General features: G+C 48.0%; 4 protein-coding genes and 2 long non-coding RNA genes across 8 annotated transcripts; 4 read left to right on the top strand and 2 right to left on the bottom strand.

Annotated features, from left to right (window-relative positions):
- The first annotated feature begins 10,116 nt into the window (after positions 1-10,116).
- NCOR2 (nuclear receptor corepressor 2) lies at positions 10,117-268,219 on the top strand. Its single transcript, XM_054172985.1, has 47 exons — positions 10,117-10,418; positions 88,344-88,555; positions 103,143-103,270; positions 113,845-114,025; positions 136,669-136,848; positions 143,057-143,170; positions 155,371-155,427; positions 160,277-160,329; positions 173,529-173,595; positions 179,183-179,355; positions 180,622-180,715; positions 183,138-183,316; positions 186,872-186,926; positions 189,193-189,291; positions 203,636-203,757; positions 204,667-204,839; positions 208,705-208,767; positions 218,681-218,823; positions 223,478-223,625; positions 226,024-226,579; positions 232,318-232,438; positions 233,445-233,598; positions 238,214-238,369; positions 238,915-239,054; positions 239,134-239,239; positions 239,961-240,065; positions 240,952-241,055; positions 243,433-243,583; positions 247,876-248,028; positions 248,418-248,504; positions 248,936-249,213; positions 250,003-250,366; positions 252,454-252,681; positions 252,783-253,025; positions 253,742-253,891; positions 254,378-254,518; positions 254,618-254,780; positions 254,918-255,351; positions 257,631-257,774; positions 257,891-258,033; positions 258,442-258,635; positions 260,636-260,785; positions 261,265-261,410; positions 262,654-262,707; positions 265,177-265,404; positions 267,079-267,258; positions 267,368-268,219. The coding sequence occupies exons 2-47, from the start codon at positions 88,451-88,453 to the stop codon at positions 267,541-267,543; spliced, it is 7,383 nt and encodes a 2,460-aa protein (XP_054028960.1). The 5' UTR covers positions 10,117-10,418; positions 88,344-88,450; the 3' UTR covers positions 267,544-268,219.
- Positions 268,220-286,561: 18,342 nt separating this feature from the next.
- On the bottom strand, positions 286,562-300,639 carry RFLNA (refilin A). Its single transcript, XM_009909551.2, has 3 exons — positions 299,955-300,639; positions 289,642-289,751; positions 286,562-287,726 (listed from the first exon to the last, which is right to left on the bottom strand). The coding sequence occupies exons 1-3, from the start codon at positions 300,330-300,332 to the stop codon at positions 287,393-287,395; spliced, it is 822 nt and encodes a 273-aa protein (XP_009907853.2). The 5' UTR covers positions 300,333-300,639; the 3' UTR covers positions 286,562-287,392.
- A 13,252-nt stretch (positions 300,640-313,891) lies between these two features.
- LOC128898548 (uncharacterized) lies at positions 313,892-323,000 on the top strand. The gene is made up of 3 exons (XR_008462880.1): positions 313,892-314,048; positions 320,522-320,700; positions 322,816-323,000. It is a non-coding gene; the product is annotated as an uncharacterized LOC128898548 (long non-coding RNA).
- Positions 323,001-375,060: 52,060 nt separating this feature from the next.
- LOC128898535 (uncharacterized) lies at positions 375,061-407,908 on the top strand. Its single transcript, XR_008462879.1, has 3 exons — positions 375,061-375,104; positions 404,709-404,890; positions 407,785-407,908. It is a non-coding gene; the product is annotated as an uncharacterized LOC128898535 (long non-coding RNA).
- Positions 407,909-414,814: 6,906 nt separating this feature from the next.
- On the top strand, positions 414,815-430,576 carry CCDC92 (coiled-coil domain containing 92). Of its 3 annotated transcripts, none has more exons than XM_054173256.1 (4): positions 414,815-414,922; positions 427,864-428,010; positions 428,342-428,383; positions 429,090-430,576. In XM_054173256.1, the coding sequence occupies exons 2-4, from the start codon at positions 427,881-427,883 to the stop codon at positions 429,863-429,865; spliced, it is 948 nt and encodes a 315-aa protein (XP_054029231.1). In that variant the 5' UTR covers positions 414,815-414,922; positions 427,864-427,880; the 3' UTR covers positions 429,866-430,576. The 3 variants fall into 3 exon arrangements, with proteins under 3 accessions (XP_054029231.1, XP_054029230.1, XP_054029232.1); XM_054173255.1 differs by lacking the exon at positions 414,815-414,922 and adding an exon at positions 414,929-415,088; XM_054173257.1 differs by lacking the exon at positions 414,815-414,922 and adding an exon at positions 414,933-415,017.
- DNAH10 (dynein axonemal heavy chain 10) lies at positions 430,575-484,338 on the bottom strand. Its single transcript, XM_054173254.1, has 73 exons — positions 484,236-484,338; positions 483,679-483,836; positions 482,730-482,960; positions 481,927-482,117; positions 481,267-481,465; positions 480,318-480,512; positions 478,550-478,726; positions 478,063-478,188; positions 477,276-477,445; positions 476,442-476,593; positions 475,903-476,067; positions 475,037-475,244; positions 474,148-474,304; positions 472,494-472,970; positions 472,187-472,345; positions 471,759-471,875; positions 471,579-471,681; positions 471,194-471,372; positions 470,332-470,543; positions 469,872-470,028; positions 469,215-469,448; positions 468,984-469,106; positions 467,799-468,032; positions 467,096-467,319; positions 466,366-466,635; positions 466,090-466,273; positions 465,666-465,800; positions 465,114-465,266; positions 464,390-464,578; positions 464,145-464,291; positions 463,104-463,295; positions 462,831-462,949; positions 462,508-462,666; positions 462,080-462,215; positions 461,818-461,940; positions 461,166-461,300; positions 460,665-460,878; positions 460,080-460,199; positions 459,019-459,164; positions 458,681-458,833; positions 457,905-458,165; positions 457,093-457,265; positions 456,612-456,705; positions 455,888-456,055; positions 455,391-455,579; positions 454,595-454,766; positions 453,466-453,669; positions 452,617-452,697; positions 452,055-452,252; positions 451,300-451,461; positions 450,566-450,740; positions 449,536-449,717; positions 448,662-448,798; positions 446,703-446,920; positions 445,885-446,106; positions 445,140-445,287; positions 444,314-444,593; positions 443,732-443,961; positions 442,758-443,031; positions 441,798-441,902; positions 441,071-441,225; positions 440,164-440,318; positions 439,776-439,959; positions 438,784-438,984; positions 437,391-437,600; positions 436,927-437,022; positions 435,363-435,534; positions 434,730-434,861; positions 434,109-434,320; positions 433,857-434,024; positions 433,445-433,625; positions 432,705-432,850; positions 430,575-432,348 (listed from the first exon to the last, which is right to left on the bottom strand). The coding sequence occupies exons 1-73, from the start codon at positions 484,288-484,290 to the stop codon at positions 432,202-432,204; spliced, it is 12,810 nt and encodes a 4,269-aa protein (XP_054029229.1). The 5' UTR covers positions 484,291-484,338; the 3' UTR covers positions 430,575-432,201.
- Between the last annotated feature and the right edge of the window lie 6,219 nt (positions 484,339-490,557).

Genomic DNA, 490,557 nt, shown 5'->3' with positions numbered 1-490,557 from the left:
TTCACAGGCTCTCCATCCTTCCTGCTACCCCGGAGAAGCCCCTTGCTGTGCTGCAGTCTCTGCCCTCTGTCGCCAAAGCTTGTTTTGTTTCGCCCTCCTCCTCTGCTGGTTGCCATTCATACCACCAGCCTTCCCTTGCCGTAGGTGTGAACTGTTTTTCTTTCTAAATTGCATTTATTCTAACAAATGTCTCATGCAAACACAATTGCAGGTTTACTAGAGGGAGATGCTATTTGCAGGCAGCCTTGCACAAAGGCAGATTTATTCTCCTTCCATTCATTTGAAGCTAAAGTAATAGCTCTAACTACATCTGACTTATAATAAGAGTGTTACTGGGAACAAACCTGTACTCTGCATGTATTTCCCTCTTTGTCAGCTCCATCCAGGCACTTTTTCTCCCTCTCTCCTTTTTTAATTTTTTTTTTTTCCCTACAATAACAAAATCAGAACCTTGTCAGTTGAAAGTTTATGTGCCCTATTTATAGCTCTCCGCTGTCTCCCAGCTTTTATGTTCCAGCATAAGTAGCTCTTTACCCTCGGCTTGCAAGGAGCCTAGCGTGAGCCTGAGCAGAGCCTGCACCTCCACAGCAGCTCTTTTATCCTTCTCTGCAGAGGGAAGCGTGTCCTGCATGCCATGGATTCACCTGCTTTGGCTCCAGCAGGCCAGAGGACTCTGCCCTGGGTGTTTCAGTATCTCTTTTAAGGGTCATAGAAGAATCACAGAATTGTTTTGGTTGGAAAAGACTTTAAGATCATTAGGTCCAACCCACATCTAAATCACGTCCCTCAGTGTCTTTTAAACACCTCCAGGGACGGGGATTCAAGCACCTCCCTGAGGAGCCTGTTCCAATGTTTGAGAACACTTCTAGGGAAGAAGTTTCTTCTAATACCCAACCTAAACCTCCCATGGTGCAACCTGAGGCCATTTCCTCTTGTCCTATCACTTGTTACCAGGCCAATCGCTCAGTTCCCACCTTGCTCCAACCTCCTTTCAGGTAGTTGCAGAGAGCAAAAAGGTCTCTTCTCAGCCTCCTTTTCTCCAGACTAAACAATCCCAGTTCCTTCAGCTGCTCCTCATAAGACCTGTTCTCTGTTTTGGTCAGCAAGTCCTTGAACTTGGAGGGCTGCTTTAGGGAATGGGGGCTGTTCACTGACACATCCATTTCCTTGCCATCTGCTTGATGACTTTCATTAATAAGAAGAATGAGAGTGTTCTTCCAGGGAGCTTCAGTGGTTACTTCAGTAATTTTTGTAGATAAGCTGGTATCTCAGTGCAGTTTGTGTGTTCAGGAGGTCTTCATAGCCAGGCAGGCTCAGGTTCAGCAGCACCTGTGGCCCCTCTGTGGGCTGTGACTGGTTCCTGAACTTCTCTATTCTTTGTCTCCAGATGTTATTTGGGATGAGGCCTCAGGCCAGGGTCTGGCAGAGATGCTGAGGGAGGGCTCCCGCCCTGCAGGCAGCAGCTCCCAGCACAGCAGTGGCTGAGATGGGAAGGTGGGAGGGTGGTTTGAGAACAATTCAGAGTCACTGTAACTGACAGCAGCCCTGGAACACCCCCAGCCCAGAATGCCAGTTCTCCTGGGTGCTTCCCAGTCCTCTGGGTCCCTCGTGTTAATCCTGATGGGTGGGCTGAGAGAGTGGAGCTGGTGGGAACTGGGTGCTGGAGCTCCTGTTCCGTTCAGTGCTCCTGTGCCAGCATACAGATGCTCCTTCCCCCTCTCTCAGCAGAAGGTGCAGTGTCTTCTCTGTTACCACACCCTTCATGGTATGCCATGGGGGCTCAGGTAGGGCTCTCCCCTCTGTTCCAGGTGGAAAGACGAGGATAAAAGGGGCTACTGTACTCTTCTCCCTCCAGCTAACTTCAAACTCAGTGAAGGGAAAACTCAAAATGCTGAAAAGACCTGAATGAATGGGTCCTGCTGAGATGGGTTTGCAGGATAAACAACAGTTACAAACTAAAATGGCAAAACAATTTTAAAAAGGGCAAGATAATCAGTGCTCCAGGCAGTACCACAACTGGCTCTTGCCTGGTCTGGAAAGGCAGGGCTGGAGGAGCACAGCTCTGTCACAGCCCAGCTCCTCCGCATGAGGAATTGGCCCGTCTGTTAAATTTAGCTGATGAGCTGTTCTTGAATTGCACCTAATTATGTCTCCTCTCCAGCGCACAGGCACTTCCCAGCTCTTTTGGGCTACAAGGAGCTGGATGATTGCAGCTTGAACTCCTCAGGTGGAGCGAGACGCTCATTTGTTATCCCCTGTTTGGCTGTCTGGGACTTGGGAGGAGGGAGATGAAAAGTTGAGTTCTCTGAAAAGGGAGGAGGGGGGGGAAAAAAGAAAAAATAACCCAAGCAAAGCAAAAAAAAAGTCCTGGTGAGATTCCTTTTGAAGTCTGTGCTCATTAAGATGTCAAAAGGTTGGGTGCCCTGGCAACTGCTTCTCCTCTCTAAGCAGGGCTTGAAATTGCTGCAGCCATCACTCAGGGAATTCACAGGCACTTGCCCAGCAAAGTGTTCATGGGAAGGTGCCCATAGCTGGGTGCCTGGCAGCTGTGGCATCCCTCCTGAGACACTTCTCTAATTCAAGCAAGTGCAGCTCTCCCAGCTGGGAGCAGCCATCCCTTGGGGACCTGGGTGCCAAATGTCTGTCCTGTGCCACCCACCCACTCCCTGTGCCTCTTTGGCACCTCTCCAGCCACATGAAAAAAATCAGTCCAGGACCCTGTGGATGATTCTCGTGGGCCTCATCTGGGAAAAGTCATTACCTCAAAGACTTTTTTTTTTTTTTTTGAAGAGACTGACTCCCAAGCATGGCTTTGGTTTTGTTGAGTTTGTTTTTCAAGGTTTTGCCAAATTTCATCTGGCCACTTGCCAGCTGCTCCCTCCATCTCCCAGCTGCAGGGCTTGCAAAATTTCTGCCCCATTTTTACCTGGGTCCTCCTTGGGCTGCTCATTTTTTTTAAATTTTTTTTTTTTTTAACTTTTTCTTCATGTTAAGAGATGATTCTCCACCCCAAAGCAGGTCTCTGGCTGGAGTTTACAGAATAGGGAAATACGATTTTCCCAGTCTGAAAAAATACCAAATGAAAAACCTCCACAAGCAGAATATCCCAGCTCACACACAGAGCAGCACATCCAAACTAGGGAAGCCCTTGTTTTGCAAGGACAGCATTGGAGGGGTGAGAAGGGGCTTAGGGTCTGCTCAGATTTTGGCTCAGCTTTTCAGAGAAGAAACCCAAACCCTACTATCCCGGTGTGGTTGGAGGCTGGAAGCACAGGGAGGCTTGCTTTGGTACCCTGCGCCAGTAGATGATCCTCTCCAGTGGGAGTTACCACCCCAGGGCCATGTCAGGTCCTCAAGGGCTGCCATGGGGGAGGAGAAAAAAAGTGCAGACTGATGCCATGGGCTGAAATGCTGGTGAAGGGGTACCTGAGTCCCCAGCAATGGATGCATGATGGAGCATCACCACCAAATTGTGGGGCAAGGCTGGGTCCCCTCCTCACTGCTGTCAGAGAAGGCTCCTGTGCTGCTGGCTGAGCGTGTTACAAATCCAGACAGAGCTGTTGTTACAAACACACTTCAGACCTCTTCCACGGAGGAGGAAACGTGCCAACACAACCAGAAATATGCAGAAGATCAACTCTCTGGTTAGAAGTGGCCTGGCTACCAGTTTCAGTCTCAGGCATTTGGCTTTGCTGTGGGAAGCCCTCATCATTTTCTACTGTTTTATTCATACCAAAAACATGATGAAACCAGAGCTGAATGTGTTTTTTTTTCCCTGTCTTATTACAGTAAGCATCATAAATTATTCACCTGTGAGACTCAACCACATTTCTTACTCAAAAGGAGCTTCCTTTTGCCTTCAGAGGCTCAGACCTCAGAACTTCCTTGGGCTGGCAGCGGTGCTGAAGAGACGTGGAGGTGTCCAGCATGTCTAGCTGCCCAAGGGCCCCTCCATGGGAAGCCTGGGGCATTCTCAACCACCACAACCCAACACACATGAGGGTATCACCACCAGCTTTTACCCAGTGTCCCCACAGTGTCCTGGACCCAGCTCTTCCTGTGGCAAAAGAAACCTCATTAGATGGTGTAGGTGCAGGGGCAGAAGTGAGTTCTGGGGTAGTTACCAGCAGGCAGTGGGGATCCCCATCACAACACCCGTGCCCTGGCACCAGATCCTTCTAGCAATGAGTGTCCTAGGACAATGTCAGTCTAATCAGCATCCTCTTCGTTAGCAGGGACCTATAATTAGAAGCAGCAGCCAGCCATCTGCTTTTATCTCATCACATCACACAGTGTCTCTCTGCTGTCCTTTATTACCGGCCATCGTTTCAGATCAGCGTGTCCCTCCACCCCCAGCTGGCTCTGATCTCACTTTCATTATTGCTAATGACTGGCACTGCTGAGGAGCAAGAGCAGGCAGTACTGGGAGCACTGCAGAAAGCAAGCCAATGTTTGCTGCCTGCCTGCTCCTTATTCCCTCCCATCTAAACTTTTGGGGCTTCACAGCCTTGCCAGTGGATCTTCCCAGAGCTCCTTCTGCTTTGCAGTAGGCACTGGGGCTGAGAATGAGAAATTATTGGGGAAACCAGACCTGCTCTCAAATATTTTTCAGCTTGTAAAATGTTTTCCCATGTTTCCTATTGTGTCCTGCTCCCAGCAAAGATGGCATCTGCCAGGACATTGAGAGGACACCCTCGACCACATCAAGCTGCCATGGGCTGCCAGGTGGCAAGACCTTGGAGGAAAGGAAGGAGAACCCCCCTTTTTATGTATCCTTAAATTGGGTGCCTAGACAAAAGAGTAAGACATATAAATGGATTAACAGCCATGGTTTATTAGTGCTCCTTAATTCACTTCACAGGGCTGAGGGAAAAGTTATTAGCAGATGTATGGCCAGTAATAAGCTAATTATAACCCTGTCAGATCAGAGATTTGAAGAGGTGGGTAGTATTGTATGTGAGATAACTATAATTGTCTGCTAAAGATTATGAATTAATATTGATTTAATAAAGCTATGGCCATTTATTTCCCCCATAAAGACTAGATAGTTATTCTGTGAGCTGCCCTGACACCATGAGAGGCAGCAACCTGTCTGCTAGGTGGTCAAAGTGCCTGTGGAATCGGTGGCTGAGTTTATGTTCTGCTCACCGGTGTCCCCATTGCTGGCTTTGATGGGGACAGCTGTGGCACCCAGCTCCAAATTTGCTCCCCATGCCCTGCTGCACCACGGTGGTTTAGCCCTGGGCTTGCAATGCATCTTGTGGGTGGGAGAGCATCCCCCAGCACCCCTCTACATGAGCATCCTCTTTCATCCCTCTGGATGAGGGTCCCATCCCTATGCAACCCTCCGGCCCCCAGGGACAGCACCTGAGGGGGTGAGCTGTGCCATGTGGTGCCCTGCTGTGATGTGCCGTGTGAGCTGTGGGGCTTCAGTCCGTCTGTTGTGGGTAGGAAGCAGAGAGCACAGTGTGCTTCTGCGAAACACCTTAATCACTGCTCCGATCTTCCACTCATTTTAACCCTTTCTCTGATTGTACAGAAGTAAAAGGCATCTTAATTTGGCACCAAAGGAGAGCACACCATTGCCTGGTGAGGGGTGTTTGCTTTTTCTGCCTTGTTGGAGGAGAAAGTTTGATGTCACTGCTATTATACACATGCCCACTGTAGGATGCCGTGCTGGACCAGGGTACATGGCTATGGCCAGCTGCTCTGTGTAGTGCAGGATGTGCCCCTACACCCCATGCCCTCATTGCTGGGACACTGCACAAGCTCTGCAGCTTCAAGGCTCTTCCCCAGTGAGATCCATTGGGTGATTTTGAGTATTTTGTAATTTCTTAAAGTGATTTCTTCTCCAGACTGACTTGGAGATGAGTGCATTCACTCCATCCACTCTGCTATAATTTCTGTGCTATTTACTGAAATAACATGGTAAGTGTCTCTCGCTGCCACCTCTGCATCTGATAGTAGCTGGAAGTGCCAAGAACTCACAGATCCTTCAGGAAGAACAAGAGACATGACCCTTGTGGGGTTCAATCTGCCCCCCCTGATGCATTAAAATCTGAAAGGCAGTCTCAGCATAGCTTGCAAGGAACCAATGTGACCATGCAGCTCTGATGGTGAAAAGTGTTTTGGGGTGGCCAGATGGAGCATTACCCACTGCTGGGCCCTGGCATGGCACTTGCAAACCCAACCCAAACTCTCTGTGGCAGGGAACGGGGCAGCTGCTCAGGACCACTTGGCCCAGCCATTTAAAAGAGGGAGCCAAGGAAAAGGTCAGAGAGGCCAAACCCTGTGGCTATGGTCAGGTCTGCCTGGGAAAGAACAGCCTCTCTGCCAATGGCCAAGGACAGGTTGGATGAAGCTTTGAGCGACTGGTCTAGCAGAAGGTGTCGCTGCCCATGGCAGGGTGTGTAGCATATAAGTGATCTTTCAGGTCCCTTCCAACCAAACCATCCTGTGACTCTATGAACTGCAGGATGCAGCATTGCTGATGGAGGTCCCAGCCCCATGGTGAGGCTGATGCACAGGCATGGGGTTGTCTTCACAGCTCAGGGACGAAGGTGACCCTGGTGCTGCATAGATAATTTCCCAGTTTACAGCCACCATCCAGGATCACTTTGGTATTTGCCCTTTCAGCAAGTAGCTGAGTGTCACCTTCTTTAAGATAGTCATCTTGTATCATTTGTTTCCATAAACCATAGCCAGCTTGAAAGCAAGCATGGAAAATACAGGAGCAGTCATCTGCAGACAGAGCGTGGCCTTGAGGAGCTGTTGCAAGCCCCCTGCACCACCAGGCAGCTCCCCAGGCTTTTCCTTTCCTCCTCCAGGGCCACAAGCAGAGATCTTTATTATTTTTTTTTTCTCCTGAAACAGATCCATTTCCTGAGGGTGAACTCCAGACCTTCATACTGCCCAAGTCCCACCAAATTCCTCTCATGCCCGGAGCAAGTAAAGGCAGGTCACCGGGATGGTGGGAAGGAGGGAGCCCCATTGCATCATGCAGAGAAGGGTTGCAAACCCCTTGCCACCCCTATCCCCTCCCCCAGCCCCCTCCCTCCCCCCATGGTCCCTCTGTGGTGCTGGGGGGTCCGAGTCCCTTTACCCTTGTGCCAGCACCATGGGTCACATGTGGTTGTGGAGGGTAAAACCCCCACCATGTTTTTTCTGGTGGGCTGATGCTCTGATAAAGTCAATTACAGTCTGACATAGACTAGAGGCTGCAGCTTGCTTTAAATGTAATTACTTTCCCCTGAAGCTTTCCATGGGAGGGTGGTTTCAAAGTGAGGGTGGCTCCTTCTTTGAGTCTCACTTCTACTTCTTTTCCTGGAGGAGTTTAGGTGAACCCAAGTGAGAAAATAGCCCAGTTTCTTGCCTTTGTGCTAGGTGTGGGGCAAGCTTAATGTAAACCAGCTGAGGATGAGAATGGGAGGCAGGACTCCAGTTTTCCGCTGAGCTCTGAAGTCCCCGTCTTTGATGCCGCCACGTTGCAGAGGCGCGTCACATTACCTCCTTATCTGATGGAATTGCTATCGACAGCAGCTTCGAAGTGAAACACCACGGAAAATCTGTGTAAGCTACCTGCAGCCTGGCAGCACAGGCATGTTGTGATTGCAGCCACAGCCCCTTCAGTGCTGGGTACGTGTCCTGCTGCGGCGCAGAGGCCTGTGCCAGCTCTCGCTCTGCTCCACGCTGCTCAAGGCAGGCCCACCGTAGTCTTTGTGAAGCTGCAGCTCCCAGAGCCTTGGGATGCTGCCACAACCTCATCTGGTATTTCACCAGAAAAAAAAAGAAGCTTCCAACTTCCATGATCACGGGAAAAGTATTGGAAAATGTGAAGCTTCAAGGCTCTGAAAGCCAGGATCCATTGGAAGAGCACACCGTGGCTGCCTGGGCTTTGCAAGGCCATTATTTTAAAGCTCATTGTTCTTGCTTTGAGACAGGGAATGGGTTTGCTTTCCCAGGATCAGCAATGTCATACAAATATGTCCAGCCTCTTCCATTAAGTACAGTCACACACTCATCTTCAGGAGGTTGTTAAGATGAGGATGATGAAGACAGAATCTTAGCCAGAGGGTTTTACTGCTTGGCCTTGCCCTACAACTGAAGTCACTTAGTCCCACAACATTTGGGCAACCATTAGTTTTGGGTATTACTGGGTAATTCGAGTATTATTTTGGGTACTTTGGGATTACTGCATGCAGTGGTTTTGCATAATGGTTTTATAAACGCCACTGGGTTCTGGTAGCTTCTGGTTACATGCTGTCAGGCTTCCAGAAGATGTAGAAATCCAAAAGGAAATAATCCCTACTATTCTAAGAGCAATACCACAGTAAAAAGCTTGTATTCACACTGTGATATCAGCCCATTTGGGACCACAGCCTTCTGGACAGTAGGAACATGGACAAAAAATCCATCTGTGCTCTGGCAGGATAGTCAGCATTGCTGGAAAGTGTGTTCAACCCTGAGGGGTTTTTAAAGTACATTTGATTATAATGTTGTTCTAAGGTCACTGGAATATAAAAGCCTGGCTCCTGTAACATGAACTGATACAGGCTGGGAGAGGATGAGACTGAGGGCAACCCTGGAGGAAAGGACTTGGGGGTGCTGGTGGATGAGAAGCTGGACATGGGCCAGCAATATACTCTTGCAGCCCAGAAGGCCAATTGTATCCTGGGCTGTATCAAGAGAAGTGTGGCCAGAAGGCCAAGAGAGGTGATTCTGCCACTCTGCTCTGGTGAAACCTCACCTGGAGTACTGTAGTGATAGGACAAAAGGCAATGGTTTGTAACTAGAGCAAGGTAGATTTTCAGGTTGGACATTAGGAAGAAATTCTTTACAGTGAAGGTAGTGAAATACTGGAACAGGTTGCCCAGAGATGTAGAGGAGGCCTCATCCCTAAAGACATGAGGTCAAACTTGGCAAGGGCCTGAACAACCTGATCTAGTTAAGGATGCCCCTGTTTACAGCAGTGGAGTCAGACAAAATAACCTTTGAGGGTCTCTTCCAACCTGATGCATTCTATGATTCTATGAATGTCTGGAGTCTTTTTGCTGTGCTATGGGACTTGCCTTCCCTCCTAGTGAGGGAAACGTCACAGCTAAGAAAAAAAATCTCTTAACATGCAAATGGCTGGAGCAGAGACACCCCACAATGCAACACAGATAAATTCGGTCCTTTGTCTTCCAAGATAATAGCACCTTTGAGAGGAAGATTTGATCTGCTGCTTTGCAAGACACTTAGCCTGCAAGACAAACACTTCCAAACAGGGCCTTGGAAAACCCATTTGGAAGGTACTGCCACGGGCACAGAGAGCAACTTTTCCTGCTTTTCCTGGTGCACCAGGATCCTTCGAGGTGATTTGACTCGTGTTCCCGATTTTTATGCTCACGTTTACACTTGCACCCAGGCGTGCGCCTCCGCTTACATATCAAGTCGGGTGACTTAAGGAGACTAAATCCAGGCCTGGGAAAGTCCCTCTGCCCCGAGGCAGTGCAGCCGTATTGGGGCAAGGAATGCCGAGAGCCACCCACCTCATTATCCTGCTTCCCAGGAAAATGCTACTCGTGGAGAGGTGGGGAAAGAGAAATAAACTGCGGGTAGGTAGAGTGGTGGGGTACCTGTGTGAACCCACCTCTGCTCCTGTGTTGACTGCAGGAGTAGGGGAGCAGCACGTGGAGGTACAGCCATCAGCACTGATGCTGCTGGTGACACGGGTACAGCAAGTGACACCACATATAGCTGGCAGCACCTGTGTAACGAGAGGCACTGGTATCACCGGCAGCACCAGTGCAGCCAGTGCCACCAATGTAGCTGGTGACACCAGCGCAGCCAGTGGCACTGATACAGCTGGCAGCACCAGTACAACCAGCGGCACCAATATGACCAATGGCACAAGCAGAGCTGGTGACACGGATATAGTTTGTAGCCCCGACACCTTGCAAGGGACAGCAGGAACCCGCTGCGCTCCGCCCGCCCCTCGCTGCTCTCCCGCCGGGTGCTCGGCGGTGCCGTTGCGGGTGGTTCGCGGCTCCTTTAAGAGGCGCGGGCGGCCCCGTCCTGCCCCGCTCCGCCCCGCCTCGCCCGGCCGCCGTGGCTGCCGTGGGGCGGCCCGAGGGACCGCCGCCGCCTCCCGCCGTGCTCGGCAGGGCAGGGCGCTGCTGGGCCAGCGCTGCGGCGGAGGGGCGGCACGGCCCGGCCCCACGGGCGGGCGGACGAACAGACAGACAGACGCGCACACACACCCCGACAAACGGAGCAACCGCCGGACAGCCCCATGGCTCTGGATTTATAAACACGGCGCAGATGGCGGGGCCGGGGCCCCGCGCCCAGCGCTGCCCCGCCGGCCGCTGAAGCAGGAGGCGAGGAGGGAACGGCGGTCGGCGGCGGCGATGGGGGGCGGCAGCTGCCGGCGGGATTAGGTAAGGCGAGGAGAGGAGGGAAGCGGGGCTTCGAAGGGGTCTGCCCCGGGCGTGGCGCTGCCCGGAGCGGGCCCGGGGCCGGCGGGGACTCCCCCGCTGTTAGGCTGCGGTCGCTCCGCTCGGGTGGGGGTCGGGCTGGACCGGGGGCCGCTCCCTGGCAGGTAGGGGTGCGGGCGGCCGCCGTTACGTAAAGATGAAAATGTGCTGCTGGAGCTGCTGGCTGGGTGAGAAACTTTCTGCTTTCTGTTGTTTTTCTTATTTTGTTGGTTGTTTTTTGGTTTTGCCCCCTTTTTTTTTTTCCCCTTCAAGGGGAAGCGCTCCCCGGGGAGCCGCGGGGTCCGGGGATAGTGGGGGGTAACGCCACACATTTTGCAAAGTAGCTGGGACGTCCCTGTCTGCAAGGTGGGGGTCACTCCAAGGGCCTCTTCATGCTCCCTTCCATGTTATGATTTCTTCTTCCACTTCTGCATCATTTTTTTGGCTCCTGCCCTACGGACCCGTGTGGAAGCGGTACTGTTAGGGGGTAATTGGTGGTCATCCAGGGAGTTGTTCATCGCTGGGTGGGAAACCCAGCCTTGCTGCCCCAGGAGGATGCCATCTGTGTGCTGGCGACTGGGCTATGGGTCCTGGGCATGGCCAGCGGCGGGCTGAGCGCGTAGCTCACTTGTGTGGCGTTTAGTGGCGTGTAAATATTTACGGTGGGGAAACGGGGCTGGTGTCTGCAGGCAACAAGTGTATGTTTCTCTAAAGCCCAGCTGCAGTCTCTGGAGTGATTATTTTTTTCCCCCTGTCGATTCTGATAATTTCCTGTTCCCTCTTCTCCCTCGGCTGTGCCTTCTGCTCCCTTGCCCTGACAATGCACAAAGAGCAGGCTGCAGTGGGTGCAGGCAGCTGCCTGCCATGTGGGCTGCTGCCAAAGCCACTGAAGCAGCAAAACCTACACGGCTGTGGCCCTCCTGGGGCTTTCACTACCTGGGGCGAGGGACTCTGTTGACCCAAGGAACACATCCCTTCTTCCACCACTTTGAACCTCGTCCGTGAAGACTGCGGGTGCTTCTGCCTGTGCTGGAGGCTGGCTACTCCCTGAACTTTGTGTTTTGGGTCAGCTGAAGAATTTGCCTGAGAGGAGGGTGCTGCTGGAGGTGACCTGGGCAATGGGTGTTTCCTAATGCTGCCCTTTCGGTTCACAGGCGTTTATCGCTTGAACTCTTTCTGCGACCTCTCCTTCAGTATCCACACGAAGCAGAGACTGCTGCTCTGAATCCTTGAAAACATCAGGGTTTTGCTGAATCTGGTATTTTTAATGTGGCTTTGGTGGATGCAATGGTCTGCTGGTGCTCCGTGGCTGTGCAGGGTGAGAGGTTTCCCATTTAGGGTTTTATCAACGAGGTTGTTTTTAGTTTGCCACGTGTTTTACAAATGAAGGTTTGGTACTACTGGTAGTTCATAAAGGGGAGGAGTATGAGTTGAGACAGCTGGGTGAGTACTTCCAGTGAGTGGTGACAAAACTACTGGAGAGCTTTAGTGAAGCTGTGCTTTCCGGGGTGGCTTTAGGGAAGTTGTACTTAAGTAAATTTCACTGTGGACTTGTGGAGTGACTTTGGGACCTGGCTCAGCTTCCCCTGTGCCTGGGTCTGCCTCAGGTAGGGAATACACTGAGCAAGGCTCACAAAGTGTTTGGGGATGAGTCCCAGGATGCCATGAGAGGAAAGTTCTGTGAGTGGCAATATTTTATAACATTAGTTGAGTAAGTTTCAGTATGAGAGAGACTCTTGCAAAATGCGTTTAGTTTATTGAAAGCAAATGCACTCAAACCTTGGTTTGTTGTTGCCAAAAGGGAAAAAGTAGAAGCTATTTTTGGTGCGAGAGAGGGGATGGGGCACGCACATGTCTGGGGCAGGAAAACACTGGTACTTTGTTCTTCTGGCTTCATGTGGGTGGTGGTTTCAGTTATTTAGTTGTGTGTTTCTGCCAAGTTGCAAAACATACCTGGTTCTGAAAACCCTGTGGAGGTCAGGGCCAGCTCTGCAGAGCTGGTACCATGCTCGTATGGGAACGCCTCCTACGCTGGCATCTCCAGCTCTGGAGAGGTGGGTGGATGCTTCTGCCTTCACACCTTTGAGCAGCAGGGAGGTGACTGGCATTTTTTCACAATGGGATCTGGACTGAAACCATAAACTTGTTTCATGCAAGCCACTGAACAGCTGCTGCTTGGCAATACCTTTCACTTGCTAATGGCTGTGGTTGGATTGGAACCAACTTGCCTCCAGTGGAGGTTGTGCCACTCCCTGGAGCCATCCTGCGCTAAATCCAAAGAGGGTTTGGTTCAGGTTGTTTTCACGTCTTGCAATTAGGAGATCCAGTCTGGTTCAGGCAGTTTAGTTATGATTGGCACTGCAGGCATGCATGCAGCTCTGCTGATAGCTACCCATGTTAAGTGAGCTGCCCGCCTCATCTCCACGGCAGCTCTGGACTGTGCTGGCTGGAATTGGGTCGTAGATGTCTTCATCTTTTATGACATGGCTTTAAATTATTTGTCCTCTTGATGGCTCTTGGTGTTCCCCTTGCTGCTGGTTCTAGTTGTTAATGGCCTCTGAAATACAGTCCTGTTTACGGTCAGGTCATTCTGGGGAAAAAACTGCTTCAAGTCAACCATAATTTACATGTGTGACATAGTGTCCTTTTCACAGCCCTTTGGAGAAGAGTAAAGTTATGTTCTCCCCAGTGTCTAGATGAGTAAATAGGAAAGGAGGATTAAATTGGTCAACTTCCAGAAGTGGGTTTTGCGCAGCTGATTTGGGAAGCAGTCATGAAGGCACGTAGGTTTGAGAACACCCATTTGGTGTGCAGTACTTCCCCGTCCCTAACCTGAAGTCTCATTCTGACCAGATCACTTGACATGTCTGAAAATTGAGGCCAGGAGGGTTATATGCAGTTCAATGTGTCAGAGTGAGTCTGCAGGAGAGCTGGTGAAGAGGAGACTCTTTCCCCGCGAGTGCTCTGCCTGCTCAGTGTGAGGGCTCGTTACTCCTGGTGGTAAAGCCCTGCTTCCCTCTTGGGTTTTGTGCCAGCAAGCAGTGAACCCCTTCAGTACAGACTGAGGCTAGATGCTGGGAAATGGAAGATGGAAATCCAGGGCAATGTGTTCTTAAAAGGACTCTTATCTTTGTGCAGTTGCAAATCGTGACTTGCTTTAGTCTTTGCACAGAGATTCAGTGGAGAGCAGGGTCAGCTCTAATGGAGCTAGAAATGAGATACAGCAGCACCCAGTCGCCTCTGTGATTAGTGACTGAGGCTTTTGCAGCTGCTTAAGGAGCTGGGCTTTGTGAGGTCATGGATATTCATCTGGGATGCTGTGGCACAGGCTCTTGCATGGATTTGAAGGACCCTTGCTGTCTATTGACATTGGGAAGTGGTGGAGAGCTTACTCTGACACCTGTGTGCCAGCACCTTTGAGTTGCCCTGTAGTGTTGAAGGGACAGATTTTTATGTCGCAGCAGAAAATGGAAATGCCTCTCACTTAATGAGCACAGCTAGAGCAGAGATGCTTGCTTAAAAAAAGATTGAAGAGGGGAATTGGAGCTCCAGAATAAAAGATGTCAGAAATGCCTACAAGAGCTTGGTCAGAGTAAGGGAGGGATCTGGTAGGAAGGGGAGGAGGGACAGAGGAGCAGAAGGAAATGAGTGATTTGGCAGTTTTAGGAAGTGAACCCTGACTTGCACAGGAGGCAGCAGTGGGACTGCACTGGGAATTGTGAAATCTGGATTGCATCCTCTGTCCTTCTGCCCACTCCACTTGTCACTTCCCTTCTCAAGGCCACTGGCTCTCCCTCTCTGAAAACCTGCCTCTGGAAATTGGACTTTTGGGCATGTGGATTGTCCCTTACTTAACAGTGAGGAGAGGACCTGAGGAGAGGTGGTTTCTGTTCAGCAGGTGCTCCATTCATGGTGTTGCTACCCCTGCCACTTTCATGGTGGGAAGTTCAGAGATGGGACATGGTTGTGGCTGTAGCTGTGGACCACACTGCTAACAGTGTGTGCTTGGACACTGATCCAAATTTGTCTTGGAGATGTCCAGGTAGGATCTCTGAAAGCTTGAGAGAGCTGGGCGTTGCTGAAGAAAAGGGATGAAGATGGAGCTAGATGGCTGTGGCCATGATGGCTACCACAGTTGGAAGAGGGCTGGGGCATGGCAGGGGACGATGACACAGGGAGAGCAAAGCAACTGGCACGGATATGTGCCTGCTGGGTGGCATGGAGAAGGCTGATAATGGTTAGTGCTCTCAAGCGCTTTATAGCTGTGGAGCACTGAACAAACATTAACGAATGTGAAGGATAGCAGCTTTGTCTAGTTAGAGAAGGAAGTTAGCCCCAAATTAACTTTATGATCCGTGAAACTGAAGGTTATTTAAAAAAATAATAACATAAATGGAAATGCTGAAGTTTTCCAGAGTCGCTGAGTACGCTGCTTGTTGTTTAATGCCTTCCATTTTTTTTCCACTCTCAGCCTGTTTTTGGCTCAGGAACAAATTACAAGCAATATCAGCTTACGCTTGGATTTGAACCCACATTACTCTTAGTCAGCTGAAATATTTCCCCTTATCGCCGCTCCCATAATGTTTATTTTAGACTGGATAGCATCATGGCTTTTCTGCTAGCTGTAGGGAAGAAGCCAGCCTTTGAAACACCCCAGCACTGTGGAAAGAAATGATCTCAACGCTGGTTTGGTTTCCAAATGAGGTACAGCTTCATTTTCCACCAAGAGCTTTATGCAAGGCTGTATCCCAGAATGGTGCATGGCGTTAAAAACCCAGGAGGCAGCAGATGGATGGATTGCTGACAGATTGAAAATGCTGTGACAAACATAAAGCATTCAGATGTGAGGACAAGGGGGGAGGAAGGTTGCAGGGGGAGGTGGATGCAGAAAGGTCGAGTAAGTTGTTCTGGTCAGATGTGCGGGCAAAGGTAGCCTTCAGGAGGTTCAGCCTATAAGAGGAAGAAAAGGTCTTCAAGAGGAGGATGTGGTGAGGAGTGTGTTCCCATCAAAGGGCAAGCAGCCCTCTGTGTCCTGGACTGTTGGGAGGAGGAGGAGGAGGTGGCAGCTGATGAGGAAGGGGCCCAAGTCCAGCCTCAACGGCAGCAATGAAGACAAGAGGAGAGGGGCTGCCCTGGGAAGAGACAACATGGTGGGGCCCAAATTATTTTCTCCTGTGGAAAGTAGTCTGAGGGAGAGTGTCAGCGCCCGGGGAGGTTGGGGACGGTGTGGTTATTGTCTCTGGAAGCTGCCGTCCTGGCCGAGGCTCTCCCGGTGCTGCGTGTGTTGAGGGAGGGAGAGCCGGCAGGATTTCCTCTCTGCAGCGCTGGCTCCCGGGTTAATAACTAACCAAGCAGTTGAGGTTTATCCTTTCATTGTGGAAGAGAATTATTTACATAATACCACTCGGCGTAATCTTTATTTAGCATTGTTTCCCTGGTGGAACACTGGACCGAGCAGCCGTGCCCAGAAATGCCATTTTGGCCCTAATGTGGGAAGTTAACCCTTGCTGTCCAGGTGTGCTTCTCTCTGCCCCTGCAGGGAACTAGCTGGAAACCAAAGAAATACTCCAATGTCATGGCCACTATAGGACACTAATGCCTTCTAAACCCTGTTTTCTGCAGGCTCTGGGCTGGTGCTCCTTGCTGCTACCAGAGTATTTCTCACCAGCTTCCCAAGCAACACGGCTAAGGTTTGTCCTGTGCATGTTAGGGCAAGAGGGTGGTTTGTATTGTCCTCCTCTGTGCCTCTACACTGAAGAAGGCAGAAGGTTCCAACCTCTAATATACTGTGATACTGTGAAAGAAATGTGTCAGTCTGTGGGTGGAGGATGACAGGACCTGGGAAATTTCCTGGTGCGAATCATCCCCTTGTCTGCGATCAGTCCCTTGAGGACTCTGTCTCCCAGGTAGGCAGGTTTTGTCATCCTCAGGGAGGGTGTAATTGCAAGGCCTGGGGGCTCAGGTGGTTGTGTAAAGAACTGGGACCTGATAATTGCAGCAGGCTATGGGTGAGGGACTGAACCTTGGGCTTGGATTTCAGCGAGGTGCAGTGGGAGAATGGCGAAGTCAAGCTTTCTGAGAACGTGCCTGTACCTCCAGCTGTGCAGTGCTGGCTGGAAAGGGTGGAGGGTGTCTTTCCTCTGTGCTGTGGGATGTGTGGGCTTCTAGCAAGCTGTGGCAAACAACGGAAACTTGGTTTTCTTCTGAAAATATTTAAAAATCTTATGAAATGGCTCCAAGGACTACGACTTCATAGCACCAGGTCTCAGCTGCGTGCTACTTGATCACTTTGTAAATAGCCAAGTCTTTGGCCTCTGCAAGCTTCTCAAAGGTGCAGCTCCCAGGGCTGCAGAATCCCCGGCTAGCACCTGGTTTATCGGTGGCAGCACCTGGCTCGTATAGCAGAAGCACTTTGCAGCTCTGCATAAGTGTTTACTGCTGAGCCTGCGTGATCTCCTTGGCTTGATGTTGCAAGGAGATGGTTTTGTGAGGGCTGTGAGTCCCTGATGATTTACACCAGATTACCCAGGAGTACAGGCACAGGCCAGGCTGGATGTTGGCATGTGATGGCATCTCCTGTCAGCCTTGCCAGAGGGTGTTGCAGATCCTATGCCAGTTTTATGGTGGTGGTGTGGACATTACCTGATCAAGCCTGAAACTTGCTGGAACAAAGGTAACTTGTTAACACCCTCCTTGAACCAGTTACACCTGGCAGGGTGAGTTTGCTTTGGACCAGTGCTGAGACCTTTGACTGTAACATTCCCAATCCACTGCTAAAGCTTTGTCTACTGACTCGTCCAGCCTTTGCTGTTACCGTCATGGTATCATCTGGTATGTAAATCTTGGGTGTGTAATACAGCAGTGGTGGTTGGTGTCAGAGCTGGGAAGTTCCTCCAGTCGTTTGCCTGGGGGTGTTTTTCCTGCATTGAGACCTTAAATAACTGTCTCCCATTCTTCTCTGCCACAAGAGTTTCTTCTCTTTGGTGAAGGGGATGACTTTTTCCTGTTGGAAAGACCTTGCTCAGGCTCTTGTTTTTCTGTGGGTACCATGTCATATAATTCCATTAACAAACTTTCCATCTTGAAAGCAGTTGCAGCTTCTTTTTTTTTTCCCTCTGCAAGGTTTCAAGTGCACACCAAAGGCTCAGCTTCATTTCTAGGTCACTGGTCTGCCCTTTCATTTCCCCCCTTGTGCTGAAGTTGGTCTGCTTGTTTTGATTTGGTAATACATGAGGTGGTGTTCACAGACAAAACCAGGCAGGCCAGTGAAATTCATGTTCCCCTGCAGCCTTGTTCCTGTTGTGTGAGGGTGTGTGAATAATAATTTCCAAATGCTAGACCAGAGGTGATTAAAAACTGTCAAAGAAATACAATGCAGCGGAGTCTGCATTGCAGGAATCTTGTGTATCCAGTGTTTTGAGAAAGCTCCCTGAACTGGCAGTGGAAAAAGACATCAGTATTCTTATTCAAGGCTTTGTAGTCTTAAATAAATGTTACTTCTTTGAGAGGTGCTGATGAAGCAGCCTGAGTGTATCCAGGCTGTGCAGGAGGCTGGTTGCTGCTGGCTGTGTGTGGGGGCCTGAGGCTCTAGCGCTGCCTTTCTGCGCTTGCTTGGCTGAAGTTGTTTGGGATCCTGTGCTGCTGTTGAGATGGTTTTGCACGATGTGGCACAGGCACCTAGGCAGCTAGCACATCTGTGGGCTTGTGGCTGGAGCTGCTGAGCATGACTGGCAAAGGGTAGAGGGGTGAAAGGCCTCTCTGCAGCCCAAGTGGATGCTTGAGTGGATGTGAAGAGTGGAAAATCCTCCGGGGGTGGGGGCAGCACATGGTGTCTTGCTTGCTCTGAGCAAGTACAAGTGCTTGTGTTTTACTGAGCTGTAAGGCAGAGGATGTTCAGAGGTTTTTGTGGAACTCCAGTGTTGGGCCCGTGAAGCAGTTGTCGTGTCACTGGATGCATTGAGCATCTTTACTTTTGGAACAAACGATCCTGCTGACAGCATGTATAGGAGGTGTCAGCCAGCCCTTTTTTCTTCTTCCTCTCTAGTGTTACTTTTTTCTTCATTTGTAGGTTTTAGTCTTGGCTTTGCTTTGCTCCCTTGACAGGGTAGCTGCTAAATTTTTGTGGTGTTTTTTTTTTTTTTCCATTTTTGATGTCTGTGTGGTTTGAGATGCCATGACTAGAGATGCACGTAAAGAGCTGCTGTGGTTTTGGTCCAGAACCCAGCCAGCTGTCAGCAGCGTTCCTGAGGATTGTGTGTGGTGATGAACTGAGAAACACTGCAAGATGTTGGGTTTTCTCCAGCATTATGAAACATAAGTAGAGAGAGAAGTCAGTGTTCACCTTAAGGGTTGTGTTGTTCTCTGTGACTGGAAATCTAAGATTCGTGTCGTCTTGACCGAGACTGGTGCTCATGAAATCTAAAGCACTTCTGTGGATGTCCTTAAAATCTGCCAGCAGCAGGTGAAAGCTGAGAAATGGGGAGTTTGGTGTGCTCAGAGGTGGAGGAATCATGCTGCAGAGGCAGACGTGAGCACCCTGGTTGCTCCTGCTTCTCCTGCCAAAGGCAGTGTGAGTTTTGCCATCTCAGTGAGACAAGAACTTTCAGCTCCATCTGTGGCTTGGTTGTGTGTGGGTTTTTGTGGTGTGTTCCCCCCCCTGCCTTTTTTCCTTGTGTATTTTGTTCAGTTGTGCTTTTTAAACGTCTGTGAATTTCTTCTCGGCAGGAGGCTTTCTTCCCCACACAATGTATTATTGTGTTTGTCTTGCTTCAGTTCCTTGTTTTATGCGGAAACACCTTGAACCTTGGGCTGAGCTGGAAGATGGGTGCAGAGTCAGAGGGCTGGCTGCAGGCGTGGGGCTGTTCTAGGAAGAGCATGTCTGTGCACGACTCTTCAGCCTTGAGTTACCCGGTTGCTGCTTGAGGCATTAGACGTGTTTGGCTAACACAGGCACTCCCCTGTGTTTTAATCAGGCAGTCTACACATACTTATTTGTGTTTTATGGAGGCTAATCCCTAGGGTAAAGAAGCCTGTAGCCAGAAACGAGTGACTGTTCACACTTGCCTTTTTGAACTTCTTGAATATTTTTCTTTAGGTAACTGTGTTACTGAGTACAGCAGGAAGACTTCCCAAGGCCAATGAGGTGTTAGGAGGCAGCATAGGACGCAGAGGGGATCGCTCCACCTGAGTGTACCGCAGCCAGTAAAATTGAGACCATACCTGCTTGCATCACTGTTCTAAGGCAGGATTAGCATATTCATAGTAGTTTATGGAATTCATTCCATATGTAAATCTCCTGCACACGTGCTCATTATGCGTGTGGGGGTCTCCTAGTGGTGATTTGGGATGTCCATCCTCTTCCTCCCTATGGCCTTTAGCCAAACTTCTTTGTGCATGGTCTCTAGGCTGGCTGATATGGTTGATGGGACAGACTGACCACAGAGTCTGTCTCAATCACTTTGCTTGTCTTAACTTCTTTCTTAAGCCCTCAGTTAAATTTCTTATTGTTTACACAGCTAATGATTCTTAGTGTACACAATAGATAGGCTCTATGAGGATTACATATCCCTAAATGTTCCTAAGCCAGTCTGGTATCAGCTGGGGCTGAAACACCTACTGTAAAAGGCATGGCTATCAGTGCTGCTGACCTGGGACCTTATGTTCACTCATTCCCATTTTGCATTCATTTGATAAAGGTGCCTGTGCTGTCCTGGCCATTTGCAGTTTGCTTCACAGAGCCTCCCAGCCAGCAGAAGAAATGTCTAAATAAATGCAGCAGCTTTGCCTGGCAGTCTTGCCAAGTCAATTTGGTGTGTGTGTTGAGGAGGCAGAACAATTAGTTACAGAGACAAATGGGTCTTCTCTGTGTTCTGCACTCCCACCACATGGCCACCTCCCAGTGTTGAGATAAGCATAACTGTGAGATCTGTATTAAGCAACCAATTAAGGCATCTGCAGAAGAAGGGTGGGGGGCAAGTAGCAACTTAACATTAACCTGCTAAGAAAGGTGGAACTGAGTTGTGTCTCTTAATGGGTTTGGGGCTGTCAAACAAGGGTGATTCCTTCTGCCTTTTTCACAGCACCTTGCTGACTTCCGGGCTATATTCCTGAGATACGAGGGGGCTGGTGGTTGTACTGGCTAAAGGAGTTTTCCACCTCACTGCCCTTCACCATGTTTCTGTCTCAGTGCTTCTCACTCCTGTTATTTTTGACTCAAGCAGTTGAAGGGATGTATGAACCAAATGGCTGCTCCTGAGCGAGTCGGCACTACCTTGGGAATAGTGTAGGTGCTGCAATGAGGGATGCAGAGCCAAGGGACAGACAGCTGGAGACCAGGGGATAGTGGCTGGTATTTACACAGCTTGGTTGCATTTCAGGCCTATGTCTTCTCTAAATAGCAGATTTTTTTTCTTCTGTGTAGACCTGTGCTTATTTCTGATGTGTCTCCTGTTATCAGGGGATATAACAGTTCTGATTCAGGTGATCCAGACCATCATGAGGTCTGTGGTGACAGGTTGGACTTGATGATCTTTGAGTTCTCTTCCAACCTTGGTGATTCTGTGATTCCTGCTGTGGTATTAGCCAGTAGTTCTGCTCAGGCAGTTTTGGTAGAGGTTAAGTGCTTTCCTGCCAAGGTCTGGACAGCTGGGGAAGGTCTGTGGGGTTTGCTGCTTCTCTGTGGGTTGGACATCACCTGCCTTGGTTCAGAACATGGCTGGGAGTGCTCCTCCATAGCAGGGGCTGGGCTTTTCACATCGCCTCTGTGTGCCCATTACTGCTTTGTGTTGGCTGCTGGCTGCATTGCCTTTATTCCTTGAACCTTGCTTGTGCTCCCTGGGAGACTTGAGTAGTCTGTGTTTTTGTGCCTGCAGATCCAGGAGAGAGCTGATGAAGAGGAAAGTTGGTCGGCTGCCATCCTCTGTGCTCTGTGTCAGCTTCTGCTAGCGTTGGTCGTGGCTCGGGCACTTGATGAACAGAAATCGAGAGAGGGGAGGGTCCTGTTCCCGAGGGAGTTTAAACCCACTCTTCTACCAGAGCTCTGCTGGACTCCAAATTGCTATTTGTCTCCCACTTCTATTCTAAATCTGCTGCTGTTCTAGAGGTGGCAGTTTTCACTCCTGTGCAATGTGTGTTGCAGCACAGAGTTTGTAACTGATGTGATGTTGATCATAATGAAGCTAATGACACTTAAAACATTTGCTTGTTTGGGGAAGTGCTGCAACACACAGCAGTCAATGCCCAGGCAGTGGGCAGATAAAGAAGGTTCAGCTGTATTTGACATGGTGTTTGGAGAGATGGACAGCTTTCTGTCACTTCTTTGACAGATGGGTTTTGCATTTTTAAGAGAAAACTGCATCTTTTTGTTTGTTCCCCCACTCAAAAGCGAGCAGGAGCCAGGTGGAGGGCCGATCTCACACGCGTTCTGTTTATTTCCATGTGCAAATGCATCTTCTTGATGTGTCATTAACCTGGTTGCTCTCTGGTGCTATTTTTAGCAGCCCTATGATCTATGGACAAGGAGCTCTTCCAGTAAGCGTTTGTAAGCAGCCCAGCCCGGGGTGAAAGGGGTGTTTGTGCAGAGCCCAGGGCACCCTGGGGCAGTGAGGTCCTTGTTCCTGTCCTGCTAGGGGCCCAGAGGAACTGGACACAGCTCCCCCATCCTCAGTCCCACATAGGGAAATCTGTGTAAAGCATTACTCTCCAGTCCCTGTGACCATGGTAACCGACTTGGATACATCAAACTTGACTAATTAACCTAATGGAGAGTCGTTTCCAGGCTGAGTCTTTCCCCTCAGGTTTCAGAGCAGAACCTCTGTGTTGTCAGATCCACCAGCAGCCTCTGCAGCCAGCTCTGACCTCAGGGTGGTTTCCTTAGCAGGTTTAATTCCTAGGTCCATCTGAGCTGGGCAGGGTGGCTCTGAACTGATGCACTTAGTTTGCTTTGTGTTCCCTCTCATTTTATAATCTCTGATTCCCATGGGAGGAAAATTCCAAACTTGGACAGGGAAAACTTCTCTTATTTCCTTTTTGGGCTGGGTGAGCTGAAAGTGGGTACTTCTCTGCATCTCTCCTGTTTCTGTACTGCACTGCAGGATCTTTGCCCCCCCAGCTTTTGTTTAAAATCTGGTCAGATCCTCAGGCTTGAAACAAGACAGCACATCCTGGAGATGTCTGTGCATGCCTTTGGTTTTCCTCATCTTAATACACTAGTTAAAGGCATTGCTACTTTGCACTCTTTCTCCTGGGTTTAATTATTATTTCAGTGATTGGAGCTGCAGAGTGCAGCAGGGACTTAAGAGTTCAACCTCAATTAAAAACCGTCCTGTGCCAGGCAGATAGCAGCAGGCAGTGCAGCTATTCTCAAGTGTCTCCAGCAGTCCTTCGAAACACCATGTGATCAGTTCAGTTGAGAAATCTGAGTAGGCAGAAAGCAGTTTCTGGGATAAACCTTGTGAGTGCTTCTCAAAATAGCCTGAAAGCAAGGTTTTGCTTTCCACAGCCACTCTTGGTTCTTGAGGCTGGTCAGAATTTTAGGTGGATTACTAAATCATGCTAACCTCTGATCTTCAAAAATCATGAGATCCTTGGGTTGTGGGGGGCTTTATTTTTGGTTGTTTTGTTTCTTGATGCTGCTTCTGCTGTGCTTAAACTGAAAGGATTTGCATTTTCATTACTTACTTTAGCCTTTAATTGTAAGTACTGGGACCTTTCTTGCTTGCAGTTTCAGCTTTTTGTATTTCTTAGTGAAGCTGAAATCACTGTGCAGTTGATGACCTCATGTTTGACCCTTTGAAACCTTTTGGGCAGCTTGGCAAACAAATGTGCTGTGAGAGGAGCACATGAGAGGAGCCTGAGCCATTGCACTGGTCAGTCATTGACTAGGACTCTTGTTTTTCTTCCTTTGAAGATCTGCTTAATCATTGGCATTGCAACCCCCACTGTGCTGGGCACCTGGAGGGGTTCACCACCTGCTCCCTGTGACGTCTTGGGTGACGTTGGAGATGGCGGGGGGGCTTTAGAGAGTCCAGTGCTGTAATCGGGTTTTACTGGGGAGGAGATTGTCATTGATATCCCTGGGATTTGGCATCTATATAAATACACCAGCCAAGCTCTATTTAAGTGTGTAGGTTCATGTCAGTTCATTTGTCTAGTAATAGTGTAGGGAGCATCCCACGACTGTGGTCCTTCCATGTAATTTTTATTCCCAATATAAAACGTAGGTGCTGATGAGGGTAAAATCCCTGTTAATGCTGGTGCAGCTCCATGGAAGTGTCTGCTTCAGACATGGCTCATTTCAAGCCTGGTAGAGAGGTGGGGATAAAAACTGCAATGGCTAAAACTGGTACTGTCACACTGATGGAGACTAGTGCCTATAAGCCTGGGTGTGCCACGTGGGTGACTGCAAGTTTGTGAAGCAGCTCTGAGTTCTCACGGTTTTGAATTGGTTTTCCACCCTTAGTACCTCTGGGTGACACTGAATGTTCAGAAGATGCTGAGCTCACACATGAGAAATAGGAAAGGCTTCTTTTTGTTGGGGGAGGGAGGAATAAATTTGTGTTTATCAAATGCTCAGGATCCTTCTAGCTTGTGGCTTGGAAAATGGGAGAAAATTGATGGTGTGGGCTGAATGGCACGTGGAGAGTGGTAAGGTCCTGGGTTTCTGCGGGCCTCATTTAATGAACTTTCTTGCCCTCCATGTGTTGCTGATGTGTCAGTGGAACTGAATTTTATTGGCAAAAATGTGATTTGAATGGATATCTGAGATTTGGTCTCAATTGCTTGCCTAAGGGTGATTTTAAGCTAGGTTTCCAGGAGCATCCTTGCTCTCTCTATGGCTTTGGCTCTCCCCTTCCAGGTTGGCCCTCTGCACTAGGGGCATCTCTGCAGACAGCAGCCTGTGTTTCATGCTCACTGGGAACTGAGCAGAAGCCATGAAAAATGTGGTTCAGGTGACAGTGGTTTGGAGTAGCTCTAGAAAATAGTCTTCTGCTGGTGGATAGTTCCAAACTTTTTCCCTCCCCCCTCCTTCCCCAAAACAAAAGAAGAGATGAAAGGATTCATTAGGAATTATTCACTCAGCTCTGCCGCCTGTCTGAGATCTGGCTGTCTACGTTCATCCCCCAGCTCAGGGAAGGTCAGAGGGCATCTCCCTGGGGAGGATTTGCTGTTGACTGAATTGCACTCTGTCATTATCCTCCTGGATAACGAATGCAGTGGCCTCATTGGCACTGGCTTCAGAAAAAGCACGGTCATCTGCATCTGGCCTTGAGGCGAGAGGCGAAAAACCCAAGGAGAGCTGTGCGGAAAACCTCTTGTGGGAAAGATACAGCATGGACCCGGGTGGCTTGGCACAGGGGTTCACTTGCTGCGTGATGTTGAACAGGTCTGTAGCCACTCCAGACCTCTGTGTTACCTTACTCTTCCTTGGGAGGTGGAGGGACAGAGCAAGAGGGGTTTAAAGGACTGAACCCCTCCTTCTGATGGGGTGAAATTAGTTAGACTTGCTCCTGTTTTGCTCAGGCTTGCTTTTGACACAGTTTGAAAGCTTTTAATGAGATTTAAACTGTTTTTATCTGTTTGTATTGTTTTGTGCTCAGATAGGTTTCCTGAAAGAAAAACATACAAATCCTCCTGAGCTAATTGGTGCGTGATTAGAATTCAGCTGCTACCTTGGAAGAGGTTTTCCAGCAGCTGATCTGAGTACAGCCTTTCCCACAATGGTATGGGTTGTCAGTCGATGCTAGAGGATCTTGAAGTTACTGGTGGGGAAGAGAAATGTGTTTTGTTTGATATGCTGCATCTTCTAGTTTAAGTGTCATAAAATGCTCAGATGTGTGAAAGACCCTAATTGAGAGGGGCTGTCAGTGGGATGAAAGTCTTGGTAGCTTGAAATGAGTAAGAAAGTTGTGAGTGCTGGAGCCTGTTGGGCTGCCTGAGGAAGCAGACATGAAGAAAGTTTACTTTTTAAACCCCAGTTTCAGATGATAGCCACTGCCTCCCTTGATCTTCTGACAGCCGCAGGCTTGGGAGAGCTTGGGGCTGTGCCCTTGCAACGTGTGGTTGCTCTTAGCTGAGCTGCATGGGGGTGGCCAGATGCAGCCCTGTAAAGTATTAAGCTTCAAATGTTGGCCTTCATTGCCTTTAGGCTAAGTTGGTTCCTTGGAAGATGCTGTGATAAAATTGCTGGCCCAGATAATTTGCATCCTGATGCCGAGCCGTAGAGAGGAGGGCAAGAGTTTGTGTGTCTGCTTATTGCTGTCATCCGTCTTGCAACCAGAAATGTATGAAATGGTCTTTTGTGTTACAGCACAGAGTGTGAGAGTGCATGTTTAAGTGGTTAGCAAATGTATCCAGTTGCTAGATGGGATCACATCACTGTCTTAGCAAATACAGAGAGAGATGGTTCACATCCGGATGTCCTGATGGTACAAGTACAGGAGGAGGTGGTCTTTGAGTTTGAAATCTTGCACCCAAAGCAGGGTCATAATTGTTTGAAATCACTGTAATTCTGCCACCAGCAGTAAAGGATGCAAAATTATCTTGTGCTGTAATAAAACAAACAAACAAAAAAATATACAGCTGCCTGAAAAATTGTTGTTGCTGTAATTCAGCCTGAAGTGTGTGGAGCTGGTTGTGAATCAGTTTAATTGCTTCTGGGGGTCTGATCCTCCAGATCCTTATTGCTGCAAGAAATTCTCCTCAGCAGGGTGGTTGTCTTGGGGCTGGTGTTCAGCTCTGTGATGCATGACCAAGTAGTAGCTTGTGGCATTTATGAACTAGGACAGAAGTAGATCCCTTTATTCAGACAGAGCTGTATAAGCCTTCAGTACTCTATAAGGCCCCAAATTTGCCTGTGCTATAAATAAGTATGTGGCTGTGTGCTGGTGTGGGTTTCTTTTTTTAAGCTGAAGGCAACCCCTTAAGCTCTTTTCTGCAGGTCTGTTCAAGCTGGGGCATGGGGAATTCCTGAGAGGATTATCATGGTTTACTTGATACAGAACTTGAACTTGAGCAATGGCTTATCTAATCAGTGATAAAAGACATGGTAATGAAGTTTACGTAACCAAAGAGGCCATGAACATGGCTTCTTTTCTTTTTCTATCTTCCCCCCTCTCTCCCCCCCCCCCCCCCCTTCTTTTTCCCAGCTGGAACAACTCTCCCTGAGATGTCTCCCAAGTTCTTCCCTGCTCATAATTGCAGTGTTTGCTATTTGGTGTGTATTGCCCAGGTACAAAATTTAGTTACTGCCTGGGTAGATCATTGCCCATAGCAATTATTTATTCCCATTGCTGCCTTTGGAGTGGTTCTCCAAGAAAAGAAAAAGAAAGGTGGAGCAGGAGGGCTGCAGAGGCTTAGCAAGAAAAGCATTTGCTGGAAAGCTTGGTGTCTGGGCTGGAGAGACTGTTGGAAGCTTCAGTGTCACCAGGAGCTTGGTTGGTCATTTGAGCAGCAGGGAGCAAACCTCAGTGGAATCATGGGGCTGGAAAGTCTCTAAGAGCTGTGAGTAAACTTGACTCTGAGAACCAAAATAGGCCCAGGAGTAGGTAAAGGTGCTCATTCTGTTCCCAGTGAATCAGAAAAAGTGAAGGAGTGGGGAGGAGTGGGATAAGCTGGCACCAAAACGTGCCAGCTAGTAAATAAATGTAGTCAAACGTCTGCTGCCATGCTCTGCTGGCCAATTGCTCTGACACAGGATGGAGGACAGTGTTCAAGCCTCTGCGGTCTTGCCTGTTGCCTGGTCTGCTGGTGCCAGGTACGGCTGTGTGGCAGTGGCTGAGCAGCTGTGTGTGCAGGGTCTGCTGAGTTGCACAGGCTGCAGCTGGTCTGCAAGGGCATGGCTCTCATCACCCATGCCCTGGACTTTGGAAGGGGGAGATACATGAAGCTCAGCAAGCAGCTATGCAGCTGGGTGTTGGGAAGAAGAGAGGAGCCCTTCCACCTTGCCAGCCTTTGGGGGGAGTGTGTGCTTGCCCTGTGTCCTAGACTTGCCTTGTCTGTGCTGTGTGGGAGGACTTTTTTAAGCTCTCAGTGTCACAGACTATGACAATGCCACAGAGGTCCAGGCAATGCTGTGCTTCCCGCAGAAGGTCTCAGCAGACAGTCGAAGGCTGGCAGGCTGACAGCACTTATTAGAGGTAACCTTCAGGAAATGCCACACACAGCCCTCGCTGAGCTTTCTGGCTCCAGGCGCATACAGTATTTACACCACACTTCTTGAGTTTCCCTGAAGGCTTTCAGCCTGCAGCTGCCTTTCTCTGCTCTGCCACCTGCCCTGTGTCCTCATGCTCCAGTACCTGGGGTTGGGACTGACTGCTGGGCTCCTCTGGCAGCAGCCCACGCACTGGAGGGAGCTGCTGGCACCAGCTCTTCCTCTGTGTATGGCACAAAGGTCATCTCCTTTTGGCCTCCCAAAACAGGTGCTTGTGGTAATGTGCTTTTGGATCTTTAGATAAAGCCAGCACCAAGCTTCCACACTTGTGTATACAGGGAATGAGCTATTAAGGAGTGCAGCACCTGCATGGCAGCTTCAGCTTGAAGTGCAAGGGAATTACGTGGGTTGAACTCTTATGTCTAAGCAGGTGACTTGCTTGTGTGGTTGTGTGTAGAGTCAGAAGCCAAAACCTAAGATGTGGGACTTGAAACCATTTTCTTCAGGTTGTCTAGATGTTGTTTCCCTGTCCCACATGGGGTGGGAGGAAGGCAATGTGATCATATCTTATTCTGGTAAATGATAGTGCTAAGCAGCAGCACCTGAGATGCCTTGTGGTGATAGAGCCTGGACTGTGTAGGTGTGCCCTCCACTGGGACCTTTACCCCAAAGGCAGTTCAACTGTTTCCTTTACTTCCTGGGGGAGAGGTTGGAGAACAAGTAACTGAAGGGTAAGATTATGGGATGTGCTCTGGTCTGGCCTTGCTCTGCTGTTCCCAGAGTTGGTGGCTTGTGTCCTCTACAAACTGAGGAGTGACTTTGGCAGCAGAAGCTGACTGGTATTTGAGCTCGAGTTCAGTTGCCTGAGTTGGTTCTGCTGCTGGATCCACCCACTCTCATCCTGCTGCTTGTAGTGTGCAGAAGTTGCAGGTTGGCTTGTTGCTGTGCAGGAAAGTTTTTATCCTGCTGGATGTGACCCTGCTTTGGAAAGGTGGGAGCTTGCTAGCGGTTGCCCCTGGTGGATTTATGCTTCAGGATCCTCCAAAGCCTGTTCTGGCACATGGATTTGCAGAGTGCCTTCCCTCTTTTCTACCTTGTGAGCTCTTACTGGCAGAGGGAACCCCAGCAGGGGCATTAAAATCCCACTTTATTATTATTAATTTCCAGCAACACTTATTCCATGGGAGGCTCTCAGTGACTTGGTGCTTGGACTCACTCACTGAGGAGGAGCAGGGCAGACTGTCTCAAGCTGAAGTCCCTTGGCTCTGTCAGCTCTGAATCCCCTGCTTCTCTGGTGTGGATTTAATTTCCACGGTGCTTCAAATGCTTCCCCAGTGCCCAGCTATCAATTGAAAAGCAGTGAGGAGGTCTGCAGAGGGGGGGTGGCGATGGTGGCAATGACTTGTGGTCTCCATAGCAACCTACAGACGATAAATGGATCAATGTGCTGTTCTGCACCATCTGAAACTCAAGCAGCGCTGGCTAAATCTGGGGGCTGCCTTTGCCTGCCAGCTCCTGCTGTGGGGCCATTAGTGTGAGACGGCTGTCACGAAGAGCCTTCCCCCAGTGTGCCTCCAATAACAGGCACTTGCTGCCTTCCCTGCCTGCCCGTGGGGCTTGTGCTGGAAACCCACGCTTGGCTCGCCAGACCTGCAAGAGTTTGGGTGTCTTGAGTGCTGCAACACTGCCTGGGGGTTAAGTGCAGTTATGGGCAACTTGCTGAGCATCCGAGTCTGTGGGATTTGAGAAGGGTAAAGAGAAATGGCTTGTTTCCACTCCGCCACTTCTGAAAACCTCCAGCTCTTTCTGCACAAGCACAGGGAGATTTATGCTTCCTTTCCTGGAAGTTAAAGGCTTGGGATCCTAGATGAGGTTTGTGTCGGGGTGGTGGGTAAGGGCAGCTGCCTTTGTTCTTGCTTCTGGTGGTGTGCATAAACATAAAATCTGTCTTCTAAACTGCTGCTCCAGTGTTTTCACAGTGGCCAGATTTACTTAACAAAAGAAAATATTGATCTTCCTCTACTAGATTACGTAAAAACTTACCTTGGTATGAAGTTTCCAATCTGCTGCTTTATAAGTGAGAGTCTTTCCAGTGCTGAGGTCTTGTACATGCTCAGGAATCACACCTGGTTTAGGGGTTCAACCAGGGGCTCTCTGGGTCTTGGCTGGGACCAGCAGCTGGTGTTACTGGAGCTGGTGGAAGGTAGTGTCTGGCTCAACTCAGCTCAGCCAGCCGTGCTCAGCAGCACTTCTTTGCTCTGGGGTTTTCTGGCCCTGTGGTGGGATAATCCTAGGTGTCCCTGGCACTTTGAGCTCTGCAGGTCTAAGGGGCTGCTCTCTTTCAGCGCTGGAGGTCGGCTGTGGTGTGTGGATCCCTGCAGGCGAACTGGTCATCTGAGGCTGCCTGGGCTCTGCTGCCCTTGCATCTGGACACATCAGTGTTCTTCCTTCACAAGGGCAGGGAAACTGTTGCTTTCCACTTTACAAAGGGCCTGGTGAGATGAGTTGCCAGAGGCTGCACCTGAGGCCTATGGTGAAACTGGGAGTGCTCTGCAGAGCTCTGAAGTTCAAGTTTTGTGCCCAGGCTTACATCCGAGATGAAAACTGGTATCTGTGGGGCTCTTCTCACCTTGACTTCCAAATGCCTTTTGGGATAATTGGAGGGTCTTGGATTCCCCAGCCAAGTCTGTTTGGGCAGGGATGGGAGTGCAATTCATTTCTAATTTGTGGTGTTATGCTTGTAATTTTGTCAATGCAGACAGGGAGACCTGCTGTCTGTAGTGGGGTGGAAAATCCCCAAAGTATGCTATGAAACCATGTGTCTGTTGTGGCTCTGTCTGTCCTGCTCTGCCTGTAACCTCTGGCATGCCCTGCAGAACTGCTCTGGGTGGTGGCCTGTGACATGTTCAGGCATCAGTTTCAGAGATCACTGTGCTGTTTATAAAGGCTCGATTGTGGGACAGTCTGGCCAAGTGATCTGAGCTCGTAATTATGTGTAGTGTGGCGCTGAAATGTCCAAGAAATCTGCCATCTCTGTTGCCTTGTGAATAATTTATGGGTCCCTTGACTCCAAGCTCATAAAAATCGATAACTCTTCTTGGTTCTTTTAAGAATTTTTTATTTCCCCCCACCCCCCAGCAGCAGCTTGGTTAAACTCTCCTATTCTTTGGAGCTGCTGGTGTTGAAAAGCCCTGGCTTGTTCGCTTACCTGAGCCATGTTTTCTTTTTGCAGCAGAATTGATTCAGGCTTTGGCACAGAGCTGTCTGTCACTGTTTCTCACCAGGATGTCGGGCTCAGATTACTGCAGAGGAGAACTGTCTTCCTCCCTTATGCCTTTTCTGTGAGCTGTTGTAAGTCTTTGCTGCTAAAACTGCTTGGGCACAGCTGTAGAGCTTGGAGAGGTTGAAGCGGTTTGATTTTTCCGCTGGAGCACTGTGGTAGCAGCTAACAAGAGGTTAAAGCAGCTGCTGGGAGCAACTGGCAGTGGCACCAGGCCAGTTCCTGCCAACAGAGCTGCAGCCCCCTTAGCCCAATAATTTGGATATGGATATGATAATTTATTCCTGCAATTTCTAGGCCTGTCGGTGAACACTGAAGCGTTCTGATGATCTTTGCTCCCTGTCAGGCTTGGAAAGGAAGGCTGAAGTGTAGCAGTAACAGCTGTGCCCTCTGTGTTGGGTTATTATCCTTTCAGAATTTAATAACGTGACACCCCTTTTTACTGGATAGCTTGTCCTTCCCTCTAGGAACAGATCGATAACAGACCTTGTCTCTGCTATTTGGATGTAATTGCTGGTGTCAGCTGATGTCTGCTGCTGTTTCTCCAAACAGCCCTGAGAAGCTGTGGTGGGCTGTGGGGATGAGGGTTTCTTTTGCAGGCTGGTGCCATGCCACATCTGTGAGCCCAAAATGAAGAGACGGTTTTGGAGAGAAGTTTCACTGCTCCTTTCTCTTCCTCCTTGCGTTTTGTGATACGTGGGCTGTGTGTTGGGGAGAGGGAGAGAAGAAATGAAACCTCCGAAGGCAGTGGGAGATAACTGCCTGTGAGCCACGGTGCTGCCTTTGGAGGACTCCAAGGAAATTAAAGCTGACTGCTTAGTGATGGCCATGGTCTGCAGAGCATACAGATTTTGGTAGGATGGAGGCAGGGTTGGGCTTCGCATGGGGAGCAGGCAAGAGGGCTCTCCATTGCAAACAATTTATTCTTCCTGAGTCTTTAGGGTAATTGAAGAGGGTAATTGCTGTACTTTAATGCATCTAATCCACGGGTTGCCTGGGGAGAAAGGAGGAAATGATTCAAGTGCAGTGCAGGGGGTGTAGGAAAAAGGAGAGGTCTACTCCAGAGCCGCTTGTCCCCTGCCCGATCCTCCTCCTCCTCTGCTCTGATTTCCTTCTTCCTGGTTGTGAGGAGCCTCTGCTGGGGTAACTGGTGGGATACATAGCTGTTGGGAAAGAGAGGCTGAGTTCTGGGTAATCCCAAGACTGTTTTTCAAGGGAGCAGTGCTTTGTTTAATGAATGGGTTTGAGGTGAGGATTATGTGTGTTGGAAATATAGTACTTGGGAAATACAGGAATATAGTAACTATAAAAAATCTTCAGTGTCCAGAATGAAAATAATACTTTATAAATACTTCCTAGCAGTGGAGTTGGCCTGTGTAATCCTGCAGGGAAAGAGGAGCAGAGTGATTGATGGTTGGATCCATCCTGCTTTAATCCCTAGATACAGAGTGCTGTATTAAATATGCTTGTCTCTTGGTATCACATCCTTAACAGGAGGCGTAATATTAGGTTACAGTCTGTGCAGCTGGCTTGGGGCAGGTCCATGGGATGGCATTCCTGCTTATTTCAGTCTGTTGCAGAACTCTTGTAGATGGAGTGAAGTTTGAAGCTCTTGCTCTGTGTACTTGTTTAATTGCCCTCTCTCCAGAGAACACAGAACTACCAGGAAATGCAAAGCCATTTCATTAAGAATACTTGATGCCCATTTTCCTAGGTGAAAGCTACCTGTTACTGTGGGTATATTTGTGTGTGTTTGTAACATCTCCACTTACAGAGCTGTACACATCAGCTGGAGTATGGGATGAGTACCTAAAGCCCAGGGGTGGTGGTGGTGGTGGGGAAGTATTTGGAAATACAAAACCTGCCCTGTGCAGCTGCATGTGCTTCCACTGGTCAGAGCTGTGACCTGCAGCTGGCCTGTGCTGTGTACTGCACTTCCCCCTCTCTCTTTTTTTCCTTCCCCCCCATATTTTTATATCTATTATTATCTCTATTTTTGTACCAAATTAAACTGGGAGGTGGAGGGATGGGAGAATGGAACAAGACGGACGGCTATAATGGGGCTAAATCCTGCCCAGCTGTTTTCTCAGCAGCCATCTTCCTTACAATCCCAAGGAAATAAATGCTGCTCTTGAGGGTCCTGATGGTTAATGACGATTTGAAGAGCGCACACAAACATCTCTGCAGATGCAGCCCGCCTGTGAGATTCCGGTCATGCAGCGAGCCCTGGGACCTCGCTCCTCTTGCATTCACTGTGATGATAAATCATTCATAGCCTTGGCAAATGCAATTCTCTTCCTCACTCTGCACATAAACTGGTCAGGACCCTGAAGAAAGCCTGCATTTGTAGTCCTCGGAGGATGAGGCAAGCGCTGTGACAGCTGGGAGGATCTGAAATTAAAGTTACAGGAAGGGCTCTGAGTGCATGGGTGTAAAAACAATTCTGTATGGGTGGGTGTGTTGTTTTGTAGCTCTCCCAGGGTGATGAAGGGGGTGGAATAGGGATGAACTCCTCGACTGTCCTGACAAATCAAAGATACGGTTCTGCTTTGTCCTTGTTTTGTAGCGACCTGGGGTGCAAATGTTGATTGTGATACCTTCTGTGTGGCTCTTGTGTTCATGTAGGAGGGGAGAGGTAAAGAGGTGCTGAGGTGGATAAATGAAGGGACCTGGAGTATGGGCTGCAGTTGTGCAGAATGCAGGTTCACAAAGGTCTCCTGGTTGTGGGTTTTTTTGGTGGTTTGTGTGGTTTTGGTGGGTTTGTTTGTTTGTATGCTTTTTTTGGTTTGTTCAGGCTAGCTGGGTGGAGAGTGAGCCTGGAGCCAGCCTCAGCTTGGATAAGCAACCTTGCCCAGTATTGTTCCCAAAGCAGGGGCTGAGTGGCAGCCATGGCCAGATGAGCTCTCTTTGCTGAAGCTGGTGTGGAGACGGAGAGTGTGAAGGAGGAACGGGATCCTGTGTCGACACGATGTCAGTGCATATTGCTTCAGCTGGGGTTTGAATACCCCTGCTCTCTTGGACAGCTCAAGAGCAGTGTAGTGCTGGCCCTGTTCACATCCACACTGGCTCCCCGCTGTGCAGGCTGTGTTGGCTGGTCGGTATTCCTGCCCTAATCCCCTGGAAACCCCAAGCAGGAGGAATGCCCTTGGCCATTAACAGCTGCCAGATCTGGCCAGTGTGTTGAGAGAAGGGTCACAGGCTGGAATAACTCCATCTTTTGCTGTTTTAAACAGACACCCAGCCCTTAGACTTCACTCCTGTCTGTGAACTAATTTGGGTTTCTGGTTATGAGTGTTGCTCAGTGAGCTACTACAGGGGAAGGGAGAAAAACACATGCACCTACACACGCTCCAGAAATATGTCAGAGTCGAGCTTGCTGGGAAACTCAAGCCCAAGCATGACCTACTTTGAGACTGTTATAATCTGCAGGGGAATGCCCTCTGGATTAGATCAGTGTGATCCTATCAATTTGTGCTTCGGACTGGAGGAAGCACTGACTGAGTTGGTTATTTTCCCCTTTTGTGCCTGAACTAAGGGAAGGGATTTTTTCCTTCTCTCCCCTCCCCCCACCCTCTTTTCTTCTCCTCCTAGCATTCAGAATTGAGACCAGAGATGTTTGGTAAGTTCAGCAGCCTGGGCTCTGCTTTTCCAATATTGGGCTGTGCTGAGCACCTTGCTGGGAGGCATCCATACTGTGGAACAGCAAAGTCCATGCTTGTTTGTGTCTGCTTGATGAATTTGCCTGGCAGGGGGTCTGGTCCTGGGCATGCAAAGATGCTTCAGCCAGTCTCCTCAGTACCTTTTTGATATTAAGCTGTTTCAGTCACTTTGGGTTGGTTCTTTTTGTCTTGGACACACTTTAATAAAGTGTGAGAAATTCTCCAACCTGGTCCTTCCCCCTTTTGTCACCAGCCACTGTTTCTGCAGGAGCTAGAAATCTTTATTTTTCCTAACCTACGAATTGCTTCCAGAGCTCAGCAAGGATGTTGCGTATCCACAGCACGAAGGAAATAAATAGGGAGGCTGCATTTAATTTCACCATCTGCCAGAAAGGGGGAACCCAGCACTTGCCAAGGAAAGATTTTTTTGGGAATAAAGGTGCACCACACTTAATTCTCCAGGAGACGTTCTGAAAATAAAGAAGTTGGAATGGAAATAAAGCTTGCTGTGAGGAAGAGAAATCGCTCCCCGTTGGCTGGGAGTTCAGCCTTTGATTGCAGAGGTAGTTTTGCCTTGGGTGATTCTGGGGGGCTTTCAAAGAGCCTTTTCTCCTATCTGCAGTACCTGGCACAGCAAGAGGCATGAGGAGCATGGGGTGTTTGGTCCACTGGTGTGAATTGTTGTGCCAGACTTCAAAGAGATGTGGAAATACCTAGTCTGTCGCTTTCAAAGGGAGGAATAAAATATTCTGAAAGATTCTAAATGGAGTCGCATTGGTGGTGCCTCTTCCACCGATGCCTTTGAGCTGCTCACTGATCTTTCTGATTGGGGTAATGCAGTGAGGAAGATACAGTATTCCCTCGAGGGGAGCAGCTTGTGAACATTACTGCTCAGTCAGCCTGAAAAGCTCTATTACAGACAGATTTAGACCCGGCTTTGTGCGCTGAGAGGCACAGCCTGGCTTCCGGGAGTAGGCTTTGTCTGGAGGACAGGTGCATGTTGGGCTGAATCATATTCACCCTTTTTATCTTTGGTGTGCACCACTTTCACCTGCTGTGTCGAGAAGGGGGTTGGTGAAAGGCTTAGAGCAGGCTGTGGCTGTGCTGGTTATCCGGTGTGTGGGTCCCGGCAGCCCAGACTGCAGAATCACTCGCTCAGGCCCATTCATTTCTGGCAGCTCTCCAGGCACCTAATGAGCTGTCCTCGGTGAAACTGGGAAGGTGAGGGGGGGAAATAGATTTGCAAACAATCTGACTAGTATTGATTTTTTTCATTCCTTGCACAGCCTGCTGGGTTTCTGCATGCTAGCCCAGCAGCTGTGGGTTGTGCTTGCTGCTGGTGTAACTGGAGCAAGCTCCCAGTGGCTCTGTGGTGTGAGCTGGGGGGCTCTGTCCTGCTGCAGCCCTAGGGTTTCCCCATGTGGGTTGTTGTTGGCTTGTTGCTGCACAGTTCCTTCAAGTGCAGTTGTTTGGTATAGAAATCAGAGTCATGGAATGGTCTGGGTTGGAAGGGACCTTAAAGATCATCTAGTTCCAAGCCCTCCACCACAGGCAGGGACACCTTCCACTAGACCAGGGTGCTCAAGGCCCTGTCCAACCTGGCTGTGAACACCTCCAGGGAGGGAATATTGAGCACCCTCACTGTAAAGAATTTCTTCCTAATATCCAGTCTTAATCTACCCTCTTCCAGCTTAAAGCCAGGGTGGGGCCTGATGTTGGCTGCTGCTTTTTCTGTTTTGTGTGTTTCCATGCCCTAATACTTGAGTTTGTCCTGAGAGCTCGGTCTTACAGTGACACTGGGTATTGCTCATGGAAGAAGTCCCTGGAGGTCTCTCTGTATTATTTGGAGCTAGAAAAGACAAGCTGGGGAGATAAAAATTCAGGTGGATAAACCATCAACCTTGTTCAATGTGCTGTGAGAGTGCCTTCAAGGTTCTGTCTGCATTTCCTGAGTTCTGTAATAGCTTGCACTTATCTAGAGGGGATGTCATGTAGGAGTTTTTGGAACAGTATGAATATGGAAAAGAGAGGATTTCCTGAAAGCACAGTACAGATTGTTCTCACTGTCTCAGCTGCACTGGTGTGTCTGAGAATATATCTTTATCTCCATCGTATTCTTCATGTTTGTCCCTCAAGGAATTTCAGCAGGGCATTTGGGCTTATTCAGTCTTCACATAGATCCAGTGCATCTGTGCTTCCCTGTAGTGGTCATGTCTTGGGTGCTCTTGGAGTATCATACCTCCCATGTGTCTTGGAAAGACCACAGGTTCCCCTGTCTTGCTCTGCAGAAGCACAACAGCTGGAAACAGCGGTACCCACCAGAGTACACCAGCAGCTCACAGACACCGTGGGATCGGACTGCATCAAGCAGTTCTAAGAGAATCAGGTTGTAAACCTCTTGTGACCATGGCATGAGGGGGAGCCATTCCTTGGGGATAACCATGGATATTCATTGCAGGGTGGTTTTGGTGCTCTAGCCACTGTAAGGGGAGCATGAATGATGAGTTCTGTGCCTTGAAGCTATGTATCTCGGCAGGAGGTGGTGTTTCTGAGGTCCCAGCCTCCCCTGGGGTTGGTTGAGCTGCTGTAGATGGACGGCAAGGATAGTATTTCATAGAATCATAGCATACTAGATGGGAAGAGACCTCAAGGATCATTTGGTCTGACCTCACCTGTCAAAAGCATGATCTATACAAGCTGACCCAGCACTCTGTCCAGCCAAATTTTTAAGTGTTGGATGTTGGGGAATCCACCGCTTCCCTGGGGAGATGATTCCAGTGGCCGATTGTTTCCATGGTCAGAAATTTTCCTCTTGTGTCCAATTGGAATCTCCCCAGGAGTAACTTGTAGACAATACCCCTTGTCTTTTCCATGTGACTCCTTGTAAAAGGAAGTCTCCATCTTCTTTGTAGCTACCCTTGAAATATTGGAACATGACAAGGTCTCTCTTAAGCCCTCTTTTCTCCAGGCTGAACAACACAATTCTCTCAGCCTTTCCTTTTATGGCCATACTTCTGGATCTGGTCCATTGGAGTGGGAGGGTGTCTTCAAGGCAGCTTCCCATCTGCAACAGAAAAGCCTTGGTCACACCAGCAAAAACAGCTCTTGGAGGGGTCCTGGCTCTGGCAAGTCCCAAAGCACAGCCCAGTCAGCCCTGCAGAGCAGGCTGCCAGATCCGGCTTAGCGTGGTCGCAGCTGTCGGCTTGGCTGCCAGAGGAGACAGTGCAGGAGCGGAGGGAGGAAGGAAAAGTTCCCTTTGAAAAATAGCAGTGCCAGCAGGAGAGCAGCCAGGGTGAGGCCTATTGATTACATGCTTATCTCAGTTTCTTTTGTGCCTCTTTTTGGAGGCAGTGTGGACAAAGAAACCCTGTGCAGGTCTGAGGAGAACAGTGGTGCAGCAGAGTCTAGGGTAGCCTCTGGGAGGTGAAGCTGCCGAGTCTGGTCTCTTTGGGTTTAACCAAACTTTACCAGAAATCCTGGCTTCTTGGAGACAGAAGAACATCCCCAGTGAGACAAGCTTCCTAGGAGAAAGTTCAGACCTCACACTAAGGGCATACTCTATCTGGTGAAGGCAGCTAGCATGTGGGCAGCTCGGAAATTTGGAGGACGTCTTTGTGCATCGCTGTAGGAATCCATAAAAGTTCTGTTCATGCAGCTGGCATGAAAAAAATTTAAAGGACCATTTATGTGGGGAACTAGTCTTGCCCCTAGAAAGACATAGCTGGCTCAGCAGCTGCACGCAGCTCAGTTGTGTCGCCACATGGTCTGGGATTTATCCTGCTTGTAAAATGCTGCATTTAAAGAATCTCTCAAGCTCTGAAATGCTGCCCTCAAAGCCACTTGTGCCACATTCTTATTATCTGACTGCATTCTCTTATCTTTCAGCTGTGTGTTTGCCAAGTACAACACAGATTAGCTACGGAGAACTTCCAATCTTGTCGCAGGTGGGCAGTGGTGATGTGAGCAATCTTCTGAATTGGGAGGCTGAGAAGAAGCAGCATCAAGCTGGTTTACCGGCTTGGAAGCTTGTGGTGGTTTCCTCTTGAGGCTGACTTGCTTGGTTGTCTTTGTCAGTGTGTTTAGGTGCCTGTCCTTACATCAAAGGTTGTTTGCCACAGGCTCTTCAGTGAAAGGGTGGTTTTGCTCCTCTGTATGTCTGGCTGGGAGTACTGTATTCTCTTGTAACTGAGCTAGAAGGTGAGCTCTGCAGGGCTTGGCATTTGCAGGGCATTTCTGTTGTCTTAGAGCTGTGCAGAAGATGGATCTCTTGCAGCAGTCCCTCCTCGTGTTACTCTGTGGCTGTCTGTGTGAATAAGAGAGCTGGGGGCAGCCTGGCCCTGGCAAATGCCCCCTTTTACTTATTGGGAAGAAACAAAAAGCCAGCATGAACAAGCTGGTGTTGCAGAGAGGGTTGTCAGCCATTCTTACATAGGCTCTTGGACTGGAAAAGCCTTTGTGTCCCTGGGCATGGGCCATGCTGGAGAAGGATGGTTCTGAGTGGGTGTAATCAGTGTGACCAGCTGATGGGAGCAGATTGTCTTTCACTCTATGCATCTTGTGCTAAAAATACCAGGGTGTCTTGGGAAGGGTATGATGTAGGTTGGAAAATGTGTGGGCAAAGGTATGGTAGCAGCCTGTTCCTTGGGGGAAACCCAGCACCGTTGGAGTAATGACCCAGCATGCCACATATCAGGGGTTGCATGGTCTCCTTTGGGAGGACTGGTGTTCCTTGTGGTGTTTAGGACTGAAATGTGGGTGATGCAACAGCTTTCCCAGGTTTTTTACAAAGCTGGGCTGTGTCCTCTGTGTGTCACTGACCAAGTAACACGTTTGTTTTGTTGATTTGGAGTGGAGAAAACAGTGCTGGAGTGGGAGTGCACATGGCAGATGCCTGTTTTCTTTCAGAAAGCCTGGGGGTAGTAAAGACCTAATTAGCATTCTTGTGAAGGCAAGTCATAGGGAGACTCCAGGATTTAAGTTTGCAGGGAGGGAATTGGCATCAGTGAAAACAACAGATTGCTGGAAATGTGCAAGCAAAGTACTTGATGCTCCGTTGGAGGAGAGAAGGCGGCATGGCAGGGGTGGTGGGAATGGTCAGGTGTGTGGTTCCCTTCAGCATTGACTGAACGGGGGCTAGCCAGTGTCCTGTGTTAGTGCCTTGTACTTCCCATTGTGAGCCCCACTCTGGTGGTGGTGAGGTGGGAAGACCTGTGCTTGAGGAGAGGTAAGCTCTGCAGTGCCTGAGGGTCACCAGCTTGCTCAAATAGCAGACTGCTGATCTTCAGCACAGGAGTTAAGCAGCAGGCTGCTTCATCTCTGCAGTCCCCTTTGATTTGCTGGTTTGGAAGACTTTCTTTGGAGGTGATCCAGAGATAAAATCCTTGTGTGAGGTCAGTGATTTCCAAAAAGTTCATGATTGTTTTTCCTTGTACCCTTTTGTCTCTGAAGGAGGCTATCTGTGTGCTTATGTTGGCTGGGAGAGTGCTCTTGGAGAAAACAAATGAGCTTTGGAGACGCTGAACCTCCGGTGTACAGCTAATCACCGCATTTCTGCGTTTGCAGCGTGTTCAGTGGGTTTCATTTATCATGATGAAGTTAGTTGAGCACAGCTCTCTTGCTGGTCTTCCAGTCCTCTGCCTGAGGCACATATGCTTTCATTAATTTTCTGCTATTATCCACTCAGGTGTCCTGTGTGATCCAACATGCTTAATTTCATTCTACTGAGCACCAGCTCTTCCGATTTGAAGTTAGCGGTGTGATTTGCAAGCATCATAAGGAAATGAATCTTTCTTTTCTGGAGATAACTGCTTCCTGAATTTCTGTTCCATTTGTAATGCACTTAATAACCTCCAGCCACCAAATCCTGCTCAACTGTTTGTGTCCCTTGGGTTTCTCTTGAACTGGAGCATTCCTTGTATTATCGTTGCATCCAGAGCCTGCTGAGCACCAGTTGTACTTGGTGCTTCTCCAAGTCAAAGCTGGTCAGTGTGTTAGATGTGCTACAGGCTCTGAGGATTGGTGTGTTGCAGAGCTGCATCAGAGGCTTGGAAAACATGGGTGTCAGAGGCCTTGGAAAAGGGAAAAGGACTGTTTCCACAGACTGAGCACGTAAATCCAGGGAATGTGGTGATGGGTGTGGTGTAAAGCTCTCACATAGAATAAAGAAGATTATATAAAAGCTGACTTGAAAGGGGCTGAGTTTCAGAGCTGGCCTGCCTACAAAGCATGACCAGGGGCAGAGTCTGTGGTGGTGGGTAGGCAGCCAGGAGAGCTTTGAGAAGGCTGTGCCTTGGCTTTGCAGCCGTTTGATACTTTGAAAACGTGGCTTCAAAGATGTGGGGCTTTTGTTCCTGGGTGAAGGGGCTGAGCTCCCCCTTGGCTCCAACACCCCAGAGTCCTCTGCAGCATCCTCTGATCTTCAGATAGTGGGGTGCAGAAGTGTCTGTGCTTCCAGTGCCTGGCGATATATCACTGGGCTGGCACTGTTTTTTGTAGCCCAGATCTCCGAGCTGGAAATGCCTGACTATCAGACCCTAGAGCTGGACAAAATATGCAGGAAACTTGTGGACTGAGCAAATACCTCTCATAGCAGACTGTTTGCACAGAGAAGTGAAGTTTAGAAGCAAAAGCAAACATACACTGGCTAAGGGAGAGGGCGAGGCAGGGGAAAAGGGCTCAGGCACGTTTGTCTGTCTGCAGGTCCAGTTCTTACTTGGCTGCTCCCAGGAGTTAATGCTGCTGATCCAGAACTTGACAAGGCAGCTTTTTGGTATATACTTGCTAGACATCTCAGCCAGCACAAGGTATTTCAAACCCACTTATGATACCTTCTGCTTCCCTTGGGGGTCAGACAGTGGCTGAGCTCTTGCCCTTTGGGCTCAGACAATTGTGCTGTGCAGGTTTGTGTATCAAAGGAATCTGATGAAGCACTAACACAATTGAGTTTCCTTTTGAACGTTCCCCTACTTTAGGACAGCTCTGTTACCCAGAGCTGAGTGTGGGTGGGCATGGCTGGCCTGAGAGGAAGGAAGAGTAGTAGAGTTTTCTTTTCTTTCGTTTGTAGTCTCCATATCTGGCCTTTGAAATGCTTGTGTGGAGTCATAAACATGGGGATCTGGAAGGAAGGAGGAGGTTTGTGTCATGGTGAGCCCCAGTACTTCACGAACTAACGATGGTCTGTAGCTAAGAGCATTTTGGAACTTCTAGGCAACAGAAGGAAAATTGTCTTTGCCTCCTCTCAAGCCTGCTGCTAAGTGCATGAATGTGTTGGCGTTTGTTCTGGAAAGACGTGTTTCTATCGGGTTTTCAGGAAGGTCTGTTTCCTTTTAAATGAAATAAAGATAAGGCAAGACACTTGAGTCCTTTGTGGGTAGAGCCTGTAATCCTCCACATGAGGGAAGTTCTGTTTGAGGCTTTGTCTAGCCTTTCAGTGGTACAGTGTGTTGCTGACTATTCTTAGCCTGCTTTGCATAGGTAATTAATTTGTCCCCTACAGTAATCTCTCTGTAGTGATCATGCAGTAGATGCCAAACATACATGGTTATGTGTAAGTAAATATAAAAGAACTAGGCATGGTATAAGTGAGTGAGATGATGAAATGGGTGTGTAGAAAACACTGTGCACTGAGTGCTCACAGCAGGCTGTACTGTTTGCAAAGCAGAAGGCAAACAGATCAAGCTCTGAACAATTCGTTGTCTGAGCCTTGAGAACAGTGAGTACAGAGTGTGCAGGTCACACTTGGAAAGCCTTTTCTACAGGTATTCTCCATTTAGCTCCTGCAGTGGCAAAGTTTTGTTCACTGTGTTTTTTCCTTTTTGCAGATGAAGAAGTTGAGGTTTTTTTGGAGACCTTAGGTGACCTGTTCCAGGCAGATGTTACCAGAGCCAGGATAAGCTGTAGGGCATTTGGTGGTGTGGTCATTTCAGGCTGTACCTTTAAAATTTTCCACAGATCTGGAACAGAAAGTGGTAGAATGTGAATAAATCACCACTGGGTGTAAAAAGGAAAATGGTGATAAGTTCTAAACAATCCACTGGACATACATCTACCATAACAATTAGTTTGGCAAACAATCTCTCTTTTTTGCTTCCTTGCTCTGGGAGATACTTTGTGCTGTGCTGGCTTCTGCTGACCTTGGCTGCATTGTTTTGGCTAAGTTCTACCAACTTTCTGCTCTTTCACTTGTCCCTTTGTGTCCAGGGGAGTAAGGAGGGGGTCAGGGTGTGGGAAGCTATTAGCAGTGCTCCTGTGTTTTTGGCCGGGGGGGTTCTTGTGCTGTTTATAAGTTGTAAATACTGTGTATTTTGTACATATTCATTGCATTTCATTGGAGATTGTAGTTTTGTTTGTAAATACAGCTTCATTTGCTTCCAGCTGGGCTGGGCTGGCAATTTAATGTTGGGGGGGAGTTTTCAGCCCATCATAGGTAGTTTTCCATCTTGCGCTGGTGTTGCTGAACAGCCTTGCAGAGAGTGTCGGTTAGTCACCCTGAGACCTGCCAGCTCTGTGCTCCTTCAGGCTGGATGGCAGAGTGCACAAACACCAGCCATGCCTTTTGCCTTCAAGGGGCAGGAGGGGCTGGCTGCCAGCACAGAGAGCAGAGCTGAAGATGAGAGCTTGCTTGCAGTGAAGAGGAGGCCCCTTATGGAAAGGGCACCGTATGTAATTGGGCTGAGCTGGGTGTCAGCTGTTTCCTGCTGTATGGCATTTGATCTGCAGCAGAGCTCAAGTCCTGATGATGTCATCCATTGAAGCTTTTGCTGTTGTTGTTGCAAGGGAAGCCTGCATTACTTATTCATGTGGTTTTTCTGAAGTTGTCCCACCAGAATATGTTTGAGGGTCATCCTGGTTTTGGTTTTGCTTCCCCAAAAGCTTTTGATCTATTAAACATCCTCTTTGTCTGTCATTTTGTCAGAAGCAGAAATTTCTGACATTCTTGGTAGTTTACAGGAGGAAAAGTTGAAAATCACCAAAAGGGCTGCTGTTGTGCATTGTACTTCTCGCTTTGTGTGTAGGGTCTTTCACTGCTCAATTCTAAACGGTGGAATTATTAAACTTGAAAAGCATCTGCTCTTTAGAAAGCATCCACATGTTCTGTAAATATGATGGATAACAAGGCAGAGTCTAATTTAGTTGACACAGCTCTGTTAATGGTTGGAATATGGGTTTGTGTCAGCTCACAGTTTAAACTTGGGGGCTTTGTGATTTATTGCCCGGGTGGCTGGTGACTGTCTTTGGTCAGCTTCCTTCTGGAGGACTCGGCATGCTGCATAGAGCTGGCTTTTCCCTGACCACCTGGAAGTGAAAGGCTGGTCCAGGCTCATCCTTGCACCCTAGCCCAGAGATATTTGCACAGATGCCTTTTGGGATGTCTTGCTTTTTGTGAAGAGCTGCAGCACCCATGACCTTCAGGGAGGCTTCAGCTCACTAGGGCTAAAAGTGAAGCAGTGCTAACCCACACCTGCCCACTCGCCACCTTTCAGAGGCTTTCCTTGGGCAAGACAGCTAGCAGTTAAAATTGTGGTTTGTACCTAGCTGTCTGTCTTCAAAGCTATGCTGTGTGGCACCTGGGCCACAGGGGAGGTGTGTGATGCCTGTGGCAGTTTGCTGTGGACCAGGGGCTTGGCAATTATCCTCTCTGCTGTGGGGATGGCTCTGCCTATGGCAGTCATGTCCCTGCCCTGCAGCAGCCCTCCTCTAACCTGGCCTCTGGTATGCTTCTGCCTAGGGATGAGCTTGGAGGCTGAGATGCTGCTGTGTTCCTGGTGTGTGCTGGAGGGGAGGGAGGTTTACAGTTGCTGATCTGCTTGAGGTGCTTCTGGAATTAATATTTTGGTGCATGGGATTTGGTCATGTTGTCCTCATCTCTCCTGATTTTTGGAACCTGTTCTGGTAGGGAGGTGGAGAGGGACTGACTTGCACCAAGGCAGGGCTGGCTTTCCTGTATTCTTCCTCCTCAGTGCCTTTGAGCCTTGTATTTTTCAGCTCACAGATGTGCAAAAAAAGCAGTTCTGTCAGCAGCTGTCTGGGCAGAACAGGAGACCTATGCAGTCCTACCTATATTGTATGAACTTCTGTTCTGAGCCACAGTTCCTCCTATCCTTCCACCTCACCCCCCTGTGAATAACTAACCAGTGCAGAACCAGTGATGGTTGGGAGGCCAGGCTGGGGTTGAAAACTTTCCCACATGAAACACTCTGGCAGTGCCAGCAGAGATGAGGGTGAGAGGAGACAGCTCTGCTGTGCCAAAGCACTCTTTCATCTCTTTTCAGCTCTCCCTGTGAGGGGTCCTGGCTCACAGCACATAGATGCCTTGTGCAGATGTCTTGGCAGGGAAAGAAGTGGCCCCTTTTCCCTTCCAAACAGAGCAGAGAGATGTAAGAAAGCTATTGACTTGCTTGTAGCCAGAGTGAGCTGAGCCAGACTCCACAGTGCTTTATTGAGCCTGGATTAAGGCTTTGTTAGTCACTGAAATTAAAAATGAAGTAAAGAAAAAAAGCTGAAAGAATTTTTTTCCATGTTGGTAAGCAAATTTCTGGCTGGGTGTTATGTACCTGCTGGTTATTTCCCAAGCAAATGAGAGGCAGGGACAGACACTGAGTGAAGGCCATGCTTTCTCATCCTGCTTGTGGGGGAAGCAATGAGGTCCTGGGAGCTGCCAGGCTGGGGTCTGGGCTGCTGAGCCCTAGGTGGGCTGCCAGCAGGCAGCCAGAGCTTGTCCCCTCATGTGGGGTGGCACATGTTCAGCAAGTCAGTAACAGGAGCCTGGTTGTTATTGGGCAGGTGCTTCTCCTGCTGGTGGGAATCACAATGGGATGGTCAGCAGTGGTGAGAATGCCAAAGAGTGGCTGTGTGGGAAGCCAAACTTCATTGCAGCCCTTTGTGTCAGTTGCTTGCCCTTTGGTGGAGCACAGAAGATTGCCCTGGCCAGTCTTCACTGCCATCTTTCACTTCTGCAGGAGAAGAAACAGAGCCAGTGGTCTTTTTACTGAGCACTGAATTCACAGCCTCACAGAACGGCAGGGGTTGGAAGTGACCTCTGGAAAATTCAACCTTGAAGGATTTTCCCTCTGGCAAGCATGTATGTTTGGTGGAAAAGGAATATCAGGAGCAGCATCATTTCCTTGGTGCTCTCCTAGAAAAGGAGTTGATTTGGCTTTGCATTCCCTTTGCTGCCACTGCAAAATGGTGCTTTGGTGCCATCCTCCTGGCACGGCCTGCATCAGTGTGGGCAGGTTGGTTAACGTGCATGGAGCGATGGCTGTGACAGGTGCCAGCATGGATGAGGAGGGCTCTGGATCGTGTTCAGCCTGGGGAGGTTGGCCAGAGGATTGCAGCAGCCAGCTCTGCAAATAGGATGAACTGGAACTGAGACCTTGCTGTCTGAACCTGCGAAATTTTAACTTGAATTGCATGCTGGAGTGTAAGCATCGTGTTCAAGATTGCTTCTGCTGATCTTGAATACTGGGTTTATTTTTGGAACCCTCAGAAGAATAAGGCCATTGAGGTACTGGCGTGTATCAAGAGGAGGACAAGGAAGCTGGGGAAGGGTCTGAAGAACAACACTTTTTTTGAGGAGTGGCTGAAGGAACTGGGGTCATTCAGTCTGTAGAATGATCAGGGGAGACCTCCTTGCTCTCTGAAAGGAAGCTGGAGCAAGGTGGGGGTTGGTCGCCTCCCCCTAGTATCAAGTAATAGAATAAGAGGAAATGGCCTCTTGTTGTGCCAGGGGAGGTTTAGATTGGTGATTAGAAAAAAAGAGTGGTCAGGCATTGGAACAGGCTGCCCAGGGCAGGTGGTGGAGTCACCACTCCCAAATGTGCTGAAAACCAGTATAGACATGGCACTTTGGGACACAGTCATATGGTGCTAGGTCAACCATGGACTCGCTGTTCTTGTTTAATATCCATGGTGTTGTGAGTTCAATGGCTAGACTCAATGGTCTTAGGCTTTTTTCAACAGAAACAATTCTATGGTCTTAAAGACTGGGAGCTCTGCTTGGCCCTCATGGTGCACTCATGCTTTATGTGGTAAACCCCTCGGCCCCATCAGAATTAACACTCACTGCTTGTCTGAGTTTGTGTTGTCCTGCTTCATTTTAAGGAAATAAGGTTGTTTGGTGGTGCTGCATGAACTTCAGTGGAAATGTTCTCTGCTTGGTGCCTGTGCCATAGCTGGTGTCACTTTATCCTCACATTGCTCATGTGTATGATGGAGGAAATACTCCTTGGACTCGGGAGGGGAAAGGAGCTCTTCTGGGTGTTTTCAGTTGCTAGAGAGCTGTAAGCAGTCTTTAATCTGAAGGTGCAAATTGTCATTGCAGCGTTTTCCTGGGGAAAAGCAGCCTTGAGAGGAAATGGAGCTATAAATGAGCCTGTCTGGGCTGCTGGCTCAGTGTTGTGAGTGAGTTTGTGCTCTCCCTTTTGGCTCCAGGCCAGACTTTCCAAAGCGGCTTGGCAGAGCTGTGCTGCTCACCCAGGTACCCCTGGCCGTGCCGGGGCCGTGGGCGCTCAGCCCTGCTTGCCAGCAGCCTGCTGTCAGGGCTGGAGGTATCTGCTGGCATTGTGCTGTTCACCCATGGACTTTGAGGATCTAATCTTGTAATTACAGCAGCTGGCTGGGAGCTGCTTCTGAGCACATAGGCTGGTTAAAATAAATAAATAACTGAGAGCACAGCCCCGTTTCCTGTGCGTGTCAATATTGGAATCATTTTAAATGGTGTGTTTTCCCCTGGTCACTGACCTATAGTTTATTCCATTATCGATTGCTGGGTTACTGGCTCTTTGTATTCTGTGGTTAAGTGAACTGCAAGGCTGAAATCATTTGGCGGGGATGGTGTTGCTGGGCAGGAACTCCTCTCTGGCTGACTCAGATTGGGGTGAAGGTGGATCCTCTGGCAACTCAAATACACTTTTTTTTCCCCCCTCTCCTCTTTCTACTTCCTGCCTTAATAAACAGGCTAAGCAGCACAGTGGAGTATCGATCCTGCTCTCATCTGGCAGCCCTAGGCTGAAGCAGTTACCTTTGTGCCACATTCCTTGTGCTTTCCCAACAATGCTCTGCATTTTCTCCAGAACTTCCTCCCTTTGGTGACCTCTTCTGGGTTTGGCTGTGCTGGGTTCTGCTGCTGGACACCATCACTGCTGTGAGGAGCATATAGCACCAGTGTGGGGCAGAGCTTGGCTGTGCCTGTAGGTAAACGCTTGCTGGGTTGTTTTGGTGCTGTGGATATCATAAAGTCAAGTTTTGTGTATTGGTAGCATGCTGCTGTTCCTCAGGTTCTGTTCTAGGAGCTATTGACCTTAAGTGTGCAAATCAAATGGTCCTAAAATAACCATGCTCTGTTCTTCCAGCCCTCAGTCTCCCTTTAGTGGTTCTGATTATCATGCAAACCAACTTTTGCCTTTACTGGTGTTTGAATTAGTGTTGCAGTTACTGGTAGATGTTCAGTCAGTGCCTCCTCTTCTTGTTCTTGGAATGCTGTGTTCAGTTCTGATCCCTGATACACAGAAATGATGTGGACAGGCTGGAGAAGGGCCACAAAGATGATCAAAGGACTGGAGGCCTGCCATAAGAGGACAGGCTGACATAATTGGTTTTGTTAAGCCTTGAGAAAAGGTGGCTTAGAGACCTTATCCCTGTGTTCCAGTATTTCAAGGGTGGCTACAAAGGAGATGGAGACTTCTTTTTACAAGGAGTACAAGACAAGGGGTATTGGCTACAGGTTAGTTCTGGGAAGATTCTATTTGGATTGGAGGAAAAATTTTGACCATGAGAACCATCAGCCATTGGAATCATCTCCCCAGAGAAATGGTGGGTTCCCTGACAGTGGGCACCTTCAAGATTCAGATGGGCAGGATCCTAGGCCATCTTGTCTAGACCATGCTTTTGACAAGAAAGGCTGGACCAGGTGATCCTTGAGGTCCCTTCCAACCTGGGATTCTATGATTTCTGGTCTTGTGGCAGTGGTGGACCTCAACTGATACCATGAGATATTTAAAACTGATGAAGACCCCTAGAGTGGCCAGGATTACTGCTTTTAAGAAAGTATTTTCCTGAGAAGTGTCTTGACCTTCAGGTTATCACTAGCATCCAAGTTGCTGGTGGGTGATTTGAGTACAGATTGATCCAAGAGCACAGACTGTCCTTGCTGTGGTGCCTGCCTTGCATCAAGGCTCTGCAAACACAGACAAACTATACACCTTGAGGCCGGTCTATTAAGCTGTGCTCACACCCAGTAAACCATCATCCTACCAACAGCCTGGGGCATGCTGTGCAGTGCTGAGGGTCTTCAGCCTCTGCAGAGGCTTTGTGCTGAGCAGCATCTCTTATTTATGGGGTTCACTATTTTATTTTTTTTTAAAGCATGAGCACTTCTATTGAGCCTGCACATCATGCCTGGGACTGCCTTAGGCTCTTTGGGTTCTTTTGCTGCTGTGTAGCTTTACTACAGACTACTCAGAAAGGCTGTTCTGTATGATCTGTCCATATTTCAGGTCTAACGAGGACTTGATCTTTGTTAGTGACTCATTTTTTGTCTTGGTTGTAGGCTATGAGGGTGTTAAAAATCCTTTTTGTGTGCTGCTGCTGCTCAGCTTCCCAAACGGATGCATCCATCACCTTCAGTAGAAGCAGGGGAAGAGGATGGCTCATAGTTCTGTTGTTGCTGGGGGTTTTTTTGAGCCACTGGCATTTGGCATCTAAATAAACAGGTGTTCTGGCATGGGGCTAGGGAGTCCATGTCTCAGAGCTCCTGTCTCTTTTGGCACAGGAGGATCTTCAGGGAGTTTCTATCAAAGAGCTGGGTTTAGTAATGACACAATTTAGGTATTTTTCTGTTAGAGCATTGGTGAATAACTGGGTTCCTGGTGTCTGTGGCAGGGGTAGGCTGGTGCAAGAGGTAAATGTGTCCGGAGTACAGCCCAAAACTTGCCTTGGATAGAATGAAACTCTGAAAGTAAAGAAGGGAGCTGCTCTGCAAACCTCTGGCCTTAAGAGGCAAATATGTGGGACTCTGTTTGGCCCATTGTTGTGCCATGCTCAAACGAGGTCACATCTGCTGTCACCAGTGGATAGATACTGGGGCTGTTCAGTCTGGAGAAGAGAAGGCTCTGAGGTGACCTAATTGTGGCCTTCCAGTATCTGAAGGGGGCCTACAAGAAGGCTGGGGAGGGACTTCTCAGGATCTCAGGTAGTGGTAGGACTACGGGGAATGGAATGAAGCTGGAGGTGGGGAGGAAGTTCTTCACCATAAGAGTGGTGAAGCCCTGGAATGGGTTGTCCAGGGAGGTGGTTGAGACGCCGTCGCTGGAGGTGTTTTAAGACCAGGCTGGATGAGGCTCTGGCCAGCCTGATCTAGTGTGGGGTGTTCTGGCCATGGCAGGGGGGGTTGGAACTAGAAGATCCTTGTGGTCCCTTCCAACCCTGACTGATACAGTGATAACCCTTCAACCTCTCAGAAGGCTGAGGCTAAAAAGCTTTGGAGACCAGGAATTTTGACACTTTGGCACATGAGATGAAATTCATGTCTGGGTCAACATTTCTCCCCACTGTTTGAAGCTTTATCTCCAAGGTTTGATCTTTAGGTCTGGCCACCTTAGTTGCTTGGTGTGAGAAATTCCAATATGGATGGTATGGAAAAACCTTTCTTGTATCAGCTAGGAGTGTATGTGGAAGAATGGCTGGTCCTCAGGAAGACCAAGACAGCGAACCTCTGGTCAGTCTTGACTTTCGTTTTTTGGCTTCTAGGCTGTGCTGATTCCAAGAACAAGGCAAACACTGCAGTGGCTTTATCCAGGGACCTCGCTGACGTCAGTGGGTGCCTGTCCATTAACCTTTTTGGACTTTGGGTCAGGTTTCTTTGAAGGGTAGGCATTGAAAGCAAAGAGCTGAAAGGCTAGCTGAGGTCACTCTGGTCTTTGCTGGGGTAACTCGAGCAAAGACAAGGGGCAAGCTGTGTGAGCTGCGCCTGTCAGGAAGGTCAGTCCAGATGTGATTGAAGGCAGAGCTGTCTCCAGCTTCTTATGCCAAGGAACTCTTTCAGAGAGCTGCTGCTGGGCCTCTTAACATGCATCTCCCTTTAAATGTTTGTTTATCTGCCTGTCCCCAGGGTGCTGTGAAAATCTCTGGGGATGTCTAAAAGGACTGAGGCACCTAAGTGCCTGTGCACAAGGTCAGTGCAGCCTGCTTGGTTTTATTTTGTCCTTAAACAAAAGCAGCTCCTGGGTGAGATGGAAACATTAGCATGAGAGCTGTGTGCCTTTGTGTTTTGATGCTGTCTCCCTGAGCAGCTAGAGAGACACGTTCTGAAGTTCTTGCTTTAAAAGGACCTTGATGAAAGCCTAGCTAGGGCAGCACTGGAGAGGCTGGTATGCCACTTTTTGGTGCTTTGTGTTGTGGAGTGCTGCATGCTTCAGGGGCTGCCTGTGATGTTCCTTGCAGCTCCTGTGACCTCAAAATCCAGAAGCAAGCCTGGATTTGTAAATTGAGGGAATAACATTAGCTGACCAGGAAATGTGGCTGCTTGGCTTTGGAGCTCGACAGAGCAAACTAAAGCAAAAACAAGCAGTGGGTATACCTGGAGGTAACACAAATTCACTTTTTATTGTCAGCCACAGGAGAAGAGCAACTTTCACCTCGTGTGACCTTCTTACAAACCACAGCATCTCCCTCATTTGCTGCCTACAGTGCACACTGATGGATGTCTGCTCCTCAACTTGTCTGCTGTGTCCATTATATTGATATCTGCAGTGTCTTGATACCTTAATGACTGTTCTCCTGCTCTTTTCCTCCCCCACGCACATGCTGCTTCCTTAAGGCATTTTGGCACCAAGGAGAAGGCAGAAAGTAGCATTTAAAGACTAAAGGATTCCAGATGTGAGCATGCCTCAGACACTGCTGCTGGAGGAGAAAGCCATAATCCATGCAGGTGTTTACATTATGGTGTGGCCCCATGGTATGTGTGGATAAATACATCCCAGATAAAGCTGGCTGTTTTCATAGGTTGGTTTCCTCTCTTCTTTTTTCAACTGGAACATGAAATCCACACTCTGGGGAGCGTGGAACAGTATACCTGTCAGCTGTGTTCCCTGTTGCAGTGTCAGCTTGGTGGCTGGAGCTTCACGTTCTTAAATGTCAGTGATTAGGTGTTGGAAGTTCCCTCCTTCCTGCTGGAGAAGGTTGGAAGAGGCCCCTGAGAACTGTTTGCCGCAGGAAATGAGAATTGCCAAAATCCTCTGTTTCTATGGAGTCTCCTTGATCCCTTCACTTCATGAAGGATGGAATAATCCTGGCACTGCCACTTCAACCCCATCCTGGCCAGACAGCAAAGCCTGGTCCTTCTGATGGAAGGATTAGCCTCTGCTGCTGTTCTCTGTGAAGATAGGCCAGCAGCGTAGCTTTGCTGTGAGAGTCAAGTCTCCTTCCCTATTGATAGGATCGCTAGCACTTAGGTTTCCCCTAATGCTGTGCAAATCATTTTGCAGCTTATATTCAGGCAAATGATTTATGCTGCACTTGAGGGAGGTTGCATGCTAATGAGACCAAAAATGAGATTTTTCTCTTTGTTTGTGGCTTGAGGTTTAATTTTGAGCATTTTGAACACAAGATCCACGTGAGGTTGAGAGCTGGACAAAGTTTTGAGCTGAAGAACTCACCACCTCTGCTGATGCTGGTTCTTCTTGAGGATTCTGTAGTGACTGCTGTTGACTGTTGGCTTTGTGATGGAATTGCTTATCTTTGGGGGCAATGATTTTCAGTCCTTTTATTAACCAGGTAACTTCAAATTAGCACCCTACCACTGGATCTCTGGAATTTGCTGTGCTAATGGAAAAAGCAAAGTGCTAAGTGGGGAATAGTCTGTTTATAAGGATGCTCCTCAAAACTCCTGATGCTTCAGGCAAGCTTGATTGAAGCAAGTTACATCTAGCTCCTGAGCATTTAATTTATGTTGGGGTCAGGAATTAATTTGGAGTGTGAAAAATGGATGTCACAGCACTGTCTCCAGGACACTGCACGATGTGCTGATGTTCATTGCAGGCTGTGCGAGCAGCTTGCCTGCGCGGTGTGAGCAGCGCCTCTGCACTGTCAGGGCTGTTGCCGAGGGATGGAAAGGCACCTTGGGGTGTTCCTGGGTTTGTGCTGCTGTCCAGTTTTTTAATGTATGTATTTTAAAATGAATACTGAGAACACTCAGCAGTTTGATTTAAAGAAATGTTGTGGGAATGAGGAAAAAACAAAACCTGAAAACCCAACCAAGCAAACCCAAACACAGCAGAGAATTACCTAATTCCAGGCTAGAGTCTGTCCCATGGCACACTCTCTTACTCCTGTCAGTCAGGGCTCTTTTTATTTATATGTATGGATTTTCTAGACAGACCTTGCTGTCTGAGGCTGAGATCTTCCTACCTACTGCAGGCTATTTTGGGGATGTGCTTGAGGTGCTGTTTCCTCTTTTCCATTTTTCAGCTGTAGTGCTGCATCCCTTCTGATCAGGCAGGGAACTGAACCTTTCTGACTCAATCCTCCAAGGAGTCTACTGAAGCTGACTGGGTAAATGTTACTGTGTGTGAGCTGCTGGAGAGGACAGGCAAAGCTGGCAGACTGGGAGGGATGAGGCTGTCTGAGACAGTAGGAAGGAGGATGCACACATTGCACAGCAAGGCTTTCGGGAGCTGGATCCTCCTTTTCTGGTTTTGATTTGGTGTGAAAGGTTCAGCTTCAGGCTGTTGACCTCCCTGGCCCTGAAAGTGTTGCAGGAGCAGATGCTTGCGTGAGACCTTTTATGATTTCTGTCCTGACCTGGAGTGTCGTGCTCTGGAGATGATGGTTTTGTAAGGATGCTCTTAGGTGCTAAGCAAAATGCTCTGATGTATGTCCCCTAGGCCCACAGGGTATTATTTTTGGGCGTTTCCTATGTGAAAAACAAATCCCAGGCAACTGTGTAGGGGGCTGCTGCTTTGACTGCTCTGCAGGAGCATTAACAGCGATAAATCTGGATTTTGGTTTGGGGTTTTTTTGGCTCTTTTCGAGCTTCTCTGCATGCAGGCAGAAAAATGGAGGCATAAAACCTAAGACATGGTAAATGCTTCCATCCCAGGAGAGGTGCTGAGTGTCAGGGGAGCGTGGGTTTGGGGCTGCAGAATTCCCCAACGTGTCCTCTAGTGCTCTTCCCATCGAGGTGGGCCCAGAGCAGTTGTCTGCAGCAGTAGGAGTGGAAAATGAGTGAGCGGCCCGGTTAAATAAGTAATGAAGTTAGCAGGGTGCCTAATTAAATTAAATTCAAAATTATGTATGGATGATGCCTTTCTAATAATTGCTGTAGGTTTGTCATTGAGGTACTCTGCAGTGCCCTCTCAGAGGAGGGTTCCCCTTTCTCAGAGGCGTTTGTTGGTAGCTTGGGGGGTGCATTTTGCACTTCAGTTTGCGTCGGCTCCTTCCTGCTGCTCTTGTGACCCTTGCCGTGTTCTTCTTTTCTGAGGTGTATGGACAGAGTTGGGCTGATTTCAGTCTCTGCTGTTTACAAGGATATCTTCCCTTCCTACAGAGGGTTTCTGCTTTGCACCTGCTCTCCTAGATCGGCCCATGTGCTTCTTCCTCAGTCTCTGTGCCACACTGATCTTGTAGGGACTGTCCCTTGTCCTTCCCATCCCCTGGGGAGTCGTTCCTGCCTTTCTAAAGCATTGGGCCCTGATGAGACCTCTGGATGCAATGACTTAACCTATCACTTTATTTGAAAATCATCTAATAATTTCCATCTTTCTGGGCTTCTTTCAAACAGCAGCACTTTGTAGGTGCTTGTCAGGTCAGGGATAAGTGGTACATGCTAAGCTGAGGCAGAAGAACAATTTTGAAGCGAGGGAAAGCTGCTGAAATTAGAGGCACTTGAAGACAGAGCCATCACGGCCACCAAAGGCAATTCTCCTCTCTCCAGACAGCACGTTGAGGACTGTCTCTGCTGTTCTGGCATGGTCAGGCTCTTTGTGCATTTTGAAGATGGGTTGTCAAGGCAGAGCTGGCTCTGGCTGGCAATTACTGACCTTTGAGGTAATGTGTCCTTAATAGAAGGATGTGAGTATATCAGAGAAGAATTATCATTGTCATAACCATCTTCTCACCTCTTCTGAGGAGGACAGGCCAGTTAAAGGACCCATGTTCCAGTGAAAGTGGTCCTGCTGCTCCAGTAGGTGAATGCTGGCTTTTCTGAAGGCGAAAGCAGAGATGAGGAGGAGGGGGAGCCAGATGACCACAGCCCTGTTGCTGGTTTGATTATCACTATTCCCCCTCTCTTCTGTTCTTGTGTTAAGTCCCAGACAGTGTCTTTGATGCAGTATTCCAGCCTGTCTGATAGAGGGTCAGGGCTCTTGGGGACCCAGAACTGGCAGTACCTTTGGGGCAAGCAGACTGCTCTGCATGAATCAAGGTGTGTATTGCAGAGAGATGCTTGGGACAGCTGCTACGGCGGTGGATTACAGATCTTTGTCGCATTTGGGCCAGAGCCTGCTTCTTCCTTGTTGATGGTCTCCCTGGGAAGCCTTGTGGGATGAACAGGAGGCTCTTGCACCCAGATTGTTTTCTCTAGGGCTGGCAAATGCTTTGCAATAGTATTACCTATGCTGCTTTATCAGAGACTCTGAAGGTCCTTTGCAAACCATTAATTATTCTTTGCCTGGCCTTGGCACCTTCATGCCCTTGTGACTGGCCAGCAAGACTGGTGAACCTCACTACTTGCTGTCTGTCCTGTATCTGCCGTCTCTGAGTGGAAATGTGGAGTGAGAAGGATATTGCCCAGAGCCTTTACAAAGCCAGAGGAGTTTAGAAAACCACAGGTTTGTAGTGACTGATAGAAGCAAGTCACTTGCCTGGGTGCAGTGACCTGAGCAGGGCTCTGCACATTTCATGCACAGTTGATTTGAAGGGATGCTGATCATTTTCAGCATGACCTGCTAATTATTAGAGCAGATGAAAGCCTTTTTTTTTTTTTTTTTTTTTTCTCTTTTCCCCTCCCTTTCTTTTTAAATCCTCTTCCCACTGCATGTTCTCTTATTCTCCCTGCTTCTTCCCCAGGTCCTTATCTAAGCTGATCAACATGACACAAACAGCCAAAGAAAGCAGTATTCTTACAGCAGCTATTAACCAGAAACGAGACAGCAGGCATCTGGAGCCCCTCAGGAGGGACTTGCCTGGTGTAACCCATTGCTTTTAACAACCAAAGCAAGAGCTGCAGAGTCACAAGAGAAAAGGTTTAATCTCCTCTCTTTTAAGGTCCTGATATGCAGTGATCTGTTCTTTATGGTGTAGATTTTTTTAAGAAGACCCAAGCAGTGGTGAGGGGCTTCCCAGATGTCTGCTACACCCCAGAGTAAAGAGAAATTAATATCTACCTGCATAATAAGAAAAGACATCTGCATGTCTTCTGCTAGTAAGTTTTTAAAAGTTGAAGATGCATGACTAGATCATTCAAGGAAGAGTCTTTCCAGCTCTAATGGCCATTTAATGTTGCCACAGTGTTCCTCAGCAGCACAAAAAAAAAGTAGGGGAGGAAAGTGTTAATTTAGTTGCAGAAGTAGTTTCTGTTCTTGCATCAAGCTGGACACATGGGTTTGTTTTTTTTCATGTTAAGATTTTTCTAACCTAGAGCCATGGGAGGGGTTTTCCAGCATCCTCTGCTCTGGTTTAGATGAATACTTCAAAGTTGTGCTCATGGTGATAACAGAGTAGGCTGAGACAGAGGACAAAGTTGCCTTAGGAATTTCAGCTGTGGTGGTGTGTTGGAAGGAAGCTGAGCAAATGGACACGATGTTTAAATCGTGTGTCCTGAATTGCTTTCATTTGGTTCTCATTTTGTAAGCCATTGGCTGGGTTTTTCTGTCCTTTCAGAAATCAGCAGCTTCTTATGAAATATGGAGCTGTTTAAAAACAGACAGCAGCTGCTCCATCCTTGCGTCAGCAAGGACTCGGCAGAAGGCAGGGGAATGGTAGACGGTTGTTTAGCTGCGATACTCTTCCCTTCATTGCTGTTGTCATATTGTGTTAACAGAAGGTCTGATCAAATATACACCAGGAAAGTAAGACTTAATGTTTCTTTGTTCTCCTGGAATGGTGCTGGGAGGAGAGGTGGTGGGAGGGGGGGCATGTTTGAGACTCTCATTTATGCTGTGCAGAGAGCTTGGCGGTGCCTGTGTCAGTAGATAGCTTGTTCTGCTCTTATTTCTTTGGCTGGTTGCTGTAGTTTTAGCTAAGAAAAGTCTCAGTTGTTTGTACAAAACCTTTGCTACGTGATACAGAAACCTTGCTCTGTGTGTGTGTGTGTAAATATTTAGTGGGGAGGGTATGCTGTGGTCACAATGACTTCCTAACTTCTTCTAAACTCCCTTTTTAAAAAAAAAAATCAATCCCCAAATCTCAGCGAGATGCTGTAGAGAATAAAATGAGAAGTGAGGAACACTGTTGCACAAGAACTGGAAGGAACCCAGAGAGCTTGCTTACTGTTAAAATTGCGACATGACTGGAAACATTTGGTAAAGAAAAATTAATTGCCTGGTGTATTTGTGGTTTCCTGTTGAATCTCAATTTCTAGAGGAGGTCGAAAAACCCATGGATGTTTCCTCAGATTACTCGATAGCATTCTACCTTGTGTGCATGATGAAAGAGCTTCAGCAACGCGTGCCAGATAGCCATGGCTTACTATAAAAAGTCTTTCCCACCTGGAACATGACTGTTTTCTCCTTTTTAGTAGAATGGTTTCTGCAGAGATAAACATGCAGTGAAATTTAGCATGGTCCACTGAAAGAAGTCTTGAGTGTAGGTACTGTCTAGAAACATCCTACCTGTCCTTAAGGCAGTGAAGGGGACAAGGTTTCTGAGCAGTTTCTTCTGGCTTCATCCTTTTAGTAATGATCTGCCAGCATGGACTTACTTCCATTTTGAGAGTTGGCTGAAGAAGAATGCTCCTGTGGTTGTTAGCCCCTAGGCAGACCTTTTAATGAGCTTTGAAGCTATGGGCAGGGCTGGCTTGTAAGGGAGGAGGAAAGGGTCAAGGACCTGAATGTGGTTAAAGATCTGTTCTGGCTCATCTTGCATCACTCTTGAATAATGATCCTGTGCCTGCTGAATTGCAAAGCCAGAGCTTGAGAGAATTAGGTAGGAGAAACACTAAGGCTGCTTGGAGGCCCTGTTAGGTGTCCAGGAATATGAGGAGCCTGACCTAGTATTATCCTGGGAACTGAAGGAGCCGTGGTTGAAGAGTGGAGAATTTGTCAAGGTACCTGCAGAGACCCCAGTGCAGCCACTTTCTGTTTCATAGGAGGAACCTGACTGGTAGATGCTGCTCTTTGGGAGGAGCCACCATGTCCAGGTGTAAAGCCACTTGTATACAAAGTTGGAGCACCTGGTCATGTCCAGGGTCACACTTAGGAGGGGCTGGGTAGGATGATAAATGGTGTGGCAGATTGCTGAGGAACGTGATGGCTCTCATGCCTGGAGGCCTGGGGAGTGTCTGAGAGCTGCTGGGTGAAGCCTGGGCTGGAGACATCTGGTCAGAGGTCAGACGGAGAGGATTGTAGCTCTCCTTTAACCCACAGCCCCAGCGTCTGAGTCCTTGTTTGATCACGCAGAATGTTTGCGTATGCAGAAGTATAACTCGTGATGACACAGGGCTTAAGGTTGTGAAATCTTTGAGGCTCCTCTGGGTATTCCTGTGGGAAGGGAAGAGTTATCCCTCAGATGACTTCCATGGGGAAATAGTTAATCCCATTAAACACTAGAGGCTGTTTTGTAAAGCGAAGGCAAGGGCTGAGGGGGAGCGTGGTTAACCGTGTAGACTGGAGACTGGCTAAAACTCATAAAGGAAAAATGTCTGTAGGAGTTTATAGCTGTGTATGAGAGGATGAAAGCTTTAATTGGAGATTGCTGGCTGAGATCAAAATGAGCTGCTGTGAAGCTGCGCTGCTTTCAGGGAGCTGAAAGCAACTTTTGGAGATGGATGTTGGCCCCACAACTGCAGGCGGTTGATGGCTGAGAACACACAAATGCTTCAAATCTGCATCTGGTTGCCCTGGAAAACAGGAAAACGTTGGGGTTTTTGGGTGCAATTTGGAATAATGAAAAACTTATTTAGAAACTAATGCTCATCCAGTCCTTTGGCTTTCTTCAGAAAGTCCCCCATCCAGTACTGAGTATGTCTGCTCTCAGGCTGGTGGGAGTTAAATTTTCTTCTTGGCTCTGGAAACAATCTTCATTTATCATGTCCTGGTATAGCTCCTGTATTAAAATTGTAACAAGGCTGGGGTTTATTTTTGTCTTGTGTACATTTATCTCCTGTGTATCCTTGTGTCTATTATTAGAGCTCTGCTCCACTGCTAAACGAATTGGCCGAGCTCATGGGGACACAGTATTGAAGCGCATGAATAGTCTGCCACAACCCTCAGCCACTCTGCTTTTGCAGGATTCACAGTGACTGGGTTTGCCCAGCTCTTGCTTATTTTAAACTCTGAGGATGAGGTGGGCAGAGCCAGCAGAGAGGAGATCTTAAATGGCATATCAGTCTGTGAGTGGAAGGAGGGAGGAGGTGTGTGTGGAGTGGAAGCTTCAGCTGAAAATAAACAGAAAGCAGCGCTGTGTGTTTGGGAAGCATCTGAATTGCATGACCAGGGCACAGCTCTCTGCTTGTTCTGCTTGTTTTTTGTTACTTTCTGTCTTGGCGGGGTATTTCTGTTTCAGCCTGCAAAGAGGAGAATGTAGAACCCTCTGAAAGAAGACCAGAGTGGTGGTTGATTTGCTGTGGTTTTACCCTTTCCTGAGTTAAGAACAAATTGGAAGTTTGAGCCTTGTCTCAAAAATCCCCATGACTGCCACTTCTGCTGATTGGTAGCTGGGCACTTGTGCTCAGATCTATCTCTTGGTTTTGAGCTTGCACAAGTGTGTTCTGTGCTTCTGCTGATCTCCCTTGCCTCCTGTTTCCACATCCATTTTTGGTCTTTCTGGGATTTGCTCTGTTTTGTAACTTAGTTACTGAATCTCTTCACCATGTTCTTGCTTTTCAGGTTCTGTTTGTCCGTGTGGCCTCTTAAATTTTCTGCAGTTCTCTCCCAAGTCTTAGGACAATACTTAGTGTCCTGCACACTCTAGTGCTGTGCCTTTCTGAGGGCTATTTTTTGGTGTGTTTAATTATATATTTTTAATAACCATGGCCATGCCTTTGGCAAGGACGAGGCCCAGAACTCACTGAGACAGTTAGAGAAGACTCTTACCAGCATGGCATGGCTTGGGATCACAGTCTTGAATTTCTTTTCATTTCTTTCCCATTTGTTTCTCTGAAAGACATGATGGAATGCTTTCCCCCCACTCCCCTTTAGTTTTGTTGTTGGTTGTTTTCCCCCTGCTCCCCTTTTAAGCCATCTTCTTACTAGTGCAGATTTTCTCCTTTCACTGCTACTTGCCAGTCTGGGGTGTGTGTAACCTTGGTTCTGCTGTGCTGACGTGGGCTGGTTAAATCCAGGGGCCAGGCTCTGCTGCTGGATCCAGTTGGGGAGGTGATGCCAGCTTCTGCGCAGTTGCTGCAGTGAGTCGTCTTTTTCCTCATCCTCCCTGCTTTGTGCTCCTCATCCAGCATCCTTTGGCTCCTAGGTCTGTGCCACGTGCTTCCTTGTTTTGCCTGGTAGCAGCATTTTTCTGACATTGGAGCCTGTTCCTACAGATGCGGCTTGGCCCATGCAAGGCCTTTTAAACTCTGCTGCAGGCTCCTCCAGTAGAGGCAGGTATGCCCAGTGTGGAATTTTTCCTGAGGCTGGGTGTGGTTTTGGAGGCTCTGCCTCATGGAGCAAGAGGGTGGTTTGGCCTTGGCCACACAGTTGTGGCTGTAGGAGGCTGGGAGCTGCGTGGTTAGGATCAGCACATGGGTCAGAGTTGCCTGAAAAATTTGCTGCTGTGGCCACAGAACTACTTGGCAGGTGGGGGAGAGCTGATCAAACAAACCTTCTTCCACTAATTGTCAGGCTTTTGTGCTTGGTTTTGTGATTTATTATTTTTTATTTTAATTTATCAAGTTTTTAGAAGTTTTATGAACTTTAAAGCATGCATGACTGAACAGTTTAATTAGCTGTGGGAACTGCTGGAGATAACTTACTGGGATTTTCTGCAAATCTCGCTGCCCTTCTTGTGTGTTCAGCACAGCAGAGCTGCTGGAGCGAGCAGGAGTGCCCATCAACATAGCCCAGATAAGATGTTATCACCTGAACAGAGATGAAAGTGCTTATGTAGTTGATTGGTGTGTAGGTTGGCTGCTTGCTGGTGGGAACTGGTCCCTGATCTGGTATCCCTCCCCAGGCAGGTTCCTTGTAGGGACAAGGTACATCTCGGGCAGAGCAGAATCCAGCCACAGCTTTAAGCTTGTGCTTGTTGGAGATGTCTGAGCACTTTCTGGACCTACCTCTTTCATCTAGGTCACCTTCACATGCCTCTTGTGCACCCATTGCTTCATGAACTGCCCTCTGATTTGGTAGTTTTTGTGTCTTCTCCCCTTCCACCTGCCTCAATATTTCTGTGGTGTGAAACTACTTAGAGGAGGAATGGCAGCAGTGTTCTAAACTGACCTTTATGGAAACACGCAGGCTTGTCATGGTCAGCCAGCACGTGTTCAGCGACTGCTAATGGGTGGTATTCCCAGAGACTGGGCTTGAAATCCTGATCTCTGTGTAATGAATGGAGGCTCCCCTAGACTTCATAAGGGCTGGTGTTCAGCCCAAGTTCTTCTGTCCTGTCATCCTGTCAGGAAATTCATAGAATCATAGTCACAGAATGCACTGGGTTGGAAGGGACCTCTAGAGGTCTAGTCCAACCCTCCTGCAGGAAGCATCATGTCTGGATCCCTTGCTCTGGCTAGTGTGCTTTCCAGACCCTGGGCACTACCCAAGTGCTGGTAGAGGAGATGTATTTGGCTGCAAGTGGCTCTCCAGAGAGCAGGAGAGGTGAAGACCCCCACCTTGGAATAATAGAGGTTATAACAACAACTTTCTGGTTTGTGGTTCCAACTTTATCAACCATGATGAAAACTGGCTTTTTGATGTATTTTTCCTGTGCTCATGGTGACTTTTCGTGGACAGATCAGTCTTCTTTCTTGTTTTGTCCCTGTACCTGAATGAATTTGGAGCTGGCTTCTGTGCTACTGAGTCTGCTTCGATCTGACATCCGGCATTGAATACGTCCTGGTTTTGCAGCCTGTCCAGAGGCTGTACCTGATGGAGTGTGCAGTTAATCAGCTGTGAATTGCTAAAAGTCAAGGATGTTATTGCAGAAGGGTCATTGAAAAAAAAAAAGGCATCCTGCAAGAGGTGCTGTTGGTGATTTCCTTTAAATCCTTAGATTTGGGGTTTGAAAGAAAAAAAATATCAAATGATGTTTTCAAGCTGAATAAAGAAGTCAGTATTGAATGTTTTAATGTCTTGCAGATGCTGTGGGGTTGCAGGGTTTTATTTTAATTTTAACAATGGGAGTTGGAGTGGCTCCAGCACTGTAAAGAATAGTCCCTTTAATTAAGGGTTTAAGCTGGGAGAGCGTGTGTAGTGTGATGCCATTTTAAAGTTTCAGCGGGGCTTTGTAGTTTAACTTGTTGTTCCCAATCTTGGATCACACATCTGCCTGTCTGGGGTTGTAGTGAGGATGTTCCTTGCCTGGAGAATGGAAGTTGGTCTGTAGAAGTTCAGCAAAGTTTCTGAAGAGTTTTGAGCTCTGACACTTTTCTCTTTCCTGTGGCTCCTGATGCCTGCTTCGAAGGTGCTGCGTCTCTGTGGGCACTTGCACGTGGGGCATGGCACTCAGGAGAGAACATCAGCTTTGGTTTTCCTAAGTAACTTCTTTTTCTTTTCAGGTCAGGGGAAGGTGTTTTGTTGACATGTTCTTAGATGTCATTTTGGCAACAGCCAGTTGTGAAAGGGGGTTGTGGGGCATGGGACAGGAGACTGTAATCAAATGTGGTCTGCTCAGGAAGATATCTCTGAGACCTACTGAAGTTTCACTGGGCTGTGAAATGTGCCTGAGACATTCAGCAGAGCAGGGCTAGATCCCATCCCAACACAGATTCCTAGGTTTCAATTCCCTGTGGCTTATTTGCCTGTTAATGGTGTGGAACCCAGAAAATTTATCATTAAAGATAAATTGTTATTCTCTTCATGAAACTGCAGGTGTTCCAGGAATGTGTCCCTGAGTTCTCACCTGAAAAAACACAGTATTACAAGATTTAAGGTGATGTCTCTTAACTTCAGCCCTTTCTCAGTGCATGGGACTTGGGTAGATCCTCCTGGGCTAGTTCTGGCTTTCTGCCCTGACATGGGTCCTCCTGGCTTTGCTGTAGCACAAAGTGCATTTAATTAGCAGCAGCTGCTGCATGAGGCCATCTCAGATGCTTTGCTACAAGAACCATCATTTGCCAGGGTTTGCTGTGCAAAGCCAGTTTCTTGACTCTTTGGATAGTTTTGTGGCTTCAGGAAATGTAGCCTTGAAGCAAAGTCTGAGCAGCTGTGAGCCTGGCAGGTACCAAGGAACCTTTATGGTTTGCATTAATGTTTTCCAGTATGTTTATCCCCATAAAATAATTAATTGAACTGGAGATCCAAAAGATGTTATCACCTTTGCACATTAAAGAAATCATAATCTTGCTCCCTGACTTCATGAGATTTAGAAACATTCTTTTTTGGTTAGCCTTCTGGTTTGAGTGTTAAAGACTCCCATGGGTCATGCCTTCAGGCCTTTTCATGTGATTGGGGGCAGTGGAAGGCTGGTGGTGGAGTCATCAGCCACCAATGCAGAGCAGGAGTTTAGGTTTCCCAGAGCTGTTGCCAGACTTAGAGTTAGACTGAATGCTGGCAGTACTGTTGTGAGCATTGAGAAGGGAGCTAACTGTATTTTTGTGGCAGCCTTGGCTCTGCTATTTTTAAATTTTCTCTTTAATTTCTATTGTTTTATTTGTTAACTTGCAAAATTCAGCAAATTGAAGAGGATCTCCCAGCCCTTGGGGTGAGTTTTTCTGAGAGTTGCAGTGAGCCAGCACAGGGCAGTGGCCCTTGCCAAGCTCCTGCTCAGAGGTGTGAATGAGGGTTGTGTGATGGACCTGCTGGCCTTCAGGTGGTCAGGGTCTGTGCCAAGGTGTGGAGGTAGTGAGGTCATCCTGGGGAGCTTGGTACGTCTGTTAAGGGTAAATATTAACCTCACACCCTGGGGAGCTGCTGTGTGTTTGTGCTTAGCTGCTTGTTTTCACAGAATTATTGGGTTGGAAGGGGCCTTCAAAGGTCATCTTGTCCAATGTCCCTGCAGTGAACAGGGACATCTCCAACTAGATCAGGTTGCTCAGGGCCCCATTTGGTAGGATTTGGTCAAAACTCAAATCACAGAGCTCCTTAACTTCAACAGTCTATACCACTGACTTGAATGATGTCTTGATTGTTTTCTTCTCCTCTGAAGTTTGCTGCTGGTCCTCAGTCTCTCTGGGGTGCTTTTAACTCATTCTACTGCAGGATAGACGTGGATGAAGTATGGGCAGGTTGCCTTACATTCCCACAGAAGTAGAGGGCATCTTGAGTGCAATTGGCTCTCCAGGAGATCCCTGCGGTGCTGCCCTGGGAGGATGGATGAGTTCAGCCAGGGTTTGCTGAGACAGGACTTGTACAGCACCTTGCTCCCCTGCAGCTCTGCAGGTCATGCACCCCACGAGCCTCATCCCTGCTGGCATAGGAAGGCAGTGACTGACTTGCACACTCAGGGGGTGTTCTGCTGTGCATTTTCTCTGGAGCTTGGCTGGCTGAGAGGAGAACATTGGGCACAGCTTGCTGGAGAAAACGTACCTGCTGAGTAAGACTGAAATAATCCCAGAAAAACCCAAACACTCTGCTGAGTCGGTGGCACTCACTGCAGATGCTGCGCTGGTGAGAAGTCAACAGATCCATTAGATGGGAACCAGTCCCTGTGTGCTGTCCCTAGAAGAGGAGCATTCCCTGCACCACCACTCGGGGACTCTGAACCATCCATCCCGGCGATGATGGGCAGCAGCTCAGGAAGGAAACGGTTAAAGGAGGAGAGGTTGTCGAGTTGGGTTAGCCATCAGATAGCTAATATTTTAGAGGTTTTCAGAGCTCAGCTATAAAAAGGCCCTAGCAGTATTTCAACTCGCCCATTGTCTGCTGGAAGCCAGCCAGCGTTGCCATGCCGACAAGGAATTATTACTTGCTGCCAGAGCTGGAGGAAAAGCTCATACTTTTGGCTTCAAAACAGGAGGGGTGGACTTATGTAATCCACTGTGTTTATAGGCTGAGACTGGCAGGAGCATTGAGAAATAATTACAGGCTTTCCATTTCATTTCCAGCTTGGTTTTAAGGCTGTGTGGCCCCTCTTTATTTATTTATTTCAAAGTTGAGAGGGTGGCTGCTAAAGATGCAGGAGGTCGTGGAGGTGATACAGGGGATGCTGCGAGGTAAGTACCCCCCCTCCTTTCCTCCCCAGGCTGGCTGGGCTGCTTTTGTTTTGGTGGTGTTTTGTCTGGAGAGCTAAACTAGGCCACAGCAGAAAGAAGTTGCTTTGAAAAACTGGGACTTGGCCTGGCAACACAGAAAGAGTGTTCGGTGCTGGGGGCTGAGGAGACACTTCTGCGGTTGTCCGGAGGTGGCCAGCCCTTTGCTGACGCAGGTGAAGCGTGAGGTTTTGTGAGCCCCTGCTGCTTTCCAAGGTGATTATAATCCCTCTAGCCCAGCCTGGCTTGGAGCATGTATTTGTTTTTTTAGGGGAAGGTAATAACAAGCAAACTGGAGAGGAAAAGTTTTTTTGGTGGTTGGTTTTTTTCTTTTCTTGTTTTCTTCTCCCCCCCACCCTCAACGTCTTGGTCTCGTGAGTTACTCTGGAGCGGGGTTTGTCAGTGTGATCAAAGCAGTTCTGCTGCTGATTCGTGCTTTTGGGAGGTGCATTGCAAAGTTTAGCCTGTAGTTCCTGTGGGTTGGTTCATCCTGGGAATGGTCAGCAGATGAAGCTGGGATTTGGGTTTGCCTGAAAAGCAGCGCATGGGTGTTTGGATTTGGGTCAGGCCAGTGGGAGTGTGCAGCTGCCTGCTCCGTGCTGGCTGTCGTGTGAAGGGAGTTACTGCTGGTAAACTCTGCTCACAGGAACTTGGATGCTGGGTGGTTTTTCTGGTTCTAAGGGTCAGCAGATGCTACTGGTGTGGTGGTAATCCCTTGCCAGGGAGAGACAGCAGGATTGGGCTTTTGCTGGAAAGCTGCAGCTGAAGAGGGAGATGTTGTGGTGGGGGCTCGGAAGCAGGGCAGTGTCGATGCTGCCTGTGCTGGGTGCTTTGCTTTATCACACTCAGCTCTTCAGGAAATGATAACTGTATAACTACGACTTAAATCTCTGTCAGAGTGTAAAGCTGCTCTTAAGAGTGGATGAAACTCATTATTGGAGGGGGCATGAAGAAGAATGCTTTGGTATGTTGTAAACTTTATGTGGAGGTTAAAACAGCACAGAGAAGCTGTGCTGAGCTGTGATTATTTTTTGGTTGTTTGTTTGTCTTGTTTTATTCTTTCAGTGCACCATGTCCTACTAGGGAGTTACATTTGCAGTCCGTGCTAATCTGACTTTTTGCCACTGTTACATGGTGTGTACAGATTAAATATCCCTACTGCTGTGCCAGTCTGCTGTAGAGTTGGCTGACATGCTTCACTTCAGAGATGCTGCACTTTCGAGGGACAATTACAGGTCCATGTGAACATGTTTGGGACCTAACTTGACATGTAGGTGTTGCCTCCTTGCGACTGCTGGCCGTGAGGGATTGTTGTTCCAGTGCACATGCAGAAATAAACTGTTTTTTCTACAGTTATGGATAAAATCTTAGGAAATGAGTGCCATGTAAGCCAGGCCATGTCCCTTGAAATGCTGACTGGCATTATCAGAGGCATGGGCATGTTACACAGAATAATTCCATAATTTAATGATCCATAATAGTGCTCCAACTCCCACCATAGATGCTGTAGGACTCAGTACGAGTTAGATTTGTTACTGCAAGGCTTTTTGTGTCTCTTTTTTTTTTTTTTTCTCCCCTTCCTCTGGGATTCATGCCAAGATGAACTGTATGTTCTGTTCTTAAGAGCTCTGAGTAACGTATGTGTGAATCTATAACATAAGTAATACGAGTCTATAAAATGTGTGAGTGTGCAGGGTTCGTGTATCCTGCGTCTAGAGAGCAAGGCGCACACGCTCCGTGTGCCTTCAGAAGCAGGGTGTGATACATGTCTGGGCAAAATTAATGACATGCTTTGCAGTTCCTGCTTGCCGCAGAGCCCTCTCTGATGGCCTGGTCCCAGCCAGCTGAACTGAAATCCCTGGTCGCCACCAATGGTTTGCCTATTTAATTGCCCTTTTTTGGAGGAGTTACAAATTGGAAAGAGTTGGAAGCCCCTCCCTGCCCTCACAGGGGAAGTCAGCCTTAACGAAGGCAAGAGGAGCTGCTGGCACTGTAGCCTAATGTTTCCTGAGCAGGGGGTGCTGGGGAGCTATGCCTTGGAGCAGGAGGTGCTGGGGATGCTCTGGGTCCTGCTCTACACTGTCCCAGAGATGTGCTGCTCCAGGAGCTGCTGTACAAATGATGCACTCCAAGGCAGGGCTGCTGCTTCTCATGGGATTTTTCCCTCCCCACTTTTTTTTGTATGAATAAAATGGGCTTTTCTCATAAATTATTATTTTTTTTAAAGTGAAAAATGAGAAGGTGGCAAGTAGCCAATTCCCTTGCCTCCCTATTCCCAGCTCCAATGAGGTCATTGCCTCTTAAAGTTTATACCACGCACTGTGAGATGTGGCTGGAGGAGCAAGAAAGCAACAAATGTCTCTCCAGGGGTGGTTGGAAGTGATGACCTCCAGTCCCTAAAATATTAGTGAGCTGTAAGTGATGCCTGAGCAGCACTTAAGGGGGGGAGCGAGGGGTATGGGGAGAGGTTGGTACAGCTGTCTGGGAAAACCTTGCAGGATGCAGATCCAGTGGGAAGGGAGCACTTGGGTCCCTGCCTGGTCCCTGTGATGCTCCAGGTGCAAGACAGGACCTGGGGTGCTTTGGATGTGGGTAGCTGTCCAGGAGATGGTTGTGCTGCTCAGTGGATGGACACACTTGTGAAGGGCTGGGTATGTGCTTAAGGGAAATGTGGTGGGCAGCTGTTCTGGCACTCCTTGGCTGAGCTTGCTCTTGCATCTATTTACTTCTTGGGAATTTCCTCAGTGCTGTTTTTGCAACAGGGTTTTGAAAGTTCATGACCTGATGAAGGCTCTCTCCAAGACTTTTGTGTCCTTGGCTGAGTGGCTGCCTGGAGGACTTGCGGTTTTTCTTCTTGAACACCACGCTGATCTGCTTGTATATTCCTCAGCTATTGTGGTGTTCTCAGTTCCCCCTGCCTCCCCAGTTTTGCTTTCCTCTCTGGTGGAAGTGACATGGAAATGGGAACACCTGAATTGTGAGGAGGTCCTTGGGGCTGTCCAAGGAGCTGCAGTCCAGGAGTATGAATTTTGAGGGCTGTGTTTGCAAGAAGAGTAAAAGATCTGGGAGGAAGGTCTGGGAAATGCTTCCCTTTGATGTGGAGAGCTGACATCATTTTTATACATATACACATACATGAGTACCTGAGGGCTGGGGGCAGCAGTGTCAGCAGCCTAAAGCTTCCTGCGTTGCCTTTGGTCTTGTGCAGGTAGATACAGCCCTGATCTTCCCTGACACCAAGGGTGGAAATGAAGAAGTGCAACTGAAAGTTAGTAAGAGAGGGAACTCGGGCAGGGGTCCAACATGCTGATGTGCTTTTAAGGCACAACCTTAAAAAAAACATCCCCAATTTTAAACTTGTCCATTGTGTGGAAATCATGTAAGCACACCATTAACTGCAGCTGCTCTTGAGCTGCTGCACCCCAACGAGATCTTGTTTATTTCTTTGTCTTTTATTCTTCTGCTTACCAGCCACGTTGGTTTTTTTTTTTCTTCCCTGTCAACATGATACAATCACTCCTTGTTAGCCTATCTTGCTCTTTCCTCTTTCAAGGAAGGGAAAGAGCAGGGGAACCAGATCTGATAATTCCAGTGAGTAGAACTGTTCCCCTGAGCCCTTTATAAAGAAATAAAAAGGCTCTCCTCCTCTCTGCTTCTCTTTTGAGTACAAGCACTTTACCCTCTTGGATTCCCTGCAGGCTCCTCACACTGCTAAAATTGAAACATCAAGATGTCTGAGGCAGCAGGAATTACCATCAGTGTTTTGACACCTGGAGGTACGATTTCTATTAGCTTTTATATAAAAACAACACCAGTTTTGCCAACAGAGTTCTCGTTAAATAATGCATGAAGACCCTGCTCCTGACAGTAGGTATTTTTCTTTCACTTTCCTGGACTCTTGCATAATGGCTTAATTTTTGTGACCACTGGGGAAAAAGATCCACTCACTCATGGAAATGGATCTGTGCACACATGTGCTTAACTGCCGGGCGGGGAGGCAATTACCCTGTTTGCTAATTAACATGGAGAGATGGGAGAAAGCAATTTGAGGTTGGTCTGTTGAGGAGGTTTGGATTGTTGTTTTATCTTTTGGAGGCAGCAGAACTTGGTCTCCCTAAGACCTTTGGTGGTAATTAAGACTGCTTGTGTGTGATGTAAGAGAGCTGAGGAGGGTCTTCCTGCCCTTGGACGGAGACAAGCACAGGGTCATCAGAGACAAGAAACGGGTAGCTTGTGTTTTTGCCTAGATGATGCTTGGCATCAAGCATATGCTCTGTGCTGGCTTTTGGGGGGAAATGAAGTGAAACAGAAGGGCACAGCATGTGGATGTGACTGCTAATAGTGAGAATCAAAGCACAGTTTTGACATTTCTAACCTAATAAGTGGTGCGGCGCGTGAGAGCCTGCTTATTTTCCTTTTCACCATGAGATGCTTTGACAGAGGAGTAAAGTCCCATTTTGACATTTCTGTCATTTTAACTAAAGAGAGAGATTACAGTAAATTGGATTAAGTGAAAATCTTCTTCAGATGTTTGTGGTTTGGGCTGATTTATGGATAGATGTCATTTGAACGTCATTCTGCATTTTTTTAAGCATCTGCTTGATGGTTGCTCTAATGCTGTTGCTGCAAATAATCCACGCAGGGGAGGGAAGGCTGAGCAAGCAGCAGCTACCCGTGACAGATCTAACGCTGGTGTGTGCTGTGGAGACAGCGGCACGCTGTCCTCCTCACGTTCTCAGATCTATAGTGCCAGATTCTGTCCTGGCTGCTTGGCTCTCATTTGAGTTCTGGTCACTAAACTTCATTGTCTTCTGTTGAAAGTCATTTAAATAGGCATTTCTAAGTGGTTTTTCCCCATCTTGGAGAGAGAGGGTTCAGCACACGCAACCCTTACCACGCCCTTGGCAGCTCTTGGGTTGCCCACTGCCCTGCGACCAGTGATGATGTTCTTGGTTGCGCCATGCACGGCCTCAATCTTGGCTGCCTCGTTGCAGAGTCCTTCACTGGCTGTGAGTGTGTGTGAGTGGCTCTTCCAGGAACCCAAATATTCTCCTGAGCATGTGCTGGCTCACTCATGAGAGCAACAGCCTGTGAAAATGCTTTGTCCATGCACTGATATTTCCAAAAGATAGTGTTGAAAGTTCTTCCGTTAAATTAACAGCGTGAGACTTCTTAAATATGTGTGTCCTTGGTGGCTTCCTCTACCTAAGTGATTTAGAAGCTGCTGGTGCCATTTGGAGAGCTGCATAATCTCCTGTGGGTGATGATGTAATCAGCACTGTAATCAAATCTGCCAATGATGTCATTGATGGAGTACTCCACTGTTGCCTGCTGCAGTGATTTGTGGGATGAGATTGAAGTCTTTATGCAAATGGTGATGGGGAAACTGGGAAGCTCACATCCCTAAATTGTGTTATTTGTATAAATGGGTTTTAATTGCCAGCCTAATTTTGGAAAAGTATTTCTGATTAATGTTCAGAATCTCTGGATTTGGGTCTTGGAGGAGGGGCTGTCTCTGAAAGTTTATATGCACACTTAATGCTGAAGTTCAGTACCCATGCTGGGAGGTGTAGGGTAGCTGTCTGCCATCTCAGCTCCTGGAACTGCCTCTGCTCTGCCCAAGGGATCAGGTGGCTGAGGCTGGAAGTGAGAATATAGAATTTACTCCCAATTTCCTGAAGGGGTTGGGTGTTGTAGACTCTGTCTGTATTGAGTTTTGCAGTCCTGGGGCAGGAAGGCTCTGCCCCAAGTTTAAGTCACAGGCACAGAGAAGCACCCTTGTAAGCAGAGCATGTCAAATCCTGGCTTCTTGGGGGAGGAAGCTGGGTGTGCTTCACATCTCCCTCTGACCCAACCTCCACTGGTTTGATTTGCAGCATCCAGCACTGCCTGGGTTTCCCCATGCTGTTGGTGACGGCAGGGCTGTGGTGTTTTGTCTTCTGCACCTGTGCTCTGCTTTGATGAAGTTAAGAGATTTTAACTTTTGCTGTGAGCATTTTACACCTTGCTAGCAACTCTTGAAGTATTTTCTATGTTTTCTGTGATACAATTATTAGTGGGAGATCACAGTACCAAGGGAAGATAAATTTGTAATCCTGCTTAGTGGCTGATCTTACCCTAGCTGAGTAGCTCTCGTTGCATAAGGGACAGTGACCTGAAATTGTGTTTTTAAACCAGTGGACAGAGTACCTTCCCCTTCTCCCCCTTGTGCACACGACTTAAATGGTTCTAAGTTTAGCAGCGTGGCTGCGAAGTGTGAATAGCTCCTAACAACTTAACCTTTAGGTTAGTATGCCAAGGAGGACAGTGGTGCTGCAGGAGGTGGGGTACTTTAATGCATCAGTCTAAGCATTAAACAGACTTCCCTGCGCCTCTCTCTTGCAGCTCAGCTTGGTTTTCTGGAGACCTAAGAAGTGGTTACAAAGGTTACCGACACAAATGGCAAAGAGGAGTAAGAGGAAAGCTTGATTACAAACCCATCCTGAGGAGACTTATTGAGGGGTGGGAGCTTTGAGAGATGACCTAGGCACTAGTGGAAGGGTTCTGCTCCATCCTTTGTTGTCATACTCCCACCAATGAGTGCCAGGAGGGAGGGTGAGTGGGTGGGGGAGCTGGAGGGGAAGAGCTGCTGCTTGTGAACAGTGAAGAATTAAAAACATCTGCTCCAGATGTGCCTCCATGCTTATTGTTTTTAACTCCTTTCAGTAAAGCAATTGAGGAACTGGCAGTGCAGTTCTTGGCAGGGACCTTGTTAGAGTTGAAGAGATATTTCCCTTTCTGCTCATTTGGCGCTTTCTTCTCCGTTCCCTCCCCCAGGCTGAGCTCAGGTGAGACATCTGGGCTCTCCTTTCTGGGAAGGATGGTGGGAGTGCACTTAACAGCTCATTCCCCCCCCCCCCCCCCCCATCCCTTGAGAAATGCTACATGAAATACCTTAGTGTTACGAGCTCTGTCTAAAGATGTGAGGCTCACTGTCACTTCGCCTGTCTGCTTTCAGAGCTGCCTCTTTGGAGCAGAGAGCACAGGCTGCTTGTGTGTGCAACCAAAGAGCAAGGGTGGGAACTGCTGCTCCTGAGTGTCGGCTTCCCACCGCGGGTCAGAGCTGGGGTGTGCAATTCCTGAAGTCACTACTGCTCTGAGCTGGGGGTGACTGGCACTGGGCACCACCTCAGATTGCTCAGGAGCTTCCTCCAAGCTGAACAGACATCCAAGCAGACAGATGCCCGCTTCCCTTTTGGAATGCTTACCTGTGGTGGGATGTTCACAGCCCCTGAAAGTTGCTGTTGCTCAGCTTTGGAGCTTGTGGAGTGAGGGAGGTTGGTTCACCCTCCGTGCTTGTGGCAGCTGGGGAGTGTTGTCTGTAGGCAGCACTCTGGAAGAGAGGCTTCTTTCTTTCACTGAAGGTGGTATCTGGGTGGCTGGCAGTGGGGAATGAAGAGGAGGGGTTTTTTTTTCCTCTCTGGCGTGGGTGAATCAGTGCTGTCTGTGATGGATTCTCACTGTGACAGGCTCTAAATGGGAACTCCCAGGGGAAATTAGCCTGCAGCTTTTGACTTCATTAAATATTCTCCAGTGCCATCCCCAAGGACTACTTTTAAGTGCTCCGCAATGTTTCATCTGTATTTTTAACATCACTTGCAGGAATTGTGACCACTTATGGCCTGTATTTACATCAAAGTCTAAGTACAAATAGTTAAGAGGATAGGTGGCATGTTCTTTTCTTCAGGTCTGTAACATGATGATGTCTTACAGGTAGGCAGGAGAACCTCAGCTGGAGATACTGCAGATTATTATAAAGTCCAATAGCTCACTTAACAAATGGCTAAATCAATCATTATAAGCCATAGCTCTAAAACACCTATTTAATGATTGATTAAGCTTTTATAAACTGTTTGTAACTTTTAAAATGTGACCTGATGTATTGTAGCTCCATTAGCATCCAGCTAATAAAACACATGGTGGACCTGTAGTGCCTGCTGGGTTGATGGAAGTGATAGTTTAGGCCTTATGTGTGTTGGAAGTTTTAAGTACCCTGTTACAGGTTATTCTAGGTGCATTTTAAGGCAGAGAAGTACCATCTGCTCCTTTGAAGTGAGCTGCAGGGTTCATCTGGCAGTGGTATGTCCACCTTGTGGGTCTCCTGTCTGCTGTACTGGTCGTAATGGTCTGTGTAATCCGATGCTGGCGTGGAGCACCTCAAAAAAATCACCTCTCCTTGTTTCCCGTGAGGAAGGAGTCCAGAGTCTATCTTGGGCTTGTCTGAGAAGAGAGCCTGGGAGTGGGAACCAGCAGTGATGACTTCTTTTCCATGCTATGCCTGCCAATGTTATCCTTGGGAGTAGCTTTAACAGAGCTCCTTGCAGATCCAGAGTGGAGCCCTGGTAATGCTGCGGACTGTTAACACAGAGCCCAGCTGATTTGGCTTCCTGTAAAGCAGCATGTTTGGTGTGTGCTGAGGGAGCTAAAAAGCATAAAAGAAAGAAGGGTTGTTTGCTTGGAGGCCCATGATGACAAATCTGAACGTGGTTGAAGCTGGGGTGGATGGAGGCAGAAGGGGCAAAGCTGCTTTTTTTGTCTGAAAGTGTGTTGTTGTCTTGTGTTTTCACTGAATCATAAAATAGTTTGGAAAGGACCTTAAAGATCATGTAGCTCCAACCCCTATGCTCTTCATACCTTCCACTCAAATCCCCATTCAACCTGGTTTCACCTTTATTTAAACAAGAGCCAAACTGTAAAGGTAAAAATCTGCACACAAGGTTATAAGGGACTTCCTCCCCCCACTAATCTGCCTTCTTTGTCTGTGTCTAGAAGCATTTTTTCCACGAAGTGCTCAACTTTCCATTTGCTTGAGCTGTGCAGAGCTGGCTGCTGGGATGAGCTGTGTAATGGGATATCTGAATTGCAGCAGGAAACCTGCTCCAGGTCAAGCAGACTTGATTTAAGAGCAAATTTGGTCGGACCAGTATGAACTCCTGCATAGAGAAATTAAAACTGCTTCATGTCTGACTCGTGTCACTTCTGCTTCAAGTCAGTACCTGCTGCTGAGGGATACTGAAGTGGCCAACAATTAAAACCTCTTGAGTGCAGGCTGAGTGATGTATGTCCCTGATGCTCTGTCTTCTCATTGGGCTGTGGGAAGGAGGTGAAAGTGTGGGAAGGAAGGGCTTTTGGTTTGACTTCTTTGTGCTGACTTCTCATCTGTCCTCACTCCTGCATAGCAAGGGACTTTCTTATGCATGTGAAGTTCTCTGCCTTGAGGAGTGGCACACTTCAGAGGTGATGGTTTATTTTTTCTTAGGAGTCTGAGCTTGCAAGACAATAGTGATGGTGTGGCAACATAAATGAGCATATGGGGATTCACTGCATGTGGGAATGGTCTTGTTCTGCTGGTAGTTGTTGAAACAAAACTCAGAAGCCTTTTTCTGGCTGGAGGAGCAGGGAGGTGATTTTGGGAGGGGCTGCAGTTTATATTTCTCTTTCTATGTTGTAAATTAACTCAGCATTTTTTTGCTTACCTCTAGCATCTGTCTGCAGTATTTGTTTGTTTCTGGAGGTTTCTCTGCTTCTGTGATTTCCTCCTAATGGGTGACCAGCCATGCCTAGGAGACGTGGGGAAAAGGGGCTGGCTCTGGTGGCCTCTGCCCTGTTGTATAGTTCCTAGCCAGCTGTTTTGACTGTGTGACCACAGGGATTTAAACTGGGGGTGTGTGTTCCCAGAGTTCACCCCTGTGCTATGGGCAGGAGGTGACAGGAGGCAAAGGTGTTGTCCACTCAGGAGATATGTATGGGTGATATGTTCCAGTGCCAGCTGCTGCCTTGGGACACTGCAATAGGGTGAAGAAAATGAAGGTTTATTTACCATTTCTGACTGCTTTATTTTTTTCTTTTCTTTGTCAAGTGAGTAGTTTTAACCCAGAGCTCAGACATAAACCATGGGGGATGCTGCTGAACTGCAAGTGGGGAAGCAGTGAACTCTCCTTTGGGTGAGAGTTTACCATTCAAGCCTTGACCTTGTTAAAACATGTTAACTCAATAAAAGTCTGAGTATTTAAAGACAAGTGACTTCTTCCTGCCTTGAGGGGCATAATTAAACCATTCCACACCCCTTGAACCAGAGCTGTGGGAGGAGGACTAAGGAGCTCCCTAATCTGCCTGCCTAAATCAGTCAGCAGCCCTGTACTGGGATCATCTCCCTCCCATGGTAGCATCCATGGACTGTGTGGAGCTGCTGCCAGAAAGTGCTGGGAGAGTCTGGCAGTGATTGCACGGGAAAGCTGCGATGTCCCAACTGCTGGGAGGATGACATTGCTCCTTCTCAAGAGCAGGCAGTTCTTGCATCAGTTGAAATTGTGGTCAAGTGTTTTGTATTAGAGCAGACTGCATTTCCTGGGTAAAACATGCTGCAGGGCTTCACAGGGAAAGAAGGGAAGGTTGGGGAGGTCATGTTGATAAAAATTCCTGTACAATTTAAAAATAGGAGAGTTATCCCTTTCCTCATTCAAATATTCCTTATAAGTTTGTAAAGGACATCACACTGTTGTATCTGTGTCCACAGAATGGACATAATACAAATGGACACATTAATGTGTCCAAAAGCACCTCCAGCCTTTTCAAGGCAAATACTGAAAGTTGCTGTGTTCCCAGTTGGAAGTGATGCCACTGAGCTGTAAACAGAACCCACTGGTGTGAATCCACATGGAATTGCAGCTCAAAAGATGAACAAATAAGGAATCCCACATCCCTGTCAAACCTCAGGGACACACACATGCTATGGAATAATTGTATATATATTTATGTCTATATAATGAATTGTAATTCTCCAGGAATAATCCCTGCTGTGACTGCTCTACACCTGGAGAGCTGTTACTGCCTTGTGGCTATTTCACAAGCACTGGGGTTCATTTTCTGTTTGTTTTCCTGAACTCTTCACTTCTATGCTATCTTCTCCATGGGAGAAGTATGCTTTTCAGTACCTCTCCTGCAGGAACTTTCTCTGTGAGGACAGAGTCTGTGCTTGGCAGGAGGCTTTTGCAAGAGAAGGGTCTGCGAAGTGACAGCTTCCAAGTGGAGTTGTGCTTGTATGACTCTTTAGGAGACCTTACCTGCTGCACAGGACCACTAATGACACCCTGTGCCCAATGGTAGAGGTTGGATGGGGTCTGAAGAGCAGGGGAAGGTGACTTGGTTGGGTTTGTGTTCCCTGAGGGGACTTCGGGCAGGCTGTTAGGCTCCCATGGGGCAGCTTAAGGGACTGTGTCTGTACCTCTGTAGAGTCCCGATGGGCACGCAGCTGTTTGCTGCTCCCGCTGAAACACAAGGGCTGTTAACTGCAGCTGTTTTATGAGCAGCTCAGCTGCCCAAGCAGAGGTGACAGATTTGGGGATGGTAATCCTCTTAGCTATCCCTGTGTAAGCTGCCCTGCATCCACTTGGTACCAAGGGAAACTCATTGCTCTAGCAGAGACAATTTCAGATGCCTTGTCTTCTCTTGCTGTCAGTAACCAGGGTTCATCTGTATTTAAATCTGAGGCCTTCATGAAGGTCCCAGGCTCAATGCATTGAGGCCCTGGGAATCTTCTTAAGTACCCCCAAGATGGGAAGAGTATTATGCTGCAGTTTGTTTTTGTATCTCCTCAAAAGTGGTGTTTGACTTTGGGACTGACTTCTGTGCCTTCTGCTGCCATCGTTAGTGCTTTTGTCTAGGCCAGATTTGTCCAAATGACTTGGTGTTAGAGCTTCTGTTTGCCCCAAGAGATGCTTCCCAGTTATGAGGGCTGCTTTGCATCAGATGTTTCCCTTGTGGTTTGTATTTGCTTCTGCTGTCTGGCTAAAGAGTTGGAGGGTGAGGAACAGTCTGAAACCTCAGCCCCAGGGCAGGTAGGTGCAGGGTGACAGGAGATACTTGCTGGTACCCACACCCACAGTGGCAGCAATGAAATGGGGCCAGTGACTCACCTTAGAAATAACTTCATGTTGGCAGCTGAGGTTTTTTGAAGTAGCAGTAATTATTCTTAATAGCTTTGAGTTCAGCAGTTGTGAAACAGGGTGGACTCATAGCCCAGGGGCTGGGCATTTTGTTGGGAAACAAGGAGAAACATTTCCCTCCCTCTGGTATTGACAGGGTAGAGAGAACAGGCGTCTGATCCCCCTGCTTGCCCATGGAAAGGTGGACCCTTCAAAATGTCTCATTGGTGTAGTAGGAATTTCAGTCATCTTGTACAGATCCCTTCAGAGTAAGTCCACAGGCTCCCAGAAGCTTGTAAATGACAGGCTGAAACCATTGCTCCAAGCCCAGGAAAGGCAAATTACCAAGGGTATGACCAGGTTGCACTTTGAGAAGTGGTCTCGATCAGGAAGCCAAGACTCCTGATCTGCTGAGGACTGAATGACAGCTTTGAACAGCTTGTTGTCAGCAGGACTGAGCTTGGCAGGGAAGCACTGAAATCCCATTTGCCCACTTGTGGAGGTTCAGTTATTAAACACATCAGGAATCCCCATCTGCTTTGGAAGCCTGTCTGGAGAAAGATAACCCAGAGCTCAGCTTCTGCAAGTGCTGTTTGTCTTGGAGTGGTGTTGGAGGGAGCTGAAGCTGTGCAAGATTCCCCTGTGGATGCGTGTTGGGGGGTGGGGTGGGTGAAACCCTTGGCTTTGTGCTTACTGTGAGCTAGGGCTCTTGCTGAAATGGGCTGGTCATTTGTGTATGGTATCTGAAAGAGGATGGAGGTGATGTTCTGCTCTCCCCCTTCCCTTGCTGCGAGTTGTCCAGCATACTGCAAAGTGCTGCATGTTGTATGCAAAAGCTGAATTTTTTTTCAGTGCTTCTAGAGAGGCTTTGACTTTCTGTCTAGAAGCTATTAATTACCTAGACAGGGAAAGCAGAACATGCCCAATTAATGGCTCCTACTGCTTAGACCTGTCTCTCCAGCTGATCTGCTGGGAGCTAATGAGCAGCTCCTTTCACTGGGCCACCAGTGAGCTTGAACTTCTCGTTGGTTTTCCTGGGGTGAAATGAAAGCAGCAGCAATGTGCAGGAACAAATGGCTGGAATGTGGTTATTAACCTGGGCTGGAAATTGACTATCTGCTAGTAATTACCCAGGGAATGTTAGGAGAAAGGCCTGTGGTGGGTTGAGAGCTGGTGTTTGACAGATGATCACAAGCGCTTGAGTTAGCATTGCTTAACTTCCCATCCCATGCCTGAGGTGCAGCAGTGTGCTGGAGAAGTACAGCCACCTCCATGCCAACCTGGAGTGAAATGGGTTACTATAAGCCGGCTCCACTCCCAGCTGACTCCCTTCTTCAGTGATATTTTATGGCACAGCATCTCATATATTTTTGAGTACCTTAGTTTACAGGTCATTTAATTTATTTGCAGGCTTTGTTTCGGTTCCCTGGGGTAATTGTGTTCCTTTGCACATGTCTTCCCATGGAGGCATTGAATTGTGCAGTTTGTCACAATAGTGCAGCTTTTATGCTGGCAGTCGGTGCTCTTCAAAGATCCTTCTGTGAAGTTTAGACTCCTCAATCATTAGAGGATCATGAAAGAAAAGGAATAATTTAGCAGGCAAAGATGTTTTGTCGTCTTTGAAATTGGGAATGTGCGAAAGGAGAAAATGTTTGGCGGTACAATCTGCCTCAAAGAACTTATCTCAGGAGCTGCAGAAAATGAATTTCCCTTCTTTATTCAGGATGTAAATAATCGAAAATGTCACTCCTGAGCTGAGTAATTTGTTCAACAAAAGGAACTCGAGGAGATGACACCCCCAGCTTTCATGAACGTGCCCGAGACATCAGAGGACCTGTCTCTTTAGCAGTATGAACTGATGGGTTTGAAAATCAAATGAGCAGCGTGTTCTGTGTAAAATACATAAATAAACCTCGCAGGTGCTTTGTAATTTTCCTTGGGTTTTAAAAGCCTTGTTTATCTGGAGAGGCTGGGGGTGCAGGTTAACTCCTGGGAGCTGCCAGTGGGTGTAGTGCTGATGTGTTGGTACAGTGATGGTTGTTAATGTGCCGTTTAACGCACTTGGGAGCGTGGCTCAAATAGTCCCACGGTTCCTGTATCCTTTTTGCGTGTTGGTGAGGAATCGCTTTTTCCCCCCTTGATTTAAAGTTGCTTGAGTGTGTTTATGAGACTGAGATTGGTGCTGCCTAACAGCTACAGTATTTAAAGCCCATGTTTAGTGTAAGCAGGGGCAGCTGAGGTGGAAAAGATGACGTATAGGAAAGGGATAGAGGAGTGATGAGGCTTTGGGAGTGGGGATGGGAAGTGCTTTGCCCTGGAGCTGGCTGCCTGTGCTTGCCCACAGTTAGCATTATCTCAGGTGGAAGTGGCAGCATGGGGCAAGTGTTGCAGCATTTCAAGCTGCCAGACCGGGCCTGGGTAGAACAGGAGGAAGGTTTGGTTTATGCTCTTGCACAATCCATCTTGCCCTGGCAGATTGGAGGTTGGACTATCAGTGACCTTTGGAGGTCCCTTCCAACCCAGTGCTTTCTATGATTCTACGTGCTTTTTAGTTTCAGCTGTTGCATTTCAGTATCTGAAGCTCTGGGATGGGCTTCCATTGGGAAATGGGACTTTTTCAGCATTTTTTCCATCCCTGGGGTTTTAGTAGTCAATCCTGCTGGCTTGTTTTTGCTCTCCTATACTTATTTTTCTCATCTGCCTCCTTTTAGGCTGCCTAATCTGTGCTCTGGCATTTGCCTATCACTCCTTTCCTCCTCCCATCCCCTGCCCTGTTTCCCTTTGCAGTCCCAGTGCCCGGGTGGTTTCATGTTTGGTGTTTTTTTAATTTCCTCTCCAGGCATTTCCATTTGTCTTTGCAGATCATCTTCAACAAAGGCCTCGCATGGTCTAATTTGTTTTCTATTTCCAGCCCAGCCTTAAAATAACTCCTTTGTTCCATGAATGGCCTGTGCGTGGATCCAAATCCCATCCCCCCCCCCCCCCCCCCCCCCTTTTGTTTTTGAGTGTAGATTTCTTTGTGGCTGTTCCTTGTCAGTATCTTTAACTACTCCAAGTGTCCCCTTTGGGCTTTCAGCCTGCAGCTGCCAGGCAGTAGCTGTGGGTTGCGTGTGGCTTCATGTGTCCCAACTCTCTCCAGGGGAGCAGCATGGGAATGGGTGCCCTGGCATAGGAGCGGTGATGCCACTGTATAACTGGGGCGGCTCTGCCATCACATCTTTGGTGACAGACTCACTGTGCAAATGATCCACAGGTCATCTGCATGCTTCTGTATTCAGCACTGGTGAGGCCATACCTCAAACACTCTGTCCAGTTTTGGGCACCTTGATACAGGAAAGATGTGGAGGTGCTGGAGCAAGTGCAGAGGAGGGCAAGGAAGTTGTGAGGGGCCTGGAGAATAAATCTTGTGAAGAGTGACTGAAGGAAGTGGGGATGTTTAGTTGGGAAAAGGGGAGGCTGAGGGGAGACCTCATTGCTCTCTACAACTACCTGAAAGGATGTTGTAGAGAGGCTGGTGCTGGTCTCTTCTCACAGGTAATTAGTGACAGAACAAGAGGGCCTCAAGCTACAACTGAGTAGGTTTAGACCAGACATTAGGAAAAAATTTTCACAGCAAGAGTGATCAGGCATTGGAATAGGCTGCCCAGGGAGGTGGTTGAGTCACCAACCCTGAATGTGTTTAAAGGTCATTTAGATGTGGTGCTTGGGGATATGGTTTAGGGGTGAACTTTGTAGAATAGGAGAGGAAAATCTAACAATGGTAGTAGGGAAACTGAAGGCAGAGAGACATGGCAGGATTTGAAAAAGCAAGGGCTCAGGCCAGCCACACTGATGCTGACCTGAGGCTGGAGCCATGGCCAGGCTTGCACTTGGTGTGCTGCTGGTGCATTTCAAGAAGGCAACATCCCTGCAGCTAGTGAGTGACAGCCGAGTGCTGCAACTGGGAGAAATGGGTCAGCCTTGTTCGTGTAAGCACATACGTGCCCCTCTGGGACCTGTCACAGGGTCACTTGCAGCCTCTTTGCCAAGGGCTGGGAGGCACTTAAACTGTGTGAGATTCATTGCAAGTGCTCATCTGTCATGGTATGTCTGGTGGGGAGGTGGTGCAGGTCTCTCATCTGCTCCCAACAACTGGATTAGGCTACTGGGAGTTGTGGCCTGAAGGAGGGCTGTTAGTGGCAGGACTTGCATCACACAGCACATACTTTCTTCTGCCAGAACCATCAGGGGGGTGTCATGACACCGCTTTAGAGCGGGCTGTCTGGCAAAACCTGACTTTTGAAACACAACTGGGAGTGGGGCTGGCAAAATTCAGTCCTCTGACCTTGTTCCACACAGCTGCGGTGCCAAGATCTGTACACACATGCTGGCAAAGGTTATCTCGGGGCAGAGCTAAACATGGGTCCTGTGCCCAAAATAGCTTGGAAAGATTGAAAAGGAGAAATACAAGTCGCAAATCCTGCTTTGCTGCTTTGGGCAGTGATAGGAGCAGGGCAGAGAAGTCACCTTTCACCGGATCAGGACTGGATCTGCATGGAGCCATGCCGTGGTGGGAGAGCTGATGGAGCCCGGAAGTTACCAACAAGTAGGCAACTAATCGGGACAAGAGACTTCAGCTCCTGAACTTCTGCCATCCTCTTCATGGCCCTGGAGTCTGTTTGTATCTTCTTTCAAGGGTAACATCCTGCCCTGGCAGCTTTGTTTTGGTGCTGCATCTGAAGTGTCAGGCAGGCGAGGCAATGAATCTAGTTCAAAAGTCATCTATCCAAAACAGAAGAGGGAGGAGGGCTGCTGGCAGCAGGTGAGGTAGGAAACTGGGCAGGAGCTGCTTCAGGTACTGCTGTGTGAGGGGCACCTGAGGAACCACAGGATCTCTCTATGATGTGCAGGGTGCTGCTAGCCTGGCTGCTCTTTTGTTTTCTTTCAAAGCAAGAAAAATGCTTTAAGATCACACACAGGTACAAGCCTTGATCCCTGGGGTTGAAATAACTTCTCCTGCATGCCATGGAGCTCAGGATGTGCCTGATCTTTCCTGTTGACCCTGGGCTGCTATTTTAATGTAAAACCTCTGTACCCTGCTGTGATTGAACGCCAGCGTGGATTCCCAGGCTGCAGACACTGACATGGTTGGCTTTGTTATTCTGAATAGAGCCCTAAATTTATGGCAGCTGGCCTGCTTTCCCTACTAAAAGGGTTTAATAGATACAGTACATAAAAATATTTGTGTAGAATGTCAACTGTCTTCCAAGAAAATTTCACGCACATATTGATTAGACAAATCCATTACTGACAAGTTGTTGTGGTGCATTTCTTGGGAACATCTCTCTACCCAATTTCATCCCATCTTACTTGATTTTACTTCCACTAGTGCTTTAGAGCAAGTGTGGGTAAATCTCTTCACTGCTATTCAGGTCTGGTTTTGATCTGGATCTGTATGGCATGTTGATGCTGTTACCAGTGGTGGGACAGCTGCTGACAGCAATATACTTCTCTGCTGCTCATGAGTAGGTGCTGGGGTTGTTGAAGCGTCTTGAGTTGGTGAGTTGGTCTTGTGGAGGTGAATGTTGTAGCTCAGGATTAATTAAGCATTATAAATAAAGGTGTCTCTAACTTTTATTTAAAAAAGCACAAGTTGACTGCAGCATAGATACATCAGGTTGGACTCGATGATCCTCGAGGTCTCTTCCAACCTTAGTGATACTGTGATACCTTTTCTGTCTTGTTTGAGGAGGAAAGTAAACTATTTAGCATTTGAGTAAAGATGACTCGGTTGTTTCTTCCAAAACCTTGCATCATGTTGTGTAATTAGGCATCAGCTTTGTCAGTACTCTTCAACTGACTATTCTCTGGTGAGTGCTAGCAAGGTTTTGCTTATTTGCCTTGGATGCAAAGCATGGTGGTGCTAGTTGTTGCCTTTCAATAAGGTTTTTTGCAGTCATTTTTGTGGGCTACCTCCTAACACCTTCTGTAGGCCATCCATGGGCTGTAGGCCACAGGTTGAGTAATGCTACTCTGGACTTAAGAAACAAGCTATGCTGTTAATGTTATTTCAGTATGACCTTGCTTAAATAAATTATAAAAACAAACAAACAAACAAAACACAACAACCCAGGCCGATTTTGACCTTGAGCAGAGTGTTTTCACTGGGATCTTTAAAGCTTTCATGGGGATTGAGGAACCAGTATGTTCTGTAAGCTGGGAGTGTCTTGTTGTTCTCACCTGGCAGATGAGCCAAGGTATGGGGTAATTATGGCAACTCACCCACATTTATATTGTGTCAGCAGCAAGCCAGGCACCTCACCTGGGAATCCTGCTCCCCCTGAGGAGTACAGAGCTGATTGGGAGGGTTGTCTGCACCTTGGAAAAGCAGCAAGTATGTTGAATGAGGTGAATTTTTGTTTGCAACTTCATTTAATTGAAAAGCCTTTTATTTGTTTACTTATTTATTTAGACCTGTAAGGTCTTCATGTGGCAGAATGACCTCCCTGCTCCTGTGTGGCTAGCAGGAGCAGGGAAGTCATTCTGCCCCTGTACTCAGCACTGGTTAGGCCACACCTTGAGTCCTGTGTCCAGTTCTGGGCCCCTCAGTTTAGGAAAGATGTTGAGTTGCTGGGATGTGTCCAGAGAAGGGCAACAAAGCTGGGGAGGAGTTTGGAGCTAAAGCCCTATGAGGGTAGGCTGAGGGAGCTGGGGTTGCTTACCCTGGAGAAGAGGAGGCTCAGATGAAACCTTACTGCTGTCTACAGCTACCTGAAGGGAGGTTGTAGCCAGGTGGGGGTTGGTCTCTTCTCCCAGGCTACCAGCACCAGAACTAGAGGACATAGTCTCAAGCTGCATCAGGGGAGGTTTAGGCTGGATGTTAGGAAGTAGTTCTTCCCAGGAAGAGTGATTGCCCATTGGAATGGGCTGCCCAGGGAGGTGGTGGAGTCACCATCACTGGAGGTGTTTAGGAAGAGACTGGATGGGGTGCTTGGTGCCATGGGTTAATTAGATAGTGTTGAATGATAGGTTGGACTCGATCTCAAAGGTCTTTTCCAAACTGGTTAATTCTATTCTGTTCTCTGACTGTATCAATGAATGCTGCTGCTGTGCTCAAGAGCTGGGCTGAGGGACCAGCACAGAAATGCCCAGCCCTGTGTCTAATCGGTGTGGATGTGGACTGTGAGTTTTCAGATGACTGTGGGGCATCATGAACTTGTCTGTACCTGTCTCTTGGGCTGGACATCAATCTGTCCAGTGCTGTGCACCCCATTAGCATGGGCTGTGCCTGAGCTGGCAAATGCTGCTGGGAGCTGGCAGGTGCCTGGGCAGCCAGGCGAGCCTGCAACGACTTGCTGTGGCTTGTAGGTTGTTTTTGTGGTGTAAACTGGGCAAAACAGGTGATGGGGAAATTGTTTTAGACAGCAAATGGTACATAGAGGTGAAAAACAGAGAAGTAGGAAGGTGGTGGTTTGTTGCATGGAGTTGGCAGTGAGGAGGAGGAGGGTGGAGGTTTGGAAGGCTTCAGCAATGGGGCAAGATCCTGGGAGTCTCCCGAAGAGCTGGAAATAAGTGGGTGCAGGAGGCTTTGTGAGCTTTTGCCTCTTCCACAAGTTGGTGTTGTAGCTCTGGTGCTGGGTTCATTGGTGCTCGAGCTTTCTCCTGTTCCTAATCATAGACTGTAAATCTCCTTGTACCTAGTAATGGCTAACACAGGTCTGCGGATAAAACCGTCTCTGATGGAGACTCTGACTGGGGAGGGAAATACTTTTCCTGTGAGACAATGTCTGTTCCTCATCAACTCAGCTGAGAAAAGTAGGAGTGAAATGGTTCAATCTTAAGGATTTCAAGAGCCTGGCTGCACGATTTCTCTTTTATTTCCATTAATCTGCTCCTATTGCTTGTGCTCCTCTCTTAAAAATAATGGCTAAAGGGTTGTGGATGAGGAGGCACCCCAGTGTCCTTTGGGGATGTGTGGCCTAGCAGTGTCCCAGCTGCACCCAGCTCTGAGGCAGCACCAGCACGTCCCTGGCAAGTTGTTATGCTCTCACTTTGCTGCCTAGTGGGAGCACCCACAGCCCTGCTGCTGCCTGACCAGGGACCATTTTCCTTGTCTTCCCCTTCTTTGCATTGCTGGGCTGGACACACTGCAGCAGCTGCCTTCTTCACACATGAAGTGTCAAAATGTGATCTGCAGCGAGGGCATTGGTGGAGCTGCCCCACTGCTTTAGTGACCTCATTTGGCTCCAGCTCACAGTTCAGCTGTGCTTTGCCTGTTGGAGAGCGCATGATTTTCACTCTTCGCTTCTCAGGTCTTCTTGTAGAGGCAGAGGTCATTTGGTGCTCTTGAGAAAGAAAACACCTTTTGTGGTCCTGCTAGCACACAGTGCCACCACTAGTGCAGCTTGCAGGCAGTGTGCCTTGCTGTAGGACAGCTTTGTTGGCCCCTTAATTTCACCCTATGTGTCTGTGTCCTCCTAATAGAAAGTCAACTTCTTTTTTCTGGTTGCACAGACAGAAGGCAAAAAGCTTTTAAACTGTTAGAGAGCTTGACACTGTGTGGCTTTGCACATGGTGCTGGGTTTTAAAGATGAGTTTCTGTTCTGAAGAGATTAAAAAAAAGGCAAACTAATCCCATTTCTTGTACTGTATGGCTGCCATGGCGTGGTCTGGTTCACCTGCTGAGCTTCCAGGGAAGCAGCTGGGTTGCTGAAAGCTGCCAAGGGCTCTGCCTCCTGTCTCCAGCTTGGAGCGTATATATACACGTGTGTATATATTTACATATGCTAATTAACTCTTAGGTGGCTGCAAGCCAAGATGTCCGAGTCTGTTAATTAGGAAAGTACCTTAAACTCCTGCAGATCTCGGCGAGCTCTTGGGAGCCTTGTGCGCGTGTCCCTGGCTGCTGCAGGGAGGGTTTGTCTCTGGGGTAGCCCTCGTGGACTGCAGGAGGGCTGTGAGGATGGTGAGGTGTCCCCAGAGAGTGTGCCCCCCAGCTTTGAGTGGGAATCGATGCTTAAAATCCCATCCAGTCGGAAGTGTTGAGGGGAAGTGGGGTAGTCATACTGGCAGTATAAATGCATGCTGGTTGCCTTCTGGGTGCCTCTGAATTTCCCCTTGTGCTCAGGGGCTTTCCTGCCCCGGTGTGGACTGAGTCAAGCACATCAGACTCCTGTCTCCATCCAGAATGAGGCTTGGGCTGATCTTTGGCCCCCATGCTTTCCAGGACTGGGGTGACGGGCAAGATACCTCAGGGCTTGGGGGAACCCCAGATCCTGTGTGTGGGGTGAGCTGAAAGCAGGAGGGGACCTGGTTGTTTTCCTCTCCCTTCCCTGAGAGCCAAACCCTGCTGTGTCTTTTCCCATGCAGAACTTGGCAAAATACCTTTGGCTCAGGAAGCTCAGCTGTCCCTTGGCAGGAGAATGGAGATGTCTCTGCATGTCTGTCATCTTCAGGTCTCAATGGGAATTCACTGAAAAACAGTATTTTGGTAAAATTTGACTTCCTTGCATGGAGGCCTCCTTAGCCCACTTTCCCCTGCATGTCGTGCCCAGCCTGCAGGGGACCGTTGCCTTGGTTTGATTTTATTTCTGGCTGGTGAGCAGCGTGTGGGTGCCAGCAAACCAGTGAGGAGGTTCTGTGCCTGCCTGCAGCAGATAGTGAGTGGCTTATCAGCGCGGGCTGGTCTGTGGTCTGATGGGAGTGAGAGAAAAAAAGAAAGTAGAGGAAGACTTCCTCTTTCTCTCTCTTTCTCTCTCTCTCTCTCTCTCTCTTTCTCTCTCTCTCTCTCTCTCTGTCTCTCTCTCTCTCTCTCTTTCTCTCTCTCTCTCTCTCTCTCTGTCTCTCTCTCTTTCTCTCTCTCTTTCTCTCTCTCTCTCTCTCTCTTTCTCTCTCTCTCTCTCTCTTTTTCTCTCTCTCTCTCTCTCTCTCTCTCTCTCTCTCTCTTTTTTTTACCCCTCTTTCCCACCTATCTTAGGTTTTTGTACACACCAGCTGCTGTTTCAGTTGAAATTGTGTTGGCTGGGGCTGGGTGTCCCTTCCCGCTCCCTGTGCAGCAGACACCATGAGAGTGTGGGGAGGTGGTGCCAGGGGACTGGGTGCTTTCTCTGGTGCTCCCAGTATGCTGAGGGAAGATTTTGTTACAGCAACAACCCTTATAAATTTATATAAGTGACACGTACCTCTGCTGGGGGTGAGGTGTGTGAGTGTGCTCAGCACTGGGTGGGATGGAGAATTGGTTTAGGGGAGGGGGATCTGAGGCTCTCCCTGCTTGGGATCAGTCCTGACAGCATTCTCAAAGCCCAGGTAGCAGTGGGGATTTATGCTTCGTATAGCTAACCATTAATAAGAGAATTACAGTTAGTGTATCTGAAGGTGTCAGTGATGAAGGGCAGCATTTAGACATTTGTAAATTTTTTTTTTTTTTTTTTGGTTGAAATCCAGACAAAACCTGGGAGGCTTAAAATCCTCTCCAAACACAACCTGAAGTGTGTCTAAAAAGCAGTGACTCATAAATCTCCCCCTGGGGCCAGGGGGAGTTCTCCCACTCTCTTGGTTTACCTGATTCTGTTCCTGCTGTAAAGGGAATTGCAACACATGGTAAAGCAGCAAACGTGTGGGTGACAGGGGTGTGTCTGTGCAAATAACCTCAGGGCCATGGTGTCTTCTCTGGCTCTTGGTCCTAATCATAAAGGTTGATCTCTTTGGCATTGGAGATGTATCGTGTGCCTCAGTCCTGAGTTTTCATGTAGCTCTGTGGATGGATGTGGCTGCTGAGCATGACAGTGTCCCTCCTGGCAAAGATCAGGGCTTACCTCAAGTAGCTGCAATAACAGCTACAGCTCAGAAAGAAGGGGAGTGAAGGGGAGTATGTGTGGTCATGGGAGAGTGTTGATGGGGAAGTGGATGAGCTGAGGAGGCACCTTGTGCTTTTGGACCTCATGTTGAAGTGCCAAACTGCAGCCTGTGTTCTTTGGAAACTAAGTCACTTCCCCCCAGAAAGGCCTGTTTCCAAGAGACCTGTAGGTGTAGAGTGACAGGGCCCAAAGAAATTGCCAGCATTGTGCAGGCCTGGTCCTGCTGGATCTGGGGGAGAGTTTTCCAGGGCAATTGGGCGGGATGCATTTGGGTAAATCTTACATTTGGACTTCCCTGGGGTAGAAGTTATCCACTGGAAAAAAAAGGGGGGGGGGGAGGGGGGAAGACAATAAATAAATGACAGTGGTGTTGGGTAAGCAGAAAAGGTGAGGCCACTGGAGAATTGAGAGCAGCCAGGTTTTGGAGATCATCCAAGGCTTGATATTAGCTTGTCTCAGGGGACTGTGGTAGGCTGGGTTTTAACCTCCTCCTTTCCCACTTGTTTGCAGTTGTTGGGTGACGTGGGAAGCTCGCACACGATGAAGAGGAGCTGCTGTCTCTCCTAACCCTTTGTCTGTGATTTGGAGGCAGCGAGCACCACACCTGCTGGTTCGAGATGTCTGGATCCACGCAGCCTGTGACGCAGAGCTGGCGCGCGGCCGAGCCACGCTACCCGCCCCACGCCATGTCCTACCCTGTTCAGATTGCTCGACCACATGCGGTAAGGCGACAGACTTCCCTTCTCTGCCTGCTCGTGGGCTAGGAGCTGCGTGGCTTGTCCCTGCCCCTGGGGCGGTGGTTCAGCCACTCTGGGCTCGGATGCGGCTGTTAGAGAGAAATCAGACCGTTTCCATGCCTGTGGTACAGGATTTCATTGTTCCTCTCTTGTGGGATCCTCTTCTGCTTCTCCATATGGTGCTTGCAGCTTTTTTGTCTCCCTTTCCAGCTTCTTCCCAGTGTTTACCATGGTGGTGCTTATGGGCTCTGGCTCATCACTTCCAAGCATGCAAGTCCGTTCACCTTCCTGGCAAGGGCACCCTTTGTTGGATGCAGTAACCAGCCTGAGGGGGAGAAAGGTTGACCATCCACATGGAGCAAGAGCATGTGGCCTCCTGCCCTCTTCAGCTTGGCCTTGCCTTGGTGCTGAATCGGGAGGGGATGAGCATCCTCTCTTGTATGTGGGCTTACCATTCTCCAGTGAGCTCCTCACACCCACAAGAGAGTTCTTCTGATCTCCAGGCAGGCTGCTGGGGGTGAGCCTGCTGTCAGGAAACTTGCCTCTCTCTACATGATGTTCCTGGCTAGTGGTGACACTTCTGGGAAGAAAGAAGAAAACTGAGCTGCTGATTTTTTTTATTTTTTCCATTTTATTCTTTCCCACTTTTTCCCCTCTCTTACCTTTGACTTGTAATCTTGTCTCTTCCTGGATCAAGCCATAAGCTGGTGGTGATTTTCTTTTGTTGGCCATGTTCTGTTGTACACGCTAAAGCCTGCACAGGTTAATTCATCCAGACCCAGCCTTTCCTTTCTGAGCCATGTCACTCAGGTCTGTGCTTGCTCATCCTGCATGGTTGAATGTTTTAGGTTCAAGACCTTAACAGAAAAAACTCTCCTTAGTGGAACAGCTTTAGTCAGCTCAAGATGCTTAAAAGAATCTTATTAGGTGCTGGAGTGTGGCACATGCTTGCAAGGCTGCTCTTTGGAGCTGCTTCTGGGTAGGTTACAGCGAGGCGGCCACAGCCAGGGTGGTGCTTCTAATGCATATTAGTGAGGAGACCTTGTCTTGGGGTTATGGTTTTGACAATGGCAGCTACTGAATGGTAAAATTCCTGCTATGGTGATTTTAGGGTTTGTCTTGAAAGCTTGAGTACCTATGAAGGGTCAGCAAAGGGGTGAAATTACCTCATCTGCCCCCTTTGCTGGGCTTCAGCAGAGCAGCACAGGAAGCTGGAGCTTGGAAAGGCTTTGAAATAGAAACATTAAGGAGGGCACAGGATGAGCTTTTGGCTGTGTTATCTGGCTCATGGAGATCGCTCGGGGCCTGCGTGCTCCTGCACAAAGAAGCTTTTCATGCAGGGTATGAGACACGCTGACCTGCTTCAATTGATGGCAGTTTTGCTTCCATTGGTGCAAGCGTGTTTAGGCCTTTGCGTGGAACGAGAGCTTTTTGTCTCAAAAAGAAAATCCCACTTCTCTTTTTAGCAGAAACCCAAGCCAGGAACAGGATGTGACCAGGTGAGCAAGATCTGCAGTTGCTGTGAAACCATGATTTAGAAACAAACCTGAGAAGGCTCAGTACCCAGTGGGGAGACAGGTTTTAGAAGAGTGTGAAAGGTTACAAGCCCAGGGGTGTTGAGTCTCCAGCAAGCCCAGGTTGCTTCCCCGTAGTGTCACAACAGCAGAAGCAGCCAAGCAGGGTGTAGTTGTTTGCGTGTTGGATGGAGTTTGGGCTTTCTGCAGCCTGCTCTGCTCCCTGGCTGGAGTGAATGGTGCTTTTATTCTATCATATTAATGTTGGAAGAAGTTGCTGACGTTTGCTTCTGGAAGCTATTTTCACAGCCGCCTGTAATCTTCTGAAGTTCTGTGGTGCCTTTTAGGTGTCTGGATGCGGGAGAAGTCAGGCTTCAGACCAGAAGTGTGCCAGCACCCACCAGCACCCTGTGCAAAGCACCCTGCCTGTCCTCGGGAGGGCAGGCAGAGCGTTTCTTGAAGGCTGTCCCTGTGTGATCCCTCCCCGCCTGTCTCAGCTGTTCGCAAAGTGTGTCCTGCTTGGCGGTGCCGTGAGCTGGACCCTGGCCACGGCTCTGGGGCTGGAGCCCATCTCTGGTGGGACTGCTGGGAGAGGAGAGCCCAGTTGCTTTGAAGTTGCAGCCCTGTTTAATATTAAAGTCAGCGGTATTTGCTTGCATGTCTTGGCCAGGTCAGCTTTGTCATGGGGTGTGTTTGTACAGTGAGAGCTTGTTTGGAAGACAGCGAAAGGAGCCAAAACCAACCCAACACTAGCGTGTCTTGCATCTGATTAGATTTTGATTCTGGTTTGCCGCGTTCCATGACGTCCTTTCCTGAGAACTGGGAATCTGTCAGCCCAGAGATCCTTATCCTGGTGGTGGAAATGCCCTGGGTCACCTCCTGGGTGTGTGCAGCATGGCTGCAAATGCCGTTGTAATATAAATAAATAATGACAGGCCAGCTGTGACAGTGGCACCCAGGGAAATGTGGCCCAGCAGGAACACTGAGCTCAGAAATGAGCTGTGACATTATTTGAGGTTTGTAGATGCTTTATGAAGAGTGATATAAAGGATTGCAGCTGTTTGATTTCACAGATGAGGCAAGTGAGAAGATGTGTTGTCATGGGGCAGAAGGCAGTGGGAGAGTGCTTAGGCATTTACTTCTCCCATTCTATAAGTTCTAAGGGAATATCCAACAAAACAGGGGGGAAAAAGATGTCTTTCAAACAGAAATATGCTTTGTACCTATGGGTAACACATTCCAAGAGTTACTGCTGAGTTTGGGGGTGCCAGAAAAGAGCCAGTATTGGTCAAGTGAGGGTCTTTGGGTGGTTTTACTCTTAGGTGCCAGCTTTGGGCAAGGCTGTGTGAACCCGTGGGTCTGATCCAGGCTGAACTCTGATTGATGGGTGATGCCACAAACAGGCTCTTCCTCAGGGTACACTGGTCTCCAACTGTATTGGTCTGTCCTCATCCTTTTCACTGAGACATCTGGTCTCAACAGCTGTCAGGGAGGTGAGATGTGAAAATGGTGCAGTATTTCATAATGGCCAGACATTTCATTCCATCTTAGTGGGGAAAAAAAAAGACCTGTAAAAGAATCTCTGACAAGTGTGTGTGCTTCTAAAGGCAAGGAGGAAGCTTGGTGAAAGCTCTGGTTGCTTTGCCTGTCTTCAGGAAAAACTAAAATCACCAGCAATCCATAGCTGTTTCTTAAGAGTACTGAGTGGTTCCTGGCCAAAGTGCAGGGGAAACATTTCTGTTTTCCATGTTCATTAGCTGTGATATTGGGATGCTTAGTTAACTTCTGCCATGCTCAGCTTGGGAACAGAGGAGTTGTTTGAATGCTCCATGACCTTTAGCTAAAGGTGACAAAACACATTACTTATGTTGTTAACCTTCTAAGGTGTCCACAGCTCATACTTTCACAGAGGAAAATTTCCCGTGAAGGATATTCATTTTCAGGCAACCTGCAGATACTTTCTGTAAACAGATCGATTTCCCTGCATAGCACATGTCCCTCTTTCTTTTTAAAGCCACTTGGTGATCAATATTCCCAGGGCACAGAAGGGTTCCCCTCTCTTCCTCCTGTGTGGATCCAGTTTCTTGCTGTGCCCCCCCCCTTACCAGTCATCCCTCTGGTAGTGCCCTGACATGATCTAGCTGCAGATGCTGGGATCTACAGGAGATGCTGGGGCTTGGGGCACACAGGGTACCCTTGTGCAGCAGTATCTGTGCCAAAAGAGCTTCTGCTTTTGGACTGCTTTAAGTGTTTAACAACTAGAGATACAGATTTGGGCAATAGTTGGAAAGATGGAGGTATGTGCATACAAAATTAGTGTTCCATCACTTGAATCCCCATCAGTGAGCACTGTCCCCTCCCTGCAGAATAAGGTGCTGGACATGCTTCCTGCATGCTGTTTGCCCATATTCCCTGCAGGGCTTTAGCTGAGATGGAGAGATGAGCTTAACCCCTCCTCAACCCCTCTGCTTCATCTGAGACCTTCGTGCCGTCTGCCGTGCCAGCTCTCCTGTCTGGGAGTAGCTCTGTAGTTCCTTTATTAAATTCCCTGTTTGCAAAATGCTTGTGCAGGAGCGTCCCAGCCTGATCCCTCATTATTTTTGGCCCATGATAAATAACTGCCTTGTCTGTCTCAACCAGAGACAAGAGCTTGGTGCAAACTTGTGTGCTGATTTGGTGTCCCAGCCAAATGGTGGCCTGGGGGGAATGGAGTGCCTTCCCTGCCCAGACTCCTCCTCCTAGCAGTCTGAGCAGGGTGAGTTTAACGCAGCGCCCTGCTGTGGAAGGTGCTGTCAGGAGATGGCAGCTCTGGAGGTGGCAGGAGCTCTCTTCTCTCTGCAGTGACATGATCGGCAGGGCAGGGCGACACCAGGTAAGCCTGCAGGGAGGCCGCCTGTTGAGCGTTACGGGCGCGACGTGCCTTTGCTGCTGTGTTGGTTTTCCTTGGAGTAGTTATTCACACTTTCATCTGCTGGAAGCAAAATGCCAGCCTGTGTCGGTGCTCCAGGAGCTTGCAGAATGGAAGAGTTTATGGTGCCAAATGCTAAAATCCCCCAGGCTGCGAAGAGCCTTCTCCAACCACCTCCGAGCTCAAAGCAAAGCTTCCTGCTACCAGCTGTGCAGCTGAGTGGAGGGGAGCTCATGCCAGAGTTGCATCCTGAATTCTGCCTGCCAGGCTCCAGAGAGCGTTGTAAGGAATAACTTGAAAAATCAAAAGCCTACCTTGGAAATGCTGACCTGATCGGCTCTGTCAGAGTTGAAATTGGAGCAATCTCTCCTGAGGACCTTCCCAGTGGAGGATTGCTTGAGCTCTGAGCAGTTCCGTGGTGGATTGGGGAAACTTGGCCTAGTACTGTGGGACTTGGAGAGTGTGGAAGTGAAGGAACAGGACATGTAATTCTCTGCCCTGGGGTGTCTCTCCCATTGCCAGGGAGTGGGAGTTGGCTTACAGCAGTTTGCATTTAAAGCTCATTTTCTCTAGGATTCAGCCTTTATCCAAAGCAGTTCTTTCTTCAAGCTACTGTAAACTTCTCTGGCTCCTCCTTAATCTGCTTTTTGGGCGTGATCTGATGCAGAGGGTGGTGCTTTGCTTTTGACTGAATTCAAGATCCACAGAGTTAGAAAGGACTTCTGCTACATATGTGGTTTGGCAGGAGTAGAGACTCCCTACAGCTGTGTTTGGAGACATAAAGCTTTTGTCTGCACTCTTAGACTGAGTCTGCCTGTATCATCCCACTATCTTCTGCAAACACCTTCTGCAAGACCAGGTGCTTTCGCTGGTTGTCAGTGTCACCATACTTACATATAGTACCCACCAAATCCTGAAGGTCTGACTGTGGAGGGGTAATGAAGTGTAGGAGAGATGTCAAAAGTCAAAGGGGCCCTGCATGTGTTTGCAGATAGGTTATGGGAGTTTTGTGGGAGCATGGGTGGTGGGAGATGCTGGGGGACAATGCTACAGAAGAGATACAATGATGAGCAAAATGACCTGGTGCTTTTGAAGTAGAACTGTTGGATTTGCTGTGTGAAGAGACCTGCTCACCCCACATGGGTATTTGTGACCACGGGTGGCTTCACGAAGCAGAGGAGCAGGCATGGGGACTGGAGGAAAGGCAGACAGGTCATTCCTGGCTCAAAGGCGCCTGGATGCGACTGGGACAAAGTCTTGCGATGGAGAGAGACTGAAAAGCAGCACTGTAATGGATGTGTTGCAGCTCTGTGGGCACCTCTGTCTGCTGGGGAGAGGGCTGGCGGCTGGCTCTAGCACCCAGTGCTGGTCAGATGATTGGGAAGCCACAACAGCTGAGAGCTGCCCCCACGGAGACGTGACTTCTCCTCCATGAATGGCATATTCAGATGGGACAGCTAAACCCTGCTGACAGCCCCGGGCTGGAGGAGGGGGCGTTAGGAAGGATGCATTACTGCGCAGCTGGTACTGCCACCGATGGTGCTGGCAGCAGACGTGGCCTCGGCGCAGGGACGGCAGGAGAAATCAATGCCTTCCAAGAAGGGGCCACGCGCAGTGTGGTCACCTCCTAAAACAAAAGGCCAAGTCAGCAGCTTGTGAGAGATGGATGGCAGTGAGGCTGTGTCAGAACAATAAGGGCATTTGTCTTTTCAGCACATGTTGCATCTTCGTAGGCAAGATAAAAATGCGTGCATTCAGCCAGGTTTTATTACTGACCTTATCTTCAACAGTGGAGCTGATTGTGGGGGAGTTGCTTTTTGGTTTTATGCCGGGTTGTTTTGTGGGATTTTTTTCCCCTCTTAAATTTGCAGTGAGCTCCTCCCAGGGTCTGGGGGAGGAAGTGAGACAGACAGCAGTGTACTTGTGGACAACCTGTTCTGATCAATAACCACCTCCTTTGTGCTTCAGGGGAGGTTTTCAGTAGCAGAGGATTTCTCTTTGCTGGGGAGGCTTTGGGTGATGGGCTCTATGCCATACTGGACCCCTCACAGCTGTGTCAGCAGTGGCTTGGCTACTGCCCTTGTTCCTCCCAAACCTTCCCCCTTCCTCTTACCTGGATCTCCACTGGGAAAAATTCTCTCCAGGCAAAGACTAAGAAGTGAATTTCTTGGTTTGATGAGCAGCAGTGGTGCTGCTGGTGCTGAAGGCTATCCAGGCACCAGAGAGCTTTGCCTTTTATTGGTAAAATAGGTCATGCTCACTGCTGGCAGGAGGAGAATTAAAGCAACTTCTTTCAAAGTTCAGGGTGTGCATAGCAGAGGTGAGGGGTATCCCCTGCCTCTGGCAAAGCTACTGGAGTGGTGGCCATGCTGCTTGGGCCACCCCACCTTGGAGTGGAGAGCTGTTCCATCTGGTTTGCGGGCATCAGCCCTCCCTCCTGCTCCAGCCAAGGGGCTCAAGCAGCAGTTCATTGCACAAATTAATTGCTGGAGAATCCAAGGCCCTAATGGATTTCAATTTGGGGTAGCTGCTCCATGCTCCTGGGGTGTGGGAGGCTCAACCTGCCGTGTGCTTCCCAAGGAAATGGGGTGACTTCCCAGTCCAAGGCTGAGCAGTAAAGTCTTGGCCACCATGTTGGGCCTCTCTGACTTGTGTGTCCCTTCCAGACATCCTCATTGTATGGGAAATAGTTCTGGCTGTCTGAGGCATAGGGCACACTCTGATTTGGGGAAACACCAGCAAAGAAGCAGCAGGAGGAAGGTGATTGAGCATGTGGGCACTGCTCTGGGCAATGCTGGCTGCAGCTGCTCTTAGCTCTTCTCTCAGAAAATACCAATAGAAATTAGGACACCTAAGATAAAGGGGAGATACATGGTGGAGCTAGGTCCCCAGAGCCAGTGGGATGTAATTGGGGGACAAGTGGAGTGTGGGGAGTGCCAGGACAGCTCTAAAGTGCCCAGCTCTGGCTCTCTTTGCCACCAGTACTGCAGTTTTTGGGATTACCAGCTCCACTGCCGTACCCATCAGTTCCACAGAAGTTGAAAGGAGCTCCCAGAAGGGTGTATGTGTTGCTCACGAGCAGAAGGAACAATCCAGGCATCTTCTCTTGAAATTAGAGAAGGGGCAATTTGTATCTAGAGAAATAAACAGGGACGTTCTGCCATGGTTTTTTGCTCGCCCTTCAGACCACGCCATTATTAATCAGCTTCACTTAAGCTAAATGCTTGGGAGAGCTTCAGCAGAAGCAGATCATTGAGAAATACAAGTTATTCCCAACACAGCACTGGGCGAGCTCGTAACAAGCAGCCCACGACCTAATCCTTGGTGGAGGTGGCGAGGAGCTGGGATTTACTCCTCAGTCAACATGTGCAGTGCCCTGGCCTGTTTGCTGGCCTGCCAGAGGTTATGAGGACAGTGTGGGGCAGCGGCTTGTAGCTGGGCGAGGGCTGCTGTGCCTGGGGAGCTGGGCAGCCTGCGCCTGATGCTGTGATTAGCGGTGGCAGTTGGCGTGGGTGCCACCCCTGCCGGGGAGCCGGCTCAGCTGGCGGATGTGGTGAGTGACCCCGGGACCGCTCCTCCGCGACGTCACTGCAAAACAGGAGCTGGTGGTTTTGTAGGTGAAGCTGCCTCTGCACTGAAACTCAGCAGGGAGCTCCTGGGTGCTCTCTTGGCTGGAGACGTGGTAAGCCATGGGGGAACGGAGGTAATGCTGTGCCTACAGGTGCTGGTTTGGCCATGCTCTGGGTCGCTGTGGGTTTGCTCTGGAACTGTTTTCCAAGGAAGCCAGAAGCAGTGGGAATTTGCACTTGTTTCTCTGCTGGCTGGTGGGAGGAAGAGAGGAGGAGCAGTTCGCCTCTCTGTTGCAAGACCAGCTCCAGGCTTCCTTTCTGTAGGCCTTGTACTCCTGGGGTCTTCTCCTCAGGGGCTAATTCTTGTAGCCATGGGAATGCCATCTGGATGGAACAGTTGGTAGATGCCTTGCTGGTATGGATGTGCTCTGTGCTGGAGATGAGAGAGCAGAGTTGCTGCTGGTCGTGGCAGAGTGTTGTCTGCCTCTATGGGCTGTGGGTCAGTGCCTGGGGTGCTTCCAGCATCGATTTCAAACCTCTCTTGCTTCCTCCTCTTCACGGGTCAGGCAGCCCAGCCCCAAAGAGCTGCAGCAGGCAGGGGAAAGAGAACTGAAGCACAGCAGCAATGTGTGTGTGTTCAAAACAGAAAGTGAGAGAGGCAGGAGGGCTGCCTGCAGCCAGCAGTTCAGTGTGTGGGTTATCCCCACGTCAGAGGACAGCTCGGAAGGTTTTGGTGGAGATATGATGGTAGGGAAGGCAGCAGGCTTGGAAGGTTGAAAAAAACCCCCAAAGGTATGAAGGGGGAGGGGAGGGGGTGGGGAATCAACATCTCCTCCCCACCCCTTTCTTCAGGGCTGTCTCTGCTTCTATGCTGCCAAGGGCTTTGCTGTAACATTGCATTCAGTCTCCTGGCTTTAGACAGTTTGATTAGTGTGTCTTAATGAGCCTGATAGACTCAGGTTATTTAGGGTTAGAGGAATTACCAGGGAAGGGAGGGAGACAGCACTCTCAGTGCTCCCAAAGCAAGTAATAACACAAAGACTTGGAGACTGGGAGTGATTTTACCAGCTCCCTCTCCCAGCACCTCCAGGCCAGGGCAGTGAGGACATGTCCAGTCTCCTTGCTGGCAGCACAGGATGATTTTGGCCTCCTGGGCAGGACCCAAGTACCTCTTCAGTCTGCTGCATGAGGAAGCATATTTTAATGAGGCTGCATTTGGCTTGTCAGCATTTCATTTATCTAAACGTTGAACTTGTGCTGAGTTGCTCTGCCACGTGATTTGTGGCACTGTAGACACTTTCTGTGTCTGCCCCTCTTTGGCCATGGCTCAATCCAGCCAGCAGTGTTTTTTTGTGGTGAGGGGCCAGGAGCTGCTCAGGAGGACTCTCTGGAGCCACCTCTCACCAGAGTAGGTTTCTAGCTGTATCTAGGCAGAAAGTGTCTGTATTTGAGCTGTTTTCCCCTCAAGACCTTTCCTCACTAGTTGTTGCAGCAGGCAGCATTTGTGAGATGATGTCTTCAGCATCACCCATGTCAGGCTTTGACTGACACAAATTTGATGAATGAGAATCAGAGCCCTGTGTAAAGGCCAGGGCTTTGCAGCATTTGTGTGGGATGCTGAGTTTTGCCCCTATATACTTGTCCATCTAACTGCTGATTTGCAGCATATGCTGTGGGCCTCTGAAATCTTCTGGTGATGATACCAGCAGCTCTTCATCTGTATTCCCCATCACTTGATTTCTAAGCAGCAGCCTCACAGCCCCACCTTACTGCTATGTGTCCCTTCTGCTTATGGCAGCATGCATCCCCTTCTTGGCAGGTTGCTCATAGCTGGAGCAGTGCAGCATGAGGCTGAGCTGCCTCAGCCCTGAGAAGCTTGCTCCTGGATTGGATTTCATGCAGGTGATGTGCTCAGGGGCTGGCATGGCTGCACAGCTTGAAATGAAATGCTGGAGGACAGACATGTCCTCCTGGATCATCCTGACAGTGCTCAGTGGTAGAGGTGTTTTTGGGGGAGCTCCTGTGCTGGCTGTCTGGGGCTATATCTTCCTTGCTCAGACAAGCTCTAACTGCTTGCAGGGCTGTTTCTTTGTCATCGTGCGGAGTTGCTTCCACCAGAGGATGGATGCCCCAGGGACTAGCCTGACTAAAGAAGTGCTGTGAGGTGTGGGTGGGACAGAGGGTGTGACCGTGGCGGCTCAGCCTTGGCATTGCTGGGCTGGGTCTTAAATCATCTACAGCTCCAGACAGTGTCGTCTGGAGGGAGGGAACTGGTCTGTTTGTCTATACTCTGCCTGTGTGGTTAGAGGAGACACAGTTGCTTTCACCCAGGGTTATATTTTGGGAAGCTGCTTTTTTATCAGGAGAATGATAAAGTCTTGATGTTGAGACTTACAAAGTGATTCTGATTGCTTAGCTTTTGTTTTAGAAACATTTTCCCTCATATGCCTGAGTAAAGAGCCTTAACAGAAGTGAAGAAGGTGCTCATCTTCTCTTTGCATCCCTTCATGCCCTCTGCAAACCCTCCTTTCATCCCTCCCCAGATCTGTTGAGGTGCTAAAGCCCTTGGCTACCTGTGTTTTCTCTCCTTCCTTAATCTCTGTTTTGTGGTATTTGCTGAATTCATGAAGCTTAGTAGAATTTCTAAGTCGTGTGGTTCCCTGAACCACAGGGAAACAGCAGAAAAGTTGGTGTAAAAGGAACAAGGTCTTGACTGGGGGCAGTGGGAGGACTGAGGGCCCTGGAGAAGATGCTTCAATACATCAGCAGGTTTGGGGAGAGTGGAAGGAGGGTTTACAGAGGGCAGGAAGAGGAGGTGTAAAGAGAGGGAGATGGTTAGCAGAAAACAGTAAAGCCATGGGGAGGAAAAAGGAGCGGTGTGTAGCTTGGGGCTACAGGGTTGGGGTTTTTTTCAGTTGTTTTATTTCAGATGTCTTTTGAGCTGCCCTTGAGCAGGTGCCAAGGCTATGCTAGTAATTTTGAGTCAGGATGGGGGCTATGTCCTGTTTGTGCTGTGTGCTTTGGTGGTGGGGAACTCACGTGGCATAAGCTGGATGCTGCTCCCTTCTTGCCTGTGTGTGGAAAGTGCCACAGTGCTGGCAGCAAGGTGCTCTCCAGCATATGTCTTTAGAACACTGCTGAATGAAATCTAAGCCTCTTCTGAAGGCAGCTCATAAACCTTCCTGGCATTTGCATCTGAAAAACACAGCCACAGCTCACCATGCAATTTACTGGAGTAACTTTCTGAGCAATTAATCCACCTACATCCTGCCAGGTCTCCCACGGTTCCTTTGACAGTTTGTCACAGGGCACAGAACCCTTCCTCCTCGCTAATTTTTAGGCTGTGTTTTCTTCTCGTGCAGCTGATGTGAGCAAAGCAGGGCAGGTCAGAGGCAGTTGGGCAATGTCTAGAAAAGTAGGAGCTGGTGCTCACCAGCCTTGTCCTTGGTGGGGAAGCTGGAGAGGAACATCTGCCAGGAGCCCAGCCCTGAGCTAATGGCCCAGCATTGTAGAATCAGGGAATCATAGAGTGGTTTGGGTTGGAAGGGACCTGCAAAGGTTATCTAGTCCAATCCTCCTGCAGTGAGCAGGGAAATCCTCCCATTAGATCAGGCTGCTCGGAACCTTGTTGAGTCTGACCTTGGATATCTCCAGGGATGGGACTTCAACCACCTGTTCTAGTGTTCCATCACCCTTGTTCCTGGCATCCAACTTAAATCTGCTCTTCTCTAATTTCAAACTATTGCCCCTTGTCTTATCACTCCAGGCCTTTGTAAAAAGTCCATGAGCTTCCCTATTGTTTCAGGCCATGCCAGCAGGCTCTGAGCACCACCAGCAATTTTCTGACAGGGGTTGGGGGGTGGGGGGGAAGGCAAAGCTCAGCTGGGTGTGGGCAGGGGGAAAAGGGAAAACAGATGGTTCTTGAGACATGCAAGAGCCTTCCCCCCACCATGGCCTTTTTTTTTTCCTCAAGGGCACAGACTTCAAGCCTCCCAGACGGGTAATTCTTGTTTATACACTCACAGAAGGTGACAGGCCTGCTTGTGGGCCTCTTGGTGTGTCTTCCCCAGACTGTTTTGTTTGTTGGGTTTTTTTTTAAGTTTAAAACCAGGACAAATGTGAAGGTGGAGAAGCAGCAGTTCTGCTCTGGATGGGGGTGAGAGCTAACAGGCTCCTTCACTCCAGATGTCTGAGTTCATCCCACTAGTGACTGGACCAATGACATACCCCTGTCCTGCAGCCCACATATGGTACTCTGTGAGCATTCTCGAGCTGAAGAATCACAGAATCACCAAGGTTGGAAGAGACCTCAAAGATCATCAAGTCCAACCTGTCACCACAGACTTCATGACTAAACCGTGGCACCAAGTGCCACATCCACTTCCCTCTTGAACACCTCCAGGGATGGTGACTCCACTACCTCCCTGGGCAGCACATTCCAATGCCTAATGACTCTCACAGTGAAGAACTTCCTCCTCACCTTGAGCCTAAACTTCCCCTGGCACAGCTTGAGAGTGTGTCCTCTTGTTCTAGTTGCCTGGGAGAAGAGACCAATCCCCTCCTGGCTAAGAAACAGTATCATGGGATGGTGTCCTCTCTGTACACCTGTATTTACAGCAGAAGTGAAACATCATGGAACGAGTTGATGCTGTCCTAGCAATGCACTCCTTGTGTTGCAAGAACCTGTTTGAAGACACCACTTGCCTCAGGGGCTAACATCTGAAGCGGCCAGACTGGAGATGGAGACCAGGAGTTTGGGGTGGGCAGAGGCTCCTGGTTGCTGGTGTTTGCCAAGATCAGCCTGAACAGAAAGGAGCAGCAGCAGCACACTGTTGCCCGATGCTGGGGAGAGTGAACCTGGTTCACACTGGTGCACTCTTCTAGACACAAAGAAGTGGTGTCCCTCAGACTCCACCATTCCCCTTCTGCCTTCATTTCATATCTGGCTCTTTCAGCTCTTCTGTGAGAGCTCCTGAAGGTGGGGTAGGCCATCTGCTTAGCTTGGCTTCCCTAGACCAAGAGCTTCCAAGTCCATTTTTCTTGTCTTTCCAGAAAGCTGCTGTGCAGACATCTTGGTTTATCCTCTGGCAGCCAAAGATGTTGTGTTTTGATATCCCTTTCTACCCTGCAGCTGGCTGGAGGAGAGCATGGCATCCATCATTGGGCTGCTCTCTTCACTTACAGAAGGAAGAGAAGGGGTTCTGCAGAGGCACCTTGGAGAGAAGGGGGCTTCAGGAGCAGGTTGTTGCTATTTAAGCTTCCAAATCTTTTCTTTGCCCACTACGCCCACTTGCTGGGACACTTCTCCAGCTTCCCTAGTGCTGGAGCTTGTCAATCTTCACCGCAACTGATCAAATAACTTCTATGGCAGCTGTTAGGGGCAGGAGTCCCCTGCCCACATGCACTTGGTATTTTATTTATTGATTTTAGTGTTTAGACTCTGAAATGTCTTTTTGCCTTTTTTGGGGGTGGTGGTGTGTGTTTGTGTGTGTTGTTTTGGTTTTTTGTCCCAGTTACAGCTGTTCAAAATAAACTCCCAGGTGGGATTGATTCTTCTAAGGTGAGTGTGTGTCAGTGTTACCAGGGATATTCTGTGACAGGGCTTTCTGTGCCATTGCTGAAGGTCTTTGTTAATTAGATGATTAGTCTTCTGGTCAAGTATCTATCTGCAAATGAAAAAAAGAGGAGTTGAATGTAGCTGCTAAAATACTGTTGCTGGAATCAGTCTGTGGCAGAGAGCAGGAGGGCTTCTTATTTAATTAAATTTGGGAACATACTGTACTGTGCTCTCAAGGGTCAGGGAACAAAAGGGACGTACACATAATAAGTAGCAAACTGTCCTTTCAAACCCCTTGAGCTCAACCCAGGGGAGCTGTGCTTAAAGGGACACTCTCCAAATAACATTTCAGATTTATCTTTTTCTTTCTCCCTCCCCCAAGTTCTTCACACTGCTGCATGGGTAGTTGAAGCTGAAAGTATCTTGTGCCTTCAATTTTCCTTTTACCTGTTCTTCCTCTCAGATTAAGCTGTCACCAGGACTGCTTGGATGAAAAAAATCCCTGTGTGCATGCTTGGCAGCTGGGTTGAGCTTGCTGGGGTCCTCATCCCATGGGCCAGCTTATGAGCAGCCCCAGTAAAAGGATGAAAGCAGGTTGGACTGAGCTGCCAGCCCAGTGTGATGCAGGACTGGAGATTAGTGGGAACCCTTTTGCTGGGGCAGGAGCCCTGAGATTTGTGGTCCAGCACCCTGTGCTTCAAAGGAGGACTTATCTAGATATTTATTTTTTTTCCTGAGTTGTCAGAGAATGGTTTGGGTTGGAAGGGACCTTAAAGATCATCTAGTTCAATACTTCTGCATGACACCTGCCACTAGACCAGGTTGCTCAAAGCCCCATCCAGCCTGACCTTCAACACTTCCAGGGATGGGGCACCCACAGCCTCTCAGTGACCTGTTCCAGGGTCTGACCACCCTCACAGGGAAGAACTTCTTCCTTACATCTAAACTTAATCTACCCTCATGTTCAATGCTTGCTTAAAGGTTGCCACCAGCCTAACCAGCTCTTCTGTGTTTGCTTCTGCAGGACGTTGCACTGTTGGAGTACCAGCATCATTCCAGGGATTTTGCTTCCCACCTCCCTCCGGGGTCAATCATGCAGCCGCAGCGGCGGAGACCATCCCTGCTCTCTGAGTTCCAGCCAGGCAATGAAAGGTACCAGTTCCCTGCCTTTCCTTGGGACATGGGCATCCCAACCACATCTGGGAGTGTTCTGTGCAGGGCTGGGGGTGGAGGAGGGCTGGGGGAGACCTGGGCAAAGTTATGTTTTTGTCTGTGCCCAGAGTCTGTGCTGCTTTAGCTTTGTTGTGCTACTGCAAGTGGCACCTTTGCCTTGTGGTTTCTTCCCTTGAACTATCATGCATCTAGAAAACGTCTTCAAACCACTAAACAACACTCCCCCACCCCCCCAACCCCCTCTTCTGTGAAGATACATGTTGCTGTAACTGGTTGCACTGGCTTGCTTCAGTGTAGGAAGTAAAGGTGTGTGGTTGGATTTGTTCTGTGGCTCCTGAGGCTGAAGGGAGGAGTGAGAAGAGCTCATTTCCACTGTGCATCTCCTCTTCCTCTTTGCTCTTCCTCCCTGCTTTCAACGTTTTGTTTCTCTTTCAGCATTTCCTTCACAGCTTTCTCCAAAGTGAGGGCTTGTGTTTTTTCTGTCTGATGCCCTCACAGCTCTCTCTCTTGTCCCTGTTTTCTTCCCTAGCTTCCCCTGGGAGCCTGGCAGTGGTTTTGGGTGCTCCTCAGGGAAAGTGCTATGTGGCTGGGAAAGCTGTAGGCACTTTAACCACAGGAGCTGGTCTGTTCTGAAGGTCATCACTCTCGCTCCCTGTTTCATCTCAAAATGCTGCTTTTTCATAGTTTCTCTTCTGCATTTGATGCTTAGTGGTTTTGGAAGAAAGCTGGCCTGGAAGTGAAATAAGAGCTTTGCTGCAGCAGATTCCTGCAGAACAATTTTTTTGAGTGCATATTCCATAGGCTGAGAATAAAACCAGAGTCACAGAGATGAATCTGTTTCTCTAAAATCATAATTGTTAGGGGAGAGGAGGAAGAACTCAGGGAGTGGGATAGGTAAGGGTATAGGTGCAGACAGGATGCTCTTTTCTGATAGGCTGAGTTCAGCTTGGTGCTCAGCAGAAACAGGAGAATTTGGAAGCACATCCAAATTCTCACCCCAAAATCCAAATCCAGTTCTCATCCTGATGAGAATTTAGGCGCACAAAGGCAGCCACCAAAGTTAGTTTTATATCTGTCCTCCTGGATGTGCTCTTCTGGATGGCACCTGCAAGCACAGAGGGCATTGTCATTTTGGATGGCTTCATGCAGCAGGTTACATTGCCTTAGCATGCTTTGCTTTCTCAGTGCTTTAATTTCTGCACTCAGATTAACATGGTTGAGTTGGAAGTGGGTCAGATTCAGCTAAATTTGGGGGAGGTGAGTAAAGAGGACCCAGCAACATGCTGATGCCTGGTTTTGTTTTTCACACTACTTAGGGTTTGCAAAATGGAGAACCAGTTCTGCTCTCCAGTAAAGTGAAGGTTTCAAGTTCTGAGTATGCTGTTTAAAAAAAAAACCCAACAAAACATGTCTTGGTTCTTCCATGTAACTAAAAAAGACTCCAACAGCAAGCCTTGGGGTCTGCTGTACCACACTTCTGATCTGGTGGGGTCATCCAGACACCTCACTGTGGCTCACAGATACTGCGAACCTGTGTTGAGAGTCAGGTGAATGTGGGTAAATGTTAACTGAGGTGGTCAGGCCTAGATACACATCCAAATGCTTATCGTGGTTCCTTCACTTTCAACCTGAATGGTGAGGTTTTGGCATGCTGTAAGTTTTTTGTAGCAGACCCAAGTTACATTTCATCCTTTTTTCCCTGGAACATCTGAAAAACTGAGTTTTTGCAGACATGATACTGGGTGACAAAGCTAAAAATACCTCTGACATTCAGCTCAGTTGTGCTGGAGTGCTGGGATGTAGACCAAACAAACCACATTGGGGAACCTGGGGGTATGCAAGGTGGGGAGTCTGCAGAAATTTTCAGTCCAGTGTAATTAATTATTGAAGTAATACAAACTGGGTGGCACTGGGGAGCTGTTAATCCATTTTTTTGCCAAGCCAGCTGCTGTTTCTCTGCACTACACTCAAAAAATCTGTCAGGGTTGGGGGGGACTTTGCTATTTCATCTTTGTGGTGTCAGGATCTTCTCTAAAATAGAATCATAGAATGCATTGAGTTGGAAGGGACCCTCAAAAGTCATCTTGTCCAGCCCTCTGCACTAAGCAGGGACATCTCCAACTAGATCAGGCTGCTCAGGACCCCGTCAAGTTTGACCTTGAATGTCTCCAAGAATGGAGCCTCCACTGCATGGATGGGCAACCTGTTCCAGAATTTCACTGCCCTGCTAGCACCTGATGTGTTACAAATGAGCCCTTTGGGTGCTTGATTGTTCTTCTGATGGTTCTTGAGGTGCTTAAGAGCCAAGACCCTGGAGTTTTTGGAGCAGGTTGTGTTGGTCATTGGTGCATATCCTGAAAAACAGTTCTGGCTCTGCTTGGTGTGGAGCAAAGCCTGGACAAGGGTGGTGAAAGCAGCCAGCTCTGCAGCTGAGTCCCCTTGGCAGGTTCAGGCCAGGCGCATCTGTAAGCACTTTGGCTTTGTTCCTGGGCTGGGATTGAGGGTTTTGAGCAGAGGCAGCTGGCTCTCAGCATGAGGGGCTAGGGAGGAGGCAGCAACTGAAGGCAAATAAGTAAGGTCTGCAGCGCAGCCACGGCAAGTAAGTAGAGGGAACTGTGCTGTGTCTGAAATTAAGACCCTCACCTTGGTTCCCTGCCTGATAGCCTGCTTGGCATGCTGTGGTGGTGGGAGTGAGACAATCCTCTCCTTGAAGCAAGTGTCTGTGGAAGGGAACTCTTCCAATCCCCCATTGCTTTGGCTTCAGAGGAAGCAGCCTGTCTGCTGTTGGTTGTGGTGGCTGATGCTCTTCCAGGATCACTCCCCTCCTTCAAAAAATCAATTTGGGAGTCAGGGCAAGTGGGACGTGGCAGATGGACAGTACTGGAGATTGAGTCCTGTCCTAGGTGGACATCCCTGCTATTGTTGTGCCTCACACTGATCCAGAGCAGTGTCTGCAGCCAGAGAGTGGTGATTCAGCATTTTGACTGCTTGGTCCTGGTTCTTCTAATCCCAGTGAGCAGCTGCTGTTTGTCCTCTCTTTTGGAAACTGGAGGAATTCGTCTTACCCTTTACTGGTTTCAGGGGGTTGTCTCCCACTTTGGCATTACCTTCATCTTAGGCAGATCTCACATGGTATTTGAGGCTTGACCCCATGGATTCTTTAAATCCTGCAGAAATCTTTTGGGCTTGCTTAGGTGGTCTTCCTACAGCTTTGCAGTTTTCTGTCTCTCCTGGCTGCAGTTTTGGTGTAGGCACTGAGGTGGTGAACTGTGGTCCAGCGAAAAGGGAAGAAGCAGTTAGTGAAATCCTTATCGTCACAGTGTTTCAAGTGAATCAGGTTTTGGTGGCAAAAAGCTGTTGAGTGGTAACTTGCTGGAAGGAATGGGGTGCTGAGATGATCCCACATTTTGGTGTTGCCTGAACAAGGAGCTTGTCAAGCGTCAGGATCAGGCAGCTGGATGTCACCACAGTTGAGCCTGGTGGGTCAGGCAGGATGGGGAGAGCCAGTTCCTGACGTGTCAGACCATTGTGGAGATGCCTCCCTCTTCTTCTGCCTTCCACCCTGGGCAGCCCAGTTCTGCAGGAGATGCTGGGGAGTTGCAGAATGCCATTCTCCAAGTGTATCAGCCTTGAGAGTTGTCATCACCTCTTGGTGGATGTGGGGACTTGAACTCTCTGGGCAGCAATTCTGGCTTGGAAGAAGGAAGGAAAACTTGAACCACTCTGTTGCTATAGGGAAAGTTGTCTGTCTTTGCAGAGATGTGCTGCTTTCCTTGATGTTTTTTTTGGTAGCAGGCTTTTTCTTGGAAGGATCCACAGACTTCCCCTTGGCTTGCTCAGTTGGCTGTGCCAACTGGACTGCAGGGAGAGAAGAGAAGTATTTCAGGATCTGCTGTTGGTACAAGTCGTACCATGAATACTTGCAGAGGAATGTCCTGGCAAGGTGACAAGGATTAGGGTTGGATTTTTTTTTTCCTCCCCTCTTCTATATATATTTTGGACCACAAAAGAAGTGAGGAAAACTGGGTTGAGTGTCAAATGGCAGGTGCCAGTGGGGTGAGGGGTCTGAAAAATGAAGGAACCACGGTGGTTTTTTTCCTTCTGACTTTTCCTACGTGTTGGGATTTTAAATGAGGCTCCTTAACCAGCCCAGGAATGCTGGGGTGGATAATTGCTTCTCTGGCAGAAGACGTGGCTGTAAATAAGCGGTGTGCATGTTCACACAGTAGATCCCACCTTCACCCTGAGTCAGGTGAGTCACTGTTTTCATCAGATCATTTTCCCAGTTCACCAGGAGACCCAGGCTCCTTTTTGGGAGCCGTTCTGCTGAGCACGGTTGTGAGGAGCTCGAAGAGCTTGCCCGGTGCTGATCTGAAGGATGGCATTTTGGATACGTTAAGCAGCTGCTGTGTTTCTGGAGCCATCTGAGATAGCCATGTGCAATCCAGCATGAGAGCAAAGCCTAATTACTGTGCTTATTGAATGTGATTAATCCTGCTGGCTGAGGAGCCTGGGGAGCAGTGGGAAGCCGGGGCGGCGTGCGTGGCCGCTGGAAATCACGTGTGGCCCTCGCTCTTCATCTGCGCTGGGCCAAATGGCACCAACTGCTCCCCGGTTAGCAGTGCCACCGAGCCCCTGTTATTTATGGGCTTTAATTAAGTTTCCATTTTTAAAGGTGACCCTTCTCTCAGGAGTGAGCAGTGGTGCGTCTGGAAGCCCTGCAGCCATACATCTTTGTGTCTGTTCACACTTGAAATGATGTTCTGGAGGCCACTCTTTAAATGTATTTATTTATTTATTTAGTTTCCCCCTCTCCACAAATGAATGTGGGAAAATCACAGCTGGAAAGGGCAGGTGCTGGCATGTAGATACTTGGCAAGTTTTGTCTTGCAAGTACCCTCTGCTCCAGTGTGCACTGTGGGCATGTCCACAAGTGGGCACAGAGGGCGATCAAGGCTCCACGGAGACGTGCCAGTGTGCCCTGGCAAGGAGGTGTGAGGAGAAACCTGGGCTTTGCCTTGGCTGGAATGGAGGGCAAAAATTCGTGAAGCATCTTTACCCTACATAAACTTGAAGCAAATTTATCTTGTGGGAGGAAGGGAAACCTTGCAATGTTTGCAGCAGGCCTACTGGAACGTGGGATGTTCCTAAAGCCATTAGTTCAGGGAGTGCTCCAGCTATCCAGCACTGCCAAGAGGGCTTTCCTGTGGGGCTCCTTGTTTTGCATGCCTGGAGAAGACATGTGGGGAAGCTTGTGGAGAGCCACAACTATTCCTTCTCCTCATCCTGAGTGAGGCAATGTCATTGTGTGGCACAGTATTAAAGCTGCTGCTGGTCCCATCCATGAATAATTCAGGCAGTGTGTGTGGAAATGTTCAATATGCAAGTTTTAAATAAAGCATCTCCTCTCATCTAAATGGCAGTTGGCTTGGAAGAAGCTGGCTGACAGGGTTGTGTGGGGTGGCTGAGGCACAGCTACCTGCCATCATGTGGGAATGCACAGCCAGAGCATCATCAGGATGCACATGGGGTCTCCTAGTCACAAGCGCTCAGTCAGACATCACAAGGACCTGGAGTCCTTGAGCTGGACCACATGATGCATGCTGTTTAAGGCTGTCCCATACCTTTGGCTTGGGAAGCCTCAATGCTGCTGCTGTTATATGTAGCTGAGGGCATGGGAGCTCCACCTTCCCCCCCCCAGACTGGCTGGTCTTCCTATGGCCCCTGTTGTTAAGTCAAGAGGGCTTTTCTTCTCCATTTATATGACAGAAGGAATCTGTCAGCTGGCCCTGTATATGTTTTTTTAGCTGTCTGGTGGCAGGTTTGCTCCTACAAACCCTCCAGCTTCTCTGTAACAGGTCTCAACTTGCCTGGTCTCCCACTCTGGCTGTCATCTAGCTGTAAAGGGGCTGCTGAAACCTTGGATGAATGTTAGTGTTGATTATAAATAATTCACTCTGACACTGGTGGTTTTCTATATTCATGGCTTTCAAAGGTATTTTGTTGTGTGTCTGTACCTGTGAGGCCTGGAGTCTTCTGTAAAAGCTGTTTTTTTGAGACAATTTCTCACCAAACTATCTCAGCCAGAAGAAATAAACAGCTACAGAAAGGAGAACATTTGTCTTGGTTCTGGTTCCAAGAGAAGGCAAGAGCCAGTTTTCCAGCCCAGTTATGTTGTTTGGCCCCATGATATAAGGAACAATATTTGTGGATGGATGCAGAACTTCAACTGTGCCCTTGCTGGGAAGCTGGTGGGAGCTGGCTCAGAGTCACTGCTGGTGTTTGGAGCCCTTGGTGCAGGAGGCACAACTTCGTGAAGTCAAGCTAGGTTCACTGGGTGTTACAGAATAGCAGTCGTTCCTCCTGCTGCTCAGCTGATGGAGAAATGAGAGCCTGAAGAGCAGAGGAGGGTTGTGTGGCTCTGAAAAGCCAGCCAGTATGCTCCTGAGGTGGGTTAGTGGGGTGGGAGAGCCTGCCTTGACCTCCTCCAAAAATTTGTACTTGCTCAGTTTGTCCTGATTCAGCTACAGCAAAGAAGATAAAGGTAAAAGCCATTTAGATTCCATCAGGGCTGCTCTTACAAGCCTCAAGGGCAGCTCAGGATGTCTCCTTTGATCCTTTCTCCCAGGAGAGAGATGCTCTCAGCTTCCTGTATACCTAGCTAGCAGATAGCCCTTTTTATCAGCCCATCTTGTGCTCAGCTGGTTCTAATGTGAGTATAATGCAGCAGATGGTTTGCTAGGTCCCAGTGACCTGCATGTGCTGGAGCAAGGTGCAGGTGCCCCATGCTTGCTGTAGGATTTTCTCTGCTTGTCTCTTCTGAACACCCTATGTGAGCCTGCTGAGGGAATGGCCCCAGTGAATGAGTAACGTGGCTCTGCAGCTGGTAGGGTGTGATTAGTCTGTCAGATCAGTAATAAATCAAAGGTCTAATCTTGGATTATTGTGGTCTGCTGGACTCAGACCTGCCCAAAGTGGAGCTGGACGTTATGGGGCAGACTCTGGCTCCCAGCCTTGGTGTCAGCCAGGTCTCATGATGTTCCACTCCTTTTAAGTTGTTTAGTGTTTGTGGTGGAGGACTCCAGGTGAAGACTAACTGGCATCACTTCATAATTAGCTCTGGCATTTGGTTTAATTCATTTAATCATGAGTAAAGTCACATGCAATTAAAACCACTCTTTCCCTTCAGCAAAGTAGGGATCTCTAGAATACACCAGCCAGGTGGGAGCTATTTGGAAATACAGCAAACCCTCAAATTGGGTGTAACAGGAGAGGTTTTCAGGGCTGTTTTTCCACAGACAGCAACATCAGCCCTGTGTAAAAGTCTGTTGTGAAGGGCTCGCTGTGGATGGGGATGTCAAGAGAGAAAGGTATGAAGGGTCCAAGCAAGAGGTGAGGCTGCATCTCGAATACAGCCTTCAGTTTTGGGCCCCTCACTGCAAGAAAGGCATTGAGGTGCTGGAGCATGTCCAGAGAAGGGCAACAAAGTTGATGCAGGGTCTAGAGGTCTTATGAGGAGTGGCTGAGGGTGTTGGGGTGGCTCAGCCAGGAGAAGAGGAGGCTGAGGGGAGGCATCATTTCTCTCTACAACTGCCTGAAAGGAGGTTGCTGTGAGGAGGGCATTGGTCTCTTATGTTTAGTGTCAGGTAGCAGAACAAGAGGAGATTGCCTGAAATTGCGCTGGGAGGTTAGATTGGATATTAGGAAAAATTTCTTCACAGAAAGAGTGATCAGGCATTGGAACAGGCCTCTGTCCCCCAGGGTACAGTCACCATCCCTGGAGATATTCAAGAAATGTGTGGACATGGCACTTTGGGACATGGTTTAGTGACGACAGTGATCTTAGGTTGACGGTTGGACTCAGCGATCTTGGAGGTCTTTTCCAACCAAAACAATTCTGTCGTTCTGTGACTCTAAGAGCACTCAGAGTGTGCAGCCAGGACAGGCTGAGCGGGTTGTGTCAGGCAAGGCGACCTCGGGAGTGGCTGGAAATTCCAGTGGATAAAGTTAATAGCAATGGATGTGGAAATGGAAATGAAATAGCACCCTGTAACACTGCAGCTGCTTTCCCTGGCGTGGCCCCTGCCTCGCTGGAACTGCCTTTGAAAAGCTCCGAGTGTTGCACTTATCTTAGAAACACAGAGTATGACAGTTGTGTTGGGTTCCTGACAACTGCAGAGGTCTGGGAGCCATCCTGAGTCAATTAGCAGCTTCTTGGTAATATGGCCTTGGAAAAAAAAAAAAAAAAAGGAAAGGGGAAGAAGTGAAAATAAATACATCTGACTTTTAATTGCCTCTGCACAGCAGAGCCCCGGGTGTTGGAATATTTTAGCACCTGCCCAGCTCAACAGTTGCTTATTGTCCCTGGGTTTTACAGCAGAGCCCAAGATTTTGGCATGCAGCTGCGGGCAGGCAGGGTTTGGGACAAGCCAGCAGGAAACTTGAGAGATGCCAGGAGATATTTCTGGGCTCTCTGAGGAAAGTTGAGGATCATTCAGTGTGAAAGTGTTTGCAGGTGAAGCGAGCTCTGCTTCCATGCCAGATTTCAGAGCTGTTTCTGCTCTGAAAAGTTTGCTGTGTGAGCTGTGCTCTCGTACGTTGGGGGTTGGAGTGGCAAAAGCAGTGCAGGAACCTCCCTGCTCCGCCATCCCCTTTTTGCTGGGAAGGAGGAAGAGGACGAGCCAGATTCTGTTTCTGTGTGTCAGCAGCCAAGCTGCTGCCCAAATCCTAGCATCAGCTGCCTGTGCCAAAGCCACAGCAGCAGTTTGGCGTGCACATGCTTTGTGCCTGCTGTTGATGTTTGAATCAAATTGTAAAAATGAGCAATAGCACCTTTAGCTTGTTTCCCCAAGCAGGGATGAGTTTGGCACAGTGCTGCAGGGGAGGGCAGAGGGATTTGCTTGATGTGGTGCCCCTGAGAAGGTAGTTTTCACCAGGGTTCCTCCTCTCTCTGGACGCAGTCCAGAGCTGTTACAGCTGCTGGAAAGACTCCCGCTGGCTTCAGAGGGCTCTGGGTCCTTCCCTTTTTGTCATCCTCTCCCAGATAAATAATTTAATTAGCTAGGTAAAAATGACCATCAGTGGTTGCAGTTTGTGGGTGGGGGCCATATGATGTTGTCTGTTGTGCTTGCTTATAACAAAACACATCCCCTCCCTTCCTCCCCTTCCAGTAGCTCCAAAGGCTGTCACTTGTTGGTGTTTGGTAACTGGGGAGGACACTTCACCACGCAGCTCAAGAGAACTTCAACAATTTTGTTTAAGGGGAAAAGGGGGGTGGGAAGCCCATGATTTTTTTTTTTTCCTGTGCTTCATCTGAGTGTTTTGTTGTTTGTGGGCTTTTTGCCCCCTCCTTTTTTTTTTTAAAGAGGAACTTCTGCCTAAGAGTTAAAAACACACCCTTGGAGCTGCTGCAGCAAAGCTGATCCTTGGGCTTAGTAAAAAATTTAATGTATTTTTGCAGGATCCCTTTACAATTCTCACAAGAGAATCCTCTTAGGAAAAATAGAGCTAAAAAAAAAAGGGCTTGGGGGGGGGGAGCAAAAAGAGAAGCTTGACATTTGTTTTAAGAAAGCAAACCCAAGCCCAATTTCCAGCTATCGCCAGCTGCATCGTATTTAGTAAGTGAGAGGTATTTGAGCCTGCTGTGGCACGTCAGCATGGTTGCCATCACTGGCTAATGTGCCCTCACAGCTTGCCAGGTCTGCGTTGGAGACGTGCAACTAACTCCATGTGGCTGGCTGCTTTCCTCCCTCATCCTGGAAAAAGAAATCTCTCCTGTCTAGCCACGGAGGAGTGTACGTTTTCCCCCAGCACATCATCTTTGGCATTCCTATAGAAGCTGCTAAATAGAAACAATGATACAGGTACCTTTGACTAAATAAGCCAAATGTGGCAGAAGGGAGCTGGGTTTAAGGGCCACAGGGGGATTTATGGGTCAGGTTTGAGCATTTGCCAAGCTTTGGCTTTTTCTGGCCAGCCTGACACATGTGGTATGACAGGGAAGGCTCAAAACTGCAGCCTTGTTTCTTTGCCCTGGTGTAGAGACAGCAACCCACCATGTGTGGTGGAACAGGACACTGCAGTGGGGCTTTCCAGGTGACCTGGAGGTGGTGCTGAGGAAGGGGACAGCAGGGCTGCCTGTTGGGCTTGGAGGATGGCAGTGTAGATGTGGTGCTGTGGTTTAGTGGTGGACTTGGCAGTGCTGGGTTGGGCTTGATGACCTTAACAGTCTCTTCCAACCAAAATGAATCAATGATTCTGTGATGTTGCACTCCATGTCCTACTCCCCTGCCTGATTGTTTGGTTCTGCCTACCTGCAGTGAGCGCTCCAGGAGAAGCACCATGCCCAGCAGTCAAGCTTTGGAGCGGTACATCCTGGGTCTGGAAAGACCTGAGGTGTTTGAGTCCAGGGCCACCTGACCTACCTTTGTGCATCCTTCTGGGAAAAGGGCAGAAGTTGAGCTGTCTGACTTCATCAAGTGGCTTGTGGTTGTAGAGCCTGGATAGAGTAGAGGTGGCTTATTTACTAAAGGCTCACTTCTCTTTGTCTCCAGATCTCAGGAGCTGCACCTGAGAACTGAGGCTCATTCCTATCTCTCTGACCTGACCAAGCCATCGGACTTGGAGTTCATTGAAACCAAGAGGCCACGCCTAGATCTACTGCAGGACCCGCTGATGCGGCACTCGCCTCTCCTGAACCAGAGCCAGCAGGGAGGGACAGAGGATCTCTCCAAGGTAAGGGGACAACGGGCTGGGGTGCTGGCTGGAGTTGGGGTCTTTGTTTTGGGATCCCTTTGGCTTGTGTAGAGAGCTTCCTCTGAGGCTCTAAGCCGCTACAGATCAGTGTAGGTGGTGGTTCCTGCTGCATCAAGCAGTGCTTGGTGTCAGGTGATATTCACTGAGATGGGTTCACTGCTTTGGGGAAACAAAAGTTTATCAGCTTTACCCACAACTGTTGCAGTCACAAACTTGCATCTGCTGGGCTATTAGAGGCACCAGACCAACCTAGAAGCTCCTTTAGGCTGAATTAGAATTGACCATGTCTGGTTTTTCTGGATACTGTGCCCTGATTTGATTTTCACTTGACCTTTCTCATTTATCACCTCTCTTTATTTAATATTGCTGTTGGAAAGGTTTGAATCACCTGCTTGTGGTTCTTTAATATAACCTTCCCCTGGAAAACCTCCTTGCCTTGGTCTCATATAACAAAGCAAATTGTTTACTTGCAATTGTCCCTTCTGCACATGTAATAAGTGGTGCAAGGATAAATCCTGTGCTCGTGTGCCTGTTGGGATTTACTTTCATGCTCTGTTGGGGTAAACTGTGTTTGATTTTTTTTCCCCTCAAGCTTGGACATGCTCCTGGTTGGCAGGAATGTCTAATTGGGTAAACATGCTGGAGGCAGCTGGGCTTCAGAGATACCTGAGCCCTCAGTGAAATGAGAAGGATGTCACATCCTTAGCCAGGGTGCGGGGGACGGTTTGTTGTGTTGCTGTGGGCACTCATTGAAATAACACCCCAGCAAAAAAGGTCTTGCTTGGCAGTGCCAGGATATTTGGGCATCTCTTAGTCATACAGTACTGGTGGGCCTAACATGAGATCCCTCTGACCTTGGGTGAGAAGAACATTTAACTTTGGGGTAGCTCAGATGCCAAGGGAGCCCTGGGTGGATCTCCTGGAGGAGAGGGCTCCAGGGGCTGCCAATTAGGAATGGTGAGCTGATGATGGAAGGGATGTAGCAGCTCTTTAAGAGCCCAGTTTGAACTCAGACCACAAGAAATGCACCAGACATATCAGGTTGCTGTCCTTTAGCTCTTGAAAATGTGTAGCCTTGGAAAAGATGTCTCCAAGGAGCTGTGACACTTCTGTGTCCCATCTTTGATGCTCCCTCTGAGATGTACCTTAACAGGGAGCCTGCTTTCCATGCCACTGGGATGTGTTCTGGTGGCTCTGAACTGAGAATACTCAGGGTGTGCTGCATTGGGTGGCTGATGAGGAAAATAAACTGAAAAACATTTCCCTTCCAAAGATGTGAGGAAACCAGGGCAGCTTTTCTGACTGCACATTATTCCCATCAGCAGCTCTGTTCTGCCTCTCACTGGAAACCCATGTGTTGTCTCAGCTATTTGTTTCTAATAGGCAAAGCTGCTCTTGAGGCATTAGTTCGTGAGTTCGGGGGCTTCATTTTGCTTCTTGGTCTGTGACACATTTCCAAGAATTACATGCATTTTATGGGGCTTAAAACATCTGTTAATGAAAGAGAGAGAGAGCTGTGAGGTACAATTCAGCAAGACAAGATTATGCTTTTAGCAGAGCCATTTGTAATTTCAGGGCCTGTAAGGAAGAAAATAAATGTGGTGTCCCTGACTAGTGAGAGCCTAAGTGGAGCTGAGATTAGTTGCTCAAAACTAGCAGGGGCTGATTTCAGAATGGATTTGATGGAACTCACTGCCAGACTGGGATGATCTCAGGGCTGTTCAAGTGTCTGGGAGCAGAAGGCAGGTCTGGGGTGTAGAACTGTCACTCTGAAGGCATTTCTGCCTTCACGGCTTGGGAAAGTGGATTAATAGCAGTCTTTTAGCTTTATTCTTGAAGCATCATCCTCAGAGTAGTCTATAAACTGCTTGTGGACATTAAGGTTGTGATAAAGCTCCTGCAGATGATCTGTGCATCACCCTGAGCCTCAGTGTGTTAGATATTGTGGGTATGCTGGTCCAAAGGAAATACCATAAACCAAGGCTGGTGGTTGTCCATGAGCTCTGGACACTTGCATATCTGGGCTGCTTGCATGTGTCAAGCTACTTGTGCCTGTGCTATGCCAGCAATGGTCTGATTCAGTGCTGAGCTCTGATGGTGTAAATCACCAGCTAAAACAGCTAATGAAGAGAAGCTGTGCTGAGCTCCATGGCTGCCATTAGCTCCTCTGCCTGACTGATGACACCTCCTAAAGCAGCACATCCCAGTGTAGCTCATCCTAGTGGCTGACCCCCTACTCTCCTTCGTCTCTGTGGATGTTGGCTTACACTTCATTTCTAGCAGCACTGTGCTTGTCCTGCTGACTCAGCATGTCCTCTGTTCTCAGAGGTTATTCTGCAGCCTTCCTCCCATCCTGCAAGCACCTTACAAAGTGGGTGCAGAACCAGAAGTTTCTGTACATTTGCAAGCCGGGGTACATGCCTGGCGTCAGGATGCGTGTCTGGCACACAGTGGCGCACACTCAGCAGCAGGACATGTCCCAGTGACCAGAGCTGGAGACAGAAATTTGCTGTTCCATCTGTGCTGCTGACTCAGAGCCTGATGAAGTCATTCGATACTTTATCTAGGGCAGCTTTGCTAGGGTGAACTCTGTGGGTGAGATGTGCCACGTGAGCCCAGTTATTACTAAACACTGGTGGTTGTTTGGACAGAGTAACCCAGGAGTTGTTGCCTTACCCCTTAACCCCATTCCACCCTGTTGCAGTCACTGCATGGGGAGAAGAGAAATTTACTCATCAGAGTAACATCTTTTCATGGTCATTGTGCAAATCAAACTAATTCTTGCACAGGAAAGAGCTTCACAAGGCCCTCAGTAAAAAGGGCAGGGGGGCTGGTTGTGTGTTCTGGGTGCCAGCTGGGTTCTCCTAAGGGACATCACTGTAATGTAGCAGCAATGGGTGTTGTGCTCAGACAGTGAGCACCAATTGGTCTCCACTGGTTTCAGAGCAGTGCTGGAGCCGAGATGTGGAGTTCAGGTCTGTGGTGGGGTGTGAGATTAGTATATGCCTGATAATTGCTGATTACACTGGATTTACCAACCTCAGACCAGAGAAGTTAACACCATTCCTGTGCATCACCAAGGTCTTTGGTTAGGGCCTTAAGCTGTGCTCTGAACACAGATGAGTGATTGAGGTGACAATTGCTGGTAACATCTTCCAGAGGTTTTCCCCCAAAGCGAAGTGGATTTCCTGTGTCTTTTATAATGTGGGGTCCACTGGACCCCTTTCAGGATCACAGTGGCCTCATTCTAAGTGAGGCTTGGGTTGTGTGGCACAGATAATGTCTTCTACTACATCAACACCTTTATAGCTGGCCTTCAAGCCATGCTTTGGGCAGTGTGCCTTTCAAAATCAGCAACTTTACAGCTAAACCTCAGCTAGTCTAATGCAAGAGTTTGCCTTTCCTTATGAACCTTGCATTGCTCATATCCTCAAGCATTGGTGTTTCTTTCCAAGCTGGGAAGTAGTAGGTTGTTTTATTGTCTGCTTCACCCACTTCAGCATCTTTTTCCCTGCAAGAGGGATTGCTGCCATGTTTCTAGTGCTGGGCTCCTGCTGCAGGACATGGCCAGGAGGACTCCAGTCTGCTGGTGGAGAAATGAAATATTTCCATGCCCCTTGTGCCAGGTGGGGCTGATGGTGCATCTGAGGTGCTCCCTTGAGCTGGCTGAGAATAGCCAGGCACAGCTGAAGCAGGACTGTGTTTTCCATGGCTGCAAGCCTGGCTGTGAGTGTTGCTGGAGGAGCTGCCACGATGCAGATTTGCCGGGTGTGCTCTTGGTGGAAAGGCAGGAGCTGGTTCCCAGGATCATAGGTGGCTTCTGTTTTCTTTCCAACAGAGAAAGTCACAGACTTCCATCATGTAAGAGCAGACCAGGAGTAAAGCAGGCAGCTCCAGAGCAGACCAGTAACACAGCTGCACAATCCTCTGTCTCTGCCTACTTGCTCAGTGGGTGCTGGGTGCTGTCCTGTCCGTGGGGATGCTGAGTGTGGCACGTCTGGTCCAGCAGTGCCTGCTCTCCCCTTTCCAGAGCTACAGAGCTTGCTCCTGCTTCTCCCCTACCATTGTTTCTTATTCCCATTATGCTTCTACTTGTTCTTCTTCCCATTTCTGAGACTGCTTTTCCACCACGTACAAGATTTGCTGCTCCTTCCTATAGGATGTGAGTCAGTCGTGATCTGCATTTAGTCCCTTTGCAAGGGCGGGCTGGCTGCACTTACACGTAGCCTATTGCTCCAGCAGGAATTCGCTTACTGGGAGCCATGTAGTGTCATGGGTACAGGGCTGGGTGGAGGCTTAGGGAAGCCGAACCTCGTTGCCATCTGCCCTGGCAGGCTGCTGGTCACTGGGTAAGTCTCTTCCCCTTTCTGTATCTCAGATTTCCCTGGCCTTCCAAGGGACAATGCCACTTCCCTCTTTTGTAAAACAATTAACAACTATTGCTGGGAAAGGACTGTTAAGGAGCCATGTGTTGTTAGGACTTGGACTCTGCTTTATATTGTTGAAGGGTTTTAATTTCTTCCCTTTCTGTGTAATTTTTTGTTTTCCTTTTCTTTGATGCTATAGACTAAAAAAGGGTATAAGAAAAGGGAAGGGGGAAGTCTTAGAAAAAGACAGCACCAAGGCCAGGAAATACGCACAGCAAAGCAGAAATTAGGGCAAAGGATATGTTGCTTTGATGCACGTTAATGTGGCTTTAAAAGCAATTAATTGCAAAAGGAGGAATTAACACATTTAAAATGCCTTTTTAATGATGCATTGAAGCCAGCAGTGTACATGCCAAATTTCACACTGGCTGCCCGTTCCAGAACCCAATTTACAATAAACTCCTGGAAAAGAGGCTGTGGGATGGAAAGGTTCTTGGCTAACCCTCTAAGTCCTGCTCCGGCTGCGGGCTGGCAGAGCACCGAGGACAACCGAAAGGCCTTTCGGGAGCCCTGCTTCCTCCTCGCCGCGCTGGCTGCTCCCTTGGCACTGCTGTCCCCTGGTAGCTGCTCCATCCCTTGCCGAATGTGCGAGGGTGAGGAGTTGGGAGGCTGAGGATTCCAGCAGCAGGGTTTGCCCCATCACAGGGAAGGATGCTCAGAGAAAGCAGCTCCCAGCACCAGATATCTGGGCTGGTAAATCACCAGTGGTGTTTCTGCTCTGTGGAATTTGTTATGAGAACATTGATCTGTTGCTGGGATTAACCTCTCAGAGTTTCCAGTGGGTTGGTCTCACAGTTATTAATGAAACTGGCTGGAACTCGTGTTGACCTTGGCAGAGGCCCCAGTTGGCTTGGAGGTAACTGGCAAAAGCATAATCTCTAATTGAGTAATCCAGTGCTGGGGGAAGGGAGCAGAAGGGGTGGAAACTCGGCAGTGCTTTGAACGGGGAGAGCCGCCGCGCTCCGACGGGATGCGTAGGCGTTGAGTGTTTGGAAGGCTGCTGGGCACAGCGGCTGCTGAGAGAGGTAGCAAAAGTGAGGTGGCATCTGGGTTCCTGAACCCTGGGCTCCTTCATGTAGAAACTAGGCCAGAATTCCAGTGCCTCCCTGTGATTTATTGCTGTGGAACAATGGCACAGAGGGGCTGCAGAATGAAATGAAGCTGTGAGCATCGGCCATCCCTGGGCAAGTGACCTCCTGTAGGCTCTGAGTGTGCTGTGTGGATCATATGGGCTCCCTTCCCTGATGAGGGTGGTTTTCCACTTGGAAAGAAGAGCTCAGGGCTCATTACTGGGGCTTTTGGTGAGAGTCTGAAAGCAGAGAGCCAGTGACAGCAGAGGGCTGTCCTCCTTGGCCTTATGTCTCTGCCATAGGAGAGGGAGCTGGTTCCTTGACCAGCTGTGGTTGTGGCCACATCTGGTGGCAAAGGGATGGCTGGCAGCCACAGCAGCACTGATGGAAACACAGCAGTGCTGCCAGTGCTTTGCTGCTCACTCCACACTATCCAAAACCCACGTGAGATGCTGAGTTCTGTGCCAGCGCATGGCTAGATCAGCCCTGTGAAAGGTGAAATGCCTGTAAAAACTTGCCACAAGAAGACTACCTCTCCCCCTCAGGACTGCTGGGTGCTCAGTTCAAAGCCTGCACATGCTGCCTGGCTTCCCAACTGCTACTTGGAGGAGTGGACTTCTGTGGAAGTGGCTCTAACCTCAGGTCTGAGCAATTAAATGGAACCATTTTAGTGGGTACAAACACACCTACGTATTTTCCTGCTTTTGTCCTCCTTCCTCTGTGGAGAGCAGCATTTCTTACTAACTCTTCCTTGCAGCCAGCTTGGTGAGGAGGCAGGCAGGCTGTCCCCATAGTCCCCAGGCTGGTGGGGCAGTAGGATGTCCATCAGGACCAAGTGGTGTGGGGTTGCAGAGTTCAGTAGCTGTAGGAGGATCCTCCTGTGACGTTTTCAACATGCACCCATCTGCCGTGTGGTTGCTCACGCTGTTGACTTGCACCTGATAAAAATCTGATGGCAGAAACAATTTGGTAGGGTGGGGGAGTAGTGGGGGGACACAACTTGGGTTAGGGCAGTAATGATTCAAAGCTATTTCTGGGAAGATGAGGGAGATGTTGGCATACTCTGTCATTCCAAGCATATTTGAAAACTGAAATATTTGTGTTGTTCACATTGTCATAGTGCAAACACTTCTGGCTGGATTTCTCCATTCCCTTGCTTTCCTCACTGCTCTGAAGGTTGTTTCCAAAGTGCAGGAGGGTGAGTGTCAAACCCTGCTCAGCTGCATGTGAACACACCTTTGAGGGTGTGTGCCTGCCTTGTGTAAGATGTCTGGCTTTCCTGGCATGCAGCAGACTTCGTTGCACTGTCCGCTGTGCAGCGATTGTGCCAGGATGGCCGCAAGGGCTTGTCAGCAGCTCGTGCTGTGCACCAACTCGGGATGGGAAGCCAAGGAACAAACAGCCAGAGGAGTGTTGTATCTGGAATAGGATGCTCCATCTCATGAGCATGGATTCGTGCTGGTTTCATTGGAAACCAGACACGTTAGGCATTGTTTAGTCTTTGAGAGACGTTCAGTGGCTCCAGCCGGCCCTGGGGCAGGAGGCAAAAGGAAGGAGCACTGTGAGTGACAAGACAACTGATTTTATTGCATTCTTCAGCTGGTGTTCTTATGTCTGAAGAGACTTGGGCTTGGCAGGAAAAGCCCTTGTGGGCTGCAGAAAAACTCTGGAGGCAGCATCTGAAAACTGATCTTGACCTTCCATGAGCCTCCTGCAACCCAGCTCTCCCTTGCTCTGGTTGCTCCAGCCCATGGCAGTCCCCAAGCCACAGAGAGCAGAGCTGAGGCTCAGCATGTCTGGAAAACCGATGGTTGCCTCAAGCACAGGTTGTTGTTTTGCACTTCCTCGGCTCATTTGCGGTGATCGACATCCCAAACAACCTTTTAAATTGCCTTTCAAGCCGCAGCGGTGGAAAAGGGCGTCGTGATAAGGCTGGCTGCTTCTCGGGAGCCTGCTTCATCATTTGCATAATTGGACTTTTCTGTTCCATTCAGTCAATATTACAAGGCTCGTGCAGTGCCACATCTCACCTGATCTGCTTGAGGGAAGGAAAGTCTCTTGACTTTGTCTGCCTCACCTCTGTAATTAGAAGTGATATTGCCAGCTTTTTTTCTGTGAGCTGGCTGTGCTGCGTGGATTCGTGGAGATTTTTCTTCTCCCTTTTGGAAGCGTTTGTACATGGTTTGTGTATCTAGCTTTTCTTCAATAGCAAAGAGCCTTACCTGCCTTGTTACACTCTAAAAATAGGAGTCAGCAAAGCTAGTGTGCTCTTAAATTTTATCAGTCCTCAAGTGGGATTTAGGAACTGGGGGTTGTGTGACAGGAACTGGCACCAATCTCTTCTGCATTGCTCTGAAGCGTGGGGGCAGTGGTGCAGGGTGAAGAGGAGTGTGCTGGCCACCTGCAGTCAATCTGCTTTTGCACATTTGTGGTAAGAAAGAAACCTTCACCTGGAAGAAATTTCCATGGAAGAATTCAGTCCTGGTACCAAGAATTATGTCTTAGCCATTTTCTTCTCTCACTGCAGTTTCAGCCTGATGTGGGTTTCTTCTCTTCCCCTCCCATCTTCTGGGAGGGAGTGTGGGTGCTGCTGGGCACAGAGCAGTGCTTCAGCTCCTGCTGGACCCAGGCATGCTCTGGGATGGGAGTGTATGGTTGTTCCCCCTTCCATGTGGTCTGGCCAGTTAGTGCTGACAACAAAGCAAGGGGCTGTTACTCATTTGCAAGCGTGCACATCATCTTGCAGATGAACTTGGTCTCCCTTCTTGCTCAGCATCCCTTCACACCTCTCCTTGCTAAGGGCCTTCCTGGGGAGGGCAAGGGGTTTGGTGGGAGCAGCTTAGGTGTCTTCTCCATCAGTGTACAGCATTCTGGTGCGTGCTTATGAAATGCAGCCCATCCACAGCTCTGAGTAGCGCATCGAAAGCCTGTGAGTAGTGACATCTATCAAATTAATTTTACGTGCTGTGTTCTGAGGAGAAGGGCATCTCGCACTGGAGCCTTCCTTCCCAGAGCTGGGTGGAGGAGATGCAACAGCAATTGAAGGTGTTTGCCTGCTGCTGCTGGAGGGGATGGAGTTGGGGGAGTGATTTCAGAGATGGATCTGGCAGAGATGCTTGCTGCTCCTTGTGCCTGTGGTGATGGAGCTGTAATAACATATTGAACATGGCAACAGCCCTTGCTAAAGCTCCGTGACTTCACATCCCTGCTTCGTGGAGTCCCTTAACGACACCCTTAGCATCCATAACAAGAGAGGAGCTGCCGAGTGCCAAAGGGCCTACTTATAATCACTTGCTAAAACCTTTCTGTTTGGACCCAAATCTGCTTTTTAAACGTAAGAACTCTTTGGCTGTCTTTTAGGCAGAGGACATACAGAGGGTTTTCTGGCTTGCTCCACCACCAAGTGCTCTGCAGCTTCATGGGGAGGGGGAGGGGTGATGGACACTGGTGTGCATCAGGAATGCTGGCTGTGCACTGGCTGAGCACAGGGGTTGTTTCAGGACAGGCTGACAGGCCCTTGGCTTGTTCCGATGCTCTTGAAAAATGCAATTCTAATTCTTGGCACCTTTTTGCAGGAGGTGAGGGAGTGGAAGCATGGTGGAGCCTGCCCTTGAAACTGGGCTTTTGCCCAGCAATGAGGCTGGCTTGTGGCAGGAGCAATGTGCTCTTTCCTACCCTCTCTTTGGGGAAATCAACGGCAGAAATTAGTAGGGGAGAAGCAGCATGGGAGGGAATGACCTGAACCATGTCCTCACATCCTGCCCTAAGCCTAGTTACTCTTTGCTCATCTCAGCACTTTGACCCATCATCTTCTGCATTTGCCAGTGCTCAGCCCAGCTGCTGCTCACCTTCATCCCAGCCAAGCACTGGCAATCCTTTTAATCCTGTACCCAATACCTTTTCCTGTGGGATGCAGGGAAAGAGCAGAGTGCTGGCAGTACCAAGCAGCAGAGGAGCTGGAGAGCAGATGTGGGGCTGCCCAGTGCATGGTGTCCCCTCTGTGAGGGATTCCCTTGGGCTGCAGAGCGCCCAGCACCCTGCTGCAGCACATCCCAGCAGCAGGTTTTTCTGCTGCCTTGGCACCTCCTCTGCCTGCACAGGAACACTTCCTAGGCTTGCCTTTGAACACCCTGCTCTGATCGCTGCCCTGACAAGGGACGTGGCTGAGTTCTCTCCTCCCCATGCTGTTCCCTGAGGAGCAGCAGTGATCGTTTCTGCCTTCTGATCTCCTCTTTGGATGCTGTCATTCCTGTGGCTGCTTAAGAAAGAACCATTGCCTGGTGCACATCAAGCTGTCCCATGTGGTTATGCAACAAACGAAGCACAGGCTTTTATTCCAGGCTGGTTTTCAGGTCTGTGTTATTTTATCTGGTGCCAGCCATCACAGGTACGCCGCAGAGCGGGCTGCCCTCAGCTGCTGATGTGTTTGTGTCTCAGCAGCAGGCAGTGGCAGATGTAAACACCAGGAACCTTCTGCTCTTTCAAACACTGAAAGCTGCTAAAGAACAGGCAGGTATGTGTGTGTGTGTCTATATAATGTGCATTGTATTCATGGCTTTCAATATATTTGGAGAGGGATTTGTAAATTCATGCATCCAGGGGTGTTTCATGTGTATAGACTTCTTCACAGGATTTAAAGTAATTGAAAAGCCTAGGGGTTTTTTTAATACACAAGCACACACACACACACACATATATATGCTGCCTCATAGACTTGTAAGCTGTTTTTTCAAAGGCTTCTTTTAGCTGTGCAGTTCAGTGATCCAGCCTTCAGCAGCCGTGCAGAGAGGCTCAGAGTCTGGAGCAAAGCTAAATATTGATTTGAGTCAATCTGGGTGCACTTGGAGACATCAGCAGTGTTCATGAATACAGCATAATCGCTGATCGGAGCAGGGAAATTTCATCAGAAAGGCCCCAAAAGGGAGGCTTATTATTGCTTTCTTCCAAATGCCTGAATTTTATTAGCTTCAGTCATTCTTGGCAGGGCAGAGGAATAGGATTTTATAGTTAGCAAAGGAAAAGTAAACACAGTAATCATTTCACAGCCCTGTGCCTGCCAAACCAAGATGGAAATTGCAGCCTTGGTGGGAAGCTGCTGCTTTGCTAACAGATAACAAGAAATTCACAGTGGGTTTATTCTTGCTATGGGAGCTGAGATGTTTGGTTTGTTTCCGTGTAACATCCCGGCCCGGAGAGGCAGAGGGGTGCTTTGTGCTGTTCTGCAGGAACAGCCGGGGCAAAGGGTTGGCAGCTGAGTGACTCCCACAGCCATTTGCAATTAGAAATGGTGCTTCTGCCCTGAGCCTGTGGGAGCTGCTTTATCCTGCACTCTCGTGGGCATTCGGTCTTTCCTTAGTCGGTCTGGCCCTAGTCACAGAGCTGAGTGATGCTCCAGATGTCTCGCTTGAGACATTGTGGTGGTTCCTATACCCTAATGGCTATCTTTACCTACTGAATGGGGGGAAAAGAAATATTATGGCAAAAAAATATCGCCAGACAAATCCAGAGCTCTCCTGAAAGGTTTGTTTTGTGTGTTTCATGGGCGTGTTGAGGCCAGGAGCTGGGCCGACGGCTCATGTCTGGACCAGCACCCGCCTGTGTTTCCTGTTACTGTGGGATGTTATTTCCTCCTCTTGCCCTGCCAGCCGTGGGAGATGGTGGTGGAGATGGGTGAGGATGCCTGGAACTGCTGTCACTCCACCTGCCACTCCCAGGGCTCAGGATGCAGCCTCCTGATGGAAAATCAGGCGGAGCAGGGAAGGAAATGGCTACTCAACCAAGCAGGGAATGTTGAGGCTTCCCCTTCCATGTCTGCACAATTATTAGAACAATAAATCATGGAGCGCAGCTGGTGGCTGGCTCTGATGGATGGCACAGCTGAGGGTTGCTCTGTACCACCCATGCTCCCCTGTCAGCACATTCCCTGTGTAGTCTTGTGGCTTGCTTAGTGTTTTACATGTCTCTTGCAATGCTTGTGGCCATGTCCCACATCCCCTTGTCCTTGGGTGCTGTTATAGCACCCCTGGGGGTGTATGGGGCTATGGCTGGTGCATGTGGGTTGTGTCACTGGGGGCTGCCAGGCTGCTGTGGATGCCCCAGGCAGTGGAGGGGCAGATGGAGGTGGTGTCCCACCATGTCCTATGCATGTGTTGAGGCCAGCACCTGCTCAAAGGAGAGAGCCTAAAATTAAGGGAGAGTTAAACAGAGTTCAGTGGTGTGTTGGGGACAGATGAGGCCGCTAAAGGCTTCATTAAAAGCCAGGAGAAACTGTTTCCAGGGAAGATCTTTCTTCCTCCCCCAGGCTGTTCTTGTGCACTTGCAGCCTGGAAAGCCAATCACATCCTGGGCTGCATTAAGAGAAGCATAGCCAGCAGGTTGAGGGAAGTGATTCTCCCCTTCTACTCTGCTCTGGTGAGACCCCCACCTGGAGTATTGCATCCAGTTCTGGAGCCCCTATTACAAGAAGGATATGGATGTGCTGGAATGTGTCCAGAGAAGGGCCACGAGGCTGATCAGGGGACTGGAGCACCTCTCTTATGGGGGCAGACTGAGAGTTGGGGCTAGTCAGTTTAGAGAAGAGAAGGCTCTGAGGTCACCTTATTATGGCCTTCCAGTATCTGAAGGGGGCCTATGAGAAAGCTGGGGAGGGACTATTTAGGGTGTCAGGACTAGGGAATATGGAACAAAAATAGAAATGGGTAGATTCAGATTGGATGTCAAGAAGTTTTTCACCATGAGGGTGGTGAGACACTGGAACAAGTTGCCCACAGGGAGGTGGGGGAAGCCTCATCCCTGGAGGTTTTTAAGGCCAGGCTGGATGTAGCTCTGAGCAGCTTGATCTACTGTGAGGTGTCTCTGCCCATGGCAGGGGGGTTGGAACTGAATGATGCTTGAGGTCCCTTCCCACCCTAACAATTCTGTGATTCTTGGTGAATGTTTTTCAAGAGCATCCAAGCAGCTGTGAGCCTTGTTTCACAGTTACAAGTTTTCCAGACCAGCCACTGTGAAATGGAAGTCAGAACAACTTGGATTCCTGATAAAAAGCTGCTTGGGTTTTGTGTCTCTGTCAGTGAAGTTCACAGTGACCTTTCTTTGCTTCCAGGCCACTTTGTTCAGGCCTTGTGTGTCTCGCGAGGCTCAAACATGCACGTGTGTGTGTGCACTGAGATGTTCTGATAGAGTTCAGAGACTTGACTAATAAAAGCTGACCCTGTGGGACCTTACTGGATCTGGAGGACAGAGGAGACCTTTGGAACCTTGCCATTGTGTCTAGTTTTCTTGCAATCCAATTTATATTTTTTTTTCAGAAGGGAGGTCTTTGATGTCCTGCTTTATGCACTTGACACCACAGCAAGAATGAACCTATACGTTAAGTGACCCTGAAGACACTAGAGCAGTGAAGTGGTGGCATGCAGCTGACAAGGGGAGCATGGTGGATTGCTGCAGGAGCAGTAATTTCTGGGGGTTGAGCTGCCACAGTTGGAAGAGGAGGTGCTGGGAGTGAGCAGGATTTGAATGCTGGGACCAGTCAACATGTGTCTGCTGTGCTGGGAGTTGTTGGTAATCCTGTCTTGGTGCAACGGCCCTTGCGTGGAAGAGATGGGGGTTGGTCCCGTCACATGCCTCAGCCACCAATCAAACCCTCTTAGGTGTTGCTTGCATTTCCTTTCTCCATCAATCAAGCTGATTCTCAGTTGGCAGCTCAGCCTCCAGGATTTGGGGGAAAAATAATTTGGGCGATGGCTGTGCAGGGAGAGGAGCGGGAGGGAGCAGGAGCGAGCCTTGGGTAGATCTCACTTGTGGCAGTGGTTAAATAGAGCTGTCTTTATTCCCTTCCCTCCCCTCCAAATCTGATGCCCCATCAAGCCAATATTAATACCATGTGCTGGTCCTGATTAACTCCTGACAAATCCCTTCTCGACAGGGCCCTGCCCTGAATGGACCCCAGTGGGATTTGCATGGCTGAGGAGTCCCTGCTGCTCCTCTGCCTCCTTCCTCCTCCCTGGCAAGCGGAGGAAATTTAAATGTTTCTGAAGAGCGACATTTCCATTTCAAAAGCTGTTCGCTCAAGTGCGTCTGGAGTGGGATTTCTTTCTCCCCTCCACCCCCCTCCTCTCTGAATGGGAGCTTTAGAAGTCTCATTTCCTCTGCTTGATAACAGCACACTGAGAAGGGCTTTTGTCTTTTCATTTCCCCTCAATTTTTTATTTTTCAATAAGTGAGGTTTGTAGAAGCTGCTGTGGTGGATTTTCCATGTGCTGGAAGATGCACCTGGTATCACCCAGTGAATGAGCTGGAGCTTCCTGGGGTGCAGGGCAGGACCTGCTACCTAGCCAAGCAGGCACCAACCTGGGAGCACCATTCAATCGTCTCTCTAAGGGTCCTGCCAGCAGAAGAGGAGGTGTGCTGGGCACATCTAAGCTGTGGAGCACGGCACTGCTTTTTCCCAACCAGCCTGATGTATCCCAGTGCCTGTGGACAGCCCTGGGTGTGGGTGGTGCTGAGTTTGGCTCAGGATCTGGTCCCACATTCACAACACAGGAGACTGCTGCTGACTTGTTGCCCACCTGCATTTTGGCTGCTGTAGCTGTGCCAGTCAGAGTGAAATTGTGAGGGTTTCAACACAGTGCTCAGCGGAGGGCAGGCACAAGCAGATGGAGTGGCCTGGCTCCCACTTCTGCAGGACTCATGCATGCTGATAACGTCATCCTAGCATGGTGGCGTTGTCCCCTGTGCTCAGCACTGGCAAGGCTGCGCCTCGAATGCTGGGTTCAGTTGTGGGGCCCTCACTACAAGGATTCTGAGATGCTAAAGCACGCCCAGAGGGCAGCAAAGCTGGTGAAGGGTTTAGAGTGTGTGTGTGGTGAGGAGCAGCTGAGGCAACTGGAGTGGTTCAGCCTGGGGAAAAGGAGGCTGAGGGGAGACCTTCTGGCTCTCTACAACTCCCTGGAAGTCACATGAGTCCACATCACCACATCCTACATTTCGGTGGAAGTCCACGGTGATAGTTCAGAGGTTCCTGTGGGAACTGCCTGAGGTCAGCTGACTGCAGGGAAGGTGAGGGTGGTTTGAGCCCTTGCTGGGAGGAGCAGTGGTCAGCTGTGTGATGAACTCCCCCATTACCTTGAAAATCTGGTTCTGCGAAGCAGGGAGGTGCTAATCCCACCAGCCTGGCCCGGTGCCAAATTGGGCAATTAGAAACGTGCCTCCCGCCGGGCGCTCGGTGTCACTGGAGGCGTTTGTCACAGTTTGTTCCTTTCTCAGAGACATCAAACAAGCGCTCTCCTCCTGCCCGTGTTGTTCGCGGTCTCCTCGCTGTTTTGGTGAGCTCGCTCAGCCCCCTCCTTTTGGCTCCACAGAGCCCCGGCATGCCTTAGTCGCTCGGGTTATGGTTTTGAGTGTTCTGGTGCAGGATTCTGAGGTGCTTGGTGCCTTCTCCACGTGAACCTGTACCTCTCCAGTGCTCTCAGTCTGTGGTTGTTTTGCATTGCTGTAGGCCAGTGCTGGTCCTTACAGAAGTGATTTTGCTCCTCAAACCAAGGCATGGATGTGGCTCTGGCCATAGGGTGAGTTGGGTTCCTGCCATGGTGGAGGAAGAGGCTGTGGGCAAGGTATGCACTTTTCACTGTCCTCCTGTGAAGGCTGTCAGAGGAGGGGCTGTGAGAGGCTCCTCCGCCTACTTGTCTTCCTAGTTCGTGGAATCACGACATGGTTTGGGTTGGAAGGGGCCTTTCAACCTCATCTAGTCCAACCCCTGCTGTGATGAGCAGGGAGTTCTTCAACTAGGTCGGATTGCTCCGTGCCCCATCCAGCAGAGCAGCCTTGCCAGATGTGTCTGAAGTGCACCCAAGATGCCCAGAGACAAGGTTCACAGAATCTTCTGAAATGTTGCAGGGTGGCATCTTTTCCTGTAAACTTGTTCTTGGAAGCAGCAAGGTTGTTTTGGCTGAAATTTAGTATTTAGGGAGGGGAAAAAAAAAAAATATGATAAAAGAAAAAGCCTGAAGCAAAGCCTAAAAAAGTCTGAAGCAAATATTCAGCATGGAAAATCTCAGTCCAGGCAGTCAATGTCCCAACAAACTGAGGGTCACCTTAAAATCCAGCAATGAAGAGGAGGCAAAGTCAGGCAGTTCCTGATGGGAGGTGGAGCAATTAGCTCCTCTTTGTAAGGAGTAGATGGGTAGGTGAGAGTTCACCAGTCCTGTCTTGTCAGCCTGGAATGTTCTGGTTCCATGCAATTATTATCCACTAATGGGGAAAGGCAAGAAGGTAATGAAAGGCCCAGCATCCACTTCGGGCTGTGATGCCTTGGGCTTTGGAGCAAGGTTTTCCAAGTTTGACTGCCCATTACTCTGGGCTACCTGAGTCCATAAGCTGTGCTTTTGCTGTGCTTCTGAGATACCCTGCCATCATGAGATCCAGAGGCAGCATCTGCTGGAGAGATCCAGAGGTGGTCCCCTGCCATCATGAGATCCAGAGGTGATTTGCTGGAGAGTAGCTCTGCAGAGAGAAGGATTTGGGAGTCCTGGTGGACAAGTTCTCCATGGGACAGCAATGTGCCCTTGTGGCCAAGAAGGCCAGTGGTATCCTGGGGTGCACTAAGAAGAGTGTGTCCAGCAGATTGAGGGAGGTTCTACTCTGCCCTAGGGATACCTCACCTGGAATATTGCACCCAGTTTTGGGCTCCCCAGTTCAGCAGGGACAGGGATCTACTCGAGAGAGTCCAACAGAGGGTTACTGGGATGGTTAAAGGACTGGAACACATGCTTTATGAGGAAAGGCTTGGAGCCCTGGGGCTGTTTAGTCTGGAGAGGAGGAGACTGAGAGGGCATTTAATCAATGTTTATAAATATCCAAGAGCTGGGTGTCAAGAAGGAAGGGACAGCCTCTGCTCACTTGCTCCCTGTGATAGGACAAGAGGCAATGCATGTAAACTACAGCACAGGAAGTTCCATCTCAACATGAGGAAGAACTTTACTGTAAGGGTCACAGAGCTGGAACAGGCTGCCCAGAGAGATTGCAGAGTCTCCTTCTCTGGAGACTTTCAGGACCCATCTGGATGTGTTCCTGTGTGACCGACACTAGATTCTGTGGCCCTGCTCTGGAAGTGGGGTTGGAGTGGAGTACCTCCATAGGTCTTTTCCAACTCCTAACATCCTGTTCAGGATGACACTGTGGAACAGCTTTTTTCAGCACAAGCAAGTTGTGCAACAGCAGACTGTAGGCTTGGGTTGGCACGTTCAACTGTAGCGCTCGCTGCTGAGGTTTTACCACCCTCTTAAAGCTGCTGGTGGGAGTGGGGAGGGGAGGGTCAGCATTTGGTACTGGTTTTGCAGTTAAATTGCTTCAAGCTGTTGAAACATTGGGGAAGTTTTTTGACCTACTTTTCGTGCAAGCTTAGAAATTGTTGGGATGCTTTCTGCGTGGAATTCAGCTGGATTACAGGGGAAAGGAATTTCGTAGGCCTGCTCACAAAGTCACAGATTCAGTGAAGAGAAAAGAAATAAAATAAATCAGCTTTGTCTTCAGGGCAGCTCCATAGTCTCCAGCTTCATTCCCATGAGAACACGTTCTGGGCTGCATCTAGTGAAAGCAATCCCTGTTTTGCTCATCCCCCCGGCCTGCACGTGCCATGGAGCATAGGGACAGAGGAAGGAGGTGGGCAATGCCTTGATCCTACACATGGCATTCCTTGTGGATGCTGCTTGGCCTTGCATAGGAACACCCCTGTGCTGGTGGTTGGTGAACAGCACTGAGTGCTCCCTGCAGTGGTGCTGAACACACCAACAAGCACATCTACCCCTGCTTCAGCAGCCCCTTGAGTGGCTGTGGGTACACAGCCCAGCCCAGAGCCAGCAGTATCTGAGAGTTAACTTGAAAGAAGCATTAGTGCAGCAGATAGTAATGAACAGAAGAATTGCAGTAACTTGATGTACTTCTCACTGCTCAGGCTCTCTACTTGGGGATCTCTCCAGGGAAACTAGATACTGGTTTTCAGCCCCTTTGGCATCTTGGGGCTGCTGATGCACCAGAATGTGTTGGACACTTTTCCAATTAAGAAAAAAAAAAGTGCCTTTTATCTGCATTTTTGCCCACTTAAGTGTTTTGTCTTCTAACCTGATGACTAGAGGTGTGGGGTGTTGGCTCTCCTGCTGTGTTTTGGTCCCAGAGTGTGTGGGAAAGCCCTGGGGCTCTGCATCTGCTGGGGTGTGCAGTGCTGCTCAGCCATGGGTTCCTCACAGGGAGGATGAGCTGCTCTCCCTGAGAGCTGCTCACAGGGAGGATGAGCTGCTCTCCCTGAGAGCTGCTCTCCCTGCTGTGTTGCACAGCCTCAGATGGATGAGATCTGGTAGCGGTGCTTGTTGGTGAGTTCAGAAATGGTCACCAGCTCTGTGCTGCTGTGAGAGGCTCAGGTGATGGGGGCTGGGCTGGTCACAAACCCACCCTTTGTTCTTCGTTGGCTGTTGGATTTTGTTGAAGGAAGAATTAATTTGAGCAGCCCCAGCCCCTCCTGCCTGCTTTGGCAATCTTCTCTAGCCTGTGAGGACGTGTGATGTGCAAGTGGGCAGGAGCTGGAGGAAACACCTCTTAATCCCTCGTGGTGCTCCAGCAGAAAATGCTGCTGCCAGCTGATAATTAGAAAGTGAACAGACTATGGAAGTGATGTTGACATCTCCAAATCTCTGTCCTGGGCTTGGGGAAATATTACTGACAATCTGGTTTAGAAAAGCAGAGAGAGAGCAGGACTTTAGAGTGGATGATTTGTAGGGCAAACACCATGGTGCTGTGCTGGAGATCCTGAGGGTCATCCCAGGCAAGTGGCTCTGCTCATCAGGTATTCACCGGTGCTACAAGTTCCGGCTGGGGGTGTGGAGGCTTTGAGCCCCCACCAGTGTAGTTTTGAAGAGGCAGCTGATGTCATCAAGGGATGTGAAAGGTCAGAACGTGCTTTTCAGCAGGAGTTAGATGCTGCTGTTGTGCTGTCTCCTGAAGGTGGGAAGCAACTGAGAAGAATCACTCTTCACAGAGGCTGGGCTGCATCCAGCTGTAGGTGCTGACTTGACTCACCTTTCTTCTTGTTACCAACTCCCACAAACTCCCTGGGAGTATTGCAGGGTGGGCTAGAAATGCAAACTAAGCAGGAGGTGATGGTCTGGGGCAGCTTCCAACATGTCAGGGAGGTTGAAGTTGACCACTAGGAAAAATGTATTCCCTAAAAGGGTAATCCTAGATTATCAGGCTGCCCAGGGAAGCAGTGGAGTACCCATGCCTGGAGGGATTGAAAACCCTTGTAGATGTGGTGCTGAGGGACATGGTTTAGTGCTGGCCTGGCAGTGCTGGGTTAATGGTTGGACTTAATGATCTTAAAGATCTTTTCCAACAAAAACAATTCTATGATTCTCTGTCCTGGGACCAGGGTTGGGTTCCCACTGTCTCTTCTTTTGTGGACCCACTTGCTGATGTCTGAAGGCAGTGACACTGAATTACCCAGAGGTTTATTTACTCTTCAGAGCATCAATGGACATCTGACTTAATGCTTTTCCTTCCCCTGTTTCTCACATGATTTGAAAGCCCCTGCCCGGCAGCGTGTAGCAGCCTTGCTCTATTGACACCGACTACCTTAGGAATAAAAACGTGTGGTAGAAACCCAGCCCTGACACCTGGCCATGCTCTTTGATAAATAATCCTGGGTGATGATTGTTTTCTTTGCTGCAGAATCACCTCTTGCAGCAGGAAAGTTTCTGCAGCCCCCTCCCTCCCCAAGCTCGCCCACCCTTGTTATCATACAAATCACATAATAACAAGGCCAGGGATAAACAGGAACTACAGTAGCTGTTAGCCGTGTATAAAAACAAATCACATGGAAACAGTGTAATTACTGAGAAAATATCAACTTGAGTAATGCAGTAATTGTTTTCTTCCCTCCAGCAGATTTATTCCAGCTCTCCCAGCTCATGCTGGTTTGGAAGTCTGTGCCTTCACGTTAATAAGAAGAATTTCACGTTTCACGCCGCACTTGCTCAGGGCCTGGGCATGGTCCTGTCTGAAGCGCAGGAATATATTTGGAGTGGCTTCTTGAGAGTGCTAGGAAACAGAGCACTAGCTGATGGATCTCTTTTCACTGGAGTCCACCTCAGGCTCTGGGTGGACTCCAGGCTTTGCAGGCATCTTTTCAACCCACTTTTGTGACTTAGAAGAGCCCCTTTGTGCCTTTTGCAAATCTGGGAGCTCTGCCTTTTGGACTTGGAATCACAGAACGGCTTGAGTTGAAAGGGACCTTAAAGGTCATCTACTTTCAACTCCCCTGTGTGGGGCAGGGACACCTTCCACAAGACCATTGCATGGACAAGGTTTTATTTGAAGTTTTTTTTGTTGTTTGGGTGGGTTTTTTTTTCCTCATTCCCTTTCTTTAGAGAGGAGCTAGTGAAATAGCAGTGACCAGTGATTTGAGGTCCAGGGACATTGCCTCTTTCTATTGCTATAATCATTGCCTAATACCAGATAATGATGGGGTTTGTGCTGTGACTTGCAGCTGTTCCCCTTACTCAGCTTTGCTGTTGTTTTACTTCAGATTCTGCAAGGTAAACAGATAAAAACGTATCAGAACCCAGGTTTCCACAGGGTTTGTGCCAAGCAGGAGTTTAGAGATGCCCTGTCTTGCATATTGGAAGGCATGAGATAATATCTTTTGTTCCATGTGCACAGAGAAGTCTCTTTCTTGTGTTTTTGGCAGGTAGCTTGATTTCCTTTAGAAAACCTTTTGCACCTACAAGACACTTCCCCTTCCTTTGCTTTAATCTGAACAAGATTTGATGAACACCTCATTTCTCCTTTGCTTCTTGTGATTGTCTTGCTCCTCTTGGCTTAAAAAAAAAAAGCCCCAAACCACCAAAGAAAGAACCCAGTAGTGGAGAACACAAAGCCTTCCCCTGCAGCAGACTGACCATTTTTGGTGTCTAATGCTGGGGAAGTAAAACAAGACAGGATCTGTTCTTGGGGATTCTCCAGAAATCTTTCATGTTCAAGTTTCTCTTCTTGTGGGATGGATGCTGGAAGCCAGCAGCTTAATTTGTTAGTTCCTTAATGCTCTTAGGGCTGGATGAGCCCCACATAAGACAATGAAGAAGGGGTTTCAGGTTGCTTCTTTGCTTTCTGTCCCTTGACTGCAGCAGCGGGAATGTTGTTGATACCCTCCAGACTGCACCCAGTGGTGATTCCTGCCTGCCTGACTTGATGTGTCCTTCAGCTAGAATAAGGCTGAGTAGGGGAGAGGAAGAAGGCACCAGTGAAGCATGCTGGTGTCCTGTGACACAACCACTTTGTTGGGAAATAGCCTCTTTTACCTTCCCTTGTTCCAGCTTTGCTGTGGATGATGTTGCTCATCCCTTGTGGAAGGCAGTAGGGTGGAGCTCATCTCAGCACAGCCCCACTGGGCAGGAATTACTTTTGAAGCCAGATCCCTGAAGCTCTGCTGGACTGTGGGTGCAGCCCCTCCAGGAGGGAGCTCACTGTGCTTCCTCCCCACCAGCAGCAGGATGGAGGCCACTTTGCATGTCTTCTGCTTTTTGGTAAGCAGATGTTACTGAGATGCTGAACAGTGCCAAGGTGGCATCTGCATGCCTGCCACATCTGGCATGAGCTGCCACACAGCCAGTGAAAAACCTGGGGCCAGACAAAGCAGCACAGAGGGTCCATGCTAACCCAGTGCCACCAAGTTCCATCATGTCACCCTTGACCCTGGAGAGAGGGTTGGTGGATAGCCCTGGCCGTCAGCGCAGAGAGGAGGACACTCTGTGCTGTTTGGTGCAGAACAACATTTGGTTTTGTCTGTGGGCACAGGGCTGCTGTACTGAAGGTAGCAGATTCGTGTCAGCTTCTTCACTTGTTTGCTTCCCCACTTCCCTCACCTCCTGAGCAGCTGCACCAAACCTGGCAGTGGTTTATGGTTACAAACCAGCAGCAGCTCCTCTTCCTCACCCCTCCAGCAAAAGAAATCCATCTGCTCACTAAGCAAATGAATAGATACACTTTTAATTAAGGTGTTGGGTAGCTGCCAGAGGGGAGCATCCTGGGTCAGGGTAGGCTGTTGGTGTGCTGAGATCCCCAGCTGCATGACCAGTGGCTACTAAACAGCTGTTTTATTCCATGTGCATTCCTCAGGGGTGGGCAAACTCATCCAGGCATGCTACTTGTGTTTGCAGGAGGTAGGCTCCTTCGTTTGGAGCTGGAGAGGTGAAGGGTGGTGTGGCTCCAGGATACTCCTGGCATACAAGCTGTTTGGGCTCAACAAGGTTGTTGCTCTGCTGGAGGCAAAGCTGAATGTTTTGCTGTGTTTTCCCTCTGTCAGCTCTCTCAGCTCCTGGTCATCAGAGCTGCTCCCTGTGATGGCCACAGAGTTTATGCTGATCTGTCCAGTCTCTGACTGGAAGGGTCTTGTGAGCTGAGAGTGTCTTTGCCTGGAATTTTCAGAAAGCTGCTTTTCAACAGTTCAGGCTATTCTAATCTCAGCTGAGCTCACCTGTCCCCTTTCTCTCTGTTTCTGGATGGATGCATTTGACCACCATCACTCTGAGCTGGAGGAGCAGTGGAGGAGGACCTTCATGAAGGAGATGGGAGTAATCTTTTCTCCTAGGGGCTGCCCTTGTAGCCCCTTCTCACTCAGTGTGGTTAATGCTGCTCCTCGGTGTGGCTAACGCTGAGAAGTATGTGTCTGTGGCTGCCTTATTTTTGCAGAGACGATGTAGCCTTGAGCTGGCTGCTGAGATGTGAAAGGACAGTGCTGCTGGGAGCTCCTGAATATGGATGGGTTTATTGATCCTGCAGGAATGTGGGAAGCATTGAAGGTGGTAAGAGCCTCTGAGGAGGTTTTGGCAGGAAGATGAGCTGCTGTCATGTCCCTGGGAGACTGACCTGGTGCTCTCTGGAGATGCTGGAGGTTGTGGAGCACTGCAGTGATGTGATCTGGCAGCTGGTACTGCTTAGTCTAGCAGGATTTTTGAGGGGTGTGTCTGCCTCAGAGGGACTGGGAACGGGCCAGGGAGCTGTGACAGCTGGAGAGGGAGGACAGGAGAAGGATCCAAAGTCTCCTGCTGAAGAGCTGACCTGGTGATTTTCTCCTTCCTAGGATCGTGGCCTGCCTGGCAAACTGGAGCCTGTGTCGCCCGTGAGCCCTGCTCACGCTGACGCGGAGCTGGACCTGCTGCCGGCGCGGCTGTCGAAGGAGGAGCTCATCCAGAACATGGACCGCGTCGACCGCGAGATCACCATGGTGGAGCAGCAGATCTCCAAGCTGAAGAAGAAGCAGGTAAAAGGCTGTAGCCCAAAGGGGAGCATGTATTCTCACTCCTGTGTGTTGCCTTACATTCCTCATCTTTGCTCACACAAGTCCACAGAGGGGCAGTGGCAGTTGTGGTGCCACCTGGATGACCTCTGTGCCCATGCTCCCTCTCGTGACAGGTGGTTGCTGCAGTGCCAGTCTGCAGCTGGTAACTGCAAGAGGAGAGAGCTTTGGAAACCTGGCTTGTGGGCTCTTTTGCACGTCAGAGTACCTTAAAGGGAGAACAGCCTGTCCTCTGTGGCTTACCTTGTGGTCATGCAAGCAGTCAGTGGCAGCTGAGAAGGCAGCCTAGGTTGCCTGAGTTGTCTGCACCAGCCAACATTAGCACAAGGTCTTTTCTTTTTCCTTTCCAGCAATTGTCTCCCCCCAGTGCTATAGCTGCTGTTATTGTAGTACTGGGCTGTTTAAAACATGGCTGTGATGACCTAATAGCCCTTCCTGTGCACTCAGTCCCCTTCTCCAAGGTTTACAGCCCTGCAACCATGAGCAGCATCTGATTCAACTCCAATCAGAGCTGTGCCTCAGCCAGGGATTTGAATCTTATCTTCTCACTTGGTGCTTTCCCCCTGCAAAAGAGCACTCCCCAGTAGTAGGATCGCCTGCTCAAGGTTGCCATGTGTACAATTACCATAAACCCATTAAGGGATTAATATGACAAAACCTTGGGGGATGGCTATGAAAAAGCCCACAGACTTAAAGGCTTTCACTTCCTAAAGCAAGTCACTTCTCTCTGCCTCTCTTACTGGTTGTTTTATTTCCTTTGCTTGGGGCCAGTTTCTAAACTCCCTGACAGCTGCTAATCCCAGAGTGCCTGAGAGGAATGACCTCTCCCAAGGGATGTGCCAGCAGGAACTCAGCAATGGAGCAGAGTCTTTACTTGGGCTGTTGGCTGAGGCAAGTGCTCCTCAAGGATGAGCATGCAATTGACCTTCCTTCCCATAAGATTGGTTTTCCCATTTAGGTACTATCCCTTTCTTTCCTGCAAGACGAAGCAGGATGTTGTGGTTTTGTTTTCAAACAGTCTTGTTTAATTATTGTGAAGGACTGTTTTGTTGCTGTTGTTGCTTTTTATCTGCAGAGGTATCGCAGTGCTTAGGGAGAGGGAGCCCAGAGTAGGTAGGAGTAGCTGTGCAAAGAAGCAACCATGTGTGCTGGCTTACAGGGGCCAAAGGAACATCTAGAGCAATGAAACCACAGTGGTTCCTCATGTTTGGTTTGGTGGAAGCTGGGTGAAATCAGGCCTTCCCCTTTCCCTCTTAGGAAGCTTAGACAGAATGTTGGTGTCCACCCCCATCTAGCAGTCTGGCCACTGGTCTATCTTTTTAACTCGTATTTGAGGAAGGAGGTGCAAACCATGGTCATTTTCCACTCTGGAGAAGGGGCTTCCCGAGTAGGATGCACACCCATCACAGTGGTGAAGATCCCTCTGATGGCAGCCAGGAGGACTGACAACTCTGCCTGACTCTTTTTTTCCCAGAGATGCTGAGGAGCTGCTGTTGAAGCTGACGGGAGCAGCATATGCTCCTTGTCGTTAAAACCAAGCTGTCCTTCCGTAAGGAAATGGGATTTTTATTGTTGGCTGCTTGGTTGCTTTATTTCTTCCCTCTGAACAAGTTTTATGATTCTTCCTCCCCACAAAAATGCTCTGCTGAGCAGGGAAGAAGGTGGCAGTGGCTGTTGGCAGTAAAGGCAGCTCCTCCCCTCTTTTTTCAATTTTTAATTTATCTTATTTTTTGGCACATGATGGTGAAGTAATTTGCTAGCAAATCCCACCCCCCAGCATAGGATCCTTCCCCAGCCCTCCAGCACAGCTGGCACATCTGGGAGGAAGCATTTCCTGAGGGGGGGGTGGGGGTTGGTGTTGCTATCTGAGATGCTCTGGGAACATTTTGTCCATCTGTGCATCTGAGCTGTCAGCGCAGGAGAACGACGAGCGAGGGAAGGCAATCAGCCTGAGACAGACGCTGCTGCTGCAGGAGGGCTGGCGGAGCAGGGCAGGGACTGTGCGCAGCCGGAATACCCTAATGCTTTTCCCCTCTGTCTTTGGGAGGCCTTCTCAGGGTGATGAAATACATCTGGATGGAAAGGCTGTGCAAAACCCCCATCCCAACTAAACCAAATCCACCATCTTGCTCTTCATGCTTGTTCCAGAAAAGGCAAGGGAGGCTCTGCCTGGACTTTGCAAGAAGCAAACATCTTCAGCAGGCTGAGAAACCTTCCCCAAACCCTGCACACCCCTGGCAGGAGGCCACCTCCATCAGCCGTCCCCCGCTCATTCATGCACCATATGCGCTCGCTGTGTCCTCTCCCCCTCTTCCTGACAGAGGAGGATAATCCTCATGCATTTATTCTTGGCAGTGCTACAGGAGAATAAACTCTGGGCTGTTCTCTGCAGTGGTGCCTGAGCTGGGCAAAGGGCTCTCCGGGAGTACAACACTCCCACCTGGTGATGGAGGTGGAGCTGGCTGGGTGGAAGAGCTTCAGGGTTTTCCCTTCCATCTCTCTCCTGGCTGAGTTTCCTCTGTTCTCTCCTCAGCTCTTTGAAAGAGCTTTTTCAGAGATGCCCTGTGTCTGGAAGCCCTCTAGCAGGTGAAGTATCTCAGTACTCAGGTGATGGCTGCCTGACAGAAGGCAGTGTGGCAGCTGGTTGTGTGTTTAATGACCTTGGCTTCATCAGGCAGGTCCCTTCAGCACAGGACTGGACGTGTGTGGGGATAAGGTCTTCATGAAATGTCACCAACCTTCCTGCCTGTGCTGCGGGCTCTGATGGCCCTTCCACAGCATGAGGTCTGGTCAAAGGGACTCTTACCTAGAGAAGACACCTTCTCCACTTGGAAATGAGTTGGCCTGTGGGTGGTGTAGGATCCAGGACTACCACTAATGATGGCATCTTGCATCCCTTCACCACCCCTGCACTGTCTTTCATTTGAGGACAGGAAGGGGCTTTTGGGCAGCTGCTGCTGGGAGTGGGGAAGGAAAGAGTGTGGAGCCATCAAGACTCATCTCCTGCTTCTCTCCCTTTAAAGGTCACAGTCCCAGCCTAGCTTTTGTGGCAGACCTTTAAGAAATCCATTTTGTCCGTGTCTGGGAACCTTGACCTATTTTGCTTTGCCATTTCCCACAGCTCCCAGGGGTAGCTGTCATGGGCTGAGCCTGCTGCAGTCAGGTGTGCTGCCTGTAGAACCTGCCTGCAGACTCTGCCCACATCCTTACCTCCAGCATCTGGTCCTGTGTTACACCACAGAGAGGAGAGTTTAATTCTTTACTGTATTTCTGCTATAATTAGATTTTTTGGTTTGGGTTTTGGTTTTTTTTCTTCTAACAAGCTGCTTTTAATGAGCCTCCACTTACTGGCAAGCTTTCATTTCCTGATCCACCATCGAACCCTCTTGTCTGAAATCACTTACAGCACACCCAACTGCTTCGCAGAATGCTTGTGGCTTTCCAGAACAATGTAGCTAAGTTTCTGCCAAAATTGTTTGTTTGTTTGTTTTTACTGAAGTATTCTCCCCAAGAGAAGTAGAGAATCTGACTTGGGGGTGCCTCTGTCTTTGGAGATTTTGGAGTTTGTCCCGTGGGAGTGAAGGCCTGTGATGGGATGCCCTAGGAGCCAAGCAAGAGGGGGCAGGTGGAAGTGCCACAGCTGATGCTGACACCTGCTTGGCTTCAGCCTGTGGTTTTAGCCATGGCTTCCCCAAGAGCTCGTCCCCCTTGCACGGTGCTGTGATTTGGGCCACCTGAGCAACAGCTGTGGTTGAGAAGAGAAGGAAGCTTTGGGGCTGTTTCATGCATGGTTGGAATCTTCAGTGTGCCGTGGCTCCGTGTGGGCAGGAGGGGATGGACCTGTGCTGTGCTGGGGAAGGTTCAGCTCCTTCCAGGGTGCAGGTGGTCTCAGCTGGCTGTCTCCTGGCTGTGCTTATGTGTGGCTGGAGTCACTCCTAGGTTAAGACCCCCCAAGGTGGGCATGCTGCTGTCAACGTGTGGATCTCGGGCTGCCCTGCCTCTGCCAGAGCCTCATCCCCAGCTAGGGCATTGCTCAACCATTTGGCTGCTGCTGGTGGCTTTTTTTCAGTTGTGTCTTGGTGTTTCTTATGCTGCTGTTTTTCCCTTTATGGGGAGAGATGTGCACCTGTGGGGAGGTAGGCCATGAGTGGAGTCCACAGAATGGTGTTGCTTTATCCATTGAAGCACATCTAATGGGAGGCTTCTGAGCTGTTTCAGCCAAGCCAGCAGACCTGTCTAGGTGTGTGTTTTCTTGGACTGCTTCCTACAGCCCTAGTTTTGCTGAAGAGGTCATCAACAGGAGCAGAGATGATCTGAAGGATGAACAGGTGCCCACATTCTTCTTGGACCATGAAGAACGTGCTGTGCTCACCTCTGGTGCTAGCCAATTGCTTAGTCCCAGATGCATTTTTTCGCTAGTATGAGACTGGCTCAATCATCTGCTTGCTTCAGCAGGAGATGCCTCAGCTGCAGGACAAAATACAGAGACTTGGAGATGCAGAGCTGAGCAGTGGAAAAAAACATAGACCTCTTTTGACAACCTCTCCTGTGCCTGTGCTGCCCTGCAGCTGTAGTGCACAGCCTGTGCTCTCCCTCCTCACAGGGAGCCAATGGCTCCAGGAGGAATCTGGAGGAATCTTTTGTTTCCTTTTTTGGCTGAGTGGTGCCTTGGACTTACTGGAAGGGCTCAGATGTCTCCTCCTGCCTCGTACCCGTTGGGAGAGCTGGAGGTGCAGGTCGTATGTCAGATAATACTTGCTGACTGTGGTGGTATTAAAAAGCACGCTTCTAAATCTAGCAGTTCATAATTATTGTCCACCATGGCCTGAGCAGCTTGTAGGTGGGTGGGAACATGCTACAAGACCAGTGATCTTTAAAGGTGCAAGCATGGGACCTGCTCCCTCCTGCTTCCCCTTTCACAAGGGAGTAGTTAGCATTCAAGCCAACTTTGGGGCTGGGTGTATTTTACTCCACGTGTGGTGGATGTGCTTGTGGCGCAGCTCTTGGGCTCCTAAATGTTTCTGCTGTGAGCGGTAAGGAAGCTTGGGATGAGACACCCACACCTTGGATGGTGCTGTCCTAGCATAGGCTGGTGTAGGGAGCTGGGGGACAATGCACAGTGTATTTCTGGCCCAGGTGCCATGAAATGTGGAGCTGTGGCAATGCAGCAGAAAAGCTGAGGAGCTAACCAAGAAGACACTGCTGTCTCTTGAGGGCAGGACACCTTGCTGATTGTCATTCATCTTTACAGGGCTTTCTCTAGTTGGAGCCTGACTTACTTGATGGTTTTTGCTCAGGACAGCTTGGCCTGGGTGAAAGGAGAGGACAAATGGGTCTTAAAGCTGCCTTCCAAGGAGCTCATGATGCTGGAAGGCGGCTTATTCTAGACTGGTGCCCTCAGCAGCTCTTCCTGTGCCTGCCATGATGGTTAGAGACACATGATGTGTTCATGCTGCATGGTTTTGCAACCTGAGTGCTTGGGCTCACTGTACAAGTTCACCAAGTGGTATCTTGGTGGCCCATGTTTGAGCACCCTGCTGTCCTCTGCAGGCAGTCCTGAGTACTTTGCACTGCTCACCTCAGCCAGGAGGGCTGGCACAAATCTCATTGGCCTGATTCTGACCAGAGTCAGACCACCTTTCATGGTGATGTTGCCTCCTCTGCTGTACTTCCTGGCTCATCTGGCTGCATGCCACAGGGGCAACGGTTGCACAAGTCATTTCATTGAGAACAGTCATCTTGGGGCATCTCCTCCAACCACAGCATTGTAAGAAGAACCTGAAGGTGGAGGGCAGCCTTGCCTCTCATTCCTCCACTGCTACCTGCAGCATGGCAGCAGTTTCTAAGGCAGGTAGCAGCAGGGAGCTGCAGCTCCTCTTAGGAGTTTTCAATAAAATCATTATTTCTAGCTTTGAGTCCTCTACAGGAGACTTGTTCAAGGCATGTCCTCAACCCCCCCATGCCTAAAAAGCATTGACCCACCAGCATGGGCCAGGTGCAGGGGTTTTTACGCAGCTCTCTTCCTGGTCCCTCCCTGTCCTGAGCCTGCCCGTGTCTTGCAGAAAGCCTTCTGCCATGGTGGCTTCTGTTTCGGTCGAGAGTCTCGTGTGGATGGGGACGGCTGCGTTTCTCACTGTGACTCATCCTTCTCCTCCCCCCTCTCCTTCCACAGCAACAGTTGGAGGAAGAAGCAGCCAAACCACCAGAGCCTGAAAAACCCATCTCCCCGCCTCCTATCGAGTCCAAACATCGCAGCTTGGTGCAGATCATCTACGACGAGAACAGGGTGAGTCTGGAAACGATGGCAGTACAGCCCTGCGAGCGCGCCGGCTCGCCCTGGCCAGGGACGGGCAGCTGGATGAGGGCTACGTGTGGGGTTCCCCTGGGTGAGACCTCTAGGGTAGAGGCTGTGGGAGGTGGATATGTGTGAGGAACTCGCTCTGCTGTGTGGCTTGAGCACAGATGTCTTCTGAAGAACCTGCTGGGGAGGGGGAGATGGGGGGGCTAGTTTCCTGTGATCAACTTAAGATTTGAAGCACTGAGGAGGTGCTTCAGAGCCATGTCTGTTAAATAGCTTCTTCCATCCTTGTCTCTGGGGGTGAGCCTGGTTGAAAACTGCCTCAAAGGATGGCCTTTGGTGGGGTAGGGTGGGTTGCACGGACGGAGGGGCCATCTGCTATGCCCCAGTAGTGCAGGCCAGCTGTGAGCAGTCCTGGCTGCTTCTGAGTCCCCCCAGGCTGGAGCAGAAGGAAGGGACATGGACGGATTTGCGAGTAGCGTTAGCAAAGGTCAGGCTGGTGTCCCTGCTTCTGGAGTCTTGCCTTGACTGCCTGTTTGTTGTGGTCAGCTGCTGCCTGTAATAGCAGCTTGAGGAGACACACATTTCACTGTGTGCTTTGGAGCGATGCTGGGAAACGGGGCCCTCTGGTAGATAATCAAGCACATTCATTTCCATTTAGGTGTTGATGAAAGGGATGATTCTGCATAAAAGGGAAACTACCAGCCGCTAATTATTTCGAATTGCGAGGCCCGCGATTTTCACTGGGAGCTGCAGAAATCCAGGTGCCCCACTCCTAAAAAGGGGGAGGGGAGGGGAAGGAATTGCATACCCTGTGCTCCCAGGCAGCACAATTTTCCTGGTTTTCCTTTTCCCATCTGCTTCTCTCCCTGAGCCACGGGAAGCCCAGTGCTGGCACTGTCTGTTGTGCGAGTGGGTGATGACTGAGGTCAATGTGTTGGAAGCGTTAACAAGTGCCGGCTGGTGAGAGCTTCACAGGCATTGGGCTTTGGGGGTAGGTGCTAAGTGTTCTTCAAAGCCATTCAGCCCTCTCCTGGGGGCTTGGCTATATAGCTTGTGCCTCCTCTGCAGGGGGTTAGGGTAAAAAAAACACAGCAAAGCAACACAAGAGGTCTCAAACATAAGGAACAACTTCCTACTGTGAGGGTAACAGCACTGGAACAGGCTGCCTACAGAGGTGGTGGAGTCTTCTCTGGAGAGATTCAAACCCCTCCTGAACACAGTCCTGTGTCACCTGTTCTGGGTGAACTCACTCTAGCACCAGGGTTGTTCTAGATGATCTCCAGAGGTCCCTTCCAATCCCCACAATTCAGTGATTCTAAGATTTTTATTCCTATTCCCTTAAGCCACACCTTCCATGGACATGAGGGGAGGAAACAGGTGATGGTCCTGAATCAGGAAGGAAAAGTGATCTTCAGCCATTGCATCCCCAGTGGCCTCTGTCATAGCAGTCCCTGTTAGCTGGATGTGGTGAAGGGCTGATTGTCCTGCCAGAGCCTTGCCCTGCTTTGTCACCTCTTGTCTCTGCCTCACCAGCAGCTGGGTCACCCCTTTCCCTTCCATCTCCCTGAGTCTCCTGTTACCTTCTTCACAACAGATCTGATCTGCTCCCAAAGCCTGTGCTGTGACTCTGAGCAGTCCTTCAGGCTTGGTGGCAGAGCGTGCGATGAGCAAGCCTGGAATTCTACGTTTGTCCTTGAAAGTGTGTGGCTGAAACACCTGCCACACTGTCACAGGCAGTGCCCAGAGCTGGTGGCAGTCACTTGTCAGTGTGTCCAGCTTCATTCTGAGTTATGCTGATCCTCAAAGCCAGGCTGCTTGCCAGGAGTGTTTTGCTGTTAACCGTCGTGGTAGGGTGGTCTGGTTCCAGGTGGGTGCTCAGCAAGAGAAGATTGTGTCTGACACCAGACTTCATTATGATTTCAAACCTGACTCTGTCATCATGTCTGCAGGAACTGTGGGATGGGCAAGTGATGATCCTTCCCCTGTAAAGTTCCCTTGTCAGTGGCATGTAAAGCAAGCTCATCTGTGGGTAGGAGACTCAAACCAAACAAACTTTCCCTTTTTGTTGATAGAAACCATGGCAGGCTGGAAGGAGGTTCCTCCTTTGAAGAAGACCTGGTCTATTCATGGACAATAGACAGTTGACAGGGCCATGGTGGCTGACTGTAATGGCTGAGGCCCTTTTCATTATCATAGCTGGGAGATGCTGAGGTGCAGGCTGCAAAGGCAAGGGTGTGTGGTGAGGCTCCAGTAACCACAGGTGGGATTCAGTGTGCAATTGTCCTTTTCAAGGACATCCCTGGGATCAGCTTTCAGCCTCTCACCTCTGTTGGATACATTTTGGGATGTCTTTCAGTGATGACTGCTCTTCCCTTGGGGCCAGGAGGAGGAAAACTGGATGAAGAAAGGACATAAAAGCAGCATCGGTTAGGATTGTGGGTGGAAAAGACTGGGTGGTGGTTGGCTATCTGGTTGCTTTGGTATGGGTTTAGTGGCAGCAGAGCCCCTGGGTGTTCCCAGCTGTAGTGGGGAGAGCCCCAGGCACCCTTGTGCTGACCTGTGGCTTTGCTGCAGCTTAGCACTTAATTGCAAAGTCAGTTGGTTAGGAGGGAAGGGTTGTGAGCCAGATAGAGACATATTGATCTAGAGGGAGGAAGGTCCCTGAGCTAAATTTCAAGCCTTTCCACTACTTCCGTGCTGTGGAAAAGCAGTGAAGTTGGATGCCTTGGGGTCTGCTCCCAGGAGAAGCAGCTGAACCAGGGCTCCAGCCTGCACACAAAGGGAAGAAAAGCCTGATTGACTGGCATGGCTCAGCTTGTGGCTCGCTTGAGGGAGGCAGCACGCGGTAAGAAATGCAAATAAAAAGAGGATATTCAGGCCTCGGGAAGAGGCGAGAGACCAAAGCGCCCCAGAAGAGCTGGCAAAGCCCGGCACGATCTTTAAAGAGCAATGTTGTGGAAGGGGCAGCCAGCCAGCGCTGGTGCTGCTCCCAGAGCAGGTGGGAGGCAGCACGCTTGGTGGAGGGGCTGCCGCCTGGCTCTGCGGTGGTTTTCCATGAACCGTGGGTCTGTGCTTCCCCGGGGCCGCGGGTGCCGCCGTGCCCGTTCCCACTGCTCCTGCCAGTCTGCCGCGGAGCCGCACACTGCGGGCACTTATACCCCGGACAAAGGAGACGCCAAAAACGGTCCCTGGGAGCGAGGAGGTTACGTGAGGACAGAGCAGCGAGAGAGGCCGGAAAATCGAGTTAGCCAGGCGTTCTCTGACCTATTTTCCTTTTGGCGATGGCTGTGGCTTTGCAGGGGTGAATGGTTTCTAATTTTAGCTTATGGTTCATCGGGGAAGTCTATATGGGGTTTTTTATTCACCGCTGCACTGGCTGTGGATGAGGGGCTGGGGACGCAGGCTGGCACTGGCCTCTATCTGATTTTTCTCAAAATCCAGGCTTGCTGATGCTAAAAGCCCAGCACGCTGCTTTTCCCTCTTGTGACCTACTTAACACATATGATTTGAAAAGTTCCTCGGCGTTGGAAAGGATAATTGTGGAAAACATGACCTGTAATCCCCTCGTGCTACACTCTGCTGGACAAGTAATTGATTTCCAGACAAAAAAAATGTTGACTGTAGACATTCTGCTGAGGGAGAGTGGAGAGAAACTGCTCTTGACTGCGGCAAAATCTGGCACCGTGAGGCTGTGGCTATGTTTGGGGAGGCTTTAGGAGATTTGGATGTAGGTGCCTCCTCTCCTGGGTATGTGCTTACCAGAGGCACTATACCTTCGTGGATGAGCAGTGAAGTTGCACCCAGAAAAGTACCTTTTGGGAAATGTTTGTACTCTAACAGAAAAACAGGCATGGATCCAAGCCAAAATCCAACTGTGAGTGCAACCTCTACTGTTTCTGAAAGGATGGCTGAGAATGGAAGCTAACATTTTTGGGGACTATCTGTAGACTAAACTGAAAATAGTGGGAAGCATTTTCAGAAGCATCCAAATCTTGTTTGCAAAACTGCTTGCAGTCCTTGAAGAGGCAGAACAATGTTTGAACACAGGGGTGGGTGCTACAATTGCCACATTCATTCGGAAGGTGCAGTGAGGAGCTCAGAGGACCCATCCTGCTACAGGGTGCACGAGTGTAGATAGGGTGCATTTTCCAGTCCCCATCACCCCCTCTCTGGGAGCCAGGTGCTGGGAGGGTGGGTATGGGAATTTTGGTTACTGCTAGAGGCTGACAGTGATGCAGGCATTGGGGACATCCTCAATTAAACCATGTGAGCCACCTTTACTGTTTTCCCTTCAAAGGAAAGCTGGTCCCTCTTGAGCTAAACAGGTTGCCCAGAGAGGTGATGGAAGTCTGGAGACATTCAAGGTCATGTTGGACTGGGCTCTGAGCAGCCAGATCTAGTTGAAGATGTCCCTGCTCACTGCAGTGGGGGGTGGACTAGATGAGCTTTAAAGGCCCCTTCCAACCCAAAACATTCTATAATCCCTGCTGGGTGTGGCACCTCTGTGTGGCACAGCACCTTGTGGGCTTTAATTTATTCCTCTGGGTTGAGTTATTGTAGGGAGAGAATTTAGTTTCCTTCCACCTTGATTCCCCATTACTCAGGTAGACCATCTGTGGGTATTTGCAGCTCTGACTTTATTCTGCTGGGTCATTCCTGGGATTCCTTGCATCTATCTTCCCTTGAAATTGATGGAACATACCTGGGCTTGAAGATGTGTTTGTGCTTTAGAAGGAAATTTCCAGGTCCCTTGCTGATCACAGGGAAGGAGGGAGGGCAGCGTTGCCATTGCTCCATACCCTTTCCTGGGATGCCAGGCTGTCTGTGAGCTTTCCATGCCAGTGTGTCCTGGAGGAAGCTAACAGGCCAGACTAGACGGGGCTTTGACCAACCAGGTCAAGTGGGAGATGTCCCTGCCCATGGCAGAGAGGTTGGAACTAGATGATCCTTAAGGTCCCCTCCAACCCAAACCATTCTATGATCCCATGAAGCTGCACTGCAGCAGCCCTGGCTGTGCCAGCCTCCCAGCTTGGCTTGATTGGGTGAATTTTCCTCCAGGTCCTCTGCATGCCCAAAGTCCCCACTGGCTACCATGAATGCAGACTCATGCTGCTGCCTTCTCTTCTGACCACTGTGACAATGCACAGCCTGCAGGTGCCCATCGCCAGCTCTCTGTGAGCCAGATCTGGGAGGCTGAAGGCTCAACCGACCTGTCATGCATCAGAGCCAGGCAGGTTTCCTGCTTGGAGACCAACAGATGACGAAGCAGCCTCCGTCCTTGTGTCAGAGCTGTCCCTGCAACCAAGCACGTGTCAGCTTTCCTCTGAAACACTGAGCTCATTTATGGGAGAGGCCGCGTCAGGACACGGAGTGACTTCGCCCTGCACCTCCGTGCTGGGAAGGGGATGCCGCATGCTGTGACCCACCGCAGCATGGCGAGGGCTGGGACACGGTCCCCCCACATCGCCCCTGCGTGCAGTGGGTGCTGACAGCTCGTGGCCGCTCCAGTCCATCCCTGCCCCACTGTCAGCCCTCTGAAAAGCTGTTTGATGCAGTGCAGGCAGTGGGGGCAGGCAGCCGCGGCTGTCTCGCTCTTGGGATTGAGTTGGTGGAAATCAATAAGATTAAATTTTAATTCGTTTTCTGTCTCAGTGCTTGTTCCTTCAAAAGGGCACAGCTATCTATCTCTAAATTCAGCATTATGCTGGAAAATTGGAATTCAAAGGATTGTTTTGAACTTCTTCCACCCCCCGCTGCTGTTGTGTCTGTGCAGAGTGTGTTCCTAGCTATCCATTTACCCTCCTCAAATACCTTCATAAAGCATTAATGCCCCATCCATAAATAAGAGAATGAATAAATGAACACTTTTAGCATTGCAAAGGATAATCTCACCGTTCCCCACTCAAAGGCACTAAGTGTGACTCAGATCCCACAGGGATTTTATGTCTGTATAACTCTGATTTTCTATGAACTCCTGATTTACATTAGAAAGGGAAGAATCAGGCCGGAGCTGGTGCAGTAAATAAAACCTTATCAGCGAAACTGCTTTCGAGCATTAAATCTGCAGGGCTTGTTTTTCAAATTCTAGGTTTTGTGCTAGTTGGGGTTGGGGGTGTTTTGTGTTTGGCTGCTGAAAGGGTCAGGTTTGTAATTTCTTTTCTGGGGTTGCTTCATCTTGGCTTGGAGATGCAAAAGTGGCTTTTGACTAGTCCAGAGGAAGAGTGGAAAGATCAGAGGTTAGAAGCTGTTAACAATTCTGTGTGACAGCAAGAGTTTCAAAATGATGAAATGAAAACATTTAGTGTGGAGTCATTGAGAATTCTTTCATTTTGTTCTTGCATTTGAAGGAAATAGTTGGACTCTATTGGGTTTTTTGTTGCTGCTGTTTTAATTGTCCCGATGTCTGTTTTTAATGTCTGCTTTAGGATGTGGAGTTCCCCAGTACATGCACTGACTCAGAAGCTTTGTGCATTGTCTAATCCAGACCAGATAATGCCACGTTCTGGGTTTTCAGGTCCAGGACGTAAGGGCAAAAAGCACAGGTCACCATTAAAGAGTGTCCCTCTTTTAAATCTCTCCAGCAATGGTGACTCCACCACTTCCCTGGGCAGCCTGTTCCAGGGCTTGACAACCCTTTTGGGGAAGAAAGTTTTCCTAATAGCCAGTCTAAACCTCCCCTGGCAAGGGGATGGAGTACAAGTGAGCTGACCACAGACTGGCTGGCAAGGGCTAGTCAAAGCCGGAGACGGGCGAGCAACCAGAGTGAGTCTGCTTGTCACGCTCTACACAGGATCGGTGGGGGGCTGGGATTAACTCATGGCTCCACCATGACCCATTTCCTCAGCTTTCTTACTACTTGGATTAGTCATTTGTAACCACCACTGCATGTATCTGCTGCCTGAGCCTCTGGTGCAGTGGAGAGATTGCCCAGGTGGGCAAGTGGAGAGCATGTAGGGCACCCACATCCCCTGGGCACCGCTGCAGAGCATCAGTCCTTGTGCTGGCTCAGAGGAGCCTGTCCTGTACCCCTGAGGCTGACTAGTGCCCCTTGAAACTCAGGGACATTTGGGTTCAAGGAGGGCACAGATCCTCAGGCAGATGTGGTTGGGTTGGGAGCACTGGTGGTGACTATAGTTGTCAGCTGTGGGAGCCAGGGAGGGAAGAGCGATGTTTTCCCTTCCCATGGCACCAGGGCTCATGACCTGCTTTGTGGGAAGGGCAGCAAATGGCTGGGGTGGTTTGGCTCTCAGAGAGAGGATGCCGAGGAACAATTAGTACCTGCTGTTGCAGGAATGAAAACCTTTCCCCTTGAAACTGGCATTGCCAGGTCACAGTTTGGTCCTGGCAGGTCTTGACACAGAAGTAACACCTTTAGATCCCCCCCAGACTGTTTGCTTTTTGCTTCATGTAGCAAGGTGTCTAGCCTCAGGGTTTCCATGATTTCTGCTGACTTCAGCCACACTTCTCCTGAATTTTGTTTTAAACAAAGTCCAGCTCCAGCCTCCCTCTTTGCTGTGCCACTCCTGCAGCTCTGTCTGCCCCCGGGACCTCCTGCTGCTCGGGACAGGAATGTTTCCCAGCACCGCCCTGTGCGCAGCTCTCCCGCTCCTCTCCAAGAGTTTTGCTTATCTCCATGTGGGACACGCCTGGGCCCGAATAGAAACCCTTCCACTCCCCATGGCTGCTGCCTACGGCCTGCTATAAATAACCCCTGGAGCACGGTTCAGCTGCAGCAGCTTTGTGCTGCATGGAGCCGTGGCTGGAGCCGGTCCAAGAAAATGCCGCCTCCGAATTTCGGATCCGCTTGCTCAAAATAACTTCTGTGTTTCCTCCTCTGCCGTTTTTAAACTTCTCTTTAAGAAGAGCCCACGCAAAATCCCAGACTCTGCCTCCTCGGGTTTTGGATGCTCTGCTGCCTTGTGGGGTCGGTTCATCATCCCCATGGGAGCTCACATGGCCGGGAAGTGCTTCTCCTGCCCTTCCCCCCCCCCCCCCAGCCTATTTTAAGTCTCTTCAAAGGAAAACCAAGGGGCTGGAGCTTGCTTTTGAAGCCAAACACTTTTGAAGTGAGAATGGATATTTTCATAGTCTGCAGGGAGGTTTTTGTTGTTGATGAAGTTATCTTTAGCTCCAGGCTTGGAGAAGCATGAGATGGGGCAAGAACGTGACCTCCCCAGCTGCGGTCTGCCTGCCCATGCTCTGCCATGGGGAGATGAAGAGGGAGGTCTGTTGTGGGCAGCTGCTGCTCCCTACCACGCTTCTAGGTCCCTTCTTGCATCCATGGACCCTACAGTGATACAGATCAGTGTTTGTGGTTCAACCATGCTTCTTGAGACACCTGGATCCCTCTGAAAGTGGAAGACTAGTATATGAAAGGTTTTACCTCTCCATCTGAGTCATGCTTAAACACAGTCCAGAGGAGCTGTGTCCGGGTTCAGGAGTGCCCCTTCTTCACTCTTGCTCATGCTGATCCCATACCCAGAGCTGCTCGAAGCAACTGATGGTAAATGGGAGTAAAATGTAGCCTTGGAGCTTCAGTCCCTCTTTGGGCACCGCTGCTCCGAGTGCTGTAGCATTATTTCAGTGGGGAAAAGGAGTCATGAGCTGCTTGCTGTGAAGCTGCAGAGTGATATAAAACTGATGGGGATTATCATATATCTCACCAGAATTAGAGGCAGAGTTTTGCTTTCCAGTACATTTCTTTCTGTTAAATAATGGATTGCAGCCATGGGGGTGGGTGTTATTCCACAGACGTAGGATGGACCCTCTGGTTTCTTTCTGTAGTGTCAATCACTAAACATGCTCATAACAAAGTCAGTATTGGAACTGAGTCCTAGGTGGCTGTGCCTTCAGAAAGGAAGGAATTTACCAGGGCTGGTGGGCTTCAGTGAAGCTACTGTGGCTGTGGAGGGACCTGGGGGCTGCCCTTGCACTGAATAGTTTGAAGTCTGCTGAAGTTCTCCCGCCAGGCTTTTGGCTAGCTGAGTCCTCAGGCAGGAGCCTGTTTCCCTGTGCCTGGCTGTCCTCCAAGATGAGCCCTAGCGTGGTGAGAACCTTCTGCTGGGTGTAATATGTCCCTCCCAACTGTGCTGCCAGCTCTCACCTCGGTCTGCGTGGCCTTTCAGACAGCTCATTACAGTTATGCTATCATCTGATAAATGCAGCAAGGAGCATCAGCAATTACAGTGGGTGTCAAGTGTTAATTGGGCAGCTTTCAAGATAGAGGCATCTCTTTGTGTACGTACAAAGATATGACGTGCTCAGAATAGCTTCCCCTCCTGATCTTTCGTTCTGGAGACGTGTATATTACAGTTGGTTAATGCAAGACAAATTATGTCATTCTTCTTGATTCACCACATGTTCTGCCGATGGTGATTTGCCTCTGGGTTGTCTCATTAAGTTGTCTAAACATGGCAAATGCAGCAGCTGAATGCACTCAGCTTCTTCTCCAAGTTAATCTCGTTGTACACACGAGCCTGCAGCATCATCAGTTGCTCATGGTGCTGTCACTGCTGCCAGGGCATCTCCCACTGGTGCTGGTGCCCAAGAGAATGGCTGTGGCTGGCTGCCTCCAACTGGGGCTGCAGTTTTCTACCCATAGTTACTCTGCCTGCACTTAACTGGTTTGCTGATTTTAGTCCCAGGTATGCATCACCAGAACTCCAGGTAAGGTGATGCTTCCCATTCACCAGCCAGCAGTGCTGGGTGGGAGGATGCTTGGCCAAATCACCCTCCTGGCAGCGGATAGAGGGTATCTTGTAGCAGTTGTAATAACCACCACCACTCCACCCCCAAAAAATATTACCCCCTGGTTTTAATTGTGTAAGACTTGTTAATTCTTCTTTGAGTCTTAATTTATTGTTAAGACTCATTAAGCTTGATGGGTCTTTGGGCAACCTGGTCTAGTAAAAGGTGTCTGTGTCCACGACAGGATTGGAACTCAGTGATCTGAAAGATCCAGTCCAGCCCAAACCATTCTGTGGTTCCAAATGCTGCAGTGCTGATGTTCTCCAAGGTCAGCAGATTTTAGAGCTCATGGACACCAAAATATTAACCTCTGTCCCAGTGAATCAGGAGCAAGCTGCTGGTTGCTGCCCTATCTGTGCATGCCTGAAGGCTGCAGGCTGGGCTGGGCACTGGGGTCACCACTCCACCCGTGGTCCTCAGATGGAGCAGAGATGTGAGAGAAGCTAGAAGAGCAGAGCTGCTCATTCAGACAGGCTCCAGGTGTGTTTTGGGCTCTGCCACATCATCAATAGCTGCTTTGCTTCTCTGTCTGTGTGTGTCCTTGCCCCTGAGGTACACACAGTGATGGTGACATCTGTGAGTCCCGAGGTGTGCCTGCACAGGAGTGCCACAGGTGAATGGGCAGGGACGCGTCCCTGCAGGGCTCCTGTGAGCACCCTGCATACCTGTTAGGAGCAGAGCAGGCACACTTTGTGGTTACATCTCCCATAGCATCCTTGAAGTAATTTCTAAATTGCCAAAAACCAGCTTTGTGTCCTCCCAAGTGTGCAGTAGTAGAGGAGTTGGGAAGGTGCCCTGGTTGCCCTGTTGTGGTGAGGCACCTGCAGGGGTTCTGCAGCCAGGCTGGGGCCTGGTGCTAGGCTGCAGGCAGGGTGACTCATGCAGCTGCTCTGGGGCCGGCTCTGCAGAAGTGCAGGTTGGCAGGTCAGTTGCTGGGTGAGCATGCAAAGCCCTGTCCAGGATCTTGTACGAGTACTGCCTGCATTGGTTCTTCCAAGGATTGGCCTGGCATTGGGGAAGGAGTGAAGCTCTTGCTGGGTGGACATAGGGCAAGCTGTCAGGGCAGTGTGCCAGCTTTTGGTGAGCCATGCCCTGTGCTAAGACCCTGGGAAACTCATCCTGCTGTGAGCTGGCGTGAAACTGGGAGGTGCCAGATGCTGGGGAGCAGTGTAAGCCAGACTCCTGGAGCTGAAATCCCTTCCCTGCCCTGGGGACACTTCACCAGGGTTTGCCAAAGCCCTACTGGCTGTGATAGGAAGTCCAGAGCTCAGCTCCCCCCAGTATCCCAAGCTTGGGGCTCAGCTCCTGTCCTGCAGCTCCAGCCTGACTCTATTGCTTTAAAGAAGGGATCTCCCCTTCTCTCTACCTCCCGTCCCCCTACTCCCTACCCACCCCCCATCCACCCATGTTTAAATTCTGGGGAAGCTTAACTCTGCCCATGGCTTCTTCACCTCTATTGTAGGCAGCTGTGATTTTCTCCCCTAACTACCCCAGAACAGCTAGAACTATCTATTTTATTGAACAAACATCTCTGAAAATCCATCTCCTGCTACTGCTTGCTGCCAGGTATTTGACTTTATCAGCTCAGCCCCATGGCCTTTGGGCAGCGTGAAGCAATCTGGATTTATTGGACTGTCTGTAACCACCCCCCCAAAAGCCTGCTTTTGGGAGGAAGGGCTGTTTACTTAAAATGTCATCTTTTATTTAGAGTCCTGCTGCAGCAAACCCAGGGCTTGTTTTCAGGCCTATTTAATTAGCAGCCACCACACAGCCCCTGACACGTGTTCCTGGGTGTTGGGTTTTTTTTTCCTCTAATAAGCACTAGGTAGCTTGGCCAGGGGTGGGAGGGCACAGAGAAGGGCTCTTCTGTGGCAGGGAGGGGAGGGAAGTGAGAGCAAGATGAGGAGCCAAGAGCAGCTCAGCTCTGATGATCACATGCTCATGCAGCGATGAATCCTAGGAAGGGCATCTGTGCGTGCGTGCTGCCCGCCCCGCGCCGCAGAGGGTACGCTGTGATTCCCCCTGCCTGGCACCCTGAGGGGATGGGGCTTCAGGTCGTGTCCTGGGCATTGCTGGGAAGCTGTAAGTCGTGATAACTCAAGTGCTGGAGCCTTTCAGCCGTGTGAAGGTAACGGGTACGATCCCTGTGCCTGGCGTCTGGAGGGGCTGGAGATCCAGGTCGCTTCCCCAGGCAGAGCTTGGATGCGGTGAGGTCCTGACAGCTCCGTTAGGGAGCCCTTTTCCCACCGAGTTTCCCTGCAGGTCCAGAGGCTGAACTGAACCTTTTTACCCTCTTTCAGGCAGGGATGGGGTTTGTGGCAGCTCTGCAGAGGTTTGTGAAGGGGTTTTAGCATAGGAGGAGGGCTGGAGTAGGGGACTGCAGCTGTAAGTGATGGCAGAAATAACTTTTCTTCTCCCCCTCCCCTTCTTTCCTGCAGAAGAAGGCAGAGGCTGCCCACCGGATCCTGGAAGGACTGGGGCCTCAGGTGGAGCTGGTGAGTGTTACTGCTGGCTGTGGGGAGCAGGAGCTGGGATGGGTTTGGAGAGGTCCTGGCTGGTGAGCACAGCACCCAGCACACGGTGTGTGTGTTTAAGCTGTCAGGAGGAAGTGTGCTGCTGGCCTGGACCTCTCGGTGGTAGGGCACCTCAGCAGGAAGCGAGGTGGCTGACATGAGGACTGAAACCCAGGCAGACATACTCAGCTCTTTTTGGAGAGCCTTATACTTAGGCTCCTTCCTGTAGCAGAGCTGGGGGGTAGAAGGGGTTCCACACATACTGCCTCTGCTCAGGATGCTGGTGGCTTTGTCTGCTGTTGTCAGCCACCACACTAGCTTCGTGGTGCTGTGTGGGAAGGAGGGATGAGTTCTGGGATGGGTGCTGGGATGGCAGCTGCAAATGGAAGAGGGTGCTGGAGGGTGCTCTGTAAACACAGCCCAGTCACAGCTGCCATGACCTGCAGGTATCAGGACTCACATCCTGTCTCTGTCTCCTTCATGTGCAAGGATGCTGAGAAAAAACAGCTTGTAATAAATTGCCAATCTGGTGCTGCCCCTCATCCAGCTGTTAGTCAAGAGACTGATTGCTGGAGGGGTGGCTGAAAGCAGCCCCTGAAGGTTTGAGCCCTGAATCAGGGTGCTGGGAAAGGGTATGTGTGCAGCAATGCTGCTGGAAGGATCAGAGTGAACAGATGTGGTTTGGTGGAGCACCTCTGACTTTGTACCAGCCATGGGGTGCAGTGGAGGGAACCATTCCTGTAAGGTGGGAGTGGGAAAGTCACAGCCCTGTAATATGGTTTGCCTTGTGGAGGTGGTACCAGCCATTGTCTTCCCCAGGTGCACAAGGGAGAGAGGTCACAGGGGAGCTGGTGCTCAGTGCTCCGTGTCAAACCCACTTCCTTGTTTGGGGAGGCAGCACTCATTATTTTTCCTTTGAGTCACCAAGGTCAAACCCTTTGCTCCCTTTTTGCTCTGGGGACTGGCAGTGCCTGGGCTTGGTGCTTCCTCATCCAAGATGTTGCATTTCCTCTCCTTCCTCCCCTTGTTTATTTTTTCTCCTTTTCCCCCTTTTATTTTTTATTTATTTTGTGGATGCTTTGGCCCTGGGTGCTGATATTGCACAGGGAAGCTGTAGCAGAGCCCAGTGCAAACTGAAGGTTTAGTTTGGATATTAGGAGAATTAGGATCTTCCCCAAAAGGGTTGTCAAGGCCTGGAACAGACTGCCCAGGGAAGTGATGGAAATACCAGCCCAGGGAGATTTAAAAGCTGTGTAGATGTGGTGCTGACATGGTGTAGTGGTGACCTGGCAGTGCTGGGTTAATGACTGGACCTCATCACCTTAAAGGTCTGTTCTAACCAAAAGAAACCTGTGATTCTGTGGCCCTGCCTTATTCCTTGGAGGGCAGGGGGAAACCCCTTGCTGAGTAAACCCTGCTCAGTTAATTTCATCCCTGCAGCATAGTGGGACCATTTAAAAAATGCCCCCATCTTCTCTTCAGGGAAAAGTGCCATTGAGATGTGTAGTCTGAACAGCTTGCAGTGGCCAGACAGCAACTGAGACCTTTCATTCTGTTGTGTTTTTGCAGAGCTTTCAGTAAATCCAAGGGTTTTCCAGGAATAGCTTTGCCCTGGTATTAAGTTTTTCTTAAATGTCACTCCCCAGAGAAATGCCTTGCATGTCCCTTACCCTGGAGAAATGCTGTGAGTGTTTGGCACCTGTCACCTTACCCATCTGACCTGTCAGCTTTACTCCAACTTACTCATTGAGCAAGTTCTGTGCAGGTTGTGGATGGCTCTGAGGGAAGATGCTGTTTCTCCTCTATGGGGAGAAGAGAAGGCTGGAGAAGAGGAGGTTTCAGGCAGACTTTGTAGTGGCCTTCCAGTACCTGAAAGGAGCCTACAAGAAAGCTGGGGAGGGACTTTTTGCAAGGGCTTGCAGTGACAGAATGAGGGGAAATGGCTTTTAGGCGTTTAGGAAGAAATTCTTTGCAGTGAGGGTGGTGAGGCACTAGAACAGGTTGCCCAGCAAGGTTGTGGATGCCCCCTCCCTGGAAGTGTTCAAGGCCTTGATCAAATTGTCTAGTGAAAGGTGTCCCTGCCCATGGCACGGGGTTTGGAAGTAGGTGATCTTTAAGGTCCCTTCCAACCCAGACCATTCTATGATTCTCCAACGCTGCCCTGTTGAATATTAATTCTGTAGTCTGTGAGATGTTCTCTCTGGGGTAGGAAGAACATCTCTCCTGGGTTTGATCCACTGCATGGGCTAAGTTACAGTGCTGAGGCTGTTGTGCAGACAGAAATATCTTTGAGGCGTTGGTGTCATGTGGATCTTGGATTTGGGTCCCAGAATCTCTTATTTCTGCCTGTTGGAGCATTTCTTTTAAGGTGATGTGTTCCAGTGCTTGTTAGAGTGTTCCCAGACGAAGAATTTAAATGGCTATTTATAGCACAGATAAGCAGTAGTGGAAAAGAATCAGCAGCTTCTGGTGAGCTGAGTGGCATCAGGGCATCTGTGACATCTACCTGCACACGAGCATCTTCCAGCCCAGGCACAAACCAAAGCATTTGCTCCACCACCTTCTCCTGAGAGGAAGGTGTCTGTGACTTGCCCCAGGCCAGCTTCTTTGCTTTGATTTTTTTTTATGAGCTCTCAGGGAAAAGAGGCACTTTTATGTATTGGTACTTCCAGTTCCTGCAGTCCTCTTCCAAGAGGCAGTTGCTGGTCAAGGCCACCCAGCAGTTCCTCCAGTCGAGCAGTCCCAGGGTGTGGACGTGATGCTCCAGAGGCACAGCTTGGTTTCTTCTCTCTGCGGTGCAGACCTGCCTCTTCCGAGCTACGTGATGAGACGGATGTCTGTGTTCTTCTGAGCTTCCCAAGCGTGAAGTGCACAGCCAGCTCTGAGCCTGGAGTCAGACCAGCACATCTGAGAGGATTCACAATAGAAGTACCCCTGGGGAAGGGACACCACAGAGAATGTCTCTTCTGGGAAACCTGCTTGTCCCTCTCATCTCTACTGTTTTTGCCAGCACAGGGTGGCCAGGTGTCTCCTGGCAGATTTTGTCCTGCCATCCCCTCACAGGGCAACAGATGCCCAAATGGTGCTGGCAGCCTTGCAGCCCTGGTGGTTCACCTGCCTGGGCTCCTCTGCATGCCTTTTCCATGTGGGGATTTTGTGTGCCATCCCAGCAAAGAGGGACGTGTCCAGGGGCAGCCAGGGAAAGAATCTGATTGCCTGCTGGTGTCAAGCTGTAGCAGTGACAGACTGCAGAGAGTAGAGAGAGCTGCACCCTGTCTCCTTTCTGTGCAGATTGCTGTGGCTGTCCCAGTGCTGCAGGGTAAGGGTGAGGCAGGATCTGGTTTTTGCAGGGCAGTAGAAACAGGCTGGCTGTGTGGAAAAACAAGTTTCTGTGCCAAACACCTGTGATGGTGATGGGGAAATACCATGGGGGAGGTGAGAGTAACACCTTCTTCAAACCGAAGGAGGAAGAAACCCACCTGTCTTTGCAAGTTCTCTCATCTCCAATGCTGCTTGTGAGGTTGATCAGGTGTCCAGGAGATGTTTTACTCTTTTCCTGTGTTTTAATCTGAGATGAAATCGAGTGGGCCCAGAGTGTAACCTCAGCTGTTAGACCACAGTAGGAAGGTAAACTGGTTTGTAGGTAGACGTGGCCAGGATGCTGCCTTCATGCAGCACCTGGCCATGGCCAAAGATTTTAGATCACTCACACCTAATTTGGTGAAAGCTTGTGGATGAACTGCTTGAAAACTTGGGTGGTTTTTCCATGGTTGGACAAGAGATGTGTTCATTAGGCATGGAGATACTGACGATGGTTGGGCCATGGCAAGCTTTTGGTTAGCCCAATCTTGGACTTGTTCACACCAGCTTAACCACTGATGGGAAGAGTGTAGAAGGGCTTAATGCTGAGCACCCTGTCAGTTTGTGTAGGCAGACACAACTGGTGGCAGATCCTGGAGCACAGCCTGAGCTGTTACCTCAGTGGGTGGGATCAAGTGTGGTCTCTGTGGCACTTCTCCCCCCCTGAGGTGGGACATTGTATTGTGTCAGATTCTCCTAGGGTACATCACCCTGTGGATGGGAAAGAAGTAGCAAGGGGAGTAACCAGCTGAAAGTGGTCAGGGATAGACCTAGCTCTCCTGATGCCTGGCTGAGGGTCCTGGCAGGTCCTTGCTGAGGGTGTGGGTGGCAGAGCAACTCCATGATGAATGCTCACATCTGGTGCTGGAAACAGCTGCAATCACTGGGCTCTCCAGAGGGCAGCCCTGGGTAAAACACTTGTCCTACTGGAACCCAGCACCCCTCCTGAGGGATGGACAAGGGCATTCCTCTGTGCATGGATGTAGGGGGGTTCCCAGGGGTGAAGACTTGTCCTGCCTGCAGCTGCTTGTGCTTGGTTCCCTGGCAGAGCTCAGGCAGGCATTTGCCATGCAGACATAACAATTTGCAGCACAGAGACTCCCCTTGCCTCCCCCCTGCCCTGTGCTCCGGAGCGGTGGCTGAATGACAGCCGCGCTCCCTGCGGGCCCTCTGCATGTGCAGCACGTTGCAAGTGGCTCTCTGGGAGCCAGCTCACCCGAGCACTGCCTGCCCTCCCATGGGCTGAGCTGGGATGCACCAGCACTCCAGCAGTGCTGCTGGGAGCCAGCACCCTCCGGTGTAGCCAGGGGGTAGGTCTGGGGGCAGCTGGGGGACATGGGGATGGGTGCCTGAGCTGGCACAGCTTGGGGAGGTGGGAACCTGCACCGAGGCAGCAGTGCCTTCTGAGTGGTTTAAGCTTCTAAATGTCAGACCTTACCATTTATGCCTTCATTTTTCTTATTTATTTCAGCCATTATACAACCAGCCTTCAGACACCAGGCAATACCATGAAAACATTAAAATGTAAGTATGAGGCAATAAAGGCTGCTTTAAATGTCAGGTTGGGCATTAGGCTGGGGTGGGAGGGATGTGAGCTCGCTTCCAGACCCCCCCTTAAAGCTGCTGAGCTGCATCGTCTTGGAGCTGGTGTTCTACTGCTCCAGGTGCCTGAAGCACAAACCAGCTCTAGGAGCAGCTCCAGGGGCACAGCAGTTGGGAGCTGTAGCTGAAAGACAGATGCTGATGATGCTGCTTGATCTTCCTGGGGGGGGGTGTGGATGTAGATCCTGGCTGGTCTCTTGGCATTTTCTCAAAGAGCCTTGGGTGCTTTCTTCTGTGCTTCACCCATACTCGAGTACAAAAATCAGCTGCCTCTCTGTGTTTGCATGCGAGACAGATGAGGTAAAATGAAAAGTTGCAATTACAATTAGATTTTCCTGAAGCACCTCTTGAATGTCTGATAACAACTGGTTACTTCAAAGATACTTACAGAGACTTAGCAATCATCTAATTTGACTTATCACCTCAATACATGACTTAATCATCAGCCTGCACTGAATAACCACAGTGACTTCCTGAACATAGAAATGTAGCAGATAACAAGAACAGTGATAATTGTGATTATTGTTGGAAATTTCAATAGTCAAACCAGATCTGAAACTTTTATCTGCTTTGAATGAACTGATGATTGCTCTGAGCTGCCTGCAGCGTGCCTATTTTGGTCCTGGCTTGGTCAGATGGTGATAATCATCTTTAATAATCTATTAACAGAAGTTAATAACCTTGTGCTTTTCAGTGGTGTGTTAATTGAGGCCAAGGGTATTATAGGGAAAGAGTTAATCTACCTCTGCTGCAGGAGAGCATGGTGGGTGCTGGTGATGTTTAGGTGCTCTTCTGTCCCCAAGGACTGTGGGGAGTAGGATGGTTTGGTGATGTGACTTTGCTGCTTGCAGCCTCAGTTCCTGCTCCACCCTAGGCTTCCTGTGTCATCTGGGTGATGCACTCGCTGTAAAACCTTCAGACCCCAGAGTCACCCTGAGCCATTCAATTCCCTCAGGGATCCATGGGTCCCTGAGCAGCCTTGCTGCCAGCACTAGATGCTGGTGCCCTAAATGTGAGGTGATGTTTTGGTGCTTGTTGGACTGTGTGCTGTGGATAGACTCAAGATGCTGCTGTACCACACACCTCTGGGGCAGGGGAGCATCCTCTCCTGTGGGTGGATGGGGAGGGCAAGCAGATGGAGAAGTCAGTGGGAAATGATGGCTTTTCCTGCAGCTGAGACATCCCCAGAGCTTTTATGCTTCCAGCTGCTTCCTTTGTGCCTTGTGTTGGTGATACTTTTACTCCTGGTTGCTTGAGCCTGGGAGACGTTGCTGCAAGTCTTGGGAAAGGAGAGCCCAGGATTTTGACCTGTGTGCTGTGGCCTGCGTCTCCTGGCATTTCAGCCCTCTGGCCATTGTCCTCGTTGGACACACTGTCTGCCAAGGTGTCTCTGAGGAGCAGGCAGACGTGTGCCCTCTATGCTGGCTGCTTCCCCAAGCCCACAACTTGCTGCAAAGATAAAAAGAAGCAAACAAAACCAGAAGCGTCTCCTCCAGTTCACTGATTCAACACAGGACTGATGAATTAGGTGACAATTACACTCTTGGGTGAGGTGACAGAGGGTGGCTGGCAGAGGGTCTGAGCTCCCTCTCAGCTTGCAGCCCCCTCACTTTTGGAAATACCTGTTTTGCTGTCAGTTTTTGATGGCTGATAAACCACCTTGTACAGCATCAGGTGCTGGCCCAAAGACATGCTGTGTTGCTAGTTGTGACTCATCCCTGGTACTGATGGTGTGTGGCAGTCACCATTTATCAGGGTCCCTCGACCCCCACTCTTCTCTTTGAAGGGATCCGTGGCCATCACAAGCTGGGCACTGAAGGTGGCACTCTCAGGCTGATCCCTGATCCCCTATGTCCTTGAAAGACAGAGTTAAAAGTAGATCCAGATACTTCACCCACTCTGCTTTCCCTTGACATATTTGTGGGTTTGTGATCTTATTTTCCTGTGATTTAAACAATTTCCTGTCCTTGGTTGCTGCCTGAAGGATAGGTGCAAGTGAGAGGGAACTGGCAGCACAGCTCAGGAGTGAAACCAGTAATGAGATGTGAACCCCCATCAAACCAGCTTCCCATGCCAGCAGAGCTGGCACTCTGTCCTTGCCCTTCTAGGCATCTGTAGGGTTGTCCCAGCCCTCTTATGTGGCTGTGTTGGTGGTGGTGACAGACCAAGGAGAGGTTGAAGTAGGCAGGCTTGGGGTTAATGTTCACTGTGATTAATGAGGCAAAAATATGGGAAGGAAACCACGCATTCTAATGAAAAGCCTCCGTCTCCTCCTTCCAGAAGCCTCACAATTAGCTGCCTTCAGATGGTTATTGATGCCAGCCAATTACATTTATGGATCTAGGGCAGCAAAAGGCCCTTGAGCAATCTGGGCTCCAGATGTTGGCTGCTTTTGCCCATGGGCCCATCTCTGAGGTCCTGAGGTCTGAACTGCACTTGCCACTTGTTGATTGATGCACAGAGAAACTGATGTGCCCTCTTCTCCCATCTCTCGTGTCCCTGCTGCACGTTGAAGGACGTTTGGATGCCAGGAAGGCAGATACAAAACCAAGATTTCAGTGATTCATCCACACAAATAATTGAGGGTCCTTTGGCCAAGAGGAAAAGGTATTCAGCTGTTCCATTTTGACTAAGTGAAGCTTGGATGTCCAAATCCTACTTACAACTTCCTCACAGGCTGGATGTGAAGATATCTTTTGTTCTTTCCTTGTTCTTGGTACATCTGTGCCTTTCTGCTCTAGGGGAGAAGCTTCTACTCCATACCCTCGAGCTGGCTGTTTTGGTAGGTGCTGGAAGACATCAGCCAGCTGCATTAGGGCACCAGAGGGGCAACTGCCAGGACACCACAGGTTATATTTTCTTGAGGCGCAGTTGGATGCAGATTCTTCTGAACAGCTTCACCCTATGCAGATGTGGCCATGATGAAAAACCCTTTTGGCAGGTTGCTGAAGAATCATCCAGTTGTTATTCCATCCATAGAAACTGGCTATGTACTGGCTCCATTGGGTTAAATAGAAACTGCTCCCCCATGAAGCTGGTTGGGAGCCTCAAACCTGAGCACAGAGGGAAGGCACAGAGGGTTGCTGTTCACAAATGCCTCATTTATGTATTTCTTATTCTTATTTTTCCATTTTGTTTTTATTTTTTCAAACACTTCCTAGGCTGGATGTTTTCCTTCTCACCTGAGTGTTTGCATGTGTCAGTGGGGAAGCATTTGAATATCACAGAGCCGGGATTCCTCGATTTCTCTACAGCGATACTCTCCTCGTTGTGACACGAGTTGGATTCTTCCTGCTTGTTTGCTTTGCTTTTTGGTGGGGATGAGTCACTCATGCTGATAGAGCTGGCTGGGGAGTGAGAGGAAGAATTTCTCCTCTTACTAAAATGTTACCGCTCTCATTTTCGTGGAGGTTTATGGCCTGTCTCCTATTCAGTACAGTTAAAATTAATTTCATGCCCCAGTTCATTTCAGTGTTTGCAGCTTCAAAAGCTTTTAAGTCCTATTTAGCTGCCTGGCTGTGCTCTGTTACCCGTCTGCTTGGGTCCCTTTGGTTCACCTGCAAGCGCAGGCTCCGAGCAGACACAGTTAATTTTGTATGCTACATCTGCCGCGGGAGCTGGGGTACCCTTGAGTGCTTTGTGCCAGAGGCTTGACCTACCTTTGATGGAGCCGTGTCCTTTCTGTTTGAAATACCTGCTCTGTTGGAAGGAAGGGTTCTGACACTCTCATCAGAAAGAAGAGAGCAAGGCGGCGTTTAGTGCCCTTTGTTTGTTGTCGCCCCCGTAGTCGGCTCGGCTCTTGGTGGGTTTCAAGGTGTGAACTTTTTGGCTTTGCAACAGGCTTGACACATCCCTTGAAGAGGGGTTACAGTGCCAAGTGCAGCTGGAGGTTGCTTGAATGATTCTGCATCAACAGAGGAGGTTCCATGGGCTCCTTCACTTAGATTTTGCTGATATGCAGAAACAAACACAGGACACTTGTGCGGCAGTTAAGCACCCGTGCATCTGGTTTGGGTCTCCTATTCCAGTGCTTTGCCAGCTGGATGTCCAAGGATGAGAGCTGCTCTTCCTTCCCTGCCATGGAAGTGATTTTGGGTCTTCTCCAGACTCCTGGCACCAAAGATAGTAACCTTCCTTCCTAGCAGTGTTTGAAGAATGACAAGATGATGTTCACATGAGCAGGATCAATTACTTGCTGTCTACCTGGAGAGAGATTCTCCGAGGGGGCCTTCATCTCTACGGCAGGAGATTCCTGCTCGGCGAGCCATGAAAAACAGCCCCGGTAGGACTCTCCTCCCCTCTTTCCTGAAACAGTCGTCTTGAAATCATAGTCGGTGGGATTTGTGTCTGAAAGCAAAATGTCAGCTTCTGAGCCTTGAAAAAAGCACATGAAAGGGAAACTGAAAAGCCCAGGGTGAGTACGTGTGAGGTGCTGTTCACAGGCTTTGCTTTAAACCTGCCCTTCGAGAGCTGCTCCTTGCTTTTACCCTTAAATTCAGAAATGCTGGGGTGAAAGCAAGCTGCATCCCCTTGACATGCTTGGAGAGGTGTTGGTGAACTAGGGTCTGAGTGTCCAGTTAAAGCAGAGCAAGAGCGTGATTCTGGTGTTCTTGCGTGTGCAGATCCAGTGTGTGCTCTTAGTATCTGCACATCTGGATTGCTGTGTGCAGCTGATAGCTCTTTTTTTTGGGGGGGGTGGGAGGGAGTTTGCCTCTGCAGAATCAAAATCTGAAGTCAGGATTTTTCAGAGAGGTTTAGGGGCTTCTGAATATCTTTTTCTTTTCCAAATGCCCCCCTTCCCTCCCGTCTCCCAAAAGAGCTGAAGAGCTTTCTTCTGCAAAACCTAACAATTGCAGCTTTCCAAATCACTTGTCACTTTGGAAAATTTAAGTCATCTTTTCATTATTGGGTGTTTAGGGGCTTTAGTAGCACTAGATTGCCTCTAAATTCGTAGCTGAAGCCTGACATGTAACACAAATGCTCTTCCAAACCCTGTCATTACTAATGCATTCTCTTTCAGCTCTTTTTATTAGTGCCTGTAGACATTTTCCTCATTAGAAATTCACCTAGCAGCTCCCTGCTCATCCCATTCAAGGTTTCTCATCTCTTTTATTCTCTGTTGGCATGCACTAGGGCAGAGGTATTACCTTGTGATGAATTACTGAATTATGGAGACACTCACTGCAACCTTCTACTGCTTCCTCTTGCCAGTGAGAAGCCAAGTACTGATTTTGGGTGGACTGTCTTTTGCAATATTTGGGCTTGCAATGTCAGCTTGGCTTCAAAGGAAAGCAAAGGCATAGGGCAGGTGCCTAACTGATCACCAGAAGTGCTTCTGCACTTGCACTTCATAGATTTGTAGACTACCAGGCTGGAAGTGACCTCAAGGATGATCTGGTCTGACCTTTCTTGGCAAAAGCACAAGCTAGACAAGATAACCCAGCACCTCCTGTCCATTGTAGCCATTACCCATTGTCTCTTCTGTGTGACTCCTTGTCAAAAGAGAGTCTCCATCTTCTTTGTAGCCACTCTTTAAATACTGGAACATGGTGATAAGGTCTCTCTTAAGACTTCTTTTCTCAAGGCTTAACAAACCAATTTCTCTCAACCTTTCCTCACATGGCAGCTTCTCAGTCCATGAATCATATTTGTGGTCCTTCTCTGGACCCTTTCCAGTCTCTTCATCTCTACTTTTTTCTTGTAGAGCAAGAACTAAAACTGAACACCGTATTCCAGGTGTGGCCTGACAAGTGCTAGGTGAGATAATGACTTCTTGATCTCTGCTGGTGATGCCCTTGTTGACTCATTTTGGTTCTAAGCTTGTAGCTGCTAAAGGGAAGGGGCAAGAATTCCCCATCTGGTGTGAAGAACCCTGGGTGTGGATGTAACTCCTCCTCCTAGCCAGGACAAGCTCTGATAACAAGGCACCCGTGTTTGCCAAGGCATCTTCTCCTTGGGTCACAATCGTCTTACTGGCCTCAGTGTGTAAATTAACAGTGCAAACTTTTTCATAGAATTTAGTGATGACTTTGGATCTCTAAAGCTCAATGCATTTTGAACCTGCAGAGGATGAGATCTGAGAAGCAGGGAGATCTTCAGGGGTCTTCTTTCTCCCAAGCATTGTTTCTGAGCACAGACACAGCCTGACCGCACATGCAGAGTTAACAAACCTCTGGCACTCCATTCTCAGGGGTATTGATGGTGCTGGAGGTTGAGTACATTGCAGTGCTGAAGGGCTCTGGGGTCAGTTAACTGAAGATCTGCTTCACTTTTCTTCCTCAGAAAATCTATCTGGATATTGCAAGGGAAGTGCTCCCAACAGCTGGCTTTCCAGGAATGTGCCCTGCATTGGGGTCAACAGGTTACTGTGTATTCCCAGCTGGAGCTCTGTGCTGTGGCCATTTCAGAGCAAGGACATGGATGAATGTGATGACCCATGAGCAGGATGACCTGCTCCCTGCCTTCTCTGCAGCGCAATAGGGAGTTGGTGACTGTCCAGAGTTGTGGCTTGGGATCCTGGCACGAGGAGTGGGAATACCTGTGGGGAAACTACAAGAAGGATGTCCAAAGAGCATGTCCAAAGGGAGGCAATGAAGCTGGTGAAGGACCTGGAGGAGTGGTTAAGGGAACAGGGCTTGATTAGCCTGGAGAAAAGGAGGCTGAGGGGAAGACCTCATTGCTCTCTACAACTCCCTGGAAGGAGGCTGGAGTGAGGTGGGGGTCGTTTTTTCCAACCAAGGAGCAGGTGATAGGACAAGAGGAAATGGCCTCAGATTGCACCAAGGGCAGTTTAGGCTGGATACTAGGAAGAATTGCTTTACTAGAGGGATTATTGGGCATTGGAACAGCTTGCCCAGGGCAGTGGTGGAGTCCCTGTCCCTGGAAGTATTTAAGAGTCATGTAGGTATAAGTGCCTAGGGATGTGGTTTAGTCAAGGACTTGTCAGTGTTAGGTTAATGATTGGACTTGATGATCTTAAAGGTCTGTTCCAATCTAGACATTCTGTGATTCTGTACCATCTCAGTTGCTGGTTTCACCTTGGAGTGTTCTTGCTGTGCTCCTCAGCTCTCACTGGCAGCACCTTGTTTGGCTGGAGCTGGTAGGAGGCTCTAGCCCTTACCTGCGTGTTTGGTCTCACTGTACAATGGCTTTGCCATCTGCTCACTGCCTCCTTCCCATGGCTCTTTGCAGACCTGAGCCCTGCTTTGTTTGCTGTGGCTGCTTGATGAAAGACGTTCCTGTGTAATTAAATACCCCTGATTAGTTTTGATCAAATAGCAAACTTCCTTTCATCTCATCTTGCACCGGCGGAAGGTCTCTGTGGGCAGGCTGGACCAGGTGTGCTGCAGTGCATTGGCTCTTTGTGTCCCTGGGATCTTATCCCGGGGCTTTGGCAGGGGCCACACGTGTGTACACAGCAGCGCCGACACGCAGGCGCACACCGCAGCCTCCGGAGCCACCCTTGCCAAGTCACTCACGTGGAGCTGAGCCAAGTAACTCAAAAGTCACAGTTACAGGTTCCCTCCTTGACTGGCTCCATTGTGAAAGCCACAGAACAACAACCACCTTGTGCCAAGCCAGTTAAGGTGGAAGCGGCTGCTCCCACAGGGCTCTCCTTGCTTTGCTCAGGGTGGCAGACGTGTTTCACTTGGGGGTTTGGAGCCTGGCTCTGCAAATTGTGCTCAGGCGTGGGGCTCACCAGATAGGTTAATGGGACTGTGGGATGAGGATGACTTCTGCAAGGAAGAAAAGCTCTTGCAGAGTCACACCCAAAATTATGGGTAGTATTTGAATCCTGCTCGTGGCAAGTGACAGTCGAACATCGAGCTTGGAGTTTGGTTTATCTTGTTTGGTCTCCATTTCCTCCTCCTTCCTGCCTGTGCTTGTAGGGAGCTGTTGGGCAGTGGTGGGGCTTCCCCAGGTTCCCCACCTGGGTCATGCTTCATTTCAGTCTGGTAATCAAGGTACTGGGGCTCTCAGTGCACTCATGTAGTCAATATCCTGGCCCTAAAGCAGAGGACCTGCTGCTTCTGAGAACCTCTGCCACCCTGGACTGTGGACGAATAGAACTCTGGTATAGGAAAAACTTGAATCACCCACAGCCTCAGCAGTAGGCTGAGCTTGCCTTTGCCCTCATGGATGATGGAAGGACATCATTACTAAAGTAGTTCACCAGCAACAAGGACAGAAATCCTTGAGACGTTTGCAGAACAGTTGAAGGAGTAAAAGCTCTGGGGTCCCAGCACAAGGCTGCAGTTCTCTAAGCATGGCCGAGAGCCCCTCTTCTGGGGGCTGTGTGGAGGTGACTCCATGCCTGGGGTTTGCAAGAGCTCACAAGGTCATTGTCTTTCTGGAGAAGGCTATGGTGGTTGTGTGACCCATACTGACTTGTCTCCCCACTCCCTCCAGCAGAACAGAGAAGGTGCAGGTAAAGATCCTCAGATGACCATAGGGCTGGAATAGGGCATGGGCAAGGTAAGTGGATGTGGTGTCCTTACCTTGGAGAAGAGCTGCCTTCAGAGGGAAGTATTAGTCTGAGGACACACTGCAGTAGGCAAGTGGGAAATGCATACTGACCATGTGCTGGGGAATGCTATGGGGAGCTGAAAGCTCCTTTGGGTCTTTCCCCAATACCTGAAAGAGCTGTGGAGCACACAGCCACCAGGAGGGCAGGAATGCAAATGGTCTCCAGCAGTGATTAGATGAATTGTTGACCACAAGGATGGGGACATGCCATCTGGCAGCCCCCAAAAGCCAGCTCAACAGAAGCTGGGCAGGCTCAGTCAGTCCATCCCAGCCTGTCTCTGCCCACAACCAAGGTCAAGGAGAGGCCAGGGAACTCTCTTGTCCTCACCACCCAGCGTGGTGTTATGATGAGCCAGCCCAGCAATACTTAAAACTGTCCACAAGAGTCACTGTTGCTTTATCTAAGGAGCCTCCGTTCCTTCTGCCGTGAGCCGCCTGGTTTCTTTTACGTTTGGACTTGATGATCTTAGAGATCTTTTACAACCTTAATGATTCTGTGAGTCTTTGCCACGTGGGGCAAAGCTGTGGGGCTCGGGTCTCCGTTCCTGGCAGTGCTCTTGTGCCCCAGCACACCACAGGCAGGGACCTGCAAAGATTCAGGAGGATGGTGAAGGAGACTTGGCACGTTGCAAGAGCCACCTTCCTGGTGTGCTGCTCTAGGCTGGTGCTTTCTGTGCAGGACTCCCAGCAGACAGCCCTCACCTTCCTTCCCAGCCTCTGCTGCAGTGGCTGTGCCTGGCTCCGTGATGTGCCCAGGGAGCACAGTGTGTTCTTCAGAGACGCGTGGCCCGAATTAACCTCGCTGCAAATGGTTTCTAAGTAACAGCAGAACATGTAGCAAGATAAACTGTGAAGCCTATTTATATTTACTAAGATTGTATTAACCTTTGAAAGGTTGACCTTATGCAAAAAAAAAAACAACAACAAACCAACACAACCAAAAAACCCACAACAAACCCAAAGCTAAAGTGACAAAAACATTTAAATGGGCATGAAGAGGTTTATTGTTGTTTTTAATCCTTCCACTCTGATTGCTTCAGCCTTGGCAGTGGTAAACATAGAGCAGCTTTCAAGGCATTCCTGATTTTTGCAGCTGCTGAGCCATTAAGTCTTTGCCTGTATTAGCACTTTCAAGGTCAGCCATGATGCAAAACTCAAGGCGACCCATCAGCTGTGTAAGTGCTGCTAATTCTCATCATTTACTCTCCTGATGATTTGTGCAGCAGATCCAGCAGCAGTGTGCCAAAGCCCCACTTTGTGCCTGAATGTCACCCAGGCTGCTATGGGGAGGGAAGGGGTTCATTTAGCTATGCTGGCCCCGTGGGACAATTTCTGACTCCTTGTTGGGGGCTACCCCACAAATAATCATCATTAGCATCACCCCAGCGACTCCCCGGTGGTACTTCCCATCAGAAATGGATTTAGGCTTGAGGAGGGGAGATTTAGACTGGGTATTAGAAATTCTTTGCAGTGAGGGTGATGAGGCACTTGAACAGGCTGCCCAGGGAGGTTGTGGGATATCCCCTCCCTAGATCTGTTCAAGGCCAGGTTGGAAGAAGCCTTGAGCCACTTGGACTGGACGAAGATGTCCTCACTCATGGCAGGGGCACTGGAACTAGATGGTCTTTAAGGTCCCTTCCAACCCACACCATTCTATGAATCTATGAAACAAACAAACAAGAGGAGTGTGTCTGCTCTAGTGTTGAGCCATAAGCTGCCCAGGGCAAAGGGACAGCAAAGATATTTCACCCCTTCCCAAGGAGTAAATTGGAAGTTTAAATGGAAATTCTATTTACAAATATATACAAAAGGCATTCAGGTGAAAGGAATATATTCACAAATATAAAAGCTTCCAGATCCTTCCCAATACCTCCACCCCACTCAGCATCAGCAGGCCCAAGAGCAGCCAGACTGCCCCCTCCCCGCCCAGTCCCACTAGAGCCAGGCCCAATGCAGGCTTCGACAGGCCTAGTGGCGCAGCTGGAAATTCACTGTCAGCCAAGGCCAGGAGCAAACCTCTCCCCCACAAACCATAAAGATAAGGCATGTCTGTGTCCCAGGATGGAGAGAAGAGAAAGGGATTTGGCTGTACACTCCCTTAAGTAGAGAAATACAGGAAAACAGAACAGAGTAACAGATTACAATGTCCTGGGGTGAACTGCCTGTCCTCCTCGGACTCTCTCGGCTCTGGAGGACTTTTCTTTGTGGTTATACCACTTAATTCTTGCTTTCCCTTAACCTACAACAGTGTCTTTTGGGCACAGTCTGCCATCAGAATGTGTCCATGCAATGAGGTTTATAGCTCAGCCTGTTGCCTGTGACCCTCTTTGAGGCTCCTCAGTGGATGTACCCCACAGAAACAAAAGCCAGTGGTGGAGTGTGATCCGGCTGGGAGAGGCCTTGGCAGGAATGTTTGCTACTACACCTAATGAGGCTGCCTCTGGTCTCTGCAATGCAGCCCACAACTGCAGCAGGTCCTTTGTAAACATCTCATTGGAAAAAAGCAAAGGCAGAAAGTGCCCCACACATGGAATTGTTAGATGTTTTCCTCCCCAGTGATCAATCCCAGTTTGATTTCTGAAGCAGAATCAAAGGATGTGGCTTGACATTGAAGCCCTCACTCAGAAAACTTTTGTGGATCCAAGTGTCTGCTCTGCAGGAGCCCTGCAGCTCCATCACATGGATGTGCCTTCTGCCAAGGCTGGGACTGCCTAGAATTGGGAGTGCATGGCAATTTGGGGCTGTGTGGTTCAAGCTGGGAATGCTGGAGTCTGTTCCCAGCCAGTAGCTGGTGTTTTCTGCTTGTAGGAGGAGTTATGGTGCTGCTTGCTAGTTGCTGCCTTGGAAATCACAGACTATTTTTGCACCAAAGTGTTCAGGGCAAAGTCACAGGGAGTGATGTCGTGCAGCTCAGGCAGTGTTTGGGGACTCCACTTGTATCCCATACCTCTCATAACTAATTAAGATGGGAAAACAGAAGGTTACAAAATCCAAATGGTGTACTCAGGACTGAGAATCAAGCTTGATGTGCTTTCTTCTTGGTAAATTGAAGAGGCACAAAGCTGAGTGTGGCAGTGGGGTGCTGGAGAAGTGATCCCTGTCCCAAATCCTGCTGCCTTTTGTGTAGCCACTATTCCTGATCTTGGAGGTACTGGTGGTTGAAGACCAAGGAATTGGTAACTATTGGATGTCACTATTTCAATGTTGCCCCCAGGCACTACTTTGGGTCCCCACATGCAGGGAGAGGCTGACATCCCCTGGCACACTGCTGGAGCAGAGATGCAGCCTCGGCCAAGGGCTGGAAGGATCCGAGCTCCCCAGGGTAGCACTGGTTGTTGGCTCACTGTCGCTCTCCAGATGTGCCCATCCATGGTTTTAGTCATATAGGGAGAGGGGGGTTTGGGAAGTGAGAAATTTGGATACTTGCTGGGATGCTCTCCATCCCCAAATTAAGCAAAGACTGCCCCTAATTCTTCCTCCAAGTGACCATACCAAACTTCTTTTGCTTTTTGACGTTTATGGGGAGCAGAGGATGGTTCTTCCCTCTCCACTGGTCAGGGACAAGGCAGGGAGGGGGATGAGGAAGTGGTGGTGGTGTGTTTTCATTCTGCTGAATCCTCCTGACTGCTGAACTCCTCAGTAATTACACACTGCAGCTCTGCCTTTAATCAGGATAAAAGACTTAAGGAAACTCCTTTGCCCCTGGTCTCTACCTTTTACCTAGAGATTTTATTGCTGGGAATATTGGTAACAGAAACAATGGCAGGAGCTCAGCTCCTGGGCCTGTGCAGGCTCTGGGAGCTTGTGCAACCTTTCCAGCTCTGTACTGCTGCTCTTGCAGCAGTTATTTCATACTGGCTTTAGAAAGAAGAAAGCCAGGAGGTGTTTGGGCAGATGCTGGGTTGGTTGTGGTGGCAGCTGACAATTTCTCCCTTGAAATCTCAATTCTGTGAGTGGTTAAACTTTCCTGGCTGGTTTCTTTGCAGCTTTGTTAGGCATGATTCCAAGCAAGCAAGAGGTTAAGAGATAAGTGCTGCAAGCCCTGCTGCAATCCTGCCTCCTTATCAGCACCTTGGAGCATGGGTGTGAATAACCCCTTAGGAGTATGTTGTGTGTGCTCACAGCTCCTTTGCTGCCAGCCCTGGGGACCAAGGTGGTCAGGATGGCCTCTGGTCATGGGGCTTGGCATGAGCCTCCCAATTCTTGGGACTTCATTAGGTTTTTTTGTAGATCAAAGTGTAAAAATAAACAAGAAACACTCTGGTCTGATGGTAAATGTGGAGCTGAGCATCTGCCTGTGGTCAGTGCTGAGCACACAGGAGAGGTTTGCAGAACTGGGTGTTGCTGAGTTTAGTTCTCAACCTCAGTCTTGGTTTTGCCAACAGGTGAGGGTGAAGGTTTGTGTCCGAGGGTTCGTTGGTCTCTCAAAGCTGTCCCCAGATAACTGCGTTTGCTGCTTTGAAGTTGGTGCAATTACGAGTTAAGGTGGAAATGGCACTGAGAGCTCCTCTGGGAGTGGGGAGAGCCAAGCTTTGGATTTTAGCCACCTTGTTAATCAGATATCATCATGCTTTGTGTTTTTTTTCCTTTTACAGAAACCAGGCAATGCGGAAGAAGTTAATTTTGTACTTTAAGAGGAGAAATCATGCTCGCAAACAGTGGGTAAGTGATTCCCTTGTACCTTACTTCAGATGTATAAAGCAGTGTGATTTGTTACGTGAGAAAGACAAGGACATTTGCCAGCAGAGAGGTGCTGGTGCTCAGTACTTTGCCTGTTGCATTGCTGTGGCATCTCTTATGCTTAAAATAACTTGGATGTAAAGGGGAGGTCCCTGAATCCTGCTGCAGGCAGCACCTCCCTCTGCAAGCATCCCCTGTGGAGCAAACAGAAGGGGCTGGCTTAATCACAGCAGAGCCCTTCATTGATCTCAGGGAGCCTATTCACAGCGTAAATGTCTGTTTTGTGAGTAATTGGACCCTAAGAGAGGTGTGAAACAAGCTGACTCTGCCTCCTGGAAATGGTCTGAAAACTCTTGTGACTCTTTCCAGCTGACCACAGAGCAATGTTCTAGGAATTTGTGGTTTAAAACACAAGTTGAGCTCTGCACCAGTTCATTTCTAGGCAGCACTGCCTGGGAGATAGTTCCAAGTGTCCTTGAAGGAGATGGTTAGGTACAGGGGAAAGGTGGGCTTTGTTATGAGACTTCAAAGGTGTTTACCTCCTGTCCCTAATAAAGACAGAAGAAAGTGCAAGTGGGATCTACAGAATTTAGATGTTTTGGACACTGACAGTTGCCTGCCATACCTGCTGTAGTTATCAGTGGGAGCTGGGAGGCAAAACCAGCCCAAAAGGGGAAATATTAGAAGCAAGCAATGGCCCCACTGGGAAAGTGGATTTTGTGGCATCTTTCTCTGAAGGGAAATTGAGCTCTTGGGACAAAGCATTGTGTCTGATGTTGAAGGTCTAATTCCAGTTCCTGACTCGGTGTCTCTGTTGTGGGGCAGGCTCAGGTGCTGGTGTCAGTTACATAAGTTAAACAGTGCAAGTTTTCTGAGCGTCTTTGGTGCTGGTTGTGGACAGAAGTGCTTCACCTGGGAGTAACTGTTGGAAAAATCCCAAACAGTCAGCCCTGGGAAGTTGTTTGAAGGCTCTGCCTTTAACAGCAACTTCAAATACAGACATTTCTGGGCCAGCAGTCAAATTATTTTCTTATTTATGATGAATAAAGGCATGGCCCTTTGCTTCCCCCTGCTTCGTTTTCCTCATTATTTTGTAACTGTCTTCCAAAAGCCACAGGTCCACAGGGATGCTTGTGTCCCAGCACCTGTTTGTGCTTAGTCTTTTCTGTGATAAAACTTATTCCGGGTTTCTAGCAAGAGGCTTGCAGGGCTTCCACCTTCATCCTGACGTGCCGTGGCAGTTGGGTGCTGCTCGGGGCACCTTGCTCACCGCATCTGAGGACTTCTGCTCTTGTTCCCTTCCTCAAAAGAGGGATTGCAAAGCTTAGTGTGGTTTTATTGGAACCAGCAGGGAACTTCCCCAGGAGCTGCTTTCTGGTGGAAAGAGGCGGTTACTGCGCTAAATCTAGAGCGAAGCGGCTCCGTTGCGGATCTTGAGGAGCTGGGGGAAAAGGTTTAATGGGCTGCAAGAGCACAGTTGCTAAAACACGGCTTGCGGTGGAGTCGCCTGTCATGCAAAGTAGGTGAATTTTTGCCAGCCGGTTTATTCAGTGTCCTTGAAAGGGGATTTTTCAGTTGAGGGAAGCATTTTGCCTATTCTACAAAACAGGCACCATACGGTTGCTGAATTTGCAAAGTGAATGCATTTGCTGATTCTGTTTGCAAAATGGGTTCGCTTAGCTGTTTTTCTGCCTATTTTGTAGCAGGCCCTATTTTTAGCAAAGCCCATCTACGTGCCAGTGTTTCTTTCTGACTCTTTTACTTTCTGGGGTATTGTCACTGCCCAGGGCTGGCTGGAGCAGGGTCAGAGCTTGGTCCCTGCAGAGTCCAGCCCTGGGAGCCCCAAAACGGAGGGTTTGCAGTGCTGCTTCCTGTCAGCATGGCAGAAGGTGTTTGATTGCCATCAAAGGGAGAAGGGGAAAGGGAACCTTGCTGGCTGTGAGACCTTTATCTCCATCAGCCGGGAAAAGAAAATGGTGGGGCTTGCGTAGGAATTGGACTAGTTCCTCCTGTCACCTTCACTCTTCCCCTCCCCTCCAAAGAGCTGCTCTGTTCCCCGGAGCTGCGAGAGCGTGGGCTGTAGGAGGGCTGGGGCTTGGCACAGCCTCCAAAGTGCCTTCAGCTGCTACGGCGGCGTTACTATTCATCCATTTTTAGATACGCATGTCAGGTCCGATTTGGCTCGCCGGCGCTCCTCTGCCTCAGAGGCTGATGGGCTGCTGAGCCCAGCCGGGAAGGGGAGCAGAGGAAGCACCGATGCTAAAAGCCAGCACAGATGGTTGCTCAGGAATGGACATGCTCGCTTAAGGCTGCTCAAAGGATGCTCGAAGAAGGAAAAGACACTTCTGCTCCTGAAGTGCCTGACCGAGAGCTTCTCCTGGTGATGGAGCTGTGAAGATCTGGGGAACGCACAGTGCTCTCAGGTGCCTGTAATCTTGGCTTTTGAAGGATGGCAGAAGATTGCAGGGAGCATGTATCCCAGCTGGGCCATAAAGTGATTGACAGGGGTGCTGCTCCTGTTGTAGAGGGGTTTGAATCTGATGAGGCAGGAAGGATCTCTCTGCTCCACAGTGGGAAGGGGCTTTAAGAAAGCAGATGCCAGTCAGAAGAGCTCAGCTGTGCTCTGGAGGGCTGAGTTGTGTGAATGGGAGCTTTGGTACTGCCCGCCCTGCTGCCAGGCTGTGAGCTACTGAGGAGATCAGCGCTGTGACATTGATGTTGCTTTTTCCATGTGCAAATGCCACTTCCTTAAAAGAGGAATTCTGGATCAAGCTTTCATGGAGTTGTCTCAAAGAGTGGAGGAAAAGGAGGAGAAAGATGCACAGCCAGCTGGGAAGCAGCCCATTGGCAGTGCCAGTGTCTGTGTGGGGTGGTGGTAATACAGGACCCAGTGCTGGCTCATTCCCACAGGGAATGACAAACCTTCCAAAGCCTTGAAGCTTCTCACCAGACTGAGCCCTCGTGCTGGGCCATTCCCTGGCCGTGCCGCAGGCTGGCACACAGCACGGGGCACCGGCTGCCTCCTGGCACTGAGGCTCGATAAACTCTGCAGGGTATTTTTAGCCTCTTCCCGAGTGCGATGCTCTGGAAGCAGGAGGATGTAGCAGGTTTGCTGGCAGCTCCCCTCCAGGAGTCTGATGGTGCCGCCTCAGGAGGGGTAAAGTTGCAGTGGCTGCAATGACTCTGAGCTCCCGCGGTCTGTCGGCATTACCTGCAGCTCCTTGCCTGCAGCGTGAGATTTCCCTTGGTGGCTTTTAGAGCATTTTTATTTTTATTCTCATTCCTCACTTTCCTCTTCCAGCATTTCCTTTGACTCCTGCTGAAACTCCAGCATCTCCCATGCGTCTGTGCAGGGCAGGAATGCCTCCGGCTCTGGGCGTGCAAATGGGAATTGATCTATTTGATGGGGGGAGCGTTAGTCTGCATCAGCTGCAGGGTTTGAGGTGCTTTGTCTGCCCCGTGGTATTGTCGAGGTGCCTCCAAAAGGCCAGAGGGATCATAGGATGTGGTGGTGTCCTCGGCTTCTTGTCATGTCTGAGATGGCTGGACCAAACCCACGTGCCAGGATTGGGTTGCTGCAGGTGCCTGGCACCAGTGACAGACTGTGGGGCTGCTGGTGCTTGGGGTCCAGAGCACAACTGACCCTCTTGGCTCAGGGTGACTCAGATGCCTCCTGACCAGGAAGTGGGCAGGATTTTTCTCTCTCGTCACTTTTATTTGGTGGCTGAGAGCAAGCCAGATGAGAGCAGAGTGTGTCTGGGAAATCTGCAGCCTTGGACTTCCCTCCAGTCGTGGGACAGAGATGAATTTATTTCTGTGAAGTCTGGATTCCCCCCACCATGGTGCCGAGCATGGTGCTGAGCTGCTGGTTCTGGCTTGAGGGGGTGGGAGGTGACCTGGGGTTTGCCATTGAGTTTTGCAGAGCAACATCTACTTTCACTTCCTGCTTTGGGGCCTAGAAGGCACTTGTTCCACTCACAGTGAAACCTTGAAACCTGCTCTGGTGGCCCAGCTGCTTTCTCATGAGGCTGGGTGCCATCACTGCTGTCACTGCTGCAGCCGCTGGATATTGTGGCTGAGCATCTCCTTGATGTGGACCTCACCTATCCATGGGCATCCTCCCCCAGCAAGAGGGAGGCTGGAGTAGGGAGGAACAATGGGAGGGTGGGCCATCTGTGGTTCAAATGATGTTTCAATGTTATGGTTGCTGTGCTGGCCTCATCAATACCAAGGAAAAAGGTGTTGCTGGACATATGTGAGTGGCTGGGTGGGTGTGCCATGAAGATGGCTTCCAGGAGACACGGCATGGAAACCTCTGCAAGCATCCCTTTTTGACACAGTCTGGGCTTGCTGTCAGTGGAGACGTGATCATCTCGCTCCTGGGACAAAAAGGGAGGAGAAGGAGCCTACGAAGTGCTTTTGCTTCCCAGGATGGTGGAAGAGCTGATGGTATCATGGCATGGGTGGGCCACCACACCACACAGCCTCAGACAGTGGCTAGGTGCCCAGCTCTTGCATTTGGGGAGCCAAGTCCATGTGTGGAGCTGCCAGTCTCATCAGCATTCCCACCCCAGTATGGGTGGGAAGAGGTGCCTGGCTGGGGTGCTTCGGCAAGGCTCTCCCCAGTACAGCAAGCTGGCAGCTCCCAAGTATAGCTCTGTTCACGTGACAGGAGCCCTTCCCAAGGCCACATTGCCGCCTCTTCTTGTTTGGTGGCTATAGGCAGGTGACTTGCTCTCCCCTGTTAGTGGCGAGCTATGTTGGAGCAGGGGCTGCATTCCCAGCGCTGGGGCTTCGGTGGCTGAATTAAGTATCCAAGGTGCTGAATGACACTCAGGCAGAGGGCATGGTGGATGTGCAAAGCCATGCTGGGTCAGAGTTCTGGTTTCACCCAAGCTCATAGAAGCATAGACTTATTTTGATTGGAAGAGACCTTTAAGATCATCATGTCCAGCCATTAACCCAGAACTGCTGGGTTAACCATGTCCCTCAGCACCACATCTATATGACTTTTAAATGCCTCCAGGGATGAGGACTCTACCACTTCCCTGTGCAGGCTATTTCAAGGTGTGACAACCTTTTCAGGGAAGAAATTTTTCCTGATGTCCAACCCAAACATCCACTGGTGCAACTTGAATCTGTTTCTTCTTGTCTTACTGCTTGTTACTTGGGAGAAGAGACCAACTCCCACCTTGCTACAATCTCCTTTCAGGTGCCTGTAAAGTGTGAGAAGGTCTCACCTGAGCCTTCTTTTCTCCAAGCTGAACAACCTTCAGCTGCTCCTCATAAGACTTGTGCTCTAGACCCTTCACCAGCTTCCTTACCCTTCTTCAGACACAATGATGTTGGGTCTGGAAGGGAAAAGCCTGAGGGTACTTGGTGGCATGTTTTGAGAACTTACCCTTGGGTTTCTCCCAGCCCCTGGAGCATGTTTGTGTCCTAATGAACTGTATTGCTTTAAGCAACGTGACTCACGGCTCAGCCTGAGCAGCCATCAAGGGACAGGCCTGGAGGAGCTGCCCTTCCCCAGCACGTCTCCTGAGCTCCCTCTCTCCCTCATCCCTTTCAGGAACAGAAGTTTTGCCAGCGCTATGACCAGCTGATGGAGGCCTGGGAAAAAAAGGTGGAGCGCATCGAAAATAACCCCCGACGGCGTGCCAAGGAGAGCAAAGTGCGGGAGTACTATGAGAAGCAATTCCCGGAGATCCGGAAGCAGCGGGAACTGCAAGAGCGCATGCAGAGGTTAGAGGAGAAGCGGTAGGAAGGGGCTGAGCTGGTATCAGACAGCCTTTCTCTTTTCTCCGGGCATGGGTGTGGGATTGGGTTGTGGGAGGAGCAGGCTGGAATGGCTTAGTCCTTTTTCTCCCCTTCTAGTCAAAGGTAGGAGCCAGCAGACAACAGCTGTGCTGATTTTGCTCCAGGATGGCTCAGCACAGAGCCAAGGGAAAGATGTCAGGAGCAAGACTGTCCATCTCCCTTCTGTTGCTGATCTCCCAGAGCAGAGCTAGGAGCAGCTCCCTTGTGCTGGCTTCCTGACTGGGTCATCACTAATGGCTGCCTTACTGGTGGGCCTACTCCAGGTGTACAGGAGGCACAGGCAGATTAGATCGTGTGGTTTCATACCTGCACATGCTTTGATCAGAGCATGGGTAGGAAGAAGAAAGGTCTGCAGTGGTTTTAGGAATTACCACAGATGATATGGAAGAAGCAAAGTGACTCACAGAACGGGATGTCTGTGATCTGTCCCATGCCTTGTCCATTTTTCAGTCCTCATTGGAAGTCAGTTGAGGTCATGTTGTTTCCTGCCAGGAGGAGACACCATTTCATGGTCTCCACCCTTCTTGCTGAAAACTCCCCGTCCTTCCCATCATAGCCCTGGGATCTTCCTAGGGGACACTTGATGTGTGCAGAACCCAAACCCTTGTGCACTGTTAACTGCTCAGTGGGTCCAACCTTCCTCATCAGGGCTTTACTTTATCTTCGATAGAAGGGGAGAAACGGAACTGAGCAATGTTTGACGTAAAAAAAGTTTTCCTTCCCTGGGACACATGGCTGTTGTGTTGGGTTATAATGCAAGGGAGGGAAGATGGCAGTGGTTGGCTTTGATTTAGAAGTTCCTGCAATGTGTGCAGGCCAGATGCATAGTGCTGGTGCTGATGCCTTTATGGTATTGCAGCAGTGTGATGAACAGGAGTAAGTAACGTGGGAGGATAGTATGGTTTGGTATGGAATGTCCTCTTGTAGCAGTCCAGGAGGTGGCTGCTGGCACAGGTAGGGAAGGTCATTTGAGGGTCTCAACCTGTGACGCCCCTAAACCAAGAGGACATGGAGGTGGAGGAGGATGTTGTCTGGATAGAAGGAAGCACTGTCAGAGCTTCAGTGGGGTGGGGTGGCCTGGTTGGGGTGTTTTGGATATGACCCTTATGGAGGTCAGCAGAGGCAGGGAATTGTCATGACCATGGTTTGCAAAATGGAGTGTCTGATTGTTCCACTGCCCTTTCCCAGCAGGGTAGGACAGAGGGGCAGTGGTGGGCTCTCCATGTCGGCCGCACGCAGCGAGCACGAGGTGTCGGAAATCATTGATGGGCTCTCAGAGCAAGAGGTGAGATTGAGTTGTCCTTCCTGCTCCTCTTCACTTCTCATTCTGCTACTCTTTAAGGAAGCCTGGAGATCCCACCACCAGATCCCATGGTGAAATCTGATACCAAATCCCAGTAACTTCAGGCCACGCTGAGGCTGGGGAGGTTGCCATGATGCCTCATACACGTTCTGGGCAGGATCCCAAGTGAAGTCTTTGTCTAACACTCAGCAGCTTTCCAGCTGCCCAAGAGGTGTAATGGAGCTGTGCAGTGGTTCTCAGGATCAAAACATGGAGCAAGTCATCCCAGGAGCTGGTGGCCAGTGGATAGGGTTTAGTAGCATTCAACTGCCTCTTAGAGAGCTGCAACCCCAGCGTGCTGCTCATCCTGAGTAGCATCCCACAAACACCTCCTAGCTGTTGGTTTAAGCTGGGAGGGGAGGTGGGGAGGGAAGGGAGCCAGCGCCCTGGCTGCGGATGGAGGTTTTTTTCTCTTTCGTTTTGTTTTGAATGGGTTGTGTGGCTTGACACAGGGGAATCCTATGGAATGAATGGCTTGTACGTGAGCCAGTTGGCCCACATCTTCTGGGAGTGCTCCCATTCATCTTGAAACATCCCTGTGACCTTGGCTTCGTTTGGATCTGGTTTCACAAGGGTTCCACTCTCTTGGCACGGAGGCAAGCGGCAGTGAATGGATCGCGTTTGGGAGGGGAGAGCAGCCATTGCCCAGCAATAGCTGAGATGTTTGCTGCCTCTGCACTGCAGCTCACTCCCTGCCCAGGGTCCCAGGCAGTTTGCTGTCAGCCAGCTGAGGTGATGACACAGAGGACACAGATCTCTGAAGCAGAGGGATATTTCACAGCTCTGTAGAGGTCATGGCCAAGGGGAGCATTGGATGATTGCCTCTGACCTCTTGCACACTGTGCTGCTAAACTCCACCCCAACAGCCTTCTACTGAACCCCAAGACACTGCTTTGCTTGTCGTAGAGGAGACCATGAGAGCTTCCAGTCCTTCCATGGGCTTGAAAGGAGTAGGGAGATAGGAGCATGGCAGCAGAGCCATCTGTCCCCCAGAGTATGTTGCTGGAGAGGAGGGAGGGCTGGCTGCCTGACAGTGGGGCACATCCACAGCACTCAGCACCCTGAGACCCTGCCAGGCAAAGGGAGAGGTTCTGTGCTCTTGGCTGCAGGATGAGCCCCTGCCGGCTGCCTCCCAGCCTGCCAGGGCTCTGCACAGGGGCTCTCTCCTTTGGACTGGGGTGGTCTGTGGTTGTCCAGATCGATGCTCTGGCTTTGAGCTGTCCCTGACCTCCCACCATGAGAGGACACCCCCAGGGCATCTGAAGCATAAACAGGAGGCATCCTAGTGTGGATGAGAGATGTGATGAAATGAGTTGCAATGTCTGTGTCTGTGCAGAGGGCTGTGCTTTAGGAAGAGGATGGGGATCTGCTCAGTTGCAGCGGGGAAGCAGTGGTGCTGGGGAGGCCTGAGCTGACAGCTTGCTGGAGGAATTGGACTTTACTGTTCTCCAAGGAACCAGCATCTAGCAGGAAACCAAAATAACAGCACTTGAGATGTCGCCTTCTTAGGTCCAGTTTGGGATTTATGTCTGACCAGTGCCATCCAAGGTGACAGGGAGGACTTGGAGTGACAGTGCTGATGGGAAACAAAACAGGGGGTCTGGAGCATCCCTTTGTCCCAACAGGGGGGGTGTGAACTGGGGACCACCATCAAGCTCAGTTGAATGGGCAGCCCTGGCTTTTTGGCAGAGGACAGTACAAATGAGGCATTGCATTGGCCACTCTGTTGCAAATACTTAGGAAACCAGCGTGCCCAGTTGGTCCTGTCCTGGTATGCAGCTGAGGCTCTGGATGTACGCTGTGCTTGGATAGGATGGAGTAAAGACATCAGACGATGTCCCAGGGTGTTGCTGTAAGAGGGAAGGAAGGAAGGAAGGACAGCCCCGTTAGGGTGATGTTTGAAACCTGGAGCAATGTTAGGGTTGCTGTGGAAGGGAACCACGATGTGTCCCTCTGCCCACCCTTTCAGAAAGCTTTGCAGAGCTCACTCTATTCCCGTGCAGTGGGGGTTGGAAGACTGAACCTCCATGGGGCTGTAGGTTTAATGGCTGGGAAGAGGTTTGCACTCCCTGTGCCACCGCTGCTTTGACTTGCTTCTTGCTGTGATCAGGAGCTGTTTTGCTTCAAGTCAGACATTTCCACACAGTATCCTAGAGCCTTTTATTTCAAAATGAAAGATTGCTTCCTGGCTGACAGCGATAGCCTCTTTCAGCGTTTGATTTACAGTTGCTGTAGCAATAAAGCTGCCTCGTGCTTGCTTTTGAATCCTCCTGTTCCTCTGCCTGTCCTTTCCTCTCGAACATCTGTCCCCTGCGGTCCCCGTGGGGCCCTGGTGCTGACCAACTGTTCTCTGCTTTCCCCAAAGAACCTGGAGAAGCAGATGCGCCAGCTCGCCGTCATCCCCCCCATGCTCTATGATGCCGACCAGCAGCGCATTAAATTCATCAACATGAACGGTCTCATGGATGACCCCATGAAGGTCTACAAGGACCGGCAGGTGATGAACATGTGGAGCGAACAGGAGAAGGAGACCTTCCGGGAGAAGTGAGTGCAGCCCACACACCTCTTTCTGCATAGCCTTTGGGAAGCGTGAGACAGGATCTGGGAGCTTTGGCTGGGGCGCTGGGACACTGAGACACGAATTCCCCAAGGGCTTGTCTTGTCCCTGCCAGGGACACAGCCCAGGTTGCTATGTCACCTTCAGCCTGGCACAGGGTGATGCACCTGCACAGAAGCCTCAGGCCTTTCTGTATGGTTGGTATGTTCGTGCCCATGTGCTTGTTCTCTGCCCACTCTCATGTGGACATGCAGGAAGCTGCTGCTCACCACAGGGCACGAACTAGGAAGTTCTGCTTCTCCGTCCCTGCTGTATCATCCAGTTTAAAGTCAGAGAAGCTCAATGCTCCACAGGCTGTTAGGTTTTTGGATTTACGTGGATGTTCTTTGGGCACTGCGTGTCCAGAGGGATTCTTGGAGCTGTCAGCATCCAACCCCCCTCCATACAGAACCCCTCAGGCTGCAGCATCCAGCCGGTGCCCATCCCTCAGCACTCCCTTCAGCTCTTGGCAGGATTTGCTGTTTCCATGGATGCGTTCCTGCATCAGACACGTGCAGGCTCTGGCTCTGGTGCTTCCTCCTGTTTGCAAGCAGTTCTTGAGAACAGCTTCACTTTATCAACCGAGAGCACTTGGGGGGTGGCTGATCCCTTCCCTGAGTACCACCATGCTGTAAGTCCCAGCTCAGTCTCTCATCCAGACTCTTTCTTACCTCATAGCCCAGTGGGGCTGTGTTTGCATGGAGGGCCAGAGCATCTGTGGTGTCCACAGTGTGCTGTCTATGCCTATAAAAACAGAGCTGGGGATCAGCTTCCAGCCAGATGAGTTCTACTGGAGCTCACTGCTGTTGAGGGACATGGAGGTATGTGGGTGTGCCAGGGCCACCTCATCCCTTGCAGCAGCACCACCTTAGCCTGGCCTCTGGACAGTCATGGGCTGGCTCCATGGATTACCAGCCATGCTGGAAGCCTGTCTGTGTCTGGTATCCCTCCTCCTGTCCTGCTTGTGTTGACTTCTGTTTGCAGCTGAAATAACTAATTGCCAAGACAGACCAAAAAAAGAACAAAACAAGCAAACCAGCTCCAAGCCTTTGGTAGGGGAGAATCCTTCTTGCTAATTAGCCTTCAAGCGTGACACTCCAAACAGCCAGGCTTGCCCGCAAATGACGCACAGGCTAATTACTTGGTCGTTAATTGTGGGGCCGTGCCTGGCTAATGGGGCTGGAAGAACCCACACCCAGTCCTTGCATCCTGCTGTGCATGGTGGTTTCTGTGTCATTGCCATGGGTGATGCAGAGCTCAAGGCATAAATACAGCAGGATTGCAGGGCTCTCACAAAGATCATTTCAAGACATTGGTACTTGGGAGCTGAAAGGAGGGCCAAGGCAATCCTGCCCTGGCTCTTGCCCTCGTCCTGGTGTGCAGGTAGATGAGCTGCCTGGTGTACTGCAGCTTCTGTCCCAGGTATTGAAAGTGAACCAGAGTTGTGTCATCTGTGATTGTGATCCAGAACCAGCCTCTTCCTGTGACCATGAAAACCTGGTGCTACCTCTTGTTCAGCCCTGGTGGCAGAGGCTCTTGGAGAAAGCAGCCAGGCACTGCCAGGCTGACAAGGTCCAGGTCTGAAGTAATTTTAGTTGTTAAAATCTAACCACGAGGAGGAGTCTGATTTGATTTGCTTCTGGGCAAGATTTCAGGTCTGGTTGTTGAGAGCCCATCACTAGTCTGCTCCCAGGAGGGCTGTGGTTTACTGGTAAAGGAGCAGAGATGACTGCAGTACACCCTGACCCTATTTAGGCATTGAAGCCCTGTTGTGCTGGACACCATGAAAACACAACATTTTTTCCTCATCATGGGACACAGCCTGACCTGTGAAAGACTGGATTGTCACCTACATTGCCCTGACACTGCATTAGCATCATTGATAATATGTCCTTGAAAACCCTGTCCAGGGGTCAGCCCTAGAGCTGGGGCCAGTCTGTCTGGGCAGCTTTTTTTTTTTTTTTTAACTTACTTTTTAGTCCTGTCTTAGGGGATCTGTCTTGGGAGTCTGTGTCATATCTGAGTGGGGCAAATTTTGCCCTTCAAAATTTGATGGGAGAAAGGCTGGTAGAGACTTGGGTCCCCATTAAGTGCCCAAGCATCATGCTCCATTGGTGTCCATTCTCCCACATCCTCTCATGCCATGCTGTCACCCACAAAAGGCTTGTGCTAGAAGCAGAGAAGATGACATCCCCCTGTGCTGGTGATGTGTTAGGATAATGGGGCTCTTGGCTGCAATATCATTCAAACTAGATGGGAATCACAGAATAACAGAATGGTAGGGGTTGAAAGGGACCTTTGAAGATCATCTAGACATGATCTTCTGAGGAAGGGTCTTGGCATGTGGGTGACAGCAGCCATGTCCTGCTGCAATGGCTGGAGGTGGTCAGGCCCTCACTGACCTCAGCTCAGCGCCCTGACACGGAGTTTGGCAGCAGAGGTGGGAGGGGAGGATTTGGCCAGCAGCCCCCAGGGAACACCATCACAGCTGGAGGCACTGACCTGCTCACCATGTCCTGCCTCTGTTGCACAGCTCCCCCACCTCTTGCCTCCAAACAGTTTGCCCAGGGCATAAGAGCCATCATCTCCTGGGAGCAGGCAGAGACACACATGCCAAGCTAGGATGGCCCTGGTTTCTAAGCTCCCCAGGGCAGAGCATGTGCTGGTGGCCTCCCCCCTGGGGCTAGCACTGTGCTCCAGCCTCAGCACAGGACCCAGGCTCCACCAACTTTGGTGATGCACCAATTAACTGTTCTCCTGCCAGTGGGATCACCTCCTGCCAAGGGCCTGTCCTTCAGCACTTCCCTACCAGCTAGGCAAAGGGATGTGTTGGAGGAGGCATCTTTGCACCCAGGGGCAGCTTTGTCCTCAGCAGGCAATGCACCATCTTGGGTTGCTGCAGTGGTGAGTGAGCCTGTGGGCAGCATCTCTGTGTGCTGGGCAGGAGCTGGCATTCCTTGGAGCTGCTGTGCCACTGGGGATCTCTTGAGCAACTCAGCAACGTGGCAGCTCTGCTTCCTCCTGGGGTTTGGGTTTCCCTTCCTGTCCTTTGAAGCTACTCCCGACATCTCAGCCAGGCTCAGGGTCCCATGTGGCAATGGGGACAGTCCTGGCCTTGCTGTGAGGTGTTTGTGCTTGGCCATTGATGGCAATTCCTCACTCTTGCCAAACCTCAAATCCTCAGCTGGGTGTACAGCTACCCTCTGTGCCTGTCCTGCCATCAGTGCAGGCTGGGGGGCCATAGGATGGAGCTGGGTGATGGGCAGCTGTTGAGTGCTGCCAGTTGTCCTGCTCTTTCCCACCACATGATGAACATCTGCACATTTAAGCTTCCAACCACAGGGCTAAATGTAAAGTCCTCTCTTTCTGGGAAGCTGAACAGAAGACAGACATTTTCTCAGCCCCTGAAGTCCCTTGAGCAGGCACGCAGGACATGACAGCCTGAGCTGCAAGGAGGGTTGGAGCTGACACCCACACTAACCTCCTCTCTCTTACTCCCACAGGTTCATGCAGCACCCGAAGAACTTTGGCCTGATTGCATCCTTTCTGGACAGGAAGGTAAGCACCCTGCCTGCCTTCAGCCTGCTCACACTGCCTCTTCTCCATCATGTCTCCCTTTGGTGTTGGGGCAAGTGCTGGGTGCCTGTGGGTGGTGGTGGCTCAGAGCCCCAGGCATGGTCCAGACACCTCCCGGCTCCTTGCAGAGACCAGGAGCTGACTCAGCTGTGGAAAGCCAGGGAGCTCAGCACTGCGAGATGTGTGAACGCTTCCAGCCTGGTGTGTAGGCGTTGCAGCCCACCCCATGATCTGCCTGAGAGCTGCTTTCCAGCAACTCCTGGAGGCATTTTGCACCAGCCAGGCTGTCACACAGGGTGGGTGGGCCTGGCACAAAGCAGAGAGGTCCTTTCTTTGCTCAGGGATGGAGTCTTGAGGGTGGGCTGGTCCCAGTTGATTCAGCTGTTTGGGATGGGGTCATGTACAATAAGGCTTCACCTTACCTGTCCTGTAGCTCTTGGGCTTTTCCTTTTTACTGTAAGTTGGGCTGACAGATACTAGAAGAAAGTTCTTCACCAAAAGAGTTCTCAAAAGCTGGAACAGGCTCCCCAGGAAGGTGGTGGAATCCTCATCCCTAGAGGTGCTTCAAAGACACAGAGATGCGGTGCTGAGGGACATGGTTTAGCACCAAACTCACAATAATGATTGAACTCAATGATCTTAGAGGTCTTTTCCAACCAAATTGATTCTGTGATTCTATAATACCAAGAGAGGTTTGAAAAAGAGATCTGAAGGAGGAGCAAGTTTTCCAGTCCTGTTCTGAGCAAGCCAGGTACCACCTATGGGACAGGCCATACAGGCAGATCCCTGAAAGGACAGGGACAGACCAGGTGCTGTCCTCAGCAAGAAAGACTGCTGCTTCTCTGGTCTTCATAATTAGTTGCATGCTCTGCCTGTCTCATGCAGTGTTTCATCCATGAGGTGTCCACTCACACTCAGGGACCCCCTCTGTTTTCATGGGGAGTGGCCTGAAGAGGTCCCTTCTAGCCAAGATTTTTGTCTGATTCTACATGACTGAGGCTGGGGCAGTAACCTCTAAGACCTTGACTTCTCTGTCCAAAGCAGCAAGCAAAGACCAGCAGCAGCCTCATGCTGCTGTTGTCGCCGTACAATACCAGGCTCTTTCCAGCCTTTCCCACTTGTTAAAGCCGAAAGTGGTGGGACTTGGATGATGCTCACAATCCAGTCTCTGTTCCAAGCTGTAAAATGTCTTCTAATTTTATTTGTACTCGTTTGTAAATCAGGCTGTAATTACGATACAGAACACATCCATTATCCTGTTGGAGAGAAATGTGAAGTATGGCTCAACGTAATGAATTAATAGATTTTTAAATTGCATTATAAAAAAAATAGTGATCTTAGCCCTTGGAACAGATGACTGTAAGGTTTTGTGTTTGCCTGTGTGTGTAATCAGGGCGAGATTAGAAAGGGATCCAATTAACACTTTAAAAGTTGCAATCTGTCTTTGCAAATGCTTCTACTACTCGCACAGGGATGGGCAGAACACAGCCCCCAGGCATCCCCAGGAGCATGCAGCAGCGCCCAGCTCCTGAGGTGAAGGCTCTAGGGGATTATTTCTGTTCGTGCCACACTAATTCTGTACAGGGCCCAAGAGAAGCATTCATGCACCCAGCTCAGCAAAGGACATTTCCCAGTGCCACAAGCCCTGTGCTGTTCAGGAGTAGAATATGGCCCATTTTCCTAACTTGTTTGATCCAGAGCAGTGCTCCTGCAGCTGCCCACTGGAGCTGGAGTTGGCATGGTGGTTCTTGAGCACCAGGATGTCAGTCTGTCCAAGAGCAAGTCGTGTGCTGGAGCCAGTGAGCTTGGTGGCTGGAAGTAATGCCGGCTGACAGTCATGTGGCAGCCTGCGCCTTGCCTAACTGCAACAGAGTGACAGGTGACCTGCCTTCCTCTGGCTGGAGTTACCACAGTCATCTAGGGTCAGCCCTTGCTCCTGCTGTGCCTTAAGCAGGGATGTTCCCTGCTCTGCACCCCACCTTAATTTCAGCAGGCCCACAGGATGGCCCTGCTCTGTCCTTGGCAGTAGCGGCATTGTCTTGCTGGGACACCATGCCCTGTCCCCCCTTCCAGCTCCACCAAAGGCCTTTGAGAGGGCGGCACAGGGAAGCCTGTCTGGGCTGCAGATCTTCAGAAGTAGCAGGAGACCTAGTGATGGCTGGACCTGACCACTGCTCCTGGATATCTGCACCTCAACAGTGCCAGGGGCTGGGACCTTCTGTTCCCTGACTTTCCTGTGTCGTTGCAGACGGTGGCAGACTGTGTCCTCTATTACTACCTGACCAAGAAGAATGAGAACTACAAAAACCTTGTCAGGAGGAATTACCGACGGCGTGGGAAGAGCCAGGTAAGAGCTGGAGGAGCGTGTGGAGACCTTGTCCCTCAAGCTGAGCTTTGCATGAGTCCTCCTCAGCATCACTTTGTCTGAGCACCCCAAGTGCTTCTTTTCTCCCTTCCCCAGATGGAGGTCTTGCTTGCAGACTGCCATGGGTCTGTGGTTTTGCTCTGTGTAGCTTTTCAGAACATGCTATATAATAATGACAGTTGATGTTTGTCTGTTTCCCATACCATGGTTATGGTAGCTTTAAGAAAAAGCAAACAACAAACCCAAGATGCTTGAAAAAGTTGATGGAGTGAATGCAGGAACCCTGGCCAGGTGTCAGGAGTACCATGGGGTTGCCCATATAGCCTGCAGCTTTGTGTAAGGACCATGTGAGGCCTGTTTCTTTCATCCCTCCAATGGTAGCAGTTGGCTTGGGAACAAGGATGAGGCTTCTGGGAACTGGGTGAGGGTGCTCTTGCCTCACAGAACCTGCTCAAGGCTTTTCCTGTGGGCAAAGAGATAGGAGGAAGGTGACTTGGGTGGGAGTGACTTCTGGTGATCACCTTAGCAGAGACATTTAAATCTGTTTGAAGTGCCAAAGGGTGTCTGAGATCACTATGAGGGCTGGCAGATTTAGCACTGAACCTAGAGGAGACCCCTAACCGTTCAGTTAAGAGCTGGGTGGGTACCTAGGACACCACAAGGTGCCTGAGGGTAGGTGACTGAAACAACCCTTGCCATTGCTATGGCCAAGATACAAATCTGGCTTTCAGCCAGAGGAAGGTCCCACTAGTAGATCTCCAGGTCCATTAAGCTGAACAATTATCCACGTCATGAAGAGAGTGAGGTGACTACAAAGGGAGTAGCTCTCCAGATAATACGGGGATAGGGATGGAAAAACTGGCCTGGCCTGTGCCACCACTGACATCAGCAGTTCCTCACGCTGCATGGCCATAAAAAGCAGCACTTGGGTCCAGATCCTGATTGGGAGGCAGATAGGTAGCCTCGCTCCAATTTGATTGCTGCAGCATTAAGACATCAGAATAGCTAGCACATGACGAATGTCATGGACCCAGCCCAATTTTCCCTTCTTTTTTTCAGAGACATTAGAGATGGATAAAGCCCTATTAGATTATCCAGTCCCTCTCCCAGCAAACACAGGGTGGTTCTCTCCAGTACATTTTTATAGTGTTTACCATGGTCTGTTTTGTTAGATCACAGCAACTAGAACATGAGGCCACATTTGTTTCTTGTTAGCGGTGGAGACATTTAGCACAGCTCATTCTGGTTTCAATGCTAAGCTGAGCAAGTAACAAGTGTGGAGGGAGAGAGACATTCTAATGCTCCTCTGCATCTGCCTACCTACTCCTGTGGCCACAGACCTGCCCATCCTGCACCCAGCAGGTACCATTTTGGGTTTTACAAGCTTTGCTAGCTGCAGGTCTTCCCACACTGCTTGTCCTTGCTGATGAGTCTGGTTCAGCCTGGGCACTTGTGATCCTGTGCTGCTGTTGGGAGTCTCCTTCAGTGCTAGCCTTTAGAAGCAGGGACTTGCTGCATCGACTGTAGTAAAAGGCAGGGCTGATTGAGCAAGTGGAGGACAGCAATATTTGGAAATCATTCAGAGGCAGAGACTGCTGGGCTCCAAGGGCAGTAAACTGCACCTTTGCTGGAGCTCAGCCAGAACATTATTGATTCTAGAAGCAGGGTCAGGTCCATGATTCTGGAGGGGGAAGACGAAGCAGTGAAAACTTCCTGTGGCTCAAGTGGAAGGTGGGATGTTCAGACAAGCTTCAAAAACTGGCTGCACAAATAGCATTAGGGGGGCTCTTGAGGTGCACTCCTGGTGCTGTGATACCCCCAGTATTTCCATTCCTCACTTGCATCCCTTCCCTGGGAGGTTGTGTGCAGAGAAGCCCTGGAAGAGCTGTCCTGCAGGCTTGGGAAGGGCACAGGACTGAGGGGAGACAATGGGGGCTGGTGGGGCAGCCCAGCTGAGTTCATGCCACAAAAGGAGGCTGTGCTAGAGAGAGTTCTTTTAGGGTGGGATTTCCAGGTACTGAAGGGAAGAGTGTTCTGAAGTTCTGCCAGGAGTTGGTGGGAGCAGTGAAGCATCTCCTTTCTAGAACCCCATTTGGGGAATCAAAGCCTCCTCTGAGGGTGGTGCTGATGGCACTTGCTTTCCCAGGTCAGGCTGGGTCAGCATGTGGCTATGCAAACCAGCATGGGAGAGGTTAGGTTCTGGCAAATACCTCAGCACAGTAAAGACATGGACCTGGAGGAGACCACAACAATGATCAGAGGGCTGGAGCACCTGTGAAGAAGTGGTGACAGGGCTGGGTATGGTCAGCCTGGAGAACACTTCAGGGAAACATCACTGTGGCTTTTCAGTACTTAAAAGAGGCCTATAAGAAAGCAGGGTCTGTTGTGACAGGACAAGGGGTAATGGGTTTAAATTAAAGGAGCAAGATTTAGACCAGATAGAAGGAAGAAATTCTGTACAATGAGAGTGATGAGACGCTGGCCAGAGAGGTGGTAGATGCTCCATCCCTAGAAACGTTCTAGGTCTGGCTGGATGGGGCTTTGAGCAACCTGATCTAGCTGAAGATGTTCCTGCTGACTGCAGGGAGCTTGGACTAGATGACCTTTAAAGATCCCTTCCAATGCAAACCAGTCTGTGATTCTATGATGATTAAATCTGGAGGAATACTGCTGGTGGGATTTTTGCTTAGTGAGTCTCTTCAGAAGCAGGTCAGATTCTGCCTACACCTGCAGAAGAAATGCTCATTTGGGAGTAGCTTGTCCCAGGGAGTCCTGGATTATTTTTAGCCCAGTGCAGGTTCCTCAGACTGTGGCCTTGCAAAGAGTCGGGGCTGGGGTTGGGGAGCAGCAGCATTGGGCTGCTCCAGTACAAGGCCTCTGCCCAGCCTCGGTCACGAGAAGTGGTGATGGCATGAAGGATGAGACATGGTGGAACAGCACAGGGAAAGACATGGTGAGACCACTCTGGGATGGGCAGTGTGCGGTGAGGAGACTGGAATATGAACACTCTTCCTACAGCACTGGGAGATGTGGCACCACATTCCTGGTGCTGCCTGTGCTCCAGGAACAGGTTTTCTTGCTGTTAAGGGTTCAAGCAGTTTAAACACCAAAAGTAAGATTTAATTGATTTCAGGAAGAGGTTGACTCTTACATGGGATGAGAGGAGCTGATGAGGTCTGCCACAAATAGCATTTCAAGTGGCCCTGTGCTCTTCCTTGCTCCTTTTCTCTCAGAGAGGTTGGTGGTCTTATTTGCTCTTGGAGGCTGCAGGGAGCTTGAGAGTAAAGTGGAGATAATTACACGTAGAAATCAAGCTCTTCTGATGTCAAGATTATCATTGTGGCCTACTTATTAAAAGTCCATTAAAAAATAAGAATCCCACTGCTCCCTGGCGGATGGTCCCCTGGCAAAGGATATTCCTCATAAAGCTGCTACTTATTGTTAAAAATCTCCTGCCAAGAGCAGGGACTTCACATGATTCTGCTTGCAGTTTGCTCAGCAAACCGAGCAGCTGCCTGCTCCGAGTCAGGGCGCATGCTCCCGGCACGCCGCCTTCGCCAGCACCAGAGCACAGGCATCTGAGCATCATGTGCAGGCTCCTGAGACTCAAGATCCTTTCTACAATAGCCCTCCCTCTCTGCTGGGGTAGGGAAAATGCCATTTAACCCTGAAAGAGGGGGATCAATGGGAAGAGAAATAACTTCCAAGCATGTAATTTCTTATTGAAAAGGGAAAGAAAAGGGGGGGAGGGGGGGTAAGTAAGTTTGAATCGTGGTAAAAGGAACTGATCCAATATTCACCATACACTAATATGCATAAATTTGCATGAGCTTGTAAGGAAAGGCCCTTGTATGGATGTGTTGCCTGGAGGGGCTGTCACAGTCGCTTGTCAGGGTGTTTCAAAGGGCATCTCTCTGTGAATGCCCCTCATTCTGCAGTGGAGGGCACCAAAACGAAGGCTAGGCAATTAGTGCCGTGTGCTTGGCTCTTCGGGCAAGCTGTTCAGCTGGGTTGTGGTGCTGTGCTGGGAGAAAAGAGACTTGAATTCAACATCATAATTCCATGTGGAGCACGGGGCTTTGATTCCAGAAAAAATTCACTTCGATTTTGGAGCAGCATTGTCCACATGGCAATGGAGCAGACATGAATTCCTCGGGGGAGCAGCCATGGGGCTCCTGCCTGGTGCCAGGATGGGGAGGTGGGTGCCCATCCTGCCAGGCAAAGCTGATGGTGCTCTCGGGTTGGTCAGCAGTGGTGATGGGCTGCTGGGGGAGCCGCCTGCCCGCCCTGGGGATGACTCAGAGGTGGATGGAGTCATGCGTCGTGGTGGATGGACGTTCAGTCGGGCCGGGCCCCCTCGGCGCTGCTGTCAGACAGCACTCACATGTTCCCTGGCGAGAGGGGCCCCTGTTAGCGCTGATGCTTTCGAGGACTTGCTCCGTGGCACCCATGGGGACTGGAGCTTTCCAGAACCCCCATTCCTCTGCCAGGGAGCCAAGCCGGAGCTGTGCCAGTGGGGCGGGGGCCGCAGTGTGACCTGGCCGGGCAGCCAGCACGGTCCCCTGCCAGGACTGACAGCCTTTCCCAGGCCCACCCTCTTCCCTGCCCCCTGCCAAAACCCAAATCGAATTATCCGTCCCGCCGGCTGTCCCGCCCTCCCCAAACGCAAACCATTCCCCTCGCCGCCGCGCACAAACAGCCCCAGCCCAGAGTTCTGTAAACAGCCAGTTACTTTTTTCCGTCTCCTGGCTGGCAAGGTTGGCAAAGGCTGGCAGGGCTCAGGCTGCCAGTTGAGCGCTGCCTGCTCACAGCTCCAGCTCTCCATGCAGCCCTTTCTGGGCAGTGGAGTGGAGCAGGTCCAAGCTTGCCATGTTATCATCTCTCCTCCCTCTGCAAGGATCAGGTCCAGAGCTCAGCAAACTGCCTCTTACCCCACTAACGGTGCGTGTGCCCCCGCTCCATTACCTGCTGCGACTAACGAGGTGGGTGACAGCTATTTCTGGGAAGCCTTCGATTTTCATCAGTCCAGGGAGTGGCTCCTCATTAGTGACAAAGGGTTTGACAGCTTCTCTTTCACACGTGGGGAGATGCTTGTCGTAAAATCCTGCTTTAATAATGCAGCACCTCGTACAGAAACAGCCTGGATGGGTTTTGCTGCCACAAATCCCAATAAATTATCCTGAGAGATTTAAGCCTGTGCCTTGAGTGCTGTATTTTAAAAGGGTACTGAAATTATCTGTGGAGTGAGCAAGGACAGTCAGTGGTGGAGCAATTTATGTGGTTGGAAATGACATTGGTAGGATGCCAGTGCTGGAGCACAGGTTCATCTCCATGCCTTGAAAAAGGAAAATTCACTTGCCTTCTCTGGGGTACTGAGTGGTGTGCAGCTGGGACTGGTAAAGGGCTGTCATGGGTGGGGCTGAGCATCGAGGTGCCTTCACAGAGGAGGTGTGATAGCTGTGAAATATGGAGATGTTTGAACCTTTAACTCTGTGCTAGCATCTGCTCTTTCGGTCTGGGCTCATCATTCCCAAGCCCTGCCCCCAAGGTGTGCCCCATGAGGTGCCTCATGACCATTGCCCCATTACCAGGGCATTGCAGCTTTCCCAAGCCCTGCCACCCTTCCAGACAGCAGAATTGTGCAAACACAATGGAAACTCACATTCCTGAAATCCCAGCTGCAGTTTTGGGGGTGATTGAACAATGATGTGGCCATATTTGGGAAAAGACTCAAAGGATGCCTTGCTACAGGAGAGTGGCTGCTTGGTTCCCAGGTCCCATCACGGCCTCATAGGCTGCTAGCAGTGCAGGGACAGCAGTGAGACCTGCAGGCGCAGAGCAGGGCCAGGCAGTGGCAGCACCTGGGGTAGCACCAACAGGAGTTGCTGATGGAGCCTTTGGCCACCACAGCTGGGGTCTTTCATGCAGCTTGGTCATGTCTGCAATTAGCAGTAATAAAATAGTCATGTAAGTGACATGAGTTCCCCTCACTCCAGTTGGCCCCTGAATTCAGACACATCTTTCTCCAGCAGCAGGTCGATGCATCCTCCTGGCTCCACCATGCTTGCACCTGCGTGAGTACTCCTCAGGATGGAGTTTGAGATTCGGGTTGGGCATTTGCCTGGGGAGTGGTAGAGTCATCATCCTGTGGCACTGAGGGATGTGATTTAGTGGTAGTAGCTTAGCACTAGTGGTGCGATTGTTCTCTTCTAATCTCAACAGTTCTGTATTCTATGACTCTTACTGATTCCATCGGGGGACCTGCAGCATCTTCCCAGTGGGACAGAGTGGTAGAAAGGGGTTGGATTTCAGGATAAGTTTTCTGTTGTGATCCAGGTTTGACTGGCAACAGTGGTGTCATAGCTAAGTTGCTTTCTGAAGCAGGCACAGCTGAAAATCACAGAATCACAGAATGTTAGGGGCTGGAAGGGACCTCAAAAGATCACGTAGTCCAGCCCCCCTTCCCACGCAGGATCACCTATACCAGGTCACACAGGAATGCATCCAGGTGGATTTTTAATATCTCCAGAGGGAGACTCCACAAATCCCAGAGAAAACTGCTTCTGCAAGGACGTGGGGCTTGCTTTGCCCCCAGTGCATCTGTTGTGTGCATGGATGCTGCTCTGCATCCCATGAGCTGCTGACCCAGCACCTTCCTCTGCTGGCAAGGCTCAGAGCAGGGTCAGCAGGAGGCCAGGGAGCTGTGAGCAGCAGGGAGCGAGTTAAAGCAAACCACAGGGAAGAGAAAAACACGTGTTCCCTGCCTGGGACAGAGCAGGGGCTCCTCTCCACTGCTTCCAAACAGTACACTGTCTTCCCCTCAGGTCATTTTCCCTTCATGAGCAATCAAATCACTGTTTTAAAAACTCAGCAGCGACCCAGAAAAGAAACATTTCCTCTTATGGGAAAGCCCTCCTTGATTTAAGGAGGGATCTTATTGGGAAGGGTCCTGTAAAAATCACTTCTTGTGTGCTTCACAGAAGTCAAGGAGTGAGTGGTGGGAGGGCATCAGTGCCCACTAGGCTAGGCTGTGCCGCAGTAGGGCCCCTGCCCGCAACAGGCCTTTGGTCCCACCAGAGATAAGCCTGTGCTTGAGCATGTGCACCAGGCATGGTCCTGCCATAGTGCAGCAAGTGAAGCTGCAGGGTTCAACATCTCTGCAGTCCTACAGCCAGAGCCTCTCCTCATCCTTGGCACGCTGCTTGGCCCCAGGACCAGCAGCCTGGGAACTTCTGGGGCTTTTCCATGGCATGAGCAGGCAGCCCAACTATGGCTGGCACTGGACATGTTTTCTGGCCTATGGTGCCAGAGAACTGTGCTGTTGAATGTGCACAGCAGGTCTCATTCAGTGCTTTCTGGGATGCTGGGCACAGCTCTGGCGTTCTCCATCTCCACCTCTCAGTCACTGCTGTCCTGCAGAGTTTGTTGTTTCCCACAAGAGGGGCAGCTCAGCTCCAGGCTATCACAGTTGCAGCTGACCCAAGTGAGCTGCATGCTCACTATCATTCTCCTTATCAAATTCAAGCCTGACTGTTCGAGTTTTTTGAGTTGCTTCTGCAGCCAACAGCATCAAACCCAGCCCTGAGACATGAGCGATCAAAGCCAAGCTGCCGGCAGACATCCCCCCTCCTGCCTTTGTTGCTCTGGCAGAGGCTTGTTTTGCTTTGTGGTTTCTCCCATGAGCAGAGGGTGCTGCATGCCGTCACGAGAAGCCAGGCTGTGTGGCGGTGGGTGGCAATAAGGACTGAGGTGTTCCAGACCATCATGTCAGAGGCTCCAGGCTCTGAGAGTCAGCTCCATCATACCTACAAGCATTCCTAAGCCATTATCCTTGTACTTCTTATCCAGCCTCCTGCCCAGGAATGGGCAGAGATGTGGGGGACACTGTTTGCAGTGGGCACCTTGACTTCTGCTATGATGTTGCCAAATGGGGAAGGATGCTCCAGGGAGACCGTGGGTACCTGGACAGTGTGGTGGCTAAAAAAGGAGGCTGGTGCTGAGGCTGCCCAGTGGGAGAGTCCCTGCCTGGGCTCTCATTGGTGTGACCTGGAGGGAGAGTTTGAAAGCAGGTGGAAGTATGGACATAGGTGGTGGAGGACAGAGGATGCTCCTGAGCCACACTTCATGGTGTCAGCCTTGCTCCTGGCCGAGATGCTCTGTACAGCATTCTGCAGTGCCAGGGACAGAGGTGGGAGCAGAGTGATGAGTCCTGCCAGCTGTGCCACAGTGCATCCTGCTCCATGATGTCAGCACCAAGCCCCACAAGATGTTCAGGGTGATGCCTGTTCATTGGAATGGGCTGTCCAGGGAGGTGGTGGAGTCACCATCCCTGGAGGTGTTCAAGAGGAGATTGGACGTGGCACTTGGTGCCATGGTCTAGTTGTGAGGTCTGTCGAGACAGGTTGGACTTGATGATCCTTGGGGTCTCTTCCAACCTTAGTTATACTGTGATACTGTAATGCCAGCAGGCACCCAGGCTTGCACATGGCCACTGTAGGCATGCTGGAGGCTGCTGGAGAAGCAGCAAAGCAAACCCCAGGTGTTCCTGGCCAGTCTGCCATAGGCCTTTTGTCTTCAGCTTATCTCGGGCTGGTTTTAATTTGCAACTCCCTGATTGCGTGCAATGACCTCGGCCTGAGCCTGCTCCACAGCCAAGTGCCCCTGGAGAACATCATAAATGCCATTGATCTGATGTCACCCATGGGAGAAGTGAGAAGCCAGTACGCAGAAGAGGCAGCATGAAAGGGATGGGGCTTGTGCTGGTGTGGTTCAGCTCCCTCCAGAGTCCCTGATGAGACAGACTTTGGTGTGACATGGTAGGGAGAGGGTTGATCTATGTCACTCTACTGCTGCAGCAAGCCACAAAACCACCTTTGAGCGAAAACCCCAGACGTGCTGCCTGTGGTGCCGGGGGATGGGCTCAAGTGGCACCAAACCCAGTTGTCTGTTCAGCCTGGCACATGCATTTCCCTCTGCAGGAGGGTGTAGAGGATGGTGGTTTGTTCCCTCCTAATTTAAGGAGCAAGCAGAGGTCAGTGGTTTCTGTGTTATGTTCATCTTTTGTAAGAGCCCAGGGCACTATAATGACAGTACTGGAGATGTTGCATCTCCTGGTGTCCCGACAGCATCCCCTGTGCAGCCAATCTGCCTTCAAAATGCACCAGCAGACAAGAGACCCCTAGACAGCACTTAGGATGGTCTCTCACAGAGTGAAATCACACTGTGACCTGAGCTGGTTTTCTAGCAGTGGTGTGGCCAGTGACAGCAGGCAGTGGTAGTCCTGGTAGCTGGTACACTCTCAGGGTTGAGCCAAGCATCAGAGAGATTTGCAGTGAAATGGTGGTTGTGCCTGTCCCCAGGAGAGTTAAGGGTGTGGACCTGAGCTATGCTGGTGGTGTGGTACCTATACTGAGGGTGATTGCTGAGCAAGGAGCCAGGGGGATTTGGGAGAGGCTATGGACGGCCCAGTTGCAAGGTGCACAATCCAGAGGTTAATGCTGGGATACCCTGCGGCAGCGAGGAAGCTCTGGTCTCTTGCCATAGCCCAGTACCGCTCACCACTGAGGGATGGGGGGGAAGGCAGGAGCTGTCATTTTCTGGAGGCTTGCAAGTTTGGAAAATAAATAGCCCTGTGCCGTAGGTTAAGCTTGGCATCCTGGCGGATTAATCACGCTGGCTGCAGCCAGCACTGAGAGCCCCGGTGACGAGAGCTGTGGTTTATAGATGATGATTCATCGACTCGACTTAGAGCGACCACGTTATTCCAGCAGATTGCAAAATCATAAGAGGAATGTTGTGGTTAGTTTACGGCTTAACTATGCAAATCGTCAGGAAGCCTTCAGAGCCGGAGAATGTAAGGCACAGCGCGCCCGGATGGCTGGGCGCTGAGCAGGGGCCTGGAGCCGGCGATGGGGCTGTCGGGGACCGGCCGCTCGCGGGAGCCGGGGAGCGGGGAGGTGAGTGACTGGCGGGGGGGCGAGGGGCCGGAGCTTGGTCTGAGCGTGCGAGCAGCCTGCTTTGGAACTGGGGCCACGCTGCTGTCCGGGAAGGGAATTCTGGCTGGTTTCACCGTCTCTGTGCCAAGGCAGCAGGCGTCTTAGTGGGGCTGGGGAAGATGAAGGTGGGGAGCTGCTTCCCCCACCTCCTGCTCTCCCGTTCTGCTTTCTGAAGCAGGCAGTGCCTCGGCAGAGGAAGTAAACAGAGTGGGAGGAGCTGCACCTCTTCCTCGCCGGGGCTTTCTTCTAGGCAGACCCACTGCCGGGCTGTGCAGCGAGTTGCTCGGTCCTCAGCAGCGCTAATGCTTCAAGGTCCAGAACCTACCTGGAAGCCAGTGTCCCCCGAAAATATGCCTGTAGCCAGAGGTTTAGAGTAGCTGAAATCTCTTGTGACGGGCCAGGCTGGCCGGGCAGGGCGAGCCGTGTCGTTCCGGAGGATCGAGCATGCGTGCCCGCCTGTGGGCCCCGGTGAGGGGATGGCCGGCGGCACACGCGGTGTTCCCGGGAGGGCTGGCAGCGCTCTGCTCCTCTCCAGCTGCTCCGGGGCCGGTGGGAAACTGGGGTAGAGGTGAGCAGATGTTTGTCATTACGGAGGAGCTCACGCTGCAGCACAGGGAAGGAGGCCGCCTGTCCCCGTGGACTCGGAGCAGGATCGGCCTCTCGCTCACGCGTCCTGTGTGCGAGTTTGTCCTGGGGCCTTTTTAAATAAACAGGATGTGTCGGCAACGAAAACAAGCAGCAGCGATGCTGAGGAGGAAGGGCGGTGTGGTGGTTAGTGTGTCCAGCCCGGGAGGGAGGGACAGCCCTGCCCTCTGCCACAGGCAGCTTCCCTGGCCTCGGGCACATCCCTTCACCTTCTTGTGCAGGTACCTGCTTCGTCTCCGGGCAGTGGGGTTCCTTGTCCCTGCGTGGGCAGGGATGTAGCTGGAGAAATGTTGGTGCTTTCTGCGAGCTGAGTATTTTGGTTACTGGTCTTTGGTGTGTCCACTACGAGCTGACCCACCTACCTGTCCACCTCTAACCAGGGCAAAGTGAATCAGAGGGAAACATCAGCTGGTAATTGGGGAAGCATTTCCTGGCCAGTCATGCTTTGGGATGGCGTCCCGTCCCTTGAATCATCCAGAGCTGGTCCATGTCCAGCACTAAGAATATCCTTCCCATGCACTGCGAGGGCAGCCGTGTGCTGGAGGGGGACCGACTGGTCCCTGGGTTCCCAGCTGTGGCTTCCTAGCACTGTGCCATGCCATGATTCAGCTCCAGTGCTAAGTGGTCTGAGGTTTGGGGTAGAGCATGTAGAAGGATGGGCCAAAGCAGCTGCTGTGGTTGGTCCCCGGTAGGGTGTTCCACCTCCTTTCTCCCTCTGCCATTCATAGCTGAGCTCTTACATGGCTTTATTTGGGACCCCAGGCTGCTCACTCTCCACCAACGTTCTGGGTACTTCACTCAGCCTCATAGCCTCCAACCCAGCACATACCCTCATGTGGAATGTAAGGTGGTATTTGTAACCCTGGCTGTCCATGGAGGTGCTTCCTAAGGAAGGCTGTTTGTGGGGTGCCCTGTTGTGTAGCCAAGCCCTTACACAGGAGGTAACCTGTCACCATGTGCTTGCCAGGGTTCAAAGCAGCATTTGCTTAAGACAGTTCTTCAGATGAAGGCATAAACATGGCTATGGGTCCATGTGGGGACAATTTTCTTCTGGGTGGCCTCATAGTGATGATGCTGCCTGAATGATGTATTTCAGCCTGGTGTGACAAGGCAGGTAGCTGAGACCCATCCCGGTGTGTACAGGGTGTTGTTCCTACTTGGCTCTGGCTCCTGTCATGGGGCATCCTGCCATGGCCAGAGCAGGGCAATCACTAGAGGGCATCCTTGGATTGAGATGCTTCTCTGCAGTGGGAGATACCCTAGTATTATATCCTACTAGGCTGGGCCTGAAACCTCTGGTTAGAGTGGGAAGCAGTGGCCATCAGGGTTTCTCCATCCTTGTCACGATGGAGCTCAGCAGACTCCTCTCTGGGCTCTTCTCTGAGCCTCCAAGGCCACTTGCACTTTTCCACCCCTGCTTTTGCAGGCTGGTGCAGGGAGCACATTAGCATCGCTGCCATCCCAGCCTGTTTCTCTGGGGGAGAGCTGCAATAGCTACATGGGATGACAGCCCTCTATTGGAGTGAGTGTGGTGATAAGATGAGATGATGTTTGAAGCTACCTTTGGGCAAGCCTGATGCTGGGGCAGGGACTAATGCAGATGTGTCTGGATTTACAGCTGGAGGAGAGCTGGGTTTGAACTCTGGGGAGCTGGAATCTCCAGGATGCAGGATTTTCCTCCTCCTTCAAAAGCAAATATTCATGACGAGGTAGTAGAAATGCTGCAGAACTCATTTGTGTTCTTCTCCCTTGTCAAAGGGCTTGGTGAAGGGAATGTGAGTGGATGGTGGGGGCCAGGGTTAGGATAGAGCCTGCCCTGCTCTCTCTCTCTCTCCAGCCCTCATAGGTCACAGTCTTCACCTCATGGGCGTTTGGGCTGAACCCATGCTTGGGACTTTCCATAACGTGACTCAGGGGGTTAGAGAGTTCAGTGCAGCACTGTGAAAATGTGTGTTACAGATGCCCCTTGCTGCTCTGCTGCCAGCCCAGGTTTGCTTACCTCCCAGACCCAGCAGATCTGCTGGCTTCCCCTCTCTTTCTTCCCACGTTTGGTGGTTGGCAGGGGCAGTGCCTGGTATGTCACAGGGTATGATACTATTCCTTGGCCAGTCACTGCAGGAGAAAGCCCAAAGCTCCAAACCTTCATTTTATGGACACTGGGAAATCTTAAGCAACCAAGTGCTGATCCCAGCCTTCTCCAGATCCCTCCCACCTTGTATCCTACTGAGCTGTTCCCAGTAGCATGGCGGGGGTTTGAGCGGATGCATTGCGGGTGCATTTGGCACGTGTGCCAGCATGGACTTGCTGCAGGGGCTGGCTGAGCCTGCCACGCATGCACTGCTGAGCAGGGGGATGGGGGGTCCCAGTGACACAGCTGCCAGCCCCCCATGCAAGGAGGAACTGAAAGTCCCCAGGGATTTGGTGATGGCACCTTCTGTGTTTGAAGGACTTGGGTTGAACCCAGGCCTGAAAGAATCAGCAGCTTTCCTGTTAAACTGCTCCAAAGTCTGTTTTGGCAGCTCTACACTTCTCGTTTTAGCAGCAGCCTGTGGGGGCAGAGGGTTTAACTTGCACCCAGTGCCACCAGTGCAGGGACACCCGTATTTGAGGTAGCCTCCCAGTTCCTGTGAATCAGGAACAGACCAGTCCCGCTGGCTCAAGGGATACAAGGATACCTCATCCACACTTGCTGAACAGCTGCGTGCCGGCCAGCCCAGGCCAGCTGGGATCATACTTTCTGCTGATAAATACACTTTAAGGCAATTTCCCCTGCTGTTACATCACCAAACCCTTCCACCCCTTCCCAAGGGGTGGTGGAAGCCCTGCAGCTCGGGCAGGGGCTGGGTGAGCCTGGGTGGGTTTCCTGGAGCAAGCAGCCTTGCATTAACCAGGAGCAGGACGGCTTAATAAATCATTTCCGTCTCTAATTTTTACTTCTTTGTGAAATGCCTCTGGTTTGCTGGTGGCCGAAGGGAAGGGAGGTCAGGGGAACCAGGCCTCCCCAGCATCCTCCTTCCTGCAGCTGTTGAAACAAAATCCAGAACTATTATAATCACTGTGACCCTCCCTTGGGTATTGCAGTGCCTTTGGTCCAAGCGAAGTCAGCACTGTTGGGGTGGGTGAACAGTTCCCAGCGAGGGTGCCAGGTGGTATGGAACAAGCAGGGAGCAAGACATCTTCCCTTCTTGGTGATATGGGGCCATAAACTATCCCCACGGGCCATGTCAGATGCTTGGGAAAAAGATTCTAGCGTTGGTATCACTGAGCCTTGGGACATCTCTGGTGGTTCCATCTCCTTTGTGCTCCAGCAAAATGCATCCCACCAGCTGCAAATGGTGACTGATGTTGCTTAAGCCATCATCTGCAGGGAACAGGGAACTGTCCCTCTGTCAAGTCCCTGCTCACTGCCTTCTGACCCCAGGGAGCCACAGTGGCTGCCCTGCTGCCTGGAACAGGAGACAGAGCACGGCTGCTGTGCCTGAGCCCAAACTACCTCTAATCTCCCTGGAAAGCTTTTGACCCCTGTGGCCTCTGTGAGTGCCCTGCCTGCACCCTCTGCCTGTAATGCTCTTTCCTCTTGGCTGCTCACCCCCTAGCATTGTTTCACCACGTTTGTTTAGGTTGGCCCAGGTGCTGCAATGTATCCGCCTCAGTGCTTGATGTGTTTTATGTCCCTTGTTTTGCAGCAGCAGCAAATGCCCCGGAGCAGCCAAGACGAGAAAGATGAAAAAGAGAAAGAAAAGGAGAAGGAGGGAGAGAAGGAAGAAGACAAGCAGGAAGCAGAAAACGACAAAGAAGAACTGACAAAGTAAGGACAGCACTCGCTTCCTAGCTCGCTTCCATCTCCAGCAAGGGCTGGTCATTGGGTGGTGGGATGTGGTGGTGGGAAGTGGCAGTGGGATGCAGCAGTGGGAGATGGTGTGTTCCAGGGCTGCCTGACCCCATGCAGGCACCATGTGTGCCCATCTCATCTGTGGTGAAGGAAGGACAGAGCCTACTCTTCTCTTAGTTTCTTTTCCCTGCTGCACCCAGACTGGGAAAACAGCTCTTTAATATAAACCCAATCAGCCCACAAAGCCTCTCTGATCCTCCAGCTTGTTGTTTTGTTGCGGGAGCCTCTGGGAGACAGAGGAGCAATTCGGGCGCAGCCGAGCGCAGCACTTCACCGTTAGCATTATTGATGTTCAACATGAGCACTCCTGGATGAAGGGCTGCAGCCAGCCCTGCCTCCCTCACACCGAACGGGGAGCATCGGAGCCGTGTCGGGGAGAGGTTGGCACACAGACCGCTAGCTATCTGTAATGGGCTTAATACTGGGTTTAAAAGAACATCTGGCTTCATTATATCTAGGCTGCAAAGACATTTACCAGCAGGTCCCTTTCAGGAAGATAAATGAGGAGGAGGCAGGAATGAATTTGAATGGTCTGGTATTAAACCTGTCTCCATCAGGTCTCTCTGTGCACTTGGTGGTAGAGCTGCAGCCAGCTGCAGAAAGAAAAACTCTGCTACAAATCACCTCACCACCAATCCAGCTCGCTCCCAAGCCAGGAAAAGAGCCTGCATGTGCAAAATAAATGCAGACCTGCCCCCACCGAAGAGCCACAAAAACCACCCTCAACCCATCCTCAAACATGTGCAGGGAAATAATTGTTTGACCTAAAAAAATCAGATCGACCCAACAACATGTTTTTTTCCTTTTCCCTTGCTGTTTCTGCAGGGACAAGAACGACGACACATCTGGGGAAGACAACGATGAGAAAGAAACTGTCACCTCCAAGGGTCGCAAAACAGCCAACAGCCAGGGCCGGCGCAAGGGCCGCATCACCCGCTCCATGGCCAACGAAGCCAACAACGAGGAGGCAGCCACCCCGCAGCAGAGCGCCGAGCTGGGTGGGTAGAAGTGCCCACATGAACAGGGGGATCTTGGCAGGGCTTTTGGGGTGTCCGAATACGCTCACAGAGGAGGGTTTTCTTTCACAAAATCTTCCTTTCTGAGGGACAGCAGCGAGGTTTCTCTATCTCATGATCACCTGGAGGCTTCTTGTGTTGTTGGTTTGCTTTTTGGGAATTTTCTGTGTGTGGGTTTCGTGTGTGTGTGTGGTTGGGTTTTTCTGTGGGCTTGTTTTTTTGATGGTTTGTTTTGGGGTTTTTTTGGTTTGGTGCCCCCCCATTTTTTTTAAACCATAATCTGTTTATTTTAAGGAGTGAAGATGTCTCAGCTCAGCTTCCCTGAGAGAGTTGGGGCTATTCAGTCTGGAGAAGAGAAAGCTCTGAGGAGACCTTATTGTGGCCTTCCAGTATCTTAAGGGGGCCTACAAGAAAGCTGGGGAAGGACTTTTTAGGGTGTCAGGTAGTGATAGGACTAGGGAGAATGGGGAAAAAAAATAGAAATGGGTAGATTCAGATTGGATGTTGGGAAGAAATTCTTCCCCATGGGGGTGGTGAGAGACTGGAACAGGTTGCCCAGGGAAGTGATAGAGGCCCCATCCCTGGAGGTTTTTAAGGCCAGGCTGGATGTGGCTCTGAGCAACCTGATCTAGTGTGTGGTGTCTCTGCCTGTGGCAGGGGGGTTGGAACTGGATGATCCTTGAGGTCCTTTCCAACCCTGAAAATTCTATGATTCTATGATCATGTCTTAGAATAAAGCAGAGCACCTTTGAGTGTTAACATGTGGCTACTTCTGTAGCACAAATAGTTGATTTGTAAGTTTTTTCTAGGAATTGCCAGTCAAAAATCCCAAGCCTCGTTGGTTGCAAAACTTGCTATAAAAGTTTGGTTTCCAGATGGCAGCTTGGGATCTGGTTTCTAGGGGCATGGAAGCTGTAGGAGGCTAGGTTACTTTCCATGCCTGTTCTCTTCTCCAAGGTGAGAAAGAACAGGATTTCCCATTGTATGTGTCACCCAGGTCAAGTGGAAGTATTTGCAAGCCTGGGCTGTGCTGGCCGAGCGTTAGTGGGTTTTATGGCCTCAGAAGGAAAGTGTTGCAAAAGACAAAAAGGGAAGCTGTCATTGGCCAAGTTCATGCAGGGCTCATGCACCTCCTGCCCCCCGGAGATGTGCTTTCCACTGTGGCAGCTCAGGCTTCGAGTATTACTCAAGCTCTGCATAAGGAGCCTTATCTGCCCTCCTTGGGGCTCTGCCAGTTACAGAACCATAGTATTGTTTCACTTGGAAAAGACCTGTAAGATCATCAAGTCCAACCGTTGACCTAACACCACCATGGCTATTAAACTATTTTCTGAAGTTCTCCTGCCCTTTCTGTTTTCCAATTCACCTGGAGCCCAAGCAGCTGCAGCCTGTGGGGTCTGTGACCCACCCTTGGGCTTGGAATTGTGCCTGTCCCATCCTCATCTCTGCAGCTGGAGGACAGTGGTGAGCAGGCAGTGGGTTACCCCTGCTCAGGATCCTCCACTGGCTGCAGCTGTGCTCTGCACCCAAGCTGCTCTTGTTTTGCTCAAGAATTGACATTTCCCATGCTGGTCCCCAGTGCCCCAGCTCACCTCCCACATCAGTAGCTAGCCAGACACTGTGGTCAGTGTTTTTCTGATGAGAGAGCAGAGGAGCTTTAGAGCACAGTGGATGAAACCAGTGTGCTACCTGTAATGTGGCACCCAAGGACTGTGCCAGTGAGTAGCATTTGCCTGGAGCCATGCTACCATGCTTGTCTCAGGCTAGGTGGGGATTCACAGCAGCATCCCCTGCCCCACGTTGAGTGCATTTGCTTCTGACACCTGCAGTACCAGTGGTGGTCACTCTGAGAAACTGCTCATGCATTGCCTTTAAGAAGCCAATGCATCAAGGAATGTGGCTGATTTTCCTGTATCTTCTACTCTATCAAGTACAAAATGATTACTGTGCTACCCAAGGCAGGTAAAAATAAAAGCAGGGTGACTCCTCTTGATTTCCATGCTCTGCAGTTTCTTGCCTGTTCTGTTCCATGTGCTATAAATCACCCGGAGGTGTTTTGCCTCCCTGTTCCTCTGCTGACAACTGGCTGAAGCCTTGATTGCAAGCGGTCTGTTGTCATACAGGCGATATAAATAGTTCCCAGCACAAGGCACTCCTGCTCTCCCTCTTGAACTTGTTAAGCAGTGCTGCAGAGCAGCAGCAGATAATGCCAGTAACTTGGAGGGGGTTTTTATGTTTATCATCCCAGCATCTCAGAGTCCTTGATAAACTTCACTGTGAACATGGAGAAAAGACTTTAGACCATGTTAAATTGGGAATAGGGAACAGGTTGATCCCAGAGATATATCTGAGTAATTGGTTTCACTTTATGTCTCTCCAATAGTGCTTTAATTTCGGTTGGCTAAGAAAGTTATTGCATTTTAAATACCAACTGAACATTAAAAAAAACACACCAAACCCTATTGTGGTTTAACTGCAGCGTGCCGGAGCTCCCCGTAGGCATCTGTTTCATAACTGCACAGCCTCAGTAAATACCATTAATCAACCCAAACGGGCCGTGCCTTTGACATTTCTGTGCCACACAATGACAGTCCCCTTCCAGCCGAGCAGAGGGCCTTGCTCAGCGTGCTGGGGACGCTCGCTTTGACGTAAACGAGCGTGGTGCCCCAGAGCCTGGTGGCTCTAAGAGCGTGGTGGCCCCACCTCTGCTTGCAGCCAGGGGGAGCGGCGAGGTATTGATTTTCCTCCCTTTGGCCTGATGGGGGTACCCAGCGTTTCAGGGGGAGGCAATGACCTGCGCTGACTTCCAGAAGGTGACACCTGCCTTTGTGCTTAGCCAGCTCTGGAGACTGCTCTGCCCAACGCTGTGGGCATCAGAACTTGCATTGTCCTCCCACAGGGTCTCAGCTTCTTGTAGAGCTTCTTGGAAGATGCTTCCTTCTCTGCTTGCCCATATCCTTTCTCTTGAACCTATCAGCCTGTTTTCCATTTTAAAAGGACACTGTCAAAACATCTCTCATCACTGTTGAAATAATGCTTTGCCTGTTGTTTAGAGTAATAACCCCTTGGCAGCCTGAGCCGGAAATCTGTTTCCTTGCCGAGTTGTTTTTTGCCTCTGACTCACACCCTGGTTTGTTATTGTAGGGTTTGCTCTAGTGCCAGGCTGCCAGCAGGACTGTTGCATAGAGAAGGCTTTCTGCAGGACCTCGGTGTCCCTGGCACTGTGCCTGGAGTGGGAGAGAGGGGGAGCATGAGGTGCTGACACCCCCTCTTCTCATCTCTTGGCTAGCATTTCCCCCTGCCATGGGCACTGCTGGGGCTCTGAGATGTCCCAGAGCCCAGTGATGGTACTGAGGGAGTCTGCAGCCAAGCATGGCCAAATCCCTTGACAGTGCAGGCAGCCAAAGTCACCACTGAGGTGATGCTGTTTCTTCGTCTCTGCTGACTGTGACAGTCCCACCCTGTGTCTGCCACCTCCAAAGCACACAGCCGAAGTCAGCTCCGTCTTGGGTACCTGTTGTTGGCGGGCCAGAGTGTATGGCACCAAGTCAGCAAGAAATCTGCTGCCACCCTCAAACCATCTGGCTTTGCTTCCAGTCCCAAAGTGTAGAGGTTTTGCATCACCGAGACACGTCCCCAGGTGGGGGGGATGCTGTGCATGGGTTACCATGGCGTGGAAAAGCCTTGAGAGCCCACACCACAACAGCCTGCCCTGCAGAAGCACTTTTGCAGTGCATGGCAGGCTGTTGTGCTACTGGGGAAGAGGCTACAGCATGGGGTTTGGGTGGTTGGGCATCTCCTCTGAACTTGCTGGGTCCCACTCATAGCTGACTGCTCTTCTTTCCAGCTTCTCTGGAGATGAATGAAAGCTCTCGCTGGACTGAGGAGGAGATGGAGACAGCTAAAAAAGGTGAGTTGCTCCTTTTCTTTCTCCTGTGGGCACTGCTGGAGCTAACCCAGCAATTGGAGATGGACGACATCTGACAACTGGAGTTGGTGCAGGGCGGTGGGCCCTGCGCCGTGGGGGCTGATTCTGCACATCCCACTGCTGGTTTGCTCCCAGGGAGCCTCAACAGGTTTAGGGGAGGCAGGCAGTGGCAATGGCAAGTGTGCTTGTCCCCTCCAGCCCTGGGAGCTGTGCCAGCACCAGAGACGTCTGGAGCCCATGCATGTCCCCAAGGCAGGAGCTGGCTGTAGGAAGTGGGGAAGGTGCTTTGCCTGTTGCATTTTGCAGCTTCTGGGGCCTGTAGCAGGAGGCTTAGCTTCACCCTGCTCTCGAGAGGATCGCGCTAGCAGCGCAGTCTGTTCCAGGCATGCCGAGAGCATCTGCCTGCGTTCGCAGCTCTGACATTCGGGGAGAGGGCGGACGGTGAACCCCAGCATTCCGCAGCCACGTGTCGGGGAGCTGGCGAGAGCCGGGGCTGCGGGCAGCTCGGGGTGACTTTACATCCTGCAGCTAATTCAGAGCCTTTGCTGAGACTGTTTTTTAAAAGTGCTGAGTGTAGCACAAGCCCTCCTTACCACTTCCCCTCCTCATGCCACTCCTGCTACAGCTCTTACAGAATCATTTTGGTTGGAAAAGACCTCTAAAATCATCAAATCCAACCACTGACCTAACACCACGGCCGCTAAACCATGTCCCAAAGTACCAGATCTACACAGTTTTTTAACACATCCAGGGATGGTGACTCCACCACCTCCCCAGGCAGCCTGTTCCAATGGCTGACCACTCTTTTCAGTAAAGACATTTTTCCTAATATCCAACCTAAACCTCCCTTGGCACAACTTGAGGCCATTGACTCTTGTTGTATCACGTGATACAAAGGAGAAAAGACCAAACCCACCTCACTCCAACCTCCTATTAGGGAGCTGTAGAGAGCAAGCAAGTCTCCCCTCAGTCTCCTTTTTTCCAGACTAAACAACCCCAGTTCCTTCAGCCACTCCTCGTAAGACTTGCATTGCAGACTTGTTCTCTGTGCCTCTGGACACAAGAAGGGCAACTCTTGCACTGCTTTAATTCTTTTGCCAAAGTAACATCCTGTCAATGGGCTGTTGAGCTCACGTCCCCAGCCCGTGTGTCCCCCCCTTGCATTGCTGCCGACTCTCCTGGTCTGGTGAGGATTGTAAATGGGAAATTAAAATGGAAATGAGCGCCGTTTGGGGATGGCAAATGCAGACAGGCGTGTTAGTGGGTTTGACTCTGCTTGGAAAATGCACCTGCTGCCGGGATGGTGATTACATGTTCTGGAGCACTGGCTGCCCAGGTGCCGGTGGGAGCTGTGGGCTTGGATTACTTTGCCTGTGAATATCCCGAAGTGTTTGGCTCACTTGCCTTTAAGCTGTTCCAACCCTCTTTGCAGCCCAGTGCCAATCCTGTGTGTTGTGGAGCGGGGCTCTCTATAGAGGCAAAACTTAATAGATAGACTTTAATCAAGCAAACTGGCCTGGGGCCAGGTAATGGGGTGAGCAGGTGCTGAGCAGGGGAGAGTCGTTGGAGGGATCTTTTCCGAGCGCTGCTTTGTTTTGGAGATTGCAGCTGGTTGTTAAAAAGTGCCTCTTGCTGGTTTATGCTGGATGCTGGAGGTGTGCTTGAGGAGTCTTAAAACCAGCTGCCAAAGCCTGCATGGAGGAAGGATGAAGTGTGGGAGCACGAAGCATTGTTCCAGCCTGGGGGCCAGGATGAGGCAGGGAGATTTGCTGGTGTAAAGCCCGATTGCTGATGTTTTCCCCTCCATTACAACCTGGGAAACTGAGATTGCAACACCAGACTTCTACAAAGAAGCCAAATTCCCCTTTGCCAGGAAGCAGCCACTTTAATGCTTTGAACTAGCTCTGTTTGGCATTTCCAGAGACTAGCATGGTGGGGGTTTCCAGCTCACAGAGACTGTAAAACTCCTGAGGTGACCTCAGAGGCTGGCAGAGGCAGCAGCAGAGCCCACTGCCAGCACAACTGGGCAAGGGTGGAAGAGGTGGTGGGCACATGGCTCAGGGTGAGTTTGGAGACATGGTCACCGTCCTCCTCACTGTAAGGACTCAGCTGACCCAGCCATGTTCTTCCCTGGTACTGGTACCAGTCTGACCCCACAGCTGACTTGTCTGGGGATTTAAACAAACAAGATGTGAGTCCTACAAAAAGTCATATCCCAGGGTGCTTGGACAGATGAGCACGGTGACTTCCCAGCACCTGCTAGCTGGGAGATCAGCCTGGCCTTGCCATCCACTCCTGGCTTTTTTGTGTGTGTCTGCTCAGGGAGGTGAGAGAAAATAGCCCCAGGACAATGACATGCCAAAGTCATCTGCTCTGCTCTGGAGTCCCAGAGAGTTTCCAAGTGGAAGAAGGCAGGACTGTGCCTGCTGGGAAAGACAATAAAGGGGAGTAGCATGTTATTAAAGTTAACTAGGGGAACGAAAACCTAGCAAGAGGAAAGTTCTTGCTTAATGACACTTTTATTGTGCAATAAACCTTGATTCACTGGTCTGTCAAAGTGTGCAAGGATTGGTATAATGACGGGGGAAGGTGTTCTTCTGATACTGCCTCCTTGCACCATGGCTCTGATCCTGGAAACAAGAGGTTTTGGTTAACAGGAGTTACTTGAGGATTTCCTCCCTTCCTTTCCCTTCCTGAGTGGGCAGCACCCGCTGCTGTGCCTGGCTTTGCCGCCAGGCAAGGCAAGGAGACTGTCAGCAGCGGGATGGGGCTGCTCCTTAAAAGGCAATGTTTAGGCAGCTCCTGCCTTTGGGGGACCTGCTGGCAGAGCTCGTGCAGGCAAGAGTTAAAGGTAGGCTGGAAGGGGGTTTGCGAGCAGCAGGCGAGCACCGACCTGGAGCAGCTAGTTGGGTTTGTTGTCCCACCAGCCCTGCTGTCGAGTTTCACCACCAGCACCCAGCATCACAGAGCAGCCATGACAGTGCTGGAACTGAACTCAGTGAACCAGGATGTTTTGGCACCACCTTTGTTAAGCTGTAAAGGCTGGTATCTGTTCTCAGCCCAGCTCTGACACCCTCGGGTGTCTAACAAATGGTTTTGTTCTTTGAAAAGAGGTGGTGTGGAAATGGCAGGTTTTTGCTCACCTGAGGTCCTCCTGTGCCTCACCAAGGCTCTTTGACCCTCTTGCTCAGGGCAAAGCCGTCCTTGGGCTCTTTACACCTTTACCCAGGCTGAGGAACAGGAGAGGACAAGGATGGAATTGGCATGGTGAGGCAGAGGATGGTTGGGCATGAATGTAAAAAGCTGGTGACAGAGGGTTAAATAATCCATAAAGACTCCTGAATAGCTCATTTTGGATGGATGTAAAATACTTCCTTGGATACAGAAGGTAGTCTTTAGAGGGCTGATTTTCAGTTCTGCCAACAACCAACTCAGAAAGAGAGATGAGTTTGGGTCTGATCTGAACCATCTTTTTCCCAGTCCTATTCTGTTGACAAAACTAAAATGAAATGGAAATTTTGAAAAAAGTACTGATTTCTTCAAACTAACACAGCCAGAGCCACTGACATGAAAGCCCATAGCAGGAGCCTGCCGTCTCCCATTCCCTTTTGAACACAGCTGCATTCCAGTGTGATGTCTTGCTGTGCAGGATCTCTCTGGATCTGGAATGGGTGTGTAAACACATGAGTGTGTTCCTCTCCAACCTTTATTGTGTTTGTGATGTTATTTCTAAGGAGCCACTGACTGAAAGGTGGGGAGAGGTGTGTCTGTGTGGGTCATTCTTTTTCTTCATTGCTTCTTGCTGACAGGACAGCAAGAACTCCTAAAATGAGCTGGCTGCAGCATGGATGATGCTGGGACACCATCAGCTCCCTACCTTCCTCTCATTGTCTCCTGTGTGCTCTTGCTGGAGCCCTCCCATCTCCACTTGGAGATACTTAACTGCTGTAAACCCTACTGGTGGTAGGAAATGTGCTGGAGAAGCTGGCTTGCAACCAGTGCCAGGTGCTGTGTGTTGTCCCTTTTGCTTATCCTGGTAGTGGAATCTGGCTTGGGATCCTCCGCCCAGGTGCCATCCATCCAGTCTGGTTGCAAGGAGAGCTCATAGGCAGGGCAGCCCAGCCTGCTTGTCCCTGGTGTCTGCCACTGCAGCCAGAGCGCTGCCACTTGCGTGCTCCATGCAAGCCCATGTGCTTGCCAGGAGGTACAAAATGGCGTGGTGGAAATTACTGGGATGGGGTAGACTGGGTGCCATGAGGACAAAACTGTGTACAAGGCATGAATCAGACACACTTGCACTGGAAAAGATGGTGGTTAGATGTGATCCCATCCTTGCCATCCTAGGCTGGGGTTTTGCTGCTCTTCAGCCAAGTTGTTACCCCCAGCATTGTGCCCATAGCGCCGCTGCCCACCGTGTCCCCCAGAGCTATGCTTTCTGCCACCACTGGCTGAACGTTTCTTGAGCATGTAGGAGCAAACTGTGAGGATTTGCCTAGTGAGTGTCAGTGAATGAAACACAAAAGGCCTGTCAGGGGGAACTGCTGGGTAATTACTATAATTTACAGCCTACATTTTAATTTTGAGCGTTATTTTTTCAACAATAAGGGAGCGGGAATAATACCCAAACCAGGTGAAGGCAGAGAGCTGGGCCCACTGGGAGCAGCTGCTGCATGTGCACTCGCCTTGCCCTGGAGACTTGAGTGTCACTGGCTGGACCAAGGAGGGAGCAGCTGTCCTGGGGGAACACTCCCTTAGTCCCCTTCAGGGATCAAAGGATGGAGACACAGCACAAAAGGAGAGTTGTGCTAGGAGGGGAAGAGCCAGGCAGTTCCATGGTCAGGGCATGGGGCCCAGTGTTTTTGCAGCAGGTTGATGCAGAGATCCAGCAACTGGCTCCTCTGAAGAGGACACCTGGTTGCTGAGGGTCCCCAGCCAGGGCTGGTGAAGCAGGGAGATGGCACTACAGCTGAGATGGCTGGGGTTAGCAGCTCTGTTACCCACATGCCATTGGGTGGTACTGCATCCCTTCAAAGAAGATGGCATAATGGATGCAAAAGCTGCTGGGGAGATACGCTGCAAGCTCCCTCACAGAGAAAGGCCATGTCACAGACACGCTTGTGTCCAGCCACTAAAAGCAGAGGTCCATCAGGAGTGTGGCAGGGCTGGACCCAGTATTGCCTTCTTAAGGAAAGGGGGTGAGCATCACCCACTGCCACAGCAAGAGCTCACCAAGCAGGCTGCCTGCACTGTGGTCCCTTTGGCAACATTCCTGGTGCCTGTGGGGCTGTGGGCTTGTCCCCTACGCACTGCTTTCCTTGGTGCAGCTGCAGGAGCCCAGCACTCACACGGCTCTGCCACCCACTGGCTCCACAGCCCTGGAGAAGTTTCTCACCTTCCCTGTGCCTCAGTTCTCCCATGTGCTGCAAACTGCCCCAGGGTCGGTGGGGAAAGCAACACTGCTGCATGCTACTTCGGCTCAGGGATACCCACCGTGCTGACAGGGTGCCTTGGGTAGTGTTACTGACTCTGTAGTGCTGCTCCTTCTCCAGAATGGGGTTATGGCGCCTTTTGGCTGTGCCATAGCCAGAGCTGCCTCCATCCCTGCTCTCAAGAGCATATGGGTGAAAGAGGGGCTGGAAGATCACACCAGGTACCGTTAGGTGTAGAGGAATGAGATCCCTTAGGTTTTCCCCTGTAACCTTGATCTCTTAATCCACGTGAGCTCCCGTTAAGGGACTGGTGGAACGGTTCTGGTAGAATCCCACAGTTGCCAAGAGCTCAGGGGGTGTGAGCTGATGGCACTCACCCACCGTGATGTCCCTCTGGATTTCTCCTCTGCGCTCCTGTGTTCTCCGGGCTCCTCTTCCATCCAGCCGCTTACCGGTACCCGAGCAGAGCCCCCGGTCCACCCATAGTGAGACCCATGTGAAACCTCTTACCCCCCCTCCTCCACCGGGGCAGCCGCCTCAGGGCCAAGAGTGTCGGGGTGCCACAGCGTCCTGCTGGTGCGACACTGGGCTCGTCGGAACGCACCTCCCCAAAGAAAAGCGCCTTTGATTCACTTGAGAGCAGAGGAAACTATTAGCCAAGCTTTGTTTTCCTGGATCCCTCCCCCTGCCGCTGACATTCAGACGAGAGCGAGGGAGACAGAAAGTGAGAGAGGGAGGGCGGGAGCGGGTGCCAAGCGGCCGCACCCCTTGTCAGCTTGGGTCAGCGCCACGTTCGTTATTAATGCTCTGTCTAGAGGTCACATTCAGATGCAACGAGCCCCGGGTCAGCCAGAGGAACAGATTAGAGCTCGCTCGCTGCTCCGCCACATACCGACAGCACCGGCTCCTCGTCCCCGGGCTGGCAGGAGTGAGCTGCGTCGCTCGGTCGGCTGCTCCTTCCCCGAGCCTTTCTCCCGGCTTTTTTTTTTTTTTTTAATTATTACTATTTCTTGGCAACGTCGGGCATCTCCTGAAACTGCACAGCCTGCCCTGAGCCGCTGAGCGAGGAGGTGAGGTAGGGGAGAAAAATAAGTGGAGGAGCTTCCATCCACCTTAACAACTGCGGCTGAAGCCAGCTGGAAAGCTTCGGGAACCGAGCCGGAGGAACGCAGAGGACGCCGTTCGCTCGCCAGCCCCGGAGGGAGAAGCGCTGTGGCCGGAGCATGTGTTCCCACCAACTTCTGGCATCGGTGTCAGGAGTCGCCTGCCTGTGACCTGGTTTTCAGCCTTGGTGCCCGCTTCCTCGCCGCTCTCGGCCGCCCATGGCTCTGAAATCCTCTCGCCCCCAGGATTTAAGGAACCGGCTTTGCTTTCTTCTCTGTCTCCGACTGCTGCGAGGGAGCGAAAGCAAAATGCGTGGGGAGGGTGTGAGTGGAGCACTCGCAGCGCTTCGCAGCGGGCTGCCGTGCCCGGGGGGGCTTTGAAGAAGTGCCCCAACGCCCGCGCCCTTCCCAGCTTGCCCGCTGCACGCTCCGGGCACACTCCCTGCCTGCCAGAGCTGGACCTGGAGCACGTAAGTGCAGTGCAGGGGTCCAAAGGATGGGGTTAAGCCATTGGGTCGCGTGTAGCCGTCTGCTTGTGGGCAGACCCTGCTCTCGGAGCCCCCGCCCCGACCCAGGGCACAGGCTTTGCTCGGAGCTGAGAACTCGGGGGTCACAGTTCTAGTTGCCCTGCGGAACCAAGGGCCGTGTGGTGCCAGGGTGTGCTGGGGGAGCCACAAGGACTGGGAGCTGCCGTGCTAGCAGAGCTCATTGAGCCAGGGTGCCCGGCGAGCCGAGGGCTTACCCCGAGGTCCCAGAGTGCTGATCCCTCCCCGAGCGTGGAGAAGCAAGTGTTGCTGTTTGCTCTCGTTTCGATGTAAAGAGCAGAGTGGCTGGGCTCCCTGAGGGGTCCCGGGGGCTGCGAGCAGTTTCCTCCTCACGAGCCCAGCATGGACAGAGCCACTTGCCCGGCCAGCTGCAGGCTTCTCTGGTAGCGTCCCCGCCCCCCAGTTCTGCGGTGGGCCGGGGCACAGCAAGCCTGGGCAGGGGAAAGGGCAGCCAGAAGCTGGCATCGCCTGCAGCTGGCATAGCCTGCAGCTGGACGAGGTCAGGCCATGGCGTGCACCAATCATGCTAGCATTCATAATGCCCCCGGCCCCCGGATCCACCATACCAGGTCCTGCTGGATGGCACAGTATCTCTCCCACCAGAGCACTGGAGCTTATGACACCCCACTGTTTGAATTTTGGGGCTTTGCCCTGGGGCACAGCAAATGGCTCTAGCCTCAGCGGTCACTCTTGGTGCAGCGTAACCAGTGCGGTGATGAGCAAAGGGGGCTGAGCTGCTTGTTTGCTTCGGGTGGCAGCAATGTATTGTGACACAGGGGACTGTCCTGTGTTCCCTTGCAGCTTTCAGTGCTGGGGGAGGACTCCTGCCTGACTCATTGTCTCTTGCAGTTGGTGGATGAACAGCTTTTTTTTCCTTTCTTTTCATTTATTGTTATTTTTAAGAAGTCTCAGCCTGCCAAATGGGTGACAGAGGACGTGGGTTTGGCTGAAGCAGGGCTGGGAGTTGCAGAGTTAAAGCTCAAACTTGTTTCTTGGCTTGCCACAGCCTTTTGTGGTACTCAGCCCGTGTGATTCGTGCCTCTTACATGAGATTTGATAAGCCCTGGTGCTGGGATGGGGCAGGATACAGGCACCAGCTGGATATTAACTCCTGCTGTGCTGGCTACTGCTGGTTTTCTCCAGGATCTGTGAAGCCAGGAGCGAAGTTTCGTCTCTGCTGGGGTACATGCTGCTGTGTATTCTTTGCAGACATACACAGAGCCCTTGTGCCATGGTCTCCCCTTGCATGGGCTGACAGGTCCTGGCTGGAGATGTCTCCTTTGGTCCTTATTACTTGTGGCTGTGCTGGGGTCAGGCCATCACAGTGGTCTTTGTGGCTAGGCTGAAGCAGAGGCTGGAGTGGCGCTTGGGTCTCGGCTGGGGATCAGCAGTGACACATGAGAGCAGCCTGGATGAAGGCTAGCAGTGGGGCAGGGGCACAGCTGCTGCAGCTCCCAGACTCAAGCAGAGCCATTAGAGCAGCCAGGGAGGAGTTTGGGAGTAGACAAGGGAGATGCCCAGGCAGTGCTTGTTCTCAGGCTCTATTGCTGGTCGCTTCTGGGTAGAAATACCCCTAACAAAAGAGGAAGATGCTGCTCTTAGCAGGTTCGTTTGCTGCTGGTTTTCATCTTGAAGTCATTTTTGTGGCAGTACCGTGCCCCTGGATTCACAGTTTCTTTGTCCTGCACTCTAAACAAGGTGCAGGGGAGGACCGGGGTGGCGAGGGGGTGCTGTTGTCCTGCTGGTGGCCTAACACGGGCAGTCAGGCACTGGCTAGACTGGCATGACCCAGTTATACTGGCAGTGTCTTGCAAGTTGGTGGCAGTTCCAGCCCCGCTGTGCTCCACAGGAAGGACCAGCCATGCACCAGGGTCGCACAGAGGATTGCAGACAGTGAGGCTTTATCTCCCAGAAAACCTGGTTGGTCCTTGCCCAGGTCACTCCCAGGAGCCTGGGTTGGAGGGACCAGGGTGCTCCTGCATGCATCCCTGGGCTGCAGTAGTGACTTCCACCTCCAGCTGTGGGGCCAGAAGTGCCCAGATAATCCAGCAGAGACCACAAGAATATGGAGTGCTGACTTGCTCCTTCTTCCTGCTCTTCCTCTTCCACCCTGCTGGGTTGGCCCAGCACTGGCAGGAGCTAGGCCCTGTGGCAGGGCCAGGGCCCTGTGCTCAGGTGGCACCGTCTGGCTGAGATTGACAGGCCTTGGCACTATGCCAAACCTGGGAAGTGGCTTTTGCTCATGAGCCTGCGATCAGCACTAATCCCCTGAATATGTCTTCTCAGCCTGGGACATCACCTGGGCTTACCTGCTGCTGTGCTACCACTTCCCTGCCCAGGCTCTTCCTCCTTATCTGACAGGACTATGCTCCAACACCCTGAACTGCTTTGTCACTTCACTCAAAGTCATCACTACAGCACAGGGAGGGTGGGCAGAGCCTTTGCTTTATGGCAGGTTACTGAGAGTTGCTGTCCCAAGCTCTTCTGGACATGCCAAGACCTCCAGTAGCCATCCCAAAGGGAAGAGGGAAACAACAGCCCTTCTGACCACCCAGTGGCTGTCCAAGACATGGCTGTGGGGCATGTTTTGTTCCAGAGGCGATCAGCATGGTGCCTTTTTTCCCCTTGAAAAGAAAAACAGGCTCCGGTAGGTCATCCCTTGGCCTAGGAAGCCATTCAGACGGGTGCTAGTGACCATATTGTTCCTGTGGAGCTTGGCTCACGCGGAGGATGGTTCCCATCCTGTGCGGATAATGCTGCCCTTGTGCAAGTGTATCTGGTGTTAAACCTACCTTCTTTCTCCCTTCTCCAACCACAGGTCTCCTTGAGCATGGGCGGAACTGGTCAGCCATTGCCAGGATGGTGGGCTCCAAGACCGTGTCGCAGTGCAAAAACTTCTACTTCAACTACAAGAAGAGGCAGAACCTGGATGAGATCCTACAGCAGCACAAACTGAAAATGGTGAGAGCCCTGTCTCAGCCCGCACCAGGCACTGTAGATATTTCCTAGCAAGTGCTTGCATGCTTCCCCCAGCCAAGTGGGGGGGGGGGATTCTTTAGCTTCTCAGAAGGGAAGATCTGGAGAGTGGGAAGAAGTGCAGGAAAGGGTGGACAACACCCATCTGCCCTGGGAGGTCTGGGGGAGGGAAGAGCTGCTGCGTAGGAGATGCCTGGGTGCCTGGAGCGTGGCTGGTACACAGGGAGATAAAGAGCAGAAGGAGGAACGAGACTGCGGTGCGTTGGCCAGGACATGAGCTCAGTCCTGGCTGTGCAGGTACTTTGGTGAGGTTGTGCTGTTCCACCCCAGCAAGTGGAGAGCCTGGCTGTGCCATGCAGTTCTGCAGGTATCACAGTTACATGGTAGACTGTTAGTTTACACCAAAGAGATTCAGGGGCTTAGGAAAACATAAGGAAAGGCTGGTCTCAAGGTGGACGTCAGTTGTCTTTGAGGCTGTGAGCAGATATGCACCCCTCTCTGTGCCTCAGTTTCCCCATCAGAAGGGGTTAACGCTGCTTGTTCTCTGGCATGTGGTGTAGGCTGTGAATGAAATGGGGTTTGTTGGTGTTCTGGAGATAAGACAGACTGCTAAGAGCAACTGAGGATTGTAATTATTTCATTTGTAGAGTATCCTGGGGTTCCCAGTTTCGGGCTAATAGAATTCACATGGCTAAACCCCCAAGGGGTGCTTTGAAAATGCAAAGGACAATGTTCAATGCAGGAATCTCTCCAAGCAGGCTATTACAGCAAGAGTAAAAAAGAAAGACAGGAAAACATTCAATGACTCACCCAGGAATTTAATATCCTAGTCAGTCTATAGGAATGAGAGAGAGAGAAGATTTTGGCGATTCTTTGTTATTCATTCTCTACGTGCAGAGACACTCCTGGGTTCCCATGTTTCACCCAGTTGTTCTTAGAAACAAAGCAAACAAACTATATAAAAGACCCCCAAAACTGATGTAAAGGGCTGGAGAATGAAACGTGCATCGAGCCCCCCGAATATAAAGCGTTATTAGAAAGCTATCGTTGCTCATTGCTGGGGAGGATCTGCAGCAGGATCACACAGCTCGGCTGGCAGCGGTGCCGGGTCCCTGTTCATTTACTCTGCTTCCTAACGTTGCAGAAATTATATCACGGAAGTGTTTTTTCTGCAGAAACACATTTTCCCTGCATCCGTCCCTCCAAGGCAGCCGCTAGACTTCTCCACTCTAATTGCTCACTCTCACTTGCAGTTTGCATCAGCATCATCATTTTATTTTTTTGAGGATTGGAGGCTCTGGGATTCGGCCGTGGAGGGGAACAATGAATGTTCAGCTGTTATTTATTGTGCTCTATTGTTTTGTGGCAACAGCAGATGCCAGAAAGCTGAAAAAAATAAAAGAACAACTGAGATTAAATTGCCATAGACCTTCCTTCCTGAGTCCTAAATATATTCCCGAGCAAACCAAGCCTCCAAATCTCATCCTATACCCAGCAGTCAGCTGTGACCTCTGTGAAGGAAGCACATGGCACGGCAGCGTGGCATTGCCCAATTTTGCCATGACATTCCCAGATCATTCCCTGACCTCACCACCAACAGCTTTTGCTGATTATCTGGGGAAAACACAGCAGCTCTGCTTTTCTTCCTCTTGCTTAATGAGAGTAAACTTAATTAGCAGACCTCATTCATTTCCCAAACAGGGCTCATTAATACCGTAGCCTCCTCTTCCAGGTAGGTGTGACACCAGGTTGGAGCAGCATAGAGGCAGCTTGGAGGAGCTGCAGGGATGGGCAAGCAGCAGTGTCTGGTGTGGGACAGGAAGCAGAGTCCAGCAAGGCTGTCCCCAAAACATGGCACAGCTCAGTGCAGAGTAGGATGTCCTCATTCCCCATGCCAGGGCAGTGTTGGGTAGGATAGGGTTGGGTGTTTTGGCAGCCCCTTGTCCCCTTGCTTGAGCTCTGGGGACTGGGGGACCCTTCTGAGCATCCAGGGGACATCTAGCATCTGGAAGGAAGATTTGAGTTGCAAAGGTGCCTGGTGTGGTGTTCCTTTTCCACCAGAGCCCATATGGTCCATACACTCGCACATGCTGTGTTTGGGGTTTTAATCTGAAGACCCTTCAAATTTGAATTTGAAGTTCCTTTAATTTGGACCTCCTGCTGGAAGGTTCTTCCCAGGTGAAGAAGCACAAGGTGCTGGGGAGCTGCCCTGGGCTGTGTCAGCACACAGAGCCCCATTTCTTCTCTCTCCCAACCTGCTCAGTGCTTATGAGACCCTTCTCCAGCCTGTTTGAAGAGAGGAATCCCACTGTAGTCCTGGCTCAGAGGGCCTGGATGCCACAGATCCTCACCCTCCTTCCTTTCCAAGCACCCCACAGATCGGGGTGTCCCTGGTGCGCATTGGGACAGGCAGCCTCTTTCTGCCTGGGCTGGGTCAGGCCACCTTGAGGCTTCGTTTTATCTGCCCTGCTGTGTGTCTTGGCTGGGTTCCCCTGCTGAGTGGCTCAGATGTGTCCCAGGCATCCGCGTCACTGAGCCCTGACCTCCTGCATGCCGCGCTCCCTAATCTCGGCGCTGAAGGGAAGCAGGGCACTGGGATACACAGCGTCCTCAGAGCTCCTCTTGTGAGTAGTTGGAGATTAGGCACTGTTTTTACCAGGACCTCTCTGTAGCGTGGTTGTCGCTTTGATCTAGTGACTGCTGAGGCTTGTGTTGGCTTGTGAAGTGAAGATAGGCGAGTTATCTCCTGGGCTGGTGCTGCTTGGAGGGCAATCTTTTGTCAGCTTCCAAACAAGATTTTTGCAATTTCTTGCTTTCTGGGTGATGGCACAGCAAAACTGCTTCAGGAGGACAAGCCTGGTGGCCTCTTATTCTGGAGGGTGAGCAAGTCTGCCTTGCCTTGTGGCAGAGTCTTGGTCACAGTGGGCAGAGAGGCCCTACCTGAGGAATCATCTCTCTTGTCCTTTCCCATAGATACTAGCTGCTTCTGCAGCAGAGCACAGGAGTCGCTCTGCAGCTAAACCCAGTCCTGATCCAGTCTCAAATACACATCATTATGTCACACCAGTCTGGGAATGCCTGGTCCTGCTTTTAGAAGAGGCCAAGGCTGATAATAATGGGAGATGCCCATGCTGGTAGTATATCTATAGCTGTAGCCAGGATCTGCTGCCTGGATTAAACATCATTTTCCCTAAATACCAGCAGTCAGGTCTGCTGGGAGAGGGACTCATGGTGCCCTTGGGCTGTGCTCTGCTGGCAGCTGCCAAACCCCAGGCTCTGGCCAAGTAGGATGCTGAGGCAGAGGCTGGTTCCTGGCTAATTCCCCAGTGAGGAGCCCGCTCCTGCCCGCAGCTGAGTCACGGACCCGTGAGTAAGAGGCAGGGAAGGCTTTGCCATAGTAACATCGGCGCTTTGTCACCACAGCAGCGTGATGGGGAACTGCTGCTTCAGACAGAAACGTGCAGTTGCTGAATCGCTGCTGTGGCAGAGGTGTGAACCCTGGCAGTGCCCGGGCAGTGCAGCTAGGACGGGGCAAGGGCACTGTGGAGCCCTGCCTTCCTCCCACCGCCTCTCAGTGCCTTCAGAGAGCCCTTTCTCAAGCCCCTTTTTTCCCCTCTCCCCTGCCTGGTTTGATAAAAATAGATTTTGAGCAAGCAGCGTTTCCAAGCAAAAAGCAGTTGCATTTGTTTGTTTTATCTGGAAGTTTTTGAAAGGATTGAAAAGTTGGGGAGGAGGGGGGTGTGGAAGCAGTGGAGCAGCTCTTCCCAGCACGGAGATCCAGCAACAAAGTTAACATTTCCACCATGGCTTTATCTTTTCATCCATGTAAATAAACGTCCTACACACGTCATTCGTGTGGGGTTTGCAGGGAGAGCCGGAGATGATGGGCCTGTTCCTACTGGTAATATTTACTCAAGCAACAAGAGCAGGAAACAATAGCAAAGCTGAGACTTTTCCTTTAGGTCGGCGGGAGGGAGCAGCTGTCCGCACCCTCGTGGCTGCGGCACGTGTCCCAGCGAATGGGGACAGGGCTGTCTCAGGGCAGGACAGGGCACCAGGCAGTTCACCTTTGGATGCCATGCTGGTGACAGCCTCCTCAGTGTGGGAGTCAAAGTCCCTTGGCCACACCTGCCATAGGGGAGGTGAAAGCTGGCACACAAAAATGTTGGTTGAGCTGTAACTGGGGCATCAGCTCCGTTATCTGCAGATGGGTGTCAAGTGGTGGCCACACATCTTTGTGGAGCTGGAGGTAGTGCCTGGCAGTGCACAGGACCAGCACGTCATACACATGTAACAAGCAGACGCAGGACCGTCAGGCTCTCGACATCCCTGCACTGGTGACTGCTGCACGTGTGTGCCTTGTCCCCTCTTCCGTGCCATTCTTCTCTCAGATGCTTGCTGTTGTCCGGGGCTGGAGCTCCACATGCAACCAGGTTGGCCACTGCACAGTGGTCAATGTTTTTTTGGCTGCTGGGTTTTCAGCAGATGACTGTGGTACTGAGGACTGATACTCAGAGGGTTTACCTGGGGAGGACTGTGGCAGTGTTAGCATCCTTCTTGGTTCTTCAAGCAGAACTGGTGCTTTCTGCTCCCACACAACTGCTTTGGGCTCTCCTTACCGTTCTCTGCTCTTCCCCAGGAGAAAGAAAGGAACGCCAAGAGGAAGAAGAAAAAAGGCGCTGCCGTTCAAAACGAAGAAGCCACCTTCCCTCCTGCCGCCGAGGACGAGGAGATGGAGGTGTCAGGGACGAGCGGCAATGAGGAGGAGATGGCTGAGGAGGCAGAAGGTGAGCAGGATGGGGCTTTGCTCAGCATTCCTGACTTCACTGCACCACACACAGCATCTCCAAGGCTGCAAACATCAGTGCTCACAGCAGGGTCACCTGTCACACCAAAGCCACACCAAGGTGAGGGTGTCCCACGGCACAAGGCGCTCCTGGCATTTTGGATGCCTCTGGACTTCATGGTTGCAAGGAGTGTCCTGGGTCACTGCCCTTTTCCTGTGTCTGTCTGGAGAGATGGTTATTTTGGGGAGCCCTTCAGTTTCTGGTTTCAACCAGCAAACTCTCCAACAGCACCTGGCTTACCAGAGCCTGGCATGCTTGTGCACTCATGTAAATCACATTTCGTGCTGTTTTCCTCCAAAGGAGGGTCCTTGCACACTCAGCAGGGTTAGGCAGCCACTCCTGGGGTGCTTGAGGAGCTTAGCATGGGTTCAAGGAGGAATGACCTGCAAGGTTTGCATTTGCCCATCTCCATCCCATCAGGACACTGCTGCCACCACTGTCCCAGGCAGTGGAGCCTGTGTTGTCAGCAAAGGCAGGGGAAGCCATGGTCTCCTGCCAGCAAGGCTGGTCTGCCTTGGTGGGTCTTTTCCTCCTCCTTTCCCTTTTAAGGCAGCATTTTTGTCCCCTCCAGCCCTACCAAAGAAAGGAAGCAACTTGAAAGTGACGATTTTCAGCTATTTATCGCTTAGAAAGCGCAGCAGTGAGTTTGGAGAAAATGTGCATAATTTTCCAACAATAGCCCCATTTGACTTCTGTCAGAGTAATTTAATAACTTAACCAGCACTGCTGGCACCACGCTGGTTCCTGGCCTTAGCACCCAGGCTAATGGGACTGGAAATGGGAAATCTTTTCAAATCATCCTTGCAAGTGACTCATTACAAGGCAGATTCCAGGTAAATCTTTGTGCGAGGTGATACGTGACTCAGAGGCACAAAGCAAAAGGCAGTTGCTGCTCTTTGTGAGAGTGCCTGAGAGGAAACATTGTGGTTTGGAGATTAGAGACAGATCTCTTGACATGCTCCTGAGCTTACACTCCAAACCTCCTTTCATGTTCTGCTGCTGGGCTGGGCTACAGAGCTGGAGAAAAGCCTAAGCAGGGAGGATAAACTGTCACAGGCACAGAAGTGCCAGACTGGTGTTATGCAGGAGGTGACCACTGGCACTAGGGTGAGGTTTGAAGAGGCTTGAGCAATAGCTTGGAGTTGAGAGACCATGTGGCTGGCCGGGATGCAGCCTTGACACAGTGTAGACCACAGACTCAGCATCTGGAGGGAGTGTGCTGGAGCCTAGATCCTGGTTGAGCCTGGCATAAGCCACCACTGGATGTCTCAGTGTGGCATTCAGAGTAGCATTGTGTGGCAGTCATGGAGAGTTTGACCAAATGTGCTGTAAACCTCATCCCTGGGTGGGTGACAAGACACCTCATGGCTTGGTTGCAAGTAAAGGCTGAAGAAGACCGAGATTCCTGATGAGCATGGCACATTTTCCTGCCAAGGAAGGATGGATGTGCTCCAATGCACAGCTCTTGGGACACAATCCCTCTGTGCCACTGAGCTCACTGGTGCTTGAAAGCTGTCTGCACTGCTGTGGAAAGGGACAAGCACACAAGGAAGCCTTTAGGCACAAACCTGAGAGCCCTGCCCAAGGAGAACGTGCTGGGATGGGACCATAGAAGTCTCTTGGTGCTTCTTGTACAGCTCCTGGCTGTTTGTCTGGTGAAGGCTTGGGTAGAGTGATGATCTCCACAGCACCTTCATCTGCAGTGGTGCATGGACGCTTGTGCTTCCAGCTCGCTTCAAGCCCTTGGTGGCAGATCTGAGAATGATCCTTTCCATGTAATAATTAACCTGTCCTGCAGCACTGCCAGAGCTTTGCTTTCACTGACCATGACCTCCTTTCTTCTGCCACTGGCAGCTTAAATAACAACAAACACACAGTGTTTTGGGATGGCTCCCAGCTGCCCCCAGGGTGGCAGAGCCAGGGACACAGGTAACGTAAGTCAGCAAGCAGGGTGCCAGCGAGGGGCCTGGTCCCTGGGGAGCAGAGCTGATCCAGAGCCATGGGTGAGAAGGGAGCAGGTCCTGCCCTACAGATCCAGCTAGCAACCAGCGTTTTCTCTTAAACTCCAACTTCCCAGTTGCTTGGTGCCCAGGCTTTGGGGCGTGTAGCTTTGCTTTTGGGTGGGGGTTAACATTTGTTGTGATGGGCAAGCAGAGAGTCACCCACAGCATGCCTGAGCTGTGGATCCCGGGATCCCAGCACAGCTTTCCCAGCCCCGGGATCATCTCCCCCTTGGAGGAACGAGGGCGTTCTCCTCCCAAGGGAGGGGGTGGAGGCAGCGATATGGGAAACGAGAATCTCGGGCTGATCCTTATTTTTATTTCTTCCCTTTTCTCAGCTGCAGTAAATAACAGCTCCGACACCGAGAGCATTCCCTCGCCGAGGCCCGAAGCCAAAGAAGGAGGCGAAAACGGGGCCAAGGCACCACCCGGGCCGGGAGGTGACTCCGGCACAGAACCGGCAGTCAAGTTGGAAGAGGCTCCAACACCCGCTGACGCTCCTGCTGCTTCCCCTGCCAACCCAGCTCCTGCTGCCAGCCCTCTGCCGGAGGCAGCTGCTGAGCCGCCCAGCAGTGAGGAGAAGGTGCAGGAGGACTTGGTGGTGGACGTGGTAAAGACGGAGGAGCCAGAGGAGAAGGTGAGCGAAGAGCCCTGCAAGAGTGAGGTGAAGAAGGAGGAGAGTGAAGACAGCCAGGAGAAGGACAAGGGGAATGACAAGAAGGCAGAAAGTGGCGTCAGTGGTGGAGGGACAGCGGGGACGGAGGGGACGCCCAAGGCTGAGAAGAAGGAGAGCCATAAAGGCAGTAAAGGCCCCGGGGTGAACCCCGACAGCGACTCCAGCGCAACCTGCAGCGCAGACGAGATGGACGAGCAAGATGCTGTGGACAAGAGCAGGTAGGAGTGGGGAGAGAGGTGGGCAAAGTGCATGGCCTGAGGACCAGAGAGCATTTCCATTGTGTGCCACAGTGCTCATGTGTACTTCCAAGAGCTCTTGGGAATATCAGTGCTCAGATGCTCCCCCAGGTGCAGGGACATGCCTGACTATGTCCTCATGTGGCCGTGATCCTTTGGGCCATCACTTGCAAAGTGGCTGTGATGCAACAAACAATGTGATGTCTCAGCATGTGGGGCTACTGGGCAATGGCCATGGGCAGGTGCTGGGTGCAGAGCTGCTGCATCTGCTGATGACAGCCCATCAGAGTGACGCAGAGGAGCAGGATGTGCCCTCGGGGGCAGTGAAACTCTGCCAAGGAGCATGCTGGTTTGCCAGCGTCCAGAGTTGGGAACAGTTTCACTCTGAGTTGGCACTGGCAAGAGAAGTCATTCAGAGACATTCCCAGTGCAGAGAGTGCTTGCCCTGAGTTGCTCCTTTGGCAGAGGTGCTGCTTGCATCTGTTGGGGTGAATTATCAACCTGTAAATGTGGTCTGGGTGACCTTTCCTGGGATCATTCCACCAGGTCTTCATTGGAACCACTGTGGTCCCAAGCCCTCCACCCACCCATGGGGCCAGCAGTCAAAGGGCACCTCTGATCCTTCATGGATGATTCTTGGGACAAAGAGGGAAAACGCTGTCCTCTTCCTTGGTGAAATGTTCTGCTTCCCTCCTGGATTTACCCACAGAGCCTTCCCCACCCAAGAGGGGTTCCTGGTTTTTAAAGAATGTGTATGGTTATGTGCAGCCTTGTAGTGCTGATTTCTCTACTGGATCCTGCTTCCATCCTGAGTCCATCCTGCTATTGCACACAGCAACAGCAGTCCCTTAGCATATCAAAACAGGGATGGGACTGGAGGTTGGCATCCCACATCTTGCGTTCCACATCTCTCCTGTGGGCTTGTAGGGGACAGTTTGGCAGCAAGGTGGGTGCTGCCAGGCTGGGCAGGCTCCACACAGCACCATGGACAGGAGCTAGTTACAAAACCAACTGAGAAAAGTAGCAGGACCGGGCATTGGAATAGGTTGTCCAGGGAGGTGGTGGAGTCACCATCCCTGGAGGTGTTCAAGAAACATGTGGACATGGCACTTTGGGACGTGGTTTAATGGCCATGATGGTGTTAGGTTGATGGTTGGACTCATGATCTTAGAGGGCTTCTCCAGCCAAAACAATTCCACAATTCTATGATAGGGAGCCCTTGTGTGTCTCCACCACCCCTACACCCGCCACGCTTTGTTCCTTGTGAGGGGTGCTGGAGCCAGTGGTTGAGCGCTGCTCATGCAGGGCCATCCTCCACGCAACTCAGCTGCCCCAGGGGAGCAGCTGGAAGCAGCACTGATGATGCCAAGGGGTGGTGTGAATGCTGCTGGCCTTGGCCCTGTGACAAGATTGAGGCCTTTTGGCTGTAGTGCCAGTGGTGGACAGAGTCCAGCACCACCCCTCCCCCACCCTCTTCTCTTTCCTAGATGAGAGCAAACCTCCCAGCAAGGGAGAGTGAGGCCAAATGGGCTGTAGTCCTCAAACTGAACTGTGGCCCAAAGGAAAACAGGACAGCAGCAGCTTGCACCAACTTCCCAGCAGTGAAGGAGCGAGTCGTCTTGGGACTGACTTTTTCATCCCCAACTCCTCACTGAGTCAGCCTCTATTTCACTTGTCAAACAGTTACCAGCTTCCAGGAATATTAAACATTAAACAGGCGTCCTGCAGCTCCCAGGCCACTCCTCTTACCCGGTGTGCCAGTGAAACATGGGTGATAGCAGAGCGTGCCGGCACGGGGAAGCTGCAGCCAACACCAGTGCCTGGCGCTGCCCAGCCTGGCAGCCCCAGTGACATCCGTGGGGTCGGTCTGCAGCCAGCACAGAGCTTTTGGCACCGTGGTGCTGCAGGTGTGGGCTCTGCACTCTTCCCCAGCCTAGCTTTGCTCCACGGCACTGGCAGGCGATTACCGCAGCCCCGCTGCCGCAGTGTGACTCGCAGCGAGCAGGCCGAGGCTGCCGAGATGCCGCGTGAGCCGCCCCGTCACCACATCACCCGATGCTCGCCCGCCCACCCAGCCCCGGCAGGGCGTGGGTGCTCTTCCCTGTGCCTGTGAAAGCGTCAAGCTGTCCGTGGCATCTCCCAAAAGGGGACAGAGGGTGGTTGGGGTGTCCCCAGAGTGAGAGGGAAGTGATGTGAGGTTGGCGTGAGTCTTTTTTGGGTCCTCCTGCCGTTCACGTTAGCAAAGAGGGCAAGTTCTGACTAGATACAAGGAAGATTTCTTTTCCAATGAGGTGATGAAGCCTTGGCATAGGTTGCCCAGAGAGGTGGTAGATGTTTCATCCCAGAGCAGGTTGGAGAAGGCTCTGAGCAACTAGATCTAGTTGAAGATGTCCCTGCTCCCTGCAGGAGGGTTGGATTAGATGAACTTTAGAGGTCCATTCCCACCCAAACCATACAATGATTCTATGAATGAGAAATGTAAGATAAGGAGGTGCAGCCTTAACTCATCAGAGCTTCAAGCTGCTAGTGCTGCCAGTACCTTGGTTCAGCAGGAGGTCACACCAGATGGGGACACAGGAGGGAGGCCATGAATGGTCACTCACATCAGACCTGCAGTGCAGAGAAGAGACGCCTGCCCAAAAGCCCTGCCCTGAACCACTCTGTGCCACGTGTCCTAGTTGCTAACTGAGCTGTAGGTGCAAGGATGGTACTGGGCCAGCACTGTGTTGGTGCTGTGGCCCCAGTTTGGGGAAGCCCATCAGGAAAATCTGGTAGCCATCACCTTTGCACAACCACTGCCTGTGCAGGGCACTGCATTTGGCTGGGTGATATGTCAGTGTGTTGGCTTGTCTGGCAAAGAAACTGGTCCCCCATGTCTGTGGTGGAAGGTGAAGAGTTTGGGGGAAGACCCATCCTGATGACCCCCAAAGCTTTGTGCCTGGGAGGGAACATATCCCCGCTGCCAAGGCTCAGCCGTGCTCATGCCAACCCCTTACTACCCAAAACCTTTTTTCATCCCTCCCAACACCATCACTCATGCTCAAGGTCTGGTTGTTGGGCTTGAGAGGCCCTAGTTTGGTAGTGGGATGATGAGGGTTGTTCATCCAATGACTTCCAGAGCAAAGCACCCAGCAGTCAGCCCTGTGCCCAGCACAAGGTCAGCTGGGAGGGACATGGTAAACTATGCAATTTGCATGTTAATGAAGACTGACTCTGGCTTCCTAAGCATCAGAATCCCAGAGGGCATTAGGAAACCTGGGCTTCTTAAGGTTGCTTAAATGGATCTTAAGGGTGTTTGGATACATCTCCACAAGCACCACAGGTGCCCAGGGTGGATGCTGGGGTGGTTGCTCTTCTAGGGGCTGCTGGAGCTGGCAGGGCCTAGGGAGTTTTGAGTTGGACATTAGGAAAAAATTTCTTCTCCAAAAGGATTGTCAAGCCCTGGCCCAGGCTGTGCAGGGAATTGGTGGAGTCCCCATCCCTGGATGGAGTTAAAAGTTGTGTAGATGTTGATACTGGGGAATGTGGTTTAGTGATAACTTGGTAGTGCTGGGATAGTGGTTGGACTCGATGATCTTAAAGCTCTCTTCCAACCAAAACGATTCTGTGACCTTGCTTGCTGCTCACAATGCCAGTCTCTGGAAAAACAGGCTTTTGGCCACACATCCCACAAGAGTCACTGCTGAGAAGGGCAGCAGTGCTGAGCACAGCCAAGGCTGCTGCTGGGATCTGTGCTGCACCACTAATGGTGACAGTGACATGGAGCTAGGCCAGCATTGCCAGGTCAGTCACCGCCTGGTGAGCACCAAGACATGTCTCAGCCTGAGGGTGACAGGTTACTAACCTGGCAGCACTGGTGTCAGGGCTCAAGTGGCAGGAGAGGAGCTCTTTGTTGACACTGGAGCTGAGATGGCTGGCAGCCCGCACTGGCTGCTCTGCTGCCCGAGGCCTGGAAAAAAACCTGCCTTGATTTAAAATAATTTTTAAAAGGTTGGCTTCTTTGGAGCAAAATCAGAGCAGAGCAGGGCCAGGGCTTCAGAGCATGCTGTGAACATGGAGTCTCCCCAGCTTGGCAGCCCAAGAATAGCAGTGCTGCAGGAAAGTATAGCATTAAAGGTCTCAGGAGTGAGTGCCAGGTGGCCTTGTCCCCAGCCACGTGTCTCAGCAGACTTTGGGACATTGCATCTTTTGGGGGAGCCCTGTTTCATCCCTAACATGGCTTCACAACACCCACGTGGCTCCATGAACAGCCATCCTTACTGTTCCTCAGTTATTTGGGGAGCAGATCAAATTTGCTGTCTCTTGCCTGGCCTCCCTGGGTGCCTCACCAGAAAACACTGGTCCCAGTCTGGTGGTGGATCTCCTTCCCCTCCAGTGCTGGGCACTGCAGAGAGCAGGGTCTGGGGCAGTCCCAGCACCATGATGAGTTGATTCCCCATGCATGGCCCCACCACACTTGTTTATCCATGCAAGGGTGAACATGGGATGACCTTGAGATTTATAGGCTGAAGAGAGCAGTGAAATAACAGCTAAAATAAACAAATCAAGCTGTAAAGCTTGAAAACTATGAACTGGCTTCAACAAATTGTAGTTGGAAAGGAGAGAAAGCAGAGACGGGCCCAAGATACATGGTCCCTCAGGGTCTCAGCATGGGCTTAAGATCTGGATGCACTGAGGGTTTTGACCCATGAGCTTTGCACGCCTTTGTCTCCCCCGCTTCTGGTAGCACCATGGAGATGTCCGCCTTGCACTCTATGCTCAGGGGCTCAGCATGACCAGCTGAGTATCTACTAGGCAACTTGAACAGCCAGGGGAAGAGGAAAGGGAGAGGGCACAGGGCTGCACAGCTGCTGGGCTGAACACCAAATCCCATCCAAATCCAGTCTCTCATCTTTCAAGTGATCCAAGCATCCTATCTATGTGCACGTGGTGACTCGCTCAGGCTTTAGCACTTTGATAGTCCTTGAAGAGGAGCTTGAGGTCTGTCCTGCACTCCAGGCAAGCACCACATGTGGGCTCTGGAGGGTAGCGTGATGCCCAAATGAAATCTGAACTGGGCACCCTGCTCTGTAACTCTCTGCTCCAGTTCTCCCTCAGGTTTATTCTGGACAAGAGTGGATTTGCTAGAAGAACTTAGCACAGAGGAATGAGGGCTCAAGAGCCTGTTCAGCCAGACATAATGGTCTCATTTGAGCTTGGAGCCCTTTGGTGGTTATCTTTTTTGGAAAGCTGGATTTGAATCTCATCCCACTCTCTGCCTACCCTCAGCCTCATCATCCCGTAACAAAGTTGTCCCAGTTGCTAGTTGGGCATTACTGGGCTGAGTTGCATTCCTCTCTGTGCCTGCTCTGACAGATCAAAACAACCCAGGGACTCCTAAAGCCCACCAAGGTGGAGGCTGAGCCACCTCCCCAGCAGCTGCAAGCCCCTCATGCTTTGGGCAGCGTGGCAGATTTTCCTACTGAGCAACCTCCTGTTGGACAAGTGTCCTGATGGTGGATGCTGAGATCTTTGGAGTGTGGTAGTTGGCACCTAAACAGGTCTGGGACCAATGTGTTCAAGAGCCTGGATTCCCAGCAGCAAGCGTGGTCTAGCATGCTCCTTTCAGGTGAGGAGAATGTCCTCTAGGCTCAGGAGCATGAAACAGAGGGGTGCAGGGGAGTGATGGGACATGAAGCTTGTCCATGACATTGCCCAACTAATGTGTGTTTTGTGTGCAGGTTGCTGTCCCCCCGGCCCAGCCTGCTCAACACCACCAGCGATGCCCGGCTGAACTCCTCGCCGCAGAAGCCGCTGGACCTGAAACAGCTGAAGCAGCGTGCTGCTGCCATCCCTCCTATTGTGAGTACCCCACCAGAGAGGGAACGGGAGCACGATGCCTCCTGCATGCCCTTCCGCTGGGCAAGGGTGTGATCTTCCCAGCTTGTGGTCTGCTCCTGGTGATGCAAACTCCACAGCAGGCAAGGTGCTCTCCATGCAGAGTGTGTTCCCAGCTGCTGGAGCAGCTCTGGCAGTAATGTTTGGATGTCCCTTGAGCTCTTTTATCAGAAAGTTGTGGGAGGTCTGGGCAGAAAAAGCTTCTCATCACCACATGACTGCTGCCTCCCGTTGCTTTAAAAAGCAAGTGTGCACCTTCCTGGCCTTGCACTTCTCTTCATCCTATGTGCTTGCAGGATACCACATGAGAAGCATTTATGCTCTTCCTCAACCAGAAGCTCTGCCTCATGCCCCTTTTTGGTCACTCAGTAGCTGTGTACTGAATGAACATGTCTTCTCCACGGCTGATGGTTCCTCCTAGTGCAGTGGCTTGGGCTATGAAAAAAGCATCAGGGTATCTCCAGGGACAACAGCAGAGGAGCAGCAGCACAGGTTGGACAGGGAGGAAATCTCTGCATTGGGTTTTGAGTACCAAGGAAGGACCCATTGCTGGTGCTCTTCCAGTTTCCCATGTTACAGCTTTAAGATATGGCTGCTGTGATGTAATTTCTGGCAAATGTTACAAGCACTTACCTATAGATTAGATGTTTTAAACAAGAGAAGTCTGGGGCTCTCCTGTAGTGGCACCAGCACAGGGCTGATACTCTTTATTGTGGTCTTTTTTTAATCTCCAGTGGCTGGTGAGCTTGGAGCCCTGTTTGGGCTGGTGAGACTTGCACTAACAGTATGGGGCAGGTGCATCTCGTAACACCTTCATGTCTCCAAGACTCTTATGGATGTCAACAGCACATGACAAGTGCCACCAATTCTTATTGCTTTTCAGATTTCTGAAGGTTTCTCAGAGGGGATCTTGCAGAGTGGAAGCACAAAGCCTCAGGTGCCTCCCCACGCCTTGGCCCTCTACCAGCAGCAGATCACAAAAGCCCATGAGTCTGCCCGTGAGGACACAGCCCCAAGCAAGCTCTCACAGTCCCAGCAGCAGCAGGCTGAGAAGGAGCAGCAGCAGCAGCCAAGCAGCAGTCCCAGAGGGAAGAGCAGGAGCCCTGCTGTTGGTGACAAGGAAGGTAGGGATGTGCGCGTGTCAGCGCACGTTGAGCCGCGGGGAAATGCCCGGTGTGTGTCTGTGCAGCTGTACACAGCCAGCAGCCTCCCTGCTCTTTGGTGAAAGCTTTCTTCGGCCCTTGAAAGCTCTTTAATAGCATCTTAAAGCAGGAGGAGAGAGGCATGGCTAATCTCCCATGTTCATTAGACAGTACATCATGTCTCGTTGAGCCCACAGCAAACGCAGGGCCAGCCTGGAGCGCTGGGGAGGTGAAGATTGCCTTTATTAGCGTCTCTGCCATTCACTGCAGAGCAGAGGGGCCTGGAGGCATGCCAGGGCTCTGGGTACAATGGCTCTTTTCTACCTTGCTGGCTTTCTATAAAGAATGCTTTTAATGCTCAGCGGGGACCATTATTTCATTTTAAATCAATGCTAATACTGTGACTCGCAGTCCAAAGGTTCCTGTAAAGATTCCCAGTGCTTTCTCCCCGGAATAGCTCTGATGTGGTTTGGCTGCCTAATGAGCAATTCAGAGTTTCCCACCATAGAGAATCTGAAGCATTATTAGCTTGAGCACCTGGGGATCAAGGTTAAGGAGAGACGGGAAGTCCTGATGAGACCATCCTCTAAATGTGTTTTTAATCTGACTGTCAGAGTCTGTTCCAGTTCAGAATCTGTGTCCCTGCCCCTCACAGCCAGCCTGCGGTTCAGTTGCATGTGAACATGAGACACTGTCACCAGTGGCACAATCAGAGGAGGAGGGAAGTTGGGCTGGGTGGATGTGATGTCCCCCAGTGCTGAATCTTGCACAGGGATGGGCATGGCTGCACAATTGACCTGCTTATGTTTGGAGATGGAGGGTGGATAAGACTACACTGATGAGTCAGATCTGCCCTGGACCTGGGTTCTGATCTTTGCTGGAAATTCTCTGCACTAGTTCACCCTCAGGCAGCCAGGATCTTAACAGCCTGCTCTGCGGTGTTCAGGCCCAGGTATTTATTCTTCAAGCTGTCATGTTCCTCTGCACAGAATGATGTGCTTGCAAGAAGCATTGGTTGCTGGTACTCAGCCAGGTTTTCTTTCAACAATAAACAGCGCTGTGTGTGCATCACACCTTCAGGATGGTTTGCATGTAAGCAAGGAAGGTGACTGTTCACCTTGAAAGAAAAGGAGTTCCCCCTGAGGGGTGGCATTGCCACCCATGAAGTCCCATCTCCAGCTGATCTCATCCTGCTGTGCTCATGTTTGCTGCCCAGGCGGAACACTTGCCCTCCAGCTCTTCCCCCTGCAGAGGCAGGTAATCAAATTTGATCTCCTCCTGTGCCATAATCCTGTGCAGATCTGGTCTGGCACAGCTCAGCTTCCTGGTGAGATGGATGGCATGGCCAGCACTCAAACCCAGAGCCCTGCATCACCAGCATCCCCGTGCTGCAGCTCTATCTTCCTCCTGGCCACAAGAGGATAAGGAGATGAGGCAGATTTGTGTGTGCTAGGTACAAGGCAAGGTTTAAGGGTTGGAGATGAACCATGCTATTCCATGAGCTCTCGGCACCACTAAATGCAAGGGTCTGGTATGCTCAGGTGCATTCTTTATAGCTTTGTTCTTTACAAAGCACTTTATTCTCTCACTTCTCTGTAGTGCTCTGAGTCTTCCATAGTAATGAATCTCATTACATCTCCTTGTATCCCTGCAAATGTCTGAAGTTTTGGACCACAGGCCTATGATCTCCAGATACTGTGTGCTGAGTTGGATGTGGACTCTAGAGAATCATCTCTGTTTGTGATAGGAATGTACCTTCCATTTGAAAACTAGCAGGTTTGTGATAAGTCATCTCAAGGGGAGAAATCAAGTTTCCCAAAGCCCCATATGGATCAGGCAGCAGGTCAATGCTGTCTCTGCCTCTTGAAGCAGATCCCAGCTGTGGATCATGAGTTAGAATGGAGATAGCCAGATAGTCCTGGCAAGTCTGTGTTACGTCCCATCCCTCCTGTGCTGAGCTGTCTCAGTGTAGTGGCACTCATCCAGACTGCAGACATTGCACTGCCACACAGCTTCTGTGTGGCCCTTGCATTAAACAGGAGTGTCCAGCACAGCCTGCAAACCCTTCAGGAGGGCAGCCCCATGCCTTCTAACAATGGGCCAGCCCCAGCAGAGCAGGTACTCCTGTTCCTCCTCTGCTTGATAAGAGCGCTTGAACTCTTGCAACAGCTCCAGAGATCAACATCCTTCGCAGCACTCTGGATCCGCATCAAAGCCAAGTCTTGCACACATCCTGCCCGCAGCGTTGGCTGCCTTGCAGCCACAGGCTGGGGCCATATCAACTTGGAGGGCAGCCAGGCAAACGCTGCACCTTCCTGAGCACTGTGCCCTCCCCTGCCTTCCAAGAGGAGCAGTTAATGGCAGGGCCGGGCAGAGGCAGGCAGCTGTGCCTGGATCTCCCCGGCAGGCAGCCGGACCCCTGTTCCCACTGCCGGGTCGCCATCGGGCGTAGCTTTGGTTATCACTCGGCAGTTCACAAGCCAGCGGCGTGGTTTGTGTTGATTTAGTTGTGTTTCATTTGGCCTTTGTAGGCAGTGGGGAGCCAAGAGCATTAATTTGGATGACGGATCATATAAACTCTGACTCCTTCACTCCCATTCCAGGGGCTTGATAAACAGTAATAGGAACTCTCTCTTCCCCGCGTAAGTGCTATTTTATCAAGAGCTGGCTGAGTTATAGCCACCCGCTAATGCGGGGGCAATTAGGAGCTGGCTGCATTTCACAGGCTGGGGAGGCATGCAGGGGAGGGGCTGGCTCCCACGGGGAGGGGAGGAGGAATGGGGCTCTCCAAGAGCCATCCAGGATGCACATAGCCTTGGCTGACAGTGCCTTGGCATTGGTGAGTGTCTTCAGCCGGGACATCCCAGTGCTGGTCTCCCCTGCAGGAGTTGAGCTGAAGGGGAGAAATTTAGGGAGTGTGGATGTGCCAGGGGCTCTCCGACATCTGGAGGATGTGCCTAGATTCCCCCATACTGGCAGGATAAAGGGATCCTGTCTGGGATCCAGGATGAGGAGAAGAAAAGGTTGCAGCCAAGGTCCAGCCCCACTGGGCTGCAGAGGTGTGAGTGCTTGGACACCTCTGTGTGCCAATAATGGATTTCTTCTCTCACTGAAGGGGACAAGAATAATCTCCCAGCTTCTGAGTACACTGAGCATTAATAACAATAATGCAGTAAAGCCTCATTAAATTGGGCCTCTGATAATCTACTTGCCTTATTATTAGGCTTAGCAGGATTCAGGTGTCTATTTTTATCAAAACCTGATGGTTAAGGGCTGGGTTCATTTGTGATTGCTGTAGTTCGCTGCCCGGTTTCTAATTTCTGGTCAATGCAGACATTACACAGAAGGGTCTGGGGAAGAAGGGCAGTGCAAAATTAAGTGTTTATTGATTACAAACAAATCCTCCCAAACCTGCCTGTAATCCATCCAGAAAAGGCAGCTCATGCCTGTGCTCAGCAAAGCCTTGGCCTGGAGCTGATGCAGATGAAGCCCCTTTTTTCCTTGGCATCCTGCAGAACATGGCAGGTTTTGGGCATCCCCAGTGTGATGACTCCACCATTAAGTACTTCTTGGACTCCAATCAGCCTTTTCATAGCCAGAATGAAGCCAGCTTGGCATCCAGTATGTCCCAAGCCACATCATTTCAGGAAGCTTTTCTGCCCCAGCCACACTGTGTTGCAGAGGACCAGCAAGCTGCCCCAATCCCTGCAGAGTCATCCAATCGTCCTGCAGAACCCCACTTGATCTTCATTTGCCTTTGTGGGTCTCATACAACATCGTTGTCCCAGGTGCTTGGAGAACATCTGCACATTATTCCCTTGCTGTCCAAGAAGCTGATGCCATTATTCCTGGCTGCTTCCCACAGCCTACAAATAGTTTATAGGCAGCAGCTGTCCTTCAGGAGCGGCTGAGCTCTCATGTCTCAATGCAATACGGGAATGAGCTTGTTCCCAGTGTGCTGATGCCTGGTCTCTGGCAGTGGTTTGGGGCTCTCCAGGCATCCCCTGCCTAGCTGTACACTGCAGGCCATGTCACCAGCAAGCTTGTGCCTCTGCTGGGTATCTCCACAAGCTAGAGGGGACTTTGGTGCCTCTTGGCTTTAACCTCAGTGAAGGGTTTGGCAGGATGATGGTTAATCCCCCCAGCTCTGCAATGGTGGCTGGTGTAGAGCTAGCTGTGGATGCAGGCAGGAGCTGCCTAGGTGCAGAGAAGCTGAGCCATGCACTCATCCCAGTAACTGTGTGCTGGGGTTGGCCACTACTCTGCCTGCACCCTGAATGCCATCTATCCTGGGTGTCCATGGAGGTCCTGGCTGTCAGTGACACCAGCAGAGTCACCAGCATGGGCATCTGTCCTCCCTGCTGCATTTCTAAGAGTTAAGCATCTGAGAGAAACAAAAGCTGTCACATCCAAGCAGTGACACCGAGGGTTTTTCCTTCTAGTTTGGTTGGGTAATTCAGCCCACATCTTGGGGCTGGGCAGGACTTATACTGAAGCCACTTCCCATAGGAGCTGACTCTGGCTTCCCTGTCTGTGAGTAGAGGGACGTCTGACCCATGGGGACCACTGAGTAAGCTATTTGCTGTTTCTCTTGCAGAAAAGTCTGTGCACTTCTCATCCATCGCAGAGGCTCAGAAGCCGAGCGCAGAGCCGACGGCCACCTCATGCTGGCCTCCTGTCCTGTCCTACCCCCGGGATGTGATCAAAACCTCTCCCCAGGCAGAGCCCCACTTGTTTCAATACAACCCATCAGGCAAGTAAAAGCCACCTGTGCCTTCCATCCTGCCCCGGGGCCAAGCACAGAGGCTGTGCTGCAGCCACATCACAGCTCATGCTCTTCAATCAGTGCAACTTTTCAGGGAGGGGGTAAGAGAGAGGGTTTAACAGAATCCTGCTAACACCTTGCTTTGCCCCAGCACTGAGCTCCCTTGCTGCTAAAGCAGGGGTCTGAGGGTGGCCTCACAAATCTCCCAGCTCTGGCCAGGACAGGTCTGGGGACATGGTTTGTCACAGAACAGTGAGAGTGCTTCCTACACTGCCTTCAATGCCAAGTCAGACAGGTTTTATGCCTCTGTGCGCCGTCTGTCTCTGGCTGGCGGAGGGCAGGCAAGTTGGGCACGGAGTATCTTCAGTCTGCAGAGGGGACAGGGCGGTCATTTAAATTGTTCCAGGCCTTTCCAAAACAAGCATGTGACTTGGATGCTAGTGCAGGCTCCTGGCCGGCCAGTTCACTGCCTCCAGTTCCCACTCCCTCTCAGCCTTCCCTTGGTGCTGCTAACACTCATGTTTCCCACACAGGACACCCCATCCCTCTAAACCTGCATGAGAGTTCTCGCTCAGGGCTGCAGAGACTGGCGAGCATCTCCAACCCTCCTCCCCTCATCTCCTCCACCAAGCACCCCTCTGTGCTGGAGAGACCGGTTGGATCCATCTCCCAGGTAGGGTATGGGGTGTGGACGGTAGGGATGCCTGGTGGGGGCAGGCAGGCACTCCCTGACCTCTTCTGTCACCCCACAGGGTATGCCCATCCAGCTCCACACACCCTACAGCTCCGAGCATGCCAAGGTCCCTGTTGGCTCCATCACCATGGGCTTGCCACTGACCATGGATCCCAAGAAACTGGGTAAGAAATTGGGAGGCAAGGGATTTTTTATGTGCTCCAAGAGCAGCAGGAGGGGGGTGAGCTTGCTGGCATCATAGGGGAAAGGAGTGCAGGCCACAGCAAGGGAGTGCAGAGGGACCTGCTAAGAGGATGAAAGGATTAGTCTGTCAAGAGAGCAGAGACACAGGGAGCTAAATTTGTGCAGTGTAGGAAAGAAGCAGCTCGGTCAGGGACACAGCCCAGCCTATAAATACCCTCCAGCTAATACTGTGATCGAAGGAAGGAAATATATTGCCACTCCCCAGGCCGGTGGGATAAAGTGTAAATGGCCTGAAGTGAACAAAGAAAGTGTTTAGTCTGCAGATTTGGAAGCATTTCTTAACAGCAGGAGGGGTTGGAGCAGGACTGAGTCTGGGAAGGGGGGAGCTGGGCCCTGTTTGCCAGTGTGCATGGGTCCCAATATAAAATAGTACTGGATTTTCAATGCCAACCCCACTCCTGGTGCAGGCAGCACCTAGCAATGCCTTTGCCAGGGTGAGAACAAAGATCTGACTTTGCTCACTAGTGGTCGTGCCCTCTGCTGCCTGCCACAGCCTTGGAGAAGGTTGTCCCAAAGTAGTGGGGATGATGAAGGTGCCAAGGAAATGCCAGCCCAGGGCTGGCAGAGATGAAAGCCTCAAGCAGCCAAGCACTGTGGCCCCATGTTCTGCACCTACACTGATATGTGGTTAATGTTTTCTAGTGCCTTTTCCTGGAGTAAAGCAGGAACAACTTTCTCCTAGAAGCCAGGCCAGCCAGCCGGAAAGTCTGGTTCTGCAGCCGTCCCAGGAGGGCTCCATCCTGCGGGGTGAGGAGCCAGGGGTGGGAGGGATGCTGGCACTGCCAACACTGACAAATGCTGCACTGGCTGTGGCTGCCCGGTGATTTTGGGTTTGGTTGCTGGGGTTGTGCCCAACCCAAGTGATCTCTTCACCCCTTTTCTCCAGTGTTGACAGATAGGTCTCTCCAGTGTGTCAGTGTTCCTAGCCATCTCCCCGAATAAAGGCCTTGTGCATTCATTCTGGGAGAGGTTCTGTGTTCAAGGGATGCCCCAAAATCTGTTGGTTAAGACCAAGTGAGACCTATTTAAATGATGTTAACTGGTTTTCAGATTCTTCTCTGCTGCTGCTGCACAACCACGTATCATTTAAATCTATCCCTCCCTTGTTTCTTTCCCCATTAGCCAGGCAGAAGAAAATAAATGCAGAGGTGTTGCTTTTAAGTGCAAATCATGATTTCTGAAACCCCCCCAACCAAGGCAGTGGGATGCATGAGTGCAGTGGGCTGGCTCCAACCCAGCACAGATAACCAGCAAATGAACTTAAACCACCCCAAGCTGCATCTTGCCAGTGATCTGCTCTGATCACATCAGGAGAGGCTGAGACAAGCTGTGTTTTCTCCCAGGGCCATAAATCTGCCCAGCCCTTCTATGAAGCAGGGAGCTGAAAGCCTTAAAATAACCCATTTTTAACACCTCCCAGCCACAGGCTTACAGGGCTGGGTCACTTGGGACAGGGTGGGAAGGCCTCTGCAAGGCATGGGGTTTAACACTGTCATCTCTTGGAGGGCTTCCCCTCCAGTGCCTCAGCTTGGTGGAGATGAGGTCGAATCCTGCACTTAGGAGTCTCAGGCCCCACAGGTTTTTTGCTGAACAGCAAGTCCAGCCCCTCACTCACTGGTTTTGTGTCCTACAGGTACTTCCCTCAGCTCTGCCTCAGGAGGGAGCATCACCAAGGGAACACCTACATCCAGGCCCCCTCTGGAGTCATCCATCACCTACCGAGGGTCCATCACACATGTAAGTCCCTCATCTCCAGCGGGTTTTGCTTCCTGAGTGCTGGCAGCTGCAGCTTGTAGTGATGGATGCAGGGACCCAGAAGTCTGTGGGCTGCACTGAGTGTGCAGCATGGGGCTGAGAAGTGGGGGGTCTGTGTGATGTTTCCATTCCGTGGAACTTCTTGGAGATGTCTGCAGCCAGAGCCTTTGCAAACAGCCTTCTCTTGAGGTGGCACAACCCCTGTCCCATGAGCTGAGCCTGCAGAAGAGCAGAGCTCAACAGGCAGAGATGCAGATCTTTACAGCACATTTAATTCCCTTGGCTTTTTGTAGCTGTCAGAAACGGAGGCAGAAGCAGCTTTAAATGGCTCTGGGAAAATAATCTTGCCAGTGCAAGCAAGTGGAGCAGAGAGGAGATGGGTGATGGGCCTAGACCAGGTGGAGGAGACAGGGAGGCTGTGAGGTTTATGTAAGGTAGCGAGGTCTCCTGCTGTGCTGCACTGGGGGTCCTGGCCAAAGGCTCTCTGGAGCAGGAAGGTACTTTGGCCTTAATCTCCACCATCCATCTTCAGAAGAGCAGCTGGCAAGCGAGCGATAGGTTTTTGCAGTGTGAGTTATTGCTCATCTGGTAGCAGAGCACAGGGCATGAAAAAAAGCCAGCACTGCTTCCCGTGGGGATTTTATATGGCCATCATTCAGATATTTAAAGACACTCACAGTCAGATTTTTGCCTGTCTCCTTCAAGGAGGGTGACTATGTTCCCTTTGGCCATGGAGACCTGAACCTGAATCCAGGCCCAGAGCAAAGGCTTAATTTGCCTGGTGCCCTGCATCCAGCAGCTGCCAGGAGCAGATGCTTAGGGTTGTAAATAACCCATCAGAGCAACTGCAGGCTCCATCCCCTCGCATGCCCCTGCAGCAGTTACAGGCAGCAGTGGGTGGGCATGAACAGTCTGGAGCACCACATGCCAGAGATCAGATGCACAGGGTTTTCTGAGACACTATTCTACATCCATCAGGATTGCTTTGGCTTGCAAATAAGGTTCCAAGCCCAGACCCAGAGCATTAGCTGCCTCTCATGCTTGCCCAGGAGCCTACATCCCTCTGCTCCTGCTGGGGGGAAGGAGCCTCCTGTTCCAGCAGCAGCTCTGGGTACCAGAGCTGACATTTGATCTCAGATTAGTCATCCAGTTCAGAGAAGGCAGATCTTGAATATATGCTCTCTGCTCTGAAGCCATCTGTCATCACTTGCTTTCAAATCCCCTGTGAGCACGTCCGCAGAAGGCAGATGACTTACCTGGGGCTGGCAGAGCCATTCCCGGGTGTACTGCAAGGGTGAGCCATCAGATCATGGAACCTGCATTCTGGCATGTTCTGGCAGCTACAGCGGGGTTTTGGAGACCACTGCTGCTCAGAGGGCTTGGGACAGAGTAAGGGCATCTCCAAGCTGGGATGGGGAAATAGTCTGCACTGGCACAATCTGGAAGCACCAGCAGAGCTGGCTGGAGCATTGCTTCCCCAGGGCATCCCATGAGCCCTCCATCATAGGGGTTGGTGAGGTTAAGTGAGCAGAGTTAGGAGCATGTCAGTCTGGACCTCACCATGGCTGTTGCCGCTCACCACTGACAAGTTGTGATGGCAGAAGTGTGTTAATCACCAGCGACATCTTCAAGGACATCCAGCTCTGGGTATTTTGAAGGGGATTCAGAGAGGGACAGGTGGCTGTGAGTTGTGTCCATGTGTGCCTCCAGGGAAAGAGAAGTTTTGGTCACAGCAGTTTGTGTGAGGAGCCTGCTGCTGTTCCTGTTGGCGAGCTAACCGGCAGCTTTCACTCCCCCAACCTGCTCCAGGACCGGTCTCACTGATGCTTGCCATCTCACCCAGGCATGCTGCCAGCCACCAGCTCTCACATACAGGCAGCACTCTGAAGGTCACACTTGCTGCCAGCAGATGTGCCCTGGCTAAGCAGGACATCTCCATAACTCCTGTTCCAGGCTGGGCAGACAAGCTGTAGGGATAAAGCCAATGCTCAAGCAGTCCTTGCTTTCACCACGGTGTGCCCAGGGAGGCACTACCCTGTTGCCCCTAAACCAGTGGGGAGGGCATGAGCCAGGTATCTCCCTCCAAACCAAGCAGGGTGAGAGGGAGCTGTTGTTTTGGAGGTGTACACTTTCCCACCCCCTGCCTCTTCCCAGCAGCCCGGCACAGACCACGTCCCTTTTTACCGCTCCTCGTTATCATCCTCATCAATAATTAAGCTGTGAGCGGCTGGCTGTGGGCTGCGCCGGGAAGCCGAGGCCGGGCGCGCTCAGCCTGCCGCGGGGAACAGCCTGTCCCCGCGCGCGCGCTCGCTTCATCGCTTGTGACACTGTTAAATATGGATCTTGGTGGCTTTCCAAGGGCACCCCGGCAGAAGTGCTGTACAAAGGAACCATTACCAGGATAATCGGAGAAGACAGCCCCAGCAGAGCAGACAAGGCAAGAGAGGATGCCATGCCCAAAGGCCATGTCATCTACGAAGGGAAGAAAGGCCACGTGCTGTCCTACGAGGGTAAGTTGCAATCCTCTGCCTTTTGGGGGCTTTGTGGTTGGGATTTGGGAGCTGTTTGAGGGAAGGCTGATGAGGTACAGCGGGCCAGCCTCGCATCTTTGCTTCCATTGGCGTTTCTCTCCCTTCCCACTCTGCCTGCCAACAGCCTGGCTTCCCTCTGTTCTGTGGTTATTTGGCCTTGGAGGTGGTTTTGCCAGCAGGCAGGGACATGATGGAGCTATGGCTGTGGCCAGGATCTCTGGTTTTGGGGTGCAGGGGCAAGTAGAGGGCCACATGGGAAGGTATTCCCTTCATCCCTAGCACCCCTGCACAGGAGGGTGTGAAAACGTGAGAGCATCCCCAAGCTCTTGGGCCAAGGTGGCTCTCAAGAATCTGCAAGATGAAGGCAAATCAGGTAGTTTGGCATAAAGGTTTATTTGGCCACCCTACCAGCAATGTCTTGGGCACCATACAGCTTTCCAAGCATGGGGCTACATTGCAGGAATCCACCTGGGCCAGGCAGCACCGTTTCTCAGTATCTTGTGAGCTTTGCTACAGCATCAGCAGCTATCAGAGGGGCGAAGCCATTCCCACATCCCACAAGGAGTCTGTCTGGTGGGTGAATTGACCTCTTGTCAGCTGCTATCATCTGAAGGCACTGTGGACCCCAAAAGACCTCCCCAGAGCCCTATCTGGGGTAAGAAGCTGCCCCTGGCACAGACGGTGTCACTTGTTGGCTGGGATGACCCTGCCTGACTGGGGAACAGTGCCAAAAGGGTAAGGCAAAGCAAAGCTGGACAAGCAGCTGGGCTGCTCCTAAGGGGCCCCTGAGAGACCCAAAAGTCCTGCTGGAGCTCACCCCTGCTGCACAGCAACACGCTTCCTTGATAAATGCCAATGGTGCCTTGCTGCATTGGCAATGTCAGGAAGCTGTCACCAGCTGCTTCTGCCTCCTCCATGCTGCTCACAGATCACAGCACTGGCCATCAAAACTGCTCAGCAAGTCCCAAGTGGCTGCTGTTAAAGAAGATGTTCTGCTCCAGTGAAGCTGGAAACCACTTCTCCATGCACACCTTTTGCCTTGTGCTGGACTGGGCATCTCTTAGCATGCAGCAGGGCTCCTCATCATCCACAGCTAGGGTCAGGAAGAGTTGAGTTACAGACACTGCAGCCCTGTGTCTTCATGTGTCACCTCCCTTCTCAGTTGAGTTTGGAGATGACTAAGGAGTGAATCCTAACCTCAGCTACACTGGCCTGCCTCAGCAGGTATCTCCAATTGGCTTCCTTGCCTTCCCAGGGGCAGAGCATCCCTTTTATCCTGCCCAGAAGCCTGGAATCAGTCCTGCAGGCAGAAGGTGTCCAGCAAAATCCCTTTTCTCTTGGCTACAAGTGCAGGCAGCTGGTTTTACTGCAGGCTGGTTGTTCCAGGCTGAAGGCAGAGGGTTCAGGTGAGGCCACAGAGGACAATTTGCATGCTTCAGCTGATGCCACCTTGGTGTGTGCCCTGGGACCACAAGGACCTTTCAGGACAAGGCTCTGCACCGTGCTTCTCGCCTGCCCTGTGGAAACCAGTCTGTCCCATGCCTGCCTGCCTGTCTTTGCTGTCAACTCTAGCCCAGATAAAAAGTGTCACCATGGGAGATTTGTGTCTGGGTGCCCTTTGGGACAGTTGGCAGGACTCAGACCAGGGAGGACGCAGGAAGCATTTCAGGACTTGTTTGTGCAAGAAGCTATTTTAATCTCTTTTTCCTTGGCTTGGAGTTGAATAAGGTTGATCTCAAAAATGGTGCCATCAGGGGAGAGATGGGGAAGGCTCCTGGCAGCAAAGGTTGCCCATGGCCAGAACTGGCATCCCGGCCAGCAAAGGAGACCTGCAGACCAGACTCTTTGTTGTTGCACGCACTCATTGGTGTCACCCCATCTGCCTGCCTGCAGCCTGAGCCCGTTTGCTCTCATCCTACCCCTGTGGACATGGATGAGAAATTAATTCCTTCCTCTCCACAGCAGCTTTTTCCATGCTTGATGGCATTTATCTCATCCTGAGTCATCTCTCTTGCTTCTGCAGCCCAGCCAGCCCTGATGCTTCTCTCCTTCCCCATCCCATGCAGCCTGATGAAGCTTCACAGTCCAGAGCAAAAAGAGTTAAAAAAAAGAAAGAAAGAAAGAAAGAAAAACAAGAAAGAAATTAAATAAGAAAACTGCAATTGTTGGTGATTGTGAGTTTTGGCAAGCTGAAAAAAATTTGCAAATTCTTTAGTGTCATGAGGGTGCTTAAAATAAAAGAGCTGTAATGAGGCGAGATCCTGGAGCATGTGCGAGCTGAATTGTGCTAGATTGGTTATTCTCATCCCACACATGATTGCTGGTGGCTTCTGCAAGGCAAGGGACGTGGCTCTGGAGAGGCTTTCTATCTGTTTAGTCTCTTGTCTCCCTTGTGCCCTCCCCCTGCTTCCCGGGTGCCTGCAGCCGCATCCCCTCCTGCAGGAGGGCTGGTGGCAGCAGATGTGCCTTGGTGACAGGGTGCAGGCGCATCGCCCCGCGGCCACCGCCAGGGGCTTGGCTGCTGCTGAACGTCACCCCTGGATTTCTCTCATCGGATGAGTCTGAAGTGAAGGCTGGGGGACACATCCTCCTCTTGTTTCCCTGCACGCAGCCCCAAACACTTTCTGCATTGAGTGGGTGCTGATTGCAGAAACCAGTAGTGGGTGTGAAGTTGTAATAATCCCATTTTATTAATTACTGGTTTTGCCAGAGAGAACTTTTGTTCCCAGCTGTCTGTGATGGAATGAATGTTTTTAACTTCTCCTCCATTTTTTCTCGTCGTATAACCACCTTCTCTGCCCACAAAGAGGAGGATCAGGGCACTGACAAGCCTCAGCAGTGTTGGGCAGACCGGGCACAAGGGTGGAGACATTTACCTCTCCAACCCAACATAGAATCAGCGAATGCATTGTGTTGGAAGAGACCCTCAAAGGTCCTCCCAGCCTCCCCACTCAGAGCTCACTACATAAACACCAGGCAGCTGGATCAGAAGTTGCCTGCTGAATTCACAGCCCACCACACTTGATGGGTGTCCATCGTCCAGGATGGATGGGATGCTGCCCAGCTCGCAGAGGGGTTGGGGCTGTAGCTTAGGACAGTTGTCCACTGTTCATTTGCAGAAGAATCTGGGTTCACGTGAGGAGGTAGTCAGTGGTCTCCCATCACACTAGTGGTTTGAGGTGGGGAGTTTTGGGCTTCCCAGTTCAAGAGACATAGGGAAGTACCAGGTAGAGTCCAATGGAGGCTATAAAGATGATGAGGGAACTGGAGCATCTCTCTGATTTGGAGAAGCTGAGAAACCTGGGGCTGTTCAGCCTGCAGAAGAGAGACAGGGGATCTTCTCAATGCACATCAATATCTAAAGGGTAGTTGTCAAGAGGATGGGGCCAGACTCTTTTCAGTGATGCCCAGTGACAGGACAAGGAGCAATGGGCAGAAACTGGAGCACATGGATTTCCACCTAAACATAAATTTTTGTCCTATGAGTCTGACAAAGCACTGGATCAGGCTGCCCACAGAGGCTGTGGAGTCTCCTCTGGAAAGATTCCAAACCTGCCTGGGCTTGATCCTGGGCAACCTGATCTGGATGAAACCTGCTTTAGCAGGAGAATTGGACTAGATGACCCCAGAGGCCTCTTCCAACCCCCCACCGTGCTGGGATTCTGTGGTTCTGTAGTGCTTGCTCCATCAGTCCTGCGTGGGACTTTTCACCATCTCTCCCAGTTCATGTGTGCACTCATCACAGTTTCAAAGGAATCATTCCAGTGTTGTCTCTCCCCCCGCTTTCCCTGATCTTCTCACCCAGGGAGTGTCTCAGCAAATGTTGAGGCTGGCCAAGATCCCAAACAGTAGGTGTCTAGCAAATACCAAAACAAACCAGGGGGGGAGGAAAAAAAAGAATCCCCAGACCCACAGGGCCAAGTTCAGTGGAACCGCAGCTGCTCCCACCGGCACCATGCTGCCTCCAGGCTGTCCCCCTGCCCACATGATGGTCCCCAACAGGGACGGAGTGGAACATGACAGGGTGGGTCCTCCTACCCAAGCAGGAGGCACAGATCTAGAGTCTGAGGCAGGCAGGGAGGGGAGAAAACACCAGCTGAATTTCTTGGAAGCCAACCTTGTGCAATGTTTCTGGTGTTGCTGAGTAGTGGCTGATGCTGGGGTGGGATTTGACCTTTCAGCAACACACACAAACAGCAGTAAACACCCTCCCTTGGCCACTGCTGACTTTCTGGGCTCATGATGGTGCTTCTTGGTGTTCCCTTCCCCAGGTGGAGTTGCTGCTTCTCAGTGTCCAAAAGAAGACAGCAGGAGTTCAGGCACTTCACATGAGACCACAGGAACCAAGAGGACCTACGATATGATGGAGGGGAGGATCAACCGAGGCTTATCAGCCCGTGATACCTTATCTGCCAGCATTGAAGGTGGGTCTGGGTGAAACCTCTCACCCGTGTCATGTCAGTAGTGACCTGCAGAGGCCCCGTCTTGTCCCTTTTCTACACGATACACCTTCCCACGCCAATGTTCTGGCAGTGGTTAGCTGGTATCCTGCAGCACATCTCAACAGCATGGTACCTGACCAGCGTGGTAAAAGAAGGGACACAGTGGCACATTTGTCTTCCACTTCTGTCCTGCGAAACCAGTTTCAGCAGTACAAAAAAAGGAGCCACGTTTAAAAAAGAGATATCAAGTAATTTAGAAATTGCTGATGTTTTCCCTTGTTGTCTCAGGAGTCCCCGGTATCAGTGTCATACATGTGTTGTAGACAAACTTCTATCTCAAAACCCAACTTTTTCCCTTGGATCTGTTCTAGGTCTCATGGGTCGAGCGATCCCTCCCGACCGACACAGTCCCCATAGCCTAAAGGAGCAGCATCACATGAGGGGCTCAATTACACAAGGTAAAGCCTGTCTGCAGAAGATGGCCATGGCCAGAGAAGAAGTGGGGAAGCATTTCACAGGCATGAGATAGGGTAGGAGGAAGCAAGCACAGCAAGGAAGCAAATCTTTGCAGCCTTGCTTACATGGTCAGAGAGATTTTCGGTCTTGATGGCTTTCTACCAACCTAAGCTCTTAGCAAAGTTGGGGTAAAATTTTTAGTGTCTGTCATGAAAGCAGATTGAAACTAGTGCGAAATGGGTCCAGAAAGTGGTGATAGATGTGAGGTGGCCCAGCTGTGTTAGTGGTAGAGCTGCTCTTGTGCTAGGCCAGGTACCAGTCCTGGAGTAACACGAATTAACTAGAGACACCCTTGAACTGAGCATCTGCACAGGGACTGGGAATCTAGTGTCCAGCCTAGGAATCACCCTCTGCATCTGCTTGGGGGTTGTAGGAATACCTCGGTCCTATGTGGAGGCCCATGAGGACTACCTCAGAAGAGAAGCCAAACAGCTCAAGAGGGAAAACACTCCACCAAGGGACTTATCTGATGCCTACAAGGTCAGGTCTCACGAAGGCCTTACTCCTCTGAAAATGAAGACAGCCCATGAAGGCCTGGTGGCCACAGTGAAAGAAGCAGGAAGATCAATCCATGAGATTCCCCGAGAGGAGCTGAGGCGAACACCAGACATCTCTCTGGCAAGACCTCTGAAGGAAGGCTCTATCACACAGGTGAGTATTGGGTGAACAGTGGATGAGATTAGTCCTACTCAGGCTGCTGTCCTTGTGCAGACCATGGTCACTGGTCCCAAGGTGAAAGGAGAGCAAAGAGAGCTTCATCTTGCAAGCCCATCACTGATCAGAATTGAGGTTCTGCTTGGGTACGGATTGCCTTTTCCCATCCTTCAGTGGGGTTGCTTGCAACCCGAACCATTCTGTGATCCTTCCCAGTGGGTAAATAGAAAACTCCAGGGAAGGGAGCTCAGCATCTCCTGGCATGTGAAGGAAGTGATGCTCCATCCATATGTGTACACAAAAGGGGCCGGTGTCAGCTTGATGCCCTCAGCAGTTGTGACTCGGGGTGTGCATGATGATTTTGGTCTTCTCACTTTATAGGCAACTGTCAAGCAAGCAAGGTCAGTAGTTAGGGTGAAGCGTGGCATGCTGTCTCCTGTTGGGCTCCAAATATTTGGAGGGTTCCCATGGCATCTCATAGTCCTACCTCATTTGACGGCATGAACAGGAGAGAGGCGTGATGGGCACAGCCAAGCCTTCGGCAGTGACTCATCACCATCATGTTGGAGCATAACAAGACGTGCAGGATGGGCACTCCACCCTGTCCTGCCCTGTGTGCAGCTATTATCTCTGCTTTGCCAGTGGCTGTTGCCATTTCACCAAGTAAACTGTTGTGATGACCAGAACGAGGATGCATGAGTCCCACTGAAACTTGATGGGATGCAGTCACCTCATCCCTTTCACGATCTGCACTCCTTCGATGTCCCCTCTGCCTTCTGTCCCCAGGGTACTCCACTGAAGTACGACAGCAGCTCTTCCTCCTCGAGTTCCAAAAAGCACGACGTGAGGTCCATCATCGGCAGCCCCGGCAGGACTTTTCACTCTGTGCACTCGCTGGATGTCATCCAGGACCCGAGGAATCTGGAGAGAGCTTACGAAGAGAGCCTGAAAAACAGACCAAGCCCAGTGACAAACTCGGGTGGTTCCATTGCCAGAGGGGCTCCTGTGATTGTGCCAGAGCCAGGGAAACCCCACCAAGGCACCCTGGCCTATGAGGACCACCAAGCAGGGCACAGCACAGCCTTCAGCAGCCACCTACACAGAGGGTCTCCAGTCTCCACACGAGAGTCCACACCACGGCAGCATGAAGGTACTGGGCCAACCTTTTATTTGATGTTGATTCCTAGCAAGCTAGGTGGCCTGGCACATGGGAGGTGGCTGCTGACCCCACGTGCTCAAGCCATTCCCAGCAGGTGCCTGTTGAACCCGTTCTCCTTAGCACCCCACACCCACTCTTGCCTGAAGCTGTGGCTGACTCATGACAGTGGGGCAGCTGCTAGGGACAGCTGAAGCTCAGCTCCCTTCCTGGGGGTGCTCACATGGTTGCAGAAAGGGCACCCCACCTCTGTGCCAGGGTAACTGAAGAGAGACATGGAGTGTGGCTGGTGGAGGTAGTGGTGTTTCAAAATTGTCTTCCCTGCCCCAGCATCGGCCCAGGGCACCCTTGTTTAATGCCCTGGGTGAGGGGATCCTCATGCTTTTCCTCAGTCTGGTGTGTTTGCTAAATTTCATGTGTCTGTGCCTCATCCATCACCTGAGCACCCAAATGCCTCACCTCCAGGAACACCTAATCCCTTCTGAGCCAGTGGATCTGAGCAGAGTGGCTGGTCTTTGGGATCTGACCAGCCCATCTGCCTGCACCAGGCAGGGTCTACCCATGCCCCCTGCATCTCCTACCCCCAAGAGCCACACCTGGGACTCCCAGGAGGCAGGCACGTGTCTGAGCTGGGCTCAGTGATTTGATGAGACACACTCAGATCCAGAGCACAAAATCCCCTTTTATGGGCAGGATCAGTGCTGAAGCTAATCCTTAAGACACCTGGTTCCACCAAGCCTGCTAGCTATGGCAACTGCTTCAGGGCCTTTTGCATCTCCCATCTGCAAATTCTTGTCGTGACCCAAGTGTCCTGTGATATGGGGGTGTGCAACACAAGCCATCACAGTCTGCAGAAAACCAAGGCAAGGATGTGCCTCCCAAGTAAGGACTGGGAGATGGATGGGGCTGTGCAGTGCAGAGCTCTTCCAAAAAGCCTCCCCCATCACTCCCTCCAGCTCTCCGTGGTCAGTGTGTCCCATTGCCTCAGCCTTTGCTGTCTTCCTGGTTAAGTCAGTCACTTGTGGAGAAGCATTCAGATGTTAGCAGCTCTTTGAGATTGGTGCATGTGGTGAGCACAGCACAGGAAAGGCAGTGAGAAAGGGATCCCAAGGTTAAAATCAGTGTTCCTGTAAAATGCCAGTGAGAAAGAGGGTTTCTGCACATCCAGAGCTCACTGGGCTTTGAGCTGCAGAGGATCATCAGGAGGAGTCCAAATCGGTCAGAGTTGGAAGGCACCTTTCCCTGAATCGCCTGAGCTTTCCTTCTGCCCCAGCAGCAGGTTTGATTTATTAGCAGCTGAGATGCCAAGAGTGGTGGAGGGAGCAGGACCTCCACTGTACATGGACTGGCTTGGAGCCCTGTTTGTTTCAAAGTTGGCAATGGGGCCGGATCCATCTGCAAGCATGTGAGGGGGCTGCTGCTTCTTCCCTGAGCCAGGACCTAGTAGTGTTTGGTGTGGAGGCTGATAGAAGGGCTTTGGTCACACTGCTTGGGGTGGCTCTATGTCAGCTACTGTCCCCAAGCCTGCTGTTACAAACACAGGAACCGGTAACACTCATCCCAGGTTGGGTGAGAAGTGCCACTAATGTCCAGCTCAGGGTGGAAGAGCCTGGAGAAGTCACTGACATGACCCGACTTCCCCTCTGCTGGGAAAGAGCTTACAGCTCTAGAGGGTGGTCAAACCTCTGAACTGTGTTTCATCACCATTGCTGGGAGTTTTGGGATCCCCAGGTCTGCCCAGCAGCAGTGACTTCCTCGTGCCAAGGAATGTGACAGCAAGGCTCCACGGCTGGCTGCTTGTGCAGGCCAGGATGAACTCAGACTGCCCAGCATGGATGTGCTGGGGTGGAAGGATTAGATGATTTGGGACAGGCCTGTCCTCCTGGGTGCAACCAGGGCTTGGCTTGCCTCACCCTTGATGGCGTAACGGGGCATGGTGGTGCAGGGAGGAGGAAAAGGTCCCTCAAGTTCAGGGCAGCTGTGAGAGTCCCTGGGTGACATGCTTGGCCTCAGGCATCCCTCAGGGATGTAGCTTGGCCTTGGCTCTCAGTCTGTGACTCATTTCCTTCTGCTCACTGCAGGGAGTATCACTGCTGGGAAGCCAGTGTCCCAGGACAGAAAGATCACCCCCACATCGAGGGAGCTCACCAACTCCAAGTCTCCACACGCCCCCGTGGCCGACCACCACCACCCCATCTCCCCGTACGAGCACCTGCTCCGCGGTGTGAGCGGGGTCGACCTGTACCGAGGACACATCCCGCTGGCTTTTGACCCTGCTGCTATCCCAAGGGGAATCCAACTGGAAGCAGGTACCTTCAGCAGGGACGTGGTCTAGATGGGTTTTTTCTTGTTATGCTCCAAAAGCCTGAGGTCTTTGAGGAAGACCACATCTGCATCCTTTTTCCTCCAGCTGCTGCTTACTACCTGCCAAGACATCTGGCTCCGAGCCCAGCCTACCCCCACCTCTACCCCCCGTACCTCATCCGGGGCTACCCGGACACGGCTGCCATGGAGAACCGACAGACCATCATCAACGACTACATCACATCCCAGCAGATGCACCACAACGCCGCAGCCACGGCCATGGCGCAGCGGGCAGACATGCTGCGCGGCTTGTCGCCACGGGAACCCTCCCTCGCCCTCAACTACGCAGGTCCTCCACATGGCACCTTCCAGGGGTTTGGGGACATTTTGGGAGAAGGAGGCTGGGTCAGCTCCAGCACTGGGGCCAAGGGCAGAGCCAGCAGCACAGTGTCGCCCAGCAGTGTAGGAACTTGGCTGGTCAGTGTTGGGGACAGCTGGGTGGAATTTGATGCTTTTGTTTGCCAACTTTAGTTAGTTGAGGCTCATTATGTGCAGCTCTGATTCTGGGTCATGGGGACACTTGCATCGTGGCCCTGCTGGAGATGAAAACACACTCCCAGAAGGATATCTTGCCTTCTGCAAAAGCAGGGTGCAGTGGTCCTGTCCCTCTGGAGGGAATGTGACATTGGTCTCTGGCTGATGCTGCCTGCAGCCCCCTCACTCAGTAGGGACAGAGCTCAGCTTTTTCTTTCCTGTTACCTCCAGCAGCAATACACGCTGTACTTGCTCACAGAAATATTCATTGCCCAGGGGCCATGTATGTACTGGCACCTCTGTTCTTGCCCATGGTGGTGTCCAGTGCCCAGGTGCCATGTGTGAGCTGGCATCTTTGTACTTGCCCACAGAGGTGACCAGTGCCCAGGTGCCATGTATGAGCTGGCATCTCTCACACTGCACCAGTGCAGCAGGACAGGTTAATCCTCCCCAGCATTGTTCCCTGCTCCAGCACAACCAAGCTGCAGCAGCTCAGTGTCATCCTGATAATCCTCTTCCTTCTCTCTCTAGGCATCATTGACCTGTCCCAAGTGCCACATCTACCTGTCCTTGTGCCCCCCACCCCTGGCACCTCTGCCACCACCATGGACCGCATCACCTACATCCCTGGCCCGCCCCAGACCTTTGGCAGCCGGCACAGCAGCTCCCCACTCTCACCAGGTAATGCTGCAGGTCGCTTCTCCCATTGGAAAGCAGAACTCCCTTAATGAACTAATTAATGAGCATCATAGGGGCACCTCTGAGTTGGAGTGAGGGTTTTTTTGGCCTTCAGTCTCAGCATGTCAGGGCAGATGAGGGGAGCCCAAATTCATTCTCATTCAGGGCCCAGCTCACTGGCTCCTTCAAACCAGCTCCTGTGATCCTGCTTATTGGGGGATTCCTTGCTTTTCCCATTTCTTCTCCAAAGTGGCAGCTGGCCAACAGCTTTGTGGAAGGTCATCCCCTGGAGACAGCACCAGGACAGCTGCTGTGTTGATTCGCTCGGGTTTTATCTTACTGGTTGCCCCCATCTGTCCTGCTCCAGGTGACCTTGGATGGAGCCATTCCTTATCTGCTCTGCAGACACAGCAATGTGCAGAGTAGACAGTGCTCCTCAGGGGAAATCTCTGTCTGCAAACCTTTCACTGCCTTTTGCTTGGGTTTCAGGAGGTCCCACGCACATGACCAAACAGTCAGGATCGTCAGTGTCCGAGCGGGAACGGGAGCGAGAGCGGGAACGGGAGAGGGAGCGGGAAAAATCCATCCTAGCATCCACCACAGTGGAGCATGCACCCATCTGGAGGCCAGGTAGGCTGGGGAGAGCCTGGTGCCACGTGTTGGGGCTCATAGAGGTAGGGGTGGGCCTATAAAACAAAGAGCTAAAGAAGCTCTGTTGTGTTTTCACAGGTACAGAGCAGTCCAGCAGCCGTTCATCCTCACACTCTCACAGCCACCAGCACTCTCCTGTCTCACCCCGCACCCATGAGACCATCCAGCAGCGTCCCAGCGTGCTCCACAACACAAGCATGAAGATCATCTCCTCGGAGACCCCCACCCCTTCCGTCCTGCGGTACGGCCCTCTGCCACAGTTCCTGCTGCTTGTCCAGACTCCTGCCAGGCAGGGCTGAACACTGCAGCTCTGGGAACAGCATTCCCCTTTCTCCATGTGCTTCTCTCATCTTTGCCTCATCTTTGTTCACCTTCTAGATCCTCCTCCACCACTACCACATCACCAATCCGCTCCACTGCCTTTCCCTCAGCCTCCACCCTGCGCTCCTCCATCAGCTCAGCAGATGGCTACACAGCCCCAATTGACCCGGCCATCCTGCAGAAGGAGGCCTCAAGAGCACGAGAAGCCAAGGCAGAACGATCCCAGACTGACAACAATGTCTTCACCTCAAAGCTACCCAGTGGGGCCAACCTTGAACAATCACCTTCACCCATTAAAGCCATGGAGTCAAGACCTTTACCTGCCTCCGGACCTGGTTCTTCTCATCACTATAGCAGAGGACAGGGGAAAAGCCAGCAGCACCATCACCCTCTGGACCAGCCGCACACAGCCTCAGGCCCTGAGCAGCACAGTAGAGAAAAGAGTCAAAGTAAACCCTTTTCCATGCAGGAGCAGGAGCTGCGAGCACTCGGTAAGACCACCATGACAGCGGCCAACTTCATAGATGTGATTATCATGCGCCAAATGTCTTGCGATAAGGGGCAGCGAGAAAGAGGCTCGCTGAGTAACAACTCTGCTAGTGATGGTAAGAAACCAGAGGGGAGAGGTGAGAGAGCTGTGGCCTGAAACCCATTTGATTTCCATGGTTTCTCATTTTGAGTTGCACGTTTTGGCTCTTGGCTTCGTCGGCTCCCCGAGTGTGCTCATCCCTCTGCTTCCCGGTTGTTGTGCTATTCCAGACTTTTTTATTTCCGTGTGTTTTAAAGATTTCCCTTCCCCCACCCTCTTTCGGTTTTTCCTGTTGCCAAGTCTTATTTTGCAAATGTTGTTCAGTTCCTGGTATTGCTCCTTCCAGACAATGGCAATTTGCTAATTCTGATTTCCCCATCGTCAGGAATTCCCAGGCAGCTGCTGAGGAGCAGTTGTGAGTAGTAAATCAAACAGGCAAAGTGCTGCTGTACTCAGCACTTGGTGAGACCACACCTCGAATCCTGGGTTCCATTTTGGGCCCCTCATAAGGACATTGAGGTGCTGGAGCATGTCCAGAGAAGGGCAATGAAGCTAGGGAAAGGTCTAGAGCACAAGTCTTGTGAGGAGCAGCTGAGGAAACTGGGGTTGTTTAGTCTGGAAAAGGAGGTTGAGGGAAAACCTTCTTTCTCTCTACACCTCCCTTGAAAGGAGGCTACAGTGAGGTGGGTTTTGGTCTCTTTTCTCTAGTGACAGGAGACAAAATGAGAGGAAGCGACCTCAAGTTGTGCCAGGTGAGGTTTGGATTGCACATTTGGAGAATTTCTTTCCTGCAAGAGTGCTCAGGCATTGGAACAGCCTGCCCAGGGAGGGGGTGGAGTCAACAGCCTTGGAGGTGTTCAAAAACCAGGTAGACATGGCACTTTGGAACATGGTTTAGTGGGCATGGTGGTGTTGACAGTTGCACTTGATGACCTTAGAAGTCTTTTCCAACCTTAATCATTCTGTGATTCCATGAGAACTAGAAAGGTGAGCAAGATGGGGCCGTCCTGCACGCTGCTTCCTGCTCATGGTTGTACTACTGAGCGTGTAGGATCTTAGAGGACTTTGTGGCTGCTGCAGGATGCAGTCACTTGAGGTCCCTTCACTTGAGGTGATTTCACTGTCCCAGTGCTGGATGCTGCTCAAGAAGACAACATAGACATGGCTGTCTAGGGTTCACTCACCCCAGCCATGCTCTGCAGCCACTTCAGAGCACAGGAAGCACCTGACAGCAATCATGTATAGACACCGGGATAAGTTTCTCCAGAAGACAGTGCAGGGAAGGGGCTGGATTTAAGGTCTAGTTTGTTTTTGAAGGGACCAACCTTCACCCAGAGCATTTGTCCAAGCTTCTACTAGCACGCAGAAGCAACAATTAACCCATGGGATATTGCCTTGGCCATCAGAACTGGGGTTTGCTACCCAGCTGTGGATCGCCTGCCAGATTTGCAGGCCGCGGGTGGTTTGCAGGAATTGAGTGTTAGGAGGGTAAAGGTCCATGGAGGCAAAAGTTGGGAGTGTTGCTGAACGTGCTTAGCTGGTGAGAAGCAGTGAGTGCCTCCTCCAAGACTCCTTCATCTTCCATCCCTGGTCTGTGGAAGCATAACCTATTTGCACCTCAGGTTCCTGTCTCCATTGAAGGATCATGGTGGTCCTTCATTCCAACTCTGCCTGCTTTGATGCAGCTTGAGTCCATGCAAAGGCCTTAAAAGTCAGAGAAAGCTCAAGAAGCCTTTTTGGTCCAGTGGTGTGTGAGCCCACTGCCTTTGGAGCAGGATCTGGAGGCTGCAGGGCATCGTGCCCATTTTTCAAGTCTTTATTGCTGGCCACACTGGGCTTGAGGCTTTTCACTGGAAAGCACTTGGAGGCCTCTTGTGCAGCCACCTCCACTGCTGTAGGGCATTCCTTTCTCTTCTGGCATAGTCAAAGGTTTATTCTGGTGGAAAGTTGGGGGAACAAGTTGTGAACCTTCAGGGGTTGAATTTGGTTCCTCACTCTGGTGCTGAGTATCCAGCTCTGCAGGAATGAGGCATCACTCCTTTACTGAAGCCATCGCCACCACTGGACATGAGAAGTGGCTCCTGGGGGGTCCCTGCAACATGACCTGCCAGGTCTTTCCTCTTCTCTTCTTCCCCACCCCTTTGCTGAACATGTGACTCTACCCACCATCAATGGTTGCCACAGCATCAGGGAAAAGCCAGGGGAGCTCCAAGGTTTAACTCTGTTTTCCCATTTCCCCAGGCTTTCATGGAGGCTACAGCCCTGAGCGGATGGAAGCAGTGAGCCCCGTGAGCTCACCCAGTCTGTCCCATGAGAAAGGGGCCAAGCTGCTGCAGGATGCAGAGAAGGGACATGGGGAGCACGACCTGAGGCAGAAACAGCAAGGTGAGGGCAGTGCCAGCAGGCACACAAGAGCCAGACCCCACTCGCATGCTGAGACAGCATTCAAGGAAGGGAACACAGATGTCATCTCACATCTGCTTTGTTCTTGCCCCACACAGGCTCACTGAAGGCCTCAGCTCCTGAAGCAGCACACCTGCAGCACCTCCGGCAGCCCGATGGCCCCCAGTGCCAGCCCCTGCAGTCCAGCCAGAGCATCAAGGGGATGAACCAGCGGGTAGTCACGCTGGCCCAGCACATCAGTGTAAGTAACCTTGATCTCACCTTTCTCCTGGGGCTCCAGGGAGGAGGGAAAAGCCAATGTGAAACATAGATGTCATGCTGGACACGGTTTAGCGGTGGATTTGGCAGTCCTAGGTCAACAGCGGGACTTGATGATCTGAAAGGTCTCTTCCAACCAGTGTGATTCTATGATTCTTTGTCTGGTGGGGAAGGGCTGGTAGCAGTGCTAGAGATGTCAGCACCTATGATTGGGGGATGGAGAGAGCAGGGTGCATCAGGCATGTTCAGCCCAAATGTTTGCATCCCCAATGAGCCCATCACAAGAACTGCTGCAGGCTGAAGGCAGCAAGTTTCATTCCCTAGTGTTTACCCTGTCTTAGCTGAGCCCAGCAAGGTCAGAGGTAGAAACCAACGCTGTTTCTCCCTGCAGGAGGTGATCACACAGGACTACACACGCCATCACCCGCAGCAGCTCAACTCCCACATCCAGAGCCCAGTGTACTCCTTCCCTGGGGCCGCGTGCCCCGTGCTGGACCTGCGCCGCACCCCCAGCGAGGCCTATCTGCAGCAACAGGAGCATGCAGTGGCCTCCAGGATCTCCCCACAGAACGAAGGTGGCAAAAGGTGAGCTCAGAGAGTCCAACCAAAGCTGGTTCAGATGAGTTTCTGTCCACCCGCTGTGCCAAGTCTGAGTTCAGATGGACCCAGGCTACTTGAGGGTGAGGAGCTGGGCGAGCGTGCCTTTAGCTACTTGGCACCCCAGTGAGGGGGTGCATAGGGCAGGCTGGCATTTGGCATTGCTGAATTTATGCTCCTCAGCTTGGTGCTTGGTGTGGACTGCTTGTTTACACAGCCCAGAGTGCCAAGCTGCTTTCTAATTTGGGCATTATTCCCCTGTCATGGTGTCTTTTGCTATCCTTATCCTAGAGATATTCTCTAGACCCCCTTAGAGTCCATGCATGGTCCCCTTCCTGATCTGGCTGGTGTCACAGGCTAGTTTAGGTGGGAAGAGACCCTCTTAAGCAGGGTCAGCTGGAGCAGGTTGTCATGGGTCAAAGCCAGTCAGGTTTTGAGTATCAATACTGAGGGAGACTTCAATGAGTGTCTGGCCAGCCCCATAGCAGCACTTGAGCACCCTCGCAGTAAAAAAAGAGTTTTCTCGTGTTGGGGTGGAATTTCATGTGTTCTGATTTGTGCCCATTGCATCTTGTCTTGCCACTGTCCTCAGTCCCTGGTAGGTCCTGGTGCAGTGACCTTTCAGATCACAGATAGCTCCAAAAAAACCCAAAGCAACATGTTCTCTGTTGGTTCAAAGTTAATTTTATCTTTCTCAGTGAATCACAAGCTTGTTCAACATGTGCCCTGTCAAATGCAGCTATTCATTTCAGGCACTGCCTGGATTTCTTTTAAAGCCACTTTGAAATCCTTGTGCTGATACCAGTGCCAGGCAGGTCTGAGTGCTGTTGTATGGAACTAAAGAATGGGAAGGGTACCCTTCGGTACCTGGAGGGGGCTACAAGAACGCTGGGGAGGGCTTGTAGTCATAGGATAGGGAACAATGGCTTTGAGCTGGAGAAGGGAGATTTAGAATGGAGATTAAGAAGAAATTCTTTATAGTGAGGGTGGTGAGACACTGAAAGAGGTTGCCCAGGGAAGCTGTGGATGTCTCCGTTCTGGAGGTGTTCATGGTCAGGTTGGACAGAGCCTTGAGCAACCTGGTCTAGTGAAAGGTGTCCCTGCCCAAAGCAAGGGGGTTGGAACGAGAGCCTGAGGACAGGGTCTCTCCACTAACACCAGCAGAGACCCAGATGTTTCCAGGAAAGGGTGGTGTCTCCAAACTGGTGGTTCCTTGTCTGTAAATGTGGTTATTCTTCCCAGTTGTGCCTGGTCCTAGGGTTGGCTTTATAACATAAAGGGAGAGAGCCCAGCCCTGGCCACCCAGCAATGAAAAGAAAAAGAAGAAAGAAAAAAACCACAGACAGAACAAAGACACAAATTCCCAGAACTTGCCACGAGAAATTCCTCATGGACTTGAGCCTGGCCATCTCCCAGGCACAGGGAGAGGCCATGGGCAGGCATCAGAGGGCTGTGTTGGTCCTCTCCCGTCTTCCCCAGTGTTGGACCCATCACCCCCAGCAGGTGACCCCCTGCACAGCCCCAGACAGGGTAGGTGGGGGGCAGCAGTGGTGGGTGCTGCTTTCCACTGTGCTCACAAGTGCGACAGAGAAGCAAAAGCCCTGTCCCCAAAGGGTTAATGCCGCAGCCCTCCACAGGGGTTGTGTCCCTGCCAGCCACGAACACTTGGGCTGAGCCAGCAAGTCCCAGGACTGGTCGGGTTGTCCCTCCTGAGCAGCTGTATTTGGGGCGGCTGCCGGCTGGCCTGCTGCCGGGAGGTCTGGGCCACAGCTCGGTCCTGCTCTGCAGGCATGCAGAGCAGAAGAATGCCCGAGCTGTGCTCTTCCTCCGGCTCGCGTTAGAAGGCGGCGTAAGCCCACGCGGGTGGGGAAGGTTTGGCTTCTTTCCCTGCGGTAGGAAAGCTATTTTAGTCCTTCTCCCGCTCCCGACCCCAGGCTGCTGCGCAGGGACAGAGGATGTCGCAATAAAGCGATTTCATCTCCCCGCAGGTCCCCGGAGCAGAGCAAAGCCTCGGCCGGGAGCGGGTCGGACAACTGCATCGAGCCGGTCTCGCCACCAGACGGCGTGGCGGAGTCGGAGCACGCCAAGAGCACCGTGTACCCGATCCTGTACCGCGAGGGCGAGCAGATAGACCAGAGGTAACACCGAGAGGGAACGGTGAAGACAGTGTGGGGATGTTCCCCCCTGGCCCCACACTCGCCCTGGCCCCAGGCTGCTGTTTTTGCAGCCCAAAGCTGATGTCCTTTTGCAGGGGCTTTTCAGTGCTCTGTGGTGCATTTATTGGTAGGGCTAGGGAGAAAGGCTGGAGATGCCAAATATCTCAGGAGCTCCCAGGCTAATTCTGAGAACTTGCACTAAGGGAAGAGTCACTCTAGGGTGGGACTGTGGGGGTCTTGAGACACTGGAACAGGGTGTTGGAAGAGGTGGGGGATGCCCCATCCCTAGAAGTGTTCAAGGCCAGGCTGGATGGGGCTTTGAGCCACCTGGTCTAGTCAAAGGTGTTGGGGGGTTGGAACTAGGTGATCTTTAAGGTCTCTTGCTACCCAAACCATTCCATGATTCTGTGGCTTTATGAACTGGACTATGCAGAGGTTTCCAATGGTCTTCTGCTTTTCAGGATGGGGTCCAAGTCCCCAGGAAACAACACTCAGCCTCCAGCTTTCTTCAGCAAGCTGACTGAGAGCAACTCTGCCATGGTGAAGTCCAAGAAACAGGAGATCATCAAGAAGCTCAGCACGACCAACAAAAATGAGACTGAGTACAGTAAGGACATGTGGGGAAGCAAACATGGGACACTGGAAGGGAAAAAAATCTTGAGGATACACAAAGTAAAGCAGGTTGGGGAATGGGTGCTGCTATGTTAAGGGCTGGGAGGTCCCAGCCAGCTCTCTCTCTGCATCATGCCATGGTTTCTTGGGAAGTGTGAGGTCCAAATGCTTGCTGGGATGAGCTGTGCTGGTGCCAGCAGCGGCTGTGTGCAGCTGTGGGGGTGATGGGAGGCTGCCCAGCTCCTTGCTCTGGGGCTGTCAATCCCACTGCACCAGATAACGCTGATAGGAAGGAAGTAATGAGCTGAGCATGGAGGAGACTTAAGAGCAATTGATACTTTAATGAATGCCCAGCCAAGCTGAATCCTTCCTCCTTGAGATGTATCTCCCCTCCAACTTTGCTTTAAGCCCTACATCAATACTGGTGCAGCTCTGTAAAACTAACCAGGCTGGCTTAGAGGAACGGTTCAGCCCGCTCATTCATTAAGCGCTAATCGAGCAGATAGGATCATAATTTAATTTAGCCTAGCATTATACAGTCAATACTAATTCAATTTGGATCCATCTTACAACAGCTGCATCGGATAAGAGGGAAGCAAGCTGTCTCATCCCCTGGATGATGTTACCATGAGCCAACAGTATTGTTATGCCCCTTTGGGGACATATGGCTGAACCCCGTGACCTTCCACACTTTCCCTTATCAAGGGAAAATAGCTGGAAATAGGAAACGCCTCTTATTTGATGAGAATTTCTGTTTTTCTTAGGAAAGCGATATCCAAGTCAAACAGCTCAGCTAAGAGGGAAAATATTGATTTAACATTTCTCCTCCTCCTCCTCCTTGCCCTCCCCACTGCTCAGACCCACTGCCTGCATGTGGGGATTTGAGCCTTTGGAAGTCCCTTAGGGTTTGTCTTCAGAGAGCTTGTGATCCAAAGGGCTGCAAGGAGGCAGGTCACCGCTCAGTGTGAAGACCTTGCTCTGGCTCTCTGGGCTCTGCTTTTCTGCCTTGTCCCATCTGGTCAGCTGTGCCCACTGTGGGTCTCCCTAAGGAGACTATTCCTGGTCCCTGCCAGCACCCACAGACCCGCCCTGGTTCCTGGGGGAGGTGGGCTGCTGCCAGTCTGGGTGCCATGACAGAGACACTGAGATGTTCTCACAGCTGGCGCAGGAGGTCACTTCCTACCACCAGCCTGCATGTGCTGCTCTCCATACTGAAGAGCTGCTTTGTTTTCCTCCAGATGTCGGGCAGCCTGGGACAGAGATTTTCAACATGCCGGCGATTACTGGAGCAGGTAACTCTCCTGTACTGTACCCCATTCCCTACAGGACTCACAGCCACAGAGAGCTGGAGACTGAGTAGATTTAAGCATCTCCTATTCTCTTGACCATAAGACCAAGTGTAACAGCTGCTGGGAGGCCATAGCCTCAGAACCCACCATAACTCCTTGCTCTTGAGTTGGATTCAGTGCAGTGCAATTCCTCGGGAAGCCTGGCAGAACTTGAGAAGAGTCAAGAACTTGAGGAAGTCAAGCAAGGCTTGGCCATCTGATGCCAACAAAGGGTTAAACTATAGCAAGGTGGACCTCATGCTTGGCAGAGTGCACCCTGCTCTTGGTGGTACCTTGTGGTTGCCCATGGATGGGTAGGAGGGCAGCAGTGAAATGGAACATGAGCTGGAGGGGTGCTCAGTCTTCCGGATGCTTACGGCATGGGTTGACTCCAGTTTCTCAGGAGCTGGGAGGAAACGTTCAACTGGTGGCCCAGTCTGGCCATGGCTGTCTAGCCAGTGGCACACAAAAGGGCTGTTTGGGCAGAACCGCTTGGGACCTCCGCAGGAGCAAAAGCTTAGGTGAAGGGTTTCAGGCCCACAGTCTGTTTCTGGAGGAGCACTTGTGGTGGTGGTTGTCTGAGCCCTGCTGCAGGCAGCCATGATGGGCTTTAGCCAGTCCCTGGCCCTAACCAGCACGAGCTGGCTAATGCTTGGGACAGTCCCCTAAACCCCCAAAGAGCTTTCCTGCTCTCAGGAAGAAAGGGTGCTGGATCCCCTGGACACCCACGGACATGTATTTGCTGTGCTGAGCCTGAGGACCACCACTCGGGAGCTGAAATTGTGGTTAAGGACACTGCACCCTCCCCAGTTCTGCTGGGCCTGTGGCTTTCAGCCTGGCTGGAAAGGGAGGAGAGGGAGCAGCTTAAGAACAGGATTTTGGCAAACAGCCCCATGAAGCTGGATGTCTGGCATGGGGTTCCCCAGTGCAGGACAGAGACCAGTCTGAGGGAGAAAGCATGAAGGCTGTTGGATCTGTTCCTTCCCACTGCAGCCATGTTCTGGTGGGCTCTCCAATGAATGAAACAAACCCCCCTGCGGAGGATGAACTGATACTTCATTAAGTATCAGTGCTCTCCTACAGCAGGAATGCCTTCAGGTTGGTGGTTGTAAGTAGGAGGAATGGCAGCTTTCCCACAACCAGGGGAAGGAGATGCCACTTGCGGTGTGGTAGGAGGACCACTCACAAGTATAAATGTGTTTGGAAGGATCCAGCTCACATCAGCAGCTCGGATGAGAAGGTGCAGCCAGCAAGGACCTGAAGGTCCACCATAGACAACATCTGGGGAGAGTGAGGCCCAGCTGCCCTGGTTCAGGATGTTCCTGTTGTGCTGGAGGGAGGTGTCAAGGCAGAGCAGAAGGAGCTGAAAGCCATGGTCTGGCTGGAAGGGGACCAGGAGAGACCCTGTCCCTTTACAGGAAGACAAAGAACCCAGGGTCCACCCGTTTTGGAGCCCAGGGGCAGCAATCCCAGCATGAACTCCCCCAGGATGGGGTGAGCTGGACTGGGGGGGTGCTGCCAGTGGGGCTTCCCTCGCTGGGCTGCTGTTTGTGTCTGTATTTTGCCCTTGCTTGTTCCCTGTATCTGCCACCCTGGGAATGACGGTGGTGTGGCTGAGCCCTCTGGTCCCTGTGCGGTGCTGCACCATAACTGCATGGCTTGAGACTCACAACCACGCCGGCACCACTTTGCCTCTGCATCCTGTCCCGTAGCTGTGGCTCGGCCTGGAGGGGCCCACAGTGGGCACCCAGCCTGGCGGGAGAAAGGGGGTGGGCTGGAGCAGTGGGCAGGGGGCTTGCAATAACCTTGAGGAGGGACAAAAGGACTCCCCCCTCTCCCCAGTGTAGCCCAACCCTGCACAGGCAGCACCACAGGCTGCGTGCTCTCTCATACCAAGACCAAATCCAGGCTCTCCTTTCCAATTTTTGTGGGGTTTTCCCTCTTCCTTCCCTGCCTTTTCCTCCATGGGAAACTGCCCCAGCTTCCAAATTCATGACACACTGGCTTGATCTCTGTGTGCATCCATATGGACCCCACTCCCAGGTGACTCTTCTGCCCCCATGCCAAGCCTGGTGGGGTTGGGAGCACAGCTCCCCCATCTTCCAGCTCAGCAACAAGCCCTTACCCCAGAGAATCCTGCCTGCCTGCAGCACCCCAGAAACCCAAATCCTGCAGTAAATTCCATCCCATCCCACTGCCAGCCCCTGCCAAGCCCTGGGGCGGGATGGAGCGGGGAGGAGGAGGAGGACGGGTGCATCGCAGCGCTTTAAAGAACAAGATGACAAAGTTTGTTGCTTTGCGAGAATGTGCTGACTGTTTGTTTCTTCCCTTCTCCCTTGTCTCCTTTCTCCCTTTCCCCATCCCCCCTCCCATCTTTCTTCTCATTTGGCTCCCCCCCCATCCCCTCTCTCCTCCCCTTCCCGTATCTCCCAGGGCTAATCAGTTGTAGGAGCCAGTCGGTCCAAGAGAATTCCAATACCAACATGGGGTTGGAGGCAATAATTAGGAAAGCCCTAATGGGTAAATATGACGAGCAGTGGGAAGAGCGCTCACCTCTCAGTGCCAATGCTTTTAACTCTCTGAATGCCAGTGCAAGCCTGCCCGCTGCTATGCCCATAACTCCTGCTGATGGACGAAACGAGGACGTGCGCTCCTTGCCAGGTCTGCAGCCCTCTCCACCTTCGCTCTCTCTGTGTTATTAATTCTCAGCCTTTATATATCCCCTTTTGTGGGTGGATTTATTTCCCCTCCCTCCCTCCCTCCCTCCCTTTTTTGTTCATTTTGGTTTTCTTTTCTCCCGTCCCTCCCCCAGCTTTGAGCTTTGTGAATCCGCTGATTAATCCTGGTCTTGTTCCATGTTAATTCAGTAGTCTCAGAAGGTGCTGTTGCTTTCTCTAAACCACTGACCGTGCTCCTTTCCCCATTTGATGGGGTTTAATAGCTCCTTCTTTTTTTCTGTTTTTCTGTTTTTTTTACACAATGGAAAGGTTTATGGGAGGGGGGGAAACCCATACCCAAAGCCATAAACGTAACTAGCCCCACCCCCAAACTGTAAACCCCAGGCAGGAACACTGAACACTGCTCCCAAAACAGGAGAAGGAGCTGAGAAGGGCTGGCTTGGCGGGGCATGGGGGAGCGTGGCCTTTCCCTTCCCACTCTGGGCTTAAGGGCTATCAGGGCAGGCTCCAGCCTGGGACAAAAGTTGGATGGGATCTGAGGGGGCCTGAAACAGGAGGGAGAGCTTAAGGGAGCTACAAGTGGTAAACTAGGATTGCCTTCAGAGAGCAGGGCTGGAGTGAGCTGCCCTGTTGGCCCTGGTGGGGCTTTGCAAAGTTGGCTGGGCACTACAATGGAGGCTGCCCAGCTTCAGGGGAGGTTTGAGCAGAGCAAGGAGGGTTGTTCTGCACACCCCCAGTTAAGGAGGAGGGACCAGGGATGGATGGGGGAGAGGGTTTGTCCCCCATGCACCTGAAAGGGCAGATTGTCTCTTGCAAACACCATATGCAGAGCACAGTACTCACCCTTGGCAGTCTGGGCACAGAGGCCCCCAGGCTGAGGAGAGGGTCCTAGATGCACAAACATGCCTTCCCCTGGGTCAGCTTGGACCAGGCGCTCTTCAGCTTGTGGCAGAAAATCTTTTCTGGCTCCTGCATGAAACCAGCAGCTTCTTCCAGCCACACTTTCACAGGCTGGATGGGATACAGAGCCTCTCCATCCTTCCCCCTTTTGGAGCTCTCTCATGGTTTAGCCAAGTTGACTTACCCAGAAGTGTCGTTTTTGGCTTTAAACCTTTTAAAAACTGGCCAAACATCACCAGGAATTTGCCTGTAAGAATGAATTAATACCATCCTGGCTGTGTAGACTGTGGGAATGGGGAATGTTCTCCAGGCTCCAGCACCCATATAGTTCCCAGAGGTCCCTGCCAGCCAGCTGCAGAGTGGCACATGGAGCTCCAGCACCACAGCCTGTTTGTGGTCTGAGCCATGAGCTAGCTAAGGACTGGCTCTTGCAGAGAAATAGCCAGGCCAAAGCTACCTAGCTGCTCCTGCCACAGACCCACTCCACAGAACAGTTGATAGCATCAGCCCACAAAGCACAGAGTAGGTCAGGGGGGGACAGAGACCCTCATGAGCCACCACAGCTGCCCTCCCACTCCATTGCAGAGAGTTTACCCCATCACCCTTCCCTCCCATGGTGCCAGCAGCCCTGGGGTGAGCTTTACTCCTGCCACAAGCTATTTTTGCAAGCTCCTCAAAGAGAAGCACTGGGTACCTGCACCCCTCCCCAAGCCCCTTGACAGCGAGCTGGGTGACAAGCGGGCACCTCTCTTTGCAGGAGGAGGGGGGAAGCCAAAGATCGCTGCCAGACCCAACAGCCGCAAGGCTAAGTCCCCTGCACCAGGTCTGTCTTCGGGTGAGCGGCCACCCTCCGTCTCCTCGGTGCACTCGGAAGGGGACTGCAACCGGAGGACACCCCTCACCAATCGCGTCTGGGAGGACAGGCCATCGTCTGCAGGTAGGGCTGGGGGGCGGTGTCTCCCGGTTGACTATGCCCCACTCACAGAGAGGCTGCAGGCGGTCAGCCACTCCCTTGGTGTTAACTCTGCTTCCTCCCCCCCGCACAGGTTCAACGCCGTTCCCCTACAACCCGCTCACCATGCGGCTGCCCAGTGGGGTGGTGACTGCGGCCCCTGCTGCCCCCCTGCCACAGGGGACACCAGGCAGCCAGCACCACGCCTGGGATGAGGAGCCCAAGCCCCTGCTGTGCTCCCAGTACGAAACCCTTTCGGACAGTGAATGAAGCAAGCCAGGGGCAGGAAGACGGCGACCAAACCCAGGGCACAGGGAGCGAGTGGGACGCCCGGGGCGAGTGCCCAGCACCCCGGCCCTGCCAGCTCTCACGAGCGAAGATGCAGGAGCAGAGCTGGTTTATGTTCTCCTTTTTCCTTTCTTTTTTCCCCCCTCCCCTCCCAACCAGCCAATTTGGGGGGGATGGAGGGATTTTTTCTTTCATTTTTTTATTGGTTGGTTTTGGGTTTTTTTTCCATTCTCAACATCTGGAAATTTCTGCATCCTCTTCAGTCTGAAGAAAAGAAAAGAAAAAAGCCTTAACAAGACAAAACCCAAGGAACCCATCTTCGATCTTGGCAGCCTGGCAGGGTGGTGACCCCCATGCTCGAGAGGGACTGAGCAGCCGCGTGCCCCAAGCGCGCACATCCCGGGGCCGTGCACACTCGGACGCTCCGTCAGCGTGCTCCCGCAGAGCCAAGTGAGGGGCCCTGGGATGCTCCCCTGCATCCCAGCTGTGGGGCTGTGCCACAGGAGTGCAAAACCTTGAGCGGGTTTAAGAAAAACAAACAAACAAACAAACAAAATTTAAGTGATGAAATAGGATGGAACTGCCCCAGTTTGGTTACCCCCAGCTGATCGTAAGGGCTGGGTGCCCATCGTACTGATGTATCGGGCCCAGAGCACTCTCGGCATGGCACGCTTTGAACATGTCTGGGATGAGCGGGCAGGGGAGGGAGTGAAGAGCTATTTCTTATAAAAAAAAAAAAGAAAAAAAGAAAAAAAAAAAACCAAAAAACACCCAATCCTGGTTCCTTTGGTGGAAGCGATCCCGGGCTGAAATCGGAGTGGGCAGGGATGTCCCCGGGCTGGTTCGCGCGCTGCCCACGGAGGGGCTCAGTTGCTTTAAGTGCATTGTTTTCTGAATGGTGAGAAAAGGCAATTGTAAATTGTATTGGTCTACAGGGTATATTTTTGATACCTTCAGTGAATTATGTCAATATTTTACGCAAGGAAGGACTTAAAACAAACCACAGTATTACATGCTGTAAAGGAGGTTCTGTTCTTACGTGCAGGCTTTGATGCGTTTGTCCATTGTATGGAAGGGTTTCGAAACGAAGCAAGGTAACGATGATCCACCAGAGTAATCTGTAAGTCAGGAGAATGTATGAACTTAGCTTGAAAAACACAAACAACAAAATCTTGCCATGGTTGCAGGGCCCCCCCCTCCCCTCCCCGTTGACACACAGCTTTGCTGACTCAGCAGGAATCATTTGCTGGTTGATTCTCCGGAGCCCTCAGAGCTGGGCCGGGCAGAGCGGGCAGGAGGCCGCGTGGCAGGGAACTCACAGGAAACTCTAAAACAAAACAAAAGGAAAAAAAAAAAATGAAGAAAAAAAAAAAAGAGAGAGAGAGAGAGAGAAAGAAATAAAAAAAGAAAAAAAAAAAAAAAAAAAGAAAAAGTTTTTATTGTATTTTTGTGATACACACGAATGCTCTACTTTAAGGGGGTTTTTTTTGTTTCATTCCATGATGTTGGCTCATATCTGCAGTTACACGGTTAAAAGAACAAAAAGAGTAGACTTTTTTTTCATTCACTTCTGCTTTCTCGCTCTGGGGGGCGTGGAAAAAAAGGGCAAAAAAAAAAAAACACAAACAAACAAAAAAAAAGCAAACAAAAAAGAAAACAACAACAACAACAAAAAAAAGAGAAGTATTAAATGCTTTGCATTCTATACGCTAGAGGAACCCAGAGCACGGCACAGACTTTCTGCCTCCCAGCTGCTGGAGGGGCAGCCGGCTGCCGGCAGCCCTCGCGTCCAGCGGCAAGGCCAGCGCCGGGCACCTTCCCCGTGGATCTTTTCTTTTTCCTCCCCCCCCACCTCCCCTGCAACGTTCCCAGGTTGATTCTGATTTCGAAGCAAGAGAATGACGGTGTTTGTTGTTTGTTTGGGGGTTTGGTTTATTTGTTTGGGTTTTGTTTAGTTTTGTTTTTGTTGTTGTTGTTTTTGCCTTTTTGTTGGGATTTTTGTTGTTGTTGTTGTTGTTGGGGTTGGTTTTGGTTGTTGGGTTGGGTGTTGGGTTGTGGTTGGTTTTGGTTTTTTTTTTTTTACAATGTACAGGTTTTTAATGTCCATCAATGTTTTGTGTCTTTTGTGCTTCTTTTTTTTTTTTTTTTTAATTATTATTAAGAAGAAAAGGAAAAAAAAAAAACAAAACAAAACAACAAAACCAACAACCTCTGAGACAATGCACAAGCACTGTGGAAGTCTTTCCATTCCCAGGTTACTGCTGCTGGTGTCTCCGTGGCTCTGAGATGTAAAAAGCACCAGAGCTGCTCTCTGGGCAGAACACTGTTAAAGTGTTGCAGATTTTGCTGGGAAAAAAAAAAAGAAAGAAATCCAGGTCTGCCCCATCTTCAAAGCTGCCTCCTTAAGCTATTTGGAACAAAAGAGTCAAAAAAATGACCCACAACAAAGAATAAAGTTCCCACTTGGCACAGTAGCAATACTGTGTGCTGCTTTGGTGTCTCCGGACGTCCAGGAAGGTGCTGGTGGAAGGTGGCTGTGGTGGTTGCAGCCCTGCTGAGCAATGTCACAGATCCTGCACCAGCTGCTCTCACCATGCAGGGTCCTTGTTGTGGGCTGAGACATGAGGAGAGGGGAGAGAGAAGCACCTGAGCTGAGCTGCTGCTTGTGGGGGCTGCACCAGGCCTTGGCTTTCGCTGTGGCTTACTCTCACCGGTGGCACTCACAGCATGCTGGGGATAGAGGCACTGGGGCAGCATTGGGGTTCCTCACCGTGCGGGCATTCCGTGCTGATCCCACGGGCTGGGTGCAGCCACGTGTCAGGACATGGGGAAGGGCCATGGTCCCCATCTGGGAACTGCACAGCCACCTTCTCATCGCTCTGGCCAGAGCAGGGTTGGGTTGCCCTCCCCATTAACGCCACACAGCAGCACCCACACCATAGCCAGTACCTGAAGCCATGGGCTGCAGGGTGCTAACCCCATAAAAGCATTTCTCTTTTCCTGTCATTTCCACCAGGCCTTTCATGTGCTCAGGGTGTGATGTCAGAGCTGGTGGAGCTATCCAGGAGCCCCAAAGCATGGTTACTGCCTGGAGCTGTGCTGCAAGGGTGGCAAAAGAGTTTTCAGATGTTTGTGAGGTTGTTCTAGTCTTTTTTTTGGGCTTTGTGTTACAGTGCTGGTAGATGGATGGTTTGCAGAAGGGGATAGTGCTGTGAGGACATGGGGATGTCCCCTCCAGCAGCCTCACTCCCTTGCTCAGGGGGATCCTTTGAGATCTCTCTGGAGTGGGGAGCAGGACATGTCACTGATGTCCCTGGCTCTGTGCAAGAACTTGGGCCCCAGCTGTGCCACATGTCCCAATCATACCAGGATAGCCTGCCCTGAGAGGGGAGCAGCTCAGGAGGCTGAGCCTGGCCATGGCAGGGGCACATGTGTGGTTTGCTCCAGCAGGATCCTGCACTTTGGGAACTCCTGGCAGAGAGCTCAGTCCTGTGGCTTGCCATGGCACAGCTTGGGTTTGGTGCTTTCTGTCTTGCTGCATCTCCATCCTTGGTCTCCCCATGCACACCACATTGCTGCACAGACCTTCCTGTCACCCAGTGAGTCACCACAGCAGTGGGATCGGGCAAGGCGTAGCGGGGACACACAGGGCAGCAGTAACTCGTGTTGGGAAGCTTTGCAGCACCCTTGCCAGAACAGGGGGCATTGTCCTGCTGCAGACTAGTTAATTTGGGTCAAATCAATGAGGTGGCAGCAGGAAACCCTCAGCTGCTCAGTGGAGATGTCCATGGGGGCTGCTGTGGGATGATGCTTCCCTGCCCCCCATTTCCCTTCTCACACCTAGGCTGAGGGGAGCATGTTTTTGAGAAAGGGGAGCTGCTGCTCCTGCAGGTCATGATGCTTCCCATGTTCTGTGCTGCTCTGGCCCTGGTGGGACAAAAGCATCCCTGAGCACTCCAAAACCTCATGGCAGAGTCCTTGGCACCTCCTTGTGCTGTGGTTGTGTGACCAGGAGAAAGTCGTGTGAAACTATTGGAAAACCCACCCCAAGTTTAAAGTTGCTGTTCACCACTTTTGTAACTTGTACAAAGAGGCAAATTATGGGACAATTTATGGCTTGAACTGTACCAAGGGGGAATTATCTTTTGTACACCAACCTGTGCATAGCTGGTTTGCAGTGAGCTGTGTGATAGTGGGGGGCTGTACAGAGAAACCACCAGGTGTAAATATTTCCACAGCTTGCTCTAGTTGGGGGGGGGGGGGGGGTCTTCTGCTCAAGTTGAAGGGGTTTGTTCGCTGTTACTTTGCTCGGCGTGCCCACCAGCAAGCAGTGTGGGTAGCAGTGTCCCAACACTGCCTTACTGGTTAAATAATAAACAAAAAAGGCAAACAAACCAACCCAAACCCAAACCAAGCTTATTTGGCAGCAAAATGCAGTGCTTCTGCCTGTTTGTGTGTGTGAGCCCAGGCAGGGCCAGCGGCTCATGGGGCAGCCACACCGGGAGTGGGATGGTGAGGGAGGCGCAGGGCAGGTTGGGGGTGTCTGTGGCAAAATGGGCTAAGAGATGGGTGAAAGGATCGGTGGCAGCAGTGCCCCAAGGCGTGTGGCTTCCTCGCATCAGGGCTGACCAATGTGGTCCCCGGCACCACCGCCTGGTTAGTCTGTGTGGTGGGGTCTGTGTGCTCATGGGTGTGCCGTGACCTTCCTGTGGCACCACTGGTGATGTGGACAGGGCTGATGGGAGGACCTTGGCCGGTGATGAGCTTGCTGGCTCAGGTGTGGCAAGATGCCACACCAAGGGGTTCATGCTCTGGCCAAGTCACAGCCTCCCTTCTTACTTCAGCTTCTCCATCTGCAGGAAGGGCTTGCACCCCTGCACTGCTTTTTGACCAACTGATGGCCAAGAACTGCTGCACACGATGGTTGGGGTGACTGTGGTCACCAAGGGATGCTAGTGGCACCCAAGGACAGCTGTGGGACCGTGCACCCTATGGTTAAATACAAGAGATACCTGCATCTCTGCCAACATTGACAGGAGTGACGCTGGAGCACACCTTGGCTTTGTTGCTTTTTGACCAGCAGCCAGAGAAAACACTGTTCAACTGTGATTGAAGTAAAAAAATGAACTTAATTTGAAAAGATATCCTGGCACTGGATAATCCCTCACAAGCTTTTTAGGAAGGTATTAGGGAGGCTAATTAGCCACTACCTAATTAAGAACCAAAACAGAAGCCTTGGCATCTCTTTGCAGGACTAAATTGCTTTACCTGTGACATCTGTCCCATGAGTTGTGGCTGACTTCAATGAGGCCTGAAGCTGTAAGTCTCTAAGTCGCCTCCCATGTCTGCACCTGAGGGTCTGGTGCCACAGGGGTCAGGAGCTGAGCAGGGGGGTGGTGAGCTGAGCTGGGTGGCAAGTGCTGAGCAGGGGGGTGGTGAGCAGAAGGGAGTGTGAGGACAGATTGGATAGAATTTAATCCATTGAAGGCTATTAGTTGAGTTTGCACCAGGGGGGCCTTCTGCTGCTCTTCCTGGGGCTCAGAAATGGATTTCCTACAAAAGATCTTTTCCTGAGGGCACCCTTGAGCATTTCTGCCAGGGCACACCTCTACCTTCTGCTAGCTCATCATTTCAGGTGGTCATCCCAATCCAAGCCGCTCTAAGTCCTGGTGTGAGGCTCCCCAGTACTGTGTGACTAGTTTGTCTGACCAGGGGATGTCTGAAAGCTCCTGTCTCTGTGCTGCTGAAGGATCACCCTAGGTCCTCTGGGCTGCCCAGATGCCATGTGAAATCCTTCCAGGTATGTACCCACACAGACCAAACCTGTCTCCTCCAGTCTCCATGTGAGCTTGTCCAGTGACCAGCTCCTATGGTGAGGCACTAGGTAGATACTTGCTGGCTCTTTAAAGATCTCTGAGAGCAGTGATTTTGTTCAAATCCTCCCTGGAAAGGCTTTTGGTGCTCTGAAGGCAATTAGAGTCAGCTAATAAATAGCACAACCAGCAGCCAAGCTGTTCAGCCTCTCATGTCGGGGTTTAAATGCTGATGAGGGCTGACAGCAGTAACCCTGGTCAGTAATTCACACTGATGCTGAAGAAGCAGAAGGTGAGAAAACTCTGAATTCAAGGCCGACACTTATAATTTAATGATGGAAAATTTTAGGTCCACCTCTAAGAGCTCTTACATAAAGAGATGAAAGTGAAAGGTGACAAAAGCAAATGGCTTTAAAAACCAGCAATAAAAGAAGCATCGTGCAGATTCACCTATGTTTTGACTGGGTGGCAGACAGGGGGACATTGAAGGGGAAAGGGAAGATAAAAGATGGTTCCTGATGCCTTTGCCCTGGACAAAGGCCTTGAGAAGGTGCATTGTGACCTTGTCTTGGTGATGAACTGGTGTTGAGTGAGGATTATGGGGAATTACTTTTTTACTCTTTTAGAAACAATTAAAGCAAGAGGAAGATACTTTGGCTAGGCCAGGCTGAGTTATAAGAACAAGGAGGAAAGGGCATGAGGCTGAGGTGGACCTTGCTGCACGAGCCAGCACTAGGCTGCAGCATCCTCACAGCAAGCTGCATGTGCCCTATGGGTGATGGGGAGGGCAGGGAGATGGAGCTGTGGTACCAAAACAACAAAGCAAAAGTGTACAAAACACACCAGAACATAAAATCCATGCAGTGGTGGCACCCAGCCTCGTGGTCCCTACACACCACAACAAGGGCTCTGCAGCTGAGTGGGTCAGACGTGCCTTTGGCCAGGCAAGCTGGTAACTGCCCCTGGGCTCCTTGCAGGAGGAAGCGTTTTGTACTCCCCTGACAATTGCAATCCAAACAGTCATTCATCAGTTCCTGTGATTTGCCATGAAATTATATATGCTCTCTGATAATGGTGCAGAGGGCTAAAGAGCTGATCTTGGCAGGACATGAGACGTTCTAGGCTGGCCAGTAACTTGGAAGGAAAATAGAGCAGCTTTTGATGGGCTGCCTGACTCTTATCAGTGCTGGGACACTGAAGGGCGTTGGGCAGGAGCAGGGATGTTTTGGCTGGCTGAGCTCTACCTGGCTTGTTTGGCAGTCTGGGAAGAGTTGGGTTTGTAAGAAACTTGGGAGCAAGTGTCACTTTGTGCTTGCATGTGGGTAACAGCTGAATTAATTGTCAGGTTTATTTAGCCTCTCAATTTTGGCCTCCTGTAATTACCAAAATGAGTATTTGTCAGGGCTCCAGGCAGCACAATGGTTATAAATCACTTGCCACCGACAGGAGGCTGGAGCAGTTGTGTCTGAGTGAGCTGAGATCTGTGTTTGCTTTAGAGAAGTGCAAGTGCAGTCAGAGGAGCTGGTGCACAAACAAACTAGCCCTTAAAAACAGCTTTGAAGAAATGCTCCTGAAATAAATTCCCTATATGCACTGTTCTCCAGCTTGGAGCTGCCGTTGTCTTAGCCATTGTGAGGAGGAATGGCCTCTTTAGGATGAGAGGAAGTGGCCACAAGCTGTGCCAAGGGAGGTTTAGGTTGGATAGTAGGAAAAATTTCTTTACTGGAAGAGTGCTCAGGTATTGGAACAGGCTGCCCAGGGAAGTGGTGGAGTCATCATCCTTGGAGGGGTTTGAAACACATGTAGATGTGGCACTGCTGGACATGGGTTAGTGGGCATGGTGGTGTTGGGTTGGCAGATGATTTGATTTCAAGGGTCTTTTCCAGCCTTAATGATTGTATGATTCTAATGGAGATGCAGAAGGGCTTGGAGCAGGGAAAGCCTCAACATACCCAGCGTGTGGGATGTTGCTGGACCCTGCAGGGCTGCAGGTCCCTTCCTGAGGTGGCACCAGGGTGTCTGAAACCACCACTGTGAAATGCACAGCAGGGAGGACATCTGCCTGTGTGCCCAGGACTGAAAATCTGCAGACACTAGGCCGAAAGGCAAAATCCTTGTGCTGCAAACATGCTGCTGTCTGGATCTTGCTTTTCAGAGCAGTGCTCCAGTACCAGTCAGCCTTTGCCAGGCCCTTCCCTCCTGGCCTTGCTAACCTCATAGAATCATAGCGAGATTTGTGTTGGAAAGGACCTTCAAAGATCATCTAGTCCAATGCAGGCTCAGTCCTGCCAGCACACCAGTAGTGCTGGGATGAGAGGTGCAGGAGGGTGCCTGGATGCCACCTGAAGAAGGACCACATTAATTACAGCTACCCTGGTGTAACAAGCAGGTGAGGCTTTCCTCTTGCTGACCCTTGTAAAAGGAGAGCAGGCAGAAATAACTGCCCACCAGGCTCGAGGGACTAGCCCGGAGATCAGCCTTACCACCTACATGGCGGAGAGAGCAGTGGTCACACATGGTTTGAAGTCTGTGTTTGTGAAGAGGCCAGCACGGTTCCCTGCTCTGGAAATAGCTTGAAAGTCTCCCTCCATAACTGTGTGTAACCTGCCGGAGCCAGGGTGTTCCCGTGCTGGTAGGCTCCATCTGGAGAGCTCTCTGCTTTGAAGTCAGGCGCTGTTTTAAACTCTGCAGGGTACTTGCCCTTAGAAAAAGCAGCAGTTGTCAGTGAAGACTGATCTCGATCCAGAAATTTTTGCTGCCCCTCTGACTTCTTTTCATATTTATTAGTCATTTGCAATCTCTTTGATGACCAGAGGCATGCTCAGCTCAGAGAAAGCTCCACTGCAGTATGTGCAGAGGAGATGCCAGGGGATGGGAAACACCAATGGCACTGGCTGCCAGGTCTGGATAGTGTATTTTGAGTTGTCACTATTAATGGCCACGGCAGCACCTAGTGCTCCCAAGCAGAGGCTGAGGAAACCCATGGAGGAAGCAAAAGCCCTGGAGGGTTTGGTCTGAGGTCTCACCCACAGGCATGCACCCCCAGTCAAGCCAGCCAAAAATCAACTGCCCTGTACACTGCAGAAAATGCTGCCTGCAAGACATGGGCATCTCTGGGCTGCTGAGGGCTCCTCTCCTGCCTCTGGTGGCATGGGACAAAGAGAAGGTTTCATGAAGAGCGAAAAAGCAGCAGCATCCAGAAAGTTGCTCTCGAAGACACTACATCCTCATTCGACACGTTCCTCCCACTCTGCTCAGAGCAGCTGTCAGTGGGTGCGCTGCGGTGGGCCCTGCATTAGCTCCGGTGAGACATGGACTCTGAAGAGGTTTGGACCTTGCTGACTTGGGTGTTTGTTTGCAAAAGGCCAGACTGTAGCTATGCAATCCAGATCCATCGCTGCCCAGGATCCAGGAGTATTTGCTGCTGCTGTTTCATCCTGAGCCCATGCCAGAAAGCAAAGCTGCTGCCAGAGGTCAGATGCAAGAAGCCTGGTTGGTGCGTGCCTGAAGATGGGTGCCAGGTCTGGATCTGCATTCCAGTTGGACTGAAGCAGAGCTTTTCCCCATGGGGATGTTAATCCTGGGCCTTGGCTTAGAGCCACCTCCAGCTTTCACATTTTTGGAACTGAAAACGAGCAGCATTGTGTTCAAGGGAAGAACAAATCATTATACCTTAGCTCTAGACCCCAACGAGAAGTCACAACCAGTTCAGGTATTGCTGCCTCCTCAGCAGTGAAACTCACCTAACTACAACCCACTGGACCCAGTTTTAGCTGCCAGTCCCTGTGGGCTGAGCTAGCATCCTGCTCCCCTTCAGACCAGCAGCAACCCCTGATCTGGAGCTGCCTCCTCCACCCACTGGTGAAGGAGTAACCAAATAGCAGAGGTTGGAAACCAAATAGCAGAGGTTGCTCTTGGGTCTCCTTGTGGGGGAGGGCAGCCCTTTTATTAGGTCCAGATGTGGCTTTCTGCCCCAGGCCATGCTGGGAAGTAAAGCAAAGTGTGTTAATGTTGGCTGGAAGAGCCTCTTTGGACACAGGCTTGAAGGAAACAGGGTTCCTCCTGTGCCCCTGTTTCTAGGGGACCCAGTACAGATGGGCCAGCATGGGAGGCACAGGCACAGGATTGTCCTGCTGGCAAGCACCCCTCTTTCCAGCACTCTCCAGAAATCCTCTAACAGTGAGTATGGCTTTAGCCAGCCACAGGGCTCTTGGGTTCCTGCTGTCTCTGACTGGTGGCTGCTGTCCCCGAGCTGATAGTACCCATGGAGAGAGTCAGTCCCACTGCTGAGCTGATGGGTCCCTTCTGGACCAGTTTCCTGTTGGGTTTTGTATCAAGATGTGGAGACGAAGGACTCTGTGTGCAGGGCAAGGCTGCTCTCCAGATGTTCTTTTTCACTATTAGGCAGTGTTTAGAAATATATACGACCCTTTTTATTCCTCCCTCATAGAGGAGAGACCTTTGGAGGGGTGAGCAGCAGGGGAGGGGCTGTGGGGAGGGTGGCAGGGCCTTCCCCAAATCAGCCTCTTCTCCACAAAAAAGCTTTTCCATAAAGTGCTGAGCTGGGCGCTTTGCAGCTGGTTCTGCTGGGCTGCAGCACAGCGTAGCATGGCCAGCTAATGGAGCAGGGCTCCAGTGGGTCCCCATGATCCAGTGCCAAGCCTGGAGGCCTTTGAAACATGTGGCTCATTAACAGTGTGCTTCAGCTATGGCTGGGCTCGCACAGAGGGTAGTGCTGCAGAAACCTTTACAAGTCCAGGGGGACTCAGAAAGGACCCAAGCTGCAAAGTTCAAGGGTAGACCTGGAGGCAGAGCAGTGCTGTGCTTAGCTAAGTGTCCTGAGCCCCAAGTGCTGCTCTGCTGTTCCCTGCTCCACTTTGATAACAGGCTCGGGATAAAACTGCAAGGATACTCAGCTCCCTCTGTGGATGCTAGTTAAGGTTCTGCATGGCTTTGGATACTGTGTCCTCTGGTTCAATCTGTATTCCAGGGCAAAGCCCATGCTCAACCAGCCAAGGATGCCCTAAAAGGCTTGAGATGCTGCCACAGCATAAGGCCTTACTAGAAGCTTCGCCCATCTCACTGGGTCACCCCCATCCCTGAAGCTCCAAGGCCATCCAGCTTGGCCACAACAGGTCAGTAGGTCCACGATGTGATGTGCATCATGACCCCAGCCACCAGCACTGGGGCTGCCCGTGCCCATCCCCTGCAGCAGGCAGGCGAGCTGAGCTCTTCAGAGCTAAAATCAATGTCCTGGAAGGGCACGCGCTAAAACCCTGCTCTCAGGAGCGCAGTAACAACCCATCTGTGAGAGGAAGAGGCATTTGTCAGCAAGACTAACACAGTTTTTCTACTGCATATTCCTAGCTGGCCTCCCACACAAGCACCATACGGAGTTTCACTGGCATGAGGCAGGGTGCTGGCTGGTGTCCTTTGCAACCCAGCACTTGAGGACCCAGAGCAGGAATCAGTGGCATCACAGTTTGTTATCAGTAAGTGGGGCATGTTTAAAGGAAATGGGCAGATTTCAACACTACATCTATAACTAGTTTATTGCTGGCATGTTCCTCTGTTGCCCTTGTTATTTATGTTGAGAATGATAAATGAGGGATTGATGGTTCTAGCTGGTTCATGAATAATCAGGTTATTTCACTGTGGAGCCCCAGGGGAAGGTAGTGTTTCTGCAACCCTTCATCAAAGAGAATGCAGTTTGCACTCCTCTCTGTGGGTTGCTCATTCCTCCACTGCTTTGCACTTGGTAGGTTTTTTTCACCCTCCCCCTGCAAGTGTGTCCCCCCACAGCACATCCCAACACCAACACAGGTTTTAGGGTCTGTGTAGCCCTTTGGCATTGACACCCACAGCTACAGGGTGTTTGTAGCAGTTTGCTTTCCAGTGCAGCAGGTGATGGATGTCTCAGTGGCCCATGATGGGAGGCTGCAGGGCTGAGGTGCAAGCTGGGTGCTCGGGGGAGGTGCATGGAGAGCCCCAACTGCATCAAGCAGCTTGGAAGAAACCTTGATCCCATTTGTATTTCAAGGAGCTGCAAATATCCGCTGGTCTCAGGATTTGTTTGTGAGACAGGAAGAGTCCCAGGGAGATGATCTGAATGTTTATATAGAAATGTCTGATTGCTGGGCTCAGAGCAGGCTCAGGAAGGGAATCTGGAGGTGGTTAGCTGGAGAGGAGGATATTTTTGTGCTAGAAATGTGCTGTCCGCCTGTTTGCAGGGTAGGAAGGATACGATGAGAATCAAAGGCTTGGCAGGACGAGTGTTCTCATCCTCGGAGATGTGAACTCCCTGTCTGTCCTGGACTCTGAGGCATGGAGCTGTTTAGATCCAATATCATTATTAGAAGCAGAAAATAGAGCTCATAAAACTCCCTCCTTATGCCCCCCAAAAAAGCAATTCCAAGCCCCTCTGTCCTACTTGCAAACGAGCCACCCTTGCAGTAATTCCCCATTCTGCTGGGCACATTGCCAGGGGAAGGGGTCTCAGAGCCATGGGAGAAGTGTGCAGCCCTGGGGAGGTCTCTGCTCCTCTCCTGTGTAATCAGACATGGGGATTTAGAGACAGGCAGGAGAGCTGGGGGTGGTTCATGTGGCAGCAAACCCACGTGGCCAAGCCACATTCCTTCTAAGCCACAGAGGCTGCATCTGCACTGGGAAACACTCCCTGAGCAATGGGCTGGAAATCAGCACTAGATACTCTTCTTACCATGGCAGAGAGCAGCTGGAAGTGCCAGCCAGGGCAGCCACCATCCTACCACCAGACTGAACAACCAGAGTCCCATGCCACCACCCTGGGGTCTCAGCTGCTGAAGTTAAGGTGCCCCCTGAGGCACTGAACCTGCATCACAGGGCATGAGGAGGTCACAGTGCTGTGTCTAAAGCAGATCGGGTGGGTTCAGTCATTCTGGGATGGGTGCTGGGGGAGGTAACTGTGGAGCCACGGGGTCAGCTGCTCTGGGGACAAAGGGACCTCAAGGTATATCTGCTGTGACAGACTCCCATCCCACATCTGCTCCCATAGAGATGGCCTAAGTGACAGTTCAGCATCCTGAGCCAGGAGTTGCAGTCCATGTAGGTGGCTGTGTTGTGCATCAGTCCTGACATACTGCTGGTGGTTCACTTACAGGGACAAAGATTCATGAAACCTTTGAGGATAATACAACTTCCCTGCTGCTTGGCATCACCTAGATCTTCTGAAGACACTTCTGCAGCTCCAGGCTGTGACATCTGCTGAGCATAAGGAGCAGGGACCAACAAGTCCAAGGTCTTGCATGCGGTAGTTCCAAGGTGATGGCTTGGCGGCGGGAGGAAGCTTTTACTGCTCCAGTATCAGGTAAATTCTTTCTCTGGCAAATTTCTCTGTTATTTGTTGACTGCACATAGCTGTGGAATGAAATTTCATGAAAGCATCTGCTGTTCCCTTACAGCTCTGCTTTGTGGAGTGGAGATCCCAGCATGTGGGGTTTTATTGTTATTTAATTTGTAGCTGCCCATTATCAGCAACTTATTTCAGGTTAGGCTTTTGGCATTTTACACTCAGCATTCCTGCTGTCTGTGAAACCAGCCTAAACCTTTCCCTCTGTTCATAAAGGCGTCTAGTCTAAATTCAAAGTCCATCCATTATAACTTCAACACCTTGTAATCCTTCAGAAAGATGTGCAATTACTCTCTGAAATATCCCAGGAGCAAAACTAATACCAAGCATCATCTGCTTAAATTTACAACATCCAAATGGCACAGTAAAAACCACTAGCTTAGGGGTTAGCTCATCTGAGGACCCCTGCCAAAACACATATCCTGCACCTAATACTGCTTTTGCTGCTGAGGATTTAGCTGCCACCTCAGGAATCTTCATTGGACAGCATTCATGGTTTATGGTTTTATTTAGTAACAGGAGTGGATGCTCATGTCCTTCATCTGGCATTTCAGCTTCAACCATTGGACTTGCCCAGTCTGTATAGCCCCTGCCTTCACCACACTGTTGTGTTTCCTCAGGTGCTTGAGCATTCACGACTCTCCCATCCTTCATCCTAGGAGCAATTCAGCTGTAATTAGCGTCCAAGATCTTGGGATGAAGACATGGGCACTTCCCATGCACCTGAAGCAAGCCTCTTGTGTAACATGGTTTTCCTTCTCCTTTCCATTCCTTAAACAGCTGCTTCTATGCAAGCTTATTGACTTCATCCCTATAAATCCAATCTGATTTTTCCATGAGGATTAGTGTCAAATTCTCCCTGCAGACATCTTAGGTCTTGGAAGACAACTGAGCGCTGTGCTAATAGCTGGCTGGCGAGTCTGAGGCATTTACAGCTATGGTTTTAAAAGGCACCTCATGGCTAGGCAGGGCTTTAACCCTGATGCAACCTTCTCCTTTTGTGATTTGGAGGTCAGACCGTCGCAGGGGTCCTGATCTTGTCTGTGGATGTGTCTATTCTTCCTGCCCTTGAAGGCCATGAAGAAACTGGGAGAGGAATTATCTAGATTGAACACTAGGGCCTCATAGCTGGGTAGAAAAAATGGAGCAGGAAGAGTAGAATTTACAGTGAAGAAATGGTAAAACTGCCATAGAGTGAAACCTGGATAGGTGAAACTGCCTCTGCAGGATGTGCAAGTTTTGTGTCCTCTGCTCTTTCAACTTGCCCTGAACGTACATGGTGGAGCAGGTCTTACCCATTGCATCACTGAGTGTCTGGGCCCAAGCCTCCTGAACAAGGGGAGCTTGGCTGAAACCCACAGGTGAGGGAAGGAGACAGCAAAAACATTCCTTCTGGATGGGAAAGGGGCATTAGGCACCAAGTAAATGGATAAGGATGAGGAAGGAAACTCCAGAAGCATCAGTATGCCAGTTTGAGCATTTTATTATGATATATAAATTTTGTCTTTTTAAATTACTCTCTATGAGTTGAAGAGAAAGGGATTATTGTGGAGGGGGAATATACAAAAATAAAAGGATATTGTGAACTACTGCATCACCACATATACAACAGTAAAGTACTTTACAAGCACTTAGAGAATCAGACTTACAAAAATAAAAATATGACACATCCTTAAGCATTTCCACCAGTTATGTGTTCTCTTCTTCCTTCTCTAACCTTCAGACACCTCTCAACCCCATCTTCAGGTCACGATTCACATGGTAGGATACTTTGCTCATTTTGATGGCCATCACAGTATATGAAAACAATTATTGCCTCCCAAGATACATAAAATACAATGGTTACAGGAGAGCTACAGAGAAAACATTCAGAACAGACCAATTTGTGAGTGATGGGGTGATCCTCAGGGGGCAGGGTTTATCTGGCAGAAGAGATCTGAATATCCCACAACAAGATCTGCCCTTCCCTCTACAGTGCTGCCCCATCTCCATGGCTCTGTGCATGTATGCTTGATACACACAGTTCCCCGCAAGCCTGGGGAATGTTGATGCCCACCGACTTCAGAGGGACTGAGTGACTGTGACAGAGGATGGATCTGATTTTATTTCAGCTCCAAAGAAGGCAAGGATACCTTCCCCTGCAGGGAAAAAGGCAAGTTAAAATTACAATGGCTAAATATCCTAGCTCACAGTGTGCACACACAGGGCCATTCACCTCCAGGTCAGATTCTTGCAGCCTTTAATCTCCAGTTTGCTGTAGAAAGTCTTTTATTCATGAGCCTTCTAGTGACCTTTCCCATTTTTTTAAGACACACTCAACATAAATAGTAAATAGCATTCACTTCTCTGACCAGCAGCTCACTCAAACACTGCTATCAACACCCAAACCTCATTTCATCATTCCCAGAAAGTATGCACCTAGGGTGCACATCTGTCTGTATTTCACATTGAGGAAAGTAGAGCTGGCTTAGGAAACAAAAATAATCATTGCCAATTAAAAAAAAATACATAAAAATTAAAGACAAAAGAAGCAGTAAACTGGTTTGGTCAAAATTGTTCTCTGTGGTTTGTGCAAAGTATCCCACAGATTCTGAAAGTTCAGCATTTAGCTTGAGCTCCCTCTTTTTGGCCCCAGTGCAGTGACCACCATGCAGGCAGAGCAGACACAAGCATGTCCTGTGGCATTCAGGGGCAAAATGATCACAGGAATGAAGAGGATGAAGAGCAAAACCTGCACCTTTGGGCCAGTGACTTTCCATACTGAAAAAGCCAAGCTTGGTATCCCCCACCCCCCAAAAAATCAACCTAGATGCCTTTGGAGAATGTTTTTTTTTATCTCAAAAATAATTATTGATAGAAAATAATTCCTGAAGGCAGAATCTGTCTTTACCCATCAGGGAAACAGGCACATTAAGATCCTGGGGGGAAATTGTGTAGCCACAGACCCAGCTGCCCAAGGAAACTCACCTAAGCACCAATGACATGGTCTAAATTTGTCACTTTTATCTGAGAGAGCACACATGAACAAAGATGTGTTAGTTGAGATGAATAATGCTTCATTTAAAGGAAAGCATCTCTTGTGGGACTAATCATTCCTTTGAGGTGTACAAACACACTACAGGTAAGGCACTTCTTGGTTGCTTGGTGTGAGTCTGAACTGGCAGCACACACACAGAAGTCTGCTCATGGTGTTTAAGCAAAACAAAACATTCATCACTTTCCCCACTTGTGAACACGATGAACTCTGGCTCTTCTACCGCTGCCTAACCTGGCCACAGGGATAACAGCAAGCGGCACAGAGGGTGGGCAGGCAGGGTGGGATCTGCCCGAGCAAGGGTAAAGACCTGACCCTCTGTGGCTTGCTTGCCCTCAGGAAAAATGAAGTCCCTTTCCATTGCCAGCTTTCACTGAGAAGAAAAGCAGCTTGTGATGAGCCCATGGGAGACACCACATTAAAATGTATTTTTCAACCATTTCTACAGATCTCAGGCACTTGGCAATGTCACAGCTTGGATGTGCTCCAGGGTGGTAGCCCACCATGGCCTGTCCCTGGCTAAACAGCTCCAAGTGTGTTCAGCAGCCTAGAAATCCAAGCTGTGCTCTGTTTTCTTTTTATTTTTCTTTTTCCTGACATGGCAGAAACTGAAAAGCTGCTTAAGCTCAAAGGAGCAGGAGCATGTTAGGTCATTTCTAGTCTATTTGCAGAGAAAACAAAACATGAAGCTTCAAAGAGGCCTAGCCTGGACATGTGGGGACCCTACAGTGCCAAGGATGCAGCCCTCCATTGCGCCCTCCCAGGGGTCACATCCACCTGTGAGACTTTGCCTTAGCAACCCCTGTCTGCATGGTGAAAGACCAGGCTGTGGTTCAGGTCTCTGCACTGGACTGGTATTTGTACACTATTTTTTTGGCATGTTCTGAATTCCTTTTTTCTGTTGTAGCCATAGCTCAGGAAGCAGAACTAACAGCAGATAAAGGCAGCAGAAGCCTGCAGCTCGCCAAGATAAAAGAGATTTTTTTTCTGGGGAAAACCTGTCCAGCTCAAAGACCATTGTGATCAAAAACTACAGCTTTGTGCCTGGAGCCAGGGAATAATCCAGCTGTTAACAGAAGAAAAGCCCAATGGATGGTCGGAACAGGGAGTCTCTGGCATCCCTTTGGCTTGGAGGTCAGCCTGTCTTCATGCTTGCTCTGAGGAGGTGTCCACAATCTCATCTGTCATCACACAGAGATCTCCTGGGTATGAGTATTGGCCTTGCTTTTAAACCTGGATTACACTGTTGCTCAGCTTGGAAATCTACCCCCTTTATTACAGACTCTCACAGGTGCATGAAAAGAGCCCATCAGAGGCTTTATGATGCACCAGGCAGGCAGAGGAAGATTTCTACTGGTCACAATGCTCACCAGAACAGGGTAGACCTCAAGATGAGCTAGCAGGTAAGTGCATTACCACCTTGCATTACACTGGGACAACATTCATCCTAACTTAACTGTCCTGCTGCTTTGGGTACCTCATGTTTGCTGGAGCTCTGGGGAGTGGGGTTGCTTTAGGCATAATTACCCCTTTGGAGGCAGCTGCTGCTTTTCCAGGCTCTGGACAAAATGTGACAGCAAATTCTGACCAATAACCAATACAATCCTTGTTTCTGTGTTCCTGAGAAGAGTTCAACAGCAGCTGGAAGTCTTGGAAATCCTTTGATATTTCACCCTACCAAGTCCTAGCTCCCAAGCAGAGAGGCAGAATCCATCAGTGCCAGAGCACACATCTTCAGTGGTAAGGACACTTCATCTGTCAGGATTTAAGTTTGTCTATAAAGACTTCTGGTGGAAAAACTGGGCTCCATTTTAAACAAGAGAACTCTGTTTCATAAAGGTCACAGTTCTGGTCACATTTACCAATTGCTTTTAGAAACTGATGGGAAAAGTATTTTTGTAAGTCACTATTTTATTTTTTTCTAAGTTTTCAGATTTCCCCCTCCCAGTCCCTGTGGGTTTGTGCATCAACTGTTCTGGGCAATCAGCTGCATCTTCTTGACACTGTTAATAGGTTTTCTGACTTGGCTGCTCAGTTCTGTTCTGAAATAATTCAATCAGACTCACAGCAAGTCAGGAACAAAATGGAAAGTTTAGAAGAGAGAAAGCTAGAAATTAACTTCCAGAGCTCTGTGGTTATTTTCTAAGTCTGAGCTCTGCTGAGCAGCATGCACAAATTCTTGGTTAGATTTCTGGAGACAATTCCATGCTATTTTGAAAGGTTATATGTGGGGGGTGTGTGTCTCCAGGCTCTTGCAGATTTTCAGTGAGCTACCAATTTGAAGGGAAATCAGATGTTATTCATGAGTGGGGAATGGTCTAGGTTGGCACAGCTGTCGTGACTCCTGCTCTCTCAGTGTTTCTGGATCCCTTTGCAGAGACAGCTCAGCTATTTGTGAAGTACCTGTTGAATGGCTACAGCCTGGCTGATAAAGGAAAACATAGCTGGATTTGGGCTCTTCAATCCTTCACTGAGACAAAGTTTGGCTGCTCCTCCACAACCAGCAAAGCTGTCCATGCCACACATATGGAAACTCCTGAGAGGATGAGCAACCTTGCTAGTGAGTTAAACCTGCACAGGCTTCTTTGAAACTAGACAGCCTCTTCTTATACTACACTCCTTTCTCAATACAACCATACCCTGAAACTCAAAAGGGTTGCAAGTGCATAAAGATCCCTGTAAAATGAGCGTTGGAGACAACAAACAGCATGGCCCACTTGGACCATTTGGTTGGACCACTCCAACCTTAGTTACTGTGATACTGTGACTGGGAGTATAAGGGCCCTGGGTTCCTAAATCACTTGGACACCTTTAGAAAATAGCCCTTCAGCTATTCAGTTTCCTCAGCCTCCTTTGTGTACTCTTGGCTGGGCTCACAGAAGTAGTGTCTGTGCATCAGTGTAGACCTTTCTCCTATCTCCTGGTTGACCTGTGCCTTGCTATGGCAGATAAACATCTAGCTGCTAGCAAGAGCCCTTGCGCCTGTTTCCTTCCTCTTTTTCTCAGTGACAGTCCCCCCTCACAGTAAATCAGGCCTAAGGTTACTGCAGTGGTGTAATATTGAAGCTCTCTCAGATGAGCTGTTGGAGCAAGCTGCGAGGCATTGATGCAAATAACCACTTCCTCTGCATTTGAATTCTAAGAGACCTGGCTTGGTGTATGCCGGGCAAACTGGACACTGGCTCTGCACTTGGTCTTCCCTTTGCAGAGGTCAGAATATCACTGAAGGTTACAGGGAGTCTCACCTGTGTGCTACATGAGACTTACAGAGCTCAGGAGGCAGCTCACTGCTACGGGTAATAGGGTCCTTTGTCATCTTGATTTCATCTAAACACAAGTCAAAAATAGATATACTTGAGGGAAGCAACAAAAAAATCCAGATCATGAATGCCAGGAACGTTGCAGAATACAAGCCAGCCTGTCTCTGATCAAAACCATCCCGTGCCCTGCAAGCCTCCTCCCAGCCAGTTCGGCCTCACCCGAGACGACGTGTTCTCCAGCCAGTAATACTCAGTCGCCATCGACGGAGGCCCAGCCAGAGTCCCAGCAAAGGCCAGGGCCTCCTTGAGGTCACGCAGTTGCCAGCGGCAGGGCGCATCAGAGGGTCTCGCTGTAGATGACGCAGGGGCTGCTTTCCTCACAGAGTTCCAGCTGCACACTGGAAGCAAACCAGCGCTTGGCACAACCCAAGCTGTAGTTGAGGGTGGTCCGGTAAATGTTCTTGGCACGCTTGGGGAAAATGATGGTCGTGCTCTGAAACTTCAGCGGCTTCTGGCGGGGCTCGAAGATCAGCTGGGACTTGTAGTTCCGCCAGGTGCTATTGGGAGCAGCAATGATGGTCTCGCTGTAGGTGGTGACGGTGGGGATGGGGCTGTAGAAGATGTCATCCCGATAATGCTTCTCGGAGTCGTACTTCACCTCGGAATTGCACCTGCAAAGGACAGCAAGGTATAAGGAACACAACCCAGGCAGCAAAGACGACACGACAAGCAGGACTCTTCTCTGACCCTTTGGAGCTGGAAGCATTTATGACCTCTTACTGTACAGAGACTGGGACAGCCACCAGTCCTAAAACCCAAAGCAGAGAGTCATAGAATCACAGAATGGTTAGGGTTGGAAGAGACCTTAAAGATCATCTAGTTCCAACCCTTCTGCCATAGGCAGGGATGTCTTCCATTAGATCAGGTTGCTCAAGGCCTTATCCAACCTGGCCTTGAATACCCTCAGGGAGGGGTCTTCTATGACCTCCCTGAACAACCTCTTCCAGTGTCTCACCACCATCAGTGTAAAGAATTTCTTTCTAATCTCCAGTCTAAATCTGCCCTCTTCCAGCTTCAAACCATCCCCTCTCATCCCACCACAACAAGCCCTTGTAAAAAGTCCTTTCCTGGCTTCCTTGTTAGGCCCCTTCCAGGTACTGGAAGGCCACTATAAAGTCTCCCTGGAGCCTTCAGTACTGGCATAAAGTGACCTAAAGTGTGTGTTAAACTACAGCCTGTGGTTCAGGCCACCATCCTGCTGGGGAGTCTTGGTGGAAACCCACCTTGCTGTGTTGTTGTGGGGTTTTTTTCTGTATATTGCCTTGCCATCAGAGCACAAGACACTCAAGCTAACTGAAATCAAAGTGTTGGGAGATGAGAGGAGAGGTTGCTTGTTGGGGCCTACAGAAAATCCAAGCAATGGTCAAATAGTGGGCAAAGCAAAGAGATGAGGTGTCCAGCATCCAAACTATTGGTCTCAAAGGAAGTGGTGCTGTTAGCAACCATCAGATGAACAACCCACAAAACGTGGGATGCCACAGCCCTGCCTGTTTTCTGCAGGCACCCAGATGGGATGTACAGACACGAGGCCATGCAAAAGGCTTTTCCTGGAATCCCTGGCCACGGGTGGCAGCAGGACTTTCACTTGTTTTCCCAGCTCCCCAGACGTTCCTCCAGCAATCAGCAGCCAAGGAATGTGCAGCTCCACGTAAAAAAGATTAAAAGCTGGGTGTGTGCTTGTCATTACCTCCGCCCGGAGGGGTCTGACTGATTGTGCACTGCGTGTAACCTGAGCTGCTGTAATGTGTTTTGCACAGCCAGGGTGTAAGCAAGTCATTTAACACACATAAAGCACAGCTCCCATGCAATCATCATAAAAACAAGCCCGCCAGCAGTTCCTCAGCAAGCAGAGATTTACTGGGTTATGTTTCCAGAGAGACTTTGCATAGGTTGAGGAGGGTGGGAATTGGGCTTATGGTCCTCCCACTGTCCCTGCCCTGAGCTGTGTGTAACTGCTCCATGCTGTTCAGAGAGTACATTCCACACCAGCTAAGGAGTGACAGAAGATCAGAGATGTACCCACAGGCCACAGTACCAGCCCTGCAGGAGATGAGAACACCTCCATCACTGGCCTAAGGGACCATCTCTTCATGAGGAGGAGCTCATTCTGTCTCTGTGGACTGGGCTAATGTTGGCATCTCTGCTACAAGTGCTAATAAAAACAGGTGCCAGTTATAAAGGTGTGTAAGGGTTTTCTGAGGATGCAAGTCAGCAGGGAATAAAACAGAGACCATCAGATTACTTAGTGAAGGTCATCAAGCCTACAGATGGTAATAGTTTACCATCATAGACTTGGATTTGAGTGGGCCATGGAAGGAAAGCCACCTTCTCTTACAACCTCCCTTCAGTTCTTGCCTCCTCCCCTCTACCTTTGCTGCTGTCAGTGCCTTTAATTCAGGCATTACTCTCCCACATGTCCCTCCCTTCCCATCAGAACTTCCATTTGTAAACACATTTTAATTTATTGCAGAAGGAAAAGTACCAGGGAAAAGACAGAAATCCCCAGCCACCCAAAACCATCTGTACCTGATCTCCTGCACAGGCTCAGGGTTGACCTCAATGCTCTCTCCAAAAAACACAGGGTACATTCGAGGCTTCATCTCCAGCATGGATGGGTTCAGGAGCAGGTATGGCATCTGCAGGGAAGAAGAGCACAGGAAGTGTTAGGGCACAACAGATGAGGCTGGCACAGTTCATACTGTGCTGTGGCTGCTGAGCTCCTAGGAGTAGGAGGAGACATCAGTATCTCCAACCGTTCTGAAGTCTGTCCCCTCAGAGTCCTGTGGGAGACACTGCAGGTGACAGACTCTGGCAGTCAGAACAGGTGACTGGCAGCATCAGGACCAACTTTGTTTCATGCAAGCTGAGCTTGATTTGCACTCTCATCAGCATTCAGCTCCCTGTCACAGGCCCTGTCTTTTTCAGGTTTGTAGCAGGGCCCTGCATTAGTGGGGTTCATCACGCTGAGGAAAGCATTCTTCATGCTCAAAGGGGAGCGACCATTGTCAAGTTCTCAGCCCTCAGGGCGGAAGCAACACACCAGGCTGCCCTCCACCCACCACCACCACCTTCTCCACCTCCCTCTGCCCAGCACATCACCCAGGTAAGTGACTGTGCCCACATCTCTGGCACTCCATGCTGCAGGCTATCTTTACTGAAATGTAGCCCTTCCTTTCCTCTTCTTGTTTCTCATAGGAATTGTTTGGGGATTTTCTTTAGCCCTGATGTTACCTTCACTGTTACAATGAGTAAGTCTCACAAGGACTTGAAGTGCACTGGCATGGAGAAGTGCTCCAAGTCTGATGTAACACAGGTAGAGACTAAATGCACTGGTAGGGAGCATAGATCTACTTAAGAGATGTGTGTATATAATCTTATGTGTATATATATGTATGCTGAAAACAATGTATCCCTTGCAACAGTCCAGCAGGGGCAGCGGCAGACCTGCTGTTGCTGAAGTCTCTGTGCCAAAAATGGCTGCCAGGGTCCAAAGGATGTTCTGGTTAACTATGAGCATCCAAATGTGGGGTGAGACACTGGGATACCTTGTAGCCTATGCAATGCAGGAAACCAGTTTAAAGCCAGGGCTTCTTAATGCATGGAGCTGCTCCAATTCATTACACCAAAAGCTGGGGTTTAAAGACCCTGAAGTTACTTTGACAAATTGTCTAGTCTCCTCTGCCTACCACAGAAATGAGCAACCCCACTTCTCTTTACTGGAGTGCTCTTAAACATCAGTTCCCACATAGAGGGATCCTGTGTCTGGATTGAGCCCACAGTTAATTAACCCTAATCCTGCGCTCACGAAAAATGACTTTGCAGGTTTCAGTCCCTGTCACTATTTTTCTGTTGGCAGCAATTTATGACACACAGGGACACAGGATCTCTTTAAAGGAGATGGGTGGCAACCTCTGTGCAGGGCTGAAAGGTCTCTAGACAGCTGAGAAGCTCATGGAGTTTTTCCCCTTCACACCATGCCTAGGCCACGCATCCTACAATCACAGCCATATATTATCAGTGTCAGATCATCTCAGGACTCACAGAAGTCACTGATGGTAGCTGAGGAGATAGCTCTTTTATTGGCCTGCTCTTCCCATACCACTCCTTTCCACTTTCCTCAGCATCTTCTGGTTGGGTGGTGGAGCAGTGGAGCTGTGACCTGGTTCCCCCAGGCAGTGCTGGGTAAGAAGTACTGCAGCTTGTGCCCTACCCGGTACAACATGCAGGCTTCCAGATGCTGATCAGGCTATCCCTCAAGCTGGCGTTAACTGGCAAAGCACTGTTGAACCCACTCTACAGCATCAGCTTCCACTGAGTTTCTCCAGCTCCTCTGGTTTCTCCAGAGGTTGAGGCTTCCTGCCTTTGACTAAGGCAAACAAAAGTCATTGCTTCATCTGAATTCACCAGATACACAAATCCCACCAGATCCCAAATCCACAGAGCTGTTTAGTCTTTCCCTGCTGAAATATCCCTGCACTTCACTACTGTGCTAAACTGAAAAGTGAAATGGCCAACCTTTCTTTTTGATGGAATATTTCTGGTCTATTGTCAAAAAAAGAGGACAATATTTGCATAGGAATGAGAGGAAAAAAGACCAAAATAAACTATGTTCACTCCCACTACCAAACACTAGCCAAAAGGCAAAGTTCATTCCTGAACTGCTTTCAGCACTTTTGACAGGAGAGGGCAGGGGCAGCCTTTTTGCTCATAAATAAAGCTCTTTGCTTCTGAAATATGAATTGTTTAGATCAAACAAGCCTTATTTCACATGAGAGCAGATCTCTAGCTTTTAACAGTCTGTACATGGCCAAAGCTCTTGCTAAAGACATCTTGTACACGAGGAGAGGTTCATTGGGGTGCAGGAGTCAAACACCACATGCATTGCTGGGCTCTGCCAACAGCAGGCAATCTGGCCTTTGGGGGCTTCACCTGCAAAGAGATGTAGATTGCTTTAATTGGGAAAGGAAAGAAAAGCTGGGGATATGTGTCCCTCCCTCAGGAAACTGTTCACTTTATACTCCTGTGGCCATGCCTGACATTGGCAAAACTCCAGCTGAGAACCTACCTTCTTTTTACACTGTGCCCACTTAAGGAAGGGTCTTGGGAAGCCTTTGTGATGTTCACTTCAGCTGGGGAGGGAAAATAGTTCTCTTTGAGTGTAACCAGCAATGTGGTGGCTTGCTGTTTCCCCTAGCAGGTAAAATAAATCATGGCCACCAAAGAGTTTCACACTCTGGTACCAATCACCCATAAAGTGGTGACCAGAACAGAACTGAGAAAGCTTTTCTGCCCCAGCTTCTAAAGAAGAGTTGTTTACGGGCAAATCGGACTGCAAACTTTAACTAGGAAAAAAAGGTTGGGAAGCACTGCTCTGTGCTCCACAGACACCCCAGTGTTATCTCACTGTGAGTTCAGCTCACTGGCTAGGCACAAGTGAAGACTGGGTAAAACAGACCAGTTGTGAATTAAGCTGCTTTGCAGATGCAGACTAGCTTGCTAGAATGCCAAATTGCAGATCTGGATGGATGCTAACCATGAGCTGCTTTGCTAGATTAATGCAGGAGAAATCCAGATCTCTTAACAGTTCTGCACAGGCATCTATAAAAGTACAGTTTTAAAGAAACCATTTCAGTGCATCCAGGCCTCCACACTTCTTGCTAACATATGCTCACACTAAGTGTGCTCTAAACATCCCTTGAGATGAGGATGCAGGAGGCAAGGTCCTTCCTGCGGCTTAGCAGGAACGTTGCTGGGGCGTCTGGCCCCCACTGTTTGTTCAGGAACAGGCTTCACAGCTGCTGTGTGCTGGGGGTGCTGCACAGTCAGTGAGGGCACAGAGGCAAGCACTGTCTGTTCAAATCACAAGCCCCACAGCAGGGAACAGGAAACAAGCACATGCTGCCGAAACAATACCAGTGCGCATGGAGGAAGGGAGGCTCTGTCATCCATGACTGAAAGCAATCAGAGTCAAAAAGTTGCCACTGAATTTGGTGAGAGCAAGATTAAGTCTTCTCCAGGTTAGTTCTGGATGGAGTGAAGAGGCTATTTCCACTGTGGGTTATAGCTGACCTTGCTCTGGGCAGGGAAGGGTGACAAAAGACATTCCATAATGCATTTCCTATGCTATAAAGAACCATCAACTTCAGACCTGCAGGCTTAGCTTTGTTAATTTGGAAAGCTAGGACAATTGTGGACACTAGGAAGCTAAAGCCAGTGACTTCCACCACACATGAGACCATGACAGATTCACACTTATCTACCAGGAGCCATACTGTGAGCTTCTGGTTAGAAACTTTGAGGTCACCCGGAAGTCACTGGAAGATGTAAACAACTTGCAAAGCAGCGTCTATAAATAGAGATCATCTGCAAGACCCTGCAGTCTGCTCACCAAACAAGCAACTCAACTGCGTGCACAGAGTGAAAGGGTCACTGAACAGTAAGCCCAGGGTTTACACTGCAGTGACTGCAAGGCATGTCAGATGACATTTTGTTTCACCTCCAGTGATGGTCTGAAATATCTGCTCCTTGCAGCTCACCTGGAGTTGGGAAGCAAGTAACAGAAGATAAAAGCTTTCCAAATGATTTGTCTTTGGGGCTGAAATGTTATATATTTGGCACGTGTTAAAGGCTTTTTGGCAAGAGTTTGACACCAGCTCTTTCCAGCCTGTTTTCAGGTATAAACAAAACAAGTATGCTCTGCCTGTAAAAAAAAAATACTGACTCAATTGTTTTCCCTTCTGCACAGGAATAGTTGAAAGAAGAGGAACACGGGACTGCTGAGCTCCCTTGAGAAAATGATCATCTTTAGCTCATTTCTAGCAATCACTCGTCAATCCTTGGACACTTCGCAAACAAGGTGACTTTCCTTATTGCCCTGCACCACACATGGGCTGGCAGGAGCAGAGCTTGTTGCACAGTACTGGGCGTCACTGATGATGAAGAAAAGAAACCCACATGTCTTTAGACCAGGCTGACCATCAGTAATTCAGTCCAGGTCTGTCTAGCCAAAGAGCAAAGCCTAGGATTGCTGTGCTGGAAGGCACCTCACTAATCTGCCCCAAATAATTAGGAGTTGCGCTGCTACTTATCAGATGCAGCTCTGGAAAAGCCACAACCCTGTAAACTTTATGCTGGGAGAGCAGGAGTGTGGTAAACCCAGAAGGATGAAGAGGCAAAGGGAAGATGGTGGAGGGATCAAAAGTGAGCCACACATGTAACATGTCATGCCCTCAAAACAAAGCCAAGGTGAAAATCAAGCAGTAAGTGTATCATCAGTTTTATTTCCTTTAGGATACATAATTTGTTTCAACAAGCAAAGAGTTACAGTATTATTAAAAAGTTGAAGTACTTTCTTGTTTGGCTGCATTTTTCCCCTCTGTCTTAACTCTGGTGCCTTTGAGGCATGTAACAGCCTGGGCAGCTAAACTCTTGTTTTCTTCAAGTAGCACACAGATAAATACAGATAAAAGTTGTTGCTGAACAGGATTCAATCTACAGCTAGCCAACAGCACTTCCCTGATGGTGGCAGAAGTGCTATAGATGGGGTTATGACTTTAGGACAGACACACATCCTTCAGCTCCATGTCACTGCTTTGTAACCTGCCACAAGTGTCATCTGTGTCTGGGGGTATTTAGAGCACAGAGTTCTGAAAAACAGCAAAAATGATATAGTGGGCAGAATAATGCTATTTTACCCCTAATAATTATGTATAGTCAGTGAGCTCTGTAAAGATACTTTTCATTTCAGGTAACTCACAAGACTGGCAGCAGTTACCAAATAGGAAGCAAGGATGAGGGGTGAAAAAGGCACCATGAAACTGGCTTGAAATACACTAGCTGTTCTTTAGCCTCCACATTCCAGGCAGCAAAGCAACAAAAAGGAAAGGAAATTAATGTGACTTGATACAGATAAATCTCCCAGAGAGCAGGAAGGACCAGAACTGACTGACTCCTTTTGCTATGGTCATTATGTGGAAGGCACTAAGATGTGCCATTAGATCTCTAGAGAGTGTAAGTGATACGATTTTCCCAGCATCAGGGCTATGCACAGGATACAGCTTCCCAAATTCCCAGCTCCTAACTTAGCTAGGGCATGAGCAAATCTCACACCACATTTTCCCACTATGGTAACATGTCGTGTCCATGAAAATGTCACTTTACTCAGCTGTTATTTACAGCTCTAATGAAAGATCTGCCTGAGTTATTTGACACACATCTACATTCTCCTCTCCAGCTGATAAGCAATAGTTGGTTAAGAGACCATTTATTTTCTCAATATCTTCACATATTGCACATTATGAGTAATTTATACTAGAGCCGGATGAGATTATAGTTGGAGGGGATAACAGTAAATGTAGACCTCAGGTAGAAAGAAGGGCTTTATTATTTCCAAGACTTACATCCTTCCTGCCTATCTCCCTCTTCTATTTCACGTGGGAAATGTGTGCAGCTTTGCCTGTTGTTCACAGCATTGTGCAGGGACACAGTGGAAATTAAACTAGGAGATGCCACCCTAGATACCGCCTCATTTGTCAGAAAAGGTGATGAGACCCTTACAACTCTTTCCCTGATCTACCCAGATGGAACATCTGTCATGGTTTGCAGATTAGGTGAGGCCCAGAGCCACCCCCCACTCTTTCTCTGCTGGCTTTGGACTAAGGAGGAAGAGGAGGGGGTGCATGTTCAGAACTGGATGGGGCTGAGGAACAGGGGAGAGCCAGGTGGAATTAGGCTTTGCCAGACAGCAGGCACAGGCAGGAAACTCAAACCACTGCCAAGCCTTGGCCAGGGGAATTCCTGCTGGATCCTGCCCTATAGGAGTGGTTCACAAGTTGGTCAGGATGCCAGGCTGCAAACTCCAACCCCTGAGGCATGCTCTGCTGCTGTGCCAAATGGGTGCCTTGCTCTCTGCAAAAGCCTGGGGCTTTCCCCAGAGCTGCTGGGACCCACATGGGGTTGGAGAGTCATGTCTCATGTCACCTGCTTCATGTACAGGCAGCAAGCAGGCTGAGGTTGGGGGTGCTGGGCCTCTCCCTCACACATGCTTTCACTGTAGGTGTTAGTGGGTCTAGATGTTACATATTGCCTGGAAATCCTTTGATGGCCATCTTCCCCACACAGGCTCCACAAGAGAGTCTCCCTTCCTGGAGCACATTCAGTTGCTCAAGGGCTCTTCAAAATGCAGCATCTCAGGAAGAGGTGGTTTAGTTTGGGTTTGTTGATTTTTATTTTTGTTTTTGTAATACCAGCCATAAATCCAGCAGGATTGGCACACACACTGACCTGTGTTGGGACCATGCCCAGGAAGCCTCTGCGCTTGAGATGAAGCTGGAATCTCCTCCCAGCACACAAGACTGATTATGGCACTGCACTGTTTTCCAACACAGCTCCTGACTGTAAGTAGAAATTCCCTACATGAGGGCATTCATCTAATAGCTGATCAGAAGCCAGTGCTCAGTGAAGCAGGTTGAATGCACAAATACTTAAGTCTTTCAAACAAAAAGGAACTTGATGCAGTGTGATCCTGATCTCCCCTGATACCCACTAGGAGTTACACTACTGAATGTAAAGCACTTACTTCAGCGCAGCCCAAAAGCATTTCTTTTAGCCTAAAACTATATCTCAGGGCTACAACAACAGCAGGGAAAACTCTAAGCAGATCTGGCTACTTTGATGTAATTTCACTTCCTTTTGCATATTGTTAGAGATCTGTTTCACTGTGAATTTGCTCCTTTTGGCCTAGCATTATACACAAAGCCTAGAGAATTCAGTAACTCAGGTCCTAAGATTCAATTTAACCATGTTTCAAATTTAAAAGGCAGAACCAGGCAACAAAATCACCGTCTATTTTCTTTAGGATACTTGCACTTTAGCAGAAAACAATTGATAAATTTCCTGCATGAGCTTTATTTGAAGAAATAAAAGCCAATTTCTCCTGCACTGCAAGTAAAATGGAAAAAAAACCCCAATGCCTAAATGGTGTTAAACTTGTGGTATTTATGACTCTGGCCCTAAATTACCTTTCATATTTCCTTGGATCCCAAAGCTATTATCAAATTGGCTGGTTAAATGTGAATAAATGGTGCATTGTCTCTGAAACAGAGTTATGCTTATTAAAGAGAAGAAAGTTTACTTTTTCAGAGTCACAGTTAATAACACAGAGCAGAGATTTCACACAAGAGAAAGTCTTCGATAAGGGCATGTGTCCTGGTTTGAGGCCAGGCAGATCCTCTTTCTGCTCTAGGACAGCTCTTCTCATACAAACTAAAATGGGAGCAGAAAAAAAAAATCTTCAAGATATTTGTGAAGCTGGAGCAAAATAGCTGAGTGCAAATAGGTTTTGATAGGTCTGCAGTGAGGAGTAGTATGAAATGCTTCCCAGAGAACTGGAATGTTGTTTCCTTCACCTGACAGCAATTTATGGTAAACATACATACCAGAATTGTGGCCGGTAGTGACTGAGCTTCTACGTGGTTTTACAGTATCATAGGACAAAGAGTGCAGGCTGTGTTCCTGGCTCTGTCATGTTTATAAGCAAAATAAACAGCAATATAGCAGGCAATTAAGAAAGACATGCCTTGCTGTGCAAATAGCTGCAATTATTGATTTGCCAATTCTGCATGCTCTGATGAACAGCAGAGTAGTAAACAGAAGCACATTCATGGATGGCATAAGTGCTCATAGATCTGCAAGTCCTTGTTAAATGGCAAGATTAAGGCCAATTAGACACTGAAATTCAGAAGTATCGAGCAAGCAATGCTCTCTGTTTTTCCTTCTTTCTCAATAGCAGCCACAACTACAGCATTTGCAGGGTGGAAATGATAAGATGATAAACTCTCTGTACAGCCAAATAGAGCAGAGTTTCCTATTTAGTTCATTATTTTGCAGTGTAGCACACAGTTAGAATTCAAAAGCATAGTCTTTTGCCACTCCAAATAGTAGAGGCAAACTGGTTTCAGTGTTAGGATCTCTGCAGCCTCCTATACCTGCGAAGGGCATGGAAACATACCCAATGTATGAAACCCATCCCCCCCAGGGCTGCTGCAATGTGTTACAAAATTTGGGAACATCCACAGCCTAAGGTCCTCTGAAATGTGTAAAATGTTCGTTTACAATCGAACTAAAAGAAAAGTAACTGGAAAACTTAATTTTGCCTTACACAGATCATAGACATAATATTCCCCCCCACCCCCCACTGAAGTCAAGCAACTAAAACTCTCAGTCCTAATAGCCCAAAAGCTGAAATAGGTTTTTCTGCTGCTCTTTCATCTTCAATATCTAAGGGCTTTCTTGGGAGGAGTGGTGGCCAGCTGTCACATTGCTGTCATAGCCCCACTATAGAGCTTTGCTGACACCTCCACCCCAGCTGTTTTCTGGTACAGCAAGCTTTCATTCATCCTCCTCCCACAACTGATTTTGCAAATACATAGCAACAGGCTGATCCTGCCAAATCAGAGGCGTGTAGGTAACTCTTTGTACACAAACAGTCCCAGCAAGACAGCACACATGCCCCAGTATCTGCAGGTACAACTCTGTACTTGGAACCTCAGCATTAGCAGGTGTGAGATTGGATTTCCCTAATTAACACCTCACATCCTACCCACCATAGTCTGGTGAGAAAGAGTCATTGTTTATGGGGAAGGTTTTGGCATGCTCAGGAGTAAAAGGCAATTTTCAGTAATATGCTAAAGTAGCATAAGAACTTGAGAAAGTACATGAGGGTGTGAGGAGTCACTGCAAAACGTCTCTACCATGAAGAAGTCTTTGAATTGTCACTAATCCATAGGTTGATAAATTTTTCCCATGGAAATATTTGTGCTTCACTTTTTATTCTGTAGAGAAGCACATTATCTATGTTGAATGCACCTACAAATGTCTTATACAGTACAAAAACGTTTGGAAGATCCCTGGGGAAGAACTTTATCATCTTTTTAAAACTTCCACCGCTACAGCACTATGGCTTATGCTCTGAACTTTCTGTCTTAAAAACAGTTTTTCTAGCTAAGGGATAAAAAAGAAAATATTCATCATAAGTCTACCTAGATCTTACTCAGAAGTAAGCCGCTTCACTGGCACTGTTAGGCTAACCAAAATCTACATTGCTACTGCTATGGCTCACCAGCCACTAGCTCTTTTCCACCCCTGGACAATGTGCAGTACACAAACCTTTCCCGTAGACTCACACCACAGAATCCCGCTCCAGCACAGGGCAGCAGCACACAGCCTCCTCCAAGCCATCCTTCCATACCAGCTCCCCACACATACATCTGTACCCTGCCCCAAGCTAATGGACATTTTTGTCTTTCTTTCAGCCAATGCTGTTGTGGTTCCGTGCTCCTAACAAAGCTGATGTGGGATGCCAAAGCACTAAGGAGAGCTGGAGCTGGACTGCCTGCCTTAGTCCAGACGGATGCAGCTCCAACCTGTGTCTGCCAGGCAGGACAGTGTCACCAAGGGGTAATTACACTTTTCTATTCTTAAGCTAGGCTGGGGAGCCTGTTTCAGACCTGAGTTTCACTCCTGCACCGTTATTAGAGTTGACTCAGCTAAACTGTAAACACTTCTGCCAGGGTTTAAGAAAACGCCTCACCAGCACTGGACTATCCACTTTCCTGGGCACACCAGCAGCGCTGCCAGCACCGGCCTGCAGCTGATGATGGGGGACAAGCCTTTGACCACCAGTGCAGGAGGACAGACACTGAGGGGGCCCCCATACAGCTGGGGTGCCCCATCACTGGCACGGCCCCTTTCCTCGCAGCCCCCATTCCAGGGTTTGGCCAGCCTTTGCCCCCCCGGGTCCTGGAGAGGACAGAGCCCAGTGCCCAAGGTTTGGCTCTTACCACTTTGCCGTCCTTGGCCTCTCGCCGGTGCCCCGCGGCTGGGGGGTCCGCACCGCTGCTGCCCCCAGTTCGACCCTCACCGGGCGAGAGGGAGTAGAAAGGGGGGCTGGGGCTGGGGGGCAGCCCCGAGTCCGGGCTGTCCAACAAGCCTTCCCGGCTCTTCTCCTTCAGGCTCTCGTCCATCCCTTGCAGCTGTAGGTGACCTACCATGTCTGAGGGGCAGCGAGGGGGTCGCAGCGGGAGAAAATCCTCCAGCGCCGCCCGCCGCTGAGGGAGGGAAGGGGAAGGAAGCCCAGGGAGTCCCTCTTGAGTCCCAGTCGTCGCCACCAGCCTGCCGGAGCCCGGACTGAGCCTGCTGCGGGGTGGAAAAGCCAGCATCAGCAGGACCGGGCTACCCCGGCCGCCTTCCCTCCACCCGGCCCCCGCGTCCTGTCCAGCCCAGCCGCCTCCTGCCCGTCAGGCGGCCACTGGGGAAAAGCAGAAAGGCCCGATTCCCCCTGCCTCAGCCCCTCGGGTATGCAGCCATTTACACGCGGCGGAGCCCGGGGCAGCCCCGCCGGCAGGGAGCGCTGGGTGCGGCGGAGGGAAGAGGACGGGCGGGCCGCGCTCGTCCACAAGCTCCCGCCGTCCGCCCGCCTGCCGCCTCTCGGCGGCCCATTTATCCGGAGAGGGTGGGAGGGGAGCCGGGGAGCGCCCTCCCCTTCCCCCGGCCCCCCAGCTCTGTCCCGGCCGCACATTTTCAGGCACTTCCCGGGCAGGGACCGCTTAGACGCCGCCCGCCCGCCCCCGGCCGCGCGAGGAGACCTGAGGCAACCCCCGCGCCATGGCCCTGTCCCGGACCCTGGGGAGAGGGCCTCCCCTCCCACCGCCCACCGGCACGGGGTGCGCTTCCTTCTGTTGATTTCCCTCACTTAGGTTCGAGTGTTCCCTCAGATATTTCCTTGAGTTTTCCTCAGTTCCGATTTGACCCTCACACCGCCCAATGCAGCTTCTCCCTTCAGTGTCAAGCTGTGTGGGCCTGAGGGAAAAGCTCTTTTCAAGACCCATAGCCTCTCTTTGCTTTGAGGTGGCTCAGGCTAGCTTCACATCACCACAGGAAAGCCATTGAGGTGCTGGGATGCTTCCAAAGAAGGGCAACAAAGCTGGTGAAGAGCACAAGTCTTGTGAGGAGAGGCTGAGGGAACTGGGGTTGTTCAGCCTGGAAAAGATACTGAGGGGAGACCTTCTGGATCTCTATAACTCCCTGAAAGGAGGTTGGAGACAGGTGGAAGTCAGTCTCTTCTCCCAAGTAACAAGCATAGAACGAGAGGAAAAGTTGCACCAGGGGAGGTTTAAGTTGGACATTAGAAATAATTTCCTCCCCAAAAGAGCTGTTAAGCCCTGGAACTGGCTGCCCAGGGAAGCAGTGGAGACCCCATTCCTGGAGGGATTTAAAAGACATGTGAATGTGGTGCTGAGGGACATGGTTTAGTGGTGGGTTTGGCAGTGCTGGGTTTGGCAGTGCTGGGTTAATAGTTGGACTCCGTGATCTTAAAGGTCTTTTCCAACCTAAATGATTCTGTGATTCACTGAGGCAGTGGGTGACCATGGCAGTGTTGGTAACTGAGCTGTACAACTCCACCACTGCCCTTGTTATAGCTGTTCCCTCGTGGTGGTCCTTACGCCTCCTTCTTAGTGCAGCCCAAACCACACTCTCTTTGACTGGCTTCACAACTTCTAGTTCACAACCACCAAGGAGCTGGCCTCATCCTAGTGTGTTTGAGACCGCTATAAATACAACAAGAGGGCATCCCAAATCCCAGTACAGCTGCTAGTGTGGAGGAGTAGCATGTACCAGAGGCACTGCCAACACTGAGGGGACCAGAGTCCATATCAATCCTTGGGGTCCAGAGAAGCAAGCAGTGTTTAAACCAGTCAGATTTGCTAAAGCTGATATGGATGCTTGTTGCACAATAACTGGCTGACATTAATGTTACCTTGTCCACAACCCTGGTTATGTTTTTCTCATCATGTTTTCTCTCTGCATAGTCTAGACTGTGAGAAATCTGGGGCAGGCCCACTCATACAATTCAGTCCAGTGGAGCTTTATTTGTGGCACCTAGGTTTCCATGGGAAACTTGAAATCCATCTGGCCGCCTCCTCTTGGTTCAAGTTGTTGGCCCAAGATGCAGCAGAATGGGACTGTGGCTGTTAGTGCTGCAAAACCAACAAACATCGTGTTTGTTGTAATGGCTGACAAAAATGTGAGGGGTCTGGTATTGCACCTAGTGATGGCGGCTTTCACACCCAAGCCCTCAAGATGGCACAAAGTCCTCAGAGGTAGGGCTGATCCTAAAAGGGCCCGCACTCCATCCTCCTGAGGGAGGTCACACTGTATGGTGGTAAGTGAACTCACTAGCTAATAAAGCTGGATTTGTTTAAATCTTTCTTGTTAAATTGAAAGGAAAGGCCAAGGATGCCCAAATCTACCCTTGACTAAAGTGAGGGGCCCTCCTCAGAGTGACTGAAGTGATCTGTAGGCACTGAGCTGTGCAGAGGAATGTCACTGATTTATAAATGTCAAACAGGCACTGAGCAGCCCACACACAAACCTCAGTGAATTCTTACCTCTGACCCCCTCATTGGCTCCAGCAGCCGCACAGGCTGATTTAGAGCCCCTTACTGTAAGGGCTTTAATGTCTCACACAGGCTGAAATGTCTGAAAATGTCAAAGGGGATCGAAGGTCAAAATTTCCATAAATTAGGCCCTGGCATGCTACCTATCACATAATAGGATTCTCTGGCCAGTTAACACTGTGAACCCAGGCATTCAGCCCAGCAGCTCTCTGCAGCCCCATTCCCCTGCCCCTCTTCTGAACTGGCAAGAATATATGTCGCAAGGATAAGGATTGTCTTCAGAGCTGCCTTCCTCTAAGGAGAAAAAAGGAGCAGGGCACAGAAACACTGGGCAGGGGTGAGTGTGCTACCCTTTATTGCTAGAAGGGTGTATTTTAGCTCGGGGAGCAATTGGAGCGAGACTGTTTTTTTTCTGCTTCTAATTTTGAGAAACTGCAATCCATTTTTTTCCTGGAGCTAAATAATGTATATCCTTAAAGGTACATTTCAGTACAACACACATTCAGCACAGAAGTGAGTGCTGATGATTTAGAGTTTGCTAAGCTCTAAGCAACTGAACTGCAGACACTGGTGAGTATCCCCAAGCATTTATAGGGGCACTGACTTCATTTATGACTGACAAAATTGCTGCTGGTTCTGCAGGGCTAGTGTGTGCACAGATTGTGGTAGAATTGTTATTGCTGTTGTTATTCTGCAGGGCGTGTGTGTACACATATTAAGGTAGCATTGTTATTATTGTTGCTGTTGGTTTTCTGTTTAAAGTTAGTAGTGGGTGGTTTGTCCAAGATGGATCTCTGCTATGTAAAGCACAAGTAAGCAAGTGGTAAGAAATGCTCCTGTCATTATGGGTGTTGTAAAAATGACTTGTTCTTCGGTCAGAATTCCTTCTGGAGTCACAGAATCTATCTCTTGGCCAGGAAAAATTTGCTTAACTGGAAACTTAGTGAAGGATACAGTGTGCAGACACAGGTGTGTATATGGGATAGTAGAATTAGACCTGTTGAAACAGTATGTAAATATTGTACTGTTCCCTACCAAAGGAGAAAAACAAGTGCAGGAGTTTCATTGGAGGCCATGATGCCCTACTGAAACTCCCCCTTAGTTCACCAATCCTTAATTTGCTGGAAGGAATCACTAGAGACTCGTACATTCCTGTGTCTTGGCTTGGGAAACTGGGCCTTGGTGTATGGTGGGACAAGGAGGAAGGAGAAGTCTGGAGGAAAGTTTTCTGAAGCATCTGAGTGTAGACAAACAGGTGCAAACACAGTGGTACAAGGGCAGCAGTGTGTGCAGGCACAGGCTGGGGGATAGTGGCCTCTACTACCAGCACTAACTCCAGAAATAACCCTGCCTAGCTAGGAATTTGAGGTAAAACAATGATAAATAAGGAGTGGGGAGTCAAGTAGCAAAAAACAGGAAAATTCCAGCAGGTCTGTATCTGTTATGGTTTGCTCTCAGGCAGAGGTGTAATTTGACAATGATTAAAGAGGGCTTGGTGGAGCAGGCATTTCTCAAGAGTTTCTCCAATATTTTTCCCCATTGGTCTCTTTGTTATAAAACACAATCCCCAGACCCAGTCCTGAAGCAGTAAAGAAAAGCATGTGAAAAACGCCCTGTGCTTTTCTGAGAGCTGCTGGGGCTCAGTGCTGCTCAGTAACAGAGACCTGCTGTGTGCCAGGCTGATGATACCACATGTGGCATTGACAGCTCTTCTTGGATAATGAGCAGAGCATCAGGAATGCAGAGTGATCTGCAGCCTGGCTCACTGAGCTCCATCCAATTGTATCTGAAGCTTTCAGTTGAGGCTTGACAAACCAAACTCTGCTGAAGGCTATGTGGTCTTCAGTTAAGCGCTGTACTTAATGCACATGCTTGGATGTTTGTTCCTCTTTGCTACTGGCTGCCTTGCCAAACACCATGGGACTCACGTCTGGCACTCTGCTCATTGGTGGTGTTCCTGGGATCCCCGTGCAGCCTCTACAACCCCGATCTTTTCCCTGCCCTGTTTCCCTCTGTCTAGGTTTTGGCTGGGCTCCAGTATCCAGCCCAACTGGACTACAACATGCAGCAGTCCTCTATGGCCATGAATGTCCTACTAGTGAGCTATATCAACAACAGTCAGACCAAAATGCACAAAATGATGCAGCACAGGTGGTAAGTCATGAGAGGAGGACTGTGTGGAACCGAGACAGCCTCCCTGGTGTGAGCAGCCTTGCTTCTGGAAAAAAGCCAGTGTCCCTCCTTGAATCCATCAGGATTCAAGCCTCCCCTTGCTTTGACAAGTCCTCTGCTCCTATTTTCCTAGCTCTTCTCTTAGCTAGATTTGAGTACTTTAGGAATCCGCTGTCCCACAGACATGGCAGAATGTCAGCATCACGTGCTAAGTTTCCTTCCACTGCTGCCAGGCTTGAAAGACAAATACAGTGAGGGAAGAAAGAGACAGGATATAAACACCTACATTGGGACTTGTTCTGAAGCAGGCTGGGTGGCAAAATGGGAAGAATGCTAGGAATGTCCATTCTGGTTCGCTGTCGAACCTGATCCTTCAGAACACCCACAGCATAACTAGTCCCAGTAAGAATGGCTTTGGGCCACAGCTGGATGCAACTGCACTCTTCGGTTCCTTCCAAAGAAGTGCAGCTTTTCCTCTCTGCACCATCTTCCTGACAACAGTGTTGAAAGGCACCAAAGCAGAAGCTTCTCTGAGGGGAATGTGACCACAGAGCAGGACCCAGGTACATCAGGCCCAGCTCACCCTTGCCTGGCACCTCGTGGAATTGTTCACCTCAGCCCAAAATGATCCAAAGCACAAGGGTGGCACACTGCTACTCGCTGCACAGGTCCAGATGGCAATACAAAGGGCATTAAAGCACATCTATAGTGCGGGAAACCGCATGTCAATAATGATTCCTTTTGCAGGGCAGCAAACTTCTGAGACCTTCTCTCAGGAGGTACTTGGTCTATTTGCAGCATACTCAGGTAGGGTTTTGCCAGCGCAGGGGCTTGTAGCTTGTTCCTGTCTCCTGTTAGCACCGTGTCAGTCATGCACTGTGGGAGCAACCAGAATTGCTCCCTCAGTCATGGCTGTACCTTCCCTGGTCCTGTGACCCTCACCAGATAAACAGTGACTTGGAACAAACTGTCTAGCAGGAAATGAGGATGAAAGCCACAAAATCTCCTTTTTCTGGGGTCAGGAGTGCCTGTTCTTGGCAATAACTCAAAGGAAGCAAATTTCCTTTGAATATCCTGGGCTTGACATAAAGACAGTGCATCTCCCAGACAAGACGTCAGGCTTTGCAGTGGCAGTGAAGGGTGATCTCTGAAGAACATGTGCAGGGTTGTATGCAAATGTTGCCTTCTCACATTTGACAGCAGTTTGTACAGTTTATGCCACAATCGAGGTAAAAAAATTGAAAGCTGTATTGCAGAAGGAGCAAAGGATCTGAAGCACAGAGAAATCATCTTAAAGACCTCTGCTGACTCTGCTTGCCTCTGAGTAGGGCGCTACATACCGAGTATTGGATTGCTTGTGGAGTCCAGTCAGCATTTGCTGATATTGTTACATTCTTGAGTCAAAACAGCCTCCCTGCCTCACTGCCCTGGAGAAGGACCTGCCCGTTACCCTGTGAAATTTCCTCTGCTTGTCTGTCAGGGCTGCTGTGCTGTAATCTTGGAGGATAATCAACAGCGAAACCATTCATAAATCACAACTAACAGAAAAGACGCCGATAGGGTCTTAAATTTCAAGCCTGCGAAGCCATCATTTCAACAATGACAGTCAAAGGGGAGATTAAGAATTCTTTTACATGGAAAAGTTTTTCTTGGAAGAGCAACCCTCTCTTCAGTTGCCTGTAAATACAGTCATGTGGATTTGATTTTTACATGGCCCTTCTGCCCACTTGCAGGGAATGCTCTGCAACCCCAATGCGCCTGTTCTCGCACCAAGCCAGTGTGTGGAGGGACTGTGGTGGGATTTAAATAAGGCATCAAAAATGAAGAACCATAACTTTACCTGGTGCTAGCAGAAGCCAAATGGGCTGCCTTTTTGGGAGGCAGCAGCAGGGCATTCCAGAGAAGCAGACCCCTCTTGGCTCAAGTCCACTATGCCTCTGGGTCCAGCTGCAGAATGGGAATATGAATACGACCAGTGCCATGTTTTATGGTGCAAGTAAAGCATTCAGAGATTATCTGTACTTGCACCTCATGGTGTTTAAGGCTGTAAGGGTATTATGAAACCTACTGCCAAAAAGTGAATGCAGGTCTGGATTAACACTCCACCTGGAGGGTGCTTGATCTCTCTCTGATCCAAACAAAGTCTTGTCATGCTTTGTTCATTTGGACTAAGCCCTTCTAAGAAGAAAGGGAAAGTGTCTCTGTGTAGTTCTTGTCCTCTCTACTGTGGATGACAACCAGCAGTGCTCACAGTATCTGTCTGCAGCCTGAGAAGGGCAAGTCCCAGACAGGCTCCAGACTCATGCTTATAGCTGTCCCCACATATTTTTCAGTCTGCCTTCCCTCCCCCCCCCCCCTTTTTTTCAGTGATCATTTAGAAAGCAGGACAAGAAGAGAGAAGTAAAGCCTCACTGAACAGCTCACAGATTAAATTCTTGACTCTAGAAATAGGTGTCATTATATGGACTTTTATAGTTCATACTCTTGGCTAGATTGTTGTGATAGTGTTGTGTCTCTTTGATTTATGACACATAATGTCTAACAGTCAATGGCACATTTCTTCTCTATGTATCCACCCCATTTAGCACATTTCTAAAGCTTGGAAGGACAACCAGAGCTCTCAAATTGCCTCTTGAGATATGGCGTGCTTAAAATGGTGACACATGATGGACAGTGGGGGGAGATGGTTTCACTGGTCTGTTGGCTTTATTTCCTACAATTCTAAATCAGGTGTGACATGAAAGAAGTTATTTGTACACCATATGGTGACCTGAGGTTTTGAAGGCCATCTTCTTCCAAGAGCAGTAGCTGTCAACCTGTCACTTGTGGAAGGAAAGCAAGAAAAGCAATTCTAGTCGGCTTAAATTCACTGTACAGGAGCTGCATCACTGCAGAGAGTCCAGAAAAGGAAATTAAACCAGTCAGAACTCACTGTCTTAAGGACACTTTCAAGTTAAAAGTCTTTGGTTCCCATGGCAAATTTAATATTCCACTGAAAACCAGTTGCTTCATGATCTCAACATCTCTCCTAGTGAAAGAATGGGCATGGAGATTGAGCCTTCTTGAAGGAAATCAGTCTGTAGATGCTGGAATTCAGTAAATTCCTTGTTAGAGGTCATTTTGCTGAGATGTTTCCTTCTAATTCATGCTCCATCAGCAGGCTCTTAGCAGATCACTCCCGCACAGCCCTCTGCCATGGCTATCCAGGAATAACTATCACTGGGAATTGTCTCAGCCTTTTCTGGGTTCTGTAACACTAAGAGACAGAGAGAGACTGACCCCTCTGTATGTGATGCTCAGAGGAGATGACCTGGGTACCTCTCATCAGTGTCTGACCATGCTGTATCCAGCTGCTTAACAGATGGGTCTGAAACAATACCCCCAGGCACAGAGTTCAAGCTTGGGCCAGGCTGGTCAGCCAAAGCTCTCTGCACTGACTCAATTGTCATCAAGGTTGTAGCATTGGTGGATGGCCAAGTATGGTCACCTGGCCCCTGACAACTGGGCTGAGACCACTGCTGTCATCAGCTAAATTACCTTGAATTGATGACCTGCAGATTTAAAGCACTACAACCCAGTCCCCGTTATGCACACAGCTCCCATTTCCTTTTGTATTTCTTTAATAGAAAAATAACAGGAAAAGCAATTACTGGCCATATGAAATTCAAGTCCACACTGTATTTCCTACAAGACTTCAAGCAACTCCTTGTTAAAGCAGATAAGTTAATCTATCTTTTGGTCCAGGTCACAGTAGGTTTTCAGCTTTAAATCACCGTGGCACAGTAACTAATGGCATTTGCCATAGAAATGATGTTAAAAAAACAAGGAATCAGGGCAATTATTAGGTGTATTTTTCCGGTGAAAACAAGCCACATAAAGACAGTGTCAGTGAAAGGGATGATTGATCATCTGCATTTTGCTCCCTTGTGTTTTCTTGCCCACTTTCTCTACAATGCAGCATTAACTGTTATGCAATTATTGTAATGAAATCTGCTAGAGGACTTTTCAGTCCTCTGGCACTGTCAGGAGGGGCTCAGCAGGACTTCCTACCTGTGGAGGCTGAAACTACATGGAAAGAGGAGCGTGGTCCCTTCAAACATTCAACTTTCAGAAAGACTAAGGTAAGAGCTTTACCAGAGTTCATTTTTTTCCATTTTGAATTCTTGCTATATGTTCCAGTCTTGACTCAGAGCTCATTAAAGTCAATGCTAAGACTCTTGTTGACTTTAATGAGCAGTGGTTTGAACCCTAAAGCTATTCAGTGATCAAAACTCCCACCAAACTGTAAATATGGAGGTGTTTACTTTGCATTGCAGGTAGAATATTTGGCTGTAAGGCAGAGATGCCTGGGATTGTTTTCTGCAGGGTCTCTGTGCCTCTTTCAGATGCCCAGCAGCTTTACTGGATTGTTTATAATTTTGTTTATTAGGTTAAATAAATTGAGCAGATTCAATCTCACCGTAGAACAGAAGCAAGTGAAAGGGACTGAAGTCAGTGAGTGAAATTTGGCCTCTCTTCCAATATGTATAGTTTTGCTCAGCTGTTGGCCACTGGTGTGAGAGAGCTTGTTCTCATGGTACATCTGGTCCACCCATGTGCCACAGCACCATGAGAAAAGTCCTAACACTGAACCTGCAACACAGATTTTGCAGTGGGCAATGAAGCAATGGGAAGAAAATCAATGCACAATAGGAGGGAAAAAAATGCAATACACATAGATATTTTATTTCAAGCCAGCTCAAAATAGTTTGTTTTTTTTTTAAGTCTGGGACAATCCCAAAGCTTGGAGCCCAGAGCTTCTCATTGAGTGGTATCATTCTGACCAGCCTTTAGGAAGGTGTGTCACTTGTTCTCTAGACTGCCACAACACCCTGGGATGCTGTAAAAATAGCTGGCAGTGCCTGACTGACAGGCAGGAGACATGTGACCCTAAATTATGATGTTTTCCTTTTCATGATTAAATGAATGCTGCCTTAGACAGAGGCTGAAATACATCTGTTTGCGGTGGGAGTGCCATTTTAGGCCCGTTTCTTTTGAAAATGGGGTTGGAATTGCCAGGGATCAGCAGAGCTATGGGCTCACAAAGAGGGCACTGTCTTTGAGGAATCTTTACATAAGCCCTGCACAACCGAGGCAACAGGAGTTTGCACAGCTGCTGCTGGAAGCAAACATGTACTTTTAGCTGACCTGGGCTGATGACTTTGGGCGTTAAATCTGACGCTTTCCAGATGTACAGACCTCCCCTGCCACAGTCCCCAAATGTTCAGTCCCCAGGTAAAAAGGAAAATAATAACAATAATAATAGCAATAATAAAAGGCCCCTGTAAATACCACACTGCAGTGTATATTCCAGAGCTGACATTTACAGATCATATGATCCAGCTTGAAGGTGAGCTGTCTTTCGAACAGTGTTTGAATCAGAGCTCATTAGTGCTTACATACCTCCCTCATCTTTGGTCAAGCATCTTCTTCAAGAAAGGTGGATGAATATCTACAGCTCCTACTACCTACTGGGAATTGGCAAATATCTGTCTGGGAGCACAAGAACCCCAGGGAATAGTCCTCCATCTGTGCTGGAGCCTAGGAGCATTCATGGGACAAAGGCATCCTGCCAAGTAGTTAGCAAAGGAAGTTTTGTGCTTCGTGGCAAAACAGAACCTTGCACATCAGAGGACAGACATACTGGTGAGGATGGGATGGGGTATTTGTGAAGTAGTGTCACTGGATGAGTTACAAGGAAGGTGCTGGCTGCTCCCCCCGCAGCATGCCCTGACCTGGACATGAACAAAGCCTGTCCCATACAACATCCTGGTCTCCAGGCTGGTGCAGTATGGGTTTGATGGATGGACCATTCAGTGGATAAAGAACTGGCTTGATGGCCGCACCCAAAGGGTGGCTCTCAATGGGTCCATGTCCCAGTGGAGGCCAGAGACAAGTGGAGTCCCTCAGGGATCAGTACTGGGACCAGTCTTGTTTAATATCTTTGTTGGCAACATGGACAGTGGCATTGAATGCACACTCAGCAAGTTTGCTGATGACACCAAGCTGTGTGGTGCAGCAGACATGCTGGAGGGAAGGGAGGCCATCCAGAGGGACCTTGACAGGCTGGAGAGCTGGGCCCATGACAACCTCATGAGGTTCAATGAGACCAAGTGCAAGGTCCTGCATCTGGGTCAGGGCAATCCCAGGCACCGATATAGGCTGAGCAGCGACTGGCTTGAGAGCAACCCTGAAGATAAGGACCTGGGGGTGCTGGTGGATGAGAAGCTCAACATGAGCCACCAGTGTGCCCTCGTAGCCCAGAAAGCCAATCACATCCTGGGCTTCATCAATAGAAGCATAGCCAGCAGGTCAAGAGAGGTGATTATGCCCCTCTACTCCGCGCTGGTGAGACCCCACCTGGAGTACCGCATCCAGTTCTGGAGCCCCTATTACAGGAAAGATCTGGAGGTGCTGGAGCATGTCCAGAGGAGGGCCATGAGGATGACTGGAGAGCTGGAGCACCTCTGCTATGAGGACAGACTGAGGGAGTTGGGGCTATTCAGTCTGAAGAAGAGAAGGCTCCAAGGAGGCCTAATTGTGGCCTCCCAGTATCTTAAGGGGCACTACAAGAAAGCTGGGGAGGGACTTTTTAGGGTGTCAGGACTAAGGGGAAATGGAAAAAACCTAGAAATGGGTAGATTCAGATTGGATGTTAGGAAGAAGTTGTTCCCCGTGAGGCTGGTGAGACACTGGAGCAGGTTGCCCAGGGAGGTGGTGGAGGCCCCATCCCTGGATGTTTTTAAGGCCAGGATGGATGTGGCTCTGGGCAACTTGATCTAGTGTGAGGTGTCCCTGTCCATGACAGGGGGCTGGAATTAGATGACCCTTGAGATCCCTTCCAAGCCTAACAATTCTATGATTCTATGAATCCATCTGTGCTGCTGCAGGTTACAAGCTGGGCTCTAGAAGTCACCGATGACTGCACAGCAGGATCTGGGATGATACTGTTCACTTGATTCTCAGAAGTAAATGGAACCTCATCCTTGCTCCAGACCCAGCATAAATTATTTTCCACCCTAGACTGGCTATTTTTATCAGTAATTCTCTCCCCCATGAATCCTTGCAGCCCTTGGATGTTGAGATGTTCTCAGGGAGAGTGATGGAAGGGTGTGTGATGCCTGAAGAGGATCACTTATTTTATTCCATTTTATTTAGGTGTGGTATTTATAAAGGCTCTGAAATTGGCAGTGAGAGAAAGGCAAATATTCTTCTGAACTGGAGACCATCCCAACACAGACAGCTGCAGCCCAGCCTCTCCTCAATCTCCCTGCCAGCTTCTCTCAAGCATGACTTGGTTTGAGGACCACCTTCAATGAGATCAAAAGGTGATTTTCCCAGTGCTTGCTCCACAAGCCACTTCACTTTCACACCGCCTGTCAAATGGGTGGTGAGTATTCAAGGCAGGAATGAATTCTGGCCTCCCTTAGTTGAACCATGAATGACCTAGGGGAAGACAAAGGTGCAATGAAGGTCAAAATAGATCCGAGAGAGCCTGCGAAGCCCTGGAGATGTATTCTTGCCATGATGAGCTGGGGCATTCAGGAAGGTGGTTACTCAAAAATATTTCCCATCAGCTGGCAATTTTTTAATTTCTCCAGCCTGAGGGATTGCCTGTTATCCTGGGAAAGGATCCGGGGAATATGAGGCAGACAGCTGCTGGGAGAGGGTGTCTGTTTGGTGCCCATTTCTGCATGGCTTTTCAGGTACAGAGCAGTAAGCTTCTCACATCTCCTTTCTTGCTTTCCTACTGTTGCAGCGCTGTGAAAGAAAGGTTTGCTCCCTTGAAACCTTTGTTTATCTCTTGTGGTGAAGAAACCAATGTTTTCAACATTTTCCTGGAGTTAAATTTCAAAACATCTTGGTTTGCAGAGGGAAAGAAGTTTTACTCTGACATTTTTTTCATCTAAAGTAACTGTTTTGTCATGCTCCAAACTGGCATGCTTCACTTTAGTTAACCCCAAAAGATTTGCCTTAACTCTGTTCAACCCAAACATCAGCCTTGAATTGTATTTCTCCCTGGCAGCTCTCATCCAGGAACTTGATATCCATATCAGGGGACAAGACATAGCTACTGTCGTATCTCACAGTGCTTGGGGTCCACTCCACATCATGTCAGATGTAGTCCTTTAGGAAACACCCTGCAGGAAAGATGAAACATCTAAACCACAGCTCCATTGAGGCAGTGTACTTATAGGGAAATGAGATTTTAATGGTTTATTGAACATGTTCAAACCAAAACATAGTTTTCTGATTTTGTTTCAATTTGCCCTAAAGAAAATACTGCTTCTTGACTTGTCTCAATTGGAAAGAAAAGAAAAAAAAAGAGAAAGAGAGAGAGAGGGAAAGAAGTGTATTTTTATTTCTTTATGCTGAAAGAAAAGAGGGTTCCAAATCAGGATGGTTTTCTCCCTGAAAATTTCAGTTTTGAGAAAACTGCCTCTTTACTGGGCAGCCTTCCCAAAGGGAATCCCCAGCCAGCCCCAGCGCTAATATCAGTGCACAGACTTTGGAGCTGATCCAAAGGTCATTCACACCATTAGACATTTTTATCGTGGACTTGAATAAACTTTGGACCAGGCTCTTTTGGCAGGATCACACACAGTCTGGAAACCTAAAATTAAACCCTGATTTGGAGCCATCCACAGCTTTTCAGCAACCATGATGGTACACAGGTATGAACTTGTCAGAGAGAAGGCAGTGAGGTGATTTGGCCACCTCTGTGGCCGGAGTATCTTTAGCTGTCTGTTGAATAAACAAGGGGGAACAGAGTGTTCTACAAGCTCAGCGTTAAGCTCTTGATGAAGAATTTCCCTGTGAAACATCAACCACAGAAGGATCAGATGGAAGACATTGTGTCAAAAGATGAAAGGTTCTGTCCCAGAAGAGTAGAAGATCTGGTCAAAGCAAGGAATTTGCACTTTTTCTGTTCGCATCCTGTCCTCATTTTGAGAGAAGGCTGCAAGAATCAAGAGTGAGAAGAAAACCCTTGGTCAAACAAACTGTTATCCTCTTGTTCCTGCTGGCCTTTGCTCTGCACCATGAAGGGACTCCTCTGCACGTGCTGACTGACGGTGACTTACAGGCTGTAATTGCCATGTCTAAACCCTTTCACCTGAAGCCTGCTCCAGCTCTCTGCAGTGACCCAAGTCAATCTGTGTGTGGAAAAAGCAAAGTGTTTCCAGCACCTCAATTTTATTTCTGCTGCCACAAATGAAGTTGTGTCTGTAACTGCTTGCTGGATGCTGAATCACTGACTGAACACAAGTAAGTGGTCACTTGCTGCTTTGTGATAGCCACATTTTCAGCAACATTGTTTGCATTCAAAACAAACAGTATTCTCATAGTCAAATTCATGCCGTATTTTTAATGGTTTAATGACTCAATTGGGAAACTAAGTGTGCAGAAAATTACAGAGATTTTAGCTTTATGGAACCTTTTCAGGGTCACTAAGTCTCTGTGGGGATGCTCTTCTGAAAAAGGCAATTGCAATGGAGAACGAGTATGTTTGGCATATGAGATCTGGGAGGATAGAGTGAGGAACAGGTGGTTGTACCATGTCAGGATATGAATGCAGAGGGAGAGGGATAAGATGATGAGGAGAGATGGAGAAAGTTAGAGGCACTTGGTCAGGTGGCAGTGGGCTTGGTTATGCCAACAGATTGTGGTGGATTCCAGTCCTACTTCCCCTGGTGCTAGTGACAGCATCCTACTAGAGCAATGTTGTTGGCTGTGGTCAAGCCACCAGGCAGTCCATCCAAAGGGCTTCATCTTCAGATGGTTGGTCCATTTCCATCCTACACATCTTTATCCGTCTCTCTGGGAACCAGATATTTAGGTTTCTATCTGCAAGAGGAAAGAAAGAGCCTACCCTGTTCATGAGGTTTATAGCAGCCACTCTTTTCTAGGGGTCCTTCATCAGCTGGTTGCTGTGATTGTCCTGGTTCCCCAGACACCTCTTGCAGTGGCTGCAGTCTCTGTTTAAGGGTGTTAAGTTGTGGCAGTAATAATGCTGGCCCTGGTGAGAATACAAATGTGGAGTTTGTTGATCCTGGACTGCAAAGCAGTACTACTGCCTGGCAACTACACCACAAGAGCTGGCAGGCAGACCTATTTCCAGTACACTTTTCTGAAAGGGGAAAGGGTGTTTTCAAATTCTTCTTTCCCTTTCTTTCCTCCAAGTCAGAGCCTGCCAGGAAGATTTTGAGAGGCGCTCTGGTGCTTGTCTCTGCCTCTCAAGCTGAGTATCATGGCTGGGCTTTTTCTCTAGGACTTGGACATCCAGATAACTCTGCTAGGTCTGAGCAGTAGGTGGGGATCAGCAGGAGGTTGAAGGTGAGACAATGCACCCCAACACCTTGGGTGGAGGAGGAGAAGAAACGAGGTGCTGGCAATGTGTGGTTTTGAGGGACTCCTCCCAGAAATGAGGGTCACTTCTAATAATCTGTCAGACAAAAAGGCTGATTCTGAAACTACGAGCCAGGTTGTCAGATGCTCATGTTGTCACACACTGCAGGGAACATCACATACTGGTGCCCCATCACTGAAGAACTGCAGTGTGTGCCAAATGTGCTTGGCTGAAGCAGGATCTCTGCTCAGCTGTCCTATGGCTTACTGTGAGCTGGTGGTGTGTCACACTTCCACTCCGCATTACCCAGGGATGTCAACTCCTGCAGATAATTCAAGAGGGAAATCTGCAGATTTCTGCCTTTACTACTGATATTTGCTGAATCTGCAGTGTTCAACCAAAGATCTCCAAGTCAGGGACAGGCTGTTCTAAGGCTGTATTTTGCATCTGGATTGGTGGGAGTGTCTTACATGACAGAGGAAGGGTAGAAACTGTGGGAAATGGGGCTTATGAGCTGTGTCTGTCACTGGTGCTTTGCCATTGCCACCATCCCCTCTACAAAGAAACCCACAGACCATTTTTGGGAGCAGTACATTGTCCTAAGCACAGTCATGTGCTCAGTGCATGCAGTGGTTAAATGTGTGTGTTAGGGGCCAACTTTTCACTGAAGCTTGCTTCCGTTTTAGTTTCTCTCCTGAATGTTCAGTGTTTGGAGGCCTGAGCTAAACATGAGTGAAAGTGTGCCAGGGGGCTTTGCTGGGGTTATTCACCAGCAGAACAACTATGCCAGCAAATTAGGGAGAAAACAAGCACCATCTGATCTGCTCTTGCCCAAGGGCAACACTAATTTATGCATCCTGTTTGCTCTGTATAACTTGGGGGACACATATGTTACCCTGTCCAAGCAGCTACAAAAACACTGTGGACCCTTTGTGGCCCCTGGGAGGCCTTGTGCCCATGGGTCCCACTGTGAATTAGACATTGCTCCACGGTGAAGCTTTGTGTTTAGGATGGGGCAAATGCAGAGCACAGAATGGCCCTCATACAGATGTTCCTGCGTGTCATTGTGATGTTAAAATGACCTGGGTTAATCTGGGGAGCAGTTGCATCATTCAGAGTGGAACAATAATCGGGAAGGTGTGCTCCCATGGCTACCTGTCGTGTCATCTGTGGTGTGCCTGTCACAACAGACAGTGCAAAGGAAGAGAGATCCCTCACCTCTTCCCTTCTTCCTCCCCTCACCACAGTGGATCTGCTGCTGCCTTTGGGGCAGGAAAACCTCTGTAATTATTTCCCTGCCAAGTTTTGCAGTGTGGGGAAGAATATATAATACTCTTTCCCTAATGAAACTGCACACTTCTCTCACCTTCTAAACTAAACCTCCTGTGAACTTGCTCTCTAGTTTCTTCAGCCCCAGGGAAGGAAGGCAGCTAAACCTACAGTGTAGCTCTTCCCATCCATTTTCTGGGCCAACAATGATCAGCTACAGAGTAGTCTCACTTTGGATGGAGCAACTACAATACTGCTGTTGTGACCATTTTTGTCTGGGTGCCTTGTGGTATGTTGCCACTGTAGGAGACAAGCATGCTGGTTGTGGGGGATTTAGCTAGCCCAGAAGACATTAGCTGTGGAGGCTGGGCAGCCCAGCAGCTAATGTTAAGATGAAACAAAGCCTGGAGGGCTGAGCTGGTGACCCGGACTGGTATCTTGGTGTCTTTGCAAAAAGCAGTCCAGTAATTGGTGAAGTCTGCAGGTCTCCATAAGGGAGCAAAGCACCAATCCAGTGTAGTTAAGGCAATGCCGCTTCCTATCTGCCCAGGGATCATTTTTCAAGTGCACCCTCATGGGCTATGACTTTTCAGTGCTTTCATCGTTAGTTTACCCTTTACAGCAATAACACCTTTCAATATCAGTTACCTGTCAGTGCTCTTATGAAGACGGAAAAGCCTGTGGATGCAGAGGGGCTGTGGGGGGTTCACTCCTTCCAGCAGCAGCATGGCTTCAGTGTGGAACTGGGCAGGGATGTCAGTTTGCCTGTCAGTTTGCATGAAATGTATCCCAGAACACATCACCTGCCACCAAGGTACATCCACCTCAGGGTAAAAGACAGCAGCTGTTTCATCACTTGCAGAAAGAGTGATAGAAGAACATAATGCATAGCTGAAATTCAGAGGGGATCTGTGTTGGCAAAAGTCAGTTGCTCTGTTTCAAAATAGTCTAGAGGGAGAGGTTAATGCCTAGGGATTGTACAGGCACAACCTTGATTTTCCATCTGCTTTGATGTCTCAATTAGCAGACCTCAGAGCAAGGGCAAGGGGGAGGTGCTTCTTGGCTATTTCCAGCTTTTTTAGGGGGAAGGGGAAAAAAAGGTTTATTTATTAGAACAGGCAAGTCACAATTAACTGAGAGATTGTTAAAGGAATTTGGAGCCTGTGGGATTTATGACAAGGTGATGAAAAAGGAACTCTGATAGTTACCCAATAAGCTTCTGTTTTCCAAGAACATAAAGTGAAAAAAAATTTAAAATGAGGATTCTTTTTTTATGAATGGGTTCTTGTGGTGTGCAGGCTGCTAACACTATCAACAGTGTTTCTGGGGAACTCCAGGCATCTAATCAATCTTCATTCTGTATGAAAATGTTCCAAATTATACAAAAACCACATGGCTTCTCCTCTTTGTAGGGAAAAACCTAACCTGACCCCATCTGTGCTCCAGAATAGCTAAACCCCAACTTAGGGCTAATTCCAGCAAGATCTGTGATGCATTTTCATTGTCATAGCACTCAGAAGAAGGCACTTTGTGTAAGGATTCAGCTTCCCTTAGGAAAAGAGGGAGTTGTTCTAGGGAATATGTGGAGGGAAAGATGGAGCTGGAATCATGCAATGTACCTCCAGGTCATTCCTAGGTCAGGGCAGATGTATTCCTGATCCTCACCTGCCAGACATCGACTATGCCCACTTATTCCATCCTCTCAGGTTTGTGTCCTGTTATTTGGTGTGTGCAAGGTTTAGAGTTTGTTGGGTCAAGACAGTATCAGCCACAGTTTGAGACATCTCTTGCCTGTCTCCAAGGCCAGCTTTATTATCTACTGAAGCTGTGAATCAGAAGCACAGCTATGGGACAGCTGGAGGCCAGTCTTCAGTGTACCAAGATGCCCAAGCAAGTCCAGACCACATAACATTCACTGTGCACCATGCAGTCTATTTGGGCAGGCAGTTTGAAGATGCAGGCACATCAGCCTGGAGGCTATATCCAAGGCCATTATTCACATCTCTGTTCAACAGCAGGGGAAACACTGAAGAGTTTTTTGAGGGGCAAATTAGGGTCATTCTGGTATTTTCCAGATAAGTCCAGTCACAAAAGGGGGCCAGAGAAATGAGTTGTCCAGCATCAGCCACGAGGGCAGAGCCACAGCTTTCCCAAGCCAGCACTACAGTCCTGCCCTTCCAATTATCTGCACGAGCTTGTTTCTCCTGGAGACTCCTTGCTGCCAGAGTCATCCCCATAGGTTCCATTCCTCTGTCAGATGCTGGCATGCTGTCCACTCCTGCTCAAACACAGACCTGTGGCAGGCCATCCCTTGCACAGAGTATGTTACAATCCCTCTTTCAACTGCAAAGTGGTTGGAAGCAGTCATCTTCAGACAACATCTCTTCCAACACTGAGGGGGTGATTACTGTCACTTGGCCTTGTGACACACACGTGCCACAGACATGGTATGAAATAAGTACTTGTTAGGTGTATGTACCTAAAAATGCATGTTCACAAGGCAAAGGCAGATTTTCCTTTGAAGAAAAGGGACTGCTGCTGAGAAGATGTTATCCTTTGAAGAGTAGTAGCCTGGCTCATAAATTACCCTGCTGTTTCCTCAAGATCTTGTGCAGAAGTGTAGTGCATCCTCGTCACTGGTTTCAAAGCCCAATTCAAACCAAAGTGAACTGCATCAAGTCATCTCTGGATATCAATTGAACATTGAATAGCTCTGGAGATCAAAAGAAAAAAATCTACAGACAAAACAAATGAGTAGGCTATTTAGAAATAGGCTGCACTCACAGGGCTTGCATCCGGTTTTCAAATCCCAGCAAATATGGAGGAGAATTTTTGGTCTCAGTTCAGTGATCAGTGTGTAAAAGGAAAATTAAAGGCAACATGACGTAGCAGAGCACTAGGCTGGGACCCCTTAGGTGGCTGGGCTATCTGGGTCACTGGAACTTCTCTGAGCCTCACCTTTTCAGGTTGTATAATAGAGGACATACTACTCTTTGGCAGCACGTTTCAGCAGTGAGCAGGATTCATGCACTTTCTCATTTTAGTGAATGGAAGCAACTTGTCAGAGTTGAAAGTGGTTAAGATGGTCTTTAGAACTGTGGTGGCTTATCTAAATGCAGTGAAGCAGCTGCAGCCTAATTTTCCCTGTCCAGCAGTAGGGTACTCTGCAGTGTTAGCAGTATATGTAGTGTATCCAAGTTCACTTGCAAAATGATGCTTTCATGAGAAAGTTCATGGTATCTTTCTGTCACTGCTGTCCCTTGGGTATTTGGGTCAGTAAAGGCTATGCCTGCAGGGTGGTCTGTAACTTGGAAGGAAAGATAAGCACTCTTCCATTGAGCTAACACATTGGCTAGTAACTGCAGAGCGGATCATATGTTAAACTGAAGATACTCTGGATTGTCATGGATCACCTTGACACTGCCAAATGAGGAACTGCATCTAGTGGAAGGAAAGGCTGCAGGCAGCAGAAAACAAGCTTTGCTCAGAAGCTGGCATTAGTTGGACTTAAGTGATCTCTTACTAGTCAAGGTTTCTCAACCTGTTGATTAGCCTGGAGTCTAAGTGTGCAAGGGCAGTGATGTGGCTAAGAGCTAGGACTTAGGATCACTAGATACCATTTTAGGGGCAGGAGCAACACAGAAGCAACAGGAGACGCTTTTAGCAGTGCCTTTTATTAAGACATTATGGGAAAACCAGTTGCTGAATTTCAGTCCTTTGAGCTCCTCATGTAAGAAAGTCCTCTTTGGTTGTTCATGGCATAAACGGCAGTCGTGAGAGCCGAAATCTGTCCTTGGGGCCTTTCTGTTTGTTTGTGAGGGTTTTAACTGGTACATCTGCTGTCTCTGCTTGTACTCAACACAACCCTGCTTCAGGCAGACAGCTGGCCGTGAGCCCAGTAACCGGCCTGAATGGCCCTGACTAGGCTCACCTGGGCTTCCCACCCACGTTCTCCGCCTGTGGGCTCTGTGAGCCTATTTAAGTTCAGATCTGAGCTGCTTTTCTCTCCTTGAGCTATTTTGTAGGAATGTATGCCAGTACTTCCAACAAGCCATGCTAGCGCTCTGCTGTGGACCTTGATGGTGTGGTCTCATCTGCTAACTCTGGTTTTGTTTTGACCTAGGATGTACCTTTTCACTATGGACTTGCTTGGTGATGTCTGAACTGTATCTGACCCTGACCTGACACCCCAACTTAACCTCAGACCCACCCCATCAGCAGGGACTTCCATGATGATGTGGATTCCACTGATCAGCTGAAGTTAGATGGCATCTTCATGCCTGTTCTGCTTGCTTTGCTCAGGTATTGTGGGGCTGTGTGTTGGCTGGCAAGTGCCTGGCACTGCTTACCTTGTTACCATGCTTGATATTTGGCTCCCTGTCCTTGACAGAGCAGCTAGGCTTTGATGGTCCCTTTATGAGGAAGATGCATCATTAGGCACAGTATTCCTAACCTTTGTTCTCCTGCCTCAGCCTACCAGTGTCATGCACATGGGTGTGCTGTCTCCCTGGAGCTGGACATGCAGCTGTCTTCCAGCAGAACCTCAGCCCTACAGCCCAGCTCTCACTGCACACAGTCTAACATCTAGACAGCATTAGCTAGTGAGTAGCTCCAGAGTCTGGTACAAGGCTCTTTGTTCCCACAAAAGAGGGAGAAAGAAAATAAGTCCTCTGAGGTGAACCTGCCTATACAAATGTTTTCCTACTTGATGAATGTTTTTTTTAAAATATAAAACACCTGCTGTCTGACTAAATGCACCTCAAGGAGAAAGAGGTAGTGTCTGGGGCAGGTAAGCCTGCCTGAACCTTCTCAAACATGTTTGGAAAAACAGTCAACTGGAATATTCTGTTGGTGCCTCAGCACCACTGCAGTGGCCTTTGTTGCCCAGAAAGCTTGGTTGCCAGCATTCATATGACCAAACTGAGTGTCTGATGTATTTAGTGGTGTGTACAGGCTCCAATGTCTCTCAAGGGACCAGTCTTTCTCATGCACTACAAAGCCAACTTCTGCCAAGGCAGTTATCCGAATTCTTTGCTGAAAGTAACATGGTCTAGGTGAGGGATGGAGAAATAACACCCTGTGTCCTAACACCCCTCAGGCCTTGGACCTAGTTTGCCCTTCTCTTGACAATCATTTTGTTGATTTTTTTTTTTGGTGGAGTGCCAAGATCAGGTATTCTTGAAGTCCCTGGCATTCCATGTGCTGCACAACAACCCTCAAAACTTGTGGGGTAAAGGTAGGTTAGGGAGGTGTTGAAGGTCTCCTGGTTTGGATGACTACAATAGCAGTGGCGTGTGTCCCCTCATGACTGTTCCTGAGCCATGTGAGCAAGTGGCTCATCCCAGGTCAAAACTGGGGCAGGGTGAGGCCTAGATTGCCTGACTGCTGGTTCTTTCCTTCCCACCCTGCAGACTATGAAAAAACACTACAATTTTATTTATCTAGGAAACCAAAGCTGCTCTGACAGCCAAACTGGTCCTCTAAATGAGTGGGAAAAATGCATAGTTTGAACCCTTCCTGTGGAACACGCATGCGCTTGCTCTTTCCTTCTTGAATAGTGTCACGGAAAACTGGGAAAATGCGGCAAGAAATCTGCCCTGCACTCTCCTTGTCTCTGCTTTCAGTGTGTTTTTACTTCTTTCCAAAACAGTTAGATTTCCGTACAAAGAGGTTTGGGACTTTGCTTTGAGTTTCTTGGCTCTTCTCAGTTCATGTCTCCCTGGCCCTGCCTCTACTCGAACAGAGGCTTTTGTACGCAGTATATGAGGTTGAACTGAAGGCAAATATTATTACAGTCTCATGTTCTGAATCGACACCAGCCAAGCCTCCCTCTGCACTGCTCTAGCAGGCTTTCATGTCATGTTTCTCCTTTCTCCAAAGGTCTGTCTGTGCCCTTCTTCAGCATGGTCATCTGAGTCCTCTTACTTTGCAGGGCAGGACTGCAGACAGTGCTGTAGAGTAAAAAACTCTGACTTGCAGTCACTGCCTGCATAACTAGGATGGGGTTGAACAACTGAAATCCAGCTGTTTTGTCTGGGGAAAGCAAGTGCTGAGACTTCCAGTGGCCTTCTCAGTCACAAGAGAGAAAGCAACAGTAAGATCCCTGTCTGTGGACAGGGAGCTGCACAGAGTTCAAATATTAAAGAGGTTTGAAAGAAAGCCACTCCTCCAGGGACAGGGTGGGAAGAAGTAACTGGAAGATAGCATCCAAGACCAGCCTTGAAGCTGCTAATAGACTTTTCATTATCTCTCCCTATTTCTCTCGTGTGACTTTTTTCACACCCTTTGTTGGTGTCCTCCTCTTTCAGCTGCTCCACTAATTACTTCCTTGCTTAACTTTGAAGCCTTCAGCAGCTGTTATTTATTTTCCCTTTCAGATGGTGAATTGTTTTCATCCTTTGCTCTCTGCTTTGGTAGGCGCAAACAGAAGGAGCTGGCAAGCAGGAGAAGAGGTGTGGAGGATGGAGGAAGCTAAACCAGTAAGGAAACCCTTTGTGAGACATGCTGAAGACACTCTTTCTCTAATCAAATGTTCCTGCATGGCAAGTGCTTTAGACCCGAGGAAGCTATGGTCTGTGATATGCTGCCTGGTGGTGGTGAAGTACCTTGCTTGGAGAAATTAGTGGTAAGTTCTTGTTGGGATTTGGTGGTGTGGGCTTTTTTCCAGTTTTCCAGGAGTATTTTCCCACCTTAGTCTTTGATAGCACATGAACTGGATTTGACAGAAGTTATATGTACTGCTAAAGCCTTAAGGTATGCTGAAGTGTTAGATTTGATACTGGGAGAATAGAGAGAATTCGGTATGGTTGCCTCTGGGTTTAAGGGGAAAAAAGCCATTTAACTTCATGGTTCAGTAGAGGATAAAGCATTATGAGCCAATAATTGCAATATCTATCTAAATGCTCACCCTGCCATGTCCTTTTGTGTCCCCATCAAGCTCAACTGCTGTTCCTGTTGACCAATCTCTTCCACTGTTTGCCACTGATGGTTCAAAGGCATCCTTCACCCTGCCCCTCTGATGGAAGGCTGCATGGAGATGTAGCTAGGTGTGGGTCTGGCTCTCTATGGGAGCTGGTCCTTTGGTGTGACTGCTGTCTCCTATGAGCTGTTTGGCAGGGCTTCTTTAATCCTGTGCTCTCTGGAAAGTTTCCAGACTCTTTGTGCCTCTTGCAGACTCAGGGGCCAATATTCACATTGCTTTAATTTGTTCTTCAAATGAATCCCAATTATACCTGTAGGTGCCTGGCTGTTAAGGCAGTCATTTACTTCACGGCAGCTTAGCATGTTTTTTAAATGCTTGTTTTGCTTTGGGGGTTCTGTTCATTGCAAACCTGTAAAACAGCCCTGGAAAGAATTTCTTGGGGGGGAGGGGGGGGAAGAGGCCCAGAGTGAACCATGCTTCTTTTTCTGTTCACCCATAGGGCCATAAAAGAACTAAAGGATTGGTGCTGCTTTGCAACCTTTCCAACCTTGTTGACTCTGCCTTAGCTGGTTTGTCTATGAAAGACCTTGGGAGAATGGAATGGGAGATGTGCCACGGGCGTCCTGCCTGCATTCTCAGAATGGTACCAGTGTGGTTTTGTGTGAGGGGAGATGACTCTGAAGTGTCAAAGCATCTCTAATCTGAAAAGGTCTGCTTTGCCAGGACTGTAGAGATTTGCTGCACGGGTTGAATGCATGTTTATAGTGGGGTAAAGTGAGAGCAGCATCACTGAAACCAGCATGGTAGTGCTGGCTAATGCACTGGGCGGGGGGGGGGAAAGAGGTGGGGAAAGGCTGAGAGCAATGGGCCAGAGAAGCTGGGACGGGCTGAGAGGAGGTAGGGAGACTGCATTTCATTCTGCTCCATGCCAGTGGTGCTATAGAGTCAGGAACAGAGCTGCAGAGAAAAAGCACTTTGAGGAATCAGAGCAGCAGCTGCTGGCAGCCACAACACCAGTTGTGCTGAAGTGGGGGAAGCAGCCCTGCGCAGCCTATGAGGGCTGCATGAGCAGTAGTAGGTTTATGCTGCAGCAGCCAAAACTTTAAACAAACCAAGTCTGTCTAACCTCAAAGCTGCAGGCATTCATCAGTCTTCACAGAGGCAATGTGTCCTGGGGCCAACTGGGACCTTTGCCTGAGGATTTATTCCTGCAGGAGCCCTGGGTTCCCAACTGGGTTAAAATTCTAGGCAGTCTTCTGCACAAAGCCTCACTGATCTGAAAGGATCTGCTTCTGAGGCTGCTTGAAGCAGGACCAAGGATCCTTGTGGAACAGTTTTGCACACCCATCATGAATGCAGCAGCACCAGTCCTTTTATAGTGGCTAGACTGGAGTTCCTTCCAACCCATGTGCTTTGACTTGGTCCTCAGATTTGTGGTCCCAAGTGTAACAACCCTCCTTCATTCAGCTCTGCTTTTTTCATGTAAGTTTGTAAAAGAGAAAAGCCAAGTATCTCAAAGCTTTCTCTGTTAGGAATGTGTTTCTGATGGTGTGGCTTAGACTAGATTGCTGTGTTCCATGTAACCTGGTGTTTACTTCATTGGCAATACTCCTCTCTGCTTGCTACCCACTTACAAAGTAGTCAGCCACAGTTAGCTTTAAAAGGAGGCTCAAGCAACCTGATGGGGACTGACTTTTCTCAGATGGGATGCTTTGAAATGAGAAGAGGAGAATCAAAGCACACTGTGGCTTTGCTGGGAACAGGACAGGGTCACCTCTCTTGATAATGTGACATTCTTTAGGGCTTTCTAAGAAACAAAAAAGGCTACACTTTCAGGTCTGAAATCTTGGTAGCCTCAGGCTTTTTAAAAGCTCTGTTTCATTTAGATTCTGGCATTTACTTTTGTTTGCTTGGACTATAAAGACCTTTTTATTCTGATCCTCAAGAGCTGTTTACCATTCAGCACATGTGGTCCACATCGCTCGCACTAAAATCTTTTGAGGGCTTGGCAACCCTTTTTAGTTCTCTGATCAATGCTGGCTAAGGAACAATGGCAAAAGCCCATGAAAGTCTGTTGCCCAAAATGTGCTGCCCCTTTTCTGATTAACTAGCAGCTTCAGCTAAGGTAGGAGTTGCTGACTTGACTTTTTTTCAGCAGTCCTGGTGCAAATCTGGAGTCCTTCTGCTGAAGTGAAAGCAGGTGTGTCAGTGTAAAATCAGAGAACAACTTTGCTACCCGCTTGTACCTGCACAGAAAGTTAAGATCTGAGTTTTGCTTTCTACCCTGATTTATGGCTTCTGTCCACTGTTGGCACTTTGCTTTGGCCAGTTCCATGGGCTACCTCCATCTCTAAAGATGCACAGTTTGGCACCAGGGCCTATATCCTGCGAGATCCAGCCTGGACATACACTTCATGTAGTAACAAAAGATGGGGGAAAGGCAGAGGTACTTAATGCCTTCTTTGTGTCAGTGTTCAATAGTGGGACGTGTTGTCTTCAGGACAAGTGGCCTCCTGAACTGGCAGACAGAGCCAGGGACCAATATAGTCCCCTTGTAATCCAGGAGGAAGCAGTGAGGGGCCTGCTGAGACACTTGGATCCTCACAAGTCCATGGGACCAGATGGGATCCATCCTGGGGTGCTGAGAGAGCTGGCAGATGAGCTGGCCAAGCCACTCTCCACTATTTATCAACACTCCTGGCACACCGGAGAGGTCCCTAATGACTGGAAGCTGGCCAATGTGATGCCCATCCACAAGAAGGGATGGCAGGAGGAACCAGGAAATTACAGGGCTGTCAGCCTGACCTCAGTGCCAGGCAAGTTTATGGTGTACAATCACACAGCACCTACAGGATGGCCAAGGGATCAGGCCCAGCCAGCATGGATTTAGGAGGCTGGGCAGGCAGGACCTGCCCCTGATCTTTTACCATCAGGTGACCTGCCTGGTGAATGTGGGGAAGGCTGTGGATGTAGTCTACCTGGACTTCAGCAAAGCCTTTGACACTGTCTGCCACAACAAACTCCTGGCAAAGTGGCTTGGACAGATTCACTCTGAAATGGGTCAAGAACTGGCTGGAGGGCCAGGCCCAGAGAGTGGTGGTGAATGGTGTCACATCTAGCTGGCAGCCAGTCACTAGTGGTGTCCCCCAGGGATGAGTGTTGGCCCCCATCCTATTCAATATCTTTATTGATGATCTGGACGAGGGGATTGAGTCCATCATCAGTAAGTTTGCAGATGACACCAAGTTAGGAGCAGGTGTCAATCTGTTGGAGGGTAGGTGGGTCCTGCAGAGCAGCCTCGACAGGCTGGATGGGTGGGCAGAGGCCAGTGGGATGAGATTTAATGAGGCTAAGTGCAGGGTTCTACACTTTGGCCACAACAACCCCAAGCAGTGCTATAGGCTGGGGACAGAGTGGCTGGAGAGCAGCCAGGCAGAAAGGAACCTGGGGGTGCTGGTAGGTAGTAGGCTGAACATGAGCCAGCAGTGTGCCCAGGTGGCCAAGAAGGCCAATGGCATCCTGGCCTGTATCAGGAATAGTGTGGCCAGCATGACAAGGGAGGTTATTCTCAGCACTGGTTAGGTCACACCTTAAGTACTGTGTCCAGCTCTGGGGCCCTCAATTCCAGAGAGATGTTCAGGTACTGGAACGTTGTCCAGAGAAGGGTGACAAAAGTGGTGAGGGGCCTGGAACACAAGCCTTATGAGGAGAGGCTGATGGAGCTGGGGTTGTTTAGCCTGGAGAAGAGGAGGCTCAGAGGAGACCTTCTTGCTCTCTACAACTACCTGAAGGGAGGTTGTAGACAGGTGGGGGTTAGTCTCTTCTCCCAGGCAGGCAAGCAACACCAGAACAAGAGGACCCAGTCTCAAGTTGTGCCAGGGGAGGTTCAAGCTGGATATTGGGAAGAAGTTCTTCACAGAGTGAATGATTTGCCATTGGAATGTGCTGCCCAGGCGGGTGGTGGAGTCACCATCCTTGGGAGATTTTCAAGAAAAGACTGGATGAGGCACTCAGTGCCATGGTCTAGTTGATTGGATAGGGCTGGGTGATAGGTGGGACTGAATAATCTTGAAGGTCTCTTCCAACCTGGTTGATTCTATGATTCATTGAGCTTAACTAGGATCTCCCACATGTGAAAAACACATTATGGGCCTTTCAATAGCTTTTTTTTCTGAGCTATCAGTACTCAGGCTATCTAAGAACCAAGACTTGGCTTCAACCCTTTTGTGCACAGTTGAGTGGAAGGATGGGAACAAATATCATCTTCCTGCAGCAATTCTCATTTAGCAGAAACAAAAAAGAAGAAAGCTTGGAAACTTGTCAGAGAAGCAATTTCCTATTACTAAATATAGTGCTTTAAATGGCCAGGAGAGGTGTTTGTGAAGACAGGGGGATAATATCAGGTAGTGATAGGACTAGGGGGAATGGAATGAAGCAGGAGGTGGGGAGATTCAGGCTGGATGTGAGGAGGAAGTTCTTCACCATGAGAGTGGTGAAGCCCTGGAATGGGTTGTCCAGGGAGGTGGTTGAGGCCCCGTACCTGGAGGTGTTTAAGACCAGGCTGGAAGAGGCTCTGGCCAGGCTGATCTAGTGTGGGGTATCCCTGCCCATGGCAGGGGGATTGGAACTAGATGATCCTTGTGGTCCCCTCCAACCCTGACTGATACTAACAAAAGGACAAGCAAGGCATGAGGGCTGTTGTCTGGGCTGGGAAAGCATAATGGTCATAAGCACTGGAGGCTGCATGACAGGACATGAGGACAAAGGCAGAGCTTTTTGGGGCAAGGCAGCAATTCTTCACCTTGCTGGTGAAGGGGATGCAGAGAGATGGTTGGCACCTTGCTCCTCTTGTAGTGACAGGCTTTAGTAAATTGGAGTAAAAAGAAGCCTGGTTCTCTTCTTATGAGTTTTTTCCAAGCAGCAAAGTGAAACAGCTATCTGCTGTGCTGGCTGGGTTGCACCTCTCAGATTTTGCTAAAATTAAAAAAAAAAAAAAAAAAAGAAAAAAAGAAAAAGAAAAGAAAAACCTAGAGGGTGCAAGTCAGAGGGGAGGAAAGTCTGTCACTTCCTCAGGAAACACCTATAACAACAGCACTTGGAAAAAATATTCAAGAAACCCCTCTCCTGTTTTGATTTTTTTCCCCTTAAAAAGCCACCTCTGCTCTGCCTCCACAGCATTCTCCTTTTATTTATTTTTCTTGAGACATGGTCCAGTTTTTATTTTTTCACCAAGTGAAATGAGCAAGGAATAGTAATCAGATGTTGACATAAAGTTATGTGTACACCTGCTGACTGCCTCATAAAGAACAAGAATGCTTTTAGTTAAGGAGCAGCAAGTCAACTAAAATGCAGCCATTAAGTTCCCTAATAAGAAACCCAGGCAGTTAAACTATATGTATTTATTAAATCACACAAGCCTCCTGAATGACCATTTGATGGTGCCTCATGAAAGTTGTTCTAATTTCAGTTCTGACTGGAAAATCTGGTGTTCTTCAAGGTCTGGGCAGTCAGACTGTGTATTTAAAGGGGGTCTCAGGTGAAAAGGAGAGGAGTGGTGTTGCACAGCGGTGTAGATTCTTGTTCCCAAGCGTGTGTGTGGGACACTCAGGCATGTGACTATTGGGTTATTGATATTTTGTTGAATTCTTAAAAGCTATAGAATTACCATTCAGTGCCTCAGTGAGGAGCATTGGAGGTCCACAAATGAGTGAACTGTGGAGATATGTGTCCACTTGCCTCTCCATGGATACTGAAGGCATTGAACTGAGGGCCTTGCCCACTACCTACAAACCAGCAGACCTGCTGGCTGGGAGCTGGGGTTGGTCTAGATTTGAGTGCCTTAGGACCCGTGGGGATTTCTCATCATTTCTGTAGGCCTGTGCATTTGTGGAAGCAACAACAATGAGCTGCAGGGTGAGTGGGTCTCTGTGCTCCTGAGGGGACTCTTGCTGAGAGGATTTGTCACTTAGTTTTAATCTGAGGAAGCAGAACAGGTGCCCAAAGCTGCCAAAGTGAGAAGTGGAGAAGGTTAAGGTTCTTAATGTAAGCAGTGTTTCCATTCTACTTATAGAGGGCTTTTGAAGGGTTCTTTAGGTAGCTTTCAAGACAATGATATTTTAGAGAAAAGAAGCCATCAAGAAGGGCTGGGATGCTGCTGCTGGGATCTGACTGTTCCCTTAAAGGCTTAAGGCCAAGCAAATGTGAACTTTTGGATAGTAAAACCAGAGTGTATGTAATGCAGGAGGAGAGAAGAGCAATGAGGTGGGGAAGAAATGAGGCAAATGCAGTGAGAACCTAAGTTTCTTGTCTGACTGCTGTTGGAGACCTGGCTGAGGAATTGTGGAAGCATCTGAGTTCTTCTTCAAATATATTGCATGCTGGGGTAACAACAGCCTGATGGAGATTCATCCAGAGGTCTCATAGTAGCAGGGTCAAACTCAGGGCCCCCTCAACTGGGTTTATCATTCTCCCCTTTGCTGTGTCCAGTCATTCAGCCCTATAACTGAGTGAGCAGATTCTGCTTTTGGTATGTGCTAAGCTTCATATTAAATGTGATCTTTGAGTACTCTCAGAAGAACTTTTTATGTGGACTAATACAGTCTTCCTGGTTTTAATATTGTCTGACTCGCTATAAACAGTTTGCTCAAGCAGCCTATGCTGGATTTATGCTGGGCAGTGTAAGTGTCAGGCCTCTTTGCAAGGAAGCCAGATTGAGTTCAGAGCTGTGACATATCTGTGAACAGCATGCCAGTCTTTAATGGTTTTCCAGTCAAAAAAATATAAGTCACAGAAAAGGGTGAATTTGATCCCCTCACCATGGTGTGGAGTGAAAACAGAGAGGTGGTCTTGAATTTCAAGCATGAGACTTGAGTGTCTTTGAACTGAATTTGTGGGCCAAGAACAATATCTCAGTAATAGGATATGTGATGTGAATTTTACAACCTATAACTGCTTCCTACTTAAGACAGATGCTGATAAGGTGTACTCCTGAGGTGTACAAAGGTGTTCTCAGTAATGCCTCAGTGGTCCCTTGCAGTGCAGTGAGCACCACCTGGCTCCTGTGCAGGCTGTGTGGTGTTTGGGGTGTGTGGACATTCATGGCTGTAGGTTAACAAGTATTAATCCAGAAAACCCATGTGACTGTTTTGGTCATGAGGGTAACACAGACTGTCATGGTGCAGAATTAGGCTCTTGGCATGCATATGCAGGTTGCACTGGGCACAAATTTAATTACAATGATATGGACAGGCACATTAAACAAACCCCAGCCTCCCACATTGCTCCCTCCCTTTGCCTACAGCCCCTGCCCAGCTCATACACCCTGTGAAGCACAGGCCTGTAACTCACACAAGGCTGCTTAATCCAAACTGGGCTGCTGTGCCCAGTGGGCTCAGTTTCATACTGGAGTGACTGTCAAGTATGTCCTCTTGAAGGCCCCTAAAGATTAATATCCCTATGGCCTTTTGCACAGAAACTGAATCCCATCCATGTAAATAGTAATCCTGGATAGAAGAATACGTGTTTGGAATGCAGAGAAAGAGAGAATACTGGCAAAAATGCAGAAAGATGTGAGGTGCACAAAGAATGGCAGAGAGGACAGGGAGTATCTGGGCTCTATAATAGGATTCCAGAACTGCAGGGGAGTAATAGTTTGAAGTCCTCAGTTCAGACAGAAGTGACAAAGAAAGGAGCAGTCACTGTTCCTATAGTTAAAGGTTTCCTGTCCTCAGCACTTGAAGCAGCAGCATGTGCTCTTGTTATGTGTTTCCCAGAGTGCTCCAGCCCAGCACAAGGATACTCAGGGGAAGCAGGACCTGTTCATCAGTCTTGCTGTAGAAAGCCCTCTCAAATGGGCTGCTTGTTGCCTGCTGGCTCACACCACCTGTGCCCTGAACCATTTCAGCTTAGGCCCTGATAGAAGGAGTCTGCTGTGAGCCATTTTTCTCCTACCTTTCTTCCATGTTTATGAGTTTCAATCAATTTTGATGACCTCGCTCCTCTGAAGAGGAGCAACATGGAAAAATAAGTTCCTAATATGTAATTTTTATAAGAGAGATAGCATCTGCTTTTATTATATCCACCAGAGCATGCCTGGGGGGCCAGGTGGGAAACTGGTCCTGGCACAGCAAAAGCAGGAGTTCAAAAAAATCCCCAAAAGAATAGGAAAATAGAGAAGAAAGAGACATCTTTATCTGTCATGTTCTGTTTTACAGTTACACCCTGTGGGTGCACAAGATTAATTGTCTGGGTATGTTTGCCACATGTGAAAGCATCCAAGGAGCAGTCAAACAGGAAGACAAAACTATTGTATTTTTATACTGATATAATTTCCTCCCTTTCCTTTTTACCTCTGAAAGACTTTAACAGTCTGCAAAGGAGTAGGGTGCAGGGTGCTTGGGGAAAGAAATAAAGGACATGCATGGACCAACTAACAGGAGAGGCCTCAGCAAACAAGGAAGTAGGAAAGCCCAGGAAGCAGGGATAGGACAGGTGCCAGTGGACACAGCAATCTCTTGAGATGTCTTGGTGGGGGAGAGCAATAGCTGATATTGTATCTGCTCTTGAGGTATATCAGCACATGCTCTCCTCCAGGGGTGGAAAGGAAGCAGCAGTCATTACAGGAAAAAAAGAGAATGGGGGAGCATGGTTTGGAAGGATGGGGGCTGAACTGTGCCCTTAGCAAGCAGCTGTGGAGGGACTGTGGACAGGAAACTCAGGGTTTTCTAGGAAGTGTTGAGCCCTTTCAGCACTATTGAGACACACAGGAAAGGAAGACCAAATCCCAGTGTCTTACTCCACTCTATTGGCCATGCAGCAATCTGCACAGCCCTCCCTGGCTCCTCCAACATGGCAAAACCTTTCTGCCTCCTCTTAACCTGGCTGGTGGCACTGACTGAGCTGACAGATTTGCTGTCTGGGCAGGGTTTGGGTCCAGATGCATCAGGTCAGTACCAGGGTGCTGCAGGATCCAGCTTTGGCAGACAAGTCCATGCCATTAAAACAAACGCCAATCTCCCCGAGTTGTTCATAAGAGAAAAGAGCAGGAAGAAATGGGATTTCTTCAGCTTGAAAACAAAGTGCCTAGGCAATTTCACCATGCTCTTTCAGGTCATGCTGCTGCCATGAGGCATCAGACAATGTGCCTTGTAGCACTGCTGATGCAAAGCAGAAGAAAGGAGAGGAAAGAGATCTCTGATATGCCACCAAAGGCTTGGGGCATCAAACAGGCTGTTGGTAGCTGTTTTGCAGGGAGAAATAGTTGCATGGCCCTTGTATTGGTTTTGTTCCTGAACTTCTACTGAACCACACTGTTAATGTACTTCCAATGTTGGAGCTGCCAGGAAAAGGTTGATGGGTAATGCCCCACAGATGCAGCCAGCACTTGCTTGCCCTCATTATCAATTGGCTCAGGTCTCAGTGTTGCCTCTGTGCCTGAAGAAAGTCCTATGCAATGTAGCAGGGGTAACATCTGGCTGGGAGGTCTTTGAAATGGATGCATTCATCTCATCCTTCAATACCCCATTGTACTGGCAGGTCTACTGATACTGAGTTCCACAAGTTAGATTCCCAGACCTGTCAGAGCCCTGAATTCAGTTCCCTTAATTCCAGGGTTCAAGCATGACTCTGGGATTCTGAGCCTGCTCAGGCAATGTGTAATCCCCATCCAATAAACCCCTCTGCATTTCACGGTACAGCTGCTGCTGTGCAGCTTGTGTAGTGATGACTTACATCTACAGATAAAACTGTCCCTGGAGTGGAGCTCAAGTCTGTGAACCTCACTGCACAGCACAGATCCTTTCTCTCAGGCAATGACTGGCAGAAATGTTTCAACTCATCTGCTGCAGCGGAGTGTATCAACCCTCTATGCACCTCAGCTTCCACAGAAAGAGACATTTTGGTCTTTGTAGCCACGTCAGAATCTTCACCCACAGCATCCCTGTCCAGGAGGAGGATCCACAATAAAAATACTGGCAACATATGTTACTGCTTGGCAGAAGTCAGCCAGAACCACCCCCATTCCCAGGCTCTAAATAAAACATCTCCCCATTTGCAGAGACTGAAGAGGGTAACTGATCTTTCATGTAGAAGCAGTTCTCCCCACTCATCCTTCTCCCAGGTCACTACTACCAAGGCAAAAGCAAACACAAGATGCTGGTTTCCTCCCCAAGGAGTGAGAAAGCAGGGAACAGGCACAACAGAAAGAATTTGTTAAATACTATGTAAAACAGCCAGTTCTACACCTCACTGACCCATGTGTAACTCTAACAGATAACTGGGACACATGCACAAAAATGAGGAAAGAATTTGGGCTTTGAAAAGCATCTGAGAAAGTTCTACCCTGCCAGCATTATTTGTTAAAAACCCACCATGTTTTCCCTGGGGCAGTAAATTAGATTACCTGAATTAAACAGGGGGGGGGGGGGGGGGGAGGGATTGGAGCACTCCAAGCCTCAAGGTAACCCCACTTCAGGGAAAGGACCTGTATCCCCCACCATTCAGGTGATTTTTCATTGCCAAACTATTTTGCTTCAGCCCGAGCCTGATGTTCTGACTGCTTTCTCCACTGTCCCTTAGCTCTTCTTACTTCTTTTTATTTCTCCAGCAAGCAGAAGTGTGAGTGTACCAGCCACAGCATCTCCATTTCAAATGGTTTGGCTCTGCTTTCCACAACACTATTTCCTGACTCTTTTTCCAGTCTGCAGCTTGCTGAGCAGAGGATTAGGATAAACTGAATTGGGCAGGAAAAGGTTTTCTCCAGGCTGGCCTGCAAACACTACCTTTTCTCCCTAAGTTCAGGTACCCAGCAGCTCCCTGTTCCTACCTTGTACTGGATACACAGAAACCTCCCTAAATTATGTGCATGTGCACAAAGGGATTGTTTTGAAATCAAACCTTCTGAAGTGTGTCTTGAGCCCAGCTCAACTTTGGACACACTGTTGAAATTTGGATTTAATTAATTCCACTTGAGTTTTGAAATGGTGCGATACATTTTTCAGAGGTCCGTGTCGTTCCCCCCCCATTTCCTGGATCAGAGCCTCAACCACATTCATGGAAACACTGAAGGGAAAAAAATCCCTAGCAATAATTCACCGAGTGGGAACTGAAAACATTTGCTGAAGAAGAAGGAACCTCTTGGTCTTTGGATGCTGGGAATAATTCAACCTCTCCTCCCAATTCCCTGAGGCTCAAACGGCCCTTTTTCCGGCAGAGCTGTGGTTGTTTGAGCAAGCTGCCCTGGGGACAAGTGCATGTTACTTGTAGGATTTGGGGTGGAAAGATCAAGCACACGGATTTGTAGGCAAGAAGGCTTTTGTGTTTTAATAACTGCCAACAGCCCCACAGAAGAGCCCAATACTGCAAGATGAAAAGTCACCCTTGGCAGAATTCAACTCAAATATCCTTGCAGCATGCAGGGAACTGCAGACATCTCTGTCGTCATCATCCCCTTCGACACTAAAATGCCTTGCATGCAGCAAGTATGCCCATCCAGGATTCATGCAACCTCCAGTCTGCTCTTCTCTCCTACACTGCTGAGATTTTGGAGATGTTTCCCAGTAGATCATATGCCCAATCCCTAAGCAATGAGCTGTCATCTGTCCTGTATGTGCCATTTGCAGCTGTGCAAAGAGGGCCATGGAATGTGGTGCTCTAGAGTGCTGCTGCCTACTGTGACACCATTTTCCATAAGCTTCTGGCATAGCTGCTAAGATCATGCAAGTAGCAGCCACAGAGAGAGCCTCTTCAAATGCATGTATCTGCAGTCAGGCTAAGGGGAATCCAGAAAACCTGAGGAAATTGCTTTCCTCCTTCTTTAGGGTATAAAATGTTCTCTTCTTTCAAGTTAATTTGTCCTGTGAAAGTTCCCCTTGAAATGATTTTCCAACTACTTTGAAAGATCAAATAGATTCTATTGAAAGCTACTGTAAGATGAAGTGCCCGTTTGGATTTAATAAACACTGGGGTTTAGGGCTGGCCTCATTATTTCTTTGGGATAAACCTATAGAGAATGGAGGGGAGGAAAGATTTCTAATGTTTCTGAAAAAAAAAAAAAACACAAACAAAAAAACCCAAAAAACCAAAACTTTATCCCAGGAACAGTAAAAACATACCATAGGAGTATACCAGCCACAGAAATTACAGCTTAAACACAGTATTTATGACTTTCTATATTTGTTGTGCACAAAATTTTCTGGTTTCCATTACCCAGATTGATTTATGAAGTTTATTTGGAATGAATGTAGTGCATATTTAAAGCAAACAGAGCCCAAATCTGCGAAGCACCCAGGAGCTGTAAGACCTCGGTATGGTTCAACCTGGGACTTTCTCAGCCCCTTCTATCAGAATCTCTTTCTCCACTAAAAAAAAAATAATTAAAAAAATAGAGAGAAAGCAGATGAAGAAAGGCAATTTATGAAACTATATCTAGCCAATATTTCAACTAGAATTGCTCTGAACTTCATAGTCAGTTTTATTTGTTCTGTTCCTTAATGAAATGTTCTTTATCCGAATGGAAATTTTACCACGAATATCCTTTTACACAGATTTGCTTGGGAGGTGCTGGGGACTTGACAGGGGCTGGAGGGGATTGAAAAATTCTCAGAAAACATTTTGGTTTTACTGAAATTCACATAACTTTGGAAGACACACCGAACTACAGACTTTGTGCTTTTTCCATTAACTTGAACTTTTAAAAGGGAAGAGAGACAAACAAGGAGCGATTTGCCCGTGAGCCATCGGTGCTTGGTTTGTAAATGAGCTAATTGCATATTTTAGCAGGTTGGGGAGAAAAACAGTACAACAAAGATTGTATTTATTGATTTATTTTTCAAGCATGTAAGTTTTATTTATCTCTGCTCTCCTCCTGTTCCCCTGCCAGGCTTGGCACCTGCCCCTTTCCTTCCTGTAACTGGATTACTGGTGTATTTTCAGTGCATTTCTAGATTGGCTAAAATAAAACCTTTTCTGTGCATTTTAGAGTGGGTTTGCAAGTCATCACAGGACAAAGATACTCTCAGAAGCCTACCTGATGTCCTTTAAATTGCAAAGCACCTGGGACTTGTATACCTCAAACCAATGCCATTGCTTGTAAGTGATGGTGTGAGGTCCCGGGTTTAGGCTCGAGGTGAGGAGAAAGTTCTTCACGGAGAGAGTCATTTGCCATTGGAATGTGCTGCCCAGGGAGGTGGTGGAGTCACCATCCCTGGAGGTGTTCAAGAGGGGATTGGACGTGGCACTTGGTGCCGTGGTCTAATCATGAGGTCTGTGGTGACAGGTTGGACTTGATGATCTTTGAGGTCTCTTCCAACCTTGGTGATACTGTGATCTGCAGACTGCTAATTACTGGGTGAACAAAATTCAGAATTACCCTGAATTTGTTCTTCAAAAATTGCTGTCAGATAAAAACTGAAGTTTGTCAGCTTTTAAATAACATAAAATACACTTTAAGATGTGTTTGCTGAAAACATGCCTGCTGCCACAGGCTCTGACTGTCTGCAGGCAGGTAGGGTGTATGGTTATATTCTGTCCATAACTAATCAGTGGGTCATTTTCCCAAGAGTCCCATCCTTCCAAAAAACATCTGGCATTTACTGTCATCAGTCTACTTTTCCCAATGTAGAGTTCTCTCTCTAAGAAGATCCAAGTCTGTAGTTGGGCTGTCTCATTCATGCTAAATGAAATTAAGAGATTCCCATCTATTTTCCACCTACTTGCCTGACCAGTATGACCTGTACGGTTACTACCTAACCCCATCTGATCCACAGTGAGATCTGTTCCAGGTTAGCCTCAAGTCAGCTGTAGTTGTAAAGTGGACTGTCCAGGTGAAGTCTGACCTGAGGAGTTGTACTGCTACAGCAAAAAAATGGCAGAAGAGAGGGATATAGGGATATTTTTATTCTAATCCAGCCCAGCACACTGGATTGTGTAGCCTCAGTATTGCCATGGCCCCATCCAGATTAAACCAGGCTTCTGTAAAATCCAGGGCATTCAAGGGTATGCTCATGCATGCCGCTGGTCTCGCCACTGACCGTGTTTGGTGGATTATGTGCTTGTGTGCTGGGCTCCTGCCTGACTTGTGCTAACCCCTTGTGACTCCAGTGTAATCTCTTGTCTGTGACCTCTCCCAGTAACCTCACATTGCTAGAGCATAGAAAGCACTGAGGCAAGGTATGCCTCCTACCTTGCCAAGCAGGAAGGTTTGTGCACTACTGAAGTGACAGCCTGTAATTAGGCTCCACTTGACAGAGAAATAATTGTCTGTGGCACATGAGTGCTGATGTAATTTGGTTTAGGATGCATCTTTTCAAGTTGGCTGAGTATGGAGCCATGGGGAATGGAGCCATGGAGAACAGCACTAAGAAACAAATGCTCTTCTACAGCCTGTGTGCACAAAGAGCTTTGATCCCCAGTTGTTAATTGCTGAAAGGACACACAGATTCCTCTAGCAAGGTCTTCTGCTCTTCCTTAAGCATCTGACACTGCACTCTGGTAGGGAAAGAGCTCTGAGATGGCTGTGGTTGACCGCTCTGCCCCAGGACATCTTTAATTGTAGTAACAGTCATCTGTGTCTCAAAGATTGCAAGCATGTGAACTCATGGAAGTTTTTTGTATTTCAAGCTGCCTATTCTTGCAAAAAAATCTTGAGCTTCAGAGTGCAGAGTTGATTTTGTTTGCCTGCCTTTGCTGAAGGAAAACCTGGGCTGCCAGTGTGCTGTTTGTTGTAGTTCACAGCTGTCTTCACTGTAGTGTGGTGTTAAGGAGTGAAATGCTAGAGGTGGTAGAATGTCTGAAAACTGGTAACAGAAACTGGAGTTCTATTGCCCTATGCTCTTAAAAATCTCCAGGCATGTTGGCAGAACCCAAACTACGCCAGAAAGGCCTGGAATTAACTTTGGATAGAAAAGCTGGGACCATTTTCCTTCCTTGGCCAACATAGTTCCAGAGAAGTAGACAGCCAGACAGAAGGGATACTTTGAGGTGGGGACAGACACACTTGTTTGTGTGGGCAGCTGACCTGCAAGATAGCCGAGGTGGTTTGAATTTAGGAAGGAATAACCAACAAATGGATGACCACATGCATAGAGGCTCACTTCACATGTAGTGTGTACCATTCCTCCTGTCTTCTCCCTAGTATTTTACTTCAAAGGTTGTCTCTTTCTTCCATTCACATTCGGAGGTCCTGCATCTCTTCACACTGCCCTGATGTTTTTCAGGCAAGCTATGGGAAGAAAAACCCCAAAAGCAAGCAAAAAACCCTCTGTGGATTATTCAGACAGTACCAAAATTTAGCTGTCTGCTGGTGAGTGTGAGTGCATGTAGAGCAGATGGGCACCACTGATTTACTTAGGGAACTGTGAGCTCACAGGTACCAAATGGCCTTTGTGGGGCTCTGCAGCAAAGTCTTACCTGCTGGGACAGAGCAGTTCTGACTAGTAGAAATAAATCTATGTATTTGGTTGAGTAGCAGAGCTTCACTGGGGCCTGAGAGTGAGGAAAGGAGCTGGGACAAGTCTGTGTAAAGCTTTACTAGTAAAACTAGTTGTTTGAAGGATCCTTCTGCCAAAAGAGCAAGCAGGATTTCCCAGGGAAGCACTCACTGGGGTACACACTATTGCTAGGGATAAAACCCAGGGGACCAAACTCTCACTTCCTTCTCCAGCTGCTTGTTTTCCCTCAGAAACCTGTTGTGCTCTCCTGGACAGAAATAACTGTGATGCACTCTAGCATGTGTCTTGTTTGTGATGGCCCCCATCCAAAGCCTACTGATATCAGAGGAATGTTTTGCAGGGACTCAGAGGGATTCCAGATCAGATCCCAACCTTTGCAGCTAGGTTTGCATTGCTTTCCTGCCAGGACTTACCAGCCACCAAACTCCTGAGAAAATCAGCATGAAGTGTCAGTCAGGGTTCAGTTCAAGTGACAGCTAAATATGCCTCTCTGGAGATGAATGAGAGCTGGTGGGCCTGAAATGCAGAGGACCTCAAACAAAGCCAGCCAGTGTCCCTATCAGCTAGCTTTTAAATCTTACAGTACCCTTCAGCCATTAACACTGCAAGCACCAGCCAGCCCTTTGAAAAGTCAGTTCATTTATTAATGTTCCTGTTCGTGTGCCTTCCACACTGTTCACAGGATTGCCTCCTGGATTGGTCAGACCATGGCTTCTCAATCCTACACAAGCAAGGATGAAGAACAGTCAGGAAATGCTTTAGGAAAGACAGCAGGATTCAGTGGTGGGATGCCTGCTCTGCTAGGTATGTGCCCTCCAGTTTTGGGTGAAGCTTTCTTCCTCTCTCTGCCAGGGCTGGGAGGCTGCTCAGACATGTCTGCCCTTTGTTGGCTGTAGATAGAACTGGTATGGTGTGGTTCTGGGACTGGCAGAGAGTTCCTACATTCACTGCCAGTCCCTATTTGCTGGCGTGTGTCTGAGACCCAGTAAAAGTCTTCGATCTGTCATGCTCTGGGGTGTTAGTCTGTCTGACTAGAAACATTCTGGACTGTGAGCTGGAAGTGCAGAGCTGCACTGAGATCTTTTCAAAAGTCTTTCTCTGGGTTCTCTGAACATAAGAGTCTGTAGGACCCATGCCTTCAACTCAGATTCTCCCCACAGCATGTGTCCTTGCCAGGTTTGGAGATCTTCTCTGCTTTCTTGATTTAAAAAATGCAAAGAACCTAACTATGTTGTCTTTTCTCCTGTTCCATGGGCAGACAGAGTGCAAGCAGAGTAAGCATGAATTGCACCACACTTGCTGCTCACCAGCTGGCTAGGAGAAAACAGTACTTGCTTCTGTCTGGGCTGTGGGGCGGGAAAGGTGAGGCTAGCAGCAGGAGTCAAGACAAATAGGAGCCTGTTTTTGATTTGCCATCTGACCCTTGCCAGCTCAGAGCACCCTGTCTGTAATCGTGACCTAAATTAAGCCCAAATACTATCAGCCAGGCTGTTGCTTTCTCTCACAATGCAAGTGTTTCCAAGTACCTAGCCAGAGATTTATAATCCACCTCTAATTACATTCTTAGTTGTGCCTGCTGTCATACTGGCTTGGTCTTTCTGTGGTTTAAGTCCAAGAGCAAGCCTGACCCTTTGTGCTTCCAGCCTGTATGCACAGACAGCAAGGGGCATCCGTGGCTGACAGCTCAGCTGCTGGAGGAAACCTGCTGTGCTGGGCTGTGTCTTTAGTAGCCCAAATATCATGGGAGACATTTTTGCTTGTTAAATTGTTGACTGCACAGGTCTGCTGTCCACGGTAGGTTCACTCAATAGAAGTATCTCTGGCAGCATCCCAGAAGCAAGCACACTGCTTTTCTCTTACATTTGAAAGGAGACAGAGGCTTGGTATTCCCTCCCCAGCCAGCTTCTGCCTTTTCAATAGCAGATGACCAGCATCTTTCTCTAGCTGAGCTTAGCTGCAGTGGTTTTGCCATGAAGCTCAGGATTAGATCCTTGTAAACAATGTCTGGAATTGATTGCTAGTAATTAGCATAGATTCTTCAGTCAGGGTGCTGGAAGAACCAAAATGGAACAGCATGCCTTGTGACACTACACATGGTTACACAGCTTTAACTATTACAAGCCTTGCCCTGCTAGGGAGTGTGCTGGGCAAACCCTTTGTGAGAACTCAGCATGTTGTTCCACAGGGCTTACACACAGAAAGTAAAATTTTATTCTGAATTGTAAAGCCTCTCCCCAGAAATACAGGAGCAGTTTCTGAGGAAACCCAGCTGGGTGTATGCAAACCCACTGATTTCTGAAAGGAGCAAAACTGAGTTTTCCTGTACATGCCCTGTGCTGATTCCCTTCTGCCATTTTGTGTCAGCTGAAACCAGCCTAGCAAGTGACTTAGACCCCCAAAATTGCTATGAGGGAGAACACTAGTCTGTATTGCTTGGAAAAGCAGTTCCAGACCAAATCTCTGCTCCATCCTGTCCTTCATTTGGCTGTTTTGTTTCCTCCTTGCACCTGGAGTTGTTGAAGTCCATGCTGTGACTGGGGCACTGGGGCAGACAAGCCAGGCAAAGGCTTTGCACACACACACCAAGCAGACCAGACATCCAGTATTTAGAAATAAACAGTGTAAAGAGATTTGGGAAATTCATTGTTCGTGCCAAGGCACTTAAGAGGCTTCTTGGTTCAAGTAAAAGCCTCAATTTCCATTTCAATTTTATTTTCACTTTGCTTTTTAGCTGTAGAGTGCAAGTTACTTCAAAGTTTGGATCATTTCTGTTTCCACTGGAGCAAAATTAAGGTAAATTACCTTCCACTTAACATTTCAAGGTGCTCGTTTTCACCTACATATTTTCTGTCAATGAACAAGCATGTCACAGAGGGCAACAACTTTTGTTAAAGTTTCTACCCATCCCTTGTAATTCACAGAAATTGAACTGATGGGTTCAGCTTCTGAGGAAGAAAGACCTTCACTACCCAGTGCTTGGGTTATCAGTGGCTGGATGGAGACAGTGGCCGATCACGAGAGGTGTCAGACTCTGCTGCTGTCTCCTGTCTGCATCACCGAATGGCACTCTGAGGGCTAAAAACTACAGTCACCATTGACTGCACATTACTGGTGTGCAGTTCAGTACATTTGGGTCTAATCCAGTCTTTGCTGGTTTGCTTTCAGGTCAGCAGTTATTGAAGGCAATGAAAATCTGGGAGTGGGACCCAGTTACTGATCACTAAACACAGGACTACAGAACTGTTGAAATTATTTCTTTTTAGCAGTGAAGCATAGTTGTATAGTGCATCTGTCCTGAAATGTATGTGTAGTTGTGGGATTGTGGTTACTCTTTGGTCATGCTGTATATTTTTGAAGAGGAATTGAGGCCAGTGGTATATACTTTTTCTCATGTTTATCCTAGATTTATGTGGAATGGATTTGAGAAAGCATGACAGATGGGAAATAGATGGATGGGTTTTTCCATGCAGGTTGGCAGTTCTTTTACCTGCTAGCAGCTTAAATAATGGAGGATGGGTGATGACCAGGCATTAACACTTTCTGCTGCTCTGAGTGCTTTTCAAGAAGGGAGCCATTACTTCAAAATCTGCTTTCTTGGTAGTCAGGTGAGTATTCAGAATCTAACTCCTAGTTCACTTTAGTTTTGATTATTTGTTTTCACCCTGCAGACCATTTGCAAATATGCTCATTGCTGATCAAGACCACATTTGTACATACATGTTTTCCTGCTCTGTTTGTAAGTAGGGTTGGGATTTGATTTTTGGTCAACAACATGAAAATAGTCCAGGAAGTTCAGGCTCTGAGTGTGGCTGGTATTTGTCAGGGGGATTTTGAGCAATATGTGTTATTGGCATAGCTGAACATCAGGAACAGTGACCACTCTCACTCTTGAAGCCCTAGAGAATATATCTGGCCTCTCTCTGGAAATGAGGAGAAACTCCACTGCCCCAGCAGAGAGAGCAGCTATTACAGCTAGAGCTAAATAAAGAGGGAGATCTAAACCATCATCTACCACCTTTTCTTCCACAGCTGTACAGTGTGGTAGGGAAGGGCTGAGGAAGATTTTGTCCTTATTTTAGAGGTGGGGAACCTGGGCCATGATGTAAAGACCAGTATGTGATGTGGCCAACATCAGAAAGTAGCTAATGGCAGGTGCCCAACGCCTCATTTTGGTACCCAAGCAATAAATCCCTACCCCACTTTAACGATAGAGGTGCCTTTGAGATCTTTGCCCTTTCAGCACTGGATGAGACTGTCTCTGCAAGCAAGCCTCTCTCTGCTCCTGGTGAAAGGTTTATATCTTACTTAGCAGTACAGAAATCCTTTTGGCAGACAGATATGCTGAAGACCAATGTCTTCAGCACCTAGGCACAAACATAGGATCTGCCAAAAGTTCAAATTTTTATCACCTCCCACTGGACTTCTCTTCCTCCAGCACCCAAAAACCTACCCAGAGCCAACAATAACCAAACTCCAGACAGGGGCTACCCACTGGCTCAGGACTGAGAGAAACCTCAGTTCACCTTTAACCACCTTTCTCAGAACAAACAAACTTTGTGCAGGCTAAGAACCATGGCCTGGCACTTCCCTCTGGGCCAGCTACAAAGCTTCCCTGTACGATAGTAACCTTCCAAGAGGGACAAAACCATCCACTGCTGCTCCATGTCTAAGCCAGGCAGGTGGTTTTACCACATGCTGCTCAGTGGATGCTGTGTTCCTCCTCAGAGGTAGCTGGATTTCTCTGTCTGAAATGGGAGTGAAGGATGGAGACTAGGGAAGGGGTTCTTTTGTGATGTATTTCCTGAAGGGCTGCTGCAAAGCTGAACTCATGTTAGGCTCTGGTTCTCCTCTCACAATTGGAAAATAACTCCCCTTTTATTCGCAGATCTTTGCCTAGTATTTCCTAGAAGAAGCAAAAAGAGGCTTCAGAACTAACAAGAATACAAGATGAACCAAACCAGGAGATGGGAACCACTGAACAAGTTGCAGGCCACACTGTTAAGTTAGTTAGCTGGAACAGGCATGGCTCTTCAGGACATCAGATATCCCTGCCCCAGACAGGGAGCTGCAGTCAGCTAGATCAGGTGCTCTGAGCATTTTCAAAGGGAGCTGTGCAGTGACAGCATCCTAAAGCTTTGCCTACAGCCAGCTTTGAGAAAGGCTGTTGACAAGGAGGAGAACTGCAATAAATGGGGAACTCCCGTGACAAGGCAGAAAAGTATTTATAGCAGCCTTGAACTCCACTGCTGGCTAAACCTACTGTGTTACTCTGCAGATGAAAAACAAAACAAGACCCCCTCCTCTTCAAGTGCCTGGATAAATCAAGCCTAGCAGAAAGCATCCACAGGGAGCTTGCCACTCCTCTGTATTGACCTGTTGACCCAGGAAAATGGTAATACAGTATGAAGCCCAGCAGAGCTTGGAGAGTCTCTGCTAAGACCATCTCTAAACATTTGCCCTTTCCCCATCCAATGAAAGCCATTTGGAGAGTCTTAGATGGATCAGAACTCCTTCAAAATGTCTGTATGAAGACCAAAGTTTTACATTGATGATGTTTTGGGATGGGAGTGCAGAGAGGTAGGGATATAGGTAACACACTGGAGATAGGGGGCAGGGTAACTGGTCAGCAGACTGGGTGTAGGTGTGTGTGGAGCAGGTTCTGCTGTGTTGTTCAGTGAGTTGCCATGGAAGCAGAATTGCCATGTTAGCACAGGTGGGATGTTTAGGAGCAGGATCTCCCTCGTGTAGCCATTGGCAAGCTTCTGAAGGAAGGAAGCATGCTCCTGCAGATGCAGAAGAGCTGTCAGGGGACAGAACACTCCTCCCAGTTCTGGCTGAAGCTTTGCAGATGCTCTGGCCAAGTCACGTTTTCACAGCCCCATGCCTCAGTTTCCCCAGCTGTAAGCTATTATAGGGATGCTTTGTGGATGAATACAGATCCATACCCACAAAGCCAGCAGAGCTCTTTGGACAGATGATCCCAAGGAGCATAAAGCATTTACTCAAGATACTATTTTTTTTCTGTGCCTCTCTCTGATCTTTGATGCTGTCACCTAAATAATTTACAATGTGAAGAAGGAAAGAAAAGACCAGAAGCAGTCACAGCAAAGCATCCAGCCTCCTGCAGGCATGGCCCAGGAGCTTTGGGGAAGGAAGGAATGTACTCCCACCGCACCCTCTCATCAGACCTTCTGCACGATGACATGCAAGTGCCTGTTGATCAGTTTATGGATCTGGGGACTGACAGACTTTGAAGTTGGAGCTTGGCATCCCCAGGACTTGAAAGGATCAAAGCTGCCAGTATGTTTTGAGGCCTCATGAATGGGTTGGCAATGGGAGCTCAGAATTCAGGATTGGCTCCTAATCTCCCCAACGGTGTCATAAGCATGAGCATAGATTCTGTGGGCAATCTGGTGGCCTTTCATTGTCTGCTTAACTTGCTGTGAGCTGCAGATGAGGGCATGCTACAGTGCTGTGACATATTGTGTTACTTATCTCTTTTTTCCAGCATGAGGGATAGATTCTGCAAGCAATTCCAGAATATCCTACGTGAAATCCAGACCTTCAACATTGAGGCACTAATGACAGCAAAAATGTTAGTTCAGCTTTTAGATCCCAGCTGGAGCTTGCAGATGTGGCAGACAGGGATAAATATCCCCTGCTTTTTTTTTTTTTCTTCACTGGAATGACTCTTTTAGGGACTGCACCATCTTCTGTTACAGGGTCAGATCCTGGACAAGGGCTATTTGGTGTTCTAGTCTTTATAAAGTGAAGAGATTTGGGATGGAGAAGAGAAGAAAGAAGGTACAGAGCAGCTCTGAGTTCACAGCCATGGACTCACCAGGCTCAGAGTGACCTTTCTTTCATGTGAGGCATCTGGGACACAGATATCAGCTGCTTCCAGTCTGATGTGGCTGAAAGGGGCAGAGGGCAAAATCCATGTGAGAAGTTTTACAACCTGTGGCCTGAGCATCAATCTGCCAGCCTACACAGTCTGTGTCTAGTGAGCAGGTATAAATCAAACCCCTGAATATGAGTTTTCTTTGATTAACATGTCCCACAACTTCCTTGCTTTCCTTGCAATGGTCTTTGAAATTTTGACAAGAAAAGCTGTGTCCCAGCATCCCCCTTAATTGCTGCACAAGCAAAGTGCCTGGTGAAGAGAGTAGCAGCAGGAACATAGGCTGGTCAAATATTCTTTCAATAGACCAGACTTTCGCAGCTCAGAAATGCTGTCTGAGTCAGAGTTCCAACCCAGACTGCTCCATTCTGCCCTAATCATGAAGTCCTCTTTGCTCAGTGTGACAGCAGAGCAGACCCTGGCCCTTCACTGTCCAGCCTTGCAGTTTTGTAGCATTTCATGTACACAGAGTCCCAAAGATTTGGTTTAGGTTGGAAGAGACCTTAAAGATCATCTAGTTCAAACCCCCCTGCCCCCAGGAAGTGCACTACCCTGTAGCAGATGTATCTTTCCCACACATATGCAATGCTGATCTGGAATCTCCAGACCTACCTCCCTGGTACGCAGCCAGCCTGAGAGAAAGGCCCTCAGCAGGCAGACAGGATCCAGGCAACAGTCACTTCTGCTTATGCAATAGACAAACGTTGTAGTAAATAACATGTGTAGCTTTGTTGTTAAGCTTGATCTTGTTGGGGGTGGGGGGAGGACAATAAATGTTCTCTGTGATCATTTTTCATGTAGAATATCAACACAGGATGAAATTGTGTCTCTGGCTTCACTCTTCCTGCTCATTAGTGCTACATGCTGCTTCATGCCATGGCCTCAATCTGTTGCCATTTGCCATGACAGCTGCATGTCCCCCATTTCCTTCAGACTCATTTTGCACATGATAGATGCTGGCAGTTCTTGGGGTTTTCTTGTCCCTTCTCCCCTGCCCCTTCCCACTTTTACAAAACTAACTTTGCAGCAAATTATATTTTAATTTAAAGGGGACAGTTTGGGCAAGATACCTGTTTGCTGGAAAGCAAAATCAGAGACATCTGGCATTCATTGACTTATAAAGGCAAAGAAATGACACAATTAAAATGCAGATACAGAGGATTCCCAGCTACACTGGGGGATGTTATTTTAGTAAATTGAACTCAAAGGTTTGTTCTACTTGCTTCTAGCAGTAGATCTGGATATAATCTGGTCTGGGGCACTTGTTTAATTTTATGTCACTAACACACTAGCTTTGCTTCATAAAATACATTCCTTTTTGTCTCTATTCATCTGCCTTTGTTTTCTTTGCACAGGATAGTTCATTGAAGACCTGAAAATGCTTCTGGAACCATCCCCTGAGTCACCAACATCCACATTTCTACCAGAAAAAAAGCTGTTGTATCACATCCAGAGCCAGGTATATATGCTGTGCCTGAGGGAACTTGAGCTGGGGACAGAAAAAGCACTCGCCTTGCCCCCAGTTTCTAAGCTGGTTTACAACAAGAGGTCCAGAGAATCACCTGATCTGGCATACAGGTGGGAGTGACGGATGATTCCCCCAGGCTGGCTTGGCCACATGGCGCAGTAGTGGTGTCCTAAGAGCCTGGAGCTGTGAGGCAGCTCAAGCAATCCCATCTAATCAGTAGTTCTAGAACAAAAGCCAGCCCTTTCTAACACTTCAAAACAGTAGAGCTTTATTTGAAGAGAATAAATGAGTCTTTGGCATTATGTGAGGAGAGGAGACTGCTTCTAGCTGCCAGTAGCACATACTTTCTAATTCAAGAAGGAACAGCAAGGCAGCTCCCATGGACAGCATCAGGCGTGAACCCAAAAAAATCCTGGCTTTGCCCATGGAGAGACTGAGAAGTTGGATCCTCTAAAACAGAGGCTACTTTATGAGGAGTCAGAAACTGGGCCACACGCAAACTGAGTATGTGAGGCTAGCAGGGCATTGCTCTATTTCTTTTGCTGAAGGATCTCCAGCCAGGTCAGCCTGGACCCTACAAGCCTCTGCCCCAGCAAGCAATAGGTTCCTCTACAATGACTCCCTCATCTGTGCACAACAAATTTCATGTCAGCTACCTCAGACTCCCCACACCACCCCACTGTTGGCAATGGTAGGATCCGATTAGTGTGAAACTAGAAGTAGAACTCTCCCCATGTTTCTCTCGCTCCCCTATTTGCCATTTCTGGCTGAATTCTCCATTCCTGCCAGATCTTCCCCTGGGAACTGATTGAAAGAGTCTTAAGAGTTTAATCCAAATTGTCCTCCAGTTCCCTGGTGATGCAATTAATTGAAAGCAGGATTTTTACCTCTCTGCTCTGCTTAAGAGTATCCCCTGGCCATCGGGCTCTCCTGCTGTGAGCTCTAAAAGCCACTGTGCAGGCAGGCAGTGGGCTGTATTAGCTTGTCTTTCTAAGGGGATAATCCAGCAAGACATTAGGAACCCCAGTGTGGCAATCCCAGCCTCAATCATGCTCTCTCACAGCTGGCTACTGCAGTTGAGCATCAGGAGTTTTTTTTTCATCTAGCACTGAAGCCTGCAGTAGCAAACTGAAATATTTTCAGCCCACAGATTTTTTGCACAGAATTTCTATGAATCTGCTCTCCTTGCCACAGAGTTAATCACAATTAGAGAGAGAGGACAGTCAGGCCTTTTCTACAGGAATGTGCTGAAACACAGTGAATCCCATGTGGAAATAGTATGCCTGATACAGCCAAAGTAACTCTATGGAGACAACCTGAGCTGACAAAATTCTGAGCTGGATGAACTAGGCAGAAGGGCATGAACCTGAGGTGAGTGAGCAAGAGATTGTGCCACAGTGCTCTTCAGTTTACCCTTTTGACAGACAAGTAAGGGTAGAGCAAAGACTACAGAGCTTGGAGCTCTATTCCTGTTACCTGTAACAACTAGTTGTGAACAGAACAGGGAGAGGTTTTAAAATCTTGGTCCTGCTGCTATACACTCTGACTGGCAGTATCCTCCTGCCCACATGGCCCATGGCAGTGAGAGCAGACTGTGGCAGATGATTTGCAGGTGGCCTCTGAGCCAAAGCCAAGTCCCAGTTTGGCCACTGTTCCTTACAAAAGGGAAGGCATGTTTTGGTTTTCCTGGGCTGTCTGCAGTGTTTCTCTCTCCAGTCTGGGAGAGGTGCCAGCCCTTTCCAGTGCCTTTCCCTAGTGAAATGAATAACTTTACTTCCTTCAACCTGTCTTGAGCTCTCAAAATAGCATCCTCAGGTATGTCATTATATATTCTGTTGCCTTGCTGTCTGCTGCAGACAATTTCCTCTTTCCTTCTGATTATCCCTGCTCCAGTTTATGCCTAGTCCTTGAGTGTGTTGTCCTTTGCCATATTAGAGATGCTACAGGAGCTTGGGAACAAGACGAGGCAACTCTTGCTGAAAGCACTGGAATCTGCTGTAGTGTGATAATTCCCAGGGTTCCTAGGCACATCCTGGACTGGCTTAATTTCATTTAGCTACCAAACTTTCCTTGGCATTGGAGCACAGCACATCCCATAGCTGGGTTTTACCTGAGGTGAAGAGACCCCATCCTTTTAGGCCCCCTGAAAATGGTGGATTTCTGTGGACTGTGAAGCAGATACAATCACAAACTTTCCTTCTCTGTTCAGCTGTTGACTCTCAGCAAAGGCAGCTTCCCAAGCATGAGTGCATTAGCCCATTGGAACAGTGCTTCCTTGGCTCCTGACTCCCCTCCAAGGTTCTGGCAGCCAGATACCATCCCTATTGCCAAGTTAAACTTTGCCATGCTGTATGATGGGACAGGCTGCTCAGCACACAGCCGGAGATGGGCCTGTTCTCACTCAGCTCTTGAGCATCCCTGCAGACGCACTGGTGGTGCCAACCTCCAGCTTCCATACAGGCTCATATTTCCCCTCTAGAACTGCCTCATCTTTGCATCAACACCCTTTCCGTATAAGAAAACACAAAGCCATGTATGCCTCGTCCTTCCCTTCCAAAAACCTGTGTCTGGACTGCTGGTGTCCTGTAGAGAAAGTTGAATGACCCCACAGACTGGCTAGGTAAACAGCCTGGCCCAGCCCACTGCAGAACTCATTTGGCTGGCTTGGCCTCTTGCAGTCTCTCAAGAAGACATCTCCCCCTCCCTCTCTTGTGCTCCTGCCAAGTGAGCTCTGCTGCGCTGCGTCCCTGATCTTTTCTGACATTAATTACCCTTTCCTGGCTCAGGCTGCCCTGTTTGTGGCCAGGAAAGCAAACTTGCTTGCTCCTGGAATCAAAGCAGGCTCTGGAGTTAGGAGGGCGTCTGCTTCCTTGGATGGCTGACTGGAATAAGCAGGTGCCTCTGAGCCCTTCCTACCCTAGGGAGAGCTCCTCTGGGTTTTGCCCATTTCAGTCCAGGCTGGATCCGGCCAACTGCTTGAGCACCTGCTATGCCTGCTGGAGTCACTGAGAATGAGGGTAATAGGCCAGCTTTGACTTTGTGCCCAGCATCTTCAGAAATGCACCAAACAGACCCAGCACAAGCACAGTTAGAAACAGCAGTTGCAGTGAACCCTGGAGGCAGCCATTCTCCTTTCACGTGTGACTGTTTAGGCCTCTAATTTCAAAGATTTCTGCCTTCACTTTACCTTGGTGCCCCTGACCTCCCACCTTCCTGTCACCTCTGAACAGCCCTGCTTCCAGCAGGGACTTACAGAGGGCCAGCACTTCAGATCATTAGGAAAAAATTATTTGCTGGAAGAGAGGTCAGGTATTGGAAAAGCCTGCCCAGGGAGCTGGTGGAGGCACCATTCCTGGAGCTTTTCCAAAACCATGTAGAGACAGCACTTTGGGACTTCTTTTAATGGCTGTGGTGGTGTTGGGTTGATGGTTGGACTCAAAGGTCTTTTCCAAGCTAAATGATTCTGTGATCGTGAAGCCTGTGTCAGTGTGGCAATCCAAGGATGGATACTGGTCTAAACGCACCACTGAAGACTTTCCTGGCACCAGCCACATGCCCAGTGCCAGAGTGACAGTGTTTCTTTGCAGACCAGAGCTTTGCTGCCAGACTTGAACACTCTGAGCCTCTGTTGAGGGGGCACAGTTTTGCTGCTAGGCTTTTGGAGCCTACCACCAGCCTAAATCAGAAAGAGGCTAAATCGGAGAAGGGTAAACACGGACACGGCATCATTCCTGACATTCTCTCTGCAGTGCTATGAAGTTCTCATCACACACATAAAGGAAACCAGAAGCACTTGGAGAGTTTAACTGGCAAATCACCAGTTACAAAGTCATAATCTCTATTAACTTCTATGCTATTGACAGAAAGGAAAATCCATGCCTTCCTTGGAGAGAAGAGCAGTGTGTCTTAAAAGGAGCATCTGTGTGTTTGTCACATTTTTGAGCCCTCATCTGATGTACAAGGACCCACAAGGCAAAGTTATTTCTAAAATACAGCACCATCTAGTGCTGCATTGCAGCACCTCGCAGCAGACAGCCCTCCTGTCCCCCACCTCAGCACCCCACAGCTCTGCGGTGGTGGGGGGCTGGGGGGGTTGGGGGGCAGTGCTTGCTTTCTCTCCCCACTGTAAGACTATCTGCCTTTTGGAAGGGTCTTTGATTTGGTTCGTGTGTCAGATGGCAGCGTGTTGTCTGAGGGCTGCCTGAACAAGTCTCTTTGTGCTTCTGTGTACTTGCAGCATTCCAGCAGCCTCTTGCATAATTCATGGAGAAATTCTGTCAAAACTTCATCCAAACCCCAGATCATATGTGAAATGCAGCTGGAAACCATCTTTGCAATTTAGAGCCATTGCAAACATCCCTTCCCCCTGCTCCACCACACCTTGTGCTCCTGTGTGTTAAGGCAGGCAAAATCTCTGCTTGTGCAGAAATCCTGCTGCTGAGTGACAAGGATCTGAGCAGCAGCTGTAGAAGCACAGAAGGTGATGAACTATTGCTGAGGGTCCATGAGGGGTAGCAAAGGTAGCGTCAGCAAATTAAAGTTTACAATTTGCATTTGCACTGGAAGCTAAACTTCAGAGAGGTTGAAAATTGCTGACCTGAGGTGTCTCTGAAAATGGAATTTAAAGTGCTGCAAACACTGTTTAATAGCTGTAGAAATCGTTTGGCCATGAGCAGAACTGACCAGTTATTATAGAGTTAATTACAGCTACCTTCTCACCTTCCCATCATAAAAGCCAGCCTGAAAGTGCTTGGATTTTTCCCATGCACAAAATTCAAGGTTTCAAATTAACAACAAATTTTTCATCAACTTCTATCCAGGATTCTTGTTCTTGGTTAAGCCAAATCAAAGTAACCTCGTGTTCCTCTCCCCTCCAAACCCAGACACTATGACATGAAACCCTTGAGTTGTAGGAGCATGGTGGAAGAAACTGGTAGCCCAGAAAATGTTTGCAGTGATGCTGTGTGATTGACTCTTGCTATTTGGGCAGGTTTCCTCCTGCTTTTCCAAGAAGGAATGTTGTAGGAAGACAACATAGCCTGGCAGTAGCTTTATCTGATATAAGTATGAGTAGTACTTGGGATGGAAAAAGTTTGTTCTGTGGAAACTGACACCACAGTGGGGGGGTGATGCCTGAGAAAACTGTTTCTTTCCCAAGCAAGTGCACCATACCTTTTCCCACATCTATTTGAACATTTAACCCAAAGGAAAACATGCTGATTCTTTGCACCAGACTTTGTTATTTCCCCTGTCTGAGCAGATGAGACCAGCATGAAGGTGTGAGAATTTGGAGGCAGAAGTCCTTGTTGTGCACAAAAGGGAATGGCTTCCTTGTCACACCAACAAAATCAAAATGACAAGTTTATAGTTTGGAGCTAGCCCCTATGGCAGTTAAAAATAAGTTGTCTATATAGATTTTGTTGTTGTTGCTGTTCATTTAAACATAAAAGCCAGAAGTGCAGCAGCTTACTGTCCGTGGCTGCAGCAAAATGTTGAAAGATTGGTATGAGCTAGTTCACACAGCTGCCCCTGAGACCCCGATAGGGTCTCCTCCCAGAGACCCAGGCCATAGTCATGAATGGTACAGCCTTGTAAGTCCAACTGGTCAAAGCATTTTGCTGCTTGGTCATCAGGAAACACATTGTGTAGGTGCTGTGGTGTGTGCATATCTCTTTGGTCCTACCTTTACGTGACCAATGAGCCTCTCTTGCTGTTTTTTTGTGCAAACAGGAACTGCTGCCTTTCACTGGAACAGACTGGACTCTAGCCTCTTACAAATGCAATGTCTGCATGGCAATATCCTGCCCTGAAGGAGAGAAGTTCCTAGGAACTGCCAAGTATCAAACACCAAGAATGTGTCCCAAGACAAGGCCACACAGCAGCTCCCATGTGTGGGCACTCCCACTGAGTCCTCCCTACAGCTGCCTGAATTCAGCTCTTCACGCAAGAGCTGTGTTAAGCTAATATTCAAATAAAACGGGTTGTAAGGCACACCTCTGTGTACCTCCTCTTAGCTCTATCCTGGCCTTTTCTGGGTCAATGTGGGATTGTTCCCAATATTTGTTCCTTGAGCTTTTATTTCTACCTCTGCCAGCCCAATTATGAATGTCCTAGCTGAGAGTGCTTTCCATTTCCTTCATTTGCTAGGCAACCAAACATCCATACATTTCCATAGGGGTCTGTAAACATCCCATGGTATGCTCTCCTAATTAGAAAACAATGTCTGTAGTTGTGTTTACCTTGCTGGGCTTATTAGGAAGTAAAATGCTGGGTTGGTTTTGTGTTATGTGCAACCTGAGACTGTACATTTGTGTGCTGTTAGGAGGAGTTTTTAATTGGTTTTTAAGAAATGTATCTTGGGGGTTTCTTGGTTTCTGAATCAACACAGACAGAGGCTTTACAGCTAGCTATTGTATGGAATTACAGATCACATGTTCCCCATGAACTTTCCCTACATTTATTCAACTCCAAATATGCAAGTTGAGTTAAAAAATTGCATGGCTTCAGCAAGGAGCCACCTCCCTGGGAGGCATTGCTTGTGAGCAAGTGTGAAGTTTCAGGTCAGCTGGGCAGAGCTGGTAACATGTATCTTGAAGGCAGTATCTGTAAAAAGGGGAGTCAGAGGTTTTCCATTTCTAGAATGATTCATGGTGTTCTAGGCACATGAAAAAGGGATCCATGAATTCTTCAGTTCTGATCTTGCACATAATGCAGACTGTAATAATCAAAATCAATTCCAGATCAATGTCTTTTGAGCTGAATGTGTGTTTGACGGTGGAGTCCAATCTTGCTTCAGAGGTTGCCAGTAGTAAAGAGTTGATTGCAACCTTAGTAAATTGTTCCAGTTGCTAGAAACTTTCACTTTACTGCTACTCTAAATTCTCACTTCAGCTTCCAGCCACCAAATCTCATTATACTTTTTGTCTGCCAGAATGCAATGCTGGTGGTGAAAACCACCACAAATGCCTATGCTGAGTTTTGTTCCCCATATTGCTACTTCAACAGAATGCAAGATCACTCAGTAATAGGAGGAGTCAGTTGCAGTATTTGATACTTTTGCTTGAAACTTGTTTTGCCACCGTTTAATTCAACTCATGGCTCTTGTCTGAACCTTTTCCAGTCTACCCACATACTGTGAACGGTGGGCCCAGGCACAATATGCTGCTAAATGCCTCAGTCCAAATGCAGGAGTGGTGGAATCACAGAAATGTCGACTGGAAGCACCATTTTTGGAGTCATGCTGACTATCAGAGTAAGGCAAATCTTAACCCCTCCCTTTGATAATCTGGACCTGGCTCCTTTCTTTATTATGCCTCTTCAGAAGGCATAATAAACACTACCACAAGGTCTCTAGGAGTCGTCTTTGTGTCACTCAGGGCATGGACATACCTCTGCCTGGCTGCAACAGAAAGAGCCCCATTCAGTCCTAACCCCTAAGCAAATTGTACACTGACCTCCCAGTTAATAGAGTGGCACTTCTTGCTTGTTTGATTCTCAGCATTTCAGCTGCCCATTCCAGTTGGGCAGAAAGGCTTTGCTGTTCAGAGCATGCTGGAGTCAGGTGGTGAGCGTACTAGCAGCCAGACAGGATACTGTGCTTCCTGTGAGAGCAAACGCTGAGAGTCATGCAAAGCATCTTTCATTGTGCCTTGGCCACAGCAGCCAGTACAGACACTGGAAAAGAAGTGACTTTACAAAGGCAGAAAGATTATTCTCCTCTGGCTTAGAGACTACCTGGCCTTTTAATCATATTTGAAAGCCTGGATTTTAAAGGCTGCTCACTTTGTTGGCAGAATGTGGACCCACAAACAAATGTCTACTGTAAGCTTCCAGTCTCACTCAGGGGTCTGCTGTGCAGGAATACAACCTGTGAGTGCTCTGCATTTCTTAAGTTTGTGTCTGACTACTGCATGAGATAGTTGAAAGAGCTCTTGGACTTATCCCAGGTCTATGTTGAAACATAAACCAAGAGAGAAATGTGCAACTAAGAAATAGACCAGATTTACCTTGAGTAATGACACCTCTGGGCAGTCTCTCTTTGTCTGGTTTTACAGTGGACCCACAACATTCTTAAGGGCTCTAAGCACTGTTACCACCAGGAGAGTGACACTGAGTTTGTCTTGGGATGGTGTTGTGGGTTTCTTTAAAGAGACAGTTCACTAAACTTTGTAGAGAGCAGAAGCAGAGCTGCTTTGGCAGAAACTCCTTGATCTATGAAGTCATCTCCAGAGTTCACAGGGACTAACCTGAAAAGCTAGATTACTCCCCAAAACTACACAGAAACCATTTGCTAGGCATTCAAGACACCTTCCCATGTGGTATGGTTGTTGACGTACAAATGGACTGGAGCTGATGTTGATAGCATCCTTATTGCTGCATTTTACAAGCATCACTCTCAGTCTCAAAGCCAGAGTGAAGTGTAGCCATTCCATGTGGTTTGCTGACGGCTGCAAATAGTCCAGTGAGGATGAGCACAGGAAAGCCTTTGAGATCACAGTAGTCAGCAGATTCTGCACCAGATGGTTCTAACCTTTCATCACAACATGAAGGTGCCATAGTTTATGCTATCTGGGAGCCTCCCATTGGAGTGGGCTGGAAGGAAGTCAAGCCTTGTCTAGGCATTTTTGAGCTGTGTTTCAAAAATCCTCTAACTTCCACAAAAAAGTACAGTTAGAGATCTGGCCCTTCACTCCTGTCTGCTTTTGTTCCCCAACCATAAAATAGAAATGGTAGCACAGTCTGGCTCACAGGGGTATCTGAGAAGAGAAATAACACCACCTTGCAGGAATAACAAGTCACAAGAGCAGATCAATCTCAGTATCCACAGCCAGCTCCCAAAAGGATTTTTCCATCACCTTGTGGAAGGAACATTTCAGTTTTCTGACAATCAATAAAAATTAGATTGTATTCTTTAAAAAGCTTGTCTTTCATACTGATATTCACAGAGTTCATGGTGTTCAAACAGATTTTCCCAAGCTGGTTTACTATATGTGTTTTCCTAATGGAGAACTCAATATTTTCATTTTTACTTGCAAAACCATATTTACATCAAAATTTGTTTTGATTTTATAGACTCTAACACTATTTTTAGGGCTATGTTATTCACCAAGGCTTAAAGCCAGTGCAGTCATCTTGGTAACTCAGACTTTATGGCTATTTTCCTGAGATCAGATGTAACATCAGCCCAGGCTTTCGGAAGGAAATGGCTTTCAGGGCTGCCAGTTAATTTGTGAAAAGACTCTGCAAGGATATTCTCACCCTATTGTGCATTTCTGCCCTACTAAAACTACATTGTGTTCTAATACTTTAATGTCTGGAAGGGTTTTAATATCTCTTCCCCCTTGTCTTAGTGTTTTAGGTAGAGAACCAGACATGATACCTTTTAAACAGGAAAGACAATAACTTAAAAGCACAGCGGTATTTTTTGAGTGCTTCCAGCTGATCTGTTGGTCTGTGCTTTGAAGACTGGCTGTATTTATTGTCCATGCAGTGTTTTAAAAGTCTTTTATTGCTTCTGCAGCAATAAATAAGCAGAGATTTTTTGAGCAAAGGAAGCTTGATGGGGATGTTCTGAGGGCTGTGTCCTACTGAGATTTTCGTCATAAATCCTGGTGATATAATTCCATTCCCCAGAGATGTTCCTCTGCAGATTCTGAATTTTGTTACCAACATCAGTTGTCTTCAGGATCCCAATGAGAAGTGTATTAACATGGCAGTTTCAGCACAGGAAACCAAGGTGCTGGAGGGAGGGTGACTTGCACACAGGCTGTAAGGCATCAGTAATGACCACAGATTTCTTTGAAGTGATTCCTCCAGAAGCAATCACAAACGGGTTGGTTCTAGTATCTTAGGTGCTGGTTTTTTTCTTTTTCAGCATATTCTGTGTTCCAAGATCTTCCACTTTTTTCCCCCGGGCAGTAGATTTGTACCGGTGGCTCCAACCTCCTCTACAATGTGCTTGCAAGGTAAATTTGGCATATGCCCCTATGAACCACCAACAGCTGGAGCACACCTCTTCTGCCCCACTCTCTGGTCTCCTACCTTGGCAAGCCCCTCAGTCTACACATCTGACCATTCCTTGGAGAGTGTTTCATTCTCCAGCTTTTCCTTAATGTTCTTTCCATAGTGTCTAAGCTGAGCTGAAGATCTGGAGAAATTCACAGCCCTATGTGATTAGCTGTGCCAGTAACAATTGTTACAGCCTGAGCTGGCTTTTTCATACCTATTCCAAAAAGCAAAGCTGTGTTCCCTTCACAATCTATCACATTACTCCAAATAGCCACATCCTTTCAAAACATGCTCCTGGGCTGTTCATAGCCTCCTCTGGAAACCGCTGTGTTCAACTGCTATTTTTCATGGTCATATGCAATTACCTACTTCCCAGTTCCTCCTTCTTGCTCACAGCTGCTGTCTTCTTCCACAGCAGGAAAATGACCAGCAGCTTCACATTTCCTATACATCACCTGTAACACAGACATGGAACCATACTGAGATAGGAGAGCTGCTGTCCTGTCAGGTACACCTGCAGAGAAGAATCACTCCTGCATGGAGGCCCATCTATATAATTCTCCTGCAGCAGATGACACGTTTAAGGATGTGGATCAAGGCTGGAGGGATTCCAAGGTTATGTTCTACCCTGTCCAAAAGGTACTGACAGGATCTCGGGTAAAGCTTTGAATCTCCTTGTCACATTTCACCTTCTGAAATGCAATGAGTGCTTCTGCCTTTAGTCCTTTTGTCTTTAGAGTCTGTTAACACTCCAGTACAAGCACTCTGTGGAGAACAAACAAGCCCCTGTTGTGTTTGGGCTTGGTATCACATTAGCATTTATTTAATGTATAAGTGGAAATCTGAGTCTTAAAGAGTTATAAAATTCACCTTTGAACGTCATTCTTCTTCAGGTGAGGGACAAACCAAGGAATGTAATGAAGTATTTGGTAAAACTAGGAAGAAATGCACATTCAACAAATTTTCAATCTTATTCAGTTGATGTCATATTGGGGGAGGGAAAAAAAAATCCAACACAACTAACTTTGAAATTTTGCAAAACTTCATGGACTGGAAGCTTTAAAGTGTTCTTCTAAATTATAGTGCTATTATAACATGTTAATGTTTCTTTAGGGCTTCAAAAACTACCTGTCCTGAAATGAAACATGTGAAATTAATCTATTCCAATTCCTTTTGCATTATTCTCTTTCCAAGCCAGAGACCTAACTTTCCTGTATCTGATCAAGTGCCAATAATGATAGTCTTTAAGCAAAAACTTAACCAAATTCCTGGCGTGGTTTAGTTTTGAGATAACCAAGTACAGATTTTCAGGGTGTTTCTGTAACTGATTTTGTATTGGGTGTATATTTGCAAGAGGTTTCTGCCATATGAGAGAAGGTGGGGTCATTTAGAGTTTGACTCTGCACCTGAATTATTGGTGGTGTTATGGTGGTATTTACATCCTTGTTTTCTTTCACCTATGGGAAGATTATTGACAGTCTGTTAACAAGGACTGGGATTTGCCAAACATTAGACCTGGGTACAAGAATGTTCCCATATCCTGGTTATGGTAGAGAGGGAGGAGTCTGGAGCTGAACTGCATGTAGTGCACATTAGGGTGCGCATTAGTGTATCGCAGTGCTATCTACTGCTGTGTTTGCGCATCTTGCCCCTCTGCAGGTGAAGGATTTCTGTGCTCAGCACCACAGACTATCACATCAGCCATGCCAGGCAGCCATGTGTTTCCTACCCACAGGTCACAGACGTGACACATCTATGCCAAGGCTAGAAATCCAAGTCCAGATCAGAGACTAGAACTGTTGTGATTTCTCGCTGTTATTACTGCACTAAAACAGCTTCCTGCACCATGACTTGCAGTTCGGGACTATCCTTCACAAAAGCAGATCAAAAATGATTGGTTTTGTCCACAAAAACACCTTTTACTCCATATGCAGCTTGAGAGAGGGTGGTGCATGCCAGGTAGTATGGGAGAGAGAAGGTTCATATCCAGTGAGGAAACCTTATGGCCCATGCACCTTTGCAGCACCACAGCAGCAGGAGCATTTTGCTCTGCTCTTCACCCCTTCCCATAGTGGTCTGGACTCAGCAGTTTGGCTGGGTACTGGATACTACATGTCTTTGAGTGAGTGATTCACAAACTCCTTGAAGTCTCCAGCTAAGCCAGCACAGCTGCTTATACTTTTATCTTGTTTTCTTTTTTCTTAGGGGTCAATCTTAAAATGCCTTGAGAAGCGGAGTAATGTGGGAGCCTTTCTGGTTCTGCACTTACTGGAATGGGTACAACCGTTCATATTTTACCCAAAACTTATTGAAATAAATAGCTGAATATTTTCTAGACAGCTGCCATGTCTAATAACACTTATTTGTGTTTAAATTTTGACGTATGGTTCCCATTTCTGGGAAGCCTTCGTGCCAGCTAATGGACACAACATTGCTTCAAAACTGTGGACACAGGCAGAGCTGCTGCTTGATGTTAGACTGATTCTGAAGCAAGGTAACCCTACTTAGAGTTAATTATGACCCCTTGAGGGGAGCTGGCACAAGAAGCCCTGAGAATATTTACAAAATGGGGATGTTAGTCCAAGGAACATTTATTGGGCTTGAAATAAGCCATCTTTCTTTCTTTTTTCTTTTCTCTTTATTTTTTTTCAGTTTGAGAGGAACAAGTATAATTGAATTGGCAAAGCGTTCTCTCTGACATTGATTTTTACAACAACTTTACCTTTTAGACAAAATCTCACATGTTATTGATTTGAAAATTCACTGGGAATGTTTTAAGATCTGGTTTCTGTCTGCTCTGGGGAAGAGAAAGAACAACATGCAAAATAGTACAGTGTAAAGTACAGGTCAGGAGAGAACAGTATATGTGACATTTTCCTGCTTTTAAACCCAGTGTTTGGCTGTATGTTTCCAGAGTTCCTGTTGACTTATTCTCTCTGCAACTATGACAGTTATGACAGTGGCACAAATTACTTCTCAACTGATTTATATGCGTGCCCATGCCTACACAGAGCTCCACTCTCCAGATGTCAGACAGCTCTCTTAAGAGGGGGAAAACAGCAAGTCATCTTTGGAAAATATTCTCTAACTTTTGGTTTTAATTAGCAGTGCTTGAATACACAAAGGCATTATGACTGTATCAACAGCAAGACCCCCACTGATTCTGATGAGATCTGGACTATCGCCTTGCACCAGAAGAAACCTCATCTGCATGACAGCGATCTTTCCCTAGAGAGTGAGTACTCAGCTGTTAGAGATCACAGAATCACAGAATGTTAGGGGTTGGAAGGGACCCAAAAGATCATCCAGTCCAACCTCCCTGCCAGGGCAGGATCACCTAGAGTAGGTCACACAGAAATGCATCCAGGCAGGTTTTTAATGTCTCCAGAGAATGAGATTGCACAGCCTCTCTGGGCAGCCTGCTCTAAGTGCTCTGCCACCTTCACAGCAAGAAAGTTTTTCCTTATGTTTATGTGGAACCTCCTGTGCATTGCCCCTTATCCTGTCATTGGACATCACTGAGTAGAGCCTGACTCCATCCTCTGACACTGCCCTTCACGTTTTCATAAACATGAATAAAGTCACTCCTCAGATTCCTCTTCTGCAAGCTAAAGAGACCCAGCTCCCTCAGCCTTTCCTCAGGGGAAAGACATTCCACTCCTTTCATCATCTTTGTGGCTCTGTGCTGGACTCTTAAGCAGTTCCCTGAGGTCCTTCTTGAACTGGGGGAACCAGAACTGGACACAATATTCCATATGCAGCTTCACCAGGACAGAGTAGAAGAGGAAGAAAACCTCTGTTGACCTACTAGACATGTTCATACTTTGCCTATCCTGAGTATTTGTTGTCTGTGATGTTAAAATGTTAAAATGGCAGAGGGCTGGACACAGAGCTGATATGTACATCAGACAGATACTGTTTAGGTGAGCATTAGGATATTGTTTGAGTGCTTCTCAGTAATTACTGAATTTGAATCATTTATTTCCTAAAATAACACTTCCTTGTGCAGTGAATCACTATGACTCTACCCTTGCAATTGAGGCCTCAGGACAGACCAACTCAGAGACTCTACAAACTACTCTGTCTTTCCTAAGTAACACAGTCTAGTCGCATGTTCTTGTTGCGTCTCTGCTCCTGATATGTGTGGTAATTCATGTCTCTGTTTTCTGTGGTGGCAATCAAGGGACAATGCAAACAGAAATAAGCCTTTGAGAATGGGAGAAGTGTGATATTCTGAGGTGATTTCTCCAATATAGAGCAAGAATTGATCAGCACATGTGCATACTGGAACTGAAGGGGACACCTGGACTTGGAGAAATTCCTTTCAGGCTACATGTGTAAAAAGGCAATGCCATGCGATCTCCAGGCCTCTCAGGGCCCACATTGTACAGTGTTTTATACATTCATCCCAAGTTTATTCACATTCTGGAAAGTTGCCCCAGGAATGTCTACAATCTGACATGTACCATATGACATCCGCGTTCCCTAAAGCACCCTTCAGCCAGCAAATCCCACCCCATGCCTGCACAAAGAGTCCTCTCTGTAGCTGCAGGCTCAGATGGGGCCTAGTCTCCCCCACTGCAGATGTTTGCTCACACCAATCTCCATCCCAGTAAGAGTGGCATACAGGCAGGCTCTGCAGGTTCTTAGGCTGTGGATGTGTGGACCCCACCTGCATCATCCTTTCTGGTGGAAGAACTAGATGGAGAACTCATTGCAGTCCTCCACAGGGATCCTTCCTTTCCTCTTCTCCTTAGGCTTACTTCAGGAATAGGTGACCTGGAGACCTGGTAGCCAGTACTCAAAGCTGAGATGAAACCAGGCCACATTTCCTAGATAACTCTTTGCAGAGGAGCATGGTGCACTGATCTGCCTCATGTGGCAGTGTCCGTAAGAAGTAACAGAGGAAAACAATGAAGCATGGTCTGAGAAGGAACAGAGCAGTGCAGCCTCCCTAATTCACAGATGCCCAGAAACTACTCTAAGTCCAGAGGACTGCAGCGGGTTTTGTAAGCTGAATAGTTCTTCTCATTAGAGACTAAGGTAATTAATTGCCTCAGAAAAGAATGACAGGTACTACACTACTTTGCTTGCAAAAGTTGCTGATGCCCAGAAGCAAAGATAATGCTACATTCCCTCTGCTCTCCTACCTCTCCCCTGAGACTTCACTCCAGTAACAACCCATTAGATCTCAACACTGTTTCCAAAAAACCCTGGAAGTGGCTAAACCAGCATTTCTTTGGAGGTAACAAAAATAAATGGGACTCAAAAGAAAAGCAATTTACCTAGGAAATTCTGAGAGCTCCAAACATCAGCATATTGCAGATTTCCAGGGATTCTTTTATTTTTGTTCTGCATTTTCTAAATGGCAAGGATTCAGTCCCTGTAGATGGGCCGTGACGGCGCACATCTGGTTTTATGGTTGAGGAAATAGCTGATTGAATCGATACACTCAGCACAGCTGACTGGAGTAAATAAAAGAGGATTTGAAGGAAGCCTTGTTTTCCCTTAGATAGATGAGTCCATCTTCAGTGCTGCTGCCATCACCCTGGAGACAGTGGAGTGACACAAGGAGGGAAGAGCAGCCAGTGTATTTCTTCTGGTATTGAGCTTGCTGGTTCTCTGTCCATCGTACCTTTGGTCTTGTGAGAACATAGCTCTTAAGAAGCAGCAACCATTCTCTGCCCAGCTCACCACAGTCAATAACAGAAAGCTGGCAGGCAAGGCCTTCTGCAGAGAACTGGGACTGATCTATTGGGTAAATCATTTCACAGTATCACCAAGGTTGGAAGAGACCTCGAGGATCATCGAGTCCAACCTGTCTCCACAGACCTCACGACTAGATCATGGCACCAAGTGCCACGTCCAGTCTCCTCTTGAACACCTCCAGGGACAGTGACTCCACCACCTCCCTGGGCAGCACATTCCAATGATGAACGACTCGCTCAGTGAAGAACTTTCTCCTCACCTCGAGTCTGAACCTCCCCTGGCACAGCTTGAGACTCCACGATCACACCTAATGATTCTGTGTGGAGCAATGGGAGAACAAACCACAAGCTTTGGTTCAAACCTGCCCTCAAAAACCCTGCCTCAGTGTAAACAAATTGCAAAATTCCCATGGAATCCTGGGGTTTGGAGGTCACAGGCTTGTGTTTCTCTGCTCCAACCTTTTGGTGACAATGCAACTGTAAAAACCCTCTGTAGGGACATGTCAAAAAAAGCCCAAATCACCTTTTGCAGTAATAGGGCAGCCAGAGAATGGCACCTGAAGAGTTGGTGGGAGTGAACAATAGACTTAACGTGTCAGGATGATCCTTTGATTAGGCAAAAGGCTCCAAGCAACACTTTACTGTTCCCTGTCTCTGCCAGGTGTGTATGAGATCTCCACAGAGCAACTGCCTGGCTGTAACCATTCCAGCAACTTGCATTTAAGCTGATAATTGAAGGTAAGACACAGACCTTTAAAACTACCAGTTTTATTTGCTGTCTTTGTTCCCCTTCTTCAGACTATACACAGAGGCTTTCAGGCCCCTGTGTTCTTTCAAAGCCTGTATTGATCACAGCTGTGAAGTTACCATGCTAGAAGAGTTTTTTCCCAGGGAGTGGAGAACTTATTGTCTTAGGCACCTCATTGTCACTTCATTTTCTTGGGAACTACTTTAGAGTGGGATCTGTTAGCTTTATGACAAACCCCTTTATTTACATAGAGGGATAGCAGTTCTTGGTTTATCCCACTAAAACATTTCGGAAGCAGCCTGCGAATACAAATACTGGTGCAAGTTTTGCTCTGAGCTATCCATAGGGCAGTTTCTCTCCCAGCTCTTACTGCTGCAGCCGTGATCACTTCCTATAGATGCAGCCTGCATCTTGAGTTTTATCTTCTGACTTGCTGCATCCAGGTCACTGTCTCAGTAGTTTCTGCCAGGAAGAGCTTTTGGCTTACCCTTCATTTAAAGCCTGTGTCACCTGAAGGTTCCTGCACTGAAGGTACTTGGCCATGTGCTATTTAAAAACTTGGGTTTGAAGAGGAGTCCTTCCTTGGGCATTGCTTTTAAGCCCTATGTTTAATAGCTGAAGTGCTTCTAAGTGCTTAGGGGGTGTCAGAGACTATCTTGAGGTCCAGCAGAAGAGGAGCTGGTGTCCTGCAGCTGGTTCTGGTAAGAGTCCTGCTGGAATCTGTGTTTCTTGGTACTAATCAGACTGAGCTGCCTTCTCTCAGCTGTACTAGCTCTAAAGACTGGACTTAACCAGGCTCTATTTCTGCACTGTGTTATTGAAAGTTAAAAGCTCTAGAAATAATGGCCCTAACAGTTTAATAAAGATGAGCCTGAGCAATGGATTGCCAGTCCTGGAGGAATGGATGCAAGTGGGCAGTTTGTATCATGTCTGAGGAAGCGCACAATTAAGTTTGATGTCATTTAGTAACACCTTCTTCCCTCCTAGAACATACTTGGCTCTAGACATGTGGAAAATATCTGACAGAGTTGCATCAGGGAGAGCAGCACTTACTTGGTAACTGAATTAAGCAAAGAAAGAGTGGTGTGTCTTCATGCTGGCTGGTTCTGGAGAAGTTCATCTTTGCTTCTTATGGCATGGCCTTCTGGCTACTGAGTTTGCACTCCTATCTTTGCTTGGAACATCTGGCCCAGCATAAGAGAATATATCTGCTGTTAATGGAAACTAAGTGGCTACCAAGCAGAGATGAAGAAGGAGTTTTCCAAACTCTGCTAGTATTTCAGTGCGTGATCTGGAGCAAAACAGGCTGCCTCCCTGCACTTCAGTTGATTGCTCTTGAATAAAGTGGACTCTTAATGCCTGCCCACAGGGGCGTTAAAAAATGTAAAAAGTATTTGTAAATGAAAATGCTTGAATGAAAGGCTCTGGTATGTGTAATCCTAGAGTATCACATTAAGTAGGAAGGCAAACTGTCAGGGGAGTTCCTGGCATTGCATGGAGCCTAGCCTGTCTCACTTAAATAGATTGAATAAGCTCTGCTAGAACTGAAGAAAGGTTGCATTTAAACATATTTATTTGAATTTACATAAGCATACATCAAAGAGAAAAAAATCCATGCTCTTGGTTTCTTCAGTCTAGTTTTTGATAGTTAATACTTCATCCCTTCTAGCATATCATAAAGTTCCTTTTCATGGTCCCAGAAGAACACAAGGCGTGAGTGAAAGGAGCTGAGCTTGTCACTCTGAGTGACTGTCTGGAAGCTAAAGGTAGAGCTGGGTCTGAGTTTCATTGGTTTTTCCATGTTCATGTTATGTCTAACTCTCCAGTAACCTTGAAAAGACAAATGACAACACTTAACAAACCAGCAATACCTTGCTTAACCTTCCCTTGCAGGACTAAGCAGTGAACTAGATGAAGGTAGAGGGAACTGCTGCTTTGGGATCATTCCGTGGTCAGTGAAGGACTAACCCTGGCCCTTTGAGCAGTATTTTCTGTTATTGACATGTATGAGAGCAGATGTGGTTTATGTACTCAAGGAGCTGGGAGTTATTAATGAGCAGGAGATGATGTGGGCTTCTGGGGAAGCCAGGTTACCAAAGTGACGCTAGAGCACGCATAACCTGCTTGATCACCATGCCCAATAGCAGGCTGTCCAGTCCAGCAGCCCTGTTCTGGTTGGACTTACACCGCTGAGCAGTGTGTAGCTAAGACTTGCATGTTGGCCTGCTTTTATTAGGGCAGGAATTGTACTCTGTGGAAAGGAACATATGGGTCTCTTTCTTTCATTGGGAAATGACCACAGGCCAATAATTTAATCTCTCTGCATCTCATTTTCCCAGCTAATGAAATGGGGCTGCGCATCCTGCTTCCTTATACTTACACAAAGCTTTATCCCTCCTGGAAGAGAGTATTATGCTCCAAGAACCAGCCCTTAACACAGCCAGCTTGTAGGTCGTGGGTGACATGGTCTCATCCAAAAAGCCAAGAAGAGCCCTTGGCAATTGCAGTCAGAACTCAAAGGCCAGTCTGTGGTCAGAAACAAGAGCATGTTTTGTTAGTACAAGCTGCAGCCAACTCTGCCAGCTGTTTCCACACTTCAACAAGCATTTCTTACTGACATAGAGAAAATGGCTGATGAGAACTGAAGCAGATACAGCCATCCCAGCTAACAGTGAAGAGTTCCACCCCTAGAGAAGTTGAAAAAGACACTAGATGTCTCCAATGCAGTATGTACCAAACTGCCAGATGTTTAGCATCCCTTAAGTCATCTAACAGGCTTTTTCAAGGCGATGTTACTCTTGAGGATCATGACTCTCCTGAAAAAGCATTAAAGTGAACTAATTTTAGCTTTGAATTATGAGATTTTTCTCCAACAGAAGGTGTCCCTGAGGACATGAGGGTAGATTTTTATTTCCAAAACGTTGCCTTTGTATATTTTTAACGGATCATCTGGATGAAGTTCTAATGGCTGGTTAAGACTGTCTGATTTATGACAACAGCTGTTCACCTTTGTAGATGGGGAGATTTTAGGAGATACAAAACACATTTATGAACTTGATATTCCATACTGAGGGTCATGTTTTCTTGCCTCATTACACAGGTGTAAATCCAGATAGGCTTCTGTGAAGACAATGAAATTGCTCCATGAAAGGCATGGAAATCAGAGTTGCAGGAAATGGCAGATCGGTTCTTTCTTTCTCCAGCAGACTGAATTTTAGAACCCACAGCAATTGGAAGTGATTAGGGTTGAGAAATGTAGCTAAGTAGTGATAGGGTGTTCCTGCTGAGCGATGGAGAAAACGCTGATTCTTGCATGATGCCTGGGGAGCCATTTCTGCACACGGCTATGAAAAATGGCAATCCGAGCACCCAGAATTAAGAAGTAGAAAATTGAAAGAATAATGACAAGGGAGATACTTCGGGTTTTCTACTGCTGAAACTTCCTGCAAACATTTCTTTAATGTTCAGTATTAAAGTCTGGAAGAATAGTTGACTGCTATAGGTTGTTTTAAAAAAAAAAAGGTAATTAAAAACTGCTTTCAGTCAATTAAAATTATTTTATTTAGACTTTTTCTGGGGGAAAAAAAAAAAAGCTTGAGAATTCTCCATGGCATTTTCTTGGTTGGGTTGAGCAGATACATTTTTTTGCTTTTTACAAAAAGGTTTTACAAAAATAAAAGAAGTTAAGTGCCTGCAGATCCTACACAGGTTCCAACCCAAGCTTTTCTTTGGGGACTTCCTTGTGCTTTCTTAAGACAAAGTGTTGCTGGAGCAATAGTGTCCAAATGAACAATCAAGGCCATGCAGCTTTGTTATTACCAAATCTGCTGTATTTCACACATTCACAGTCTCTTCATTTCCAGCTACTCAATGCAACTTTATGTTCTCCATAAAATGCTCTTAGAGCTGAGCTGTTGATTCCAGCTCTGAACTAAGATGCTGTGATGATTAAGTGTCCTCCATACTCCACTAAATGGAATAAATAACATTATTAATTCAGTGTGAAATTGTCTGGCTTACTATGCTGACCTTAATATTTAATATAATGCAATGGAGCTTTATTTCCAGCTACTGGATGCCTTTCCTTCATTTGCCTCTTCAGTCATCAGACTCTAATAGCTTTGCTTAAAATATTGTTCCACCTGAAGTGCAAAGAGGAAATTCCCCACTAAAACTGAGACAGAGGTTAGATGTGAGCAAATGTTCCGGGTTCCTGTTCTGCTCACAGGTCTCCAAACCATGTCAGGAGTACAGATGTGGATCATACTGATGTCATATCATAACTGTGGTAACTCAAGCTTGCTCCTGAGTGCATGTAAAGTTTTGTGGTTCATTTGGCTTGTAGTGGCCATGTGATCCTGAGTATCTTGAGAAACAAGGACAAAAGGTGTCTGAATGCAATGGACATTAATGTAAACTCCCAGTGGATTTGCTAGACGTAATGCTGGTGCTTTGGATGGATTTTTGCCTGGCCCAGTTATAATGTGCAACCAAAACCAGAGTTAAATCAGAGACCTGGGATTCTTCCCAAATGAAAATCAATGGGATGAATTCACCCTCTTATCTTTTAAGCAGTCTGGATACAAAGCAAGTTGTTCAGAGCTGGCTACTGAGTGCCAAAGCCTGCAGAGTTATTCATCTAAATTATTCCAGCATAAGAAAGGCACTTCAGGATTATTCTCTTATTTGTCTGGTTTAGATCTTAAACTCCTGAGGAGAGAGGCTGCCTTGCAGTGCCTGATACTGAGGCCTTAATGTAGATCCAACCCATTCAGTGCAGTGATAATGAAATGAGCTCTTTGCAGTAATTTTGTCTTGTTCTGTAATCCTGGGCAATAGGCAGTCATCCTGTGTAAGGTTTCAGAGATTTGGCTCACAAAGTACCTGATGATGGAGTTTTATAGCCGATTTTACTGCTGGTTTGTTGCTGTTAGCAGAGAGCTAATCTGAATGCATGTATATGTGGAAAACACAGACCACATCACCTGGCAAATCCATGCTCAAACTTCTGATCCAATCCAAAGATAAAACCAACCTGATTTGTATTATCTCCCTGGCTAGTCACAAGCATTTTATTGAAAAGGTTCAAAATTCCATCTACAATCACTGAGTTTTTAAAAATGCCAGGAAGTTATTTTCAGAGTTGACCTGGATTTGCACAGAACTAGCAATGCAAAGGCAAAAACCATCTGGAAATGTAAGTGGGAAGAGAGCAGAGAAGAGTTCTCAAGGGGATTTTTTCTTGAAAACAGGAGAGGAGTGAGATATTGTTGCTTCAAATATCTAATGAACAAAGAAGGAAAGCATGAACCTGGGAGCTGGCACGACAGCAAGGTCAAGTGTCTGCTGGCATTATTAGCATGATCCAAAACACTGGGCCTATTGCAAAAACGATTTTGCCACTGATTATCTTGGGACTAGCCTGTGATGTGTGAATTCTCATGTGCCAAAACGTGACTGCTCTTCTCTGCTGGATACCAATGTCTTTGCTCTCAATGCAAGTTTGTCCTTAACATGGTTCGTGGTTGGACTCGATGATCTTAAAAGGTCTTTTCCAGCCTAAACAATTCCATGATTTTTTGGTTCCACTGGAGTTTTGCTCTTCAAAAAGGGTATTTTAAAGGTCCTAGGTATGGTTCTTTATGCAGAGAAAGGGAATTTGAGATGTGTAGCTCTTCTGTTCTGCCTTGTATTTGTCACAGAACGTATTTGAAAGCTGATAGTGTGGTAGCAGGAATCTGACCAAACCCAAACTCCTAGAAAAATCTGTACCTTCAGTAGGCTTTTTAATGGAGGATGCCTGATCATAACACATAAGGCTACTTCAGACCAGCCCTTGATTGTAGTTCTGATACTCAGAGAAGTTGCAAGGAAAACTGAAGTACATCTTTCTTGAAAGCCCATAACAAAAAACATGTTCACAGCCACATCCTTTCCACAGAGTGAAACAGCTTTTGGGAAACTGCTATGTTTCTTGTTGTGCCAGTGACTCTGTTTTCTGCTGCTGGATCACAATATATCTTCAAAGAATCATGCTCTCAGCAGTAGCTTTCTATTGCTGGTCTCTAAAACTCCAAGTAAACCTACTCAGCAACTAGCACTAAAGGGTACAAAAATCCGTCAGGATTTCAATTTAGGGTGCAAGATGCAGTGTTCCTATTGCATGGTTTCTTCCTTGTAACAACTATATTAGACTCTGGTTAAAAAAGCAGTATCCATCATCACTGTCAGCTTTCCACTGCTCTTCTTATGTGCCCCTCTTTGCTGCTGTCTGCATTTATAGACCCGCAACACAGTCGGGGCCAGATCTGTTCAAGAAGTACAATGCATTCATATATTGCTTTGGATGGGAGGTGGCAGAATGGTGCCACAATTTTCTCAAGTATTGAGAGCTTTCCAGCAAGTTCTGGCTGGTTGCTGTGGTGAAGTCAAAGCATTGGCAGAGGAAAAACTCGAAGATGTCTTGTGCCTTTTCTCAGTGGGTGCGGTTGGTTGGTTGTCTTCAAAGCATCAGCACTTCCTGCTGAATGGAAACAACAAGGTTTTGTCTAGGAAACATCCAAATGGCTTTTCATTTTAGCCTTCGTGAAACCTTTTGAAGTCTTCCAGATGAAAAACAGAAAGCTCCCCAGACTTCAGTATGTGTATTTGTTGCTACTTCACAACTGCTGCGGACTAGAAGTACAATAAAATCTTTGGATCTGTGCTAGGAGAGTGTAATAGTAGATGGACATGCAGCAGCATTTTGCTTTGAGCCCTCCCCTTGTTCTCCAAAAGAAGCTTGATAGCAAATTTGTCTTCCCAGCCACACAAGAGAATGCACTGCTTCATGTTACCTGTACTTTGTAGTAACTTTACAGTAGTCAGTCAGGTTAATCCATCTTGGCCCTGGCTTCTTCTAATGCTCCCTGGTATATTCTTAGATAATGGTTGGACTCAATGATCTTAAAGGTCTTTTACAAATTAAATGTTTCTATGACTCTCTGAGGAAAATCCACCTGTTATTCCAATCTGCTGCTATGTCTACATTTAAGAGAGGGCTATATTGTACGAGGTCCTGCTCCTTTTCAGAATTGTCTCTCATATCTCTCAGTTTTGCCATGTCCCAACCAACTTGTCTTTGATAGGTGCAGAAACTACAAGTCAGTCCCTGGAGTGGCAATTTGGTGAGAGATCTTCTGCCATTAAGGTTGCCTTATAAGACATTTGTACACTGCTTTTGTCAGCAGTTGTAGTCATCTCCACTGAAAGCTGAGCAAGGGAAAATCCCAGGCCAGCTGGGCTGAAGGAGCTTTTTGTGCCTTCAAGACTACGCAGAAGGGAGGGAAACACAGGATGAACTGAGGCTGAGGTTGTGCTTTAAAGACTTTCTTACATAATAAAAGCTTTCAGGTCTACTTGGAGGGCAGGACACTGTACCAGTGGATTTGCTTCTAGTACATTCTGGCTTTATCCTTTGGAGGGCCAGCAAAAGCCAAATTACTTTGGGGCATCTTTAGGATGTGTGGGGCTCTTTACCTCCACACAAGCAGCTTTTTTTCAGTTTACTGCTTAATAGTCTGTGCATGTGACAAGATAATTATTGGTCTGTGGTGCCACTGGGTTCCTAGGCCATTTTATGAGCCACAGGAATGAAAAGCTCCGTGCCACACAGGTCACTGGAGTCCAGTCGGTTGTGTCCGCTGCCTATCTCAAATAACAGCAAGAACAGATGACATTCCAGTGGAAACTTCTTTACAAGGAAATACTTCAGATTCCAGATGTCCAGGATTTTTATGCATATTTGTAAAGTTGAAATGTTCATTTAGGACTTGGTCAGCATAGTTAGCACTGCTAGAGCTTTGCTTTGAAACCTTATTGAAATTACTTATTACCGTTGCACTTATTACTATGCACCAATACATAAAGGAGGGCCCCCAGGATAGTTTGAAGACTCAGCTTGACAGGGTGCTGAGCCATCTCATTTAAATTATTCTACTACCTAGAACAGCTGGACCAGATGATTCTTGGGGTCTTTTCCAGCCTGGCATTCTGTGACCCTGTGGTTTGCATTTTTGTGACTTGGGTGCTAGTTGGTCAGTCTCTACACTGGAGCCCAGAAGCCCTTGCCAGTGACAGAAGAAACAAAACTTGCAGCAACTCAATCTCACAACAGATTGGTAGCAGTTTAAGTGATTTGTGTGCTGCTATTAACCAAGTGGCAGAGCCAGTATTTCTCTTCTCCCTGCCTGCCATTTGAATCATAGCTTATAACAGTGAAAAACATGACTGTTTTATCTCTGAGATGGCTAGGAAAAGGGTTTGTGTGTATGCTTGCTGCTTGGGAAAGGTATTTTATGTGGGTCCCTGCACTTGCTGTCCTTATTTACACAGATTATTCCTCTCTAGATTCAAGAGCATCCTCTGAGCAATGAGTCATAACACACACAAGACTTCCCTGGGGAGTCAGATGCAGACAGGCTTATCCAGAGCATCAGCAATGCCTTTCTTCTCTTTCCACAAACAAAGAAAAGACCCAAGGGTGCATCCTGCCTCTCTGCAAGAAAGGAGCTTTGCCTTCTAAGATCAACTACCTAAACACATTGCTCTTTTTTGATCTATTTGGATGAGAAATCTCATTTCTTTCTGCAGACTCTGACCCATTTTTTTCTTAAAACTATCACTGTCACTCCACTGCATGACCTAAAGCTTGAACTGTCCATTTCAGGAGATACCGTCCTGTCTTCTTTGCCTGTTGAAGGTACCAACATCCAACTCCTACATTTGATTGCTTTGGCAGGTGCTGTGAATCTGGCCTGCTGGTCTTTCAAGTGATGCACAGTGCAAAGTCTGAGAGGCGAAACTGGAGCAGCATCAGCACTCAGGTGTACTTTCTCTTGGTTTAACACATTTGCAGTGCATAGCAGCCAGACATGATCTCTCCCCACACAGGCCCAGAGTATTAGCACAAACACATCAGTAACTCTCCTTCCTTGCTCAGCATTTTCAAAATGTCCTTAATGCTCAGGGAATTGGCCCTGCCTGTGCCCAAAAGGAGATGTTTCAGGCTTCATCACACATTCAGCCTTTGGCTATGCTCTTTTGTGCTGCCTTCTGCATGCACCGTTGGGCTAGTTAAGCTGCCCAGTGGCATTCACTTGGTTTGGGGGGGATAGTAGGATCAGGAGAGACTGGTTCCTTTGTGAGGGGGCCAAAGTGCAAAATGAACAGCCCTTAACTCCCCCACAAGCAGTACTATATCCAGGAAGACTTCTCTCTCCACAGGGGTTTCTCTGCTCTCTTTATCCACCCTCTGACATGATCCTATATCCAGGCACTTAAGAAGAAGAAAAAAAAAAAAAGAAACAAAACTGAAAGCTGCTATTTTTAAACTCTGCCTTTGGCTCTCTTTGCAGCACTCTGCTTTTCTCCTTGTGATTCAAACAGTGTTCTTTTGAGAACTAGGCACCAGGGCCCTGTGGTTTCCTGGTACTTGGAACATAAAATCTCCTAATTCTTCTCTCACAGCAAGCTTCAGAGGCTGGGGAGTGATTGATATTTTCTATCGCTTCATTAATAGTCACAGCACAGTAGTTTCCTAATCTGTTTTTGCACTGTTTTTTAGTTTGAATAATATGTCTTCCAAATTTTCTCAGCCCTCCATGTCACAAAGCAAATGCTGTTTGCACCACTCCTGCCTTTTAACTGGTGGGTTGAGACCTTCAGGAGCTGTTGAGACAGAGCTGTCTGAGAGCTGGGAAGCTGAGGGACCAGCCTCAAGGAGCTTCCTCATGTTTATTTTAACAAGCTTGGCAAATATGTTGAGGGTATGTCCCAGAGTGATCTGTTGCTGGGATAAATTGAGAGGAAATACTGCAAGGGAAAGTCTCCTCCTATTGGTCTGCTGGCTGATGCTGGTGTAGGTGTTGTGATGCTGTCTGCAAGTGCAGAAGGTAAAAGATAAGCCATGTCCTGGAGAGTCTGCAGTCTGTGCAGGAAACACAGAAGAGAAGTGAAGGCAGAAGGTACTTGAGTCTTAAACAATACTACAGCAGGGTTCAGTCACTGGTGGAAACCACTCCTGCTGCCCTAGCCCAGCCCCACCACTAAATTAGGGAAGCTGACCATGTGTGGAGGTGATGAGTGGGTCTGGAAGATGCCCTAGATCCTGAGGGAAAAGTGGGGTATTAAAGGCTAGTTCACTTCTCTGCAAGGAAGGTCATTTGAGAGAACTGCTGATGACCATGCTTAGAGCTACTCAGCAATTTGGAGCATGCAACAGATCTCTCTGCACCACTGTGTCAGACTGCTATTTGCTCCTTTTGGCTCATGTGGTCTTTAAGCAGCATTTTCCACTCTCACATGTAAAATGCATTTGTCTCAGCTGGTAACCTACAGTGGTAATTCCCCTGTGGGCTGAGAGCTGTGTCTCACTTGCATGTGTGCAAGTGGATAGCAATCAGTACATGTGTGTGCACTTCATACACAGAAATAGCACATCATAACAACTGCAGCCCTCTGGGTGTGGTAGGTATGTGGGGCTGTGGGCTGGTGGTCTACAGTGGCCCAGCTGAAGTGAAATTAAAATGCTGGAGCCTTCTTGGGAAAGGAGCCTCTGCTCACTCCCATCACTGTGCAGAGTGAGAAAGCTTGTGCCATAGTTTTCCCAGCTTCATGTCCACCCTTGGCTCTTCCCTTCTCCAAAGTGGGCCTGCTACAGAATCCTCTGTGACTAAAAGAACCTACCTCTCCCATGGAGGGCAACAGCATTAATCTGCTTGGCAACCAGAGTGGAGAATCTGTAGTGTCTCAACTGTTTTTGCACACCCTTTACACACCTCCACCTATCAATTCTAGCCCAGAAAATTATGCATTTAAAATCAGGATATTAGAGCTATTTCTGGTGGTAAATGAGGTGTTCGAGGCACAGGAACTAAGCAAATTTCTGGCAGAAAAATAGGCCAGGGAAAACCTGGGATGTTTCCTGTTGACCATGCCCTTCCCTGCCACATCTCTAGGCATAAAGCTATCCCAGATAAGGCAGAAAATGCTAGAAATTATTTGCCAAGAGATGGGGGGAAACAGGGACAAGGGCTAGCTGTTGTGAGCCAACTCCTTGCTACTGCTCCAACTCAAGCTACATCTCCTCATGGCCTTGTAAACACCTGGAGCCTTTACCTGTAAATGAACTGGCTTTCCCAGGTTAACCAACTCCCAGTGCAGCTGGGACTCTCTGGCATGTCTGCAATAACCCTGAACTCTCTGCAAATTGCTTTTTCATTCAACCCAACTTGGAAAAAGGCAGACAGGCTGTAGTCTAAACACCCCAAGAGTCTGTATTTGCTTTGTTCCTTATGTGTTCCAGCACATTCTGCTCCCCTGTGATTTTAAACAATGTGTCTTTGTGCTTATCTTCTGGGTTTGGCAAAGCAGTTTTTACCTCTTAGTTTTTGTCTCAACAGGAGAAATTGCTGTCTAAGTGATCCTTTGTGGACTTCCAACCCAAACCATCAAGTGCAGCATATGGTAAGTCACTCAATGTTTTATAAACTCAGCCCCTCGACTACAGCTATTTATGGGTGGAAACTGGCATGTCAGGAGTTTCTTTTTGGTTACAAGGGTAATGAATTCTGGCTTATGGTATTATGACATCTCAGTTTGGGTTTCTCCAGCCCTTCCTTATATTATAATGCCTTTGACTTTACATTTGTTGCTTCTACTGCCTGCCACAGCAGCTTAGCACTGTGGTGTGTCAGTAAGGGAAGAATCTCAGCCACATTCCCCTTGCTCCAAAAAACACAGGCCCTTATTACTTATGTTAAAGGGGAAGGTTTATGCCCTGATGTTACACATGGCAACAATACGTGAGGACATGGTTTTGAATGGTCCTATCTGTCACTGTACTGTTGTATCCATTCTCAGTCATGTCATCCTCTGAAGAAAAAAAGGGGTGAGACAGTAGATAAATGAGCATGAGTTGTGGGATGGCTTTGTTTAAGTTCTCTTGACTCTAGCCATCAGCAGTTGACTGATGCCTGCAGCAGAGAACAGTTGGGACTCATTGCAGCCTCAGCAAGTGAGGGATACACTGTGCAGTGGTGGAGAGAAACTCTGCTGGAAACCTTCATGCTAGTGCAAACAGCAGGACTGGCTTTGGTACACCAGCATATTTAAATCAATTCAGTTATGCAGCTTTCAGCCTGTGATGTTGCTGTGTGCTGGGCTGTTGTGCCACCACTTAGGGCACTCGTGTGCCCTAATTCCAGCACAGCTTTAAGAGGTGTTGTTTGGATCATATGAATTTCCTCTGTGTATCTACTTCTGGTATCTCCAAAATTGTTATCATGTGTTGCAGGGGTCACCTGGAAACTGGGTTGACTCTCTGATAGGTGAACCAGTGCCTGTGCTTGGGACACTGAGAAAGTGCTTCCAGGACACTTTCAGGAGAGATTTTCTGGGTTTTGCACTCCCATTGACAAAGGAGATCCCCAGCCTGTCCCCAGCTCTTCATCCAGCACCTCCTGCTAGCACTGAATGCACCATACATGTTATGCAAATGGTTTTATTACTTCCAGACACAAGCTCATCTTGAGTTTCCTTTCTGGTTAATGCAGCCCATCTGTAGTTTAAAAAAGCAGCGTTCAGCTCTCTTGCTTTTGGATTTTGTGTGGAGTTACACTCAAGGTGACCACTGTAGATGCACTGCTTTCGCTTTGCACCTGTTTTTTTCCAAAGTCTAGAGCTTCAGAGTCTCTTTGCTGTTCCAAGATTTGCCAGGATCTTTATTTTGGGTGCAGGGAGAAAGAGTATAAGAGGTTCAAGGGTAATGAGTAAGATGGAACAGAACAGTCTATATAAGCAGCAGCAGCGGGGCTTGGAGTTCGCCTGACTTCAAGGGCCAACTGCTACAAGGAGACATGAGAAATTCTGGACCAGGTGAAGTGAGGAGGGCTCACTTCCAAGGAGGCCTGATGTGCTACACTACACTACAACGCATCCAACCATCAGTCCAACAGCCATCTCTTCCAGTTCTTCCTTGCTGCAGCCAAGAACATACCTAGAGGGAGATGTTCAAATGCAGCTATTCTGCCTGATAATTTTCCTTGTTTCAACACAGTCCCTTGCAGGAACAATTCTAAGGAATGGATTGCTCTCACCTCAGGCTTTCTTTTTCTAGAGTATAGTTCCTTACACTACAGTTACACTTTGCAATGAGCTGGAGGACTTGGAGCAAGCCCAGCAGCCCAGAGAAGAAGTGCAAGGACAAAAACCAAGAAAGATGCACCCTTGGTCTTAGCCCAGCCTTCAAACTTTGTTGGCAGTGTAGCACTCTGGGTGCATCTCTGTGAAGTGTGATAGCAAAAGTCATATGACTTAAAATGTGCAGCCCAAACCCAAGAATTATTATCTTCTATATATAAATTGAATATTTTTTTATACAATCAGAATATGGCAGGACAGCATTTAGCCTTATACAGTGACACACATCAAACATGAGCTGTCTCTTAAAGTAGAATGTGGAATTATCAGAGACTAACCAAGACTCGGACATTGGCAAGGAAGCACTCTCCATGCCTGACTGAGCTAACATTTCCTAATTGCAACCAGAGATCTTGCTCTGTGGAAGAGTTTAAAAACTTCACCTTTTTTCCAAATCAGTGGTCTGCTCCTGTGAAAGCAATTTCCCTCATTGTGCATTCTTCAGAATAATTACGAGGTTGTAGCACTGAAAATTTTTCTTCCTCTTTTTCCTTCTGTCTCGTTTCCCTGTTTTTTCTAATGTGTGTCACCATTTCATCTCTGTAGCCATCATGCTCTTGGCTTAACCAAGAAGAGATAGTCAGAACTCTGCAATGCTCAGATTTGGGCCAGAGAAAGGGGTTTATGCTGGCATTATCTTTAACTCGTGGCCTTCATCTTTTTCTGTTCATCTCTGGGCTTTGACTCCTGCAGCCAAGGAAATGTGTACTGGAGTGCCAGATGTAGTGTTTTGTGCTTGGGACAAAACCCTCGCCTGTGACTTTTGCATTCCTGCATTTCTGAGTTCTGCCTAGTAGCAGAATTAGAATGAGCAAAATACCACAGGAAAGATGATGCTGAACAAAGTATTTATTAACTGTCTTACCAGATGCGGAATGGTAGAAAGCGTATCCAACCCAGATATATATAGCCAAATGTAACTGAAGGTCATGAGTCTGCAGAGATTGAGCAGAGCTTTTCTGACTACATGTCTAATAGATGTGCTCTTGCTTGAGCATATCCTATCTCTAATGTAGACATTGCCTGTATGAACTCAGCATTTTTTCCTTTCCAATCACCCTAATTGAAATTCAGCAAGGTGCCAAGAAACTACGAGCTTGTTTTTAAAGAGGGATAATAGTTATAAAAGTTTCAGCTTGGGCAAGCCTGAATATTGAGATACCAAACTTTTTAGCAAATATTTTCCACCTGGGAGTTTTATGTCCCTTGCAGGGCTTGCAGATGGTTCTGCCAAGACAGTGGTCACTTTGGGAAATAGTCCTAAGGTCATAGAGGCACAGAATAATAGAATGGTCTGGGTTAGAAGGGACCTCCCAAGGTCATCTAGTCCACCCCCCTCTGCAGTATGCAGGGACATCCTCCACTACATCAGGTTGTCCACAGCCCTGTCAAGCCTCACCTTGAATATATCCAAGGACAGGGCCTCAACTACCTCCCTGGGCAACCTGTTCCAGTGTTTCACTACCTTCATGGTGCAGAACTTGTTCCTAACATCCAATCTAAATGTACTCTTCTCTAGTTTGAAGCCATTGCCCCTCATCCTATCACTACAAGCTTTTGTAAACAGTTTCTCTCCACCCTTCCTGCAGGCCCCCTTCAGGTACTGGAAGGTTGTGATTAGGTCTCCCCAGAGCCTTCTCTTCTCCAGGCTGAACAGCCCCAGCTCTGTCAGCCTGTCTTTGTAGCAGAGTTCTGTACTCCAAAGTCAAGCTCTCCTGGCAGACTGTGGCAATTTGCCCAAGAGGAGGGATGGGCAGCTTCTCAGGCCTAGATTTCAAAAGGTAGCAAACCCAGCGTGACCAGTTTAAGAATATGTCACATTCCCCTGCTCTCTGTGCATGCTTATCTTTAACAATGTGCTTTCAAAGGATCTTGGATAAGAACCAAAAAGAGAGCTTTGAAAATTCACTCATACAGAATAATTGTATTTAACCTACGCTGTCAGTTCACTCCACATCATCTTAAAGAATAATAAATACGCTGTCGACATTCTTACAGTAACCTTTCACTCCTCAGTACCAGGAGGCGAGGGGACATGTGCCTTCCCAGACATCAGCTATGCCTTGGTGGTGGGGGGAGTGTTTAGTTTTGGTTTGAAACTTGACAGTAGCAGTGGGGAGATGAAGTTAAAATGCAATACTTCTGAGTCAAATGGTAAGGCCTAGGAAAACAGATGTGGGGTGTGTGCCATGAGCCAAGATCAACTTCACAAAACTCAAAAGATTAGTTCTACAAAAACTGGAGGGGGAGTGGGGGAAATTACCCAGTTAGTGCTGCAATGGATGGGAGCAAGGAAATAGCTCAGAAAAGTCAAACAACAGAAACTGCAGCACAAAAAAGTTAACTCTGGCACCATTATTTTGTCAAAGGTAGGAAATTCTTCCAATAGCATCTGAAGGGTATGGATTACTATCTTTCTCTGGATTTTCTCTCTCTTAAACACTTCTGCACTCACCTGCAGAGGAAAATTACCCTCCTGTTTAAAATCCTGAGTTTACAGGGCTAATTTTTGTCTCCCCCTTCCCTGGGACTTTTTATTGTCATATTGTTTTATTGTTGTTTTATTTATTTCTCTGTCAAGAAAATGCAAATAAAATGTTTCAGTTTAGTCAATACTGGTAAAGTGTAACACTTTGGGGCCATTGAGCTAACTTCAAATATTGCAAACCAACTCAGCACTTGGTTGTACTTAGTTGTTTTGCTTCTGGCCTAGCATCTGCACCTAGGTTGTTTCTCATGGTGATGCTCTGCATCATGTGTGTCACTGTACTGGGGGTATTTCATCTAAAATCAGGGCTAGTCAAGAAGCTAAGTGCTCACTCACTGGACATCTCCTGCCTTGTATTAGCCAGAACTGTTTTGAAAACCTCATGCCACACAATGCAGTCTTGTTCCAATTCTTTCAACTGTTGCTGAAGAGTTCAAACACCACGCAGTCCCTCACAGAAGAAAATGTAAGTTCTCTGTAAACCTGATCCATGGCAACTTCAGCTTCTGCATAACCCAACCCTTGGTTGTCATTGTTGACACTGTGAAAGAAAGCCTCCACTACTGTTCATGTGGAGAAATCACCAGTCTGAGCACCACATTTTCCTGGAATCTACACAGGGCTTGCAAATATTATTCTGTTTACTTCTCTAACCCATCCACTGACATCTCAGAGCAGCTTTTTGAGGCTTCCCACAAGCCAAACAAAGCCAAAGGTTCCCTGGCCGACAATCATCAATAATATTGATCTGCTACTTAAACTCTGCTGTCCTTTGGTGAATTGACAGCTCTTTCCTTCCAGGAGAAGATAACATCTTTGCTCTAAAAAGATGAGGTGCCTGTTGTCTGGTGCCCCTTGCCTTTTTTGAAGCTTTTCAGAGAAGCAGTTTAAGGTGTTGATGTGTTGTCCTGAGTCATTAACAGAGCACATGCACTAGAGCTGCTTTTTTTCTTTTTCATCAATTGCATGTTTTTCCCTTCAGTCTTCTGTCTGAGGAGGAACCTTCTTTGAGACCATGGAGACAAAGCATTTCCCTGCCTCAGCCATAAGCACAATCCTGGTTGCTGCATCTTCTTGTCTTGGGGGAGAGGGCAAAATCTTTGTGCATCTCTAAGCCTTGTGCTCCCAGGGCTCCAGGCAAGAGGCTCAGAGCCTTGCTTGCTTCGTGTGAGCTTTTACCACAGAGAGAGCAGCAGTTAAACCCTGCGGCGTAGGAATCCTTTAGACTTTACTGTAGGCTGTAAAACATGCTGGGGAAACACTGGCCTCTAGTTGTTTGTCTCCAGAGGTAAACCACTGTTCATGCAGTTCTAGTCTCTAGTTGTTAGTGCCAGAAAAGCAGCAGCTCCAGCCTATGGAAAGCTCGTTGGCCATGCTCATGCTGTGGGCTTATTTTCCTCCACAGTAGCACCCAGCATCTGGCTGAAGGGGCCCAGTGAGCTCAGTAAAACCCTTCTATCCCTCACCAGAATGCAAGGCAAAAGAGCTGCATCTCTAATGGATGGCTCAGGCTTATATCTCCCTCTGAGGAGAACCAATGCAAAAATATTTCCCAGATATTTGGCTGGGCATCTCACAAAACTATCCAGTTTCATGATGCTAATTTTCCCATTGTCTAGACAGTTGCAAATCCAGACAGCATTATCGGTGTGAACCTACTGCACACATACATACACACAAAAGCCCATTTTTCTGCCCATGGTATTTACAGGCATGTTCTTACCCATGAGTTCCCAGTGAACTTCTGAAATGCTCCAAAATGCCTGTATAAATCTCTTGGGGTCCCCATTCCCATTGTAGGGCTAGGATTTCAGTAAAGCAACACAGAACTGTGAAGATGAAGGTTGAACAGTAGGAGCTAGCTCCCCACTGCCTACATTCTCCTGCATCCAGAAGAAAAACAAGATGTGCTCAGGATTGGACAATACTGAAAGCCAAGCCTGAACATCCCTCCTCAGGACAATCTTCTGCAGCAATAGTGTTCCAAGGATGAAAATGTTCTTTTGCAGTTTGTGTTCTGGAAATGGTCATGGAAAGACATTCTGGGGCTGTAGGTGTGGCGGTGGTGAGAGAAAGTTCAGTTCTCCCCCACACACAAAGAAACCACGGCTAACTGTCACAGTAGGCGTGTAGATGAGGTCCTGCTAGTCTCTTCCAATGATAAAATGGTCTGTGGGCATTTGTTCCCTCTGTCTGACTTGAAACATTAAGACCTGTGTAGAGGAGCAGCACAGTGTTGTTCTGCACATCAGGGATGCCAGCCCACATTTCAATGCAGGCTGTAGCACCTTCCCCAGACTTTGGCACAATCAGTAGCTGTATTTATAGCTCTTCTGTGTTGCCAAGGGGCAAAAATATAGTAGGAGCAGGAGCTGTATTTACAAAGCAATCATTTCTGAGTGAAGATGCTTAGCCAGCAGTATCATTTTCCCTTCTTTCTCTTCTCTAACTTGAAGAGTTCACCTTCTAACCAGTACCTCTTTCCATACCTGTGGGGCCTTCCTAGCCTACTGAAGTGGGGGTAGCCCCTGGCTTACTGGGCTGTACCAGCAGCCCAGGCTCCCTGCCCATTTCTTTAGAAGGCAGGGCAAAGAGTGACATAAATAAAACAGAAAGGGCTTGACTGCAGCTCCTTTCCAGCTTTTTTGGAGGGCTCAGGAAATGGGGAAGGAACTGTTCCTGGGCTCACAGGATGTGAATCTTGCCAAGCAGCTCTTGATTGTATGTGGGATGGACCTCTGTGATCATGGCAGCAATGAATTCTAATAATGAGAGTCCAGGATTTGTAGTATCTGAACAGCACTGACTTTGGTCTTTCCCTGGTAAGGAACTTAGCTAAGCTGGGTGATCTTTTTCCAGGAGACTCTACTGCCTCCTAAAGGGGGTCAAAAGGGAAGGAACTGAAATAACCACAACATGGTGGGCTCCTCTTGAGCCGTAGAGATATCCATTACCAGAGCCTGGGAGATGTAGGCAGAGAGAACCTAGTGGGACCTGAGGAGAGCTGAGATAATGTCCCAGACAGCCAGTCCACACAGGAGCAGAGGTGGAGGAGGAAGAGGGCAGTTCTAGTTCAAAATCTGTGAGGTATTGCAGTGAAAGTGCTGGGAGGGGAAGGATGGAAAAGTTCTCTCTTCCTCCAAGATAGCTGTGGTCTGTTCCCCAGCTGGACTCGTATTCTGTGTCTGTTCTAATCCACATCTTCCCTCTATCAGCTGAGTTTGTTTTGTAAACTCAGAGCTGATCTTCTTAGTTTGTCCTGTGTGTCCTGCTCACTTTTCAGGACTCCAAGTTTCCATCATATAAACTTTACAGCAAAGCTTCCTACTTGCCCTCCTGTAACTGAAAAGGGGAAATACTGTGGCTCCAATAACAGCAGACATCCTCAAGAAGTCTTCCAGTCCAAAGTATTTTGCAGAGGGCTGGTCACATTGGCAACTTCACTGCCACAACCCTGACCGTGAGATTTGACATAATAAAAACTGAAAGCTTCAGCCCCATTCAGGATTCATGTCCAGCTCTAGGGGGGTGGCCATGTCTGCCTGAATAGCGTGTAACGTGGAAGGAGAGAGTGTTTCTGAAGCTCTGCACCAGAACAAAAACCAAGAACTTGGTTAGATTTGATATGTCCTTTTGTAATTTGCTGAACTACTAACACTGGGTCCATCCTCACTACTTAGCTCACAGATTCTTTGCAGTGGAGTGTGAAGAGGTTATTTATCCAAGATTGGTTGCATTGGAAGGATGTGAAGGTGGTGAGGCTCTGGAACAGGTTGCCAAATTAAATCAGGGATGCCCCATCCCTGAAAGTGTTCAAAGCCAAGTTGGGTGTGACTTTGAGCAACCTGGTCTAGTGGAAGATGTCCCTGTCTATGGCAGGGTGTTGGAACTAGCTGATCTTTTAGGTGCCTTCCAACCCAAACCATTCTATGATGTGAACCTGAAAAGTGTTTAACTAACAGGTACCCAACAGAGGTTGTCAGAAAGACAGGGCCAATGAAAGAAAGACAAGGCTTTTTTAACAGGTGTGTAGAACCACTGTTGAAAGACATTGTAATAACCATTTCTAAGACTGTGAATATCCCTGAGGAAAACCTGTTCTGGCAGCAGTCTGGCCTTCTGTTTCCCATCAATTGTAGCTTTGTCTCTTTTGAAGCCCCCCTGCCGCAAATGAGCAAACACCTGGCTGAGAGAAGATGAATGGAAAACTTTGCCTGTGCTAGAGAGGTAATGGCAAATCCCATGCCAGGAGGAATAATAAACAGGAGATTATTGATATAACTGTGCTAGTCTCCAATAGGTTTTCCACCAGGCATGTAGAAGCACCTACAAAAGAGGCATTGTCTCTACTGTCACTGCCAAGGAAATGGGAGAAATGAATTGTGCCTTGCCTCTAGCCCAATGAAGGAAGAACAGGTTTGTGTCTGATGAACAAAATTGATCAGTATCAACAGAATGAGGAAAGAGGGGGTGAGAAATCACTGGGCTGTGAATTCTGAGGATGAAAAGGTAGCTTTCTCTAGCTAAGTGTCCATCCGGCTCTTGTTCATTAGCCAAACCCCTGCCCCAAATCCTAGGTGATAGGCTGCGAACTGAGCTTCAGGTCGGAGTTGTCTGGCTTCAGTGCATCTTGCCTAGAGCCCAGCACATGGCTGCTGAGTGCTGTTTTGCATCTGCAGCAAGGTGCAGATTTATTGTTCAGGACTCTGTGTCATGATGTTGGCACAGCCTGGGCACTGAATGGGTGTGATTATTTTTAACAGGAACACAGGGGTGTATCTGAGTGCTGTTGCAAATGCCTAGCTCTGCAAGCGATACAATGTCAAGGATGCATTGAGGGCAGGTCATTGAGCTCTCTCCCTGAGATCTTCCTGTGATATTTCTCTACTAGGGAAGAAGATAGGGCAGCTTCCAGGGATATGAATATCATGTCTCTCAGGGCTTCACCTCTTCACCTCACCAATTACAGTATCAGCCTGATCAAAAAGAATGGGGAAGGGTATATCTCACACCCTGAATTTCTGAGCATTTGCAGACAAGAACACCTCTTCTCCAGCCTCTTTAGCTTTGCTTCCCTGGATGCAGATAACAAGCTCTTTGGTCCCAGTTTGACTGCCTGATTCTTGGAAATCTGAGGCAGACAGCAGATTGCTCTTCCACTGCGCTGTAGAAAAGAAGAAAGGTGGGTGGGAGGGAGGAGGAGAACTATTTCCTGCAGTGAAACTCGATCCTTTTCAACTTAAAAATAGGAGGAAAACAAATTCCTGTGGGACCTGCTATAAAAGGGTTTGACAGATGCTTACTCTCCACCCCACCTCCCAGATCTCCCCATTTGTCTGATGTCTTGGTAGGAGCCTTCTTGAACAGAAACGCAGATCTGTCAACTGCAGTCCTGCTGCTGTGGGAAGTGGCTCTGCTTCACAGTGGGAGTCAGCTGCAGGGGGCTGTAATGCACTGTGACAGGTAGCAAAGCCCAGGATTAACTGGTTTTTGTGTGCATGCAACTGGATTTTTCCTGGGCCTTTTTTCCTTGCTGGAAATTCTGTTCAGACCATTGTAAAGGTGGCCAGGATTTCTGAGCATTTTTGCAAACCGTGTCAAGCCAGGAGTGCCACAGGAGAGATCACACAAATTACAGCCAGAGCCCCTCTCAGTACTGCTATTCCCCTCTAAGCTGTAAGTCACAGCCTGTCTACAGGAGGAAGAGCTGGAGTTCTGGGCACAGCTTGATCAGGTTTAATTGCTTCATAGCCACAGCCATCTCCCTGCCCATCCCCACTGCTGGACTTCTGCATTCCTTTCTCTTCCCACCCATCCTCTCACTCCCTCTTCCTTCACTGCCTGATCCTTACACAGGATCTCTTGGAGGATCTCTTTCAACACTGCATTGAGAGACTAGGCCTGAAGGCAGCTGGAGAGGCAAGCTTTCTTGAAGCTCCTGTTCACCTCTAGAAAAGAATAAAGAAATCTTTAGGAGACAGAAGAGATAGACAGAAAGGTTGGCTCATTAGAGCCAACAACTTTGGTAGTGGTGGCCCTAGCAAGACAGCATCTGCCTGCAGTTCTCCTGCCCTGAGGGATGCTCTCAGGCTTGATGTGGCCTGACCCCATGACAGGCATTAATTAGGGCAATGCCATTCTCTCTCTGTCTCCATCATCAGCTGATGGCTACTATCATGAGTCACTACAGCTCTTGGCTACAGTCTTTGCTGAAAGAGGGAATAGCTCCCAACAGGAGTGATTCACCATGGCTCATCAGCCTTTCTTAATCTGCTTCCAGTCAGATCACCTCGGGGTTGGTGCTTTCCCATGGCCTTGTTGCAGAGCTGCTGTCCTACTCACTGACCTTCTTTAGACTTCCCAGGTTTGTGCTGTAAACGATTCACTGCATTGTTACGATTCTTCCTTCCTGAGTCAGTAACAAACCCCTCCTGGCACAGATCTAGGGACCATGCTGTCAGTATGGGTTCAGAGCTTTGCTGGAACGGGACCACAGCTCTTCAGTTAGGAACCACCCTCAGTCCTCATGTAAGTTTGGGGATCACTGTGCTCTGGAGCCAGATAAGCTGTTGAAGCTTAACTGCTGGAGCTGATTAACACAACTAGGTACTTTTCCAAAAGCAAAGAGGTTTTAGCCTATGAGTTCAGGCCATATTCAGCTCTGGGTAACCACATCATGTCTCACTGTGCTTGAAATTAGCCTTGAGCTAACGCATTGTACTTTGTGTGTCCAGCACAAAGAGTCAGTTACCACAGCTCAGCTGATGAGCAGTAATTCATTAGACCTCTGTAACTAACCACTGCAATCATCTTTCCAGTCTTAACAGGGCCAAATATGTTCCCACCATGATGTCACAAGAGTCCCAAATCTTCTTTAAAAAAAAAACAACAAAAAAGTCTGTTGATGCTCAGCCCTGATAAAGCATCAGTTCTTTGTCATCTCTCCAGGCCAGGAACCTGTCTTTCCAAAGGCTGGTTCCACCTGCACAGTTGTACCTATTTAAGGAAAACAGGTGATTGGATGAGTAGAAATCTCTCTCTTGTACAGACATGTGATTGAATGCAATTGAATGATGGTTGCTCAACAAGTAATTGCCCTTCAGCTGAAGCAACACCACAATTGTGTAAACACTCATAACTTACCCAGCTTCTTCACTTATGCAATGTGATAGCCTCGGTAAGAAACTGATGCCTGATGAACTAATCTAAACCAGTTTAGGGTTCCTGAGCCTCCACTTGGACAATCATTGCTGGGCAGCTTGATGAGTTACTTGTACTGCAGCTCCTTTCTTCTCCTATATCCAGAAAGTCACTTTAACTCCCCTCCTGCAGACTGTTCAACTGTAACCATCCAGCTTTTCCCTTGCACGGCCACAGAACATGCACCTTGACCCCTTTAGCCAGCTCTTTCTCATCCTGAGTAACAGCCCTTTGCATAGTAAATAAATACCTACACTCCTAGCACCAGCTTTCTGTACCAGTTGAATTAACCAACCAGTGGCTTCCAAAATAGCTTTAATTAAACTTCTGGAAACTTGTGCGTAGAATGACCTAGGTGGATGTGTTACTTGAGACCCTGCAGAAGATATGTAATCCATACCTTCAACAGAGGAAGCGTGCTGTATGGTAGGCTGAGATCCAATGGCATGGAAGGCTTCATAGAGAAATGTGTTTGTTGGATTTTGTTCTTTTTTCTCTTTAGCTGGCGTGGAAGAAAAGAGAGGATAGTTTCCAACAGGGAGGATAAAAGAGTACAAATTAAATCCATTCTCTGGCCAGTGTAACAATTGCAATTTCCTGCTATTCCTTGGAAGCTGTACAGCCCAAGAGGGGGATATTTCAAGACCGGTGTGTCAGGGATAGAAGCACATGCATCTGGTTATTCTTAATGGCAGCTCTGTCCCTAATTTTCAGTGCTGGCCTTGACAAAATGCAAGCTCTGTTTCATTAACCTTTTGTCAGTGTGGCAAGGAATAAAAGGTAGCTCACAACGTTAGCACCTGTGATGAAGCTCGTTTTCCCAACAAGCTATTGGATGTCCTTAGCTATATCAGGCAGAGTTTTGGGCAGAGAAGGGAAAAAAGAAGGAAAACAACTCTCTGTGAAGGTTTGTGTAACAGAGCCTATACAAGTCTCATATCTTCAGTCTTCATTACTTTCTGAAATGTGTGTTAGAACCAAGTTTCAATCAAGGTAACCAGTTTCCTCTACAAGCCAAGAAAAATATTTGGTTTATTTTCAGACCATTAGGAATAGTCTCTCAGAACAGCCCTGCTCCCCTTGCTTCATCTGGGCTGCTTAAAAGGAAAAAATAGAGTTGGGGCGGGGGGGAAGCACAATTTCACAACCATGGCAGCTGTGAGCTGCACATGGGTTAGACTCCAAAACAAAATCTTCACTGTGCCTTGGAAGAGCTTTCTCAGGGCTCGAGACTTAATCCACCGCCACAGCCAAAGGATTACTGCTGCAGTAGCAGAGCTGGGCAAAAGGCAGGACTTTTGTTCTGTGAGAAATGCGGTGGGTTGAGGATGGAAAGGGGAAGAAAACACAGTCAGATTTCTTCCAAAGCTCTGGTTTGTCAGGGTGTCAGCCCTAACAAAGCAGCACAATGCAGCTCCAGCCCCTTCCGCCTTCCATCTCCTGCTTTGCAGCTATGACCAGTTCCTACCAACCACAGTCACTGTCAGAATTCCTGCCTCCTCCCTTGGCTTTGTACAGCAACATAATCCATCACTGAGAGCCCTGCTTGTGCCACAGCAGTCCAACAATGCCTGCAGTCAGGCTGGTGGCTGCCAGTTATGGGAAGACTCTGCTGTAGCTGTTGCAAAGTTCAGCACAGCTCTTGTGCACCCAGGAGACTCTTTTCAGAGCCCCATTTTCCACGTGGTGAAAGACAGAGCTGTTTGCTCTCTGGGCTGCAGCCTCAGGAGGTTTGGATTTAGCTTATCATGTGAGATTGGGATCACTGCTCTTAAAATGTCAGCAGCAAGCTGTGGAACAGGAAGAGGGAGGGTTAAAAAAAACCTTTCCCGGGATGCAGTCTCTGCTAGTAAATGTCAGGTATTTGCACAGAAGAAACTTTTGGGACTGAGAGGTTTGCTGAGGGGTGGCCTCTCTCTGACAGTATTTCAGTTCTTTGCCAGGTGCCTGTCACCTGGTACTGTGGATCCTGAGGCTCTTGCTGCGGGATGCCTCACCTAAGGCAGTGCTAGGCTGGCTGAGGGGCTGCCACAGCATCACCTTACTGGGAGCACTGGCTTTCAGTGTAGGCAGATGCCAGCAGAGCAGGAGGGGCAGGCATAGCCATGTTAGATACAGTTTCTTCCCTGAAGGCCTGTAATCACTAGCAGCTCTGGGAAGCACCACCATGTTGTTGCTGTTGTTGAGAAAAAACATCTGGATCTTGCTGATGGCTCAGAGGACTCTCCGGTGGACTGCACAGGTGACTTGACTTTCACCTGTGTGGGGAGTTTACGCTGTGTAACCACAAGAGAGAAAAGCAGGAGGAGTAAGTGAAGTAAGAGATCTCCAGAGCTTTTGCTGGTCCAGGGGCACAGACTTGGTGCACTCTCAAGACAGACTTGATGCTTGAAGCAAAGCTCAGAGAAGCTTCTCTTTGCCGAGGGCCTGCTTGACAGGACAGGCATCCAGACAGCCAGAAGAAAGGGCTTTTCTTTTCAGCCATCAATTGTGACTCTACCTTTGCAGGACATGGAGCTCCATTTGCTCCAGGCACTTCCACAGCAGCTCAGGATAGTGCAGCCTGTTTGGCACAGGGCTCTGGTTTGGTACCTCCCTGGTGCTGCCAGGGCCATAACACTGCAGCACAGGTGTCTGCCAGGCCACCAGCTGCAAGTCACTTACAGACAACATCGCAGGGATGAGCACAACAGCAAGCTGAGGAAGGGACCTGAGCCATAGGCTGCTTTCACAGCTAGACAGGGGATGGTTAGGCATAAGCCAAGTGTTCTCACAAAGGAGCAAGCCAGGGCAGGGGAAAGTGAATTACATTTAAGGATTCAGACTGGAGATGCTGGAAATACTGATTCTCAAAGCAGTGGTGCAATCCTAGCTTCAGTTTCTGGCATGTTTCACATCTAAATACTCCCACCCTAACTGCCAAAAGCAGCAGGGCTCTACTGCACACCCAAGCCAGGGGAGACAGAAGGAAATGGCTTCCATTTAAGTGCAGTCACTTCCAGACTCTGGGCTGCTCAGGACATTGCATAGAAATAAGTAACCAGCCTGGTGTCTGATATGCTAGGTCTGGGAGGAAGCCTGGTGAAATCCGTGGAGTCCCACCTGCTTGCACCACAGCTCAGTACATGCAGTTCTTGTGATTTGTCTTGTCACACTGAAATGGGGACAAGTGCAGAGATGGGTACTGATTTGTCTTAAAATCCACCAAGTAAAAGTAATAGGCTGGAAGCTGCTTTCTTGCAAACTAGATTTCTTGTTCACAGCATTTAGCACATTCAAAGGCAATGCCAGCACACAAAACCCAAGAACTAAAGGCCTGTAATTTGGCTTTGCCATCTCTGGGTTACTGGAGTTGAGTGAAGGTTTCATAAGTTTCATTATGGTCTCAAACTGCAAGCCAGGTTCTCCAGGACATCCGCTGCAGGCAGGGATTTGGGTAAAGAGAAAAAGAAAGAAGCCTTTGCTTGCAGAGCCTGGGCTGGGTCTTGGGTTGAGGTTTGAGTGAACCTGGGCCATTTGGGTGGGACCATCTGAAGTTAACAGGCTGTGTGTGGTTTGGATTCAAATCTTGGCAAAACTCAGATCCGGCCTTGAAGAGCACATCTTGCTCTGCAAGCCTAGAAGACCCTTTCTGAAGCCACACTAAGGAATAAAATGAAGGGATGGGTGCTAAGAGCAGCAGCTCCTGGGCTTGGTCAGTGAGGGAAAGCCATGGCTGCTGTTTTGAGCTCTCCCCTCCCTGCACTTCTGCCCTGATTGCAGATCTCAACTTGTCAGAGGCCCATGGAGTTATCCTCAGTCCTTGTGTAGCAACTTTCCAGCCCCTAGAGAGGGAATAATTTCCTTCTACTCATTGTACACTAAGATAGCAAAATAGAGTTTCTGTGTGGGACAGTATTTAGTTACAGTGGCAGAGTGTGGTTTACTTTAAAGCAAAATCCTGAAGCTACAGCAACAGGGTCTCACCAGAACTGTCACTTTAGGGTAGGCAGAGATCTAGCAGTAAACATGAGCTTATACAAACTGTGGCAAGCTCCCACCAGAGCATTGTTCAAGGCTGAAATGACCAGCTGCAAAAAGCATCCATCTAGCAAGGGATGCACATGGGAAGAGGTGTGCATCATTTTGGCTTTGCATAGGCAGGATGGATGTTTTTCTCATAGGTTGAGAGTAACAATGAAGATAAATCTCTGAGAAAAACAAAACTGGGGCACTATGTTGAAGTGGGTTTTCATCAGATTTGTGCTATTGTGTGCATATCTTGGGTTTACTAATGAGTCAAGTGAAAAGTAATCAGGAGAAGTGCTTGGAGAAGGAGATTTTCTCCTATTTACTTTGGACGCACGTCCAGTGGAAAAAATATCTTCCCAAGCATTTTGCTTGGCGACATGGCCTGTTTCATTTGGAGAACAATTGATGGTGATGATGAGTGCTGGTAGATGTGATCACTGTTCAACAGCTCTTTGACTTGCCTGCAAGTCAAAGCAGCAAATTCCATGTGACTGCACACATGTGCTGAGGAGAGGGTGGAGAGAGAGAGGCAACAGACAAGCTGCTTGACACGTTTGATCAGATCTTCACCAAACTCCTTACCAGGCACAGTGGAGCTTGTTAACATGCTGCCCAGGATTGCAGCAGTGTCTTGCTGTGCTGATCCTGAGTGGCTTGTTGACTGTGCACTCTGCAGTTTGATGAGATACCACTGGACAAACACAGCTCCACTGTAACGCAAAGATAGGTTTAACCTATTAGCAGAGAACTTGCCAGCAGCTCTATGCATGGTGCATCACATTTACAGGAGCAGGCTGCTTTCACTGACTTTGTTTCCCAAATGCAATGGAGTATATCCTCAGCTGATGCTATCATGGAACTTTATTCACCCTTTCCCAGAATAGTTGTACCAGCTGAAGCCCTCCCTCCAGGTCCCAAAAGGAGGAAGGGAGGGACATGCACAGAATCATCCTGTCCCTTCACTCCCTGCCCTGGCCATTGGCAACTCAGCAGAGGGACTGTGAGGAAGGTTAAATCAGTGGATACCCTTTGTCTGTCTTCATTTCTGGAGAGGGAAGAGCCATCTGTCACATTCATTCCATTCCTTGCTGAGGGCTTCTCCGAGCAGTGGCCTCTGGTCCTGCTGGCTCAAGGGATAAATCCAAAGCAACTTTGCTGAAGCCTTCAGAATTGGTCCCAGGGTAACTGAGAGCAGAGCAGGGCCCCCGAGAGTTTCCTAAGCTTCACAGCCATAGCTGGAAGGCAAATAAAATGAGATTAACCAATTACAATTAAAATGAGAGAGAACTGCTATTGACAGTAATTTTGAATTTCCCCTAAAACCATTTCCAGCTGTGACCTCTGCCTCGCGCAGCGTTCGCCGGAGATCTGCCCCTGGTTGTTTGTTATAACTGCCGCTTCCAAGGACGCTCAGTCCTGTCTAACAAGAGGTTTCCTTGGCAAAGAGGGGGGAAAAAAAAGTGAAAAATGGAAGAGGAAATAATACAGGGGTATCCCTGAGCGAGCCCCAGATACAAGAACCCTCCTAGCAAGCAGACAAGAACAGCCAGGCAATCTCCAGGGAGTTAAGCAGAGTAGTGCTTGCATCAAATTCCCCCAGCTCAACACTGCGGCACTGTTGTCATGCAACTGTGAATCCCATCCTGGGAATACCCTAATCCGCATCAGTGTAGAACACGTCCTTGGTCCCACAGAGAAGCTGATGGTGCCCAGACCTTGCCCTTTCTTCAAGAAGGTAGGAAGGCTGTACAGGTCCACAAGCTTGGGATAATTATAATTATTCTTATCTGGAGATATCAAAGGGGTTTGTTACGCAGCAGTGCCGCACAACCAACTCTCATTTTAAGAGCATCTAGTCCTCTCATATTATTTAATTCCTTAACATGAGTAGGTGGTTTTGACTCATTCTTTGGCCTGTGCTACCATCCTCTAGCAGAATTGCTCCAGGTGCTGTTCAAAAAACAACTCTGGAGAAGATTTTGGCGGAGTAGTGAGAGAGGAATAATATAACTGGGTGTAGGTTTTCATTCAAATATTGTCAGCAACCTGCAGTCTTCTCTCAGACCATATATTGCTGCTTATCCTTTTGGAAGACTGGAACTTCCCCTTGGAAAGAGAACAGCACTTCAGCAAATCCCCTTCTCATTTCAAAACAACCTTGCCAACAGCACTCACAAGATTCAAGGCTCAGCTCTTTGGGCAAGGGAGTCTCGCATGCAATAAGAGATCAGGTGTTGGGACTGGGGTGTTCCCTGGGAGATGCCAGCAGATTTCTGCATGGGCTGATAAGGGATTAGCCTCCATCACCTGCATCATTTGTGTGTCTACAGGCATGTTCACTGTCCATGAACCATCTACATGCTGTATTTCCACATTCAATCAAGGGTACCTTGCAGGGGAGTGGATGTGGGACATGAAGTGACACAATCAAACTTTCTCTATCATGCAGTGTAGCAGGATCGATTCCCATGCTGCAAGGAGACAGAGATGTGAGAACTGTGACTTGAGCCACTGATTAGGAGTGTAAAAATATAGAGAGAGTTGCTATTTTTACTCTTCAGTCACAGAAGATGAGAGGAAGAATAGACAAAGGTGCATCTTCTCAAGGCTGCACTACCTGGGTCAGACAATCTATTAGATTATTTATACTGTCATCTGCCAGCACTGAAAGCCTTCCAGGTGCTGTAGCACTCTGCCACTGAGGTCAGCACCACAGTCACCTTTCTTCATGATTTCCTTTGTCACTAGAGCTTTTTAAGAAATGTCTTATCTTTTAGGGATGAGGTCTGAAAGCAATTTTGGAGACTGAAATGCTGGTTATAACCCCCACAGCAGTTATACTTCCTTAATTTGGGATAAATCAGCCAGCATTTGGTGCTGTCACAGCTGGGTGACTTTCAAATCAGTTTCATCTAAGCAACTGTCTGCCTGCACTCAACACAGTCTAGTATCTCTGCATCTGCAATCACCATTGTTTGTTTTGCAAAGTACCTGACTTGTATCTGAATTGTGACAGCCTGCTCTTTAAAAATTCCCATGCTGGACACTCCCCTTTGCCCTAGGTAGTCCATCCCAGAGCTTTCTGGTTTTGCTTGGCTTTTCCTACAGACCTGTCTAAAACTTCCTTGCCATAAGTTCAGCTGACTTCTTTTTGCCCTTCCCCAGATTCTGGCGAACAGTTGCAATGCCTTTTGCAAAGATTGGAAAATCATTATCATGTTCCCCTTATTCTTTTTTAGACCAAACAAATTCACTTCCTTCCACCTTTCCTTACAGGTCATGTTTTCAAAACCTCTCTAGCATTCATTTTACTCTCTGCACACACTTGTTAGTCCATTATCTTCCTTAAAATGTACTACCCCAAAGTGAGTGGATGAAGTCTCCCACTACAAGGCAAATCTTTTCTGAGCCCTTATCACCTTCATCACATCCCGTTTGGAGCTGTAGCCTATGCAGCCAGACAAGGCATTCCCAACCTTATTTTTCAGCTACGTTTTCTTGGGTGATATTCAGCCCAAACCTTAAGGCACCTATAGATGTGCTCTTTGTCTTCAGTTCAGTGCCTCTTCACTGAGACTCAGCAAGGGGCAGTGCCCTCTGCTTTTGGTTTAGTTTTCATAAAGTAGGTCAGCATGGCTGAAACCAAAAAAAAAAAGGACACATGTCTCAGTCCCTCTCTCAGTCTGAGTTCTCTTTGCGGAAGAAAATAAAAGGAGGGAGAAAAATATATCCTGGATATACTAAACAGCCTCATACCTGCCTCATAAGATCTTACAGCTCTTCAAAATATTTGCTTAATCTCTCAGTATCTTGGCAGGGTACACAGGTATTAGCACTCACAGGTGTTCTTATCCACTGATCTCAAAATATTCTCCTCGTTTTAAACATGGGGAGACTGAACTATTTGGAAGGTCAGTTTTCATAGGCAACAGAGATCCCCTGCTGCATTTAAAGCCAGTGGAAAGTGTAGGTTGCAAGCCAACTGGAGAATTGGGCTTTAAGTGACAGGCTGAGGTCCCCTCAAAAGCTAATACCACAGCCAGAAGCCAGAGCCCAGGTTTCCTGAGTGTGTCTAGAGTCTGATGAGCAGAACCAGGCCACCTCCCACACAGTTCTATAAACACACCTTGTACAGCTACATGGTCAAACTCATGCTGTAATTCCCCAGGTAATCATGGCATCATGGCATTCTGGAGAAGACTTGGGTTGATCGCAACTTGCTCATTAACTAGAAATCTTCTTGTTCATCTAGTATTGGGTTGCATAGCTGAAGAGCCTGTTAAAGAAAACAAACAGCACCTGCACCAAGCCCTGCTGTACCCCAGCAGTAAAAGATATTAATAGTTTCCAGCTCTGCATCTTGCATGTTGGCTTGCCAAAGCTCACCTGCTCTGTGTAGAATGGGAGGCTGCTCAATGCTGGTTGCTCAACAAAAGGCTGGTCTGTAAAAGACAAATCTGGGGGAATTTTTTGAATTCCAAAAATAGACAAGGGGAAAAAAATGTGCCAGCAAGATGGATCTCATTTCATTTCCCAAATCCCTCTGGTCTCCAGAATTCATTCTTTGCTCTTAATGTTTCATGCTATGGCTTATTTTAGTCTCCTTAGTGGAAAGTTTAAAACATTTATTTAAGGGCAAAACTTCAGCTGGCATAAACTGTCACAGCTCCCTTAGCTTGAGTTGCCTTCAGCAGAGGAGCTGCCCTTTAGCATTTAAATTGCTTATTAGAAAGTGGAAAACTGAGTTGCTTGAAATCATCTGCAAAGACTAAGGAGAAAAGAATATAACAGAAGGGGCCACAGTATGGATTTCAGCTGGGAAACAGTCTTTCCACATGGACAGGTGCAAATATGGAGCACTGCTGGTGCAAACTACTCTTCAAATCTTTCCTTATATCCCCCTCCAAAGTGGCTGCCCATGCTCCCCTAGCAGCTCTGAGGGACTGGTGGCACCATATCTTACTGGGCAGGTGGAATGGTGGTTGCAAGCAGCTCTTGCAGGACAGTACAGGCTGCTGCTGAGCAACAGCAGTCTAGAGTCCGGGAGGCAAGCTAAATGTCTATGCCCGAATGGTGTTCCTTTGTGCTAGGGACATGTGGCCAGAGGCAGGGTGGCCAAGGGGGCTCTGATAAATGTCTTCCAAATTTTAACTAATTGGCAGAAGGTCTGACTTGGAACAAAGGAAAATCAGCAAAGGTGAAATATGTTTTTCTTTACTGTCAAGCTTAACAAGCAGTCATCTGAGCTTCCACCATTTAATGATGTTGGGTCCTGTCTTGTGCATCCTGACTTAAACTGAACCAAGCTCACTGGTTCTCTGGTAAATCACATCACCAGGGCTATTCCTGATTGACACCAGCCTGACTAAGACCAGGGGAGACTGCCAAAGCCCAAAGGATGGGAACAGTTACTTTGCCAGCACCCTGGCTGGATTTGTGTCTCCATAGGAATTCATACACTTCCCTTTGCTTTTGCAATGGCACCAGCATGTTGATGAACTGCAGTGCTGCTATTTATCCCTTAATTACTCCCATGACTCACATTAAAGTAGCAATTTTCCACAGAAGCAAACACAAGCAGAGCTGACACCACTTGAACTGCTTTTATTCTGAAACACATTCTGTACTTTGAGTTTTTAGGGTGGCAACTTTGGAGACCACTCCGTGTTCCTGGTGCTGAGGTTTGCCAGAGTTAGGAGGACTGGGACTTACTGAGGGCTCCCTTGCTCCAGGATGGGGAGGAAGAGTTATAGCCACAGGACTACAGCCTGCATGGGGCTGAAGACCACTCAGCATGCTGTGATTTTGGGGTAGATAGACACTAAGCATAGCTCAGGACAGGGCAGTTCTTGTCTACAGTGGTTCCTGGGTGTTCTTAGGACATGTTCATCTGCTGATGTTCCTACTGCGACACTCCCTCTGTTTATCCTGTGGGCATCTCAATGTGGGCTGCTGCTCTGTGTTTTCACTTGTCTCAAGAGGCTCGATCAGGGAGAGCAGCATGAGTGCCATCCATGGATCTTATCTGGGGATATTCATCCTCTCTGTGCATCATGTCAATTACAGGTTCCACAGCTGGGTGGGATCCTCCTTGGATGAGTCATTTGTTTACTGTAATAATTAGCAGGTAGATCTCAGCTGCATCCTTTGGGCCAGCCCAGCATCAGCTCTTCTGTGGGGTCCACATGAACTTCAAATCCTCTGAAGCTCTTTCACCGTGCTTGACCCCTGTAAAGCAGTCTGCAAGAGAGGGGGATTTTTCTTTACAAACCTACCTTGCCTTGACACCAGGTTTGTCAAAAATCACCCTAGTTTTGTTCATTTGTGAAGCCAAGAGAAATGGGGCAGAGATAAAGCTGTTTGTCTGATTCCTCTAGTTGTAGCTGCCATTATCTATAGTAATTAGATGTCCATAGTGTGGTGTCCCAGTGCTATTTGCCCTGTGGGGCAGAATTCCTCACTCCTCAGAGGAATGTTTGTCTATCAGAGAATCATCCACTGAAGAGAGACCTTTCCAGAGCTTTGCCACAGGCAGCACACCCATGGCAAAGTGAATCCATCCACATCCCTACCGGTAGCCTAAGAAGAGGGAAAATGGCCATGCACTATTGTTTCCCAAGGCAGAGACCTGGCATGTCCAGTTCAGATGTAGGTATGGCAGTGCTCACAGCCCTCAGCCAGGAAACAGGACACAGTCACATAAAACACACCATTTCTGCTCCAAAATGATCCCAGCATGGTGGAAAAGGCAAGAGCAAGTACATGGGTGAAGAGAGGAGTGATGTGGAAGCACAGGATGATGAGAGCAGCGGCACTGTTGCAGCACCCAGGGATTGCCAGAGGCACCTGCTTGTTTTTTTTCTGGGTTTTGCTTCACACAGAGAAGAAAGCAGGGCATGGTGGAGCTGAGGGACCAGAGCCCTGGAAAGCTTGAGGGAAGCTGGCTCCAGACAGGCAGCAGTATGCTTTGGCCACTGCATATTTTAAGCAATTGTGTGATTTGATGTAGAGTAGAGCCTGTTAGAGTTTGCTGGTAGCTTGCTTACACTTTGTGAAGATAAAGTTGCCTCCATATTCTGCCCCTGTGCTGCCCACACATATAGCCTTTAGCTTTGCAAAGTGTGGCTGTTGCACACCTTTGTCTGTGCACCCTTCCCAGGAAATGCCTATAGTAATGGTCTGCACAGGAAGCATCTTCAAAGGGAGAGTGGGAGAGGGAGGTGAAGCCCAGCAGACCTGGACTCTTCAAGACCATGTGCAGCTTCTTCCTCTCCAGTTCCTCAGGGCTGTTTGCTGTCTCTTCGTTTTGCTTCCCAGGCCCCACACATTACAAATGTCTTTTATGAAGACTTGTCAGCCTCCCACCATGCCAGAGTCCCATCAAGTCTCTTCTCCTCTGAAGAAATAACTTGTAAGGGCTCAGTAGCCATGACTGAAGCCAGACTTTCAAACGAGGCCAGCATGCAATAAACCACTGGGGTTTTATGAAAGCCTGGCACTGAGGAAAGCCTTCATTTTCTCCTTCCGCCCCACCTCCCAGCCTTCCCCCCCATACTGGAACTGGAACTGAAGCAGTAATAGAAACATTAGGCTGAATAGGCTGAGTATCTCTTCCCGAAAGGACATCTCTCTTCATCTGCCTTCTCTCTCTGCCAGGGTGCTGATAACCAATGGATGTCTCTTGGAGCCGTCTCCCATGGGACTGATGGAGCTCACGTCCATGGGAATTTTCAACCCAGGCAGCAGAAAGAGCTGGGAAGGAGAGCTGGAAACAAGCCTTCCCTGGCAGAGAAAGAGATGGGACAATCAAACAGTTCTTCCAGCAGGCAAGGCTGAATTTAGGCACTACAATCCCCTACTTTGTGCCTAAAAACCTGAAGCTTCCAGGCATGAGGCCAGGATTTTGACTTCCCCTTCAACAAGCGTGGGTTTGACTCAGTCAGGGAGACAGAACAAAGTGCATCAGCTCACCAAGTGTAAGGAGAGGTACCTGGGTGAGCAGGGAGTGGGACTTGCCCTTCTTCTCTTTCTACAGTCCTTTTTCAATCAACTTTGAATGATGGCAGCTGAGAAGCACCCACCAGAGAGGAGTCAAGACAGGAGCAGACAGGATAGGAGACATGCCAGGTAGGGTTGTGATGCCCACCACCCTTTTTCTGTCCCACCCAGAACTCATGTCAATCACAGAGCAGCTCTTGTTTAACTCAATGCAACAGTGTTGTGGAGGCTCTTCCCACAGGTGCAGGTACAGCAGGATCAGTGCAGCAAAAAACAACAGAAGCAAAGGAACTGAAAAATGTCTGCCCAATGTCTCCCCCATGAAAAACTTCCCAGTTCCTGTGTCCTGTCACAGGCTTACCGCCTTGACTTCCCTCACACATTTGCCAGCAGCAGATTCTGCTTTAAAATATTTACCCTTTTCTAAAGTGTGAAGGCAGAGCAAGAGGACTCCCTTCTGCTTCTCCATCTTCAGGTTTAACAGAGGACTTCATCCGAAATGTGAAGCACAAATCAGGGCACCTCCACCTGGACTATTTAGCTTGAACAGTCAAACTGCAGTCTCCCTTGTACCAAGCGCTGGCCCTGCCCAAGGCCCTTGTCCTCTCAAGATGAAGAAATATCAACTAAGTAACATCTACTTAAGTTTTCTTTTTCCTAGAGGCTGGTGTGGGATGACACCAGCAAGTGGCTTGTGTTTTCACAGGTAGGGGCTCCAGTCTTGTTCCAGAAAAAGAACTTAACTGCTTCTTGCTTCTCTCAAATCAGGGACATCTCTTGAGCCCAGCAGCTTCAAAGACACGTCCCCCACACTCTATCATAACAGCATTTAGAAAGCAGTTTGAATTTCTTCCAGCTGGCCTCATGTTACAGAGATCCCTATCAGCACCCGGGAGGAAAGAATTAACAAGAAAAACAAGCATCTCTTTAAACTCCAGAAAGAAAAGAAAATGCAAAGAAAAAGGCCATGTAAAATCATAGATGTAGCCCGGCGACGTCCAAACAATGTGCTCTTTTCCTAGGGTTGGTTGAGGTAGAAAGGAGCTTGGTGACTGGATTTTCTTGTGTCAGATGGAGACTTCGAACACTATTGGCAGGATTTCATCAAAGCCAGATGCTTTTGCATAGGTACTGTCCCTACAACCTTCCTCCCAGCCTCTGGAGATGAGCACCTAACCCGAGTGTTAAGGAAGCTGGGAGTCGGCAGAGCAGACAAGTCAATACACATGGAGCTCCAAAGGCATCTGCTTGGCTCCTCATGACAAACTCCTTTTATGCCGCCCCCAAGGGACTTCTTGTGATTCTCTCTTCCCCCAGAAAAGCATCACAGTTGCAGACTTCTCTTTTACCAGGAGATCAAACGGTCAGGCTTGGGGTAAGCAGTGGGAAAGCCTGGAACAGGCAGCTCCCTTGGTAGCAGAGAGCTTCCCACACCCAAGGCACTGCCCAAATCTCAGCCAGTCGGTTTTGTTGTGGTTATTGCTGAGCTGCCTGCTCTTGTGTAGCTGTCCTACTCCCCAGCCCAAGCCCTGCCAGCCATCCTCAGCATCTTTCCTTTGGTGCACAGACTGACTTGCTGACATGTGAACAACTCCTTTTAAAGAACAGATACACTCATTTTCAAAGAGCAGAGTCCCTCGGGCAGCTGGGGAAAACTGGCAAAGGACACAAACTAGATTTGTTTTTGCTTTGCACTCCCTGTGGTTCTTCACATGAAGAAACCACTGGCATGAGATGAGGCTTGAAGACCAGAAGTTGGTGTCTTTGCGTGTTAGAAACCATTTCCATTAGCAAGCCTTACAAGCAGTGTCTCTGTTTCTGTATTTGTGATCCCCACAGTGCTATTTTTTGTCTTTCCCAATACTTTCTCCTCTTCCCTATTCAGTCTGTTGATGGGCTCTCTTCAAAGGAGGGTGTTACATTACACCATCACTTCTCACACTGTTCTTTTCTCCAGTAAATTTCCATTATGATTGGAAAAAAAGTCTGACAGCCATCACCTCTGCTCTTTGATGACCTTTGGCTGGTTATTGAACTGTTAGTCACAATTTAAGTGTCTTCACTAGCTCTAGCTAAGTAAAAGAAAAAAAAAAAAAGATAGATACACAGAGAGATATAAAGATTAAGGGGAGGGGGGCAGCAATTTGTGGTTGTTACTGGCCTAAGTTTAGTTGGAAAGGGGTGCTGCACCAATTTACCCCTTCCAAGACACTGACTTGATCTGACAGTGAAATGTTTCTCACTACCAGAATTCATCTATTATCTCCTTGGGTTTAGTGTGCAGCTGAAGGAAAAGTCACAAGATGCAATTAAAGCAAAACTTAGAGATTGATGTTTCAGCTTCAAGAGTCAAAAAAAGTGAACTTGAACATATGTAACTTCAGAGACAAAACTAATCTTCCCCTCTTGCTGAGAAGATTCACATAGCAACAGTGAATGGGGCTTTCTTCAATTTGTTTTATCCTGTGTGTATTTAAGATAACCCTTTTTCTCCAGAATTTCATTTAGCCACTCATACCACAAACACAAGGACAGATGGTCACCAGATCAAACTTAATCAGCATTCTGTATGCTGGATTTTGAGCTTAGAAATTCATCTGGTTCTACTAAAACATAGTCTGAAACCTGCCTGATGTTTAACTCAACCACAGAATTGTATTACATTTCTAAGCCTCCCCATCCTCACAAGAGATTGAGAAGGGAACCATCAGGCATTTTTATAAAGGGGTTGATTAGGAGTTTAATTATCAGAGATCAGAATCTGCTCTGTTACTGGTGTCTCACTGGAGAACAGCTTTTATAACATAGGACTGCAGCCCAATCTTACCCATTTGTTTCTCCCTGAAGTTTGCCACAGGGCTAAATCCAGCCCTGCAGGAAGAGGAAGCAGTTTTGTTTACATCCCCTTACACCACACTGAATTCAAGGTCCAGACCTTGGCAGTGCACCCTCAGTCAAGGCAATCTGAACTATTTTCCCATGGTTTCTTCTCATTCCTCTTCTCACCAGGCTCTTCCCTTTTCTCCCTCTCATTGCAGGGCTGAACTTCACACAAGTGCCTGCATCCCAAGAAGTTGATGTTGCCCAGACAGGACAAGCCACCAACTCTCTCAGGACCAAGGACCACAGAGGAGGACTTGGAGGCTTTATAAGCCTTTTAGGCTTCTACATGCCCATGAGCACACAGGTATCCAGGGGCATCAAAAGCCACAGCAAAGCCTCTTTTGTGTTAAGTAAAGACAAGGTTTCACCTTCTATCCTTAAATCCTCTGTCCTTCAAATTGGGGTGGTGATCTTTTTGCCCTCTTCCAAAACACTCAGCTATTTTATCCCTCATGCTACACTCCATTAGAGATGTGTATACCACAGCACCAAACCTCGCTGCCTTTATTTGCATAACTGTGGTATGGGGCTGACTGGCTAGAAACCAAAACCAACTCCAAATGGCACAGAGGCGACAGCCATCTGTGTCTTTTTTCACATTTGGTTTCATTGTTTTAGGATCAAATCCAACCACTGCGACCTACAGTAACTCTAGACTTTTCAAGGCTCAGAGCTTTCCATATAGCACGGTCTGTGGTTTCACTGTGGAGAGGCAAACCTGGAAAAAGCTTGTTGGACTGGATCAGAAGTATTTTAGTTAGTGCAGCAGAAGCTGCCAGTGGTGAAAATAGTGCTCCTGGAGCATGAATGAACGGAGTGGTGTTTCGTTCTGTGCCCATTAGAGAATTTCATCCTCACTTGCCACTATGGTTGTGCTGGGCACTTTGCTCTGGAGATGTGTTTCCTTTGCCACATCATAAATAAAATGCTCTTTAGGAGAGTCTCATGGATGGACTGTATCTAGTGGTTGCTAAAGGTTATTCTGATGATGTATATTCAAAGCTCCCTGGTTTGGCATTAATTAGCAGAATGTACTATTTTGCAATTTCCCAGCACAGACATATCCAGATTCCTGCTAGGAACTGGAAGCGGCATCACCCAACACCCACATCTCCTCCCAAACCAGACAGCACTGAGACAACCCCTCCCTCACATGAAGCTTGTGTGTCCCCCACAGCCCCAAGGCAAGGAAGGTGCATGGTCTTGGAGGATGCAGGATTATTTTGCATTACAATAGCAAGCTATTTCTAACAGGCCTGAGGCTGGGATCTGCCTGAAGGGCTCTCCCATGGGTCCCAAAAGCACAGTGCCATTAGCTGGAAGCAATCAGAAGCTCGTGATTTGGCACGTGGGCGGGTGTATTTCTGATGTCCAGGTTGGAGATTGCTGGTTGCAGTAAGCTGACGCCCACAAGAGCTCAAGCCCCTAAAGGACTGAAGGGAACATCTGACCCACACACTGATTCGAACTCATGGCACAGCACTGGGAGAAACTGGAGTATACCATTCCCTTACATTAATAATTTCTCTGGCTTTGGTTGCTACAAGCTAAAGGTGCTTCCTAATACAATATTAGGCAAAATGTATAGAAGGTGGTATGGAGGCTGGATTCTGCCAAGAGAGAAGGAGATACTTGCACTTTTTCTGCCTATTTTATCCCTGTCTGAAAAGCATTTGCTACCAGTCCCAAGCTGCAGAGATAATTAAATGCTGTACCAACCAAACTGCCAAAAGATGAAAACTTGTGTGCTTCAATGATATTGAACATAATTTACCATAGCTAAGCAGATCCTGTAATTAGGAAAGTACCAACTAAGACTCGTATCTTCCTGCTTAGGCATCCCACCATGGTTAAGTCACCTTGATGTTTGTGGCTTCTGAGTTGCTTGCACAGGGCTGAGTGCTTTTCCACTGACTTTGGTGCACCGTTATTTTTGCATCAGTGCAGAGGCTCAGTTTTGTTTCTTTCCTAGCAGTGGTTGTATCTTGCCTCATGTAAGGACCATTGGCCTCTGAGCTTTATTGTTGGAGCAGTTTCTTTTGTTTCTTTTTGTTTTCTTTTCACAAGAGTTGTCCTCTTAAGCAAGCTACATGGTATTAAGCACATCCTTACCCATGGGGCACAGTTACAGTCCTGTAGCTGTAGCCCATTGTACCCACCACAGGGGACAGCCACCTTTAGAGCCTACCTCCAGTGTCGCCATCCCTATGGCACCAAAGCTCCGCTGCAAATCAGCCTTTCCCAGCACCATGGCTTCTGGTGCTCTCCCCAGTGCAGTAACAGCCAGGCTCATATGCACCAGTTAATTTTCTTTTTCACGCCTCCAGCCTTCCTACAGATAAATTTATTTTTTTTAACTCAGAAATACATTTGCTGCCAGTCAGATGCCAACAGCTCCCAGTGCCAAGAAGATGCAGTGCTCCTTCTGCTTGCTCTGTTTTCCTGTGAACTTTATCAGTTTTTGCTTGTTTCTCCATGACCTTTGGAGCCCATTCAAAGTCATCTGCCTTTTGCTTTGATTTAATTTCAGTACGGTGCATGTTGCCAGCTGATTTCTTGCCTGTTTTTACACATCGCCAGCAAATCACCACCTCTTCATATTGTTTAGACAGTCATCAAATCTCCACTTGCCAGCTCTTTTTGTTAATGGGCTGGAAGGGATTGTTACATCTAGCTGATGTGACCAGAAAGGGACCAGAAAGCTGCTTAATTACAGCTAACAAATCTTTAAAGCCTAATGTGGGACTTTTACAGCCAGAGTGAGGTCTGGCCTGTGTTACAGACCCATGGTCCACCTGTGGGTCTGCTGGGCCTCATTTTTCCTCTGGAAAGTGCACTTCAGCTATCACAAGCACTGGCTCCACTGTGCTGGAAACGTATCCTCAAGTTGTGCCAGAGATTTGGCTTGTGCTGCCTCTGGGATGGAGACAGTTTTTATTGTAGAGCTGGGTGGGACCTCCTGGGTCCTCTCCTACAGCTGGTCCGATTTACATGTAGTCTGGGATCAATGGAAGGTGAAGGAGCCTGGTGGCTTGTAGCTCTGGTTATTTCTGCAATGTTAGCAAGAGTTGGGGTGGACATGGGAGCCCCAGATGAGATTCAGAGTTCACAAACCACGTTTAGGCTTAGCTTCAGCACCACGGAGCACACAAAGTGCTGCTTCCATGCCTGGAAGCCTCCATGTTTTCATGTATGCCCCAGGAGAGCTGTATTGAGGCCCATTTGTGGAGAAAGGCAGGAGTGCTTTCTCCATGAGTTCCATATATTTTTCTGCACACTTCTCTTTACAGCTCCAGGTACCATGCTTGATGGCTCATTTAAGAACAAGACATCCTCTGTGGGCCAGGAGTAAAACCCACATGTCTCTCCGATACAAAGGACAGTCAGAAAGGGAAGGCATAGCACATTTGACCCAAACCCAGCCTCACCTGGGCACCATGGGCATCTCCCACTGCATAATTCAGGAGCTGAGGTATGTATTTCTTGAAACACAAACATGGTGTACATATCATTAAACTATTCTGACTCTTTTTCTCTGTATGGGTCCCCAAGTCCCTAAAGAAGACCATTTAAAGAGATAAGTGCTTACTGGTTATATGTAACTGTGACTATTTTACATAGCACAGAGGGTGTAGCATTTTCAAAGGTGGCTTCCACACTTCTGGGGCTCTCCACAGAGATTTAACTTTTATTCTTTCTCCTTTTTTGGTTTCTTTGTCATAAATCACCAGAAGAAAAACATTCAGATGTTCCAAATGAAGTAAAAAAAGCCAACAGCATGCCGGGAACAAAAAGTAACCCATGATTAGAAAAAGTGAGTGCAAACAAACCCAGCCTTTTCAAGTGCCCCTCTCCCCAGAGGCATGCCCTGCAAATGCTAACAAGGCTGGCGTGACAAAGAAAAGCAGGAGCAGCACATTTACAGGTAGACACTCAGGTCAGTGCAAAACCTCATACCATCACATCTTGCTCTGCAAATATCAGTGTCCTTATTTAACAGCACAGACAAGCCAATCCCCTGACAGAAGTGGGGCAATTTATAGCCTTAGCTATTTGCGGGATGAGGGGCTTATTTTGCTGTCCTGCATTCAAGTCTTGCAGTATGTTGACACAGGGTTGTGGGCCACGTGTGGCAGAGAAGCTCCTCAAAGAAGATTGAGCTACGCCTGGCCCCCAGGAGCCCAGGGTGCCTCTCACTGTCAATCTGCTGCCACAAAACCATTCCAAACTCTGTGTTAAATGAACAAGAGTGAGGCTGTGGGCTCCAACCCTGGCTCGTTCTGCATGATTCAGTCCCTGTGGGGCCACACGGCCAAATGCTGGGGGAACTTCAGTATTCCTCCAGGCAACCAAGAAGCCAAAGAGGCTGCAGAGGTCAGGGATTAGTTCTGGCTTGGCTCCAATACGGTCTCTTGAGCGCTATCTGAATCTCAAATGTGCCATGTCTGCAGTTATGTATCTGATCCAGATTGAAGCTCATTTTACTTGCATAGCCTTGCAACAGAGCTCAGCACAGCTCAGTAACTTAGTGCTTGCCAAGGTTTTGCATTTTGCACTGAGATCTATGCTGCTACCATCACCCACGATGCCAAGTCAGCCCACACGTCCTCCTGCCACCCACAGAGTCACGCGCTCCAAGACAAAGCCAGGTGATACCACATCTGGAGGGTTACTAAGCCCAGAGAGGGGTCAGCCCTGAGAGGACACATCCCAGGGGCCTGAACTCAGCCAGCTTGCTGGCTTTACAGTGTGCTGCACATACATCTAAAACTTCTCAAGAAAGGCTAAGGAAAAAGGCACCACCAGAACCCTGGAGCTATAAATCAGCCTGAGACGAGCCCTTCTCTTGCTGTTCCAGTGCCCACGTGTGGCCGAACCCTGAATCTTTTGCTTTTGTTGCACCCAAGTGCATAGCAAACTCTTTGCAAAGAAAGCAAGTGTCCTCTGCTGGCCGCAAGCAAAAAATGCATGTTGTGATCCCCCAGCTAGGAACAGCACTGGAGCACGGCTGTGTTCTGTGGAGTTTGTGACCTGACTGTTTTAAAGACAGATGATAAACCAACCGTGAAATGGAGCTACAAGTTGACTGCTTGCAGCATAGACAAAGGAAGGGAGTCAGGGTCTCTGTGCCTTCGGGTGGGGAGTGCAGTACTCCACTGCTGAAGGGAGAACCTCAAGGGGGTCCCCCAATACAGCCTAGGTAAGGCCTGAGCTAGTGGAGGCTGGAAAGGAGACAGTTGCACAAGAGAGGCTGAAGATCGGAAGTGCCCAAGGCATGGGAGCAGAGGAAGTCTTCAGCAGCACAAAGCACATTTTGGGCAGAAGGGACGTAAAAGCAGGGGCCAGAATCCAGCTTGCATTTGTGCTCTGTATTTCTGAAATAATCCCTCAGAGATCAACAGGGTTTCACATCTTCCCCCATCTGTTCCTAATCTGTTCGCTTGACAGACGCCAAACCACCATACCCTGTGTGGAAAAGCACAAAACAAAATACAAAGCCTTACATCTCCCCTGGTCTTATTCAGAAATGTTCCCCAGAGCCTGGCTCTGTTCATGCCCCAGGCATGTGTGGAGGCCCAGGAGGAACTGGGGACAGATCTGATGTCAGCAGAGTTTTCACATCAAGACCAGAGAAGGGGTTGTCAGGGCACAGACTGTATCTGATGGAGCATCTTTATGTTTATGCAAGCCCAATGAGTCAGGTTGGTGATTATCTGCTGCTGGCATTCCTCTGCTGCCAAGAAGCCTCTGCTGACATCTCAGTCCTGGTTTTCCAGGCATTGCAGTCTTTACAGCCAGAGACAGACCCAGGCAGGAGGTGGGCAGAGAAATGGGAGTTGCCTTGCTAAAGGTCACAGAGCACATAGCACTGGAAGAAAAACCAGGACCCTGAACCCCCTGAGAGCAGCCTCTCATCCTAGTGGTGTTTCCAAGTTCATCCCTGCTGTTGAGGACATGAGCAACAGCACCTTAATGGTACCCATTAATACTTTATTTAAGGCTGAGACTCAGTGACTACAGCACTGCCATTATCCATGCCATCTCTGATAGTAAATAATACAGGACAACTCCCAACATCTAAAGTCATTCTATCCTAAGATGTTCCATCCTCATCCTATCGATCGGAAGGTCTGAGTGTTTGCAACAGCTCAGACAGTAAATGGGCTTCCTCTCTTCCTTCCAAATACTGAAACTGGCTTTTTTTCAGGACACTGCCATGTAATTTACAGCTTGAGCACCAACTCTTTAACAGTTGCTAGGTTCTTTGGAGTCCTTTGAAAGTGAACACTATAAGAAGATACAATTCGAGACTGACCGAAAGTTTCATGTCCGCAGGTTCATATGTGCCTGTTTTGGTCTTTTCAGCCAGCTAATGGAAACCAATTCTGTATCTTCAAGGCAAGATGAGAAGGTTTTACTGTTCCCCTGACTAGTAACAACAGAGAATCGATACAGCTCTACAGCAGCCAAATGCCAGCACGTCTCTTCATCTCAGGTAAGAGAGAGAAGGGAGGGATTTCCTCCTTGCCTATCATTTGTTTAATCAATCTGAAACACAATCCTGCCAGCCTGAAAACAAACTGTGACAGTTAAACACCTGCATGATTTGTCCAGGATCCCAAGAACAGGATATCTGTACAAGGTTTGAATGAGCAAAAAGGCAGGCTGGCAAAAGGTTCAGCAACTCTATAGGAGAGGGAAAACGAGCTGCTAACATCACAGTGTGCCCTGCTCTGTTCAGACACTGCTTCACCCTAGCCCAAGCCCAAGTTAATTTAATAAATGAAAGCATCCTGTTCCAGCTCAGTTTGGCAAAGGTAGAATTCAGGGCGACTGAGAGCTCCTTCGCTTACTTGGCGTGTTTTGCCAGTATCCCCCAGCTCCCTGAAATGTCAAAAGAAAGATCAACAGAGTGAAACAAAATCTCCAAAAGAAACACAGCATTTTTTTAAAACGTCCTCACAGCAGCAATCATAATAAAAATACAAACCTGAGGTTTGTAAAAATCCAGCAATAAAACCACAGACATCTTTACAACTCCCAGATACATGGTGCTCCCCAGCAGCAAGCTCACAAACCCTCCCAGATGCAAGGAGCTAAACTAGAACTGGGGAACAGACCTAATTGTTTTACAGCCTGAAAAAAAAAGGGAAAAGGGGGGAAAAAAAGCCACACATGACACCAATTTGCAGGTCATTACCAGTCACCATTAGGAGAGAGAAAATCCCTTCATTTTTTCTCATATGGAGACTATGGAGCAGCTGAGTTGTGCAGTGGTGGAATGCTACACGTAGAAGTAGATGGTTTGTGTTCAGCTCTTTGTGCTGTTTCCTGGTCTTTTAAAGCCCTTTTATTTGCAAGTCCAGATAACAGGCATCCACACATCCCTAACCAACAGTGAGTCTGTTCTGTTCCACAGGAAGAGAGATCATCTCTCTAAAAATGGGAAGCAGGCCCTTGGGCAGTGTAGCTCAGCTTCCCAGGATGCTCTGGCAGGTTATTTAATATTTCTATGCCTCAAGTGCCCCATCAGCAAGAGGAATTCTGTATTTCTGCCACTCTTTGTCCAGCAAAGTTTAAAGCTCTTCATGTTCCAACCTTAATGATTCTATGATTCTGTGTGGGTGCTGTTTATTAAGAGGAGGCAACAGAGGACTGTGGTGGCAGCAGGTTAGTTGTGTGCAAGGTGGTCAGACTCACCCACATATAGAGCAGGATTATAAAGCACAGCTGGTGGAAGACTTTCTGGACTCCCTTGCAACCATTTAGCCCAGTACTTCCTTATGGGCTTTACGTCACTCTTCAGTTGATCTTGGACTTGGAACTGCCCACTTGTTTGCCTGTACTGCGGGGGGAGGTAGGCATCAGCCTGCTGAGGTGAAGGTACTGATTCAGATATTGACAACCACTGTGACTTGTCTCTTTCCCTGTCTGCCATGGAAATGAACCCAGGGTTGTAGTGCTGATGGGAAATTACTCAGAGAGAAAAAAAGTTCAATGTAGGCCAGGTTTTAAAAGTCCAGAATAAACACAGCCTCAGCCTAGTACAGTACAGCTGTCAAGTCACATTGCAGTAGATTTCTTGATGCTGATAATTTAACGATTCTTTGGCCCAAGGGTACATCTCCCACTGAAAATCTGCTTCTCCAAAGCTGCTTTATTGCTGACCTGAAAGGATGCAGTCATGGCTTGTGTGTAAACGTATGTGACGAGAGCTAATGGATGGCAATAGCTATGGCATATCTAGTGGGTCTGACACAACCAACAAGGATATGTGTGTGTGTTTTGCTCCCTGAACATACAGGTCACTGCCCTTTTCCCCAGTGATCTCTGACAGAATACAAAGCCTGGGCTTACACAGACAAACCTGCCAGTGATTACTTCTATACCTAATATTAGATTTTTATTTTATTTTATTTTGTAAAAGACTTTTAAAACCCAAAACAAACTGCGGATGTCACAGGTCTACTTTTGCCCTAGGCTACTCACAATTTATCCTTTTTCCTTTGTGGATTGATTGTCTAAGTTTAGCTGCCTAGTTTAAATGCTTTTTGAAAGCTGTTCTGGGCATTAATCACACCCTTTCTGGTTGAAATAGAAACCCTTACTCCCCAGGTTGCTGAGAAATGCCCATATTATAATGTAAAGGTGGGAACGGCTTTCGCCCCTGTTTGTAAAATCACAGAGTTTTGGCTATCAGCCATCTCATGAATTAATCCTGAAAAATAATGGATTTTCTAAAAGTCTGGTTGGTAAAGTGGAGATAAGGGAGTTGAGTAAGGCGATGATGCCTTCTCCCAGACATCAGTTGTAGCAATGTTTTATGTTCAGGGAGTGGGTCAATTCACTGGCACATTTAATGGATGAGATAAGGGCAGCTTGTGCTAAATTAGCTTTCTGGGCAATGTATGATATCAGGGATGCAAACCCCTTCTGGCTGCCAGCTGCTGCAGGAAGCTGCCTGCCTACACTTCCAGAGCAGTGCCTGGCAGATTTATTTGCAGATGATGCTCTCTTGTACTAAAACCAAACACTGATGCTCCAGAGCATCCTGCCCTAAAGCAAATGACCAGTATGGCAACACAGGCCAGTGTGTTGCCTTTGGGACATGGATGAGCATTCTGGTGAGCACAACTTCATTAGTGGTAAGCCACACTGCAGCAGAGCTGCAAGAAGCCTGCTCCCACCTTCTGTTCCTCCAGCCTCAGATGTCAGGCTGGATTATGCTGCTTCTGGATCCTGACCCACTCTCTCCATTTGTGCTCCTCAGTGGATGTCTAAGCCTCAGTTTCAGCACTTGTCATCAGCTGTTACTTGTTCTGCAGCAGGAGGTTTCCTCTTGTACCAGGAACCCCACTGGCTGAAGTGTTGTGCAAACAAAGGAAAAACAATAACTAAGCCAGTCTCTGCCTTAAGGAGCTGACAGCATCTCCCTTATTTCTCCCAGCTTCTGTAAATAAATCCTCGGTAATGTCTCTGTTTTTCAGAGGACGATAAAAGAACCTGTCGTCACTCCGACACTGACTTTTCTTGCCATTCACTAAGCTTTCTCTTCCCTGCCCCATGCAGGGAGAAGTTTGTTAAAACTTAGATCTCATCTCAAGACTGCTAATTATCTTCCAGACTGTTGGTAAGATGCTGCAAAGGGACTAAAGACAGCACTTTAGAACAGCCCTGAGGGATGAATGCTGTCTTGGCCAGGGTCACTGTGCAGAATTACAGCTTGTGTATTTTAACTGAAGTTTCTCCAGCAGGATAGCCGATAGCAAAGGTTCTAAATGGCTTAGAACAGCAGTTTCTCTTTCTGTATACACACACATATATTTGGTTCTGAATTTTACAGTCTTCCCTTTTGGAATGGGGAGAGATCACATCAACTTTCAGATTTAACACTTTGGTTGAATTTCATACTGGAGAAGACTCTGCCCAGTACCTTTCCCTCATCCTAGCCCAGTACCCTGCTGTCAAGAGCAGAGGACCTAAGCAACAACCTGTGTGCTGTCCACTTGAAATGAGAGACAGCTGCTCCAGCACGGCCTCCTTCCCGCCAGGGTGAATGGGAAGCTAATCCCAGATTCTCATCTCAGCCACACTGATCTAATTAATAGTAACTCTTTGGGCTTAATAGGGTGGAGGGTGCTTGGATTTAGATCTGCATTACCATAACCAAAACCTGGCCAGCTGTACATGTTGATATTACAGATGCACAGCAAAGAGGAACAACATCCATGTGCAGTGACACGAGAGAGGTGATTAAACTTTTCTGCTTCAGGCACTGCAGCTTGCTGCTCTCTCCTCTCTCTGTATTCTGTGCTCTTTAAAAACCAAAGCAAGCAAAAGAAACTAAGGAGAGAGAGGCACCTTAAAAGCAAAGAGCCAGCAAGAGCAGGAAGAAGCATTACCTCTAATGTCGTGGAAAGTCTCTGTCCCGGCTCCTTGTCCTGGAGAGCAAACCCAAGTTCACAGAAAGCACAAGGTAGGAGTCAGATCACCAGAGATATACAGGACAGCATCAGCCTTGCCCTAACCTCTCCCTAATATCTTCCTGAATTCATCTCCCATTAACTAATTAGCATGGGCCTTTTAAAGTTCATATTGTCCCTCCACCAATTACGTGCCAGTTTCCACTCATCCTCTTACCTGGTCCCCCTCTCTCTCCCCAGACAGCATGGGAAGGAGGAGACAGCCCAGAGCTGGTGCTGGCAGAAGGTGCTGCTGTCAGTGCTGCAGGGAGACTCCTTCCTCCACCAGCGTTACACTGTCTGCCCAGGCTCTGCAGCTACTTGATTTATTTCTATATATAAACTTTGGAGAGCCTTCATGCAAGCATCATGGCACATTTCCAATGCAGCCAGGCCAGCCCACAGAGCGCATGCGGGGCTGCATGGTGGGGGATCAGAGCAAGTCTTCAGCTGGTCCTGAGACTGGCCAGCCCACAACTCCCTGCTTAGCAATAAGGGCCTGGCAATCCATGCAGATGATCGCATCCGGGCAAATCCGGACAAATCCACTCGTGCAAAGAATTCCCTGCTCTGCAGAGCTTAACCATGTGGCTGAAGAACAAGCCATGAAGGGACAGAGATCTTGGAACTGGCGTCCAGGACTCAGAGGTCCTCAGATCTGATGTCGGCTTGCTAGATTTTTCTGACTGACCCTGGTAAAGCGTGGGAAGCACAATATCTGGATTTTCTCTCATTTTCCCAGTGGATGTTCTGTCTGACCCTGGGGTGGTTGCTTAGAGTCAGTCTTTGAAAGGAGACCTGCAGTTTTCACATTAAGTTGTCACTGGATGAAGAACTGAAAGTTACCCACAGGCAACACAGGGCCTTAGGGGCTGCTGCACATCATACCATAGCTTTTTGTGAGCTTTGGTTTCAGTGGAACATAAACAATGTGAGAGTTTGCTGTAAGATGTTCATAACTCAGAGCCCTCTATTTGCAGGGTTTTGAATTTCTGGGGGGAAATTCTGTCCATCTCCAAAGGTCAAGAGTTGTGATGGGGGCCAGATCTTCCTCCAGCCCAACTCTGCAAATCAGAGTCACTGAGCTATAATTAACCATATGACACAGCACTCTCCTTTCCTCTATTTTTAAAGAACTTTGCAGATATTAATGACACGTAATTACCGTGCTCACAACACTCTGCCAGACTAAGATATTCCCTGTTTGAACATAAAGAAACTGGGGCAGCTCAGTGGGCTGCTCACCTGGCAAGGGGCAGCAGCTGCTGGTGGTGAAACGGAGCAGCCTTTCAAAGGACAACAAATTGGGGTGACATTTGCAGTGACTTCACAGAAAACTTCAGAAAAAGCAAGATGACATAGGAAAATGCTTAGGGGCTGTGTCAGTTTAATTTCTGAATGAATGTATTTTCATCACTTTGTTTCCAATGTATTTTCCTTACATGGGGTACAGAGAGACATTTCTGCTGCATGAAAGTCGCATCTCAAAGCCCACTGATGAGAAGCCCATTCTTTCCAAGCTCACAGCTGGGGTTTTTCCTTCATCTATGTCAGGTTATTAGGGATCCATACTGAATTTAAGATCCTTCTGTTGTTCCTGCCAGGATGATTGAAATAGCAAATGCATTTCTCTTTTGGCACAGGTCCTGACTGAATCAGCTCCTCAGACTAGTTCATCACCTAATGGAATCCTAAATTAAGAGTCAATGTTTTATATAAAAGGTTGGATGGATATGAGATAAAATGGAAGGAAAACCATGAACCATGAGGGCATCTTCTCTGTGTCTGCCAAACACTGCCAACCAGCATCTGAGATGCATCAGTGCAGAGATGCCCCAAAGGGGATTCATGGGGCATCAATAGCCACCAGCTGGATCCTAGACTGGGGAGGTTCCCTGAGGGCACTGCTCACAGCCATCCCACACTGGTGGGACATAGCAACCAGCTCCTTCCCACTGCAGGGCCCTTCGCTACCTAATATATTCCAATCTCTTCCTGTACCAGTCTTTTCCCTTCTAACTGCCTATCTAAAAGTGGTCTTTGGTTTTAACTTCCTCATAAGCTTTTAAAAAATATTTCCCTCTAGGCTACATCGTGTTTCAGCTTCCCTGGCTTTAAGAGCAGCAAGGTGCAAAGAACATGTAGAACCATCCTCTGTTTCCACACACCCAACAGAATCCCAGTGAAGGTAGGTAGATCCACCAGCTCGCAGCTTAACCCTGAATTTGATTTTGGTGAAGGCATGGAAGAGTTGTCTGTAGTGTGTATAGGCCTTCTTTTCCCTTAGAAAATTATTATCACTAACTTAAACTTGCAGCAGCCTTTTCTGTTGGCTGCTTTAAAAAAAAAAAAAAAAAAAAAAAAAAAACCTAGTTTCTCTCAATTTTGAGACCCTTCTAATGAAGTATTTTCTTTGTATTACATGCCAGGTACATCCTATGAGGCTGTAGCTGTGTGTGCCATTTGCAAGGGCAATGTCCTGGTCATGGGCAGATCCCCGACTGCCCCAAACCTCTCTGTATTCATTAGCTGTGTGGAAATGTTTCTGCGTGCCTGCCAGTGCTGCTCATCTGAACCTATATGCATCTGCCACAAGCAGCATCACACACCAAGGACAACACCACCTGGCAGAACCTTCCACAGGCTCTACGGTAGAAAGCGCAGGTGTGCAAAGAACGGCGGCTGCCCAGCCGGCGGCTGCCCAGCCGGCGCGCGGCGCAAGGGCTGACGCGGACACTCACCTGGAGACGCGCGCGTGTCTCCGTGCGCGCTCAGACACGCGGACACGCCCCTGCGCTCAGACGCGCGCACAGAGGCACGGGACTGTGGCCGCGCGCGCCACCAGGTGAGCGCGCGCGCTCTCCGCGATCACGAGCGCGCGGGGCAGACGTCCGCGCCCCGCTCCCGCCGTGGGCGGGGCTAAGCGCGCGGCCGCTGACAGCGCTGACCCCCTGTCGCCATAGCGACGGGCCGGGTGCCGCAGCCCTACCTGCGCCTGCGCCGCCGCCCCCGGGGCGTGTGTGTGCCCCCCACTACGGGCGGTAAGTGCCGGCCCCGCCGGGCGCCCCTCGGCTTCTTCGGGCTGGTGGTGAGGGGCGATGGGCGCCGGCAGCGGCTGAGCCGCCTGCAGTGAGGGGTGAGCGGCCCGGAGGGGCCGGCGGCGGGACAGAGGGAGCCGCCTCGGTACTGCTGCGGAGGGCTGGGCAGGTGAGGGGCCGTGGGGAGGTGCGGGCTGGCTGAGAGGGTGCCGAGGGTTTCGGCATCCTCATGCCCCATTCTCCCCGGACTGGAGGGGCGGGGGGCGGTTACGGCACCCTATCCCCTCCGTCCTGTCCCGTCCACTCTGTGCGTTAACGGGATCGTGACTCCCCCGTTGCTGGGTCTGTGGTGGGTGAGCGGCATCGCTGCTGCATGTAGGGCTGAGGCCTTTGCCCCCTCACGCGCACCCGCCGCCTGTCTCCCGCGCCGTCCCTCCAGGAGAGCTCTCCCCACCCGCGGCACTGCGAGGCGCGTCCCCCTACACACCCCAGAGGCAGCGGGCGCGGGGTGTCGGGGTGCTCCTATGGCCCCTCTCTGACTAGAGAGGGGTGGCCGAGGTCCCGGGTCCTGCGTCGGTTGAAGGGGCAGTGGGAGAAGGGGAGAACGCTCTGCCGCTGCTGCGGGGTGGGCGAGGTCAGCGGCGCTGTACCGCAGCGGGGGCACCGCGCTGTGTGGGAAGGGCTGAGTGCGCGATGCCTGTCCCAGGGAGAGCTGGCACGGCACCACAGTGTTCCCTTTAGAGCATAAAAGGCCCCTTTTCTGGTCGCTAGAGCAGTCGGGGAGAAAAGGCGTTATCCTGCAGTTTGTTTTACCCCCTATCTTCCCGTTTCTGCTGTCTCGGGGACAAGCACGGCGCTTTCATTTCTGGTTGCCAATGCGTCCAGGATCAGGAGAGCGCGGTCCGCCCGTCCTGCTCCCTCCCAACACCCATCCGCTCCTTTGAGACAGGCTTCAGTGGCGCTGCTGACTCCCACCCACACCCATCTGGGCAGGTTTTGCAGCCCATCCTCTTTCATCCTGCACAATCTCCTTTTGTATGTTTGCACTTTAGAAAGTGGCGTTTTCATGAGTAACATAGGGCTTGCGAAGAGGTGGATGGATAGATGGTGTACGTTTCGGACAGGGTAGGGAGTAATTATCATTTGAGAAGAGGAGAATTTGCCTTCTGAGGAGAATGCTGGCTGCTTGTGGGTATGGCTGCAAAGAATTGCAGGGTGTCCTCAGACGCGGAGATTCTTCCAGACGCATAGATGCTCTGCTTCCCTACGCGGGGCATGGGGTGGGACAGCAGGGAGGAAGGAGGGGCCCTTCCCTCTCTGGATAACAGTGGTATGCGTTCGAGTGTGCCTTACTGAATTGTGCAAAGCTGAGACGGTGACGGTAAATCAAAACAGAGAAGCGGAGGCAGCCCTCAGGGCAGAATTGTCCATTTTGATCTGCATTGCAGGTGCATAAGAAGCATCCAGGGTACTTGTTGGCTTTGCGTAGATCATAGTGTGCTTAAGCTTTAAAAGCTTTATTGATGTTTTTGCAACATAAATAATGTTTCTTAATTAAAAAAAAAAAAAGGCAAGTGGATGTGATTTTAGATGCAGTAACTTTTTCCATTTAACTTGCTCATTAGTGAATGTAATTCTGTGGTGCATTGTTATTACTGAACCTGTGGGAGACAGGCAGTTATGCTCTTAAACTGCACATTGCTCTTTGATCTGACTGTTTAATGCAAGTGCTTTTTAAGCAGGTATGGCAGACCTGTAATACTAATTTTTCAAGCTTTTGGTTGTGCTGAGGTTCCAGCAGATATTTTTAGTGAAACAACAAAGATCAGAAGATCATAACAGAGGAAAGTACCAACTGCTTAAGTGGAAAAAAAAGATTATTGGCTAAACTCATACATAACTCATTGTTTTCGTCCTAATACCATACTTCTGCTTAGCTCGTTGAAGATGGCCCTGCTGGTTGCAAGGTGGGGGGGGGGGGTTGGATTAGATGACCTTTAAAGGTCTCTTCCAACCCAAAACATTCTTGTCATTCTATGATTCTGCATCTCTGGAGTTTTCTCGTCCATCCCATTAGGAAAGACAAATGCCTCATGATCAATCCAAATGTTGTATGTAGTTTTCTGTCCAGTAGTTGTTGCAGACTTTAGAACAGCAATTTTATTTCAGTTGTTTCCTCTGCTTTAGATTTCAGACATAATTGCATACTTTCTGGTATTTTTTAATTACTTTTTGGGTGTGTTTTCTCATTGGAGTTACAGAAACCAAGCTGTTTCTTTTTCTGCCCTAATTCAAGAGTAGTTATTAAGGACAATATGCATCTGTTCATTTAGATCAACGGTGTTACTCAATCCTTAAAGGATTCCTTCCTTCCTTTAAGCAGAAGTCCCTACTGCTATTATTCCAGAAGATGGACTATAACGTAAAGTGATATGTTTCTTAAACATTATAAACAGTGAGTTAGAGGGAATACAGTTGTAATAAACTAATTTGCAAGCTCCATTTTGCTGCTGCCTTAGTCTCATTTGCAGGTGTCTCAGTGCTTTTTCTGTGGCTTAAAAATGGTGTTTTAAAGTAGCTGAACTTTGAAGGATTGGTTTTATACCCCAAGATTCACAATGTATTGTGACACTTACTTGTGTAAGCAGAATGCCACTATGGAATTCCATCTTTTTACTCAAGTCAGTGTCTAATCTCATTCTTTGTAGTAAAGTTTAAAATAAGCACAGGAAATGGTAGTTTGTACAGAGACACGTGACACTTTCTGTATATGCTTGTGTGTCTGTTAGTAACAGGGATGATGTTTGTACTGAAAAATCAGCCTGCCCGATAACTTGATACTTTAGGGGAAGTAGTTAAGTGTGCTCCTGACTTGACAAGGGCATAGTTTTGTTCTGCTGGTGGTTTAAAAAACCAAAGTTACAGATGAGGAAAGGAAAGATCTAAGGATTTTAGGGGCGGGAGGGAAAGGTAGTTGAGTGGAAGGTCCCTGGTTTGTCTTTCTGCAGCCTCTTTCATGTCTCCTGCCGTAATACTGTGAGTAGCCTTGAAGCACTGAAACACAGACAGAAGTCTCTGCCTTATTGCAGCCTCATGCTGTTATCGGCATGAATGTGCTGCAGTAAGCTAATATTGGGTATTCATAACCAGTATTACCCGAGCAGGCTCTGGCAGAGCATGTCCTGTCCTGGAACAATGATACTGAGTGCTGCTGCCCAGAGTTGGGTGGAGCTGAGGCAGGGAGAGTGCCTTTTGTTCAGGCAGAAACCTTATCACCAGGGCTCTTGTTTCTTTCCCACCCGCAGCGTGCTGAAGCAAACCCTCCCTGCCTGTCTTGCACGCTAATCCAATGTGACGTCTGAAAAAGCAGATAAAGGTAAGGGACAGTGCATCTGGGAGAACCCAAGTTTGAATGTTGGCCCCTGGTTGCTATCTGCAGTGCCCTGCCTCCAATTCCTTCACTTGCCTGGCGAGACCTGGCATCCTTTGTAGAGCTGCCTGTAGTATCTTCAGTGACTGTGAGTGCTTGGTCATTCTCTGTGCTCGTTTTCAGGTGATATTAAAAATGTCTTCCTCTAAACAAGGGTGTCCATCAGTACGATGGTGTCGGTCAGTATCTCCATAGATCAGTAAATAATTTTGCCTAATAATGTTTTATGATTATGTACCAGCTCATTTTGCCTGGTGGTGTTATGGAGCATGGACTATAAATGGGGGCAATGTGTTTATTTACTACTAGAGGTGAGAAGCATGACAAAATATTGCTGAAAACAGTGTTCCTAGAGTGTATCAGAACTTCTGCAAGCTGTTTGTCTGGGTGTGTTTCAATAATCCTCGGGGAAAAAAGCCTTTTATTTGGATTGCTCTTTCTCTCCTGCTATCCACAAGCATGGTTGCTCTCACTTCACTCCGAGAAAACCTTTGGTTGTACTTAGAATACACTGCTGCTTGTTGGCCATAATTATTTGGGTGAGAGACAGGATTTAAAACCAATGTTATTTTAAAACACTGCCTGACTGGAAACTGCAAGATTTCACAGCTTCTCCCTGAACAGAATGATGTCTGAAAATGCGCCAGGGAACAGCAGCTCCCTGTAATGTGAGTCAGTGCCCAGAGGGAAGGCACACAAGGCGCAGCATATCCCATCTCTGTGCAGTGGTGGTGGCCAGTGTAAAGCATCCATCTGCCTGGAAAAAACTCTGTGAATGGTGTCATTAGTGCCAGGTTTCCTTTGTAATAAAAGCAGGTGTGCTTGTTTGCTTTCCATTCCTTGGGGAGTACAGTTTTATTGTCTCAATTTGAGATACCTGGGTTCTGTAAGTAAGGATGTAAATATAGTGCCTCTGTTTGAAATTCTTGGTCTTGGCATCCTACTTACTTTACCCCCCAAAAAAATAAATCTTACACTTGCTTAAGAAAGGACTTAGGCTTAGGTCATCACCACCACTAGATTTCTTTCATCAGCAGCTCTCAAAACCTTTACTTTAGCAAAGTGTAGACCACTTTGGGTGTGTTTGATTGTAGTTGTTGTTCTAAAATAATAAAATCAATGGCTTATGAAACAGCATCACAAAATGCATTAGAGAAATGCATACTCCTCAGCCTGTTAAACATGTCTGAGCAATAGTTGTGCTGGTCTGGAGAGCTGCTCTACCAATAGCTGTTCTCTGTAAATGGATCTCTCCTCAGAGGACAGGTTTATTTAACTTGCTGTAAGGCTTCGGTGCATTTTGATGTGTTCCACAAATACTCCAGGTAAACTCTGAAAAATCACCATTTCTGCAGCTCTTGCAGTAGGAGCTCTAGCTCAGGTGACTGTGCCTGGGCTGGTGCTGCTGCAGGAAGCAGTTCTGTCTGCCACCCCCCTGCCCTGGTTACGGAGATATTTTTGTTGTTATTTTTTTCATCTTCTCCATCAGCTGCCCAGGTGTTTGCAGTGCTGCATGGTGAGCCTGTCACTGACAAACAGCCAGTGGAAAAATGGGTTTGTTGTCAGCTGGACCAGTTCCCTGCTCTGGTTCAGTGAGTGTCTGGGGAGGTGATTTCAGTGCATTTCAGAAATGCCACAGTAAATTCTTCCTCAGTTTGTGCAAGCAGAAGGGGTGAGGCAAAGTCCCAGCCAGGCTGGCTAGCTAAATAGTTGCATGCCTGTGTGGTGCAAGTTATTTTCCTGATATGGGGTGGGGAAAATGGCCAATCATAGAATATTATATCTATGGAATTTAGGTGAAACCAGTGTAGTAATTTTTTTAGGTTATGCTTCAGCAAGCTTTCAGAACTGGCACACTTTTTAAAATGACACAGATACATTTTCCTTGAGCTCTTGTGTGATTCATGTGTTACTGATGGAAAGAGGACATGAAGCATTCAGAAGTGAATCTTGATACCTGGGAAAAAACCACTCTTCCCTAGTACAGTATTCTTTGTAAGCATGAATTTGGAGTTAAAATATCCTTCTACAAAAACCTTCCCACAGCACCTTACTGACCCACGTCCTGATTTAGCTGTAACTGAACCTGGAGAACTTTATTAATGATTTTGAAAGAAATAGAATCAGGCTCATTTTTATCTGTAACATTGACACTGTGTTATTCTGGGGAAACTGAAGATTAATTTTCTTGTCGTTCCCCTTCTGTTCAAAGAAATTTGCTTTACTGGAAAGATTTAACATGTGTCTTTGCAGTATTAGAGCTTACTATTTGTGGTCGGGATACTGTGACTTTGATGGGGGTTCTGTTAAAATAACAATCCATTTCATCCTCTGAATGAAGGCTGACTAGAACAGAAAGGCCGTTCCCCAGCAGCGGGTGCTAGAAGACACAAGAGAGCTCAACTGCTTTCTTTAAACCCTGTCCCCTTACTCATGAGGGCTTTTATTGCCACTTTACAACAATAAAAATTACTTGGTCTTCATCAGTGTTAGAGTTCTTTTGAAGTATTGGTGTTGCTTAGTTAATGCCATCTTTGTTTCCCCAAACATGAATTATGCCCAAATTTAGGTCATTTTTAGTGTTTTCAGGCAGAGTAAGCTGTTACTTCTTGAAAGCTGCACAGCCATTGCCTTGGATACTCTGGTACTGGTCAGAATAATTGTCTCTATAAAATGCCACTGCAGGACCATTTGATTTCATTCTCTAATGGACTCTGTCATGGTGGGTATCTTATCATTTGATGAGTCTGCTTCCAGTCTGACAGCTCTGGAGCTGAGTGGTCTCAAGGATGAGGAAAACTCATGAATTATCCCCGTCAGTCCTCCTGACTTCAGGTGGACAGTCAGGCACGTAAGCACGTCTGTGCAAAGTGCCAGCTTGTTCATTTTGAGCATCAAGAATTCATTCCAGGAGTGTGTCTGCTTGATGATCCTTCCTGCTGCCATACTGATTGTTGTAGCAGTAACAAAAAATTACTTTCTTACTAAAATGCTAAAACCTCAGGGATTTTAAGAGATCAGCTGTAAAGAGCCAGTAGAATCTATGATCAGAAAATGAAGGGGAGGGTGGGCAGAGAAAAAAACTGAGTAAAATGACATCAAAGAGCCATAGAAATAGGAAGAGCTGAGAAAGCAAAATCATATCCCTCCTCTGGGAGCAGTGGCCTATTTCCCTTTTCCCCTCTGTTGACTCCAGGAAAGAACTAATAATTTTGTTTGGCTTAAAACACAAGGACTAAAATAATATGAACACAGATTGTCAGGACAATAATTACATGGGAGCTTTGTTACACTTTAACAGAGAGGGAGGAGGAAAAGGGGGATGGAGTTGCTGCTGTGAGATGTATTTGTTCCTGGTTGAGGAGCACTGGGGAAGGACACCGGGAAGGTGACTGAGCAGGACTAGCATATAGCCAGTGCAAAGCATGACTTCAAGAAATACTGAGCAGTTAAAGTGGTTTAGCCCCTTGCACAGATGCGTGAGGGGTGAACATCAGTCTGAAAGGGTGTAATAGGCTGCTACTAAACTGCACTGTTGCTGGATTTACGTTAGAAGTACCATGGAACTGGGGTGGGGAGGGCTTAGAGCGAATGTCCAAGCAGAAAGATGACAAAGGCCTGGAGGTGGCCATGGAGACAGCAGGGTTTCCTTTATTATGTCCTTGGAAATAAGCTGAGCAAACACTTTGGGGATGGCCCATCTCTGGAGATGCAGAGCTGATCTAAGCAAGGAGTGTCTGTCAGCTGGGTGTTTTATCATTGGAGCTGCATTATGTAGAAACGTTTGGTCAGCTCAGTGAGTCTTTAAATGGGGGCTTGACTAAAAGTCTAAAGGCTCTTCCAAGAAGACTCCTCTGACCTGAATTAGTTCTTGAAATCGTCTTTCATACAGCATTACAAAAAGCATTTGGGGAATTTGTCTCATTTTGAAGGGGCACTGGCTAGATACCAGTTGAGAGGGAAATGTCTGCCTCCCCATACATGTCTCAAGAAGATTTGGATCAGTGTTGGCAGGGGGTTGAAGCAGCCTCTCAGGTGACAGTCACCCCATCCATCTGAAAGGAGGTTATTGTGTTTTGTGGATACCAAAGAGGAACAAAAATGCTAAATAACTGCAGTTATTTGGGCTTTGTTCCAGTAGCTTCCTTTGGACAGCATCTAAAGTCGTAGGTCAGCATCTCCCTCCTCTTATCTTGCAGCAGGCTATCAGGATAGTCTGATTTTGTGCAAAGGCACAGCCAGATGCTTGTTGCCTTGAAATATTTTGAACTCTGTCCAAATAGTTAAGATCAGAAAAGGCCTGGAGTCTGCTCATCATCTGCAAGGCAAGGTTTGACTGTTTAAAAGTGTTAGTGGTTGTTCATGGTGAGCATGTGAAGAAGCTGCATTTTGGAGGCTCTTGTTTATTAATTCTCATTTTCAATGTAAGGTTTTTGTTTTGCTTTGTTTCCTTTTTAAGCTAAGGTACACTTGCAAAAGAGGTAGAGCAGTCCCTTTTTACAGGGAGCTTACCAGAATGTTATTTAAGTTACCTTTTCCAGTTTACTGAAAGACGAGGGCTTAGGTAATTGCAGCAGGGATTAATGTTCCCAGGGGAACCCAGTTTTGTTCATTCTGTTTGCTCCTCCTAGACTCAAGAGAAGCTGTGCACCCATTGTTTGGAGCACATGTTTCAAGGGTCATACCATCCCATGCAGCCTGTGTACTGCTGACATTGCTGGGGTTGGCACAAGGCTTGCTATGGGTGAGGAGATGTGTTACCAGTGCAGTGGTGAACTCTGCAGTGCCCCTCATCAAATGACAGGCATGTTCCTAGCAGGAGTTTGCCTAGCTGGACATTGCACAATTCCTTTTGTATAAAAACATGTCAAACCTTTCGTTTCAAAGAGCTGCTGTGGAGACAAGGGGGGAAAACCGTCACGACCTAACTGTGGGGTGTGTGTGTACGGCTTCTTCCCAGCGCTGGCTTAGTCCATCTGATGAAATCCAGCCAGAGACGGGTTGCTCTGAGAGCTGTTCCACCAATTGCCATGGTGAGGGAGTAAAGATTGCTCACCCAGGCTGGTAAGGGCTCAGCTGACTTTTGCTCTTGTGCTTTTTGATCACAGCCTTACACTTGGCTGCACGTTCGTTTGTTTCAGGGAGCAGGAGATGAAATCAGCTTAGTGCAATCCCAGAACTGCATTATAGGATTTCCTCTCTCAAACCTCAATGTGAGATGTACCTGAATAGATTTGATTTCATTTTTTCCTTTAGACTGCCCCCTCCCAAGACCTCCTTTTCTGTAAGATCTCAGATGCCCACCAGAGCAGTCCTGGATGATCTGTGACTGTGCATGCTACAAACCAAGGGCGTTAAAAATTGTTGAGAAACTTGGAGCAGCTGTAAATCCTGCTAACCAAACTCTCTGAACTAAGGCAAAGGATCTGCATTGGGAAGAGAGAGGTGGGGAAATGTTCACTGGCTTGTAGTAAAATTAAAAAATATTTCCTTTTAATTATATTTGTTTCCTTTTCATTACTTCTTCTGAGTCTGATCCCATTTTAAAAGCTTTCTGGTGGAGATTGTATGGATCAGAGGATCTCAGCTTGCAGTGTATCCAATGAGCTGCTGGCAAATTTGAGGCTAACATTAAATAAAATGTTTTAAGCAATCATAGTAGCTTTCACTAACAGTGTACTTGAGAACACAGAATGAAGGAGGTGCTGTTAATTCACAAGAGCTTTTTCAAGCTTCAGTACATTGATTAACTTTCTGACAGTTGTCGGTGACTTTGTCTTTTAACACTAACTCCTGTTATTTTGCATTGTGTCCTTTGATCTTTACACGACCTAAATAAATGAGGACCTTGATGAGTTGTAAGATGCTCTGATCTGTACAAAATATGCAAACTGACTGTAGTGGGGAAAACAGAAATTAAAACCTTCAGTGTGTTAATAATCCAGTTATTCAAATGAAACAATTCCTATGAAATGACTTCCCTTTCACAAATCAGCATGTTTTCATCCTGCTACTTCTTAAAAGAATCCGAAACCTACCCCACAAAGCACTGATTTCAGCCAGAGTGCTTTGAAATACATGATCTGGGTGGGATTTTTAAGAGCATAATTTAACTGAATCATAACAAGAAACAGCACTGAGTCACTGTTGAAGCAAGTAATGTCCTCTTTGTCCTGTCTTGGAGGGTTGCGGCCAGGACATCTCCTTCTCTTGCAGGTCTTGTCACTTCACGCAACAGACATGGTGGCTCCAAGCTCTCCAAGATAAATATTTATCCATTTTTTTTCCTATAATTTATTTGCAGGGACTGAGTTATAACAAGGCTTGTTGTTGAGGTTGAAGGCTTGTTCTGTTCAGATTATAGGTACAGGCAAAAGACTCCATTAGTTACCATTGTGACAGTAAAGGCTGTGGGATGTCCTGTGTAAGTTGTTCTCTCACCCAGCGCTGTCAGTGCATAGAGTTCCTTTTGGGAAATAATGTTTCTTGATTTAAAAAGCCCTCCTGAGCCTTGGGGTACCCTGCAGAGCTCCAGCTCTGGTGAGTGAGGGCATGAGCTCTTGCAGGCTTTGTTCTGTTTATTCCAGTTGGTAGGAGCATAATGAGCACTTAAGAAATTGGATGATTCAGTAAAGCTTCGGTCTGTCTGAAGTCAGCTCTGCAGACAAGATGGCATCACTTTGAAAATGTAAAACAGATGAAATATCATCAATCCTTAAAATCAGTGGTGCCCTGCAGTAAATGCTATGGACCGTGTAGTCCCTTCTCAGATGGTCCTTCAACAGTGTGGGCAGTGGAGGGGTACCCATACAGCAGAGCCTCTGCTGCCAGGGCATGGAAAGCACTCACAGCTCAGAGGAGCTGCTCTTCAACAGTCACAGAGGCAGAGCCTGTGTGCACAACTCAGTTTATTTTTTATGTAGCCAGCCTGGGAACTTCCTTTTAGAACATTTTTTGGTCCATAATTTTTGCACGCTTGCTAATGACAGTGATTGTGGAATGAGCCGTTCCACACAGCAAAGCGCAAGCTGGCACCACTGCCCCTGTTCCTGAGCGCTGAATTTAATCTTCAATCTCTGTTATAAAGTAACCAAGAGCTCTCTGCTTTGCCCCTTGTACAGAATGGATTCATTGGAAGTATTTTATGCCTTCACTTTATTTTTTTACAAATAGATGCTTCTGTAGGATGTCAGTTGATGGTGTAAGTTAAGGTCCCACATGACATCAGGAAGGCTCTGCGTGTTTAATTTCTGCTGTCCTTGGGTGCTTTTAGTGCTTTAGCAAGTTGCAGGAGCACTGAGTCTGCTGTTCTTTTGGGGACTAAAAACTATGCAATGTAACACGGCTGAGCTGTGTTTAGGCATGACAAAAGTGTGTTACTTTGAGTGTGTGCTCTGCCAATTTTAAACTTGTAGAGTCAAATTTTTGTTGTAAAAACTACACAGCAAGAGGAGCCCAATAGAAAACGCTCAGCATGGGAGGAGGAGTCCACTAAGGTGCCTGTGGGGCAGCCAGAGGACAGAATTAGGACTGGTTTCTGCACGACATGTGGTCCTGTAATTACAGACCAGTTGTAAAGCCATTGCAGATGGTTGTCCAGGCAACGGCAGTCCTGATTCTTTCCTTATCTCCATAACCTAAATACTGTAATTGTTTTTACAAACCACACAGATAACCCAATTGAGCCCCTGGTGCTGGAAGGATGAAGCTGATGTGCCTGGTGTTTAACTCAGCATCCAAACCTCCTGCCTTGTTGGCTGGGCTCCTTTGGCAGCTCCCAGTGCTGGCAGCCCAGGGGAGTGCAGAGGCCCTGCACAGACCTTTCCTTCTCACTTCTGGTGGTTGGCCAGGGGCTGTGGCAGAGTTCCCTCTGCTGCTGTCCCCTAGAGAGTATTTCTCTTGCTGTGGCTTGTGTAATTCCCACCCAGTGTGTGCTACTACCTGACACTGCTGTCCATATGAGACTGGCTCTCTAGAACTTGCCTGTGCATCTATTTTTCTGCTGTCATTATGTTCCTGAGCTGCTCAAGAAGGCAGCTGCCATTCCAGCATCTTCAGAAAGCTTCGCAAGCATGGCAGCTTTCTTACTAAAGAAACTGGAAGTATAGTTATGTGTAGCTAAGGACATAGAATTTCTGGAAAGTTCTGCTCATGTAGACCCATCAGTCTCCATAAACCAGCTTTAGGTGGAGCAACACCATGTGCCCTGTCCAGAGCAGCTTGGGGCTTCCAGTATGCAGAAGGGTGGTGGTCACACAGTAGCATTCAAGAATACTCAAAGCGATTGTGTGCTCGAGGCTGCTGGAGGGCTGCATCCTGTTGTCATTGCTTGTTCTTATTAGCCTGCTCACTTTCACTTGGAGACAGGACAGCAAACCAAGTCAAGTCATGACAGACTTGGGGACTGGCTCTCAGCAGGGACCTGGTAACTCCTGTTTGCGCTTCTGTGGCAGCTCCTTCAGGTTACTCCTTGAAATGTCACAGTCAGAGCCCCAAAGCACAGTGTGTGCTCCTTCACAGGAAGCATCTGGCTGTGCCTTGTGTGAGGAGCTGTGTCAGGAGCTATTTTTACATCTATATCAGGGAATTCATTTGGGAGTCTATATCCAGCTTTACCAGAGGGATGTTTCTCAGCAGCTTGGCCCATGAGTATACATAAAACCCTCGTTGCCTTATCAGGAGCAGTAGTACCACTGGCAGCACAGAGGTCTTCAAGGCTGCTTCAGCATCGTACAGTTTAACCATTTCTGTCTTTATTTGAGCCCAAGCACAGCTGTAGTGCAGGCCTGGTTTAGTAAGGCTGTTTTGCCAGGGAAACCCAGCAAATGAACAGTTCTCCATGTACTCATAACTTGGGCAAGAAATATGTTTTCTTTTTCAGTCAAGCATTGTCTTTATCGGTTGTCTTATCCATGTCAGCGGGGGTCTGTCCCCAGTGCCACAGGTCCCGCACCAGGTACAGGACCCTGGGCTAGCACAGCTGAGGAGATGCAATAGCAGCAGCTCTTGTGCAGCTCGTGAGCACACACCAGCTGAGGTGTCCTGTAGCAACCACTTCATGGCCCATGATGGTACCATTCAGCTTGGCTGTGTGTTACACTCCCTGTTCTGCATTCGTCTTTAGAGATGGTGTGTTTTAGCGCTCTATGCCTTGTTCTTGTCCAGGGTTATTCCTAACTTCTGTAGTGCTGTGGGGGGGAGTGGGAGACCCCCAGCAAGCCCAAGGGACATACTAGCCCATTTCACGGAACTCCACTTTTATCTTGTAACAGGATTAATTAGTAAGTCTGTCTGAAGTTAATCCTTTAAATGTGTTAACTCCAAACAAATGAGTTCCCTGCACTGGCCTAGGGTATAATTAGGCTTTCTATGAACTTGGAGCACTTTTGTCAGAAACCGTTTGTGGCATCTGCACATCAATTCATTCAGGTCGTTCTGACCCTGCCTGTAGAGGGAGGAGCTCTGTAGGTGCCCAGTGACTCCCCGTTACAGTTTTGCGTCTGTTTGCTGACAGGGTACTTGCCCATCAGGATGGCAGCATCAAACCTGGAGAACCAGCTGCAGAGCGCCCAGAAGAACCTGCTGTTCCTGCAGCGAGAGCATGCCAGCACGCTCAAGGGCCTGCATGCCGAGATCCGACGCCTGCAGCAGCACTGCACAGGTACCTGGCAGAGGATGCTTGATTCTTTCACCAGGAATGGAGCCAAGGCTTCCTGCTTCAGCACTGAAACCACAGCAACCAACTCCTGCACCAGGGTGTGTTTAGGGGCATCAGGTGTAGCTCAGGCACAACTGTCTGATCGTTAAGCAAAGGGATTTTAATTACTTCCAGTTGTTTCACAAATTGGATAATTTGCAATGGGTGGCAATTAGCTCTTACTGCTTCTGGTGGGGGAGTTAGTTATTGAAGTGTGCCGTTGTAAACAAGCTCACCAGGGGGATGTGGAGTGCATGATGGTGTTCTAACAAAATTAAACTACTTTTTTCCTCAGATTTAACCTACGAACTGACTGTAAAGGGTTCAGACCTGTCAGGTAAGGGATGCAGCGTTTTTCTTCTAACATTAATGTGAAACTCCCTCACCTTTGTTATTCTTGTCTCTATTACAAGTAGGTGAGAACACTTTGCACTCAGGATGTTGACTTTATAAATTTAAAAGGTGTAAGAGCAGTTTTCTACTTGCCAGACTCGCTGTTATTTATGAAGTTAATGTAACAAGTTTGTAACTAAGGTCATTCAGAAAAATCCTGTGAAAGAGCCAGGAACAGTCGGTTCCCGGCATGCTCTATGGGAGCATGAGACGTGAAATTCAGGGGCAGAAAACTTAGCTGGTATTGTAATTACACCACAAAGCTTTTATATTTGTGTATATACATAAGTATATGTACATCTAGATACACACATATACGTAGATCTACACACAGTAGATTGCAGTTATTTCAGATGTTACCAACAGGTGAAGCACAAGAATAAGATACACCCACACCTGAGGGATCAGGGACAGGACATATACTGCAGGTAAGAGAGAACATGGGCAAATTTAGTGTCAGCTCTATGGAATCGTGGGGAATGGCACCAGCTCTTCATTTCTGTAAAAACTGTCTGAGGCAATTGCAACAGTATTACTGTGTCTCTGGGATTTCGCTCATGGCTTTGAGATGGCAAAAGGAACCTTTTTACACTATTTCACTTGGTGGCTATTGTTAACTTGAAGCACTTCTGCTCTTCCTGTTCTTCTAGAAAATGGTAGTTCAAGAAGCGAAGAACTCAGAAGAAAGTGTGAAGATCTTGAAGCTCAGCTGAAAGCCAAAGAGGCTGAAAACAATGAGTTATTGAAAGAACTTGAACAAAAGAACGCGATGATAATGGTGCTGGAAAACACTATTAAAGAAAGAGAAAAGAAGTATTTGGAAGAGTTAAAAATGAAAAGCCATAAGCTCAACATGTTGTCGAGTGAACTAGAGCAGAGAGCAAGCACTATTGCTTATTTAACTTCTCAGCTGCATGCTACCAAGAAGAAGCTGATGACTTCAAGTGGGACTTCAGAGGGGACCCCTTCTGGCAGTCCTGTGTTGTCCAACTATAAGCCATCCCCTCCCAAAGACAAACTGCCAGAGACACCACGGCGTAGAATGAAGAAGAGCCTGTCAACACCACTCAACCCTGAGTTTGAAGAGGCCTACAGAATAGGGTCAGATAGCCGAAAGCTGCTGCTGAGAGAGCCTGTGGATGCCATGCCTGATCCCACCCCGTTTCTGCTGGCCAGGGAAACAGCAGAGGTGCACCTTATTAAGGAGAGGCCGTTGGTCATTCCACCCATTGCTTCAGATCGTGCGTCTGGTGAATCGCAGAGCCCGGCCCGAGAGAAGCCGCACAAGGCACACATTGGGGTGGCTCATCGCATCCACCACGTGGCACCATCCCAGCCCCAGCCAGAGGTCGAAACACTGGCGGTGGATCAGGTCCATGGAAGCAAAGCGGTCAGAAAGCACTCAGGGACAGACAGAACTGTTTGAGTGAAACCTCTGGCGTGCTCTACTCTGGCTCTTTATGCACTGTGAACCTGTAGGATGAATAGCACCTGCAGTAATGTTTCTTTTGACACCCTGTGCATGCCAAACTTCTTCCAATCCTTAATAGATTGTGCTCCTCTGATTAAACCCCCCTAGGACTGTGTCTGTATGGCAAGGTATAGAACTCCTACATGCTGTGGCCAAATCAGGGTATCCGACCGCTTGCTTCTGAGCGCTGCTCTGTTATCATCACTCTGGGTGTGGACAGAGGTACAGGCTGCAGGCTGCGTTATTAACTGGTTTTAGTGACATCACCCTAACCCAAACCTGCAGCAACAGGTATAGGCCATTAGCACTGACCCCTCAGTGGGTCTTTTGTCTTCACTCTGTATGTAAACATGGCATTCACAAACCCTGACCTCCAGACAAAGCCTTTCTTGCAGCAGTGCTGGAACCAATGCAGCCATACATACATCTTAAGTGGTACTAAGGACATCTTTGCCTTCACACGCACATGCTCTGGATTGCAAATGTGGTCATAGGTTCTCTTCCTCAAAATCCTGATAGTCCCCAGCAAGCATTACTTGGTTAATCCTAACTACTTTGTTTTGTGGCTTTGTTTAAATACAAAATGGGGAGATGGGTGGACAAAGCACCTTTTAAAAAGCTGACTGATCCTCATAGAGTATGAACAGGTGATTGTCGGGGGGGGGGAAGCAGGGGAAAAGGTGGTTTGGTTGATTTATTTCTGTCTGTTTGTTTGCTGGTGGTTTTTTGGTGGTTTTTTTTTCAGTGTCATGGCTCCCTCACACCTCTGACACTAGTCAGTGCACTGCACTTGTAGCACCTTCCAGACTAGCTCAGAGCTCCTTTTCCAGGGAGAAAGCATAGCTGGCTGCCCAGTGTAGAAATGTGTCTTTATGCTCTAACCTGCACGGTTTTTTTGTGAAGAGATTGTTTATGTTTCAAAAAAACCCCTTTGTTTTGTTCTGAGCATCATCAGGCAGTGCTGGCTTCTACCAACTTAGCAACCTGAGCTGTCCCTCTAAGATGTGTGTGTTAGTTTTAAATGTAAGTGATGTAACCAATCCATACAGGAGGAGAACCTGGCATCCTTGATTTTTATCCTTGTGGATTGGGATGGCCTCGCCTTGCACTTGTCCTGGTTCCCCTGCCCCTTTCTAGTAAGCAACAGGTAGACCCTACAGCTGTTAGACTACTTATTTTTGTTATTATTTTTTCCTAGGACAGAAAGGCATACCGAGAGCTGTGAGAGGGTGTAATTTTAGGAAAGGAGCACAAATTTGACCATTTTTCTTAAATTCTGATCAGCACCTCCAGCTCACCTCTGCTTCACTCTTGTCTGCAGCCTCTGAGTAGGACCAGCAAGAACCAGTGGCTCCCAAATGCTGCTAAGCTTATGATGTGCCTTCAAAAACTTGGAATGCATAATCTCTGTGAAAGCTGATGACGGATCCCTGCCTGCCCCGTGCCAGCTGTATCTGCCCCTTGTAAGCTTCTCCTGCTGCTGTGTGTTGGTGTGTGTCTCCCTCCAGAGCCTTGGAGTACTCAGCTTCCCCCACAAAGGCACTGGCAGGATGACAAAAGCTGTTCTTCCTAACTGTGGTACTGCTATATTTCCTGTGCAGCATGACACCTTCCAGCAGGGCCGTTTAAAGTCAGAGAGGGGTTGAACATCCACTAGCCTGAGGCCCCCAGTACCCTGCCCCTGCACACCCTCACCACTTGGTCACTTGCTTTTCTGAAGCCCAAGAGCCACTCTCAGCCCCATGCCTTGCCAGTGGTGTGGTAGGGTCAGCATCAGGAACAGTGGGGAGGGAGAAGGGAAAAGCTCTTCCTGGAAAACAGTTGGTTAAACTGTTTGTTATTCTGTGGTTTACTCTTAAGTGTATTGCATTAACCAGCAGTGGGTTGGGTTGTTTGTGTGGTTGTTGCCATACTTTTATGGTGATCTCATGTATGACTGATCTACTTGCCACTTGGTGGAGGCTGATGGAAGGCACCGCTTCTAAGCACAGCAGAAGTGATGCTTTGGGCAATTAAAAACATTTCTTACAACCATACAGGCAAACCTTAGTCTTTGTGTCGGGGGTGAACTTCCAGCCTCTTCTGTATCCTAGACCAGCTTGGAGCCTTTCTAAAAGGAAATGCAAATTATGAAACACACTTTTCAAACATGTTTATTGCTACTACTGGCTCGGTGGCATTGTACTGGTTAAAGTTAGATGTGCCTAAGTGAACAGTACCCCACTCATGCTGCTGCATCTCTGCCTAGGGTTGGATTCTGTGGAAAAAAATCTAATGCCATCATCAGCTTGTCAGTCTGCATTCAGAGTGAGACACACGCCTTCAAGAACCCAGTGGGAAATGTGCTTGGTAGTGTGAAGGTCAGCTTCAAACACCAGGCCAACGCCCATCGCATTCCTTCTCTGGGAGGTTGTGTACACAGGGGTCCGGAGAGTGTTCTGAAAGGAGAGGGAGCAAGGCTTCAAGTGCTACAGCAATCTGACCTCCTTTCTTTAACCAGTAATAGGAAACCGTTAAAAGAGTAGTGGAGGTACAAGTGTCCCAAAGTGCCTGTCCCATGCTGCCTGAATGGAAAAGAGGCCACAATGTATTAACCCTCTTGAGTGTCACCCTTAGAAAAGCTTTAGTGCTGGCTGATCTAAGGAGAAGCGTTAAACTGCCCACTTTGTATACTGGTGGTAATGATGAAATGCTGGTGTGTGTGCTGAGAGGGGAGGGACAGTAACCTCAGAGATGTGAGGACAGACAGGTGCTAATGTGCTTACTGGTCCCTGGCCCCCTCAAGGAGCAGTACCTTGAGTCTAAGCCGATGTGCTTCAGTGGGGATAATCTTCAGAACAGGCAACTCCACCACCAGCACACCAGGCTTGCTTCTGGTGAGGCAGCACTGCTCCATGTCCCAGTCAGCTCCTTCCAGAAACAGACCTGAAACAAAGCAGCCTGCACAGGCAGAAAAGGCAACAGCTCCTGTAAAGTGAGGCACTAAAATCTTAATTTGCAAGTGTGGTTCCTGCAACAGCTGTCCTTGGCACACAGAGTCCAGTACTCAAAAGCACAGCTGAGCAGCATTAGTTATTTGTTGTACTGGTAGCGGTTGATATTTAGTTAATAAGTACCACCCGGCATCATTGTATTTAGTAACTAAGGCAGTGCTAGTCCTAAAAAAGCCATAAAGATATTTGCACAACAAATCATAGCTGTATTTTTTGTTTAAATATATTATTTCTGGTGTAAGCAGCTCTTTACAAATGTGCTAGGGCTGATGATGACCCAGCTCTAGAGAGAGCACAAGCAGATGTAAGTTCAGGCACAGGCAGAGGGGTGAGAAGAGCTGAGGAAAGCTCTACACAATGTGCAGGGACTCAGCAAGAAAGCAGAAACTTGAACTCGGCTTGAGGTCATGTGGACTGTGAAATGCAAACCCAAGGCTGTTATCTATGGAGGCTGACCTAAGTAATCCACTCAGTATGCCAGGCAAGTTCTCTTTCATCAGTTAACTACATTATTTTGCCAGATAATCATAACACCACCTACCTTGAGTAGAGCATTCACTGACATCTTCTGCAGTCCTGTATGTGGTCACTTCTGTGTAGAGGGTGGAGTGATCCAGAGGCCACTTGTTTTCCCTGCAGGTGGCTTGAACAAGCGCTGTCAAATAAGCCTCGGGAATGTGCAGGCCTGAGAGCCACATCACGTTGGGCTCACCTTGGCTAACCTGTGAGCACAGGAGACAACCTGCAGCAGCTGGTCCGCCCACCACACCCGATACCAGCCCAGGGGCCAGTGGCCAGCCTGTCTTGCATCCCTGGTCATGCAATGACTCATTATGTTCCAGGTGGTGATTTGCATTAGTTCAAGTAAAGCAGTGTGTGGCACTGTCTTCTGCTCAGCAGCAGACATCAGGCAGATTAGCAAAACACAAAGCTTTCTGCAGGCACTCACTTACCCAGCTGCTGTACTGGTTATAGCGAGCTCTAAAGAAGATAATCCAGTTTCCAAGGGTTTTGAGTGTGTCAGGGGCAAGCCGCTGCCAGATCCCAGGAATCTGTCCATTAAAGAGTGCCCGAGCCACGTCATCCAGCTCACTGCTCATTCCAACCTCCCCAGCTAAGGCCTAGAAGGATGGTGAGGGTCTGAGTGCCAGCCTGGGGCAGGTACAGTCTGACTGATGTCATCTGGTGGCTGTGTTCGTACTTACTCGTTTGAGTTCAACCAGTGACTTTGCCATTCGAATGATCAGCTTATTGAACCGTTCCAGTTCCTGCAGCAGCACCACAGTTGTAGGGGAGATCTGGCGCCCAAACCCTTTCCGTATCTGCTCGAGATCGAACACTGGGGGTATTTTGCTTTCGATGTCCTTAGCAACGTTTGCAATGTATTCATCCCGACTGATTCCCATACCAGTTTCCCCTAAACCAAAAATGATTTAGTGAGACTAACACCGTCCAGACTTCCCCCTTCTATCATTAATTCTCCAGGAGAACTCTGAGAGCTGACTCACCCTTTGGCAGCAGTTTCCCCCCCCCCATCCTCTGCAGCACTGGCATTTGCATCAAAAGACACCCTGCAGGTCTCAAACTGCCCCTGAGCAGGTGCCAAGCTGCTTCCACACTGTGGGGCTCAGCAACTCCACTTACCAGCCAGTCCTTGCTCAGGGCCATGACACAATCCCACCAAGGCCCCTGGGGTCAAGTGCCTTCCCCTGCAGGCTGCCAGTACCAGGCACCCTGAGGCAGGCTGTGGCATGGCTCACATCACAGTTCCCAGGCCACCTGATTATTTCCTTACAAAAAGCAATTCAAAGTGATGGAGACCACACCTGTTTGAGGCTGCAGGTCCAGCAGATGAGACCACATACTGTGAACTGCCTGTGTGTAATAGCCAATCTCAGCATTTGCATGAAGACCAAGCACCTCTGGAGTATTGGCAAGTGGCAGAGCTTCTATCGCGTCTGCAACACAAAACCACACTGGTAAGGAAGTGCTACGTGAAGCCACAGCCACCAACAGAAAAGGATTCTGCAGAGAATTCAATGAGCAAGTCTTGTTACTGCTCTGCTTGAAAAATTCAAATGCTACAGCTGGTGTTGAAATACTGCAAGGAGCAACTAAGCATTTTTAAGCATGAAAAGTGCACACACACACACACACATCCCACCCCCATGGAAATAATTTAACAATTCCTATGCTGCCTACCTGGGGATGATTGGCTTTTCACAAGCAATGAAGAGATGGCTAGTAAGCTCATGTTACAACAGGCTGCTCAAAGCAAGAGCAGTGTGAGCAGTGGATGCTCTGCAATAGGCACATGGGCCATGTCTGCAGCTCCTCCCCACTTCTCACACCCAGCAGTAGACAAATGCTGAGAGCTTACATGGTAAAAGAGCTTACATGGTAAGAGAGCTTTTGGTTTTCATAATGCTAACTGCTGTGGCAGGAACAGCATTTCTTACCAACAAAGTCATCTTTTCTGACCCCTTCTGGAATTTTATAATCAACTTTGTCATTTTTATAAAAATGGAACTCCTGGAAGGTGTCAAATATGAAATCGCCAAGGTACTCATCCATATAGACGGTCAGAATGCGGCGATCAAAGCTATCAATGGCGCGCCCACCATACATGACCTAGAAATGAGTGACAGCAGCATTACAGCAGTGGCTTCTGGGGTAAGAAATAACAAAAGTCACCAAAATGTCCAAAACACTCTGCTTTTGCAGTGGCTGTGTGGTATGTGTGTCTCCCTTAGCAGGACACCAAGTACCTTTTCTCCAGCTTTCTCTCAAGGCAGACCAAGCAGGAAGTGTTTGGCCTTAGTCTGACGATAGCTGCTGTGGGTGATGTGTGTGCAGTGATACCTTCCTGTGGCACCAACTTATGATCAGACAAGGTTCCATGTCACAGCAGCTGCACTGAACTGGCTGGCTACTGCACAGCACATGCCACACACAACCCTGCAAGAGCTTTAGACACCTGTTTGTACAGCTGACACACCAGTAATATTGCACTGCACTAATACCACCATTAAGTTGTGCTGCTCAGTACCTCGCATCAGCATCCCAAGGGCTCCCTCACTCAAAATTAATTAAGCAGGGTAACTCCCCTGTTGTGCAGTTACACACAATGGTCCTATTTCACAGAGACAATGAGATTAAGTGACTTGCTCAGGGCTACATAGGAGTTTCAAGATTGCCCAGGAGAGAGTCTCAGCAGCTTCATTTGACAATACAGCCCATGATGAAAGGCATCATAGACTCAATAAGGTTGGAAAAGACCTCAAAGCTCATCAAGTCCAACCTGTCACCCAAGACCTCCTGACTACTAAAACCATGGCTCCAAGTGCTATGTCCAATCCCCTTTTGAACAGCTCCAGGGATGGTGACTCCACCACCTCCCTGAGCAGCCCATTCCAATGGCTAACAACTCTCTCTGTGAAGAACTTCCTTCTCACCTCAAGCCTAAACCTCCCCTGGTGCAGTTTGAGACTGTGTCCTCTTGTTCTGGTGCTGCTTGCCTGGGAGAAGAGACCAACTCCCTCCTGGCTACAACCTCCCTTCAGGTAGTTGTAGACAGCAATAAAGTCTCCCCTGAGCGTTCTCTTCTCCAGCCTAAACAATCCCATCTCCCTCAGCCTCTCCTCAGAGGGCTTGTGCTTGAGGCCTCTCCCCAGCCTCATTGTCCTTCTCTGGACACGGTCAAGTGTCTGAATGTCCTTCTTAAATTGAGGGGCCCAGAACTGGACATAGGACTCAAGGTGTGGCCTAACCAGTGCTGAGTACAGGGGCAAAATTAGTTCCCTGCTCCTGCTGGCCACAGTATTTCTGATGCAGACCAGGATGCCATTGGCCTTCTTGGCCACCGGGGCACACTGCTGGCTCATGTTCAGCTGGCTGTCAATCAGTACCCCTAGGTCCCTTTCTGTTTGGCTGCGCTCCATCCTGTAGCACTGCATGGGGGAGCTTCCTTTACCTGGATTCTTTCACCACCAAGTGCTCCTTCATGATGCTGTAGGCACTTACCTCACCGATAAGATATTTGAGACTGTTCCAGGGAATTTCATCATCATTTTGTTGGAAAGCTTTTGTCAAGTAAGTGTTGAGAATTTCCATGCAGACCTAATAAAGTTGTCGGAACATACAAGGTAAGATTCGTAACTCAGTTATACATATCCATGGATTTTAATTAGTGTAATTCTTCTTTGAAAACTTCCAATTCTTTCTCAAATGATAAAAAGTGAAGCATAAATCCTCTTAAGAAAAGAAACTCATGAGACAGGCAATATAAACATGAAGAGTTGGACAGTTCATTAATTTTTAGTGGCCAAAACCAACACTATAGATCAGAAGTCTACAGGACTCCACAGCAATGGAAAAACAAATTATGCTAAATCTGATTGTGAGAAAGGATCAAAGCTGGGTGGATCAGGTGTTGTCAAAATCAGAGTGACTCAGGAGTATAAAAGCTGTTGTAATTATTTTCTTACCTGGAAATCAGACTCATTAAAATCATATGGTACGTTCCAGCCAACCTTTCCAAACTTCCTTCGCTCCTGAACCACAGCATGGAAAAATGCTAAGACATAGACTAAGGGTTTAAAGGCAGGATGTGGGCATTGCTGTAAGGCTTCTTGGGGAATTTTGAAGTAGGTGGCTCTCATATTCAGTTTCAGACCATTAGGTGGTTCTGTCACAACCTATCAAAATAATTACAGAAGCCATCAGTTACTGGATAGCCTCAGGAAAACAAACTGTAAATGGATTGCACTCTCTAAGATCTACAATGCAAGCCTGACAATTTTAAACTGCTTTCCAAATTCCTATCAATATGGATTTTTCTTAAGCAAAGACAAGAAACAGACCTTTTAAGTTTTTCAAGGTAACCACACTTGGTAAGAGTTTTACTTGAGAAAGAGAAACTTGATAATATTTGAGAAATAGTCACACTATTGGAAATACATTGAGATTTTTAATTGATTTACTGAGACATCAGTACTTGGCACATTTGGGGTGTGCTACACATCACCACAGTAACATGGCTTAATGGTCTTTATATAGCTTTATCGATGATCAAATTGAGACAGAGGCAGCCTCCTGGAAGCTTTTCAAAAGTGCTATAAAACCTTTATTTAAGTGGCTAGACCTACGAAGTGTGTATTTGAAGCCTCAAAGATAGGTTTGTGCTCACTTCTCCCCGCTGCAGCACCGAGCAGGGCTGGAGAGGAACACTCCAAAGCTGTCACTGATACACTCGAGCACATATTGTGTGTATCTGTCGTACCACTGCTTTCAAAGCTGTGAAATAAAATAATGATGTTTACAGGACTGGCTCACCACAACAGAAGTAAAGCAGCCATAGAAAAGAACATTAGGGCAGCATCATGGCTTGTGCCTTCAAAATAATCAGCTCAGCTTGCTTGTGATAAATGCCACAGCCTGGAGTAGCAGCTGGAAACCATTATCCTATTACAGCGTCTGCTCCAGTGGCACTACTGCCAGACCTGACACAGACCTCAGCTCTGCACTTCAGCTTCAGGACTGACAGGACTATTTCTGTCTCTCCAGATTGTACTCACTTGTGGCAGCATTTGAATCTAAAGAGCATTTGTCACATTTCCAGCTTTATTCACAAACCTCTGCTCTGAAATAACTGCTCCAGGAAAACCTGCTGGCCAGCTTCACCCCCAGGAAAAAATCACCATCACGTAAACAGGATGAGGAAAAATGGATTTGGCTTACAAAGACAAAAAGCACATAAAGAGAGCCCAAGCCAAAACACTGCTATGTCAGGCTGTGCTCTTCACAAGGCCAGCCTGTTGGCCAGCTGACCAAAAGCAGCAGGAGATATGCCCCTGACAGAGGTTTCCCCCTGCACAGTACCTTTAAGGACTTCTGCAGTATTCCAATAGGGAAGCCCTTGGTCGGGTCAGTAGTCAGCCAGAGGCGAAAGTCTGGATGAGGCTTTGTCACCGAGTCCAGGGCCTTTTCCAGATGGACAAGCCACCTCACCAAGAGGTGACAGTTCTGCAACATCAGCCACTCACCACTAACCACAACATTCTCCAGCATCTGCAAAGCGAGCTTAAGAGAGAGAAAACTGTGATAAAGTCTCCCTTTATCCTGTAAGCAAACAGACTATGAGGGGTTAGTGCAGTGGATCGCCTCCTGCCAGCAACCACATGTAGCCTTCTAGTTTTGGTAGACTTACCAGAATGCTCCTTATTGAGAATAGACCTTTTCCAATACTGCAAGAAGTTGCTCTGAGATGCTTTATTTCATTAATTCTTCTTTAAATTAAGTGTCATACAGAGTATTGAAGTATTTCACAACTGTACAGGAGTGTGTGGCCCAGAGGGCAGTGAAGATCAGTCCAGAAAGTAGTGGTCAAAATGAATCTAACAGGAGTTATCCCATTGACTGAAATCACAGCAAGTTCAGACAGCTACTAAGTTTTGGACATCCCTGCCTTAGTGTCCATTACAAAAAGGAAAGACAGAAAAAGCAGCTGGATATCCTTTTGGTTACAGTGTGATGCCAGTCAACTCCTATTCGCACACAGAGACACAGGGCCACTGATTCACCTTTGAAAGGCTGCAGAAGAACATCTTTTCAGCTCAATCATTTTTTACCAGATGACAAAATCATTCTGAATCTGCCCTTACCCAAACCATGAAATCAGCCAGTCAACCCCTTCACATTACAGGGAAGTGTTACTCCCAGGCTGGCAAACCGTGTGCCATGTCTAAACCAAAAGCAGCTGCCTTTAAAATGGAGCAGACCTTTGGCAGGTGAATTTGAACAGTGCCACAGCATCATGAGCATGATCTGCAATTGCTGCACACAGCATGTCCCAACCCTCCCACCAAAGTTACCTTTTCTTGGCCTTGTCCCATGGCTAGGAGTTTGAGTCTGTCCCCTCCAAAGCCCTTCCTCTCAGCCAGTTTCATGAGGTCACTGACAGGATCAGAGCCAGGACTTAAGATAAAAACAACAGGAGAGTAAGGGCTGCTCTGCTCAAAGACAGCGTCATAGCTGATCACTGGGGGCTGCACATACCTGGGAGGAAAAGAACCACAACAAACTGCTCATTGTGCAGGAGCAGCCAGGCTGTTCTAATCCAACATCAACACTCACTGCAGACCTCACATAGAAGTGATACAGAGACAAGACATGCTCTGCTTTTTAGGCAAATTGCAAAGTCATTTACATAACTGATTACAACGCCAGTCCTGGGATCTGATTTGAAAGAGAGTGACTTACTTCTCACCCATTGTCACAGTAACGTAGTCTGTTACTGCCCGGTATAGCCTGTCCACCCGGAAGCACCGCAAAAGTAGCAGCTTCTGAAATTTGGTGAGATTGTCCTGGTACTGCATGGGGAATGGCTTCTGCTCCAGAGCTTCTGTGTCATACCACTGCAAAAAGATGGAGAGGAAAAGGGATACAACATGGGAGACAACACAAATTAATCAAATGGCTTTTTCAATGCAATTACTAGGAAAGCAGACAAAGGCAATTTGATTAACAAGAGGCCAGGAGACAGAAGGAAAACAAAGAATGAAGTCAATCAGCTGCAAAGAAATATTAAAAGAATGATCGTAAAAAAATCATCTTTTTCAGCATAGGATATTCAAGTCCAGAAACATGTTTGTGCCTTCATGTATGTCGAGTAAATCTCTGAATGTACAGAACATAACATCTTAGGCAAAAGGTATTACAGATTGCTTACAGAAAGACTTCTTATGAAGCAAGAAGATGTGGAATGAAAGGTAGAACAAAGGAAACACTATGTTTGTAACTAGCCTATAGGACTCACTGCCACAAGATCAAAGTACAATTTAGCAGCACAAAAATAACAGTGAAAATTTGACTGTTGGAATCAACAGCAGAAGTGTCACTGACTTCACCAGGGCAAATAGCTAAGGCTGAAAAATAAATCTACAGTACAGGGAAGAATTCTTTTGTTTGTTTTTTTTTAATAATAAGAGCCCTAATTCTGCTGGAAATAAACCAACCTCTGAGGTCAAGAAGAAAAGCAAGGCCTCGACAGAAAAAGCCAGTGGTGACATGCCTCCTGCCGAGTGCTATGGCACATTGCATCACACTTGAACATTTGACACCGGAATGAAGAGAAGGAGACAGGACAGGACTGGAGGAAAGCACGTACATTTTTCCATACATCTAGATTGTTTTCCACATCATCTGGAAGAGATTCAAATTTCTCAGGAAGTTGTTCAGACAAGTGAATTAGGTCCTCCCAGCCTTGATCTGGAAGCCAAACGTACGGCTTCTTTCGTTCACTCTTTTCCAGGGAAATATTGCCTAGTCACATTCAGAAACCAGAGGGGGTGACCATGTCAGAATTTGTCCAACACATGACCACACATACAGTCCCACCGCACAAAGAAACCACCAGGAAACTTGTTTCTGGAAGCAGTGTAAGGTTAAACTGCTCTGCTGAAGGCTGAATGCTGGTGGCATTTTACAATTGCTAACAAAATCCAGAGTCGTATCTTTGTAACCATGAATAAAATTATGTATACATACTTGGAAAATAACTCTATGGTGTTCCCTGAGAAAATAATCTAACAAATAGACAATGTGAGATTTGTCAGCACCTGCAAGAGAGAGATTTGACACTTCACTGGTTAATAAAGTGAATGAAATAGAAATAGCAGAATCTACAATTTGTGCAAACCACCATATTTAGCTGTCTTTGGCAGTTTCATAGATTCATAGAATACCAGGTTGGAAGAGACCTCAAGGATCATCTAGCCAAACCTGTCAGTGTAAGAATGTAGTTTAAATGAGATGGTGCAGCACCCTAGGCGCCAACCCTTACAGCAGCTCTTGCTATGTGTAGCTGTATATTTATACATAAATACACACTTTACCTTTCAAAAAGAACTCAAGTTCTTCTTGTGGAACTCTGCCATCAGCTTGCTCTATCCTTATAGTCATACTAAAGGAGAAGAGTAACTTGTGCTTCTCAAACATACCTATGTTAAAAGGAAAATATTTTCAAAAATCAGCTGCTAAAACTTATGGAGCTGGAGCAATCCTTAAATCCATATCCTGCATCTGGTCAGCCCAAAAAGATCAGAGTGATCAAATCTGGGGCTTTGGATCAGGCTTACAGAGTCAAAGCACCATCTGTGAGCTACATCCAGGGATGTGAGATCCACAGCTGCTATTTACTACTTGTAAGCATGTTGAGAAAAGCCTTTTTTTGACAGGTCACACAGGACCATGGGATATTAGGGGTTGGAAAGGACCTCCAGAGATCGTCTAGTCCAACCGCCCTGCCAGAGCAAGACCATAGAATCTAGCACAGGTCACACAGATGTATCCAGATGGGTCTTGAAAGTCTCCAGAAAAGGAGAATCCACAGCCTCTCTGGGCAGCCTGTTCCAGTGCTCTGTGAGCTTCACAATGAAGAAGTTCCTCTTCATGTTGAGGTGGAACCTCCTGTGCTGTAGTTTATATCCATTGCCCTTGTCCTGTCACAGGGTGGAACTGAGAATAACATGTCCCTTCCCTCTTGACACCCAGCCCTCAGATATTTGTAAACATTTATTAAATCCCCTCTCAATCTTCTCTTCTCCAGACTAAAAAGCCCCAGGTGTCTCAGCCTCTCCTCACAGGCACATGCTCCAGTCCCGTAATCATCCTTTGGCAGTGTGCACAGTGCCTTTAAAAGAAATAGCAGGGAGTAAAGTGTAAACCAGGACAGACTGAACGTGAGTGAAATGACAGTTTGGTAACCTGCCTCTTTTATGTAAACCAGCTGAAGGTGTGGCTTTTAACAAGCATTTGCACAACACAGCATCAGCCCATCACTAAAGCATACTAACCTGTGCAGCCATAGTTATAGGTGTTGAAAGTCAGCGCCTTCATGATGTTCTCTAACCTCAACAGAAGATCAGAACTGGGCACGGAATTCCTAAGAGAGAGTCCAAAAACTTCCAAGAAGGAGACCAGTGAGTACTGATACATCATGTTAACAACTGCCATTTCAGCCAAAACAGAGAATAAAATGGCCCCTCTCCTGGCAGCTGGTCTGTAGCCATCTCGAAGATGATCGATATCCTCTGCTGTCTTCTGAGCCAGACTCAGCTTCTCAATCACCTGGCCAGACATGGGTTTCATATACATGTCAGTTCTGTGCATGTATACACTGTCCTGATCTTTATATGTACAGGTTGACCTGATCCACACTATGTATATTATGTTACAGCAATCAGAGCTACTACTCTCTGTGTTGGAATCCAGGCAGATAGTACGAATTGTAAAAATCAAGTGCGAGACAAAATAAATCACACTCAGCAGAGTTATGAAAAGCAAAGATTGACACAGATCATAGAAATAGTATGGGGAAGGCCTTTGGGGGATCTTTAGTTCCATTTTCTGCCCAAAGTTGGACTATGGCCACCACTAGATCAGGTCAGCTGTAGCTTTGCCCAACTACAGCCTGAAAAACTTCAAGGATGGAGAGTCTACATCCTCTGTAGAAGGTATCTTAACTTTTCATTTCAGATCCACTAAAATACAAAACAAAGGCTGTTTCAGAGCTAAAAGAAAGATATCACATGCTCTTTGCTTTAGAACTGTAAACAACCATTACTATTGTCCTCAAGACAGGATTTGGTTCTCTAATGCAACATATATGCAGAAGACTGACCAGTACTAAGATGTCACACACTCATGAGAAAATTCTCAGTTTCCTTTCAGACTAATTCCTAGCCTCAAGGGTGAAAAATGAAGCACAAAGAAAAGGAAAGATAATGTTCTGTTAGGAGATATCCTTCCAAAAGGACAGAGCCAATACCTCAGTAGCTTTGGATTTTGTCTCTTCCAAGGTATGCACCAAGTCCAAGTTGTCCAACATGTTTCCTGTGGAAGACGTCAGCTCCCGAAGCAGAGAGTCTTCCAGATCTTTCAGCAAGTTTTTGTTGTCACTTGTCTCCTGGATGAGATGTTCTCTTTGTTCTTCCAGTTCCTTTCTTTCAAAACCTGTGATGACGCTGAGCAACTGATCCTCTAGGCCCTTCAGTGTAACTACAGGTACAAGACATGTACACAGCAGTCTTGTTTTTAAACAAAACAGGAGCTTTTACACAACTTGTTTCATCTTGATCATCTCATAAAACTACAGTGATGCAAAAGAGTGACTGGGTTAACAGCTCTGCATCTTAATTCTGCCCAAGCATCTTACTCTTACAGGTGCAAGAAGAGATGTTTAGCTCAGTTTCTGATTAGAAGTGAGAAGGATTTTCAGTTAAATCTGACGTAAAGCATAAGGGAGACTATGAATTGTTAGCTTCGTTGCTGTTTCAGACAACCACCCAGGCCCTAAACTTGCACTACAACATAATCACTATTTTGTTACCAAACAGACCCTTTTGCTTACCTGTATAATTGATAACCACAGCTTTGCCAAACACAGAGGGAGAATACTTTGGGTTTGATAATTTAGTGTTCAGGTACAATCTAAAATTACTGTCATAGTCAACCTCTCTGTCACCCAGGACAACGAATGTTCGACCCTGTGCAACTTTGATGTTCTTCTCTAAGACATTGTCTATCACAGGGTCAATGTATTCATCAACACTGTGAAGCAGGAAAGGGTTTCCATACTTTATGGCCAGCTCTAGCTGTTTAAGGAAATCTGGGTCATTGAAGGAAGCCATCTGCAAGAGAATAATGGGAAAACACAAGAAAAGAACTGGTATTCAGTCAGCTGAATATTATTATTATTTTACAACAGTTGCCAGTATTGCTGAAGTTCACTCTGTTGCTTTTTGTCTTTCCTCTTACAGGAGATGTAAACCACCCTGGTACACAACACTAAAAGCCCTAGACGTGTTTTGTTTTGGTGGGGTTTTTTTTCTATTTAGTTGAGAATATTTCCCATGGGGGGAACTATTCTCCAAAATTCCAGCTGTGCCTCTGACTGTGTTAATTGTCCTAAATGAAAACTCCATCCTGGAGCTCAGTTAAAATACAATCTACACTATCCTTTTGGTTATGTTTCTGCATGTACTAAGGCTAGCCAAGAGCCCGAACCATCCATCCTGAAGAGCTGAAGAGCATGTGAACAGTGATATTCACTGTCTATTTTAGAGGCAACAGTCAACACAATCATCAGTCCACAACTGGTTGCCCTTCAAGGTGAAAGATATTTATAAAGCTTTTAAAACAATCAGTGAAGAGGTAAACCAATGATTTATCTTTACCCTTAGGTTATTTTCTTTTTCTTTCTTCTTAATCCAGTGTAATGCCTGTTGTTGAGGGTCAATACAGAGCGGGAAGCGGCTTGCGTATGTTGTCAGGATGCCATTCTGGACAGAGAGCTCATCTGGTGGCAATCCTTGGGAAACCCACCTGGGAATGGAACAGAAAACTTGATGGGAGAGCAGCATTTCATTTGTCAGTAAAATGATGCAGTTTACCAAGCACACTCCAAGACACACAAGGAAACATATAGCACACGTGACAGTGAGAACAATGTCAAACCTCAGACTGATGCATTGTCTTAGTCATTTACAATTACACTGCTCAAAACACTGACTTGCACTGGGTGAGTAATCCTGCAGTAGTTGAAATATGGGCTATCTGGGCATGGGTTTCATTCCAAATTCATTGAAGTCAGTGAAAAGACTCCTGATGGGCTTTGGGTTGAACACATATTATAGATAAATCCTTTAAAAATCTCCTCAAAAGGTGTTATATGTGTCTGGGTTCAGCAAATGCCCCTGGAGTGTGAAGTACAACAGTTTGTTATAACAAATAGCCTCCATTAACCACAAGAACAGGAATCTGTCTCCTTGACATCTTCTAGATGTGAAAGTAAAATGGACTCTCTCTGGTATGGTTCTGCACCTCCACGCACAGGGCCTAGCCCATGATACAGATTCATAACCAGACTCCCACTTCATGATCTCACACTCAGTAGTCATGGGGTTTCTTGACTGGACATACCTGCTAACCTCCACCTCATCAGTCAGGAGGCTTTCTAACCTAAATGGTTGGCTGAGAGGAATCTCTCGTGAGACCACATCTTCTTGCCACATTTGATAGACCATTTCATTACGGAACTCCCAGCTGAATGCTCCTTCGTAGCTCAGAAAGGCAGCACAGAGCAGACAGTCTCCAAGCAACTTCACCTTTTGTACTTCAAAATGCTTTAACTCGTTTGTCCACCTGATACAATTATAAGGGAATCTTTAGTCAGTTTGTTCCATGGAGATGGGGTTTCACAGTATCACTAAGGTTGGAGAGACCTCAAGGATCATCGAGTCCAACCTGTCTCCACAGACCTCATGACTAGACCACGGCACCAAATGCCACGTCCAATCTCCTCTTGAACACCTCCAGGGATGGCGACTCCACCACCTCCCTGAGCAGCCCATTCCAATGATGAACGACTTGCTCGGTGAAGAACTTTCTCCTCACCTCGAGTCTAAACCTCCCCTGGCACAGCTTGTGACTGTGTCCCCTTTCCAGCTGCTGCTACTTGATGTAGGTTGAGCCAAACCTCCTAATTTTAATCAGTTCTTCTCTTGATGGCCCCTGACTCTAAGTTGATCTGAACCTTCTTCCTTTTAATCTGATTTCACCTTGTCCTTTTGCACTAAAAATAATTGTTACTATTTTTCAAGAGCTAACAGATGTTAGCTCTTCCCAGAAACAAACATCACAGGAAGACACATTTCCAAAATTGTCTCTGTTTGATGGATTTTATGCCCAGCACATGACACTCTGATGTCATAGATGTTCTTCTTTGAATCTAGACCTACCTTTCATTCTCAGATCTCAAGCCAGAAATGAGTTTGTCAGCAGCATCTAATCTTCTCTTCATAATCTTTGCTTCTTCTAGTAACTGTTGCTCTTCTCTTCTTGCCTCATCATATTTGTTACCCAAAGCTTTAAGCTCCTCCTGAATGGTCGCCAGCTCTGTCTTTATTTTTTCCAGTTCCCGCTTACTTAAGTAGTAATTCCGTTCCAGCCTAGCCACCTACAGTACAGTAAAAGTATCAGAGCAAAGAAGGGCTTTGGAGGGAAGTCTGAAGTTCTCAGATTTCTTTTGGCTATTGGGAGAATTTGGCTGCCCATGAAATTGTTGTGTATCTCTCTCCTCTTGGACCCACACAATCATCTCGCTGCTCTCAGAAACTCTGCCTTTGTTCACACAGACATTTCACAGGGCAGGTAGAGCAGAGCCAACTGAATCTCCAGCCCAGACTAACAAAACATTTAAAAGCCTGACTTAGTCTTGTCCATTCCATGCCAAGAGCCCCTTTGAAAGCTCAATGGATATTGTTTCCCTTACACATTGAATGTTTTTCCTCAAACAACAGTACTTTGAATAGGCCACTGTTTTTCTTTCTGCATGTCCTTTTGTGGGCTGATACTAGAATAGCTACAAGCTGATGAATTAGTATTGTAGATGGTAAAAAAAAAAAAAATCTGGAACTTCTGCTCTTTTGAGAAGTTGAATGTGCTCCAAGTTCTCTCCTCAGACACCACATATTGTCCTCTGGAGGTCAGAGACTTGCACCAGGAGCTTCAGGTGAATCACTTCAAATAAGTGTAGTTTCAGGAAAAAAATCTCCATGCCTTTCCCAGATATTCTAATGCAAGGAAATGAAACAAAATAAACTATGGAGAAGGTATAAGGGAAAGAATGTGGTTTGGTTGTGATCTGCAAGCCTTTGCATGTACAGATGTGACTTGCATGTATTTGTATTTTTCATTACTGCTGTGCAGTAGTTATGTGCTGGTGCTTCTTTATGAGAAACAATACTTGTCACAGGAATAGTATAGCTTGTGCTTGGTCACTACAGAAATCCTGTGTACAAAGAAATTCTCATTTATTTTCAGGTGAACATCTCTTGTACAACTCCCTTAGTCCCTAAAGCACAGATACCAATGCTCTGCCCAGGATTCAGCTCCCTAGGTTTATCTTTTCCTAGCAGAATTTCATACTCCAGGAGCAGGGCTTCGTATTTCAAGCCCTGTTACCGTGGCGGCTGATTTTTCCTTCTCTATGGCTAGAAATGTGAACTGGAAGGATGCTGCCTTTAATGCAGCCCTTATGCTTCTCTTACACATTTTTCTCTCTTTTACTCAATTTCACCATCGCAGATCTAAGCTGAACTAAACAAGGTTCAACCTGATCAGTTCCCTAAGATATACAGAAAACTGATGCATTATCATTGTGCTCTACCACAGTCTTTTGGTAGGTCCTCCAGGTTCACGGGGCTACAGTGAGAGAAGGTGTTTCAGCACAGCACAACTGCAGAAGGAGCCAGGATGATGCCCATGTGCTGGGCACATGCTGCCCGGGTGGTACTCATGCCACACACATGTCTGTGCAGGGCAGACACAGGAGGCAGTGGGTGCTAACCCCAAAATACTGATTTGCAAGCCTAGCCCTTGAATTTGCAGTGGGCAGTGAGACGAGAAAGTCTGGGCTGAGTTTGACATCACGGGAACAGGCAGCCCTGCTGCAGCACTGAGAAAGACTGTCACAGGTGGTGGAGAACTAGAACAGGCTGTCCAGAGAAGTGGTGGAGTCTCTGTCTCTGGGGTAATTCAAAACCTGCCTAGACAACGTCCTGTACAACCCGCTGTAGATGAGCCTGCTCTGGCAGGGAGGTTGGACTAGATGATCTCCCCTATCATTCTGTGATTCTATATTAGTTTTATCAGGACCATATTTCACCCTCCTTTGAATGTGAACCCACACACTTTACCTGTTCTCTCTTTGGCTTGACTTCTTTAACTACATCACAGTAGCTCATCACTGCATCAACAAACTTTAACATTCCCAGTCCTGCTCTGCTAACAAGTTCCATTTCACCGAAGGTAGTGTTAAGACTTTTTAACAGAGCTAAATGGGCAAATACAAAAATATTGCAAGTGAGTTGAATTACGGTGCAGAAATCCTCCAACAAACAGCTTTCCTTACCAGCAATATCAAGCAATGCTGGGACAGACAATGTGAAATATTTGTCAGACTATTAAAGAGACTCTGACCTTAAGATGAAGCTACTGGGCCGTAAAAACACAAGCACAATACTGAGAGTGATTTTTCAAGTTCTGTCTCCGTGAAGGGAGTGCGTTCAGGACTAGTCTGAGGATCATAGTTTCTTTTCTCTGCAGCAGTCAGACACAATTTTGTTCAAAGATCCAAATTCCTTCCTTAGTGGTACCACTCTGGACTACAGCCTTGTGAGCATGTGCAAAGTTAGGCCTTTAAGCTTTAGATATAGCTTACCTATGTATAATTAATTGCCATCATGTGGATGAGGTCATAATTCTATTAGGTGGCTAACATCAGACAGCAGACCTGCTCAGCTAACCTGCTTGTTTCTTTATCTTGTTTGTCTCTTGCCTGCTCTAAACCAGAGCGTAAGTAGCTAAGGTACAAACTGGATGTAACACATAGCAGAAGGTCTTTGACCTTTGGAAAATCCAGTCATGCCAACAGTGTAACATCTGCAGTGCTGTCCTCTTGTGCAAGTGAATCCCACCCTCCCAAACAGCACTGCAAGGGCTGCTGCTGACATAGTTAATCACATTACTGAGACCCTACCTTCATTCCAAGTATAGAGATCAGTTGTTTACCTCGGATAGATTTCACTTGGCTCTGAGTAATTCCATCAAAATCTATCTCCATCAGGGATCGCAGGAAATTTGCCTCAGACATCATTCCTTTGGCTGTCTTCCAGTTTAATTCTTTGTAGCCCCTCATTATAAGAACACATTCCAAAACACCCTGTACCTGCTTAGGGGGCTTTGCAAAGGATCTAGAAATCCAATGAAGGAGACAGTGGAGGAGAGAAAGGAGACAAACTACTGAGGCCAGACACAAGCATTTGCCATTAGGAGTCATTGCAATACAGCAAGAGCTAGTACGTAAGACATTCTACACATGGTAAAAAAGATAACTCAGAGCAGACAAGAAATTATTAACTAGTCAAAAAGCTCAAAGCAGATTCTTTCATTCAGACAATCTGATCAATTAAATATGAAGGGATTTAAATAGTGGAAGGTCTAAAATCCAGGGTGTGAAATTCTTCCCTCAGGCAGTGAAGCAGCTTCCCATTGGGAGAATTAATAAAGGAAGAATCCAGAGATGTATGACAGAATGAAAACTAAACAAGCATGGCAGGGAAGGAAGAGCCATTGCTATTTCAGGGAGAGCCAAGGGACTGGATGTGCTTTTACATCTCTCCCCAAATACAAGATGTATTCTAAAAACACAGGGAGAAGTTAATTCTGCAGAGAAATACATTTTCATGCTGCCAAAAATAACTGGTTTGTGTTCCGATTTACAAAGAATAGAAACAGAGGAGGAATGAAATGGTTTGGACAGCCTCTGCTTGGGCAAAAAACAAACCAGTTTCTAGTGCATCAGACAGAGTGTAGGGAAATATGGGGAAGACTTCAAACAAGGGACTGGAAGTACAGGCTTGAGGGGAAATCCTGGACTAAGAATCAAGGGATTCTGTTGTGATCTCTGCACCTGGACAACTGATGTCCCAACTTCCACCCCTACACCCACAGATGAGAAAGGTGAGGCAAAGGCTCAGACCCTGCAAAGAAGGGGGTCTCAGTGAATTTCCAAGAGTTATGCTACATCCAAATAAGTCACCTGATCTCAGTAACATCAGACTTGTCAAGCTTCTGAAGCTCCAGTTTGGCAGCATCTAAAATAGGTATGACTTCAGCCAAAGCTGTCTCAGCAGCCATCTTCTCCTTAGCAATAATCATATTCTGTTGCTCTATCTCTGCAGCTTTTTCTTCAGCCAGTTTTTTCTTCTCTTCAGCTAAGAATTGCAAAGGCAAGACCATAAATGGAGTATTCAGATATGTATACCAAACATACACTAATATAGATTTGCACTTCACTGAAAATCAGAAATTACCATCAGTTTAGTATCCTTTTGTTGCTAGCTTGCCAGTGTTTACAGTTCCATCACCAGAACAGGAACTCTGTGAATGTTCCATACAACAGCATACATAATCCCTTTTCCTCCGATGCTTCCCTCTGTTTTCCCCTTAATAATAATTTTCTGAATCAGAAGGTCCCTTTCTTGCTAATGCCTCTTTCCCACATTATGCCCTATACTTTGGAAAGAGATGACAAGTGCAGGCAAACATAGTATTGAGTTGTGTAAAGTACTGTAGGTTAAACATACAGGAAAAGATGGTAATCTGGGCAAGAAAAGAGATGTACACATCTAGCATTACACTGGATCATCATGGACAGACCAAGAGAGTTCTCTCTAGAAGCACCTGGAGCTCTTAGAGGGTCTTCCAATCCAACTCAAACTCTGTGAACTGTGCTTAGCATGTGGGACATTTCACTAGTCGTATACTACCTACCTACTTGTTTGTTTGTTGAAATCTCTCCTAACAAAGTCTGACAAGCAGCTGATTTTTCTTGTAGCACAATCCTTTGCTCAGCAAGTTTCATGTTCAGCTCAACCAGCTGTACACTGGCTTCCTTCAGTTTATCTAAGCCCCCTTCCAGACGTTTGCATTGTGCTAGGCAGAAATTAAAAGGGGAAAAAAAAGGAGAAATGTTATTGATTGATTGTGTACTATCTATCAGACAGCCTCACAGAAGGTGATTACGTTTGGAGGTGCACTTGGCAGCAAGCAGCCTTGGTTATGAAAGGAAAATTACTCTAAGAAATTTTTCCTTTCCTAAGCCTCCCTAAGTCGCCACACTGTCCCCGTGTCTATATTACAGTGTTCAAGTTTCATCCTCTTCACATATTTCAGTGCCCACTGAAGTATGAATAAGAATTGCTTCTTGAGGAAGAATATCAAAGGCTGAGCTAGTATTAAATTTAATCAGACTCCTCAAATAGAGGAGCATCTGGGTATGGAGATTCTGGCTCATGTTCATGTACAAAAGCATTTGAGGACAGCCCACAGTTTGACATGAACATTCACATGTGGTCAGGCTCCTGGTCCAATGTCACAACCAGATGCCAGCACAACATTTGAGATAGCACTGATAAAATTGTTTTTGCACAACATGAGTAATAGGTTGGATTCTCACCACATTTTTTTTTCTCTTTAAAACATTTAGATCAAGTCTTAGCAAGTAGAAAATATCTACACAGCCTTACCTAAAATGAACTCATTTTTCTCATTCAGCAGTCTGGAGTAATTATTGATGAAATCAAGATAATTCTTTGGTGTGACGTGGTTGCTACGTCTCAGTTTCTGTAGAAACCTCTTGCTGAAATCCCCTACAGATTCATGCACCATGACCATGTGCTCAATCACTGACTCGGAGATCTCTGAGGGGATTCGATTGTTATTTCCTAAAGTTGGGCAAAAGAATCAGAAAATGGCAAAGGTTTAGGTTTGTCAGTGTTTTTAAGAGCATGATAATCATTCTTATGTACATCTAAGTCAGGCTTGGGCAAAAAGCAAGAGCACCTAGACCTCCTGGTAGGCAGACCACATTGTCTGCAGATCTAGGAGTTTTAATTTCACCCATTCAAAAAATCTATTTGAGTAAGAAATTTAATCCAAAACCATTTTTTGACTGGGGTTTTGAATCACCCATTTAGATTCGGGGTAACAAGCAAAACAGGAAATTAAATTACAAAATCTACAACTGCAGAGTAAAGAATATATTTCTTAGGCTATCCCAAAGGGTTAAAATTCTGACATTTTACATACCAACAAAGGATTGTGCAACTGCATACAAGGCTTGGCGGGGCCAGGGCAAGAACCAGTCAATACCAGTATTATTGACAAGACCTTAAAATAAAAGGATAATGTTATTTGAACAATTCCTATGTGAAACAGGACCCTAATCTGCCAGGTAGTCCCATGCTTTGCTTTATTTGTATCATGAATCTGCAGGATGTGTCTCATTTTACTCCTGCTTAGCAACATAATTTACCAGAATTCTCCTAGTTTGAAACAACCAACTTTGCCCCTGTGTCCTGCCAACCCCTGTGCCATCCTTTAGGCTGTCCTGGTCTACAGGATGGCAGCCAAGAGCTGCAACAAGGTATTTTAATGCCTGGGTTAGGATTCTCACTCATTCACATCTTTTACTCTCTCTTCCAGGATTCCTTTCAGCCACTGCTAAGTGCAGCATCCACCAGGTTCAAGTGTTTTTTCTCTCAGTGGGTGTCCCTTTTTTGATTTTGGATATAAAACTGTTTCTTCTTACCACAATCCTAGTTTCATAACGATTTAATACCACACATTCTTCTGTAAACTACAGAAGAGAGGCTCAGATATAGGCTGTATATTTCCAGTTCAATGGGGATAACCAATTGATTTCCAACTGTTCATCTGGAAAATTTAGCTAATCTGGTAAATGCTAATCAATAATACTCACTGATATGTGGTAATTAACTGGGGAAAAAATCATGCACTGTGAATCTTTAATCATGAAACCTCCTCTGCTTAGCTTTATCTGCCAGGCATCTCTGAGTGTCCACTGGAGACTTTCTCTTGCCTGCAAAGCTGTATGTATTTCCCAGGGAAGGGAGTAAGTAGTGTGTACAAAGATACCTGGGAAATTTCTGCACCACATTCTCAGACTGTCCCCAACTGGGGACATTCCCAGGACAATGTGCAGGTTGCTTGCACATTTGTTTACAAAATATTGCCAGACACTTTCTTTAGCTGGGTGCATGCCAGCTTTAGTAGCTTCCTCTCCAATCTGACTTATTATGGAGTCTTTTTCATCATCTGGAAAAAGGGCTGGCACCATTCCTGTAACATAAGGATAGAGGAATACTAGTGAGAACAACCAGTATGAGAAAACCATATGGTTTGGTATAGGGTAGATGAGAAACCAGCATCACAGATTTTAAACCTAGCACTGCAAAAATGATTCTGGATAGTTTTGAACGAAGCTATTAATCTGTCTGTTCTTCTCCTCCCCCAGGCCCCACAGAAAACAAAGAGAGTACTTGGGATGATGTGAGGGAATTTAGAGGAATAATTAATTCATTCTTGTTTGGCTCCAGCAACATGTACAAAATGTCACAAGAACATAAAGTGTTTTTAACTCTGCTAAGAAAATCTTCATTGGTGTCTAGAAACCATCAGTTCATACTTTTATCCTCTCAATCATGTGGCAAATATTTCATAAGTTACCTAATGACTGAAATAAGCAGACCAGTAACAGGGAAAACTAGACCATGGAACGGGATTTGACACATCTGTCTTCAAATGAGGCTGTGTAGGAATTTCTGTAGAGAGGGTGATCACACAGTGCTAGCTGCTGCTCCTTTTCAGCTGCTGTGTACACTAAAACATACCAAATTCTCTGTGTGTGTGTGTGTGTGTGTAAGCAGTTGCTGCAGTGAATGCTATCCAAAAGCCAATGGGTCAAAAAGTGGGTTGGTGGCAGCTGAAGATAGATCTCAGTCTTGGAAGAAATCTGAGACTCCTGCAACATCATGATCAGCATGAGTTAACTCTATCACCTTCCCAGACACATATGAATGACTGTAACAAGATGCTAAAAAGCCATTATTAAGGCCAAGATCATTCCAGGTAATACTGAAAGGTGTAATTAAGTAAAGCAGCAGAGGACACAGGGTGAAACAGTAATAGCTGGACCAAGGGTACATTCGAGGTCGTGAGGCACAAATAGATACTGATGGGGAGCAATTGAGGCTGCCTAAGCCACCTGAAGTTAACATATTGTTGATGAGCTCCAGGAAACTCTCTTCTGCTACATGGGCATCTGTAAACAAGAAGACCGTTGACTTGTTCTCAATACCCAGCTTCTGGTACAATTTTTTCAAATCTTCCCGGAAATTATTCTCTCCATATCCTCGACTCAAGATGATCTCAAATACCTGAGGATAAAAACATATACTGAGAAGAGAAGGATGGGCCCAAGACATGATGGCACCTCTAAATTTCAGTTAGACTGGATCTAGAGGTTTGGCTTAGCCCCTATCATCAGTAAATGTGCAAGTATCAAAATAATTGTGCACTACATTCTTTTTAAAAACTGCATTTGTACAACGCTGCTAGACTCCATTTTCAAAATTGCTTTGTGTTCATCCCCCTCTTTTGTTCTTCCTTTCCAAGCTCCTGTAAGAGACTGAAAGTACCTCTGAGAGAAGAACATTTCCTATCCAAAATATTATAGTATCAATCACAAGGTTCCTCAAGCAACACTGAGTGTTGCTGTACTACAGATAACTAACAAAAGCAGTAGGGACTGTTAGTTGTTCTCTGCAAAACCCATCTTTTTTTCTATTCCCAGTACCAAAACCCAGATTCAGGCACCGACAGCTTCCTGCCCAGATCACCCACAGCCACCATCTTAGATCTCACCCTGACTTTCAATCACCTCACCCCGATTTTCTCTCCACAGGGATGAGATGTCAGCCTGCTATTATCTTGTCTGTCTGATTTCCCTCCTTCCCTGCCATTTTAATCCTGATTCACTGCAGAGATGCAGAGTTACTAACCTCACAGCCAGCTGTATAGGCAGCCAGTCTCGTTAGGGACTGCTTTCCTGAGCCCCCCACTCCTATAAGCAGCGCATGCCCACGATCCATCCGTATGATGCGATGTACATGGATTAAGTGCTCCAAAGCATCATTAAAAAGAACCAGATTAATTTTCGTATGAAATTCATTATATTCCTCCAAAATCTCCTGCAGAGAAAGGTGGACAGAATGTTACTAGGCGACCTATGAAGCAATTAATAACATTAATCAAATAACAACCCATTTAGCAGCACTATTCCTTTCCCCTTCCTCAGCAAAAGTAAACTATTGGTAAACACTGTTGACTCTGTAGCTGACCCTCAGTTTTCATGACTGCAGTCCCCAAATGGGAAACAGTGCACAGGAAATTGTGCACACAGAAAGGGAACAGATTGCCCACAGTTTGAGGCAGGCTCCTGCTCATTCCTCAGGCACAGAGACAGAATGAGGCACAGTTACAAGCTGATGCACAGTACCTGAAAGACAGCTTTTGCTGCATCATAGTCTTGGATATCCTCATAAATACGAGGTTCATCTTCACTCAGTGCTGTTCTGAAATCTCCAAAAAGAATAGGATCCCTCATGGCCTGCTCTAAGTCATCTTTGAAATTCTCTTCAATCAGGTTTTGTATATGACCTTGTACCTTCAAGGATATGAAATGAGTCAGACATCTGAGGTCATATTCATTAAGCTCTTTTCAACTCAGCAAGCTGCATATATCCAAGTAAATTTTACTCCATTTCTTCCCTTAGCTCTCAAGGTATGAAACTGGCATAATTCTTTTAAGATTTGGAGCATTTTTCAGTTTGCATTAATAGCAAAAATTTGATCCATTGTTTAAGGACTCTGCTTTTTTTTTTTTTCCCACATAGTCACATTCTGATACAAGCCCTCCTAAAGGAAAATGACTTGAAGTGATTCAGTTTCCTCTGCACAGCTCTCACACTTTGTCACCCATGACAGTGCTAATTCATGTCCCTGGACTGGCAAACTCAGTGACACTCTCCACTCCTCCACAAGACCTACTCAGTCTGCCAATCACTTCAGAAAAGTCCATGAGCCATGTTTTAAATTAATGGAGGAACAGAATGGTTAGCAAGGCTGCAGTCTTGACTGCAAGATCCGAGTGCAACAGTTGCCAACGTTGCTGTTGCAAATTAGTTGCCATAGACTACTGAAAATTGAAAGAAATTACTCACCAACATTTTGTCTGCTTCATTAATCAGCCTGTCATGGAAAACCCTCAGGCACTCATTTCTCCAAACTCTCACCATCTGGGTCACTGTTTGAAACCTACATTAAAATTGAAATAGCAGACTGCACCAAATGAGCTGACGTGATTCCTAAGGCCATATGGTTGATAGCACTGACCAAAGCCTGGACTGAGTTTTACTCTTTTCGGTTTTGTTCTTTTCATAAGGGCAAATAATTAATTGGCTTGCATTTTAACCCCTGGATATTTTATTTAAGAAGGACTATCACATCACATCACATCACTGTTTGTCATCAAGAGTAATACTACAGTGTAGGCTGCTCCTGAACATTTTGTCATTGTGGTGATGGTTTAATGAAAAGTGACCAAATGTGACTGATTTCATAGACCAAATTACCTCACCTTCACCCAGATTCATCCAGTTTAAATAGATGGAGGACCATTGAAGACAATTTTTCTATTCTTACCTCTCTGGAGATGTCAGAATGAGTCCATTATAGACCCTGGAAAGATCCCGCAGGTTAAAAATGTAGTGGAATTTGGAAGGAGTGGGGGGTAGGTCACGAATAATCATTTTATAAAGCTCCAAAGTACACAGAGTAATCTTGTCTGAGATGGCTGCTACAGGCTCATTAAACACCTGCAAGCATGAGAAAGAAGAAGAGTTTGCATGAGATTGCCCAGAGAGACCTCAATGCTATTGAATATATTCTACTTTCCATCTTTTAACCATGCTGGGTATATATATGAGGGCAAGCACTTTCAGAACTTCCTATTCCTCTGTAGGCTGAACATTCTGCATTTAAATGTTTGGGTCAGGGCCACCTTCACTCCCAAGCTTGCACAGTGCTGAAGGTAATATCAGATTCCATGACTGGAACTCCCAAAGCTCTTCTACAGCAGAAAAAAATACGAACTGCTTTTTTCTTACACAACGTTGCAGGTTGCCTGCTAGTAACACAGCCTACTGCACTATATGAAATGGTTCACTGTCATTCAAGAAAGGGTTTGCTGACCTTTTTGTATTTGGTTATAGGCACCATAACCAAGTGATTCACACATTTCAACCTGTGACTCCTGACTTGAATCTTTACATATCATTCAAACATTTATCAAAACACTGTAAATTTGTCCTTTGAGAAAGAGGAGAGGAAGAAAAAGGAGGAGAGGAAGAAGAAAGCCTAATAACAGAAGACTTCAGATCTTGTGATAACAGAAATAAATGTCTATTTACAAATTAGAAACATGCTGAGCAACCATTTAAAAACAGTGAAATTACCGCAGTGTGGCCTTTCAGGATGGAGCTATAGATCAAATTCAGTGACTGCTCAGAAGGAAAAGGTATGTTAAAAACACTGAAGAGTGAGATGAATCGAGGGTCAACTTCATTCCGACCTCCTCCAGCCTTGCCCATGGCAGCAATAAACCCCAGGTCTCGAAGAGATTTGCAGTTCATCTCTTTACCACGGTCATACAAGATGCCCTTTTCTAGCAGCAGCTTCAATAGTGCAATGGGTTGTTGTGTGCCATACTCATCAACCTTTGTAATACAAAAGAGCCAAGATATTTAGGACACAGTCTATCAGCATGCCAATTACTGCTATAAATGTGGAAATATTGTGCTCCATACTCAGGAGGATGTTACAAGGACTAAAATGACACTTTGTAAAGCTCAAGGTCTGACTGTGAACATTTATTTCAATGTCTTCTATGAGAAAAGTGCTTCTCCTCCAAGACAGACTAAATGCACACATACTCTTTTGCCCTATTTGTAAAGGGAAAGGGATGGTTTCTGCAGTACACAACCTGAGGCAATATTAGGTCACAGAAACATGATTTTAATGGTATAGAGAAATGATCCAACATCATCTCTTTTATAGGACAAATATTGTATCAGACAGAAATACTCCATACTACATGCAAGTCCGACTCTTCTGGAGATCCTAAGCTCAAATCCAGTCATGAACTGGAGCGATTCAGTGGATCTGTGTATGAAGGGCCACTGGTGCCAGCCCAAATATTTCTACACTACCTTGCAATCTGTTGGCAGCTTACCCTTGGCATATTCATATCATCCATGAAAACAATGAGGCGTTTTCCCATAGGAGGGCCATAGGTGTCTTTAGTTCTTTTCTCTATGTTTGCCTCTAGGTTTCTCTGAATGTCCATTGATGTTGTACGAGAAGAGAAGTTAATTACTAGCAGCAGCTGCAAAGGGGAGGAAATGGATGAGAATGGATTTTTACCTGGTCTTTTAAATAAAGCATTCCAAAAATGTACTTAGAGTGTCAAACATAAAGGAAACACTTCTCTGGTCCCTTTATTCACAATGCAGGTTTAAAACAAGGACAAAGAATGAAAACACAGCTTTACAAACAAGGCAAAATACATACATTGAGGTCTTTGTTCAGGTTGTTTAGGAAGTTTTGTGTAGTTGCTGTTTTAGATGTACCCGATACACCTACAAGAACAACTGGGTGTTTTACTTTTGCCATCTGCTCTAGTAACCAAGTAGTGCGTGTTGTATCCACTGTAGGCACTGAAAAAGATCAATAATGTGATCTCAGGTTAAATTAAAACGCAGTACAGCGGCGGGGACTGATATTTATAGCATAGTGTTGGATCAGACTCTCAAGGTATTAACATGCAGTTGCACAAAGACAACATCTGAAATATCCACTCACTAACAATGATGAAAGAAAATTTTCATTGCTCAACCATCCTATTTCAGCTTTTATTGTTGGGATCTTTTCTCATATAGATACATTTTTTAAGCATTCATCTTCCATATAAGAGGGTCATGAACTGGTTAGGCTCCATTTAATCCCTTTTTAGAGGGCATAATCAGGATTTATTTGGATTATAAGCCTTTTTCCAGAACTCTACAGAGATGAAATTTTTCTCTGTGAATAGCCTGCCACTAGGAACAAATACAGAGATCACATAATGAACTCTTCTGTCAGTGAAGTTAAGCTGTACTTGCTGAAGTATTACTGTAGAGTAACCTGCCTTAATTTGTCCTTAACCATGAAAAGCACCTGTCACCATTATACAGTGCTTGAAGTAACAGCCAGTAACAGTCTTAAGAACATAATTTTGACCTACCAAGTAGAGCTAGTATTTTTTCTAGATTTTCTGGCAAAGCAGTTTGTGAATCTATTGCTATTCTGGCTTGTAAAAGGCACTGTTAGCTCCAATAAGTCTTATTACCTGAAACAAGCTTTTCATCCCTTCCCCATTTCTTTATTACACAGTGCTGTAATTCAGCTCTACTGCTGCTAAATGATGATGGCAAGAACATTAAATAAATTGATTTGTGCTGTCACAAGAAACTGAACCTGTGCAGATGACCTTCGGTACAGAAAAAGATTGTCTCATGCTAGGTGCCATGCACTCAGTGGTAGCACATTATAAATGAAAGGCATATCATCACTGTATTTTCTCTCACACTCACCTAGAATGTCAAGAAATTTTACTTGAGGTTTATGAATATATTCAGGAACAAGTTTCATCCAAGGTACCCACTTTTTTTGAAATCCATCAAAATGGAAGTCATACAAAGTTGGCAGCTGACCTGCAAATCATTAAGCCATATGAGGTTTTCTAGGACATTGAAATATTTCAGAAGAAAATAATCTGAGCTGAAAGAGAAGGGTAAGATTCTGGACCAAGCTGGGCAACACTCTGTTCTGTTTACTTCTCATTTAACCCACTAAGAAATGCACCAAAATTCTCTCAGTCCAGCACTTAGATCATACTATTGCTTCTTAAGCACCTTCCACTGGCTTTCCCTTCATGTTTCATTTTTTCTTTCACTGTTTCTCTCTTCAGCTTGGCATAGACAAGTATAGTTCTGTGAGGGTAAACCGGTCATCTAGCATCAGTACCTCTACATGGTTTTCAGTGATAGTCCTTCAGAGAGCACATTGTTCTACCAAGATATTTAGCTGAAAGGAAGAACAATGTTCTGCCTTCATGGAAACTAACACTTTTCTAATACAATTGATGTCATTCAGACTAAATTATGACAAGACCCTACCTGGCAGCTCCCCTGGCTTAGCCAGGATGTTGTCATCACAAACAATAGACATGCAGGAAATACGTTTAACATGTTCATCAAATTTAATTCTCCCAGCATCCAGAAGAGCAGCACCTAAGGAGGAGTACAAAGCTTCTAAGAAAAAACACTCCAGAACATCAGGATAATCAGGCTGAACAACCAGAGCTTCCAGCATCACAGTCAACTGCACCACCTGTTTCAAAACAAAACAAAGCTGTGAACAGAATTGTCATGAAAACACTTAATGTTTCAGGTGTTTAACTGTCTGCTTATCTTTACTCCTTACAGGTGTAGCTACTGACACAGTAGAAGAGCACTGTTAGGAACTGACTCTTTCTTTTGACTCTTGGTGCTCATCACTAGCAAACTGATATTTCAGCACAGATATTTCTGTGCTTTCTTTGGGAGGATTTTACTCTCTCCATCATTCCAATCCTCTTTTCAGATAACCATTTTCAACCTTTATTCTCTGTTCCTTACCATATTTAAATCTGATTGAGGAACAATGGTCTTCAGCCTTTCTCCATGGCTTCCATCTGTAATTCCCTCTACAATCATATCAATAAGGGAGGGCACATATTTTTCAAAGAGGCGATTCAATTCGGTTCTCTCTTGCTGAGGAACAAAAAGGATAATAATTCAGCTCACAGAAACCTGGAAAGCCGATTTTTGAGAACAGAGCTTCCCATCAATACCTGGCTAACCAAGTATGATTTTTCTTGAAGGTACCACTTCTACCAAAGACAAGGTACAGTCACATGAAGGAATGTGACACTGCATGGGTTGAATTCTCAGAAGGTGAGGATCTATATTGCTCTGGTGCTAGCAACTAAGTTGTCTTAATTCTGCTCCCCATGGACTGGAGTTTTTAATCTAAATTTAAGAAATAAGGATCTAAGCAATCTCACTATTACCTCAGGAGATGAGGCAAACTGATTTCTTGGTTCTTCAGTTCTCAGAAACAACCAGAGTTAGAAAAGCTGGGAACTCTCTTTAGCCCTCTGCTGCAGGCCTAGTGATTAGATTTGCTGTCAGAAATTGAGACTACCTTTACAAAGACTGAGGGGTTCTACAGCTGTCTACAGTTAGCATTTAATATAGATACTCTCTGAACAAGTGCAGAAATTCCCACCTCGTTTTCTCTTCCTTTTATCCACTTCTCCCAGGAGGGCTTATACCTCAGATTTTTAGGATCTACAAAGACCATTCCACAGCGGGACACCGTGGCAGGAGATGCATACTGTAAGTCACCAACCTATCAGATAAGCATATAAGATAATCATACAGTTAAACAAAGAAAAGATCCAGTCACTGTTTTTAAGGTTATTAGAGTCATCTGTACCTAATCCTTCCCAGATATTAAATTACCATGCACAATTTAACTCATTGCTTACCTCAAACAACAAAGCACAGTGAGACTGAAGTCTAATCCGCTCGCCATTTGCCAGGGTCAATAACCTGTTGTCATCCATGACAGAATTCATGTTTTCAACCCAGAGAGCATCCACATCTCCATCAAACAGAATGTATCTGTGGATACAGGAGCCAGAAGGCACTGACTAACCTCTGATTTTACTAACATATTTAAGAATTCAGATGTCAGCCCAGGTGTTTTGAATCCTCCCATTCATTTCTGATAATTGCATACTTTCCATCCATCTCACAGAGGCTGGAAACTCACAGAAGACATAAAGATCCTTAGACATTTTCTATTTATTTAGCATTTGGGCCTTTTAATAGTTCAGTATCAAATATATTTTTTTTAAATGTTGATGTAAAACTCAGTATCTAAAAGTCATCAGAATGATTTCTAGCTGTCTACCTTCTCTCTTTTTTGTCAGTAGGTCTGTTGATCTCCCGAAAAATGTTTGACAGAACTCCGTCTGTCCAGTCTCGTGTGGTAGGGTCAAGGATCCCGTACAGCTCAATCACACTCATAGCTTTAGGGTTCATTGTGTAAAGCTTAGTCAATAATCCCAGCCTAGAGTGAGAAAAGCAATATTAAAATGACAAAATGCCACCTCATGTTATAACCCAAACAAATATTGTGGTCAGCTATTGATTTTTCATGACTGCATGGGGCTTAATTATGCAGTCCATGCCACTCTTACAACCTGAATTCTGTATATCAAACTCTATACTCACTTGCTTTGGGCCTGGCACAAAGCATTAATGACAACTGACTTGCCACCTCCAGTAGGTCCAACTACCATTGTGGTATGTCGAGTTAGCATGGTCTCATACAGCTGAACTACTTTATCCACCTGAAAAGTAAATATTAATTCAATAGACTGCTGTCCATAGTTCTGCTGTGGAAAAGACTAATCTAAGCTTTCCTGGAGACACTCCAGAGTGCAGCAAAGCCTATCCAGCCTAATGTTTACAGCAAACACGCAAGCTAGTAACATTTTTTTATACCTGGTCTGGTAAAATAACATAACCCCATTCTTCCAGTACTTGTTCCACAGCATCATTAAAGTTAGGGTAGCGGACTCGAGGGCAATCCAGGCCAGGAAACAGGTCAGAAATTAGGCCAAGGAAGAGAGGTACATCTTCAAACACAAATTTAGGAAGATTCATATCTCGTAGAGCTCTCATCAGTACAACTTCCTAGACAAAACACAGCAGAATCAATGTTTATCGAACATCTAACCAATTATCTAATATGTAGTAACTTAAACACTCTCAAAACTATTGCCTGATTACTTTAGTGGAGCTTTGAGAATGTTTTCTTGGCATCAGTCTGTAGTGGAAACAAAGGTTATTTCATAAGAACTAAGCAGACCAATAGCAAATTATAATACACTGCCTTTTTCTACCGTAATAACCGAACAGCACATGGCTGGAGTGGCCCACATCACATGATCTGATGTCAAAATAACCAACTGTTATATGAACATATCCAGGTTCTGTAGTCCCCCTGAGAACATCATTTAGACCATAGCTTCCTGCAAACCTGCAGTGTGCATCTCTACATAACCTTGTATGAGAGGTTCCTTCAGCTGTCTCCAAGTCTTTAAGAAGAAATTTGAAAGAGAATTTCCCTAAGCAACTGGGTATCAGAACTGTACACATAGAAATAAAAACTAGGTTTAAAAGAAAGCCATAGAAAGCAATGCAGTACTGAGTAACTTCCATTTATAGGTTTACTACATGAGCTATACAATTGCACAACTAGAGCACTCATTGCTCAAAAAACACTTTCATTATTCATCCAGAGACATTCATCTGGCTGCTTGCATAAAAAGAAATAGAATACTTCATTTTCTACAGATTTCCCTGCTTTGACCTCAGTTCTGATGGTAACTTGCTGGCAGAGGGCATGATGAGACTGAGTGAGAGTAAGTGAAATAAGACAAGTAATATAAATGCTCCTAGTTCCAACACAGACAATCTGCAGCAGATGTGTAAACACATCCTTTTCCTAATGAAAAAGATGTAACAAAATAGTAAATCTACCTCAGTGAGGTCTGGTGATCCCCTTTTCAGTTCTCCAGCCATCACCAACACTGATTTAAGGGCTCGCAGTCCAAAGTCATAATGATGTTGCTTAGAAAGCTGCTCCTTTGCCAGCTTGTATAGCACTGTCATCTTTTTTGCAAGGACCTGTTTGAGATTTTAAGTTAGAGAAGCACACATGTGTAAGTCACAGCCAAACACTGGCCGTGCATACATGGCTATGGGTAGCAATAAAATTTTCTTACCTTTGCCATAAGGAACCCTTCAGAAAAGAGCATGATTTCACAGATTTGCTGAAGATCTGGTACAATAACAACCACAGGCCTGAATAAAGCTTTTACAGACTCAGGAAGCTCAGTCCGGCCAGCATAACCAGGATTCATTGTGATAAAAATGGCCATTCGGCTGTCAAGGGCAATCTCCTGTCCTTCAAACTAAAGGTATAAGGATATGTTAGAACAATGTGAAATTGGAATGCTCAAACAGAAACCCAGCAATACTGGGGCACCTGATGAGGACAACATGTTAAAATATTTAGCTTTAGATAGTCATCCAGATACATTCATCCCACTGTGTGTATCTTCTCACTGTATCTTGCACATAAACATCAAAACATTTCACATTTCTCTATCACATTTTCTGTCTGAGGGTTTTGAATTCCAATAAATATCAGTAAACAAAGCCTCACAATCCACATCAATTTGCTCTTATCCCTAATTAGTGCTACAGCATTATCCCATTTATTTACTATTATCCTGTATAGCTTACTTTTCTCTCACTTCATAAAGGAAGAACCTAGCAAATCAGTAAGGATCTAACATCTCTGAGAGCACATTATCTGGAGATTGAAATGCCCAGCACAGATGAATTACAGAAGGCAGCCTTTTGATCTAATGAAGGGGTCTGACTCTGAACCAGCCTCAAAAACAATATTAGCTTTCACAATTATTCTTCATTTTTAATATTTACCTGAAATCTTTTCATATGATTCATTAAAGCTTTTCGAATAGTCTGAATCTGAGAAGAAATGACTGAAAGCACAGAAGCATCGATACGATTGAACTCATCAAAGCATCCCCATGCTCCACACTGAGCAAGACCAGACAAGATTTTACCAACTGCCTAATAAGAACAACAAGAAAAACATCTCAGCAATGAATATATGAAACATTCAGTGTCAGCAAATTTTGGAGTATGCTAAAACTCTTAGTAACTGGGTAAAACCTCTGGATATTTACATATGCAGGAGATAGCAATCTGTCATGAGGTCTTTCAATAATTACTTTCAAAGTGCAGATTGCCTATGATGAGCTTGAAGATATCATCTAGTCATTGCTCTCCCACTTGAAAGCACCTGATGTTCCTTCAGGGATTTATTCTAAATAGACATTTTTACTACATTTCATTATTAATTAGCATGAGAGGTACTTATGCAGAAGTTCAGAGTATGTCCTCATCCTGGACATTGAAAAAGAGCAGTAACTGGTACTTTATGAGACACCACCAATCTTTAACTCTTACTTTGAAGTCCATTCCTTCTCCACAGTTTGTTACTACACACAGTAAGCCCAGGGCTTTGGCCAGATCCTTAGTTGTTTCTGTTTTTCCTGTACCTGCTGGGCCTGCTGGTGCTCCTCCCAGAAACATTGATAAAGCCTTTGGAGACAGACCAAAAAGCAAAACAAAGAAACAAAGCTTGGGTTACACAGGTTGGTATCAAAATTGCAAATGAACCTTCAGGTATAAAAAGCTTTAAATTGTATCTGTGAATGCATTCTACATTATCTTTGAGGCAAACAGATTAGAAGGATATCACAACTGATCAAACACATTAGCCTTCACACTGGCATCTAGGAGATAACAAGAAGTAGCAATCAAACTGTTAAGTGATTGCCCAGAAGCATGTCTAAAAAGGGTTTGTTAAAAAAAATCTCCTTGAGCATACTTGTGTGAGCGTGAGGTAAATGCGGTCGGTGAGCGGGGTGATCACCAGCCGTCCGTTCAGCCCCATGTACTCGTAGCCATAGCCAAAGGTACCGGTGCACTGCCGCACACTCAGGTCATCAGGCTCCCGCACCCAGTAGAAACGCAGCTGGCTCTCCCATTCAAACTCCTGAGCCTGCAGAATGCTGCAGGAGAGAGGCTTGCTCACATGAGGTAAAAGCATGGAAATGCACTCTCTGCATTTGATATTTTCTCAGTAGGCTGGGGGGGTGGTTACCTGTCTCTTACAAATGTATCAACAATGTCTCTGGCATGAACATCGATAATGAGAACAGTGTTGTACTTTTTCCTATCATTTTTGCTCAAAGGCATTGCAATGCGGGTAACCAGCTCATCAATCTGCTTGTGCATCTTTTTAGCATAAAGTTTCATTGCCTGCTTTTCTCCCTTCTTCACTTTCCGAAAGACATCCTCTACCTGCCAAGTCCACCACACCTGATTAGCAGCTAGCACCATCATGCCTTGATAGAGTAACATCCAGTCAACTCTGTGGGAAATACAGTGAAAGAGTCTGAATTATTGTTTATTCTATGAGGAAAGGAAAAGAAAAGGAAAGCGAACTAGGAAGGGGAAAAGGAAGGGGGAAGAGGAAAGGAAAGGAGGAGGAGGAAAGGAAAGGAAGGGGGAAGAGGAAAGGAAAGGAGGAGGAGGAAGGAGAAAAGAGGAGGGGGAAGGGGAAGGGGAAGGGGAAAGGCCGCTGAGAAAAAACATACTGTACACACAGTAGAAACAGAAACTCAAGAAGTGGGAAATTAGAAATGATGGGTAACATACTTTTTTCTGATCAGTTAAATACTGCATATGCATGTATTCATATCATTCTGCATACAGAAATACATGCTAAATTGTTCAAAAAAATTAAAATTAAATCTTTATTTTCCTCCATTGCTACAGGCTCACAAGAACATGCAAGGTATTTGTGTTACACTTGACAGTGATTGTTTCACCTGCTTCTGTCTTCGCAGTATCGAAAAATAGCTTCCTTGGTAAGGAGTCTGTTTGTGCGTCTCATTTCTTCTAGCACTGCTGTCATCCAATTCTCCACTCTGCCCTTGGCAGCTACAGCCTGTCGGAACTCCATCACCTCCCCCTCAGCTGAAATCATGGCTGTAGCAATTTTCTCATCACCATCACCATCTTGAAACCTCAGGGAGGCTATGTTATCATACATCTGAAATGCACCAATAAAGAAATGCAGCAGCATTTTAGAAACAAAGCTTCAAAGATATAAGGAGTACCTAGGCCCCATTTAATCCTGAAAGGACATTTCTATGAGAGAAATGGGTGTGACTCTAAGTAATCAAATAGGAATGCTGATAAATTGCTCAGCAGCCCAACTGCAGAGTAAGCAGGCAAATGGTCTGGACCAAATGACACTGAGTTGTTGTTTTTTCAGAAAATAAAGAGCTATCATGATCTACAAGAAGGTTCTTTAATGATTGATTATTCTGCTAGCATTCCTCTACCTTAACTCCTGCTGGCCAGTGTGAAAGCCAGGAGGTAGTTCAGAAGTTTCTTCAAGGTGCTTCCAAGATGCACTTTGTATACAATAAATATTAGCATATCCTTAATAGTATCTACAATATAGCCTGTTAAACTTTTGTAAAGCACCTAAAAGCACAAGCACTGTGGAAAGCCAGACATTGTTACCTTTATCATGTGTTCTTGGACACAAAGTGGGTTACTACTGCCAAGGATACTAAGCAACTCCTCATCAGATATAAAGAAAAATCTTGGGAAAGCATTTCGCTTGGAGTCCAAATAATCATTCAAGCTTTTCTGACATTTCTCCAGCACATCATTTATATGATGCAAGTCTGACAGACGATTTGGGGCTTCACAGGATTTTCTTATTGTTGGTTCTTTTACAGTTTCATCCATAATCTACACAGGAAAAAAAGAAAGTTTAGGAAGTACTGAAGAGCAATAGATTATACTGAATTATTTTTAACTAGTAACCAAAGCACATAGGCAGCACAAGCAGTATAGGTTCTTACAGAAGTGAATTAGACAGAGTTTTAAATATTGTTTCCTGTTGCTGCAGTGGTACATGAAAACATGAAGACACCATGCTTGAAAAGCTGAGAGCATGGAGATAATGCTGTAAAAACAAGTGTAAGCAAGACAAGCCTGAATCCCAATGCATACAAGCATAAGAATATACACAGCTTAGTTTGTTATTATCATAGTAAAATGTGACTGTTTCAGGCTATGCCTTTAAAAAGGGACAGTTACTGAGACACTCTAGCTGAATGTTTTGGTGTAAGAATGAAAACAAAGATAATTCTAAATGAATTTAATTGGTAGATTAGTAGCAATGTAACTTTAAATTTTAGTTTTAGTTCAGTTTGTCTCAGTCAGTCTGTCTGTTTCAGTCTGCCTGAGCAGCTGCTGTCTTTCTGTGCTTGGCTGACCTTGGACTAATGAGATAAGAAACTAATTCTTTTTCTTCCCTTAGCAATTTTCCCCTTAATAATTACTTTTCTCTCTCTAACCCTTTTAGGGAAAAATTATGTGGTGGTGAGAGAAAGTTCAGTTCTCCCCCCGACATAAAGGTAAAAAGCTGTGTCTGATGAAAGGAAAAAGGGCTTCTGCCTGCCCAGTGCTGCCAGTCAAGGATCTGTCCGGCTTAGCTAAATGAAGATAAGTCCTTTGAGTATGGCAGGTATGAAGTAAAAGACCAGAGTTCCTGTGTTCCCCAGTGTCATACACCATTCAGTGAAACATATCATTCTTGGGTTTATAAACAGCACAGAAAAGCACTAACTAACTATGAAACTGGAAGCAAAATGCACTAAATAATTATGCCGTGTACAAGTCAAGTCAGTTACTTGCCTTTTTAAGCATCCTGTCTACATTGTCAAATATTTTGGCTTCCTCTGGAAGCTGTGATCTGATATCCCCACCAATAAAGATGCTCTCCAGGTACATCCATTTTCTCTGAACCACCATCCAGATCTAAAACACAAATGCTACCATCAGAGAAACAAACAAACAAAGTATAACAGAAATCTCTGTTTATAAATTATAAACATTAATTATTTAGTCCAGCACTTTTCTCCCTACCTCAATTACTTCACCAATTAATGACAGAGTTTTTTCCCAGCAGTGAACAGTTGAAAGGAAAGGACCCACAAATCGGCTGCCCAAAACACTCTGAAGATTGGCATTGTTGTCATCAAGAATCTCTATAATTTCATCTACAGGTCCCAGAATGAAGCCTCGCTTCTCAGTGCCTTTGAAGTATATTTGTACAGTGAATTTCAGGTGTTCCCATGTTTCTGCTATTTCCTTCACACCCTGCATGTGAGCATAAAAAGATGCATGTTGCAGTCTTTGAATACCAGACAACTATAATCTTAGCATAAGATTATATCAATTAATTCAGCAAAAGTTTTGCACAGATTTTCTAACTCTGGTTTATAAAGAAGAGTGTATTTAAAATTATCATGATGAAAACAGAAAGGATCTTTCTTCAGATCCTCTTTCATAGACCTGTCTTGCTTGTAATAACTGATATCCAATATGCTGCTGCCAAAGTTAAGATAGTCAGGATTCTGCACCATGTGTTAGCTGATTAACAGAGCTATTCATCTCAGCTGCCATCAGGTACATCATGGCAGCTCCCTGAAGACTGGCTGCCATACCAGCGTAAAAAATCTAATCTATAACATAGACTGCTGTCATCTATGGGTTTAGTTTTATTATGATTTTCCACATTACCTTCTCAATGCTAAGCTCCTTAACAGCTTTTCCAACTATTTCACTGATAACATCTGAGTGTCTGTGAAGTTCCATAGCAAACATATTCTCCAAAGTGAATGTTTCTGTTGTCATTTCAAAACTCGTCCCTGTTCTCTCCATAAGGTCTTGCCAATGCCTGTTTTAAATTGACACATCAACAACTGTACCAACCACCATGATAGAGTAAAAATGAAAACAATTGTAATTTCAGATATAATCATGAAACTACATTTGGCACACTACTGTTTAAACAAGAACTAATATTTTGAATATATAAAATATCCCAGCCATCTTAGTGACCTCGCATTACACAAGTTCATTAAGCAGAAAAGGAAGTTTCAAGCTGCAGGACATGGTGTGATACCAGTACCTGAAATTAAGAGTTTTAACAAAATAAACATCTTGTGTATATAGAAAGTGGATTTAAATCAAAGCAAACCTTTCTCGTAAGGCTTCATTTTTCAAATCAAGCAACAAAGGAATGGACTCTCGGAATGCCTTCATTTTTGTTTCTAATTGGAAGGCCACTGGCATACTGCGTACTTGTTTGGGCAGCTTTCGAAGAGCTTTAAGAAATCCTTCAATTCCTTCCTGAAGAATCTGAACATTGAGGTTTATCCAGAGTGTCTGAGACCATTCCTTTTTAGCTGCCTGGGAACAAAGTCATCAAGAGGGGAAAAAATAGTATTTCCTTTTAGTTCTGAGCAACAGTGAAAAAATCTTTCCACTACAGTAGGATCTAAAGACCACAGCCAGATGCAGAAGCAATTGTATTAACATTCACAAACAGAGAGGTACATGTCCAAGAGACATTCATTGCCAACCACAAGCAGTCATATAAGAAATAATCAAAAGGAAATACAGAGACCAGGAAAAGCATCCCTAAGAGCATATCTTACAGGGAATTTCATTTTGGAATTAAACTTATTAAAAAATAGCTAACATCCACTAAAGCCTGAAATACCCACTGTCATCTGCACATACATGATATCCAAAAGTAGTTCCACTGAACAGGAGACTTGTTCAGTAAAATGTCACCCAATAATTGTTAGGGGACACAGAAGGTCTGCTCCTATCTGATAAGAGTATGTGGTTGGTCCACTATGGAGGCACTGTTAGTCCTGGTATAATATCATTAAAATCATTCCATCGTGATGGTCAATTTCAGGTCACCGCTTACTTTATGTAACGGCTTATAACAGACCTGATAGTTACTAGAGGACAATGCAGCCTCTTCTCCTCTCCCCCACCTCTGCTGTATGTGTGTGCATGTGTCTGTGTAAAAACAGTGCAGCACTTACTCTTTGTAACTCATAAATTTCATAGATCTGCTTCAGACCTTTCATATCATTCTGTGCTTTCATTAAATCAGGGTACAGCGTAGCTGGCAAATCAAAAAGTTTCTCAACACTGCTGAGCTCCTGACGAATATTTTCCAATTTTTCCACTTCTTTTTCAAAAATGGCCATGAGTTCCAGTCCTGGGAAAGCAGAGGAAGTTTTCTAGGTAAACAGTTCCAGGAATCATGGGAAATAAATATGACAACATTTGCATATAGTCCAGTCCATATTTGTGGTTGATCAGTTTGTATGTTAATGAGGAAAGCACAATTTTATTGTTTTCAATAAAATTTTCAGACCTGACCAAAGATTAATATTTTAAAGGCATCACTTTACACACATTTACCTCTGTCAAGATCTTCCCCTACTGAACCAGGTCCCTCCGACATGAATTTATGGAAGAAACCTTCTATCTCTTTGTTGTAGTCCTCAATTTGCTGCTGTGTAACCTGAAGAGAACAGTATTTAAATTCTTTTCTTTTCCTTTCCATTTCTATTTTTTTCTAATATTAATTACAAATATTACCTTTGTGAATGACCTTTTTATGCCTCCAAGGTTGTGATCAACTTCTGATGCTTCAAAGAAGAGAGTCTCCCACTTTTCCTTAATCTTGTCAGCCACCTCTTGTTCTTCTTCAGCTACCTAAACCAAAACAAGTAACATCTCTCATGAGAAATAGTCACAAGAAAGCAAGGAATATGTGCTCACAGTATAAATTTGTAAAACAGAAAACCAGCATCAAAGTGATCTGAGTCAGATTTAAACATATGACCATTTTAAAGTGAAGATTCTGTTCTGAGCAGGGGGTTGAATTAGACAATTTTCAGACATTCCTTCTAGCCTCAACAATACAGTGATGCTGTAAAAAGTCTTCAAAGGAAAGCATTTATTCATACACATGAGGCATTTGTGTCCCTGGCTCAAATCTAAGCTGTTTTCTGAGATGCACTTACTGGAACATTGTACATTGTAAGTGTTCGGTATCTCTCCCAGATGTCCAAATATTTCAGTTCCACTTCAAAGGACATGCCTCTGATCTCTGCAATTGTGCCGAGAACAATTCTGAGATTTTCCAGGGAATCAGGAGGTTTCTTGAGACTCTGTGATAATCTCTGTAATAAGTAAAAATCATTTCCAGATGCCACATTGACAAAGCAATTAACCAGAAATATAATGATGAGTCAAACACAAAACACAAATAAAAACCATGAAGATTTTCAGTCTTTGTGATAAAGATAAAAACAAACTGAATACACCTACGTGAATTTCCTCCTGAAGACCGATGAGTTCCTCTTTTGCAGACTCATTAAGCACCTTTCCAAGTGAAATCACCCAGCCTCGAATATTCTCCTGCACTGTGCAGGCTAAAGAAGCCAGATGTAGCCTGATAAATTGCTCATCTTTAATCAAGGGCTCTTGAGTCACTTCCTGAGCTACCTTCCTATAGAGCTGAAACTCATCATCAAAGGTGACACAAGAAGGCTTCTCTACAGCAAACCTCTCCATGACAATGCCTTTGTCTGTTTTCCACAGCAGGTTGTACCTCTGCCACTGGTTCAAATATTTGTGGAGAGAAGTCAAGACTGCATGGACATTCTGAATGATGAGAGTAGCCTGTTCAATTATCAGAGGGTTCTGGAAGATATCACTGTAAAAGCTGAAAATGAAAACTTCATCTTCCTTGACACGCTGAGGAGGGCATTCAATACATGTCCCATGCATCCATCGTACAAAATGCTAGAGTTTTCAAGACAGGGTTGAAAAATAGTTACTTTGTGGAGTTATTTTAGTCAACTTATTTCTAGAATCATAGAATTAGTTAGATTGGAAAAGACCTTTAAGATCATTGAGTCCAACTGTTAGCCCAACACTGACAGGTACCCACTAAACCATGTCCCCCGCAACACTTCTATGTGTTTTTAAATCCTTCCAGAGATGGGGAAATCATCACTTACCTGGGCAACCTGTTCCAGGGTTTGACAATCCTTTCAGAGAAGAAATTCACCATTACTTAAGAGACTATATAGAAAGTGGTGTGAATGATTTCTCAAATCACTTGCTTTTTCTGACAGCAAGAAAAGAGGTTACATTTTCCCATAAATTTGAGAGCTAACTTCATCCTAACAAAACCTTTCCATGCATTGCTTAGTCACTTTTAAAACTGCTGCTGAGCAACAACATGGCACAACACAGAAATAGGTGTGAGATGGAGCAGGCTGCATGAAGCAGTGGAGCCATACAGCAAATCTGAGCCTAGGAAGCACAATTAATATAAATTTATTCATTTTAGGCGACACGTGGAATCATTTCTCCATCAGCACAGGGCAGGAATAGTGCTACAATATTTGGCTAGAAAGCAGTTCAGTGTGAGCATATTTATGCAGGGAAATATCGATACACCTTTCTTAGCAAGCTAGATTTTTAAATTACTATTGTTTTCTTTTAACCCACTGTCCTGGATGTGGTTTTGGTGCCCTTCTCCCAACACCTTCTGGAACTTTTCTTGAACTTTTCTGCTGCTTTTGAGGAGAGGCAGAATACAGAGAAGGCTACTCACATTCCTTATTCCACTAGCTCATTCATAAACAGAAAGCAACATCAGCAGTGCAATCTGAAAGGCATTTCCTTCTGATTTATGCTGATTTACAGAACCAAATCATGTCCCTACACTGGCAAAACTGCTGAGAAATAAAAAATAATTTTGCCAGAGTAAAAATCTCATGAAGATTTGTGACCCTTTTTTTCCATTGTCATCAGTTTGTAAAATTAGAACACTGTACTGGATATTTTGATTCCGAGATAAAACAATATGATCTTCTCTTTGACATTTGTGCTTGCCCAAGCTAAGGAAAGATCAATTCATTATAATCACAAGGAAAGATGGGCAACAAGTAAATCTTTATCAAAAAATCACCTTAGTGATCTCTATACAATCTACGATACATTGTGCAGTCATCCCATCAATTTCACTGGCATTAGGTTGCAAGATAAGCTCAGGAGCAGACAACATAGCTTCTATTTGGAACAGTGGGATATTTGCAAGAACAGCTGCATTAAAAGCCTGCAAATTCCTGGGAAAGAAAAAAAATCTTGTCAAAGATCATGATACTCCCCACAGAAATGCTCAACAGAGACTGTAATTATCAGGTATGTGCTTAGATCTGTCTGAAGTCAGTTACCACAGATTTCAGTTGGAAACACTGATGTGTATCAGAGTAAAATTGTCCCACTAATGCTGACTTAATGCAAATGCTGAACTAGCTAAGAGGCTACTGGAAGGAATGAAAGGGGATACCCTGGTGCAACAGGACCCTGAGGCTATGATCAACTCCACTGCAAGAGCACAGTCAAGAAGGCACAAGGAAGTCAGGTGAGCATGGACCAGACTATATAGAAGATCATAAAGAAGAGATGTCTAGGAAGATTTCATAATCCCACAATGCTCTATTCTAATCATATCTTGCTTACAATGTAAGTTACAATGGGAGGGGAGGGGAGGGGAGGGGAGGGGAGGGGAGGGGAGGGGAGGGGAGGGGAGGGGAGGGGAGGGGAGGGGAGGGGAGGGGAGGGGAGGGGAGGGGAGGGGAGGGGAGGGGAGGGGAGGGGAGGGGAGGGGAGGGGAGGGGAGGGGAGGGGAGGGGAGGGGAGGGGAGGGGAGGGGAGGGGAGGGGAAGAAAAAACTTCACAAATACAAATCTGTCTCAAACTGCAAATCACTGAGGTGTACAAAAAAATATCAGTACGCATCCTGAAAACTTGCCAATGAAAGATTGAATATCCATTAAACCAAACAATTGACTTACTTCACAATTAACTCTGTCAACACCTGATAAATCCTTTTTTCCCAGTATGCATAATAGGAAGCTAATTTTGGAGATTTTCCACTATAGGTGTTGGCAACTCGTCCTTCCACTTTTATTAGCAATTGTGAAATAGCAGAATAATTTCTAACCATCTGTGCCACATCTTTTGCTCTTTCACACTTAACATACTCAAAAAATTCTTTCGCTTCTGTAAAAGATACAAAAAATAACATCATTAACTGCAAAAGACCTAAGAGATCTGTATACTGCAATAACTAGCTGGGCTTTGTTTCTGACCATGAAATTGATCTTGTGTAATGATAAAATATATCTTGACTTATTAATGCTTCATTTATTCATCATTCAGCCCTCTGATTTTATATGGATTCAATTATTTAATGTCAACCATTGGGTGTAAAAGTAACCTTTTCAAGCTCACAAAGAAAGAAATTTAACCCATCATCCACTCAAGTGACAGAGAGACCTGGGAGACAGTCACCTCACTGCAATGTTCACCTGAGGAAACCAGTTCAGTTCAGACAGCCCAGAAGAGAGTTGACACTCCATGTACATCAAAGCTCTAAGACTACACTACCACATACAGGAAGGTTAAGGAAATCAGAGGAAAGCTGGGGGGAAGGGAGAGGGGGCAGGCAGAAAGTAATCAAACCCATGGTAGACAGAAGTCAAATGATTGAATACTCATCTTTATGTTTCTATTATTGACACCATCAGCTTTAGGGTACTGCTACACCATGAAGTACTACCACAGCTAGTGCTGGTAACAGTTAACAGGTTTGATCTTAGTGGCAGACAGAGCAAAATAAAACATCACAAAGCTTGCAAATGAAAACATAAAGACTTACTAGGAAGTTCATCACCATTTTTTGGAAGTGGAAACTTAAAGAGATTTGTTGATTCAATAAAGTGAAGTTTTTTGCCTATGTCTTCAGAATTATGATGAATATGATGGACAAGAAATTCAAACTTCTTGACAGCTTCTGTACTTCGGATGATAAAGTTACCAATACCTTGAAATAAATCACAACCATTTGGGTTTTTTTCTTTTAACAAATATTTCACCAATGCATCAAAACTGCCACACCAGATATGTTTTATCTATGAGGATGAAATTATATTCTGTAAAATAATTGACTATTTGTCACTTAACCCTTCATCTAGCTCTCTTACAGCTGTTAACTAAGGGTCTCTGTCCATGTCCACTCAGTGTTTTAAATGGGATTAAATCATAAGAAATATTCTCCTGGATCAGAGTCTGCCTAACCTGCTTTTCTAACTCTGACAACAGCAACAGGAATGTACCACTGAATAAAGTGGAGATTTGAAGATTTCATTTAACAGAAAATCAGCATCTAAGGTCATCTGAAACTAGTAGCTCCATTACCTAAGCAGTTCCAGTTGAGTCTTCTGTGCCCTGGTTTGAATATTGTCCAGAGTTCTTGAATATGAGCATGGAGAAGACTGGTTTCTGCTTCATTCAGTGTTCCCATTAACCTGTGATAGCGATCCAGCATGACTTTCAATCTGTTTATGTACCTAAGGAGTGTGAGAAACACAACAACAATAACAATAAAAACATTAAAAATATTATTTTCTGGAAATACAGCTCTGAACTCAGATCAAATGCAATTTCATATGGCTCCAACAGCAGCTGGACAAACCTCTCATGCCCCAACTTAGAAAAAGTTTTTCAGACAGCCTCAGTTTGAAGCACATCAGTAAACTCAACAGATGAACTTCAAAATCCAGTTAGGGCTCTTATCAGCATATTTGTGTGCTAAATGTCTGTGACAAATTGGGTGAAAGTAACTTACCCAAAGCTGATTAAAAAGATTTTAAATGTGATCTGAAGTGTAAATGGTACTAACAATTCATTGCAAAACAAATTACTTTCCTTGTTTTTCCACAGATTTAGTGAGATGTTGTTTTGTCTGACATAGTCCTAGAGGACAAAGGATACAGACAGTGCTAGAGAAAAGCTTGTTAGTGCAATGTGGGCATATACATATACATAGAATAAACCAGGTTGGAAGAGACCTTCAAGATCATTAGTAAGGCATTAGTAATTTAACACTTAAACAAACAAACAAACCAACAAACCTCACTAAAAGCTTTCATATTTCCAAAATGTGATGACTCAGGGCCCATTTTAGTTTAGAGTGAAACCATCTGAAACAATGACCTATGTCTATGAGCAGATACTCTGTTACGACCTTACCTAAGATATCTCTTTTCCTGTAATGCCACATATCTTGTCGTTTCTGGCACAGTAAACCCTAATTGTTCCATGTACTTTGTTTCGATAATAATTTCTCGGAGCATGGAAGGAAAATTCACTATGAAGCGGACACTTTTTGTTGTGGTGACTGAGTCCTCTGTTAAAGAGCTCTGCAACAAAAGAGCAACAGAAGAAGAGAACACCAAACCAATACAAGGAAGAGGTTAGTTCTTGGAGACTTTTAATAAGGCAGCAAGCAAAAATCAAAATGTTTGACATTTAGAGCTTGTGGAAATGCCATTAAAATTTGACAGCATTCTAGTTTGAGAAATTACACATCTCTCTCTACATACTGCTGCACCCAGTTACAACAGAAATCCCAGGGCAAGTTCATAGTCAGACAAAAGTTTACTTAGAATAGGATTATGCATGTTCTCTGCATGACCTCTCTCTAATCTGAGCCCCAGGTTTTGTTGTAACATCTCAAAGATGTTGCACCAAACCCCTACATCAGAGAACACCACATAGAGAAATGACATTCATCCATTTGCCAGGTCATTCAGCAACTACATCTTATGATGGTCCACCTACAGATAATTCTGTGTTTAGAAACTTCTAAATTTTCCTTTCAAAAACTGTGTTTAGAATAGTATACTCTAGAAAAATCTCACTGACCATTAGAAAGGTTTCAGTTCTTCCCCACAGAGAATGTTGGTAACACCATCTTGCTGTATCTCACCTGCTCAGAAGTCTTTGGATTAACATGGGTTGCAGTGTCACAATAGACAATGTTTAGCAGAGTATTTTCCATCAACTGGGGGAGCATCTGTTCTGTCTCATCTCTCCACTGACTGTATTTTTGATCTTCATACTCCTTCATCTTCTTGGCCACATTAAGATATATTTGTTTTACCTAGGAAAGAAAATTCTGTATATATAACTAATTTTAAAGATGATGTGAAATTTTCAGCATAATCTCTCTTAATATGGTGTCTCAATATGGTCTCTATTTTGTGTCAGATGAGCGGGCAAGTAATGCCTTGTAATTAATGAGGGCAATAGAGAATTTAGGCTCTTGAATTCTGTCACTGAATTTCTCATTGTGTCTCTGGGAAACGGTGGGAAGATCCCACTCAGTTTTTCATGTCAAACATGACTTGTTGTATGCCAAGACATTCTTGGAATTTCATTTCAAAGAAAAGCACTTTGATGTCTTTGTAAAAAGGATCTGAAGAAAGTATTTCTTCCGTCATTAATGAAAAGAACCAACTTACTTCCTTCCCACGTTCACTAGCAAGCATCTCTTCAACTTCCTGAAATCGAACAATAGTGTGTTTGATCTTATGGAAAAGGAACCGGGACCAGGATATTGCTCCAGCCACTGGAGGATGATTCTTCCACAAAGGCGGATCATTTTGTTTCTGAACAAAGATTTCATTAATCGTTTCAACCTAGAAGAGAATAAGATATCACAAAGAATCATTTCTCCACTTGCTTGTCCACAGCCAGTATCTTAGCTGATACAGAGCACAGAGTGAAGCTAATTTCAGCAGCAGGATGGGTGGCAGGAGGGAAAAAAAAAAAATAATCTATTTTTTTTCATGCATCTTTTGTCTGTATTAATTGCATTGCAGGAATGTCTTTCTGTCACTTGTGCAGCTGCTACTGTGGAGGTGTTTTCTGCAAAGCTGTGGTCTCCTGATAAACTCAATGTTCTTTGAAATAGCGAGAAAAACACAATGACATGGAAAGCTTTCCAACACAGAGAAATTATTTCTGCTTTCATGATTTCTCTCTGACACATTTTGGTCATATCATGAACTTGCTGGGTGTGAAAGGGTGTGTTCTCTCTTGAAGAAACACTGTTGAACTGCTCTTGACAAGGTAAAGGAACAGCCACAAGCTTTGTTGCATTCAGAGTCCATGCAAACATCTTTCAGTTAGCACAGTGCCACATGTACAAGCATGCATATTCATTTCAGCACATTAACCACACCACTTCTCCAACAGGCTCCAAAAAGTAGCAGTCATCATGCTTTGTAGAACTTTTGAGTCTTTCAGATTGTAAGTTACATTATGCATGTATTTAGACACAGATTCACTAAAGAGCTTGATATATTACATAAGAAATTGCCTTGAGCAACCTGGTCTAGTAGGAGGTATCCCTGTACATGACAGGGGGGTTAGAACAAGATGATCTTGCTGGCCCCTTCCAACCCAAACCATTCTGTGATTCTAAATTCAAATACCTCTTTACAGTATTGGTCCAAAGTGTCGTTGAACTTCATCATCATCTGCTTATTAATGACTTCACGGGTGCGGATGTGTTGGAAGTTTAACAGCATGTCAAATGCAGCTTCTGCTGATCGAAGGGTCTTAAAAGATTCGTCAATAAATTTTTTGGTCTCTTCTTCAATAACCTAAACAAAGGAAGAAGGCCAAGAACTTCTACCATCTAGAGATGCATCTTGCAAAACCAAGAAAGGAAGGCAAAAAGAAAACATGTTTTTATAATAGTAGTCAAGCATATTTTCACTATTTTTAGTCTGACAAATGACTAACAAACTGATGGCTTTCCAGAAAGCTGCAGGAAATTACTGTTAATTAATGTGTCTGCTGGGCAGGTACTTAAATCACAGAAAACATTGTAACAATTTGTACTTTGTGGGTATTCTTAGATGAGGGGTGAGGGCCTAAATGAGTCCAGAAAAGGAAGTTTTTCTTCTTTATAGGACATGATGGAGACATGTCAGCACATGAGTACAGGGAGGTCATATGTAGTATCCTCTGTTCATGCTGTAGCTATTCTGTCAATGAACAGAAAATCTGCTTCACCATTTTCAAGATAAAGCAAAACTATAAACAGAAACAACCTGGAACAGAATACTGACTTTGAAAAATTGGTAAAATTCCTCACTTTTTATTCACATATTCTTTTTTTTCACAACCTCACATTTTCTTTAAATGAGAACAATGACAATCTAAAAGGAATCTGTATATAGCAGGTAACAGGGCAGGGAAATCACATTATATGGTACTTACTGAAACTCCTGCTCTAAAGTCCTCCATAATTAATTTCCATTCATGAGCACTTTTGACATTAAAAGGGTCAAAAGTCAAATTTTCCATAGGAATAGTTAGACCATTTACTCCTCTCAGTAGATCATTAACACGTTTTGGATTCCCTGTGACAACTTTCAGTTCACGACCAAATGCATTGTAAAACTCTTCAATGATCTGTGAATTTGGATGAACATATCAGAAAACTTTATTTTTAACAGGGGTTTTCTTGCCATTTAAGACAGCTTTCTGATAGTATTTTCTTTAAAAATAAGAATAACTCAGAGAATTTTCAATTCATGCTGTCATTTATGCTTCATAGATCTCTACACAAAACACTAAATATAAGTTTTTCATGAAAAAAAAAAAAACATAGTCTACAGGCACAATACTTCAGTTGGTAAAACACACAGTAGTTTTCAATCCTTGTTATTCCACTTTTCACATATGCAGTTTTTATGTACATAGTCTATAGCATTTGACCAGTGATGGACCGCTAATACTGCCAATTACCCTGACATAAACTAGCCTGTATATCATCTCTCCATTCATATGTTATCCTGCAACTGATACAGTGTTTCATATATCGTCAGATTTATATTACTGTATGCTTAGATTGTTATTTTACCTAGAACAATATCATTAAGCTAGAAATCCATGAACTCTGTGGAAGTTACTTGAAGTCTGCATATTGATAACAGCAGTGCACATAGAAATCTCTCTCCTCACCCAGTACCTTGAGAAGACTTCTTTTGTCTCAAGCATAAAGTGCACCTTTGTTGGAAACAAAGGCACTGCTAAGATCTTAAACACAAACCCACTCTCAAAACTAAAGACTGATAACATTTCAACAACTACAATACAAAAGAATCTCCTCTACAGCATAAGACAATGTTCACACAATCCCTCTCTTTATTGCCTGTATTACTACCTGCAAAATATTATAGAGATCTTGACAGACTCCAGTCATATAATCTGTTTTTTCAAACAATCGTTTTCGGTCAAATTCCCAGTGTCGCTCTCTTCCTGATGCTTCAATTTGGGCACGAACAGCAAAGTAACACTTCTTCCATTGTTCAAGAGTGCTTTTGGCTTCTGCTATTTTCTTTTTTGCAGCAGGTTTATCTTCTCTATTAATCAAATCAAAAGAGTTAAGATACTATAGATAGAAAGGCTACTGATAGAAAATTTTATCTCTACTGAATTAACTTACCCCAGTTTAACAGCTTCTCATTATACCATGTCTAGGCCAAACATAACTCTCAGGTCTTAATTTTCAAGTGACTGGTTTCTAAAGGAGGTATTAACTGACGTTGATGATATTTGTGGCACTTTTTTGCTACTAAAATTTTATTTGGTTTATTGATTTCTGTCCAAAAGACAGAAGAGCATAAGCACCTATTTCTTCAGTGCTGATTCAGTAATACATGAAAATTACAAAATAAATTTACTTTTAATTGACTTTCCAATAAACTTCTGATAGCAAAAATGCTGAAATCTATTTGATGAAAGTGTTTTCTACTGCACTTCAAGCAAAACAAGCAAAGCTTTCAATAAATACAGCCTGATTAAAGATGAATCCAGGACTTACTTAAACAGTGTATGTAAATCCACAGCTTTGTACACTCTTGCTGAAATTTCCCATGCAATTCGTTCCATGAGGGGCAGCATCCACTCATCCTTGTTGTAATGCCGTGAGACAATCCATACAACTCTCAAGGTACTCATCAGTGCAGGAATTGTATCCAAGACAACATTAAGTCCAGTGCCATATGTTAAATTCTATTAAATGCACCATAAACAGTGTGAATAAGATGTCATGAAAATACAGATGCACATTCTATAAACCAATAGTTATTCCATAGATAACTGAAGTTAAGAAACTCTGTGACACTATTCAATAACACAGCCAAGGAAACACCCTGGTGCCTAAGTAACACACAGTGAAGGATGTGCAAATCTGCATCTGTTGCTCCATATGCTTTTTATTCCTGTCTCATTAATATTGTTTTTTCCTATAAATGTGTTCCAAAATTCATTGTGGCTCAACTCTTTATTTTGATGTTTGGAAATTCAAAATTGAGACATCAGCTGCAATTAGTGAGAGAAGCTACCTCAAAAATGGAAGAGAGAAATCTTTGTTTTCCTCAATTCAGCTATGCTGAACTCTCCCAGAGGTGTGATTTATAAACCAAGTTGTTCACACCTCTGTGCTTCCACTTGTAAGTATTAGGACAATTGTACTTAAACAAAAGAAGCAAGCCTTTTAAAATTAAATATAAAAAAGCTAAAGTATGACTTTATTCCTGCTAAAAAACAAACAAGAGGGGATTGTATCAACTGAGAAACCAATCTACAGTTAAACCTTCACCCAGATTTCTTATGGATACAAACCTTCAAATGTTGCTCAAGAACTGAAAGAAACTTGACGTTATGCAGAGCATCCATATGACGTTTTCTGAGGTCACTTAAGACTACCTCTAAATCTCCAATATGTGCAGATTCAGCTTTCTGTAATATTTCCAAGACCTTTTGCACTTTTGGAAGCTTTGTCTGTTCAGTAAGAGCACCTAAAGTATCATTTCTTTCACGCCAAAAGTCAAGTTCCGCAAGTGGCCCATTACCCTACAAATCATGTGGAATAAAATAAAAACAACAAATTACTGTTATGCAAAAGTGAAAGCCTATAAACAGGACAATATTTGTTCTTTTTTTTCAATGTGCCATGTACTGAGAAAAACCTGAAATAATTCAAACATGCAAAAAACCCACACACAAGATCCTTCTGTGAAATCAAAAGTTTTATACACGTTGAAGGGAACTGCTTATGGGGAGCGTATCCCTGAGTTGGAGGTGGAGAGTCTATGCTTGCAAAAGCATACATAGACATGAAATCCCTCAGGAAGTTTAATGGGATTAGTCATATGTGTGTTTGCAGAATCAGAATCCTACAATTGGATTTTCTTTTTTTTGAGAGAGAGATGACTTTCTTCAAGAAAAAAATATAGTTATCTATTTAAAAAGAAATAATCACTTCAGCTTTTAATATTTCATGGCTTTTTAGAAAAGTGCAGATAACAAAAGTGCCTTCATTTTCCACAGTTATCGTGAGGGGCTAGAATCTGCACTGAGTTACTTTATGTTCTATTTATATTCTATTTCCCAGAGCCACACAGTTCCTCACAGCTTTTGTTCTACTTTACATCAATTACTAAATGGCTTTCCAACAATCAAACATGAAGAAGGATTAAAAATGAGCACAAACCATTCCAAGAGATTCTTGTGGGGAAATGAAGTAATGTCTCCGGGAATAAAAGCAGCTTGGTATTACAGGCAACATTACCTGTGGAACCTTTTTCAGTTGTTCCTCTAGAGCTGTGGATATTAATTTCCGCCAAGTCATCGCACAACATTCCAGAGCCTCAACCACTTCTGGAACTGTGGCAAGAACAGTCACTTCTCCATCTAGATTTATATTTGGCATCTCCATTTTAATGTCTCCTATTGGAAGAAAAGGCATAGAGAATTAACTGTCTTGTTCTATCAGCACTAATGAAGTAACAGCACTGAAATTACTTATGCCTTCCATCTTGTAGCTGCTTCAGGACAGGAAACACACCACCTGCTCTGTCTGTTTGAGAATACAGTAAAATACATCCAGTTGCTTGACAACACAGAGCAAACAAATTCCTCTAATTGGGAAGCTCCTTCTGGGAGCTTCCCCAGAAACTGTATGTATCTGTTATTCTATACAAAGCCATTCCTAGGTGATCCTCCTCCTGTTGTGTACTCACCACAGTGCTGGCACAGGCAGAGTACTTGCCTTGGTTTGTTGATAATCAGCTGAGTAACAGAATTTTTGCCTGTTCACTCAAGTCTCGTTCCTCAGCCAAACCTTACCATATTCCACAGGCTGCTTATTCTTTTCTGCTAGCTCAGCCTCAGGCAAATTCATTTTTTCAGAATCTGTGTTTTCACCATCTGGATACAAGAAAGTTTCCTCAGTTTGCTGCTGACTGGAGGAGGGAGCTGGTGAAAACCCCTATAACTCAAACAGGTACCATAGATTAGATGGTTTGTATTAAAAAACAAAACCATAACAGTTGGCTTAATAGCAATTCACTTAAGCATTGGATATATTGTTCTAAAGTTTAAGTGCATCTCCTTCCATTTCACTTTTTTAGTATCATTCTTTCTGCCCCAACTTCTGCAGAAGAATAACTCCAGCATGCTTTTACAGAAGTCTATCAGCACAAAAATAAAGGTATCTGGTGTCACAGTCTTCAATATTTCTTGCATAGGACCAGACAAGGAAATAATGCCTGTGTTCATATCCTCACAAAAATTTGAGAAACAAAATATCAAATAAAGATTAACAAAAACTTCATTTTAGCATACAAAGGTCACTCAATAAATATTAGTATTTCTTATGCACAGTCCACATGGTCAGTAGAATATTAAATAGGCAAATTCAGAAACACTGAGGACTCCACATATCACAGTTGTAACATTTACCTGTGAGATGGCATTCTTTAGCATTGAAAGAGTATCATCTGTCAGTGCACCAAACTTTATCATTTCAGGAAGAACCTCATCAGCTTCAGTCAGGTCATTTAGTTCACCAATTCTTTCTAAAGAGTATAGAAACAATTAGCATAAATCTAATTGATAGAGAAAACATTGAGTCCTGTTCTTAATAGGTTAAAAGCCCCATAAAAACCCCTGGGTTTGTAATAAAAGCTTGTGCTGGTTTTAATAGTACAGATACTCTTTCATAGAGGGCATCTAACTCAAGTCTTTACAATCTGGCCCTATAGTCAGGAAATAGGTTTCTGTTCAAACAAAACAGTGGCCTTGATTTGAACTCCTGGTCAACAGACATGGGAGGCTCCAATCCTGGAACTGTTTAAAGCCAGGTTGGACATGGCCTTGAGCAACCTGGTCTAGCAGGAAGTGTCCTTGACCATGGAAAGGTGGTTAAAACTAGATGATTTTTAAGGTTCCTTCCAACCCAAACCATTCTGTGACTTTGTTTATGATAAAAGTATAAACTATCAGAATAAAACATGCTTCTGTTGTATAGCACAATTAGACTTAGGTCAGGAAGTCTGATACTCAGTTTTGCTTATCACCGTTTTATTGTCTAACTTTCACATATAGTTCCTCAACCTCAACTTTATGCGGTTTTAGTAGTTGTAGTTACTACATCTCTGGTTCCTCTAAGTGCAGCATGAAAGCTTCATCCTTACTAGTAGAATGTAGAAGACATCTGAAATTCCATAAATTTCATGTGGCAAGTATTCCTACCTCTACCCTGAGAGTATTCCTATCCAGTTAATTAAGCTGGATATGCACCATCCTGCATCCCAGGCACTATCACCTTTCCTGTGTTTAATACAAAGACTAGAAATGATGAGCCTGCAGTTTTTCAGAGCACATACCTTTGGTGTCTCTCAGAAAAAATACAGTAAAATTTGACAAAAATTCTTCAGGAATTTCATCAGAAGCCACATAGAAACACACTTTGTCAGTTTTCTGTTCTTGTAGCTGAAACAGAAAATAAAAAGGAAGTATGACTGTTATTATTTGCCTAATGCAAGCAACAGAAAACAATCATTAGTTTAATTTCATTATCTTCACATTGCCATTTTGAAACTGGGCAAGTCAATGTAGAATAGAATAAACCAGCTTGGAAGAGACCTTCAAGATCATCGTGTCCAACCTATTATCCAACACCACCTAATCAACTAAACCATGGAACCAAGCATCCTGTCAGGCCTCACCCTGAACAGCCCCAGCGATGGCAACCCCACCACCTCCTCTGGCAGCCCATTCCAATGGGCAATCACTCTCTCTGTGTAAAACTTCCTCCTAACCTCCAGCCTAAACGTCCCCTGGCGCAGCCAGAGACTGTGTCCTCTAAGTAAACCACCAATATAAATGAAATGTTAAAAAAAAAAATCACTCAGCTAACAGTAAAAATCATCTACTTTGGAAAAAATGTTGATTTCCAGATGAACAGGATTGAAAGAGTTAGTGCCTGAAACACATGAAACCAGAAAGCATTTACATGCCTGTCCCTCTGTACCTTTCTGAGAATGTGCAAGCACCTGCTCCCCTTCCACCTGCACCTCAGCTATAAACCAAGTTTACTTAGAAATCTCAGGCTTCATCCCAACCATCTAATTATGTAAAAGACTCAAGATACAAAAGCCTTTGTTCACTGTTCATTACATGCTCCTCCCATGGTATCTTTATCCAGCAATTATTCCAACGCCACTTCTCTTTCACAAGCAGCTCTGGGAATAGCTAATACAGTACCTGAGCAGCTCACTGCATTTTCTCACTCAGTCAGTGTCTTGCTAAGTAAATTACTTTTGCAATGTTTTGTCAGTCAACATCAGAGGCAGACACCACAGGTCACTGGCTTTGAACAGAAATTCCTGTTCTTGTAAACTCTTCTGGTCTGCTCTGAGTATCTGCTCAGTAGTGCACCTCCTTAATTTGCCTACCAGTTTTGGCTGAAATATTTGCATCAGGAAGCCAGCATCATCATATGCACAAAAGAATAGCGCAAAACACGACAGACTTACACTCTCAGTTGTAAATTTTTGCTCCAGTTTGCTCAATTCAGAACCACTAGAGAGAGTTGATACATGACCTGACACACTTTCATTGTCTTTGGATTGCAGAGGAGGTGTCTTTCTTTTCTGAGTCATCCCTAAGAAAGAACAACACAAAAGAACTCAATTAAAGAACAGGTATTTCAGTCATATAAGATGGATCCTTTCAGTTTGCTACTCAGAATAAATGACTGAGCATTTTCCTCCATCTTCAGCATTACCTTTCAACAACCAGCCATCCAAACTTTGTGTTATCACACATTTTCCCACAGGACAGCACTACTGCTGAAGAACTGAATCCAAATATCATATGGCATTCCACAGGTAATTGGTCTTTATTTAGAATATCCCTACCAGCATTACCCAATGCAACTGATTTTTTTGTGCAAAAATCAGTAATTAAGTGCAATTCAAGATGAAACCACTTTGTAAAAGGAAATGCAAACAAGTGCCAGATCCATCATGTGGAAAACATTTGCATTTATGTCATGACCAAGAAGTGATGGTGAAGACACCGTAACACAGCAACAACTGCATGAATTCCATGACCAGTGAAGAACTCCAAACTTCATTTTATACTGTCTTCCAGAAGATACACCACGTCTTCTTTCCCTTTCAGCAAAGGCTTCTGCACACTTAAAGAAGAGGAAAGGCAAGTTGCCCCTTTGTGCACTGATATTATTATCAAGCAACAAATAATTTGTCCTGTCTTACTGGTTTTGAACATTAAGCTGCATCATTGCAGCTGCCTCCATTCAAAGCTGAAGAGTGGAAAATTGAATTGTGTGATTTCTTTAGTCTACTTCCACCCACACCAGGCTTCAGCACTTATCTTTGAGGTCCTGTCTTTTTCACACAGTATGACGAAAATTCTTTTATGGATACGTAATACCAGGCCTTGACTCTTTGCTTCTGCAAGTAACTGTTTCAGAAGCTTGTGGGAGTTACACAGATACGGACAGCAGAGATGAATTGAATCTCTGAGCCACTGAAAATTGTTGCACTCTTCTAACACCCTTTCTGTCTTTTGTGTGTGTGTGAGAAAAGGTTCTCTGTAATATTGTGGACAAAATACTGAATCAGTCTCAGCTCTTTACAGGACTACCACTTTCATCTGCAATAAACTCTATCAGAATAAAGAGAGGAGCTTGCAACTCAGCTCACATGACTGGAATGTGGTTCTGGATAATTCCATCCTTTTTAGAAAAGACAGTTCAAGGCAAGGTGGTGGAGTTGCTCACATTGGACATTCACAAGCCTATAGGGCTGAATGGGATTCACTTGAGTGCTGAGAGAACTGGTGGAGGAGCCTGCCAAGCCACTCTCCATCATCATCAGTTCTGGTTAACAGGGGAGGGATCAGACAATTGGATGCTTGCCAACATGACACCTATCTACAAAAGAGGCAAAAGAAGGATCTAGGGAGCTACAGGCCTATCAGCCCAATCTTGGTATGGGGGAAGATTATGGAGCAGTTCATCTTGGGCATGCTCATACGGCAAGCGCAGGATAACAGTGGGAACAGGCCCAGCCAGCATAGGTTCATAAAAGGCAGGTCCTGCTTGATAAATTTCACCTCCTTCTATGACCATAGCACCCCTGTACTCAGCCTTAGTGAGGCCACAGCTTGAGTACCCTGTTCAGTTCTGGGTGCCACAGTATAGGAAAGACATTGAGGTCCACGAGTGTGTCCAGAGAAGGGCAACAAGGCTGGTGAGGGGTTTGAAGTGCACAACACACAAGAAGTGGCTGAGGGAGCTGGGGTTGTTTAGTCTGGAGAAGAGAAGGCTAAGGGGAGATCTTATTGCTCTCTACAACTTCCTGAAAGGAGGTTGTAGTGAGGTTGATGTTGGTCTCTTTTCTCAGGTAATTAATGATAGAAGAAGAGGAAATGGGTTTAAGTTGTGCCAGGACAGGTTTAGATTGGACATTAGGAAAAATTTCTTTACTGAGAGAGCTGTGAGGCATTGGAACAGGCTGCCCAGGGAAGTGATGGAGCTGCACTCAGATGTGGCGCTCCAGGATATGGTTTAGTGGTCATGGTAGCTGGGTTATGGTTGAACTCAATGGTCTTAAAGGTCCTTTCCAACCTTAAGGATTCCATGATTCTAAGATGGGAAAAACAAGGGCCTGAGGGAAGGGGAAACAGAGTTAGAGAGAGAAGGCCAGAGTGAAGGGTCTGGCAGTGCCCAAGGAGAGCTCGGCAGGCCAGGGCAGCGAACCCTTACCCCTTGCCAACTCGTCCTTCTGGATGTGTCCCTCCGCCCGCAGCAGCAGCAGCGCCGTGCCCGTCTCAGTCTCATCGTCCCGCTCCTCAGCGCCACGCTCGAAAAAGCGCAGCACAGCCCGAGCCTCCTCGCCGTCGCCGCGGTTCAGCAGCTCCTCGAATGGCGCCGGATCGATCAGCCCTAGGACGGCGAGCGCTCGGTCCCGCAGCCACTGCACCCGCACATCGTTCAGGCTCATGGCGGCAACCCTCGGGGCTCGCCCGACGCCTCCCGGTGGTCACGGCAACGGGGCTAGGGTGGAGCAATGGTCTCGGCCCGCCCAACGCCCGCCTCACGGAGACTCGGCCCGTCCAACGCCCGCCTCACGGAGACTCGGCCCGCCCAGCGCCCCGCCTCACGGAGACTCAGCCCGCCCAACGCCCGCCTCACGGAGACTCGGCCCGCCCAGCGCCCCGCCTCACGGAGACTCGGCCCGCCCAACGCCCCGCCTCACGGAGACTCAGCCCGCCCAACGCCCCGCCTCACGGAGACTCGGCCCGCCCAACGCCCGCCTCACGGAGACTCGGCCCGCCCAACGCCCGCCTCACGGAGACTCAGCCCGCCCAACGCCCGCCTCACGAGGCCGCGGCCCGCCCAACGGCCGTCACCTGTGGCGGGTGATCGTTTCCATCGCTCCGGCCATCTAGCAGGCACGGAGCAGACACTGCAGTGGCAGGCTAGGGGCTTCCCATGTGGAGTCCCTCTCCAGCGTCGTCGGGGGCAAAGAAAGGGCTACTACAAAGATAGGGGCCCGGTCCGAACAGCACAAAGGAAGTTTTATTGGGAATTCATATGAAACGAGTGCAAAACTTAGGCTGTCCATGCAGCACAGATGTTTAAATGAGGGCAACATCCCCGTTTTGACACACTTAAAAATAATACAAAACGGGCCCTTTGCCCCTGTTTGGTACAAACTTCGGTTCAACAGCACATAAAGAATGCTGTATGTCTTTACAGTTAAACACGGATCAAGGCCAATTCTTTATTCCTCATGCAAAAGTTAGCCCCAGGAGTGAAAACTCCGCCTATGGGACCACACTCTAAAAATAGAACTCTGGATAAAAATGCCTAGTAGACTGTTTCATTCTTTTATTTAAGTCCTCAGCCAGACTGTGGCAGGCTTTATCCAAGGCTTTTACCCATCAAGGTCACTGGAAGTGAAAGCTGCACACAACTGACTTTGCAGAGCAGCACCTATCACAATGCTCCCCAGGAGGGGGAAAGCAGAGGAGTAAAATTTCCAGTCCCCACTTCTCATCCTGCCTTCCTCCATAACACTATCACTGCAGTTTGTGGAAGATTAAAATAGTTAACTCTGGGCAGAACTTGGCA

This window comes from Dryobates pubescens, chromosome 25 (assembly GCF_014839835.1).
Source record: "Dryobates pubescens isolate bDryPub1 chromosome 25, bDryPub1.pri, whole genome shotgun sequence".
NCBI classification, from domain to species: domain Eukaryota; kingdom Metazoa; phylum Chordata; class Aves; order Piciformes; family Picidae; genus Dryobates; species Dryobates pubescens.
This window is presented reverse-complemented; position numbering and strand designations above follow the sequence as displayed.

Coding starts and splice junctions, on each gene's coding strand:
- NCOR2 (XM_054172985.1), top strand. CDS start 88,451: ATGTCTGGATCCACGCAGCCTGTGACGCAGAGCTGGCGCGCGGCCGAG. Junction 186,927..189,192: donor CATCCTTTCTGGACAGGAAG/GTAAGCACCCTG, acceptor GTGTCGTTGCAG/ACGGTGGCAGACTGTGTCCT. Junction 203,758..204,666: donor GACAAAGAAGAACTGACAAA/GTAAGGACAGCA, acceptor CTGTTTCTGCAG/GGACAAGAACGACGACACAT.
- RFLNA (XM_009909551.2), bottom strand. CDS start 300,332: ATGCTGGCTTTTCCACCCCGCAGCAGGCTCAGTCCGGGCTCCGGCAGG. Junction 289,752..299,954: donor AGGCCAAGGACGGCAAAGTG/GTAAGAGCCAAA, acceptor TCTTCCCTGCAG/ATGCCATACCTGCTCCTGAA. Junction 287,727..289,641: donor GAGCCTGTGCAGGAGATCAG/GTACAGATGGTT, acceptor TGTCCTTTGCAG/GTGCAATTCCGAGGTGAAGT.
- CCDC92 (XM_054173256.1), top strand. CDS start 427,881: ATGGCAGCATCAAACCTGGAGAACCAGCTGCAGAGCGCCCAGAAGAAC. Junction 428,011..428,341: donor CCTGCAGCAGCACTGCACAG/GTACCTGGCAGA, acceptor TTTTTTCCTCAG/ATTTAACCTACGAACTGACT. Junction 428,384..429,089: donor AAAGGGTTCAGACCTGTCAG/GTAAGGGATGCA, acceptor CTGTTCTTCTAG/AAAATGGTAGTTCAAGAAGC.
- DNAH10 (XM_054173254.1), bottom strand. CDS start 484,290: ATGAATTTGCCTGAGGCTGAGCTAGCAGAAAAGAATAAGCAGCCTGTG. Junction 462,950..463,103: donor ATGTTATTTTACCAGACCAG/GTATAAAAAAAT, acceptor TTTACTTTTCAG/GTGGATAAAGTAGTTCAGCT. Junction 460,879..461,165: donor CTCAATCAGATTTAAATATG/GTAAGGAACAGA, acceptor GTTTTGAAACAG/GTGGTGCAGTTGACTGTGAT.